The sequence below is a fragment of the Cololabis saira genome, chromosome 1 (genome assembly GCF_033807715.1).
Source record: "Cololabis saira isolate AMF1-May2022 chromosome 1, fColSai1.1, whole genome shotgun sequence".
Lineage (NCBI taxonomy): Eukaryota > Metazoa > Chordata > Actinopteri > Beloniformes > Belonidae > Cololabis > Cololabis saira.
The window spans coordinates 20,886,651-21,440,786 of NC_084587.1; the positions used below are offsets into that span (position 1 = coordinate 20,886,651).

Here is a 554,136-nt window from a genome sequence, read left to right on the forward strand (position 1 = left end):
AATATCTTGGACACGCACACACCAAACTGCAAAGAAGCATGCATGGATGCCTGCAAACACATGGTCATAAGCTGTCATATATGTGTATACATAAATATATATACACACACACACACACACATATACACATATACATATATGAAAATTGATAACTGTACATAGGTTTCCATGCAAGACTGTTTGTACCCCAATGCATCCCACTTTTCCTAGATCCATGCTCTGCTGCTGTCACAGCACAGTGAACAGGCAGAGGCAGCCAGGAGCAGCTTGCTGGACCTACAAAGGCACAAAAGCATTAGGAGTCGGTGGTGGCGGTAGTGGGGCGGGTGGAATATATGGGGCACTGCCTGATTGTGTGTGTATGCGCGCTGTTAGTCGTCAGAGAAGGGCGAAAGCAGACACACTCCACCTTGACCACCTATTATGAAGCTCTTTGCCGCGATGTCAAGTGAAAGCAAGTTAATTGGGTGAAGCTGTAGAGCATGTTAGGGCAGTGGTTGAGGGCTCGCCAGCTTGACAGTTGAGTGTCAGCGGGGCCCAGTCAAGTGTGGCTGAGAGACAGAGCCCTGTCACCGGGCCTAAAGCAGGGCCGCTGGGGCTGTTAGGGAAAGAGACCAGCTCCTCCCTCCGCACACACATACCCACGTGCACACAAACACACATGTATATTGATTCGTACACCCAATTACAATCATTCATCCCCTTCTGTTGCACGCCCACACTGTGTCACAAATTATGTTTGAGAAAAATAAAAGATCATCTCTTCTTGAGACAAACAGTATTTTTAGAAATACTTTTTAAACCTATTTTAAGTAAAGTGATTCATAAAGCAATGACTTGTTTTTAGATATGTGACAAAAATCAGTAGCTGATTTTTCCTACTGAAAAGTTATGAGAATAAATTGAACACCTTCTTCCCTTGTGCATATTCCAGGGCATTTAATTTAATTTAAATGTGTATTCATTTTTTTTTTAAATGTTACATACAACACTTTACATTTATTTATATTATTTGCAGAAAAGGTAATATTTGAAAACCTGGAAACACTTACTCAAAAGAATCACATCAGAAATATGTATTTTAGTATGCGGATCATTTGTATCACTCTGGTTGCTATTTAAAACTGTATGATCACAACCAAGAGTAAACTTTTTCACTACAGTTGCGAAACCTTAACTGAATAATAACACTCTTGCCTCCCACAAACATTGTCCCTATTTCCCTTGCTTTGATTGCCTTTTTTCCCCCTCACAATGTATTCACTAATTTAATGGCAATGAGAGGGGGCCCTGACAACTTATTGACAAATCTAAGCAGTACTCAACGAAAAACGCCCCAAATACTCAGCTTTAAGTAATTCCCCGGGGAGAGCTGCAGAGCAGCTTTGCAGATAGTGTCGAGGGTTGCGGGATGCCCATTTATCTTCCTAAAGCTCACATTCAATCTCCATCACATTGTCAGATGGAAATGAGACCCTGTCTTTTGTACCATTCACACCCAGAAGTGCTACTCAGTGCCCTGCTTTCAGTATGACAAAAAGACCCTAATTAGAGAGGATTGAAGGATATAAGAGAGGAGGATGGTCATGGCCCCGAGATCGTTTTGTTATACACCGTGTTATGTCTTTGGCTGTAATATCTGTGCTGAGCAGTGTGGGAGCTGAGCACGGCAGCAGATGATCCCCTGCTATGGGTGTCTCAACATACTCAACGATCCATAATGTAGGCCTTATGAAACTGATGGGCTGGAACACAGTCTCTATTCTGAAAGGCACAAAGCATTTGACAAGGCTGTTAGGACTTTGTCCGGCCACAGCCACCGATTAGGCTAACGCTGTGGATTCCTGTTTGTATCAAGCACGAATGCAAACATCAATTTTGTCGAAAAATGTACTTGTTTTAATAGGTAAGCAGCTGAGTTAATGTAAGGATGTTTGGGATATAAGCGATCGGACCCTGAAGCTAGACACAAGCCCTTTGACACAAAATTAACCTTACGCCTCAGGCAGCTTGGAAATAATTATGTAAATGTAATTATCCTATGCTTACAGCATAATATTTATGAACTAACATACCGCGCTGAACCACACAAGCCAGTTTAAAAGATAAGAGGGATCCTAACAATGTTTTTTGTGACAAAATATTGGGAAAAGCTTCATTTTTGGGATTCTCCAACAGCACTTACTGAGCGCTACGTATAAATATAAGTCAAATGGCTATCCTCACATTCTTAGCCTCATGAGTATTACCTAAAACCTCAGCGTCAGCTTAATGCAATCAGATTCACTTTTATAAATCTAATTCTTTAAACGTTTCTACCATTGTCCAAAGGTTCACCCCCTGTGTGATTTTTTTTTTCGTCATGACCCTGCTCTTCAACTAACAGCTTTGTAAACTGCTTATAGTACCATTACGTCTCCATACTTCCTCCGTCATAATGGGTTAAGCAGTCAACCCAAGGAGTTAAGAGGTTGTATAAGCAGAGAAGCTTTGAACAATGCCACTGTGATAAAATACGGTTTCATTCCTATCTCTGGGTTCTCTTACGGTTTTATAATTCAAATAGGTTAACATCGTAATTAAATATAATAATTCCATTGAATATTTTGATCAACACAAATGAAAACTGTGATAAAAGTTATTGTCAGTTGGGCCATTTATGTTACTTGATAAAGATAATTCTCTCTCTGTATACGATTTCATCTAATTCCCTCGTGGAGGGGTCGCCTCAGTGGATCAGCGTAGTGCACACATTGATTTGTCAAAGGTTTTATGCCACATACCCTTCCTGAAGAAACCCCAAAAGCACAGGGAGACAAATATAACCAATTGGAGAATTTAGCGGGAGTACCCGGGGACAATGCTCGAGCATGATGAGAGGACTCAACACAGAAAAACTCCTGCTGGGAGTCAAACCAGGAACCTTTTTGCCGTGACGCAACAGTGCTGACCAGCAACCCACCACGCTGCGCCTTTCTGAATAAAGATAATTATTGAAACTAAAAAACTAAAATTGTTCTTATCTTGAGATTTTAACCCATCTTTCAGCTTGAATGTAAGCTAAAAAAGTGACATAACTATTATTTCTACTTTACGGATGTTCAAACTGAACCCAGAACTAGACAGTACAACATAGGATGATTAAGTCATAGGCATGTACCTTTTATATGCCTTCACCGTTAATAAACAAGTTTTACAATCTGCTTTTATTCAGTAGTCATCTTTTTTTTTTTCATCCTGTAAGTACACAACAATGTTTTTGCAGAGTTTGGTCTTGATTATGGAACAATTTAAACTTTTCAATTGGGTGTGATTATACAGAGGATGTCTGATCACAAGAGACCACCTTTCTGATTTTTTTTTCCAATCTCATTGTAATTAGAAAAATATCCCAAGTTTGGGGTCTAATTTTCAAAAGTTCCTAACAATGGAAAAAAAAAAAAACGAGTGAGAAAATCAATAAGCCATTTTAGTCTCTATCTATCAAAGCGGATTCCTTCTTGTCTGTTTTAAAGTGGGGATGTGGCACTTTAATAGGATAGCGCAAGGCTGTTTGAAATGTATGCCAATGATTCCTGTCATTTCATGGCAGCCCGGCCATGGTTCACTGAGCGCCCACTTCTCCCCTGTCAGCTCGACTGAAGACAAGCATTTAGTTGCAAACTTTGAGCAGGTTGCGCAAACCAGAAATGATGTGACTGCTACTTCCAATCCCCATCCTTTTCTTTCATGCTGCAATGCCACTGGCGGTCAAAGAAAGGAGACAGAAGTGTGCTTTCCCTCATTTAACTGTAGAACATGCTGATTTGGTAAAAACCTTAAAGGGGAACGGACAAGAGAGGCAGCGAGATGACAAGAAAGGAAAGTTAAGGCATGAGAGGTAAAAGGCAAAAATGAGTTTAGTGTTAGGGTGAGTCAAAGGTTTTCAGGTGACCTTTACTGTTGTAGCTTTTGGTACCTTAACTTTGTTGTTATTTTATTAATTCAGTCATTGTTGCTTGAACCATAGACGATTCAGAGAACACAATAGGCTACTGTAGCTGTCATCATTTACAAGCTATTGATGTATTGTCGGCGCTTCACAAATTTATTTAACAATTTCTGGTTATTAACAAGGGGCCAGTGAGACAGTATCAAGTAGCCCTGCTGGCTAGCTGACAGTTTGGTTGCGTCGAGGCCATGGCCCTATATTTTCTGCCTTGTAGCACACCAAAGTAAAATCGCTTGTCAGACTGAGGTGTCTGTGAGCTGACAAGATGCCCCAGTGACATTTCAGCTCGAAAGAGCAAGTGTCTTGCAACCGAGTGGTCAAATATCAGAGAATAGGTCAAGCAGGGCGGAGCTGAGTGCTATCCGGAAGGCCAGTCTCTACCAAACGCCAAACGCCCCTTTGACTTTGACAAGTGGGACTGCCGGGGGGTCAGTGAGGGCAGCGAAGGGGTGGCTGTGCGACGGAACAAAGTGATGTTCTGTTGGGCATGGCCAGACAGTGTGCACCTTATTGGCTTCAAAGGGGAAAAGACATTGACATTGATTAATCTTCTTAACCCTCTTGAACACGAAGGGGTGGGGAGCTTAGAGTGGAGGGGATTTGGCAGCCCTGTACGAGGGGCCACTCCAGTGGTTTGTACGGAGCATGGCCCCCTGAAATGTACGCTGACATTCATTAGAATATCTTTGACACCTATCACGGGGGAGCCGGAAAGGCTAGGGGAAGAGAGCACTTTCTCCTGTGGTAAAATATTTTTAGATTGGAACTTGTCACTCATTTCAAAGTTTGTCAGGAAAGCCACAAACACAGATAAAGCCACATGTTGGCTTTATATTATTTTTTAATGTCCAAATTAACATACAAGCTTTATTATGCAAACAAAAAAGAAATCTTACGTTGGCTCTTTCAAACAGGTTATTTTTATCCACAGTCATTGGTTTTGCACCAATGTGCACCGCACAACAAAACAAAGAAAGTATTTAAAACATGCATGTATACAGTAACGTGTTACTTCTAACACCTTCAGGTAAAAATCTCTACCTTTTAACTCCCTTTTTTTTAACTGCAGTTTTGTTGAATTTAAATGGAAACAGAGAGAGAGAGAGGGTGAAAGATAAAAAAGAGAATAAGCATGTGTCAAAATTCTGACAGCCATCAAGGCAATCCAGTTGGTGCTGACATAAATATTTAACACTGAGGGGCAACCTACAGCATGTCATGTCACGGCCCTGATTAGGGTGAACGGTGACCCCCCTCTCATACAACATGGTTTTGTGTTAGAGAATGGCGGCAGGGGCATGTGTCAGAGCTTCACAGGCTCCATATCAGAGGATGGACAATGCTCCCCTTAACCCTTATTTACATAAAGCCATTCCTTTGGAACAGCGTTCCCCACAGGCCCTGTGTTATGGCAAAACTATCAATACCTCTGTATTATATGTGTTAACCACCTGGGTGACTATCTGGGCTAAACTGAGTACATTAAGTTAACAAGAATAAAGACATGACAGATGGTCCAAGTTCAGCAAATTTAATACAGAATTTGCATGCAAACAGGTCAAGATGTACATCAGGGGCTTCGACGCGGAAGTGACAGAAAAATTGAATGCATGGCAACTTCAAAAGAACAAGAATGATTGAGACTAAACGCTAAATGATCATCAGAATAGGTCATTGCAACTGTGTGTGACGGTAGAGCCAAAACGTTCAAAGACAAAGTATGAGTCTGCACTAACTGTACTCATGAGGAATGTCATAGAGGGACTGTTTCCACCAAACCCTGTCTCCCTACCTGCTTTTTCTCTTTCACCAGGTGATACAAAAAACCTTTTTAGAGTGTGTCGTCTTTGAGACTACAAGATACGGCGTGTTGGAAATCTCCGCGTGTGTGTGTGAGCATCCATGTCACCCCACTTGGCATTAGACCTCTTAAGAGCCTTGCGGTGTATTTCCAGCAGAGGAGCTGTTTATGATTCAGCCAACATCATTTGGTTGTTTCACATCGATTCGTTTAAAAATGTTTTTCCAATGTTATGTCATTGTTTGCAGACAGTCAAGGGTGAGCCCCCTGTGAATAATTTCAACCTTAATTGGAAAGAAATCCATACATGGAACTTAACGTGTGCACAGGATCACAGCACCTTGAAGAAACAATTACAAAGCAAAGAGAGGTAATCAATTGCTCAGCCTCACCATGAAATGTCACCAGATGAAACTGATATTGCCCTGTAGTATATATTAATGGATTTTTGTCTGAGGAACTACAAAAAAAACAAAACAAATAAAGACAGCACCAAAAGTAGTAAAGAGTTACACAAAGGCATGTATGCAGATAAATGTTCTTATACATTATACCACAGCGTCATTAATCCTCTTGAGCGTCTATTTGCTTTAATTGTTTTCTTTTATCCCCTTGTCTTAAATGTTTCTAAATATCGAAATAATCCATGCAAAACATTATAAAACATTGTAAGAATACATTGTAATCTGAATCCTTCAAATGCAACTGGCTGTTTTATGTTGGAATTTACTCAAGGTTCATTGGGGTCAGGTCTCCCATCCATAAGTTATCGCATTCATTGTACTAACATGTTAACCGCAACCATTGATTTATTGCCATGGTTTCCCCATGAAGCAAATGGATGATGCTAAAAAAAAAGGGGGAAAAAAGTATTTTCATTACCCAATTTTCAACTGATATATAAAAAAAAGGTAAGTAATTGATATACCTAAAGGTGAAACTGCTTTTCAAAATGGAAAGGAAGAAAGAAGATCCAAAAACAGTGGCTTAGATAAAAGTGTTGCAATTTTAGGCTACAACGAAAATGGGGCAGAACCTCTTGACACAGTATAATTTACCTTCAGCACTTTGGAGTTTACTCCTTTTCCAGTAGGCTGAGCTGATAGCTCTTCCGGTAGATGACATATTACACCAGTCCTGTGGTCATGCCCAGGCTCCATCTCTCCAGTTCTTTGTCCAGTCACAAATCATTCTGAGGGCTCCCTTAAGTGCATCTGTGTTTGTTAAGTGCCCCCACCATAGACTGTGGTGTTAATCCAATTTGCCCCTAACATTTCTTTGAAAATTTTTTGGTTGGATTGGTGAAGGAGGACAGCCACACACCTGGGGGAAAGTGAAATAATTTTCTCTAGGTACAAGAAAGAGATGAACTTGGAACAAACAACACAGAAGGAGATAGATATGTGCTGTGAGAGCTGTTACCTGTCCCTGTGGTCGTTTACACTCTCGCACAAACACTTAGACAGACACACTCAAACGCACTTCGTCACACATAGAGAGAGACAAAAGTCTCTGATTAAATTTTAATGTGGAGCCTTTTTAGGCCAGCCCTATTGTCTTTCCCATTAAAGTCTCGGGGATACTGGTTATCTCTCCAGTGAATGGTGACAATAGAAGGCCCTTGTATACTTTCCTCCTCATCTCTCTAGCAGGGAGACGGAAGTGGGATGCTATTATTATTTCATGCCTCAGAAGAGTCCGCTGTCCACTTTAGGGCTTGGTCACAGCAGCGGAGTATCCAGCTTGGGGAATGGTCTGAGAGATGCTCTGAGTGGATATACATTGTTCACTTCAGGTTGTGTGCCATTTTCTCACATGCCCCTTAAGCGTAAGAGAAGCGTCGTTATTTCAGCCTAGTTTGGCGTGGTAAGACAATAAAAGCGTTTAGTGCTCCAGAAGAAGTCAAAGGTGACCAGCAGAGTAATGGACAACAACCCTCCAAAGTCCTGTTCGTGAGGTCTACCTGCAAAATACAAAACACGGCCATCAACTATCAACAGCTATCAACTTCAACCAGGTTTTTGTGAAAGTGTGGCAAATACAAGTTGTGTTCACAAGCTTTTAACAGATTTCAACTCCTTATTTGGAAAAAAAAATACTGCAAGAGACATTTGTAAAAGAATGGCTGGTATTGATAGAATAAACAGAGAGAATGCAATAAATGTCAGGAGTAAATTCAATTGAAAGTCTTAAGTCATTTCTTCCTCCCTTTAAAGATGAGTTGCCTTTATTTTACAGCAAGAGAGAGAGGTGAAATGGGTAGAAATGAAGGGCAAGACATACAGCAAAGGGCCCTGGACATGCTGGACATCTTTCACCCTTTATGAACATATTTGGTGACTTAAACCAGTACTATGTAACTTTTCCACCTTAATCTAATATTTCCAGAGTCATTGTGATGGTACATCAACTTCCAACAGGTTTAATGACACCTCTGTCATGGTCTGGGGGGGTCTGTATCGCCTCCACTGGCACTATGTAACGTTGAAGAGCATGGTAGGAACCCTGCCACACTAAAAAACTACAAATTTTACGGCTTTGACTTCCCCCTCCTTCCCGATTCGTAGTCGAGACGAAAATGGGCGGGGCTTGTAGCGCAGAGCTCAGGAGAACTGGTGGTGAGCTAAACGCGGAGCTGGTATCATGGCCGAAGCAGCGAAAAAAACGAAGAAAATAAAAGTTTTAACGGAGCGGAGGAGGCGAAAAAAAAAAGAAAGCGGGAGAGTAACAAGCTAAATGCCCGGTGGAGAATAAACATTGGCCCGGCGTTCTCTCGCTACAAGCCCTTGTAGCCGTCGTCTTGGACAAGAGATGGTTGAAGGATGTAAAGACGTTCATCACCTCCAGGTATGCACTTTTGTCAACACCTATGTCAGTGTGTTTTACAAAAACAATTATCCTGAAACTACTACAGCGAGTGTAAGTGTTGCTACTGTATCAAATGTCAATATCTATGTAAACCTTTTGACTCTTCAGGTCTGTACAGATATTTATACACTGATGGTAAAAGCAACAAATTTGTAGATACATTAAAATATAGCCAGAAAAATGAAATATATAGGCAAAGTATACACTCACTCCCAGATAAAAAGAATACAATATAAACACCATATAAGCATATAAAATAAATCTACTTTGTTGGAATTATATTAAAATAATAACAAGGGTAGTAAAATAAACCTTATATGGTGTTTATAATGTGTAGTTTCATCTTGTGAGTGTATAAATATATACATTTCTCTAATTTTTCTATACATTACTTGCTTTTACTGTCTGCGTAATTACAGTGACTTCAACAACGAAAAAAATTCAAACTTGTGATCAACAAAATATGTTGATTGATTTATAGGTTATCAGAAAGACATAATGTTTTTGTATCTTTATTCTCACTCTGCAGGACTACATCAGATCTGGAAAACTTCCAGAATCTCATCCTCATGCAGGGAAGGTTCTCCTACACTCCAGCAGTGAATCGCACGCGGACTCTCCCAGCACCAAACAAGGATGGACTTATCAGTTCATTATTTTTAGTTTATTTTTCTACTACTCTATTTACACTTGTTTACTTTATTCACAGTAATTTATCCTGTCATACAGTTGTTCATTACTGCTACTGTGATACAGATTACTTATTGTTTATAATAATGTATGGGATAACTGCTGTCACTATGCAAATGACAAAGTTCAAGAATTTTTCTATTTTCTGAAAGGTGTGTAAATAAAAGTCTGTCTTGTTTTGCACAAATGTCTTTATTTTAAACACACAAAAACAACTGTACAGGAAAAAATGGAACAAAAAAAAAAACAATATCAAATTATTTGCAGTAATCCTCATAAAGGTTCCATTCTACTGAAGACGGCGAGCCCTGAAACCATTGTACTGTCCCATTGGGTCTGGAATGGTGTCTCTTATTTTCCAAACACCATGCTGCCAGAGCAAAAACTGGCGATATGCTGCGTGTCGATTCTGTCTTTGTGGGGGTTCAAACTCTGATGATGCAGGATGAGGTAGAGGTGTTCTCAGGAACAGCAGATTCCTGATAAAACAAGAGACAGAAAAAATGTGCAGTAAAACAAAACCAAAGCGTTTGTAATTTGGGGCGCATTATCTGGCTGAAACAGGACAGGGGGGCTGGGGTGAGGTGCAGAGCGCTGAAACAATTTAATAAAACCAAGTTGAACTTAGTGATTTTCAACATCGTCATATTATATTATTTAGCCAAAAATAGATGCATTACCTCTTCGCTATCCATACTGCCAACGACCGCTGAAAACAGAAACATGGTTTTGAAAGTCTGTCCCGTCTTCTCTCATCAAAACAAATGCACGCGACAGGGACGGGAGTTTGCCGGCAGTACGCGCTGGTGCTCATGGGAAATGGAGTGTTCTTTCTGGTAAAGCACTACCGCTTTGGTCCAAAGGAGTCGCCAAACTCAACAAAGCTGAAAGTTACGTTGTGCTGCTTTAAGTAGACCTTCATACTAAGATATAATTTTTTTTAAGTTACAAAGTAACAATTTAGCAATAGTAACAATATTAAAAGGCAAAGATAACTTATTTATTTTTATTTAAAGGAGACCTATTATGAAAAACACGTTTTTTCTTGCTTTAACATATATAAAGTGGTCTCACCTCACCCTGACAACTCAGAGAAGGAGGAATGCAACTAAATTCTGCAGGGTCTGTGCACCCCGCCCGGAGGATCCTTCCAGTGTCATGTGACTTCTACGAGCCGTTCAGATTTGTGCATTTTCGTTACGTAAGTAAAATGCAAACCACGCCTCGGTATCCTCCGCTGCTGAAACCACGCCCACAACTAACTACGCGGTGACTGTTTCAACAAAAAGGGACAGTAGAAATTATTTTTTGTATCGACATTTACCCGGCAACTGCACACGAGTCAGCGGTAAGTGACTTTAATTTTTTACGTTATTTATATTTGTTTACAAGTATGATCTTTGCATGGGCTAAGTATTTAGCTTAGCTCCAGTGTTACTTCGTGTTACGGAGCTCTATTAGTACCGTAATACATTTTTTTCTGTTTATGATTTCAGATCTTCCAAGCAATGCACCTGAAGTTGTTCAACGACACATTCAGAAGAAATGCACGGCCCTTCCTTGAGCCAGCAATAATGCATACATGTTATTTATATACAACTTATGTTCTTTGATTTTTTTTAACAATAAAGTTGCCATTTGTGAACCTTCAGTGTTGTGATTTCTTAAACATGATTACAGTTACAGTTAACATGATTCATTCGTCTCGTAACATAAGAAATGAAATGATGAGGAATCGGAGTAAATAACTGTGGTGTGCCTGTTTAGAATTCAATTAAATCTTCCTGTGTGAAGACGAGGTGACTAAAGGCTGATTTATGGTTCCGCGTTACACCAACGCAGAGCCTACGGCGTAGGGTACGCGTCGATATAACGCAGAACCGTAAATCAGGCTTTAAGATCCGTTTACACCGTGTAACTGCATGCGAGCGTCCGACTATCGCTTCGAGCTGCGTGACATCAAACGCTCTCTGTCCACACTGAAACTGTTGAACTCGCGGCCAGTTAGGACAGTCCAGTAGAAAAAAAAATAAAGCAATGGAATTGATTTTGTCACTGAAGTTTGATCGCATCGCATGGGGCACGGTTTAATAGTTTATGCAGCCGGCTCTTCTGCCCGGAGCGAGGCTTTGTACCTCCCCTGCTACACGTCATTCAGGCAGCCAATCAGCACAGAGCCTCATTATCATAGCCTCCCCTCCCCTCAGAATCCCTCACAGATAATGAGGTTAGAAGCAGTAAAAATAGAGACATGGCCCACAGGCTGAATTTCTGATTTATGTAGAAAAAACAAGCTTTTGATTGTTTTTAAGACATTCAAGGCCTGTTTAAAATATACATTAAATGCCATAATAGGTCTCCTTTAAAGTAGCTGATTGATTTGATGAAAAAAAACTTTAAGACTAAACATCCATCCATCCTCTATAGCCGTTTAATTCTTTGCAGGGTCACGGGCGTCTGCCAGAGCCTCTGCTCATTACGGGGGAGCGGAAGGGGTTCACCTTTGACACGTCGCAAGTCTATCACAAGGCTAGATATATAGACTGAAGACTAAACATTTAACGTTGTATCCTACTGTCATGCAAAAAAGTTGTAAGAAAAGTGGAACACGCCGTCCTTTACATGAAAAGGATATGTCTTTCAGAAATATTTAAAGGGGACCTATTATGAAAAACACGTTTTTTCTTGCTTTAACATATATAAAGTGGTCTCCCCTCAGCCTGCCAACTCAGAGAAGGAGGAAAGCAACCAAATTCTGCAGTGTCTGTACAGCCGCCCGGATGAGCCATCCAGTGTGATGTGGCTTCTACGAGCTGTTCAGATTCTGCTCCCGTTTTTACGTAACGATGGGAGCGATTTACATAGGTTGGCCTCCGATGAAACCACGCCCACAAATAACGCCGGAACAATAACAACCGCCGGCCGGAGCTTCCGCCATTTTTTACGCGTCATTCAGGCAGCCAATCAGCACAGTGCCTCATTATCATAGCCCACTCAGAATCCCTCATAGAGAATGAGGTTAAAGAATGGGAAGATAAAGACATGGCTCAGAGGCTGAATTTCTAATTTATTTAGCAAAAAAAATCAAAAGCTTGTTTTTAAGAAATTCGAGGCCTGTTTAAAATAGTTATTAGATACCATAATAGGTCCCCTTTAAAGTGTTCTCTCTTCAAGTTAAGTTCAGTTTTTAAATGGTGACTTTATTTATTGAGGGATCTGAAACATGCACGTGTGACAAAAAAAGCAAAAACAGAAGAAATCTATAAGGGGACAAATAGTACTATATCTGTGAGCTATGACTGCTCCAACTAACCTGAGCAACGACAAAAAAGCAATGAAATTGTCATATTTTACATTTTTCTGTGTGTTTTATATATTCTTTTATGCATTTTGGAATTGGACCAGGTCTAAGCCCACATTCCTTTAAAATGCAGGGGAATGGTCCTTTAATCTTTTGGTGAATCAGAAACTAACTTTGTCGTGTTACCCTGCAGAGATCTCTCATTTTGTATTTCAAAGTGGGGAAGTTTAACTCACCAAAGAAAAAGAAATTCAATATACTGTAGATCAGATGCTATCTTTTGGCTCAGGACCTCTTTTCAACATCACATACAATGCCAGTATCTTTTTACAGCTCTATAAACTGACTGAGACTCGACCTGACCTAACTGAGAAGACAAATAAGTGATAACATGTCTGACGTCGTAATTGTATATGTACAATATATATTTGATTATTCAGACCTTAAAATCATGAGGAAAGTTTAGTGTTCAAGATGTGTCCCATGATGCAGTACTGGCCCTTGTGCTGGGGCTCAGCCCTGCCAATAACCATTTAGAGTTGAAATTTTAAGATTTCAAGTTGATCCACTCTCCGCAGGGCACCCACTCACAGTGGAGATACCTGGCACATCATGAAAGGTTTTCTTTTTACATGTTTTACACAGTTACAGCCCTTCTTTGTTGTCCGTGAGCAAATAGATTATCAGTTTTATTACTATCATTTTTTATTTTTTGTAGTCTGGTTGTTATAGTTGTGGAGAAGTTTTTGGCATTTGGATTTTACATTTTTATCTACCCGGTCCCAAAGATGCCAGAAGGAAAACATATTATTGGTCCCAAATACTTTCCAAAGTCAATACATGCAGAACTCTAGCTTCTTTTGGGAAACAGAATAACAAGAAGCACTGCAAAAGTGAAAAGGCCCCTCAAAGCTAACATCTCAATGTCAATGGCAGATGGAAGTTCTTGTCGGTGCAGGGAAATCCATACCTTTATAAAACTTTGAACAAGTGCAGAGAATTTTTCTTTTCTTTGAGTTATCTTGATAAAACATGTTTATTTTCTCTTTACTTTGAATGGATGTAACTGTGGTTCAAAAACTGAAGTGAAAAATCAGCTACAGCTACTACGGGGTATGGCTGCTTTGACATGCATTTATGCCAGCTCTACACCAAGAACAGCACAGTAACGTGACATTGCTTCCTGCTGGTCCGTGCCTTTACTGAAGATTCATCGACCTACAGGTCACGAGGTGCTAAAATTATTTAATTTAATAAATGCATAACCATTAAAGTCACCGGTATATTTCATTGCAGTTTTTCTCCTCCACATGTAATACATGAACTTATTCCTTTTTTCTCACAGGGCATTGGGAATTACTGTTACATAACGAAACATGGAAATATTGTAAAGACTACTATTACCCGTAGCACCCTAAACTATGATTATATGATTATTAAATCCTGAGACAGAAATAAAAGACTGTTATTTGCCTTATTAAAATTCATTTTATACAAAAGCCATGCTGGAGAGCATCTGATAAAAGTTTAATAATGTTTAGATCTGATTACTCTGGATGCTGTTGAAGGGATTCGGTTCAATAAGCCACCTCTATAATTGATTTTTTTTTTAAACTCCTTAAGTCATGCGATATTGATGCTATGAAAAAAGTCTTAAGAATCTTAAAAATTCTGGTTATATAACATTACAAACCAGTATTACATTGTGTGGTATTGGGGGGGGGGATTTTTTTGCTGCTGTTCTCTTTATTCTATCCTCTGGTTTGCTTTACTTCTGGTTTTACTTTGAAAGTTGAATATATTCTGTGTTAAGTTTGAACTTTGTTTTCTTAGCTCTCATCTCTCCTGATTGTTCAGTAAACATTGTCTCGTCTTACCTCCTTTTTCTGCCAGTCTATCTGTTTTATACCGTGCTGTTGTGCCCGTTCCCCAGTTTGGCTGGTTTCGCTTTCTTCGTCCTTGATGTTTTGGTTTAGTTTCGCATCTCATTTCCTTCTCAATGTGGGTCCATAACTCTTTCACTCGTGGCATTAGTTGTGATGAAGATGGCTGGTGGTGTGAAGAACCAGACTCGCTTTCGATCACATTCAATCCATCTTTAATATAATCTTTATCCTGTTCAGGGTCATGTTGGGAAACAAATGAGTCAAACAACCATGCACGTTCACACTCCTTCCACAATCATTTTAGATTCCCAATCAACCTATAAGCTGCATATTTTTGGTCTGGGGGTGGAAGCTGGAATACCTGTAGAAAGCCTACGGAGAAAAGATGCAAACACCTCACCAGCTAGATTCTAACCTGAGACCTCCTTCCCATACCACCAAGTTGCCTGCCCCAATGCATGAACTCTTTTCTTGTTTGTTTGTTCATCTAGTAGCATTATCACATCAAGAAAACAATGTTAATCAACGTTAAGAGCTTGTAATTATTTTATGAGATGAGTTAAAAATGATTGACATTTTTTTTCTTACACTCCCAATGTTGCTTCATAAAGAGCTTTAATTAGTCAATTTCGTATTAATTAAAAATAATTATCATAAAGATTGATTTTCATTCTGAATTTTCAATCCGTGAATTTAGATTAAGTTGAAATGTGAATTTCTACTTTGCTACTTTAATTCAAACCATTCTCATTCCTGTGCATTTGTAGTCTATCTCTTTAAATAAATACTTAAAAAAAAAAAAAAAATAATAATTGTTGAGAAATGTTTGACTTTTTATAAGAAAAATAATTTTCGTTTTTCCAGATAATAAACCTGTCACTTGTTAAATGTGTATTACTTTATAAGCCCCCTCGGCCTGGCCTTGCTTTGACTGTCAGCTTTGCAGCGTTAGTGTTTCCGCTTTGAAGACGAGCCGTGGACGCTCGTATTTGCAGCAATGCCTCTCATTCTGTTACATTGAAAGCTGCAGCACGCACGTTTGAGTGTTTGACACGCCCACTGTGCCAACGGGAAGTGAAAGCAGAGTGCTGTGTAGACATCCAGGCTCAGTGCTGCCCATTCGGGGGCATTTATACCGTATCAGTCAGTACTGACAAAATTGGGTTTTGCAGGATACAATTCAGGTGGGAGCGCCTTCTAATATTGTCCTATAAATGCAAAAATAATGTCTATATACACTATAATGACACTTCTTATGGTGTTTTTTTTTTCTTAATTTCAAGTGCACATCTATAAAGTTAAGGGATTTGACTTTGAAAACTGTACAGCTGTATGTAATGGTTTGTGTTTTGCTGTAAATGTGAAAGCACCCCACAAATCATTGCCAGAAAGCAGAGAAGACCAAACCCGTGGAGTAAAAACGAAATAAATATATGCATGTATTCTTCTGTTACAACCTTTCAGCAGCCATTGTTTGGGGAGTTGGGATTGTTAGCTCCCTGTGTACTCAGAAGACATCTGAGGGTATAATTAATGAAAAATAGACAAGCTGTGACCTTTGAGAAAAATGATTGACACAGATAGACAGTTACAATCTTTTAACCTTCACAAATGTCAGGAAACACCTAAACTAGCCCCACTGACACCTGTCCTCTCTGCTTCCCCAGCCTGCATGGCACAGTATGAGTCGCCATATGTTTACCATCACCGTATTTATTGACATGTTTGTGAAGAGGTTCTGGTTCCTATTAGATATTCCCAGCTTGGTGTTTTCTTTTAAATTTTATTATTCTTGTTTTGCTTGTACATTTTAGAAACATCAAGGCAAATACTTTCCAACATAAATCTTTGTACAACTATTCTTTCCAGTTTCTGCATCCCCTTCTTTTTCTCCAGAGCAGAGCTTCAAATATGAAGACGCTGCCTTACTGTGCCGTCCAGGGATGTTTATAGGAGGGACATTCTGATTGCACCATTGCAAAGGGATCATTTTATAATTTCTATACAGTGAAAATACCACAGCGAAGAATCTCAGTGAGAGTCGGCTACATTCACATTTCCGTCAACCTCAGAGTTTCTCATAAGGCGGGCAAACTTTTTTCTTGTTTTCTGCTCTTTGTTTGTTGTTTTGTTTCAACACAACATTGTTAAAACAGTGGAAAAGTAGCTGAGGCAGATTAAAGCACTCTTTTTTTGTAACTGTTTTTTTCCCCCCCTTTCTTAATTCTGGTATTCCCGGTAGAGCTGAGACTGACATCTTTGCTGCCTTCTGAGTGATTAGCTGTGGCTGCGGAGGCCAGCTCCCTACCCCCGTCTTCAGCAGGTCCTAATTTCAAGTGAGTAGCTGAAAGGATGTGTTTGCGTTTATTTGCGCCTTTTATGTCGAAAAACTTCAAAGGCGCCCCTCTCCTCTTCACCTATCATCAGTGACAGATTGCGCACCCGGGGAGAGGGAGTGAATCGGTGAATCTTTCTTTATTTATTTGCTCTCCATCTTAAGATGAAATGCATCACACGCCGCACCCGCTCTCAAAAAACATAAAGGAGCATGGAAGTGATATTAAGAGGGTGCCAGGTGAGGGGAGTCCGTTAATATGTTAATGTAATCCTCCTGTTAGGTGTCTCCAATCCCCTGAAGATGGGCAGTAATCAGTTTGTTCCTGTCTGCTGGCTTTCTGGGAGGGAAAGGCGGCACTAATCAGAAATGGCGTAGCGCTCTCAGATGCAAGGCAAAGGGGAGGGGAGAGAGATGACACCTCATGGATTTATTACCTCCAAATCTCCAACTCGAGCTGGGTAAATCCTGCAAAATAAATAAAGCTAACTACCATGTTAACCAAACATGGCAAATGTGAGCTTTGGAAATCTGCATAAAGAGATGATCAACCTGCTTTGCTTCTCTGCAGAAAGAGTTTGCACATTGATCCTTTACATTTGTGCATTATCATCATATTTTTTATTGAAACGTTTCAATGTTTCTTTTTTTTTTATTCTTTATTTTATGATATTAAAACATCGAAACCTAGTTGACCAAGTTTTTTTTGGGCATTCTGTATGTACCTACAGTACAGTATGTTCCTTTTTAACAAATCATGAATTTACTCTTTTCATTCAGTGAAATATAGTTTTATTTAAAAAATTCAGACAATTCATCAAACTGAGAAGGTCAATTCATAATTTTCTTGTGTCCACAAGCGTCTGTAAGGATCGCTCTGTGAGCGTCTTTGTACAGCCCAGAAGTTGTGTCTGCATTGACTCTTCTGTACACTCTGCAAACACAGTGAGTGCACATTAGCCAGGAGAGAAAAGGCATGAATAAATAAATCAGTCACTGTATGAGACCAGTACTTTGAGTATGTAACTGTTTTTAGAAGACTATACAGATGATGCCCCTTCCTTTATTAATTATATTCACCCCCCTCCCCCCCATGTAATTAATCAATAGCAACTTCTCAACAACAACTACCTGCACGGACTGTATGAGCCATTAAAGTAGACTAACTTATGATTCCCTTTCAGCTTTTATGAATTGTGGTTGACAGCAAACACAGATGTGGTCTGCTACTCAACTCCATGCTTCATGCATGTACATCTGGGAAAGGGTGACTTTACAACAACAAGAGGAGCACTTCCTTTTGCTTGTTGCTTCCAGACATAAAATAAACTAAAATAAAGGTAAAATGTTGGCTTGGTGGTTTTCACTCGTGCCTCACCACTTGTGGGTTCTGGTTTGAATAGTCCAAGTATTCCAGCTCTCTCCCAAATTCTAAAGACATGCATGTTAGGCCTATTGGAGGCTTTATCGAGTGAACAAAGAAGCAATTTTGAGCATGTGGTTGTTTATCTCTGAACAGCCCAGCAATGTGCTACATGTTCAGTTTTTTGCTGCCTTTTTGCTGCCTTGACCCCCTTCTCACTGAATCGCATGAAGCGTAGCTAAAAACTGTAGAAAAAGACATACTCACATCCAATAAATGCTACTACTGTCATTGCTGTCACTGCACTTGAATTAAATCCACACTGAGGTACATTTTGAGTTACATGTGAATGTCTCGAGACAAAACTAGTTGGATTTGGCTGGATGATGAAATTGACATCTTCACATCTCACCTGGTTTATGCTTTAGACATTTTCAAGTCCAAAACTCTTAGATGTCTTAGACATTTACTTACAATTTAATGAAAAATATGCTATTTGAGAATTTGAAATTGGAGCATCTGTGTTTATAATAAAGGTACATTTATGAAGCGCATAAAAGCATACTGTCTTCTGGATCTGGTTTGTTGTGCTTTTTATTATTTTACTTCTTTTCTTAACATCTTATTCAATCATATTTGTTATTTACTGTCTAATTATGTCGAATTATTTACTGTCTAATTATGTCTTGCCGCTTTTAATGTCAATGTAAAGCACTTTGAATTACCTTGTGTTGAATTGTGCTATACAAATAAATTTGCCTTGCCTTGCCTTGCCTTGCCTTGCCTACTGATATGCAGAAAAGTAATATTTTTGCATGCTGTCAGTTTGTTTACAATGTTAACTTTACCAGGGAACAACCAGAGCCCATCACTCCTGGTCCTTGAGTCATATACCAGAAGAAAAAGACAAAGAAACTCCTTCTTTTGTTTTGATGCTTATCTATAGTTGACATTTTCTGGATTCATATAGCTCTATGTTAAGTAGTATGCTTGTCAGGGCATGCCCCTAATAAGTTTCGCAATTGAGCTTTGAATTAAGGCTATGACCTTTCAATGTAACTAAACTGGCCTTTTCACCTAAAGACACTCACCTTTGACCCGTGTTTTTTTTCAATGCTCAGAACACAAGTTATGAATTTAGTATTGATTGCATCTCGTTTTAAAGATGCTACAATATCGAGCAGTTTTCCCTTTATGGTTGATGCAGTGAAAGATTATACATTCAGCAGAGTGTCTGTTGAATATATTTCTGACCCTGCTTGTTTATTATTACAGATGAATCCGGTCATATGTGACTTGTGACCCATCTATTTGTCAATCACCAGCCTCATCAGTTCTCCTTATACATTGATAAACTGTCTACCAATTGGTAAAATGATCTAAGAACAACAACATTACCTTTTAATGGACTGGTTTATGTTTCTCTTTGTGATAAGTATTGTTTTAAAAAAATGATGTGACGTTAAACTGAGTACAACACGTATCTATATTTTTCCTTCAAGGGTGGTAGCTCCTTGTGAATGTGTCAATCTCACTTTTTTTTCACTTTCTTTGGTCAGTCAGTGAGCAGATGAGTCACTGGAAAAATGTTTGTAGACGTGTGTGTGTGTGTGCGCACATCTATATGTGCACATGCGGTGCAAGACAGGACAGTGCGGTAAAGGTCAGTGTGATGAGTTCAGGAATGACAGGAAACAATGAACCTTCCTAGGTCCAGTAAATTAACCCATGTCAGGGTCTGCTCATTCCTGCTGATCAATACTGAACACTTTGCTTTCAGAAAATGAGGGTCATCCTCCTCGGGCCCCAGCCTCCCGGGGGACGGACAGGAACGCTGATAAAACAATCACCATAAAGAGGTTCCAGACTCGCAGCTAAAGAGCAAGTGCTGAAGTCTGCCTCAGTGTCAATGTGCGTGCTAAGAGACGCTTGCTCTCCTCCAGCCCCCTCAGCCCGCTCCGCTCTGACAGGGCCACGGTCGATAAAGTGAATTTGAGATATAAATGTTTCCCAAAGCCCTCTCCATCACTTTAAGACACCTGCTGGCCAGTACACAGTCACACAAAGGCAGGCTTTATTCAGCTGCCTCCGTCACCCTCATCAGAGGAGACTTTAGAAACTTTGTCCTAAAATGGTGTAAACTACAAGTACAGCGCGCAATCTTTTCCTACTTTGGTGCTTATCTTTGTCCGTCACTGCATTTCTTGAGGTAATTGAAGAACGACAATAATCCTCTGAGAGAAGTGTGCTCGGGAGGTAAGGCAGCAGGTCTATCCAGCAATAACTTCATTTTCCCATTTTAGTGTCATCGCTCTTGAGATGGAAGAGTAGAGCAGAAAATCTGGTCTAATGGCTGGTCTGGTGGCCCAATGGTCCTCTATAAATGGTCTTAATGAGATACCGACATTTATGTTTCACAGAAGATGTATCTCAATAACTTTAATGATCCCTGTCTTGTCATCTTGTGTCGCAAGCAGGACCAAGACCTTTTCCAGTTCACCCCTTTTTTTATTTTCTTTCCTTTATGTTTTAGGAGCATGTTCACTTTTTTTATTTTCTTATGTGCATGTAGTTTAGTTGCTCCCAGTGTAAGTGATCAGGATCATACATTACGTTGACACTTTTCTAGGCAAAATTCAAGCCAATTACCACAATGATTCGTGCATCAAATTCTTTGATTAAACACAAATAAAGCTTTGATTGGGCCACTTTTCAGTAGCTCAAGATACAACTGGAGGAAGTTCCACTGCAGGACTGTCAGCCATTTGTGGTTCATAGAAGTATTTTTCAGGGTCTGTTTTTGTTTCTATCTAAATAAAAGGACATCTCCTATCATGAGGATATTAGCATTAAAACAATAAAGAAAACACAGAGCAATGGGTCCACACTGAAGGCCCGTTTTCCAAAGAAAGCCCTTCTGTAATGCGTGAATAACAACATTTTTTTACTTTATCCCCAATGTGTTACGTCAGCTTTCCCATCTACAGTGTGATTTTGAATTTTAAAAAAAGAACAAATGTATGCTTTTCATCTGGCAGCTCTGCAGTTATCGTAACCCTCAGCAAGCTCCTGTAACTGTTTGTTCAGATCGGCTGCAGATCATTTGTGATATATGGTGATCGACAGAGGCTTTGTCTGGGCCTGCCCATTTCCAAAGAGTTTCAGAGCACTTCCAGGTGGTTTTGTGCAACACACCATATGGGGAAACTTCACATTTGGTTGCAAGGGTAGTATTGCATAGTTTCCCTTTCTCTTTTACTTTATATTGCAGCCTCAGAGGGAATGTGGCACGGTGAGTCTTTGAGAATTTTATTGTTTGACCTTGGTTATTCGTTGCATAAAAACACCTAGTACATATTTTTTCCAGTGAGGTAGTACGTTAGCCATAGCATTTTTCTGCTAGCTCCCAGCCACACAGCGCACGCAGAAATAGATGCACACACATGCATTCAGCCACTGATGCTTCCTGACCTCAGCTTGCGGTCGCTGCCGGCTGCCCAGAGCATATTAAGGGCTTAGATAAAGGGAGCTGGAAGCTGGTTGGGGCTGGCCCATCGGCCCGGAGAAAGTGCTTGGAGCAGCAGATGCAGCGGCGGCTCAGGGAGCCCTTTTTCCATTAAGAGTCATTTCCAGGTCCACCCTCAGCCGGTGACAAAGTAGTCTCTGCGTCTTCATTTTCTGCTGATCCCGTGTGAGCCAGAGGGAGGGAGGGACTGTCATCAGTTACTTCTGCTGCTGCCCCCTAATTGCAGCCAACTGTCGATGTGTGCAATGGACCTTTTTCAGGCCTACATTATTTATTGGGAGAAAAATATCGTATTGATTTTGGACAGCATAGTGAGGTATAAGTGATGTTGCTAAAGAGCTGACAAGACACTCTATAACTTTTATAAGTGTGTCACAACTATACCTTACACACGCAAAATTAACACATTTGGATTTTTTGCAGAATAGAGAAAAAAATACATCGTAGGGAACCACAAATGCGATTCCTCTATACCTCTGCCAGATTTCATTTTTGCCAGTCTATACTATTACTACTTTCACACTAACCAATCCAAATATGATTTATTTTTTTTTTCTGTAGGTTACATAGATTGTATCTAGATAGATTTTTTTTAGACAATCTGAGCTGATCTAAAGCCACATGAAATGCAGTTTATCCCAACTCTGTTCAAACCACATACTGAGGTGGTTTGAAATGCAATTCCAGTTGGGTTTTCACAGATGTGTCTCTATCTGAGCCGCCTGGTCGCTCAAATTGGATTTCAGATGGCCATTTGTGTCATTACCAACATGACCGGACAACAACCACTTCTACCAAAGTGATGCAAGTGGCAGGGGATTCCTCCGTGAGTTAGCCCTAACGGTCTGCTAACGGTTCGCCCCGGCGTCCTGACATAACAGCGGAGGCAGCTGCCAGATATAAAGCAGTAAACTGAATCACAGTCTGTCTCCGGTTTCTTGTTAGTTGTAGAATATTTGCACCACATCCTCAGATGAACGTTTTACAAGCGTAGGCTACGATAGCAACCAGGTGGATTAAGAAACTTCAGCAAGGGCACATATTGGATTTGATCGCTATAGAGAATAAATGGTCAGATCCAACCAAATACGCTACAAATTAGATTTAAGCTGGCAATGTGAACATAGCCAAAGCCCTCAGTCTTTACTATTTTGATGAGCAGATCGCAGGGTTCCTCAAGCATTGATTCTCAACTGGTGGGTCATGACCCAAATATGGGTCGCGGACAGACTTTCAGTGGGTTGGCCTCAAGTAAAAGGCAAAACTCAGATAAAGCGAACTATTTCTGAGTCTTTCTGGAACTTCTTCTCAGTTGCTTTACTTTTATATTTCATGTCTTTGTAACGGCTCAGAACCTAGGAACCCAAAAGCAAGAGATCAGAGACAGCAGTATAGTCCAATGTTCTTTAATTGAGTCTGAGAAAACAAGCAGGGGTCAAAAACCAGGCGAGCAGGAAGAGGGGGCAGACAAATCCAAAGGGGTGAGCCAGCGCTTTAGACCGGGAAAACAGGGAAGGATCAGGATACAGGCAGGCCGACAGGAAGATACGCTTGAAAGCTTAGGCGAAACACAGTAGGACAATCTGGTGAGAGTCAGAGGGTCTGGACCAGTTTATGAAGGGTGACTGATAATGCAGATGGAAACCAGGTGAGGACATGGGCAGGGCACATGCAGGTGAGGTGAATGAAGACAGCAGGAGAAGGGCAAGTGGGTGTGGCAGGATCTGCAAAGACAGGGGAGTTAGTGATCATGTAGGTGAACTCATGAACGTTTTGGCATGAAAGTACTGTTAATTCTGCACAATATGATGTTTAAACTGCACAATTTTTCCCTTAAATAAATTTGACAAGTTAAAAATATTCTTCAAGTTAGGTTTGCGGCTAGTTATTAAGGAGTGATGGTGAATCCCGAAGCTACACAACTTTTCATCCATGTTTTCATCCACGTTACATATGTGAAGGTGCATGTTTGGTTGCATGTTCAGGCATGTTTTGGGTCGTAAACCACATGAACGAGGTGCAAATGGATTTCATGCTGAAATTGAATCCGACCAGGCTTCAGGAAAGCAATACTACAGTGAAGACAAATTCACCTGGATTTGAAGATTTTAGAAGATTTGTTTTGGCTCAATCACTGAGGGGAAAGTAGACTAATGCTCGAGCAGTATAGTGCTTGACTTTTGGTTGGTCTGAAATAGATTTTGTATTAACAGAGAATACATCACTTTTTGTTGCATGTTTTGTTTGGTCTCTCACCGTAGGTTAGAAACTGCTACCACCACATTTCTGTTTCAGAACTACTGGCTCCTGAGAGGAGATTAGCTAAACAAACACTTAATGTCCTGGCGTCATGTCCTCTGCTAGCCCCAGCACCTTATCACAAACTTTGGGTGCCATTTTTATATGTTCTGAGTACCTCATTTCACACCTTTTGTTGTATGTGAGTTTGAGGTTTTCTTGTTTTCACTGTACTGACTGAGCGGCGCATCTAATTCCCTCCAGTTGTGTCACATTACAGAAATGTGTTCATGATCCTTTTCATATGCAGTGACCTCATTACCTGTAAAGACTCCTGGTTGATGTGTGAGCACATTAGAGCTGTTTAGTGCTATAAGGGCATTGCGGTACAAGGCTATATTTTGGCACTCCGTACTTGTAGGCACCCCAGGGGTCCTGGGAATGACGCGAAAAGCCAGAAGGCTGCCCTGCATACTGAAGATCAGTCCAAGGTTCATAATGAAACACATATTTTTGGGGAGTGACACTTATAACCCAACTCTAATCTTTTCAGATGTTTTAACAAGGCTAACAAGTCACATAAAATCAAAGCAACCTCACTATAAAATGCAACAGATGATAGTTAGCAGTAATATTAAAGACGAAAGAGAAAACTCACTTTGTTACCAAAAACACAACTGTTTTTCCAAACTACCATTTACTTTTGTATTACAATAGCTTTCAAATAAAACACGCCTGGCTTTCTGAGGCGAGGGAGGGCAAGGACTTTGTAAACCACTTTCTCCCTCTCTTTCCCTCTTTCAATAAAGACCCTGCGCCTCGCATACCTGCAATGTTTGATTCCATGTAATTGAAACAAGGCAAGAGTGGTTCCTTGCCAGCGCATGGCCTCGCCATTTAAGGTAATGTTTGCGCTGCTAAAGCGGATAATGAATTCAAGTCTTGGGAGCTGGCACAGCGACTCCCATCAGCGGTGCCTGAAAGCGCCCCAGGATGCTGTCCCCTTCCCTTCCACACAGCTGTGAAAAGTTTAAAAAGCCCGACCTCATAACATGAAACAGTGAGGGCGAATACAAGTGCAATTAAAAGGGAGGAAAATATTGCTTTGGCATCCCGAGGTCATTATCCACAGTTTATTGCCATTTGTACAGTGCTTTTATTTTGCTTTATATGAGAAGGATTGGCCTTTAATTGCAGCATTTGCTTGTTTTTCCTTGCTGCGTTTTTAATTCCTGAAAGCCTGTGTATGTCGAGGTAGGAAAAAGCCGATGCACCTCCCATGACCTTTTGATAATGGCACTGCAATGATGTCATTGTCATGAAGCTCAGGAAAGGATTGGTTCCAGAATTTTTTTTCTTCTTCAAAATGTTATAATCATTTTAATAAAGCGACAGGCGGTGAAAACTTGCAGAACCTTTACGTCGAGCCAAGACCCTGCATTGTGTCAGTGTCTTTGCCATTAATTTGCTTAGCGAGCAGGGCTAATTGTTTTTTGATATGAATAAGGTCTGAATCAGAAATGATAACATTCCAGGTTCAAGGGGTCAGACCAAAACTATTTCAGCATTCTGATGCGCACTTGTTTGATTTATAGAGAATAATTGGAATGCCATAAACTGCTTTAATGTGATTATATCCAAAGGCAGGAGGGATCTATTTAAAATACAGCTCATGTCTTCCAGCTTTTCTTTGATGAAATGTAACATTACACAGGTTCTCTCTACTCAGGACGAGACCACATTCAACCAACAGTACAACAATTACATCTGTCTGAGGAATTAAGAACACGTTTGAGACCACAAGCCACAAATGCGTTTCAGAAGAAAAGCAGCTTTTCAGCACTACCTTACACCACCTTCCTCAGCTCAGCCTTTTGAGTGTCTTGATGCACGAGCCAGACGGATATCGTAACTGACCCAATCCAGAGGCTTTCAATGATTGCAGGGGATGGATATTATCTGGCGTAACTGCAGATCCACCGAGGACCACATTGTGAGCAGTACATTGTGCCATGACTAAAATGTAATTCTAAACACTCTCCACGTTCTTCCTTCCGCAGAGACTACAATAATTGTCACGGAAGAGATGGACAAATGCATGACTGATAAGTCAAGTCCTAACTAACTTACATTTTTGGAAATTTGAAAGATTTTTTTTTCAATGTAAAGCAGGATTTTGTTTTTTAATTAGGTAAAGTTTTCAGATCAAGATCAATGGTTGAGTTGAGCACAAGAGTTTCACTGTGTTTACTATGTCTTTTAAGACTATTCTGGTGATGAGAGTGCTCAAGTTATAAGGATGTTAACAAAGGTGATGATCATTTTTGGTTGATTCCAATGGAGATAATAGGATATACTGATGCATTATCTTATTATATATATATATATATATATATATATATATATATATATATATATATATATATATATATATATATATATGGCAGCTGTTCAGATATATAATGAAAAACTCCTGAGTCAATAGGCATATGAATACCACCTGCTACAGGCCAAAAAGAAAAAGGAAAAAAATGAAGTAAGATCTGAGAACATGTTACATGAGAGCTAAACAATTTGTAAATCTGTACCCAAAAAAAATACCAAACTTCGATAACCAGAGTTTTATGGATTGAGGCAACAAATATTCATTACTTTGAGAGTTGGTCCTATTTGCAGGAGGCATTCATGATAGTAAGCACAAAAAGAGACCAAAGCTGGCAGTCTGTGCTCACGCGTACAATCTCTTTGTCCCCTGCTTCACGTAAGTGATTTTTTTAATTTATTTTTTAAATTTAGCTGACACTATAATAATGGCAGGTGCTGGCTTTTTTGTCCTTTGTTCATCACTTCATCAGATTGCCTTTTAATTATGTATTTTTGGATCATTTGAGATGCAGTGTTTGTCTCCAAGTCCCCAAAATCATATTCTTGATATAACTAATTTACCAAAAATGAGACAAAGCCCAAAATAAACAGAGCAAAAGACCTATTTGTCAGTGAGGTATTTCCTTTTTTGTTTCAAATTTTTTTATTCGCATATTTTATATATTATTTATAGATTTTGTAATAATATTTACACTGTTATTATTTATGAACATCGCAGTACATTTTCTGAACGTACACAATTGAACAACAGAATTTTCTCAGTGGCTACCTTTAACCGTATATACAGTTCTCTGTCATGTAATGATCTATAAATGTTTGCAAATCTGTCAATCACAAATCAAACCTGTAAATTCAACCTGATTATCACAAATAGATGTATTTACTTTTGAAATCAGAATTTCACTTAAAAATCAAACCCTTACTATCTTCTTGTATTTATTTATCCTGCAAATATTGCACCGAACTCCCTCTAAATGAGCTATTTAGATTTTTCCAGGTTGTATGTCAAATATAAGATTTTTGCTATTATATCCCAATAAAAAAAATCTTCCCTCTGAGGATGCAGTTCCCTTTAAAAATATGTCTATATTCCTTGCTTGGAACTCATTAGGAGCGTGTGTACCCACTGGAGATTGCGTGCCCTCACGAAGCTCAAGTCTTCAGCACCCCTGATGTAATTAGAAATTATTTCACGTGGAGCATTATGGTGGTCTTTCTTCTGTGAACAAAGCATTCAATACAACTTCACATGACATTACAATCTTTATTATAAGCAAATGTTGCTGCTTTTTATTAAACAACACAGCCTTTGACTGGTCGGAAATAACCATTTATATAATAAAAAGCGCCATAAATTGCCAGGGCATAAGTGAGCAAAGCAATATAGGACGCAAATTAAATTATACACCTCCCCTTTCATAGCTAAATGATAATCATCACAAAGATATGATTCACATGCTAATTTGCTAATAGATATGTTGAAGTTATTAAAGTAATCAGCAGCAAAAGAAATCCATCCAGAATTGATTGTGGAATATGCTGATTGAGGCATGGTATTATTTGGAGGTTGAGTCCAGGGTGGGAGTGATCATTAAGAGAGCTTCCAAATGAATGGGAATTTTCCTTATTCTGAAGAGGAGGCTTACAGGAGTGAGAGCTTCTTACTAAAACAGACCTTAATTAAGAGCTCCAGTGTTATCATACACCAAATCGTCTGTGCTATTGAACTATTTATTTCAAGAGAAGCTACCTGCATAAGAGCTGAGTGTTTAAGCAGGTAAGAAGGAAGTCGTATGATGTTATTATCAATATCAAAGAGAAAGTAAATTAATGCCAAACTTCAAACCTCAAGAGCAGTTTACCCTTCAGATTTTCTGCACACCCTTTCTTTCCATGGTTAAAAGGCCTTTTATTTTATTTGCATGCAACTTTTTCTGTTGCCTTGATCTGTGTAAAAATCAATACTGATTAGCCCGGTAATATGATTATATGCATCTGGAATTGACATTTAACTCTTAAGCCAGTCAATGCCATTTAGGATGGGTCCATACATTCTTTCACACTAAATCACATTAACACCTAATCACCCCGAATGATGGAGAAAACTAAGTAGCATGATGATATGACCCTGCCTGTGACTCTTTCTTTTGTTTAAAAAAAAAAACATATCTATATTTGTTTGCTAAATTTTTCCACACTGGTTCCATTTATACATTACATTTATACTTCAGTTAAATTTTCACCTCCTCTTTCATGCTATAAACTTGCTTATCTTGGTTAGTTGAATCTGAGTTTTCTTAATAATTTAGGGACTTCAGCAGTCTTATTCTACAGCAGTAGTGGACTAGATATTAAATACATTTATGCTTTAATGCAAGGCAATGCATCATTTGAAAATTTGGAAATAACTTGATAGAAGAGAATTATAAAGACTGACAGCTTAAAATGGTTTTGAAACAAAAGTTATGTCCATCCATAATATTGTTTTTCTTAAAAAACAAAAAAAAACTATGTTCATCACATCTCTTAAACCAGTAGAGCAACACTATTACTGTTCTCAGTACAGCAACATCACATTTTGACTGTCTGCGCCTTGTTTTTATTTCATAACAGACCAGCCATGTGGACAAAGTAGAACAAAAGAGAACAATAGCATTTACAGAGCTATCTGTTTTGCATCGCTGTAGCAGCAAGCGCAGATCCCTTTTAAATATTTTTAACCACAGGAAGTCCAGATGAAGAAAATGCTCAAGAAGAAGTAGAAAATAAAAATCTTGAGGGTAAGCATAGAGTCCAGTCTAATCAGATCTGTTATTCTGACCCATTTTATACCCACCTAATCACATGCTCAAATGCATTCAGTGAAACCCCATCTTCCTTTTGAAGACACTCCTACCACTCATGTGATCTGATTAGTATTTTACATGAGATACCGGCCCGGTCCAATTATAAGCTTTGACCAGAATGTTCCTGTCATTTGACGGGTTGGAAATTCACTGAGGTGGAATGATAATACGGGGCATTTAAAGACAGGCTCCTGGATCAGTGGCTCCGGTTGGCAAAAAAAAAAAAAAAGAAAGAAAAAGTGGCCCAATTAGTGCCGACACAGAAGCAATTGCAGTTTAATCTGGCTTTCAGTGCTCTAACAAAATTATTAGTCACCAACTCATATACAGTATGAGTTTTTTTTTTGTTTTTTTCCCTACACTAATCTTTTATGTCGATTTAAAATTATTTCTCATACACTCCGAGTCTAGAAATCCCACACACATTAGATTCAATTTTTTATCAACATATTGAATATCTAATCGTACACATCTCTTGTATGTAGTTAAAATTAACAATCACACTAGAATTATGCATATGTATTGCAGAATAATTTTAGACTGCCTATTATAAAGAAATGTGTTTCCATTTTTTTTCATAAATGTATGTACATATAAGCATCATCACTGGTAAAAGTGTAAGGCGGTATAGGGGGAGTTTTGTTTTGCCAGTAATTGTGGGTCCAGAAGAGGGTGCCATAGATCAGAATCCAAACATGCTCTTCCCTTTCTTTTGCCTTCTTATCAGCTATGGCGCTTTCAGACAACACACATACACTGACATGCAGATCTGATCAACCAGGGGGAGCGCACTTCTTGATAGCTGCCTGTTCTCCAGCAGAGTTCATAACTGTCAGCTCCTAATTCAGTAGAGTTGAACAGTGTTAATTATCACCGAGAAAGGCTGAAGAAATTGAAGCAAGGCAGCTGCAAAAGGAAGAGCCATTGAGAATACAGGAAAGATGTATTTTAGCTGTGAGGGAAGTAATTATGCTTTTATCCACAACAATATATATTTTTTTTCCTTTTTTGCCCTGTTCCATCCTCTCTGTCTCAGTTTCTCTTCCGAACCAGTTCGTTGCACTCTCCCGCAGGACCTAGGTGAGGAGTTATTTCTGCATCTGGCTTGAGGTTCCTCTGAGCTTTTACATAATCAAATCAATATTGCTATGATTCACCCTCTGGCAACAACTGCCTCGTGCAAGTTTTACTGGTGATGTTTGGCAGCTTATGAGATAAAAAAAGACAGAGAGTGAAAGGAATAAAAAAAAAAAACCTTAGTTAAAAATCTCTCGGCTATTGATTTCTTGCCTTGTTGGTCCTCTACCTACCAACCGACTTCTCATCGCCCTGCTTTTCCTCCCTCCTTTGTTGTGTCCTCAGTGCTCCGGGTGCAATTTTTCAGTCAGGTAAATAAAGAAGTGCTCTGACAGTGAGGTGGGGTTCCGGACCAAGGAGGGGCCTGAGGTGTGGCGAGGTGTTTCTGCGAGGAAGCGAGGCAACCCACTGTGTGATCTGTCTTGATAAGATGACGGGCTATAGACAGGAGCGGCTCACCAAACGAAAATCTTCAACACAAGCAAATATGACAGCCAAATACTGAAAATAGAGAGAGAGAGGGAGAGAGGTTAAAAAAATGACACCCACCGATATCGAGAACGCAAAGACAAAGCCCTTGGAAATACTACAATCTAAGGGAGAGCTCAGCTAGTTGCCTTTAGACTCTTTGTTGAACCGGATAGTTGAAAAGAGCTAGATATCGTTGCACAGCCTGAATGATCTGATGAAGACGACCCGCTGTGTTCTTAAGTCAGTGGCATATATATAAGATATCCATGAAACAATATACAACAAGAGCATAATTAAGTATGCCTTACATCTCCCTCAGCAAAAAACATGGGTTACTAAAGCCACATCTGACTGGTGAATTGGAAATATATAATAAAGTGTGTTTTGGTTTAATAGAGTGGAATGAGCACAGTCAGATGTCCTCTAAGATGATGTTCACTTATGTCATAAATCATGCTCAGATATGACTTATTTAAAGGTTTGTTGAAGCTCCTCCAGCCTTTTCATCTTAATACATTTGTGCTGTCTGGACAAGTTCAGCTCAGTCCTATTATTTCCTGCAGCAGAACATAAATCCTTTCCCTTTGATCAGCCCACTCTCCTTTCCTCAAGTGTCCAGGAGGAATGTGAGCGGGTGGGGACAGTCGGTGGAGCATGAGGTGACAGGAGCAGGAGGCAAAAGAGGAGGGTGAGCGTGTGTGTAAGAGAGTGTATATAGCACATATCGCATCGCATTGATTTGGTCCATTTGGTGGACTGAACATGAACCCAATAATCAGATCTTGCTTAAGCACGCGCTTCCTCAGTAATTGACTCTCGCGTATTGATTAAGATGTTGATGTGTCCCAGTCCTGTTCCTGTGCTAATGCAACCGAGAATGAGCCTGACCCCTTTACCCCCCCCCCCCCCCCCCCCCCCACACACACAACTCCCCCCCGGTTGCACACTGATACCAACACTAACACAGAAACAAACACATACACACACACACACACACACACCGCCGGAACAAGACTGTCACTAGGCTCAATCTAATGGATAAAGCTGTCATGCCGATGCTGCAGCATCTCTCCGGGCCTGCAAACCAAGTCATCCAGTCAATAACGTATGTAGAATAAGTAAAGGGAGAAAAACACTGACAGAGAAGAGAACAAAAGGGACAAATGTCAGTGATAATACTGCATATTTGCATTAGTTTTCATTTCTGTTGCTTATTCTTTTTGCACAATTCATTTGGTGTTTTGTTTTGACTTTTAAGCAGATAGGATACACATACTTTTCTATGAATGTTATATATAAGATGCAAACTTGACGCACTGATTTATCTAGTGTGTTGTGACAGTGTCAAGGCTGTACAAGTCCCATGGGATTTGAATAATTCAAATTCAAATGGTTGAGGTTCATTGAGAAAGCGTTGAAAAAATGTTACATTTGTTGCCGTTGCCTGTGCCAAGTCACATTGTTTTATTACTTTTTACAGACTAATAAAATTGCAACATAAAAGGTCTTGTTTTTATGTTTGTTTTAGATTAACAAAAGAGTGAAAAGGGATTCGCTGCTATCATTGGGTCATATTTTATTACATTCAGTTGTCAAAGTTCAAATCAGTGGCAGAGAGAAAATACACTACAGCTAAAAATTGCCTTCCAGATATGAAACACAGACAAAACAAGCTTTTATAAATTCTTACTACATAAACAGTTTAAAACAATTCCTTTTGGTTCAATTGTTTTCCCATAAACATTTTTTTTCTGCACAGAATTATACCCAGCAATTTAGGAACGTGGCAATTTGATTGACGGCCGACTGGATAAAGGATAGCTGTTGCCACATATGCAGAGATTAGCACTCTTTATACTGTAGCTTCAGTATTGGATTTAAATGACATTTCCGTAGAAACATCAGAGATGAGGATGGGTAAGCAAAAGTAATCAGAATGGCTTTAAAGTAATGTTAGTTAGCATCCCAAGGATGTGCTCCATCAGTTAGACAAGCATTTGCCCCTTGTGGGTCTCGGAGGTGCTCAAGCAGAGCACCAAATGTTATTTTGGTAGCACCATCTGAAATAAGGATTGATGGACAGATTTGATCAGAATGTATCTAAGATAACATTACCTAACAACATCATAGGTTAGCATGAGCTAGCCAGCCAAGCTAAAAGAGATGCCTCGTGGAAACTGTGTTAACAGAGCGGAGGTGGGATTATTTAAGGTGTTTTCATGTGCCCATTTGTCCATTCTTGGATTAACAATATGGCACCATACAGTGAAACCAAAAAAATACCTAAAAAGAACCTACAGGTGATGGGGTCTGTCACTTTTTTATATTTGTATATACAGTTGATGAGTGGCATGTGAGCTGTGCCTCCATATATTCAGAGGAAAATGTCAGGAAAACATAATCATTGTACAATTTCTTAGTTTTTACGCCAGGGTTTTGAGCAGTGGACCAGCATCGTAATTATATGTCTATTTCTTGCAATCATATTCTTCTATGATTTGTCAGACAGGTTATATGAACTCAAAGACACTGCATTGATGTTTTTTGTCTCTGAAAAACTGATGATTTTTTTTGATATGGCTGAATTTATAGATTAATTGAATATGGTATCACATTTATATTATTCACCAAATTTGTGTTTTTTAGGTTCCAGTTACTAGTTTAAGTACAGTTATTGAGAGGCAAGTGGCAACCAAATCTGCAGTACTTTGTTGGTGCGCATGCATTTTCAGTTCTTTGTTGTTTTTTCACTAAAGCACCGAAGAATATAATTGTTATCTCTCTCTTGGCTGTTTGGCTGAAGCAGTAGACTGCAGGTTATGCTTATGCAATGTTTAAGGGTACTAAAGTAATACAAATTCAAATGAATTCATGCTGGCATAAACTCCTACAGTATTAGATAATCATATACTTTCTGTTTACTTGTTTTCAGCCATCATATGAAATAATGTTGCACGGACATACAAATGTTAACGCTTCACATCACAGAATGAGCCAAAATTAGTAAAACTTTGACTGAAATGGAAACACAAGCTATTGTCTGTAAGTCGTATTTTCTCCTCGCAATGAAGGTTTTTTTCCAGCAGATAACTGAATATATTACCCTCAACACTAATTTTTGATGCCTTTACATATCTCCCATATGGCCCTTTATATGAGCTGTTGAATGACAGTAGTATTTGTTTTTGCCCTGGTGTTTTCTTGGACAGCGTAAGTGATTCCTGATCTCCAGCACCTTTGAAAAGACCACACACCCACAGCTACCGACTCCTCACACTTAACTATTCAACAATTCAGGGTTATGGTGGCAAAGCACAGAAGCACTCTTGTTAAATATTAACCCTTATCTTGTTGGGACTGCCAGTCCCACGATGGAAAAAGATGTTGCCAAGGATCTGGTGGATGGATCTGTATATTTGTGTCTTTTGAAAAGCAAAAACGCAAGTGTGTGTGTGTGTGTGTGTGTGTGTGTGTGTGTGTGTGTGTGTGTGTGTGTGTGTGTGTGTGTGTGTGTGTGTGTGTGTGTGTGTGTGTGTGTGTGTGTGTGGCCTTCAGGCCTCTCGTAGCCCCCTTCTGCCCCAATGGGATTGCTGCCTGTAGCGAGGTGAACCATCACTCTGAACCACCCACCCCCTCCCATACTCTTCCATCTCTCCCAGGAGTGGACCAGCACCTCTCCGTTGGCCAGAGGGAAGACCAGCGCCTCTCCTGGGCCTCCTTCTGTGTCTCCAATCAGCTTGCGCTACCATGGCCCTAGGGCTGCTGCAATGTGATAATCTCTGCCTTTTGCGTTATGCATTGCCCTGATGAATTCATCTTGTGACCACCTGGCATTCGCTGTTAGGAATTCAAGTGTTGTTTTTGCAGCAGAGGCTGGGGCGAATGCTGTGAGGGACTGTTTTCTGACTGTCAGAGAGACCCTCCCCTCCTTCCTCCCCCCTTCTCCTCGTCTCTCCTCCTCCAACATCAGCAGAATGTTTTAACCTCTCAGAAGACCTTGGCATATCTGCTGTTGTGGTGGCAGGAGTGGGATTCTTCACCTCAGCAGGACCTGTGTGGGAAAAAGCCCTGCTTGGTATTTAAAAACGGAAGGGCTTTTTGCTGTAAGACAAATTGAAACGCAGGAAGCTAGAGAGGAATGTGGCTGTCAGAGTCAACAGCTGCTAGTTTTTTGCTATGAATAATCACTGAGGTTGACCCATGGAAGCTGAGGATTGTGTAACGCACATTTCACGAAATTAAAGGTCAATGCAAACATATGGCAGAGCTTGTGCCCCATAACTTCTGACTTTCTTCAAAGCTGCTTTTGTGACCTCAATTAAATTATGGAAATAGAAACTTGAGGCAGACAGAATCACTGTTGTGTTTCAGTGTTGGGTTTTTATAATACAGGTTCAATCGATATAATGAATTAATAGATGCATTTTTCATAAACCTTCTGCGAACATGTGCTCCCTGATGCTAAAGAGCCCAAATTTGAATATGGTCTCACACATACACAATGTAGTCACACTGCACTTGAAATAGCTTGTGGCTCTAAACATTAGAATTTCACATTTTCTTCTTGGTTGCCTCTGTGTGTGCATGGGAAAACGAGAGAGAAACAAAGAGCGAATATAAGCAAGAGAGCAATGGAGTGTCCTTGGCATCACACCAAATCTATAATTTACACTTTTACATAATTGGACTTTGCCTTTGCTGCTTATTGATTGTGCATTCTCGTCCTCTTCTTTTCTCCAAGTGACAGAGCAGTGTGGGTAACTATTTCAATAAATTTAGGCAAAAAAATGCAAAAGACTTCTCTCATGCTCTTCTCACATCTCAGAATGCAATGTGAAATTACTGTACTGTGATAGTATAAGGCCTTCTAAAGCCAGGGATTTGTTCATATTTTTGATTTCTTATTTAATTGCAGTGCGTTTTAGTCAGATTAGAGGAGTAAAGAAAGATTCGGTCCTTAACTCTGAATTTTTGAATCAGATATACTTTTTCAAACCATCAAAAAATATATTTTTTCACCAGATGAAAAGAAAAAAAATATCAGATCATGGTTTGCCATCTTTTTAATGCATCATTATGTTGTGCTGTAAGTGGATATGATAAATTGAGCTCTATGCCAGGAGTGCTTGCCAGGAAAATCTGATAAGAGATATATTTACTTCCAGAGTTCTGCCAATAAAGCACCGGTGATGGATGAGCACAGGACACACTGCAACATTTGCTTAATTTGCCAGACGCTGCCATTTTGGGCCGAGTAAAAAGACAAAAGAGAATCCCTTTTGGTCTAAATTGCCAGAAAATGTTTGAAAAGGTATATACTATATCATGTTGTTTAGATCTTGTTGTTTTTCTTTTAAATATTTATAACAGAATACAATATTATTGGCAGTAACACATTAAGTTTTGGGTGGAAACAATTGACATGCAGGCAAAAAATGTGAGACAAGACAGATTTAAGACGGTCGCTTATTTTGTACACTCAGCAGTAAGTCATCTAAGACTCAAACAAGTACAGCACATCTTAGGGCCAAAGTTCCCAGATAAAATATTAATCACAGAGGAGTAGCTTGCCAGGCCGCTGTCACTCTCCTATCATCCACAGGACTTTGGACTTGTTAGCCAGGTAGCTACAGGCGAGGCCCCATGGCTGAAACTGTAGCGGTGCTGAATAGGCAGGTGTCTTTGTGTCAAAGCCCTGACTTGTTTTCCTGGACTAAGTGTTTATATTGCTCTGCCTCTGATCGTGAGGGGTAACCTTAATCGTGGAGGTGTGAAGCCAATCTTTGTGAGCTGTCATTAAAACAGCCCCCACAGGCATGGTAGTGCTGGAGTAATTTTTACACTCAGGGCTATTGAAGTCGCCGTCTAAAGAATCACTTCAGCTGCGGCTTCAAACCTCTCCCATTTTAATCCTTGGAACAGTGTTGGATTGAACATGACAGCACTGTAACTAAACTTAAAAAGGGCCTCAGAATACATGCTGCTGTGGCTTTCTTTGGAAGTATTATCAGCTACTTTTCAGGAAGTTCGGAAAAAAAATATTGCTGCTATCTGTTCTTTTATCATGCGCCATCAGATTAAGGAAAACACTACAGGCCACTGTTTTCCTCTATATGTCAGGCCCTGTGCTGTCAACACTTACCAGAAGAAACGAGTCTTTTCAATTCATTTTCACATCGATTCATTTTCAGAAAATTATTAAAGTTTAGTTGCCAAAGCTCATAGAGAATTCATGAACTAATTATGACAGCTTCTCACAAATGGTTGATAGTATAAAATTAAGAAGTCGATGGTCTATATCTAAACGGTGGTCAGAGGAGCAAAGCAAAATAAATAAATAAAGTGATCAAGTTGGTCAATGTCGCCAGTTCCTATAGTGACAATGATTTCTAATGTCCATCTTTATCTGAATAGTGTAAATAACCTGAGGTTGCTTCTTTACTGATGTTGCTTTTTACAGAGACTTCTCAATTTAAAGTGCTGTTTACACTTACTGTATGGCTACCACTCCAAGAACAGTTTTATTGCTTGAACATGAATACGCCAAAAACTATTTTTATATTGGTAACTAGGCTTTATTCCTCTTTGCCTTTTGATTTATTTTTTTTATCTCTCTCTGAATAACAATAGGTAGCACACAGTCAGCAAACAAGGTGGAGAAAACAAAAGTAAAGACTTCGCACTAAACTGTGATGGACTTGGGGCAATTATCCATAATTGGGTGTGACTGGTTCCCTTTGCTTCTCAGTTGAGGGTGACTTGGCTGGGAGTCAGGATTAGAGTGATACCATTGCTCCTGGCATCTGGTGAACTTTCACTGAGCACTTTCGCTCGCATGGTTTCCTCTTAACCCACCCTCAGTCTCACTGTGACAACTGGCTTAATGCGCCTGGGTTCACAGTTGCAGCTACACACCTTAGGAAATGACAGCCTGGCCTTAGAAGGTGAAGGGAACGGGTGATATAAAAACCGGCACAGTGAGATCACACCATCATGTTATCCTAAAAATTGCTTATCTTTAAATGTATCAAGAGGATTAACTTTTTGCATTATAATCAAGTATGTTGAGTTTGCATGTGTACATACAAGATGAAAAATGACCAGTCCCGTAGTGCAGCACATTTGCAGTAATCTCAACTGCACATGACTCGCAGAAATCACTCTCTGTGTTGTACGTCCTCATTTAGGGTCTTTTCCTCCTGTTCCTCATTGCTGCTGCAGACTAATAAGCTTTTCCTGTAATCACGTTAGCCGCCCTGTCGGCCCCAGCCAGGGGACCTAATTGGGACAGAGCCTTGGACAAAGTGAAAATTATTAACTTTTGTCAAGCTCCTGGTGCATTGCCTTATGAAGCAGCACAGGTCAATTAGAAAGCGTGATACGATAAGGTCCAAGCAGCAGAGGAGAGCTGACTCAATTAAGACAGGGACTGGACGGGTGAGCCCAGAGTCAGGGAGGAAGGCTGAGCAAGATTTCATCCCTAAAGTGCAGGTTAATGTGCTACAGAAATGCACTGTTAGCTGCATTTAAATGTCTTCTGTAGGTTAGGCCGGCATGACATCATACAAATCCACTGGAGACATTTGTTATGTGGTTGTTTTTTTTTTTTTTGTATCTTCAAACTAAACAAAATGCAAAAACTTTGATCAACTACCTTACTCTGTGTGCAAGTTTATACAGAAGAGCAGTCACTTCAGACTCTTCCCTTGCAAGCAAAATGTACAAGTCCCTGAAGCATGTATCACATCCTAGGAACTGTGTGAAAGCCTTTATTGTTGAAATTGATGGGCATATGCCAAACTGAAAGATTTTTGATGCTCTTCATTCTCTCTTTTGTATTTCCACAAAATATGTTATTGAACTGGAGCCCAGATTCATAGGAATTAGTCTCTTTTTCTTTCATACATCACACATCTTTACAGAGACCGTACAGATTTATCACACATTGACTCAGTAAAAGCTGGAACGCTTCAGCTGGATCTGTGCATGCACACTGTCTCTCTTGACTCCCTCATTCCTCTCCTCTCCATGTGCTAATGATTCGGGCTATCTCAGGACTGACACAACACATGTAATTTAATTATCAGCTTTAGTTTGTGTCAATAGTGGCAGCAAAACACAACCGGTTCAGCAGCAGCCAAGAGGCCGAGGCTGCAGATAGTTTTCTCATGGGAGCAGGAACACGCTTATCTATGATTCAAGTTATTGTCCCCGTGTTTCCTCTCCTGCCATTACCTGCCTCTCTTTCTGCTTTCCCTCGTGTTCTTACAGATTGTAGCAGGTCCCTTTTTTGTTCCTTATTCTTCAGTCATTTTACCATAAAACTTCAAATAATGGCAGAGTCCCAATCTGCTGCCAGGTGTAGCAAAATATTTTTTATATTAAATGCCCAATATTCTACCGTATGCAAATATAGCCTACCTAAAAACAGACAAATAAGCTAAAAAGAATTGAAAAGTGTGTGACAATTTATTTAATTTTAGAGTGACCTCACTCTAAAACTCACAAACTACACAAACGTGTAAAGTTGACCGGCTTCTCTATCAAAAAGAAAGGGGGGGTTGAGCGAAGAGCTAGAGGCTACAAGCGTTTTTCTCTCCTTTTTTTGCCTTTCTCTTTTCTCTTAGCATGGATACTTCAAAAGCATAAAAGACACCAGTGTGAGTCGCGGACGATGATACGAGTAATGGGAAAAGAATTGTATCAGACCATAACTGACAATGAGAAGCCGTTTGCGGCTAGTGCTAGCCGGCTAAACCGATTCCTGAAGAACGGCTTCAATGTCCAAAGACGCACAATAAGATTTGGGTTGAATGGAGACACACAATTAAAGGAGCTTGAGGCTCCTTTTAAGAAATTAGACTCTCTAGCGCCACCCTTCACCACGACGGCCGTCGGGGGTACTGCAGCCAACAGTGAAGCCGGCACGGGAGAACGGGGAGAACGCACATGCAGTGTCATGTGACGTCACATCCGCAGCCCAGCGCGGGAAATTCGGGACCGAATTGCAGCACATTTTGCAGCACACAGCCTTTTCAAGGCAAAGGAGAGATACACTAGAGGGCTCATTCTTTTGGGTTTGGAACGCTTCATCTGACATTATTACTAGAAAACTTAAAATGTATACGGATTTTTTTCATAAATCCTGCCTCAATCCTGCCTCAAGCTCCTTTAATAAAGGCAGGTCCCAAATAAACCCAGGTCCCTAATAAACGCCTGTTGATTTGAGTAATTTAAGCAAATAAATGCCTGGGCCTTTATTTGGTGTTTTATGGTATTTGCATACCGATATGACACAAATGTCATATCTTGGTACTTTACACAAAAAAATAAGTCGGTCCAACTTGGTCCACTTATATTCCAATGCAAACCACACGATTGTTATTCAATTAGTCACTTTCATTCAAGTCGAGTCCAGGTTCTATATATAAAAAAACGGCTAAGAAGCCAAACAGTTTTCATCAAATTTTCACTTTGGTGAAATCCTCGATTTTGAGCAAACATGAAAACACGATAGCAGAGAAGAAGATGGAATATTCTGGTGTTACAACAACGATTTCTAGTAGATGGTATGGAGTGAAAACCTTAAATAGGGGCAAAAACTAGATGAAATGAAGCAGTGTTTGGTAAAAAATGGAATATGTGTCTGCAGCCAAATGGCAATTAATGTTAATGTGATAATGTCCTTGTGGTTGCTGCAACCTTGTCATAAGGCTGTACAAGTTGAATGTCCAGCATACTACTGTCAATAGACACAAGAGGACGATTCATATTGGTTTCGCCCTAACGAAAGTTTATATCATTCACCTTTAAATAATATACTTTTAACTCTTGATTTTTATTCCGCTGATTAACATGGAGGGAGAAAAGACTTCTACAAGAACCAGGCCCTAGCAGACTTTTTTCTATGAATATGTGTGTTTCAACTGCATGTATTGACATTTTGCATTCATGTTGAGGTGCTCTTTATCTGAAAGGAAAAGTCCAACCACGATGGCAATGATTAGGCTATATAGCAAGGACAGTTGGTCAGTATGGGACCAGATCTGAAACTCAAAGAAAATGTTGGATATGTATTATTAGAAATGTTTGGAAAAACTATTTCGATGTTATTCAATAGCCTTACTGCCTGAGGCAATGTTACAGCACCTTCTTTAATGCCATAAAACTGATCAAATAGCCAGTACATGGTCACATAATGTGATAGTATATGCATCTCACTGTAACATGAGGCAGATGTCTCAATCTGTACTTTCCAAGTATCACAATTGCTGTCAATTCAATCTTGGCCTGCATCTGCAAGTAACCTAGTAAGCAGTCCCTCCTGCCACCACATTATTGTGTTCTCCCATCACTGTTCCTTCTCGGGGAAGTTTCAGCTCCCTTCCACAAAGGTAATGCAGACAAATGGGCCTTTAATGCTATTCACAGTCCCATCCTACATTCCCTCGCTTTGTCATCAGTTTGCCTCCTCCTTAAACGCATTTCTCGACCTTAAGCAGCACTTTATTGTGGCGTGTTATTTTGTCGAATTGGATTAAATGGACAGTAACTAGGAATCCATTTGAACCTGATCCTTGCTCAGGCTTCCTCAGCCAACTCCATTAACTGTCATACTTGTCCAGAAGGCCTCCAGCGCAATAGCCAAATGGGTAAGTTGATGCATCATCAATAACCATACAGACAGTATTGCAAAGTCTTTAAAAAGTAAAACCTTATATTTTGCGTCTTTCCACTGAGGCAGCAGATCAAATCAGCAACAGCACAGGCCCAGCCCTAATATGTTTAAACACAGATGAGACGCAACTCTAGACTCCCCTGAATGGGACGACGGCACTCTCATTCTCGGTGTCTTAGAGTAAAGTGGTCTCATCTATGAAGTTATGAGTGTAGACACAGACACCGGTGATAGTTTACCCACATTAAATACTTTTTACTGGAGCCTTTGAGACCCATCCCCCTTCTCACATCTCAATCGCACAATAATTTTCAATGAAATGGGCTCTCTCGTGGAGCTTTTAAAGTAGAAAGGCAGGAGCCCAAGAGTGTGAATCCCGGTGGTGAGAGCGCCTCTCTGGGCTTATGCTGCCGTTGTCTGCTGGGAGTCTGTATTGATGCTGTGGAGTAAGAGGACACCAATGCCCTGAGCAGTCTCTCAGATTTATTGAAACTTCATGTCCTGTCCCGATAGCTCATTTGTCAGGAGACTTAATTTACACTGGCCCTTAAGACTAATTGCAAATTTGCGAAAAAATGCTGATGTCGTTGGAACTGAAGAGCTTCTTTACCCCTCCCTCCGTGTCCCTTGCCATGCATCCGCTAATGTGTTTCATCTGTAGAGCATAAAAAAGACACTGTGTGTTTTCTGTGAGTGTGTGTGTGTGTGTGTGTGTGTGTGTGTGTGTGTGTGTGTGTGTGTGTGTGTGTGTGTGTGTGTGTGTGTGTGTGTGTGTGTGTGTGTGTGTGTAGGGTATATGAGAAATGGAGAGAGACTCAGTGCAAAGTGATACAGAGGTGTTTGGTGTGTGTGTGTGTGTGTGTGTGTGTGTGTGTGTGTGTGTGTGTGTGTGTGTGTGTGTGTGTGTGTGTGTGGCGAGAGAAAGTTCACCCCAAATGGGACTTCTAACACAGAGGAAATTGTGACAAAAACACAAACAGTATTTACTGTTTAATTAAATTCTGGTAGACCAATGCCCTCCCATCTTTCCTATCAAGTTATCAAGGCCAGAAACAAACCCCAAGACGACAGACCACATGGCACCATCTATTCTTGGCAAGTGGCAGACACCACATGACAATTAGCTGTACAATTACCTCAGACACTGGGTAGCTTTATGCACAGATGGCAATTGTTCCAAATAAAAAGAGCACTATCGTGCAGAATTTATTGTTGTTGCACGCAGTTTTACATGAAATCTTTGAATTTCTACATAAAACATTCCAGCTTTATACACACAGATATGGCATGATTCTACATACTGTAGTTTAGGAGGAATATTTTAATCAGAGGGCCCAATTTTTCAGGAAAAATTATCAGTAAAATATCTGGGAAGAAGGGAGGTTCCCTGTTTGGTTTCTTCCTAATGAATAGATTGCATTTCATTCATATGTATTCCAACAATAATATTTATACCCTTAATAGAGTGTGAGCATTTTGGGGTTAAATGGCAAGGATGTGGTGGGGTGTAGATTTAAGTGCTGTGGCTAGATGAGAATGCGCAGCATGTTCTGGTTTATTTGAGGGATAATATGCAACCACATGACTCAATCAGAAGGTTTCCACCCTTCATCAAGGTTTTGACACAATCAGCATACTTTGCGGCTGTTTACACATGCGAGTATTTAGAAACTGACAGATTCTTGTCATGGGGAAAGTGCTTCAGAAATCTTGTCTGCATGTGTGCACACTTTTGAAAGTCAAGCTGTGTAAAGTTGTGATATTTGAGTTTCCAGTATTTTTTTTCAATCTTTCATATATTTACTTCTAACTCTTGCAGAGAGCTAGAAGACAATTTGCTTAGATACCGCATGTATAGGAAAACAGTAAAAGAAAAGAAAACCTTCATGGTGCATCTTGATGAAGCAATTTTGGCATAATTCAGCAACAACACGCAAGCACAGGAAAAGGGGAAAAAAGTAAAACACTTTTGAGGGACTTTTAGGGGTTGAGCAATTATCTGATTACGAAAAACATTATATGTCAAAAAGCCTTGGTGTGTTAGTGCTGCAGAGGCCCAGATGTAGAAAGTGTGCACGCCTGTCAATGTAATGGCTAACAGCTTGACCGCACAGTCCGTATAAGACTCGCACCACAAGGGTTCAAGCAGCTATAAAATCTTAGGCTAGCATTTGTTAGTGCTAGACACTCCAATTTGATTGGTAAAATTCACACTGTAATGGGCTTATAAAGGATTTCTTGGGCCTAGAACAATGAGCTGGAGGGCTAAAGCAGCACCAGGTCATGGACACCCAGCGATTCACAACATCCCCCCCTTCTGGGCATGCTTAGTTTCCTCCATATCCACCAGTTACCCTTTGCAGCTCTGTTTAAAAGCCATTCGGGATGTTCCAAAGGTATTTAATAGTAGAGGTGGTGGGGGGGTTTCTGGACCTCCCACACTCAGGTTCAACCACAGAGCCATTGCTTCTCTGTTTTGCCCCACCCCATCTCTGTCTTTTTTTCTCTCCTGCCATATGTGTAAGTGTAGAAAAATAAAAAAATAAAAAAGCTCTGTAACCAGAGGCACCTTTCTCTTACACCTTGCTTTCTGGTGAAGACAACGCAAAGGGCAAGAAAGCCCACACATAGGGAACACATTTACCCAGGCAAAGGGCCAGTGGATTGCATTCCCATGGACCTGCTAGGGGGAAAGAACTGCAGAGCACATTTTGCATGTAAATAGTGGGAATTGGATGTGGCACATCCCCTCTCTCTTTCTTTGTGTTATTTTTTCCCATCTCTGTTTCTCACATGTCTCATCCCCTTCACTCAAATCAGTCTTCCATGTTTTGACCGTGTTGGCCAGTGTGGCCAAGACAGGAGTAAAACCAAACCAGAGAGGAGGTATTGAATTCATTTGATTTCGATTTGTATTGTTCCAGAAATGCAGACTTATATTTTATGCCTGTTGTTCACAAAGGACAGCCAGCTTTACCTCATGCCTCAGATATTTTTGGGTAGGTAGGAGGAGAAACACGTTCAACACTTCTTCTCCGTGGAGATTTTATTTTTCTTACATATTTCTGCATGTGTCTAATGGCCTATGCAAAAATATACACTCACAGTTGTGACTTTCCATTAAGTCCATGCACTGGTGGCTATCATTCAATCATAGTGGTCGTAAGTGTCATGTGCTTGATTTAATGCCGTATTTTACTCTTAGTTAATATGAACTGGCCATGAAGCCCAGTAAAGTTTAGGCTTGAACTTCAACTGCTCACATATATATGTCCAAATGTGTATGTCTGCTTTTAATAGCAGTTTAATGTGGCGTTTGTGTGATCTAAGTCTCACTGTGCATTTCTTTCCCTGCACCAGTGGTGATGATGGTGGCATTGGTGAGATTACAGAGTAGGTGTTTGCTCCCTTTAAACAGTCTCTCCACATGGCCTCCTGCCTCTTTTGTCTTTTTATAGCCTCCCTTCTGGGAGACGCTGCACTCTCCCTGAATGTAACACAAGCCAAAACACCTCTCAGTTCCTCCGCCAGAGCTCGTTACCCAGGGAATACTGTTATTCCTCCCCTACTTTTCTACACACACCTTCTCCTCCCCACCTTCTTACAATCTTTCTTTCTTCAGCTGGGGCTGGACACCATTTTTTTGTTTTGTGGAGCACAGAGGTGATATGTGAGTCATAGCGTTACGTTTGAAGCTCAAGTGCTAGGTTTAAAGTATGACAAGTTTGACCTTAAATGTTTCTGAATTATCATAGCTGCGTATCAGTCATACTCATGTCATCACATTTGTTTAACTGTGGAAAGAATATGGATTGTTCTTCTCACAAGTAATAATCTGGGCAAATTTAATGATTTACTGAAAAAGATTGTTGGTTAGTGTGCACTGGATGACATTAGAAATCTAAAAAAAACAATTCATTTTTATCGTCAGCTCCTACTCACTGCTTCAGAGCCAGCTTATCTCCAAGTCACCACAAGGACGCACTGTAACATACTTACATAGATTTCATATTTTACATGCAGATTGTTCCATTTTAATTGACCTACTGGAAAGTCTCACTCCTTACTTGCTGTTGCTAACTCGGACATGCTATCCACATTGTTTACAGTTATACAATGCTGACTGCCTGTATATAAAAACCTGTCCCAAACTGTTTTGGATATCCAAGGACCACCTTTTCTTCAGCTTTCAGTTGGGAATTAAACGTGCCATGGAGGGATATGTACATAATCAATGGAGACGGTTAGTAATAAGGTTAAAAGGGAAGCTAAAGTTTACAGATCACACTGCAAAGTGGGAGACGCCTCATTTAACAATCATCACCACTAAAGATGACAACATCCAGGTCAACACTGCTCATTCACTGCAGAGTAAGGTTAAGTTAATTAACATTTAATTAGTTAATTTGGAAAGGCATCATTTTAGATTTACAGTGCTACATATCTGAGATCTAGTGCTACATAGCTTGTAGCAGAACTGATGGTTACAGCACAACACATTAGCATGTGCATGCTAGTAAGCTAATGGCAATATTGCAGAGGGAATGGCTACATAACCTTAGCGATTGCAATTAAGTAACTGTAGATATAATTAATGAATAGAGTTAAAAGCATTGTTGCTTTGATTAACTTTAGAATAAATGTAGTCATCCTTGTTGATCTGCTGGATGACAACTTTGCAGCTTAATCCAAAGCAGACAAAAGGACCACCTCCCAGGATGCCTGGAATCAATATTACAAGTACCCCCGGCACATTGTTTTACCTTTTTTTTTTTTTTTTTAAATTAGCACCATAAAACAACTGAGAGTATAGGAACCTCCAGTGTTTTTCTCTGGATCAGCAAGGTACAGATGTCTGAGCTTCCTCTCTGTACAACTGAAACTCAAGCTATTGGCTGCTTTGTATTGGAGAAGCGGGACTTACCCATAGTTCAATTAATTTGCTGAGACTCAGGTCGGACGACATGAGACTGCAGACAATCTGTGATTTTGTCTATTAATTTAACAAAGCACAAATGTCTTGTATTTATTTGTAGGCGATTGCTTTTAATGTGTACTTTTGCGGATGAAAACAAATTTTCTTTTTGTTAATTCTGGCATATCTGGCTTGTCCCTTTCCAATAAATAAACAACCAACCAAAACAAAACAACAATGTCATTATGTAGCTATTGATGAGCAAGAGCAGCATATTTTAAAATGTGTTCACTGATGAAATATCATCCAGGTAAGTGTTGAAGAGCATTGCACATTGTCAATACAGTGTTCCCTCCAGCAGTGTGCAATGCTGCTGACAGTGGTTTAAATCTGTTTTGAAGGAGGACAAAGCTTATTTGTTGATTTACGGTAACAGGAGGTTCAACTGGAGATGATCTTTCCCACCATCATATGCTTGGTTACATGTCTTATGCCTGGGCCAGCCTCCAGCAGACCCCCCATTCTGGTTGCTCTGTGGATCGGTCAGCCTTGGCATTCTGCAGACGGGCAAGAGATTTCTTTGGTTCTTTAATCACCGAGCAGTAAACACAACGCAACTTGGGACAAAATTATGGTGATGAGTGTAGTGGTGCGGGAGAAATTACATTCAATTTTTAAGGCCTTCCCTCAGTGGAGATGCACATTGGTAACAAAATGAGAATTGCTATTTTGTAGATTTAAAAAAATGAGATTGGCTAGATTTTCATTTCCATTACAATGGGGCAATTAATCACAGAATTGTTAAAAAATCAGGTCAATACGTGTGAAGTATGAACAAAAAAAAAAAAAAAATGTGCTGCTATTTTTCACAGCTTTCTTTTCTAGCCGCTGGTAGGACTTTTCGTTATCAGCCTCTCCTTTGGTCTGCTGGTGGTTGTTGTCATGCAGGACTTTGCTTTCCTCTTTCTCCTCTTCATCAGTTGGTTTCTACCACTTGAGACATTCAGTCAGGACTTCACTGTGGGGCACCTTTTGGATGTTTCTAGAGTGGTTGGTGGATGATAGATGTAGTGGTAGATTTGTAACCTTTGGAACAGAAGATCAGGGTGAAAATCTCATTTTCCTTACATTTTTCCCCTTCGTCTTCCACAAGAGACTTTCAGCCACACTTAGTTTTGATAACACATGCTTCCTCAGTTTAACAAACTTGCTTCCCCTTGCTGGCAGCTTTGCACATCCAGCCGATTCCTAACCGGTACGGGCCTTCTCCTTGTCTCCATCCATTAACACACCCACACTACCCCCTCGGTGTGGCATCAGACATACAACCGAGCCACTGCACTGACATGATCGTTTGTCTTCACACTGCCATGGCATATGGAGAGCGCTGGCACTGCACAGATGTCCACTAACTGCTGATGAAGGGAGTGAGCAATGGATGGGCTGGGGTTGAGAGGGTCTTTGCCGGTGCTGCTGAAGCCTGGTACCGCTCTGCCCTGCTGGTGTTATTAACTTTACTTTGCTGAGGAGGGAGGATAATAAACAAACTGTGTTTCCTGATATATAGGTGAACATGTGTTTGGATTGAGTTTCTCTATACTACTGTGAGTTTATACAACACTAATGTATGTGACAATGTGTTTCTGCATGTGTGTTTAAGTGTGTGTGCAGTCCAGTGGGTGTGATGCGACTAGGTGAAGTCTAGCAGAGCTCTAGTGTACTGAAGAAAAGGAGAGTGCGGATTAAACCTGTAGGTAGACCAGAGAGAGCCTGAAAAGAATAATTTGCAGCTTAAGGCCAATAGCTTCAAAGTCATGAATCCTCATGGGTGAGCCGGCCAAGCTCTGAACCTGTCAATGGTAACTTACTCCTCGGATAGAACGCCAAAGACTTCAATAATGACATCACCCAGGCAAGGAGGTAGGGGGTAGGATAAGGGAGAGCTCAGAGCCTGGCCAGTTTTCAGGGGTGCGAGCGTGGCCCTTCGGAGTACTTTGAAGTCCCGCTTGGCGAGGGCTTTGCAGCAGCCTGATACCGGCCATGTTGTTCTCCGTGCCGATTGGGCGCAGGAGCCACCAGGGTGGCTTATCAGATTTATCGAGGCTTAGCGGCTGACGTTCAGAGTGTGTAGGTGTGATAAAGTGTGTGTGTGTGTATGTGGAGGATCAACTGGGTGAATAGGGAAAGGGTCATTCCTGTAACAATCCACTCGTCCCAGTTAATTTAGACAGCACCCTGGGGTCTGACGGGGAAGAAGCAGGACTTTTCACCACCCCTCGCAGGAGTCAATCGAACTTGAGCTCAGCAAATCACTTATGAAGCATTTCATGTACATTTTTTTCCCCCTTTTAATAATACTGTCGTGTTTGTAGCTGTGAGGTGAAATTACATTTGACAGAGCAGTATTTAACTCCTCGTGTAATCCTACTGTATTTTATGATAGCATGATCAAATTCTCCACAGCCAACGCCACAATCCGTCTGCATCCAATTGTTAAGTTTACCACATGCTAATAGGATGTGGATATGTTACCTTGAATAGCGGTATTCTTGGAGAAGAAAGTGCACCACAATTTTGTCTCTGTCAGATTTCCCAAGCTAAGGTTTCAGACACACACATCAAAGTCCCTCTAATGAGTGGAAAAACATTTTGCCTGCATGACATTAAAGAGTGCCATTTGTGTGTGCGTGTGCATGCGTTGTATTTCACAACCCTTGCCTTTCAAATGTTAGCAACTCATTTTCACCTCCAGCACAAACAAACAGCAAAGTATCGCCCCTTTCAGCCAGAATCAAAGGCAGCATTTGTTAACAATAAAATGCTGGTTTGAAAATGCTCCAACACACATTTTTGTGCTCAAACACCGGCCAACATATTTTATGCCACAGAAATCAAAAAGCAGAGAAATGGCTGGGAGAAAGAAGGCAATACATAATGAGTGTAAGGGAACTGCCTGACAAACTACACCTAACTAACGTTTTATTTAATTGCTCAGCTGCAAAAGCTTTTTTGTAGTTGCTGTCATCTTCTCAGTTACCCCCCCCCCCCCCCCCCCATCCGTTTTTATCTTCGCTGCATTGTTTTGAGAACCTGGCCTCTATTAAAAAGCATATCAAATTTGTGACGTGCTTCCAAACCTCCGTAACAGATATGGAGAATCGATCATTACAAGGCTGTGACAGAATGACCCCCTCTCCACCCCCTGCTTTCATGTCTGAAAGGGTGGCTCTGCGACTACGGCTCTCGTTCTCATGATGATGCTATCCAGGACGGATCACATTATCTGTTGCGTGGCTTAAGCAATCATTAACCCTTCGGTGACACTGTGGGCAGAGCATGGTGACTGTCAGACATCTGATTAAAACCTAAATTAATTCAGCCAGTGAGAGTTATGACAGCATAGGAGTCCTCTGGTTCTATCACAAGCTATTTTCACCACGTGTTTCTTGCCTCATCAAGTAACATGCCCTCTCCGTGGCCTTTGTCGCCTGAGGTGTATTTAGCTCCCTTAGAATCAGTCTGAATTCCATCTAGGGGTAAAAAAAATCTAATTCTGCTCGACTCATTCCCAGGTGGTGTTTGTGAGAAAGAGAGGAATAGTTTGGAGAGACATACGGAGAGAAGGCGAGGATAAAAAATGAGCAGTGAGGTTTGTTCAGGTTCAAGATGCGTTGTGTCTGTTGGCAGCTTGTTGGGCTAGCATTGTTTGACGTTCTACCCCTAGTGCGTTTGTGAGCCTTTGAGGGCTTTATGGCTTGATGTGACTCTGCTGCCAATAGGTTCCAGATGCCTCCGGTGTGGGAACTGGGAGAGGAGTGAGGGAAGACAGGGAAGAAGCATAACCAGGTGTGACCCATTGCAGTCTGGGATGTTCTCCATGGATATTCAGACCAATATGAGTATGCATGTGTGCTGAAGAAATTGGCAGATGTGTTTTCGATCTGAGAGTTGACAGACAAAAACACAGGTAGACATGATTATGGGTATACACACTGAATTTGCACAACTGTTCTCAAAGAATCTCTCAGCCCTTGCACCAGCTCCCTACCACGGCACAGAGTTCATGGTTTGAGCCGCACAGTTCAGCACATTTGTTGCTGGCACCACCGAAGTCCAACATATGGCAGCACTCTGAGCCTTCAAGCTCGGAGTGTTAGGGCTCTGAACAGAACTTGCAAGCTCCACAGTGGCCTGCTATAAGGGAAAATTGTCAGCAGGAACATTTAAGGTCCCAAACCACAAGCACTGATAAATGTCTGCATTTCTCTGTGTAATTACCTTTTATCCGGTGTTACTTTTCCAAGAATCAGGAAGGAAACAACATAGTCCAGAACGGCAACAAAGCTTTAAAAAAGAAATGGTTTGAAAGCTGGCTAAATGATGTACGGTTCTGCAGAATGTGATTAAAAAGAAATTTAAAAAGGAAAAGAAAAGGAGTGGAAGGAGGTGGGAAAAGAGAGGTGTACCTCTCTTTAGCCAATGTGTTTTCTCATGTAAGAAAAAACATGATTTTCTTTCTTTTTTTTTGCACTTTGTCTGTGGTCATGGTATCTAGAATTAATCTAAGCAAAACAAAAAGACAAAAAAAATACTAAAAATATAAGTAGTGATGCCTTTGGAAAACCCAAACAAAGGAAATTTCGCCATCACATTAATCTGACCTCAGAAAGCATATTTTCAGTTTGTAATAATTTCAGAACATTTTATTTGTTCACTGAAGTGCTTAGCTCTTCATCGTTCTTTTAATTTCAATAACCAACCTTATTAAACAATGCTAAATTGATGTGTGTATATTGTATGTGTGTGTTTTCTCTGTAAAAGATGCTGTTGTGATTGGTTTAATCAACAAAGGATAGTCATTACCCGTTTAGTATACAAGCTTGACTCAAAACTGTAATTGAGAAAAATTAAACTCTGTCTGCCAAATGTGTAATCTATTTGCTTTATGATGTCAAACATGATGAAACAGCTTTGAACAGACACAATTAAACAACAACTTTCTAAACATGTTGCAGGAGCATTTATTTATAGGCTAAATCTGCTACTGTGTTTACAGGACTCCAACTGTTGTTGATAATCCCTTTCTTCCATCCATCATCTGCAATATAAACACATTGCTACGCTACCTGTGTGAGATTTAGCGGGTCGAGGACCAGTTAACCTGCTTGCTCGGGCCACTGGAGCTGGCTGCCGATTCCCCGCCTCTGTTTAGATTATTTCCACGCAGCCAGGTGACTCTCCTGTGACGCTGATAAGAGTGCAATGGGGTAGCAGCAAAAGGGTCAAACTGCAAGTGGGATAAAAACTCTGGAAAATACTGGGATAAAAAAATATCTCTATCCCTTGGAAAAAAGCATCTTTCCCCCAAACTTCTTCACCATTGCACAAGACTATTACACTGATAGAAATTCTTCTCCCTCCTCGACATGCTGGCCCTGGAGCACACAAGGGGCCAGAGTCTTAGCCACATCTCAAGCTAATTTACAAAGATCCAGAATTATTCTCTTATCTTGGGCTTTAAAGGTTGTAAGGTTGATTAACAAGGTCCTGTCCTGTTTATCAGTTTGGGTTTGGGTGTGGAAAATAGCCTGCGATAAGTGCACAGGCCATTAAACATTCTATTTCCCCTAATATTTGTCGGCAACCATCTGCTTAACTGATCTCCCTTCACTTTAATTAAAAGGGATTCCCGTCTTGTTGGGGTCATTATGTGCTGGCGGACGCCAGGAGAGGGGTTTGTGATGAGTTCAGCGTTCCCTCTGTCCCTGGGTTGCCAGAGGGCTTTTTTCATCTTTCCTTCCATCCGTTTCTGAGTTAACCCCTTCCTGTCCCTAATGCATTTTCACTTTTTATTTAGCCGGTCAAGCAAACTGAGGCAATACTAAGTTCACCAATTCTTGAAGAGATCCAGTACATGCTGGTCCAAACTTTTGTCTTCACCAGGGAGGTGTTTAGGTATTCACACTATCTCCCTTGACTGCAGGGCATGAGACTCTGGCTGTAATGGTTTGATTTGCCCAACTCTAGTTGGATCGATGCGGCTGTTTACAGTTTCTCGCTCTCTCATCCCTTTTGTCTTTTTTCTAATTTAGTGTTCCCAAACCATGGACAGGGGTCTGAGTATGTCTGCTGTGCTTGCATCTTCGGCCTCCTCCCTACTCTCCATCACTGTCCATTGATGTTTTTCCCCTCTCTTTCTTTTCTCCTAGTCCTCTCTCCTTCCTTGGTTGGTCTTGGAAAAAGAGCTGCATGCCTCCACACTTCTAGACAAGACTGATGGCTCGTCAATAGCATTAGCCAGCATTGCAGGCCTCACTGGTGTAGAACCAAATCAATAAGGCCCAGTAAAAAAGTCTTATATGTGTATGCAATCCTTTCCAGCCAATTCTCATGTTACCACGGATGAGTTTTTATAAGAATCCAGCATTAACCATCTAATTTATTTATTTAGAATTTATAATTTCTTCAGTAATTCATTAAATTTGATAATTTTCATCAAGTCTATTTCTACATATTTCATTCTATGTATCATACCTTTCTAAAGTTTAAAGAAACGTCTCTGTTCATTGCCTTGAATATGGATATAATAATTTTTCATCTGTGCGTTGACATGTTAAATCTTTTTTTGCTCTTACCTCCTAAATTCTGGTAATTTACTTTCTAATTATAGTGTGGATTTCAATCAATTAGTCCCCAATGAAAATTGATTACTGCTTTCAGAGCAGTGTCTGAACAGTGTGTGTGGGTGGGTGGGAGTGTGTGAGTGTGTTTGTATGTAAAATGTTTGAAGTGTAAGTCGGGGTCCAGGAACAAAGAATGTTGTCAGTTGTACACGTTGGAAAGCTCCTTTTATGTAAATCTGTAAATTTCAGCAGATTAAAATGTTAATTTTGTAAATTAAGACTTTCCCATTTTCTTTTAATCCCTCGCTCCTTTGTGTCTGTTCATCTGCTGCATACATTATATTGTTCTATAATAAATATGTGGAATAGGATTATTTTAATTGAATAATTCACTTTACAAGAAGCTGCAAATTCCCACCTGGGGGAGGGGCTTGCCTGGGCCTTTTACCCATGGGGCCGAGCTCAGCCCAGACAGGCAACGTGGGTTTGGCCCCATGTGAACCCAGTACTTGCAGGGTGGACCTTGTGGGTCAAGTACATAGTACATAGCGCTGTGGGTAACAGTATTAGGCTTGGGCCTTAGGGTGCTGCTCCTCGGATTCCAAAAAACAAGCTCTTGGGACATGGAATGTCACCCCTCCTGGGGGAGAGAAGCCTGAACTTGTATGTGAGGTTGAATGGTACAGCGGTATTGTCAGGCTCATCTCAGCTCACAGTATGGGTTTTGGAACCAATGTCCTTGAGAGAGGCTGGACCAGGGCTTAATTTGTGCCGGATCCTGCCGGAACAAGATCCGGTACCTATTTGATCGGATCCGGCACCTCCTTTTATCCATATTCTCTCTGTGTTTTATTTCTCATTGAAGTAACTCATAGATCGCCTGTTTGTCTATTTCGGATGCATTTAATCAGAAAAAAGAGAAGAGGGCCCTTTTCTTTGCGCTCCCGATCTCCTGCGCGGTGCGTCCCGTGACCGTCTCCATCACCAAGCGGTTTCCCAAATCCAACTCAGCCTGGATCATTTCTTGTGTCCTCTGCTTTTTCCCCACATCCAAGTAATGATCTGACATGCTGACATGTTTGCTGCATTTAACACCACACGCCCCTCACTCGCGCTGTCCGCTGTTTGATTGCGTCACCACACGCCGTTATTAATTGTTGGATTTTTTCCCCACTTATTCCACCGAACACCGAAAGTTTTTTTTTTGCTTTTTTCGGCTGAACAATTTCGGTTACCAAATATTCGGTGCATCACTCCCTCTCGATGTTCCGGGACCTCTTCATGGACAAATTAAGCACTGGGCTGGACCTTATTCCACTCTGGAGTTTCCTATAGTGAGAGACATCGGGCTTATTTATTATTGTATCATCAGATTTGTGGCCATATGTTCCAGACACTTGGGGGAGGAGAGGAGTTAAGATATCAACGGATCATTACCTGGTGGTGAGTTGGATCACAAGATGCCGGATAGACCTAGCAGGCCCAAATGAGAAGCGAGGGTTTACAGGGAATGTCTGGCCGAAGAAGCTGGCAGGAAGATCTTTAACCTCCACATCCGACACACCATCAACCACAGCTTGAGGAAAGTGGAGGAGATTGAGTCTAAGTGGAGCTTATTCCATGCTTTGATTTCTGCTTTTTGCAGATGATGTGGTCCTGTTGGCTTCATCGAGCCGTGATCTTCAGCTTTCTTTGGAGCTGTTCACAGTTGAGTGTGAAGTGGCAGGAATGAAAATTTGAGACCATGGTTCTCAGTCAGAAAAGACTGGTTGGGAGTGAGGTGCTGCCTCAAGTAAAGGAGTTTAAGTATCTTGGGATTTTGTTCATGACTGAGAGAAAAATGGAACAGAAGATTGATAAATGGATCAGAAGGACTCTGCAGCAATGCAGATCCTGTTACAGTCTGTTGTAGTAAGGAAATGGGCTGAGCTAAAAGGCAAGACTCTATATTTACTGGTCGATCTATGGTTCTTTTCTCCACTAAGTTCACCAACTGTGGGTAGCGACCAAAAGAGATTGTAGATACAAGTCCCTGAATGATAGGGGTGTAACAATATATCATGCCACAAAATTTTGCGATACAAAAACGTCACAATACGTGTCAAAGTGTATTGCAATATTGGATTATTAATATGAGTCTATTGTGTTGACTAGTAACGCGCATCCGACCACGCGTGCCGACCGCGCCTCGACCCGCGGACCAAAATCTTACTACGCTCAGAAGAAAGTAGTACCGTTTTGCGGTCACAATCACGGGACTCTTGGGGGGTTTTGAGCTCTGAACTTTTAAGTCTGGTGTAGAGTTAAGCCTTACCTTATTAAATTTAACCTTTTTCGGGTCGTGAGTAAGATGAACACGGGGACAACTTCTGCTGAGTTCCAGTGTACTTTAATGTCCGCTCAACAGTGTAGGATTTTAGAGCATCAACACAGCACCTAGTGCCGTACTGTGGCGTATCACTCCGCCCAAATTAAAACTAACCACTACAGATAAACTGACTAGTGTAATTATAGTCCCTGATTTACATCAGAATATAAAGAATATATTTATAAAATAATGAACCCTGAATTACCAAAATAACCTTCTTAACAAAAATAAATCTCCTCTTACACTTATAAGGTGAGCATGAATCAATATTTTTTATGATGTAAAATTGTATGTATTTATTTACTTCTATTTATTTATTTAATTGTAGTTCTTCAATTTCTGGAAAAGAAAAAAGTAAAATCATACATGAGAGAAACTATTCAGTTTGTGTGTAACTGAAGATGCATAATGCAAACCTGACATTTACTTTTAGTTCAGTTTGTGGAAAATGGTTGGCCTGGCTTTCTCTTTAAAACTTAAACAGTTATAAAGCATTACAAACTGTAACAATAGGGCAAATGCACAGCATTGTTTTGTATTTTGTGTCTTTCAAATAAAATACATTTTTTTCTAGTCATATGTTCCTAATGCAAGGTTGTTAAAAAAATACTGCTATAATATCGTATCGTTATCGTGACATCAATATCGTGTATCGTACCGTATCGTGAGATTAGTGTATCGTTACACCCCTACTGAATGATCAGTTTCCTCTGCTGGGTGGCTAGAATCTGGAACTGGAAGTTCAATAATCTAGTCCCAGGAGGGACTTGTGTTAAAGTTGCTGCAGTTCCACCTCAAGAGGAGCCAGCTGAGGGGGTTAGTGCATCTAGTGAGGACTCAATAAACAGAGAGAGACAATAAACAGCAACATTTCTGAGAGTTATTTGTAATTTCTGGAGGGGTGGCATGGAAAAATTGCTCTCTCCCTCCCTTTCTCCTGCTCCTTTGCAACATCCCTTGCAGGGTTGAGTCCTCAGCATGTTTAATAATGTTATTAAAAGAAACAATCGTTGTTGTAGCAGAGTTCTGTTTTAGTCCATATTCCACCTGTATATACATTTTTCTATATTCAACCAGCAATATAAACAATGGTATCAAGTAGAAGGTGGGACTTTTATGAGCAAATCAAACTACTCCTACAACTACAAAAATATACATTTATTTAACAAACAGTACAGTACACTAATAAATGACAGTTTAAAAAAAAGTGCAGTGTCTGTAAACCACACACAACATTTCCATTTCACAGATAAGCACGACTTCTCAGAACAAAAGAACCAAATGTACTTCTTCTTGTGTTGGTAGATCCAACAAACTCCTGGCAGATCATGTTAAAGTTAAGCTTATCCAGTCTCCCTTTATGGACATTACTGACAACTACATTGTTGATGAATTGGGCCTATATCTGACATTAACTTCCTGACAGACTAATTCTGTCCTCTCTATTTCCACCTCTCTTTCCCCTCCACTCTGTCCACCGTGTCCCCTGCTCCCTCCCTGTCACTACCCTTCTTCTATAAACTTGTTTGTGCTCGTTAACTGTCACAAGCTAAACTATTTGCTTAACCAAGTGCTGATAAAAAAAAAAAAAAGAGGCTGATTTTGGACAAAGCAGGAGAAATGTCACTTTCATGTTACTAGCTTGTGCTTTTTGAGCAAGTGAGTGGTGTGATAAATGACTCACTGACTTTTACACATCGATGCGGTGAGTAATTCCTTGAAAAACACGGAGCTGCTGGTAGCTGGGGACGCAGCATGTGGACCAAACCACTTTGAGGAATAAGGGGGTCATAATCTTTCAACAATTGAAAATGACATTGTTTTACATTTATAATTTACAGTGTTTCTGTTGGGATTATTGTATTACTGTAATAATTGATCTTTTTTGTGTGTGTGTGTGGGATCTCCGCCCAGCTCTCTGTTTAGGTTGCTGCTCCTGCAACCGGACCTCAGATGAGCAGAAGTTAATGGATGTACGGAAGGATATTAACTTTAAAACTGTTGTTTTAATTCAGCTCAGAATTAAAAAAAATGTCAAGTGAAAAAACACCACTATACTGTGATTCATTTTATTTCATTTTTATGTTTTTGAAGGGATGCATCTGTAAATGCACATCAAGCTTTAAAGGTATTGTGACATGAAAAACACATTTTTCTTGATTTTTTGTGTTTTGTTGGGTGTCTTGACATCAATTACACAGAAAAAACAACAAACTTTTAACATTCAGTGTATTGTGTGCTTTCTGGGATTTTCCGCATAACTATGCAAAAACGGCGCATCTGGTTTGGTGGCGGGTCGTTACGTATAGACCCGCTAAATCACCGCCCCCTCCACCCAGCTCCCTGCCTCCTCTCCTCTCCAGCGCACCATAAAGGCTGATTTATGGTTCCGCGTTACACCGACGCAGAGCCTACGGCGTAGGGTTACGCAGCGACGCGCACCGTACGCTGAACCCTACGGCGTAGGCTCTGCGTCGATTTAACGCGGAACCATAAATCAGGCTTAACACGGAGCTGTTTAGAGCCTCTTTTGTTCTAATCACCGGAGGAAAACTGCTAAGAAGACCCGCGGCCACTCACTGGACTTAAGATAAGGGGACACTGCTGCTTGCATGCCTTTATTTTTATGATTGTTTGCTGTGGTTCGCCCTGCTGCTTTTCCGTGCATTCTTCGCCTGTCGCTCCCGGCTTAACTCTCCGACGCCGCTGTGAGCGTATGACTGGGTTGGAGGAGGTTTGGAGGAGGAGCGGCGCAATGATTGACAGGAAAGGGGGAAAAGGGAGCGTTTTTCACGGCGCAAAAAAACACTGTCATAAAAAGCCAGGAATGGAGTACTAGAGTGAAGTTTTTCTTGTTACACTCTTTTAGACACATTTGAGGGATGTTGGCCAAGACTTTTAATAGTGTTAAAAGCATGTTAAAAATGATGTCACAATACCTTTAACCACTAGAGAATGTCATGATAAAAAAATGATCAAACTTCAGGTATTAGGCCTGACATTGTTGGTGGAAAAAAATGATAGGAGCAGCATGAGTGTCAACTTGTTGAAATGTGAAACAATCAGTGACATTATTTTCCAGTGAATGGTGCTGTCGGTGGTGGTGCACCTGTTGTTTCCCATCAGCTCTGTCAAAGCTTCTCAATGAAAAGTTGCGCACTTTGATTACTGGCAGACTCAAGGAGAAGACGGGATGCACTGCGCGCTGACATTTGCCAACTAAACTGATGATATTCACTAGAATCACTTTTTTCTTTTAGTAATAATTCCTCAGATGCTTTGATTTTTTTTCTGGTGCATGTAGCTGAAGCAGAAGCTGTGTGTCCTATTTAAACTTTCCTTTGTTTTAGATCTGAAGACTGGTGTAAGGGATTTTTCTCTCTTCTGCCTACTGAATTATGCAAACATATGAAGCTTATTGTAATCTAACTCTTAGAGATCTCTCATTAATCCAGCCGAAAGATTTCTCTAGTTACTTTTGAAGTCATCGCTGAAATCACTATGGTCAAACAAGCAAACAGAAATCCAAGTAAAAACATTGTCATTTTAACTTTTTCTATAACTTATATATACAAATAATTACAATGTTTCTGTACCAGAATAACCTGGTGACATTCAGTGCGGTTACATGCACATCTAAATCAAGCTATTGGCAACAATCTAGCTAAGGATTATACTGGAGTTTCAGAGAAATCTGAGTATAAAAGTGTGAGAAGATGATCAATTATTGAGTGAGGTGCGTTTGACTCCGCGACGATAGACTTTCACGTTGGAATTCCTCCGGTACAATTAGTAAACAAGCACGAAGGAGGACAACAACATGATGGACGTTCTGTAAATTTCGTAAGCCTGATCATGTTGCAGGTAAGATGCAACAAAGTCTCCCTCTTCTTCTTCTTCTGTTACCGTGTTGTTGTGATGCCGTGACTGTTATTATTCCCGCTCCCGCGGCTCGTCACTTCCGGAAGGGGGAGTCCCGGGGCAGTCAGTAGCTCGATTGAGCGTGGCTTGCGTGTACAGTACATGCCGAAATAACTCAAATTAAGACCGCATTATTTGGCACCAAAACCTCGATCTCAAGAGCTTCAATTGGGTTTGACTATGGTCCGGCTAAGGTGTATTCATGTTTTTTTTAAATTCGATATCGGTCGGATTAAGGCAACAATTCGAATTTCTGTTAGTGCATGTAAACGTACTGCCAACCAGGGTTTCCGTTGTCCGGTAATTGCTGGACTTTGTCCGGTAAAATATGCCGAACTCCGGTATTTTATAATCTCTCCGGTCAAAATGTCATGTGAAAATACTCACTGGTGCTGCGGGACTAGAGTCCCCAGGAGTACCGCGGAGGGACACGCCGAGCCCCGGCGGAGGGACACGCCGAGCCTCGGTGCTGGGAGCCGGGAGGAAGCGGAGCTGCAGCGCCGACATCCACGTGTGCGTTGATTTATGGTTCCGCGTCGCACCGACGCACAGCCTACGGCGTATAGTACGCGTCGCCGCGTACCTTACGCCGTAGGTTACGCGCAAGCTTCTGCAATATTTATTTATTTTTTGGAGTTACGCTCGCGAGTCAATTGACGGGACTTATTTTATTTTAAATACCCTGTTTTTCAATAAAAATACTATTAAATGACTTGCATTGATATCGTACTACTGCATATGATTTATTTTTAACCTCAATAAATTAATATAGCCTATGTGACCGGAATTTCAAACATTTGTCCGGTAAATTGAAACCCTGCCGGTCACATTGTCCGGTGCCAATTTTTTCTAGCGGAAACACTGCTGCCAACATGTCACAAACAGTAATGAAACTTTATGTGGACTGAATGGGGTTTTGAAAGGATGTATCTGACACCACACCTCGATTGTTCCCTTAACACCAACATGAACTTTTGTTGAATGAACCTAAGTTTTTCATTTCATACCTGAAATCTACACAAAGACCAAGTGAAAACAAAAGAGTATAATGGGTACTCAAAGAGACTGGAAACAGTTTTACCAAGGCCAAACGGATGGACTCAAACTTGGGTTTCCAGGGTCGTCGATTTATGTTTTTATATAGCAACTTCGCACATGGCTTACCTTGAGGACTTGCTTCATTGTTGGTGTTTATGCTTGTCTGTAGTCATTTGTGTTGGTCTGTAACCACACCACCAGCACTGTAGGTTTATGTAGCGTACTTACTTCATGTAGATCAGACAGCAACAGAGCAAATAAGCCTATTTTGACGAGTCAGAGTTGATAAATGTTGAGTAAAAGTAAGTTTTACCGACATTACAGTTTGAAACTGACGAAGAAGAAGTAGCGGAAAATTTGTAGAATACCAAGAGAAACCAAACACATTTGCTATGAATCACGTAGGAATATTTCTGGGAAGGTGCCTGTCAGGCCCCCCCGAGTTCCCCCCAATGTAGGACATATGTTCTTGGTTCACCGTAGAGGACTAAAGCCCCAGTTTACCCTTTTACTCCACTGCAAGCCCTCCAATGTCCTTAACAGGTCTGGTTGACACTGAATAACAGGTTATGTATCTGGGGCTTTAAAAAAAAAAAGAAATAGCAGTATATTACTAAGTTGGCAGGGTTTCTGTTGAAGATCGGTTCCCTGTCACCCACTCCATCCGTTCCAGGTTGGACACATCAAGACGTAACTTCACCATATCTAAATATCTGCACAGATATTCACAGAGCAAAGATCACCAGTGGGCTCTTCTGTTTGTCAGGTGTTTCCGATTCCGATTTATTCCGATTAAAGAAGTACGATCAGTGATGTAGCGAGAAAGTCAGCGCTTATAAATAATCTGTTGGGACAACATACAGCATGTGTAGGTATACAAGACGGCTGTTGAATCTGTGAGTACAGTACGCTGCTCTAAACCTGTTGCCAACAAGCTTCAGACGTAGTATAGTAGAAAATGTGTGCATGTGTGTTGTGCAGTTGTTAACAGTAAAATGATTTATAACTAATTTAAGGTCAGTCTCTCTCACAGAGGGGAAGGAAGAGACATTGCATTTCTGCTTGTTATCAAACACAGCCATATTGCTGGAACTCACATTAGTCTTTAATTTGACCTCCTATCACGGAAAAATATATGACAGCACATCTTTCTTTCAACTAGTCTTCATCTCTTTGTGTTTACAGCTTCAGGTCTTTGCTGTATTATTGAACTATTCAATCTTTGACTGGTGTTTGTAGCCGCGGTCTTCATTTTCCTTAAAAAAGGTTTTCCGAGACCGAAAAAGCCTTTAGTGATTTCATAGCAGCTGGGCTCTGTCACTCGTGCCTTTTTAATTTGATTTCAGCATATGATCAAACAAAAGGACTTAATCCTTTATTTCTCCTTTTAGTGAGCATCTTTGTAATCTTCTAGCCGCAGCGGCGCCATCTCCTAATGCTAGAACATCTTTTAATAACTCAATTAATCTAATCGTCCACTAATTGGTCAAGATAGCCTTTTCCCTCATGATTTATTTTATCATAATGTAATTAAAGAGGCCAGGAAAACCTGCTGAAATCACAGTGTCACAGTCTTAAAATGGCTTGATTGACACATCATGCTCGCGCTGCACACTTGCTCTTTCATGCCACTTTCAACACCCTTTATAGGACAAGTCAAAGTCATTCACTTTTGAATAAAATGCACTAACAACATGCCAGTGACTGATAAATCTTTAATATAAAAATTGTACAAGAATTCTGATACAAATTACAAGAGGTATTTGGACAAAATATGAATAAAATTCCATTTACATCCCAAAACCCTTATGCATTTTATGCAAAAACCATAGACAGTTATGATACAGAAACAAATACAAGAAAGGCTAAAAAGAAAAAAAAAGTCTCTTAAAAAGGATATTTTTTTTCCTTTCCGTCTGCAAATGGGGAACACCTCTTTAGGTAACATACAGTATCGATGAGGCTTTCAAATCACCATTTTGACAACAAAGTGAAGCAAGCTCCTTTGCTCTTTTGGTTCTTTGCAGTGCGACTATGTAGCCATGCAATGCTGTTGAGTGCCAGTGCTGTAAGACAGGCTTTTTAAGACACAAGACACAAATGCATAAAACAGAAATAAAAATTTAAAAAAGAAAAAAAAAATCACCAGGTCTTCAAGCTATTTATAGTTTAAGACTGTAAAATATATTTGAAGATATAATGGAAACATTTCAGTATTTACTTTTTTCGGCTAACTGACATTTCACAAGTTCCAATTTATATCATTGAGGGGATTCTTTCAAAAAATATCATGAGACTTAAGTATCTAAAGAAACCCATGTGTGAATTTTTCTTCTTTCTGCTTATTTCTAATTACATCCCATTAAATGTTTAACCTTACTTTTTCACATGAGCCTCTTATGTGTCTTCTCTCACACTGACTGTACTCATTCTTTGACATGAACAAAATGGACAGCAATTGACTGGTCAGGCTTTTCATCTGTTTGCCATCTCTGTTTCCTCTCAGTGTGCTGCGCAGCTTTGCAGAAGAAGTGATGACTGAGGCAGTACTGATCAAATATTTAAGCGTCACTCCAGCGGTTTGGGCAAATGAGGTGCAGTAAGCAAAAGAGGTTCATGCTGCCCAAAAGCACGGCCACTCGATACAAAAATGCACCTTGACCCGTGCGCTTGGAGAATTAAGGGATAGAACAATTGGATAGGGTGTCTTTTCATAAGAGAGGGAAATCGGCGGTCATTTCTCAGAGGAGAGCAGAGTGTGTGGGAGAGGGTGGAAATGTCTGAGGCGGCTCGATCCCTCTCCTACAGGCAATCAAAAACAATCTGCTGATGACTCCTGGGGAGTCCTCGCCCTGCTGCTTTCCCTGCTCCCTCCTCGACCCATGATCCCCTTTTTTCACTCTGCATTAAGTGACTGCTGCAATGCTCCATTGCTAAATCTTTCCCAACCATTCCATTCGTTTCTCTCTGCCTCACAGTTGTCACTTTAATTGTTTGCACTTTTTTTTTCCAGCTATGTTTCTGACCTCTTGAAGCTTCGAACTCTGCTGTTCGGCCAGCACCAATCCAAGACTCTAAAGGAACCCAAAGGAGGTAGTATAAGGGCTTCTCTCCGTGTGTGTGTGTATATTTTTATTAACAATTTTTTTTTCTGCTGTGTTCAGTTTTCTGTCTGGAACATATAAGCACAGGTCATACCTTGCTGCAGCTTCTTGAAAAAAAAAGGTCAGAGAAGAACAGCACATAAGGGAGTGAAATTAAATCAATGTGTAAGCATGTAGACATTTTCCAATAGATTTTCTGTTCTCTGTAGGTAAAACATCTTTTACCACCTTTCAGACATGAGATATCCAACATAAATGGTTTCATAAATCTATTAAAATAACTGCATTCAGTCATTCAAACATACTGTATATGTCTGTCATTCATGCAAGATTAAACATTTAATCTACTATGGAAGATTCAAATGTCCAAATACTTAAATCAAGTCTTTCTATTGTAAGTTTTCCCACAATAGTTTGTATCACTATGGCCGTTTATATTAGCATGCCAAACGCGTAGTGGTCACGTAAATTAAACTGTTGTAGTGGTGGCGAGGACAGGCAGGTAAACATTTTCTACATGGTTAAGCTTATCAAACAGCAGCATGGGATTATTTCCAAAAATCTGGCTGGCGTCTTATTCATGAGGATTTCATGAACAGTGCTCTATCAGAGAAGTTGTTTAATCAATTTGAGAAAAAGAAGATCTTTCACTTCCCCTGAGGACGACGCGTTCCCCAGCACTCCTGCAGGAGAAGCCGCACGACGCGCAAAACCATGTGAGTGCACCGTGAGTTACGGTTGTCATTTGGCCAATAACATTTAAAACAAGCACAACGAGCATGCTGCATTGTGTTAAATAAAACTGAGGTGGACAAGGAGCAATTGACAGGAGACACTTCAGATGCTGCTCAAGCAAATCTGGAATGTATTTAGTTCATTTGGCTCACGTGCAGAGAAAAAACAAACAAACAACTAAGTGCTGCGGCTTTTGCAGGTTAAACCACAGAGGAGCAAAAATTTGGACAATGGTGTTATTCATTTATCTACTAACTGGATTTGTCTGAGTATTCTGAACAGCTAATCAGAAGCCAAACGAACCCGCTGCTGCTGCTTCACATTAACATGACTGGAGCAGTTTAGACTTCTGCCCAATTGAAGATGATACGTATTCATTATTATGTCCAGTCAAGTCAGTTTAACCAACATAAACTCTTATGGAAAAGCACCAGGGGAGAGGGGGAGTGAGGTAATTCAAACATGACACCCTGTACACTCTGTTGCCACCTGATTAATGGAACACATGTCTGAAAGGGGTTTATCTTTCACCACCTAGAATCAGTTTTGAGAAAAAAAAGAGACATCAACTTACGATTTGTCTGAATGTTTCATGTCTGCATCAATTGTAGAGTTTATCATTCTCTATAATGAGCTATTGTTGTTTGTAGTGGCTGCAATTCTGCATTGTGAATGTTCAAACTTAAGAAAGATTGAGTAGATATTGTCCTTGGCCCTGTCTGCTAAATCAGTACAGGTTAGCAAGTCGTTGAGGGCTCGTCATCCTTCTGAGTGTGTACCTCGCTCCTCTATGTTTGTACGCTTGTGTGTTAGAGAGACAGCTGTCAGCAGGGTTTCCGGAGTAGCACTTTTTTTTTTCTTTCTGCCAGAGCAAGGGCCTGAGGGATCGAATGAGTGAATGAGGCAGCGAGCGCCTCAGTGAAACCCACTCCTGGGAGAAGGCAGGGGTTCCTGTACTCAATTTTCCCTTCACTTGGGATAAACAGGCAATTACCCATCCCTTTTTACTATGCTATGGCCGTCCAGTGAACTTAAGCATACACTATTAGTGTGTGTCCCTGTAGGATCTGCACAGTGGCATGTGGAGGTGGTAAGTGAGTGGCGGGTTGAAGAAATGGTCTAAGGTGGTTGTTAAATGACTGTGCTCTGACAGACAAAGAGAAAAACCGAATAAAATAAAGGAAGTGAATTAAATTACAACCGACCCCGAAGAAGAATAAGCACACATTGTAAATGAAGAGATGAATTGAGCTCAACTTAATTGACTGAGTCAAATTAAATTGTTCGGAGCGCGCAGTCTCTTTCCTTCTTTTTCTCCCTCTGTCAGTGTCACAGTCTTGTCAGCAACCTTGACGTCTGGCAGTGTAACGAAGTGACAAGTGAGTTATTAGACAGAAGAAGCTGGAATGGCGGGACGCCTCCAGGTAACAGAGAAGCAGCACATTTTTAATGATCGTTGCTGTCATCCTTTCCTCCCTAGTCAGCCCTCCACCTCCGCAACCTTTCCATCAGCCTCAGCGCTCTCTCTTTCCCTCTTTATCTCTGAGAGGAGCCGACTAGAAACCGCACGTGTCATATAGGAGACATAACAAAAAAATACATGAAATAATTCAACAGAATAGGTCACGTCTGTACAGCAAAATGGCTTAAATGTGAAATGAGTGGACCTCAACACTGTTTTGGATGTAAAGTGTTGCAAATACTATACAACACACTACATAACACTGCATATTTTCCCACTGTATGTAGCACCAGTTAAGTAAGAGAAGATCTCTTTGTATAGTAACACACAGCATTGCTAATACACTGATAAACGAGTCAAACTGATGAACAAGGTCTACTTTTTTGTCTTTTTTACAAAACAAATAATCTTTTACCGGACAAAACATCTCCATGAAGATACATCACCCACTAATAAATACCCCGTCCCTTGGCTACTTTGTCCAATTACTTGAAATATTTGTACCGTGAGACAGTCATGGACGCGTTAAAGAAAATCTCTGCACCCAATAGATAAAAAATCGGCAACAATATATCTGAAGGTGGCGCTCAGCAATGGAAAAACCCACAGTGAAATATCACAGGTAATGTTTTAAGACTCAAGTGCATCGTATTGATCAAATGGGGCATGATTTAATAACAACGCCACACTGAAAGAGCTTTTCTTAAGCAAATAACTATATTTTTGGTCACAGTTGAAGGACTATTTTCATCTTTTTTCCTCTTTTTTTCTATCCGTTTTCAATTCTCAGGGACAGTATTACTTATAAGGACCCCTCTTCTGAGTACAAACTCTTTTGGGATGATGCAGACAGATTAGCCCACAGAGATACCAACCTCCTCCTCCTGTCATCTCCTTTAGTGTTCATGAAACAGCAGTTTATATTTAGTCAGACCTGGATGTGATTTGAGGCCAAGTTATTTTGAAGCAATGTTTTGAATGCATTGTAGAGCAATGGGGTAAGATTTCGGGTTGTGAAGCTGTGATTGGAACTGAGCACGTGCAAAAAGAAACTGGCGCAGGCAGGTTGAAGGTACTGTCACTTCCCTTGTACACTGTAGCCGTCAATGACCCCGAGCAACACCCAAAATTCACCATTGCAAAAGTCCTTATTGTAATAATATTACACGTCCCCTTGTATAGATGCAAAGTGCAAAAACTGAATTGGTATACGAAAGCTCAAAAACATAACAGACAAAAAAAAAAAAATATAGAAGTACAGAGAATGATATCAGTGTAGGAGCCTAAAAAAGCATGCCGGCAAACTCTGAATATCTAACAAGCAGTTAAAACAAGTCATGTGATATTCTTTTTTCCCCCCAGGACTCGGTTTAAACTTGTCTTTGAAGCTAACGTAAAGGAGTCAAGCTATAAAGATGCTACCTCTTTCTTGCCTATAGCTGGAAGAAGTGTTCTGGGCTGTAACATAAAGCCATAAAGAGAGAAAAAAGAAGCAAACAACCATCAACACAACTCTTACACCAAAAGCCTCTTGGGACATTATTTACAAATGGAGCTGTCATGCTTTTGTACGGGGTTCATTTAAAAGCTATCATTACACAAATACAACGAGAAGATTTTCTTTTTTCAATACTATTGTTTCTGCAGGCAAAATCACAAATAAAAGTCTGAATGGATTCTTTGGAGATGAACATAAACACAAAAGTTGGGAGAAAGTAGTAAAAGAAAGGATGGCGGAGGGGAGGGAGGCTCATGAGGAAAAAAAAACATACTCCATGCCTATGAACGTCATCCTATTCTTCCAAAAAAAACAGAGAAGTCAAAGGACATAATTATAAACTATATTTAGAGTCAACTCATTTTATAGATGGACATGTATATTGTCTTGCAATGACTTAAAAAGAACGGGCAGGAGGCATACAGGCAATAGGTTGTATTTGATAGTCCTGCGCCAGGGTTAATTTAAGGAGGAATACGGATAAGGAATGAAAGGCGGAAGGGGCAGTCTGATAGGAGGGTGGAGTACAAGTCAATTTCTAGTCTATTATTGTAGAGAAGGGCATGTTTTTATGGAGGTTTGGGTTCTGGGAGTGTCGGTTACGGCTGCGCACAGAGCTGAACACCATGTTGCAACCAGGGATTTTGCACTTGTGCATCTCACGCAGGTGCACAGTCTTGTAGTGCACACGCAGGGTCCCTTTGTTGCTGTACATTTTGTGGCAGATGTTACAAAGGATCCCAGTGCTGCTGCCAATACTGGCCCCCATGGATGAAAGGAGAAATGGCGAGGAGGAAGGGTCCAACTCCTCACCTTGTCCTTCTTTTACTTCTCCAGTTTCATCCGGATGTTCTTCGTCAGCCCGCCCCCTGGTACGTTGGGAGTAGTCCTCTCCCTCGCTGTTGCCCTCCTCCACATCCTCTTCTCCCTCCTCCTCCAGGTCATCCAATAGGATGCCTTCATCGCTGCCGTCTTCTGACTCGTGTGAGGAGTGGACGCTGCTGCTGGATTGAACACTGGATGTGGTACTCAGGTCCAACACCATGTAGTCGTCTGGCTGACCCTGGAAGAGGCCGTTGGTCTGGTGGTTTTTCAGGTCTTGGTTGAAAAAATGGTGGGGATGCTCATTGCTCATGGGGGAATGGCTATTGTGGTTCAGACCAGGGAGCCCGAAGCCGGCACCTCCAAAGCTCATCCTGGCCAAAGGGTCCAAGCCCATGTGATGCCCAGCGTAGATCTTGGCCAGTAACTCGGCTCGCAGGTCCTTGGGCAGTGGCGTGAGTCGGGGGTCGAGGACAATGTCGTCCAGCTCTTTGGTCAGCAGTTTGCGGTGCAGGTTGATGTTGGAGCTGTGCCTAATGTAGAGACACAGTCAAAGTGGTAAATTAGAACACTGACAATGTATATAAAATATAGATGACATTTCAGATATAAACACCCATGTTAAAATATGCTATTGTCATGTTGTCCTAGTCATGAGTTCCAGAACTACGAGGTATGTAATTATTTTTACGACAAATCCAGGTACAAAAGCACTCGCGCAGAGAGAAATCCACCAAACAGCTCTCCCAGAGAAAGTACACTAACGTAGCAAAGAGACGGAGCATCCTGCCAGTGTTTACCACTGTCAGCATGTCTGCACTGCACAGCCCTCAAATCCAATAGACTCTGACTCAATTAAATACTCCACCATATTGAATAGGAGTTTATCAATTGATTTGAGCTGTGGTAATGTGATAATCGAGGGGAACTGGATAGCATATTAGCACAAGCCCCTGACAGCATTTTCACATTCATTCTCTATTGGAGGTGGCTTAATCGAGCACCTCAATGAACACGTCTTTATGTAGCCTGGTATTTAATCAAGATGGGCATTTTTTTCTCAAACACAAGGCAAACTGTATCACGCAACGTGCGACAACTGATGAAGGAAACTCCATGAAGAATGCCATGCTTAAGCCAGGTTACATTTAGTCAGCATAAAAAGCCATGCTAAAAGGTGTAAGGTGAAATGGGCTTGAAAATCAAATCAATTACGTTGATACTCCAATTTCACAGTTGCTAAGTAGGGCTTTTAAAAAAAGGAGGCAGGTATGGTACACATGTCACGATAATACAGCATACCACGTAAAATAAACTAAAGTAACCAATCACCAGTGTCAAGTATGACAAACACAAGGCCTAATCCTCTCATTTACACACAGCACTTTGGAATAATGTGCAAACACCAAGTGCCTGTGATGTGAAGGGTTTCCATGCAGGGAGGTCACATGTGTGTAAGCAAACCAACGGAAAAAAAAGAAAGAATAAGGTTGCCCTTAGCAGGACAGGGGGAAATGGAGTCACAATGGATAGTAGAGCTTACCAGCAGTGGCAGGGTTGATGTAGTCAAAAAGGGTCCCTTTCCTTTAATTATTTACTTCCCTATCCGACATTGTCCTGCAAGAGGTAAAAATACATTCATTTGAGGGACCCTTTTCTGTGAACCAAGCAACCAGGAACCCGTCCACTCGAGCATCGTCAGCATTGTGGAAAGGGAGCGTGGCAAATTGATTGGTAATGGCTGTCGCTGCATGTGTACGTTTGCACTCGCTTATGTCCGTATGGTCGTGTGGGAAAAAAAGAAGATATATTTCTTCTATATAGTGAGACTACGTTCAAAAAAGACTGTATAGGCCCTTTGTTCTTCTTCAGCCTTTGAAAGTGCAGTTGCAACCATATGGTGTTAACTTATGGATAAAAGATGGGAGTCATGATTCACTGTCTGTGGCGCAGCATCACTGAATGTCAAATACATGTGTGGATAGATGACTGTGAAAATCAAGAGCGTTTCTGAACAGTCTGGAACAAGTTCCAGTCAGTAAATAGAAAAAATGGGCACCGTGTCCGCAAAAAAACATCGGTCAGAGATTTAAAGAGGGGCCACAGATCGGCTTAGTGACGGCTGACGTTTGGGATGCTGTTGATGATGCTCAGGTAGGCAGGTCCATCTCAACATGCCTCCAAATCTAAAACAACACCTTCTCACTGCTAATAAGCTCTAAATTAACCATGGCTATCTAGTAAAGTCAAACATGCTAAATATCATGCAGTAAGTAGTCTGTAAAAGTCAGAAAAGTTACAATAGCCATTTCAGACACACAACAATGCTTGAAAGTTACTGAATTTAAATGAAAAATATTCATAATTATCAGCAGAACCTTTTGTAATCAGTCATACAGAAATATGCAAACGAAAGAAAATTAATAAAAAGTAACTTTACAGAATGTACTTTTTTTTCCAGCCATTTAAAAATCATTTATTAAAAGAGTTGAAGATGAGGAAGAGAGCCCAGTTTATGATCATAATAATCAGCAGTCTCATTCAACTGTGTTGGTGGTATGTCCTTGATCTTTACAGTCAAAGTAAATCCACTGCATCCAAACACAGAGGACATCATGCCCTCATCCCCTCATTTATCTGATTTAGACTTTCTGCCCCGTTTCCCGTTCCTCCACCTCCATCACTCCTCTTCAGTATGCTCCATCTTCTCACCCACCAATACCCCTCCTTCTCTCCTAGTACCTCCCTGCTGGCCAGTAATGTGGCTGGCAAACCAATTTGACAGTCTCATCTTCGTCCAAAAGATGGGGGAGGCCTCCAGAGAGCCCATTTTTGACTGTGCAGAGGAGGCAGATCGAGAGTGTGCCAGTCCCAATCGGCGTTAATCATCTTTAAAGTTCATCTGATGGCCCTTGCCCTTGCTTTTGTGTCAGCGCGAATGTCTGTGTGTATATATATCTACATGTGTGTATGTCATCTAAATGACTCATAATGTGTAAATGAGATGGAGGGCTAAGCAGTACCAAACTGACACCGGTGGTTCTTTGTGTTTCCTGTCATTTGGGGTGTGTTATGAGGTTTTTTGGTGCGAGTGGGAGGACAGGGATTTTAGTAACATTTATCACTCTGTTACTGTTATATCTTCCTGGTATTTCTTTTCAGCCTCTTCGAAGGCATAAGCTACAAATGATTTAACGATCCTTAAGGAAATGAATGAAAAAGAATTGAATATGCATTTAAATATGCATTAAAAACAAAACATAATTTAAAATTACTTGCAGTTTTTATAACTACAATTCTTCAGACGATATTGTGTGAGCATTGGTGTCAATATATTTTTCATCTCAGAGTAAAATTTTTTCTTTTATTCTCCTTAAAATGAATCGCAATTAAGCTGTCAGTGATAAGCCAAGAGGGTGTAATAATTTCAAGTTTTTGTCTTTTATTCTGCAGGGGTTGAGTGTTTTCTCGGTAACATATTCTCTCTATGAGCAGTATGCTCTTTGTTTATAAGAGACAAACACAGAGCTGATTGTGCAGCAGAGGGGCTGTACCCACATGCTGTGAGGGGAACGAGGGAAAAGGAGGAAGTCGGAGAGAGGACAGAGAGGCGAGGAAAGAGACTCTCCAACATAATTAACCTTCTCTCTCTCCATTTGCAGTAGTCCTGTGCAGGGACCACAAACTGTGCACGGCTGCACTGTGGGAATTTGCTTAAAGGGGGAGGACACCTGCTTACAGCAGTAACATAGAAGGAGGAAGTTAAAACGCTGGAGTGAAAGTTAAAGAGCATGGGATAGCTTGATAGGAATAAGAACAGTAAGGAAAGTCTCGTTACTAGTTTAAAAATGGGGATAAATAAGACTAATACGAGTGATGATTACTGATAAGTGTCTCAACAGTCCTCCACGCAGCTTCTTCATCACTTATGTCGACACCACTCACTCTCCAAAATAAATTTGCAATAATTTACCTCCGTGCAGCAGGCAGCCGGGAGGCTGACGGAAGACGCCCCGCTGTACTGCCAAACCACGCACACACTTAAATGTCTCTCTGTTTTACACTCAGAAATATCCAGAATGCTTGCTTGCTCAAGCGCACTTAAAATAATCATTTTCTGTCTGAGCGCGTAAATGCTGTATACATGTACATTGTTTAGTTTTTCTTTTACATGCATGAAATTTACAGTTTATTCAACAGTGCAGAGATTTATATTAAACACTACAGATGTCTCTGGGTAATACGTGTACGATATGGCCTGATCTGACTATGCTGCTGGTGGTTTTCCACTGTAAATGAAGTGACCCCTCCTCTGATTTCTTCTTTACTTTGACGCAAAAGCTTTTGATGGTGCCTGATGGTGCGTTTAAATGCCTGTGGCTTTTCAATCACTCAATGGACTAATCAGATGTGAAGATGATTTTTCTGGTGCAGAGCTGGTTTATTATAAGTCAACTGTGAAAACAAAACACTGATATGCACCTCTTATTTTTATTTTTAAATATGTCTTAAAGATTACTGCTATGAGTTAAATGCTGTATTTGGGCTTTATCTTGTTTACTGTAAATACCTGCTTATTAAGTGTTACTGCCAGCACAGTCTATAAACAAATCTAATCAGAGGAAAATATGTAGTTTAACTTATCAAATTTACAAGCAGTAAAAATTCAAGCGTTATTTTGTGCATATAATTTTGTACATCCAGTTTCTTAATCTTATCAGAGCAAACACTGATGAAAACAACTAAATTATGTTCTCATTTTATTGCTTCCATTACACTCAAATACACATTATGTCATTAAAGAATTATCCAGGGACACATTTGATGAGCGCACAGCTTGTGTACTGACTCATCTTAAAGCCCCAGGAATCTCTGGCTATGCAGAACTCCACTTTGTGTTGTTTTGTTCCCAGTTTGAACCCATGGCAGAGTAATATGTCCCATATGCTGCAAGAAAATGTATAGAGACAACAGTGTGGGCTTGTCTCATCCACCTAAAGCTAGGCTTTACTGGCTCAAAGATGTGTAATACTCATAGACGTTTAGCTCTTCTTGCCAAAAAAAAGTTATCTCTGTCTCTCATATCCCCCACAATGCTGTGTTTGAGTGGCATTTATATGCTGGTGTTTTTCATCAGCGGGCTTCATAAAATGTCACATGTCCAAGCTGAAAAGGCATTATGACCTTTTAATGCGCTTGCCTTTGCTTGTGTGCAGCAACTCATTCATGGTATTTCTGAAAATGCATCTTCCTGACACCAAGTTTTTGTCTTTCTTACGAACTGATCATTATTTGTTTTACTCAGGTAATTTAGCATTTCGACCCAATAAGAGTTGATGTCAGCTTGTTCCACTATGACGAGATTTAACCAAGTAACTGGCAAAAGAAATCACAACTGTTGTAGGAATTTCACCTCTGATCCTAGGAATCTATCTCAAGGCCAACAAAAAGTTTGAAAAATAACTTCACGCTTTACTATGCAAACTCCTTCGAGGATGTTCTTTTTAACTTGTGGAATTGCTGTTCCCTAAATTTCTTGATAAATCATCCAAAGAGTCCACTATGAAGCTCTGTTATACATTTGGTCCTCTATCAAGCACACATACGTTTTCATGAGTGCATATGTGAGTATGAGAAAGTCCGCGTACGTGTATGTGCATGCACATGCTGCACAGCAGACTAGTCTCGCCTGAGGCATTTACTGTTCCGAAAGCCTAGATGGGAGCTAACACGCTCACAGGTGCCAGGAAACCACAGTGAGCCAGAGGATGCTGTCACACTTCTTTCGGAAAAGCTTTGTTAGGCGAGCAGTAGGGTTTCACATTTACGGACGCTAACTTTTCTTCTGTTCTGCACCCCCATTACTCTCTTGCATCCACAGTAATACAGTCTCAGAATTACCGGCTCCATTTACATGCTGCTAATGAAAAGCACTGGCAGGAACAGATGTCTCAAAAAACAGCAAATGTAACAAAAGGGTTGGAGCAGAAGAAGAGGAGCAAGCTTATGTGGAGGGATGTCGAATTGGTAGAGAAGAAGTAGAGATGATGTACGAGACAAAGCAAGAAGAAAAAAAAAGATAAATCTCCCTCCTAACCAGTAGAAATGTGCTTTCTTTTTTAACTTTCCCACCGCTGCCTCACTTAAAGGGTCACTTTGTTGTGGACAGAATTTTTCTTTTTCATTCAAATTTCCATTAAAGAGCAGTACAACTATGACCTAACAGTAGACTGGGTTCGTTCTGCTCATCTCAACAGTATAAACATATACAATCAAGTTAACTGTACACAAACAACACATTTTAACCATTTTGGGAGCCGGTAATCACTCCGGGCATTGGTGATGTTCATGTGTCATCAACCTGCTGCCAGTGTTGCTTCCAGCTTACATATTCTGCAGACTGAGTATGTGGATCTGACATGTGCTAACAAGCCCAGGTGAATATGGCTAGTTTCACCTCTTGATGCGCTAATAAATGCAGCGGCTTGACAAACTGCTGTCGATGTTAATGTATGCGCCTTCATCTCCCTGTGACAAGGTGAGCGCAGGTAAACAACACACTGCAGCTGGAGGGCTGATGTATAGAGTCAGGTGTTTTAGATGTATGTGTATGTGCTTCCCTCCATGGCACCCTGTTCTTCTGAACTTTGACTTGACACAGAGCAGATGTCCCCGATTCACTTATTTTTAGTTTCCTATTAGCTAAAAGATGTTAAGTGATAGCCTATCGAGAACAGATGTTTGTTATAGGATATCAAATATTTGAACTTACGACTTTTAACTTAAATTAAAATTCTCATAAACTGTATTTTTAAAAGACTTTAATAATAACTACAAGGATGTAAAGCCTTTATACACCACTATATAACAAAAACTGAATTAGACCTACCTGCAAATGTCAGAAATACATTATGATAAAACTCTCACATTTCAAAATTGAAGCACTAACCTGTCTCGACTCCGCCGGGAGGGGAAAGCAGCGTTGCAGCCGGCCACAGTGCACACATGCATCTCTTTGAGGTGCACATTCTTGTAGTGCAGTTTCATGCTATAGGAGCTCTTGAAGCTTTTCTTACACACATAGCAGATCTTGGGGTCAGGACTTGAACACGGATCTCCTTCTGGTGAATGAGAGGAAGGGAATTTTGGTGGGCTGGCACCATATCCCATAGACGAGATGAAGCTTTCATGCAGAGCAGCCATGCTTGCAGCGGCAGCAGCCGCTGCCATGCTTCCGTTGTACAGGCCATATTGGCTCATGCAGAACATGTCGTAAGTTGGATCATTGAGTTCTTCTTTAATCTTGATAGGCTGATGGTTAGGCGAGGGTGAGGAATGGCCATTTCCTTCGATTTCTTTTCTCATATGAGTTTCGTCACTACCCTCATGGTCGTGTTCCTTGTCCTGGCCTCTTTCCCCCCTGCTATGCTTATGATGTTCTTCCACATCCATGAGCTCATCTCTGTAGAACATCTTGGAATCAGAGGTTTCGGACTCATTTTCAAAGTCTCTCTCATTGTCCTGGTCCTCAGAAGTAAAGCTGTCCATGCAGCGTAGCTCAGAAGCTCCGCCTCTGCTGTCACTCCCAGTCCCTTCCCTGCATTCATCTTCACTTTGTCTCATTATTCCTCTGAAAGCTAAGCCAGGGCTCATCTCACCCTGGGAGGGGGAATGCTGCCCACTGCCACCACTGTGGTGTCCAGTGCCACTTCCACTGTTGTTTTTGCTATTACAGTTTCCGTTCATTTTGATGTTGTTGTGAAGAAGAGTTGCCTGGTGGTGGTTATGATGGATGTTATCGTCATCATCCTCGTCTTTGTCATCATATTCATCAGCCACATCAATCACTTCCTTCTCAATCTTAACTGGCATGCTAGACTTACGGGGTTTCTTTTTGGGTGTGGGGTCACTGCTGCAAGTGGTAAGGTCCTGACTGGCAATGGAAGCGTGTAAGCGGTGGGACAAAGAGCCTGCCTCTGACATGTGAACATTATTGTGAGAAGCAGCAGCTGCAGCAGCAAGAATCTGCTGTTGCTGGTCCATCAGGGTGGTGCTGTTGGTGGTGGTGGGCATTATAGGGCTGGTTGGCAGTGACACTGGAGGACTAACAAGATCTGCAGGGGACACAAGTGTTCGGTAAAATGGGGGCACTGGCTGGACCGGCTGCACTGACTTAAGTGAGGGGAACACTAGTGGGCTTTGCAGGGGGGACTGGAGCATACTGGAGTCTACTGGTGGAGTAGTGAAGCCCAGTGGTGGCCTCCCAGGGCTGGTGAGTGTATAGCCACCATTCTTACTGTTTGAGATGACAGATGTACCAGAGCTGCTGTTACCACGAATGAGGTCTTTGTCACGGTTATTGCGCAGCATGGGCATGTGCAATCGTGGATTGGGATTGGCACTGTGGCGGTTGCGGCTGCGCAGTGAGCTAAACACCATATTGCATCCCTCAATGGTGCAACGGTGTTTAATCTTCAAGTGGACTGCATTATAATGTATCTTAAGTGTGCCTTTATCGTAAAAGGTTTTCCCACAAGAGTTGCAGCAAACGCGACCCTTGCGTGAAGTGGCTCCCATGCGGCGCATACGATGCATCTTGGAGGCGAAGGAAGGGTGGGAGATGGTTTTAGAAGGTTCCTCCTTTACAAAGTGGTGGACTTGGTCACTCAGGCTGTTCGATTGCTGAGATTGATTTTGGCCCGACTGTTGGCCTGGCTGCTGCTGCTGAAGCTGTGTCTGCTGTTGCTGCTGTTGAGCCTGCTGGGTGGAAGGTGTAGGTGAGATGGGTGATGCACAGTTGTTGGGTTCCGTCTTGGGTTCAGTGCTGTTAATGGCACCCAGTACCCCACGACTGGGGCTCTGACCTGTGCGGAAGGGCGATAGGGACACTTCTGATTCACTGGTCTCTACTTGTTCTCCCTGATTTGGCAAGCTGGGCTCCCGAAGCCGCAGGGAAGATTGCTCCATAGGGAGGCCATTAGGGGGTAAGCCAAGCATGGGGGCAGAGACTGGGTTGATGTACTGGAACGGCAGAAGGAAAGCTAAGCTGTTGGGGATATTTTCGAAATGGTGAATGCTGGATGGGCTACTATTTTCCAGATGTGTCAAGAGCCCCGGGCTGCGGGTCCTGTTATTACTTTCAATGAATGTCCTGATCCCAGAGTCTGTCTTGGAGGAGGGAACCGTAACTGCCTGACCTTCCTTCTCCTGAATGGCCATCAGCTCCACAATGGACTTGGTCTCACCAAAACGCAGAAACTGCTGCAGGGTGATGATCTCCTCTTCACGGGACATGATAGTCCAGCGGTCCAGCACCTTGCCTGCAGCATCCTAAATACCCCAAAAGAGACAAGAGAAAAGATACAAACATTTATTGATTTTGAATAATCAAGGAGAAAAAAACAGCAGGGCTTAGGCAAGTTGTTCTCATGAAATTCAGAGGTCCCTGAAGCAAAAACATTTTTCCAATCCACTGTCCCCCTCATCCAGCCATTCATCAAACTATTTTATTTTTGACTATAGATCAGTTCTACAGATATCAAAACTAATCATATAGTGATGAAAGCGAAGTAAAATAATCCAAAAGGGGGAGGGGTTTAAACAGTATATAGCTGATAATCTGTACACTGCGACAGCTCTTTAAAAAATGTGATCTCTTGCTGAGATATATGTATATATATATATATATACATATATATAAACTGTGTACCAGAGAACAATTGCTAGCTGCTAGAATAATTATTTCAAGCCAATAATTATTATTGGCTGGCTCGCATTTGTCTGTATTCTTTATCTCTAAAGGAGTGAAATGCTTGAGGGAGGACATTCTGTGTAGGGAATGGTTGACTTTGGAAGACAGAATTTCATATTTATATTTCATGTTTAAGAATGTATTTGATGATGCTATGACAGTGGCTTTGAGGTTATGTTTCCTTTTATTTGGCAGTGCAGATGCTCATGATTTTATGTGAGTAATATCTAAAAAAAAAAAAAAAAAAAAGTGATAAAACCATATGTTGGTGAGATTAAAGGATGATGTTGTTTGTCAGCTAATGGTAACTCTTCTGTTGACAGTAGCTAGTATTTCAAGAAATGAAAGGTAACATTTTTTAAACAAAAATAATTCATGTATCCTCCTTCATTCTTGGATTCCTTATTTTGAAGCCTGGGAATGATGAGAAACATGTTTCCATCCCAAGATACCAGAACTATTCTGCTGGGACCTGGGCATTATTCCAAATAGAGCACTTTCTGTCTTTATGTCTTCGAGATGTGTTACGAACAGCTGAAAAATAAGGAACTCTGGATCCATGCAAATGTGCACATTATCAAACATCAAGAGATGCCGATGGATTCTGGGAAATGATTCTCAGCAGATGCTCGAAACAAACTCCATGGTTTAGCGAAAAACATATTTTCTCCTTTGGTACTGACCCATGTCTTTTCCCGTATCACAGTAGTGATGACAGAGAAATCACCATGTTGTAATTGTTAATTTTATACGTAATGGGGAATTTGTGTGAAAAATTGGAAATTTAGGCAGGCCAATGTGGTGTAAATACTGCAGTGTACACACAGGTTCCCGGGGGACCAGGAGCAAGCGACATCAAGGGCGTAATGTAAGCGATGACAATTAGTCATAGTGAAAATGGTAACATTTCTTATGTGCTCCTTGCTGCTGGCATCTATAAAAGATAAATGGCAACAGTGGAGAGTAGAAAGCTGTAAAAACCAACATCACAAAGCACAAAGGGCCTGTAAGGAGAAAACAGAAGATAAATGTTTAAAGAGGGACAGCAGAGAAAGAGATCGTATGGGAGAGACACAGAGGAAGAAATAGAGAAAATAAAAGTGAGAGTGGTTTCATATCATGCCCTCAGATATACTGGAGAAACAGATTCTTCTGAGACGAAACATCAATAGTCACTGGGGTATTTTGTTGTTAAATATACATTAAAAAACATTTTACACTTTCATTCTGTGTGCGCTCTGGAGTTTTAGCCTGGAGGTATGACTTTAAATTCTAGCCTGGACACTATTATTCATACTGCATGGCCATCTGGGCATTAGTACTTCCATTTGATTTAACTGAGACAAAAAATGAAAGCAAATTAGAAAGTGAATCTTTAAATAGTTCCACCAACAGAAAAAAATCTTAAGAAATTGTAGTTCTAAGACATATAGCAGACTTTTTATTTATTTATTTATTTATTTTAGGGATAAAACACGACTAATTTGTGTTACACAAACACACAAAGGTAGCCAGTTGCAGCACTGATGACAGTCGGCTGAGATTGTAAATGCACTTTTAAGTGTTTTATTCCAAAGAATAGTGTCTCTGCTTTATACACAGTAAATTGCAAGAGAATTAGCATTTTTAAACTGAAAGACTGTTTAATTAAATGTAAACTGGTTTAAAATATCTTAATGTCAGTCCAATTTTGATGTTCGAATTCAGATTAAACTGCATTCATGTTAATAGCCCCAAAAATTCAGATAATTTTAAGTAATCAATCTTAGATAATATGAAAATATCAGTGATATAATTGAAAAAAAAGCTAAATCTTTGCAAATTAAAACTGATTTAAAAGGCGCCGTCAAGATATAGTCATCAGACCTTGTTTTCATCAAGAGTAATGCAGAGTTTATACATTTATATAATCTACTGTTAGTCCAAATCTGTATCTTCGCTCATGAAGGAATAGAAGCCATGATCATTCTGACAAAAGCCAAAACGCAACCCATCAGTGTCAGGGAGGGTGAACAACCTGCCAGAAGTGGTCAGCAGTTCTTGCCTTTACTTGAAACTGTCGGAGCAGGCTATCCAAGTACTCCTCTTCAGTGGTCGATTAAGTTTTAAAGGTCAGTCAAAAGGTGTCTGCACTGGGTCAAGCTAAGAGCAACGAGTCAACACAAGTTCAAACATAAAACAAATCTGGGTTTAAAAAAAGAATGCAACAGGACAAAGGTGGACGGTTTTATACTGAAACTACTTGTTTGGTGAAAGAACCTTTCAGAAACCCACTGTTGTCCTGTGTCTGTCACAAAAGCAATGCTAAAGATAAGAAATAAATGCATACATTATATTGAGATAAACATCAAATTGTGTTGACACACATTTGCCAACAAGCACATGCCCCCATAATCTTTACAGCCGTAAGTCTCACAACTCCACTCCCCTGCATTAGCCCTGTGATGCTGCGAGAGAAACAAATATGCCATTAGAAGCACTTTTACAAGTAGGCACTCATCTTCCAATTAGCTTAATGTGGCCCTCTTCCCCCTATATTTTCCAGTCGTGCCCCACCTCTTCTTGTACACTCCCTCCAGTAAAATCTCATTAATCCACCCCTCCCCATCTCCCCTAGTGCTATGACATATTAGTCTGTCATTATGCATCCCAGAGTCCTTTAAACAATGCAGCTAAACCTCTGTTTGCCAGGTTAATGACTATTAGCCAATAATTACAGCAGAGAGACGACGAGCTACCCCACTTTATCTGGTCGACAGCTTCTGCTGTTAGTTTATTTTATCTGCCTGCCTCCGTGTCTCCCAGAATTAATCTAGTTACACCGTATTTATTCATCTTCTCGCGGCTGCAATCTATTCTGGATTCATGTTGTGTCTAATATTGTTGAGCTGGATGTTGTGTAGTTGGTGTGGAGAGGGGTATCCTCTTGGCAGATTGCTGACAATGAGGAAGAGCAAATGATGGCTTCGTCATAATCTGGGTCTCCACTGGAATTTGAAACGAATCAAGCAATTATGCAATAAGTAGGTTGCGTTGTTGGCTGTATTGAGAAGAAAGGTGCACGTTCTTGCATGGCATGTATTAGGGATTAGGTTTCTTTTTTCACTGTCATCAAATCATACTCAGTAACAGATTTTGGTGAAAAATAAACCAAGATAACATGGCATGGAATTAAAAGAAAGAAAATGGGGACATAATAAATACTATTGATGTGTACTTTTATCTGTGACTTCTTTGGAAATTTCTGCCCCTTACAGAGCACGCCTATTTACAGTCCGCTCTGGCGGGTGGCCACGCTGGTTTCATATAAACACAAGGGCATCATTTGCCATCAGAAAAATCAGTTCTCACAATGGCAAAGTGAACCATGGGAACCACATTGATTCACCAATCACCTTGCAGAGAATGTGATCTCCACTAACCCTCGAGGGAATCCCCATTGATCTCCGGTCCTGCTCTCAGATCCAGTTTCTTAAAAAAAAAAAGAAAAGGAAGAAGAAGAAGGAAAAAGGCTCTATTTCTGTGTTTGCAACTTCAAGGGAGGTTAAGAAATAGTTCCATGTGATCTGAGAAGGTCTTGGACCTTGACGCTTCTTTTTCCATATTCCACCTCCCTCCCTACTCCATATTCGTAAATATGAATAATGCAGAGGATCTAGTGGCGATGGGGCACCTTGGGGGATGGGTTCATGCAAAGCCCATTGCCTGGAGCCATCACATCAGAGGGCAAGAGCTCACAGGAAACTAGCTGCTCCCCCAGTGGCTCCTCAGTGGCAGGTCAGGGGTCATGAGTGAACAACAGGTTCGACTTCTTCCCTTGTGATGGATCACAAGAAAATCAGGAGGTACACAATAATCTGAAAAGGGCGTTATTTGTAAGAATCATAGATGTAAACGAACTGTGATCATGGTAAAATGCTTTACTTTACTTTGTGATCTGCACATGTTGTTGTTGAAAACTAAAAATAAGCATCATAAAATTAAAGCGCGAGAAATCAATTATTAAAACTGTGTTGGTTTATGGTTGGTAATTTCACTGAAAAAATATATGAAGTAAGCAATTACTGTGAGTTAGTGTGTTGTGCAGGAAAAATGGGAAATCTATAACAGCTCACATAAGTATATGATATCCAGCTGGTAGAATGCACAAAATAGCAAAAAGCTAATCTCGACCAAATTGAATTTTTTTTTCAACAGACTTTTCGACATGAGAATAATAAAGATAAATGGCAGTTTGTTGAAAAACAAGATACTCCAGAAATAAATGTTATATTTGAGGCCTATTTTCCAAGACATTTTATTATGGTTCTTTTTCTGCCTATGCCAAAACTTACACTGCAAAATCAGATCCTCTAGAAACAAGTATAATATTCCATAAAATCTAGTAAAAATTGTCTTATTCTAAGCAAAGATACCTTTGTTCATGGGTTCACAAAAGGTTTATTGTCTAGAATTCTTAAAATCAGCCAAATAACAGACTTCAAATTTTCTTGAAACTATTTTTTTTTCTTACTTAGAAATGAGTTTTTACAGTGTAAATACATTTTTTGAATGTCAAATATTTACACAGTGACATAAAAAAGATATACCGACTCCTCTTTTACATTTAACACCATCTGCTTTATAAAATAGATAAAGTGGGACACAGGTGATTCAATAAAGTCCACACAGGACCCAATGCACCAACTCATATTCCTGATTAGAAATTGGAACAGATCCATACGGGTTTGATTTATGCTTTATCATTTAATTAAGGACCGTGCAAAGGGCAATGCCTTGGTCAATATTGTGCTCATCACTGCCTTAGAAGACTGTTTGCTGGGCCCAAGTATAAGTAAATGTGAAAAGGCCACAGGGCGTATTCTGCTATACCAGACACACTGATCAACTAACAGGCCACAAGACACCCTGCCTTTATCTCTCAACCTGATTTAACTCATGGATTTTGTAAAAAATTCATGACCGTGTGGTAGTTGTTGCTAAGGGCACAGTCATCGACAGGAGTGAGATTTATGGTGCAGTTGTACACTGCGAGGATGGGGTGGGGGGGGGTTCAGGGGGTTATTATAGAGGACTTTAGTACAGACGGGTGAGTCACAACCTGGCACACATGGGTTTCCAGGTGGTCTTTTGTAAACAGTTTCCATTTCTTTCCCCACTGACTTGTCTTAGCTCATTATCTGTTTTTGAAACAAATCCGCAATTTTTTTAGTCCCCTAACCTCTGAATCATTTGAGTCTGCTGACTTCCACCACCATCACCACCATTTATGTTCAAAAGCTGTCCCTCCACATCTATGAAAAAGTGGAGAGGACAATCCTTTGGCCACAGCCCAGCAGAGGTGCAGAGGGGGCAGCACATGGAAGCCATTTCAGGCCCCAGTGCGCTGCAGAGGAAAGTCGGCTTTTCTCTGGGTTCAGAAACTCTTAAGAACCGCATCGTGGCACTAACATGCGAGCAGCATTTAGGTTTGGGCTGATGTATTGATTCTCTGTCTCTCGGCACAAAGTGCAAAATAACACAGTAACGTTGGCGTGCCTCATCCCAACTGTGCTAAGGAACCGTAACCGTGGTCATTGTGTAAAAGTCAGCAGACCCAGCACTGTGCTAGAGGGGATGGCTCGGTGAAGAGAGGTGGAGTGATAGAAGCAGCGAGGGAACGTCTGATGTTTCACATTAATTGAGGATGATTCGTGTGATCTCCTGGGTCTGTATACAGCAGCCTGGTCTGTCGTGGGCCTGGGAGACAGATGTGGGGGCCTCTGTGCTCCCTCCAGGGCCAAAGGGAAGCAGTGAGGCATCTGAGAATTGGTCTGTCTGTCCAGCGTGTGTGTGTGTGTGTGTGTGTGTGTGTGTGTGTGTGTGTGTGTGTGCTGGTGGAAATGCTTTTCTCTGCGACTTATATCACATCTCCTTTGTCTTGATTACTATTTTGGCAGGAGGCCGTTACAAGAGTAGGTGCATTAACATATGCTCGTAATTTGCTCTCTGGCCACATTATTGCATGGTTGCACTGTGTCTCGATAGATCAGTCATTTCTGTTCCTTTTTTTTTGTGCAATGCATATTATGTCTCTTGGCTAATATTATGTTGTAAAGTAGTCTTTAGTGAGTAACATAGAATAAAGAATGGAGAATTAAGGACTTCAACATAGTATGTTATCAGTTTTTCACTGGGCATATTCTGTATCAAGTGATGAATAACTGGAAATTTATGTTACACTTTTCTGGAAATGCTACTACCTTTAACATACTGATCAAATAGTCAGAATACTCCACAAATCACAGCGTAAAGGGAAATATGTACATGGATAATGGATTGTACCACAGGTAAACCTCCCAAGCCATTTCGTTCTGGTCCAGTAACAGAGAGAGGTGTCTGTAACACGCAGACACACTGCATTAGAAGAGCTTTTCAGCTTTCTCCCGTGCTTTTGCTGTGTAGCACGCAGGAGGAAAGAGAATAAGCTAATGGACTCTTTATTTAATGTGATCAGAGCCATTATTGACATGCTGCCAGGAAGATGCAAGACCATTAACTCGAGTCTCTCTCTTTCCCTCTCTCTCTTTCTGGTACCTTCCCTCCAGCCCACTCCATTCCCTGACAATATTTCACCGCCTGACTGAATCACATGCAGAGGAAAGGCCACTAGGGGGTCCGGTCACCTCGGAGGAATTTGCGTCCGTCATGTTAACTACGAAAATATGACACAGACTGTTTACAAATGACAAGTGTTGCTCGGGACTAAGTAAATAAAAATCGTACACAAATCGATGTCATATGTCAAATTTCATAAAAAAAACAACAGTATATCAACGCTGGAGTTTAACCTTTTTATGCAGTATGCTCAGATGATTTAAGTAGTTCTGCAGCCTCTGCAGCAGCATCTTGACATTTAAATCAACCTTTATTACTCTCTAACTTGATTTCATTTACATTTCTTTCTCCTTAGTGTTAGTTTGAACTGTCTAATAAAACAGAGAGGCCTACAATTCATCTTTGACTCGGTACTTCCCCCAAAGAAGCTGGGAGGCCTTCATAATGTATTTTGCACAGTGTAATGTTTCTTTAAGAGAGGAAAAAAATATGTGTAAAATAAACAGAGGTCCTGGAAAACAGTAATTGTAATTACTGTTGTAATAAAGTTATATGCACAATTTCAATATGAAAAGCATTTACTGCAGAGACCTACTTTTGCACGAGCAATTCTAAGTTCAAAGTTGCAGTTAAAAAGTGAAAATACAACCATTATACAATACAATTTTAGACTGCAGTTTTCTTTTTATGATTATAAGCCAATAGGTCCAAACACTTGTTGCAGTTCCAGAAATAACACATAAGGCTGAGAAAATTATGGAAAACAAATGCATCAGTGTTTTAAGCACATTGTTCTTTTATCTGAGTGAAATATTGCATTCATTTTGCAAAAACGGTCCCATATTGTAAACACTGCAGTCTCTATGTTTTGAAACTCCGTCCCTGGAATTGTAGCTTGGCGTGTAAGTTGGATCATTCATCTTGGATGCGCATGGTGCCAGTGTGGCTGCACTGTAATTTACAGTATGTGCCAGCACACATCTATCCCTGTGGCCCTGCAGTTTACAACCAGGGGATGTTCTTTTGCATGGCCGTGTATGTGTCTATTTGTGCGTGTCTGCGTGTGCACAAAAAGGAAGTTGTGCTCAAGTCTCCCGGGGTATGGTTCCAGGTCCCTGGGTCTGTCTACTGTCATAAGTTCCAGAGTGGTGATCACTTACTGCAAAAATAAACACCATTAACATCTGGTGTTCCCTCTTTGTACTGTAAATTATACAGCAAGGGAAGCTTTGGACCATCAAAACACAGAATGAGAACGATAACAGGGAAAAGAAGAAATATTTCTCTGAATCCCTGCATATATTTGTGAACACATGTATATATTGACATGCGTTTAATTTGATTATTGGATGCTTACGATGAAGAACCACTTTAAGGGGACTATTGGTGAAGACCAAATAATTTTCTGGGACGTATGGTGAGAAAGGGAGGATGATTGGTGTCACTTAAAGTTATAGAAGTCTTGCAGAGTCAGCAGATGTTTGCTACATCTACAGCACATCTGGTCTTCAACACACTCAATCCATTTCACTTGACTTCTCCTTTTGAGATTTTCATTGTTCCTCATGGTCTACTAAACTCTGTCTTTCTCCTTGCAGACCACAAATATTGATTCATCATCATTCATTCCGGCTACTTACAGTTATTCAGGTTTTGCCTGCATTTTCTATCAGTAGGGTTTAAATTTTTACTTTTTGTCATCCATATTTTAAATCCCCACAGGTGAAAGAAAGTATCTCTTTTGACTGTGATAAAAGCTTCACATCCCAGCCAGGACCATCAAACCCAGTGGCACAAGTGAGGGAAATGGGAGCTGTCTTTGTCATTGTAGTAGGCCCTGGGGGGGTCATACATTGCTTAACTGCTTCATTGTTTCTTTTATTGTTGGAAACAGAGACGGGTGTGTGCTGCACAAGTGTCTGAATCCAGGAGTGCAACGTGACGAGAGGACTGTCAACTCCCTCAGACTCTCCATGCAACTTCCTTTAATAAATGTCAACTCCGTGACCCAGGAGCAAATCCCTGGCAGGCGGGTTGGTCGTGTCAGCAGGCCAGCGGGCCGCACAATGTCCGTGTTTGGCCCCAGTGACATGGGGGAAGTGGAGCGAACTGCTGCTCTGTTTGTTCAGAGAGGGGATGCAAGGCCACCTGGAGGCTCAGGTCCAGGTTCACCACACACAAAAAGGAAAAATAACCTGTGTGTGTGGGTGTGTCTACAATAGCATTGCAATGCACCAGAAAATTAAATACTTATTGTTATTTAAGTGAAAACGGAATATGTTTGTGCTATGTTGATAACAATTCAGGCATCTCCTGATTTAAATCTGTGTGTAATGCAATCTTCCTGTGTTTGGGTCTGCCCTGATCTGGTAGTGCTATGCAGTGCAATGCTATTGATCCTTTTAGCCTTGTGGTCTGCAGGGCTCCTGTCAGTAAACGCAATGAGGTGGAGCGCCTTCCATTCCCCTTCTTTGCTCCGTGTAGCGCTGCAAACTAAACAGCCATCACCGAAACTCAATACATGCAGACTGGGCCCTGCTTGTCAGCTATCAACAGTGCCCTACAACATCCCATGAGGCTTCGGCTAAGTCAATTTAGTGTCAGTGTAGCATCTCACCTCGCAGACCTGTGCAGGCCTAAATTGTCGCGCTAATATGTCTCTCCATAAGAATTACAAGCCTGTAAGAGGAACCCAGATGCAATAAGTATGGATTAGCTAATGTCCAAGTTCTGTCTGCGTCTTGTTGGAAAGGAAGGGGGGGAGCTAACAATTGTAATAGCCTTTAACTGGGTGTCTGTCTGTGGCCCGAAGGTGAGATAGGAGCATACAGGCTTCTGGGATTTTTAAGGAGCTCTGGGAAATACACTCTTCTCCACCGCAGAAGGAAAGGGGGGAAAGGTGAGAGAGGTAACATTGAGAAAATGATTAGTGTTGAATGAGAAAGATGGAAAGAGTGTGATGGGTTGTTAATGCTTCTCTTCTGACTATTGATCAACCTGGAGGGCTAGAGATGTTTGGGTTAGAGGTCCTGGAGCTTGTACCTTGTCTGCCATGTGTTCGTGTGTTAATGCGTGAACCCATCGATTTGTATTGTTCTTTTCTCGTTGCCCTGTGTGTAGGCCAAAACACCTAACAGTGAAGAGTGGGACGAGTGCAGAGCTTGGAAGGAAAAGAAAACAAAAAGGTGGGAGAAGAGGTGAGTGTGTGGTCAAATGGGGGCGTAATTAGGAACCGTGTTACAACTAAACTCTATATATTGATCAAGGATAATTCATGCACACAATATCTTCCCTTCAGCCAAAGTCCCTAAGTTCTTTAATAATTAATGTTGTATAACTCTGCCAAACTGATACCATAGACCATTTTATATCGGAGAGAGCTCCAAATCCCTTCTTTTACTGTGTAATGATAATGTTGAAAACACAACTGATGGATAGGGGCTTTTTTGTGGATTTTTTGTTTAGTTTTGCTAAGAAATCTCCTTAGAAGTCAAGTGACATACTGTAAAATTTTAAATTTACGTTCCGACTTCATATATTGCACTTTGGCCGAGTAAAACAAAGAGAGAATCTGAGATGTTTCAGCATAAAATGTAATCAGATGACAAGAAAATGTGTTTCATCAGTAAATTAAAAAAAAACTTTTTTCACAGTCATGAACCAAGCAAAGAGCATTTTCTTTCCTTATAAGTAAACATTTATACATAGAGGGTATACTTGTCACGGGCAGACCCTGCGGGCACACGTAGACTGTGTGCCAGCACCCTGCTGAGTGAGTATGTAAATGTCCTCCCCGAAAACACAGTGCTGGCCACTACGCTGAGTTGCTTTGATGTGCGTGTGTGCGCGTGTGCGGGTCGGTCAGAGTAACAGCAGAGGGACTGTGTAATCCTCTGACATGCCTGTGGAAAAATACAAGGATCCCTCTGACAGTGGCTGAACTAAAGACTCAGAGGACCAGTAAGTCTGAACAGCACTCGCTGCAGACTCTGTTGGGAAATAGACACACAAGTCACACGTTTCATGGGCTGACATGCATATACACACCGTTAAGATGAATTAGTGCTCCGAGTCAGTCTCCCCAGTGAGGTTTTCCGGTTTGGTGGCACTATTTCTTAAAAGGCTAAGTCACTGGTAGGTCTGTGGTTTTGCCATGTAAGCTGCAGACCTCGACTAAAATGGAAAACTGCGTCACATGAGCCACTACTCGTAGAGAGCGACATGAAAGCAAATGCACAGTTCTGTCCGTCTCCTGTCCCCTTTACGCTCTGCATAACTTTATCTTACATTTACAAAAAAAGGATGTGAACTGGGTCTGTTGGTCATTTGGTTTTGGCACTTTAACCTACAACCACATGTGAGAGAGGGAGAGATGGAGCTAATGTGTGTGTCTTTGCATGTTGATCTGTGTAAATGTCCCTGTTTGACCGAATTAATTAATAACAGCAGCTAAGGACATTAAGTTCATGAATAAGCCACAGGTCTAATGTGTGCTCTGCGAAACAATAAGCAACAAAACCATAGTAGACATTTCATCTTCTTATTGTCTAATCACCCATCCGACTGTCTTTGCATTTCCCCTCTTAACCCTTGAGATCATCGCTAATGGCCCTCACAATGGAATTATTTACTACCCATGGCAGAGGGGCAAATGGGTCATATTGTCTGTATGTGTGTGTGTGTGTGTTTGTAAGTGTGTACTCTTGCTCCTTGTAGTCAAGAGTGAATGAGAGGGAATGATGGAGTCATTGAAGCACGCAGTGACTGAGAGAAGAGGAGGAAGAAGGGGACTGAAGGAGTACTGAGTGCTGCTTGCTAAAGTGAAAAATCATGCCATGGTGCCGAGGGGGCTGGTTTTGTCCACTGGGAGAGGCGACTACATCAATGCTGGCACTCAAGTGCTCTTAAATACTCTCTTTTGCGCCCACCCCTCCCTTTTCGTACCTCTTTTTCTTCCTCTCCTTCCCAGTTGTTCCAAGGTCCAGTCCAGGTACAAATGGCTATTTGCTGTACAACCCCCAACGACGTGTTTTTGTCTGCTCGTGCCTGTCCCTTACAACGTGTAAAACAAAAGAAGGAGACGTGCCCTTTCTGCGTTCACAAATTGCTCCCGAGAACACAAAAGCTCTCTAAATTGAGTCATCAAAGTGCCATTACAAATGCCTGCGCTGGAAGAGGCTGCACTGCTTCCCTGTCAGTGGGCTTTAATTCGCCAAAGAGCCAGGAACAGTCATTGTGAGCGTGTGTGTGTGTGAGTGTGTGAGCGTGTGTGTGTGTGTGTGTGAGAGAGAGAGAGTGAGAGAGAGAGAGAGAAAGAGAGAAGTAAATTACCTTGGCAAACTGTTAATCTACATCCTCCTGAGCATCTTACCACAGCAGATCTAACCTCATTTAAAAATGAGAAAATTGCATTCATCATATTTTTTCCATTTCTTATGAATTTTAAAGATCCTTATATTAGTAGTTTGTTGGTGCTATGGTAATAGTTACTATAATAAGGGACTGACAAGGGGGAAAAGATCAATTCACAGTTTCATATCCTGTTCATCCCTAATTGTGTCAAGCTGAGACCAAATGCTCACTTCTTGATTTAGCACGGCTAAATCAAAAAGTGAGCACTGCAGAGATGAAAGCTGTCGGTGTAAAAGTAATCAACAGTGCTGCTAGCCGTCACCTGCTGGGGTTAACTTTGTGGTTGCCAACACATTTTGAACGCAGATGAAACACAATAGCAGACAAGCCTTTCATTCTCACACCTAGAGTTACGGCAGCGTTTCTGTCAGCTGCGCAAAATTGTGTGTGCGCGGCTGTGCGGGAGTGCATGCATCGTAGACATATTTCCCCCTCTAATTAGCACAAGGGAGTCCTGGGGGCAATCAGACTCGAGGTTAATGAGAGGGGGAGCGGAAGAGACGAAAAAGGGGTGGCAAGTAACACATAGAACGCTGCTCCAGTGCTACTGTCTAATTCTTCCTTCTTATCATGCTGTCACCCTGAAGGGGCATCATGCTCCTGGTACACCAGATTGATGTTTGGGCCCGTGACATGTGTATGTGCGTGCAAGCGCCTGTGAAATCGCTCGCGTCTCGGCACCCCGGTGATCCTCCTACCAGCTTTTGTCTCGCATTATCCCTTCCCCTCACGTCTCTTTCTCTTTGAAAGGACCAGATGTGACAGCATGTTTCCCATAGCAAAACAGAGCTGCCACAGCGGTCTTGGCATCTGTCTGATCTCAAATGGCGTGCGGCGGTGCTGGTGGGAGAAAAGCACCATCTACCAGATGTCATTGCCGAAGCAGTGCCCTGGCAGACTGAGCACCGGCTCGCACCGTGAGGGGCTATCACCAGCCCCGGTTTATCCCCTCGGAAAGGATTCGCTTAACAAGGGTAACGATTCTGATCTTTAACACTGAGAAATTAAATTGATTTCCAACGATTAAAAATATCCACTGGTGTGTAATTTCTTTGTCAGATTGTGGAGTAAGTGGCTGCCGACAGTTCTGTGGTCATCCTTAAACGCCAACACATGTTTCTCACATGGATAGTCATAACCTTGGACCATTGCGTATACACTGTAGCCCAATATATATTCATTTGTTTCTACATACTTTTTTCCATTTACTGCTTTCTTTTTGTGTGCGTGTAATATATTTTAAACCAAATCTTCCTTGAATGAACACCTGGCACTGCCGAAGAACTGTTTTATCCGAAACAGCTGTGTCTCGCAACGAAGTTTAAAAGCGTCCTTGGGCAACATTGAGTCAGATGGGGCTAAAATTCAGTTGCCTGGTGTGACGTCCCAAAACTTTTTATAAGATATTATAGATGTCTAACATCACTTTTGCGACAGTTTCCGGCAATGCCAAACATTAGAGTTAAAGTCGAAATAATTTGCAGAGGAAAATGCAGACATGTGACATTTGTCTGTGTCTTAAAAACATGGGAATGTGCATATTTTTGATCATGTCAGCAGGTTTCACATAATCCAAAACATGATTTTAAGTTAGATGTAGATGTAGTAACTTTACAGTTTCTAATCTGAAATTCATTATTATTCTATTTAGTCTAAATTCTCTTATCACAGATTTTAAAACAAATGCTTATTGCTGTTCATGACATTCATTTAATTCTTAAATATGCTTTTATTCCTCTGTAAGGCATGGTCTTTCCTTCTCAGCAATACAAAAAACTAAATCACCACTTGAGGAATCATTACGTCATCGCAGACCTTTATCTTCAGTCTTTTGTTGCACCCCAAATTTCTTCCACCCCCCCTGTCCTTAACTGTAGTAGTAAATTATCTTCTTGTTTTGTTTGCATCTTTTTTTCAGTATAACATCCTCTTGTCTTGGTGGCTCCTCCTTCTCTGGGTGTCAGGAGTAGTGGCTCATATGACCGTCACTCCAAAAATGATTTGATGCGGAAAGAGGGTACAGAAAAGAAGCTCCTGTATTATTAACGAAGAGTGCTGCCATTAGAGACATTTATACAAATGAATGACTCAACCAAGCCATTGCACAGATATATGCACACATGCTGTTTGCATATATCACTCCATCACACTCGACATTTGATCTCATGGGAATTAGTATATTAAACATTTGAGAAAATGACTGAAATTAAAGTTAATGTTCGTGAAAAAGAAACAGGTTTTAATGATGATATGTATGTTGTAAGAGTTGTAGTCCAGTTCCCCTTCATGTGAAACTTTCACCATCGCCAGAAGACTCCAGGGTCAACTTCATCCAAGCAAAACACTCCTTTTATTCCGAGACTGAAGACACTGGCTTCAGATGTACTTCACATTTTTTGTCCGTCACTATTTCATAACACGTAGGGAATACAAGTCCTTTTTTCCCATGTCTGAACTGAGAGCGACCCGTCCCCCCCTCTTTAAGCCTTCTGGCTTGTTTTTGTGTCTCTCAGCCGTTAACAATAACGCCTGGGATGTGCTCAGATGTAAAAAGTAACAGCTCCGAGAAGAAAAAGATGAGTGGAAAAAGACAGAAGATGAGAGAAAGGGAAACAGACGGGCAATGCTGCTCACAAGCATCACTTGTCAATTTACAGCCGTTGCTCCCTGAACCCCACCATATAAATTTCCAACGTGACATCCGTTTCTACTGCTTCCAAGCCGACTCCGTCCCACCAAATCTCCTCCCCAGACACATACTTGGAAAACTTAAGTGCAGACATTGTGCCAGATGTACTTTGCCATTACTTTTATTTTATTTTTATTTTGTTTTTCAGGTTTTGGAGTGTTTTTTTTCTGTATTCATCAGAGGGGGTCGGAGTGGGGATCTAGAATGGATGGGCTAATGTCTCAAAGGAGTGCTTCTTTAGTGTATTTGATGAGACTGCTGACATGCATACAGGTCACATGCTGTACGTCCACGCACATTTACTCTCATCCATTGCATACAAGCACACGGACAACAGTTTATGACTGTAAGTCAGGGTTGTGATGTGTGCGTGCGTGCATGTGTGTGTGTGTCTGTACGAGTGGGTTGTAGGTAAAGAGAGGGGCCAAAGAGCACCGGGGGATGTTGTGTATCCAACAGATTGAGTGTCAGAGAACAGGACAGAGCACAGAGTCTGACACTGTTCATCTTTGAGTGATGGCAGTGCTTCATGCCTTAGACATGAAGAACCTTTAATCTCTATCCCTTAGACATAAGAATGGAAGAAAAAGCAGAAAGGTTGGTGGCTGAAAGGACCAAAGAAAAAACAAAAAGAAAAGAAAAAATATTTTTTGGGGTCATGCGCCAAATTGATTTTTACTTTGAATTGCTTTTATTTCGAGGCAGACGATAAAATTCACCTACCAGTTAACGTGCAGAGTGGACGAAACAGGAATAATGAGTTTACTCACACTGAACATGAACAGCTGAATCCTCCATGGCTTTCTGCACCACTGAAAAATGCTTGTAACAAGAATATCTAACCCCTAGCAAGTCATTCTTGAAATGTAACCCATATAAAAATAGCTTTAATGTTTCCTTTCTTTAAGTCTCTACCTCGGATAAAAGGAGGTGTAGGCCTGTGGCCGAGAAAGGCATCTGCAAAGAAAACATTGCCTTGAAGGAGTATGAGCTGAAAGAGCCTGCACTAATATGAGATTGTGTTCTACGTGCAACACCTGTTTTGACTTAAAACGTACAGGCCAGTAGCAAGATTAGCAAAACATGCCCATAAAGGGAGAAGGTGGTCAGGCTGTGGCTCTGATAACAACTGAACAGAAGAAAAGAAAAAAATGACTGCATTTATTTCAAAGCACTGAAACAACTGATGTGGTCATAATGCTTAGGAATTCAGTCCACTGCTGCACAGGGGGTGGGAGGGGGAGTTGGAGAAAGTGCCTGAAACTGTCTATTTTTAGCACTTAAATCATACTCTTTTTTCTTTTTTTAATGCTGATTTTGAGAAAAATATAGACTTCTGAGATATGTTTGATGCACATATGAACAAAAGGTAAGCTGAGTCACTGACATCGCCAACATCAAACCTTTACAGTGGAATAAAGCTCTGAGATTTCCCCACCGTCTAGAGGCAAAACATATATTTTCTACTTTATAGCTCTCAATATAAAACTATGGGAATTTTAGGGACATGTTCAGTGTTCAAGCCTGGGAATCTGGGAAATCTGTGGAATCTGGAGATATGCCTTTCCTGAGGGACACAGGGTGTACAGCTCACAGCACTAAGGAGACTTGATCTAGGACTGATCCCTGGAATTTCACCACTGTAATTAGGTTTGTCAGCTTGGTAAAGTAAGAAAACGCTTTGTACTGTGTCACCTCAACAGGCTGGATTTTTGTCAGGGATCAAGAAGTAGAAAGCACACCCCATACCTAAGCAGGCCTCACTGCTTGACAAAGGTGTGAGAGAATACTTAACGCGAAGCGATGGCTCTGACAAAGTCTTTGTCAAATTGTCAGGGCCCTTTGGCACATTTTCCAGAGACTTGCTGTGATTTTATTGTCAGATCACAAGGTCTTCACACTGCCATGAGTGGTGGAAAGGGTCTTGACATGAAAGCCAGGGAGGAGGTTAAAATCTAACGCATATTCAAATTTAATTTTGGCATTTGCTGTTGAAAGTTTGCTCTGCTGAGGGCTGCAACTCTGTCAACTTGCAGCCGTACACAAAACTCCAAGCTTGTTGTTTGAGGATCTCTGCCGTGCAACTGGCACTACATAAACACAAACATGACTGAACGAACATACACACAGCCACGCGACTGTGGTCTCCCAGTAATAGCTTTGTACCTCTTGGGGCCTTGCGCTAAGCGTTCCTGCTCTTATCTTTGTTTATGTGGAGGCCAGATCATCATGTACAACTCTGTGTGTGTGTGTGTGTGTGTGTGTGTGTGTGTGTGTGTGTGTGTGTGTGTGTGTGTGTGTGTGTGTGTGTGTGTGTGTGTGTGTGTGTGTGTGTGTGTGTGTGTGTGTGTGTGTGTCCCTGTGCACAAACTCTTGAATCAAGGTTGTTTACAGTGCACGCGTGTGCTTGCTCATATGTGTGTGTGAGAGAGAGAGAAAGAGAGAGGCACTGCCTGGCACCAAAGCAAAACCTGGCACTGAGCCTTTGATCCTGAAAATGAACATAATACTTGGTTGTTTATGGCTGTGCAAATGCCCACACACACACATGTACACATACAGAAATGTGCACAGCTATCCTCATTAGGTCATTGCATTGACTTCCATTCATTGTGTATAGTTTAACTCACACTCTAACCCCAATCTTCACCGTTACAGTTCTTTTTATTCTAAGGCGGGGTTCATACTACCCAACATTCAGTTGGCTGATTGCTGGTCTGTTCTGATAACCTGATTTGCTGTAATCTGAAGTTATTTTGCCATTCACATTACATGATTAAGTGCCAATGCAGAGTCACAGACTACATGACGACCCGACACCTGTTTCAGTCACCTAACAGGCCTCCGAATCCACATTCTGTCAACAAAACAGCAGCCATACTTTCTCATTTGCCGCAGCGCTAATAGAAATCCCCCTTATGAATAAATATATCTGGCTTGTTTAATAATCTTAAGGCTTAATAACCAACAATGGCTTGGCCTTTGGCTTGGCATGGCTTGGCGAGGTGTCAACGGGTCTAAAACGAGTATTTGAAAGTTCACACATAACGATCAAGTGTCGGCCACCAACTGCTCACTTCCTTTGAGCCGTTGAGGAGCTCTGTGACTAGGAAATCAGGACTACAACTGTGTAGTCTTAGGTCATCTTCACACTTCATGGTCTCGGTACAATTGGGGTTGCAATATTCAGTTGGTCCGAGTTTTCTGTCATACAGCACTTTGTCATATGAACCAAACCTTTTGAATAACGTACAGTATTCCCCTCCTTGGCTGCAGAGGTGATGCATCATGAATTAAGGAAGGAAAATAAAAGACAAACAAGAAATCTTTCTTTCGGTTCTCCAAAATTTGCTTCTTTGATCTGCATCAGAGTTCGATTGAGCATCCACACCTCCTCATGTGAACAGGACTTTGCAAGCAAACCCTTAAATCACCCTTCCCTTTTCCCTAAACTATTCTCAATATACACGTTGACTCTAATGCTAACCAAGGACCACACAAATACTATTCTCCCTCGTTTGGACTTGGCTTTGGTCCTCAAAAGCACTACTAGTCCTAACAAGGTAAATAATTATATCAGAAAAGGTCCTCATTAGGTAAGAAACACAAGAACACCACACACACATATACACAGAGTGCATTACAAGTATTTACTGGCGGTATAGACCTACGCTCAAATGTGTCTGTTTCATGCACATGTGTCTGTGCTCACTGAGGTCAGTCACCTGTGGCGGTCTATTGATCCTCCCTCTTCAGAAGACCCTTCTGCTGTCTTTGTTGATTATTGCCTTTACCTTCTAAAACACACACACACACCCAGGTTGGGAAAGTGGGAGCCAATAACATAGATCTACATCTTGTACTACAAAATCCAGGACTAGAAAAGTCCAAGAAATGCCACTGGCAGGCTAAGGCAGTCAGTGCTGGGAACACATGCATCATGGGGTATTAAACCATCATTTCTGGTGACCCTGTATCATATCCTGTCTGCGCCCACAGCACTCGGCCCACGTAGAGCAATGTGCCAGTGACAGCACAGCTCACTTGGTGGTCCCAGCACTCAGCCACTTATCCATTTAATAAGACAGTCTCGAAGAGGACGGAGCCAAGCGTATGCATGGAACCGGTTGAAATGTGTATTTTTTTCCTCACTTTTACAAGAGCTGTTTTGTAGGCAGCCCAGGGGCTGACATTCACCAAGGCTGTGTGTGTGTTTCTCTCTCTCTGTTAGGTATCCATTTATTATCCATTTATTACTGCTATTAGTCCCCTTCTTTCCCCCTCTCTCCCTCTCACTCTCACTCCCCTTCATCTTAGTGAAATTCAAATAAACAATCAGGATAGCACCATGCTGAGGAGCTTTGTAATGGGCTCCTAATTAGCCACTCCAAACATAGAGAGTGGCTGCTTCACGCCTCGTTTTCTGCACTCATCTGCGTAAACTGGATGAATTGATTCTATTTGCTTACCACTTGATGCAGTGATTGTATATTGGCATAGCAGAGGATAAAAACAAACCAAATAATAATAGTAATAAAGCTTTAAAGTTTGCATTGCATGCTAATCACCATTAGATTACAAATCACCATTCAAAACAGGCTGACCTATGTTGGAATTTGAAGTTTCTTGTGTCCTTCACAGTGAAGTGCACAGCTTTTGGACTGAAGCCTTAACTCTGCATCTCCTCCTCCTCCCCTGCTCCTCAAACCCTCCGTCCACCTCTTCCCTCCTGTCTCAGGTGAAGTGAAGCCAGACCAATTGGTAAGAGAGAGGCAGTGTCTTTCTTTAGACCAGAATGAGGATGTGCGGAAGGCGGGGATGGTCATCACCGACTCCTCACTCCTCCGTGACAGGCCATCCCGCTTAATAAAGGCACTCAAGCACAGCACGTCAGAGAGCGGAGATAACGAAAGAGGATAGGGAGAAAAAAGCAGGGGAGGAATAAGGCACTGAGGCTTACAACAAGCTAGTGAGCTGGTAAGGTGCTGACCTATCTAAAAATTGCCCCCCCCCTCAAAAAAAAATCCCAGGTTGTCATGAGTAGTCTAAACTCAGAGTGCTCCATTATTTCTTCAGCTATCTTTCCACTTTATTTTGTATTCTGTGGTGGGCTTCCACAGGTGTTGCAGTACAAGGCGCTGATTCACAATGGGGTCGGCTTAACTTTTTTTTTTTACCACCACCTCGCAACGTGGAGGTACAGTAAAGTGTAAGCTGGCCTGTGACATCACAGCACCATGTAGAAATACAGGTCAAAGATAAACAGCAGCAGGAAGAAGCAGCAGTCGCTATGAAAAACAAGACGGTAATAGACATGGCACAAATTGCAACTGCAATACCCGCCGGTTTGTGTGTGTGTGAGGTCCTTCGGTGCATGTCACCCTCCCCTCCCCTCCCTCCACTAGTCTGCCTAGCTCATTTCCTCCACATGCTGCCTCCCCGCTACTTTATGAGTGAGAGCTTCTACAGCTCTCACCTCAGGACACACTTCGGCATTTAAATGTTTCCATTTGTGCGGGAAGTGACACACTTTTACTCACACCGCAGGGCACCAACCTATAAGTAACTGTTGCATATAAGCATTGGTAAAATGAAAGTGATTGGCTTAAATTCTTCATCTATGTGAGTGGCAACCCATGTAGGGATGTGGATTTTAATTACATTAAAAATCTCTGATGATACGGTGAAACAGTTTCAGTCATTCACGCAGTCTATCTCGCTCTGTGTCAAAGTTGTCAACACGTTTAACGAGTGCTACATCGGAAAGCTTTATTCCTCTTTTCATTCCGCTAGGACTGACCCCAGAGAGAGCCAGGAGTCCCAAATCACTACTTATACCACACTAGTAATTTCCACAGCTTTCCTAAACAATTCAGCGCGACAATCAATGTAGCACTAGGATCTCTCATTTGGATCGATACAGTGGGATGCGGTGAATAAACCGTTGCTGCACGAGATCAGCACCTTCCCACACTGTCATTAGTGTCGCTGACCTTGAAGTAAAATTCAATTTCCCTCTGCAACAGCAACCCACCCTCGGCCGCCTGAAAAGCTACTTCAGAATTCAGAAGCCATTTCCGCCTCCCAGCACAGGCGAGACAGGATATTATAACTTATGAAAAGGATCTATGAAGCAAGGGATGCTGACAAAAAAAAAAACAGGGATTGTGTTTGAGGAGGTAATTATAACATGGGCTTTGTGGAAAAGTATAGAGGACAGAGGCTGGTAAATAAAAATTCCTGATAACAGGCTGGCCCAGCCCCAGTTTCAATTAGTATAGAGGGAAGACTATGGAAGGTCCTCCAGGGGAGTTTTCCAGCTGTACCAGGATAGCGGGAAATATCCTGGGGCATGGATGCTGTGAAAGGCAGATGTCGCAAAAGAAAGAAAGAGAAAGAAAGATAGACGGATCCCTTTATACTCAACAAGTGTTCATACTGATGAGGAGGAAAAAGGCACCCCATTAAAGTCAGAATATTCCTTTTTATTCCAACTGTGACATGCCAGTAGAGATTAGAGGGAAGAAGAAGAGCACTGGTGGCTCTTTTTTCTTCACAGGCAGACATCAGGAAGTGGACAGTCTAGCTGATAGAAACTGAAAAGAGGCTGTGTGTGTGTGTGTGTGTGTGTGTGTGTGTGTGTGTGTGTGTGTGTGTGTGTGTGTGTGTGTGTGTGTGTGTGTGTGTGTGTGTGTGTGTGTGTGTGTGTGTGTGTGTGTGTGGTGGGGGCCATGGGAAGAGATGCAGCCAGGGAATCAAACCAGCATCTCGGATAAATCTGTAGGATTGGCTTGTAGCTTTGAAGTCATCCTTATCATGGGTGGGAAGGTGGTGCTTTTACCCAGTGTGTGTGTGTGTGTGTGTGTGTGTGTGTGTGTGTGTGTGTGTGTGTGTGTTGAGTAGCTGAGTGTAGCTTGATAAAACCTCTTCAGGGAGTCCATGTGAGCTCCTAGACCTGACCATGTATGTTAAACATATTATTTTCACTTCGAATGTTTGCACTGCTCAGCATGTGAAATCCACAATCCGGTTTTGCCAAAGCATCCCCCCGAACACATATGCTCACACACATCTGGCACTCTTATTAGTTTCTGCATGGAATATGATTTTTTTTCTAAAACCATTTTCTTAAAGTACAAATATACCGGTATGTGGCCACCTAGCATGAATTTGATGGATTTTCAAATGCCTCATCAGAAGAAATAAAGATGCAGCATCCGTGAGCCTGGACCAACGGTGATTCTCTTAATAAAATGTTGTTACTGTGTGGTCCAGCTTGTCCTCTAACTCAGTGTCATTTAACCCTAGAATGCCAGTGTATCATATCAACTCTGGACCCCCCCTCCAAATAAAGCTTTGGCCAATAGAAAATGAAAACGTCAAATAAAACAAAAGAAAGTACATCAAATTATGTCTTGTATGTAATTATGTACTCATAATCAGAAAAAAAACTATTATTTAGAAATTGTTATATAAAAAATTTGAGGTGTTTTTGATTTCAATACATAATACAAATTTAAAAAAGACTATTTTTTTGTACTCTTTCACATGAGGGCATTAAAGGGTTAAAAACTGGCAAAGGGATGGTAAGATTTTATAACTTGAATGAAACTGATGTGACTGTATACGGTTTTACTCTTGCTATCTTTTTATCTATTATCTATGCTATTTATTTGTTGATCAGCAAATGGTTATTTCATGATACACTACCCTTTGCTTTCTTTTAGTTATTTTATATTTAAGAATACGATTCTTTTTATAATTCAATTTTTTGGGATTTGATTCTTCTTAACTTTCTGTACGATGCAAGTGATTTTTAAGACACCATCAAGCCACTGTGATCAGTGTAGTCAAGGAGTTTGAGAAGTACCTTGAAAAAGTTGTTGTCCCTCAACAGATCTACATCTAGATGCTAGATGGAACTTTTTATTAACTCTACGCTGCAACAGTTCAGGTTTGTCCAGGCACAAGATCATCTCAGATAGGTAGAAGGACAGTGGAACATTAGATGAGTCTATGTTTCATCTTGATTTTTGAAAACAGATATTGGGTCCTACTGTACAGTAAGTGGCAAAGCTAAAAAGAACCGTTGAGGTTGTTATCACAAACAGGTTCTAAAGCCAGCATATGTGATGAAAAGGGTGTGAATCGGGGCTTATTGCATGTTTGACTTGTATATGTGTGTGAGACAGCAGTGATTCAGTATGTTTATTTCAGCATTAAGACATAATTCTGTATGATTTACAACAGAGGGGCTTCATACGCTCAATGTGTGTGGGCTTGACTTGAACCGTAATACATTTTCCCAACATTTTTGAGCATTTTGCTGGCGTCAAAATAATTTCCCCATACGCCGATACTGGTCAGTGAAAAGGGTGACAGCCTATCCCTTTACACTTGTGTCTGTTATGTAGGATTTTGTTGCATTTTGAAAAAAAAAAAAAAAAAGTTTCCATCTCTCCCTGGATATTGGGATTGTACTGTCAGGCGTATAAACTTGTGTGAAAAAAATAAATTATATTCTCAACTTTCACATGATAAAAGGTAAATGTACCAAAACTGCATAAAACCAAGCAGAAAAACCAGTTTCCTATCATTATTTCATCGCTACAATTTTTGTCTCAATTTTGAGCAGCAGCAGCTTGTGAGGCCTTGTCAAAACTATGGTAAAATTCAGACAACCTTCCAAATGCAATATAAGGGGAATTATTCCCCAAATTCCTGCATACAATGTAACCTGCTCATAACCTTGCCTCTCCAGCTTGAATTCATTTGAGGCTTGGGTTCAGGATTCAAGAGTGATGGACTGAGGATTTGGCATGGGCAGGACTTGTGTAAGGAGTTTGCAGTACTCTGCAAGTTGTGAGAGAAGCGACAGTAAAGAGGGATACGGATTTTTAAAAAATCACTGCACATTTTTAATTGGGTGATTATGATATAATGGATATTGGTGGTGCTTATTGGTAATTAAAATTATTGTAATATAAAATTGTTATCAAATGGTGGGGTTTTTAATGTCTCACATTTAGTGCTCCTCTAACGTTCTCTGACTGATCCCCTTATCTCGGATCAAGTCCTTTTATCTCGAGCTTACTGAGAGGTGGGTGTTTGGGAATAAGAAGGAAGAAGAGACCCCTAGAAACATAACAGAGGGAATCTGTGTGTGTTTTGTGAGTGTGTGTGTGTGTGTGTGCATGCAGTGGGGTTGAGATTCACCTTGATTCAGTACACCGGCTGTCTTTGAAGTGTTTGGAGCTCAGCACGGCCGGTGAAGAGCCAACCGTAAGCCTTCCAGCAAAAATCGAGCCTGACCTCCCCACCAAATCATAACCATATGAACATAAGAATTTCCACCTTAGAAGAATGCTCTCTCCCCCGTCCATCTCCCAGGGTGAGGCATTAAGTAGTGATAACAGAAAACAGGTTCTGAGAGAGGGGAGGTGATGGAGGGTGGAGAGGAGGATGGGAGGACAGGAGGAAAATAGGGGTTACAAGTGTGCCGTATGGAGGAGATTGGAGAGGGGTATTGTGTCCAAAAATGTTGCTGCACGGAATCTGACTACCTAAAATGGAAGTTTCTCAGGCGAGGATCAAGAGATATGGTGACCTTCACAGTTGACAGAGTGAGAGACAGAAAACGGAGAGAGGGAGTGCAGAGAAGGGAAGAAGAAACAAAGATGACAGAAATTTTTGAAATGTGACTCTTAACTCAACAGATGCTTCTCCAAACCACAACGGTGTTACCTTTACTGGGACCCACGTGCAAAATGGAGATGGTTTCCTGCCTTACAAAAATACTGCTGCACCTTAATCCATGTAATTACATCCCATATTCCACATGTGTGAGTACACATGTGCAACATTGCAGTCACAATTTAGTATTTTCTCTAAAAAGAAGAGAGGGGAAAAAGCACGGCTCTCCCGGAGCCCTCAGACACTTCCAAAAAGAAAATTCACCTTCCTCCCACGTTCATATTCACTAGAGAGAAAAAAGAACACATTTATCAAGTGAGTAAATAAATAGAAAGAGCGAGAGAGATAGAAACGGTTTTACCGTATTATTAACTGAAAACGCTTCCCTTTGCACAGCCATCGCCCTGTGAAACACAGCCCCACGTCGGAGGGCCGGTGGGGTAGATGAGGGTGATTTTGCGGCTGTTTGTGCGCCCGATAGTTTGAATAAGCATTCCTGCGAGTGCGTGTGCAATTAGGGTTTAAGGCCGTTTCGGTGTGTACTGTATGTGCGTGTGTGGTTGCATGGCGGCGGTGGGGGTTGTTAGCGGTTCCATCTGGGCCTCCTGGAAGCCGTGTGGAGTCAGAAAAACCACATCTCATAAAAGCGCAGGCAGCCCAATGTTCTACAAGGACAGAACATTACTGAGAATGTCGCTCAGGAAAACCCTGGGCTTCGCGCCACATGTTGGCTTTCCACTCTTTCTCTCTCTTTTTTTTTTTCTCTAACCCGGTAAGGGATAAGAAAGAGGAAGACAAAATAGACAGAGGCTGAGACAGCGAAGCCCGCACTGATAGCTATTCCATCTGTCGGCGTTGGGGAGACGAGTGAGCAGTGACAAGCGGTGGGATCGGGAGCGGCGAGGGGGGCATCTGGTGGGTCTGTCTGGAGACGACCAGGGCAGAGGATGGACGGAGCGGAAGGAAAGACAAAAAGATGAAGGGCTGAGGACTGGAAAAGCTGAAAGGCCCTTCAGAATGAAGAGCGAGGAATTCCTGTAATAAATAAACGTGTCTGAGTTCTTCTAATATTATCTTGGATCGAACTTAAAGTCGGGGAAAAAGAGAGAAATAAACCAGCGAAAAAGGTCAAAATAAAATGCTACAAACACATAATTTTAAGTAATCAGTGTCTGAACCAAACCTCACAGCCCTGAATTTAAAAGGGAAGAATTACAGCCCTTTTCTTCATAAGTTGATACCGTTCCATAAAACGTTCGTGACACCCTTTAATCAAATTATCACCGGATTACAGCAGCCAAGCCTTCATCTCTATCATGTCTTAAAACTCTGTTCATTACAGACGGTTTTAGGGGATGAAGCGAGCCCCTCGACTCGTCCGCCCTCTCTCTCCAGCTGGTGGTGGTGCACAGTTTTGCACTTCCATGCAACGCATATTTTGGACCGAAATTACAATCAGCGACCTTTGAAGCACGTCATTACTAAACGAGAGAGCAAACAGGACCTCATCTGAGAGCTCACACACTCACCAAAACCAACAGAAAACACTCAGTTTTGCTCTCAGATACTTAAACGTCGCTCTTCTGCAATTTTTCCATGTAAAATAGGTTATTAAAACATTGCACCACAGATAGCAAAGCTGAATTAAGTCTATGACCATGCAGCTGCTACAGTCATTTTTCTTTTATATTTAGGGTTGATCAACCCTGGGCTGTCCACCTACTCCGCATCTGTTTTCCTTTCTTTTCCTTTTATTTTTCAGGATAGATAAGAAAGTTAAGATGTTACAAGATGTTATCTTAAAACACTGGACGTCTGTATGAGTAATGACAAGTTCTGGTGCAATGAAACAGTTGCAAACAAATGAGAACGTGGGATTTCTACTCTCTAACAATGTTGAAAAAAGAAAAGAAAAGAAAAATGCTTACTAGAAATCTGATTTCCTTGTGGGGAAATTAAACATTAGAAAAAGTACTAGCCGGGCATTATCAACTCATTACTTTTATAAATGAGATTAACCATGTAATTGCTGATGAGCATTTTTCTATTAACAGAAAATCCTCAAAGCGAGACAAAAATAGTTTTGAATTCCTGTTTATGAGTTACAGCAAATGCAACATGATTTGATGTCTTAGGTGGAGATGAAGATGAGAAGGCTGGATAATTCTACTCTAAGACGGCGCCGTGATGTAACAGAATCGGTGTCTCCAGAATAATCCAAGATCATTCCGAGCACGCAGAATAATTCATTCTCCGTTCAGCGTCCCCTCATGTAGCCATCACCACATACGAGCATGTTGCAAAGGCAGTGTGAAGGTAAGCAGAACGGTGCTGAGGCAGCACGGATGCTCCTGCCATGAATGAGTAACACATGAGTGACTGTTCCAGGCTATTCTTACGCATCAGTGTAAGGTGTATGTAAGGTATGTAGGTGTTTGGCTCACTCACTCACAGCCAGATGAGCTGTGTAATCCTGACCTGCACTACTCTGAGCTCAGTGCAGGTTACTCCACCTGAAAGGATGTAACTCAACATCTACAGAGAGAAGCACACAGACACAATTTGCCTCATGTTCAAGCATGTAAGCAGTGCGATTTGCACCGGAGGGATGTAAATGAACGTATACGCAGTCATATGGCCGACTGCTACCTCAGCTGATTGGCAAGCCTGACTCGGTGGGCCTGCAAGGGAGGAGGCCGAGTTATTTTGGTCGGACGAAGGAAGCTAAATGAAGACGCAAGCCTCTGCATATGCCTTCTGCCTATTTCTGAGAAATAAATATATGGTCAGGTATCAAAGGGGCTTCAGGTGCATCCTGTCAGCTCCCTGTCTTCCTATTAGGATTTAAAAGCATCCACAGAATATACACACCGTAAACAACCAAAACAATGTACAACACACGCCAGCAAGAGGCTATTTATTTCATCTAGTTCTGAAATCGTGAATGATTCATCTGGATAATTGTAGCGATTTATACATCATTAAAATAAAATTAACATCTTTACTTCTGCTGCCCAAATGCTTTTGTTTAAATCCTAAATCGGTATCATACGTTTGAAATCCTGACTGGTAGGATTACCGTAACAGTAATTTATCATCAAATAATGTCCCCTGACACGAGTATTAAAAAGACAACTTATTATCTATCGTCTGCAATGCCGTTCTCCTCATTTTATGTCTCATTTAGCGCAGCGTAGTAGTGAGGAACACACCCCTGACATAAAGCGTTGCCCGGAGGCTCGGGGAAGATGATTGAATTTCATAGCTACTTACAGGCTAATAGGGCCGTACAACGACTGCTTACTGTCCTTAAGTGACTGGCTGCCTCTCTGCGGCCGCGGCCCCTTTGAAGCCCTTCGGAGGAGATCTAGAGGATTAAGCCAGTAGCGTGACATGAGGCTGAGCGGTTGAGCAATGGGGCTCCCACCAGTTGACTATTAGAACCAGCTGATAAAAACACAGAGGCTTTAACTATCGGGATTCACAGCTCTCCCATAGTTGCTCAATACAAATCTTTCTCACACTGAGGATTTCAAACCTTTCATTTAAGTTCACTGGGGAAATTTTCCTATTACTTTTTTTTTGGTCTTGATCAAAAAAAAAGGATGAAACAGTTGGTGATTGAAATAAATATTATCAACAGCAATTTCAAAAATTAAGAAATATCTGATGGTGGTCAAAATTATGAATATTTTCTGATGTTTGGTTTATTTATTATATTATATTATATTATATTTTTTTATACATTTTTTTAATTTGTTTGCGAATACAGTGAGATTCTAAGAGGCAAAGATTTTACAAAAAATTGACATAAATGTAAGTGTGTCTTTGAGTGCAAGTAACTGGACGAGTGAGCGCTTTACTCACAGAAGCTGTTTCCACATACAAACGAGCCACTACTCACCATGCTGTTCCACTTACACTCATGGTAACACTCAACCATATATGCATACAGATAAACACATGTTCACATAGACACACAACACAAGTACACATGCAGGGGTAACCACATGCACATGTTCACTCGCTCTTAACTAATTCGTTCAGGAACACTTTGGTTTGTGTTTCAACACCAAAACCTCTGTAGCTTTGATTGAGAAATGTGTCTGACTGCAATTATTTGGGAGGGACGACAGAAGGGGAGGGGAGGGATGGAAGGACAGAGAAAGGAAACACACTACAGTGGTTTTAGAGTTTGCTGGCATGACATTTTTCTCTCTTTTTCTTCCAGCAGAGGGGCATACGATAGTGTTGACGGAGCAAGAAAAGGAGCCTGTCTGAAGTAGAAGTAACAGCAGGGAAAATTAGACAAAAATGGCTGGGCAATGGGGCTGAAGTGGCTTTGATCGTCACTGTTGTGTTTTCAGTTCCACCCATCAAAATAACCACCATGTCAGAGTGTGCTGTTGTTGCTCTCGGTGGCAGCAGCAATCACTGCTATGGACATAATCTCTATTTTCAAAAATGACCTGGTAAATAAGTGTGCGAGTGTGTGGAAGGCAAAGAGTAAGTAACACCAGTATTTGGCCCGAGCACTTACTCCAGACCCGTGAGATGATTTTCACTTGTGTTTGTCACCGTCACTGACCTGCAGTATGTAGCCCCTGACGTAGTCTCGGAGGGTCCACCCCAGGCCGTGCAGGATGTGCAGCACCTCCTCCTGCTTGAGCACGGAGAAAAGGCGGTCCAGAAGGATCTTGAGCCTGACGGGAACAGCCTGGGTGCCGTACAGCATCAGACTGCTGATGTCAAACACCACGTTGGACTGAACGATCTCCACTTGGGTCGGGTGGTAGAGATGCTGGGTGCTGAGCTTATCCAGAGCTGAGCGAGTGAACCCGGTGCCAAGAGGAGGAAGAAGAAAAGGAAAAAGAGCACACAAACATACAGAGGGGGTAAAGTTAATGACTATCAAGTTTCTCGCTCATCTCAGATCTTCCCTCATTGGCTCATGCACAGTCAGCACTGGCTGGTAGCACATCCATCAGACAGCGCTAGTGGCATTAATGTTATTATCTTCCATTCTTTTCATTTAATCTAATCTCTTGCTCTTTCACATTTGCGCTGCCTTAGCATCTTTAGTTTTATTTACCTCTCTTCAGTTACCACCATGAGACCAATCGACTTGTGACTGGGCTGTGTTATTTATTCATGATCATACGTGCAGAAATGGTCTAAGAAGCCAGATAAAAATACCGAGTAGATCTCAGAAAGGAGAGGGACAGGGTGACATGTGGATGAAAAGCGGAGGAAACACATCACAAGGACTAAAAAGCCCATAGATGTTTGACTAGACCTTTAACTAGACTGCCTCTCCACTAGGGATGGGCGGTATGGACTAAAAAATGTATCACGATAATTTCTGGCATTTATCCCGATAACGATAAAAAAAAATACCAATACAAAAACGTCATCAACGGGAATTTATCTTTCTTTGTTTGTTTGTTTCTCTTTAGGCTCCTTTCTTTCTTTCTTTCTTTCTTTCTTTCTTTCTTTCTTTCTTTCTTTCTTTCTTTCTTTCTTTCTTTCTTTCTTTCTTTCTTTCTTTCTTTCTTTCTTTTCTTTCTTTCTTTCTTTCTGGCTCATATATTTCTTTCTTTCTTTCTTACTAGGCTCATTTCTTTCTTTCTTTCTTTCTTTCTTTCTTTCTTTTTAGGCTCATTTCTTTCTTTCTTTCTTTCTTTCTTTCTTTCTTTCTTTCTTTCTTTCTTTCTTTCTTTCTTTCTTTCTTTCTTTTTAGGCTCATTTCTTTCTTTCTTTCTTTCTTACTAGGCTCATTTCTTTCTTTCTTTCTTTCTTTTTAGGCTCATTTCTTTCTTTCTTTCTTTTTAGGCTCATTTCTTTCTTTCTTTCTTTCTTTCTGGCTCATGTATTTCTTTCTTTCTTTCTTTCTTTCTTTTTAGGCTCATTTCTTTCTTTCTTTCTTTCTTACTAGGCTCATTTCTTTCTTTCTTTCTTTCTTTTTAGGCTCATTTCTTTCTTTCTTTCTTTCTTTCTTTCTTTCTTTCTTTCTTTTTAGGCTCATTTCTTTCTTTCTTTCTTTCTTTCTTTCAGGCTCATATATTTCTTTCTTTCTTTCTTTCTTACTAAGCTCATTTCTTTCTTTCTTTCTTTTTAAGCTCATTTCTTTCTTTCTTTCTTTCTTTTTAGGCTCCTTTCTTTCTTTCTTTCTTTCTTTCTTTCTTTCTTTCTTTCTTTCTTTCTTTCTTTCTAGGCTCATTCCTTCCTTCCTTTCTTCCTTCCTTCCTTCCTTTACACAAAAACGTCATCAATTTATCGTTTTTACCCCGAGATGACAAATTCTTACCGTGGGGAATTGTTTTGACGGTTTATCGTGAACGGTAAAATATCACCCATTCCTACTCTCCACTCATCCCTACATTTCCTGTCTATGTTCACCGCGCCGTGTAGATAACACGGGCGCTGCAAAAAAGTAAAGAAATCATAGGATCAGCATATATGTATACATTTTGGGTGAAAACATGACATGATTTTTTTTTCTTTAACCAGAAAAAAATGGTCTGAGTTATTGTATTACAGCCAGACATAAAATCTGACAAACTCCAGCAGGAGGATAGGCGTCCACATGTAGCCTGAAGGGTAAAACTCAGGACATAAAGCTTAAAGCGATCACAAGGTATGGTCGGCTTGTTATTACCCCTACTGTGCAACCTCAGTCATATTTTTCTCCTCTGTAGCTGTCTGGGCGACACCTGTTCGACTCGTCCTCCCAGCCTCGGTCCCCCCCCCCCCTTTTTTTTCTTCCCTTACCTAATGCATCCCTCTTGTACCCCTCTCCCCACCCCTCCTCTCCCCCCCTCTCCTCGCCTGTCTGGGTGACACCTGGTTGGGTCTCTCTCTGATCCTGGGACGGCTTTTTCCTGCTGACGAGGGCTTTGCCTGACAACGCGGCGCAGCCAGACACGAACATAATAAAATATGAAGAACTACTTGTCAGAGTCCCTGCCAATGCCGACATGAAATGAAAAGTGGGGGAGAGGAGAGATGTGTGCCTGACAGTTCAGAGGGAGAGATTAAAAAATAGTCAATGGGGTCCTGTGCGAAGGGCCCATAGCCCACTCTTGTGCGGACACAAGCCAAACAGGTGTTTTCTTTTATCTTCCCCCCCTCCTCTTTCTCTTTGTACTTTCTTCCCTCCTCTCCATTTTTCTTCTAACCATGTGTAAAACTCATAAGATGTTCTCTCTCTCTTCTCTACCTATCTCGTAGTTTGTTCAAGACTTTGAAAGCAACAGAAAAAACACGGATGCAAGAAAATTGCTTATTAAATTTAAACACAGAGAAAATGGGTTGCCCCTATTAAATAATTTAAAAATCATTAAAGGTCTACAAGATTTGCAATAAATAACACTTCTGGCATCTATGATAATGTTTTACACAGACTATATGTGTTTTCAATATGTGCAGGTCGGGCCCTCTATTTAATCCAAAAACTGGTTATACACATGTTTTAATGAATTGACGTCTTACCATGAGCTACCCATCCATGTTTGCACTGGTCACATGTTCGTAGGTGGATCTTCCCAGGCTGGAAGCACTCACACGTGCAGTTCACCAGTGTGCAGCGAATGGCCTGTAGAAAACAGGAAAAAAGGGACGAGATCAATCACCAGTACAATACAGAGAAGAGATTACAGACGAGGAACACTAAAACAAAACTGTAAACAGCGATGAACGGAAACAAAAAGAACATATAAGGTTGCAGAGCAGCAAATCCCCAAGGCCCGTCAAATGCTGAGTTTTCAAATGCAACAACAGAAGTGGCAGAGAATATTAGGATAAAAGTCTCAATAGTGATTTCGCCATCACTATTTGGTTACACTGTGTGAATCTGTAACGTCCATTTACTGTAACATTGCTGACTTCATGTGAACCAATACTGCACTTCCCTTTTCTGAACACACAGAAATGAAGCTTGTTTTGACTGAGGCTCCATTACTCAACACCGGAGCTGCACTTTGTTTGACCCCGGAAAGCTTTTAGTAGCGAGAGGTTAAGTGTCCAGACATGACGAGGGCAACTCAGTACAGCAAAATTCATCGCCTGCTGAGGCCTATTCCGTCATAAACAAATCCTAAGGTACAGTTTACATGAGCTTGCTTGATTCTGACTCTTTGCTAAGAGGTAAAAAAAAAACGCTGTTCAGTACAAAGAAAGCAAGCAACTGTAGAGAAATGTACACAACTGCCACAGAAAAACAAGAAAACAGTGGAAAAATAAATATTTATAGCTATATTTTCCTCTTAACAATACTAAGATTAATTTGTAACGCTCGTGCTTCCTCATTGGCTTAAAGGATTGTACTGTATGCAGTGACATTGCTTATGAAAAATGCTCATAGATTTTAGTTTTTATTCAAACTTGATGTTTTGTTTTTTTGCATAAGCAGTTGCAGTTATGATGCTGACAGTTCTGTGCAAATCATTCATGATAGAAAATGCTGATTTACCTGATTTACCTGTAAATATAAATATCTGTGTCAGAGACAAAATGAGCAACAGGGTGACAGTGACTCATTGCTCTCACACCAAAGCTTTTACTTATCAGCTCATGAACATTTATGAATTTATAATCTGCACTGAATATGCTGTCTCATCTAACTGTCTTGCTCACTGGATAATGGTGTGACAATGGTGTGACACGGACAGCGGGTCGTAGGTTGGAGTCCATGTCTGCACTAACGACCCGTATTTCACAATTTCAGACACAATCAGCACTTGTAGAGAGGAGGATCAGCATAATAGATCAGCTTTTACGTCACACGATTAAGGTCACCTCGCTGAGAATAGGACCAGAACATTTCTGCTCTTTGCTCGATCAGCACCACCTCGCTTTAGAAACACATTTACAGTGGACTTAGAGCAATATCCCACAATCCAACACATAAAATGTGTGATCTACTAAGGACCACGGGAACTATGAGAATCCCCTCTCGCTCGCCTCACCATGTCGACACCAGATTAGTAACGAGAGGTATCAAAGTGAACACGGGCTAATCTGAGATTAAACACCAAATTACACCACTTCTAACCACGTCACCCCACAGTGTGACACCAAACCAGACAGGAGACAAAGATTATTTGACTTTACACCATTTTTAAGCTCTGCAGGTGCGCCCACGGCAATCCTCGCAGAGTGTGAGGATTACACGGCATGTGTCAGTTGCAGTGCATGTATGGAGTGCCGTGTGCTGAGCTGACGGCGCTCTAAACCAGAGCAACGAACAATAAATTGGTTCAGTGTTGCCTCCCTTAAGGGTGCAGACTATGCCAGCACGGCTGCGGTGGCGCTGGGTATACAGTACATGTGAACTTTTAGTTCCAGGGTAGACCGAGAGAGTCGGCTGTCCTGAGGCAAATTCATCAGAGAGAAGCCAGAATTTTAAATAGTTCATTTTTCCACACATGCACTTAATACTTTCAGCTATAACATGCTTTCTGCCTTTCCTAAAAGGGATGTCTTTCCAGCAACATCTTTGCTCATAAAACCATTTTATGATGCTGTCATTTACTTTTACAGACAACGTCCCACCGGGGCCAAAGATTTGTCAGTATATTTGTGTCCTACTGATTTATTTTATTTTTTTTCAAATTAAACTTCCATTTATTAACAATCAGGTATCTTTAAGCTGCTTTTGGAAAATTTCATATTTTACATATGTTCCAGTTGATGACAGCAAAATTCACGTTGCACACTTCTCGTCACCTCACTTGAAATTTCCATCGCTGTTTTTCAGATAATTCCACAGTTTTTAGTGTATTTTCTATATTATTGTATTTTTTTGCCTTTGAAACTTTCTTCATCCATGATGTAACTTTGCGTGCATGGAGACATACAGAAAAGTCTAATTTGGAGGAGCCGAATTTAGCAAAATGGCATCACGCGGCACAGGCCTTTTCTAATTACCTGTCTGTGCGGCAGCGGTAACGGAGGAAGATGGAAATAAACAAATGGAAATATCAAATGCACCTCTGCTATTTACGAGCCGGGGTCTGACAGCTGACAAGATAGTTAAGGGGCGTCTAATACGGCAATTAGAGCGTGCCACTGTCTGCAGGGCTGCTGCTGTGACAAGGCGCCCTCTAATCACTGACTTATTACGCTGGCTAGCAGCACCTCTCATATTTGGCCCATTAAGCAGACAACAGCATTAAGCAGCATTACTGCAGCAGCAACGGAGCAGCCGCTGACGAGAGGAAAGGAAAGGGAGGGCATGGCCTGTGTTTGTTTGTTTGTTCGTTTTTTTTTTGGTATTCATTTGAGTATTGTTCCACAGCCGGATAGAACATGCAAAAGAAGAGTAACCTGAGAAATGTTTGTGATATGACACCATCAAAATTGATCCTGCACATTCAGGTGAAAGATCTGAAACTGTGAAGTGTTGCAGATGGATAAGTCAGAGATGGCTTCCAAAAAACATGATCAAAGAAGCGAGTTTGTCCGAGTGTGTGTGTGGCTTAGAGGAAACCAAAAAACACGTCTCATGCTGAAAACTCTTTTTCTGTGGCCAGCATGGATCTGGGCTGGCCCTGATTTAACCTATGTCTGGTCTGGGCTGGGTCAGGGACAAGCTTTGGCCCAGATCCCGCCTCTGGATTCGCACATATTTGTCACAGCAGGCCAGGGGGGGAGGATGCTGCGTTATCTGAGACCCGGCCAGATACTCAACATTAGTCACCGTGCTATTGCTCACCAGGGTTTCCTCTTTGGCTTTCAACAAAAGGGGATGATGTTGAGCAAAAGAACGAGGAACCGTATGTATGGCTTTGTAAATCACCAGAAAACTGATGGGCTGGTGAAGAGCTGAAGTGAAGTGTATCCCGCAATGCTGTAGCAATTAGACCCAGACAACAGTCAACACTCTCTCCCAGCTGCCGGGTTACAGCTACGGTCTGAAACGCAACCAAGCTGCGCTCGGAAAGCGTCGTTTTCAGCCCTTATCTGACTCAAGTGCGTGTGTGTCTCACTGCTGGTTTTTGTTTAGCTGCAGGCTTGATGTTTCATGGATGTTTTGCTTGGCTCAGAGCCCCTGTCCCAACCCAATTGTATAAACACCGACAGTCAGCAATGGCCAGCATCAGCCTGGGGAGGACTCTCAATTAAAAGACTGTTAGTGGGACAGATGGACTCAAGAACTGCAGGATAGAAGAGCTGTAGAAAAAAGATGGCTTTGTCAATGGGCTTTTGTTGCAAGGTCCAAGATCATTTTAAACAGACAGGCTGCAAAAATCAAGATCAATGCAGATACTGTATGTGAACGGTAGTTCAACCCTAAATCAAGCACAATATGGAGCGCTCAACCCAGACGTTGGCCTCTGAAAGTCCCGTGAAATAATAGAAGTTAGGGAGATTGTAAACGGATAAATATTAAACTAATACATAATGCCCTGTCAATTTGTAAGGCTGAGAGTATAAATACACGCTACCAAAACTACAATAAAATGCAAGATTCCATGTCGCCCATCGTCTCCAGAAGAGGCACAATGAAGCCAACCCTGGCAGCTGCTGGATGTTGAGTGTGTATTGTTCCTCCTACTTTAATTGAAACCTTTACCATGTTCAACACACAGACACAGACCACATTTCTTGTTTGGTTGAGTTAAGCAAAGCCGAGGTTTAAATGAAAACCCCGTGTGTGTGCGTGTGCATCTGTGAGCTTGTGTGCAAGTCTTTGCAGCATCAGCTTCGGATTTAAATTTGTCTCTGCTTAGGGTCACTGTAAAACACTGGGAGCATCTTGTCCTCTCTTCCACCCACAAGATATTATCTCATCCATGAGTTAGCTGCTGAAATGCTGTCAATTTCCTGCCAGAAATGTGCGGCCAACGTGTGGAGGAAAAGAGGCACAGCAGCTTTGCGTGTCATAAAAAGGGGCCCTTGCTCCGTCAGATAGATCAGGCCTTCACAATGTCCATATTGGAAACAGGTGACAAATAAAACACGGCAAATAAAAAAAAGCCTTTGTAGTCAGACACAGCATGCTACAAAATACAGGGGAGCAAATACCTCATGCCAAGGCTAATCATTGTTTGTTTGATTTCATCCTTTGGATTTGACTTGAAACAGAGCTGTCTCTGCTCTTACAAAGTGGTACAAAATAAACAGCGATTAAGCGTAGGGAACAATGACTTCAAATTTAAACGGCGCTACATTATAAGACAAGGAAACTGCAGCTGACAGAGTAGAGACCATTTATTTTTCGCAATTCAATCCCCACTGGGTGAGGCCCATCCTCCCTGTCAGTTCTCGTTTTGAGCCCAGCGGCTGGCAGTCGCAGAGCCAGAGGTCCCTGTCCTTTGTGCAGCTGTGCGTCTGGGCTTTGACATGGGGCAGAGCGACCAGAGCTATGCTAATGGGAACCAAATGGGGCGTGAGCCCCCGGTGGATTACAGAAGGAGAAGAGAAGCATGTGTTTTCATGTATTCATGTGGAGACCTGGGACCCCACTCTTTTCTTCCTTTCTTTTTTTTTTTTCCAAAGTCAAACAAATGGGAGCAGCAGCGTCTGCTGTTTGCACGCATTCTTAACTAAGGCTCCTTGTGACTTGACATATTCAAATAGTTATTGTCAATCAGAGGATGTATGTCAAATTTGATAGAATATACACGATAAACTATTATATTGTTTAGATTTACCCTCCCTTTTTTCTGACATAGTGTAAACTATTTACCGGGGTGTTCAAAAGAGCCAAATTTGAAAATTGAAAATTGAAAAGTTTGAAAATGAAGTGCGCAAAGTAAACAAACTTTCAACAAAGACTAGTGAGAAAAGACGTGTATCTGAACTTCATTGTTCTGTGACCATATTGTGTCTGTGAAAAAATCTGAAACACGAGTTTCAGATGTTTGGCAGCGTGTCGCAGTCTTGTTGCTTTTCGCTCTCACCTGCTTTTACTAAAAAAAAAACCAACAACAACAAAAGAAACTTTGGCTGTAGAAACAATAGAGACAGCCGTGATTTGATTAAAAGTTTAAGCAGCCAAAGTCAGATCACAGATAAAGGGACGGAACGACTCAACTGATTGTTGTTTTCCACGTTTTAATATGAATACATTTGAAAAAGTTTTTTTTTCTTTTTTTGCCATGAATGAGCATAGTATACAGTTGCTATTGATTAACGTCATTGATTTGGACTTTAAACATTTACAAAAGGAAACTCTAAACAGCTGAACTGTGACTGTTGTGTTGTTTAGAGTGTCCAGTTATGAACTGGAATGAGTGTCATCTGCAGCCGTTCCAGCCGACATCCAGTTTCAACTTTGACCAAAGCTCTGGATTCCTTCAGATCCACAGACACAACACCCATCTGTGATTCCTTCAGAATCAAGCGCATGTCCAAAGAAGCATAAAAGCTCTGCTTCCAACATTCCTACTTTGTGGACCGACACAGCCACAGAAAGTAAATCTCTGCAAGATATGCACCACCTCAACATTTTCAAACCAGATCAGTGATGAAACCCTGTGTCTTGACTCACTTGCTTGATATATAGCTATGCATGCACTTCTGGACAGTCACGCTAGTTTGTGAAGTGGACGGATAAAGGACCCAGCTGGCTTTGATATTTGTGAGAAAGAGGGAGCGGAATATAACAATGCTGGGCCAGAAATGCAGTCCTGTGATCTTGCTCTCGAATGCGGTGCTCTTAGTGCTAGCAAGGCAGGTGGACCGATGTACCACACTGTTAACACCGCACTACACTACGAGTTCAAATAGACACCCATGAAGACGGCAGCAGCTTCTCCTATCTTTTAGCCAGACAGCAGGTGCACGCAGAAGCCTCCCACTCCGAGCTGCTGGCCCCACTCCGCTCCCCTCAAAGCTTTTCCCCAGCCCGAGATCAAACCATCTGCCCAGTGACAGACCTCTGGGTCTGCAGACACAAGGCCAGGTTCAAAGATGGGTGCCAAGGGAGGCCGAGATGGATGGAGGGAGAGTGAATGGAAAGTTGACGAAAAGGTAGAGGTGTGGAGTAAAGCAGCAAAGGGTATGGAGGGGGTGAGTTCAGAGGGAAGGGGCCAAACTGGTGCATCAGAAAGGTGGGGAAGAGCAGTTGCAGCAAAAGAGTTGAGAGACAAGAAAAGCTTGTTAAGAGACGTAAGTTAAGAAAATGGCTTGCGAATAATGTCAAGGACACTGCTGTACATTGCAAAATTGTCATGCACGTATTATCTCACGAATGTCACGGTTCCTTTTTAAAGCTAATTTATCTGCAGTTTACATTCACATTATCCAGATAACAGTTGTTCTTTTAAACATTTTAAAATAAGTATTTACATGCTGATGCTAGTTACAAAATCAGCAGTTTGGATTGTTAATTATTTTCTGGCGGTACAGTGCAATTTCAGAGAGATGAAAAAGCCCTCTGTGGTGCATAGACTTCCTTATCACAAGTCATTGTGTGGGGAGGAAAAGAAGAAAAAATAAAGAGGCCATTGTCATCAATATATACTAGATCTATGACCTTCAGCCTATCAGAGGGAGCAACCAGCTGCAGATAAGGACAACGCCGTGTTAGACTTGACACCTGCACTTGCCGACCCACTGACTGCCCTCGCAGAATGCAAATATTACAGCGACGGAGCGCAACATCACGCTTGGATTCCGCCTGGAGACGTGCGTGAGGGACGTGACCACACACTGAGACCAGACACATGTTTGGCTGAGAGAAAAGAGTAAAACAGAGAAAAGAGACAGGAGAGAGGAAGTGGAGGGGAAGAAATGTTGGAGCGGTGTGGAGGGTCTGGTTGGTAAAAACAAAGAGGGAAGGGCCGGTGGCCGCCGTCGTCCCGTGCCCATCAACACCCGTAAGACAAAGAAAAGTATTAGTCAGAGCGATTGGCGAGTCTTCCCTGGGGTCGCCATGACGATTGCTGATCCACATTTGTGGCGCGGCCTTGACGGCGGTGAAACAACAAGGGGGCCAGCACCACAGAAACTCCACCAATCTGACATTTAGTCATCACAATAATCAACATGGTGGTACACCAGAGCTTCCTCCACCGCTACCTCTTGAACTACATACGCCCACTTACTCTCCCACATACCCTCTCATGCAAGCATGCATATACAGTACCAATGCACGCACACACACACGCAGTGAATTCCCCTACTCAAGCCAGCTCCCAGCCAGAAAAATCTTGGAAGAGCTCCGAGATTTAATCTTGCCAATAGCTCTTTATTTTCTTTGACCATTTTTATTGTAAAAAAGCATGCACTAATTGTGTGTAAGCAATCTCCAAATTATGTATGTGTTTTTTCAACTAAACCGAACACTACTGCAGACAGATTGGCTGGTTTTCAAGACACACGACTGAGTAATAATATTTGTTTCTTTCCTCAGAGTTTTGTTCAAACAGCATGTCAGCAACAGTGGTTTACTTGTAAACACCTGGCCCTGCACACCCAGCAGCTGCAAAACTTTGAGTCTGACTACGAATAACTATACTTTCCTAATTATTTTGAACCACATACTTGCTCTACCAAGTGGAAGAGCAAAATAAAGATTTTAAAAAATTGCAAGTCATTTGGGTCATTTACAGCTTTTCTTTTCTTTTTTTTTACCTCAGCCAGCATAGTGAGGAGACTGCTCCTGATTCAGTTCTGTCGATCCAACATTGGGTAAGAGACTCCAAGAAAACGCAGAAACTTCCATTAGTATTTACAGTCCCAGTTGCCAGAAAGAAATGGGAGACAAGTCCGAGAAACAGACGGAGAGAGGAGGGATAGATTATTCGACCAATAGCTACATTACTGCAGTGACAACTGTGTCACTCCCAAAGCCACACAGAGAGCCTGTGAAGTGAGGAGTGTCTATGACCTAACATGTGTATACGTGTGTGCGCGCGTTTGGTGGGAAGAGACACTGAGACCAAAGGAGAGTCCTTCTGAGCGCTTTAATCTTTATCTGTCTTACAAAGTTCACAGATAGAGAGGGGCTGAAGCGGCGGCGAGACGCTGGTTCGGAGCCACAGGTTTACGAAGAAGATGCAGAGCCGCTCAAACAGGTGAAAAGGGAAGAAAGAGAGAAAGTCAGTGAAAGCAGTTGGTGATTGCCGTTCTACAATCGACCTGGCCAAATTGTGAAATCCCTCCCAGGACCCTCTTAAGTCCGCTTCATTTAGCTGAAGCCAGATTCCTTATTTCTGCAATTATAAAGCTATTGACTAATTCGACATATGCTAGCGTGTATTCCAGCCCTTGAGTGCTGGTGTGCCATTGAGTCATTAACTTTGACAAATTGTGACAGACTTTTTTTTATTGCCACCCAATCATGAGAAACAAGACTGTGGAAGAGGAGTTAATGAGTGGCATGTTTCTGCTCTTCCTCCTCCTCCTCCTCCTCCCCCCGCATTCTCTCACTCACCCACTCCTCTCCATCCGTTCCACTTAGATTCCTGCACCCCCAAATACCCCTTACCCCTCCATATTTATAATTTTACCACATCCTAACAATAACACGGCCGGTACTCAGCACAAAACACGCGGCCTAATGAATCTCATGCCTTTACCGCGGTGAAATGGCCAGTAAGTATTACCAGCTGCGACACCCCCCCCCCCCCTCCCTTCTCCCCTCTTGGCAGTGGCATTGAGCTCGGGAGTGCAGGGGTGATTTGAGGGGGGGGGGGGGGGGTTACGGACACATCTGAGTGCAGCTGGACCAGGGAGTAAGAAACGGGAGGGTGGTGGGGGGGGGGGGGGAGAAAGACCACAAGCCTCCGTGTTTCCAGCTGCCTTTCTCAGGGGCTCGGTTTTCTCTCCCTCCTCTTGGTTTTCTCGCAAGGCCCTTCTGGTCCCAGCTTACTTGAAAAATCCCAAACACACACACAGACACACACATAGACACACACATACACGCTCATAGACACACACACACACACACACAGACACACACACACACACACACATGCACGCACGCCCTGATCCACCTCCCCTCCATCCCTCACATTCGGCCATCTTTGTTTGGACAAGGCTCAGGAGTTCCAGAAAAGCTCTCTCAGATGTGCTGAAGTAAGGGAAAAACAAAACAAACTGGCCCTCACACACACATGCACACACGCATACGCTCGAAATTTATAAGAACACACAAACAACCAACAAGTACTTTACACTCACACATAACACCGTGCAACTGGAGACCTGCACACACGCTCCCAGAGTCACATACGTGAACAACTTCACATGTGAGAACAGCTAAAATACCAGCTTCAACCAGAGGACAAATTTGCAAAGACAAGAAAAGGAAAAAAAAAGAAGGATACATTTTTCTTCTTGGAGGTAGGCAGTCTACCATAGAAGACCATAGAAGGAATGTGAGTGTGTGTGTGCTCGCTCTAGTACAGGATCACAGCACCGAGGCAGGGCTGAAGCATACCTCGACATGTGTTACCTCTTTGTAATATTGACTTTGTTATAGCTATACTAGTGGGAGAGTGGAGCCAAGAGCCCAGGCCCTGCAGTGGTGGGGCCCTCCGAGCTAGCTACAAAACAAATACCCGAACAAACGCGAAAACAGAAAACATGGCACCCACAAAGCCATCAGAAGAAAAAGAGGAAAAGAAAAATCAAACGATCTATGCAATGTCCCTCAAACTGGCTATTGACCTTTACATTTACACTTCATAAATTAAGAATATTATTTGTTTGATTCTGAGTAGGTCGGGAAGGGGGGTGGGGGTGTTACAAGTAAAGCTGAGGGATTTGGCCTGACTTCCTGTTTGAGCGTGCGTACTACAAAAATGTGATGCACGCTTGCCATGGTTACAAATTCTGGAAAGATTTCAAAATATGTGCTCTTCTTTCGTTGAATAATTAAAAAAAATATTATTGTGACACAATATGGAGTGAAAATATGATAAAAGACATGACAAATGAACTTCCTAAAAGACAACAATGTCCGAAGCCATCCAGTTTTAGATGACAGAAACAAGGAAAACCAGACAAAAATCACACACGCTTTTTATTATTTGATTACTTTGCAGAACTAAAAGATTGATTATCATTTCCCCGTTCCTACGAGTGTGAATCCCGGCTTGTCTCTTTCCCCAGTGATGACTTTGCTTATACATTTGAATAATGAAGGCAAGTCATTTGAATATTCCCTCTGTATTAAAAAAAAAAGATGTTTTTACACGATGCAGCAATATTAGCCATGTTAATTGGGCTCTTTGGACTTTCTTAATAGAAAGGCTAAATTAATTACTTATGTCGACAAAATGTCAGACATGCCGATCTAATAACTACAACTGTTTTCCAGCAGTGTTTACATGCGCGCGCCTTTTTTGTCTTCGTATTTGTGTGATTACGGATGAACTGCGAGGGTCCAGCAGCCCGAGTTAGGCTAATGAACGAGATGGGAACAAAATGCTTTGACATCCTCTCCATGTTTCATGGACGCTTCTTGAGAGTCCTCCTCCAATATTCATCCCCTCTTCTCATACTAATCAGCCACAACGGTGCTGACTTTAGCGCTTGCGAAGTGACTCGTGTAAGCGTGCGTGTGTCTGCGCTGTGGAGAGACACCCACACCAACGCTATATTCCTCGAGCATGCCAATCTACAGTCCACTCAGTAACCAACGCTACGTGTGTTTGTGTGTGTGAAATGTGTAATGTGTTCATTAGTGTGTACCCACCACCACTGGAGGCTTTGAAGTTAAACATTTTTCAGTTTTTTTTTCCCTTTTTTTTTCCGCTTGTGGCTGTTTTTGAGTCTAAAAGAAAAACGTTATCAGCGTATTTTCCTCAAGTACGGATAAACAGACTTTAAGGAAAGAAGGCAGTGGAAAGACGTCGAGAGTGTGAGTAAATGAGAGATAATCAGATGGTGTTTGCGCGCGTATGTGTATTCGTGCACGGATGCACGCATGTACAGCTACTGACTGCAGGAGAGGCCTGCTGATGCCATGCTTCAGACGACCTTTTTGAAGTGGAAATGAGCTTTCTAACTAGTCCGTTCTCACAAAGTCAGCAAACTCTGCCACCCCCCTCTGAAGGATTCGCAGACACCTCCCCGCCCAGCCCTGTGGTCAGCATGCAGGATAAGGTCTCTGTCAGAGTCCAGAAACAGTTCCATCGTACTTCATCTGATTTTCATTTCAATGAAGATAAGCGGGATGAAAGAGGAGCAGCTTCCTCAAGTGGCTGTTGTCCTGACTGATGCAGCTTTCGAAGACATGCAGACATTTTTTTAAGCTTGAAGTAAAAGGGTTTTCCCCAAAAAATCCAAAATTTTAAAATCATAACATTATAGGCTTATTTCATGGTTTTTAAAATTGCATTCAATTGGCATATTGTGTGCATTCATCTTAATTTGATTATAGATGATTTCAATCTCCAAACATCTTTATGAGTGTGTCTGTGTGCATGTTTCCCTCTTCCTCTTCGATGTCTATCATTACTGTGGCGCTGTGTGCATCTGGTGTATTACGCATGCATGAATGCCGCTGTATGAACCTGTGTGAGCACCTGAGGGTCCATCCCCGGCCGTCCTCGGAGCAGGGAGCGACAGCTGCACGGTGATGCAGTAGCGATAGGCATCATCGGCTTGCTAGAGACTAATTGGTCCACAGCGATCCTCTGAGTGGCCTCGCTAATTAATTAGAAAGGCAGTGGAGCTGAAATTTTTAATCAGGACACCAGGCTCTCCAGCAAGCGGGGGGGAAAAAGACACATCACCCCATCATGTAATCCACCTGACAGTGATCTCCCAAGCTGACGTGTGAGTGTGTTGTGTGTGTGTTAGGGTATTTACATGATCTGACCGGGGAATACAAAGTACAAAAAAGAAAAGCTTGATAAATAATTTTAATTTAGGGCATTTTCAAGAATTCCATGTGTCCTAATCTAAAATGCATGACGAGTGTTTGGTGTGGACTCAGGAGGGCATGGTTAAGGTAGTCTTGTCCTCTGTGTGTTTGTGTAGTACATGCAGAAATCATTTCCTCATCAAATCATGTAAATCAAGTATTTCATTAATCAGGAAATAAAGATGCAAGACAATTTTGTGTAGCATGTTGTCACAAAGAATCTTGAATGAGAAGCATGAATCTGTCTTTACAAGTGCATTACACTCATTTTTTTCTTTTCTTTTTCCAAATTCTCTCTTTATCATTAAATCAAAATGCTTTTCTTTCTCCCCCTTTCTCTACCGAACTAAATAAAAGCAGTTACTTCAACCAACATCATACTGAAAAAAATGTTTGAAAAGGGTTTATAAAAAAAGAAAAAAAAAAGGCAAAACACAATAAAAGCATCTCATGGTTTTGGATTTCTCCCTAATAAGGGAAAAGATGAATCTGAGGGATTGTGACTTTTGAACCATGCTGGGTGCAGGTTTGTGTCCCAAAATTGCACACGGCACACCACAATGACTTCAGCTAAAGGGCCAGAGTCTGGAAGGAATCAGCTAAAAGATGCATGGTTTAAAAAAAAAAAAGAGTAATGCTGGTCAGCCACCTCACGCAGAGGACAAGGGAAACAAAATGTGGTTATTGCATGTCTGCGATGACAAGTTTGTGCCACTGACTGGAATGAAATAAGAGGTGGGGGGAGGGTTCCCAGTGCGTTCGTGCTGAAAACAAAATAGTCATTTGCTTAGTTCTCAGATAATGGTTGTATAATGAACATGCTTCAACTAAAAGTATCTAAAATACAGACACTTGTACCTTCACCTCGTCTGGTGACACCAGATTAGTGTGTCTCTTAATCTTTGCGACCATCTCGGCTTTTCTCTGCTCTAATCAACCAACCAGCGCTATCAGCCTGTTGCTTGGGCCAAAATAAACACACACCGCCTTTTTATTGCTTTGTTTTCACAGGTCATTAGGGGAAGGAGAGAAGACGCATTGATTAGTTTTCCAGACCACTGGATTATTGTTGTGTTATGACTATCATCATTAAGCTTCATTAAGGCTGTGGTTGTTCTTGCTTCCAGAAAATGAAGACGTTGCAGGAAAGGAGAACTGGTAAAAAAAAAAAAAGAAAAAAGAAGAGCAGACGGCACGCCATACTAGTCTAAAACGCAAGGTAAGCCATGAGTGAAATAACTTTATTTACAGGTATATGGAATGCTTGTTTGAATCAGTAAGTTATTGACCTCACCTCCGACCCTCTTGTCCCGTCAGTCATACTTTTCACGCTGCTCTGCAACAGGGAGCTCCTGTTTTGCATTTCACATTTACTTCAAGTGCAAAAAGAGCTGAATTTAATGGAGCATCAGTCCCTGGCCATGTCTTTCTCTTCCAGTTTCGCTCTGTAGTTGCACATAAGCTCCCTGATCCAGGAAAAAACTGTCTCTGTCGCTAGGCTAATTAGCATGCGTTAGATAGTTAGTAGAGGGCGGCCCTGTGTAATATGTACTGAAGTGGAATAAAATGGCGGGGCAAGGACTGTACTAATGGCCCACTTCCTCTCCACGGGGACCTTCCCCGCAGTTCTGCACGTGCTGGCATCAGTGCAGCCACGGGGCACTCGCAGGGGCAGCGGCAGACACACAGGAAGACGGCTGGCTCGGCCGGCGGCATTTACACATAGCACTGAGCTCTCCGGGTGTGACAGCGTGCGACAAAGGCAGTTTCTAACACTCACACACACGAACGCGGAGGCAAACTACAACTGGCACGCACACGCAGGCTGATAAACAGATTCACCGGCCTATGAAACAGGTCAGATGACTCGGGGTTGCGCTGCCCGCTGGCTGCGTGGTACTGACAGATGCATTATTTACAGGAAGAGCTGGGGCAAGCATTTTGGCACTTGCAAGGCGGAGGTGGCGAGCGCCATCAGCAAGTGAGTGTATCTCCGTCAGAGTGAGTAAACAAACAGTGGGGACGTGGTGTGACAGAGCAAACGGCATGCCACCCAGACACAAACACACAGACACATGCAAGCTCATCAAGGAGTCAACGGGGAGTGTGGCATCCATATTTATAGAGCCTGTCTAACATTTGTCCCCAGGCCAAATGCTGTGACTATACACTCAGCTAATGTCAGAACAGCACTTAACCAGGCATTTCCATGGGCAGTGGGGAATACATGGAGGGAAAACAAGAGCGGGTCAGAAAAAAACTGAGACAAACAAGGATGGAAGCAAAAGACAATGAGAAGAAATGAAATTGTAATGTGTACTGCTATGACTTGAATTTCAAACTGTTTCTGATTCTCCTTGTATTATTTAAAGTGGTTCATATTTCTGACTGGATCTGTCCATTTCAAGAAGACTTTTTGAGGTCTGACTTACATATCTAAACCACGCTTTTGTCAAAATATGTCAAAGTACAAAAGCTTCCTTTATTCAACCATGAATTTAGCTCTCTGTTCACAGCAGCCAGTTTCAGAAGAGAGTCACTGAACCCTGCTGCACCCTTTCCTCTTTAAGATTGGTCACTTCTCTGCAGAGGCACATCTAAACATAAATTACAGCTAAGGAAGCATATGAGAAAGGATATATGGTTTAATATGGGAGCTCATGCTAACAAGAAGAGCAAAATGTGCTCTTATGTCCAACACCAAACTGGTAGAAAATGACATATATTTGAGTTTTATAGTTATTGAGTTGGTAGTCAGTTGACACAGTGAAATATATGATTTAATTTTGCATAATATGTCTTATTTGAATAGACAAATGCCTATAAAACAAATTATTCTACACTGTTTCATGGATTATTTCGTCTTTGGTTATTTGTCAGATCTGATCTTTTGGAAAAAAAACATCCCCACATGGTAGTCTGAGTAAATACACTGGCCTTTTTACCCCAACTCAACTCTTAGCATGTCTTATTTGGTACCGAGATGAGTACGGTGGAGCTTGACTTAGCTTGCCACAGCAAGAAAAGAGTTGCATTACAGTTCATCAAGATGTCTAACCTTAATGCTCCCATGTTTCATCGTACCTGTTGACACCAGAGAGGGTGTTGACCTGCTCTTTTTTTTCCCCCGCTGGATTTATGAGAGGCGAAATTCCCTCTTGGCATGTTGCTACTTGGAAGCTTGCATGGAATTCGAAGAATGGCCCATTTCACTTTGGTCACCTGTCCCCAAGTTTATCGTATGTCAGTCAGGGTATTTGCTTGGCTCGCTGCCTTTTGGCACCCACACAGGGAAGCAGAGGGGCCCACAGGCCTCACTGGCATGTTCTAGTTCACCAAAGGCTCAAACGGTGTGATACCCCCTAAGAGAGCTGACTAAGAGGGTAAAGGGCCTTCTTTTAGCACAATCTTTCATTACCTCGAGTGGCACACATTCATTCTGTTTAAAGGTCCTATCCAAAGCGCTGATCCTGGAGGCCTATTAACATGTTAGCAAGCAGTTAGTCCTATTCTTAGAAACCCTGTTTTATTTGTTTTGAAACGATGATCAGAGCCCTTATACTTGTGTGGTCGAAGGAACAAAGTTGTTTTATGATAATCAGCAATCTTACCAGTCATTTTTAACACTTTACTGATCAGATACCGTTGTATAATGATAAAGAGTTGCATTTCTCAGAGACTGTGTTCACAGGACGTCCAGAGGTGACTATCGACAGCAGACAGAGAAAGTTAAGAAAACAGATTAAACAGACTGTGTATGCGTGTGTGTGTTTTTTTTTATTTTGCACAGACTTGTCAAGAGTGTATGTTGTTATTTTTGATCAAAGTTTCTTTTTTTTTTAAGTTAATACCTCTAAAGCCCTTGGATTTAAGTCTCTGAGATAATGAAAGCGAGCGTAATTAGCAATTAGATTTGACCAAATTAGGGCTGACTAACAGGCAAAAATCAGCATCAAGGCTACTAAACAGTATTATAGCTGAAGGTGTGTTTAAGCTGTGTTTTTTTTCCCTTTTCTTCCCTTCAAGACAAATTCAAATAAGAGGATTGTAAGATGATAAGGAAGGTTACATTTCTCATATTCAAATGGAACAATAACTCAGTTTATCTCCATCGTTTGCCTAATGACACCCTTCTAATGAAAGCTTGATCTTTTTTTAATTATACACATGCATAAATGAGGAATCTCCAGCACTGACGATGCCCGACAAGGCTGCAGCCACTGGGCTTAAGAGTTGCTTCCCAGGTTTGGCAGTTTACGTGAGAAAGTCGTTTTAAAACCCCGTGCACATGTATTATTAGCATTACCATATCTGGGCCTAACTGCATCTACAAAGGGAATAATGTGTGCCAGGAGAGTATAAAATTAGACCCAAAACCAACTCTGCTCTTTAAATCCACTCCCCAAGTCCCCACTTCCTTACTTATAGCCAAGCTCACAATGTCAAACACTAATAAGCCAGCTAATTCAATTAGGAGTTCACTTCTTTCAGAATCACTAAAAAAAAAGAGACTTTATGCATAGATTCCCTCACAACTCCATACAGAACTCTTCATCATGAAAAAGTGTCCTTTATTCTTGCGCCTCTGTGTATAAGAGACGGGAACTTGCTGCTGAGCTTGTTAGCAAAACGCCCTGATCTGAGGCAAGAGATGTGTGACTAAAGCTGGGTCTCTTAAGTGTCTGTCACCCTGATCTAACTGAGGCAGAGCTCTTTGTAGGCTCGTGTTTTCTCCGACCGTCTCTCCGCAGTGACTTGGGATGAGCCCCGCCGTGTAGCTGCAGGTGACAGCAATCCCTTTCTTGTTGTCAAATCCTGGCGGAGCTTCCACATGAAAAACATTTCACTGGAGCTGATGCCTTATTTCCCTTCCCCATCCTCTCTGTCTCTCCATGTGGATCTCAAAGGCTACAAGCACAGCACAGCACAGCGATAGAGAAACAGAAGCAGCCAAATGCGCGCTCCCTCTCTCTCTCTCTCCCTCTCTCTTTCTCCCTCACTTTTTTCTTTTTGTCAGGCTTTCCTTCTGCCAGCATCTCCTTGTTCTGTTTCTTTATCTGACCAGCCTTTTTCTTGTTTCTAGTACTCTGAGCCTCCCCGCTTCCCTCCCCCCCTTTGGTTTATAGATCTGAGTTGAGTCTCAGGAGGAAAATACAAGTCAAGCCATTGTCATTTCAAACAGCGTGATAACCAGACACCAGGCTGCCCACTGACAACTCGGGGGAACTGGCCTTGGCTTTAACTGTTAGCTCCTCTCCCCTTTCTGTCTTGCTTCCTGTTTCAACTTTTATTCCCTCCTTTCCTCGTTTTCTTTTCTTCCTCTCATGCTCAACTCCTCTCTCTTCTTCTCCTTCCTCCTCCACCCCACCCCTACGTGGTAGCTCGTTGTTGTTTGCTGCCCGATGCTGATATGTTTTTTGCTCCTCTCCTCTCTCCTCTCCGTGCGGTGGGGGGCCAGGGGGAATAGTTGTCTTAGTGTGTGTACCAAGGTCAGGGCTCTCCACATGACAGTTCTCTGCCTCTTGACAAGGCGAGAAATCAATACTTTCGGACTTGTGGCTCTGCCCTCGGTGTAACAACAACACTGGCCGGCACAGAGCGCGGCTCAGGCACCTGACATATCCCCAACCGCCCCCCCCAGGCCCCTGCTGGGGAGCCTCCTCTCCTCCTGCTCTTACCCTTTCAAATTTCAAAAAGGTTCTCTGCTTTATGTTACTTCACCTTCCCACTCGATACTTTTTTTTCTTCCTGTTCGGGGGCCTCCAACCTGCTGTATATTAGATTTCCTATTTTTTTTATGTCATGCAATGCTTGTTTGTATTATATCTCAGAGCGTACTCGGCCTCAGGTATTTGTTGCTACAAGTGTCCTGGAGACAATAACATGCAAGAGAGAGCATGATGTACCGTACAGATTCGGAGATGAGGTGGTAAGTAAGAGCCTGGCTAATTACAAACTGGCAGAGGATTCATATACCTACAAAAGCGGAGCCATGGGCGACATTTTCAGCACGCCACTACTAACGCCTTACGTGTCTCTTTATGCTTTTTCATCGTCAGATGGACACTCACAGAGCCAGAGAAAGCACTGGCAGTGCGCCCCCAAACCGATTGTTAAGCTTGCCTCTTGGCTTGCCTCTAATGATGAGGGAGAGTGTGCGCGGGGCCAATTACGGCTCTTGTCGTTCAGCAGTCAAACAGAGTAAAACTCCTGATCTCTGCCCCTGCAGAGAAGAGCCGCAATCAGCAGGAGCCCCGGAGTCTCTCCGAGGGGCCGCGCGCGGCCACACACTTGCGTACGTTACGCGTCCAACTGGACATCCTTCAGCAGGACTCCATCTGCCGTCGTCCCCACGGCTTGCTCCCCGGGTTCAGCTGGAGTAAGGAAAGTGCATCAAATAAAACAGCCACTTTAATGAATTGGATATTGAGCTGTTCATTAAAAAATCAAATTCCCTTAAGTCAGCAGAGGATACAGTGTAACACAGTCTAACCTGGGGATGAACACGGCCGGTTTAGAGGAGCCATAAAACCCGCCGCTGAGTCTGATGACTTTCCTGAATATTTGCCAGAGATGCCCAGTGTTCAGGAATTAGGTGACATGTACACCTATTACACTTCCTTATAAACTGCTGGTTCTTCTTTTCTTTCTTGGTAAAACTAAACGTTGGCCGTAACAAAAACAAAGCAGCTTGTGTTCAGAGCCTCTGAAGATGAAAACAGAAAGGCCAAGAGGACTCCACAGCTTTATGTAAGAACAAAAAAAGACAAGCCTGTGTAGGCACAAGCCTGTTTGAAGCAGTATTCTTTACATTAGTCACTACTACTGTTCCTAAAATAAAACTGCCAATTTAAAAGAAAGAAAGAAAATGGCCTTCTGATTAATGATAATAAAACAAAAACACAAATCTACAAAAGCAGCTACTTGAAGTCGCATATAAAGGTGGAAGCAGAGGATCTATATTTTTTCTTCAGCGGTTTTATCTCTGGCGAGCCACCAACCACCGGACTTGCCTTCACTTGATGGAGAGATTTAAAGGATGCTGTCCTCCTCCTCTTTTGCTTCTCCCTAGATGAATGTGATCTAAACAGCCACATTGCCCTACTGTTTTTTTTCTCTCGGAGTGACAGCCTTTCTCATGAATTAAAAGAGGAACCCATTGATTTTCCCATTGCTTAAATTTGCAACTTAATCTCCAGATATGCCTAGGATGTACTGCTCTGTCAATAAACGGCAACGTCACTGAGGAAATGCCCAGTGAAGAGAGGGGGGAAAGGATGACAGGACCAAGGAGGGGGAGAGGGGGGGGCAGTGGTAGTGATGAGATTGGCGCTTTCTGGGCTCTGCCTCCACTTTCTTTCTCCTGCCACCAGAAAATAGTCCCAAACTCTTAACAGTGAGTCCAGCAAATTACTGCAAACTTAACACATCATCTAAATGCATCACCAGGAGCAGAAAAGAGAGGTATACCCCAGCGTCTTACATCCACTTTTTATTCACGTTGCCAAAACGGCTAACACGGCACGTCGTTATGTTTATAAGGCTAATAAACCAATCACCGTTCTACATCTGTATAGTGTAACCAGTCATCCAGCGTGGCCTTGCAGTGATCAAATATCATTATATAACGAAGCGGCAACATCCTGGAAAGAAGTTGTCTGGGACTGAGATGGAAAAAGCACACTTGTCCCCTCTGAGTGAGGGCTGTGAGGAAGTAAGGGGATATCAGAACCTCGCCCCAGGAGCAAACAAGGCACTGAGCCCATGCCCTAATTCACAATGAGCACCATAATGTTCTCATCTGACTCCTAATGCAGTCTATAAATCTGAGGAACTCTGCACTACATCAGTGTAATACTTGGTATTAATAGCCTTATTTGTACAACGAGTGCAGCGTAGCCTATAGGTCGAGAGCTGCTTTTTATCACATGATGAAAACGTATCGCGGAGAAAGGTGAGAAATCCTAGGAAGGCAGTTGACAGTTTTCTGAAGAATAACTGGACACAATATGCAGTGTAGCACAGGGTGACCCTTACAGATTTCACCCTCCTACAATCCGTCTCTGGTTGTAAACCCTATCCCATAAGCCTCTGGGGTGGTATGGCTGCTTGCCAGTAGCTGTGCTGTTGTTGGCTATGGATTTCCTTTGTGGCCTCAGTACTTGTGTAGCACATAACATGATACACACAAAGACCAACAAGCATACACCAGTGCATGTACTACCACACGCGCGTGATCTGCATCTACGCTGCGTGCGTGCACACGAGCATATGTAATTATGCAAAAAAGAAAAGGGAAAAGAAACACTTTTCTTAACCACCCATCTGCAGAAGACCCGCAGCCTTGTAGGAAACAAGGAGGGGAAAAGAGCACAATGTATCCTTGACAGGGTTCATCTGTTTCCAGTTTGGTGCAGATGCTCAGGTTTTATTGCAGCAGTCTAGTATTTCATGGCAGATTTAGCCAGTGGTTTGGTTCTCCACTCGCTTGCAGCTCTAATGATGGTACATCTCTTGTAAATTGTGGCGCACCAATAATAAACAAGTTTGTTGCTTTATTCTACCAACTTCACATTCCTTTCACTGAGGTGACCAAACACACGGGACGCCTCCACCGCTGTGAATCACGGAACACAGACGAGAGCTTCACAACCAGGTAGCGCCAAGGATGGATAATTGACCTGTTTTTTTTTTGTTTGCTCCAACTGTTCGAGCCAGCCTGCTGTCGGGGCTGTAACATTTACTTTTCTCCTCATTTAATGTTGAGCTCTTAATGCTTTTCAGGCCTGTTGAACCCTTCTCAACATATTTGAACTTCTATTTAACGAAAATACACATTTTATACAAAAAAGCAGTGTAACCTTTAAATGGGGCTTCTGAATTTTAAGTTGGTTGAAATTGTTAAATTATTTAATTGTTGAAGAGTTTATTATTTGAACTATTCAATTACAGCAACTATTTATCTTCCTCTACTTCTGTTCTGCTTTTTGTTTCCTCCCATTTGCAGATGTTGCTAAAAACTGAAAAACTTCTATAATATTATTTTGTAACTGTAATTTGTGCTGTATTTTTCCATCACTGAACCAAAGACAGGTCATTTGAAAAATGTAAAATTTAAGAGTTAAAACTCATTTTGAAGTATTTTTTACCCCACCGAAGCACTGGAAACTACCCCTCAGCTTCAATCTGCAGCAGTTGGGTTCATCATAAACACAGCTGCATAAAAGCAACACACACGTCTGTAATAGTTAATGCACTTTCTGGACCCTGTCAGCTAGCATGCATGCACACATCTATTTGTTCTCTCACTTTGTCAATGCCAGCAGGGCACGCAGGCAATGAGTCTCTGTCTCAAGACAGAAGTGTAGCGCTGAGTGTCTCTTAACTGGCTCGTTTAGTCCTGATGGCTTAAATGATTTCATCACTATTAATGACAGGGACCGTGGCTCCCCGTGATGCGCCGCCAGATGCTCGGGGACCGCTGAGCTTCCCGCTCACTTCATCTAACACCCAGCAGCTTTTCCTCATTCCTCCTTCTGTGCAGTCTAATGATTGTCCTCTACATGCCCCCTACCACTCCATTCTTCCTAGTTGTCCTACGGATGCTGAAATAGGGAGTGGGCTTTTTGCACCCGCGCTCATATCTGCAAGAGTGCAGGGTCAGTGTGCCACGAGGCTGAAAGGCTGTTGAACAATTTATTAAGGGAGCGTGAAATTAAAATGAGTATTTGTACACAAATTTTCTTTCTCTAGACCACTGGGCAAACCAATGAATCAGCTATCGGCCCGGCTCCCGAATTACTACAGAGGTTAGAGGTCAGACGAAGCAGGTCAGTTGGCATCGGACCAGCCTGCCCTCAGATGTCTTTCCTGCAAATGGAATCAAAAGCCTTTTGACGGCTTTGAGGTCTTGCCGCACAAAGCCCCAGTCTTCATTAGCTTCCTCTTGTAATTGTTCACTGATTTTCAAACAGATGTACAGTGTCTTGATTCATTGACGTGATTTTCATTCATTTGGATAATGAAAGCGTTAAGTACCATTTTGGTCTCTCTTTTTCTCCTTTCCTCTGTCTCCTCTGTCTTGTTGAGCTCCTTGGTTCCAGCTAAGTAATGACAATTTAATTCGGAGTGTGTGTGTGTGTGTGTGTGTGTGTGTGTGTGTGTGTGTGTGTGTGTGTGTGTGTGTGTGTGTGTGTGTGTGTGTGTGTGCAGGAAACTGCTGCTGTTTGGTGAACACAAAAGGGCCTTGTCTTTCCTGGTATTGTAATCAATAAGCTTGGTCAGGGTTACGTACACATGCACCAACCTAAATAATAATAAATGAGCCCTTTTCTTTAAAAAAAAAAGAAGAAAAATCTGAGCATCTTCAAAGGATTACAGTTTGTGAACTGCAGCACAGTAGAAATCACAATAGAATTCACCATGTGTTTTCACCATGAAAGATGGATGTAAAATCCCCCCTTCTTATTTATTCTTTGGATTTAATTAAGCAGCCGATTGCTAATTTAAATAACTTCCAAATGTCACCGACTGTGAATTTCGGTTCACAATTAAAGGCTGTCAGTGTTAGTGATCGAGTAAAACAACATAATTCCACGGAAACGGTTCGTTCTAGCAGATGAGAGTTAAAACCCCACCTGCACGTCGTCCAGAATATGTTTTTGTTCGTGTCAATGTGCGGTATGCAAGTGTGTATGCAGTTATAATTTCCCAGCGCCTAAACCTTCATCGATTCTGCTGCTCCTGTCTTCCCAAGAAGCAGGGGGAGGATTATCCCTTTAAGACAAGCTTTCTCATTGCAGATATTAGGTCATTAATTTCACAGGCTTACATATGAAAATATTGACTCTTCCCAGACACCCCAGTATATCCTCCGTCCTAGCCACAGCACCGCATAAATACATTTTTTCCATGTATGCGCTATTAAAGTGCCATTGATTTATTGGTTTGAGAATCTGATTAATAAGCAAATGCTTGGAATGAGATGTTAATTACTGATTTGTATGAGAAGTGTAAGATCAAAACCTTGCTCTGCTTACGGTGGCTTTACCTTTTTATCTTTATGAGCTCCATGAGAACAAATAATACCTCAGTTTTTCCATTTGCATAAATACATCTCCAACTGCATAGCCGGGACACCTGAGAGGAAGTGTCTACGTGTATTTGGGTGCAGTTACGCAGGTCGCCGGCGCAAATGCTATAAAGTGAAAGAATCAGAATCAGACATAGAAATATTCAAAAGGATCGGGTGGGAGATGGGTGCAGCTCCCTGTCCCCACATAGCAGACGAGGGAAGGGCAGGCTTCAGGGAAAATTAAAAAAAAAAAAAAAAAAAAAGAGAGTGGGAAAGATGAGAGAGTGAGAGTGCAAAGGTTGTCACAGACTAGTTGCAGCACAGGACACGGAGAAGGGGAACGCATGTTCCAGCCTTCAAACATCTGTTAGTCGTTTGTACTGAGCTGGGAAGAAAATAGCAGGAAGCATTCTGGTGGTGGCGGAAGATGAAAAGACAAGAAGATTGAATAAAAAAACATGTGTCGCACATGCACTGTGGCTGATTGGATGCGTCCCATGGATTAGCCCCGGCAGGCGCTGCCAGTTTGAAAAACACACAGTGGCTGTGGACACATGCTAACACGGGGAGGAAGGAATTATTCTCACCATTTTTAACATTTTGTTTTGGTTGCCTATGGGCAACCCTGTCTCCCTGTCTTCTCTTTACCTGTGGTTCTGACACACTGGTTTGATACCAAACTTTACACCATATTTTTGGTATATATAGCTCCTGTTTCACAGCCTAAACAAGCCAAGCTCTTGCGCTTCCGGCGCCGTTTACTCAAAAACCTAAAGCTTGTATCGTTTGTTACAATAAATGCCCGTGTTTCGCTTTGTTCACCTCAGACATACCAGGTGTGTACAGCAGGTGCGAAAAATAGGAACAGATGCAACAGTCATCGAAAACGCGACACGACAATGCCAAGTGGCGGCCATTAAAAGCTCGTCACACGCCCACACAGTGGGGCCTCCCATCGCTAACGAGAGAAAATTTGTTGGGCCACAGACAGGTGGAGTAATGCCGCTACAATTATGCAAAGCACGAAAGCGTGCATATGAAAAGACACGCGTGCCTTTGTGCAAACGTGCGCGTGCGACATGCCACTTTGAGCCCATCCCACAGCTCATTAACAGTAATAAGTGACTGCCGCCACCTCTTTTTTGTCAGTGGGGATGCGAGCCAATCAGTGGGGTCATTTCACATCATAACGTCTTACCAGAGCACATTATGGCACTTGTTCATGGCTGGGAATGGCTGCCATTAGTGGCGAAGCCAGATTAGATAAGGGCTAGGTGAGTGAGGGGTGGGAAGAAGAGAGAATTAAAAAGGGGGGAAGAGGGAGGTGGATCAATATATGGATACTTATGGAGATAACATCACAATGGGGTGTCTGGGAAGGATAGCATTTTCCAGACTCCTGATTTTTTCTCCTTGTGGGAGTGAGATAAAAATGTGTGTGATGACGGAGAAGGTGTGTGTTTGCTCAAGCCTCAATGCGTATGACCGCTTGTTTATGAATGAGTCCATTGAGTAATGTGCGCGTGTTTGTGTGTGTGTGTATGCGTGTGTGAGCGCAAATTTGAGCATGTGTTACAGGAGAGTATAAATTACATCAATCTACTCAAGAGTCTGCACCATGCTTGATATGTGTGTGTGTGTGTTGTGTGTATGTTTGGGGGGGGTGGGGGGGTTGTGCGTGCTTTACCTTGGCATGTGCGTGTGCAATCCTGTTTAATTACAGATCAGGCTTTGAGGCGGAGGCAAACAGTGCTATAATTACAGGAAACACCTCTTTTAATATTTTATGGAAATCTACTGTGTGTGTGTGTGTGTGTGTGTGTGTGTGTGTGTGTGTGTGTGTGTGTGTGTGTGTGTGTGTGTGTGTGTGTGTGTGTGCACGTGAGCGAGAGAGAGAGAGTTGAACATGTTTATTCAGCCTGTGAGAGGAACAGAAGATGAAAATTAGGGGGGGTGTACAGGGAGTTTGCTCTGAATGACTTCTGGTTCTTGCCTCATGATCTTGTGCCTTTTCTTTCATCCTTCCTTTACTCTTCACAGTCTCTCATTTCACATTTGTGTTTCCAAATGGGTTACGCTAAACGCCCCCTTTTCCCCACTTTTGAACCGCTTCCCTCTCAAATATTTATACTCCCTTTTACAAGGCCAAGAGACAGAGGGGTGAAGAAAGACGGCAGAGACTTAGATCTATCTATTAAAGATGAGCAACCTCTCAAATGCAGAGAGAGGGGTAATGAACGCGTTTGCTCGGGGATGGCAAGGTGTAAACCGTGATTTAATGCTCGACGACGTATTATAACGGCCGGTTTGCTTTTGTTTTCTCCAAGAGAAAGTTGACAGGAAAAAAAAAGGAAGTGGAGTGAAAGGAAAAAAAAGAGAAGTCAGACGGAAAAAGAAAAAAGAAAACCAATTTTTTGCAGCTGCTTTTAAAGACATATATCACTCGAAATGACAACCACAACAGCTGGAATGAAGTGTCATTTTAATGAATGGCTGCTAATTTATGTATTTGTTGATTTGTTTAGCGTTTGTTTGCTTTGTGGGAGGGTGTGTTTGCGGGAGAGGCACAGGCCGGGATGAACACATGTTCCTTCTTAGCCTGCAGTGACACAAATGTATTCATGCACGCAGAGACACACACAATGGCAATATGCTAACACTCAAGCAAGTACCCAGTGCCCCCAACTGTGCCTGACACGTCGGGGGGACTGGGAGCAGGCTTTGCTGGTAGCATGCTTTACTATTCTTTGATATGCACCAGTCATTAAAAATAGATGGCGAGCAATCATTACAGGCGTCGGAATTAATCTAATTAGCCCGGCGCGCTAGGCCTCTCTGATTTGGAGGGGGGACTGGAGGGTGGGCATTCTGCAAACAGAGCCACCCATCCGCAAACCCAGTGTAAGCAGAGAGGGCTTGGACGCTACAGGGGCCGCGGCGGCGGGGGCATAATCCGCCTTGACTTATTAATACGCGCAAACAAGATTTAGCTCCTCAAAGCAAACAAATGAAGCAAGTGCTAAGAGGAATGAGAGGCGAGGGGAGGGAACGGGAGGGGGGGGAGAAAGTGCAAGATCGAGGGAGAGCAAGAGGAGATAAATTATTTAAATCTGTGTGGACTGCATGAAGAGTCGCTACTACCGCTGCTACTGGAGGTAAAAAAAAAAAGAAAAAGAAAAAAAGACTTAAGAGCCAGAAAAATGTTTGCTCCTCTCTTCATGGTTTTACCTTAAAAAACACAGACTTTTTCCACTGAAGTTTTGAACCACTTCTTTGAAGCTGCAGTAGGTCATACCATAAATTATAATCTGTTGACTAGTCACTTCCTTATAAACACCGCCAAAATACAAATCCATACTGCTTTCTCACCTACACGGATCACTGCGAGGCTCAGCACGCACAGACCCGGCCGCGTTATTGACTCTAGAGTCAAAGAAGGCCTGAGGCCACAACCTTTTGACCTCTGTCACGGGTAAGGACTGCTGCAAGGATGTATGGGTGGTGTGCACTAAGGAGTATAAAGAAGCCTTTTTGTGTCCAAAAGCAAACAAGTGCCAGGATGTAGGTCCAGTTAAATAGGGATAAGTCACTCCACAACTCTTTGAATCTCCTACCAGCCTGTTTGTTTGCTTCACTAACTGTTTAGTTGGCTTTTATGCCAAAATAGCAGCGGAATTAAAAAAAAAAAAAAAAAAAAAAAAAAAAAAAGTGGTTGTGTGCTGTGTTTGTATAAACATGTAATGATGGTAAAAAAGTTAAATAGGCCCAAACCAGAAGGGTAAACTTTGACTTTAGAGAGTTTTCAGATGCCAAAAGTTAATTATGACATTGATAATTGCAGAACTCTGTCTGCCGTCATGAGGGAAAAAGTCAGTATGTCAGTGACAGAAGCAGAAAAAGACACAACGGGTCTGAATAAGTTAATGTAATAAACGTTGTTACATGTTTTTTAATCAGAAAGAAGCCGACGACTACGATGCCACCTGGGTCAAACAATAGAAGGTATCCCAAATATAATTAATGTAATGAGTAACTGGAACGCATGTGAGATTTGCTAATTTTTGAAAATAAAAACTAACCGTGCATCCATCCATCACTCATACTATCAGCACAGTGTGTATGTAGATCTAAACAAAATCCACAGAAAAAAGGAAAAGAAAGGAAAGGGAGCTAAAGCTAAATCTTTAATGACCGAACCAAACAGAAGTCTAGCAGATGCCAGCTCAGCAAACACAATTGCCATACTGATGAGAAGAGAGCAACACAAGAAGGGAAGATGTCAGGAAGTTTGTGCAGCATTGCAGGGGAAAGCTGTGTCTCCTTGGCTCTGGCGTATTCCAGGGAACACTTATCTTCAAGATTTCCTAACAAGTATTATCAGAAATAGCTCACAGATGCAAGTAAAGATCAGACATCTAATTATATGAAATTGAGGAAATTTGAAAATCATGCTAATTCTTATATACGCATGTAATCTTATGTGCCTAAAATATCCCAAAGTTTAAATGGACAACTTTCATTAAAATCACTGTGTTGACACTGATGCAGGAGCAGAATCTTGACTTTACTTGACTATATTTTTACGAATCACGATTGTGTTCGGTAAATTAGGTAAACCTACATTAAAGGGGGTCTATACGTTCGTATTTCAGGATGCTGTTGTTGTATTTTCCTCTAGATGAAGGCTCCTTTTTCCTTTTTCTGCTGGCAGTACTTGCAAGAGAATTAAAACAGTGAGTAACTGCAGTGTAATTGTACGTACCATGCGGAAAGACACTAACCAGGGGAAATTTGAAAGACAATTTCGCCAGCACCTCACTCACACAAAGGACATAATGGCGCTGAAAGCAAAACGACTCAATGAAACAGGAAAAGTGTATTTCTTGGAATCCACTTACACCCAAATTACAGAGACATTCTTGGCAACGCTCGCAGCGCAGGGGTAACACAATGTACTGCAGTGAAAAGAACATTTGGGACACTTATCAAGGCAATGACATTATTAAAATGCACAAAGAAAAGAATATTAAACTAAAGAAAATAATAAATCAGGGTCTGTTTATTTGGCAGTGCTTTACTCCGTCTCTTGTATTTTTTTTTCTCTCTCCCTCCCTCCTGGCCTTCATCACCAGGTTGAGTTACAGACATGAAGCAAAGGAATGAGGGAGGCAGCGTGGTAACACACTGTACCATGAGGAGTAAAACGCCAGCTCTCACTGATACTCTGTCCACCATGCACCTCCTGCCCCCCCGACACACACACACACACACACACACACACTCACACAACACACACACACAGTAACTGGACAGCTCAGTGTATGGGCTGTACATATATCTACAAAATGCAAGCTGATTATGTGATTGTGTTCCCCTGAGTGTAGATGTAAAGGCCCATACAAACACACACACACACACGCACACACATGCTTCACTTCCCTCCTGCCTCCCTCCCTCTGCGGCTCTGCATGTGTCCTGTCATATCTCCTTCAGCCTGTAATTGTCCCAACTTATGGTGTTTCTTCCTGCAAGCCACAGTTTAGGGGAAGTGAAATCCTTCTAAGTGACTGTCACAATGCATCAGCCTCAGGCGAGGGACGCACTCCCGCTCTAACCCCCACCCCCACCCCCCAGTCCCAAGGCTGCTCACTATCCCTCACTTAAAGTGTCTGTCTTGTTGAGATGCTCCACTTGTGCTTTCACTTGGTTGCTCCCTGTCACTGCATTTATCCCCTTTAATACTGTCACCCTCCTGACACACCTCTTTTTTTTCCTCCTTCTCCCCCTTGGTCTGTCCGCGTGTTGCATGTAAGCTGAAAAGAGAGCAGCAGTCACAACAACACGCCGCCTCGAAAAGCCCTGCCCGCGACCTGCTTTCCGCACAATCCCTGTTCCCCCAGACTGCATCTACCGGGAGTCGCAGTTTCCCTTTCCTTTTTAAAAAGAGACGGCGACTCCTTGACATACTTTCACACACAAAAACACAGAGAGGAGCTGAGGGTGACGAAGGTCGTGACCCTGGCATGTCACGGCCCTGTGATGCATGGGCCTCTCCCTCTCTGCCTCTGACCTTGTTTTTTATGCCTCTGTCACTAAGCAGATAAGACACACCCACCCCCTTTGACTGATCTTTCCCATCAGCCATCTAAACTTGCTTTTTCCAAATGTACTTTTTCAAAGAACACAACCAATTCTTAATGTATTTGCCATAGATACTGCAATTAACAGTTTTGGTCTATGCTATGTCCAAGAAAATGAAAAGTCCCACTCTGTGTAGCTTCATCGAATTATCAGATGTTTAGTTTTCTATTGTAAGGCAACAAGCAATAGTCAATATTCAAGCAGCAATCAGACAAGTGATCTTTATAAAAATCATTTAAACAATGAAAAATTGTCATAGTTCATTTTTGGTTAATCTAACCACTCAAAAAGGAGGGATCTTTTCAAAATGTCTGGTGGATAAGTTACCCAGGCAGCGAGAGAATTGATGCTTGTGAATAAGTGAAATCTTGCCCCCAAGCAAAGTCTTTATTTAATCTTTTAAAAAAAGTATTTCAGGTGGCAGGACCTAACCAGGGTAGAGGGAAAATGAAAGTTTGGAACACGGTTAAGTCTAACATGTAACCACCATCGGACTCTACACGTGGACTAGTTGTGACAGTTTTTTGGTCGTCGAAGAACAAGCCTTGTATACCGATATTTATGTTGTGCACAACAGAAAAGAACAGCTTCTGGTTGTTCTAAAGTGACACAGGTAAAGATGTCACATGGGGTGGTGTGTATCCACAGAATCAAGCAAACATTGACAAAGCAAATAGCTGAAAAACAAGAAGTGCAGCTTAAACTATCAAAATGCTTATTTTGGGGCATTTTGAATGTGTTTGTTTGTGTGTGTTGGTGTGTATAGTTGCTGTTTAGACTTGTCAGTACTGAGTTTGACTTGCTATTGAGCTTTTTCTTTTTAAACTGTGGACCCGTCGGTCACCCATCAACCTTTCATCGACCAATCATGGGGCAGCAAGGGGAGGGACCGGGGGGGTCTGGCAGGGACGGACACTCGGCAGGGGAGGGGGGGGTGGTCACTCACTCATCACTTGGACACAGTCCGGCTCTCAGTGTGTGTTTATGTCTATGTGTGAGTGTCTTTGTGTGAGTGTGTGAGGCCAGAAGAAGGTCACTCACTGGTCACCAGATGTTAACTGTTTGGGCTGAACCACAGAATGCAAGAAAGAGGGGGACAGTGTCTTTACTCCCCACTCTATCCCTCTCCTTTGCAGATACACACACACACGCATACACAGAAAAGCATGAGAGTGATGGGCGATAATGGAGCAGACACTAACAAATCTGCACCTCTTGGCTGGAGGCCTTGACTCAGAATCAGAAAGCAGACAGTCTGTCCAGCTCATAAGCCCAAGTAAAACACACCGCTACACACTCAGCAGACAGAGGTACCAGTGACCCTTACTGTAGCACCACTCACTTTCCAGAGGTATTCATTTGTTGTTAAGTGACATTTACACCAGCGGAATTCGCTGTGGTTAGCTTGTAGATGTATTAGCTATCGCCTCTATCCACTGGAGATGTGCGAGTTTCTAATACAGCAAGCAGTTCAGCACTTTGTCACTGTGTGTGGCCTTACAGTGTGCAGGCTGTTGCTGTTCTGGATGTTAGTTCTTCTGTATGTCTGGTTATTAAATATCAATCCCCAGCTGCGCACACACGAACACACACACACATACACATACACACACACACACACACACACCACTTCCTTTTCAGTCTCGAAGTCAGGGACATAACAGTTTTGGCTGGCGAAAATCGTGTGGGCCACAAGAAGAGGGAGAGAAAAACCAACTGTTCCTTTAGGTGAAACCTTCCAGCTGGACACAAAGAAGGGGGAAATCAGAAACAGGCATTAGCCAGGACAACCAGAGAGAGCAGAGTTGGAGGACTTGTGATTGAGCAAACGGAACTCCGGAGACATTTTTTTGCGAATGGAGCTCTTGCAGATTTTCCCACAGGTAGAGGGGACACCGGAAAAAACAGAGCAGATCGACAAGAATGGTATAATGACCGAGAAAAAGAAAGCACTGAGAGGGAGGGCACGGAGGGAAGGGGGGAAGAGAAGCTAAACGCACTAAATTGCAAAATACAAAAAAAAAAGGAAAGAAAGTAAAAAGAGCAGCAGCTGGACTGTTCCTGCTAATTCAGCGCTTTGACGAATCAATGCCACTTGAGGAGTCCAATCCGAATCCTGAGCTCAGCTAGACGCATCAGTGAGACCGTAGCCGTGCTTGTGTGTATATACGTGTGTGCAAGCCCGGAGGGTTGGCGGTGTAGCTTTGAGCTTGTCCGCAGTAGTCTACATTAAGCTGCAGTAATGTGTTAATTTATAACTCTATCACCCCAGACACCTGCATTATCCATCTGTGTCACACACTAGGCCTACAATATCTATCATCCAGAATGGAAAAACGGCCGTTGCGGAGAGATTAAACACCAGTCGCGCAATTTCTCCTCTTTTTCTCTGCCTTTCTTTTCCCTTTAGCCATATCTATTGCAATCTTTCACAAGTCTTTCTTTGGGGTCTCACTTCCCCAGGTCCGATCAATTACGGCCTGACGCTGTTCCCAGTCCTGTTTGACCGGGAGCTCCATAGGCTCTGCCGACATCGATCCCTGCCCCAAAAACACAGGTCTCATTTGACTTTAACAGTCTCTTTCTTCCCGTAGCCACGGAAGATTGTATGTGGTTGTTTAATCAGTGGTAAGAGATTGAGTTACACTGCGCACCTTTGTGAACTCAAAATGTGTTATCACTTAAAAGGGATTGACTAAAGAGATTTTAACAACACATGTTGGGCTTAAAAACTGGCTCTGTATGAAACGATAGTCACTGACACATAACCTTACCTGTTGTATTAGTATGGAAGCAATTATTTTTTGATGTTTCTCCCACCTACGATACTGTAAGTGCATTCATGTTCATATTTCTCTGAAATATCATGTTTGAGAAAAGATCTTTTTCCTCATTTTGGTGTCATGAATTATAGTTTTCAAGCTTTACAAACAACAGACAGCAGTGCATGCATGCAAAATCAGCTTGTGCTTGTGCAAGGGGCTCACACTGTCTTCATCAGCAGCAGCAGCAGGGATTAATAACACGTCGGGGTGAATGACCAACACTCTCCCTCTCTATTCGGTTTCACAACATCACTACGATCAGCAGCCACAGACACATGCACCAGAACACATGTTCACTTAAATGCATCGGCATTAATGCAAAACAGAGATCCCTTCGCTGACCAGAGGGTCGCCTGACACGGGAGATCTGGTGTCGCTGGGAATCAGAGGAAAGCAGCATTATTTATTTTCCTTGAAATGCTCCCTTCCAACCTGCGAGAGCAGTAGTGGACATAAGATACACGGGCTGGAGGAGGCAAAGTGGACTTTGATAGGAAAGACAAGCCTGCAATTCCACCTTTAAAGAGTGCAACAGTCATCATGAGGGGAGAAAGGGAATCTGCCCATTAAGACTAAGTGGATGTCTATTAGATCATGGAGGTAAGGAGGTGGGGATTTACCATCAGTCTGACTCGGATGCAACCTTGTCTGGTGTCCCGAAGGCTGAGTCTACTTCACAGCCGTTGTCTTGAGTTCCTTTAAAGTTTTTTCTTATAATTATAGTCAGCATTTGTGTTTTGTTTATAGATGTGGCTCTGCAAAGTTTAGAACCCGTCCTTTATTTGGAAATTATTTATTCTAAGAATGTCTGCGAGGGACATCACCTCTGTGAAATGAAAGCAATTAAAAGACTATCAAAGTCACCACCCAGTCCTGTGAGATCAAACCGACTCAGCCCCTCTTTCTACTTGTCTCTCTGTCCCCTTCATACCCCCTTTCCCTAGTGTAAAACCCCCCATTCTTATCACTGCGGTACAGTTAATCCTCCTTCTCCCCTCCTCCTTCCATCGTGCAGTCCCTGGGGGGGGGGGGGGGTACGCGGAAGGCTAAAAGGCGGGAGCACATTTGCCACTTGCCTGCGACACATAATATGGAGCAGGCAATCAACTTTGGCTCGACATGTATTTGCTCATCTCTGGGACACACACACACACACATCCACCTACACCCCACCACCATCACCACCGCCACCGCTGCTGCTGGGAAATTGAGGGGTGAGGGTGTGGGGGGGGACGCTGAAGGGAGGGGGAGCCTAAATTAACACTTGACATTCAATACGGTCAGGTCCTTAATTGGCCAGGGCCTTCCTGAGAAGGCAATTTTCTATTCCCCAAACTGCCCCCGCGCTGCACCATGTGCCAGTGTCATCTGTGTATGAGTGTTTGCGTGTGAGGACGAGACAAATCGCATGTGTGTGTAAGTATGTGCCAAAGAAAAGCTAAGTATGCATGCATATATCTGTGTGTGGCTTTGCGTGTCTGCGTGAGCCCGGGCCCCTGTCCTGAGAGAGGCCCTCTGGTCCCTTCCCGCTCTCTAATGAGGCTGGATGAATTAGCGCTACGTGACATGATTTGAGCAGCAGTGCCCCCCCCTCCCTCCCCTTCCTTTCCTCTCTCCCTTCGTCTTTGTCCTTCTCTCTTCCTCATCCCCTGCTCTTTTTTCTTAAAGCAGTGACAGGCATCTGGTGGCCGAAAAAGCGCCGGGAGCAAGCCCACGGCTCTCGCCTTTATGCTGCCGCTGCCTTGTATCAGGCGCCCACGCACAAACACACACACACACACACACACACACACACACACACACACACACACACACACACACACACACACACACACACACACACACACACACACACACACACACACACACACACACACACACACACACACACACACACACACCTATGGAACATGCACAGACTGAAACACTTTCGCCTTGCTCCCATTCCTTTTCCGCTCACTCGCGCGCACACAGACTGACTTGCACTTCCCTGCAGATTCAGTTACAGTTGATGTTATTACAGCTTTCAACCTGAGAGGTATTAGGCTTCCTTTAACAGATCTGACAGCATTTACAACACAGGCAAGTTGACGCCTCTAATCGCCTCTGTGACTTCAGCCTATTACCAATTGATCTCCGAAGAGAGCCTCCTCCTCACCTTCAGACCAATGCACAATCTGTCGGCGCCTTTTCCCCTTTTTTTTTTTGTCATAATGCACATCTTTACTTGCTGCTGCATCCTGCAAACACGACTGCTCTTTAAGTGCTCTCATTTCACCCCTTTTTTTTTTTTCGCCGACAAATCTCAGAGCTAATGATATCTGTATTATTCATGTTATTGAGTTACATCTGGTCACCCATTGATCAGGCAGAAAGGATCACGTTTGCCCTCGCGAGGCCTTGTTTTAGCCACGAACAAGACGCTGAATTTATGTTTTCAATCGCGCTGCAGAAAGTAGCATTAAATCTAGGTGATAAATCCTTCTTTGCCACCTATTGTAGATGTAAACTGATCAGCAAGCTGTGAAGTAATGGCCTGATGTAGTGGCAGATTTTTTTTTTTCTCCTTTGTATTTGGAGAAAACATATCAAATGGATTAAATGCCATGAAATATTAAATGGCAGAGTCACACACATCACAGAGCAGACAAAGCACTTATCGTCGAATGTGTTTCCCGACAAAGGAAGAGGCAGCTCAGGCCATTAACAGAGAAAACATCAGTGCAGAGAAAGCAAGACGGTGGTGCATGTGTGGCTGCAAGTCGGTGAGTCAACAACACAAAAACATCTTCTGCTTTTAACTTGGACTAAATCTGCTTATTTCCAACAAGAATTTTCACTTTGTCCTGTTGTTTAAGACCGAGGCTGCCACTTCAAATACGGCAGTAAAGTCACAAGAGGTCAATAACGTGTCGAGCCAAAAGCAACGCGCGGTGGCCTCACACCCCCCAGCTATTTCCAGCAGATACGGGGGTCACGCCAGCTGATGCATATCACTGCAGGCTAATCAGATCACTTGTGACTTCATTGACATTACAGATTGTTAGAAAGTGAAGTGTGGCGCTTCTTAATATGTGATTAAGACGTGCTACGCTCTGTGACAATGCACAATGCTTCTCCTATCCAGCCCACACACAAACACAAACACAGACACACACACACACACACACACACACACCGAGTGGTTTTTCACTGCACTGCACGCATACATACAACACATAGTCACAAAAAACAAAATGCTACCCAGAGTCAAAGCTTGCCAGAAAAACACGGGCTGTGGGATGCCAAGGCAGCTGCATTTAACAGTGGCCATTAAATGTTATTAATCCAACAGCGCAAACATCTCTACAAAGTCAGCAGAGAGTGCAAACAAATGCTTACACATGTTGCTTTAATACATTGCTCACAACAAAAAGTGGCTAATGGGTGAAGACTTGAGTGTGATGAGTAAAATTAAAGCAAATGTCGAGGAGCAGTTACACAATCTGGATAAAGAACATTGAAAAATTTCATCTGTACCTGAAACACTCAGCGTGATTGAGTGTGTATGCATATGAGTGGATGTGTGTGTGTGTGTGTGTGTGTGTGTGTGTGTGTGTGTGTGTGTGTGTGTGTGTGTGTGCGTGTGTGTGTGTCAGTATGCATGTGTACCTTGGCTATACGCCTACCACAGCCTGTACCACTACCCTCCCTTCTCCAAAACCTCCCTAAAATCCTCCCTGGGCCTCTGGCAATCAAATCCCCATGGCAAGCTGGAGACAGAACAGAGCAGAGCGGAAAGATAGACTGAGAATAAAACATGGGAGCGAAAAAGAAATGAAACATAAAATAGTGAGGAAAGGGCCTCCTCCTCCCCCTCCTCCACTAACACACACACACACACACACACACACACACACACACACACACACACACACACAGGAGCTCAGCGTATGCATTAAAGGATGAAACATTTAATCGTGCTCACCTAGCCACACACGTGAGCCGAGGACATGAAATGTTTATTACATGTCGAAAAGCCATTTTTCTTTGAACAACAACTTTGGTAATTGGCCGGCACATCCAAAGCCTGCAGTGCAAACACTCAACAACAGTATACCTTGGATTACCAGGTGAAAGAGGCCGACTCAACTACAAGCCCTGAACAAAATTACTATCATTATCCATAACCATAAATACGCCTGATGATGGCGGTGATGGTTTTAACAATAATAGTTGCAATTCAGTTCAGAGTGCTTTTTCACATAACAGTGACAGCAATTGTCACATCCCCAACGGAAAAATGAAAGGCTCGGTGCCTTGAGAGCTCTTCTTAGTTGCCACTGCTGATGGGGCAAATTAGCAAGCGGAGCCAGCAGCAAGGGGTCCTTAAAGACGGATGTAAAAATAGTAGGCTGTCGATTTGCCCGCTGCTCTGGCACCGCTCCAAAGAAAACAAAATAACAGGAGTTGAGGAATAACAGGAAAAGGGAGAAGCCATGGTGAAAGTATGCCCAAGTTCCTGTCACTTAGCACAGGTCACACCTAATGTCACCTTCCTCTGGATGCAGAAAGGGAAAGAACGGCTTCTCGGAATAATGTCTTTGCCATATGTTCACATATTTAAATACAACATGCACTGCAAAATATAGATGTTTCCTCCTCTCCGTGTTCTTTTGGTTCAGTTACTTATCTGTGATTATCTACTGCGCTGGTGGCCTGGTTACCAAAAGCAACGCAGATCAGACCTCTCCCAGGTCTTGGTATCCCCATAACTCATGCCACCTCACTCTCTCCCACACATGCGAGACACAGCTCCACTTTAACCCTTTCATAACTGCACAAACCTGGGTGACAGCTGCTGCATTCCTGCCGTATCAGTGTGCATGTACATCTGCATGTGTGTGCGTGTGTGTGCGTGTGCGTGTGCGTGTGTGTGTGTGCCGCTAGCCTGGCCCTGTGCTCATGTCCACCTCATTAGTCAGTGGCGGGGTGGTGACATCCTGAGCGACTGGCTCTTCAAACACACACATTTCCTCCTCACACCGGCGACTTCTCCCCACGTCAGGAAACTGCCCAGAGACAAATAACTACCAGGCTTCTTTCGAAAGAAATGTAGAGATTGAAACCAAGTCAAACCGAGTGAAAATGGAGCTTTTGTGCTGCTCGAACTGACACCCGAAGAAAAGAAGATGTAAGAAAAACAGAGAGGGCGAGAACACAGAAATCCAACTGAAGCCTATTAGTTTATTCTGCAATAAAGCAACTGTTTTTGAGAAGTATTTCTCATTTTTATATTATTGGAAAGAATGTAATCACACTGATTTATTAAAAAAAAACTCAAACCTACATAAATCGTTTGGTCGCAAAATAGAGCACGAATCTCCTCAGTGTTGTGTGATGACATTTTCCACTCAGCTTACAGTTTTTCTATCGATTATTTGCCAAAAACCTCTTCAAATAATTAATTTCTTTCCTTTTCCATACACATGCCCACGCATATGCAGGTCCCTGAGAAACGCTCGGCTCCAGTAGATTTCACTACAGATGGCTCTGCGTTTCTGCCATGCCTAAACACACACACACACACACACACACACACACACACACACAAATGCACTGCATCCTGCCATATGAAAAAAAGAGACCCCTTTTTGACTTCCATGATTGCATCTCTACTATCGCTGCACATTATTCAGGCATTCACCATGGCGGTGAGGCAGTCATCTCCTCAGGACAAACAGGAAACAGCTGACACGGAGCCCGTGAGTGTTGCTCACATGATGCTTATTGATCGCTGTTTGCCCCGAGAGTCTCGCATACAGAGTCAGGGTCAGTGCTTACCCATCCTGCAGGGCATTATTGCACAGCTACAGAGGCTGCTCCATGACCCGAAATGCACATGATCAGGCACCAAATATATATATATATATATATATATATATATATATATATATATATATATATATATATATATAAATAAATAAATCATAAGATATATAATACAATAAAATTGAATTTGTTCAGAAGCTGTCCAATTAAAATACGGTGACAAAAAGAAGTAATGGGTCTGAACACGGGGCCGTTTTGATGCATCTGACCATGTACAGTACAGTGAAAAGAAAATAGAAGCTTCAAACGTGTGTATGCGTTATATTAAAAATCTAAATCTAAAAATAACTAAAATTAACATAAACATGTCTTTGAATATTAATCAGATGACAGTGCATGCATGGTGATGTAATTACTGGAAAAGAAAAAAACAAAAACCTTTGTAAACTAGTTTTAACTATTACAGTTGCAGTGGTCGTATCTCCCTGGTCGATTCTTGGGTAAATACAACGGGGACCACGGCATGAATGGGACTTTGTGCATCCTCCCACTTCGTCAAGCTAGATGGATTCTTAATAGAGCACTCGTACAGTAAATATACAAGTAGCTGCATCCCCCTTCCCACTCGGCCTTCCACTCATACGTTGCTCCTGCAGAAATAATGCTGCCTTGAGGAAACACGCGCAGCATCAGGAAACACACACAAGACCAAGAAAAATGCCTGCTGACTGAACACCGCGGTAACCTTTTTTTTTTAGCGCTGCTTATGTTTTCTTGCCACAATTTTACAGTTAGTGAGTGAGATCTAAGCTCTGCAGAGCCTCAAACCTCTTCCAATCAGCTACCGGATCAAATGCTGACACACAGAATACTCCAAAATGTGAAGAAATGCTGTGTTGCTTCAGACACCTATCTCTGTGTGTAAATATGTGGCAGGATTCCTCTGTTAGACAGGTCCCATGTCAGGGGCCTTTTAGTTAAAAGCTCTATTAAAGTTTGTGATTTAGCAACTGAGGACTAAAGGTGGAGACAGTTTTATAAAATAAGACAGTCGTGAAACAGAGACAGAATGAAAGTGGTGCAGGTGAGGGAATGTGACGAAAATGTGTTTGAGAAAAGGAGAAGAAGCAGTGAGAGATGTAGAAGTAGAAGACGAAGAAGAAGAAAGAGAAAAAGTAGTGATGGGGGAAGTGGTGCGTGTGTTTTCTGCAAATCTCCTCTTTCACCTCTGCTCTGCTCTAGCTCTCCATCCAGGGCCAGCCAAGAGACACTTCACCTCGCACCCGCATACACATGGAGCTAGAGCCAACACACAGGAACACACACACACACACACACACGGGAACAAACACACACACACACGGGAACACACACACACACACACACACACACACACACACACACACACACACACACACACACACACACACACACACACACACACACACAGAGGACATACACTCACACAACTGGCACATGACTGTTTAGCCACCCACTCAGAAAAATAAATGGCTAAAGCACAGACATGAACGCCTCTACACACACACACACAAATGTCAGCGTCAGAAACAGACACACACTTGACACCAGATACACGGACGTATAGACATCCATATGCTCCGTGTGCAACGACCCATCAAAGACAGACATGGAAATAATAACAGCTGAATGTAACCACACGTACACACACACACACGCACACACACACACACACACTGGCTGTGGATAATTCTACACATATGCGTCAAATCACTCCCTGCAGTCCTACTCGATAGTAAAATTAGAAAAAAAAGCAATGCATATGCAGCACATATGCAACATGCAACACATCTGTACCCCACCGTGTAAAACAAGGTCCGCAAACATGCATGCACATGCACACACACACACACACACACACACACACACACACAGACGTACGCCACTATGAGTCTATCAGTGTTAATAGGCAGATTGGCTTGTACTGTGATCTGCGCTGAAGAGGGTAATATCTACCCCATTTCTACACTCAGACAAAACAAAGCAGAGCTGTTCCACAAATATGTCTGTCATCATGCCCCGAGAGCTAACACCATTCACCTTCAGTGGATTAACACAGACAGGCAGGACTGTGCAGGCTGCACGCTGCACTGACAGACTACATGGAATAAGGAAAACGTCAATATGACTGCAATATAACACACAATTAAAAGATGTTAAAACATCACATAACAGATGAATAAAAGAAGAAATTAAGTCAAACTGTTAAAGTTCAAACTGAACATTTAAGGTGGAAAACAATACCGACTAAAGAAGGAACGTATTTATTGTGAAATATTATTTTTGTAATTTGAGGCTGTGTGACAAGCATGCAGTTATAAAGCTACTGCCTCAAGGTTTTACTTTTTATCTGGAAAAAGACATGTTGTATGAATGTGTCTTGATTATTAACATCATCATAGACTTTTACTCCCTTTCAACATATTTTTTTAAACTGCTAAGCTAAAAAAAAGAGGCCAAAAGAAAATGCTTCAAGCCTGAAAGCCTGAGATTTTTTTTTTTTTTTTTTTTTTTTTACACCATTACAGCAGTAAAATTTATTCTAAATGAAAATAATGTCATGCATGATGACTTATGTGGTCCTTGTTAATATTATAACTAGCTACTCTTGCTGTATTTGGGAGTAAATGTCTATGTTCTGATTCATATCTCTGCACCACAAAGTGTGTTCATATGTGATCAGACTCCGTGTGAGAAGAAGCAGCAGCACTGAGAGCAGAGAGAAGTCATAGGCTTTAATGCCACTGTACCTCTTCCAGGTCTCGGCCCATAGTCGACCTGTCGCACTTCAAAGGAAGCCGCGTTACAGCACCCTTGCAAAAAGAAAAGGAAGAGGCTATTTTAGAGGTAGTTTGAGACTGAAAACATACGCTGATGATTTCTTCCTCTTCTTCTTTTTTGTGTCTTCCTCGGAGATCGGCTCTGAGCCTGGGTGGCCTCTCCAGATCCCCAGGTGGAGGTGAAGCCACATTTTACGAGCCCTCCAAATCCTTAAGTTAGTTCCCACGTTCCACCGACTTGAAGCGGAGGAGGAAAAAAATAGGAAAAAAAAGAAAAGGAAAAAAAAAAGGGAAAGACGCGGCCTCCGGCTGCTGTGTTGTGGAGGAAATATCCCTGATGAGCCAATTAGGCCCGTGGTATCACTTAACTCCGGAGTTTTTAACTTGCAAGGGTCGATATTCAGAGCCACGCATGTAGAGCAGCGGGTCAATTAATGCTCCAAATATTATCTCTCCGTAATGCCTGGGAAATAATTAAACTCCTGACTAATGTTTGTATTTTTTTTTCCTCCATAAAAAGCAATTATGAAAGTTCCCTCTCGCAGTGTTGTTTAAAATGCGCACCGATTTCGGAACGTTAAGAAGCTCGGAAAATAGGTAGAGATATTTATCGAATCAATTGAATTGATTTCATTTAAATTGCATGCAGTTTATGTCCTTTTGTGTTGACACTAAAGTGGATTGTGGAGGACGTGAATCTGCCGGAATGTGACTGAGAAAAAAAAAATTCCTTCAAGATGAAAAAAAAAGAGGCCTAAACGAAAAATGTTAATTATTCTCCTTCTTTTGTGCCTTTTCGTTGTTTTGAGGATAAAACGCACAAATAATTATTGCATGCGGATTGATTATCAATGTAGACTCGTAAAAATCCTAATTTAATAAGAGACGTTAAACGTTTTAATTTATCATTTGTTGTTTGTTTGTTTTTTTGCATCAGCACTGACTCCATCAAGAGAATATTATATTGTCTTGTCTATATCAAAATTAATTAATTTGAACCATTAACTGCAGTCGAAATATAAAAAGTGTTATTTTTAAATTAATCTCGACTTTAGATCGTTTTCATTTCGATATTGGAGGCATGTGTTGCTGTTTCTTTTGTGAGGCAAAACACCGTGAGGACAATCAAAATCAAACAAAAAACACACAAGACGAGTTTTACGACCGTTGATTCGTAATAAGCTGTCTTTTACTTGCAGTTTCGTGGAGTTTATATAACCCGGGATGATCAGACACCTGCTGCAAACTGCATCTTACTTCGAGGCTGTGGTTTAAAGCCTGGATTTAAATTAAGAAAATGCCATCCTCCGAAGCAGATATGTTTGGTGTGTAAGTTTTAGATCGTGTGTGTGGATGTCAGCAGTATTGCCAAAGGTGTGTTCCTGGCGATGCGCTCTGCCTTTACGCAGCTGCTGCGTCTCTCTCTTGACCGCAGCTTTCTCACTTTTTTGCGTGCGTATCGATCAGCTATAATTGGGCCTAACAACGATAAAACACCGCATCTCTTGTGTCAAGCAGGTGATCTTTACGGGAGAGAGGGAGCGATCGCAAGTCCATAACGCATTCCTCTCCAACACCCCAGGGTGCGCCGGGCTCGGCAAACACAAAGTCATTATCGGTTAGATTCCAATGAGGAGGTTTCTGTCAAGGAACTGGCTTTCCTTCGGAGAATTTATGCCATGCCCACTAAACATGGGGATATGTCTTTTAAATGATGTGAGATAAAATACATATCAAACGAGTCCCATGGTTGATTACATTGAAACAACGGTGCGCGTTTATTTAAAAAAAAAAAAAAAAAGAAAGAAAGAAAAATAGGGAGACAAAAGTGGGGTGACAGCAGACAGAACGCAGGGGCCCATCCACCTGCTCCTGCCGGTGGAGCTGGAGAAAAGAAACTTCTTGGCCTCGATACAACCCACCCATCTCTATTAATCCACGCAGAGAATCAGTAGTTTGTATGATCGTTACTTGGGAAAAAAAATAAAATAAAAAGGAGGGGTGCAAAATTAAGTCCCCATGTCATCTTCAATTTCATTTTTTGGGGGTGAGATTAGGTTATTTCAAAAAGAAACTAGTCCCATGTTATTATTAAACAATTCTTAAAAGTCACGCAGACGTATGTTGTTCCTTTTGTCATTGTTTGTGATTTCATCACATCCATCTTAAGAGTCAAAGAAAATGATTCAAACTGCATTTTCAAAATAAAGAATGTAATGGGAAACAGAACAAGTTCGTCTCCATGGGACCGCTGTGGAGCTGTTGCGCAAGAGCCGCTGTGGTATGGGTGCGTAACAGCATGTGCATGGTACGGAGAGCTTGCAGGTCCCGCTGTGATTAACTGCAACCAAACAACCATCCACTATCTTTACTTCTCCCCCTCAAAACACACACACACGCGCACACGTAGAGCATTGCTCAAGACGGGACCCTCGTTCCTCCTCCCTTTCCCTGCGCCTGATATTCATCCAACGAAAACCACTTAATCCCTTAAAAATAACCATCTTGTGCAGGAGAAAGGGGGTGGGAGGGGGGGTTATGAGGAGGGGGGGGGGGGGGGTAAATACTTGAAAAGTTACAGATCAAGCATAGATAAACACCCGGCGATAAGAGGCGAGCAGCGTCGGGAGGGGAGCGCGGATCCTCCGCTGCGCAGCGCTCCGTTATCACCAGGACTTTTCCAGGCGCGGCTCGGTCCGTCCGCGGCTCCTCAGCCGCTCTGCAGCCGCGCAAAGGGACTTCCTGCTCCGGCCACATGAAGTTAATTAGGCCGTTCCCAGAGGGGTGCCTCTGCCCGAGTCTTTATCGGCACTCAGGTCACAAAAACACGGCTTTTTGCTTGCTTTTAAACTCCACACCCTCACAGACCAATTACTGAGAATTAGGCATCTGTGCAAGGAGTCCGGGACAAGGGGCACTGTAACCCCCTCAGATGCCCATGGACATGAATTATCTGGTGTTGTGTGAAGCTCCAACTAAAATGTGTGTTTTACAAATGCACAAAATATCATTATTTTTAGTGGTTATATGCAAAAGAAAATTATGAACAGTGGAATCATGAATTGTATTAATAAAAATCAAAGGGATCACACATGGATGGCATTGTGTGTCACAACATAAAGGCATGCAAGCATTTACTCTGATACACTCCTATAGGAGGGGTAAGTTTCCAATAAATTAATTTCTAAATAAGGATTCACATAAGGAATGTCACAAAGAAAACAAGACCACAACAATCATTCACTCTCCCTCGGATTACACACCAACTGATGCACATTCGACACACAAACACTTTCTTGGACCGAGATATTGTAAATATTAACAGAGCAAACATGTCAACACACACCAAGAGAAGAAAAATAAAGTTTGGCTTCACAGAATGAAAATGTGAACAACGCGAGAGGACAGAGGATGTGTCGGCTGAAGAGAGGGGTGAGGAGATGAGGCTGAGCTGACGTACCTGCTGGGACATTCTGTAGAGGAGGTTGCTGTCAGTGCTCTGCTGCTGCCATGTCCCCATGAAGCCCGGCTGCTCAGCACTAGGCGGTCTGGTGCTGAACTGCATGGAGCTTTCGCCTGCACCCTCAGCACTGCTGCTAACAATGCTAACGCCACCCAGACCACTTCTGCCGCCGCCGCTGCTCTGACTACTGGGGGGGATGCTCACGCAAACGCCAGCTGTGCCGGTGGGTCCGTTAGCCGGAGCTGAAGGTGGCCTGGGCGGCTCCGGGTCGCTGCTGGGCTCTGGTGGGACCGTGTCACACTCGCTGCCTTTCACATCCAACTCTGCCTCCTTGGACTTAGACAGAGAGAGGGAGACACGGGGAGGGAGGGCAGGAGGGATGTGGGAGTGTGAAGGAGGAGAGAAGAAAAAGAAGTAAGTGAAGGTGGGTTCTTTTGGGGTCGTGCTGGCTTTTTTTTTATCCTTCTTGCTTTTCAAGGAGGATAACAAGGGAAGGGGAGATGGAGGAGTAGATGAGTGTGAGAGGTTTCTTGGCAGCTGTGGTGGCAGAGCAGTATGTTTGTATTTGTGTGTGTGTGTGTGTGTGTGGAGTTAAATCTCATGTAGAAAGAGAAAAAAGAAGGCTTGCAATGAATTTCCTTGGGGGCCTCATCTTGGACAGGGGAGATGAGCAGACCACTGGAGGTGAAGAAGGATGGGGAGAAGGATGGAAATGGGAAAGAAGGACCCGATGAAAAGGTGAGCAAGAATGGAATAGACAAAATAAAGGGGGGGTTTGTTGGGATTAGTGACATGGAGGTGCATGCCGGTGTCCGTATCCTCTGTTTTTGTTGTAATCCATCTGTCACTCAATTTGATCCTGAACGTGGACTCGAGTCAGACACACTTGCATACAAACACACACAGCGGAGCCAATGTTTACCTGTCTGCACACAGTCAAACACACACGCACGCAAATAATGATGTGAGAGTAAATCACAGACGATAAAAAGTTAACCTGGGAGCAACACATGCACGGTGGTACTGGAAATAAGTTTGTTGTGAGGAATTATTTCTTTGTCACGACTAAACTCTAAAAAAAAAAAAAAAACTAGAAAAAATTAAATAAGGTATGTTAACTGTGGCAAAGAAGAACCCCACCAAAGTAAATCTGAAAAGGTCTAAAATTACAATTTGTATCTCAAAAAAGGGAGAAAAAAAAATCTGTCAAGGAATCAAAAAATAAAATTAAAAAAAAGTCAAAATCCAAAAAGTTCCATCAAAGCAAAAAGTGGTGTCAATAGAAAGCACAAATGCTTCTTACCATCAAATCTGTTCCTGTCCCAGGAAAGTGAAGATGAGGTGTGGGAGGGAGCCACCAGCCTTCCAGCTCTCCCTGCCTCCTGCTTCTCTCCCTGCCTCCTTTTCTTTCTCGCTCTGTGTGACCGGGTCCCTCTCTCGACGTCAGCGCCGCTGCCTGTCCTCCCTCTTTCCTCTCCCTTTGCTCCTATCTCTCTCTGACTCCTCTGTACTCCGCCGCAGCTACGGAACAACTGAGCCAAGCGCTTGAGCGTGTGTGTGGTGTGTGTGTGTGTGTGTGTGTGTGTAAAAGTGTTCAAGAGCGAGTGAGCAGGAGAGAGAAAGAGTGTGTGTGTGTGTATGTATGTGTGTGTGTGTCTCGGGCCAGTTGCGGGCTCAACTGAGTCAACTGTGCCGCTCCACTCTGAGATGCTCAATGACACTGTGCGGCACACTTCCTCACAGGCACACACACACCACACACACACACACTTCCTCACAGGCACACACACCACACACACACACACCCCTCCTCTGCGAGGGGCAGGGAGGTGGGGGCATCGCCGAGCAGGAGAAGGAGGAGGGGGAGCGTGTGTCCCCCTGTCTTATTACCATTTGCGCTGCGAGCGGCCAGCCCGTCTCAGAGCAGCTTAGTTCTCCTGTGGGACCGTCCTGCCTCACACAAATGTGAGCGCACACACTTTAGCAACAACAAAAAAAGCTCCGTTCCTGACTCAAATTCAAACAACACACTACACTTTTTTCTTCCAGTCAAGTCTCTTCTCTTCACAAAAATAAGAATAATAAACTATTTTTGTATTTCTCCTGCCTGAAACCATCTCAGAAACAAACCCCCATCTTCCAGATGTGAGACTCAATGACAGGAAGAAATACACAAAAAAAACAAAAAGACATTAATTGACTTTTTATGTCCCTAAAAAGTCTGCCTCCTTTGTTTGATTTTCAACCTCTCTAATGAAAGACTAATGGAACGCAAGCAATCTGCCGCCACCAGCATGCGTGTGAACACACACACGCTCACAAGCGCCTCCTCTCCCCTCTCCTCCTCCTCCTTCTCATCCGTGGAGATTCTCAGATTTTAATTAAGAAAAAAATGAGGAAGAGGTTCCATTTTAGCCAAATTGGTCCCCACAGCAGCAAAGGTATAAGGGAATAAAATGAGGGATGGAGGAGTAAAGGGAGGCAGACACAGAGAAAAAGACACACTGGAGGATATCATAAAAAAGTAGAAGAAGAGGCAGGAGATCTAAGTTTCCTTTGACATAACATAGGACACATTTCAAACAATGAATACAACCCCCTTTCACCACTTTATTCTCCTTTCCGTTTGCTTTTTACTATAAATCCTCCCATCTTGTCTTCCACAGCCCATCTTTTACCCCCACTATCATTAGAAAAATGACAGACCAGGTGCCTCAGTCCACAGCAAGAGGGAGATGTCACAGTGATCTTTCCCCGGCAGGAGAACAAAAGAGAAAGGGACAGACAGAGAACTTCTCTCCCGAGCTGCATTAAAGAGCCTCTGGTCTATAAAGTCACATCAAATTTTGTGGTAAATTGCTGCAGACAGCTGCTTGGCTGTCTGTTAAAAGCCTTTTGTACCATGCACTAATGGCAGTACACTGTTAACCTTTGCTGAGATTATCACACCAGTCGTTACGGTTATGTACATGGGGGTTCTGGTCGCACAGAGGAAAGTGGAGTGTGTGTCCAACCACTTTAAAATTGCACACTTGTGCCTTTTTTTTTTCTTTATTCACAGATTCAATTTACATCTTAACTCCGTTTCTGTCTCCGAATACGCCTTTGTCTGCTGTATCCTTTATTTTTTTTATCCTCATTTCAAGATGTCTTTGTCGCCCTGCTTTTCTTTCACCTTTTCCTCTACCCATTCCTTCCCTCCTTCACGATTTGCATCGTGCACTGTCCCCTGTCCGTGTCCACAGGCAGCACAGTCGTCAAATGCATAATGTGTCACCTCTCACCCATGTACAGCCAGCTCTGCTCTTCACAAGTTATTGAAAAGGTAATTCATGAGGCTTAGGCTAATTATATTAAGTGACAATTTAGCCGCCAAGGTTCCTTTTTGCTCTCCAGATTTTTTTCCCTCCCTCTCTCTCTCTCTCTCTCTCCCCCTCTCTTTCTCTCTCTCGTCAGTAAATGTGCTAGTCTGTGGGTTTTTCAAGTGGCACTCAGGGTTTCAAGTCAAGCTGGTGGCTCAGCTTCTGACCTGGCTGGTTAATGGCTGTTATTTGTGGGAGGGAGGAGTGGATTCTTCCAATGGTGCTCACTCTTCTTCCTCATTTCTCTCCCACTTTTTTTCCCCTCCTCTCCCTTTGCCTCCCGCTGATAGTAATGCCATGTCGTAGAAAATACACGGATGAAGAAATTTGGAGGGGAAACGTAAAGGAAAAAGGAAATAGAATGACCAAAATAAAAAATAAAAAAAATCACGTTTTTTGCTAGAAAGGATAGGAAAAAAAAGAATCCTGGAGATCCTCCGGCTCCTTTATTAAAACTATTATTGTGCAGGACTTGAGAATTCCCTGCGGGGCAGGGGTTCATGTCGAAGCCCATATAATTAACTAGAGGCTCAGCTACGGATCAATTACCAGACAAGCAAGTGATAGCCGAATCAATGGAAGATCATCAGGCTCGTTATCAGTGTTGCAACTCATTAGAGCAAAAGTGAGGTAGAGAAAGAGGCAGAGCAAAAAGGGGGGGCACGAAGATGGACGCTGCGGGGCAGTTGGGTGAGGCAGGAGACGAGGGGCAGGGTTGGTGGCAGCCCAGATGCTGGTGTGTGTGTGTGTGTGTGTGTGTGTGTGTGTGTGTGGTGAATCAGAGTGTGATGTGCTGCGTTCCTCATTAGCTGCCGCTGACTGGTGACTAGGGGAGCCCTGAACGATAAGGGCGGTCCGCTCGGTGGCAACAGTCACTGAGGCTTGTATGGATCAATACAAATGTGTGCATGAGGTTAAAGCTCTGCCATATCATCCTCACTGCACTCAAATCCTCAGAATGGGGTACAATTTTGCAATCTGAAAACCCAGAGAGGGACTGTCAGGAATAAAAAGTAACAAAAAAAAAGAAACCTTTAATTTTCAAATAGGTAAAATTAACCAAAACGTGACAAGCAATGGCAAAAGTACTAACCTCCCTATAGCAGCAATGGCGCATAACAACAGGTTGAATTAATACATATGTAGAGATTAAAAAATGTTGAAGTCATTTTAGTCACTTGGTCAGGTATTTCATCTTATCCACTGATCAGCATAATCCAATTAACAGACAAATCTATCAGCCTTTCTAAAAGATGAAGTTATTCATTTCCATTGTCTTCTTATGTCTGTGTAATCTCACCTGCTCTGACCGTTTGAGGCATGGGCATCCTGTCTCACAGAAAATAGTTCAAGAGCAAAAGTGATTTTTTATTTTTTATTTTTTTACAATTATTATCACTATTTTTACATGAGAAACCAGCACATTTTTAAATGTAATGTTTTATTCAAGGGGGGGTTGCATTCATCTTTTCTCCACCTTAACAGTTTTTTTTGTTCTCTTTCCCAGATGGTGCAGAACTACGCTGAAAAAGAAAATCTTTGCAGAGTAAGTTATCAGATGATGATGATGTTTTCCTAACCCTAAACAAGAAGTTTTTAGATCCTCAAACAACCACTGAGTAAGAGAAAACCTTGTATATAAAATGCTGAGACACAAAAATCTCAAGATCTTCTCAATTCCTCGAACACAGGTAAAAGTTTGATTTCAGAACTACCACACGTTTTGTTTTGTTTTAAAAGGCACATTAACCGTTAAAAAATGTTTTACTATACATCATGTCAAACATTTCAAATTTAGTTATTTCATTTCCAGTTTCAAGCATTCTTTGTTTTCTTTCTGTTTTGTCTGTATTTATGAGGTAAAACAGTATATAATGAACAATTTGTCTGATACGCATCTTACTGGGGAAATTTTGACAGAAACCCTGCAGTGTGTTGATAGAAGCTGGCTGGCTTTGACTGCCTCTAATTTCAGATCGACTCATAAGCAGTTAATAAGTAGAAAATTGGCTGCTTAAGATGGACTGATGTTAGTGGACTTGTTTTCTTATTGAACGTGTTACTGGCTCTGAAAGTGGGTTTTGGGGCAGCAGCATCACCGTGAAGTTAGTTTTAGGTTGGCCATTCGACATACATAATCTGTGGAGTGAAGACTGTAATGCTTCCAAATGACTCAATGCAGCGACTCCAAACATAATACAAACTGTAGTACAAAAAGGAACAAATGTGACATACCCATTTATATTACATTTGATGACTTCTTAATTCATATAATTCACATCCTAAACTAATGATCAGCAGAGTAACCAGCCTGAAATGAAATTCACTCCAGTAGAAGCAGGTTCTCATGCCTCTTTCTAAGCTCACTTTAAAGAGTTGACATGAAAAGTCAAAATAAAACATAGTGGTTAATTCATAATTTGGAATTGCTTAAATACTGTTAACATATATTGTTAACAGTATTATTCTTTTTTACCGGGACTTAGATCTGGGCCATTCTGGATTACGTCGCCCTGTTATTCTACCACCAAACATCTCCATCCTCCAAATGCTGACCATTCTGTGCAATAAATCTAATAATAGCTCCTTTTATGACTTGTATGTAGTTATTTGTGCCCACATTTGGGAAAAAAAAGAAAAAGGAAGCTTGTGTCCCAGAACACAAATTAATATATTAAGTTTCAAGACAGTTGAGAGTATGCTGGGACATGGGATGCAAGGTTTCAGAGCAGAAAATTGAATTGCAACAAGCCAATCGGCATTATTGCCTCATATAATCAGGGTAATGTCTTCATGAGGTAAAAATTTAAAAATTAAAGCCTGTACAGCAAATAAAAGTGAGCATACGCTAAGTTCCTCTGCAAAAAGAAATAAAAAGAACCTACATGAAGGGAAAAAAAGATTTCTTTCACTTTTTATCATTTAACTGTAAGCATAAGGCAGAGTCCATCTCCACCCATGAAAACTTTCAACATTGCCATTGTGCTTCCCAAACACTGACATCTAATGCGTCAAATAGCCAAGAAATTGAGTTCAACAGCTCTTAAATGTGCAGAAACAAAACAAGTAGTCCAAACAATTGTACGAAACACCCAGGGCTATATACAGTAGTTACTGCAATGATAATTACAATAACCACTTTCAGCTTCTACACACAAGCAAGTGCAGAAGAGTTGAAGATAAGGGCAGACAGAGGAAAGCGGAACAAGAAAATGTGTTTAGTGACGACGATAATGTGCTACAAAATCAAAATGATCAAAAACCGCAAGAGGAAGATTGATGAGTCCTTGCTGCTGAGGGATGCCAGTCAAGACATTAGTTATTCTCAGATCGTCATGTGGAAACAGCATCTCCACTTCGTCTGCTCAGATGTTCGGCTCTTCCAAAAACTGCAAGAGTTTCTTTCTATTCAGGTCAGGTAAATCAAAATAAACAAAGCATTAGAGAAAATAATAATTATAGTTTGACACCAGTAGGAAGTGGCATTTCCAAGGCTGTGTGTGCTGCCTTTGTGCAGACTCACAAGAGACATAAGCAGGAGCACATGGCTGAGAGCTGCTACTGTCGGTGACCTGATTTATGGTCATATTGTGTGTGCATGTGACAAGGAGCAGCGTGTCGATCAGATGGCACAAGGATAGAACTGTCACTGTTCTGCTACCACTACAGGGCCACAAGACATCATATGACACCAACGGGAACAGCCTTCCACTTGTGATAGAGGAAGACTGAGAGAAAGATGTAGAAAAAGCCAGGCGAGGGCACCGAAAGGTCTGAGAGATGAGAGCGAGCCACATGATTGCCTGTGTCACTGATCGCTGCAATGTGGGCTCCACTAATAAGTGCACCTTTGTGAAAAAACAAGAGGATAAAGACGCCGGCTGAGCGTCTTGGCTGGGTCTTATGAGTTCTTCACAGTTTTTATCTTGTAATGTAAGATGGCAAAAGGTTAATTGCTGAGAACATGACATGCTAATGCTTGTTTGGCAATTCATGACCTGATGACACATGTTGTGCATAAAAGCACTCCACATGCCAGTTTTGTTTTTCCAAGCAGGAAATACAAGCAGCTACTCGCGAGGTCAGAGGAAAGAGCTACAATTTTATCAGCACCAGTGCACACGCATGCACAGTGGTCATGCATATGTTCACCTCTGGCCCTGCAGGAAGAAGGTTGACTGGACCTTTGTTCTCCTCCCCGGATTGCAACAAATCCTTCGACAACCTGTTGCTTTTCCTTTCCCTTTTCTGCACCCCCACTGTCACCCAACAACACAGGCTAACTAAAGTTTTCTTAAGACACAGTGCATTGTAAAAATTACTGAAACTTCATCATCACTTTTCATATGAATTTGTCTACCAAATATTTTTGTAATAATAGTTTTTAAAAAAATGTATGGGAAAAAAAGCAAAAAGATATTGATTTGATTATTGTAGCTTAAAAATGTAAAAATGTAAAATGTTTTACCCGTCCATCCATTATTTATACCGGCTTCTTCCCGGGAGCATGGGGGGTCTGCTGGGCCTTATCCCAGCTGTCTTTAGGTGAAATTATCCAGTCAGCTTATAAATTCCTCAAATGTTGCCCATTTATTGATTACAGTGATTTTACCAGCATCAATTACATTATAAAGTAAAGCGGATATCGTCACAGACCTAAGATATCTTGTATTTGGCATTCATGCAGAGCATAATTTTTCTTTATATCACTTTAATGGACTTCAAGCTATTATTAGTAATGATATCATCTATCACAAAAAATTTAAAGGAACTAACAGAGTCACGGAGCATGGCTTTAGCTTACAGCAACTAAAATGTTCCTTGACCCCTTTCAAGTTGACCGCTGTGGTGTCAAATGGGAGCCCCGAGTCTGCGAAGTTACTTACATCAATGTTAACTTTTACTTTACAATTCCATCATGTTATGAGTAAAAACAGATAAATATGGCAGAACATATAACAGAAGATAGGGGTAGTGTAGGAAAAGGTATGTGGGAATCAGATGAAGAAGATGACCAGGGGTACAGTACTTTTAGAGCATTTCACAGAATTGTAAATTGGGGCAGACTGAGCCCATCCTTCAGACACTGCCTCCTCTTCCTTCCTTCTCTTTACTCCACAGCCTTTTCACGCTTACACTTGGATAATTCTTCTCTAATCATCTCTAGCTCCTCTCCTCCTCCACCCTCATTTACTTCCCTCACATCTCCCCTTCCATACCCTCTCCTCACCTCATCACACAGGCCTCCACTTCAGCCCTCCACCGCTCTCCATCCCCTCGGCCCTGTCCTCTCTCACTGACCCGTGCTTCCCCCCAGTCACAGGGTGTTGTGTCTCTACCTGCCAGGCTCCCTGACAGCCCCACGTCCCTCCCCTACCCCTGAGAGGAGACCGCCTGCCCATCCGGAACGCTGCCGTGGCAACCCTGCCAGCACCCCTGTCGTACCCCCTCCTCTTCCAGCAGCCCGCTCTCCACCAAACCCAACACAGAGTTTGAAGTCCGTCTGGGCGGTGTGTCCCTCTCTTATCTCATCCATGCAAACTTTCTGTCTCCCAAACTCTCATTATTCTGTTTTTACCCTTCGCCTCTCTTTCTTGACCCCAGATTTTTTTTCCTTCTGACCTGACTAATACGTCTTTACCTCTTTGAGCTCTCTGCTCCCGTCTGCAGTCATAGAAACGATTTCTTCTTTTGCTGAGGCCCAAACAGAGCAGAGATAGAGGGTTTAGTGTCAGTGGTTGCTACACTGACCTTCATAACCGTTTACTTAAGGAGTGCAGTTGGTTGCAGCGAGGAGATGTACTTTACCAGAAAATGCTGCTTAAGAGGTTTGACTAAATAACCATAAAGGACTGAAAGTAAGACAGCAACTTCTAATGAAAAGTGAGTGTTTTTAATAGAACCAAAGACTTAATGATTATGAATACCCCAAAACATCTGATATTTCAGAATAAGTATTGCATCAATTCTAGGCGCTGCCATCTGTGCATGCACTAAAAGACAAATACATGCTTGTAACTCTTTACATATTTAGCTGCTATATGTCTTCTTTTACTGGCTTATTTCAGGAAAATGCAACAAAAGAGGTTGTCATGTTGCTTCGGTTAGCCCTCCACATCATTTGCAAAAGTGAAAGACCAAATCAGAGACACGTGCCAAAAAAAAGGAAGCGTCTCATAAGTGCTTTTAGTAATCCAAAATGTTAGATGACTATTATTATCTAGCAAATGTCTCAAAGCCACTTTAGATTTTAGATAAGTTGCACTAGCACCTTTAACTGCCATCTGTTACATGTCTACTTTTTTTTCTTTTCTTTTTTTTTGCCTTTATGCCAAAATCTGGACATAATGATGCTGTGGCGATTGGTTTTTCAACTAAACCCACACATCAATAGGTGCTTGTTAGAATTTAGCAGTTTTTTTTTTTTTGCTACATGGAAAATCAGGGAAATGATCTAAAGAAACCACTTTGACATAATGCTGCAGCTGATTCTATGACGAATATTTTTACACATCTATCTGTAATGGAACAGTTTTTACAGCGTCAGCCAAAAGACCAACCAAACTTTTGTCACATGCAGACCTTTCCGTCTGGGTATGACTGCATGAGCAAATATGTTTTAATAGATTTCATCAACCAGCTGGACATCTGCTCAGTGGTGATGCTGTGATGTAATCATAGTCACGGATTATACCAATTAACCTTTGTGAGTAACAGGGAAGTCCACGGCTGTTCTGATGTTTTAAAAAAAAAGAAAAAAGATAAATAATAAAATGAAATCAATGACCTCACAAAAGCTGAGACGCAGCCCAGAGGGTCTGTGTACCATCTGAAACTCCCCAAAAACAAATGCTGAGCTGGGAGGAAGGTGGGAACAAAAAAAAAACATGTGGGTTACATTAGCCAGGACAGTCTTTATTTATGGCGCACACATGACAAGGAACATAACCGCTAACACCACGACAAACACACAAACACTTGTGATACTCCTCGCCAAAAAAATACTCCCAAATAAATGTCACACAAATCATTCTGTGGTAGTAAAAACCATTCGGCAAACAAACAGGAAAGTTTGAGAAAAGTTTGGGTTGAATTCCGACTACCAGCACATTGTCCCCCCCCCCCCCTTATGTCTCATCTCTACTTAATCTTCTTCAGCTGTGCGGATATAGAAGAGAAAAGTAGGAACTCTAAATGTAATGCTTTTTCCCCCCCGTTCTTAATGTTCCGCATGATGACTGCCCCGACCAAATAATCAGCACATAAAAAAGTCATTTCAGCTTCTTTAGCAGGAAAACCATGGAGCGGCTCTAATGCACTGCCCATCTCTGCCCGACACTCCTCCAAACCACTTGTCATTGAGTACTACACACAGCTCTGGCAAAAATCAGTCCAGCGGAGGCTGAAAGGAAATATGAAGAAACGATTATAATTCTGCCATCAGGTTTCAATTACAAGAAACAGGGAGGAGGGGTTAAGTGAACATCAAGTCATATTAAAATATATAGAAGGGCATTGGCATTGGGGGACTTTGCTGAAAGCTCTTGTGTATCAAAGCACATTCTAACATGTGGCCAAGTTACATTATTTGATTATTACAGCCATAGCCACAGGTCTGGCGTGCCAGCGTTGACTTCCCGCTCTCACTGAGAACCACTTCCACTGAGAACAAGAACCTATTAGCTGGATAACCTTGATGAGAGACAAAAAAGATGTCCTGTCTACATCTGGCATTCACAAAGTCTGGAAGCCAAACTCTTTTTGCAAACTCTGTTCTCTGTCGGGGGTTACATATGTGTCTGTGTTGCATTCCTGTGAAACGCGTCGGATAGATTAAAAAACAGAACGGACGTGAGGCTCTCGCTAATGAACATGCACTGTAATAACTACAAATGCATACACTTGAGCTGAGACTTTCAAAAGTGCCTGCTGCTTGTTATATCTCCCAGTCCCACATGAATCGACTTGAGCTCCGTTAATTCTTGCCTCGTAGCGTTTATGTCAGTCTTTCTCTCTTTGTCCTGACACAACGGCACACCAGACTCTGTCACCTGTCTCTGCACGTTCAATCACTTCCAGAGAGGCAGAGGAATGGCCTCCACATTCCCAGAGGCAAAACATAAAGAGCTGCGAATGGACGGATGGATGGCGAGGGGGGGACGACACTAACGGCTAAATTATTAAGTGACGCTTCACTTTGAGGCGCACAAACACACTCATAAGGCGGGAGAGTAAACGCATTAGAACAGTTAGCCCCCTGAATGCTCCCGACAACTTGAGTACAAGCTAACTCGCGTCAAAATCATCAAACCACGGCTGGGGCTCTTAAAATTTTTACGCTGGTGCTTGAGGGGACCTAGTGGAGCCTCGGAGGCTGTCTGAGGGTGAGTGGCCCTGTCATCGCAGCCATTGCTGCCAATAAATAAATAAATATGGGAGGAAAGTGGCTAAGCGGCACCGCCGCAGAGTTGACAGCCAGTATCTACTGTGAGTTTGCTCTCCTGAGTATAAGCCACAGCAAGTAGGTATGCACACCTGTGCATGTGTGTATATGCACCTTTATGTCCTTCCCAAACCTCTGACAGACTCCAGGGGGGCCTTGGTCTTGCCACCATCTTCCTAGCCAGAATGTGCCAAAGTGGGGCTTCATTCACTTAAGTTCCACCTGGCCTTGATTTCCTGTGGACAAGGCTTGAGCACACTGGGAGAGCTCAGGTCTAATTTGGTACATAAGGAGACAGGATGACGGGCCATTTGGCCACTATGAAGCCAGACTCTGTGTTAAAGTCGAACAGAGAGAGAGGAACACAGTCACTCGGTCTCTAGTTTACGTGGTCACAACAAGGGTTGTGCAAGCGGTAGGAAAAACTCACCTTCTGTGCACAACTATAAGGAAAAGACATGAAGACAGAGTTGCTGCTAAGTGTTGTTCTCAAAAGGGACCAAAGACTAAATTAAAGGAAAAAATATTAAAAGAAAAGTTTTGGTTTTATATTAAAATAATTAGGTTAAGAAACTATCAAGTACACAGCTAACTAAACCAAGCAAGGTCATAATTAAAAGAAACAACAGTCATATTGATGAAGTAAAGTCTACACATGTAAACACCTTAATCACAATTTATCACTTGAGGACAACATGTGCAAAACAAACATGACTGCCAGAGGAGAGAGAACAAAATCAGGCACTAAACACTCACAAGAGAAAATGGTATGACAATACTGAGAAATATTGGATTATGGCCAATAATCGGATTATTTTTTATTACAGGTAAACATAATCATCCTCAGTTATCCTGACCCCCCTGATCGTTATACGAGGCCATCTGGAGAGCCATCTATGGGTTCAAGCTTACAAAAAGAACAGTTACTATCAAAAGAGTCTTTGCAGACGATTCGTGAAACATTTTTTCTATTACAGTCTAACACAATCCAGCTTTAACTAATCAGATTAACAAAATGCCTCCAGAAGAGTCGGTACGTTAGCAAACTCTTTGCTGAGGTCAGTCAGGAAAAGAAGCAAACCATATTTTCCACCTGCCAACAGCTGTCAGTGATGGTTGTTAACAGGTCCAAACATGTCTTCAACACAGTTAAGGTGGCTTCTTAGATAATTGTAATGTTACAATTTGGAAGAGTAAGACGGTAATATTGAGATAATAAAAATTTAAATATTTTTTTTGTTACTTTGAGTTTACCTTTTATTACAGTCTTGGTTCACAGTAAAGGGAGTACCCAAATATTGTCTCTCAGGCAGAAGGCAGGCAGATGGAGGACAAAAGATTACTTTAATGAAAAAAAAGAGTCGAGACATAAATAAAAAAAAAGAAGAAAAAAAAAAAACCAAGGGCACTGCTGGGCAGGAATTCCACATTCCCAAACTAAATCCAAAATGAAATGAAGTACAGAGCCGGGCAGAACAGACATAGACAGAGAACAAAGATGAAAAATAAGCAAGGCACAAGGATGAGTATGTCATACAAGGATATAACTGGGAGCCAAGAACCGGGGTTGTGTATACTGATCAAAGCGATGACTACCGTGACTCAGGTGTGGCAACGTGTAGATAAGGACCTGATGTGAGATAAGACCAAAAACTACACCCAAGGTCATTTCTGAAACAGCGTACAACACTACTAGCTTGATTATGAGCAATGTATTAAACAATGTGGTGTGGGAACAATTGGATAATCTGTAGGATGCATCTGCAGATGGCGTGCTACTTCCGGAGAGTCTAGAGTGTCCAGTTGGGCAATCTAGCCCATGTACTGCGTCCCATAATGCAGCGGTTCACCAAAGTGAAAGATGGTACTGTGGCTGTCAGGTGACCAGAACTTGCATCACTTTTATATCTACAAAAGCCAATGTTGAACCAATCAAACGTTTCACCTTCCGTAGTTGTTTCTCCCTCGGATCGGTAGTGAAGTGCATTCAGATTGTTGTGATATGCAACTTCACTGGCAAAAAAAACCTGCTAAAAGCTACACCTACTGTACACCATGCTTTGAACAACGACTCATTTAGTTTGACCTCAAATACTTTTTTAAAGCTGGAACAAATGATCCAGCACTGTGACACAACTTGAGTGGTTAAACGCGATGCATCCATAAAGGTTATCCAATCAAATAAGCCAAATTCCTTGATTCTTTGGATATGACAGATTAACACACTTTCCCTCACAATAGGAGCAATAAACTCAAACCGTGGGCTTGAAAATGCACTCACTATTTGCGTGAATCCGTATCACAGTGTGTGTATGTGTACCCACGTACATGTGTTTATCTGCAAGTGTGCTCATTGTAAAGCCTGCTAATTGCAGTTGAGACTCCTTTAATTAACACAAAGAGTTGTCTCTGGGGTATGTATGGGCACTGTGAGTGTGTCACGAGCTTACGTCTAGCTAACCTGTGGGACGCAACAGCCTAATCAGAGCCTTTTAAGTTCTGCCATGCTTCCACAAGAGGATTCACAGAAGACACACTTTTAGTCGTGGAAAATGAGACAACGGAGAATCAGGTTGGTCTGGCTCACAAAACAAACAAAGAATAAAAAAAAAAGAAAGTCTTGAAAACTAGCACTATGAACTACATAGAAATGATGCCGACAATAAAAGGTGCGGTATATTAATGATGTAATGGCTTTATTTAACTGGGCTGTAAACAAAATGGTTTCCCTGCTGTTGTTGTTTGTAGATTGATGATTTCTGTGCCACAAAGGGCGCCACGAGAGACATGACACAGGATATGCCTCAATCTCTCTCTTCCCTTTGTCCACCCACCCCCATCTTCATTTGCTCACTCGTCTCTCTTTTCTTTTAAAAATAACTTCTTCTCTTTTTATTTTTCCTGCCAATTTGGACAGGAGCCCTGGTCAAAGACAGATTACACCGAGTCGCATATCAAACCTAATCAATCTTCAGCCCCTGGAAGGCATCACTCTCCCAATGAATAATTACAGCAATCCAGTTACGTGCTGCCAGTGCCAAAGTGTTGCCATCACCCACCATCTTTTCGGATGCTGGAACCTCTGGCTGATTAACCAGTGAAGTGCGAGGGCAGAAGTATGTAAGGTCCCTGCAAAGATAAATTCAGATGAAAAGCCAGATGAATGCTTCAGTCATCACAGGCGCTACTGTTTTCCTTTGAGAGTTAATGAAGTCATTTGAACTGCATTAAATCTAAGTGGCACCTGGGGTGTCCAGAGAGGTTGGAGAGCTGATATGTAGAGAGAATGAAACCGATCATTTGCGTGTTTTGATCCAGGATTTAGTCTGGCAGGGCTGTTGTAGTCAAACTAAGGCCAAACTCGATTTGGCTTATACATCTTTAGTACAGCTCAGCCTTGCTGTGCTACACTCTCAGCTGCAAACACTTACATGCCATGAGATAAAGATGATTAAAAGAAGAGGAAGGGATTTAGTGTGAAGAGGGTAAAGGAGATAAAAGAAGGAAGAGAGTGGGAGAGGAATGAATGATGAATGAACAAATCATCATGTTGGTGAGAGTGCTATTAGTGGGAAGAAGATGCTCCAGTCACACACTGTCAGTCAGTCATTCAGCCAGTGATATGTGATGTATGAAAGGGTGCGTGTGCCAGACAAGCTGAGAATTTTTCATGGAGTGTCATGTTGTGTGGAAAATATTGGAAGAAAATTGACAAGAAACTGCTTTTTCTTCCACGCGGGAAAGGAAGTGGTGAAGGGAGAAAAAGAAAAACGGGGTGGAGGAGCATGTGTGCGACTGCGAGGCAGCTGTATTGAGCGGAGGAGGGTGTCATTTAGAAAGTGGCTGGCTCAGCAGTGGCCATTAGGAGCACTGTGACACAGTGGACCGTCAAGCAAACAGACCAGAAAAAAACAGCATGGACGCCTGCAGGATGACGAACAAAATGCATCTTCTTGTCATTTTCTAATTATCAAAAATCTATCTTTAAATAAAAGCTTTAATCTTAGGGTACAAATATTCCGTTTTGCGTTTCTAGAAACTTCTAAAACATGTATCTAAAATAATGTTTTCACAACATGCTTTGAGAGGAACCCTTGAAAGGCCATATTATAATCAATCCAAGACCCTCGAGATCAAAATACAGACCAAGTACTTACTATCCCTAAATCTAAACTAAGATTGAGCACTAACACTCTTTGAAAAGAAACAAGCAGAATATCAGAGTGCTGTCTATTAGTGTTCAATGATTTGTTTGCTGGCTAAAATGAACAGATTATCTTGAAAGACAAGGTGTTTGGTGGTGGATGTTGCTGGAGAGTTTGCTGACGATCATGAGAATAAACCTACTTTGGTATTTCTTGGAAAGTAGAATGAATTAGTTCCCGTCTGCCTACAGACACATCAGGAAACACAGCAAAAAACAGAAAACTAAACTCACTTTTGAGTTGCTTGTTCTTCTCTTTTTTTTAAAAAAAAAAATCAATATTTTTTATTTTGCACAAAGTATACTATAAAAAAAAGAGATAAGACAAAACTGAAGTCTCAAAAGTTTTTGTTTGTTACACTATTTTCTTTTTCTTCCAAAATCAAGTAGATTGACAGACATGGAAAACTACTTGCAGTTCAGGGTGCACTATGATGGTCGCAGCTAATGAAGTAAAGACAATATTTAGACAACAATTACATGTAATGATATACTCATACTGTACATATTTCTTTTCAATATACTGTATGCAGTGCTCCCAAAGAATATTTGTAAAATCACCCAGTTCCCATTTATTACACTCGATCCATTCGGTTTCTCCAGACTGTGCGTCTGTTGAAATGGGGCGACAAAAAATATTGTGGGAAGACACCAGCATGAATGCCATTTTCAGCAATCTCGTATTTTAAGCCAGGGAAGCCTCTTTATAACATTATCGTTAAAGACCAGATACTTAATGCTGGAATAATACGGCCCTTCTAAAAACCACAAACTACCCAGTGACGCACCGCAAATAACTCTGATTTGAAACAAGATGGAATGAAAGAGTGCGAAGAGAGAAAAAGAGAGACGTAACTGACTGAAAATTACTAAGTCTGTGAAATTCCTTAGACAGCAGAACTACCAGTGAAGGCTAAACACTCCAGAGTCTGGGTGTTGGCAGACACAAAACACCACCATGGGATGACATGTGAGAGACCTATTGCAAGTTTTGCAACCAATCACGAACGTCCGTTCGGTTTCAGGAGCGAATCATGACCCGGGTCATATCAGAGCATAACAGAAAGTGTTGGTGATCAGGAGAAGATAAGCTGTGTCTGTTATGCCCATGGTAATTACGCATATCAGTGGGATCTGGGGAAGATTATTAACACTTTTCTGTAACTCTCTGTATCTATCTTTTTTAATGTTTATCCTGCAATGTCATTTAATTACATTTAGGTGTAACACAACAACCAAGACATATTTATTTGCCTGAGAGACAATCTGAGCTTTCACTTCACTTTCCCACCACTCTGTCCAGCTGCCCACTGCCAGAAAGCATTTTGCTGGGGACAGTGTGGTCCTATTGGAGCGACAGGAATTCACAAACAGACGGGGCAAACCAAGGTTACTGAGACGGAGGGCCCAGGCACGCTCCCAAACGACGCAGGCGGCGTCGCAGCCAGCGCAATCTGGGGTCCTTCTGCTGACTTGCCACTATAAGACTCATGGGAAGGGAATGTAAGGCCCCGTCACGGGCCAAGTTTGGAGGAGTGTGGAGTGAGAGGCAAACTGTTTGAAGAGAATGGAGTTAGCACATGAAAATGCGGCATGTGCATGCGTATGTGTGTTTAAAAACCTTGACAAGTAAACTCTGGCTGCCATCATTCGTCACTTCTTTGTGTTGGAAAAGCCCGCCTTGCCACACCCTGCAGTGTTCCCCTACAGCCAAGTCTTCTCCCATTCCATCGAAGAGACATTAAGGAAAGAATAATCACTTTGGACGTCAGCTGCCAATTTGGTCTGAACTTATTTATCTCATTTAGAGTCAGTTCGGAGGGATATTCGCATGGCAAATACCGACTTCTCAGTTCCCACAGGCCGAGGAGAAGAGACTGCTGGCAAGGTATACGATATTCCTCCATTGAGCTTTGCTTGACTGTAATAGGAGAGGCTGTGACAGAGGTTTGCCAAACCCTGACAACTGCAATCCTGTCACCACTTGCTGCCAGTTTATCTGTGGCTCGTTTTTTTTTTTCTTCAATGAATGCTTGAGCCCTAACTCAACTGTTTTCAGTTGCATTTTGAATTAGCGTTTCCTGTGAAAGAGGAGTTTACCTGGATGTACTACCTACCTCCTGGCTTACGTAGGAAAACACAACAGAGACAGTAGCATTTTAGCATCCACCCAAAACCACATGATTCAGGGACCACCCCCGACTATACAAAAACTCACATCCTAAATGGCTCTGACTTTGCGTACTAATGAACGCTGCGATACAACTGGATATGGCCTCTTTCTTTTTCCCCTCTGAGCACCGAAGCACGCACAAACCCATGCGCGCACATTGGGTTTCGTGTAATTAGCGCTGGTATTTTCAGGACTTGTTTGCGCAAATTGGAAATGTGTGATTTGAATTAAAATATGGTGGGGTTTTTCTTCACAATAAAAAAAAACAACAAAACACAGAAAAGGGGTTTCACCTTGCCCCTTTGTGAAAGCTCATATGAAAGTAATTTAGTCCAAAGAGACAAAAAGAAAAAAGAGGTAAAGAAAGAGAGAGGTAGGAAAAAGACAGAGGGAACGAGAGTCAGAAAGAAAAAGGAAAAGGGGGAGGGAGATACATTCCGTTTGGCCCAGAGTGAGAGGCACTGTGGGTGTCTGAGCGCCCTCGCTGCCAGTAATTGCTTCCATATAGGACTTGTTCACGGTCACAGTTACACACGCGTGCACATGCATGCTCATACACGTAGTTTTGCAGTTCAAAAAGCACACGGTTACAAAAACCATAAAAAGTCCACCACTGAAAAACGAGGAACAATACGTTTCATGCATAAATGTGAACATTTGAAGTGTCACTATAATTAACCACTCAAGTGAGTTTTCATGAGGTTGTCATTAAAGATTAGTGCATACCAGCTTCTGCGTGAGGCGCTGAAAGACGTCAACTAGTTACTTATCTGAGGCAATCAGAGAAAAAAAAGAGCAGGACGTCATCGTACGCGAAGCTGGGTCTCTCAACTTCCCTTTTTTAGAGGATTCAAGTTGAGCTCGTTGCAAAAACTTGCACAGGGAAGGACGCCGGGGGGAAATGCAGGTCACACCTGCCCCAGCAGAACCAGCCAGCCGCTGTGAGGAGTAGTGAGATAAGCATGCTCAAAGCTGTCCTCTCCAAAAACAACACAAACACGATAAACGGCAGTGCTACAAAAGGAAATTAGTCCGAAACATTGGATTACGGTTATGTGTGATTTTTTTTAAGTATTGCAAGTACAACATTAAAAAAATATTTAAAAAATATTTGTAAATTAAAAAAAAAACATGCAAGATTTAAATAAATTGTTCATTATCAGTTTAGTGGGAGCTTCTACCGCTTTTGTGTCAAAAACTGCATACGAGGGCAGAATTTGGTGCTTTCCAAATATTTTCAGTGAAAGTCAGGACAAATGCCCAAAGTATAAATCTGGAATTCTGTAGTGGTGAGTGGAAGAGAGAGTATGAAAACAAATGCAAAAGTTTATTCAGAAAGAAAAAAATCATAATATTTGGACACAACTTTTAATTTAAGCAAATCAAACCAATTTAACCCTCACAGCGCACTGGGGGTCACAAAGACACTGCCAGTGCGCTGTGAGGGTTAAAAACCAGTTAAAACCTACAAATGTTCCCCCGTATCTGCCAGAATTGAGCTGTTTGATTAAAACTACAGACATATTTTACAATGGTTTGATGAAGAAACATTCTGATACCTTTTGTGCAGGAGCCGCTGCTAAACGAGGAGACTGAGTGGTGACTGAGAGCTGCTGCCGCATCGGAAGCTGCGCTAGATGACCAGGGGTAACTTGAGTTTTGTCAACTTTAACTGTATCAAATTTTTTCTTAAAAAGTTCAAAAGTGCAACAGGTTTAATTTTCAAGGCAAGAAGTTGGGTAAGGTTTGTCAGCTTTTTCTAAGCACTTCCCAACGATTCATCTTGCCATGTGCTTGAAAATCATTTGTTATTCTTGACCTAATAAAACATTACAATGAGGAGGAAAGAACCAGATTTCCCAAACTTTATAAGAATGGCTTTGACTGTATTTAGTAAAAACACTTTTACTGCACATCATAATATTTAAATGACAGTTGTAAAGTTTACAATTAAATTTTAAGGGGGGGGGGGCAGCTCTGTCCTGATCCAAGTTCGTGGAATTTTGGACAACCCTGTCAAACGTGCTGCTAAAAGACCAAGACCTTTACTTCAAATAAAGATTCATGACATTGGATGACATATGTGCTCTAAAATGTATAACCTTCTGATTACACAACTTATTTCACACATTTCGGTGCCTAGACAGAGGCAGCAGAACCAGCCCAACAGTAGGACAGAACCTCAACCATGTTTTTCTTGTCCAAATGAGCTTCATTGCATCATCCTTAAACATCCTGATCCACTGAATTCACAACGAGTTTTGCTTTGATTCCTTCTGTCTACAGAACTTCATCCAGGAAGACTAGTTTTTCAAGAAAAAACTAAAATGAGCATTTCTTGTTTGAGCGTGGGTCATATTCTATTAAATAAAATCCCCATTTTATGTTGCTCCAGGTCAGCCTGCAGCTTTTTAAATATCTTGTTGGCTATTATTTCAATAGTCAGCACAAACTTAGTGCTGGGTGAATTCTAACAGTTTTTGTTTTTTTTTTAATGCTGAACTTCCGAAACAGCTTTGAGCTTTCCTTGAAGCCTCACAAGTTGTTCTGTTTTGTGTTAATTTCATACCTGATTCTCTCCGGGAGCTCTCTTGTTGTCACCAATGAAAAGAATCAACCCTTTTTTTTTTAATGTGCCAAAACCATTATTCAGTTCATGTCAAGACTGAAAATTAAGCACAGATGAGTCCTATTTGTTCTTTGTTTTGCTTCTGGAAGGAATTTCGATAAATCACACATTGTCTGCACCATTTTTGTTTCACTATATTTCACTTTTTTTGTAGTTCGCTTGCATTTATTTTGGAACATGCTGCAAATTTTTTAGCTTACAATAACTTATTTAACATGTAGTCGTGAAATGAGTTAATCTCCAAGGAATCTGTGCATGTCGAAGGAAAACTGGAGCTCTAAAATTTCTGTGTAATTTATAAATAAGCAAGCTGTATCCTAAGTTTGTATCAAAATGAGGTTTTTTCTACACATCAACAATGTAGGTTTTGAATTAATGTGCTGTAATGTAGTATTCCGACTCCTTCATCATGCAGGCCCCTCATCAGACAGTGAGTATTAGTTTCACTCTTTCCTAGTGACACATACACACCAGCAGACCCACATACACACTCATGATTAATAGGACTGGGAGTTAAAAAGGCAACAACAGTCATACTCTGCTCCCAAAAAGAAAGCATAAAGTATTTGGCATATGAATCCACACAGGCTGCTGTGCACTACCTCTCATGTCACCAATCAAGTCGAAGAACAGAGAAAAGAGTAGGAAGATGGAATAGAAGTGGACTGAGAACGGCACACTGTGGCTCAGGTGAGAGGAGAAGATGATATTTTGAATGTGCTAAACTTTAATGGAACGCCAAAATCCATAGCTGCACAGACCCTTGGACTGGAACAGAAAAAAGTTACATAAAAAAACGAATCTTAACTTTACTGGGTTCTCACTGGAGTTTAAGGAGCAGATGGCCTGTGAATGTTCCAGGTTCAAAGCGTTAATGTGTCTGAGACCACTTGAGAACGTCAAACATGGCAAGCCGAACATGTGTGTCAGCCACTAAAGTGAATGACACTACAGCGTTTCACACTCAGATACGCAACATACGTCTCAGTCCCGCACACACACGCGCTTTGACATACACCCAAGGCTCCCACCTGAGCAGTAATTTTAATGATTTTGAGCCTGTGCGACTGAGTTCACAAATCAAAGGCATGTGGGGCTGAAGATTTGCAGCGAAGTGGCAGAACAAGATCGCACATGTACTGTGAGCTATGCAGGTGTGTGCGCGCGTGTGTGTAAGTTACAAAACAGCTGAGAGAAGAACTTGACTGCCCTCTCCTGACTTGATCTAATCTTTTGGGAGCCCAATATTTCGTTATCAGAGAGTGAACATTAAACACTACAGAACATTTGATATATGATTGAAAACAACTCTCACTGCGAACATCCCTCGGCCATCACTCGCATTCTGGAGCCTCAATGAAGAGGCTCCGTGGGGAAAAGTGCTGCAGATTGGCGAGCGCTGTGTGGGTACACAGTGCAGGAGGGCTGTAGGAGGGAATGTCACTGTATCAGCTGACACTGGAGATAAGGCGGGTTGCAGCGGTGGTGCAGGTAATGATACTGGGACCACTAGAGTGTGTGGGGAGGTGTCTCTGCTGCTTGTTGCTGCTCATCACAAACTTTCCACAGCAAGTTCTCCTTTATACAAGAAGTTTCAGCTTCATCCTTCCTCAAAGGGAACACAAGGGGAAATAAAAAACCCTTTTCTCTGTTTTAAAGAGCATCATTTGGATTATTTTGTTTGCATTGCTATTAACACATTTTAAAAAAAGGTGTAAACGTTGTTGAACGGTTGGCCATATGAGCAATAGTCCTTAATATTATTCCCTAAAAAAAGAAAACAAAAAAAAATCCCCAAAAATTTCACTTCATTCAAAAAATAATTGTATTTAACTTCATTTGTGTAGGGCCAAATCATGCCAAGATTACAACTCAACAGATTTGAATTTCTTTCCGGATCAATAAAGTTTCTTTCTTTCTTTCTTTCTTTCTTTCTTTCTTTCTTTCTTTCTTTCTTTCTTTCTTTCTTTCTTTCTTTCTTTCTTTCTTTCTTTCTTTCTTTCTTTCTTTCTTTCTTTCTTTCTTTCTTTCTTTCTTTCTTTCTTTCTATCTATCTATAGTATCTATCTATCTATAGTATCTACCTACCTACCTACCTACCTACCTACCTACTAAAGGAAACAAAAATGTTCCATAAAAACATTTTTGGGATACAATCCCCCTTCTTGAGCAAGCACCAGGTGACTGTGGAAAGGAAAAACTCCCCTTTAAAAGGAAGAAACCTCTGGCAGAACCAGGCTCAGGGAGGCCGGCCATCTACCTAATCCATGCACACTTTTTCAGACATAAGTTTAATAACCTGATAATATTTTTTCCACCTCCAAGTTTTTATTTTCTTTACAGAAAATAAAAATATTAATAGTCAAGAACAGTAACTAGGCCTCCGTTACAGTAATGTTTAAAAGTTCACATAAAGAAGGTTTACAGTTCCAATCTTGGCTGGGGATTGGCGTACTCTGGTTCTTCCCAGAAATCAACAAACATCCAATGTTAGCTCACACTCACTCTAAAGCTCACTGTAGGGTTGAGTGTGGGCATGCATGGTTGTTTTTCTTGTTTGTTTCAGACAGACGTGCTATATGTCCAAAATGTACCCAACTTCTCACCCAAAAGCAACCGGGATAGGCGTTAGCCCCACTCAAACCACGAGAGAAGGGCAATCCATCCGCTCTACCTATTTAGTGACACAATGGTCCAACCTAGACACCTGGATGGATCACTAATTTTTTACAGCTGGTGTTTTTTATGTCATCTTTTTTAAAAGGAAAAAGAGGCTGATTACATGGAGAGTCACTGGTGAGTTTGATAGCCCCAAGCAAGGTGGAGTTTATCACAAAAAAAAACAAAAAGCATAAGACTCTCACACCAGAATCAACCGTCAAACCACCACATCTCGAAGATTTTTTAAAAATACAATGCATCTGCAATCGTTACAGCTCTAACCAGCGCCCCTTGCCACATTCATTACGTTCACTGAGGCCTGTGAGCCTGCTGATCAAGGTGGCTGATTCGTTGTTTGATTATGTGGAAAAACTCACAGCTCAGGACTGCCTATTAAGAGAAAATAAGGAGACCACACTGATTTTATAGACAAAAATCTTTCCTTTTCTCCGCTATTAAAGTATAAAACCGGTATCACATGTCTGCTTTTCCTTCTGATAGCTGTTATTAAGGTGCCCTAGTTGGCTGGACTTGAGTGTTTGGCAGTCATGAGGAAAGCTAATGAAAAATCAGGTTCAAAACCCACACATTTCAAAAACAAGCTTTTATATGCACTGTTCATGGCTAAGCGTGTAAACGAGGGAAAATTGAATGAGTTATGGCAGAATTAATGTATGAATCTATGACAATAGCTGTGCCATGGAAAGGAAAGCAACATTTTTGTCAGGACAATAGGCATGGAAGATGTGGCAAGAGGTTAGTAAAACCCTTTAACAGCAATCTCCACTGTCCTACGCCTAACCCCTTAACCACTGGTGTTTCCGCATGTAGTGTTAGAGAGGTTTGTGGTGCAAACGGGTTCTGATCCAGCAGGAAAACGGCCTGAAAGGACATCAGAACACACTTAATCTAAACAGCATTTCCTACCTTGGGCCGTTGCTCCACAAAGCAAGCCAAAACCACAGTGTCTATACACACAATCAGGAGCTGTGCTTGTGTGAGTGTGCACAGTGTGAGGCTGTGAAGATGGCTGGGTCAATTTCAATCAGGGGGAGAACGGCAAGAAAACAAGCACAAGCTAAACAAAAGAGGCTGGAGTGGGGCAGAGGGGGTTCATGGAGGAGAGACAGAACCCAAACAAACTTTGAGATTGATACAGAAGAAGATTAGTGCAGGATGGTGAGGTACAAAGGAGGTTCTTAATGTGTGTGACATACTCCAACATGCGTACAAATGAGACAGCGATTCCTCAGGACATACAATCGTCCATGGCCATTACAAAGGGCTGCCAAGAAAGCCTAAACAGTGGGATTAGCTGAACACAACACTGACACTTTGGCCTGTGTCTGCATGAGGGAGAGAGAAGTAACTGTAAACTGTTTACAGGGGAACGCAGGGTAACTGCTCTGCATGCACGTCTGCGTCCGGCTGTGTGTGTGGATGTGTGTTTACAGTGCAATATTGTGGCTTTTGTGATGGCTCGACTCTTCTCTGATTGAGACAAGATCAACAAAAACGCAGTGTTATATATCCATGAAAACACACACACACGCACACGCACACCCACACACACACACACACACACACACTGAGAGAGCCTGACAATGACGTTGACTTTGAAGTGCTCAAACGTGTAAAGCAGCATATGCTTAAATGCATCCTCAAGTAAGAGCATAAGACCGATTTTTTTGTTTCATCGATCTCAACAAATATAACTAAGGTCCAACACCCGGTTCTTGCTGGTGTTATTTGAATGGAGTTAGATTTTCAAGGTTAGCGTTGGCTCAAACAGTGTTTTACTGTTACAAAACCCTGTCAGGATTTACTGAAGAGGTGCAGTGAGAGGTAACTCTGGAAAAAAAAGTGGAAACTGTGATTTTTACTGCTGGCCTTGCTACATATGCATTTTCTTAAGGACTTAGCCGTCTAAGTGCAAAGATTTGGATGGAGTGGAACTCAAGTTGCAGCCAGTAAACTGCCACTTTATCATAAAAACATCTTACTTTTTGATATGACTGGATAGTTGTTGTGAGAAGAAGTCAAAAGTCAGGCCCCTTTTAATATTACAATAATAGTGTCTGTTGTGTGTGTTATCTTATGTAAAAGGATAGTTTATTTAATGAAGCAGCCCATTTAAATGTTCCTTATGCATTTACTTGCCTAATTAAAAACGTAGACAATATCAAAATTATACTTACGTTCTGTTATGTTGTTCAGACAATGTACCTGCAACTGATCACACTGCCACCCCGCATCAATTTGTGCTGCTTTTGACAGATTGGCTTTGTTATTATTGTTATTATTAAATTATCTGGCAGCATCTGAGTTCATAAACAGAACCCATTGTTAGTAGATCACCTCCAGAACTGGCCACTTTCATTGGCGCTTTTATACTACTCTTTTCTTGTACTGATTTACAATTAGATAATGATAAACATCTTCAAACAAAGCAACTGAGAATAAGAGGATAAGAAACTAAAGCACTTTAAGGCCCCCTTGCCTATGGCTCATCACTCAGCTGCAACCTATCAGGACAAATGTAGTGAGCAACACAATATGACATTGAGCAACAGTGGATTCATAGGAAAGTCTGTTGTATGTGTTAATGTGGCTTTGAAGTTGCAGTTTTGGAGCGGGCCCAGGAAGTCTTGGTTTCATTGTTTCATTTTATACTGCAAAACACTCAGTGCCTGCCATGCTGACGTTCCTAAATCTCCAAGAACAGATTCTTTTTTCCTTTTTTTTTTTTCATTGCTGACACATATCCTTTCAGCCCCTTTGTGACGCTTCTCTAAGTTAACCAGCTCGTCACTAGAGGGCTGTTTGACGCAGCCTTAACATTTAAAAGCTTTCTTTGCTTAAAACAGCTGCCTAGTGTAGCTGACGATAAGGCAGGGAGACTCGACCGTAAAAGTACGACGGGCTGAAACTTGCATCGAGCTCCATGAAGTTGGGGGTAACTGGAACTGATCTGTTGTTAGGAGTAACACCAATTCATCACATTTGACAATTTCCACTATGTGGCAATTACCGCCGCTATAAAAAAGTAGGTAGCTGGGAAAACCTGTCACCACCGTTAGCTACGAACATTATCAGTGGGTGTCTGGTATAGACAACAGGCCGGATAGTTTAGCAGCTGGATCCTATTACACCCCGCTCACACAGCAGCATTTAAGCAAAGCTTGCCAGTTGGGTGTTTCTGACTTGCCTTCGTCATACAACAAACAACAAATCAGCTACGTGCTTTGAAGCAATTCCACCCCCATTTACAACTTCATTGGTAAGCACTTGTAGATTAGCCTCAATTAGATTGTTTGACGCTGTGTTGGATGAACTTTGCTCATCTTCTGATGGGGGCGAAGCTTTCACTGAGACGCAGTGGGCCTACAGTGCAGTTCAGTAATGCTTGACATCACCCCACTTAAATTACGTGCGCTTGGGGTTACATACTGTAGGAGCCATGTTGTTGTAATACATGCAAATGTGATCAGACATTGGTTTGCTGAAATAAGCAAGACCATCCGTTAGGGCTGGGTGATTTTGGACAAAAATAAAATCCCGATTTTTTTCTCTGAAAACCCGATTTTCGATTTCGATTTTTTTGGTAAAACTACAAAAGACAATGGAATAAATTGTTTAAAATATTTTATATTTATTTTTAAAGAAAAATATCAAACAAATTTCCCTATTGGGAATGAAGTGCAATTGAAAGATACTGTAAATCCTCCTTGAGTTTAGTAAAGTGACAACATTTACAATTTTCTTGACCAAACAAAGATGACTAGACGGGCTCTGTCTGTAATGCAGCCAGCTGCAAAAAAGGAAAATCGATTTTCCGATTTTCCTTTTTTTACATCGATTTTGATTAATAAATCCGATTTAGATTTAAAATCGATTAATCGCACAGCCCTACCATCCGTGGACAAGACAAAAGCTGGACAGCTGCTTCAAAATGGGTATTTATGGTACCTTTGCATTGCTGCACCTCATCCGCACCATGTGGACTAACGCACCTCCATACTATCCCACACTACCAGCTGTGTACAGATGTCCCTGTCCTCAAAAGTTAATTCATGATTATGTCCTATATGAAGAAACCCCAAATTATTGAACGGTTTACCAACATTGTCTTTCATAGCAATGAGGGTGAATCTCAGGGATATTCTTTTTTTATATACCGGTACCAAATCTTGTTACTAACCTGCCTCAGGCAATTAACTTCAAAAGCGAGCATACTATAAAAAAAAAGAAAATAATAATAATGTGTCAGTTTCATCATTTGATATGTTGTGTTCACACAGTTTCAATAAAATATAAGATTTGTAACTCATTGCACCCTTTTGCACAGGGTGCAAACTATTTTGGAAAGATATGTTGTGTCATTTTGGGAGGATAACGTGAACCTGATACCACAGAATCTTGTCTTGTTGTTGCTATATGTTTAAACTAAGATGTGTTAAAAATTTGAGCTTCTCCTGAAGATAAGCTGTGTATATACATATATGTGTGTGTGGTTGTGTGTGCCTATATGACAAAGTGCCTCCCTGAGAGAGAGTCTCTGATTGTACAGACAGAGTGGCTGTGTTTGGTAATGGTTTCCATTAACCTGGGCTGAGGTGAAGGACCTGTGAGACTCTCCATTCATCCCTCGTCCGCTCTCGCCTCCTGTCTATCACTCTGTCACACTCACAGAGGTATAACAAACCTCACAGTGGCGCAAGCAGCTGAACGGCTGGGGCATTTCATTGCACGACAACATGGAAAAGGGTCAGAACTTTATTAAGAAACCTGAAGAGTCTCCAAAACATTTGGCTTATCCAAACCATTAGATGTACTTTTGTGTTGTCTGTGGAGTGCACACGAGGAACGTGGCCCTTCATACACTGAGAGCCTCTAACTTGCGTACATGAATACACCTTACTTTCTACATCAATAAAGCTTGCTGCCAAGAGAATGGAGGAGAGGGAAAAAGAGATGGTGGAGGGCTGGAAAAAGACCGTGGAAGCAAAAAGCCCTTTCTTTTCAGAATCCCAGCTTTACCCGGAGCCTCTCTAATAGAGAAACACGTGTAAAGCACAATGATTCTCTCAGATGCTTTGACTATAACTAGGATATGGACATGCACAGCAATGGCTTGAGCAAAAGCATGTCATGCAGTAGTGAATAGGAACAGGAGATGTAGTGCAGCAATTATTCCAGACAAGCCATTATGGGCACGGGGTGGCTTCTTTAGACTATTACAGCCGCTGACTAATGGACAATCTTGTTTTCTTTCTCGCTCACATCCTAGATTTGTCTCCTCCAGCTCTCTTAAAAAAAAAGATCCTCAGCACTGAATATACTGAGCAAATTCTCCACAAAGCTTATACACGACGCATGTCTTAAAAACTTAAAAACTCAATCTCAGTAACTTACAGTATGCTGAATTAACTGAATCAATTCACTTGTTACCGCTTGAAGTTTTTCAGTGTACTGTATTCCTGTGGTATTTTTTACAAAAGTATGACAAAGATGAGCTGGGATAGGCTCCAGCAGACCCCCGTGATCCTGCAAGGGATGAAACGGGTATGGAAAATGGATGGATGGCTATGACAAAGAAATACTGAAGTATTTCATTAAGAGCTCAGAAAATGTAGTCAGCTTTTGAAAAAGAAAAAGAAAACCAATAGAACCCAGGGCTCTGAGCACAGGTGATTACATTTGCGTGGGTCCACATCTAATAATAACTCTTTACAGTACCCGATCAGATATTTCAGCCACAAGTCTTTCTCTTGCAATTATAACTGCAGAGGTATAGTTGCCAGACATGTTGAAAAGAAGGCAATGAAGCATGCAGACTTATATCCTCCCTCTGCCAACCCGAGGTTTTGGATGAAGATGTGGACAAAGATTTAGTTGGAAGAGAACTTCATTGATGTGAAAGTGAGACTTTTTCAAACTATTCAACTCGTTTCAGAAATAACATAATCAAGAAGAACAATGCGCAGAAATCTGAGAGGTTGATTTAGATGAGTTGGTTCTGTTAGCTCCAACTATGTATTGTTTTTCTTCCTATAACTACTAAGCAAGTGACTTACCACTTACAAATGTTCGGGGTTAGGACTACGCATCACGCATTCTTCAAAAATTTAAATGTGGCATTAAGACTATGGAAATATAAAAAAAAAAACAGGGTTGTTAGCTACACTTTATCTGCTCAACATGCTTCACTGCATTTGTAAGTTTAGTGAACGGTGCTAATAACATTCACTCCGAGATGTCTGTATCATGTTGGACATCCAGGGTCTCTTTGTTTCATCATCTATAAGTTCCAACTTACAGAGATTAAGCAGCAAAAAATGTGATCATAGTTATGTGGGTGTCTCAAAACCCCTACATTTTTCCAAGGGTTTTGATCCCTGCAGACAAAACAGAAGTTGAGGAAAAAAGGTTCAAAGTCTGTGCTCAAAATTTGTTATTCGTCATTAAACGCCTCTAACAAAGCCAGACATCTTGTTACGGACTGAATTTCAACGCAATTTCAAGAAGCTGATTCATACCCTTTTTCTTTTTTCTGTAATAGACTTGATTACTGTAGCAGTGTATTTACACTTTTCCCTAAGAGATCGATCAGACAGCTTCCAGAGATCCAGATCGCTGCTGCTTGAGTCCTCGTTAAGGCCAAAAAAACCCCCGGATCATTTCACCGGTTCTGAAGTCTCTGCAACGACTTCCTGTTTTGCAAAGAGCTGATTTTAAAATTCTACTGTTAGTTAATAAAGATTTAAATGGTTCAAGTCCAAAATAAACTTCTGATCTTCCGGTGCGTGACAAACCTTCCAGGCATCTTAGGTCATCCGTAACTGTTTGCTTTAAGTTTGCTTTCGGTCCTGAGATTTAAAACTTAACATGGGGAGGGTGCTTTCATTTTTTTATGTGCCATGTATGTGGAAAAAAACTCCCAGAGCACTACAAGACATTTGAAAGTCCTGCTTCTTTTAAATCAAATTATAAGACTTTCCTGTTTGTCACTGCTCTGCAGTGTAACCTTTGTAAACCCTGTAACCTCCTTGCCTTTCATTAACTCAATAGCGAGTCAGCTTCACACTTACCAGTAAGTGATATACGCCTTATACTTAAGATACTTAAGCCAAGCACATATCCACCAACACTTTCATACAAAAAACAAACACTCTTAATAAATAATGTGCGTTGAAATGACACTTATTAGCATTTCATGGCTGTGGGTGCCTCTTCTGTTTGCCCTTGGCATTGCTGCTGGCACCAACATCAGAGACATATATAAAGTAGTGTGGCAAAACTAAGAAGAAGAAAGACAGAGGAGAAGGAGGCACGGTGCCCTGAATGAACCATGCTCTGATTGTTAGTGGAAATGAGTGCATATAGTGCCTTTAAGTCTACATGCAGGTTGGCACCTTTTAACCTTTTTGAGCATGCTTATCCTAACAGTAGTCGGCTCTAAAGCCCAAAAACAGAAAGACAAAAACGTACCTTTGGTATTGGAAGATCGCAGCAGGAGCACATGAAAATCAAAAGAGAAATAAGTTAAGACTTTTATTTTCAAATACATTTAGATGGTAACTAACAACAGATTTGCATTGAAGAATGAATGGGCCTCTGGTGTTCACGACACATTTCTGCCCACTGTGAGTTCACGGCTAGAGAAGGGTTAACCTGAAGCTACATATTTGGGAGACAAACTCAGTTTAGATGAGCTGTGCGGCTGCTCTTGAGAAGGTAATGGGAAAATTGTACTGAGAGGAAGGACACACGCAATTAGAATCTGGCGAGTCGGTCGGTGGTGGGTGGCAGGAGTTAGGAGGGGAGACGCAGGAGGAGTGAGGGAGAGAGACAAGGAGGTGGGGGGGGAAGGGGGGGCAGCCCAGTGGACAGAAAGTGATTTCGTTGAAAGCTGGCTTTTGTGCACTGGGTAAACTTGCTTGCTGCTTGCTGTCTGCTGGCTGGGGTCTGTCCTCGGCCGCCTCTGCGACAGCGGCCCAGATGTCAATCAAATTAGCGCCCATTTACAGCTGATTTGGCTGTGTCATTTGCAATATCTCGTCTCTGGCTCTGATGTGGTGGCACAGAGAAGGGGGGGGGGGTGTGACAGAAGAAAAGAAATGAGGGTAGAAGACAGAAGGAGAGTCACTTTATAGCAGCCTTTCTCCGTGAATGTCATCTGCCCACTTATTGTGTGCTCCGGTGGGACAACGCGAAGGAGGAAGCGAGGAGATCCTTCATTCTGTGGAGTGGCTCACTAGCACATGCAAATAGGGCAGCAGCGTCAGGGGAGAGGCTGGCGCGGGTTTTAATGGAGTTGGGGCAAACTCATTTTCCAGCAGAGAGCCACAGAAGAGGTGGATAATAATACCGCTATGTGTGTGTGTGTGTGTGTGTATGTGTGTGTGTGTATGTGGTGATTGTGGGCATGTGAGCAGGATGTTGTTTATAAGATATTACATCAATCGCACGTTTGGTAATGAGCAGAAAAAAAAAAAACATGTCCACTGCAACATGACTTTGAATGAACGCTTATTAAAAGCATCAGAAGCTCTAAAAATCCTAAAAGTACGCGTTTTTTAAATCGTAATCAACTGAGCCTCTTAGCGGTGCTGTTTATAAGAGCTGACAGGCTGCTTAGGTTCAACAAACATAGAAAAAGGCAGGGGCCGAGAAGGAGTGAAAGAGGGGGGTGGGGATGGTGGGGGGGGGGATTGGCCTGAGTGATGTTTGATTCAATTTCCAGCCTGTGAAGACATTTGAGGACCCTGGGGGCGTCTGTGTCATACGGATAGGGAAGCATGTCGGGCATATGGAGGGGAGAAGTGGCTCTTTACTCATTTGAGATGTACTTTTTAAGAATGAATGTGGTTGAAACATGCTTCTATAACATGTATAACACAACTTTTTATCTAAAAGGCACAGCCAATTGCTTTGAAATTGAAGATGTTGTGAGGTTTTATCCTAAATGTACATGTATAATTACTAGAAGGGAAAGACGTTGACTCTGAAATGCTTAGAAAATGATTTTTATCATATGTTGTCTGCTTTAAATGAACAGATGACTTGTTCTTTAAAAAAAGATAGGATAAGATAAGATTTTAAATGTAAAAGCTAATGGATGGTAAATGTAACCTTACATGGGGTGAAAATGTAAAAACGAGTGATGATTAAGGTGGCTGAGATTCTATGACACATAAGTACTATATATGGAAATTACAGGAAAGAGAATTTTTACTGCATGAGGCTAAAACCGCCATTTATGTCAAACGGCCAACGCTTGATGAACAGTGGGGGAAAGAAGCGCTGTTCAAGTGCCATACGGTTGTCTGGTCCCAGTGAGAGACTTAAAATGCATATGGAGCCTCGAACAGTGGCTTGTACACACTCACATGAACACACACACTCAAAATCCAGAGGGAGGGAGGAAGGCTGGGCCTGTCACTGCTCCATCAGTGACTCCCACCATTTAATGCCGGTCCTGTCACAACAAGACAGGAACAGAATGAAGTGGATCACCTACAGGCACCACACCTCGCCTGGTCTCGCTTTCACTGCTTGCTGATCTGACTGAGCACAGACAAGACAACGGCGCTGTAGAGTTTGCATCAAACTTGCGAAGTTGTCTGGCCGAACATGGCCGAGGACTGCAAATTAAGTCTTGAGCTTCTCCGAGTAAAGATTTCAGAGGGGTTTGTGAGAAAAGAAAGAGCAGGAAAAAGACAGACATGTGGACAGAGGGAGCAGTAATCACCGTCTCTGTTTGGTTAAATTACCTGAGTTGATTTCAGTCCAATCTGTCTCTAAGTCTCTAGAGAGGAGGGTGTGTGCGGGTCCTTGTATGAACACATACACACACACAGACACACACACACTTTCAAAGAAAGCCGTGTGCATCTGTTGAAGACAGGAAAAAAATGACATATTTCTTTTGCAAATGCTTCTCCCCTCCATAATTGACCCCAAATTTCCTTAATGCATTATTAAGAAGACATGAATCATCGCCCATGTGCTTTTAGTTTGTGTATTTGATTGTTGTTCTGCCTCAGCAGTACCTGCATCAGGCATTCACTTATTGGCATGGTTTTTGTAGGAGAGAGAGAAAGAGAGAAAGAGAGAAAGAAAGAGAGAAAGAAAGAAAGAAAGAAAGAAAGAAAGAAAGAAAGAAAGAAAGAAAGAAAGAAAGAAAGAAAGAAAGAAAGAAAGAAAGAAAGAAAGAAAGAAAGAAAGAAAGAAAGAAAGAAAGAAAGAAAGAAAGAAAGAAAGAAAGAAAGAAAGAAAGAAAGAAAGAAAGAAAGAAAGAAAGAAAGAAAGAAAGAAAGAAAGAAGAAAGAAAGAAAGAAAAAGTTAATGTCAGGATGTGCCCCATAATGACTGGTATAAGCTCTAGTGGGAGCTTCCTCTCGCGCCAGTTCCAGTGAGGGTAGCTTGATTGGGGATAATTGGCTGGCCTTCACTAGCGGTTAGCATCCAGGCGTGGAGACAGGGGAGGGCACAGGGGAGGGCACAGGGGCTTGGCACAAACGAATACACACTCTTACACTCACATATGCACACGCACGCATGTACACTTTTGCAAATAGGAATTCATTCGCCGAGACACACGGTAGGCCATGGGACCAGCGTGTCAGGCAGCACCGAGTTACAAAAGACAATGTCCAGACATTAGTCAAAGTGCTACCAGCTCTGCTGTAACTTCAAGTCTCGGTATTCATTTAAAGGCACAAGAGAACACATACCAGCTTTTATGTAGACTTATGGTGTTGCACAGGAAAGCAGTTTGAAATATCATCAATTTGAGCTACAGCGCCTCACATGAATAACATTCTGCACTGTTTTACACAAACTGATCACATTAAGCAGATTTTGTGTGCAATCCTGCAGACCACAGCAAACATTTAATAGGTGTGCAAAGTTGCATTTCTCTGATGCTGTCCTCAAGCTTCTATTAATCAAAGTCTAAAAGCAAAGCTATTGGCGGCCAGGATGAGAAGAGGCACTCGTAAAACAACACACACTCCCCGAGGCTGGAACCATGCACACACTTTCCTTTCAAAGAGATAGCTTTGGAGAGCCACCCACTCCCCCAGTCTTCTGTTGTGCCAACTGCAGTCCCATTAGAGCTTTAGTGCCCTCCGGCTCTGGTGACGTTAGGAAAAACATGTTGACAACAGCCAACCAGTGAAACGCGGCGCTCCATTTCAGGGGTGGGAATGAGAATCTGACAGAAAAGGTGTAAAAACCCTAAACTCAACCATTTGTTTTCAATTCAGATATTTTCTGACGGATACCTTGCATAAATCACTTTCTGATTCCCCTTTTTTTAAACTTTGTGATAACTTGTCCTGCAGGTTATTAAAAACGATGCTTACAGGGTAAATTTGTTGATGCAACGACCTTGGGTTAGGTAAATCTGAAGTGACACTTTTTTGCTTTTGGAAGTGAGAATTTAATTTTGAATTTAAATTAAGAATATCTTATTAATATCACAAGGGGACTTATATGTATGGAGAAAAAATATTTAAAGGGGACCTATTATGAAAAACACGTTTTCTCTTGCTTTAACATATATGAAGTGGTCTCTCCTCAGCCTGCCGACTCAGAGAAGGAGGAAAGCAACCAAATTCTGCAGTGTCTGTACAGCCGCCCGGATGAGCCGTCCAGTGTGATGTGGATGTACGAGCCGTTCAGATTCTGCGCCCGTCGTTACGTAACCAAAATGCAAACCACGCCCACAACTATAAAACCGTGTAACTGCATGCGAGCGTCCGACTATCGCGTAGCACTGCGTGACATCGGACGCTCTCTGTCCATCTCCCTCCAGCCAGCTGCCACTTTATTGAGGTTTTTGTAGTGAAATGAGGAGGTATCATAGAGATAACTTCTTATTTCAACTAACTGGATCAGCCGTTCCTCATCCATGACTGTTTCCTACAGCGCTTTCAACCGGCTTTCAACGCAAGCGGCAAGAAGAAAATAGAAGCTTGCATCCGACAAATGTTTAGCTCAAAACCGTGCGCCACATCACGCCGCGTCGCGCTGCGTCACTGCGGCCAGTTAGGACAGTCCAATAGAAAATAAAGCAATGGAATTTATTTTGTCGCTGACGCTCGCTCGCATCGTATGCTGTTATGACACGCCGCCGGCCGGAGCTTCCGCCATTTTTTCGTAGCAGTGTATCACGTCATTCGCGTCAGGCAGCCAATCAGCACAGTGTCTCATTATCATAGCCTCCCCGCCCACTCAGAATCCCACATAGATAATGGGGTTAGAGAATGAGATGATAAAGACATGGCTCAGAGGCTGAATTTCTCATTTATTTAGCAAAAACAATCAAAAGCTTGTTTTTAAGACATTCAAGGCCTGTTTAAAATAAGGAATAGATGCCATAATAGGTCCTCTTTAAGAAACTAATATCCTATTGTCAAAAAAGAAGAATATTTTCGTAAAAAGGGCTAAAAAGGCTAAAGAAGTTGCATCAGTCTGGCGTGCAGTGTTGGCCATTAAGTTTAGCAGCTTCATACCTTTTAGTGTAATCAGCTCCAGGCTCTCCGACACCAGTCCCCAGCACAGAGCCAGCCCTCTTTATCAGTTTGTTGAGATTCTTTGGGTCACTGGCTCTGTTTCTGCTGCCCCACCAGATGACTGCAGATAAACTGCCCTCTCCACCACAGATATGCAGAAGAAATGCATCAACTTCCTGCGAACAATGAGGGACCTGAGATTCTTCAAGAAGCAGTCTTAAAACTTCTTGAAAATCAATAAATTAAGAGTTTTTAATCGCTTTTGTTTGACCAACTAATAGAATTAACTGTAATTAGTTACTGGTGTTATCTAAAGATTTGTGTCGAAGAACTGAAAATGACTGATTTCAGATAAAATACAAAATAGATAAGTAAGACGAGGAAATCTTTATAAATTACTCTCTTTGTTTTAGTTGTTGGTAATCGGTAATTTTTTACTTTTCTGCTCTACATCTCGTACGCTGGCCTGGAATTGCTTTACAGACGGGAAGTTAGCTGTAGTTTCATCATTGCCATTCAACGACATTGTCCACCAAGCTGCCGCAATAACACACATCCTTGTTTCTGTAATCAGTAGGAGTTCACAAAGAGCTTCCTCTGACCTACCACACTCACACACACCCACACACGCACACACACAAACACACACACACACACCCATACATACACACACACGGACTGGATGCTTTAACGAATTAACAAGCATTTGTTGCCACACCTCTCACTTCAAGAGCGTCTGAGGAGGTGGACAGAATGTGAGGTTGGAGAGGAGAGGGGACTCAGGGGCTGCTTTGAATGGCAGGAAATCCCTGAGATGTTTTCTGTACTCCTTGCTACAACCTCAAGTCCCGCTAAGGTGGTGAAGGGAAACAGTATTTGTGACACACTCAGAGTATAGAACACATTTCTTTCTTTCATTTCTTATTCTCTCTCTCTCTCTCACACACACACACACACACACACACACACACACACACACACACACACAAACATACATAAACATATCTCACACAAACCCTCTTTCTGCAGCCAGATGTCCTGGGAGAAGGAGGCCAACGTGCCCTTTCACATAAAACAGCACACACACACACACACCGATTGCAGTGTCAGTGGGCAGGGGAGTGTCCCTGTGCAGGAATGTGGAGGAATGATAAGTTGTGGAGGTGTCAGGGGAGAAACCCATGCTGTTACAGCCAGACACCTAAAAACACTCCACCCTGCCTCCAACTCCTCTCATCTTTTTTATTTTTCTTCTGTCTTCTTTAACATTTTTCTGCTGTCTTTTTGCATGGTTAACTCCTGTTGACGCACCTTCACCGCTTCTCTCCCTGAAACATACAAGCTACGCTTTGTAAGTGTTTCAATCTTTCCCTGAAGATAATTTCCATTTTATCAGTCCCTCGATGTTTTGTTTTGTTTTTCTTTTTTACTGTTCATTGTCCATAAGCAGCCGTTTATCAGAGGTAGTATGACTGAGAGACTGACACCTACCAAGAATGACTTGCCAGGTGTGTCTGTGACTAGGACTATACACACAGTATTCTTTTAATAACATCATTTTTGTCCACACAAGCGTCTCTGAATAAACTGCTTGATCTCTATCCGTGTTCCCTCCTCTACTGAGTCATGATTCCCCATAGAAACCAGGTCACACTGACATCCTGGCTCTGTGTTCACCACCTCTGCTGTATACATACCATGAAGTACACTATGTCTATGTCGTTAGTGCTTTAAAAACATAAGAGATGGCATGTTCTGTATCATTAAATGCGATCAGACGCCCACGACCAAAGAAAAAAATGCTTTACCGCTTATATCTTTAGCTCCAAGGGGTACAATAATTAGTGATCCCCATTCATCCCATTAACAGTTTATCAGTGCACGCAGTTTGCTGCCATCGTCACAGTTTGAAACTGAGGAGTTTTGGAGAATGGCTTATCACGCCGCTGGATTTTATGAGGTAATTTTGGACACAATGTGAAGGACTTTTTCATGCTGTATGAAAGTTTATTCATTCATTATAAGAACGGTCTTGTTTGTGTCGATGTGTGTGGTGCTTCTTTTGTTTTATTTTCTCATTCATGATGTTGGATGTAGAAACTTGTAGGCAGCAGCACAGAGGGTGACTCACGGCAATAAAGACTATTGACTAAAAGCAGATGTTAAAACTTTACCTGGCATTGGGATTAAGTGAGGAAAAGTCAAACTAGAGTGTTTGTTCCAAGGCTGCTATGATTTCACCTGGTGGTTAAAATCTAATGATGAAGCAAGGAAGTAGAACTTTGTACTTGTCTTTGTTCACTGGGGGGGGGGAAAAAAGAAATTCTTTGACGTAAATGAGTGTGTGCACGTGTATGTGTGTGAATGTAAATGTGCTTTCTGCACCTGAGGAGGATTGATTGTTAGCATTACCGCCAGTCAGTGAGAGGTGACATGTTGAGACCTGCATCCTTGGAAGACCAAACTTCTTTTTGGCTAACTACTGTCACACCCCACCCAGCTCCAGATGGGGAAGAGTGTCTGGGCAGGTTCTTTGAGGCCAGACGAGGCACATAGGTTGGCTGAAAGAGGATTCCCTTTCTCTTTCAGCTTTGTAAATAATTTAAATACGTAGCAGTTATCAGAAAGAACAGATTCATATGGATCTAACACGTGCAGAGACATTAATGGACAGACATCCAGCAGTTTTGGTAAATTGCATCAGGGCAGAGTATGGTTTTTAGCACACTTTAACACCGAAACACACAATGACAGGGTACAGACTTTTAAAGGATTGACAACAAAACTCAAAGCATCTAATAACAGTGCTAAATCCATGCCGTGCCTGAAGCATCCCTTTTAGCCCATCACAATTTAAGTGGCTGGAAGAAGAGTTAAGGCAGCAAAGAGGAGACCGACGTATGTGAGGTAATTGTCCGAACCAGGTGGAGTGGTTTCCAAATGGGAGGAAGAGAGACACGGGTGAACGGGCAGATGGATGGACAGACAGGTTCATCGTCACAATGACGGGCACTCCATCTCGTCACTGCGGTCACCTCTTCGGAGTCGTCAGCGGGGATCAGTGCAGCCCCATTGAACACATCACGGGGGAAATGAGCGGGTGGGCTCTGACAACCGTCAACACCCGGAGCAGGATGGAGCGGCAGGAGGCGAAAAACGCTAGAGTCGGCAGTCAAACGTCGAAGGGACTGTTGTAGGGTTGAGATGGTGGGGGGCACAGATATGGAGGAGGAAACCACTTCAGAAGCAACGCAACAATAACCCATTCTCTCACAGAAGGGAGTGAAATGACCAAAGGCACACTTAGATAAATATTGCTTTAAGTTCATTATCACACAAGCGGAAAATTTCAAAAGATGTTCCAGCTTGAAGCCTCACCCTGTTGTTATTATTGAACGTTGCCCTCGACATAGCCTAAGGCTGCCACTCAAGCTGTGATGAACACAGAACTGTGAGAAGAAATAACTGATCAATATTTTGGCGACAGCCTCAAGACATGATAGACGCTTTTTCTTCTATCCTGGCTGTTCTCATGCCCTTACAAACACATTCATACACACACATCCACATATATTTCACGATTCGTCCACAAATCCTAACACTCCCAAGACAAAAAAAATAAAAAATCTTAAAAAGAAATAAGGCAGGGAGGATTACCAAGAAGTAAAATCTTATGAACCTGAGCTGATAAATGTAAAAGTGTCTATGGAGAGAGTGGGTGAGGTGCTGGTGACAGGAGTAGATTGAGACAGTAGATAACACTGACAAGGATGAAATACCGTCCTGTGCTCTTTTCTGACCAACAAACATAAAGATTGTGCAGCACAAGGCACATCTGAGACTGTGCCCTGTCTTTCTTTCCATTCCCTCCCTTCTCACCTCCCTCTTGAGGAGGCGCTGGGGAACATTCCTGGACTCCAGCTTCTCAACTCTGGGCATTAATCCCCTACAGCTGTGCCCCTTACTCCCTTATCCCCCTCCCTCCTGCCCCCTCTCACCCCTCGCCCCTCCTGATCTCCTCTCTGGTCCTTTCTTACTCCAGCTGGCCCTTCCATGCTCTTGTGAATTGCTTGTGAAAAATGCAGTAAGAGTGTGACACATGTAAAACAGACCCGCTCAGTCCCTCGACATTCACACATCCTGCCACGGAGACACACTCATGTGCATGCACAAATATATACACATTGAACCATATGCTGCACACATCCTTTCATACGCTGCTTAGATTTGCAGGATTCCTCGCTAGACAGAAGCAAAATAACTCACATATACACACACACAGAGAAATCACACAGCTGCCAATGTGTACAGAAAATCCCCTCTGGCTGTGCCCCCAAGCTTCCTTTGTGAGACTAGGGTGAAGGCCCGAGGCCCCGGCATCACACACAAGGACCTTAGGACAGCCCGCAATGACTTCTCTCCTTTCCAGAGAGGCTCTTCTTCATATTTAATACTGTGGCATGGGGGGAACTCTGGGAACAATATATAGGAGGGACTCATAAATAATTAAACAAATGGGAGATAGAGATATACACTTGAGTAGATGTGTGCTGGTTTGTCAATTAGAAAATACAAAACAGAGAAAACCGGACATAGGCTTTTACAATTATTTATGAGTACTCGAGTGAATAGTGGTATCTGACCAGTTGTCACCATGTTCACTGCTACAATAACAAATGTAGCTTTGTTGCTGCAGGCTGCAGTCTGCAGGGTTTGACCCAACAAAGTTTCTACCACGGTCGTTACAACCAGACACATCTGTGTGGGAGTGGAATGCATCTAACAATGAAGAAGTACAACTGTGTTGTCCATCTTTACGATAATGTCTCACTTCAGTGTCTTCACTGTGCACCCGCATGAAAAGGATTTAAAAAAAATTGCTGTCTCTTACAGTCTCTTCTGAAAAGTATGTTTTTTAAGTATTGCACCCCCGCCTCCGCCATCACTCACACACACAAACACCACCACCGAGTCCGTGACAGACAGGAGCAGAGTTAATAAGCCATGTCTCAGGAGGGGCTGCTCCGAGTGTGTGTGTGTGTGTGTGTGTGTGTGTGTGTGTGTGTGTGTGTGTGTGTGTGTGTGTGTGTGTGTGTGTGTGTGTGTGTGTGTGTGTGTGTCAGGATGCTGGGGCTCGCAGGAGCTTAGGAGTAAATTAAAACACACTTTAATAAAGTGACCAGAGGCTAGGCCTGTGGGCCACCTTCTCCAATGCAGACACACACACACTCGCACACACAGAAGGACAGACACACTCCACCGGGACAGAGTGGAGAGGTATCCAGGAGAATGGAATGTGGACAGAAGGGGGGACATGAGCAAAACAGTCCACTGAAGACGGACTACAGAGGGAGAGGGTTAGAAGGAGGGGCTGAGAGGTCAGAAGCAGCAGGGTTATAGTGTTTCAAGCTCCTCCATATCAGCCAGGTGTCTCCCAACTAAATAAACCACTTCACTTTATGGCCACACCTCCCACTGGCTTCTAAAAGTATGCTGTACACAGACTTAAACCTCAAACTTTATATACTTTATCCGCTTATTATTTGACAGGAACATAGCTTTCCGGAATGAGCATATGTGCCTTAAGAGTTTGTTTTAATGTTTAACTTTTTTGTTCTACTGCAAAACCAAACTGCAAACTCTTGCAAACTTGGACGATGTGTATCAAAAACAGCAAACAGTGCAAAGAGATTAAATTTAGCTGTCATTTGATTGATGACTACAATTAAACAACAAATCAGACATCAATAAGAAGACACAAGTTATAAAACACAATAAAAGCACTAAAACAGCAGGACTGCACAGACAAACTGTAAGCCAACAAATGACAAAGTGGTCAGTCATGTCTCCCTGATGACTATTACGATGATAAATTCTCTGGCTGGGTGGAGATGACAATGCAACCAGAAATATAAAAAGATTCTAATTGTGATTTTCCCCTCGCTGCTGCCGAGCAGTGGCAGGATTATAACATTTCTCAAATTAATATTTCTCCAAAGAAGCAAAAATTCAGCATTTCGCCACATGTTTTGTATTGCTTGAGATTCAACAGCCGCCCTTTCGTGTCATCTTCGCACACTGTTCTCTGAAATAGCTCAATGGAGCTGTAATCTCCAGTGACATTTATCTGCATACATATATACAGAATCTGTAAACAACTCCAAGATGTTTTGTACTGGAACTTTTCTGGTTTCTGTTTCCAGTCCACTCATACCCTGAGTAGTATTGACCAATTACGCTTGAGTGGACTTTGATGAATGTAAACATCTGTGTGGAGGGCATTTGCTGATATATGATTTCAAAACGATTAGGTAGTCTGATTACTTGTTATCCTTTCATCATCTATTTTGAAAGTAATTTGGTTGGAAAATGATTATCATTGTTAAATAACAGCAGAAACCCAGGAATATTAGTCACCACCGCCAAAGGCGTAATCACTGGAATACGACTTACCGGGTTCAAATACTGATTCTATCACTTTTCAATGTACCTTGAATCTAACATTAACTGAGTAGCAGTGGTGGGAAACATGCATTATTTTTTGGCCATTTTGTGTGAAATGTTAAATGTGCTACATGTTGTTTCAACTCCTGTATCTTCTCGAGCCTTTCCAAAAGTTTTCCATATTATAATAAGGTGTTTGATACAGTTTTCTCTTTACTATTGTTTGTGTGGTGTTTGGTTGATCTCAGTGGTGCTTGTAATTCGTCAGGTGTCAAAATGTGTCCATATAATGAGATGAACAGTGAGAGATAGCTTGTAAGTTGTGAGTTTTGACTGATATGTTAATCAGTGGGGAAGTAATGAGTGGAACAATGACACAATTTTCATTTTGCAGTGAACGATGCCGTAAAGTATACAAATGATCTGTGACACTGATGACAGATAGAAGCCGACACCGTTCAAGTATTGTCTGCTCTCCGATAATCTCCTTCTTGGTATATGAACAATATACCTCCCACACGCACTGATCCTATCCCTGCTCCAGTTCATTTAAATGGCCTGTTTCCTATGTGTATGGACACGCGAATGCACATGCTCATGTACACACACACATGGCTGTTCTGGGGACTTCCACTGTCATTGCTGCCAAGTTTTTCTTTGCATCTTCCAAGGAAGAAGGAGCGTCTCCCATAGATATTCACACACCCACACATAAATACACACACACTCATACATATAGAGCTCTACGACAAGCCAAGAACCACACTGCGCTGCCACCTAAATAAAGACCCCTCCCGTCAGCAAATCACAATCTGCTGATCTCAAGGAAATAAATGTCGCCAGGCAGGGAGCAAGGCGACTCATCTCCCGTGAATTGTTCATTTATTCAAATGAAAAGTGTTTTAATATAAGCTGCTTTGCATTTGACTGGGGGGCGTCCCAGCATGGAATCGGTATTTCCTTTGATAAAAGCACCTTGAATTGCTATTGCTAAGGGCTATCTATCTATCTATCTATCTATCTATCTATCTATCTATCTATCTATCTATCTATCTATCCATCTATCCATCTATCCCTCCATCCATCTATCTATCATAAAAACATAAAACCATTTATAAGACTTGTTATAAGAGTGTTATTATTGCTAATCCAGCTAACAACGTTATGATTAGCGATGGGAATCGAGAACTGGTTCTTGTTGAGAACCGGTTCCCAGTGTTTCAGTTCCTTGGAATCGTTTGCCTTTTTCACAAACGATTCCCTTTTCAATTCCAGTGGGCGCGAATTACGTGACCAAGCACGTTGCGCAACGTGCGCATTCGCGCCCAGCAGGAAAACATGGGGACAAAGCGGCATAAGCGCTCGAAAGTTTGGTTACATTTTACCAAAAAGGATGACAACAGGGCGACAAAGGGGGGAAACTGTTAGGACTCGGCCGGCTGATGCACTGGGAGCGCGGAGTCAGCCGGCGTGTGGTAAGGCTGATTTATGGTTCCACGTTACACCAACGCAGAGCCTACGGCGTAAGGTACGCGGCGACACGCACCGTACGGCGTGCCTCCCCGTGTACCCTACAGCGTAGGTTCTGCGTCGATTTAACGCAGAATCATAATTCATGCTTTAGAAGAGCTGCGCACTCGGCCTCGCGCTCCGTCGGACAGCTGCAGCTCGTCAGCTCATCTACGGAGAAGTTAAAGAGGATCTACCGCTAGCTTCTCCTTTCATCAAGGCAGAGAAGAGTATCAGGCCAGAAAAGATGAATGTCACCAGCAGTGACTAAGTTTGTGGTGTTGAACATGTTACTGGACATTCTTGTGTAATTGCCACGAAATAATTTGTTGTATTTAGTTAATTTCTACAGAAGAATATTTATTTTATTATTATTATTTTATATTAAATACATATTTTATATTACAAATAATTTTGTGGGGACCCCCTGGCACACCATTGAGGAGCCCAAGGCTGTGGGCGTCTTAAGACCTCACTTATACTTTTTTGTTCAAAGACATAAAACAAAGTTGATACTAAAATTGTTTGTTCTCCTTTTTTTCCAAATGAGAATCAATAAGAGAATCGATAAAGAATCGAATCGTTAAGTAGAATCGAAAATGCAATCGGAATCGAAAAAATCTTATCAATTCCCATCCCTAGTTATGATGCGATTATCTTACGTGTGACTGTCCGGCCTACATGATAGCATGCTAAGAGGATAACACATAACACTATGAATGTGTAGAATCAGAATTGTAGCAGGGTGTACGGCTAACAGCTACGCAGAATGAATACCACATAGTAGCAAGCTTTCGTCACCTAAAACAACTTAAACCTCATAAATTTCAAACGGACATTGTGTTCGATATATTTACACTGTATTACTTCAACAACAGACAGTTATTTATATCCATGCTAGATTTTCTTTATGATGGAATGGCTGTTTTTCATAACCAAATACACTAAGTTAGAACATTGTAGTTTATACTTGGCAAGTTCAGCTAAGAGGATGTAAATTGGTCTTCCTGTGGTTCCTGATGATGTCACAGCTCAGTTAACAAACTTGTTTAAAACTTGTTTAAAAATTTAGGGGGACATTTTCAAATAGGCTGTACTTCATCAATCAACCATAAAATGTAACGGGTTGAAACTAGATTCCATTACTCAACAACAGTAATAATTCAGCACTATAGCTGACAATTGTGACCTTTCTCATCCGCCATCACTGCTGAGAAATACACTCTGGCACTTTTTACAATCTCAAGTCTACACAAGTCTCTCTAGACGTGTCCTTGAGGAAATTGGTGAAGCAGGGACACATCGGAAGATTTCAACCACAGATGACTGATTACCATGATGACCATTAACAAGTTCACAAAAACACAAGTACAGACAAGAAAATTTATCAGGATGTGGCTCAAGTTGGGAAATCGTAAGCGATCCATGTAAAACAGTCCATGTTGTAACAACTCGTCAGCAAAAAGACCTGTGAAAACTGAGTCCAGATTATGACAGGTATGCTGCAACAGTGACAGGTTGTAGAAAACACACAATACAGCATTTGCTCAAACTGCTCGAAATTTCGTAAATTACTGTGAATTAACAACTGCTCAAATAGCTAATGCCAAAATGGTAAGCCAAAACCAAAGGCCCATCTTCCTCAGTTGAGTTTTTATGATTCAAATAACTTCCTGCTATAACTCTTTAATGTTGCAATTTTCCAGTACCCATGTTTTTAAAATATGAATAAGGAATAAAATTATTTTTGGTCCACTAAGTGTATCTCCATTTCTCCTGAGCAGAGATCTGCAATGAGACTTTATCTGTAGGCAGTTTATACCCCAAGACCCAGAGAAGGTGTTCATGCTTCCTCATAATCCAATACAGATGGGAGGCCTTAGATGTTGTAAACTTTTACACTTGCATGACTCAAATCCAGTCATAACACATGCCACTTCACCATGAAGGGAAATCCAGTTAAGCAACAGTTGGGAAAAAACTACTATGGAGTTTGGAAACAGAACTGATAGTCAAAATTTAATATCACCAGAAGTTGTTATAAACAAAACTTCTCATTCAACATTTTTCTGCCCTATGCACAAGCCCAGTGAAAGCTGTCATCTGTCTGATATAAGGAGAGGTGAGGGCCGATCGGCGCTCTTTCTCTCTGCAGGAGGAGAAACCCTGGTGTGGGCCACATGTTGGAGAAACTTGGTCTCTGGGCCTGTGGAGGTTGACACAGAGTCCCCACCCTGAGCCCAGCGGGTGTTTGTGAACAGTGGGCCTGTTTTGGAAGAGTGTGTCCACACCACAGCTGTTGAACAGTTCAAGGCGGAGAGTCCTTCTGGGCAGGGGGACAGGGCGGTAATGAAAATTCCCCAGGAGAAAAGCAAGGGGAATTCTCCGCTGTTATTTGTTATGGGAAAAAGGAGAAGACAGGGACAGGAGGGGAGAGAAACAGCAATGTCAGAGGAGGGGTAGGAGTCAGAGGAGACAACTCAGTGTGTCTTTGTGCATATGTGTGTGTGTGTGTGTGTGTGTGCGTGTGTGTCTGTTTGCATGCGTCCGTGTCTGCTCAGGTGCTCAAGTGGTCCCTATTGATATAAATTAAAGACAGAAAGGGAATGAGGTGGAAAAATTGAGAGAGACAAACACTGAAAGACAAAGGCAACAGTGTGTGTCAACAGCCGATTCATCTCGCAAAAGCCATTTGAAATAGTTTAGGGAGTCACGATAAAACAAGCATCCTCCCGGCGCACATTTCAATTTTAGGCTTGTTTTTCAGGATCTTTGTTTCTCTCGAGATATGAAGTTAGTCAGGTTTCTGGTTCCAGCTGTATTTGCTCTAGTGTTTTGTCCCCATTCTCTGCTACTTCTGCATTTGTGTGAGTATTTTTATGTGGACGCATTCACACTCAGGGGTATGGGCTTCTGTTTACAAGAGAGGGTTCCCTGCTGTACTTATATTCAAATGAGACTTGGCAACACACGTCATGGTCATTCCGTCACAGTCCAAACACCCTCACTCTAAACACACGAACCACAATGAAAACTTCAGACGCACATGCACGCTCACCGTGTCTTACACAGCAGTGTCTTCAGCCTTGGGTGAGTGTGATACTAGAAAACTGAGGTAAAGTGAGAAGCACTCTCTTCTGAATAGTGAGATTCAAAGGCTACTTATCAGTCCAATGTGTTTCTACTTTTCTAATCTGCATCATTTATCACAAATACCCATTATTATGAACAAGAAAAGGGAATCAAGCCATAGTCAATATTATGTCTTGGTGTAGGACTATTACAGAATAGACATGCATGCATACTCACATGCATGCACAATAGCAGACAGGCTCGCACAATAAGTAGAAAAAACTTTTGTCTTATGAAATCTGCTCTTATGGGAAAAGACCTGACATTTGACCATTTTTAAACAACAAACATCACAAAAACTGCAAACCATAACAGAAATCGAGCTGACACAGAAATACCACGGCACAAATCAGACCAAATCATTTTTCCCTTTCATACATTCAAGAAACTTCAGCCAACAGGTAATAATAATAAGGCAGGTTTCCATTTGCAGGATTTTGGGATAAAACCTAGAAGGCTGGAAGTGAAACAGGGACGACCTCCTCCTTGGTCCTTTTGGCGTTTTGTCTCCATTACGATAACGGTGGGATCCACGGATGTAGCAGTCGAATACTCCATACTGTTTTGCCAATGAATAAAAGAAGAAGATGACTGAAAAAGTGTAAAGAAGAAGAACAGGAGTTTTCTCTTTGTTTTCTTCGGATCCATGGTGATGGTGGATGGAAGAAAAGAGGACAGTCCAAGTCAAAGAGAACATCGAGAGGGCTTTATGTCATCTCCTGCCTATGGCGCACTGAATCAGCACTGTCTCAACAACTATATGTAATATATATATATATATATATATATATATATATATATATACATATAAATGTGTGTTTGTGTGTGTGTATGTGTGTGTGTGTGTGTGTGTGTGTGCGTGTGTGTGTATACAAGTATATAGCCCTGTTTGTGTTTCATCATGTGTATACGACATGCTTGTTTGAAGGGTCTGAGGTCTCTGAAGGATTAATGGTGGCAGGCCAGGCAGGGTAATCAGGACAGCGGATAAGTCCTGGTCATCCAGGCGTTGAGCTGAATAAACATGAGAGTCTGGTGATATCTCCTACACATTTCTACGTGCACACATAGACATGCGAGCTCTCTCACACGCAGACAAATAATCGCTCACGCAAATAATTACACACATGGACACACGTCAGCCAGATCTAAGAGACACCAGACATGTTCGCAAAGATGATGCCAATAAGGGGACCATGTCGCATCTGCACAGACACACACACACACATAGAAACACACAGCATTCACCTTCATTGTCTCCCACCGAACGTGCTCCCCTGGGTCATTGACTGTGGCATGTTCCTGTGTGCTATTAAGCCTCTGATAAGTCCGCACCATATGTAGGCAGTAGAATATAAGACAAGCCTCAACTGGGGGAAAGTCATTATGTGTCCATCGCGGGGCTAATGTAACATGTGTTTCATATTATAAAATCTCTTCCATTTGCCGCTACAGAGGACAGATGTAGAATTGGAGCCTTGTTCAATTTTTCAGAAAAAAGAAGTTCCAACACATGTTACACTTAGCCTATAATCCTGTCCACTGTTAATTTTACGTAACGCTACATCATGAGAATGGCTTACGAGCTGTAGCTCGTACTTGTACTTTTACCGTTTGTGCAGTTTATGAAAAAACTACTTAGATCGTATTTGATAGCGTAATTTACACAATTCCTTAGGTTTACCGTGGGGAGTAAATGGGTCTTTTTACAACAGCAGCGCGAGATAAAATAACTTTGTGCACACTTTCTACAGTTGAAAAACAAGCTGGGGACTATCTGAGAATGGCTGTGCTTGTTGTGGCCACACGCCAAGGGTAGGTATGCAGCCCAATGGACACCATCTGCATGAACACATTTCTTTTTTTTTTTTCTTAAAAGCTTGCATTTCAAGTGTGTGCCTGTGTGTGACCGGGTGTATGTGTGTGTGTGTGTGTACATGTGCAGAGTCGGAAACCAGGAGCAAATGCTTCACGCCAAATCGGGGGGACGAGGTGGGAGAGCAGGACATTCCTACGAGATGACAAGCCATCACAGTCACACACCAGCACAGGAATGTTGGGAAAACAGACAGGGTGGGCGGGTGGGTGTGATCCGGGGTGGGAGGATGAGTTTGAAGGGGGGGGGGGACACAGAATGAAGAAAAGGTGACACTTCATTAGACCAGTAGTCATGGTTTTCTAAAAGAGAGCAGAGACTCTGCTGTAATTACTTTGTAGTCACTGAAAAGAGAGAGGAGAACAGGGAAATAGATAGAGACACAGACAGAGGAGGAAGGGAGAGAAAGAGAGAGTGGTGGTGAGGGAGGTCTGACTTTTACCCCATCACCAACCTCCCCTCCGCCACGAACGCCACACCTCCCACCAGCCCACCCCTGCTGTCAGTTAACTCCAATTTCTGTCATGCAACTGAAAAACCACTGGAAGGGTGAATGAAAAAGGGAAAATGGATGAAAACAAAACATGTGCATATTTTTGTGAGTGTTTGCATGTGCTTCAAGTCCATGTATGTAGATTAGGAGTGCATTTTGGTAACAGCAACAACAAAGGGACCTGAAATAGCTTGAACGATTGTGTCTGGTGGCAGCATAAGGATGGCGAGGGCCAGCAAAGAGTGAGATGGAGAAGGAGTGTGAACACTAGTGAATATGTGCTCCAGATGTGTCTGCCTGTCACACTGCAAGTAAACACCCTGTCTGATGGACAGCTCAGGACTGGATGGCCCCACTGTCTCCCCCCAGGGGAGAGTGCTGGTGAAAGAAAGTGTTTTGGTGGGGGAGGTGGGGGGACTCTGGGTGAAGGGGGTGAGGAGAGGGTTCTGTATTAAGGGACCCCAGCCAAACGCAAGTCACCCTGAGGACCTGTGTAGCCTGGCAGGCTGGATAGAGGATACAGAGAGACGGGAGAGAGGAAACAAGAGTAAGAGAGAAAGAGGGGGGAACGGGGAGAGACGTACATGGGAGCGAACACGGGGGAGGGATAGTGAGGGAGGACTGGGCCTGATTGTTCCCCTCCTGTCCCACCTCCATGTGGCCTCCAAGGGGGCTCCTGCAGCCTCAGCGAATTTCCGTCTGGCACAGACCTGTGAGCTCCTGGGAGCAAACTGAAATATGAACTGCAAGAAGGGAGGATGGTAAAAGGGACAGAGGGAGAAGAGAGGAAAGAGAAGGGAACAGGCGGGAGGGATAGACAGGAATCTAAACTAAGATGAGTTGGAATCAGAGAGTTGCTGTGGATCACCATCTGATGTTCTCAGACACTTACACATGATCTCTGCACACCAATCAAAGGGGTAGGTTACACCAAGTTAAGTTTAAAAAAAAAAGGGTTCAAGGACATATTCTCCCAGATTTTGACTTATACATATCAAGCCTGATATGTGCATCCAGTCCAATAAAGCTGCTCAAATTGCACAAAATATACAGGAATATCAAATCAAAAACATTTCCTTCCTCGCTGCGCTAGATCACTAATGTGCACCACTTGTGTTTTCTACGACAGATACGTTGCCTCTGCCTTTATTTTATCAGTGTTTCTTAAATCTGTTCTTCCACTTTCAACTTGTTATGACTCAGTTTGGTTGCCTCAGTCTGGGAAATAAAAACTTAAGGTGTGGGCAAACTCGCCTGTGGGTCTGCCAGCACATCAACATAAGTGAGAAAACTCTGGCTCGGTAATGGGTGCCACATTAGGCCAGGTTTTACATGCGCAAGAAATGACCTGAATTTGATCTAGATAAAGAGCCATTTTGGTTCCAGCACACTGACTTGATTCCGTGCTTTAGGACCATTTGTGGGATGTCATTGAGATTATGCGCGGCCAAATTATTATTTATCTCCTGCAATATTTGGATTTCTTCAGGATTTAACCATCTTTCTATGATTGAATGACTTGTATGTTAAATGCCAGTATACAAACCATGTTTCCATAATAATAATAATAATAATAATAATAATAATAATAATAATAATAATAATAATACAAAGATGAAGTTGAAGATGTATGCCACATTTGGTGTTGACTGATGAGATCAAGATAAGTTTCTGTTTAAACTCGGTCACACATCCACCTGTCATGGCCCGATTCTGTGGGTCTGTGGGCCATGCTTGGCCATCACATCACATCCTGTTTCCCATGTCAACATTAGCTTATGAAATCTGTGCCACATGAGGCTTATACAACACATGCCAAAACACAAGTTTGGCCAAGTTTGTGCACTTTGGGACACGTCTGGCCCACGTTGCACTTGCCAGTGCTGCAACTGAGACAAAGGTAACAAAAGTATCCCAGATTAGCCTGACATGTGTTTACTACTGATTAGATTCCACTCAGTCCCACTTAACCTAGTTATGGTGGGTGGGACCATCAATCAGCTCCAGTTTTTGGAAAATATGTGTACATGTAAACATCATAGATGTATGAGTATTGGTTGGGTTTCACCATTGCTAGGGGGCCTTCAAACATTGCAGTTGTAAGGTATTTCTGAAGGTTGTAAGAACTGCGGAGCTCATCAAAGGGAAACATATCATTTTGGTTTCTTTTCTGGTTGCAGCCACTGAAAGCCTTCATTGTATAGGCTAATCAGTGTGCAGTTATGTCATTTCACCTAGTCAAAGTCCAAATGCATCAGGGATGCCTGTCTTTACGGTGGCAACGAATACACTGTAAAAGCAGGTCTATCAACTGCAACTGGCCACAATCCCTATGGTGCAAATATACAAAGGAGGGGACTACACTCCAATTGTTAGAAAAATTGTGAAAACGTTCCTGTGGTTGCACAAAAAAACCAAATACACTAAAGACAACCTTATTATGGGTACTCTATTTAAGACTACAATTACGTTGTCTGGAACTGCTGTCCTAAATTGCCACAAATCTACAAGCATGCACATGTGAGTAACACATATTTAAAATAGTGGCACTTAAGTTAGTCCTCACTCATGAAAAAGAACAAGTAAATTAAGGATTTAAATAATACTGGTTTTAACTTTACCTGCCTTACGTAACATCTTACAGAAACAAGCAATGATTTCAATGGTAACACGTGAGTGATCAGCAATGGAAATCATTGTGGGCCAAGAGTGCAATAGGGCATTGCAGGATAAGGGGCATGCCTGTCAAGTCTCCCGTTTTGGCCGGGAAACTACCGTATTGTACCCCTCTTTCCTGCCGTCCTTAGTATTTTCCCGCAAATTTCCAGTATTATCACATAATCATTTTTAAAAAGCAATTCTGTGCCTCTCCAAACTGAATTGTCACTAGCCTCGCGAGAACTGCCACTTGCTGTAGCTTGGGTGGCAGTTCTGGCGAGGTAAGTGGGAGCAAACTCGGAGAAATCAAAGAGATGGATCGATGTAACAAGAGAGAAGGCATTTCTGCCAAAAAAGCCTTTGTGTAAATATCTCAAAAAATGGGATACCAAATTTACTTTCCTAAAGAGGAGCAGGATGGGACACAGTTACGCGTTGTGTAAGACTTTAGTGTCTCTCACGTGGGAAAGAACGATTAGTCAGTGAATGCAAGAGAGAGATGAGAGATGAGAGATGAGAGAGAGAGAGAGAGAGAGAGAGAGACTGTAAGGGATACTGGACCTCGGTTGGGCCGCTGGGACAGCAGCGGGCGGCAGATCATTTCTTTGTTTTTATCCAAAACTTCACAGGTAAAAAAAAAAAAAGGTGAAGTGGGTTTTTAACTCTGAACAATATGGACTCACTTGTCATCTTGGTCAACTGTGAGTCTTTACGTATCACACAATTCAATTTAAATTCAGTCCTGCATGCTCAAATGGGAGTTAATGGGAGTTGATGGATGGATGGATGGATGGATGGATGGATGGATGGATGGATGGATGGATGGATGGATGGATGGATGGATGGATGGATGGATGGATGGGACTACGAGAGTTGTCAGATGGAAGTAGGAAATCAATTTTTCTTTAAATTGTTAATCAATTCTTAATCTTAGTAAAAACATATCAGAATTTCTGATTAATTGTGATTTTTGATTAATTTTTGATTAATTTTTGATTAATTGCGAATCAATTATCTTACCACACCCGTAGCGCTTAAATTCAGCTAGTCCAAGTTAGTTTTGCAGTCAGGTGTACGCACCTTTGCATGCCTCACAACAGCTCAGGCTCTCACTGGCTGAAGCTAATGAGGCAAAAAGGTTCAAATCCAGCTACATGTTTGAAACAAGAACAAATACTTGTTTGGGGGGGCAAAGGAACATGAGAGCACGGCTCCTATAAAGGACTAGTTTATTGAAACACTTCTTACATGCATTCAATGTCTTACTCTTGGGCTACAAATTGTTACCAAGGTCTTGCTTGCAGACTGCACTTTATGGACTTATTATTTTAATATATTTGTTATTTAGATGAGAAATAAGGTCAATATCTAAAAATTATCAGACTTTTCTTACAAATATAACGGAATATGGAACATCGAATTTAAACGTGGTTCTTTTATTCCATCATAGTGCTATTTTTATTTAATTAAAGTATCAGAATTTATCTTCCTCTTTCAGAATAATTTACGACAATTCACGTCATTGAAAGCTGCGCTTGAAAATTTGATAGTGTCGTGAGCCGTGAAAAATGATAAGAACCTTGTCTGTAATCATATACTGCAAATGTGATGTGGCACACATCTAATACACCTTTACCGAGGTGTTCCAAAACCACATTAGTCGATCCATGCGGGGGTCTCGAGTGGAGGAGATGCATTTGAGTCGCGTCAAGTGCAATGGAGCTGCTATCAGAAAGCAGCACTGATGACACTACTGCATTAAGGAGCTGTCCACTCCCATGATCATTAGTGCGATATGGATGCAGTGAAGCAGGGAACAGGATGCTGGATTGCTGCAAAGACAGCTCTCTAGGGGAAGTAGGAAAGGAGATGAGTCTAAACAACATCAAGCCACCACAGCCCTCAGAGACACCATCAGAACATTTACTAGCACAAAACAAACACACAGATTGAATTCTCTCAACATCTTTCTATGATAATCAAATACATTTTCACTCAGCTTCTTCATATTTAGGACACCATGGGAACATTACCGGAATTGTCACTCTTGTGTCTTTTGTGCTCTTACCTTGAAAGTTGAGCCGAAATTTGTACTGGTCTCACTGTAGGTGTCCGAAAACAAAAGGGAAAGCTGTTGAGCCCATCACGTTAATTGACCAATGAAGATATAAGACCTTCAAATATAATTTTTTTTAAAACCTCTGAGACTCGTATATAGATGCCGGGAATATTAGCACGCATTGACGTGAACTACACCAATGACGGTGTCCAGTGCTGTGGGTTGGGTCCTAAAACTGCACTGATCCAGAGCAAGCAACAAGACTTTTTTCTTTAACGACCAACTAAATTTACTGAAGGCAGATTTTTGTTGAGTCATAAAACAATAATTACAAGGCTTTTGTTTACCAGTGACAGAGGGGCAGCTGGATTCTTGTTACAACACATAACACATTAATGAATTGAATGAAATTCAAAAGGTTCAAATTTCTGTTGTCATCTTTAACTCAGATTTAAAAAAAAAATGTACATTAAAAACACTGTTCACCTTGATAAACACCGCATGAATGTCACTCTTCAGTCTAACCTAAAATAAGTTGGTTTTTTTTTTATAGATTTTTTATTCTTTATGAAAATGCTGTAAACTGGACTGATAATCTACAAAAGCTTGGCATGTTGTGAAATATCAATAACAAGGAAAAAACCGTACCTACCCTTACCTATCACCGCAACTTATTGTCCACCCTAGGCATATCTCTATCTCAGAAAATGAGAATATGTAAATATAAACCTGACGAGCCACTGCATTCTCACCAACTGCTGTCCCTACTGTATATTTTGCACCTTTAAAAGGGAAAAAAAAAAGTACAATAGAAATAAAACTTGTAAAATTTTTGGTGGAACAAGTCTTGAGGAAAAAAAATCTCAATTCCGGGATCTCTGCAGTCAATAAGAATAATGCGCATTGACCGTCATGTTCTGCCTGCTAGGTATGAATACCATATAAGATATTTGGATATTTCTTATAATAGTGGTATGATATGTCAATATGAATATATGGAACATCAATATGCACTATCTGTTGCTTTAAGGCTCTTTTCAACCTTGTGTTCTCCTATTGTCTCCAAGTCCATGTTAAAGGTGCACCTGAGCTTTGGCATACTACACAGCCTGCCTGCTTAGCCTCACTCTGCATTTGTGCCCAAAACTTCATCACATATCACGGCGTATTAGAGCCACTTCAGGAAAGAAAAGAAAATAGTATGAAATCATCATCATCAAGTCAGAATTTAATTTTACTAAAGTCTGAACTTCTGACTTCCTAAAGACCCAGAATTAAAATATATCAATGTGCTATTCTGTTGGAGCAGATATGTCTGTTTCTTAAAAGTTTTTCAGCTACATGTCGGATGATACATGGACAGAGTTGAAACGAACTGATACATTGCAATTATTGAGTTTGTAAAGCAAGGGAACCTTTTTATGAAACCGCTCTATACATCTGTTCATCTATTTATTGTTTTATATCCTGGTATCCTGCTCAGAGTTACAGTCCATGATGAGGCCACTTAAGATACAACCAACAGCCATGTATTCTCACTCCCACACAGCCAGTTCAAAAACACCAACTAAACATGCTTGTTTGTGATTCTGTGTAAAACTAGTATCATTTACGCATGTCTGTGTAAAACACTGTGGTTTGTGGGTGCAAAGAATGAACTGCCATTGGGCAGAGCAGTTACAGCACTGCCGTCTGCTACTTTCTCCTTTTTAGGTGTCATAAAGCTGTTTTCCTTTAACGGCATTTTGCTCTGATAAAATATGGTAATGTTACCTTGCTGGTTAACAAGGTTAGCCGAAGCACCCTTCAGCACCAGACCTGATGCAAAATTATGACCATGAAACATGAATTTGATGAAGCCCAAAAGAACAACATACCTCTGAATTTAACTGAATGGGAAATTAACAAATAAAGGTTGAATGACTATGCTAGCCTTTAGCAATCATCAGATTGTAACTCAGAGACTTAACCTTGGTCTTTTAATATTCCCTCAAAAAAAACATGTGAAGTTATACCAAGAAAGAGACTCTAATTAGCTTTATCATAAGTTTTAAGTAAAGGATTATAAGATAAAAATCTGAATCCGTTGAATATTACACTAGAGGAAATCTCCTCTTTGTTGTCTTTTTATCTAATTGTTCACCACTAGCAATGAGCTACTTGTCTGGACTTATTAGTGGAAACTTAGCCAACATCCAGCTCGTATTTCATCTCCAAAAAACCATATGTCTTCTATTAGTTCGGAGCTGTGTGCCACTGACAGTGAGGAAGGTCTCATGAGTTTTCCCACTGTGTAAAGCAAAGTCACACAGGGGGTAATTATTTGTGACGTGAGGACAGACATGGCCTCTTACCACACACATATACTCCAATACACTTCCCAACTTTTATGTGCAGCCATATGGTCCCTGGTGCACAAATGTATGACTCCCAGTACATGTGAGTTTTTGCGTGTTTACTGAGCTATGGAAAAGGGTCCGCCTCAAAGCTGTGGGTTGAGTGAATATTCTTAGTACAACGGGACAGTTTGCAACACAGTCCATCCCTGCAGACCCTTGCCCTAACTGCCTGTAGCATCTGATTTGGACAGAGAGCAATCAAGCAGACCCAGTAAACAGTACACAGCCAGGACGCGGAAAACCACAACAGCCCTTCGATGTATTCTTCTTATATCACGAGGGACACCGGTGTTTGTCCACTCAATGAAGAACTGCAGCAAGGCAGTATAAAGGCGATATTTAAGGAGAGTTGTATATTGATTGTGGATTATATAGTATATATTTTAGTGACATCACCAGTGTAGCAGCTTGAACCTGAAGAGTAAAGCGTCTTTATTATTTTCAGTTCTTTTAAAAACATTTTTTTCTAATCAGTCATCTGAGTAAGTTCTTCAACATTTTTTTTAATAGGAAACCCTGCAAAGATTTTTAGATGCAATGACTTAATTTATTATTACAGGTTAGCTGTGCAACAGTCGTCCACAATGGTTTGGTCAAACTCGGTGCACCAGTCACAGACTTTGTTCACAAGCTGTTTTCATGACTTCAATGATCTATAATGCAAAGTGCAATAGAATAACAAGCATCCACATGGTTCCCCAAAAAAATTACGCTTTACGAAGTTGGATTTTTCGGGTAAGGAAAAGTAGCTTATGTCGATAAACAAACCTTCAGATGAAATGCATTTAAGAATAAATTAAATGCTGTTTTATATATTTTTTGGAGAAAAAAGTGTGTGATTGATGGTCAGGAAACGTATTATTTTTCTTAGATGGTTTTTGCTTCTCCACTAATATGTTCTCTTTCAGCAACAATTAAAGCACAATAAAAGATGATATGTTATTTTCTGTTGTTCCGCTCTTAAGGACAGGCTTTAGTGATGACTACACTGAATCTAGAGCGTCATCTCCAGACACCAGTGGAAGAAAAAGTGTTCTTCTCACATTACCTGCTGCTACATTGGCAAATGATTAGGCTGCTGAAAGTTTCCCATTATCAGTATTTATGTAGGACTGCACCATTCAGAGTAATGACAGCTTTACTCAAAAGTGGCACCTTCCTTTTCTCCTCTTTCTCCTGTATTTCTCTTTTCTAAAGAATGTAAACACACAGTGGAGATACATAATATACATTATGTAAATATAGATAAATTCAGACACTTTAAAAATGTTCTCACTATATCCGCGTATGAGTCTTTCTCTCTTTTACTGTAAATGAGCTTTAGTTTTTAGGAGCTTTGGCAGTTTAGCAATATCTCATTCTTCCAGGGACCTTCACATGGTTAAAGCTGGAATTACTCTGAATTAAAAGTTACAATCACAGTGTGTTTTTGGTAGAGATACAGTCAGATGGCTATACTTAATTCAAACGCATTCAGGAAGTGGGCGCTATAACAAATCACATCATGGGTTGGAGGACAGTGTGTATATTGACAAGATATTTTGTACATATATTGAACATACAACCACATGTGCTTAGAAAAGAGAAAGATTATTCACAAGTTGGAAACACTCAAGACTGTTGCCGATCTTCCTTGTTCACTGCAAGGTCAGACCATGCAATGCTCGGAGAAGTTGCAAAAAAACTCAAAAGCTACATGTCAGATTATACGAGTAAAAGTTAAATGTCTAACTTCAGGTATGTACCATCAGAAAAAGACAGGTATGACCTATATGGAAGTGTTTCAGGGAGAACGTCTCTTCTCTTGAAAACCTTTTCTCCATTTCAACTGTGTCGCACAGAGGTGGAGGGGTTATAATTTGGGCTTTTCTTTCTGACAACTTCAACATCAGCACCACGTATACTCAAGTATTGTGTATATTAAATATGTTGCCATCGGTTCAACATCTAAAGCTGGTCAACACTGCTTTGTGCAACACACAAAGGGTTAGGGTTACAATAGAAACCCTGCAAAATCAAGAGCTCAAGGTGCTGCAGTGAGCCCGTCAGGGTCCAGACATCGACACAACTGAAATGCTGAGGTGGGATAAGGAAAAAAATTCATTCAAATATGGAACAATGACAACACTTTTGAGTATTATTCAAAATTAGTACTAACAAAAAAGAGAAAAAGTTACCATCATGAGAACATCAAACATTTTTCATGCAATAAAAGTATAAAGTACTTTATAGAAAAAGCTTAGTGTCTTCTTGTGAAAATCAATAGAACAGGGATAAAACCATGAAAAGAAAAACAAATTTAACTGATTCCACTGAGTATGGACTTGGATTCACATTGTCTTCCAGATCAGTTATCGTGTCAATTTCTCTGTTAGAGACTTTAGTTTCAACTTAGCACACTTGTTGAAGATCTGATTTTGGTCACAAATACAAACTATAACTGCACTAATATGTTTTTCATCTGTAGACCCACCCCAAGAGACTGAGGAGATTTCTTATTAGTTTGGATCCTGTTGCCCCGGGGGTGGGAAAGCGATGAGATATTTGACCAAACGCAGAAAGCCAATAAGGGCCCATCGATTAGGAGGGATGAGCATCATATTGGACACACGGATGGCTAAAAGAAATTAAAAAGCTGCAACAAAGAAATGGAAGGAATCACAACTGGGGCATCTTAAATTTCATGCAGGTAGGGATGGGGAGGCTGAAGAGGAAGTCACAATTGTGAAGTTGAGTGAACAATGAAAGAATAAATGTGTTTTATAAACATACAGTGATGATCTGATTCTTTTGAAGGCAACATATTACATTTCAGGAAAGCTTTATAGAAAATGTATTTTATTATATTGTAACACCCAACTATGATGTTTTCTAACCTTAAGCCCTGTTTTGAGTGCATCGCAGATGTAGAACAATGGTAGGGCAAAGAAAGATAAAATACACGAAAAAGGAAATAACTTAAATGTTGCTTCAGTTCACATCACAGCGTCTTTTTCAGCCCCAGCCATGTTTCACTTTTTTTTTTTTCGAAATTATTCATTTTACTAACTCCTATCTTTTGAGTGGTGAACATTGCATAGTGGGTAGGGTCAGCCAGATGGAGGTGGTTTGATCTTGCATGCAAAAGTGTTCCTGTGGAGGGTTTTAAACCCAATATTGTCCCTGTTACTCACAGTGCTGGTCCCAAGCCCAGATAAATAAGACAGGTTGTGTCAGGAAAGGCATCCAACCCAAAAACTTATGCAGAGCAAAATGGTCTGATAAGGTGTCCTTTAGCCAAAACCTCATTTTGTAAATTGACTAAAAATCGCATTAACTGTTGTCTAATCTCCACATGAAAGTATGTGCATATCAGCAAACAAATACCTATTAATTACACATTTGAGCTGCCCTCGGCTTATGTTTGTAAAGAGAAAAAAAGTAAGAGCACACCACCGATATAATCTATAATCATCTGATGACGATTTGACTTTTTATGAGGGTTTTGATATTCTTCTGCACAACAATAACAAGAGCATGGAAGAAAAAAAAAGACAAGGCTGGTTTCCATTAGTGAAGGTCTGGGGTAGTTTAACAGGTCTTCAACCTTTGGCACATGTCTCCATTACCAGGAACTGCCCCACAACAAGAATTTTTGGAAACTCTGTTGGAGTAAAGTCAAGACCCTGCCTTAGGTTAGGTTCCTCAGCACATTCCCTGAAAAACTGCTGGCTGGCACGTGGTATTGGTTCAGTGATAATTAACATCACTCCATTCAAAATCTATGAAAAAAGACGCAGACAATGCAACGTTGCTGTGTGAATCCAGCCAAAAAGAGACACAAGGACCAGAGGGAACATGGGCCCTGTTACAGTTCCTTCCTCCAAGGTTTTACTTTAAATTCCCATTAAAGGAAATCCTTCTCATAGCGACACATATTGTTAAAGTTTGTTGCTTACTTCCAGTTCTTGCTTGATTAGTAAAAACTACTCTTCTGCATAATCTGCTAGGAGATTGCTAATAGTGTTTCACCTATGTCACTTATGTCAAAAATGGTAACAAGGTTGTCCTTTAACTCCAATAGCTTCAATGTCATAATAATGTATAACATTATATAGTATGTATAATTGTGACAAATTCATATTTTAGTATGAATTACTTTATGACTGTTACTAGTTGGTAGGAGACTGAAATGAACTGTAAATAAATAAATCAGAAGGTGACATGCCGAGACAACATACTGTTGCTTTTCAAAGAGAAAAGGATGCTCTCTGAATATTTCTATGTTTAACTTTGTCAAGTGGGAATGAGTATGTTTGTGTTGTAAATACTAAGTATGCAGGGGCTATAATATGAATTGGTTGCAACTGGATACATGTGACTAGGGGGCAAATGGACCTAATGGTAGTCTTAATGCTGGCCTTGAATAATGAGGCCTTTGTCTAATAAAACTGGAAAGCCTCCAAATACCTATAGGGACCTCAGCTAGTTAGAGCAATAACAGTCTATCAAAAGAGAAAGCAAAGTGATTACTTAGAGGGTAATAAATACAAGGTCCATGCTGGGGAGGGACTGAAGCTGAGAGAGAGAAAAAGACTGGAAGAGAGAGACATAGACAGGGACAGAAAAAGACAGAAAGAGGGAAAGAGACAGACCAGAGTGGGTCAATATAAGTTAACATATCATACAGGCAAAGAAAAAAAATGGTACTACAGGTAGTAATCAACCTTGCCAATATTAAAGATGGCTTCAGTGAAAGAGGATTTCTTTTTTAAGCACAAATTAATTTAGATATAAGGATCTTGATTTAGTTAAAAAAGGGCAGAAAAAAATCACAAATTATTAAGGAGGATATTTTCTGATAGAAGAAAGGTTTCCTTCAGGATTGAAAAAACATATATATATATATATATATATATATATATATATATATATATATATATATATATATATATCACAATTTGCTCTGAAAAATAATTCAAAATTCAACCAAGACATGGAAAGAAGACTACCAAACAAAGAATAAAATCAAAACCACTGCGGTCAGGGGCAACTATTTCACATGAGAAGAAACATGCAGTTCTTAGGAAAGATAGTCCCTTATTCAAAAATAACAAAATAGAAAACCAGCTTGAATAGCCTTCACACATGAAGACTGTTCCAAAATTTGAGCAACAATTTGAAATCCAACCAGGTACACTTTCTCTGCTTAGAAGTTCCATATTATACTTTTCCTGATTTTCAAAGCTTCAAAGATGACTTAATTTGTAATATATGCAGTTTTCAGACTATCTACAATACCATTAATTTTTAATGTTTGTTTAAGCAGTAAATGATATCGCTCTCTCTTTACGTAAGCATTAATTGCATATACAGATTGGCCCTCTAAACTTCAAGCAGCTCAAGCCTGTCTCTACATCTATTCCTTCACATGGGGTCAGCTAAACAACTAAAGCAAATAAGTCACTGCTTGCATTAGTGGCTTCAAAACTCTGCATATTTAGGAAAAAGACCAAAATAAAAAGGTTTTCAGGAGTGTTCACAAAATGTTTTACATGGTCGAGTGGCTGACCTGAAGAAAACACTTCAGAGCCAAAAGACTGGATACAATAACACCACCATCAATTACAGCCTTGAGAGAGAACAGAGTCCAATCACAGAGAGATGTGGGACAGAAAGGTGGATCGACAGCCTCCAGGCAGAGGAAGAGGGTGCAAGAAAGGATGACAGAGAGAGCAGAGGAGAGACGGACTGCTGGTCACTGCGTTAAGGAAGTGGTGAGATGAAGATTAAGAAATAAATAGTTGCGCTCAGCAAGTGGCAACCTCCGAGGGGGGAGAGACAGGAGGCATCGGTGATAAAACTGAGAGATGGGGTTCATCAAGGCTGCTTCCTGATGGTCAGGGTTCAGACTTATGCACATTTCTGGCTGATTTCTTTCGGGCAAAGAAATGTGTTTTTGTGCTTTTGTGTGTGTGTGTGTGTGTGTGTGCGTGCGTGTGCATGCGTGTGTGTGCGTGCGTGCATGTTTGTGTGTCTGTGTGAGTGCCTGCACTAGCTCAATCTCCAGTGACAGGTGAGCTATTCACTGCCCCCACACCAGAGTGACCCGCGCCTTTCCACCCCAGGCACCGATGCATTTTAGCTGATGTATTAGTGGAGGAGCAGCAGTGTCCGCTGCTGACTGGGCTGGACTCAACTTAACTTAAACTTTACTGCACTTTACCGCACTGACATGCACTCCTTGCAAAATGTTACCAGTGAAGGCATCTTAAATGTAATTACAGCAGAATCAAGTGATTCTGTGTTTGGTTGAAGCGGAATGCTTCAGATACTAACCTGAAAAAAACAAATATAAAGCTCTTTACAACATTGTTTTTTTTTATGTGTTTGTTTTATTTGTTCCATCCAAATATTCTTGCCACAAAGAATTGAGAGATTAGTTGGCTTTGAATTGGGAGACATGAAAAGATGCTACATTTCTGTTATTCCAACCCTTTGTTATAAATGAGGTCTATACCTTGTTTGGAATAAAATCTAATGGAAGCACTTAATAAGGAAGTAGGATTCAACCTATTGGCAAACTGCAAAAGCTCCTGATCTTGACCATACATTATCTGTTACCCACCATATATTCTGTTTATTTTTGAAAAATTATTAAAGATTAAGCACATTATTTTTCTTTTTCAAACATCACATTCCTTCTCAAGTGAAGTGCTTGATCTTGGTCACCAGCGAATTTGCACACAGTGGCTGTGATTATACTTAAAACACCTTCAACATGCGGACTGGGAAAGCAAGTAACCCTCCGATTATAAACAACCGATCTATAGCTAAAGGATAAAAGGATGCCTTGTCATTTCAGGTAAGAAACAACAGCAGTCTCCTGTGTTAAGGTTTTCACAGACTGCTCATCAACTCGGACGTCTCACACGTGTCCTATACGTATCTTGTGAGTCAATCAGTTTAATTCCCTTTCCTTCATCATAATAGGTCCGTTTCCATTAGCATGGGTTCTAGGTAGTTTTTTGGGGCCGGATCACTGACGCGTGCTTCCAGCCCTGCAATAGCTATCTTCAGGAACCTTTACAAGGCGAAAAACATTCATAGTAGATATTCTACTCAGCTTGGCCTACAGAAACTACCTGACAGGAAGTCCCTGCCGATTCTAAATTACATTCAGACCTTTCACATGATCATAAATTGTGTGAACACAACTTATTTGAACCTATGGGACCAGAAACATTTTGCGGTGTGTACATTTGACAAAGATGGAGATTACAAGAAACAAATGATGGATGGACCAATGAGTCGGTTCAGGCCTTGTTGGTGTATTAGGCCAATATGGAACTCGGGGGTGGTTTCTTCTTTAAAATTGCTACCTGAATTGTCTACGTTAAAAAAAAATCTAAAAAGGGAAATGCACCTAAGTCCTCACTGAGTCTACTGTGATACAATACGTAATTGTTTAACTAAATCAACCAGATATTAAATGGCACACCTGTCCCATCTGCAACTGTTTCTTCTCAATTTTTTGGCGCTACCAAAGAGTTTCATGAGAATGACATCACCAGGAGAACCATTTGGGTGCATCTCCGTCCATCTATAATTCCATTTTGTATATCTGTCCTGTTCAGGGTCACGAAAGGGCCAGAGCCTATCCCATCTGTCACTGGACGAGAGGCAGGGTACACCCTGAACAGGTCACCAGTCCATCAGAGGACCACACAGAGACAAACTATTCAAACAACCTCGGCTCACTCACATTCACTCCTATGGAAAATTTACGATCATTAATCAACCCAGAACACAACTGAAAATGTTTTTGAAGTGTGGGAGGAAGCCGGAGTACCTGGAGACAGCACTCACCGACACTTGGAGAACATTCAAACTCTAAACAAAGTCTGCAGCGGGGATTCGATTTCTACAGTCTCATAGCTGCACTTCAGTGTGTTGAAGGGTCCATGGAAGTCTGAGTGAGCAAGGGAATACATTTTACAAATGGTTGCTAAAAGTTTCAGATGAATCAAATATTTTTAATGCATTCCCTGTTTTATTTTTTTCCATTTCAAATGCAAAAAGACCACAGTTTCTCTGATCCACAGCTAAATACCTACATTTATGGTGTTCCATGAAACCATGATTTTTTTTTTTTTTTTCAAATGCCTTGTTGTGCAAAGCAGAGAAGAAGGGTCAGAGAGCAGCAGAGGAGAAGAGGAGAAACAGAGGGAGATAAAGAGGAAGAAAGGAGGGGGAAGGAGAGGGCATTGGTCTATCCCTCCTTGGGGACTAAACTGCCCCTCCTGCCTCCCCATTAAAACCAGAATTCCTCCACAAACTGTTTGTGTTTTCAGTCTAACTCCTCCAGGGTGCTGCTTACCACAGCGCAAGATAATGTCCTCGCTTTCTCCATGTCTGTCTGTCTCGTCTCCGTTGTAGCTTGCGTTCCCCTCCCTGATCTGTTGGGGATCTGTCTACTATCAACATGTGGCATATGTCCTTGACAAGTCAAGAGGACCCTTCACCGTAGGAGTTGGGCAGCAGTGTCAACCACGCACCCCTGCCTCTCCCCTTTCTTCCCCACCCTGCCTCTACTCTTTTACTCTCACTCTCTTAATATTGAGTTGCCGGGGTAAAGGGAAGCTGAAGGAATCTAATAACTGTGACAGTGGGGCTTTTTTTGGCATTGTTCCTAAAGCCGCACACACACACACACACACACACACACACACACACACACACACACACACACACACACACACACACACACACAGAGTAGTCTGCTGGTTCTAATGAAAGGTTAAATGAATAGGACAAAGTGACAGGAGGTACAATAAAGGAACAAGAGCAACGAGAAAATGTGCGTGCGAGCATGTGTCCATGTCTGTGTGAGCGAGTGTCTCGAGGCCAACCTTCTTAGCCAGAAACAAGGACGGCCCCTCCACAGCGCCACAATATTCAAAACAGATTGGTTTTGTGACAGTGTGTGTGTGTGTGTGTGTGTGTGTGTGTGTGTGTGTGTGTGTGTGTGTGTGTGTGTGTGTGTGTGTGTGTGTGTGTGTGTGTGTGTGTGTGTGTGTGTGTGTGTGTGTGTGTGTGTGTGTCTGACTCTCCCTCTAGGACACAGATGCTGAGGAGGAATTCCAGCGCAGGGTTCCATGATAAATTTTAAGGTCAGTGGTGGAGGGGAGGCTGGATGGGGAGGAGGCGGTGGGAGAGGAGGCATGAGGGGGGGAAGAGGCAGCGGGAATGACGAGGGGGACGCATGTCTCGTCTTGTGCCTCTCCCTGCCTATGCCTTGGTGGAATGCAGAGTCACATGAAAGAGGCCCTCTTTCTCTCTACTTCACTCTGAGACTCGTCTCTTGTGTCTGTCTCAAAAGCACCACTGTCCCCCTCCTGACACATTACCTGTCAGCAGATTTCTCCTCTGCTCCAAAAACAGCCATATGAAAACACACACAATCATATGCATGCAGGAATGAGCGCACACACACACACATACACACACACACACACACAGTGTACAGATGTGCCCTTCAAACACAGCTTACGAGTGTTAAGTTTCCCTCAAACAGGAAAAGTGAACTAAGACACAAACAAATACACAAAATCCCATCATCATGAGATTGCTTAATTACTATGATTATCACCCTAAATGGCACCTTTGTCACCAACAATCACATGGGAGAGCTTCTTAAGGTATCATCCAAGCTTTTGGTGATGCACTGCATGACACGGCACGGTTCAAAGTACTGGAGCACAGTCAATTAAACTTTATTCCTATTAGACATTGCAACATGTAGTAAAATGCAGATTTAAGTATTTAAATCGTAGGGAATGGCTAATATGTGTTTTTTAATCAATGTTCTCTTAATATAGATATATAGATCTATGTGTTCATACTAAATCAGATACTTAAGAGCATGAGCAGAGTGCGACTCTAAAAGTCTGGCCTACCAGACTTAAAGGATTAAGACATTATGAAGCCCATTGCAAAAGGTTAAAATTAGCCTTCTTTTGTGTGTCTGTTTTTTTTGTGGAATTGTTAAGCTTGTTTGCGGTCACTGCCCAACTCGAAGTCCCAGCTATGCCCAGGTTTCAACCACCTGACTGTTGGTTTCAGGTAACCCAGTCTCATAGCAAAAGGTGAAATAGCCAAAAATATTTATCTATTGAGTCGTAGTCACAGACATGATTTTGATTTTTTCTTGTGTAGATTGATTAAAAAAAAAAGAGAGACATACTGTCAGTGCATTTCACCAAATACCAACGAAAGGACTGTTGCATCGCATTCAAACGGTGGCAAGGTCTGCGTCTATATTTAAGGTAACTTTATTTTGAAATTTGCACATCATACAATACTTCATTAAAGTGTTACAGTTAAGTATGGAACATTTGCAAATTTTAGCTCAGAGGAGGGTCCCCCTGTAGGTTAAGTGCCACAGAAGTTTACTCTTGTTCTGTCTCTTGACACTTAGTCATTCTCTTTTCCGTCATTACTTTCTTGAGTATCTGTTTGCCATGAGGTCCAGAATCAGGGGCTGGTTTCATTGTTGGCAGAAAGGAAAACTTTCTAAGAATGATCAAATATACTTTAAAATTAATTTGAGCTAAAAATGTTGGAGGTCTTCCTGCTCCTTCACTGTATCATATACTATGTGGAGTGCACCAGATACACTGAAAGCAGGACAGCTTTAGAATCAAACTTTTGCATATCCCAACCTGCAATCGTCCAACAGATTTTTTTTTTCTTTGTTCATAAATTAATCTGCTGAGTTTAGTCAACTTGGGAAATGTTCCACTTGAGCTTCTGTCTCTGCCAGCAGCCCCTTCAGTCCTTGGTTACTTAACTCACTTGACTGCTGACAGTGACACTGATGTTCCAGCAGCTTTCAATTCATCATCTGTGATGGTTGTTGGAGGTTCTGACCCAGTCTGAACCCATTTCTGCTGCATCTTAGATTGATAATTTGCATTTTCCTCAAGAAATGTTTGAGCAAATGTTTGAAGTAAAGATCATTGCTCCATTTCTAACTTCTAAATCTATGATCCCCTTTCTCAACTCTGCATATGCAAATACTAACAAGTAGTTAAGAGCTCCTGACTTTTATAGAGGCCGTGGAACTTTCATCATCATTGAATCAATCATTTCAGCCAGTGGAAGAATTCACTCTAAAGAATAAACACGTAATCAAATTTTGCACAAGATCACATTGTATAAGATTTCTCTTGCAGAATAGCACGATAAAACGAAAAATATAATGACATCATTGAATTCCCCATTATCTGTAAACCTATGATTATTACTATTTGAGAACTTTACGATCTTACAACCCTTATCAGAGTGGCATAGTTCGCTAAACAAACTTCATTAAAAGAAATGCACACCATATTGGTACGAACTGATAATGCTGCCATGTTTGTCAAAAATGGGCAAATAGGTGGAACAAATAGGGCTAGAGGCGAGCTGAAGAATAGCCCAATTTACAAGTTAGCCATTTTAGCTTAGCTGGCTTAGCCTATGTTAGCTTAGGAAGCTAACAAATGCTTCTAAGAGCCATTTGTTTATTTATTTGAACATGCGAGTGAATGGCTGGGTAAATCAGATTTAGGTCAGATTTAGATGTTTTCCAGAATAATCTCCCAAAATAATAATAATAATGATAAATAAAATAAAACTAAAAAAAATTAAAAACCAATAGGCCTACTGTGATTAGGTTTGATACAAACATGACTGGCAGGATTAGGGAAAGGCTTTGGTTAAAAAGACAAAAAAATCTGGATTTTAATTAAAATTGCTATTTTAATGAAGCTATTCGAAATAATAAAGTTATTATTTCGAATCATTTCATAAGCATCTTCCTCTCAAAAACCTTAGTTCTAAGGTTTTTGAGAGGAAGATGCTTAAAGCATGCATACACACTAGGGACCTAACGATATGGGATTTTAGGGGGCCATGAAATGACCAAGAAAACAAACAAGTATCAGTATCAAATTATCAAATTAATTTACACGCTTTATGTAAAGTAATACAACGTATATTTGGTTTATGCTTAATAGTAGAGGCTTTATGTGAAGATGTATAGCGTTTTTGTCATACTGCCTCTATTATGCATCTCTCCGTGCATCTATCTATTATAGTCAATCTTTCTCTCTCCTTCTTTCTTTCATCTTTTTTTCTTTGTTTAGTCAAATTCAAGTTGTGCTTTGGCATAACGTCACTGCCATGCGCCAAACAAACAACTAATCTACAAGTGAACAAAGCGTTGCAAAGCGACGTAGTAATGTCTTGTAGATCTGCATCTTCTGTAGATAACAGGACCCTGCCGTTCCACTGAGAATGAAAGCGACATACAACAACAATAACCATGGTCTTTGAATGAAGCATCGTAGACCAGCTACCATGGGATCAGAATGATTCACATACCTGCTTGGACTTAGACTGTGCATATTCTTCTTGATGTGGAGTTGCGCCGGTAGCGCCACATAATATTATATTATTGGTAATAATGAAATCTCTCTGTTAGATATCTAAACCACATAACAATAATATAATCAATACTCTTTCTGGAATATTTAGACATATAAAAACCATGAATAGAAATAAGAAAATCTGGATTTTCTTATGGATTTAATTTGGTCAGTTCTTAGATTATAATTCCCTTACTTGACCTTACTTTACTACATTTTAAAGAGTGATTCACTGAGCTATAAACATATTTGAGCTCCCTAGTTTTACTTAAATCTGTTTCTACAACTTCTTGGTTCATGCTGAACTGAACATGCTACAGCCTGGCAGGGTATGACAGACTTTTAGAGAGAGCCGAAAATGTACTGTGTACATGGGAGGTGCACCCTGGACTTGCGACATAAGGCAAAATGAGAGAAACATTGTGAAACTGCATGCAAACAGTTACTGGAACAAATAAATTATTACATATTGTCAGAATAAGAAAACTAAGGCAGAAAAATTCAACTTGAAATAACCTGTAAAAAAACTCTCTTTAAAAAAACAAAAAAAATATTATTTGTCATGAAACCAAAAGATAGAATTAAATACATAAAGTAGCCTATGCTATATAAAACTTGCATGCAGTGAGTTATTCTCTGGAATACTGTAATACTGGATATAAAATAAAAGGTATAGCACTGTACAACTATATCCCCACACACAGAGTCCACTAATGGATGCTACAAGCTTGCCAAATTACTCCTGTGAAGTAGCATAATGAAATTTTCATGCAATGGTTTTCCCATTCAGGACAGGCGCAGCAATACTTCCTGGAACTGGCAGTATAAATGGCAATGGTATCCAGCAGTCACAAAGTCACAAACTCAATGAGACACGTGTTAACAAGCTTCCCAAGGTCCACCTGTGCACACTTAGCGGAATGTGAACTTTATTTCACCGTTTCACACAGAAATCACCATGACTTTTACATGGATGATGTAAGCACTGCCTTTAAGATAAAATTCCCATTAAGCTGTGTACAAAATGTGTTTCAAGAATATTTATTCCATATTTCCATATTGGGCCTTTTCTGACTTTCAAAAGTTCAAAATTGACTAAAACTGTAACAGTTTTCAGGCCATCCAGCTGTCATTTCAAGAGGTGCACAACTGAATAAGTAGTAAAATAAAAGATTTAAAAAAGCAGGCATGCTAGGAGCTTCTGTGATTTTTTTTTCTTTCAAAATGGCTTTTGCTTAACATAAGCAGAATTTGCATATGCAGATTGATCTTTTAAACTCCGAGCACGGCTCATCTCACCCCATGTATCTATCCCCAGACTGTACAATTACTGGAAATACTCTCCAGGACATCGCCCATACGTTTTCTGAAGAGTGGTTTTGATGCCTCTTTTTCCTCGTACTGCACAGCGCCGTGTTGCAACTGGGCAGAATGAGGACTAGTAAGAACTCGGCTGCTTTTGAAATGTATCGACAGCTTGTGCTAACCAAACGTTGGCTCAGTTAGCACAAGCTTTCGGCTGCTTAGCTAAGCTTCGTCCTTGGACCCTTCCAGGCCAACACACAGCCAGTCACGGTTGTCTGTTAGTAAAATCAACAGCACAACTAAACATATTCTCTTTAAAACATGAATGACTGTGCTCTGTTGGATCTTTATTCACAGCGCAGCTACAGTATGCTCAAACATGAGTAAAGCGCTAAGTAGCATAAAAGATGACAGCAAGCCACTGCTTGTGCCAGCTGATCAAAAATACAAAAAAAGATCCTCCAATTGTATATGTTGCCATGGTACATGACTGGCAGCAATGTATCTGATCTAATTTTGGGAGGTAATCTATAACAGCACAGTGATGAGGGATGGAGGAAGGGGAAGACCAAACAGGGTGCTCAAGGAGCACACAGAGAAAGACAAGATTTAGTCTGTGTGATTAAACAGACCCAGAGAGTTTGAGTCTCAGTCAGAGTTAAAAAAAAAAAAAAAAAAAAACTGCATCATATGGGACCTTTAAAGAGCACAGTTTGACATTCCTAATGTCTCTAAGACTTCTGTCACTCCTCAAGGAAATATGCACAGCTACTGTAAGATAAAAACTAGTGGACATTTTAATGTCTTTTAAACTGCAGTTTGAATGTCCACTCTTTGTGCATTCTTCAGAAGGAAAGAAAAAACTCATCACAATACCCATTCCAGTCTTTCCCACATGATTTAATGGAACAACACCAAACACAAAATGATATTTTTCTTTTATGATACAACAATGCACTGACAGTGTGTCATCCCTAATTTATCACACGCTTCGAGTAAAGTGTCTTATTGCTGTCTATTTTTGTTTTGTCCACAAACAGTCACACTCACATTCACGTCCCACCAGGAGCAGAGCCATTGTGATCTGGTTTTGCAACATCCTCAACACAACTTAGGGTTCCACTAGCAGGCTTTCAAAAGCAGAGCCCTCGCAAGTGCTGCCGGCTCCACAGAAGAGGTGATATTGTGAATTTACCTGAATTTTTTGTGAAAGAATCACACAGAAATCTCCTCGCTGAAAGAGCTGTGTCTCGAAATGTTCTGTCCTCTCTACTAATTTACATATAAAAACAATGAGCGGTATCAAGTAAAATGTGCTTTGTGACTTTGAAAATAAACCTATCCTCTTATGTGGTTGGAGTGTCCTCTGAAACATTCTGAAAGTAATGTTGATGTAGGAATCAGAGCCTGCTCTTGGTGTTTTATTTTGAAAATGCATCAGCTTTACTATGCCATTCTCTTGTCTGACTTCCTGCCAGCTGGGATCGAGCGCCAAAATATACTCGACGCATATCTTTGACGGAACAGAGCGGAACGATTGCTTCTGGGACACTTCTAACCGGCTCCACACTCACAGTAACTGGCACCAAACAGCCGTTTCACACCCCGGTGGGATTAATGCCGGGTTCCGAATGTACGATTTTGGCTGTCCCAGACGAAATATGTGCAATCGTGGGAAAAACTGGTCATCATAGCTCAAAAACAGTGGTCATACATCTTATAGTAAGGCAGGAGCAAAGACGATCGCTAGAACTGCCTTGTGACCAAAGACAGGCTGTGACAGATATCAAGCAGCATCAGAAGCCTTAAGACTAACTAGGATTACTACTAACTAGATAATTAAAACCCAAACTTGAAATTACATAGAGCTATTCTTTGGAAAAACAGAAACATGAAACAAATTAAGAGACTGAGAAAGCATCAGATTTGGGGGAGTTGTGGTAACAGAAGTCAATACTATGAAGACTGCAAGTTATCTCGCATGATATTTGTATCTGCAGCCTGTTGTCGTTGCAAAGATGATTCTCCCAAATTATGATCGGGAAAAAATTATCCTTTGCCAATTTTTTTTTTTTAAGCGTTTTCGGCACACATCAAAGCTTCATCCATCGTACATTATGAACCCGACCTTAAGGGTCACAACTGCCATATGTGGAAGCCACTTTGTGCCGCAAAATGCCATGAAAACTGTGTCAGGACTTTACATTATAATTGAGGTGTTTATAGGTCTCAGTAATGCCATATGATCAGCATACTCCACATGTCCTAATGCAATTTTGGCTTACTTCAGTTATGGCCGTATTTGGATTAACTGATTACAAAGTCATTTTTTTTAATCAGAGTATTGCTATAATCTGATTAATATCGAAGTACTATTGTCCATGCGTCACTCATTGAAAAGGGTCCAAATGAAATGCCTATAAAAGGGCACAAAAATGTGTTTTAAAGAACCAACCGGAATCGTCGTACTGAGATCACACACACTAACAACTAAACCATCATCCAGGATGCTTTACTGAGTTTATGAAGATGGACAAAAAAAAGGATAATTATAGTAATTAGAAGAGGATTGGGAGGGTGAAGAGCGCACAGCAAGCAATGGTGTATGCATTCCCATGGAGGTCCCACTGCTACCTGCTAAGCTGAGGAATAAGGAGCTCTCCAAATGCACAAATTCTCCCAAAGAGGTGTAGTGACAATTGCAGGTGATCAGAAGACAACAACATTTTTAAAAAGTGAAACACATGACCTCAACACACACAACTTCTATCGACAAAGCCACTCCCCGAGCTTCATTCATTCTCTGAGTGAGGTATGGATTTAACCTATCTGAGCCAGCGACTTCATAAAATTGGCAGCTCATAACCATTTATAAGGTTATGTCACCATATACCATAAAATAAACGGAACGAGATGAAATGGCAGGTTTGAACTGCGGAGTTCGTCTCGTCCAGCCTTTTTGTTCAAAACACAAACAGAATCTAATTGAAAGAATTCGAGACTGAGTTGCAGTGGAATCGTTTCAAAGCTTGTTCAGGTAAAAATAACTTTGTCAGGCGCAGTTACTTGCAAAGAACTAGACACTTGGGGCAATAATTCCAAAGTCAACATGCTTCGTCTCAGTCCTCAGGAATTTTTCATGAGCCACCACTTATCTTGTCATATCAGATTTCTTCCACCAGCATTTTTGGAGAGAGGGGAAAAGACACCTTTAGGGCAAATTATTCTCTTTTAATCAAATCACTGTATGGCCTGAGGAAATCTTCCATCCCTTTTTAGTCACTCGGGCATGAGCCAGTAATGCACAGACTACCGCAAAAAAGGGAGAAAAACATGCACACAGTAATACTAACAAACATCCTCTTGGTCTCTTTGTGTACAAAAAACAGCAGTTATAGCTTTTTTTCCCCTTAATCTGAGAGCAAAAAAAATGAGACTCAACATGAGAAGAAAAAAAAAGAAGAAAAAAAATACAAGGAACAAAGTGGTGTCTGGAGTTTCCATCACAAGTAAAATCCCAGATTTTCTCGCTCCCTGTTCGTGGAACAAAATCGAACAACTTTATTCTGGACTGCAGTCAATGCAGGCGGGAGCTATAAAATATAAATTATACCACATAACCCTATACCTCCCAACTGAGCCATTTGGTTACAACTACACTCCTGTTCGTTACAGCTCCAGCTTCTCTAGTATTGCTATAGCGTCGACATGAATTATATTGTAGTCCTACTGAAAAACGTATGGATTACAAGTGAAATGCAGCTTCCCTACCAGTTGGGCCGTTGCCACCCGGAGACAGTGAAGTGTTTATTTTAAACAGTTGCTGGTAATTAGTTCTGGAAAGAATCAATTAAGGCCACCCCAAATTACAGCTGAAAACACTGAGAATTATAACTGCATCTCAGAAGACAAAAAAAAAATAAAATCATTAGGCAATAGGCATGCATTTATAAAGGCTGAGTTGTGCAAAAAGTGGCCTTAAATAAAGACAGAGGGAGTGTGCAGCTGCTGCACAAATTTGGCGCGTTCTTGCTTTAACAGAAACTTCTTCCTGATTCCGAACTAAAGGAAAGTGTTTGGATTAACATGTGAGATGAAGCCTGCAGTGAAAAAAAAAGGGGATAAAAATTGAGCAGATGTAGAAACGAGTTTCAGCTTGCAGTTTAAACACAATTTATAGCACAGGGACTGATTTTAATCTGATGAACCTGCCATTTCCAAGTGCGATATCTGCTCTCATCGCGGACAATACTATCATTTTCCAGATTAAAGTTCTTACGAGATACCAATCTGTGTTATAATGCAAACACACCTTAAATGCTAATGTCATAACAGCTGTTAAACCTATTCATTAGATTATTTTATGCACATCCTCTTTTAAGTTAAGAATCACATGAATGCAGACCAAATTTCATAATATTTTCAAGAGTGCAAGTGTGTGAAGATTTAGTTTCTCACTTTCTGAACAGAGGTACAAAAATGTAATTATGTCTCTCACATGTATATTGTTTTAAATCGAGTATGTCTCACACTGGGCTCTTTATTAAATTAGGAGTCCTGCAATCCAATTTGTTTTAACATTTCACTGTGTCTCTGTTTAGTCACTAAAGCCCACAGCTCGGGTTACGGTGTCTTGTTCAAAGATTTTTATTCCGAGCCACCACTAGCTACACGACCCCACTCCCCCTTTCAAAACATTACCTTTTCTGTCACTGCCAAGACACACTATCAGTCACACAAGAGATTCCTGAGGCTGAAGACCGATGGAGCGGAGCGGGAGTGTATCGGTACGGCAAGGAGCCATCTTTGGATAAATAAAAACACGGCAAAAACGTTGCTTTGATGATACTGGGTATCATTTGGAGATGGGAGGAAAAGTGGTCTCTTTCAGCCTTGCTCAAAATCTTTACATGTTTGCATGAGCGAAACCACTCGTGAGCGTTATGAGGAAATACATTTCGATTGACTTTTTGCTCTAACTCTTCACTCGTGTTTCCTTTCACCTGCACTTTTTTTTGGGTTAAGCAGCAGTACTTTTGTGTGCAGCCTCATTACTACACCTCACAATGGGAAGGAACATGAAGGTCATGGACTGCAGTGATTTGTCTTCCAAAATTGATCACATAAAATACCAAATCATTAAAGCAGAAAGTACATAAAATTTGAAAAAGTATTTATCAATAGAGCCATAACATATTTAACACTCCTTCTTTTGAAATAGCAGGTTGGAGTGAGAAAGCAAGACAAGCAGGGGGAAGAGAGAGGATGGAGCACGAGGGGTGAGGGGAGAGTTCTTGATGTGAGCAGTAATCAGAGGAAGCCGGCAGGGGGGACAGGGAGGGTTGGTGGGGTCAGAGCAGAGCACCACTAAGCAGCCCTTCTCTTCATTAGCAGCCTCTCTAAGGGGGGCGTCACAGACCTACCTGTCCAGCAGATTATTGAACCGACTAACCAGTGGCACCCACCCCCTTACACACACACACTCACACACTCTCCCATCTCTGATTCTCACAGACCCAGAGGAATCACGACCTAGCTGCAGCCTCGCTGACAACTTTAACTTTTTCTTTAACCTCACGTAGCAGCACTGCAGACTGGTGCTGGGCATCTATCTGCTGCACAAAGAGAACATTTACCACAACATTTGTTCAATCATTTTTCACACCCGGTTTATCGCGTTCTGTGTCACACAGGGGACCGTAACCTTAGTGTCATACAGGGCGAGCGCTGGGTGCAGTCTTGACAGGTCGCTAGCCCATCACAGGATGTTCACCTTTTGTAGGAAGTTTGGTTCAATACGAGTTCGTTTTTTCTTTTCTTTACTAAGAACATTTATTTTATTGTTATGTGATGCTTTCATTCACTTCCACTTTAAAAGTAATTGTGTGAAGAAAAAAAAGATGATAATTTCAGTTTGCGTGACTAATGCCGCAAAGGAAATTGCCGTTTTTCTGTCAGAGACACAGAAGCGCAGGGATGAAAGTAATGAAATGACACTGGAGGAATGTAAATTGCCGTTTTTCACTCCAGAACTAGCACCAACCCATCAAACTTCCCTGACACACACTTAGACCAGGCCGAAACCCTGTGTTAGACATTAATCTCACACACAGAGCTCACTGACAAAAGTGTAAAGGCACCTTTTGGTGTTTTAAAGTTACACTGTGCTTCCAAATTTATTTTTCATAATCCTCTGATTTTACTACTCTTTCCTTCTCCTGGTATCAGGTATGTCCATGGATAAGTGTCTTAGACTGATATGAAATACCTTTATGCTCCTCTGCTTCATGTTTCATTGGCACAGGCTTGCCTTTAGCGGCCTGAGCTTCCTTTAGGAGGTGAACCGTGACACAGGTAAGAGGGCTCTGGTATTTAGGACTTGGAAAAGGTATTTCAATCTACACTAGTTTGCATTGACTTCAAGCACAGGCAGACGCATTTGTTTCTTAGACTGTGACAAACAGAGCAAATGTCAACTGAAACAAGACAGAATATTTAAGTAAATTAATATCTTAAATAAAAACAACATGCGGCCAAGAGAGGAACTGTGCGGGAAGATGAAGCGCTGGATTGTCACTCGTGGGGTTTTAGGCCCGACAAATGACTAAAATGATATTTAAGTAAACCCACAGCACATTTTTTGCCAGCCTCCTATATTTGCTGTGGGGTGAAGCATTGACTGCAATTGATTGCAATGCTAAGGCCTAAAAAACAGCATTTAAACAAATAAAAGTTTGACAATTAACTCTATCTGGGGAAAAAAAACATCAGACATCACCTAAAAGTTGTGATATTGTGACTCTCTAGGAGACCGGTGGCCATTTCAAAACAAAAACTAAGGAATTAATGTAAAGTTTTCAATATTTGCTTACAAATCAGATGTCAAAATCCCTCTGTTGAGATGAGGCCCTTTACATGTTCACAAATGGTTTAGTTTATTTAAGAACAAAAAAGAAGTGAAAAGGACAAGAATAAATATCAAAACAAAGGAACAAAAGTTTGGGGTTTTCTTTGAAATACTGTCACACTGACAAACCCCACCAAAACGAAGTGCGGCTTGGTTAGATTTCTATCTTGATTTCACATGACTGACCAGGCAGATGCTGACAAGAACATTTTACAATTCCAATACTCTTTTCTGATGTTACTTTGGAGAATGAAGAGAGTACAAACATGACATATATATGTATATATTTACCATTGCTGCATGTTGTGTCTGACAGACCCCGGAGTTCCTGGCACTTTTCAAACTTTTGCGTCCTCAAAAAAGTCTGATTTCGCCCTCAAGTGGGGAACTTTCGGCTTTTCAGTCCTGCCCGCTGGAGTCTGTGTGGCGCTTCGCACGTCGGAGCTCTTTTCGCAAACTTGTATCGATGTTTATGACAGTTTGAGGTGAATCAAGGGAGGGGGGGGAGAAGTCGTTCTTTTCGTCCACGAGGATATCGAAGTGTCACGGGCTGCTTCGCTGAGGTGAAGGGAGAAAAAAAAAAGAAAAAAAAAACGCGCGTCGGTTGGATACGCGTCGGTCTCCCGGAGAATTACGCGCGACCACGACACTCTGTCGCCTCTCCTCGCTTCAAACTCAAAGAACCAAGGAAACACTGGGGATCACTTGTAAGAACAAGCTGTATGTAACTGCTTGTCCTACCTTGAGGGGGGGTGGCTGGGGTGGCTGTGGGGGGGTGAGAAGAAGAAAAAAGCCTTCCTACACTTCCCCGGTGATTTCCTTGTGCAGAGTCAGCAGCAGCGCGGCGGAGCTGCGGAGTCTGGGCTGAGCAGAAGGTGCTGCTGTGTGTGGAGTTGGGTGAATTCAGACCAGTGTGACTGGAACCCAAACCTCTGCGGGTCCGGAGAGAGTTTGTGTGCCCCCGACGTTGATTTACGACGTCGTGTCAGCATGAGGAGTCGCATCTTCGTGCAACCAAAAAAAAAAAAAAAAAAAACGCGTCAAAAACCCTTAGCCCCGAGATAAGAAAGCTGCGAGGCTTGTGCAAGCCTAAAAGCAGCGAAGATTCAGTGTTGTTTTTGCATCGTGTGCAATTGAATTTGATTCCATTCGTCAAAATTGTAGGCTGAGTTTAAAGAATATTAATCAAAATTGTTTTTTTTTTGTTTTTATTATTTTCAAAGGGTAATATATAAGCTAACTCAGAATAAATGCTTTTTAAAAACATTTTCCCCATCTCTTTAAAGTTGTTTGAGCACTGATATTTATATATATATATATTTATTATTTTCTTTTTTTCCCCCCCCTCAGGCTACTTGGAAAACATTTTTCACTTTCTCAACACTCCAGAGAACATGCCTGTGCGCGCAGAGTTGCACACGAGATTTAGGCATTTGGAAACACTTTATGGCTGTGTACAGCAGGGATGTGTCACTGATTTCCTAAAGTGTCCCTCAGATCCTTCAGAACTGGGTGCGCTTCATTAAAGTTTCAATGTGCGCTTGTTTTTGTGTGCGGATTTGCTCAACATTTGACTGAGACGTCTCAAGAGTGAAGAGTTGAAGGAGTGTGGGGTACACGCGTGTGTGTGTGTGTGTGTGTGTGTGTGTGTGTGTGTGTGTGTGTGTGTGTGTGTGTGTGTGTGTGTGTGTGTGTGTGTGTGTGTGTGTGTGTGTGTGTGTGTGTGTGTGTGTGTGTGTGTGTGTGTTTGTCGATAGATGGGAGCTCTGAGAGAAACATTCTGTGCTCCTCTGAGTGACTGCCTGCCTGCCTGCCTCAGCTTGGCTCCTCCACTGGGGTGAGACAGGCAGCTCAATCCCAGGACAGTCATTTCTATCAAGTCAAGCGTCTGGAAGCCCCACTTGCTTGTTTGGTCAAGGGGTAAATAATAGATCAGGGATTAGGCTTGTGTAGAATTCATTCCAGAGTAACAAGCAACTGAGGTCCCAGGATATGCATATTCATTCCTTGGCCAAGGCCGTGGGAGAGCGAGGACCATATGCCTGTTTGTCAGAGGGCTTAGATTGCTAATTAAATGAGATATTACATACTTACATGAGCAACCAAATCTTTAAGCCTTTAAAGGATTGTCCAAGAAAAAAAAAAGTTCTTTTTTTTTTTTTTTTTTTTAATATGTTGTGTGGACTTCCAAAGCTTTTTATGTTGCTTTAGACTCCAGAAGTGTTTTCTTTTGGGCAGTGTTGAGTCAACATATAGACAGCAGAAGGACTGGATCAGTAATATGATATGCATTCCACATGTAAGCACAGCATGATGTGATAATATAATAGACCTTATGACAAAGACAGGATGGATAAACTATAGTTATAAAGCTTCTTGTAATGTAGGGTGACTGTGGTGTCGTGGATACGGGTTGTGGTTCTGCTCCACATTGCCCCCTTTGCCCCAGCAACTAGTGGGTAGTGGCCCGCATGAAAAAGGAGAGTTATGTCAGGAAGATGAGATATTACTTCATCGTCCCACAATGGGGAAATTCACATTGTCAGAACAGCAGTACAAAAACAAAAAAAAAATATATATATATAAACCAAAATCTGGCAAAAAAAAGTGCAGCATGCAAAATATGAAAAATTAACACTTGACTATTTACAGCTCCAGGTATGCAATATCTATACAACTACAAACTATACAATAGGATGAAGGTCAAGTGTTAGTGTACCGTGGACAATGAGACATTTCACAGACAGGTGCACATAATATTTTCAGTTGTAAAGAGTAAATTGAACACATTGCACACAGAGTTGCACAGTGGAGTAGAATAAAATGCCTGTGGAAGGGCATCTGGTGTAAAACTGGTGCCAAATGCATACGCAGAAAACTAACAGTAAGCTTCAATGATATAAAAAAAAAAGAATTTCGCATGAGTCCAGCTGACATTGTAGTTTGAATGCATGTAAATATTAGTGTCCAGCTGAAATCGAGCTAGACCTAACTTCTCACAGTCCAACTAACACACCCAGATAAACGTGGTTGAAGTCCTGCATGTAAACGTTCCAACCACAGACTGCAAATACAACGGACGACTGCATCGCCATGCTTCCCTGCGGTGGTGGGACAAAAAAAATTCACCCCTTTCAGAGTTGTCATGGATGTGAAATAAACTGGCTTATGTGCTCTGCACACATGAAATTGTTTCTACCAGGTTTGACCCAGGAGTTCTGAAAGAAACCAGATGCAGAGAAGAAAATACATACCAAAACGTACAGGATGCAGGTAGTGATCAATTGCAGGTATGCCAAGCTCACCTTTTGCTATTTTTTCAAATTTGCTACCACTAAATAAAGAATTTATCTCTCACGGGTAATAATATAGAAATAGGAATGTCTTGTTTGTTGTTTTTGTTTAATATACCTATACACCCCCCCCCACCCTAAAAAATACAAATTGAAAAAGGAACAAAAAATTGCTTTATCTCTGGACACACAGCAGTTGTGCGGTTCAATCTCTGGTACCCCCTCCCTCCCATATGCAAAAGTGTCCCTGCTTAGGACATTGGCCCCTAATCTGATTTTATTGTGTTCATTGTTGCCTGTATAACACAGAAAAATGCACTGCATAAACTAAAAAAAAACTAAAAAAAAAACTGTATTGCTGCATGTGAACGAGTAAATGTGGCTCTTAGAGTAAAGCCCACTGAGTGGACTGGGAAAGTGCTTTAAATGCAATCCATTTGTCACTCCATTTACCTTTACCTCAAAGTCTTTTGACTCGTGCTTCTGTATCACTTGGTTGGCTGCTTCGTGTGAGCAGGGTCAGTCACCCCTTTAGTGAATTAAACTTCAAAAATGTCTGGCCGATGTTCTAACAAATCTGCCCATTGCAAGTAATGTATGATTTATTTTTCCACAATTTATGTTTAAGAGCAAGGGTTGGACAGATTAAAGGAAATGTGATATTTCAAACCCCGTTTGTCCATCAATGCTTGAACATAAATAAGAATCACAGAGCTACATAAAACACACACTGAAGACATCATGTATTTGATGTAATGAAGAAGATTTACATTTTTTTTTTATCTACTCAGCATGAATACACATCAAAAAGTTTGAGACTGTTGAACTTGTAAAAATGAGTCAATTGATGCCTAAAATTTTTTTTAAAAGCAAGCTCTGGGAGAAGTAACTCATGTAACACATGTTGAAACTTATTGACAGAGACTGTTTACAAACACATGACGTTTTCAAACCCCAGAACAACAGTAATTAAACTCACTGCGAAAGTAAACCAACCCAACTAAGGATCAACCAAAACAGTAGCTCAGGAGCTCAGGGCAGGTAGATACAATTGAAGACCAAACCTGTTCTTCAATCTGGCTATAGATCTGCGTTGTAAGGTAACTTGTAAGGAAAATGTTGTCCATTATGGGTGATCATTTAGCAGTATTGGTGCCATCTTCCAGGGTGCTCATGTAACACAGAGCAAACAAACTCAGGCATCAAAAACACAGTCGTGATGGGGAGAGTATAGAGTGACCCAAACAAACACAGATCTTAACATAATCAATCAGCTCCTGTGTGTTTACGAGCAGGAGATACTGAAAAGAACATCTTAGCCTGCCTTAGAGCTGGAGCAGATTCTGCTTAAGCAACAAATTCAAATTCCCCCAACCTCTCTTGAAAGAAACAGGAGGTGTGTTGATATAATTTGTGGGTAACAGGTACCTGCAATGACACAATAAACGGTGCAGACTTTAATTTCCACAGTTAAAGCAGCTTCTAGTATGACTGTAGCAGCCCATCTCAAATAGATCTCATCAGTGGGTCTCTCGTGTTTTTGACATTACATTCCCACTTACATAAAATTGTCATATTTGCAAAATGTCTATAACACTGCTTTCAGTATTTAATTTACATAAAGCATGGCTCTTCATCAGTCTCTAACTTGCCTGAGAAGTAAGATGTGATTGGTTAGTATCGGCTAAGTGTGGATGTGTTGGCCAATAAGTGGGAAGAAATCACAGAAAGACAGAGATAGTGTGTTTAAGGTCACCGTCTCTGTTTATACTGCTGTGTTGAGTCTTCTCTCTCACATGCTTTTAGCAGAAGTGTTGATGTTAATCGATATACCAGTCACACCGTGAAATGGTTAACATTTCAATGTCCTTTATGCACAAAACTGTCTGTGTCTTTCCAGGCTTCAAGTTTATAATCTTCTTCTGTTTTGCACGTATTCAATGTTATTGTTTATCAAGTTCTGAGACCTGCTGAAAGATGAATAAATGTACAAAAAGGCACTTGTGGTAGTTTTTTTTTGAACAATTATTTTCTTCACATTACTTTTTAAATGCAGCTTTAAATAAGAAGTGTATTTATTCATTTGCGAGATGTTTCTCAATTAAACCAACAAAGACATAAGTCGGAAAATATGTTGCGGAAGCAGTGGATCACTGAGATTATCTTTAATCCATCAAAATGTTACTATTAATTGCAAAATGGCATTAAAAAAAATCCACTCTGTGCAGATGGAGAAAAACTGCTTTTCTTATGATACCAAAAACCAAATTATTTTTCAATGGCAGGTTTACTTTTTGCTTGTGTCTTTTACACATACAGGGCAAATATGTAACATGTCTTATATGATGTGGGATAGTCTATTTTGAAACAAGTAATCCTTTTTATCTAACTGAATCAATGGCTCAGCCATTTGATACCCAACCAAACAGCAAGTGAATGTGACAGTAAACGGTTTGTAAACATGTTATGAACTTCATCCAGGCTGCAGAAAAAAAGGCAAAAGATTATCTGATGCATCTACCTTCAGTGTGCTGACTCAGAATAATTCATTTCTTTCATTCATATTTGTCCGGAATGATTTGTTCTTCTGTCCAATTAGCTTTCATCTGTCACGTTAGAGATCCAACTTCTTGTTGACCAAATATGGTCATTTCTGGCTAGTGTAAAACGACTCCAAGTCCAATGGTGACAGCATTTGGCTTAAAAATGGTGGACAGCATGGTAACTATGTTGATTTTCTCGAGATTAACTCATCTCTTGAACGAAAGTCATCAGCAAACCCATTTTCACACATGCACAGCAGCTCTGAAACTTTCCAGAGTTGGTCTTCAGGGACTGCATATGAGAATGCAAATGCCTGCACCATTTACTCCTAAATTCTTGGAGAGATGATCTAGCTGCATACCTAATGAGAAGCCCAGAAGATCAGAAAGAACAAAAATGTGTGAAAACAACAGGGAAAATATAGTCCTTATGGACCCTCATCCACCATAATGCATGAACTTTAAATGAAACAACGCAATTTCCAAGGCATACAGTTCTTTATACTTTTTGCATTACATTAGATTTCATGCAACTGGGCACCACCCTGGAGTACTTCCAGCTTTGGGAAGGCATCTTTAGCACAGAATTCCCTCCTGTGTGCATGTGCGGACAGCATCTGTTGGACAAAGTCTGAATAAGGAAACAAACCTCAGGTGCTTTTGCCTTGAGACTCACTGCAAAATGTTCTAGCCTCTAAATTGCTACTGATTTATTCACTATTCAAAACTAGTGAAAGTTTCACAAACTGCTATTGTTTCATAGCCATAACGGACACAGGCAGAAATCATGTTCACACAAAACCTAGACCAAATGTATTTAATTTTCAGTTTGATGACATTACATCACAAACAAATACATTATGTAAATGAATTCTACTATAGAACCCACATGTAAGTTGCACCCTGCCTAGGCCCTAGGGTGAACCCCTGCTGGAAGCCTTTTGAGTATCGTTGTTATATCATAATGCTAACATGGGTGTTTGCTTGGTGACTGGCATGGCCAATTTGTTGTACACAATTGTATGCTAAAAAAAAGTATAATTCCGTTTACTTTTTTTATATGATATCTACTCACAACAAAAGAGAAAGCAAACAAGTTCAAGTATCATAGCTGGCTTTAATTCTGTCATTGGAACATTTTAATGGGACTCAAGATTACTCACAGGAAGCTTCAGTTGTAAATATATGGAATAGTGTAAATACACACGACAATGCAATACCGGACATTTACCTGGTAGCTTTTAGATATTTCTGTGCTGAGATGAAGAACACATTATCCATTTAAAAGCTCATTATCAAAATGTTTGTGTGCTATCTATTTTTTTTTAAATAGCACTTCAGTAATGAAAAGAACAAAAAACAACAACAATGCAGGACCCCATAATGTCTGTCATACGATGGTGGCATTTAAAAAGACAGCTTAGCTGTTTCGGTTGTACAGTTTAGACAGATTGTTAGGGAGGGAGAGTATATGTTTATTTGTCGTGGTGACAAGATCCCACTGTTCACTAATTATCCAGCGGGACCACCGATAATGAGCTATTGAACCTGCTGCTGAAGTGTTCTACCTCCTGGGATGGCCATCAGTTGCCGGCACACTGTAATTGTAGATGTGTCAAATCCACAGAGGTGCTCCTCTCCATTACATTTTAGTCATTCGTCGTGGCATAGATAAGTCCAAAAAGGTCCCCCCCCCCCGAACCTTGAAATGTTTCCTTTGAGCTGGCTTTTTTACTGTCCTCAAGAAGAAGGAAGAGAATGGTTCAAAGTACTGTTACGTTGTTAAAGGCAACTAATGTTAGTTACATTTCTTTATACACTCATAACTAAAACCGCCTCAGACAATATTTCAGTCAATAGAACACATAGGGAGCTTTATATTTCCAAATTTTGCTCTGAATATGAAACAAAACCGAAAAAATTGTTTTCTGGTGGTTGAATTTTAAAAAAATTGATAAAGTACTACAATACCTGTGTTTTAAAGTACCTGAGTTATAGGATCTTATTACTACTGTGAAGTATCTCTTTTGGCCACGTTTTACTATGAGTATAAGAACATTCTAAGCTTTTACATAAAAGCACTTTTTACATCAGTGATAGTCACTCATAACATTTCCAAAGGAAAACATTATCCTCTGCAGCTTCTTTCTATATTAGAGGGGGAGGAGGAGCTGCAATTTCTGCAGATTACTAAATGAGATTTGTCTTCACATGCTGAAATGTGATTTACCAGGATTTGTCCTTACCTGCCGAACGTGACTAATGCTACATTTTCAGGAACATTTGAGGACATGGCTGCACCTTTTAAAGAAGGTGAATCAAGCAGTCAGGGCCAGGCCCTGCAACCATCCACGGCCCTATTTGAAAATAATGCTTTTGTTTGTGAATTTGTCTACAGAATGACTCAAAATGAAGCGTTGACTTTGTTCATCACAAACCACAGTATTAAAAGCCTTTTATAAATCAACATGAAACTTGAGAAAGCACATTGAGGTGTGAACTAGTTTAATGATAACTGAACGTAATGTTTGTGAGTTGCTGATTTAGATCTTATCTGTGTTGCACTCTGTCACACTTTTGTATCTGTATTGATGGAATTGACTTGAAATGAATGGAATTGAATCAAATTAAAGTGAACAGAATATAATAATACTTTAATTATTTAATTAATCATCTATACATGTTTGTTCCTATTAAGGATCATGGGGATCTGGTGGAATTTTTTACAGCTTAAGCAAAAGGCAGGGGTGCACTGGACAGATAGCCAGTCCATAGCAGGGCCACTTTATGAATCCCCAAAAGGAAATTATATTGTTGCAGCAAGATAGAAAAGTAAAACAACTAAATTAACCCTTTATGGAGCGTTCAATAAAATACTTGCAACTTTAATATTTTGAATCTGGACGTTTATTGAAGAGTACTAAAGGAACTGTTTTTATGTTGTCATTTTTTTCTTTTTACAATTCATAGGATGTAGACTGAAGTTACCAAATATTGTAGTGTGTCTGGTAAAGGGTCAAGGAAAATTAAAATAAGCATGAGTTGAGAACTTTTTGGAATAGTAGACCAGGTGGAAACCTTCATAGATCATCTTGAGTCCATTGGAGTGTTGCATTTGTCATGATGACAATATACCGTAATATGGAGGGTGTAAAACCTCAGAAATCAACAGTTTCTTTTATCTCTCTCTGTCATATCTTTGTGTTGATGTCTAGTGCATCTTTGAGCCATGACATTCACTGCGTGTATTGTACATAATTATAGTTAAAATCAGACTGTTTAAGACTTTTATTCAGATGGTATTAGCGTGAAAGACAATAGTCACAAATCTTTTATGTATGTTTTCCAGGTATACCTCTGAGACGGTCGTGTATATAATTGTCTTATTTTGAGCCTTCCTAAGTACTAGAGAGGGGGCATTGGTATTATATGGAAGACAAATACTTTCTCATCTAAAAGCTGTTTTCCGACTGGACAACATTTACTCAGGGCGATCAATGTCCCATGTCCTTCTTCTCTTCTCTCATACTCAAGGGAAATATGAACTTAAATACAACCTCACCACCTTAATTTACCCTTTCACCAAGCAAAGGACAAGCTCTCTCGCAGGAGCCCGAGGGAAATAGCCTGGATCCTTGTTCCCACACATCCTTGGAGGGGCCAACAGGGTTGGGATGGCACATTAGTCGGGTGAGCTGTTAGTGAGTGTGGCTCTGTAGTTCATGGCACCATGGATACACCAAAACATAATCACACACACACCCATGCTGGGGCCTCTCAGAGGTGTGGATCAATTCCTCCTTTATGAGGGCTCTTGTCTGTGGAAGATAGGACTAGAAGGTCATCAGATGGGAGTCGAACAGAGGTCCTCGTCAGCGCATTGGGGCTTGGGTTAAGACATGAACGAAGGAGCTTGTGCACACAGCATGTGGTGAAATGGGAGGGCGGGGGCTGTGGGAGGTCATCGGCATCACATGTAAAAAGGAATGCACATAATGGCAAAAAGACAGTAAGGTTTATGGTGAGGGAAAGTCTGGAGCTGGAATGGTCTGATTTAGGTATACAGATATTGTATGTCCAGAGGCTGAAATGGAGGACGAGAAGAGGTAATCAATGGTCTCTCTGTCCTGGGGTTTTGTAAGGCAGTCCAAGGTCTCACAGGATTCAGCATGAGGATGGCTCATGCTTGAGGTCAAAAGTGGCTGACAATTCTCCCACAGATTCCACTGGGAGAAATAATAACCCTCCTCAGGGCATCACTTGAATAAAATGTGTACAAACAAGGCTTAAAATGTCAGCAACTGAATGTAAATTTGGTGTGCACAAGATCTGAGGGAGGTGATTTCTTTTTTCAAAAGCCATCCAGTGTGATAGCGGCTCATTATTACCTAATCGTACTCTACAGCTCTACAAATAGAGCCATCAGCCACACTACAAAGTCACTGTGTTCAAAGCTTTACCGTAAACTCTCACATGTTGGAGCCTGTCTCATTTCTATGTAAGGGGGAGTGATGTTCTACTAAACACTGTGCAGGTTTGACATCCCAACTGACATTGGTAGAATCAGTGTTTCTTTAAAGCTGGGGACTTGTGACTCTTTAGTATCTATTGTCATCTCCTGCAATTCTCAGATGCTTTCCTCCCACAGTATCAAAGCTAGGCCACATTAATGCAGACAATATCCCCACTTACCTGAGGCAGCAGGCGGAGACTGTGCTTTCACAATTCTCTACGGAGTGTCATGTTTTTCCTCGGGATGTGCCTGTCTTCCTTCCTCTGTCAGCGCTGGCACGCCAGGGCTTGTCATTTGGTTCTTGAATTTTTCATGCAGGTGCATTTGCATGATCACAATCCTGTGTCACTTCTTCCCTTGGTAAATTAAATGCTGTCTGGTACTTGAACTTCCTTTAAACTCTTCTGAGGCGGAACAGAAGTAAGGCAAGCATACTTATTGGGAATGTCAGTGCAAAAGCCGTCCTGTTTAAAGACTCTTCACAGCTGGCCTATTAGATGCAAGAGGCCCGCAAGGGCAGCTTACATTTGCCCCTCAATTGCATTTACATTTGCTGAGTCATCCTCATGGATTTCATAAAAGGTGGTAGATCATGTTGTATGGGGACAGCTAATTTCCCCTGGTTCAGAGAAGCACATAACTTCATGAGCAAAACCATATTATTTTATCTGTACGCACCATTCCACAAGTTAAAAACCTGTTCCTGTCACAGCAATGGGTTCAGACACTTTCTCCAGCCCCACAACAGATCAAGGAATAGATTTTAATTATTATTTGTGTGAACAGAGGTTAAGTTGCAGATATCCCAGTGAAAATTAGAATTTATATCAATTTTTGACAGAGCACAATTTTACTCACAACCTATAATTGTAGTAAAACAACCTAATTTTGCATGAAAGCTTAATTGTTCATTTTAATTCATGCTTCATTTGAATTATGCTGCACACAGGTTACTGTAATTCAATGTATTATTGAAATATGTTTATTAAAGATCATCCTTAATAAAAATGTACATTCATTTCTTGTTTTATTTCTTCATTCATTTCTTGTTGTAATGTTTTATCAGGAAAATTAAACATTAAAGTTACCTGTGATTTGAAAGAAATTGATTGAAAAAGCAGTATACCTTCAACTAATGTGTATTTATTTAAATTCCTGTATAAAAGGAAAACATCAATCAAATGTAATTTTTTCATTCATTCATTTTCTGCAGAAAAATCATGAATATCATCAAAACAAAATAACACTTTAGGTACAAATACACATATGTAAAGACTGAAATAATAATAATGAAAGGAGAGCTAGATGCCCTAATCTAAGCACCTGGGATGTTTTTTATATTCTTCTTTCCACCTGGCCTGATTAGCTTCCCAGCCGCTATTGCAGAAATAAAATACCAAACGGTACAACACATTTTTTGGTTTGTTTGATTATGAAAGGTGGTGTTAATTCACACTAAGCTTGCTCCAACCTTCGTAACTCAAGATTTTATTTCTCATGGTCTGACAGTAATTTCAGTGCTATTTGGAAAATTAACAGGGGACTGTTATGAGCAGTAGTGACACTTCGTAAAAATAACCTAATGGTCCTTAAAATTGAATTAAATCAGATATTCTAACTGGTGAATGCTTACTATGACTTAGCTTAATAAAGACTTAGAAATTGTCTTTGATGTTCACTTAGCGAAGAGGTTTATTTAAAGAAAGACATTTAAAAAAAATGTGTACGCTTCAGAAACAGTCATGTTTTAATTTTATTTCATTTTTTAGCTGAGGGTGAGAACAAATGTAATCAATTAATAATGTTCTTGAAGTAAAAACAATTAACAACGATGCTGAGATGAGTGTGTGAAAACGCATTTTCATATGTGGTAAATGCAGGAAGCACATCAATGGCTGTATGAAAGACTGCTTGGCTGAGACTTAACTTTCATGGCCCTTCAATGTTCTTAGATCTGAATTAATCTGTCATTAGTGGGACTGACAACAAACCCATAAAAGACGGAGATACTGGCTGCTTCAGACACCTGAAAGTGCCGCAGACACCCATCAAAACAAGGTGGAACATGTCTGTGCGGTGTAAGCAACAGTGAACATCTGGTGAAAGGTTACATGCATTTAACGATCAAAGAGTGGATATTTATGGAATGGTGACCAGCTTTGTAAATGGAGGGATTTTGATCATTTATTTTTTATCTGACTAAATGTTTGCTTCATTAGAAGTGGCTTGTTTAATTTAATTCAATAAGACATACCCCACCCGCCCTTTTGAGAACTGTTGGGTTATATTTTGTACATTCGCATCTGTAAAAAACTGGGGACGGACTGGATTTAAAATCCTGTTGCAGGTGCATTATGATCATTTTCTCTCATGGTGGGTTAGCGGGTTAATCATTGATACCATGTGTCAGTTGGTGTGTCTAAACAAGAAACAGGGGGGCAGGCAGATGTTACGCATTATGTATCAGTCTACTGCCTCTAAAATTGCCCTGAAAATGAGGATCCTAATGAGAGCCAGTGTTTGTGGGTCAAGGAACAGTCTAATCATGCTAAGTCAATTGCATCTCTTGTCTTTGTCAGTGTGTGTGAGCGTGTGTATGTGTGTGCACCAGCGAGCAGATAAACCAGTATTTGTCTGACACAGGACGAGTGCCAGTCATCATATTTCTTAATTTTCATCTTTCACCCTGAGCTCCAAATCTGGCTGGACAGTTAAATACATTAGCTGCACAATATGGAGTTGTCTTGTCTTACCAGCAAAACAGATGTCAAACATGTTCATTTCTCTTCCTCTTCCCTTGCTTCCAACCAGTTCTCAAAAGTCCCATGAGTCAAGATTCATTGTGCATAATGCCTTTGATGGTAAAATGGATCATTAAAAACGTGATATATGGGCAAATATCTACAAGAGTGAGGTGTAAGTGAGTCTATTACAAGAAAAACAATATGTAAAACATAAAATGTCATATAAACATCAATATAATCTGTCATTTTGCTTCACCGTCTTGCATGCCGCTGTTGAACATTAATATAACAACAGGGATTTATAGTCTTGTAAAACAGTTACTCGTGGACACAGGGGAATCTTTATATGATGGCGAGCATTTGTTTGAGTCTGGAGAAGAAAATAGTTACAAAACATGCACCACGACCCATGAAATACTGATATTTCCTTTGACTATAAATGCAATTTTGGCAAGATGTAACATTTTTCTTTTGATTCATTATCCCCCCTTTGATTTGAATTAATCTACTGTTACGCTAAGCGTCGTATTGACAAGATATGCACAGTGATGTAGAATTGCTTTCCTTTTATTTCAAAATATAAACCAATATTTGTAATATAAACCAATTTCCTTTGTGTTTCGGAACTATATTCCTGTTAACAGACAATGAATTTCAGTTACGTGGATACAGATTTTCCCTTCTTAAACGTTGTGCTTTTTAGCCAGCACATTCAAAGACTTTATAAGTATGATATGATGTCTAAAGTTCTTAAGTTCTCTCAGTGATTTAAAGGTTATTACCAGTAGTAAAACAGTAGTAGTATTTGTTTTCTAATGTGAAAATATAATTTAGTGATACTTTAATTATACAATTAGATAAAATAACTTGAAAAAAACAGCATTAGGTATTTGCTGTCCAGAGTCAATTTGCCACTGAGATATGCATGACTATGATATACAAGTAAAGTACATGATCCAGATCACAGTGACATCTGCTCAAAGAGATGTGATGTTGTGACTTGATCTTAGGTTTAGATTTGACCTCTGATCATTATAGATGTTCAACTTTATCATCATCTTTTCGTCATCCGAAACCAAAAGGGGCCCATGGGTCCGTAATGTGACCCACAATCATCTGGATTTCTTAGTTTCTGGCCACAGTTGTTGTTGCTAAGTTAATTCTAATGTATCCTTACAGTCCACTAAACATGTGCCTTTCAAGAGAAACGTGGAAGAAACAAACTTAAAAGGAGTCACTTTGGGAGATGGGTAAAATTCTCGCAGGTAGGCGTCAGGCTAAATGAAAGTATGATTTAGTATGCATGCAGCTATGAGGATTTAAAGATTTATTTTATTTATTGTTTATTGTTGGCTTTGTCTCGAACACAACAAAACCCATCAAATAAAAAACATCCAAAAATAAAACACACAGCAAAACAATGTGTTCGAGAGCGAACAGGAGGAAGCAGAACTCTTATTTAGTCCTGTCCCTTCCTCACAATATCATATTATATATGTCATATAAAAATATGACATATTATATATGTCATATAAAAATGACATACATATAATGACATATTAAAAGAATGTTTTAAACAAAAGGTTTAAAAAGTGTTTTATATAAGATAAGATAAGATAAGAAATCCTTTAATAGTCCCCCAGAGAGGAAATTTCCAGGTTACAGCAGCAAAGTGGATAGTCCAAAACACAAGAGGCATCAATGTCACACAATAATAATAATAATAATAATAATAGAAAAACACTATAAACAGTATATACAATAATAATAATAATAGAAAAAAGAAAAACACTATAAACAGTATATACAATAATAATAATAATAAGAAGAAGAAGGAGAATAAAAATAGTAATAAATAAAAAATACTAGTATACAAAAAGAAAAAAACAGATGGATATTTACAGAACATATTATGAATAAACGGTGTGTGTTGTCTTTTATTGTATCAAACACACACACGCTCACACACACACAAATTAATAACTTTTTAAAAAACGTATTCGTTCTAGATTTTAAGTCGTACGCAGACAGCAGCTGTCGTAAAATGTCGAAAAGAGCTCTGTATCGTAGCAATGGAGTGTTTACGTATGACGTAGGGGCGGAAACGGGAAACAGCGGGCTTGTTTGAAACGGAAAGCGTCTCCGTGGTAACTGGAAGCGGTTCACGTCCTGACCGTTTCTTCCATCTTCATAACAAACATTAAATTAACGCATTTATATTAAAATAAACGTGTCTCCATGTTACCAGTGCTGTGACGTCGCTGACAAAGATGGGGCGAAAAAAACCCGACAACGTTCAAACTTGAGCTAACGCTAGCTGAGTTAGCATAGGTTCCTGTAAACAGGACTTGTTTTATGGCCAGCTTGTTTTCAAACCAGGTAAAGTAAACATTTTGCTCAGTGTACATTTTTTAAAGACTATGCCTTGCCTTGCCATCATTTAGCCTTACACGGAACGTTTGAAAGCTGACATTAGGTAGTGGAGAGATGAACAAAAACAAACCAAAGCTAAACCTTCTTACTCCCGATGGGAAGGATTGGGCTCCTCAGAAACTCACTGCACACCCACTGCTGCAAGTCTGTTGTCTTTCGTATACCGACATCTGTATGATCTCAAATAGGGTTGCCACCTTTCAGAAATAGAAATAAGGGACGACCCGATTTCAGCAGCGTAAGCGACAAAAAAAGGGACATCCCCAAAACTTCTAAAATGTATTTATTTTATAAAACAATGCTTTGATTTAAAGTGCCTTAATAGCATTGAACTTGCATGACTATGCAGACAGCCAACCATACTAGCAACTGAAATATCCTCCTATGATATGAATGTCCACATCAGTCAGGATGTATAATATAGCTACAGGTGAAGAATATGGTGTAAAAGTTAATTTATTTCAATAATTCAACTTAAAAGGTGAAACTTATACATTACATAGTGTCATTACATGCAAAGCAAGATGTGTTAAACCTCTATTTGTTATAATTTTGATGATTGAATTGTTTATTGATTTCATAATATAGAGACTTTTTATTTATTTGTGAGTCATAATCACCAAAATTATAACAAATAAAGGCTTGAAATATCTCACTTTGAATGTAGTGGGAAATTATATATTTGTTTCACCTTGAGTTGAATTTACTACTAATGAAGTTTTGCAATATATTCAAATTTTACGACCTTCACCTGTATATTATGACATCATTAAATGAGAGCATAATGTGTCCGTATTGGTTCAATACGGAACGCAACTTTTAATTCCCAATTCCGTATTTCAAGGGACGGGTGGCAACCCTAATCTCAAATCTGGCTTTGCTTTCTCGTCAGTCAGAAAATGGACTCCAACGACGAAAATCGTGTCCAACTTTTGGAGGAGCAGGTGAAGGATTTATCAGATGAGTTAATGCAATGCCAGGTATGTATGTATACAGTATCTTCATTCAGTGGTGTTTTTATAAGGAGATTTGGTAGTGGGTTACTGCTTTTTTTGCCCTGTAACATTTATCTGCTCTGAAAGGGAAGATGTTCTCAGTTTACAGTAGGAAGAACGTTCTGTCATGTTAGCAATTATTAAGCAATGAGCAAAACATATCATTGGTCACTGTGAAAAATCAACAACATATTATGTTTTATGGGCAGTAACTGCTTCAAGATATGGTAGACCCCCCCCCCCCACACCCACCCCTACTTACACATTATTTTAGCTACTGGCCTCTACCAAAGCACATGCCGAACATCCATCATCAATACTTGTTTCCTCCCATTAAGGGGGACTATGATCTGCTGGAGCCTATCCCAGCTTTCTTTGGGTGAAAGGAAGGGGTACACCCTGGACAGGTCGCCGGTCCACATACGGACAAACAACTACACACACTTCTATGAGAAATTTAGAGACAACGAAACTGACTTGGATGAAGCTGGAGTACCTGGTTAAAAATCCATGCAAGCACAGGGATAACATGCAGGAGTCAGGAGTTGAACCAGGAACCTTCTAGCTCTGACGTTTTGTCTCTTTTCACTAACGAATTGAACAGTTTACCTGAACTGCAATAAATTAGCTTTTTCTTTTAGTTTAGTCGAGTTTTTTTTTTTATATAGATTGCTGACAAGTTATTTGCTGTAAATATGCTCACCTCTTAAAATAGGGCTATTTTTCTAATGAAAAACTACCCCACTATCGCATGTAAATATGCCGTAGAATTATTTTTATGAGGACAGTGCATAAATATACACATAACCAAGATTACCTCAGTTATAGAATCTGAATATTGGTTTCAATTTTTGCTTAGGCAGCAAGGTAGGTTTGTTTTTATCTCCCTTTGAACATCTCGCTATTTGTATCTAATGTAATATTATGTAATATCATTTTAAAGGCCTATGAGCCATCTTTTTTTTTAATGTTGATAAAAATAAGGAGGGAAATTCTCAAATTTATTTTATCTCATATATTTAGTTTCTGTAGAATAAAACTTTTGGAAGAAAGTGTTACTTTCTGGAAATATCTGGCTTCATGAAGCTCTTTTCAAACAGCATTTGGGTTTTAGAGAGCTCTTTTTTAAATGAAGCTTTAACCTTGAGTGGCTTAGTAAATTTCCATACCATTTCTAAACATTAACTCATGAAGGCCTGAATTACTCACTTCACAATAAGAAACACAAAATCTAATTTACTCTGAAAGTCATTACCTTGGACTGCAGTGAAATTGTTAAAATGGTGTAAATTTTGAGGTGAGTTGTTTCTTTGGTTGGGATATGCCCTTCATGATCTGAAAAGGTCTATAACTCACCCAATATACTTTTTATAGTGAGTCCTTTTCATAAAAGGCACAGTAATTTCTGCTAAGGCAACAGCACATGGAACAAAGCACACACGTTAGCAGGCACTGCTGCAAAATAAGAATACAATGAACTATATCGTTTAAGGTTTATGACTGCTTATTCTTTATGTTTACACCTAAATAAAATGCATGTATATTCAAGTTTCTTATTCCTGATAGCTTTACTAGTGTTCATAAAGTATTAGTTTGCAAGCTAAAATAAAATGTAACTGTCATGACCATACTTTGTAGAATTATAAGAAAAAACATTAGCAAAGTTTTTTTTCACTCTCAAATTTCAGTACTTTTTCATAAATACATGCACAATGTGCTCTAGAGCAGTTTTGAGAAGCTGTCATCATCACTTTGTAAGTCATTTGTTGGAGTCCTTGCATACTCACCACCAGGTGGTGTCTAATAACATAAGTGAACCGACCCAGTATGCCTTACTTTGAATATCCATACAGTCTTAGTTTACAGGCAGACAGATGCCTGTGGAGTTCTGCAAATGAGGTTTAAAATTTCAGTCTTTATTAAACTTAAGATGCTAACTAACTTGGTTTGCACCTGCCTTTTGTGTGACACTGTTTGGCTTTAAAGACATTTGTTTATGTAACCTGATTTCTCCTGTGAACTTTTAAAGAGTTTTCTCTGAGAAGGGCATTGGACATTTTAATTCCATGTTTTTTTTGGATCAAGTAGTTATAAGTACTATATCACAAGTAGAATTCTACTTCTGCAAAAGTACTTCTATTACTTAAGTAGAAGCCATATATAAAGTTTTTTAGTAGAGTAAGTGATTTAGTTAATGTTTAATACATTATTTTCTATGACACTAGATGATCAGTATTGTTGCATCAGTATAGAAGTAATTGTAGCTGCTGGAGGTGAGGCAAGTACAATCTACATTATGTTGAGTTTTATAAACAATGACACTAGATCGATCTGAGAGCTGACTAATGGGACAAAAAGAAGTTCAGATACAAGTATGGATAATTGATGGATGGAAAACACATGAGAAATTCAGAGAAACAAATATTGGTGTCATTGACTTATGTAATGTGACCTTTATATATATATAAGATATAGCCAAAGCGAAAAGCCAAAAACTGCTGGTTTAATTGAAGCATTGTATCACATTAGAACCCTTTTAAAACCCGAGGCGCCCTGAAACACAGCATTGGATCAGGTCTTAAACCAGCACAAAGGAAGGTTTTCTTTCTTTTTGGAAGTGTCAGTCCCAGCTGTAATTGGGTAATAGATAGGGTACACTCAAGGTTAAATATAAATCTGAATGTAGTGGAATTGAAGTATAAAGTAACAACTTGGACATAAGTAAAGTAAAAGTTGCACTTCAGTACAATTTTTGAGTGAATGTTCTTTGTTACTTTTCACCACTCACACCTGTGTGAATAATTGGTGTCTTATTCAATACAACTGTTTTTGGAGAAATTGTCAGCTAAAATTAGCTTGACATCATTTTGTTTCCTTAAACATTTTTTAACTTTAGTGGCTGTTATTTTACAGTTCAGAGATACAGGAAAACTGCCAGACAGACGGGTGGTCATCAATTTAGTAGCTCATCCAGCTGAGTTACCTAATGTCCTGCTATCAGCATAATTAATATGTAGACGTAGCACATAATGGGTGGTCTTTAGTCTTTTTTGACATGTTAAAGTGTTCAATTATGAAACATTTAGTTAGAAATTAAAAGTTACAAGTACAAACATGGCAGTTTATATAAATGTTGCTTGAATTTGTTTTTCCAACAGTTCAACGGTCGTGTCTTAAAATGTTAAAAAATTGAAATGTTCACATAATTTGTATATCATTCAGCTTTGTCGGAACATATTCCCAGAGCTTAACACCCTCTATATTTTCATTTTTGTGACAATCTTCATCAATGCCACTGTGTAGATCTTTGTTAGGTATAGACTTGACGAGTAAATGAGAATGTGAGGACACCCTTGAACTGTAACACCATTAATCAAATGTTGCTTTTGCTCACCATGCAAAACATAATAATACTCATTTACTGCTGTGCTTTATTTACTTCAAAGTGGTTGTGTTTTAATGAACTGACAGGGAAGCCATCCTTGGTGGTCTTGTCCAGAGAAGAACATCAGTAATTCTGTATATCTAATAAGGACCTTAAGTTGTACAGTGCACATTTTAAATTGTGACATTTGAATACCACTGATGTCTTAAGTCTCGGGCATGTTGTACTTCAGGACAGCCATTAACTACAAAGACTCTCTTCTGTCAACCCGCAAATGTTCCTGCTAGACTGTGCTAATTTTACTAAATATGTGCTGGATTCCAGTGGCTCTCTCTGGTATGTTTAGCCCATGGTGTTTCAGCATCTAGGTTCAAAATGAATAATTCAGCAATCATCAAAGACATATTCAATGCATCTTTAAGTACACATACGGCAGAGGAGAGCTCTTGATGAGGGTCCTGACTGAACACTTGTCAGTGGAACGGCTAATGGCAGCCAAAGGCCAGACAGAGGGAGACCACATTTTTCAACTAAATCATGCTGCTTAATTTAATCATTAGCTACGTTCCAGGGTTGATCTTGTGAGTTCTCCATCCCCCTTTACCCGGTTATTTCATGTATATATATACACGCACACACATACCAACACACGCAAATACATACAGAGATGGAGATCTAGAGTACAGTCATTTCATTTCATATGTTCAGTTCATGGCCTTATCAAGGTCTGATGCTGCCATTTTAGTAAATAATTGATTAGACACTTTTGAAAAGGGGGTTAAAATTCATGTACTAATTGGAGACCAGTGGATTCCAGTGGGAGGGATGACTTTTATCTTATGATGATGCGAACATAATTTATCAGATAATTTTATATTAAGTTGATTTGGTATAATTCTGTCTTTTAATTTCAGAAAATGTAGTTTTTAGATGTCCCTCATTAAATGTAATGTAGCTTAAAAGTGTTTGAAAAACCAGCAAGACAATTTGAATTGGAAATGTGTCAGGGGCTGACTGGGTTTTCCTGCTTGAAGATGACTGTCTCTGTCATCAGTTTTGAGTTTCTTTGGGGCTAGTTACTTTGGAGCAGCAGTGGAAAACATATTCAGAGTGCAACTGATTAATAAAGAAAACGCATGCTCGAGCGCCGTGTTTTGATTTGGATCCTTGCTCTCCCAAGTCATAAATAGTGCATAATGACAAGTGTCAATGCTTGCTCCCCTTGAGTCGAAGGTCACATCTCAGCGATGGAGATTACTGCAAAGAGAGGCTCATGATTAGAGAGGGCAGGCCGGATGAAAAACTGTTTTGTACAAGTTGTTTAAATTATTGATAGACTACCCCTGCTGTCGTATGCTAATGTCACCAAGCATCCTAGTCAGTGTTTTAGTTTTAAGTCGGAAGAGCCATGATGTGTTGCCACCATTCCTTTTAGGGATTCATCAAAATAAAATGCATCTTAAAGAATTGTCTCAATCAGCAATAACATACTGTATCTTGTGTTTTTACAGGCAGACAAGGAGTTTGTGTGGTCTCTATGGAAACGCCTGCAAGTGGCAAATCCAGACTTGACCCAGGCTGTCAGTTTGGTGTTTGAGCGGTGAGTGGATTCTTCTTTCGCATTGCCACCTGAGAAGCTCAACAGCTGAACATTACTTTATCTCACAAGTGAAGAAAAATATGTGTGAAAGTCATTCAAGGGTTTTTTTTTTCCAAGCACCTTGGCCATTCTACTGGGGTTATAACGGAATCTGGTGCAGATGCTGATTTAAGCCCTCTTATCCCCATTCTCGCAGTTCAAACAATGGAAACCCTTTTAATGAAAACGCTCTTCCTCTGCTGCTCATATGCTGGACAGTTGAAACAGTCCTGCCAAATACTTGTCTTTACTGGATAAATTGTAAGATTGAGTAAGACCTCTTTTGCTACACGGTTAAGCCAAATGAAAAAACTGTGGCATGGGAACTTTCAAAGACAGAGCTTTGGGCTTTTTTCCTGATGACGCATGTTTGGATAAATGAGTTATATCACTCCTGTACAGGAACAAAAAAAAAAGGTGTCTTAAAATGGTGTTTAATTTATCACTGACGTTTGAACACAGTGAGATATTTTTTACATTTCATGCTACTACTATAACCTCTACTAAATCTACAACAACTATCACTAATAATAGAAACAATAACTAATAATCATGATAACAATAACAACACTAATGGTTCATTCTAGAATAGTGCTGTACATTGTGGCAGTTTTTTGCAGTCGTTCCTGTAGCATTAGTAGTGTTTCATATTTGCACTTATTCTTCATTGAACACATTGATGTTTGAATGAGTTTTCACTCTGGTTTGGATGCTACGCTGTTTGAGGAGCTTTCTTTATTACTTCGGACGTTTGTTTGCTTTTGTTTCTTTTTTAACTACCTGTTATGATGAGTAACCATAGCAACAGGAGAGTTTTTTATAAGTAGGAGCAGCTGATTGAGATTTCAGATGCCCAAATAATACAGAGTGAGACCCCAAATCCCAAATGACAAAGGAGTTAAGGAAGAGACGTTGTGGTTGTAGAGCAGGAGCAAAACAGAGAGTGAGAAAGTAATGGGCAACGTGAGATCTCCAACAAATAAGAGCTTGGAGAGCTGACAAGGACCCAACGGGAGTATCGGAAATGGAGAATTATGTTTTTCTCTGAGACGTGGCTGCAGGATTTCAAGAAGAGCAGTAAAAGTAAGGGCCCTCGAAGTGCTGTGCATTTCAGGAACAGGTAGCGTAATCCAGGACATGCAACTGTGAAACAGTTTCTTTGCCACCTGGATATTGGACTGTTATCTTTAAATTTTCATCCTCTACTGTACCTGTGCTGTTTTAAGTCTACAGTACACCCCCATCTGCAGCCAATGCTGCATGTGACACCATCGGGACTCAGTATTCGTTAAGATACAAACACAACAACTCAGTTCATTTGTGCTGATCTCATGAGGGTTGAACAACGTCTCTTTCTGCTACACTTCCAACATTTCAACATCTTGTTAAGTGTCAGTTGTTAGGAGACCCGTAATAGAGGTAAAATACAGTGCAACATCATGCAGAGTTCCTCAGTGCCTATTCTTCTCATTCTTACTCCATACGCTCTTCTGTTCTTTAAAGCCCCTTAGGAAACCCATCAAAGTATGTTGGTCTACTGAGACTGTATGGAAACATGCACCTTGAGAGTATATGTGTATTCTATCACCTGATGCACAGGAGGATATTGACATGGTAATTGTGTCGACTCCAGTCAAGCGCCGGTGCCCACTGGGAACTGCCATTCATCCCTCCCTCTCTTTACTGTCTGAATCTTGTACAGTGATTGGTTGGTTGCTCAGGACATGGTGAACACAGCCCAATATATGAGAAGATGTATCTGGGCCTGCCTGTGTTCCAGCACCTCCAGAGACCATAGATGTGTATTTCATTGTCTACAAGGGGAAAGTGCTGATCAGAAGAGGCAATAGAAGTCAATAGAAAAGCCCTCAAATATGGAAGAGGGCAAGGGAATAGGTGAAGTGAATAGGTGGTCCCTTGTGGTCCGATGCAGTTGAAACAAGCATGTCCCCAACTGAAATCTTGCTTTTCATCCCCCTAAATGTTCATTATGATAAAAGTGCTAGCTTTAGAGAAAGCTCAGAGTATGGTGATAGTACTGTAATAAGATTTTAGCAGTGAATGTTTTAGCTTTTTTTTTTTTTTTTTACAATGCTGCCTTTTTATAGTTTACATTTATAGATTTTTGAATTCTAAAATAATTTAACATTACCTGTGTTTTTTTTTCTTCCTTTTTTTCTCTTTCAGTGCGAAACACAAAGCAGAGATTAAAGACAGGAAAGTCTTGGAGATCCTCCAGTTGAAAGACTACAAGATACAGGAGCTGGAGCAGGTACTATACAGTTTAACCAAACGCTCAGTGAAATTGAGTCAAACAAATTATAACAGGCACATAACCAAAATATACACTCCATTGCATTGTGAGTGAGTGTGTGTGTGTGTGTGCGTGTGTGTGTGCATGTGTGTGTGTGTGTGTGCGTGCGTGTGTGTGACTGTAGATCTATGAATCTTTGGGTCATTGACAAACTTCCTCGGATCTAAAGCGAAATTTCACTCTCTTTTAAAAAAAAAAAAGAAGATTTTTTGGCACTCGTGTCCTTTATTCAAAGTAGTTGGACAGGAAATGGGTATAGGGAGAGGAGGGACGACACGCAGCAGAGAGCGACAGGCCGGGATTCAACCAGCGCTGCCTGCACGAGGGCAATAGCTTCTGCAAATGGCGCCAGCTCAACCCACTGAGCTATCCAGGGCCCCAAGTTTCTCTTTTTTTAATCATATTATTTTAATCTTTGATGTTCTTCTTTGATATTTCTGGGGATTATTATTGATAACAAGCATTTGATCTCAGCTCACTGAAATACAGAGTAACAAGAGAAAAAACATATACACCTAAATGTAATTTTGTATTTTAACTGGATCTTGTTAGCTCTGTGTTTTCCTCTTACCTGCATTTCTTCTTCACCTTTTAAACAATATTTCCTGATGGCATGAAGGCTAATGATAATGACATCACTAATGTAATTTACTTTATATCATCATCTCTTCACTGATGCATCTGCATGTCTCCTTCATTAGCGTCCCTCACCTAGAATAGTGTTCATTCTTAATGAGACTGCTTGTAATGGAGCCATCAGCCTGCAAGTGCTTTTTGACATTATCCACCTCAGCAACCTTAATAGTGGCTCATAGGACCACTCGATGCTAAGCTGCGATACATAATCATGGAAAACTTTATTCAAGTTCTAGTTGTGTAATACAGAGGAAAGTAAAACTGTGAAATTGGCAAACACAGTTTTCTCATAAAAGATTTGAGCAAACTTAGTTATGTCATTTGAATAAAAATGTCCTGTTCTTGGTTTTCTTTTGCAGACCATGTTGTAGTAGGTCATTTAGAAAGCTTAATAGACATAGTGTGGTGTCATTCAGCCCTCTGAGAAGTCATCGTCTCATTTACTGTCTTGAGCCATAGCAACACAGTGGTTGATTTATTTTACCTATTTTCCTGCTGAGTTCACAGGGATCTCCCACTTTTCTTTATGTACTGTATCAACTTCCTCACTTTTAGTATGTCTTTCTTTTACCAGCTTTTCTTTATGCCTCATTCAATTACTTTCTCTACTTTTGTATTATAATTAGCCTTCATTTTTGAATCATATAGAGAATTTTGAAATGCTAATCTTTCTGTCGTAGACGTCCAAACCTTTACGTACCTTCTTTTTTTCTTATATATCAAGTAGGCGCTACTGGGGTTTAAACGGTTCTTGCCTATCTCATTTTCAACGTTTGAATTTATTTCCTGCTCGCCGTTGTAAATCTCTATTAAAGCCCCTCTGTTCTTAGCATAGCACGCTAGAAGTAGCAAGGAACGCTAAATCCACTGTCTGTGTGCATTTGAGCAATTTCCCTCAACGTGGCAGTTAATTGCATCCCAGTGCATGGTGTTATTTAAGGGCGTATCCACAGAAGGCTGTGGATTATCGGCCAATGCCAAACCTCAGCTGATGTGGTGTTAAGACGCCAGCCTCCTCCTACTGAGTCCGCAGAGACTTGCAAAAAACATGAAGAGAAAAAAATACCAGGATCAAAAGTGGGTAGTTGGGAAATCATTGAGCATTTCTGTTGCTCTCTGATTTGGAAAATCTTTGAATTCATTAAATTGATTATTATTATTATGTTTTGTGATGTAATGTAATTTGAAAATGCTAAGAATGACAGCAGACAAGATCTTAGATAAGTAGATGAAAGTGTGCATTGAATTTGTCTTTAGAGCTCCAACAGCATTCTAAAATGTACAAACCTTTCACTTATTCCTTTTCTTGTAAACCCAAAGCTTTTTGTTTTTTTGCCTGCTGAATGACTTGGTGAATTTATGAAATCCCCTTGAGCTCTAGACAATTGTAATACATTCCAAAATAATGCATTTTTCAAATGTTTGTAGGTGTTAGTCTATTTCTATGAAAATAGAAATAGGCTGACCATTTACTATTCCTGGCTTTACAACAGTCAGGTATAAATGTGTAGTTTATGAACCTAGCTGAATGTCAAACAGCAGACTCAATCTGGCATCAGGCATCAATTGCTCCGATACGGGGAGTATAGAAAAACCCAGTTCAATTTTGACACCTTGTAGCGACACCATACCTTTACTGTTTAACACTCAGTGAAGCACCGCTGTCACACCCCTTCAGGGTTCCAACCCTGACAAAAGAAAAGTTATAATCATGCCTCTGGAAACACTATTAGTAGATTCCTGTGCAGTCTGTTGAAGAGAGTTGATGTGGAAGATTTGTCATCACTTACTTTGTACTGTAATCTGCAGTGTTGTGTGTTGATCGAATCTCCCTTTTTCATGGGGGTTGATTTAATCACAGTAGAAGTGGATTGTTGCACCATTGAACTGCTATCATCTGCTTTGTGGAAGTTTTAACAAGGCAAGGTTTATTTATATAGCACAATTCAACAAAAAGGTGATTCAAAGTACTTTACAGAGACATTAAAACATCACGTAGGGGAAAATAAAAAGCATTATTTTAAATTTAAACAAAAAGAAAAAAATAACAATTGATATAAACAGCTGATCCAATTTTGAAACTCAAGCTTAAAAGGGCAGATTTCGAGTGTTTTGGAGTGTTTCAGCTGATCTGAGGCTTTCCAGAGTTTGTTCCAGACATGTGGAGCATGGAAGCTGAACGCAGCTTTTCCATGTCTGGTTTTGACTCTGGGAACTGATAAAAACTGGATCCAGATGATTTGAGGCGCCTGGAAGGTTATATACTGGGTCAGTAGGTCACTGATGTATGTTGGTCCTGGATCATTCAGAGTTTTATAGACCAGCATCAGAACTTTAAAGTCTATCCTCTGATGGATAGGCAGTCAGTGTAAAGACCTCAGAGCTGGACTGATGTGGTCCACTTTCTTGGTCTTAGTGAGGACTGAGTTCTGAACGAGCTGCAGTTATCTAACTGTTTTATTTATTTATTTATTTATTTTTTGGGTAGATCCATTAAGATGCTGATATAATAATCAAACCTACTAAACATAAATGGTTGGACTTGTTTTTCATGGTCCTGCTGACACATCAGATCTTTAATCCTTAATATATTCTTAATGTGATAGTAGTCTGACTTTGTTATTGTTATTATCCAAGAGCCTGTACAGGGCCTCAGTCTCCTGGTGACTTTGTAATACATATCTGTGTATCATCTGTATAACATTTTGTCACTTTCTGTATTCAATCATATATCATTGGAAAATTTGGTCAGAGCAGTCTAGGTGCTGTGGTGCTGTCTAAAACCTGATTGGAAGACATCATAGCAGTTATTTTGTGTTAAAAAGTCATTTAGTTGATGAAAAACCACTCATTCAGTGATCTGAATTAAAAATGGAAGATTTGAGATCTGCCTGTTATTCATTTGTGTCTTGTCAAGATTGTCCTTTTTCAGCAGAGGCATAAAACAGTTGTTTTCAGTGGCTGTGGGAGCACACCTGACATTACAGACAAGTTCACATCTGTAACAGGTCTGACTCCAAAACTTTTTTGAAAGCACACCATACATCTTGCTGGTTACCTGTTGACTGATTCTGTCAGATGCTAATGCGTAAATATTACAAATAGTTGCTTGAAAAAGTGGTGCCCAAGTTGCTGAACTAAGTTGTTTTTCTTTCGTTTGCCTCTTTGGTGTGGTTTTTTGGTTGGCTAAAGTCAAACCCGAACTGAAATCTTTGGACTTTAACCTTTCTGACCCGAGCTTGTCAAGTCAAGTAAACTTAATTTATATACAGTAGCACATTTAAATCAAAGTGCTTCTCAGAACTGAAACTAAACCATAGGAAATGCATTATACTTGTTAAAATAATATAAGATGGGGATGAAATCTAATGTAATAAAACCCCATAAATTGCAGATTTAATATGATGAAGCTAATGAAAACTGCTAGAATAAAACATGCAACCTAAGATAAAAGCCCCAAGACTTATAACTAAGTGTAATTTTGAGTTTTTTTTCCCTTTCTCAGACTTTTTGATGCAGGAGTGTTTTGTTGGCAAACACATGCAAACATAAAACATTAATTTTGAAATTTGTGATTCTTTGGGTTATTTCGTGCTTTTAGTGACAGTTTAATAAAAATAAGAGGGGAACAATGGCTGTTTAAAGCTTCTATGTCAGGAGAGACCTGGCTCACACCTGAATTAAATACAAACATCACAAGATGTTTGCCTACGTGACTCTGGACTCAACTCATGTCTTTGTAATGTGAGTTTGTTAGATATTTGATAAACAGGTTAATGCCTGCATTGGATTTCTCTTTAGAGCTGCAACAAAATTCTCAAACGTACACATTTGCCTCTTATTCCATTCTTGCCATCTTTGAAATGTAAATATTTTTTTCCCTGTTGAATGACTTTGAATCTTATAAGATTGAAATGCTTAATGCGACCTGCAGCTCTCGTCTTCTCTTTTTCCTCATTGTGTCGTGCTTTGCTCTGTTTTTCCCCCCTTTATCCACAGAAAGTGACAGGGCAGCAGCATGACATTAACAACTTGCTACAGAAGAGGACGACAGTCGAGGAAAAGAGTGCGATAATGAAGGAGCTGACAACGCTGCGTGAACAACTGGTCAGCAAGAGTGAGGAACTTGAGGTTGGTGGAACAGATTTGCCGTGGCAGTTTGGGCCTTAGATTCTGAAGTTTCTTTTCTGTGTGACAGCGAACACGACATGTCCCCCGTGGCTAAAGCCTCGGGCATTTGAATCATTTAGTGGACAGGGAGGATTGTTCAGCTCTCTTGAACACAATCTCAGTGTCTCTGTGTCGTCTCACCCTTCCCTGCTTTTAGCTTTCCCTCTTCCGACTGACAACAGAGAATACTTAACAACTGGAAAGTCTGTGTGTGTGATAGAAAGGGGGAACCAAAGGAAAGCAGGTTGTTAACTTGCATATAAATACTTAATGCCTCCTTCAGTGAGGAAAAAGTGAAAAGTGTATATGCAGTGGTGTGGCTTCTTCCTAATTATGCTTAGATGGGACACAGTTATGATTAATTAATAAAGGAATAGTCCTTATGCAGTCTTGGTGGGGTCTCGTGGCGAGAAATCGTGGGGGACAGCATCAAAGGATACCTGGGTTGAGTCTAATGGGTCTTGTAGCAAACACCATTCTCATTAGGACCTGTCATTAAAGCTGACAGACTGGCTCCTATACCCTCTTGAGCCCAGATCTTACAGCACGTCTTGGCCCATACCAACCAACACCTGGTCACGAGGGCCCAGTCATACAGCAGAGATGACCTTGGCCAATCAGCAACCCACGCAGGGGGGCTCCTGCAGAAAAGCCGGTCCACTGTTTATGTATTCATTTCAGCTTCAGCTCCATGGGTTGCTTCTTTTTTTTTTGTATCTCTCCAGGATTCTTTTTTTTTTCATTTTCTCAGTTTGAATTGATACTTTTCCAGTTTTTTCTCCTTATGTCATCATTGTTTATTTGGCCCTATTGACCCCCACCCCCCCCACCCCTCTCGTCTGCGCACGCACACACACACCCCTTTTGTCTTATCCAGGAAATGAAGATTGAGTGTAAGAAAAAGGAGGTGGAGAAGCAGCAGGTGGTGCAAGCTCTAGAGGAAGAGAAAGAGGGATTAGTGTCCTGCTGTGCCGCCCTGAGAGCTGACCTGGTGGAGAAGCAGACACAGGCCAATAGTCAACGAGACCACAAGGATGCCGCCCAGACCAGATTAAGGCCCCGTTTACACGTAGCCGGGTATTTACAAAAACGGAGGCGTTTTCATGCGTTTTGGCCGTTCGTTTACACGGAAACGGAGGTCAAAGTCACCAAAAACGATCATTTCTGAAAACTCCGGCCAAAGTGGAGATTTTCAAAAACTCCGTTTTCCCGTTTGCGTCTAAACGGAGGAAAACGGAGATTTAAGCTTCAGAACGTCACATTATGCACCAGAAACTCACCAGCGTCATGTGTGCGACCTGTGTTTACAATTAGTTTGGCCACCGTCAATATTTTCTTGTATTTTACCTGTTTAATATTCTAAAGTCACACTTAAAAGTAACTTCTCCCCCCCCGTCCAGCCTCCTGCTCATTCAAGCCTGTGAGCGCGTCAGCCAGCAGCATGAAGCCTGAATTATGGTTCCGCGTTAAATCGACGGCGTAGGGTACGCGGCGACGCGCAAGGTACGTGCGCGTCGCCGCGTACCCTACGCCGTAGGCTCTGCGTTAATGTAACGCGGAACCATAAATCAGCCTTAACTGGAAGTTACACACGTGTCATTTGTTGATGTTTTTCCAGGATTCTGATTGGCTTGCATGACGTTAAGAGCGTTTTCATGCGGGTCCGTGTAAACGAGGATTTTTTTGAAAACGTAGAGGGGAAAATATCCGTTTTTGTAAATACCCGGCTACGTGTAAACGTGGCCTAAAGGTATGAACAAGGGGACAAGTCTTTTCAGAGAAACGCATACCTTGAACTCTCTGATCCCTCACACCCTTTTCTGGTCAGCTTTTGAATTTAAAAAGATCTCTGTGGCGAAACCCAGAATTAAAAATGCAGGTACTACATTCTATGGAAAGAAAAAGTTGGTTCTTCAGTTTGTAAATGACATGAGTTGAATATTAGTTGAAAAGAGATTTATTTGTCAGTTTTGGTTCCGAAGTGTGCAGTTGTATCAATTTAGTCAGTCATTTTTCCAAATCCAGTTATTTATTAATCTTATAATAATCAATAGAATTAATACTTTTCATCACAGAAGAAATACAAGAATCAGGAATTTGCTATGTTCTTCTTAACCATTCATCTAGTCAATCATAATCACAAATTGCTTAAAGAGGTTTAGATTTCTGTATACATTCTGTTGCCGTTTTCTTATAGAAATCAATTTTCTGTCAATAATCTAGTTTTAGAAAAAAAGAGCTACACAAATACCTCACATTCCTCCTTGTCCATATAGTCTCATGGCCTTAGAAATATTTCTCCCTGAGTCAAATGGAATCAGACAGAAAGTCTTAAATAAGTTAGGTCTGCTGAGTAATTGCTCTTGGATGGAAATGAGCCCAGCTTCTGGTATGTACATCCATCAAAGCCTTAGACACTTCACCTAGTCTTCTTCTTTCTTTTTTTTTATCAGACTTTAATTCAACATATTACTATAGATAATCGGGGATGCAGACCAGTTTGACATGGCCAAGATTTGTCCAGTTGATACAGTTGTGTATGTGTAGTTAAGAAAAACATACTTGTTGGTCGTTGGACTCTTTATCAGGAAATGATACAAAATAACCTGGTCCTGACCTGATGGTCTCAAAATGAGGTAAAAACAATATAATATGAGCGGCAATACATGACCTATTTCACTGACTATGTTTACATGCAGTCAATAACTCTTTTCTAACCGGAATATTAGCAATAACCCGGTTGCGCACGGCCATGTAAACACCAATAACCCCTTTGAATAACCGGAATTTGCTCATATTCCGGTTTTTAAAAATCCGAATATGACCCCTGGGTTACTCCTTTTCTAACCCGAATATTTGGTCATGTATACGCCTAACGGGATATCCCAATCAAAACGAACAGGAATTTGTTTTCTGCGCATGTTTTTTCGCAAGGAATCTTGCTCTTTTGAGTTCAGGAAGTACCTGTTTGCTCACGCATGTAAACAGATTATTCCGAATGTTTCAGTAACCGGAATATTGACCTTAACCCGAATTTTGACTGCATGTAAACGTAGTCGCCCACTACATTTACGTGTCATTATTTATTCTACAAAAACTAAAACTAAAGTGCAAAAGCATTATGTGACTATCTAAGAACAATTACTTCCATAGCCTGCAGTCATGACCATTAACTGGGACAAAGAAGCTTCCACAAACCTTTTAGTGTATAAGTGGACCTCTCAACCCACCCCATTGTTTACCCCGTTGACACTGGTTGTTGGGGACTCCATGAAAAACCCTGGAACATTTTTTAACACTGCCACATGATGCTTTCCCTGAGCCAAAGTTTACATGTGCCTTGGCATTCATGAAAGTGTTGGTATTTACAAACTACTGACAAAATATGTTGCTTCCTCTGACCATGCATAGAGCTTTTGTAAGTGAGGAGTGCACGTAAATATTGCTTGTCATTCTCAGACAGCTCATATTGATGCCTTACACTATCTGCACCAGAGTTTTGCCCATGAAGAGAAAGCTGTTTGTTGTTTTCCTTTTTCTTCTTTCTTGTTTTGTTTTGTATCCAACTTCATACTGAGCCACTTTCACATCTTAAATATTTCGTTGCACATGTGGAACTGAGTTTCTAACTCTCAGTTTCTCTCACTTAATAAGCAAGTCACATGAGCTGCATTAGTCACCTCCTTGCCGTTCACTGTCGCTCCTGATGTCTACTAAGGGAGCAAAATAAAATACTTTTTCCTTGCTCCACTTTAGCTAAAGTTGCCTTTATCGTCGGTATGAATAATGTTACTCTGTCTCTGTCTCTGTTTCTCTTTCTCTCTCTATCTCTCTGTCTTTCTCTCTCTCTCTCCCCACTTTTTAGCATGTACTATGTGTGCAACTTTTTAATCTGTAGTAGGTAGACGTGCATGTTGAGGATACACCTTTACACCTCCTTATACGGTGGTCCCTGCGTGGGGATTCATGCTACTTAATGAGCAGTGGGAGTGTGCACTCAGTTTGCAATTAACAGCCGTTTATAAATGTAAACACGTTTTATGATCAAGTCTGAATTTTGAGTGACACTTGTTAATCAGGAGTAGTTTTTTTTTAGTAAGGAGATGATTTACGATTCTTCCAACAGATTTGCAAAGATTTCATGAATGAGGCTCATTGTTCATAACCTATCCAAGCTGACCTTTTACAGCATTTTACAAGGCTCCTCAGTCTAAACACCTGTCTGTAGTCCAAATGTATAGGTCCAGTATTTGTTTTATTAAAAGTTTTAACCACCTCTGGAATTGTTGGACTTTTTTTTTTTTTTTTTTTTTTTAAATAGAGTTGGTATTTATTTAAACTGACTTGAGAGCAGGACATTATCTTCAAATGTTCAACATGCTATTAGAAAAAAGTCACCCATGGGACTGGCTTAGTACTTTCCAAAGCTGCTCCACTCACAGGCCCCCTCCTCTTCCTTCCACTATGTACTCACCACAATATACTGCACAGATTATTGAAAATTCAATGAATTTACCCTCTGTAAAGCCCTCCTCTCATCCCATAATTATTGTGTCTACTTCTTGACCACACAAATTAAATAAATTAAAAAGCAATTCAAGGGAAGCAAATCATAAGAACCTTGTAGAAATGAAGACAACTAGATTAACTGAATCAAACAAGAACACCATTAAATGTGGCTTATTGAATATTAGATTTCTCCATCTAAATCTCTGTTAGTAAATTACTTGATATGTGATATTGATTTGTTCTGCCTTACAGAAACTTGGCTGCACGAGGAGGATTATGTTAGTATTAATTAATTAACACCTCCTGGTTACTTGATTTTTCCTTGAAGCACGGGCTGAGGGGGAGAAGTGGAAGCAATCTCTGGAACCCTGTAGCATGAGCTCTTTTAATTTTCTAATTCTGTTTCTCTTACTTAATAAAGCAATCACAGGTAGCAGTTCTTTTTGCTGTGGTGTATCACCCACCTGGTTCCTCCTCAGAGTTTCTCTCTTTCCCCTATCTGGACTGTCTCTGTCCTGTTGAGCTCTCAGAGCTGGCAGTAACAGCAGCTTCTTCCAAAACTATAGAAGTCACACCCTTCCCAACCAGTCTTCTCAAATAGGCTTTTGCCTGAATTAATACTTCCACCTTGTCTGTGATTAATTTACCTTTATCAACGTGCCATATGCTTCAGGCTTTTAAAGCTCCTGTAATTAAACCCCTCTTTAAAAGCTGGTCTTGAGCCAGGAGTTCTAGCTGATCATAGACCTTTATGTTACCTCCCTTTTATTTCTAAAGTTCTTGAAAAAATGTTGAAAATCAACTAATTGACCATTTGCATAGAAATTATTTGTTTAAAGTATTTCAGTCAGGATTTCAATGGTATCATGGTATATGAACAGCATTGGTGAAAGTTACTAACAGTGTCCTCATGGCCTGAGACAGTTGATTTGTTAGATCTCTCTGCTTTGTTACAGTTGACCACAAAGTCTTTTACAGAGGCTTGAACATGTTATTGGTATTAAAATAATCGCATTAGCTTTGTTTGAGTCATATTTATTGAGTTGGCCATGGTATTCCACAACATTCTGTAGTGGGTCCTTACTTTTCACTCCAAATGTGCTTCGATTACATGTTATTATTATTATTAGTCGTCATAAACCTTCAGTGTGAGTAAACTTCCACAGTCAGTGAGAGTCTTAGTTTCCCTTCATTGGCTTCCTGATGAATTCAAACTCCATTCTCTGTCTGACAGGAAGCTGAAAGGCTAGTATGTAATGCTTTTGCTTTGGGAAAAATATTTTGGAAAAGCTTTTTAAATGTAATGTAGCTATTTTGTATCACTGTTACTCTCCTACACTAGGATCTGGAGGAAGAACTGAACAATGCTTGGCAGGAGGTTTCCACCTTGCAGAAAGACAACAGCAGTCTAGCAGCACAGCTGTCTTCCAAAGAGAGGGATGTTGCAGCAAAAGAGGGACGACTAGATCAACTTCAGTAAGTCCTATCAACTGAAGCTATGTCTTTGTTCATGTAAACAAGCACTTCCAACATGGTATTTTTATGGGTAATTTCTGGAAAAAGAAAAAATCATTTGTCCTGTGTAGCTGAATGGGATATAAATGCATATCGCCTTATATAGGTTACTGCATTGAGGAGTAAGTTGCTATGAGGTTTGGGGGGTGACACACATTGCTTCCTTTCCAGCTCACTTAAAGCCATTTGATAAGCCCTGCATAGTGGATATGCTTTAAAAGAGGGAGGAAAGGGAAACAGGGCAGGCTTTGGTTAAGCTTTAGTCGATATGATAAAACTGTGAGAACTGTAGCAGCCTTAGTGGTAATCTCACCTTTTTTTTTTTAAACTACTTTTCTGTTTTAATGCCAGAGGCACTTTGACATGTCAGTCACACCAGGGTTATAAACCATTCTTACATTTTTAACTCTGATTATTCTCCTTAAGTGTCCTTATAAGGAACAAAAGTACTTTATGGTTAATTAATTGAAGGGCACAAAATAAATTCAAGTGCTTTAATGTTGATGTATGTTGCTATATTAAGAAACTCAGCAGTTGATTTAAAAAAAAAAAACAAAAACAAAATATTAAAAAACGGGCAATTTATCATATAATGCATCTGTTTTCAGTACAAAGTGTGTATATATACAAGTAAATAAAAAGTGCAGATATGCAAAATAATAATATAAAAATAAAAAGTGTATAGTCTTTAAAAATGTATCGTAACTGTACATCTTGTATAATGTGTTATACATACATAATTCTGAGGATACGTCTCTGCTTTAAATGTAAATGCAGTGAATGCATGAGTCCGAGTCAGAGTCAACAGTGCTCATGTCCGAGTCAAACATACACTGTTGCCCATGAATATGAAATGGGTTTGTTTTCGGAAATGTTCCCAGTTGTATTTCTCTTGCTACAAAGTATACTGGTGGATTACATTCCTATGTGTCCTTGTTTTGACTTTTTAACATGTTTGATGCTCTAAATATTATTTCTAAATCTTAAAATAATACATGGAACAGAAACCTGTACAGAGATTGGTAAATTATTTTAAAATCGTGATGATGTATCTATTTCTTGCCTGCCATTGAATTATCCAAAACCTCCAAATGCAGATCCAGTTTATTGTAAGATACATTGTAAGATATTGTAAGATAAATAGTTTTCTATCAAACGTTTTATTTCCTGGCATTCAAAATATTCTTTTCCATAACGTTCAGTTTGAATTTGTTCTGTGTGTCTTTCTGTTTGTGTTTTTAGTCGCGATTTTGCGGATGTGCAAACTCTGTACAGACAGAGCACAGAACATGCAGCAGACCAGAGCCACCTGATCAAGCAGCTGGAGGAACTCAACCTCGACACCCAGAGAGTCCTCAGGAATCAGGAGGAGGCACACTCTGCCGACGCTACCTCATATCAGCAGGTACAGGGGCAGGCACAAATGTCAATCCAAAGCTCAAACTTAAAACAATAAAAACCAACTTCACTTAGTTCTGTGGTAATTAATTTCCCTGATATCTGTAACCTATAGTCATTGAATAACTGTCAGAAAATAACTATAATCTGCTGCTATGAATGTGCTTTTCTAGTTTTCCCGTTTCCCTCCTATCAGACACAGTGGAGTCACAGTCAGAAAATAGTAACTGATAGAACAGCTGTTAAGCCTGCATGGTAACAAACAGTCGAGCAGCTTTTACAAACATTTCATCTGATAAAATCCCCTTTGACGTCATCTGTGGTTTTGATTTTGACTGTATTTACATGTAAAATTAGTCTAAGAATTTACATTGTCATTTTTAGCTTCAAACCCAGCTGTAGCTGACAGGGCCGAGAGAGGTGAAGGACAGAAAACGAGTGCTTGTAATCATGAGTCTTTTTTCCATCTCATGGACAGCAGAGTTTAACCGTAGATTGTCCAACACGTTACTGCATGTATCTAAATACCTTTATGAAAAAATGTGGACAAAGATGCTAAATAAGAAACTGGGGAGTTTTTAAGCTGCAGTTTACCTCGTTGCTGAATTACACAGAAATCTGGGAACTTTACATGGAAAGCACCACTGTTGAAAAGAAAAAAAAAAGTAAGCTAACTCAAGTATCGGCATAGATGCACGTTACAATTGCAAATTATTAAATATTTACTGATTCTGAAACATGAGCTTACCCACCGAAAGATGATTGTCCTACTTTTTTCCCCTCTTTCCATCCTTTTGTTTTCCAATTATTTCCCAGTTTTGGTTAATTCCAGCAGACTTTTTTTTACCAATTATATTAATAAAAGAACTACTGCCATATGGCAATATTTGTCCACTGAGCCTTTCTGTTGCTTTTTTGGTTTTTGCTCTATTTTTTTTCTTCTTACAACCTATTCTAACCCATTTGTATTTGCTGACAGCTATACAAAGAATTGAGTCAGTGCTACCAGACTCTAATGTCCAGTGAGGCCAAGCTCCGTCAGAGTCATCAGGAACTCAGCAGTCAGTTGGCTCAGAAATACAAAGACATCTCAGAACTCCAGGCTCAGCTACAGAAAAAGAATGAACAAATTCAGCTTCAGCAGCAGCAGCAGCAACAGCAGCATCAGGCTCAGCATACGGCTCTGTATTCCTCACCCAACAAACAAACCAACTTAAAGGTAAGCTCCCCATCCATTCCTTGCAATTTTCCCCATAAAAGGGTTCTCTTTTTTGATTTCATGAAGTGCATTGAAACTAAGTGTTATTTATTAATGCACGCTCTGCTTCAGAATCTTTTGAACTTGGACATGCATTTGTGTGGTTATGGCCAAACAAAATGTTTGCCTAACATTTCCCAAATAGAGTATTTCTCTTTGAACTTAAATAATAAACACATTTTATTAAGTACTTACCTGAGCCATCTATGTGTGGCTCTAACCAAGTTGTCATGACCAGCAAAGACAGGTGGATTAGCAGGAACTGTAATAGCTGTCATATCCCAGCATGGCCCATGGTGGTGGTTTTTAACTCAGTCATTCTTTTGATATCGCTTGAGTTCACCCTTGATCTGTCTGTCTCTTTCTATGCACTGCTTTCTTTTATGTCTGTTGTCTGATCCTTTCGCACACTCACATGTGCTCTCTGATTTATCTACTTTATCAATTTTCATTCTCTCCACCTCACTCAAGTAACCGTAAGTCCTTTTAATACACTCTGGTCAGATAGGAAAGACGTATAAGAGGTGAAGCGAGATGGTTTAATTGGAGCCCAGTAGTGTTCTTGAAGATGATGTTAGAGTTGCAGTTCTACATGTCAGTCAGTGGGAGTTTGACTTTAGCTTGGTACCTTTGAACCATCTCCCCAAGGCAATAAAGAGCCTTAATAGCTCTTAATGATATGGTGATAGGTGTGCTTAGACCACACACTTGCTTCAGAGAAGTAACACTAGTTCACCTTTCATATTGACAATGTTTAAGGGTCCGTCGGTGTCTGAGCAAAGTCAAATTCACCATGAGTGGTTGTACACCATACCCTGATTATACTCTGAATATACAAATATATATGTATATGTATGTATATATAGATGAGTACAGACCAAAAGTTTGGACACACCTTCTCATTCAAACAAATGGGGAAGTGTGTCCAAACTTTTGGTCAGCACTATATATATATGTATATTATTATATTATGTATATTATATACATTTTTCAAACTTTGATGTTTATTTAGGAACCAGCCAAATATAGATGATTGCCAAGTAAATAAAGTTGTGTTTTGGAATCATAGAAGAATTAGCATTGTTTAAAGATGCTGGAGGTGTGTCTCTTGAAGAGGTTTGATTGACAGCTCTCAACACAGCTCAAATAAAAGTTTTTTTTTTTTTTTTCAACAAGGCCACTGTGAAATCACAACATTTACTGCAAATGCTGTACTGGTCATTTTATATGTGTGGACTGAGTTCTTTACATTGTTAAACTTACCCGTACCCAATTTGCACCCTTTAATGAGCATGTATTACCACTGATAAAATACCAGATGTCAGTGCAATGATGAAGTCTGTCAAAGAGCAGTTACAGTGTTGGCCAATGTTAAGGCAACATTAAGAGTCTTTCAGTCTTTTTTGCAGTATGGCTACGCTTTAACTGTTTCCTAGGTCAAGTTGCATTTTTGCAGTAGTTGAGGTATGTTTGTGCCTCTGCAGAATGTTATATTTAATTTGATTTGCCAATATTTTCTGAAATTGCTGCTTCCAGACTGGAAGTCAAACGATATCAAGTCAAATGCTAAGTGAGTTACAGTCATCTTGTCTCACTTAACCTGGTTAATTAAACCAGCAGTAAAGTATAAATGGTTAATTTAGTGAGTAATTAAGTACAGTACTGCAGTGTTTCTCCAGTAATTAATACTACATTTAGTGGAAATGCAGTTTGTGTTTTCTCTCTGTGCGTGTGTGTGTGTGTGTATGTGTGTGTGGAACATTTAGTGGAAATGCAGTTTGTGTTCTGTGTGTGTGTGTGTGTGTTTGTGTGTGCTATTTACATTTATGCTTGTGAGTGAAAATATACATACATGTGTATGTGTTTTAACATACCAAAGATGCCTTGTACCTCTTGTAGTCTCCAAAGTAAATGGTATGGTTCAGAAGCTAATGTTAGATGAACTGAGAAATTGAAAATATTAATATTATGCACACTCATTAATAGAAATGCTTGAATAAAACAGTTATGAATAGATTACATCAGAATTACAATGTTTTTATTTTATTAATGCTATCTGCCTGCATAGGTATGACGTGTTAAATAATGTCAACCATTTGTTTTGTTTACTGAAGACATGTAGCTGCTTTTACTTTGTTTTTAACTTTCTCACTTACCAACATCAAAGCGAGTAGATTAGTATCCCTAGATGTAGCACTCAGTCAGAGCCACTTTCTGTTTTCATTTCTGTATTTTCACTGACAGGTTGTGGGTGCGTGTGTACGTTTGTGACTAGGCTTGTTTGACTAAAGGTGCGTGTATCTGAGCACATAATCGTAAATTCTGTAACAACTTTCTCACGGACACCTGTTAAATTTCCAATGCTCAGGTTGTTAGGGCAGATTTGATTTTAATTTTAAATGTTGGAGGTTACCATTGGATGTGATCAAAGTGTTGATCACAAGAGAAGCACAGAGGGGAGACGCAGTGCTTATTTGAGTATGTACCAGAGCAAAGACTCTGAATGCCCCTCCTGCACTAGGCTTCCCGGAGACGGGGATAAATGAGGAGAGTGGAAGAGTGGAATAACATCCTGTACTTACATGCTGTGCAAGATTGGCTATATGTCCTTTCTCATGTGAGTTAGCACTTTGTTAATACAATAACAAAACTTTACGGGGAAAAACAATGGCTTGTCCAACCCAGCTCATCTTATTGCCAGTTGATGTGCGAACACAAATCAGAAAAACGGGATGATGATGAAAATACAAATAGAAAAAACTTTTTTATTTCACTGCACACAGTATTGACCAATGTAAGGCATTTTTATGTTTTGTGTCATAAAAAGATTTGTCTGTTAATATATCCATTTTATGTATTGAAGTTTTATAAAACATTCCCCAAAAAAGTGATGATAGAGAGTGTTTATGAAAAGTACTGAGGTCCCCTAGCATATTTAAGCTTCTTTTACACTTTTAACTCAGTCCCACACATTTGATGTCCGTCCGTCCGTCCGTCCGTCCATACCCACCTATTCCTATAACTTCCAGGGTTTTTTTCCTGATCAAAAAAGAAAATAACAAAGGTGAAGGAACTAAATGAAACAACAGCAGAAACAAGTATGCTTGCCTAAAAATGTGTTGCATATATTAACATGCAACCGAAAAGATCCTTTTGAATATGAAAAAAATAGAAATTAATTAACTTCTTTAAAAAAAAAAAAAAACTAGGAAAATCTCTGCTGCTCTTTGAAATACTTCTAAAAGAAAAATCGGAACACCTCTTTTTTCTGCCTTCTGAAGTAGACAAAAAGGCGTAACAAAGAAGAGACCATTTGTGTCTGTCGGGCTAGTTTCCCCGGTGTGTCCCGCACGTCGCCACAGGTCGAATCGGCATCGGCCGTCGGTCAAACAGCTCACTCTGTGATTGGCTGTTCCCAGAATTTCCCAGAATGCTTTTCGTCGTCATTTGCGGACTGAATCAAAAAAAAAAAACATGGCGGACATTTCTTATGAATAAAATCAATATTTTAAGTTAGTTTCTGCATAAAAATGCGTTTTGATTACATTTCTAGCGAGAAATATATATTTTACTTTCATAATATTCACTCACTGAATGTATATAGTCACTCGCTTGTCTTTTTCAAACCGCGCCAGAACAAAGGCTGATTTATGGTTCTGCGTTACACCAACGCAGAGCCTACGGCGTAGGTTACGCGGCGGCGCGCGCCGTACGCCGTACGCCGTACCCTACGCCGTAGGCTCTGCGTCGATTTAACGCAGAACCATAAATCGGCTCCCGAGCTGGCAGGCAGGCAGAAAATCCCGAAATTTTCGGAGCAAATTTCCTAACAGGCATAGCTACAACTGTTAGATTTCATCTATTAAACCAACATTTATCTTCCTAAATGATTTATTTCAGCCAGCGGTAATTCTCCAGAGTTTTGTTTGTCTGTTTTGTCTGCTGGTATGGAGGGGAATTACCTCTCACGCATGCGCAGAACGTACGTGCTAGTTCGCCGTCGGGTGTCGTATTTGCGGTGTGTCTAGTGAGCCCGACACAGCCCGACACAGCCCGACACAGGCGACGCAAGCCGACACAGCAGTCGGCAGAGAGCGGGCGACGTCGGGTTGGTGTGTCAGGGCCTTAAGGGCCTGCACCCCCGTTCCATAACCGAGTTAGAAGTGTGAGAATTAAACAACTTTCTGATCCCGTTGTACGTTGTAAGCACAGGCGAGCCGTACTTTGCTCCGGGGATGAGCAGTGCTCATAGTTAAAACCACTCACAAATGAAACCGCGACTGGTGAGGAAGACCCGCACACTTCCAGTCGGAGGAGCCGCAGTGTTTTTATTTACTGTACTTGACTGTACTGTCAACTTCTCCACGCATCAGTGCACCGCACACACACTCTCTCATCCATCACCTCTCATATGTGTATGTAAAGACACACGTTTGCAGGATCTTTTTCTCTTGCTGTGGACAGTAAGTAAAGGCCAATGGAGTAAAATTGGTGGCCCACTTTTACATAAATGTGACAGAGTGCCAGTATGTAGGCGCCTATTAACAACTTTAACATGTAGGATAAAGAAGGGACAGAGGTTAATAACTTACCTCCTCTTCCTGGTTCTACATTACCATGACAAATAAGTTTTGGCGGTCTGACGTCAACACAAGGCACTGAATCTTTCAATAGCCTGTGAGCTACTACGTATCGGTTATGTCCCTCCTCCCCGCTGTAGATTGAGTTAGCTTTGATTTTACACATGATTTCAGAACTGCAACCGCAAAAAGAAAAGTGCAACCAAAAAAGACTGTTTGAAAACAGAGATGGGTTTTAAAACTGATAGCTAGTGCTGTCAAACGATAAAAAAAAATAAAAATTGAGAGATTAATTAATTAAGATCTGTAATTAATTTATCTAATTAATCTCTTTTTTAATCTCACCTAAAAGTTGCTGAGAAGAGCCCTCAATTTGAGGTGTTTTCCTTTAAATTCATTACATTATTGTGGCAGATCCAAACATTGATATCTAACCAAGAAAATGTGGCTTTATAAAGTAATTTATTTACTTTTCTAACAGACTTCAACAGATGCAGTCCTAGCCATTCACATCCACTTGGCAAGAACATTCGCCATCCTCTGTCGCAGACGTGTGCATGCGCGCGGTGCTCTCCTCGAGTTGGGGAAGAGCATTGCTGTGGTAACACTGTTGCTGCTAACGTTAGCTGCGGCTGTGCTCTGCGTTTATGTGGGAGGCTCAACTTGAGTTGCTTCGGTGGTTAACAAATTCCTTGCCACAAAGAACACAGGTAGAGTGATCTACCTTTATCAATGGTGCCGTTGGGCCGTTTTAGAAATGTAAATTCCCAATTCACTGGACCGACAACTTTCACATGCTCCTCCATTTTCTCTTCTCCGCTACTATAATGGGAGCCTAACAGCATATGCTAAACAAGCCCAAACACATATTTCATAATAAAGGCCACTCACAAACAGAAAAAGTAAAGTTAGAGATTAAAAAATAGATTAAGCGAAAAACAAACACGCTAAAAAATAACACGCTAAATATGCCTGAAATTAATGAATCGCAATTAATGCGCTAATTTGACACCCCTACTGAGCAAAAAAAGAAAAGTGTAACTGAGAAAGATGATTGCACTCCGAATGAAAGATTTTCGTAAGATGTTGGATTTTGATTCTCAGAGTTTGGATTTTTTATTTGTTGTAGAATTGATGCCATAAATGTCTTCAACCACTGAGGGTGAAAGACGCTTGTTCCTTGTTTTTTTTGTAACATCTGGATAAATTAACAAAATGTTAAAATCATGACCTAAACTTTGGTTTTAATGCACTAATCTTCCTTATAATACTCTCTCGCTTTGATGCCTCTCTCACTCAGATCCTCATTTGCGCTCCAAGTCTCTCCTTCACAGGCGTCTTGTGACTGCATTGTATTTTCATTCCTGATAAATTAACCATGTTTTTTAAGTAATGCAATTTAACATTTAACCATATTACATCAATTATGTCTGCGCTCTGGACAATTTGACCTGATGTCAAAATTTGCCTCCTTGCAAACTTGTTTTTTAAAAGAGTCTGTAATTTTAGATATGTCTGTAAAAAGAACACCAGCAGGATGTAAATTCAGGTAAGCGTCACAAAGCAGTGTCTGCATGTTTGGTTTCAAAGTCAAGAGCCACAATCTCTACGCTCTGTCCCACACATTCATCAGATATTTGAAACCCACATTCTTTGTCAGCTTCGGGTGCTTTAGCTGTTATGCGGTATAGCGCCACTTCCTCTTCTTGGTGGCAGAGAGCCGCGATTGCAGTTTCAATTGTCAAATACACCAAATCCATAATATTTTGGAAATACTTCCGATGCATGTAACAAAGCACTGTTTCATTCTTGGAACAAAATAGTATTTTTTCACTCTGCAGGAAAAACCCTCTTAACATCATTGTCCAGTTTTACTGTTCATTTTCTTCAGTCATCTTTTGATCATTCAGGCTTTGATGGACAAATCTAGTAACTTCACATACAGTATGCCTTTACTTTGAATACATTAAACAGCATGTCGTTGAATGTATTCAAAGTAAAGGCATAAACTACAAGTTTTTTTTTTCTTAAAGAAGTTTTTTTCACCGTCATTACTTTACTGGGGGTGGGTAACATCTCAAAATATTATTTTGTATCGGAGCGGACCAAAATCAATGGATAAATAAATGCATACATACGTGCGTACCAGAGAATGGAACAAAGCTCTCAGACTGAACAAAGAGAACTCCGACACCATGATCTTTAAACGTGATCTTCTTCTGAACAGTCCTCGTTTTTAAAGTGCTTTCAAAGTTATCTACCAAATCTACCAATATGCTGTCTGACCAGAACTGCCAGGTTGTGTGGTGACAGTAGAAATCAAGACGCAGTGAAGATTGCCTATAGGTGGACACGAAACAAACAAGTAAATTAACGTGCTAAAGTGAATAATTAATCATTGACAACTATCTCCCAAACTTCATTAAAGCATCTACAGTGGTCTAGTCTTTGGCTCCTATCAAAGCTGAACAGTGATTAAAGACTAACATTAGAATCAATTACAGACCTTAGGCTTTCTGGAACCGTCTTCAGCCTGAATGAGAGGCAAGTTGTTAACTTTGTGGGCAGTCATCTTTCAGATGTGCTCATCTGTATTTCGAAAATTCTATGGAGATGACTTTTTTGTAAATGAAGTTGTTCCCCCATAGATCGAGTTTTGGCTCCATATAGGTTGTCAGACTTCAGCTCTTTCCATGCTGTTTTTCTTTCTTCTCTCTCTGCTTCTTCTCACCAGAGGCAGACTTTCCTTTTTCTTTTCTTTTAATTGAAACAGCCGCACTTGTTGCATCTCTCTATCTCACTGAGGTGTCATGCATGTCTAGCTTGTTATTTATGTTACGAAAACACAGCCAGTTCTATCATTAAAGAGTCAGGTACAAGCACATGCTTGTATGAAAGCATGCACCATTTTACGTGGTCACCTTTTGACTTTGGTGATTCTTTTGATCATCATTAATAGCAAACTTCAAAATGATAAAACTTTGATGCTACAAACGATCATGGAGTCACTGTCTTTAGCTAAAGCCTGCAAAGCAACAGACTGGTTCTTGATATTGTATTAATCAGTTTTATTTTTCCTGTACAATTCGTTTTTTTTTTTTTTTTTTTTTTTCAATGTCTGAACCTTTTTTGCTAGTGTTAGTGTAAATTATATTAGGAGTATGGCATACATTTGCATTATTTTTTTATTTTGATGAAACATCAAGCAACTCAGATCAGATTAAAATATTTATTTCAAAGCTCTAATGAATATTTTTGCTTACTATCTGTAAATTGATCTTTGTATGAATGATGCATGTGTTTAGGTTACAATTCAAGAATGCATAAAAATCATATGTCAATTTTTTTAAGGGAATATAATGGGGGATTTTTCACCTTACGTGTACTGTGCGTTATCTGTAAATAATATTGTCAACATGAGTTTTGGTTTATCTGAAGTTGGGCCATGTCCAGGGCCAGAGAAATAATAATGACATTGACGCCAGCGGTGTGTTTTACCAGCTCAACTGCTCTCATTAGACGGGAGCCTCTGTGTAGCACAGCCCGTCTCATTAATGAAGCAAAGCCATGTGCTGCTGCAGAGACGTATACTCACTCGTTCAAACACGTACACTCGGGTCAAGCAAACTGTGTGGGAGGACTCAGGGCTGCCCACACACACAGAAAACATACACAGACTCACAACCTACCCTGTCCTTTTCCTGTACCACCAGTTAACCCAAACACTCATACATATATGCACATTCTTCGTGGAAACACCATCATGAATATAAAATGCTGCTGACTTGATTGGGGGCAAGCACCCCATAGCTCTCTCTTCTCAAGTCTACCCACTGCAATCTTTTACATATGTTGACATAACGCAGTGAAAAGGGATTGTGTGAGCATTCCTTTCTGTATGCATCTCGTCGTGTGATTTTGGCTTGCTGTGTGTGGCGAGGGCCCCTCCTGATTATAGCTATTCCATAATTAACAGTGATCAGATTTGTTTTGTGGCATAAATGGTGCATGTGTAGAACATTAGGCCTGGCAAGTCTCATTTCAGATTCAGCTCAAGGGCTCGGCAGCAGACGGGTCACGAGCTTCAGGGAGCACAATCACAAGCCTCGCTCCATATGGTCTTTCCTGACGCATCCTCAGCAGCAAGGGCCGCGAGTGCCAGACAGGTTCCCTCAAGAACCTAATCGTGTTCAGTAATTACCAAGACCGGCTTTTTCTTTTTTGCTCCCTCCCTAAGCCTCCTCCCAATCTCTGCCTCTTTTTTCTTCATTGCACCTGCATGTTATCTTCCTTCCTTCCAATCTCATGCTCTTGTCTATGTTAGTTTTATTAAACTGCTTGTATTATCTTTATTTTACACTATATAGATTTTTTCCCTTCGTACCCATTTTTTCTTATTTCTGCTAAAAGTAAATAAGGATTAGGATAAGAGAGATTGCAAGAGAAAAAAGTCGGACACTTCTACATCAGTTCATTTCTAAATTTGCTTTATGTGGTTGATGCAGAATAAAACCACTACTCCTTCCTGCCTGGAAATTATAAATAATTGTAACAGATGCGCCAATATGGCCAGCCTCCAATAAACGAGGCCCCAGATAATTTGACCAGCCCCCTTTGACAGGCCAATTTAATAAAACATGAACAAAATCTTCCTCACTAATAATTTATCATCCCCTCTCCTCCCCTTTGGTTAAAGTTGATTACCCTGGCAGTTAACAAGGTCACGCCCAGATGCCAGGTTTCTGATAATGCAATCAGGAATTTTTGAAAAACAAGGTGATGACATTCAGTCTGATTTGCTTCGCAACCTGGCCTCCCAGAATAATAGTTGACAAACAGGCCTTTGTTGGTCAACTATTAGTTGACGAACTATACACTCAAAATTTCCAATAGGTGCATTTCCACTAGGGGGGTTCTGGGTAGTTTTCTACGGGCTGGATCGTTGACCAGGAAGGGACATTACCAGGATGCATGGGCAAAAAAACCCATTGCTGTAGTAGGAGACGTACTCCGGTCGGCCTAGAGGAACTACCTGGCTGGGGGTCTCTGCTGATCAGATATTCTGAAAGACGTTCAGCACTCTCACATGAACATATTTCATAAGAACACGGAAGTGGTTCAGGTGGTAGAACGGGTCGTCCAATGATCCAAGGAATGGCGGTTCAAACCCCGCTCCCCCCTGTCATCTGTTATTGTGTCCTTGGGCAACACACTTCACCCTCCTTGCCTCCAGTGAGAGCCTCGCTGGTCTGAATGTGTATGAATGTTCTGGTGGTGGTCAGAGAGGCTGTTGGCTGGGATTGGCTGCCCCAGGGCAGCTGTGGCTACTGATGTACTTTGCCATCACCAAGTATGAATGAGGAGTGAATGAATAATATACGACCATTGTAAAGTGACCTTGGGTTCCTTGAAAGGCGCTATATAAGTGCAAGTTATTATTATTATTATTTGGACCAGAAACATTTTGCTATGAATACATTTGCTGAAGATGACAAGAAAAAAATGATAGAAGTACCGACGAGGAGGTCCAGGTCTTGTTGGCATTTTAGAAGTATTTTTATTTCAATTGCTACTACGGCAATGTACGTTAAAAAAGCGAACAAAAATGCAGATAGCATTCCTTTTAAGTTTACCTGGTTCTTCTTTTTTTCATCGCTTATCCTGCATTCCGCTTTTTGGTCTCCTTTTATGCGTTTGGCCGTTTGCGAGCAGCAAAAAATTCCCATTTTACAACAAAAGTTACTTTCTTAAGGTTCCTATTACTGTTCAGTTAGGCACTCACACAGATTCATAAGAGTACCTGTTATCTATAAGTTCTTTTACTTTTTGTAAGCCTGATTCATAATCTTTGCCCCAATAACACAGATGCATCTGCTGTCTCTCTTTTATGACAGGTACAGGTGTCAGAGCAGGTTGATGCTGCTCACTCTGACCAAGCCTCCACCCGAGATTCAGATCCCAGGCCGGAAATAAAGAATCTCCATCACAAATCCACCGGCATTGTCAGACGACAGCAGGTATGTCAACGCTACTTGCAATTATGCCAAAGACAGCACGTTGGTCGAGCAGCCCACATTCTCACACTTATCCGTTGCCACTTTGCTCACATTAGATCAAAGCCATAAAGAAGACATATAAAGGAAACTGTCTGTTGGCCATCATGTGATTCATCACACCCAGCCACAGCCAACCTTTGTCCTGAACATCCCAATACACACACTAGACGCCCCTCCGACTGCGACCAGACTGGCGTGTGCTGCCTGTTTCACGCATGCCTTGGGCTCAGGCACTGGCTAATTTACCGCTTCAGCAGTACATTATGAACAAGAAAGAAGCTTTTGATCTTCTCAGTATCTCACTCGTAAGTTTGGCAGGACAAGTTTCTAGATGGCCTCACTCAGTCTAAGGACACCCAGAGGACATGTAGTCTGCTTTATACTCGTGTCCTCGTTACATCTTTTAACATTCAGTTCATACAGCAGATGCACAGATTAGGACAAATTTGTGATATAACATTAAAACACTGCTTCATTCCTCCTCCCAAGTGATTAGTCTTCCTGCCAACCTTTAGTATGCAATATAGTAAACCAATAAAAATATGAAAGGTAAGGATTTATTATTAATATTAGAAGAATATTGTAAAATAACAGACATATTTGTGGTACCCCTTAAAAAAAATTATCAACCATTATCCACTCAGGTCCTGTGGTCTGGTGTCGTTGTGTGTGCCACACTGAACATAATACATGATATGAGTAAGCAATGGAGTTGTCTCAGGAGGTCAGAAAGAAAACTACATAAAAGTAAAGTTAAAGGTTAAAGGTCGTGCCTACAGTTTAAAGCCATTGCCAAGCCGCTTTATATTTATATGGCTGCAGTTATGAATATTATTAAGAAGTGTTAGGGTCCACAGGATTGCAGATAACCTAACCAGGTCGTGGTTGCAAGAGGAAATGCAACGTTATGTGGGTCAGAAGGATAGTGTTGTTGGTAGGGCTGTTCGATTAATCGATTTTAAATCGTAATCGCGATTATGTAATTAGAACGATGTTAAAACGTGAAAATCGTAAAATCGATTTTTCACTTTTTTTTTTTTTACCTTGTCTGCACACATATTAATGATTGATGGAAATACCTCTTGATACCTGCGACAAGTGCCCCATGGGAGAGGCTCTTTAGTGTAGGAGGGGGCGTTGGAACATGCCACCGGGTAGACCGGCTCGTGTTCCTTGATTTTTTTTTTCAGAGATAAAACTTTATATTTTATTATATTTTTTAAAACTTTTTTTCAACTTATTTTACAGAGTTTTGCACTTTATTCATTCCTTTTTGGTTTAATAAGAGCAAAGTTTGCACTTAAAGTCCAATGGGGCAAATGTTCAATAAAAAAACAGCATATTTGAAATCATTTCTTTGCCTTTTGTCAATTCACAAAATAATCGTAATCGTAATCGAAAATCGGATTTTGAGAGAAAAAAATCGAGATTTTATTTTTGGGCAAAATCGAACAGCCCTAGTTGTTGGAAGACAAAGAGCCAAGAAACATCCAAACATTCAAGTTAAGATCATGACACATCACTTTCTGTGTACCATTTGTAGCCTTTCAACCAATAGTGAGCTACTAAGACTTTGTTGTTAACGAAAACGGGATAAAATAATTAATCACAATTAAATTCACTAATGTGTCTTTTTTAAGGCTTGAGTGTGAATGTTTGGTATCTGGGGTGCCTACCAGACCATAAAAACACCCTATTAAACCACTCTGTCTCTGTTGAGTATGTTACCCCACTCCAGATGAATTTGAGAAATCGAGGCCTTGAAATGTTGGTCCTATTTCTCTGTCACACCAGGACTTTGTTATAATAACCAATAACGTTCCATGGCAGAATTTCCTCATTTGGACAGCCATGGCTTGGCTGCACAGAGCTGAACAGATCTGAAGATCATCCCCATGTTGTTGTCTTCATGAGAAGCAGTTTAGGGACTTAGCATAACCAAAACTAGAAGGTATTGGAAGTGCTCAGTTGTTGTCTGTAGGGGCCAACACAAAACGATTATTTACCTGACATCGACCGGAAATCAAAGGCATGGCTAAACCGCAGTTTTCAAAGCTGGTAGCCTTGTTTCTCCCCTCTCTAAAATGTTTGATGGAAGTGGGGAGGGGTGTGTTGTTCGAACTTCGGCTCTCTTCGTGGAGGTGGAGAAAGCCGTGAAGTGGCTCATTTGCATTTAAAGCAACAGGCACAGAAATACCTCAAAGTCTGAAAAGGTCAGTGTATACAGGATGAAACAGAAGCTGTAAAGAGCGATTCTTAGGGTGTTTTTTGCCAATTAATGTCATAGAAACCTTATTTAGAATACCCAGACTTGTTATTTTTTTGGAAAAAGGTATAATATTTTACCTTAAAACTCTGCATTTATTTCCATTGGTGCACGATTAAAATTAGGGCTGGGCCATATGGCCTTTTATTAATATCGCGATATTTTTAGGCCATGTCACGATACACTATACTGTATATATCTCGATATTTTGCCTTAGCCTTGAATTAACACTTTGATTAGTACAATCACACCAGTTTGATGATTCTATATGTCTACATTAAAACATTATTGCTCATACTGCATTAATATATGCTAATTTTAAACTTTCACCGGGAGCAATGGCTCACCGATGGTTGCTGTTGATCCGGGGACCAACCTTGTTAAGGAGAGCATCAAACTCATTCTTGTCTACGCGGAACTAACGCAGAAATATAAAGAAGGCTTCCTAAAGTGTGATCCATGGTGAAAGATGAAACCGAAGATGTGCACGCTATATATATAGATATATGTGGGCAATATACACTTTTTTCCCTCCAGTGCTGCAGCGCAGCTTGAAAGCCCCACCTACTGCAGGTGTTGTAGGTGTCCTGAGCGACCACTGGCGATTTTTGACGCTTTTGGTGTGAATACACAGTAATACCATTCTCTGGACATTTGCTCTTCCCTAAGTCACTTGTTTAACAAATCTTGTTGAGCTTTTCAATATTTTTCTTTTGGTGCTTTTTTGTGAATCCCTGCATTTGCTTTTTGTATAAAGGCTGAATTATGGTTCTGCGTCAAAACGACGCCGTGCCTACGGTGTGGTTTTTGTACACGCAGAGGACACGCCGTCACATGCGCCGTCACTGACGTGCACCTCCCGAAAATTGTAACTACGCGTCGAGGAGACGCCGACCACACGCAGACCGAGAGGGCTGTGATTGGTTCGTTTGAAAGCGAAGCATTTCCGGTTTCCGGTTTGAATCAGTAGTGAACTTCCAGGGCTTTTTTCTTCGTTTATATGTGATTTTTTTTGTTTTTGTTTTTTGCACAATAGTTGTCCTTATTTCTTTGATTTACTGTGACCGGAAAAAGTCGGATAAACCATTCAGAAAAAGATCGCTAACTAGTGGCCGCGGGGGGTACTGCACCGCGACCAAATGGAGAGACGGAGAACTCTGAACGATTCGTGACGGCGTCACGGGTGCGCCGTGTGCTCTGTGTGTGTGTGACGCAGAACCATACCCGCTGTCACAGTTTCACAGTGTAGGATAGGTTTTTTTTACTGTTTAACTCACTCTCCTGTCATCTGGATCCTGCCACCCTCATCAGCCTCATTCCCTTCACCTGTGCTTCCCTGGCCCAGCTCCACACCTGGTTTCCCTCATCAGTTTCCCCTTCTTAAACCTGCCCATTCCCTCATACCTGTTGCCAGATTGTCGTGTGCTTTTGCCTCGCTTTCCAGCCTTCCTGATTCTGTCCTGTTCCTGCCTGCCTGCCTGTAACCCTGCATGACTCCCGGTATGACTCTCGGTTTTTGATTTTTGCCTGTCCCCTTGGACTTGTTTGCCTGATCTGCCTGTCTGCCCGGTTTTGACCCCTGCCTGCCTTGGACCCGAATAAAGCCTCTTGGACTCTGATTCTGCCTGGTGTTGTGCATGTGGGTTCTCTGTCCTGTCTGAGCCGTGACAGTACAATCTGGCCAAGACTGAACCCAGCCAACATGGACCTACCACGTAAGGAAGAGGATTTGTGGGATTTTTTTTATGGGGACCGAGTGGAGTTCTACCACCGTACGGTGAAGGGGACGGGGACATGGCCCCAGTTCCAGCCTGTTGCTGTTCCCGAGGTGGTCCCAGACCCACCCCAGTCCCTTCCCCCTTTCTGGGGAACACGCCTGGCTCTGGGTGGGCCCAGAGGCCTGCAGGCTCAGGGGAGACAACGACGGCGTCGGCCCCAGCCCCAGCTTGTTCCTGCTCCCCGAGAATCGGCTGATAACATGCGCTGGGCCAAGGAGGAGGAGTATTGGGACCCCTTTTGGGGAACACGCCTGGCTCTGGGTGGGCCCAGGAGCCTTCAGGGCAGGCAACGACGACGGCGTCAGCGCCAGCCCCAGCTTGTTCCGGCTCCGGCTCCTGCTCCGGCTCCTGCTCCGGCTCCTGTTCCAGCTGCTGCTCCGGCTCCTGTTCCAGCTGCTGCTCCGGCTCCGGTTCCAGCTCCAGCTCCTGCTCCGGCTCCTGTTCCGGCCCCCCGCATCCTGTCTGCTCCTGTTCCGGCCCCCCGCATCCTGTCTGCTCCTGTTCCGGCCCCCCGCATCCTGTCTGCTCCTGTTCCGGCCCCCCGCATCCTGTCTGCTCCTGTTCCGGCCCCCCGCATCCTGTCTGCCCCTGTTCCGGCCCCCCGCATCCTGTCTGCCCCTGTTCCGGCCCCCCGCATCCTGTCTGCCCCGGTTCCGGCCCCCCGCGTCCTGTCTGCCCCGGTTCCGGCCCCCCGCGTCCTGTCTGCCCCGGTTCCGGCCCCCCGCATCCTGTCTGCCCCGACTCCGGCTCCCCGCCTCCTGTCTGCCCCGACTCCGGCTCCCCGCCTCCTGTCTGCCCCGACTCCGGCTCCCCGCCTCCTGTCTGCCCCGACTCCGGCTCCCCGCCTCCTGTCTGCCCCGACTCCGGCTCCCCGCCTCCTGTCTGCCCCGACTCTTGTTCCTGAGGCGATCCTGGGTGGATCTGCCGCAGTCCCAGACCGACCCCCTGACCAGTCTGCCGCAGTCCCAGACCGACCCCCTGACCAGTCTGCCGCAGTCCCAGACCGACCCCCTGACCAGTCTGCCGCAGTCCCAGACCGACCCCCTGACCAGTCTGCCGCAGTCCCAGACCGACCCCCTGACCAGTCTGCCGCACTCCCAGACCGACCCCCTGACCAGCCTGCCGCAGTCCCAGACCGACCCCCTGACCAGCCTGCCGCAGTCCCAGACCGACCCCCTGACCAGTCTGCCGCAGTCCCAGACCGACCCCCTGACCAGTCTGCCGCAGTCCCAGACCGACCCCCTGACCAGTCTGCCGCAGTCCCAGACCGACCCCCTGACCAGCCTGCCGCAGTCCCAGACCGACCCCCTGACCAGCCTGCCGCAGTCCCAGACCGACCCCCTGACCAGCCTGCCGCAGTCCCAGACCGACCCCCTGACCAGCCTGCCGCAGTCCCAGACCGACCCCCTGACCAGCCTGCCGCAGTCCCAGACCGACCCCCTGACCAGCCTGCCGCAGTCCCAGACCGACCCCCTGACCAGCCTGCCGCAGTCCCAGACCGACCCCCTGACCAGCCTGCCGCAGTCCCAGACCGACCCCCTGACCAGCCTGCCGCAGTCCCAGACCGACCCCCTGACCAGCCTGCCGCAGTCCCAGACCGACCCCCTGACCAGCCTGCCGCAGTCCCAGACCGACCCCCTGACCAGCCTGCCGCAGTCCCAGACCGACCCCCTGACCAGCCTGCCGCAGTCCCAGACCGACCCCCTGACCAGCCTGCCGCAGTCCCAGACCGACCCCCTGACCAGCCTGCCAAGCCCCCAGACCGACCCCCTGACCAGCCTGCCAAGCCCCCAGACCGACCCCCTGACCAGCCTGCCAAGCCCCCAGACCGACCCCCTGACCCGCCTGCCAAGCCCCGAGACCGACCCCCTGACCCGCCTGCCAAGCCCCGAGACCGACCCCCTGACCCGCCTGCCAAGCCCCGAGACCGACCCCCTGACCCGCCTGCCAAGCCCCGAGACCGACCCCCGGATCCGCCTGCCAAGCCCCGAGACCGACCCCCGGATCCGCCTGCCAAGCCCCCGAGACCGACCCCCGGATCCGCCTGCCAAGCCCCGAGACCGACCCCCGGATCCGCCTGCCAAGCCCCGAGACCGACCCCCGGATCCGCCTGCCAAGCCCCGAGACCGACCCCCGGATCCGCCTGCCAAGCCCCGAGACCGACCCCCTGACCCGCCTGCCAAGCCCCGAGACCGACCCCCTGACCCGCCTGCCAAGCCCCCAGACCGACCCCCTGACCAGCCTGCCAAGCCCCGAGACCGACCCCCTGACCAGCCTGCCAAGCCCCGAGACCGACCCCCGGATCCGCCTGTTACGCCCCATGGGCGACCCCCCGAACTGCCTCACCGGTCTGCCCGGCACCGAGGACGGCCCCCGGAGCTTTGGCCGTTTGTTGGCCGGGGCCCTCCTCCGGACCCCCTCCTCCCGCCCGGGGTGGGGGGTTTTGGGACATCTGGAATCTGTCCCTTGAGGGGGGGGTTCTGTCACAGTTTCACAGTGTAGGATAGGTTTTTTTTACTGTTTAACTCACTCTCCTGTCATCTGGATCCTGCCACCCTCATCAGCCTCATTCCCTTCACCTGTGCTTCCCTGGCCCAGCTCCACACCTGGTTTCCCTCATCAGTTTCCCCTTCTTAAACCTGCCCATTCCCTCATACCTGTTGCCAGATTGTCGTGTGCTTTTGCCTCGCTTTCCAGCCTTCCTGATTCTGTCCTGTTCCTGCCTGCCTGCCTGTAACCCTGCATGACTCCCGGTATGACTCTCGGTTTTTGATTTTTGCCTGTCCCCTTGGACTTGTTTGCCTGATCTGCCTGTCTGCCCGGTTTTGACCCCTGCCTGCCTTGGACCCGAATAAAGCCTCTTGGACTCTGATTCTGCCTGGTGTTGTGCATGTGGGTTCTCTGTCCTGTCTGAGCCGTGACACCCGCACCTTAAGTGTGTATCCATGTGTTTCTTTTGTGCACATATACAACATTTATGGTCACTGGTTAAACAAGTTTAGAGCCGAGCACTCCAGATGTACAGATGACACACAGCTGTGACAGGAGAGAGATGGCTTGAAGGAGAAGTGAAGTGAAGAGGGGCAGTCAATGAAACGTAACTTCTTTGCTCAACTAACAGTGGCATTGACCCCTCAGTAAATACAAGTTTTACTTTTGTGCTCTGTTTAGATAACAGACATTGTTAGACATTGTCCTCATACCACATGCCATATGCCCTTCCATCTACATTGCACTCTCATGTTTACAGAGTTATGCACAGGTTAGGTCATGACCACCAACCAGCTGCTGAACTTAGGTACAGAAAATAGACATCTTTTTTGCCTTGTGTTCTCTGCTTTGTGTCTAGTAGTGCGATAATAATGTCAGCATTCATGTGTCTTGTGGTTTTGTAGCAGGCGGGCATCCAACCGGGCCGAAAACAACATTTGTACCAAATCTCAGTCATGTGTCAGCATTGCCATCTCATGTTCCAATGAACTTTCAGGGAAGGCACCCAACCCATTATGTCCAGGTCGGCACGTGCATAAGATTATTCTTCAGCTTATCAGTAATTAAATCTTGCACACTCCATTAAAATAATTTTAGAGTTGATTCTGAGTTAGTTAGACTTTATAATTGGTCATCTCTACTTTTAAGTTTAGATTAAGTTTGGATTCCAATTTTGGCGTCTGCGTTTCCCTCTTGTACATACAGAGTAAGCCAGTTGGCCTGCCACTCGTCAGGAATATGCAGATCATTCTGCTAATTAGTTGCATAGAGTCATTAAGGCTGAGTTAGAACACATGGTTGGCACTCATGCAGGCATGTTAGCAGAACCTGGCGCACCAGGTCACTGGAGTCAACTATAGCCCCGGGGCACATTCTCAAACACACTAACATACATATAAATTATTGTCAAAAGCTTATCATTCTTTGAATATATGCTGTATTTGATGACATCGGAATCTCACAATTTAAAAATAGATATGTATGTATATTTATGTATAGATATTTATTTATGATATTTATGTTTATGATTACATTTTGATGTGTATGTGGGGTGTAAGGGAGGAGTGTGTGCTGTGTGGGTATCAATGTGAGGATGTGTGTGAAAATGTTTTTAACCATGAGTGTGTGGGGGTTTTATATGTAGATTTTATTCTGTAAAGCACTTTGCGCCACCATTGTAAGGAAAGTCCTATATAAATAGTTTGATTTGATATATCAAATCTGCTTTATTGAAACTTCCATGTTCTTTCAAAACATGCTTTCTTTTTTTATGAATGTTGTTATTCTTTTTAATACCATGATGCCATGAGACCTTGCAGCGTGTTTGACGACTCTGTAAACAGATTTTCAACCTGCTCCTTTTCAGTTGTGGTTCTGGTAGTTTAAACTCCCCCCGTTCCCCTCTGCTGCTCCAACGGTTCACTTAAATCATTTTGACCGTAACACCAAGGCCTCAATTCTTTTTAAGCGTTGAAATCACTAGCAGTAATAATAGGCGGCGCCTCTTTAAAAAGAGCTCAATCTGTAATTTTGTATTTTAATAGACGACAATGCTTGCCATCATTAATCGGAGCACAGCTTTGAGTGATGGGTGTTACAGACTCTGTATCTTATCATTAACCTCCTCACTCTACCCTTACCTCCTCCTCCTCCTCCTCCTTTGCTCTTCATCCATTTCTGCCCAAAGACTGTTGGGCATTTAGTCACATTGCACATCCTTAGTCTGCCATCTGGTCAGCCCTGCCTGGCGCCGTATGGGGCCTCCTATCTTCTCATATTCATATTCCAGTAACATATTGTTCCCACTGCTTTTGTACAGCGCAGCCCCAGCACTTTTCCATTTCTTTATTTATTTTTACTGAAGAGGCTCGCTAGGAAACTGCAAACCCCCCACCCCCCCAATCGGCAGCTCTTCCAGTTGTCCTATCAAGTGTAACCTGGAAGCCCCTAGTAGAGCAATTAGAGCGGCCTCCCTGCCCACCTCTTGTAATGAAGCCCAGCACATTCTGGAATCTATAGCCCCTTTAGTCTCCCCTAATGGGACATCATTATTGTCAAAGAAACAATGTAAATGGAAATGAACATACTCATTAGCCAGTCGCAGGGAGAAACCTTTGCTGCTCTCAGCTTGCAACTCCTGCTCTCAAACACACAGGCACACATAAGTGCACCTTCTCCCTTCAGCTTCTGCGGACTGCTGCTCCAGCTTGCTTTATTCCTTTGGCAGCATGGTTGTTTGTGCTTGTATATGTGTGTACCGAGAAAGACGATGTTCATGTTTGACTCAAGGTGAGGGGGGAATGAAACAAACATGGATAATTCCATGATTGGCATTCACTCAGTGTTTTTACAGATGTTAATTACTGCATGAGTTTGTGCCTATCTGTGGAAGTTAAATGTTCTCAAATTCTCACCTTCCTGCTTCTTCGCTTACTTCTCCCAGGAAACACCTGTGCAGAGATCCAGGTCTCTGTCCCCAGCTAGCAGTGTCGACTTAGGAAGTGGGAGGAGAAAAAATGCAGAACAAAGAATCAAAGACCTTGAGGAGCTGCTACAATTGAAGGTAAAAGAAAATAAAAAAACATTAAAAATCCCTTTTAATATCTCGGTTGTCTGGCATTTACTATTTTCAGACCTCACTTTCTGCTTGTTCTATTTCAGTCTTTTGTTGCTGATTTCCCCGCACGCTACTTTTCAGTGACGAGCAGTGACAATGAACGAATAAGGCATATTTATTGACATCTATGTGTTGACATGCCAGATCAGACTCTAGTGGAGCTGCCTGTTGCAATGGCCGCTATCTTACACATCATAGCTGCTATAGTTTTTCCAGCGGCTTCAGTTGAACTACTGCTGCCACTGTCTCTTCCCTGACCTTCTCATACCGCGACTTTCATACACACATACATATATGTGCACAAGCAAACAGAGTGTGCGTAGGCAGTGAAGCAGCAGGAGAGGAGCTACTCTCCTGAAGCAGATGATGTGATGTCTTTTTTCCCCCCTTAGACAAATCAGGTTTATTGGTATTTTAACCTTCGTGTGCTCTATTATGTTCCATTGACGCTTTTTTTTTTGTCTCTAATAGGTTAACTGTGAGCAAAAAAAAAAAAGCAGATCCTTTCAACTTATGCTTCTTTTACCGGCTTGAAATCTGACTTCCTCCTTTATTCCAGTAGACTACATTTTCTCATTTTTTGTTTGGATTTTCCCCTAAAGCTTTTCTTTTGTGCTTTCTTTCATCCTTTTCATCTTTGCAGTTGACCAGTGAGTGATTACACAAAGGTCATCTCCCTTTGAACACAATCCCTGGAACATATTAGGCATCATTTCCTTGTCAGATCTGAAGTGTCTGAATTACATCACTGGAAGACATCTAGACAGTAATGCTCCACATAGATTCAGACAACATGCATGACTGTCTTAGTTAATGATGCCATTTACTTGTCTATCAGTTGAGGGGCATTTATTGAAGGTATGCACAGAAAAATGCAACCACACTAATGAGAGTTTTAGTTTGGAGTATGATTCAGTTGTTTTGTCCTTTGCTCACGTCTGGGAGGAAGCAATATACCATCCATAAGCAGCACTTGAAATCGTAACTTGAGCCCTTAACTTGTTTTACTATTTATCCTATCCAACTCTCTCCAGCAGAGCACATTTAAAATTGGGTATAGCAGCCAAACCATAGACATGCGGACCCTAACAGCTGAAATGAGACAAACAATTTTCTTAAAAGTGGCTCTCTTTTTTGTTTGGTACTCTTTCAAGGAAGACGTAGCTCTTGCTGTGTAATTATTTTTCAGCTTGAATGTCCACAGATGTGCATGCTGGTTGAGTGAGGGGTTTTATTGATTGGTGGGCAAGGGTGTGTGGCCTGATGACCAGAACTGGACTGCCCAGGGGAAGCTCTATAAGGAGCCGAGGAAGCCATGATATGGTTAATGCCCTGCCATTTACTTCCTCCTTTCTGCCACAAGTCTTCTGTTCTACCATTTAACACGGCCCTGTTTTGGCTTGTTTCATTACTGTTTTGGAGAGGTCACGGAAGGGGAGGGGTGGGGGTGCTCGAAGGGCTTGACGATGTCTTGCAGATGTCCTCTGTGAATAATCCGCACTTGGGAAAATCCATACTTGTCACATTGGCAGAGTGAATGTGCATGGCGTGTGTGTGCGCACACTCGTTGTGTTTCCAGAGCATGTTTGTGTACTCTCTCTGTTCTCTTTGTCCTTGTTAATAATAACAGGTCTGAGGGCTCGCATTTCCCTCTCTGCAGGGTAGCCGTGTCATATCAGCAGTAAACAAGCTCCTTCCCTTCAGAAAGCGCTCAACAACTCTCGCCAGCCCTGGCCACTCATGCAGAAACCTGTCCTGCACTCTTTCATTCACTTTTCCTTTTACTTTGCTCTCTCTTTCTTCCCTTTCTAATTTCTCTGTTCTCTGTCTCTCTTTCCTCTACTTTTATGAGTCGGCTTTCTCTGTTTCTTTACTCTCTTTTCACCTCTGTCTCTTCTGCCTGTTGAAAGAATTTTCTCCATTGCCCTCGCTGTTAAGGTCAATGTGATGGGGAGTAGGGGTGCCCCTGACAAGAAAAATCTATACGTTCTCTTTGTCCAACTCCTTCTTTAAAGCAGGAGCCCAATCTCTCTGTGTTTTAATAGCTGTCAACAACGTCAGGAACAAACCGACCAGGAGAATCTTTATATCAAAACACATGCAATCAACCAGTAACTTTAGTGAAGGAGTTTCTTTGTTGGTTAAAGAGTGTGTGTGTGTGTGTGTGTGTGTGTGTGTGTGTGTGTGTGAGTGTGTGTTTGTTTGCATGCCTGCTCAGTCTTGTGTGACACAACTGACTTGTCAGTTAAATGCCATCCCTTAATAATGTCTGTCACCCGGAGAACTTCTCTGTGAGGAAGGAGCAGAAAGAAATTAATGTGAATTTGTTGGTTTCTGTCAGAGACGGGTGTTTCAGCTGTTGACCAATTTAAATACAAAGAGTTCACAATTTAAGAGAAAAACGAGATTCAAATAAATGAATCTATTTTAACTGAATGTACACAAAATAAATAAATCTACCAAAATAAATCTGTACCCAGTGTGCACACGCCCTATTTATATATACATACCAATATACATGCACACGCATAACAAAACATTTTAAAGTCTTAAAAAAACAAGAGTTTCATCGCAGAATTAAAGACGGACAGACAAAATTACACCAAAAAGAATAAAACAAAAGAGATGCAAGAAATAAAGGTCATAGTGCATTCAATTAAATTTTATTTATATAGTGTCTATTATGATACAAGTTGTCTCTAAGCACTTTCCAGACACTCAGAACGTGGTAATTTACTCAAATGCAGCCACAGTTAAAAAGGTTTTTAACCATGACCGAAAGCTATTGAGAGTGTATGCAGCCCTGATGCATTCTGGGAGTTTGTTCCATAGGGGACAACCATAAAAGATGACACTGCCTCACCGTGTTTGGTTCCAACTCTGGGTACAGAAAGTAGGTGTGACCCTGACGGCCTGAAAGCTCTGGCTGGTTTATAACGGACGACAGGATCTGAGGTGTATTTTGGTCTGAGACCATTTAGAGATTTTTAAACCAACAGCAAGATTTTAAAATCTCTTGTGACAGACAGGAAACCACTGTAAAGATCCAAGGACTGGTGTTATATGGTCTTGGTCTATGGTCTAATTTTCTGTAACAGGATTCGGATTCTTGAACTAAATTGAATTTGACCAATAATATGATTCATTGTGTGTATTCTTTCACAGACTGAGGAGAATGGGGAGCTGACAAAAGCTCATAATAAACACCGTGAACGCGTGCGCTTGATTCAAACCAACTACAAGATGGTCAAAAATCAGCTAAAAGAAATGGAGAAATCAATGGGCGCGTGAGTATGCAGTTTACATTCTTGGATTTTTATTCATAAACTCTTGTCACTTCAAAATTATGAAACATTTGAGTATTCATTAATAATGGATTGTATTGATTCACATATATACAAAAGCTGTTGATGCGCACATCACATGAAATGCAAAACCTCATCATATACAGTGTAATGAGGATGACCTGTAGTTACAATGTAAAAGACATTTCAGAGCACTAGACTCACCTTTCCTTATGTTAAAGGTCCATGTGAACCCACTCACAAATAGTTTTGCTCTCCACATGTTGTCTGAGAAAACCCTTGTTCTTGATTTATAAAAGTAGGAGATTTTTTTCCCCTATTCCTTTGAAAAGCTCAGAGGCTTTAAGCCCAGTCAATTTTGGTCGTTTTGTGCCAAGTGAATGTGTGCTTCTGCGTCTCTTCTCCCTCAGCGTTCATTAAGATGTGAGAGCCAGGGGCTGGAGGTGTCTGGTCCTGCGGGGTGGGGGGGTATTTTTTTGAAGGCCTGTGGAAGGAGGAGTGAGTAGGAAAGGGGGCCATTTCCTCCTTCAACCTGTTATCTTCAGCAGAAACCACATGGTTTTTACACAAAGTGGAAAATGTGCTGGAAAATGTCATTAACTAGCATGTCTTGTTTTCTCTATTGTCTTTACCACTTTTGTCTCTCTTATCTTTCTTTCTTTTTTCTTTTTTTTTTTTTAATTTGGCAACCCGTCGTCCTTGAGGCCATTTGAAGTGTAACTAAAGGTGTCTGTTTGGTGGCCGTGCTGGAGCCAAGTGTTAACTTTGTCAGCTGTTTCCTCCCTGGGTTAATTAAAGAAAACAGCAGTGAAATGTAAGCCTGTGTGAAAGTGGAGGGAGCGAGAAAGTATGTTCAGCCCTAGGCTTGACTCGGCTCATGTTAGCTCAGCGCGACTCAGCAGCATGTATCTGAGACAGAGCGAGCAACGACAGAGCTGCAGAATTTTTCCCTTTACTCATTTTAGCAGGTTATCAAGGAAATTTTCTGTTTGGTAAAATCGTGTACTAATAATCTTGATTATGTTAAGGAAAAAAACACTTATTTCAGCGGGCAAGAGCTTGTTAAGCCAGTGTATTTGTATTTCAATTTTCATCCTGATTTGACATAAAGTTGATACGATAGGCAGCTTTGCCCTTTTCAGACAGAGCCCTCCATGGCAGCAGCCAGTCACTCAATGTTATGATCTTGGTGTTCATTTGGCATTAAGCCATATACTTAAATAGCTGTTAAAACCACTGGGGTAATCCCAGTCTGAAAGAGGCACAATAGAAAATGGCTTAAATACTCCCATTAGTGCACAGAAATCAGGGTCCTAACAAGTCAGTGGGGATGGGCATAGAGTCTCACTGCATTTTGAGCTTGTTAGGGATCTCCCAGTAGCGTCCATGCTGTGTTGTTGCCTTTTTGGAAAGATGCAGGGGTATCATTTTCATTTTATTCCCATTTTTTGAGGACAAAAAGATGTATTACCTAATAATGTCTACTGTGACAACAATCTTTCTGTCCTCTTTGAAAATCTTAGGTGCCTTTCAGCATTTTTCTGACTCACCTGGACTTTGGAGACTTGATTGAGAAACTATATAAGAACTAGTCACCGACAGCATTGGAGGTCAGAAATGCCACTTACAGAGAAGAGGGATATGTTTAAACATGAAATCATAAAGCACATTGATATGTCATATATAATGCAATTAACAAAAATGACTATAACATTTGGTAACAATATTTGCAGATTAAAAGCCTGTTTATGACTATTTGGAAGCATGGAATACCATATATTCAGAAGATAATTCCCCATTTGGTGTTCAGATGCAATTGACAGACTAATATCTGTCATTTTATTCCTGACTCTCCCATCAGGGTTGAATAAGGTTGAGATCTAGTTACTGACTGACAAAGTTTTTGATTCACATAACTTTCATTCTCATCAAAACATCTAGTGATCCCTTGCACTCTGTTGAGGGGGTGTCACTATTTTGGAATACACCCATCCTACCGTGGTAGCACTAAGTCATCATGCAGTATGATAACCTGAGACTGATGTGCAGTGACCTGCTCTTTAAGGGTACAAATGGACCCAATCCCTGCCAGTAAAATGGCTGCCAAAGTATAAAATAATCACTGGATACACTCACAGTAAGCCTCAAGAATTGAGGCCTGTGCCATTGTGTATATAAGCTAATTTATTGAGAAGATGGAACATGTTTTCCTATCACTTTTTCCACATCTCTGTAGACCAGCACATGGTTTTTGCACCAGTGGTTTCTGAAATGTGCTTTGTAGAGGACCTTATGTACTCTAGTTTCTCTATAATGCTGCTCTTTTTGTATTTGTTCATGGATTATTGTTCCATACGTAGGCAAGGCAAGGCAAGTTTATGTATACAGCACAATTCAACACAAGGTATTTCAAAGTGCTTTACATTGACATTAAAAGCGGCAAGACACGTAGTGTGTTCATGTCACATGTTGATATTCTGAGTCAGTTAATAAATAGTGCATTTCCTCTTTCTTGTCCACGTTGCATTAATGTTTGAGGGTAACTGTCATGGAATACATGCTTGTATTTCTGATTTTATTTACCAACATATTTCCCATAAATCTGACCAAATATCAATGTGGTCACTATTTCCATTGAAAATATACCAATATATAGTAAAAAGTTTCTGCCAAACACTAACCTTCTTGCAATTCATGAGATCAGTGGGAAATTTGTCTTGGTTTCTTCAACCATGCTGCAGCAAAAAAGACAAGCAAAAACATAAAAAATAGTAGATAAAATTTAAGTAATGAAACAGTTGACTCTGAGGGTAAGATGCAAGAAGAACAATGCTGTGAGACATGGGAGAACTGGACCCTGTTTACATGTCAACAAGGAGAGAAGGACTGAAAAATTGTGCTGACACAGAAGCGAGGCGTAGAGAGAAAGCAATCCAGATTTTTCATGAGATGAGAATGGTTCTTTTTATTTTTTTGCATATGAATAACAATAGAAATAGTGTTATTTTAAAGAAAGGCATTTAAAGACATCGGGTAACATTACAATACAGGAATTACCTTAATATTGTTGATCATGACATGATTCCATGCAACACATGCCGTAACACAATAAGAATGAATTCATAAAAAAAAAAAAGATGAAATAATAAATGCATCCAGTGCTAAAAACCATAAATATCACACCAGTGACCTTAAGATTCTTATCATCTTGATATATGCATTTTAATACTTGCTGCAGAAAGTGAGGTATCGCTGTCCATCACTGGACATTAACTGCTTAAGTGTACCATCTGTGCAGGAGCACTTTCTTTACGTAGCTGATTACACATTCACTTTGAACCAAATACAATATTTGTGGTGTATTTGGTGTTTCCCTACTTTTCATTTCTGTTTCCTAAATATCAATCTTCATGTTTCTTCGTCAAATTATAGCAGTGGTTGATTACTGACTGATGTCAACAGTTGGTGTAACAACCGCCCCGTCCACGATAGAAATACCATCCAATCGCAAAGCAGACAAAGGTTCCTTTGGCTCATTAGTATGCAGGGAGTGTGCAGTTGACCAGTTCCACTGAAACTACCCTGTCATTCACCATTACTGTATCACCATATTTTCCCAAAATGGTGTGAAGTAGAGAGGAAAAAGACCGACTTAATATTTATATTAGTGAAGGGAAAAAGTTTTTTAATCAGACTGGGGATGATGGGGGGTGAGCAAATAAAATTAAAGGTTATTAAAGCATCCGTACACTGATCAAAGTTGCGCCCATAAACAGATTCCCCCTGATTCAGAGCAATTAGCTGCAGCAGCGTGGAAATGTTCTCTCTATCTCCTCCTGCTTAATAATGGAAACTAGTATACCATAGGGGAACATGCACCGAGGCCTGAAGAAGATAGCTCTCTTCTGGTTCCATGTTCAACAGCTTTTACCTCACTGTAAACAAATGAGAATGTATATAGTTTTTCAATGACTTGGTAGTTAAGATATTTTTCTTGCCGCTTTTAATGTCAATGTAAAGCACTTTGAATTACCTTGTATCGAATTGTGCTATATAAATAAATTTGCCTTGCCTTGCGTTAATAACTTAACTGCTTAATACAAGTATTTCATTTGGCCTCCTATAAAAATCAAGTTTTTATCCTTGTCCACATGTCCACGGCATGTCTTTGTATGTGTTATAAGACACACAATGAACAAACTGGCCATCAAAATTGTGATTTCTGCTTTGAACCTGCAAAGCATCACATACTGTCACAAAAAAATTGAGTCAGTCAGAATTTTTACCAACTATTGGAGGTACAGGTTTGTTCATAATAACTAATTTGCATCCGGTGTGAGAAACCAGTGAAATATCAATCAATCAAATTTTAGCTGCATAGCACTTATGTGCTTTACATAATTAAAATTAACACAGAACCAATTAAGAAGAAAAAGATATAACCTCTTTGACTTCGACCACCACGACACGTTTAAACGATCAAACACATAAAAACAGCAACACACACATAGATGCACACCAAAGATATCGATAATAAAGCCGAAATAGAGGTAACACAATCTTTAGTCATCTTTAGTTTCAAAAAACACTGAAAGATGACTAAAATACATAAAACCCATAAGTGCATAACTGAATAAATAAACGGGTACCTTTAATTCACCAATGCCAGCAAAAGCCAAGAGAAGAAGTAACCAGAAGTGAGCCATCTCAGACAGCAAGGGCTTTCGCCACCCAGGAGCGAGCAGTGTTTGGAATTTATATACATTCCCTGGACCAAAAAAAACGAGAAAAAAAATCTCCAGTGCATTATTAAAACTCAAGATAAAAGTGGTGAACTGTCATCTTTAAGAAATAGATGTGATCAGGTGGAAAAACAATCTTTGTGTGATCTAATCGAGGATCACTTAGAAAATGTTCACACATAGTGCGAAAAGAATTAATGGCACTAAGTCCTAAGTAAAAAAAGATAATGGTGCACCTGTTGTGCCTAATGCTTTCTGTGGATCCCCGTGGGAGCCATTTTATGATCTGTGCTTACAACAGGTCTGGTCTTGGTCCAGCAATGTTATGTTGACCAGGTTTTTCCACCCACAGAAGCTTTTCTTTGCTGATGCTATGGGCATATCTTAAGATGACAATGTTCTCAATTCACTGGGCTCAGATTGTGGAAGAGTGACTCAGGGATCATGACACATAATTTCTCCACGTGGACTGGCCAGCGCTTTAACCCCATTGAGAATCTGTGGGATGTGCCGGAGAAGACTTTATGCTGCTGTCTGACTCTTCCTCATAAATAAAAAATGTTGCTGAAAAATTAATGTATCTTTAGATGGATATGCAACCTCTCATCCCTATAAGTCGGAATGATGTGGAAAAAAAAATAAAATAAATGAGGTTCTTACATTTACTTTTATCTCTTTGCTAACAGTATAAACCCAAAGTATTCCTTTTTCTTGTCAGTTTAATTTTATGTATTAATATACATTCATTTTTCATTTCAAACCCGCAAAACAATACAAAACTAAAATATTGGAACAGTGAGATTTTTGCCTTTTTTTTATCATGCCAATTCAATTCCTGCAAACACATCTTAAGGTGTGCAGCTCTACAGGAGTTGTTGTCATTGAATTTCCTCCACACCTTCTCTAGTGGGGACACAATAGCACTACGGGCGGGGCAGACCTGTATCCATAATCTCTTCTTCTTCAGTTATGTCTTTTTAATGTGCACAGATTTTTTCTTTTGAATTGTCTTTAAAAAAAAAAAAAAGCTTTACCTTGAAAAATGTGTTGTCATGCAGGCAGCACATGCTGCTCTAAAATTTCAGTGTATTTTCTTGCATTAATGATGTCATTAAAGAAATGTTAATGGGCTTTACGAAGGGCAATAACGTCAAAAATCCTGGCTTTTGGACTTGTGTGGATGGTCCTTTCCGGATTTGGTCCAGTGGACATGCCACCCTTTTAAAACATGAAAGAAAAAAATATTTGATCCGTCTAACCACAGTAAATGTTTCTGTGTTCTGTGTGCTGTGCAACAGGTAAGGGAAGGCAAGTTTATTTCTATATAACAATTCAATAACAAGGTGAATCAAAATGCTTACAAAGACATTAAAACATAAATAAAAAGGATTATTTAAATTTAAACAACAAAGAACAATAATCCATCCATCCATCCATTATCTATACCCGCTTTATCCTTTATCAGGGTCACGGGGGTCTGCTGGAGCCTATCCCAGCTCATTTCAGGTGAGAGGCAGGGGTTCACCCTGGACAGGTCACCAGTCCATCGCAGGGCCACATATAAACACACAAACCATGCACACTCACGCTCACACCTACGGGCAATTTAGAATCACCAATTAACCTAATATGCATGTTTTTGGACTGTGGGAGGAAGCCGGAGTACCCGGAGAAAACCCACGCAAGCACGGGGACAACATGCAAACTCCACACAGAAAGGCCCCTGCCACACAGAAAGGCCCCTGAGAAGAACAATAATTCCAATATAATCTATATATATGTATATAAAATATGATCAAGTTTCTAAACAAGTTTAAAAGTAACAGCACAGGTTTAGAGCTTTACTCAAATGCAGCTGAAAAAAGGTGATTCTTCAACTTGGATTCAAATAAACTGAATGTTTGAGCTGATCCGAGGCTTTCTGGGAGTTTATTCCAGACATGTGGAGCATAAAAGCTGAATGCAGCTTCTCCATGTCTGGTTCTGACTGGGAACTGATAAAAAAACAAATCTGCACTGTTACTTTAAGCTTGAGTTTCCAAACTTAATTATATTTCAACTACTGATTTTATCTATTGTTCTTATTTCTTTCTTTCGTGTTGAAATTTTTAAATATGCTTTTTTACTGTGATGTTCTAATGTGTCTGTAAAGCACTTTGAATCACCTTGCTTTTGAATTGTGCTATCCAAATAAACATTTCAGTAGCATTTGTGAATACTGTATACCTCTGTATTCTAGTGCTTGACAAAGGTTTCGTGAAGTCCGTGCCTGCCCATATTGTCATTTTAGTTATTGATGAATGTGGACGCTTGATCCCTTCACATCTTTACTTAAGAAATCTTTTTTAAAACTTTTATTAATTTTTCAAATGAGTTTACGGACAAACTCATGTCATCAAACTCATAGATGACGCGATCATACCAACTGCTTTGCCCATCTTTGCTCCTCGGACAGACAGCCTTTCATGAATTCTGCCATTGTAGCAAATCATCATTACATTTACCTGATCTGAATAACATTTTTGCTTCCTTTCCCTCTTTACAAACAATAATTTGCCCCTTTACTAATGTTTTATGAGTTTGGCCTCAAAATCAAACATGGAAGTCTGTTAACTTAAGTGAACCTGGCGAGATGAAATATCTTGTCTCACACTGCAGACTAACCAACACTGCTTCAATATCCTATTTTCATTTTCCATACTGTCAAAACTTTTTCTAATGTAGGGTTGTGAATCAAAATGATGCCACAGTGTATGTAATCAAAGCTTCTCCTTGCCAGGCAGTGTTCAGCTGAAGCACAGTTTAAGAGCTTCAGCTAAACACCTAAGACTTTTAATCATAGTTGTGTTCTTGTTCATTTGGCCCAGATGCTGTTAAATAGATTTTTTTTTTTATCTAGATAGTGCAGCCAATTATGTAAGGTAAAACCATTGAGGAGGAAAATGTACACAGTGCTGTTATATATTAATACATCTTGAGTGGTGTGTTTCTAATATCTTTAAAAACAACACATTCAGTGAATACATGACCAAGCTGGTACCTCCACTTGCTTGTTACCTTGTGTAATTTAGAATTTTCTTTCATTTCTTGAGAATCAGTCTCAAACATGTATGGATTGATGATGCCAACATTAAACCAGAACATTGCATTACTTAGAAAGGTTTGTGTTGGCAATGTTCAGTGTGTATACAGTAGTTAACTTATCCATTATCCACCAGGGCTTTCAATTGCTTGGTGGCACAATCTCTTTTATGGCATACATATGGTTTAGGTACATTCACACACTTAGAAGTACTCCACTTGTTTCAAAATTGCTCACAGGGGAAGTTCCAGTAATAAATGGGAACATTTGCAATTCCTGAGTTGCTTCTAAGTCCACACAAGGGTTAAACAAGTATTAGCTTAGCAATGGAGCTTCTACATAACCTAGACCATAATGACCACAAGAAAAGGTACTTCCCGCAATATCACCCTCACAACCCATCCCTATCACGCTGTTAAGTATACATGATAGGTTAGTGTGTGTGTGTGTGTGTGTGTGTGTGTGTGGGAGAGGCAGAAAGAGAGAGAGCACGATAGATGGACAGAGTTCTCATCTCATCAGCTGGTTTTGCAATTTGCGGATTTCTCACTATATCCTGTTTAAGTTTGCAAATGAAAGGCTAATTGGAAATGGATGTCTTGGGCTCAGGTTGATTGATGAGTCGGATAGTTGTGTGTAGGGATGGAGTTGGGGCAGTGGGGATATGTGAGTGTCTACTGGGGGGTGGGGGGGGTTAGTTGTGGCAGCAGCTACCGAACACAAAGTGTCATTAAGTATTCATAAGTGAGGTGTAGACATCTGAATGACCTCGTTTGCGAGTGTGTTTTGGCGACTGTTTACATTTGCATGGCACACGGGTTGCTCCACTGCCCCGCCACACAGGCAGTGCCTTGGGCTTTAAACAAACAGGCATACGTTTGTACATGATTTGCCACTGAAGTGTCAAAGTCAAGGCTGCTCATTTAAATAGTGCTAAATATGGTTGAATAACAAAAACAGTGGGAGAATAAGGAGCCCCCATGTGACTTGGCTAAAGGTAGCAAGGTGATGCACAGTTCCAACAATGTTCCCTTGTTGTACATTTGCTTTCCATGTGTATTTGCCAACGGTCAAAATTTGCACACAGCTGCATTTTATATGTCTGCATTTACTTGCCATTACATTTTTTCCATTTGTCCTTGTATATTAAATTTGTGAGTTTGCGATTCGTGTTTCCAGGCCAGGTGGAAAGATGCGCCGTGCAGAGCCTTGGCAGCTACGACAAGAGAACAATGATGCTGTGTGGAACGAGCTGGCGTACTTGAAGAACCTCACAACAAAACTCTCCACTGAAAAGTAAGAGTGACCCGTGATCAACATTTCCTGCCTGAAAAATACATACCTGCACTGGATAATTCAGTGCATATACCAGTATTTGTGTTAAAACTATTATTCTCTTACACGCAGGATCACACACACACACAAGCTCCCTTTATGTTGGGAGGTGTTAAAATTTGAGTTTGCCCTTCCTAGCTTCACAGCTTCTGTCTAGTCTGCTACATCATTACCAGCCAGCAGGGGCAAAGGCAAGATCATTAGACTCTGCTCATTTGTAAATCTGGCTGCCCAAAATGTGCACATGGAGATGCAGGAAGTAAAATCACATGTCAGAGTCCCTGGCAATGAAATAAATGCGTTTATAGAAATACCGATATGCTGCATTGTAGACAAATAAGATACTTGTCTGCAAGATGTGGTAACATTATACATGTGGACTTACTAAACTTAGTGTAGTTGCATTGTTGGCAGTCGAGGTCTCATCAAACTGCACATGGACAGCTGCAGCTATCACAGACAGGCTGGTCTTACTGTTGTACAAACTTGGACTCCACTTGGGAAGCATTCTCTATATTTGCTGTAGGTCACTGCCTGCACTCTGGAGTGAAAGATATTTTGTTGCAGACATCTTCACATGACAGTATTTATGTGAAACACTCTTAACTGAGTCTCACACACGAGAAAGCTTCTAACACTCACACCCCAGTCTTCACTGCCAATTCTTTGTTTCTTTGTTTTTCTTCAGTTTTACCCCTGCTTTTGTCTACTCGGTCTCTAGTTGCAGTGTAGCCCCTGCCTTGCTTTGTCTAGAAAAAAAATGCCTTAACTGTACCACAAACACTGACCCCCTATGATAAAGCTTGGCCTAAAGCTACAGTCTACCTCTCTACCTCGCTGTTTTCCCCCACCTTCACCTTTCCATGCTTCTTCCTCTCCCTGTCCTGTGCCTGTGTACCCTCTGCTTCCCATCTTCCTCCTTGTCTTTCCATTTGCCTCCCTCTGGCCCTCTGTGATGCTGTAGCAGGTTAAGGCCAGAATTCTGGTACTTGCCCCCCTCCGCTGCTTTCCCCTCTGCTCACCCCCCCTGCCCTGTCCTCCTAATCCCAGCTGAGCTCATTATGATATAGCCCGGCTGCCTCTCTCCAAGCCTGAGCTGTCCGAGCTAATTAAAGGCTAGCAGGCTAGTGCCGCTGATACTGCCTGTTAAGGGATGTCCATCCGCCTGCCTGCATGGCCATGACTAGACCTGAGAAGAACCGAGAACTGGATGATCTGAGGGCGGGGCATCTGGAAGTAAACAGTCCACAATGAACATGTAGGGTCCTTGAAACTGACCTGCAAGGAAAACCACGAGGGATGGTGTTCGGCTAGGTCGTTTTTTCTTTTTTCTTTTTTAAGCTGTGTAACTGGCCTGTCCATGAGGGTTAGTGTTGATCCCCTTTATGTGCCCCTGACCGGCTCCACCTCATTTCCAACATTGCTAGCCCTGGGACCTCTCCTAACCTGGATGACTGGTGCAAAATAAAGTTGGCAGATATCTTTAAAGTTGTGTTTTTTAAGAATTCCCTATTCCAAGGCATGTATCTTTACACACACACACATCTCGGTATGTTCTTAAAGTATTCCCATCTCTATTCTGCCCTGCACAGTTGTGAGATTTAGCTGGAGTGAACTGTTAGAGTTGCTGGGACCATGAACATAACCTTCTTAGTTTTTGTGCAGTGGCATCTAAGAATGTGGAAAAGTGGGTCTATTCTTGTTCAAGTGGGCTGGAGCTTCTGCATGAAGTGCCTAATGGGAAACTCCTGGGGCAAGCAGTTAAAGCTTGTTTTTCCACTGACCGTACAGGAATATTGTGCTTGTGAAGGTTATGTTAGATAAGTGTTTGCAGTGATCCACTAATGACTAATTAAGACATGGCAGTTGAAAAATTTGGAGCTTTAATTTCTTAGTGGCAGCCTTTAGAGGAGAGGTTCTCTTTAAACTCCCATTTGCTTTCCTCATTGTAATAATATCATTCACAGATGCTTCCTCTCACCTTCTCCAAAAACAGCACTTGTAAAAGACTGTCTCGAGGCTTAGATGACCATTTCCCACAATGATTATTGCTGTGATAACTCCTACACAGTGGATCCCCACAGTGTTAAGAGAAAGTTATCAACCCCAGCCCCTCCCTGATCTCTACACATGGATGAAGAAGGTGAAACAGCTCAGTGTTTTTTAGGAGGATTTGTTTTCCCTCTCTTGGCTGATATACTGGAATCCTGTGGCTCAGTTTAAGCATATATTAAGGAACAAAAAAAAGGAAGAAAAAAAATGATTGGATAGCTTTTTATATTAAATTGTGCAATTCATACTTTGTTTAAACAACTAGCAGGAGGATATTTAAAGTAATATTACTAAAGTAAATGTGATCGCAAAACAATGTATTATTAGCTGGCAACATTTAAGCACTGAGATAATTCCTTAGTGAGGATTCACTTATGAAATCCTGTCATCACTTGTGCAGAGTTTGCTCTGTGAATACTTATACTGAGTATCTTTGGCATTAATAAAGGTATTAGAATATTGCCCAGGAGCAACTTTTCCTAATAAAGCAGGACCAATATGATGATGACCTGTACATTTTCCAGCATGATGGCCCACCATGTGACGAAAGTGAGTCAGAGATCATGCTATGAAAATTTTTGATCCGTGGCCAAGAATCTCCCCAGATCTTAATCCCATTAACAACCTGTTGTCAGTCCTCAAAAAGCAGGTGGATGAACAGAAAATTACAAAATGTGATGAACTCAGACCATTAACATGGTAAAAATGGATCTCCATCAGGCAGGATTTGCCCCAGAAATTGATCAACCACACCACACATCCAATCTGAGGGAACTGGGGATGTGATAAAGAAGGATCCTCACTGTAAATATTCATTCTGAGTTAAAGCTACGGTAATTATAATAACTGGAAAAGCTTATCAATCCTCTTCATTATGCTATGGAAACAAGTGAAAAATATGATTTAGGAATATTGTTGCAGCAAAAGTTAGCAAAAAACAAAATTTGCATCATTGGGAAATATAAAGAGTAAAGAGAAAATTCTTTTCAGGACCTTGATGGGCAGTATTTATATACACACACGTGCGCGTGTGCATGTGCATGCATTTATGCAGACCAGTTTTAGACATTCAATCTGTTCGTTGATTTCTCTGTACTTTTAAGGCAAAAGACACAAACAAACTAATTGACACCAAGGATGATTTCCCTTTAGTTGTGGTACGTTGCCGGCAAGCAACTGTGGGCAGGGTGGGCTGGAAAAGTCGCTGTGGGATCATTTTATCTGCCTCATTATGCATCTGTCTGCGGCACTCCATGTCCACACTTGTTAATTGTTGTTAAAGGTCTGTTGGTAAAAAGAGGCAGGGATTATTTAGGCTCCATAAACAGAATAAACACATGCAGTGCACTCTCAGACTTAAGATGGTACACTCAGACGACATCAAAGCATAAATTAGTTAGCGATTACTGGGGAAAAAGCCTTTGAGATCATTTGCGCTGCTCCTATGTAGAGAGTGACCATTACAGTCATGAACCCCCCTCCAATAAGCGACGTTGACTGTAATTAAGTTTAATAAAGTTTGCCCTAATGTTCCTTATATTCTTCTATTTCTTTTCGTTTCATCTTGATTTGCTAAAGGGTATTAGAAGTAATGAGAGTCTTTTGCTCCCCAGACCAGGGCTCAGTTAGGGGAGGGACACATTTTCACACTCACACACAGAATGTTTTATGCATGTCAGATAACTAAGGTCTTTCCCTCATTAATTATTTGGGAAATCAGTTGTGTCAAAAAAGAAAACATTTTGACGCTTAGCAAGTAATGATGAATTAAACCTCAGTATGCTATTAAGTCTTATGTGGTCTCAAAGAGACAAAATTATAGCAAAAAGAATGAATAAGTTCTGATATACCGATGATGTTTATATTGTTTACTAATCCAATAATGTTTTATTTCATGGTGGGACAAAAAACCAACAACATATCACTTAAACATTCAATATGAATGAAATGTGAGTTTCCTTCCACTGGTAATTATAATTTACCTCTCATATCACAGGACTAAAGCTGGAAAACCTAATTCCTAAAGACCCTTTTTTACTTTCCTGCCACTGTGCTGCCACCAACTAAAATACGCCACAGAATGTATGAACTTCAGCATTCGTGGTGCCTTCACTTTTTCATCCTATTCTCTGATCTCTGATCTCAGCCTCTAGTCGAGGCTGGGATGTGAAAACACTGTGATTGCACCTGTGTTGTACACTCTTGTGGCTGAAAGTCATCAGTTTGCTCTGAGCTGTTCATAGGAGCACAGGTAAAGATGAGATCAAATGATATCAGATGGATGGCTAAGGGCTGTACGATCCAGTAACGCATTAGAGCAAAAATGTTTATTAAATAGGAGAAAAGACAGGTATGAGACACAGTCTTCACATCATTATCAAACATGTCATTTTCTTTACTTTTATGCCTGCAGTTATTCTTCACCTAAGGTGAGGAGGGAATTACGAATTGTCCAGTGAGACTTATTTGCACTATCATCCAGATTTTAACAAAAATACCTGAACTGTTTACGAAGATCTGAAGGTTTGCTGTAGATTACCTTGAGACATCCACTTTCACTTAACACAATCCATAGCTGCACCCCGAAATGTAACAAATAGCTTTTTTTTTCAAGGGACAAACAAGAAACTAAAGAAAAATAGCTGATGTCCCTTGTCACGTTCTCATCTCAGAAAGGTGTACAGACATTGGACAGGCGTTGATCCTTGTTTTAGTGTGCTTTAATGGAAAGAACTATGCTTTGTTTTACACATCAAGCATGAGAAGGTCTGTCCAAAAGCCAACATTTTGTTTATTTTTTATTTCTTTAAATTTGAGTTTTATAGTAATATATGCTACCATCACAGTGATGGCTTTTACTCCAGCAGGACAATACCAGACCTACTTCTGTTTGGGGTTATTATTTTCAAATTCACAGCTCAGGTGTCTTCTCACAGTTCTGACCACAACAAGCTGAAAACACTAGGCCATGTACTTGACTGGTTTGGGTATTACTTAAACGACAGGGACTACTTTGTGTCAATAAGTAACTTTACATCGGAGTCAACAAAAATTATATGTGGGGTTCCCCAAGGTTCTATCTTAACATCTACATGCTTCCACTCGCTTAGATAATAAACAACAAGATAAGTTACCATAACTTTGCAGAGGAACCACAACTTTACTTTACAATTTCACCAGGTGAGCCCATAGAAGCATTAAGTAGGTGCATACCGTATTTTCACGACTATACAGCGCGCCGTGTGGAAAGGCGCAGTCTCAGTTATGTGTGCCATTTCTGTATTTAACACACACACACGGCACACCGAACAAAAAGGCGCCATTTACACAAATATATGGTGCACCGCCTTACAACAACACATACACAAGCATAGTGTGCGTATTTAAAAATAGAGCGGGAGCAAAACTGACTTTGATTGTGCTTTATTTAAGTCTTTATTACAAAGTTTTTTTTTAATCACCAATGAATAATCAAAAATTAAAACAAGCGTCATTAATCAAACCCATCGAATTCCTCATCCTCCGTTTCTGAATTAAAGAGCTGCACTAAATCAAATATGCAACAGTTGTCAGGACTCAGCCTGTCGGGCTTCATCCGCAGCCCGATGGGCTGAGACCAGGAGAACTGCTCAGCGCGTCGGTACGAGCCGGGCGCTCGATCAGCACGATCGGGCTGCGGATGAAGCCCGACGGGCTGAGTCCTGACAACTGTTCCACTTTCTCCGCTGTCAGAGTCACTTTCCGTGCCGTGCGGCCCCTCCGAAGTGATGCCAGCTTTTGCGAAAGCTCGAACAACAGTCCAGCCCAACAGTCCAGCCCAGCAGACACGTTAGCCTACGCACCTACAATCCATCAACAGTAAACGACGGAGCCTGCCGCCGTTTTTCTCAAAGCGCTTCCGCGAGGGAGCCACGGTGAGAGCCCCCGACAACACACATTCGGCGCACTGCGTCATTGGGCGCGCGGCACATTTTGGAAAAAAAAAAATAAGACGTTTATATGTGCCTAATGGTTGTGAAAATACGTAAGAACAAATCAAAGAGTGGGTGTGCCATAATTTTCTTCAGTTGAAGCAGTTTTTGTACCAAAAAAATAAGAATGTTTAAGAGTTAGCACACAGATTCAGTTATTACCCATATACAAACTACTGAGGCCCAAAATCTTGTTGTAGTCATGGATTCAGAGCTGAACCTTCCGAACCACGCATTGAGACAATTACAAAGTTGGCCTTCTATCACCCGAAGAACATCTTCAGGATCAAAGGACTAATTTCTCAGCAGGATCTTGAAAAACTCATCCAATGCGTTTATCTTCAGTCGACTTGATTACTGCAACAATGTCTTCACAGACTGTTTAAAAGGTCAATCAGACAGCTACAGCTAATCCAGAATGCTGCTGCCCGGGTTCTCACTAGAACTAAGAAAGTGGACCACATCACTCCAGTTCTGAGATCCTTACCCTGGTTCCCTGTATCTCAGAGAATATACTTTAAAATACGTCTGTTAGTTTATAACACACTGAATGGTTAAGGACTAAAATACATCAGAGACTTATCAACTGTATTAGCATCCAGATCCCCTAGGTCTTCCGGTTCAGGTCTGTTATATGTCCCCAGAATCAGAACAAATCATGGAATAGCAGCATTCAGTTTTTATGCTAGGCAGAAAACTGCAGGAAGGCTGACAACCTAAGTTCCTTTAAGTCGAGGTTTAAAACTAATTTGTTTACAGCTGCCTTTGACTGAATTATTTAAACCATTCTGAATTGAAATGAAAACAATGTTAATTTCAGTACCAAAACTCTAGCTTAAGTCAAACTTTTCTTTAACATGCCTTGCACGGTAACTCATAATTATTTTTTTTTCTCTTTATTTTTCACATTTAATTATGTAAAGCACCTTGAATTGTCTTGCTGAAATGCATTATACAAATTAATTTGCCTTGTCACCAATTTTTTGTGTCCTTTGTTGATTTGACCCAGAATAGAAGCCCTGTATAACATCAGTATGACTCACTTACAGTACCGGTAGTTTAAATACAAATCAACTGTAAATTGTTATTTCCGTATTTGTTAAATTAACTAATGAGTCATTGTTCTGATAACAGCTTTGGCTTTTTTTCTGAATGCAGCGGGTTAAAGAATTTTCTGTCCCCTCCGTGCTCATCCATGAAACGGGGGTCTCAGCCCAATGGACTCCATTTGAAATCTTTGAAATCTTTTTTCCATGTGGGAACATATGCTTATGCTCCAAAAAACCTGAAATGTTTTCCACAAGAACTTTGGTTTAGCATCAATACTATCAGCATAAAAGGCATGAAGGAGAAACATGAGATGGAAAAGGCTCCCTCTGCATACAGCATATTTCAGCTTATTGGTCTCATTAACAACCTTGACACATAAAGCAGTGCTGGTGCCTCATCGACTTGAGTTCATTTATGGAGGAAAATCTATAGAGAAGCGACACATATCCATCTGCTTCCTCAACCCCCAGGGGAGGGGCATTTTTGTGCTTATTTAAGCTGCAGTCGGCCATTAGACCACGTCTTTGGACTATGGATAAATTGCAAATTACCTCCTGACACAGTGCTATAGCAATAACTCTTATGTTTTTTGGGGTGCATGTACAGAAAGAATGTCTTGGTTGATTTAACAATGTCGACTGTTCGAATCAGACTCTAGTATAAGCTTATTTCCAATGTCCTCATCATATTTAACTATGGAAACAACTGACTTTTTGCTGCTCAAGTGCTACCATGGCTTAAAGAATTCAGTCAAAAGGAAGACTTACCTTTTGTAATGAAGTTAGCTGAGGGGTAGTTGAAGCTGGATTCTCATGTTTTTCCCTGACTCTGTGGAGCAGAGGGGAGGGAAATTAGGTGTGTGTTTCAGGTGTGGATGTCTCAGTGGGTTTGTGTGTATCCTCAGTAGACTACAGTTGGGGTCCTAATAATAACTTGAAAGTGCAAAGTCTAGAGCATGGATCCACATAATTAGCCTTTAGCAGGAATCAAGCTAATTGCAGAGGGGTAATTGGGCACACTTTATGGCCTGTTTGTCTAAGATACACACAAACACAGACCTTACTTTTCTACGTTGCCGTTTCATCCGACTTGTCACTTTGATTTCAAGATGAATAATTTTCAAGAATCATTTTAATTAGTTGATTTCTTTACCACCTTGACTTTTAGATAGGAAAGCCAGGGCATAAAAATGAAATGTGTACTACAGTTTTAACAAAAATAGATTCTACAGTGGAAACCTGATTAAAATTCTTGAAGTTTAAAAAATATAGAAACATAGATGAACCCATTCAGTGTTGTGCTATCTATCTAGATGACCTTAACATTTTTGCTTTTAACTAACATAGAACACTTTAATTAAAATTATTTTGTCAACAGGTTTCATGAAAGTCAATGTTTTAATTTCTTTATATCTGTTCTGAACTGTTTAATAGTTAAGCAAGGTACTTTTTTGGGACAGTTGGAAAAATCTTTCATGGCTTTAGCCCCTGATTGTCTACAAGACTGTTAATGAAACCATGAATGCAGATATGTGTGCAGAGTGTAGCAGCTATGGATAGATGTTTTTGATAACTGTTGATCATTTGTTTTAATAGTGAAGGGTGTTATTGTTGAGCAAATGCCAACACATTGGAATGAAGTAGATTTTATCTCTAAATGGGATTGTATTGTACCAATGAAAATCAATGAATCAAAACACACTCTTTCTGCATTATCTGTTAGCCATCATACTTTCTAAGCAGTCAACATCTGTAAGATACTAGTTATGATTTCACCAGTAAAGAAGAATAGAGTTGATGCAACAGGGGTGTGAAGCAAAGTTCTCATGTTTGTGCCTGCAGAGCTGGCCTGGAAGAGGAGCTGGACGTTCTGCGAGTCCAGAGCGCGATGGACCGGGCCACAGTGAAGGAGCTCCACATGTGTCTTGAAAATGAACACCAAGGTGAATCCCTTTTTACTTTATGTGGAGCTTTGTGGGACACGTGGCTTAAAAATAACCAAAGTATAGTACTTGAAAATTAATATTGATATTTTTTCCTCATTTTCTTTTAGTTTTGAAATTGGCTTTATACTTTTAGCCTTTTTTTTTTTTTTTTAACCTTTTCTTACAATAATAGAGAAACCAGATATTAAAGTGAGTGTCTTCTGAGTCCCCGTATTTTCTTTGGGATCAATAAAGTATTTGTCTGTCTGTCTGTCTGTCTACTAAATCTGTACGATTATTTTCTGATTCTCTACATTGTTAACCAGTGATCTTGTAACACAGCAGAGTAAAACGTGTGAAAGGTTCCCCTCTAATAGTGGAAGAGAATGCATAATGCTCTATTCTTCGTGGCAGCACCTTACCCCTCTGGGATGTGTGTATTAATGAGCAGAATTAATGACACTCCCCCCAGTGGAATTAACAGAACAACTCAATTAGGACATGATCAACTCCTGGCAGATTGATTGGGCCATCGAATAGAGTTCATCTTGTCTGCATACATCATTCACAGTATTAAAAAGCACATCCCTTTTAACCCAACTGCACCATTTTCAGATGCTGACCATATTAACCAGTGCTTTTAATTAAAATACTTCAATAGGAAGTCAGTTACACAATATGTTCATTTTCTTCACGTTTATTGATGGTGGCTGTTGGAGAGCTGAGCGGGTGCTTTGAAGAATTGCAGTAATTGAAATATTGAATTCCCTTTTATTGATGCCTTGCCAGGAATTCTTGGAAATAAACTCCCAGAAATGTGCATACTAACTCTTGCATCTATTGTGTGACAAGTAATAATTCAGTGTAAGTGTTATGTAAGAGTGTTTTAATTTTTTTTGTATTGTGTTATCATATGTAAATCAATGTCTGGATTCCATTGGGTAAAAAGGAAAAAAAAGAATAAATCTGCCTCCTTTGAAGGTAAACAGTACTGTTACATTCTCAGCCTCACGGAAGCAGTGTATGCTTTATATGATCACAGGATTGGGAAATAATTGGGCAGCAGCAGCATAACATATCTATGACAAGCACAAAATAAAATATAAAAATATAAAAAAGGTATAAAAGTACTATTTAAAAATGTCTATACATATTTACATCATATATATTAAGTGTAAGTGTGCAGCAGAGATTAAGAGCAATGTAAAAATGAATAAATTAAAGTGAGTTATTGTACAAGGTTATGGCATGAAGTAGGAAAGTAGGAAAAGATTTCTTGTATCCGTCCGGTCGACAGCGGGAATGTCACAGTCTTCTGGAGAAAGTGCTCCGCTGTCTGTTCAGTACGAGGGGGATGGGGTGGTCCATGATGGACGACTTCTTCTCCACCACGTCTCAAAGTTCTCCAGCCAGAGACCGATCACAAAGCCAGCTTTCCTGATGAACTTGTTTAGTCTTTGGGTGTCTGGCTCTGATGCTGCTCCCCCGACAGACAGGTGCGAAAAAGATGATGTATGAGACAACAGACTGATAGAAGATCTCAAACATCTTGTTGCATACATTGAAGGATCTGAGCTTCCTCAGAAGGTGGGGTCTGTTCATTCCTTTCCTGAACACAGATTCTGTATTGGATCTCCAGTCCAGTTCGTTGTCAATCACGACACCCAGGTACCTGTAGTCCTCAGCCACCTCCACCTCCTCTCCCCTGATCTGTAAAGGCGTCTTCTTCCTCCTGAAGTCGACCACCATGTCTCTGGTCTTGCTGACATTTAGCCTTAGGTGGTTCAGTTCAGTCCAGTCCATATCATTTTGGTAAAAGGTTAAAAATATGGTTTAGAATACGATTGTAGAGCACAAATACTAAGTCTGCAATGAAAAGATGACAACTGTTACAACATGTTGGAAAAAAATCTTAAGGGTTTGGCTAGAAAAAGTCAGTTTAGCCATTTTCACACCTTTTGACTTTGACCAAAACCTACGAGGAGCCAGGAGGTAGTAAAGTCAACATTATTAAGAGAAGACTGTGAACGGCCACAGCGTTTACTCCTTGGGTACCCTTGTGACCTGATCAAAAGGATGTACGGTTGAACAGCTCACATCAAGATCACACTAACGAAAGACAGCAGATGAAAGGAACAGGGCCTTTGAGCTGCATCCTATGAGGAGACAGGGGAGGGACGTTAATGTATGCGCCAGTGCCAGAGCCTCCTTCAGTGACTAGGGAGCCACCACGTCTTCTTATCAAGGTAGTGCTGAGGTGCCAACTCCCATGCCACCAGCAGTGGAGCTGGATAATTGTCTCTCAACCTGGTTATGTACCCAGTGAACACAGCAGCCCTCCTGTCCTATTTGGTGCTGTGTGTGATTGAATGTGACAAGTAAGGAAGACAAAAGGGCAGGCTAATTCATTGTAACAAACTTCCTTGGGCAAGGTGTCAATGCAAAGCAAAGGAGCAGCAGCCCTTTACAGCACCACCCTCGGTCGTTCTACTTTCTCCTTCTATGGCCTCTTCCCCCCCAGCTCAATCTCCATAAGATTAACTGACCTGAGGAGTCAAGGTCCTGAATATTTGATTTTTCCAGCCTCATTGTACAAATGATTTTGTATCTTCTTGTCATGAATGTTTAACAAAAAAGATTGAGAGGCAGAAAGTTATACGTTGTTTTTTTTTCTTTTTGCCCTTTGCGAATATGTGAAAAAAGAAAGAACCTTCCTCTTTGGCAGATAGATATAATTCGTCAGCGACACAAAATCTTGTAAGATTGTATCTTTTTTCATAAACGTATGCAATAAATCCCTGAGCACTTGCATACATTTTGTTGTTATTATAAAGCATAAATCATATGTTTGACAATGCCATTATTGAACTTCCTAGAATAAAGCAGCATGTTTGTCTGTGGAGATTAGATGTCCCTTGGGGAAACGCAGTGGACTACAAAGCAGTGCAGCCTGGGGCTATGTGTGCACCAGGGAGACGAGCACTTCTCTCAGATTGTTTAAGATCCCCAGGGAGGGGTTGCACATAGGATGTACTAGTGTGCGCTTTTTAACACTATTTTCCTATGCACTTCCAAAGAAAAATACTTTTATTTTAATTAAAATAAAATTGGTCTGTATTTGATGAGAGTTTATAAACTGGGGTGAGTTTTAACTCTGAGAAATTTCCGGTCTCATGAAAACAGCATTACCAGTTTGATTGACAAAAAAAGAACAAAGAAACTAGAATTCACAAGAGAAATTAGACCTTACTAATGTTAATTGATTTAATGTACCTTTTTTTATCATTATTGTATTGATTGAACAGCCTGAATTTGACACAGTGTGTCACAATAATGAGCTTTGTTCCTCTTTGCAGAATTGCTTCACAAAGTGGCAGCGGAGCACCAGGTCAAAAGCAGCACGCCGAAAAAGCCTTCTCTTTCTTTAGGCCGACTGGTGCAGTCATTTAAAAAGGTACAGTACTATACCATTACTAAGTATTCTTTGTCATTACCAATAAAAGATACCAGACAGAGCCATCTCAACCAATATGTCTTTTTTGTGCTCCTTGTAAGAAAAAATGTAAGTGTTCTTGTTTTTATTCAAATCAACTGTGACTCATAGCTTTATAAAAAGATTTAAAAAAAAAAGAAGGAAATCTGTAAATAGATTCATGCTGTTACTTGGTTGCACTTTCTTTTAAATGCCTGCTTGGATGAGTTCATGTGTTTAACTCAGACCCCACCCCCTACTCCAAAATAAAGAATAAAAATACAATTATTTCATGACTGTGAATCTTCAGGACTAGGAATACCCATCTAATTTTGTTTGAAAGGTACCAGGCTTCACCAGCAGGCAGTGTGAGAACCAAATAGAAGGGAAAAATTGCCTGGAGGCACAAACCCAGCAGGCAGCCCCTGTTCTCTTAAACAGTTTCCACCAAAGATCTAACAAAAAGACTAAGTGCTCCTGGTTGCTGTCTAGTTAAAGGTGATCAGGGTAAGAGGGTGCCAGTCAAATGTCCGTAGCCTTATCCCCACCCTTCTCCAGCATATAAAGTGTAATTACACACTTGGGGAAATATCCGTAAAGAGGAAAACCAGTGTGTTCACGCTATTTCACAGGTTAAACTGGGAACTGGCCTTTCTTGTGGAATTGTTCGGGAATACTGAAGCGGAACAAAAACGGAGGCGGACCCAGAATTAACATGTTTTTGCTGTTTTCACTAAAGCAGCATTTTTGGAAGTTTGAAAATTGATGTTGGAAAAATAAATAGATATTGAGGGAGGGGAGATGCTATTTTGTACCACTGAGGCCTCATATTTGATACTTTCAGATTGAGCAGCTGGAGCAGAGGATGATGTCCCTGGAGGAACAGAAAGAGAGGCTGAGAGAAGAAAAAGAGCAGTTACTTGAGGCCAACGAAGACTTGGCCCACAACTGCCGCAGACTCCAAGCCTCCATGGATCATCAGCAAAGGCAGGAAGCTGTTCGAGAAGAGGCAGCTCGTGCCGAGGCCCTGGCCAAGGAGGAGCAACATTGCAGTGAGATCATGGCCCTAAAAGCCCAACTGGCCTCATCTCAAAAAGAGATTACCAAGCTTCATCATCAGTTCCTCAAGCTGAGACAGGAACTGGGAATTCTCAGAGCAGCCAGGGACTTCTACAGAAATCATGCAACACGACCAACATTGGCAGCTGGGATTACGAACAACATCAGCAGCAAGGTCAAATTCAAGACAATTAGGCACAGAGGTCTTCTTCGTCACTGCAGCCACCAAACAGCCAACCCCAATGAAGCTATCAGCTGGCAAGGTCGGTGCCCCAGCCCCACTAAGGACGAGTGGGAGGACATGAGTGTAGAAAGGTAATGATGCACAAGCATACACACAGATGCACTTTTTCTCTCTTCGTCCTCCTCGTTATTTATATTTTGGGGAGGGGGGTAGAGTGGAGCGAATGGACTGGCAAAAATGAGGGGGCATGCAGTATCGAGGGGACAATGTGCATATGTAAAACGTAAGCAAATGGCTGATTGAATTCCATTGTCTGTCTAGTTGGTATTCAGGAGCCAAAGGAAGAATGCGAACAAGAATGATAGAGAGAATGAGAGAGGAGGGGGAAATCTTCTGTCAGATCTTTTGAAATATCCTGGGACGCCTTGCTTGGAGCTTATTGACTGAAATTTGCATGCAAAATTAGCCACCTCTCTACACAAAGTTGAACCAATGCCAGAAAAGCCCAGGGATAAGGGGTCCACCAAAGCCTTGATACCTTCCAGTGATGCCATTTTCATGCACTAGTCACGCTGCCCCGAAATTGACAGTTTGGCAGTTTGATTTAATTTACTGGTTCTTTGCATATTTACTAACCCCCCCTGACAGCGCTAAGGATTCCCTTGCAAGGCCTAACCACCCCCAACTCTCTCCCACACACACACACACAACCATATATGGTTTGAATCTTACCCCACACCTTGTGTGTAGTTATGTTGGGTATCTTGTGGCATGTCAATTCACAAATGCATGTGTGTGTGTGCGCCATTCGCATTTCCTCCAGCCACCCCTTAACCACCTCCCCATACACACATACACATCCTCTCCATCCCTCTCTGCTCTCTCCTCTCCTTGCCTTAATTTGGTTGGATAAATTTTGAATGACCCAACTCGGATTGGTACCAGATGTCTACAAGCTGTTTAAGACACTCTAAATTAAGAAACATTGACAGTAATTATTTCATGTATGTTTTATGCAAAAAAGCCACTAAGCCAATGGCTATTGAGTGATGGTTGGTTGATTTCAAAAACACGTTGATATTTACTCCCCTTTTTCCTTTCTCTCCCTGTATGCCTTCCTCTATCTTTTCTCTTTACCTCAGTCTTGCTTACTCACCATCTTTCACCAACTAATTCATCACACTGTAATCCACCCCAACTCTATCCGCATGAGGCCATTTAGCAGGGACCGGGTGCAGCGATGCCCTGCTTTCCTAATGTCTCTCTATGTGGCTAATAAGCAGCAGTCTAATAAACGCTTTACCTGAGAGGAGGATCTAAGCGGATTTGTGAAGAAGGGGTGTAAACTGAGATGTTGTCTTATTTAAGACACCTGTCTGCTGATTTGCTACTGTAAAGCCCTCTGTGTTTCTTATCTTTCAGGGCTTCTCTTCACAAATGTGTTGTTGTATGCTCCCAGTAATACAGTATTTTTGCCTAAGAAACTTGGGCCTAAAGAGTGCCAAATAAAGATGTCAGGCCACTGGCAAGACTTACATTTCCCCCCTTAATTATCCTCACTGCTTCCTGCTACCCCTCTTTTTCTTTTTCTTTTTAAGCTGCTAGAGGCATCTTACCATTTCGAGTACATCAGCAGTGTTGCTTCTGAGTATGACAGAATGAGAACAGGTGACTATCTTCTTCAGATATGAGATATATATATATATATATATATATATATATATATATACATATATATATACATATATATATATATACATATATATATATATACATATATATATATATATATATATATATATATATATATATATATATATATATATATATATATATATATATATATATATATATATATATATACACACATATATATATACACACATATATATATATATACACACATATATATATATATATATATATATATATATATATATATATATATATATATATATATATATATATATATATATACATACATACATACATACATACATACATACATACATACATACATACATACATACATACATACATACATACATACATACATATGGGCTGGGAATTGATTCAAATGTGAAGAATCAATTTGATTCCGATTCTTAAGATTCAGAATCGATTATCACGATTCGATCCGATACAATATCGATTTGGGTTAGTGTTATTAAAAATATTTTAATTAATACTAGTATTAAACTTGATGCAATGTTCATTGTTTGATAGTTTCACACCACGAGTGAATGAAATAACGCAACTACTGGGATTAAAGTTCACCGGGCGAAAATGTAATAATGAAAAAATTATCTTTAGATATACGAATCGATTTTTAGGAATTAATATGAGAAACGATTTACAATCAGAGAGTATTGATTTTTTTTCAACACAGGCCTAATATGCATATATATGTGTATATATATATATATATATATATATATATATATATATATATATATATACCGTATATATATATATATATATATATATATTTATACCATGGTCTCTGTGGATACTCGATTCTGATTGGCTGGCAGGTGTAGGTTATCACTTATGAATGCAGCGGATGATCATTCAAATGATTATTTAGAGGTAAAGCCCTTATGTAATGCAGAGTAGTATTTATAGCACAACTACATCATATTCATTAGGAAGAAAACAGCTGGAAACTAGATTTTGTTGACTTTAGATTGACTAGCTATGTCACATCCAGCGCTGCCAAAGACGTGGAAATGCACAAAAAGCATTTCCATTTCACTTTTGCGATAAAGTGGATTATCGAATCACCCGAAAAACCACCTGGAAAAGGTTTTTGGGATATTTGGGAGTTTTTTCAAATTAGAGCTGTTTCCATTACAGGATTTCTTTTTCAATAATTTGGTTTTGTGCGTATCTAGGGGGAATGGACACGTGACTAGTATTGACTATGTTAAAGCACCTCTAGAGGAGTTTTACAAGTCTATTGTACGGTTCGTGTTGCTCTTTTTATTGATCTTCCTCATGTTCACTGCAAACAAAAAAAGAAACTCAGACTGAGAAGAGTTTTTGTATGTATGTGATGCAAACTACAAGCATGTAAATATTAATCGTGAGATTAAATCAGAGTTGCATTCATAACAGTGTGCATATACAGTATGTTCTCACTAGCTCAGAGAGGGTAGTTTTAATCCAATGAATGTACCCTTGGACTCAGTGATGGTGATTAGTAATCCTCAGCAAGCTCCTGTGCTCCCAGCCAGACTGGCTTTAACCCTAACTAGCCCCAAGTCATGTAATGTTCCAGTTAGATCCTCTCTCTGTGGTCTTTACCTCTGCCGCTTCTTCCAGGCCCCACCTTAATAAACCCACCAGCGTAAATGTCACTGGCTTCCACCTTCACGTCAAAGGTCACTGTCAATAAACCTGTGTGTGTGTGTGTGTGTGTGTGTGTGTGTGTGTGTGTGTGTGTGTGTGTGTGTGTGTGTGTGTGTGTGTGTGTGTGTGTGTGTGTGTGTGTGTGTGTGTGTGTGTGTGTGTGTGTGTGTGTGTGTGTGTGTGTGTGTGTGTGTGTGTGTGTGTGTGTGTGTGTGTGTGTGTGTGTGTGTGTCTCAAGAAGCCCTTACCGTGTGTCCATCAGATGCAACTTTGCGTGGCTCTGCTCAGCCGTGCCTCTCACACATGTCTGTCACACACAGAAGGCTAATGAAGGCCACAGCCACTCTCATACATGTTGATGCATTCACTACCAGCATCAGACACTGCAGCTTTTGACTTAATTTACACCCACATTTACACTTCCAGCTCAGAAATTGGATGGGACATTGATTTTCTGTTGGAAGGAGGAGGGCGAAATGCACATATTTTTGCTTGATGTCAACTAAATCAACCATAAAAGGTAAATTGGATTTTTGTCCAAGGGTGGTACTTTCACAACCAGGGTTGTAGGTTCAACTTCTGGTGTGTAATAAACTTCACCTTTCTGTGCAGTGACAGCGGTGAGGAGTACCAGGATGAACTCCACAGGGTGCCGTCTGGGACAGAACGTTACAAGCAACACACGAACAGGAAGGTGGGTTTGCCCTCATTAGATTTTTGCTTGATTTTGTTGAAAAAACTTCTCCAGTTAGATGTGAGTGTTGGAGGTAGTATGTATTCACTACTTACTATCGACGCAAACGTGATGGATTATTTAAGTTTATGTGAATAATAATAAATTAAATAATTTAAAAATGCATACAGGTTTCATACCATGCTGTTACAAGGCTATTCACATCCACATGGTTGCCATCTAAACTGAATCCTGTTTGATATTTGTTCTAAACTATATTTTACACACTAATATTGTGTCCCTCCTTAGTCTTTATAATATTATGAATATAATGTCATATTATTATATATAAAATTATACATAATGTTTTGTTTTAGTGTAATTTGCAGAATATATTACTGTGTTAGAATGGGCATTTTCAGGTGTTGTACACCAGTTTTGATCATCAAGAGGATTAATAAATATTGACAGTAATTGCTGCTGCGATGTGAATGGTTTGCATATAACATTCTAAGGGTATCTGTAAGTATGAAATCAATACCCCCGGACCCCTGCCCTTGTCCACATCCAACCAATTCACAGCAGGACGCGGCAGGAGTAAAGCTGAGGGAGAAAGGTCCTTAAAGATGAGAGATGATGAGGGGAAAGACAGAAACCTTTTAAAGATGCTTGGTCTTTTTCTCCTCTCCTCTCTTTATTTGGAATGAGTTGAGCAAGGTAGAAAGAGAAGAAGGAGAAGAAGAAGAAGAAGAAGAAGAGAGGGTTGTTGTTGTGCATACCTGGGAGCTGTCAGGACTCTTTTCTCAGATCCTGCTTTAGTTTCCTCTTTCCAGATCCGCTAAATATGCCCATCATCTCCTCTTGGGCTCCTCACTGTGACAGCCCAAGCCCCTCACAACGTGTTATGTCACAAACCAAAGGGTTCATCTCCCCTCTCTTCTCTGCATGTGTGATCAAACCTGGCACTGATCAAATCCTACCTGACTGCCATACAAAGGATTTAGGCAGAGAGGAAAGGGGGGGGGGTGGCGTATGATTGGAAGGGGTGTCTTTGATGTCACTACAAACGATAATGCAGTAGGGAGGTGTCACACACACACACTTGCATGAACTTATAGACTCACGCTCGTCATACTGTGGGAGTGAATCAGGCCTCTCAGACAGTGATTGAACAAAGGCGGCATTTGCAACCATCTGTCAGAAGGAATATTCACCCCGAAAGTTATTCAAGTTGGAGTCGACTGAACATGCTCAGGTGAATTATTTAAGCACAGGGTTATTTGTCATGTCAGGTTAAGCTGAGCACACTCTGTGATCACTGTGCCATTGTGAGCCACATCTCAGGAAGCACAACATGCAAACTGTTGTGTTATATTAAACAGCTGCTTCTCATCATATTGCCTGACTTTTCTGTTCTCTCAGTCCTACAGGTGTTCACCGATCTCAAAGTTACAAGCACCGTCGGCAGACTGTAACAGAAAACAACCTGATGTTCTGGCCCAAGGTAGCATACGTTTTCCTTTTTCTTATCCTTGCTAAACTACAAAAATCTAATCAACTATTAATTGAAGCAGATAGAACACTCAATGTATTTGCATGCTGTCGATCAGAAACAAGTTTTTGAGAAGTTAACAAGCTTTTTTTTTTTTTCCCCTTTTCAAAGCTTGACACTCCTGAATTGGTTATAAATGGAAAATGTTAATCATTCTAGTTGTTAAATATATCACAGGTTACACTTGTGAATACAGACATTTTTACATATGCCGGTTAACTCCCAGCTGGAAAATTCTAAACAGGGATTTTTGAGGTTGTTTTATTATTTTTTTAACTTTTTTTTTATAACATGTCAACTCTGAGGGTGCTGCATGTACTTCCTCCCGTTAGATGATAAACAGCGTGAGCCCTGGGAGCTTGGGACAAGAGGAGAAAGAAAGAGGTGGAGGAGGAAGAGGAGGCTGATGAAGACCCAGCGCTGCTCCTCCTCCACATCTCTGCAGCAGCGCAACGAGTCTCTACAGCGTCACATCGACATCCTGCAAAGTGCTAAGAAAGATGCTATGCTCTCAGCCGAAGAGCTGCGAAGGGCCAATGAGACGATCGCAGCACAGCTGAACACTCTCACTGAGAAACTCGGCAGCAGCAAGCAGCTTACACAGGTAACGGGGGAATAACAGGTCGACAAGTGAAAGGAAGGAATTTCTTTCTTTTTTTTTTTTCTTTTTTGTGAGTTTATTTTGTATTTTCCTGGGGCTGAAAATGCAGCAGTAGCATGCCCTTATCATGCTTAATAAGTAAGCTGACAGGTCTTCTGTCATCTTTGGGGGTTTGAAACACAGAGCAGAAGAAAAGAGCGGGATCTCTCACTTCCCTTCTCCACCTGACTCGGCCATTGTTTGCTTCAGCAAGCCAGTTGTCCATAACAATCTGTGTCGCCAGCAGTTACATTCCTCCTAATGTGCTACTGTCTTCACACACACACACACACACACACACACACACACACACACACACACACACAAGGTAATTTTGCCACACAACTATTTAGTTATTTAGTGTCTACATCCAGGTAGGAAACTGCAGGACATGGTATGGATTATGAATAAAAGAGCAGTGACTCCAGTCCCTAAACTGTATCTTTCCTGTCAAGGCCTCCCCAAAAACATCAACATTTGTGCACATATTCGCATACGCTTACATCAACATTTTGACAGATACAGTCATTAACCTGATGGGCAGGAGACATCTTTTGGTGAATCCAGACACGGCTGTAGCCAGCAAAAACCCCACCGGACGCATGATTAGCTGCATGCTTTTGTTTGTATATTTACTCTGCGAAAAAGTACAGATGCAGTATTGTGGTCTTGTACACACGGGTCACAGTGCATCTTTCATAGTGTTGCTACCGAGAAAGTTGTCCTCGTGTACCCACCAGGCATCTGATTGCTGAAACCCAACGAGACCTTAGACTTGAACACAGCAGGCACATGTGTACACACACAGACACGCTCACTGTTGATGGAGTCAGTGGACAGAGAGGGAATTGTTGTCTTCCTCTTTGTTTCCTCTTTCCTCCTGCAGTATTAATGCCACTCCGCTAGAGAAAGTTGGAGCTGGCTGGTCAGAGCTTGCCCTCTCTGGAAAGGGCAAGAGGTGATGGACTTTGGACTTGTTCCAGCCGGTCCTGGCCAACTCTCTAACTAAAACTCTCTGCTTGTAATTGGCTTAGGACAGCCTCCACAGGGGCCATCATGTGAGAGGTAGCATGGCAATTTCGCAGAGACTTGTTTGTGTTGCCCTGTCTCCTGATCTTTCAGCCATTCTGTCCTTTTTTTGCCTCCTTCCTTGCCTCCCTCCTTCAATAAGTCATGCATTGTTGTTTATTTTTACAATTCTTTTTCTCCCCTTTCCTCTTCTATATGTATGAGTTAGAATGTATTATGTAATTATCAGCACAAGTGCTTTTATCAGTAATTACTTAAATACTATGTTTGCCTCCTTACATTTCTAACAAGTGAGAAGAAGATATCTGCAGTGGTATGGTGTCATGTTTTTGCCCTGCTGGACTCTGGCCTTCCCTTAGCAGCCAAAGTATGTTTGCAGCTTACTGACGCTTCAATTGTACCTTTGACATCACTTTTCAATTTCTATATATTTCTTTGTTTGCAGCAAAAGGCATAAAGACTAATTCTTTTGTTTTCACTTTCTTATTATTTTCCTAACTGTAATGAAAGCAATAATGGCTTTCGACCAGAAAAAGAAAAAAATAACGTTTTTTGAAGTGGCTTGAAAACATTTTATATGAACTTCTTTTATTGCTATAATATGTTAACACTTCTGCTACGGTTTTGATTAAATTTGCATACCTAAGTTACTTTCAAAATTACACTTTCTGTCAGGTTCTGTCACAATGTTAAAATATCTGGGAAAGTCTTTTCTGATGTAAACTTTTCTGAAAGAAGAAATCAAGCTTCCCCCATGTGACTCTTAGAACAAGAAAATACATCTTTACCCATTTTCACATGTGAAAACTGGAATGACTAGTACTACATTTCTCACATGGTTTAGATCTATGGGTTTTTCTCTTCAGTAAGGGAATAGTTTTATTTACTGTAAAGCCTGTTTCCTTGATTTAGCTGGTTTTCTTGTTTTTAATCAGTGGATCTGTGAATTCGGTGTTATGATGGACAGTGACGAAAACCAGAAAAATGAGACCCAGGTTGTTACGAGCTATTTATCCCTTAAAGTGACATAAGAAGCTTAAAAAAATAGGTGGCAGATGAAGCATGCTCTCCTGTTCCAGTCAAGTGTAACTGTTGGCAAAATGTGTTAGTCATGCATATCATCCAAACACAGGATCATTTGGCAGCATGGATTATCTTCTTCACTCTGTCATAATTCCACATCCACTCCGACATCACCTCCCAAATTTACCAGCCTTCTCTCTGTAAGCGCAGACTGTCCTGCCCTCCCCTAACATTTAAGTGGCTGGGATTATCACAGGATTATAGAGGTGGAATTTACATAATCCTAAAGAAAAAGGTCCAGATATTGTTATTTGTAAGATATAAAATTCTGCTCAACAGATATACTTCATTGTTGTTGAGGAATTTGTGCAATAAGACATTTCACTAGGTTTTCCCAATACATTTTCTATTTGGTTAATATATACATTTAGTAATGGTTTGTGTGTGCCTGTGTTTGCTTATTTATCCTAATAATGATAGCTCGTAATGGCATCTGTGAAGCCAGAAAGAGAGAGTGCTGATCTCTCTTCCCTCCTAATGACCAGTATTTCAGTCCACGGCAGTGTCTCACCAGGTCTGAAAATGGCCTGTGAAATCAAAGCATGTCTTCCAGGAAGTGTCATCAATGCCTCTCTTAATTCCTGCAGTGCTGCCACTAATGCTATAGCCCCAGTCTTCATTGTCTACTCCTTCCTAGCTCTCTCCTGCCATCCCTGGGGATGTGGCATGTGTGTCTTCAGCAGAGCAGAGGAAACCTAAAACAAGAGGGATTCTATTAAAAGGTGTCAGCCAGCAACCAGATATCAATAACCTCCATGTATGCAGAGCATAGAGCAAACCCCTGGGAGTCTGTGGTTTCACTTGGGTGTGTGTGCACAGGCCCTGTGTGTTTTCTTGCATTTACTCGGTGTGCAGCATTTATTTCCATGTATCATGTCTCCTATTTGCACCATTAAGCATTCTCGGTGTTTAATGTGATACCAGATCGGCTAATTCTTGCAGTGTTTAGCCAAAGTCACTAAAAAACAAAAAAAGAAGGAAAAAAGATAAGGTCTCCTCACCCACCCCACTGCCAACAAAAGAAAAAGGGAGAGAGAGAGGGAGAAAGACGCTTTTTTATAACCAAGTGTGTTTATCCTGGATGTTATCTTTTGAAACACTGATACACTGCACATTTCACAGTGGCATGAAAAAGTATGTGTTTTCTGCATTAACATGCCATCAGATGCATACCGGTCTTCATCCAGGTCACAACAATATGCTTCAGCCTATGAAATTACAACATCTCATGTTTCTTGAGTACATACTAAATATTCACACTGATGGATGGGAAAGGCATGTGAACTCTTACACTAATTACTAAAACAAAAGCTAATTAGGGTCAGTCGTTTGCAGACCTGGATTCTAATTAATAAAAGGAGATTGGAGTTGTGGTTCAGAGCTATTATGAATGATAAAAGACATTCAAAAATGTTAAGTTAATAGTTCATAAGAAGCATCTGCTTATTCATCTGTATTAGGCAAGGCAAGTTTATTTGTATAGCACAATTTAACTCAAGGTAATTCAGAGTGCTTTACATCAACATTAAAAGCAGCAAGACAGTTAAACAGTAAATAACAAATAAAACAAAATAAAATGATAAGAAAAGAGGTCAAATAATAAAAAGCACAAGTTGTTAAAAAGTAAGGGCAGTCGAGTACAGCAGGTAAGTATTTCATTTAAGAGTGCGCTTTAGTAAACAGTAATGTTTTTAGCCCTTATTTAAAGGAGTTGACAGATTGAGCAGACCTCAGACCACCGTATTAACCCAACCACTCTCTAAAATCTGAATTACCTCTGTTACAAATTTATATCAGTATACATGATTTTTTTGTACTGATTTAGTTTTACACACTCCAATTCTCCAAAATTCTAACTATATACAACGTAATATGATATGCATCTCTCATTTATCTCATCTGGCAAATTAGTTCATGAGTTGTGTATGCCAGCTTTTGCAGCAACACATGATGTGCCCTCTACCTTTCCAGCCTGTAACACAAACACTGTATATGTTTCCGTGGTTTGTCGAGGGTAGACAAAACTTTTTGTTTTAGTTGTGTTATCAGCAGCAGTGGTCCAGCTCACCTATCACCTATCCTATCTGTCGGTCAATCTGCAGAAGCTGACCTCTGACCTTGCTGGTGTGGAGCAGCAGAAAAAAGTTTTGGAGATGGAGCTAGAGCAGTGGAAGCGGATTACCTTCCCCCCGCAAACGGCACCAGTGAACACAGAGTGTTCCTGCCAGGGCCGAGCCACACCTGCACCAGCTAACCTAGAGGGTGAGGTCAAACAACTTCAAGCCAAACTTAAGGTTAGTATTCACAGGCTTACAGAAATGTACTCATAACTAGGTTTTTTTTGTGCATATCATATAAGATAAACCTCTTCAAAGGATTGTAGATTTAAAAACTGGTCATTATCTAATTTGTGTCTTATGCAGCTTGAGTGGATAATGCAATGAGAAAACCATTTGCTCCTGAAGAAATGGTGCAAAATATATCACCGTGTGTAAACAATAACAACCCAAATTAGAGAAGAAACTTAGAATGGTATGGAAAATACAAATAAAACATTAAACACGTGATTCTTACATTCACTTTTAATTTTATTTATTTGCAGACAATATGAACCCGATATACGTTGTGTTTTTAACTGTAGCACTTCTTGGAGAGTTAAACGAGTTCTTTCTGCATTAATGCTGCCATCATGTGCGTATAAATGACCTTTTCCAGGGACACTTACACATCTGCACACCATGAGGGGGGGGGGCAATGACATATATTGGGCTCAAAGAGTTTGCTGATAAAAAAAAAAAAAGTTAAATTTGTGAATGCCACATCAATGTTTATTTTTTAATTTTACTCATTACCCCAACTTTGACTTGGGTTTGTAGAAAGCTTTTTTAAGCACTTTCATTTTCCCTTACTTGTTATGTTGTACCCCTTTTATCAAATACAAAATCAGTGGTTTTAGCATCTCGCAGTCCTTTGGGAGTAAATAGCCTAAAAGAAACTTTGTTTTTACTTTCAAATAAGTCATGTTTAAAAAGGGAGGAAAAGAAAAACCTTCAGCTTATAAATGTACTCATAGCATAACCTGAAATTGCATGTGATTTCAACATGAATTAGCCTTTCTATTCATTTGATCTTCTTTCGGAGTACATGTCAAAAAGATGAGAAATGGAGAATAACAGCACTGACATGCCCTACATCATAAAGAATGAGGTGTGAGTGGCACCACAGCATTATCGCCCTCTCAGCACCCAGCTCATCAGTGTCACAGAGCAGATTGCTGCTGTCATTACACACATCTGAAGAAGTCATGGCAGGTGACAGCTTAAGAAGGAGGTGAGGGTTGAACTGCGTGGGTTCCCACAGAGAGAGAGGGCATTGTCAAATGTTTGTGCTGGTACAATACCCAAAAGACATGGACTCTTTAAACCAAAGTAAACATTTATGTTTAAATTTCAGTCATACTTATGATCAGAAGACTTGTTTAATGTTATTAACATGTTACTGATCCTCTTTGTAGTCATTCTCCATTGAAGATCTTCAGTGCTATAGGGCTATAAATTATACATTTGTGACGTCTCCCCACCATTATTTAAACTGAAAAGTATAGCATTTCCCTGCACCTCTTTTAGCACCTTCGACACTCCCACTGTAACTGTAATGAAAAGACGCGCTGTGCTTAACCTGCCATCAATCGCGGCCCGCATCACACAAGCTCAAACATATTAATGATCACTCACATCGCATGCCCTCTCCCTAGAGTGCAAGTGCCGAGGTCACAAGGCAGATGACTGCTAACAAAGCCCTGCGGGGCCAGCTCCAAGAGAAGGACGACAAGCTCAGCCAGCTGCAGGACAAGTTAGTTACACTCCTTTTGTCTAAATTAGTACTACTTTTTCCAATTATGTTCTTTTCTTACTGTTGCTCTGAAAAACCTTTTAGTATTTAGCGTATTCTTTTTGCATCCCTTTCTCTGTCTTTGTCTCTCCATCTCTCTGCGTCTTTGTCTCTGTTTGCATCTGCATCTCTCATCTGTAGTGTTTGATTCCACCATGTGGCAGCACCCTGTGTCCTGCACTCTGCTTACGCATGCATCCCCTCACTGTGAAGCACTTGTGAAATTATGCATTTCCTCATGAGCAAGTGAATAACAACAAGTAAATGAATTAGTGTGTGTGTGCACACACGTGTGTATGTGGGTGTCTTTTGTGTCATGTAGCTTGGCAATATGTGTATGTGTGTGGGCAGCTGATGAGGAACGGTGATCAAAGTAGTGTATTGATTGTTTCTGTACTGCAGAAAGGACCGTTTTGGCTCATGACACTAAAACCCACACAGCAGCTCTCTGGCCCGTGGGCCACCAGTCCCAGTGAGTTATACGGTTCACTCAATGCAATCCGTGCAACGTTTCTGATACATAGCAATGCTAAGGGAATTGACTGAGGGAAACTGCAGAGATTTGAACTGAGAGGAAGGTACAAAGTACAACTTGGCTTCCCTCTCTCTTGTTGTCTTTGTGTTGGATGCTCAGCCCTCTGCCTGCCTGTCCTCAATAATGCATCCAGGGCATATGTACAATCATAGTGAATATGTGTTTGTGTGTGACGGAAGTATCAAGGATCACAGCGTGACAGAGGGAGCATCCCTCAGCCCAGTTTGCGAGACAGCCTTGTCCTCTCCTTTAGCACTTGTCACACACTCACTCATGCACAGACATGCACGTAACTCGCCGTTTCTTCTGGACTACCACTCCATTTGCCTCCATGGAGGGACCCCCTTCTCGGAATGAAAGACATGTCTAGACGTCTCTGAAATATAAATCTCAGCACACACACAGGGAGCAAGGCTGCTTCGCCTTAAAGAAGAGAAGGGTGAAAAAAAGAAATGAATTTCAAAGTACACCGGCATGTCCTCAGTCAATATCCGGCACTATGGCCCTGCCTTATTTATGAAGCTGCTTCTTTCATCTTTAGCCCTGTTGTCTATCAGCCACTTGAAACATCCACCCGCACTTCATTCTTAACAACATACAAAGAAAAGTGTGCTTTCACTCTCTCTTTTGCACACATAGTTCAGACCACTGACTGTTATCATTACAATACACGCATGTTTGATGAACAATATTGCCAACAAGCACAGAACAAAGGGAGCAAACGGGTGAGTGATCGGGATATAGTTTGAGGCTCTCTGTCTTTCTTTCCACTAACATTCATAAATAGAGATCACATATATCCTTCATTCTTTTTTATCCTCTATTCTTTTTGGGCTGTGCGAGAAGAGAACATCTAAAATGAATGTTGTCGATCTAATTGCCATTAGCATTGGGGCAGAGGGAGCGGCTGGGACTCTTATAGCTGCTCTCCATCTTTAAGTCAACACCAGGCAGTCGTCTGAAAGGTTCAATATGGGTTTTCTCATTAATGGCCAAATCCATGGGGTAACCAGCAAGCGCTACTTGCCCCCCCAAAGTCCCCAGGCTAGACTCCTCTCTCATTTAATTTAATGTCACTCCAATAGGGCAAGCTCACACTTATTTAACAAGTCCATCCTTGGGCATCCATCCACCTGGAGAGCCAGGGACATTTACTTAGAAGGTTTTTGCTGTATTATTGCATCATCTGCTTATATAAAAGTACACAAGATGATGTGCCTGTGAGCAAAGAGAGTCACTATATCTTTAAGATTTAAACAACAGAAAAAATACTTAATTAACTGGATTCGTATGATCTTTATTCTATTTGTTCCAATTCCCCAAGGTACAGACAAGCTTGAAATATGCTTTCTATATCCCCTAAAAAAATAGAATAAAACATGCTAACATACTCAGACTGCTGAGAGCAACGCTTCACTGCAGAATTCAATAATATTAAACATGTTAGTACAGGAGGTTACTGAAATAGGAAATGACACATGGTGCATGTATCAACAGTTAAGACACAAGAGTTTACAAGACAGATGTTGTCTCTCAGCTGCATTTTTTTAGAGCACCTCTCCTTTATAAATAGTACCTTCCAAGCCAAATTCCCCTGCTGACGTGTTTTTATATGACTGCCATAATGCTGAGCTAAAAATAATAAACATTTAAATGCTTAATTACAGTCTCCCAAGTAGTGTCACTGCTGATTCGAAACACCGTTTGTCAAAAAGGACTCCCCAGCCACACTTAAAGCGGCATTCCCTGCCAGAGCACTTGTTCTAATATATGCCAGTTAGAATTATATATGCATCCCTATTTCACGCCCCTCCACTTACCCAAGCAGCATGCCAGTGTATTTAGTTGTCATAATGAGCTGTCACGCCTGATGTACCGCGTAGGGACACTGTGCCTGCCAGCTTTGTGTATTTGTATGTGTTCGTTCGTGACGATGTCTCCATGTATGTCTATGCTAAGACTCCTGTATTGATAGATGCTATAACTGATGCTGTGCTTGTGCAAGAATCTGATTAATAACATGGAGCCACGTTTTTGTGTGTGCATTCCTTTTTACGTGTGCTTGTAGGGTGGGCCACACTGAACGGGATGTTAACATGAAAAGACAGCTGGTGGGAGACTTGAAGACAAGACTCAAGTTCCTGCAGGAAATGGAGAAAAGTTACCGGGGGCAGGTAGAGGACCTAGAGAAGAAGGTACACCACACTAAAGCATGGTATACTAGATAGTCCAATTATGCCGCGTTCCATTTGTCCTCGGAAGTGGGGATTTCCTAGTTCCCAGTCGGAATTTTCAACTGGAACGCCCCTCGAAGTGGGATTTCCCACTGGGAAAGTGGGAGAGTCTTCACCACCCCCGAGTTCACATTCCAAAATGGCTGCCCCTGTTGTAAACAGTAGAAGAGAGCTCCGTAAAAATTCGTAGCACTTCATTCTAGTTTTGGTCACACTAAATCAGTCGTATACAAGTATTGTTCGGCATATATATGCTGCTATAGTGTAAAATTTTCATGTGGTATATGCGAACTACAAACTTGTTTACCTACTTTGTAACTGGAACGCTGATAACTCGGCTATGACGTCATTCCCAGTTCCGACTTCCGACTTCCGAGGTAAATGGAACGCAGCATTAGTCTGAGCCTCTATTCCTTTGCTGTTTTTTTGTTCTTCAATAACATAGTTGAACCTTAAGCAAATAATATTAAATGTATATAAATACCATACATTTTTTATCTAAGTATTTATATATAACAAATAAACGTAACAATATATATTAACTCGTAACTGCTCTTTAGTTGGAGGGACATTGGAAAGTGAAAGGACTGTATATCATACAGTAGTGTTAGATGGGTCTCAAATGTGTGCTGTCTTATATTGAAATCCATAGCGTAACCCCTTCCACCATCCCCTCCTTCCCCAGATAATCATTTGTGGCCTAAATAGCATATGTGTACAATATGGGAAATGGTAACTTGTTCATAGCTAGATGTTGAACATGAATCTCACAGTGAAGTGAGCCTTCATTGTAAAACAGCCGTGCTTTGAGCTGTAAGAACTGTTACATGTTCTGTTGTAAGATTTGGTTACCTTTTGTGTTATATTTCTCATAACTTTGGAATTATAGATTCTGGATGACTGAAAGGAAAAAGAATCCATTCCAGCTACTGTTGTGTTTATTTGGCATTGACTAAAAATAAGATTGAACGAAACTTTAATTTATTACACTTCATTTTAGTATCTAACAAAAAATGCTTCCATTCTCTCTAACATTTGTTCAACCTCTTACTGTCCTTTACTCTCTCCTTTACAGGTGAAGTCTTTATCAGAGGAGGCTACCAACAGGAAGGCCCTCATTGAATCTCTGAAGAGAAGGTTAAATGTTGCAACATCGGAAAAAAACCAGCACGAGAGCTCGTGCACAAAACTGAAAGAAGACCTTGAGAAAAAGGTTAAAAACAACTGCAAAGCTAATGTCACTTGAATTCTTTGATATAAATGATTTGCAGTGTTGCATCATAGCATGCAGGTAGATTTTCTTTTCTTTTTGTTTTTATACGCCAGCATTTTAGAAAATAGCAGGAGAGTCGTAAAATGTCTTTGATTGTGATATTACTTTAAATAGAAAATATGTTTTTTGTTTCTTTTTTCTTTTCTTTTATTTGGTATTCAGTTGTAATTCAGAGTAGAGTATTTTAAGTATTCACCATGTTCACCCACATCTCCCCCTGCAGGGAAGTTTCAGCCCTCTTTTTTTTTTTTTTTTTTTTTTAAACAATAAAATTTTTATTGGAATAATTATAACTTTTCATCATTCTTAACTGCTTAACTTTTTTTTGTTCTTAATCATTCACTTCGTAAGCAGTTTCAAATACAGGTGCTACCCAAACTATATATACATATATACATATATGTGTATTTATTATTTTATTTTGTTGTCAAAGAATCCCCAATGTTTTCTGTAATAGTGAAACTTTGAGCCTATTATATCTGATTGTCACCATAAAAATGGGGAATGTGTGCATTTTCAGGAGCAGCGCATACATGCCCTACAGGCTCGAGTGGGATCCAGTGAGCAGGCTTTGGCTGCCCTGGAAGAGACTGCCACTGAACAAATGGAGGGGTTAACCCAGCAGAGCTCCCATGCCTTGGAAAATCTTAAGAGGCAACTTGGACTGGCCTACTCCCAGTTGGAACAGCTTAATACTTTTATCAAGGTACTGTAGTGATGGGGTGAGTCCAGAAGTCCAGAGTTTGTTTTGTGTAATAATCAAGGTTATCTTACACCACTAGGATGTGATTTCTCAGAACTTGTTCTGCTATGGTTTGTAATAATATTTTGTAGAAAGGTGAGGAATCAGGGTTTGGAATATTGACCAAAAGTTGAAATTGTGTGTACTGTATATGTATATGGACTCATAATGGAACCCATGTCGCCAACCCTGCATTGCTTTGACAGTATATTGTGTGCTGCTGTATCCCTTTTGACACCTGCCAGATGGTTTGCAAGGTAGGTGTGGGATACTGATCGGCCCCAATATAGTGATACTGTCCAGCTATTGTCCCCACATATTTGGGTTACTCTATGTTGGGATCCAAACTAACTTTTCCATTACTTAGAAATTGTGCTAAGATAATTCTCAAGTGGTCATATCAGTAGAAGTATCAACATGTTTTTAGCTACAATATTAAAACACACACTTGCTAGCAGCATACATTATTTAGATAACGAAAGAACTTGAAGAGTATTTGCATTATTATTATAATAATATAATAATATGCAAGTTCAGTATTTTTAGTTATGACATTAGCAGATTTGATAAATCGCCATTACATGTTGTCAGCAGCATATTTCGTGTCATTCATGTGACTTAAACTTGTAAATTTATTTTGAAAATGAATAAAATTCTCTCTTTGTAATGAGAGAATTTTGCATTCGGTTTTATATAATAAAACGATCATTATCATAGAGAAATTGTCATTATCAGTATTTATCTTCAGTACACACAAAATTCAGTAAAAATTTGAACAGCTTCCTTCCAGACTTAATTCAAGAAATGATCCCATTGAACTGCTGTATAACGGCAAAAACATGTTGTAATGATTTTCTTCGTGATGTTATCTGTGTCTGACATTGTGGAAGAATTTTGATTCAATTTGTTGAAAACCATTAGTTTATGTGCAGCACTTGTAAGGTCCTGACACAGCATTTCAATTATGTTGAGGTGTGAACCTCAGCTGGGCCAGAGGCTTTCTCCTGGCAGCCCTTCCAAGTAAGCCGTACTTGTTCAGTGTTTTTGTAATTGTACTGTCATGAACTTTAAAATTTAACATACTAACAACGAGCTGTAGAATCTGACATTAACCTCTTTTTTTTATTTGATTTGATTTTTCTTTTTATTCTCAGCATTGGATGGTCTGACCTTGGGATGAACTTGCAGGGATGTCTACCCCTGACAAGAATCCTTTTGTCATTCTAACTTTAGAACAGTTAACTTCAAAATGTTTGCTAAAAGCCTCATAATACTTCCCAGATTGAATGGCAGCAACAGTTTTCCTTTTCTGAGATCATTGCTGATGTCTCTCTACTGTGGCATTGGATTAAAACACACATGAATAATCTTGACCCGCTAAGGGGAAAAACTTGTGCTTAGAGTGATGATGGTCCCCAGTGATAAAGGTAAATTAAATTTTCGCCAGAACTACCACAATCTGTTTCTTTTGTCTTACCTTCAAGCCCAGGGAAGAAGGAAAAAAAACAACCTTAATATCATGGCATGTTGGGGTGTAGTATCCCAAAATGCTACATATACACAAAAAAACGCAGGCAAGTCAAAGTCATTCAGAAGTGGAAACGAGAGAAGCTACAGTGGGGCAAAACAAGTATTTAGTCAGCCACCAATTATTCAAGTTCTCCCACTTAAAAAGATCAGAGAGGCCTGTGATTTTCATCATAGGTACAGTACACTTCAACTATGAGAGACCGAATGGAGGGAAAGAATCCAGGAAATCACATTGTAGGATTTTTACTGAATCAATTGGTAAATTCCTCGGTAAAATAAGTATTTGGTCACCTGCAAACAAGCAAGATTTCTGGCTTTCACAGACCTGTTACTTCTTCTTTAAGAGGCTCCTCTGTCCTCCACTCGTTACCTGTATTAATGGCACCTGTTTTAACTGGTTATCAGTATAAAAGACACCTGTCCACAACCTCAAACAGTCACACTCCAAACCTCACTATGGCCAAGACCAAAGAGCTGTCAAAGGACGTGAGAAACTAAATTGTAGACCTGCACCAGGCTGGGTAGACTGAATCTGCAATAGGTAAGCAGCTTGGTTTGAAGAAATCAACTGTGGGAGCCATTATTAGAAAATGGAAGACATACAAGACCACTGATAAGCTCCACGCAAGATCTCAGCCCGTTGAGTAAAAATGATCACAGGAACGGTGAGTAAAAATCCCAGAACCACACGGGGGACCTAGTGAATGACCTGCAGAGAGCTGGGACCAAAGTAACAAAGGAACCATCAGTAACACACTACGCCGCCAGGGACTCAAATCCTGCAGTGCCAGATGTGTCCCCCTGCTTAAACCAATACAAGTCCAGGCCCGTCTGAGGCCACGTTTACACGTAGCCGGGTATTTACAAAAATGGATATTTCCCCCTCTACGTTTTGAAAAATATCCTCGTTTACACGAACCCGCATGAATACGCTGTTAAGGGTGCTATGAGCATCCAAACCTACAGGGGGCAGTGTAACAAGAAGCGTAAAGTCATGGTAGCCAAACGGAATCCTGGAAAAAAACGTCAACAAATGACACGTGTGAAGCCTGAATAATATGGTTCCGCGTTAAATCGACGGCGTAGCCTACGTACGGTGCGTGTCGCTGCGTACCCTACGCCATATGCTCTGCGTTGGTGTAACGCGGAACCATTAATCAGCCTTGACTGCCAGTTACTTCCAAGACGGAACGAGAGTCTTTCGTTTGGAGTGACAGAGAAGTGGAGTTACTTTTAAGTGTGACGTTAGAATATAAAACAGGTAAAATACAAGAAAATATTGACGGTGGCCAAACAAATTGTAAACACAGGTCGCACAAATGATGCTGGTGATGCTGGTTTCTGTTGCATAATGTGACGTTCTGAAGCCTAAATCTCCGTTTCCCTCCGTTTACAAGCAAACGTGAAAACTGAGTTTTTGAAAGTTTTCAGAAATGATCGTTTTTGGTGACTTTGAGCTTCGTTTTCGTGTAAACGAACGGCCAAAACGCATGAAAACGCCACCGCTTTTGCTCCGTGTAAACGGGGCCTGAAGTTTGCTAGAGAGCATTTGGATGATGCAGAAGAGGATTGGGGGAATGTTATATGGTCAGATGAAACCAAAATAGAACCTTTTGGTAGAAACACAACTTGTGTTTGGAGGAGAAAGAAAGCTGAGTTGCATCCAAAAAAACACCATACCTACTGTGAAGCATGGAGGTGGAAACATCATGCTTTGGGGATGTTTTCCTGCAATGAGACCAGGACGACTGATCCGTGTAAGGCAGACATGGGCAAACTACGGCCCCCGGGCCACATATGGCCCGTTAGGCTTTTTAATCCGGGCCTGCCGGACTCGTCCAAATTATAGTAAAAACCTTGTTCACGTTTCCCCTTTCCCTGCAATGCCCACGTTACCCCAATCGATGGCGCATGCGCACTCAAACACATTGACCGTTATTGGAGTGGCTCGTATTTCAGTTCGTTTCATGTCGCCATTCGAGCCCTGTAAAAATGGTGTTGTTTGACTCAACCTACGTGTGTGAGCAGACTTTCAGCGTCATGAACCTAAACAAAGCCCGTCACAGATTCCGGTAAACTGACAAACATCTCACATCTATCCTGAGCTTTGCCACAACAAAACTCCAGACATTGATGCACTGGAAAAAAAAACGGAGACCAACAACACATTTCCCACTGAAATTTACGGAAGCATATTGCGTTCACTTGAGAAAAAAGATAGATGAGATAATTAACTCGTTAATTCAGAAAAACAGAGCAAGTTAATGCAATACTCTTCCGTAGAAATTGGTCAGTTTTTCTGCTGTTATGAAAAAATGCATATGGAAAGGTCGAAAGTGCGTCTTTTAATTAAAAGTAATGTGTTCATTTACGCACAGCAGCAGTACAGTGGCTTCATTAACGCGCTGCATATCGCTCTTAATTTCAAATTCTAGTTTCTGCTGCAGGTAGGATATTTACTCCAGCCTATGTCTGTGTGCTTGGCGACGGACGTGTACTGTTTGTGCGTGAAGATGAGGGCATCCGTGGGGTGTTTGTAGGCCGGGCGGTCAGGACGATCCATCCATGATTTTGCAGGGTTTAACACAATTAAAGAATCGAGTTTGAGTATTTCGTTGAGTAATGTTTTGAATGTTGAAAGTGATTCCAATCCTTTTTTTATAAATGTTGATTTCTTTAACTTTGTACCTTCGATTGAAACGTACTAAAAACAGAAGTAATCTCCAGGTTTGATAAATCACAGTGCGTATGCAATCTATTAATTAATCTATTTACATTTTCTTCCTTCCAGTATTGTGCAAAATAGTGTGTAAACGCCATATCTTGCATATTCCTTGAGACACACTTATTAACTAATAAGGGCTATTTTGCATATTTGAAAGGCAGTCCTCAGTGCAAATCTGTTAATAAATCGGGTTGTACATTTATTTGCGTGTCATTACTGTGCTATGAGGTTTGCACACACTACATTCAATGCTTTAGTATATCCAGCCCAAACACTCAAATTTTAGAACCCATTGTGACCCGTGAGTCAAAAGTTTGCCCACCCTTGGTGTAAGGGAAAGAATGAACGGGGCCGTGTATCGTGAGATTTGAGTGAAAACCTCCTTCCATCAGCAAGGGCATTGAAGATGAAACGTGGCTGGGTCTTTCAGCATGACAATGATCAAACACATCGCCCGGACAACGAAGGAGTGGCTTCGTAAGAAACATATCAAGGTCCTGAAGTGGCTTAGCCAGTCTCCAGATCTCAACCCCATAGAAAATCTTTGGAGGGAGTTGAGAGTCCGTGTTGCCCAGCGACAGACCCAAAACATCACTGCTCTAGAGGAGATCTGCAAGGAGGAATGGGCAACAGTGTGTGAAAACCTTGTGAAGACTTACAGAAAACGTTTGACCTATGTCATTATCAACAAAGGGTATATAACAAAGTATTGAAATGAACTTTTGTTATTGACAAATACTTATTTTCCACTATAATTTGCAAATAAATTCTGGATTTTTTTTTCATTTAGTCTCATAGTTGAGATATACCTGTGATGAAAATTGTAGGCCTCTCTCATCTTTTTAAGTGGGAGAACTTGAACTACGGGTGGCTGACTAAATACTTTTTTGCCCCACTTTAAATGATGACACTGTGAAATGTGACTTATTGTTCACTTGAGCTGATATTTACCTGATCTTGAGACCTGTTGATTCTTTTTCGTATGTTTTTGCACATGAAACCTTTAAAATTTAAACTGTCAACATATTTTTTTTTTTCCATAAAACTGTAGCTACTCTTTTAATAATAAATGCAAAGTTCCATCCAATCAGAATGGCAAAATATACATGGCAAAGTTAATCTTTCAAGAAATACAGTTACTCTCTTTTCTATAAACAGAATAATGTTTTAAGTAACAAATATCAAGTAAGTGGCTGCTCAACTAACTTTGGTCAAAATGTATTTTACCTGAGCTTTAATCTGCCTGTAGTTGCTGCATGTGTGGATCTTAGCTGCTTCAAGGTCTTCAGCAGATGGCAGCATTTAGGAACCCAATGGAATAAGTTCTTAGATACACATCCATCAACGTTTCCACATATTTTGTGAATCACTTCCATATCTTAGAGTCAAAGTCAAAGTTAGCAGCATTACATCATGCTTTTACTACAAGTAATGCTATGGGTCATCCTTTTGATTTTGAAATCAGGATCCTCTGACTTTCTCTGAGTTGACAAGTTGGAATTCCAACATCAGGGAGCATTTTATTTTTCACTTCCAGCTTTTGAATTCAGAAAAAGTTTGTGAGTGCAATGTGGGATGTTGCAACTGAAGAAGCCTCTCTGGTCAGAGGTGAAGCGTAGTGAAGAACCATAAAAATAAGTCCTGTTGTCTTTTATATTAACATTTAGGTCTTTAAAAACCTGGTGATTCTCAAAGAAATTTGGGAGTCATTTTAGTTCTTCTCAGGTACACATTGTGTTACTTGCTTTGTAACCTATAATTGTCTACATGTAAAAAATTTAATTATCTGAATGTGCTTTTAATGGTGGTATTTAGAGGATTCTGAATACACTATTGAAGAATCTAATGAACTTCAACAAGTTCTTGTTGTTTGTTTCCTGACTCTTTGAGATCAAAATCATTTTTGCAAAGATGTCTCAGGCAAAACAACAACAGCAGAACTCTGCATTCACCAAAAACAGGGACAACTAATTGTCAGAATGTGGATTGATAGAATTATAACGTTTTGGTCACCACTGTGAGAATACTGTTTAGCTATTGTGAAGCAACTTTTGTAATTTCCTAATTCATCACCTAGTGTTGTGTTTCTGTTTCTTTGGCAATCTGCGTGAGTCTGTCAGAGACTGATAAAGAATGTCCATCAACTCTCTTCAACTGACATCTGTCTATTAAAGAAGAAAAGCACTTGGCAGATAGATAAGGATGGAAGAATTTTTGCGTGCCCACAATAAACAAGGTGGCAGATTATGGATCGGAGACGGTGCTGAGATAACTTTCCATCGCTCTTGTCTTTCTATGGCTAATTTAGGTCTGGGAATTTTTTTAAGATGCGTAGTATTCTGTCTGATATTGTGTCTGTAACTAAATCTGTGGACTGCTTTTTATGAAAATATGCAGCAAATGTATACATCCGCATTTAAATAGTGAAGAAAAAAAAACTTCAAATGAAAGCTGCATTAAATGCAAAAGCTTGTTTGTAAAGATGTGTATGGAAATACACTTTGTGCTTGTATTACTCTTCTGCTCCATTCCCATAACCCTAAGCTGTTGAGGCCTTTGTGTTGTTGAGGATTCACATCATTGTTTGTCTCCCCCTGGCTCTTGTGATCCCCTATAAGAACACCGAGCCCTTTGATTGGACTGCCTGACGTCCGGAGGAGATTTACTCTTGTCATGTATTGATCAGGACCGGAGGGCTGTGTGTGTGTGTGTGTGTGTGTGTGTGTGTGTGTGTGTGTGTGTGTGTGTGTGTGTGTGTGTGTGTGTGTGTGTGTGTGTGTGTGTGTGTGTGTGTGTGTGTGTGTGTGTGTGTGTGTGTGTGTGTGTGTGTGTGTGTGTGTGTGTGTGTGTGTGTGTGTGTGTGTGTGTGTCTCTGCGCGCTTATTTTTTGTTCTCTGTGCCTGTGTGCCGAGTGTATGCATTGTGTTGACAATTTTTTTTATTTTATTTTTTTATTGTGTGCCAGCAAACCCTTTTGGCCCCGGCACATGCCCCAGGCTGTAAGCACCGTTCTTGAACTGCTAAACAGTGGCCCTGTGTTGTGGCTATTCCACAATACACACATACACACACTGAGATTATTGTTTTGCAAGTAATACTTTGGCATGTCATTCCCTACTGATAAACACAATATTGCGCATAGTTTAGGGAGTACTTTTTTGTATTTTTATTCTTTTTCTTTTCAATTCCTTGACATCGTTATTCTCCTTGGATATTCAGGACCATAAACTGATGTTTTAATGACATATTTACCCTTGAGAGACACATTTTAGCTGCATTTTACATGTACCTCTGAAAGATGTCTGGATAATCCAGATAATCCTGCTCTGCTATTTATGTTTTGATTGGTTCTTTGTGTACTCGTGTGTATGAAGAGTATTCCAGTAGTCACAAGTTATTAAGGAGGATATCCTTTAGCTGCTCATTTGATCCTCATCTCCATGTCCTAATCCACATACTGACTAAATTGGCCCACTGGCTACAGTGTTTGTTGTATTTATGTGGTACTCACAAGGCTAAGAGCACCCAGAGATGCATGTGAACACAACATTTTCTGTGTAAACCTGTATTCGCCCATCTCACCACTACAGGGCTAAGAATGAGGGGGGAATCACCACTTAATCTTTTTTCAGATTATTCTTCATGCAAAGTTAACAGCAATTGAATGCAACTTGTGGCTGGTGACAGTGAATATCTATTAGGCTGCAAATAAAATAATAGGATCTCCAACTCCAAGCTAATAAGCTGTGTATTCCTTAAGGGAAAACGCAGCTCTCAGATCACCATTATGAGCTAAAGCTGCCTTTCTGTGTAAGGAAATGAACTTGGTTTGAGATTTACCTTCTCAAATATTTACTTTCAGCTGAAAGCCATAGAACTCCAAAGAAAAAGTCCTTATATTTTACATGAAAATGTATTTGAGACTATTCAATGTCTGTCCAGTCCGAAACTAATCAGTTTAAACAAACTTAAAGACGTCTCCTTTTATATTTTTTCTGCATTTGTATTTAATCTTCCTAATAGAGAAACCCAGCCAACCCTTAGCCAAATCACTGACCAATGAAACATTTTCATCAGCTTTTTAAAAAGGTCAGGTGACACGTTTGCTCTCTTAACTGTGTACAAATTGAGAATTATAGCCTGGTCCCTTTGCTTCCACCACTGGCAAAAAACTATTGAAAGTGCTATATTTGAAAAAGGTCATAAGCTTTTTGTCACAAAATGACCTTCTTGATCCAAATCAGTCCAAATGGTCATTACACTGAAATGGTCCTGTTGTCTTTAACAAACCTTGAGACAGTCCTTTAACAGTCCTTATAAATGCTGTCTCTCAGTCCTTGGTTCTAACTCTTCTGAACTGTCCAGCTGCATTTGACACTGTTAACCACAATATCCACTCATACTACTAAAAAATGGGCATTTCGAGCAAAGGATACTTGTGGTTTGAATCTCATCTCCCATGGCGCTCCCTCAGTGTGTCATATCAAAGGCGAATATCTATCCCTCATCACCTCTCCCCAGGAGTGCTCCAAGGCTCAGTACTGGGGCCTCTTCTCCTTCCCATACACTTAATCCCTGGGCCGGTTATAATATCACATACCGGTAGATTTTTCTTATCCTTGCTACACAAATGGTAGCCAGCTATATCTGTCACTTCTGCCAACTGTGATCCCCCGGCCTCAGCACAAACCTCATCTTGTCTCCAATATCCAAATGGATAAGGGGAACACTATCTTCAACTAAACCTCTCAGAGATTGAACCCCCTTTTGAGCAAACCACCCTACCCAGAACATCCGTGTGTGAACCATCTCTTCACCTCTCTGTCTTGCCAAGGTTATGAGAAACCTGGGCGTCATCATTAATAACCAGTGGTCCTTCTCTGACCATGTGGGATCTGTATCTCAAACATACAGCTTTTTTTTTCATAACATCAAAAGAGTCAGGCCATACCTACTGTATTTCAAGAGGCCACACAACTCTTGGTTCAGGTCATGGTTATCTCTCACCTCGATTAATGCTGTGCTCTTCCAGTGGGTCTTCTGGCGGGCTCAGTTAAACCTCTACAGATGGTTTACAATGCAGCAGCATGTCTGGTGTTCAACCAACCAGATAGGGCTCACGTCACACCGTTACTCACTGAGCTCCACTGGCTACCCTTGGCTGCTTGAATAAAGTTCAAGTGAGTAATGGTTGCTTACAGAGTGACTTCTGGGTCGGCACCCAGTTATTTAAACTCTATCCTTCAGGCTTATACTCCTGCCTGATCATCACGTTACTCTTTTTAATGCTGTCTAGCACTGTCATCCCTGCACACAAGGCAATCCAAAAAGTTCTCATTTGTGTTCCCCTGCTTTTGGAACAAGCTACCAGTTTTCAGAGCAAGGGCTTACCCTTCTACTTTTATGAAGCTCTTGAAAACGCATATCTTCCAAACCCCTCTAAAATCCTAACCTATCTAACTTAGATTTAACCACACTTTTCAACATTCACTTTTAGTAAAGGACTGCCTTGCCCTTTGTTATTTTTGGCACTAAACATTCTTCGCTTCTCTTTTCGTATATTTATTTTTATGGTTTAGCACTTATTACTAGATTATTTAACTGTACTGTAGCTAGATTGTTCTTCTTCACTTGTATTCCCTTTGGATAACTAACTGTATTTATTCAGCAGTGTCTAGTAAGCTCTATACTGGTACAGCTCTGTGAAGCTGAGAGAGACAGAGATTTTTGTCACTGTTCATTGTTATGTGAAATATCTTTGTTTACCTTGTAGGTTTATATGTATAACTGTGTGTATGTATACCAACCCATAAAACAGTTTAAAAAAAACTTTGTTTTACTGTCTTAAGGCTGAATTATGGTTCTGCGTCAAAACGACGCCGTGTCTACGGCGTGTGGTTTTTGTACACGCAGAGGACACGCCGTCACATGCGCCGTCAGTGACGTGCACCTCCCGAAAATTGTAACTACGCGTCGAGGAGACGCCGACCACACGCAGACCGAGAGGGCTGTGATTGGTTCGTTTGAAAGCGAAGCATTTCCGGTTTCCGGTTTGAATCAGTAGTGAACTTCCAGGGCTTTTTTCTTCGTTTATATGTGATTTTTTTTGTTTTTGTTTTTTGCACAATAGTTGTCCTTATTTCTTTGATTTACTGTGACCGGAAAAAGTCGGATAAACCATTCAGAAAAAGATCGCTAACTAGTGGCCGCGGGGGGTACTGCACCGCGACCAAATGGAGAGACGGAGAACTCTGAACGATTCATGACGGTGTCACGGGTGCGCCGTGTGCTCTGCGTGTGTGTGACGCAGAACCATACCCGCACCTTTACAACAAATTTTAGCTTTTTTGTCTGTTTGTTTGTTTGTTTGCTTTTGTTTGTTCACTGGAAGTTTTCCTGTCTCCAACTTTCCTTCATCTTATCATCTTTCCTAGGTCAGCTTTTCAGTAGGTTTGCAAGGGAATGATACAGGAGAATATTGCGTCGATCAATAAGCTCAAAATGAAGCAAAGGGGAGTTGCTTTATTGACTTACCCATGTACAATGGCAGTTTTAACATTTAATTGTCTCTCTGTATTTAGAGCAAACTCCCATTTAGTGCCTGACAATTGTGCTGTCTGGGGCTTTCCTGTTCTTCCCTCACCATCCACTCGGGCACCATTTGAAACGGCCCCTTACAGCTTAATTATTAACAGTGTTATGCTGCCCTGTTGTACTGTGAAGACATTCAGAAAGCAAATAAATAAATGAATGTCGGTATTTTATGTATCATTGGTTCTCTGTATCTCTCTTATGCATGATTCTCTGTCCGTGGAGAATTTAGCAAAACTTGGGGTGTGTTTAATATCAAAGCTGCATTCCCTCAGCTTTCAATCGACGGGGCAACAAACCCTCGGGTTCACATTCCTACAGGGGAGCGCAAGGCAAAACCGAAGAGAATCTGAGTGTGTCAAACTCAATATTCCTCCATAATGTACTAGGCCTCTCAGGCGCATGCTTGATCAATTTCATTTATTCATCTGCCAGGCATAGCTATCCCTCTTGTTTTTCTATATCCATTTCATCATCCCCTTCTTTATTTTATTTCTTTTCTCCTCCCCCTTTAGACCCTGGCCAGTGAAATCCTTTTAGACGTTCAAGAGGTCAAGCAGCAGTTGATGAACAGGAGGAGGTTGAGGCAGGCCAGCGCTGTGGCAGCAAAAAGCAGCCTCTCAGCCAAGTCTATGATCAAAGCCAAGTCGATTGCTGCCTCCATTCTCAATATGTCAGAAAATGATCTTGAAGACATAATGACGGATCAGGTAAGGCCAAAGCACAGCGGTTTAGCACTTGGTAGAAATGCAAACTTTAGGACTTATGTCTTGTTTACAGTACTCCCAGAGCGCTTAACATACCTGGAGAAGATTTTGTGTGTTATAACATTTATAAGCAACCTAAAAGTTTTTGATGGGTAATTGCATTTAGGACTGGAAGTGAAGTTTGAACATCAATATTATCTTATAGCTTTGGGTACCTTCTGTGTCAATTAAAACTAAATCATTGGCTTAGCCCAGACCTCAGGGAGCAAATACTGTATATTAGTGTTGTTACTCAAGAGAAGAAATAAGAGCTTTTTATCCTTAGGTCATTTTACCTGTACTTCACAATATTTATCCTTCCTTGAATTTGCTGATTTTCACTGAACCTTTATTGACAGCTAGAAAGATTTGGACAAATAAGCAAAGTTTGATACCATGTTTGTCAAAGGTGAAATAACCACAAAGGCATGTCACTAATAAGTTGAAAAGTTACAGTCCTGTAGAAAAGCATTGAAACTTATTTAAAGCCAAGGTTTTCAGTCTGTAGTTGATCAAGCCCTCTTCAACACCTGCAGTGCACATCAGTGTAATACAGTATTTAATATGGCACGGGTTATGGCAATGGTTGAGTAAAATATTTTCCTTTCAGACAAAGGAATTCATTAAATTGAAAAAATCTTTTGGTATTGAACTCTCGCAAAAGTGGTTCAAACTCTTTTTCCAATTTGGTGGGCTCTCTGTAAACCATATATCATTCCCAGCCATGTCATCAATTAGCAACCATGTTACAATCAGCCTCTCATCCCCGGGGACTTCCTACCATCTATCACAAGATGAGAGAGAGCACACCAAGCACTTACTCACACTTGAAACCAATTCTAGCCCTCTGCTGCTCAGCTCCACCCAGTAGATGACGGGGGAACAGTTTCTCATTTGACAAAAAGTCTCTCTTATCAGAGATAAAACTTCTTTTGGTAAGATCACACTCATCTTCTCACCAATTGCATGCCTTGTCAAAATAATGATGGTTAATGAGGAGCTTCTTGGTGTCCTAACATGAGTATGTTTATCTGTTCTGGCCATTTTGACTGAACTTACATAATGTTTTATTTGTTTAATTTTAATCGTCATCATTATTATTATTATTATTATTATTGTTATTATTATTATTATTATTATTATTATTATTATTATTATTATTATTATTAATTTAGGGATAAATGTGAGTGATGGAACTTTACTGTATGTAAAGGAAATATAAATCCATTAAGTTAAAGAGCTCCTCAAAAGTCAACAAACTTGTGTGTATGTGGTAATGTCCCAGGTTAGGAGAAATTACATTTAATACTTACCAATACTCACTTTTGACATTTTTAATAAAAATAATATTAAAACTATTTCTATAGCACTTTCCTCAACAATGCCAGAAAGTGCTTGATCATAGGAGTGGAGAATTAAAATGTGCTACACTTAAATCATGACTACTGCAACAATTAATTTTCCCATTGGCAGTTAATGAAGAATTGAAATAAAAGTCCAAGGCCAAATTCCTTTCACAGAAGGTCTATAAAAAGTTTTGTTTAAAAAAAAAAAAAAAAAAAAAAGACTTGCTTTGGAACACTTTCGAATATCTTATGAGTCAAAACAAATTAAACCAGCAATGAAAGCAAGACAAGTTTATATTGCACAATTCAACAACAACGTGATTCAAAATGCTTCACAAATGCTTAACTTTGACAGATTATGCCTTAAAGTGCCCGTATGCTTACCTGCAGTCTAAAAATTACTTTTGTAATACAAAGAGCTTGTAGCTTAACTTTAATAACTGTTCTTTCATATAACAGAACACCACATTTAAATTGACAGAATTTGCAGATGTTCTCAGCTGTTCTCAGCATGTTCACGCACTTCCAAATGGTTCTGAAATCAATGAATTTTTGAATTTCAGGTTTATTCAAATTAGAATTATTCCCATAATGGTTTCACGTGGGGAATGGGTGACCTTCATGTAATGAGCACCACCATATTTTCCAAAGGCTATGCGTCTTCTTTCCTCAAAAACATAGGTTTTAGTTCTTTGGTTTTTGTGCACCCTAAAAAAAAATAAAACTTTTCTTAAAAGGAATTTTATTACATATAATGTACCCATGGCATGGCCATTTGTGCTACTTTTAAGATATAAGAGACAAGTTCTGTGGAAGAACACGACAATCAGCAGCTATGCAAGTAAGAATAAGAATACAAAAATAAAAACAATCTTAAGAGAAAAAAAAGAATTCAAACAAAGTACTATATACAATGTTTGTTCATATATTGACAGTTTTTAGTCAAAAAAGTGAGTGAAAACACTGGAGACTAATTTATATTTAAAGCATTTTAAAATAAGACACTTAGAGCTGCACCACCACACACAATACACAAAGTTAATAACATGTAACTACACAAATCCAAATCAAGTTTGTAAATGTGCTGAAAATACCTATTCCACCCTTCTTCAGTGTAATGCTCACGTGGATCATGCTGCATTCTTGTTATTTGCCTCTATATTTCTAAAGTGTGGAACAGAGTACCCAGAAGGTTTGAGCAGCTCCAGATTCCCTGGGTGACTTGTTGTGGAGTTAATGATCTAGATGTAATAAGGCTATAATTGCCAGACCAGTTTGTTTTGCATCCTAATGTTAAATGGAGGGTCATTTGTTTGTTATATATCTGCCCTGGGTGGACAGGCATGCTACCTCATATGCACATACAGTCTTTGACGAACCATTGTTTCTCACTTTACAAGGGATTTCAATGCAGCAACCACAAAAGTGAAACGGTCTCGGTTTACTTTTTCACCACACACGTTCCTCTAACTTTACTCTTAGGTTTTACATATCAGGGTGTGGGAAAAATATGAATAATCTGATCCTTATTAAAGATTAAACCAGGCTAAATACATGTTTAACAAAAAAAACTAACTCAGGATATAAACATGAATACCTCTTACTTGGTGTCAAGCACAGTGGTGGAGAACTAATGATTTGGGCTTGTTTTGCAACCATGCGGTCTGGAGACCTTGCAGTCACAATAATGATATGAGCACACATTTAAATAAAAACAGAATGGACGAAAAAATAAAATAAGTCCAGACTTCATCCTGGCTTTACTGGGACCTTAAGAGAACTCCATCCATCCATCCATCCACTTTCTATACCTGTTTGATCCTTTGCAGGGTCAGGGGGTCTGCTGGAGCCAATCGCAGCTCATTACAGGCGAGGGCCACATATACTGTACAGACAAACAACCATGCATACACACTCATGGCCAATTTAGAATCGTCAATTAACCTACGACGCATGATTTTGGACTGTGGGAGAAAGCCTGAGTACCCGGAGGGAACCCACACAAGCACAGGGAGAACATGCAAACTCCACACAGAAAGACTCCCACTGGGCCCGGGAGTCGAACCGGGAACCTTCTTGTTGTGAGGCACCGTGGCACCCTTAGGAGAACTCTGTATACAGAAATGCCTGCAAATCCCAATGAGTTGATGAAACAATGTAAAAAAAAAAAAATAAATAAATAAAAAATCTTCTTAAATCTTTTGACAACATTTGAAAAATCAATAGAGAAAATAATCAAGGCTCAAATTATATGGTGACAATTAGGCCTTAACTTAACTGGTAGACAAAAGCCGCTTTTGCACTAGGACTTACTTGGCCCGACTCGGCTCGGCGCGGCTTTACACGGTTCCACTCTGTGTTTTCGCACTGCCAGGGGAGAAGCGGGCAGGTTTGGGTGAAGCTGCTGTGACGTACTCGATTGCGCAACACCTTTGTTCATGTCAGCGCTGATCAGAAATCAGCTGGAGCCGGAGCGGCTGAGAGTAAAACAGCCCGTCTACATCGCTTTTTTAATTTTTTCTCGACAGCCACCAGGTTTATGAACATCTGCACCTCAGAGTTGGATCACCAAACAGACGTTTTGTGCTTTATAATAAAATCGCCGCGAGCCGCGGGTCGCCTCGCTCTGACTCCCGCTTCCTGATTCAAACGTCTGACGGCCCCGCCCCCCGACCAATCAGAGGCGCGGAGGGTGGTGACGTCCCCGCCCCCCGACCAATCAGTGGCGAGGAGGGTGGTGACGTCCCCGCCCCCCGACCAATCAGTGGCGAGGAGGGTGGTGACCTCAGAAATAGTCCCTTCTCAGCCCGCTAAGAACCTGGCTGAAATGGTTACAGAAAAAAGTACCGACTTGGAGCGGCTTTACTCGTCTCAGCCCTAGTGCGAAAGCGCAAAACGGGGCCATAGCGGGTAGAACCGGGGAGAAGTGAGACTAATGCAAAAGCGCCAAAAGGGAATTAGATAGATAGCCTGAAGCCTAAAGTCCATTACAGTGACCTTTAGAGCATTTATTGTCCCACACTGCTTATATGGTCAGTATTCTAGAGTAAAACTGCTATCATCAAAGATTTAGAAATGACAAAAGCAGACCATTTCCCCTCAAACAGAAGCCCACATAATGCTGTCACTTGAATCAACTACACGAACAATAATACCTCAAGCATTTCTATCAACTGACAAACCATGGTTTGTCAATTGTTTGTTAAATGTAATACTGTTCCCAGCTACTGACACCTTGAAAACCACACCAAAGTTAAAACATATGAAAGTTGAACAACTGAATAAAAGTTGGATCATGCATATATTAAAGTGAGAGCTAATCACCTCTTCCACACTTCTCCCCTCCTGGCCATCTTGTGTCAGTTTGAGGCAGTAAGAGGTGCGTCACATAATTTCCTGTGGCAGAACATGGGGTTTGAAGTGAAGAGGTAATATATAAGTGCTGAGGTGTGCATGGTCATGCGTCAACCTGTTCATTAGCAGCAACAAGGCTGCCTCTCTTTAAGGTCTTAGTAGAAGAGTAGTATGCAAAACCATACTGACATACCTAGCCACTGACGCTCTACAGAGCTTCTTCAAGGTCCTGCCAAGTGTGATGCTACATTTCTGGCCTCAAGCAGCAAAAAACCCAAATAGTTTAGTGTAATAGTTTAGTCAAGTAATGTTTTCTCTGGAAACATGCAAGATGCTAATATTCCTCTGAGAAGACATTCTCTCTAAATGTCATTATATTTTTTCTTGTCATTGTACGTATTTTTTTGGTCTCCCTTTTTCTTAAACTACATCGATGTATATTTTTGTTGTTCTTGCAGACAACATGTGCCTCCGTTGGAAGTACAAGAGACCAGGAGTGGCTCGAACACCTGAACCTCATCCTCAAGCAGAAGGTCAGGCTGGCCACCCTGTAGCAATGTTAGACTGATATTCTCATCTTTATGTGTGTCAGTACTTTGCAACTTTTAGCTAATACTGTAAACATTCTTTGTTGCCTTAATTCCTGAGGACATATCTCAGGAATTAAGGTATACTAATGTGTATTAATGCAATTTTAACCTGATGAGAGATGAACTTATCAGAAAGAAAATTGAGACATTTTCCAGCAAAAGTATTTACTTTTTAACTTGAATTATGTTTTTATTAATTTGTTACAAACTGATCATTGTTGGGGTTTATTAATGAAAGAGACAGATTTATGAGTTTATTTAAAATGTCCCCTCAGTTTTAGGTATCCTTATGCCACCTATCTACAATGTAAGGATTATTATTACGTACTTTAGTCTGTTTTATTATTTATTTAAATGAAGGGTGCTGTTGAGCAGATCAACTGCTTTATCCATCTTGTGTGTCGAAAAAAACTCCGACAACAGTCACACGCAAATACAGTAAATCAAGAGGAATTTCTAGTTCCCACCCCATTGATTCTGCTTCGTGTTCAGAAATGATGCAAAAGATATAACAAAGAAAAGCAAGTGCATTTGCTCTGTTGGAGCCTTTGTGTGCACTCAGCCACTCATCTGTGAGGGCTCTGCTGGAGCTTTACTCCAGCACTGTCAACGTCTGCTTGCTGTGATACATGTATGATTGAGAGTGTTGAGTGTGTATGTGTGTCTTGTCTGCGCTCATGTCAGCAGCTGCTGCAGGCACTCATGCGTCGCCTCCGCACCACGACACACACCAGACGCTGTTCTCTTGTTCCCCAGATCTTCTTCTGACCTTTCCACCTTCCTCTCCCCCTCCCACACTAGCGTGCACACACACACACATGCACACAGCACTCCACTGAATCCATGTTTTTCCCTTCTAGCTGGACAGCTCTCAGTCCCTGCTCTGTCTCTCTTTCTCTCTCTCTTTCTCTGCCATCCTCCACTGTCCCGCATTCCTGTCTTTCTCTCCCTCCTTCTCTGGCTCAGACCCCGAGGCAGCTTGTTAGTGGGGAACTAAATATTGATTTGGCGGGCCTGTCGATGCCGGGAGAATGAGCTAGTGTCCACCAGAGACCTCGGCACCGGCAGCCTGCTATCGACGTTTTCCGTGGGCAGAACAGGGGTGGTGGAGAGGGGGGCTGGAGCTGGTGCACAGAGTGGAGGAGGAGAAGAGCCAAGTATGACAAGGCTGAGACTTGCCCCCAGGTCCCTGTGGGGACCGCTGGGACCACCGCAGTCACCCCCCCTTCACTGTATCAGACTTTTTCTATCCCCTTTCAAGTCCATCTTGTTCTGTTTTTTGTTTATTTATTTATATACATTTTCTCCTCGCTGTTTTGCAGTTTCCTTCCTCTCTTTACACACTCTAGTTTTTAAAATGGTACTGTCATATCAAGTGGATGCCAAGCTCTCTCTGTGCTTGTGTTTTTATAGAATATTTGAGTGTTTTGTGGGACATATTACAGACCAGAACAAATCCCATTGAAAATCATTTTTACGGTTTCCTAGTAAATCAAGTGCAGCTCATAAGACTGCCCAGGAATTGTGCCAGTCGCTCGTGCAGGATGATCCTGAGAAGCCACAATTAACTTAAAACATAACATTCCCGGACCCTCACATGATACCCCGTAGTTTGTCAGGTCTCTGTCACAGCTTATGAATGGTTCGCCAAGCAGAACATCTGTGAAGTTTAATGGTCCAGCCTGTCACCTTGCCCATGACACTAATGACACACTTTCTTGATAGTGATATGATCACACCGAGGGCTGCACTCACACACACTTCTCAGATAAAAAGACACAGAGACAGAAATAGATACTGTGAAAGGGGAAGATGAGAGAGATCCATGTCCTTAACTGACTGGCCTGTCACTGAAAGGGGATGAGGATATGTCCATCTGTGCGCGCATGTGTGTGTGTGTATGTCTGGGTATGTGTAGATATTTTTGTGTGCACGTACGTACTCGCGACAGCCTCATCCTGTCACTGTCAGTGTCTAATGGAGCTGCCAGTGGGACAGCACTTTATTATCTCAGTGGCCCCGTCAATGGCAAAGCCCATCAGTTCCTGCGCGCGCGTGCGTGTGTGTGAAGTTGCTGATGTGAAAGGGCTCCAAAGAGGTATCTATGCGCATGCTCGCCTCATTGTCCAAACTCTTGTATTCAATCACTGTCACGTTCTGCTCCGTGTCAACATAACAAGAAACAGAGACGTCAACATTTCTAGCCATTACAGATGTAGAAGTAGTGTATGTAAGTGCTTATTTGCTGCTTTACTGCTCCTTTAATGTCTAAGAAGGGCCGTAGATTTGCAAAGCCCCCCACCACTTCCCCACATGTCCACTCAAAATGAAATGAAACATTGCATTCATTTCCTCTACCCACAACTCCACCGGTGAGTTAATGAAATCAAAGCCTATGCCTCTCAGGAGAGAGCCGCGATAAGGAGCAGTCCATAGCCGCGATCAAGGGACAGTGCTACCTAATAATCATGAGCTGGCAAGGGGGTGCACTGTTTGGCTCCACCGCAACCTACCATGAATAAGGCCAGCAGTGAAGATGGAGTGTCCATGTGGGCAATGGGATCCAAGTACCAGCCCGGGGAAGCATTGATTTAATTGCCTTTGGTTTATTTGTGGAGTCCTAATTATTGACTGGAGGTAGAATTTAATGGGCCAAGTCTTTATGAAGACAGGGAAATGACTGGCTTCTGCTGCTGGCCAATAATGAGCAGGACGAGTATGTGTACATGCACACAAACACGCGTTCCCTCAAGATAATTTTTCACACTCATTTTGTACACACATACCTACCTGCAGCCTCATGACAGCATAATAACATTTAAAAAGTCATTGACTGTGTCGATTTCTTTATGAGAGGACAGCGGTTTGGTTTACTGGTGTTGGGTGGCGCTGAGGGCCTGCTAATATTTACCTCACAATCACACCCCGGGGAGACGTACAAGCATCACTTCTTATCAGCCTCGGAGCTGTAACAAGCAGGTAAACCTTACATTAAGAGTGGTAGAGACAGGCTTGGACCAATCTGGACCGCGTGTGTTATAAAACTTCAAAGGCATTTATGGATGCTCTCCGAGGCTGAATTATTCTGGTAATTTCAGACTTCAGGGAGGGGTTGAGGTGTTTCATTTCTACAATGGTAAACAGTTACATAGTATATTGTATTCATGCCACCTCTTGGTTTTCAACACATCAGCAGCTATGTTTCCTCACAGTTCAAACGTGCCGAGAAACTTCTCTGTTGTTGGTGCTCTGGGGGTGAGGAGTACTGTATTGTGCTGTGTGGCTCATTATGCCCCTGTAATGACAAGGAACAGCTCTGAGTCGCACACTTCTCTCTGAAGTAAAGTGACTAATTAAGCCTCACTTAATGATTGAGCTAATTAAATCAGCCACTCTTTTTTTATCTCTGTAAGTATGTTTGTATGTATGTTGAGGGGACTTGAGCTGAGCCTTTGTTTTATAAATATGTCATTGGATCAGTGATGGGGACCAGAGGGAGTTCCCTGGAGAATTGGGCGTTACGTTTTTAATGATACCAGAGTGCATAGAGATTTTTTTGGCTTGTGCAGCTTCCATTTCAAATAAATTCAAACAGCAGCTATTTTGACGACTACAGTTCAGCACATAACCTAATTTTATAACATGAGGTTGCTTGTGGTTAAAAGACCAAATGAAAATCTTTTTTTTTTCTTGTTTTTTTTTTCATCATTCTTTAGGAAGCTTCAACAGTCTGATTTTACTGAACTCAAATGTAGCGACAGGAACACAGCGACCCCTTCATAAACGTAGAAAGAGAAAGAATGATGGATGTCCCCTTTAAATACACAGGTCAATTTGCTAATTTCACTTAACAAGTGTTTAAAGACGCTTAGACTTATTGTGTTGTGACAGTTTTCGGCCTGCACAGCCACTTTTGTTGAGTACATCCCAGTACTTTACCTTGACCAGTGGACTAGGCTGCTAAGTTTTGATATTCTTCATCACTGAATTCCACCCAGAGGTTGCATCTCTTTTATATGGATAGCACTTTTCTATATTTACACCCTTATCATGCCTGAATCACCTCATTTTCTCACCTAATGACTAGGAACCTGAAACAAAGACCCGGTGCTTTTCTGTTTAATCTTGAGTGTATTTAGGTCAGATCCCTAACAAATGCAGGTTGCACATTGAAATGATGTTTCCAAACAACGTATCAAGAAAACGAGAGGTTTTTAATTACGGTATTTGTGGCCCCAGGTGTCCAATTCCCTTTCATATCAGTCCCCAGTGGCTTAAAGGGGAGAGAAAGAGAGGGATCGTCTTTGCTGCAGGGGGAGGTAATTACAAAGAAGAGCAAGAGAATAGGCTTCTCGGTGCTTTTGTGAATTTCTTACCTGAGCCCCTCTTTGCTAATGTGACATATTAATTATTGGAGATAATCAAATGCAAGATTTTTTACTGTGGTGCCTTTGTGCTTTTTTTAAATCTACTTATCATGTTGTTGTTGTTATTCCCCTGTTTAATAAATTTGATTTTCAAACAAAAGTGAGAGGATCAGAGATCAAAGAACTGGTTTTCCTCCTCTGTGATAAACTACCATAACTTCTCCTTCCTCACCTTGACTAGTGGCCTAGATTGAGGAGCCCTCACTATCAAGGGACACAGATTTATTGCACGTATCCACTGGCACTAAACACTAAACCACTCTCATCATACAACTTAGTTCTTTTTTAGGGTCATTGTGGCGCAACAGCGCATCTCCTGCTTTGTAACTGCAAAAATACAAACTGTTTCAAAGTTCTGTTGTAAAAGTTACATACCCCCCGGTCCTGTTGGATTTCCACTGGTCCTAAATGTTCACGCATTTGTTTCTAACGAGAGAATAACCGCAGAGAGACACCATTTGATGATAAGAAACAGATGTGCCCTCTTATATCTCTTTTATGCTCTGTGATTTCCCCTCCCTCCTCGTTTAGATATCCAGCTGCCTGACAGAAGGTCAACAGTGATTTACAAATTGGGCCCTTGGAAATAATTGTGCCAACCTATTCGGAGGGTTAGGACAATAGAGCTGGAATGATCGATCTTTTATGTTTAAAGAAGGGAAAAAAAAAGAAAATGTCTTGTGTGTAATGCCACTGCCACACAATGGTCACTGAAGTGCTACAACTTTGAGCTGCTCCTTGCCTTCAGGTGTGCCCCAGGCTAAAGAATGGCGGTGTCATTTAATTGGCTCCTAAAAACACCTTTTGCTTGCAAGCCGTCTTCTTGTGTGCACACACATACTCACTTACACATATACACTTGTCAGTGTCTGTGACTTTACACATCAGTTCACTTCTGAAAGATGCTTATGAAATCATACCTAGAGAAAAAGGTCTGCTCTGCAGGGCCTGTTGAATAGTAATGGATGTGAGTTAGCATGGCCTAATGCTACAGTAGCTATTTTTGTGTTGCCAAGGGGGACAGGGTCTCCTGCAAAACAGTGGTTCTGTTGCTTAGCACTGGTTCTGGTGATAGTTCAGCCAAAGGGGACAGGAGCCCAGCTAAATCAACTGTAGCATAACATTAGTGCCAGTTCTTAACACTGCCTTAAGCAGCCCAAGGGATCCCGAAGAGCAGCTGCATCAGAGCTTACCTCCAGCCCTCCTACAGGGTATCAGACCTCAGCCAATGTAGCAGCCAGATGAAAGGGATGATAGTCATGCTTGTCCTGTTTGTGAGCATGTGGTTGATCACACATGAAGGATCTGCAGATCGAAATAGCAAATCACATGAGGAGAATCAAATATAGCAGAATACCTAATAAGACCAAAAATGGTATTGCATATGAAATATTTTGATGATACTGTATATGTGCTTTTTTTTTTTTTTACACTTTTGTTTGTTTGTTGTCTTTCGCATAGGGATTGAAGGGGCCCTCTCCAGTTTTAGGGGTTAAACTGTCTTAATTGATGCTTTTTCTTGCATTTTTCCACTTATGCCCTGATATAATCTCCAGAAGTATTCAAAAAAAAAAAAATGTACATGTGTACATTGCATTTTTTTCATCACGTTAACATCAGTTTTTGCTGAAAATCTAAACGTGTTAGGTTTATCTAGACCATGTTTACCTGTTGGTGTTGTTTACTGGTATTCCCTTATCAGGACTTTTAATGATCCAGTCTCCCACTTTGCTGTCCCACAGAGCCCTGTGTTGTGGCTGTGTCTCTCTTTTAGTGGGTTTGTTTGCATAGTTAGTGGCTCTAAGTGCAATTAGCTGATTAATAAATGTGTGTATGTGTGTGTGTGCCTACAGTATATGAGTGTGTGTGTGTGTGTGTGTGTGTGTGTGTGTGAGAGACACGAGAGTGAATCCTCCCTGGAGGGGAGAGGCAGAGGGAGATGTCTCAGCAGTTACTTCACTGTATTGGTTCTCTGAGGAATAGCTCTGTGCTTTTGATGCATCCGGTGCTGCTGGAGCCGACTCCCAACTGCAAACATGTGCCAGCACACATTCACACACACTTTCACACTTACTTCCCAGGACACACAGCCTTGTTGCTAGCTCCTGTTACCTTTAATGAAGAAGAGAAGGTGTCAGGGGGCAGGGGAACTCCATGTGCTCGTGTGTGGGAGTAAAGTGTTGGTTTCTCAGGTTCTCTCTCTAAAGACAACACAAATTCATCAATTATGCTTTATAATAATGTGTTGCTTTAAAACGTGTCTCCTGCATTACTTGATGCAATATGACTCAGGAATCATTCGGTAAACGTGTTTCCCTTGCTCCAGAAAAGCATTTTCAAAAGGTAGCGTGTAATTTAAAGGGAATATTTATAGGTGATGCAGTATGAGCGGTGGCCTTTGATAAAGTGAATTAATGACCACAAAGTCCTTGTATGAATTTGAAGAAAAACCAAATTAGCCAGAGCTCTGAATAAAGACCTGCATCCTTTTATTTACAACTCTCCACTGTTTCCATAACAACCGAGTACACACAGGAAATTCTTAGATGCGTGACCCTTGTGATCATGTATGATTGTGTGTACATGAGTTGTAGCCCGTCTTTCTTCCCAGTTTTGAAACCATCCAGTAATTCACACAACAGACGACCATGTTAAATGTTCCCAGTGATGCAAATGATGCCTTTAGGCACTTCTGCTAAAAAGTGATCGGCTCAAACTTCCAGGGAAAGCGTGGTGTGTCCTCGGCTCCCAAAAAAAAAAATCAAGTTAATGGCTGCGATTTTTCTGTAGTTAAACAATAGATAAAAAAAAAAATTTCGAGCTCTGTCTCGAGGCAGTTTAGTTGTTTGTTCTTTAGTATATTAAAACAGTTTTTAGGTTCTGCCATTTTTCCTCCAGTTTTCTCCCTTTCTTACACAATTCCAGTGTAAAATTGGAGACAAATGGGAACGTTCCACTTTTAGGTTGGACAGATGAGTTCAATTATAGAAATGGACGTGTGGTGCAAGAATAAAATGTGCATTTTTGATTAATAGTCAGGAAATGTGCATCATCACTAATCAAACATTTAGGCTTAGAAATATTAAACTGTAAAATGTGGCTCTGAAACAGCTTCCATTGTGAATGACTTTTTCAAAACATTCAACTGATAGTCCCTCAGAAACTTCACAAGTCCTCAGGCCCTATCTGGGTTCCTCTCGTTTCACAAAACAGCAAACAGGCTTTCTGAAAAGGTGCCAGGTGTCAAAACTTTGACTTTTTTTTTTTTTTAACGGCAGTGCATTTGTTTTCCTCATTTTCTCCAACCCCTTTATAAAACTACCCCCACCCTTTTTCCATCGTTCCCCTCCCCTGCAGATTCCCTCTGCTGGCCAACTAATGGAGGCTGTGCGCGTGAAGATGAAGGAGAGGAAAGTGCTGACAGAAGAGCTGGCCGCGCTCACAACACCAGTCAGCGAAAAAACCTGACTCCCTGGGCTGAGGCTGGGAAAACTGTCATCCTCTCTCTCTCTCCCCCCCCTTTCCCCTCTTCTTTCCCCACCTAGTTCCTACTCAGTGGGAGCTGGGCTGAGCCAAGCTGAGCCGGGGCAGCAGAACCAATATTTGTGAGAAAAGCGCTGTCGACTCACTCTGGGCCACTGGCCTCAACACAGCACCCCAGCTTTTGTAAATGAGCCCTCGACATCTGTGTTAGTGCTCACTCCACTATGTCTATCAGACGGGGCCCTTTAGTGCCAAACTAATTTACAGTGCAGCCTTCTCCGCCGTTCTCAATGCAGAGCCAGGATGTTGAGGCGAAAGCTTACACTAAAGCTTAAGTTACATTTTTTTCTACTTTTTTTACTTTCTTTTACTACCTGTAATTTTTTTTTTTTTTTAAACCTTTAAGAGTCAGTGGGTCCGGGGACTTGAATTATCAGGTCAAGTCGATACTCGGAGTGTGTAAAATAGATCACAGGAAAATATTTAAAGACATTAGATCCACTTAGCAAACCGCAGAGTTCTTGTATATCTTTTAAAGCCTGCTTTGATTCATTCATCAAATGCTCTGTGAGGATGTATTTTTAACAGATTTGTTTATGGATGCATCTATTTTTCATGGTTTCTCCAGATAATTTATCGGTTAATTATGTTAAATATCAGTGAATACTTTGCTTCCATAAACCTTGTCTTAATTTGTAAATAAAACTCTTCCTGCTCGCACTCCGCTCCTCCAAGACTGATTTATTATTATCACTTGTCTCAATGTTCTCCTTTTCTTTTTTTTCTTCTTTTTTTTCCTGCTGTAAGAGATTAAAGGAATGTCGGTGTGTGATGGGGACTGAGAGGGCTCTGCTGGACCGCAGGGTTCTTCCACCTATCTCCTGATTGACAGCTGCCTGTTGGCATGGTTCCTGTCTGTAACAAGTGACCCCTGCTGTTGACATCATTAATAAGAGTCTGGATGGGCACACATACAGAGCAGTGGTGTGTTAGAGGACAGCTACTTCCCTTTTATCCCTTTCCTTTCTCCAACCTCTCTTATTATTCATTTTGAATAATAAAAGATCGCAGTCTCCTCTATCCTTGAGTTTGCATCCTACACAAGAGACCCCACGCTAATTTTTTTTTTTTTTACTTCTTTACCTTTCTTGGCTTTTTTTTCTCCTTTTCATTACTTCCCCATTTCTTTTTATTATGTATAATTAACAGTGGTGTGAGGAATCCTTCATTCAGGAATTAAAAAGAAATAATTCCACTTTTTAATCCCCCCCCTCCCTTCTCAAATATATGCTAATGATGTCGTTTTCCTTTATCTTTTTATAATAAAGGATTAGACCAGGACTGTCTCTAGCTGCAACTCGGGGACCAATTTAGCTGGGATTCAGGAGAGACGAACCCTAGTGGTTAATTACCATTCATTAACATAGTTTGCATCTTTTCTTCTTCTCCAATACCCAGGGGCCAGCTATTGTCAATATTTGTCCCATATAAATTTCTCCGGTCTTTTTTTTTCCCAGTCACTGTCCTCCAGCGAAATGCGGCTAATGACAAACGTTAACAACTCTGAAATCTGGTGGCACACTGGGTAAGGGGAAAAAAAAAAAAGAGCAAAACATTACTGCCACGCAAATTATCCCAGAGCCCCCGCCCCACGCTGTCTGACAGTTTTTATTTCTGTCTTTTCCTCTTAGCGTGTAATGCATAGTCAACATATTTGCTCGCCAAGCTCCGCCATCCGGCCTTGGCTGACACACTTGTGCTATTTCTGTGACATATTCAAATGCGGGCCCCCTCAGCTGGTTCTCCCTTGGGTTTAATTAACCTGGCCTTGCCTCTGATGCTCCCACAGTGAAGATGTTAAAACGATCTTGAAAACACCCTTCAACCAGACCCCCACCCCACCCAATATACACACGCATTTCTTCCACTAGGCGCCGTACATGATTCATCTCATTCTTTTCTACGTAGGGATGGCGTGCCATACCCTCCTTTTCCTCTCTTTCATTCTCCTTGTCTTTCCTCCCTTCTTTTCTTGTATAGCTCTCATTAAGACAGATTTCCTGTGGGAGCCACTTTGATCAAATGCAAAGTTTTTCTCCCTTCCACTTTAATTCACTCCAACAAAATCAACTCTGTGTCATTTCTCTCCTCCATCTGTATCGCTCTACCTTGTCCCAACTTTTTTTTCTTTTTCGATCCTACTTTCTGATCATTCTTCATTCCGCAGGTTCTTGCAGGAGTTAGAGGAGGTCGGGTTCGAACTTCAGGGTCCATCGATGGTTTGTGTTCTTCTGTTTGTGTTGCGTGTGTCCCAAGGCTTCTCTGTTTCGCTTTTGAATTCCCTTTGTTTGGTTCGAGTGGATGCCACTTGGGTGGGAAGGCGGGTGGAGAGTACAAAGAACAGTCGGAGCGCAATCTGAGAATTTCTTAAGCTTCCAACTGCTGCACAATTAGTCCTTGCAGATTTCATCAGCCAGCTGTGGTGTGAATAGCAAACAGCCACTGGTGGGTTTCCTTACTTCACTGACACAGTTTCACACCCCAACTATTCCTGCCAATACATCAATCTGCTTTGATTTCTGCAGGCAAAGAGGCACTTGGCACTGACTTAAATAACAAGGTACTTGTGACGCACAGCCAAATGTGTTTTTGACAAATGTATAATGCAACATGTTTACTGTTTTCATTGTGCCTATGTTTGATCCACAGAGAGGTGGTTCGGCAACAAAAAGTAGATGTTGTTTATGCCGTGGATGACAGGAATCGCACCACACACACCATATTTCAGTGTAATGTCAATTATTAAAACTCTTGGGCACCCTGCTTGGCTCCCCGGTACGCCTTTGTATGATATTCTTTAATATTAGAACAGATGGCACCTTGAAAAGAGAAAAAGGAATCTGACTGTCCTGATGTACATATGCTATGTACACATCCTCATTGATCTTCACTCGAACGAGTCCTTTATCCTTCTCTACAGTGCTCCAGACATGAAACGGCAGCAGATTATGGGTGGATGCGGCCTGCCGTGGGAAGCTAGGGAGCAGATAAAAAGGAAAGCCACTCAAGGGAAAAAAGCTATGTTTTGATGCGGTGTGATAAAGTACAGGCATGGGGCAAGAGGTAGGGCAACGTTACAGTATATATCTATATATGCACTGTATATATCCTTTTTGGATTTTACTCGTTCCCCCGCACTCATCTCATCCAACGTAACCAATTACTTCCTGCACTTTTATTGTTCTCTGACACGATCACTCTCTCCATCCCCACGGACTGTCCTAAGCTTGCTGTCTCTCTAAAGCCATGGCCTGAGCTCTTCGGAAGAGGAAAAAAGGAAGAATGAGGAAGGTCTTGATTTGATCTCTAATCCACATTTTCTTAAAACATAGGAGAGAATGTGCAATCCTCAACATTATCTGAGATGGAAGCAACTCTGATCACTGTGACTCCTTGAACCCTGTCGTGCCTGCATGATCATTCAGGGATGTTTAGAGAACATGGCACCTGGATAATCCAAATCAGTGTCTCACTCGGCTGCACTGTACTGTATTGTTAAGGGTTTCATTTGTGAAATATGCAGGTCTCAAAAGCATAGAATTTCTTTTTCTTTTTATCTATATCTCCAACTTCATCAAACCATAATACCATTTCGTTTTGTGCATTCAGCATCGAAACAGCCAAATGATATTGTTTTTCTTTTGTCCCTCAGTATGTTACAAAATAAGCAGCCATGCTTTTTTTCCTGCTTCAGTATGCAAAATAACACAATGGTCTTGGGTATGTAGCCCCTCTAAGCACCTCTCCACCTTGACTAACTTTTCCATGCGCTCATTAGCGGACAGGCTGAAGTTTTGAGGGTATGAAGCCGGTTGGCAGATTACCCCCTGTAAAGAAGCGCACCTCAGGTAATCACACGAATAAATTCAAGCGCTCCCAACCCGTCCGCTCCTTGTTCCTCTCTCCAGTTCCCTTAACTTCCCATCTCTCTTTCTTCCACAGTGGCAAGACGGTGCAAGAAGTGCCAGACAACAAAGTGTTTGTTTGCATAATATTAGCGCTGCATGCTCGCGCGCAGTGGCAGGGGCCTAACTGCAGGACTGACTGGAGGCTTCCTGTGAACACAGGTGGAACAGGGCGAGCATCACTGGGACCAATTAGAGCAGAGCACAGGTACATTAGCATGTTTGAGTGGAGTGGGTTGGCGTGGGGATTGGTGGACCTTCTGAAACGCGTGATCACAGCTTGGCATGTGTTCGCTGAGTCTCCGGTGACGCCATGGGCATATGTGTGACAAATGACCCCTGGTCTGCTGTCAGAGACCATCTCTTTTTTCTTTTTTTTTTACCCCCTCTCTGTATGTACCTTCATACACATTCATAAAAGACACAGAGGATATAGATATATTTTTTAGATGCAGAGTGCTAAAGGCTTTATAAATAGGAAAACATAAACACAAGCATAGCTGGAGTTTTAAGGATTAATGTGAAAAAAGTGAGGTTAATTTCCCATTGATAGTCAGCTCAAAGGTGAAGGGAAATAAACCAGGTACTCTGATTAACAATATAAGGTTACAGTGGGGATCAGGTGTCTTTCAACCTCAACTTGTGATGTCATAAGGCAGTGGTAGGAATACTTTGGGGTTCTTCTCAAGCCCGCCAACACAACTTCCACAGAGGAGCTTGAGTCTACGGACTCTGGGACGAGCTTATGGAGCTGAGGTCATCAAGGTGAAAGTCGAGCGTGAGTTTCTCAAGGCTTTAGATGTTTCGATACTGTACTAGTTCACAGCGTTTGCGAGATCCGGTGCAGTCCCTCTGGATTGGCAGACTAGGATGGTGAGTTGCAGCTACAGGGGAATCACGCTCCTCAGCCTTCCAGGTGAGATCTGTGTGGGGTTGTTGCAGAAGAGACTCCAGTTGATAGTCGGACTTCAGATTCAGGAGGAACCGTTCGTAATTCGCCTGTCCTTGAAACTCTAGACTACCTCTGTGTCCTTGTTAGAGTACTGGAGGGGGCATGGGAGTCTACCCAGCACATGTTCTGTGGACTTGGGGAGGGTATCTGACCCCCGTATGGGTCCATTGTTACAAGGTTATTCAGTCCCTGCACAAACAGAGAGAGAGTTTGGCCCTTGTGAAATGTAGTAAGTCAGATTCATTCCAGGTGGGAGGTGAAGTCCACCAAAGCTTCTCTTGGTCACTGACTGATCATAACTTTTATGGACAGAATTGTTAGGCACCCCCAGGGAGTGGAGGCGTTCAGTTCAGTGGTTTTAGGATTTCATCTCTGCTTTTGGCAAAATCCTGTTGTCTTCATTTTGGTGGTCGCCCTCAGCTCTCACTGAAGCAGCTCTCAGCTGAGTGTGAAGTGGTGAAGATGAGAATCAGCCCCTTCAAACCGAATGTCATGGTTCTCGGTTGGGAAAGGGTGGACCGTTTTTCTCCAGGCGGGAGTGAAGCGCTGCCATAAGTGGACGAGTTTAAGTAGCTCAAGATATTATTCAAGATTGGGGAGGAACTGGAGGTGGAGATTGATGGGTGGATCAGTGTGGCATCTGTAGCTGTGCAGACTCTGTACAGGTCTGTTGTGGTGAAGGGAAGGCTGAGCTAAAAAGCAAGACTCTGCTTAGAGTTCAATCCATGTTCCTCCCTATTTGAGATTGTTTACATATCTGGTTAGTGATGCTTCCCTGATGCCTCCAGCGGATGGAAGGTTATATAAGTAAATAAATTAAGATAGTTATTCAGGATCCTAATAATCATCATTTTAAATATGTTTATGACGGTACAAAAAATGCCACAGAAGGGATTCTCTATCAGGAGTCCAGAGCTCCCTTTATTGTTTCCTTCAGGGTGAAGAATGGAGTTTCATTTTGAGATCTTAAAGTATCCTGGATGGAGAACACAGGCATCCTGAAAAGGCATCATATCATTTTCAAGACATGATGCAGAGGTACTCTTTAGTGTACTAGGAAAAGGATGCTGGGCCTTGCTCAGGTCCCTTATATAAAGTAGAAGAGAACTGCGGATGTAAGTTTGGTGTCTGTGTGATGGAGCAGTTTGAGAGATCAGCACGAAGCTCCCCTCTTGTGAAGAAAGAGGCAACATTTGACTCCAGTAGAGTCAACTGAGGTAGTGAAAAGATTAGCAGCTTTCTGGAAAACCAGTTGAGCAAGCTGAGAAGTCCGGTCTCGCTCTGCTCGGAGGTCCAGAAGCATTGATGCAGCCAAATGCTAGGAAATGACTTCATGAAGTATGGAAACGTGTTTCTGTTCATTCTTGCAAAAGGTTAATGGAAGTTCAAACATTGTGTGTATACACTGCATGCCTTAGTTTTAATTTTTTGTAAGTTAATAACCCTTATCCTAGTGTGGTTGGAGTAGTTTGGATTAAAAACTCGGCGTGTCTTTGCTGGAATTACGTTTGTGCTGGTGTGGCACGACCATTGCAATTTTTTGAATATGGTTCAGAAAAGTCAGACACGCTGTAGTTTCAAACAACAGCATAAAGAGTTATGTATCGATCTATATAATAAATGTGTTTCCACTAGGATGAAGAATATCCCAGATGATGCATACTCTTTTTTTTTCTTCTTCTTCTTCTTCTTTAGGCTGATTTTCAAAGTGCACCTGCTTGATCTGATGAACTCCTTGTTACAAACTGAGATAAAATTCAAATCCGTCTTCGCCTTAAGCTAAAGAGTGAGTAGTATCCAATTAGATAAACTTGGATTGTTCTTTTGTACTTTTGATAAATAATATAGTTCTGTTTACCTCATTAGATTGTGATCCATGCATTTGATTGACAGGCAGCACTGAGGTCATCAGCCGTGGACACGGTGAAGCAGCAACTGTCAGCTACAGAAAAGGCTAATGAACTTCACACAAAATACAAATATGAAACAAGTACAATAAGTCTCGTGAGCAAATACCAACCTCTGTCAGAATGATGGGAAAAAGTGAAGGGATGGGAGAAAAAAAATCCCTCAACCTGGAGCAGCACCTCATCTGCTGAACGTGGTGTTTCTAATATTTCTGCGAGTGGAACAGGCATGTGGTACTTAGTGAATATTTTATCACTGGCAGGATGCGACAGGATGAATGCAAAGATATGTAGGACCATTCTCTGTGCTCAGGATCAGCCACATTTATCACTTCATTCATTAACAGTTCATTCGTTAACAGTGTTATTTATTCATCAGGATAACAATCATAAACAGTTAAAGCAGCGTCAAAGTGCTTATTAGGACAAGCAGGAGGAATCGCCTCATTTGGTTTAGTGATACATGGGATTTTAGTCCCACTGAGTTGCTGAGACCAGATGAATCTCAGGCTCAATGGGAGGTAAGAACTGAAGGCAGCCTCGGTGAGCGACTGAGAGCGTGCAGTACCGGCATAAAAGAGTACACCAAACTGAAAATCTCATTCTGAATTTGGTTTGCAATTTGGAGTGCTAGATCCGGGCCAAGATATTTAATATTTTAGCTCATTAACTTCATTTTATTTCATTTTGATCAATCTTACATTTCACACACCCCACCACCACTCACCCACAACCAATACCCAAAAGAAATTATGTTGAACAGTACAACATAATGCTCTTATTCACTTCACTTGAAAAACAATCTGGTATTGAGATTACTTCCTTACTGATCAGTTATGATAGTTTAGAATTTTTTAATAGATTTTATATGTATTTTGTTTTTCAGTTTGTTTGATTATTTCAGTTTAGTTTGCTAATTTAACATGTCTTAGTTTTAATTTTTGAGATATTGACTTATAGATAAACAAAAATCCCCTGTTATTTAATGAGAATTAGAAAAAAGAATGAAACCGTAAACATAAAAAACGAATAAATAAAGCATGAAATGAAAATTAAAATGAAGGGAATTTGGCCTGCAAGTCTATTTCATTTCAATTAGTTTTGCAGTTAGTTTCAGTTTTAGTCTTAGTTTTCGTTAACTATTATAGCTCTGTTAGAGATGCATTTCAGGAGTTATTTTGCACCATTCTTCCTCAAAAACACATCTTAAAGTGTTCAAAACTATGGAACAGCATTTAAACAAAATTATTATTCAAAATTCTTCACTCATTTTCTGATTGGAACAGGTTCTACTGTTCCAGCTTTCACAAAAAAGGTGTGACATCAGTTTGATTAAGCCAATGACAATATGTATTTCTTAACTTAACTACCTCAATTATCAACTATACAGTCAAGCAGTATTTTCTAGAATTATTTTTTATCTGTCAGGTGTTTCCTCACATTGTTGAGCTTTTATTCAACGGCTGTTTTGCCTTTTTATCAGCATCATTTTTGTTGCATCATTTCCACCACTAGATGGAGCCAAAGCGTTATAGTTTATAAGTAGGCCGTTTGCAGGTTATGAGTATGGACTGTAACAAAAAAAAAGTTAATGAGTACGGAATTATAATATTAAAATTGTAATTGTATAGGTATTCTATAATTAAAAAGAGAATTTACGATTTTGACATCCTTGAAATTCTTGAAAGTCATAGCACTCTCAAAAACATTGTGATTCAGTTAGTTTCTACTTAAATCATTCCTGTAAAGACCTATTTCCACTCCGAACAAAAGCAGACTTTGTTTATTTTATTTTTTTTTTAATTTAAGTGCCATAAATAAATAAATTTAAAGATTTTTCTCCTTGCTGTGTTCAGAAAGTCTCCACACGATGGCGCCAGTTGCATAACAAATGCCTTGTTTTTGCCATGCAGACGATCTATGGAGTGAAACGTGGTCTCTATTAAAGTCTCTATTAAAGTACACAACCTGACATTAACTGAAGGAAGAGAGCAACAATGACAGAGATCAAACAGCAGTGACGAGAATGAGTATGAACTAATGAAACATGATAAATTCATTAGGATGCTCTTTGTCTAATTCAAGGATATAATAATGCTGATAATAGTTTTGCTTAGCCTTTCATATTTTATGCATGTATATTATGCATGAACATCAATACAAATTTTAAATGGATATTTGTAATATCAGCGTTGATGTTGTCACAGAGCACATGTACAAACATGTACTGTGGTGTTATCTGGTGCACATAATTGAGACCTTTCTGTTGTTATTTTGGTGGCACCTGCACTTCTGTATTTCTTTCACCAAGACATATTCTGCTGGTGGAAACACACCTCCCACCACAGATTTATTGATAAAGCTTTTCTGGAAAACATGCATATATTGTTATTGTTTTTTCCTTGGCATTGCAGCGACTTCTCAGAGCAAATAAACATTATTTTTTCCAATTTTATCTTTGAAAACAAACACTGAGATTTTAATAAATTAAAACCCACATTTTTTTATTTATTTATTTATTTAAAATGGGACAGTGCATATTAATGAACATTTACATGTATTACATGGTTTGCTCTTTGTTGCACTTGGTTCTATAAAAATAATAAAACTTATAGACCTTGATTAAAGAAACTGAAATATGGAGTTGTCTACTTAGTCATCATCACTATGATACTTTTTCTAATCTTTCTCTAATGTTTCTAATGTTCTAATGTAAATGATTCAATGAATTAATGGTGCAATGCCTGGATTGAGGTCTGGATCCAAGAAGATGAGAGGCAGCAGGACAGACAGCTGCGCTCTCACATTTCTCACCATTACATTTAGTGTGTTTTGACTTGTTATTGCGTGGATTGTAATGTAATGTCATTTTGTACAATTGTGAACCAGTATTAATTCTTCATCCTATAGTTTTATTGTGAAGCAGATTCGTCGGTGCCTCCATGCACCAGCACACAATTAGGCTCAAATATTAACAAACTGTTCTGCATTTGTTGGTGGAGGTCATGGTTTTACATGTGCTATTCTTATTACTAACTGCTAAGATGTGCGTCAAAGGTGACCTCATCAACTATCCAGTTTTTGTCTTCTTCCTGCAGGTTATCCGTCACTGGAGAGATGGAGTAGACGCTGGACGGATCGCCAGTTCTTCACAGGACCAACACAGAAACAAACAAGCTAGACCTCAACAAGCAAACTACAACTGCACCCAGTTTAGAATTACCAATAAACCTAAACTTTAGACCAGTGTTTCCCAATCCTTTACCAGGCCATTGCCTTAAATAAGAATGTATTCTTAGCAATTCTTGCCTGGTAAAATAAAGGTTTACTTACTACTACATCCTGGGATTCTTGGTCCTCAGGGCTTCCTGTCCTGCCTGTTTTAGATGTTTCCCGGCTTTAAGGGAACATCAGAACTTGTGGCTTTGTCTGACAACCTTTAAAAAAGTATCCAAAAGTCCCTCTGGTGTCCGTTCTGTAAGTCCTTAAAAGGTTATGGTCCTCTATTTCTTGATATTAGAGATATTTGGAAAATATTTAAGTGCCTAGAATAATAAACAGTGAGGGGAGACTTTTTTGATTAAAAAAACAAAACAAAAAAGAAACATCTTCCCCAGAGTTAAGATACAGACTACCTTCTTATCACCCATTACCTCGCATACGATGCTTTGTCTCTGTCTGCAATTTTTATCAGTGCACACAATAATTAACCAAACTAGAAAAATATTTCCCATGACACCTGCTGATTGTTACAATTTGTATTTGTATATAACAAATAAATAACATCAACTGAATGTTAACTCTTATTATAAATATAAAATATCCACCACTATAAAATAAATAAATATAAAATAAAATGTAAATAACATGTCTTAAATTAAATCTCATGAACTTTGCATTGAAGGGCATTGTCACGTTTGTGATCAGCTTTTGCTCCCGTTGAATGCAGCCAACTTCTTCATGTTACCATGGGAACGTCTTGGCTTCACAGTGACCATCTCTGAGCCCTTCTGGACATCTGAACACTCCATTTAGATTGCAGCACTGGCACTGCAAGATAATAGATTCCTGGTAGCTTCTGTTTAATGTTTTTCAAGTCTTTTGTGGTTAACGTGAACCTTTTTTTGAATCTTTTTTTTTTTTTATACTCCATGCAAAATTTTTTTATATTTTCCAGGATACGCTGTAGAGACTATGTCTCTCGGCTGGCCTGGGACAGCTTCGGACTCCCCCCGGAAGAGCTGGAGGAAGTGTCTGGGGTGAGGGAAGTCTGGGCATCCCTGCTGAGGCTGCTGCCCCCGCGACCCAGGAACGGATAAAGCGGGAGAAGATGAGAATGAGCATTATTTTTTTTCATGTTAATTTGCAGCCATGGCTCAGGTGGCAGAGTGTTTTGGCTTCAGACTGAAATATTGGTGGTTGGGCCCCCTTTAAATGTCAAAATCGTGTATTGTAAATATTCGGGAAAAAGAGAGAACCTTTATATTGCCCCCAATATGATCAGCTGTGTGTGTGTGTGTGTGTGTGTGTGTGTGTGTGTGTGTGTGTGTGTGTGTGTGTGTGTGTGTGTGTGTGTGTGTGTGTGTGTGTGTGTGTGTGTGTGTGTGTGTGTGTGTGTGTGTGTGTGTGTGTGTGTGTGTGTGTGTGTGTGTGTGTGTGTGTGTAGTTTTTTTTATAAATACCTGACATGTTTCGGCGATTCCTTTCACCTTCAGCAGACTCACAAGATGGTGTGTGTCACCCGTCATTCATCAGCTAATGTTAAAAGGAGGTGTCTGATCTGACAGGTGAGTCTCTGCTGCTCCAGGTGGGAGATAGTAAGAGAGCATGTAGGCTCCCTCGTCCCTGCTGATGGCCCTCTGGCTCACCTTCCTGATATCTATGGCCTCCCTGATCCAGTGCTGGTGTGTGTTGTCTTCAGTGTGGATGACTCTGGCCTTTTCCTAGTCCAGTTTAAGAAAATTCTTGTACAACAAAAAGAATTAGCAAATAAATTGTAAAGCCATGGACAAAATTAACTGTATTAAAACATGAGAAAAACATGTTCAATGCCATTAGAATAAATACAGGATGTTTTGTTGTCATCCATTTATAATCATTTTAATTCAAGTCAAAAATCCATAAGGCCAATTTGTTTAACTCAAAGAGAAAGAAATCCAGTCAATCCAGTCAACCGCCTGTTGATGAGCATCAGATTTAGTCTTCATATTGTCTATTGTATCTCCATCGTTGGGCTTTAATGCACCATCACATAGTTTATTTCCTCCCTGTACTTTTCATCTCTGATCTGTTTCCCTGTTGCTCTCTACAAACGTTTTACAAAATGTATATCCTCTGACACATCTTTATTTGAAAGGAAAGTGACATCTCTGTCAGAAATCCAGACTCAACCAGATACAGTACAGCGTATGGAAAATAGTTACCTGAATGTAGCATAAGAAGGCCTAAAAGTTTGCTTTGGTTTGGGTTGCACTTTGAAAATGTCGACATATCACACTACTATTACTCTTAGGTTTGTGAGGCTTTGCAGGTGCACCTAAGAAACGTAACCTGTTCTTTTTAGTTAAAAACAATGCATTTTTTTATTTGGGATTATAATGTGCACATGCATTACTCAAAATGATGTCTAAGTTAGATGGAAGTGGGACCACAGTCTTATACAGATGTGTAGAATCTCTCAGGCTAGCATGAGCGCTGTCCAGGGTGCTGAAGTGGTGCTGAGTTTAGCTACAACATGGGTTTTCATCCCAGTGCTGCCTGTGACTCATAAGTAGATCTAGGCCCCCTCGGACCACATCAAATAAAATAAATGGACCACATCAAATAAAGATTAATATAACAGAGTAGAAAGATCCAATAAAAATAGTGGTGAGCATAGTTTAGTTTAGTTTTTAGTTTAGTTTATTTTCGGTCATGACATCACAAAAAAATAATAGAAATAAGACAAACATCAAAATGGCTTTTACAAAATTAAAATAAAATAAAAATGACAACAAGGAAACGAATACACTGTTCAAAGAAAACATTACTAAAACGTTTCTAATATACAAATAACATCTAGACCGAAAAAGGTGTAGGCTGAAGCAAAGCTTATTCATTGCCTACCCTCAAAAGGATTATTTAAAGTAATGAAATAAAAGCAAGAAGTAAGAGATAAGACTGCCAGTAAAACAAATTGGATGATAACAAAGATTCCTTGAAAAATAAGAAAGAAAGAAAAAAAAAAGTGCAGTCTATATGTTTCCTTCATCCTTGAATAATCAAATCAAATCACCAATTAAATGAATACCCAAATCAACATAGTAAGCATCACCACTCATTACTTTGATATAGAGAAATCATCCTTCTTTTCAATAAGGTTAAGGTTCTACTTGATTTCAAATCTCACTCCAACTTATTCCATACATCCACCGCTGCCACTGTAGTGCATCTCAGAGCATACACTGTAGAAAATTATAAAGAGTTAAATGAGTCAGTTAAAAGCCTGATTAAAGAGATGGATCTTGAGCTTCTTTTTAAAAACATCAACAGTCTCTGCGGCCCTGAGGTTCTCCGGGAGGCTGTTCCACAATCGGGGCCATAATAACTGAATACCGCCTCCCCGTGTGTTCTGGTTCTAACTTTTGGTATGGTTAAAAGGCACCGGAGCACGTCAGGGTCCACGAGGGTCGATAGGGTAAAAGTAGTGCAGACAAATAAGAAGGCCCAAGACCATTAAAACACTTAAAAACTAGTAGAAGAACCTTAAAATCAACCCTGAAGTGCACGGGGAGCCAATGCAGCGATATTAAAACAGGTGTAATGTGCTCCCGACGTCTGGTCCTCGTCAGCCTGCGTGCGCCTGAATTCTGTAATAATTATAGGTTGTACATGCTATTTTTGGGAAGACCAGAGAGCAGGGCGTTACAATAATCTAAACGACAAGAGATAAAAGCATGCATTAGCACCTCCGTACTAGCCTGAGAGCCACATGTCAAAGATACCTTGGTGTCATTTTGGAAAATGGAGAAGCAAATAAATGCAGTTGTTTTTTCCAGTTGAGGCTTTTATCCAAGGTTAAACCCTTTTTTATCTTTCAAAAAACCTTATGAAAAGGTATACACGCCTTTGTTTCATCCCGCCTAGACTACGGCAATGCATTAGCTGCAGGCATTAGCTGTTCCTCCCTGTCCTGGTTCAAAACGCTGCAGCAGCACCTTAGCAGAACGTGAAGGCAGGACCATATTACACCTGTGCTTGCAGCTGTTCATTGATTTGTTGTAGGATCTGTTAGGATTTTATGAAATTGTTAAACGTATGAGGGGTTTTTCTATAGGATTCTACCCTGGTGGTTGCTCTCAACGCAGGACAACATCCTGGTTTGTAGGACTAGACTGTTTAGCTGAGTTCTTCTTTAGGTGAAGACAATGAAGAGAAACAGATGTTTTAAAACTGATAGATTCCATCCTGTTTTTCTCAAAGTTTTAGTGATCTTAGGTATTTGCTGAGTTAACATCTCAAGTTACAAACAATCAGCAAGATATATATGGCTGTAAGTGTGACAAGTTTAGGTTTCTTTCCTCAATGATGTCTCCACAGATAAGGTTCAACATCCGCACCTATAGTAGTAGAAAACACCTCCGTTTTCAGTATGAATAGGGCTGGATCGATGACCACAGGCTGCTTTTAATCTCCTTCTCCTGGTTTGAGAAAAGTTTACCACCGGCTGGAAAATATTGTGCATGATATGATAAAGGCTTGTCTTAACGTTTTCATTCTGTTCACTGGTTTTCTTATGGTGCACCAGACAAACGAACATGCAGATCTTTCAGATCAATTTTAAAATTCTTCTTTTTGTTTTTAAATCTTTACATGGTCTTCCACCTTCTTTCATCTCAGGTATTTTAAATGTCCTTCCAGGGCTCTTAGGTCTGCTGGACAACTCTGTCTAACATCCTCCCTCCAGCCTAAAGAGCAGGGATGACCCGGCCTTTGCAGTAACTGCACATACAGTACAGTATGCCTGACTCATTTTTATTCACTAGCATTTTTTTTTTTTAACAATATGTTTATTGATTTTTGTTTTTTGAGAGAACATACAGTCACAAGTACAGTGACATCCCGAACATCCCTCCTCCCCCCACCCTCAACAACACAAACACTCAAGGGTGAATTAAATCAAATACAAAGATACAATGACATAAGATCAAATCATATAATAATCCCCCTCCCACCCCCCACCACCCCCAAAAAAACAAAAACAATAAGCGGTCCTGCTTGCTTATAAAAGGCATGCCAGCTTCCACCAGCGGGTTTTAATCATTAATTACAGTCACTTTCCAGAACTGCATAAAAGTGTCCCATATCTCTTTGAACTTGTTTAGTTTCCCTTTGGCAACATAAGTTAATTTCTCCCGTAACCACATTCCCTGTGCGGGGCCATCCATGCTTTTCCACCTTAATGCAATCGCTCTCCTAGCCTGAAGTAAGGACAGATCAATCAAGGGAGCTATTTTGCGGCCTGGTACATAGCGATAAGGATAAATACCTAAAATGCAGAGCCTTGCCTCAAGTGGAACCATCGTGTTAGTCCTACGTGAAATCATGTCAGTTACATCCATCAGAAATGACTGAATTTTGTGGCATTCCCACATGCAGAGCAGCAGATATTAGGAATGTTGGGGTTGTAGTGATGTAGTTTTACAGGTGTCACATAAGTTCTGAATAGCCACTTGTATTGTATTAGTTTTAGTGCCGAATTTATAGTCTTTGTTTGTGCCTTTAGACAAGCTATTTCCCATCCATTTTCTGTTATATTTATTCCTAAGTCGTCACTCCATGCATTGAGTTTACAGTGGGAGTTATCCTTCAATTTGGATTGTAGCATACTGTACAATACTGATAGCTGACCCTTACCATCCTTATTTCTTACAATGCATTCCTCTATATCTGACATGGGGGGTCTATCCAGGGTATGGGCCTGTGATTTTATAAAGCTTTTTACCTGTAAGTACTTAAAGAAGTGGTTTCTAGGTATGCCATGTTTACAGATCCACTGATCAAACGTCATCAGATTCCCATCTATGGACAGGTCAATTATTTTATCCAGGCCTATTTTTTAAATCCTCCATCAGCTCTGCCAGGTATGAAGTTATCGTTACCCCATATTGGGGCAAACTGAGAGAGTTTGGGTGCATCCCCTGTGTAGACATGCACCTCATGCCAAACAGAGAGGGTGTTTTTTACAAAAGGATTTTTTGTCTGCTTCTTGAGTTTTTTCCCTAGCATTTAATTTACCATGTCTGATTTATTTTATTTACATTGTTCTATTTTGTTTTTGTTTTTCCTTGAGCCTGTGGCCAGCACTTTGGTCAGCTGTTGTTGTTTTTAAAGTGCTTTATAAATAAACAGAGGTGGGTAGTAACGAGTTACATTTACTCCGTTACATTTACTTGAGTAAGTTTTGGGAAATGTTGTACTTTTAGGAGTAGTTTTGAATCTCACTCACTCACTCACTCACTCACTCACTCACTCACTCATCTTCTCCCGCTTTATCCGTTCCCGGGTCGCGGGGGCAGCAGCCTCAGCAGGGATGCCCAGACTTCCTTCACCCCAGACACTTCCTCCAGCTCTTCCGGGGGGAGCCCGAGGCGTTCCCAGGCCAGCCGAGAGACATAGTCTCTCCAGCGTGTCCTGGGTCTTCCCCGGGGTCTCCTCCCGGTGGGACATGCCTGGAACACCTCCCTAGGGAGGCGACCAGGAGGCATCAGATACAGATGCCCAAGCCACCTCAGCTGACTCCTCTCAATGTGGAGGAGTAGCGGCTCGACTCCGAGCTCCTCCCGGGTGACCGAACTCCTCACCCTATCTCTAAGGGAGCGTACAGCCACCCTGCGGAGGAAACTCATCTCGGCCGCTTGTATCCGCGATCTTGTCCTTTCGGTCACTACCCAAAGTTCATGACCATAGGTGAGGGTAGGGGCGTAGATTGACCGGTAAATCGAGAGCTTCGCCTTTCGACTCAGCTCCCTCTTTACCACGACGGTCCAGTACATCGACCGCATTACTGCGGACGCTGCACCGATCCGCCTGTCAATCTCACGCTCCATTGTTCCCTCACTCGTGAACAAGATCCCGAGATACTTGAACTCCTCCACCTGAGGCAGGACTTCTCCACCCACCTGGAGAAGGCACGCCACCCTTTCCCGGTGGAGAACCATGGCCTCGGTCTTGGAGGTGCTGATTCTCATCCCTGCCGCGTCGCACTCGGCCGCAAACCGCCCCAGCACATGCTGGAGGTCCCGGTCTGATGAAGCCAACAGGACAACATCATCTGCAAAAAGCAGAGATGAAATCCTGAGGTTCCCAAACCGGATCCCCTCCGGCCCCTGGCTGCGCCTAGAAATCCTGTCCATAAAAATTATGAACAGGACCGGTGACAAAGGGCAGCCCTGCCGGAGTCCAACATGCACCGGGAACAAGTCTGACTTACTGCCGGCAATGCGAACCAAGTTCCTGCTCCGATCATACAGAGACCGGACAGCCCTTAGTAGAGGGCCCCGGACTCCATACTCACTCAGCACCCCCCACAGAATGGCACGAGGGACACGGTCAAATGCCTTCTCCAGATCCACAAAACACATGTAGACTGGTTGGGCAAATTCCCATGAACCCTCGAGCACCCTGCGGAGGGTATAATGCTGGTCCAGTGTTCCACGACCGGGACGAAAACCACATTGTTCCTCCTGAATCCGAGGTTCGACTATCGGCTGTAATCTCCTCTCCAGTACCCTGGCGTAGACTTTCCCCGGGAGGCTGAGAAGTGTGATCCCCCTGTAGTTGGAACACACTCTCCGGTCCCCCTTTTTAAACAGAGGGACCACCACCCCGGTTTGCCACCCCAGCGGTACTGTCCCCTTCCTCCATGCAATGTCGCAGAGGCGTGTCAACCAAGACAGCCCTACGACATCCAGAGACTTGAGGTACTCAGGGCGAATCTCATCCACCCCCGGTGCCCGGCCACCGAGGAGCTTACGAACCACCTCGGTGACCTCGGCTTGGGTGATGGATGAGCACGCCTCCGAGCCCCAACCCTCTGCTTCCTCAGTGGAAGGCATGTCAGTCGGGTTAAGGAGATCCTCAAAGTATTCCTTCCACCGTCCGACAATGTCCCCAGTTGAGGTCAACAGCTCCCCACCAGCACCATAAATGGTGCCGGCAGAGTACTGCTTCCCCCTTCTGAGGCGCCGAACAGTCCTCCAGAATTTCCTCGAGGCCGACCGAAAGTCCTCCTCCATGGCCTCCCCGAACTCCTCCCAGACCCGAGTTTTTGCCTCCAAGACTGCCCGAGCCGCGGCCCGCTTGGCCTGCCGGTACCTATCTACTGCGTCAGGAGTCCCACCGGCCAACATAGCCCGGTAGGACTCCTTCTTCAGTCTGACGGCATCCTGTACTTCCGTTGTCCACCACCGGGTTCTAGGATTGCCGCCACGACAGGCACCGGAGACCTTGCGTCCACAGCTTCGAGCCGCCGCGTTGACAAAGGAGGCAGAGAACATGGTCCACTCGGACTCGATGTCCCCCGCCTCCCCCGGGATCCGAGAGAAGCTCTCCCGGAGGTGGGAGTTGAAGATGTCCCTGACAGAGGGCTCAGCCAGACGTTCCCAACAGACCCTCACAATCCGTTTGGGTCTGCCCGGTCTGTCCAACCTCCTCCTCCGCCAGCGCATCCAACTCACCACCAGGTGGTGATCAGTTGACAGCTCAGCCCCTCTCTTCACCCGAGTGTCCAAGACATGCGGCCGAAGGTCAGATGAAACGACAACAAAGTCGATCATTGACCTCCGGCCTAGGGTGTCCTGGTGCCACGTGCACTGATGGACACCCTTATGCTTGAACATGGTGTTCGTGATGGACAAACTGTGACTCGCACAGAAGTCCAACAACAAAACACCGCTCGGGTTCAGATCGGGGAGGCCGTTCCTCCCAATCACGCCTCTCCAGATATCACTGTCATTACCCACATGAGCGTTGAAGTCCCCCAGTAGAACAATGGAGTCCCCAGTTGGAGCACCATCTAGTACTCCTCCCAGGGACTCCAAGAAGGCCGGGTACTCCCCACTGCTGTTCGGCCCGTAGGCACAAACAACAGTGAGAGACCTATCCCCGACCCGAAGGCGCAGGGAAGCGACCCTCTCGTTCACCTGGGTGAACTCCAACACATGGCGGCTGAGCTGGGGGGCTATAACCAAGCCCACACCAGCTCGCCGCCTCTCACCCTGGGCAACTCCAGAGTAGTGGAGGGTCCAGCCCCCTTCAAGGAGCTGGGTTCCAGAGCCCAAGCTATGTGTGGAGGTGAGCCCGACTATCTCTAGCCGGTATCTCTCCACCTTACGCACAAGCTCCGGCTCCTTCCCCCCCAGCGAGGTGACATTCCATGTCCCCACTGTGAGGGTTTTGGTCCAGGGATTGGGTCGTCGAGGCACCCCGCCACGACTGCTACCCAGTCCACAATGCACCGGCCTGCCATGGTCCTTCCTGCGGGTGGTGGGCCTACGGGAAGGCGGACCCGCGTCGCCGTTTCGGGCTGAGCCCGGCCGGGTCCCACGGGCAAAGACCCGGCCACCAGGCGCTCGCCTACAAGCCCCAACCCCAGGCCTGGCTCCAGGGCGGGGCCCCGGTGACGCCGATCCGGGCGACGTAACGGTCCTTGATTTATTTTTCTTCATGGAAGGCTTGTGAACCGCTCTTAGTCTGGCCCGTCACCCAGGACCTGTTTGCCATGGGAGTCCCTACCAGGGGCGAAAGTGCCCCCGACAACATAGCTCCTAGGATCACTCGGGCACACAAACCCCTCCACCACAGTAAGGTGGCGGTTCAAGGAGGGGTAGTTTTGAATCACTATACTTTTTACTTTTACTTGAGTAGATTTGTGAAGAAGAAACTGTTACTCTTACTCAGCTACCTTAGGCTACGTTGAGCTGTTACTTTTCTTTTATCCCTTTTATCCGCGTATGCGTCAATCTCATGACATCACTGGGGGATTCTTTGGGAAAAATGTTTGTTTTTGCATGTTTTGTCACATATACATAGACTCACACATAGAGTTTATATGAGTTCATGGGCTTGTTCTAGTTCTGCCTGGTTAAAAAAGAAAAGTACAAAGGCTTGAAATTTTGTGCTACTTGTGCTTAATTTATTTTTTGATTCTGTTATTTTATTATTTATTAAAGTACTTGAATTTACTTTAAGCTTATTTTAATTTAAGCAATTTTTTTATTTTTTATTAATTTTAATTTATTTTACTATTTTATTGATTTAATTTGCCTGAAGATGATTATTTTGTACTTTTGTCTGTTTGAATGGTTGTGTTAAAAAAAAAATCAGACGTTACTCAACAGTTACTCAGTACTTGAGTACTTTTTTACTTTTACTCAAGTAATTATTTGGATGACTACTTTGTACTTCTACTTGAGTCATATTATTCTGAAGTAACAGTACTTTTACTTGAGTACAATTTTTGGCTACTCTACCAGCTCTGTAAATAAACGTGGCTTGACTTATGACAAAATGATCATGTTAATGTCTGAATAATTGAACCTGAATTCGGTGAAAAATAAATGTTACGGTGCCCAGTCCTCCTCCCAAACCAGCTTCTATCCGAACCACTCCAGTACTTCTCCTGCTTCTCCCGGGAGCAGAGAGTTTATCCTCAATGACGACGCGAGCGCTTTAAAGCGGGCGCGCGCCTACGTCATCGCCGTTAATAAGACATGTGTCTCCGCCGTCCAACAGCCTGATCAGGGCTTTACTCTGCCTCTCTCTCCCAGGACATCCCTCTATCTGGAGAAGACCAGCGCACACTGGAGGTGAGCCGAGGCCGCAAGGTAGTAGTCACCACCAAGATCCGGGTCGGACCGAGACTCGCTCCTCGTCTCCTCTGCAGCAGCATCTCTTCTCTGTGCCAGGTAGAACCAGCATCATGTCTGTGGCCGGACTCAAGAAGCAATTCCACAAAGCCACTCAGGTAAGAGGACACCGCGTCCTGGGCATCAGCTGATGTTTGTGTTTATAGCCCCCCGTGGTTCCTGCACGACACTGGAGCAATATGTGCTCCATCATTAGAGACGGATAATGCTGCAGCGTTGCACCAACAGATGCATTCATTAAGTCTGAATTATGGTTCTGCGTTAAATCGACGCAGGGGCTACGGCGTAGGGTACGCGGCGACACGCAACGTACGGTGTGTGTCGCCGCGTACCCCTACGCCGTAGGCTACGCGGAACCATAAATCAGCCTTTACTCATGTTTACGTCCGTCGCCTCGGGTTCGGTTCTCTCACGTCGAGGAAACACGATCGTTTTTGCATTTTGCACATTTTTGTGTGGGAGGCGGATGGGAGATGAGGGGGGTTTTCAGGGACGCGGGGTTTTCCTCTCTTTACCCTTCAGATGACATTCCGCGCATAAAGCCACTAAGAGCTGCAGCGGCTCGCATTTGTATTGCACACGTTGCCTCCCTGGCTGGACAAAGCAGGTTTAAAGCAGCCTTTCCTGCAAGCAACCCAACTTGTATCCGACATGTATCATGTTATGCAATCATTAAATGCGTCTGGACAAAATCCTCCACGGCCAATCCATGACCTCTGTGTCCTCTAAATGCAGCATTTTTGCTTATACTGGGTGGTACGTTTAATCACATCTTGCTGCTCTTGTCTGAAGCCTGATATCATTAGATTTCACAGTACTTGTTGTCGTGCTTTTAAGTCCAGGTTGCTCAGACGCTCCCTCAGCCAGTCTCATCCCCTTTTTATCATGTTAGTAGGGCCAGTACTCGAGTTGTAAAAAAAAAATCAGGGGTGATGGTGGGTTTTATCATATAGGGACAGATAATTTGTGCTGATTACAAATAATATAATATATTACAAATAATAGCACTGACCAAAACACCTGCAGAAATACTGCAGGAATGACATAGCAGCAGTTAAATGCAGCCTTCTGTAAGCTTTAAATATCCGCTGGGCTTACATCAAATACATCAAAACACAACAATAAAAAACACTTTTCTGAACTTATCAATATGACTCTGTCCTTCACAGGATAAGTAAAATGGATCACTGCAAAAACTCAAAATAAGAATAGTTGTCCTATTTCTAGTTAAAATGTCTCATTTTAGTAAAACAATCTCATTACACTTAAAACAAGACTCATCACTGGAAAAAAACAACAATTTTCACCTGTTTCAAGTAGATTTTCACTTGAAATAAGTAGAAAAATCTGCCAGTGCAACAAGATTTTTTTGCTTGTAATAAGAAGATAAATCTCCCACTGGCAGATTTTCCTACTTATTTCAAGTGAAAATTTACCTGAAACAGGTGAAAATTGTCAAATAAGTAATTTTTCTGGTGTTATTTTTCTGGTGATGACTCTACATGTTGAAATAGCAGTAAAACCCACATTCATTGATGAAATGACATAAGGGAGGGAAAGGGGGGATGGCAGTTTTACAGGGGGGATGATTTTGACCGTTTTTATTTCAGGGGGGGATGCCATCCCCCCCTCATCCCCCCTCAACTCGAGTACTGAGTAGGGCCTATTAATACTATTAGCTCTTCCTGCAAGTTTAACTTGCGTTGCCCTTTAAGCCCATCAACGTGGTGGTCCTTAGTCAAAGGTCTTCTCTTCAGTGGTAGGACTTCTGTGATCAGAGGCAGTGACAGATCGGTGCCCGCAGGTCCTCACCAGTGTTATTTCCGGTGTTGGCTGGGAGCGCTGGGGTCTCAGGCGAGGTCCTGAGTTTGACAGGGTGGGTCACGGTGACACTGTCATTGGGCTGCAGGCCCGACTCCAGCCAAGCCTCTGCAGGCCCAGTCGCACACACAAGCTTCTGGAACACTCTGGGGTCAACAAAACGTCCAAACGGCTGAAATTAACTGAATTATTTATCGTCTATATGAGCCATTGTCACTGAGATGGAGGGAAATCATGACTTAATTGGTGACTTGTCTGTGTTGACTCTTTTTTTTCATAAGCTCATGTTAATCTTCACTGCGTAAGTAGATAGCAAATTGTCTTTATTTTTGGTTCTCGATTATAGTTTTTCATTGATCAGAAGCGTTTTATCCCCGCGGGTCAGTTAGACCTCTTGGATGACAGGTTAACATCCGCACTAATCAGTTTAAAGAGTCCAGTTGCCTTCTATTGAATGATATAAGTCTTTATTTTGAGACTAATGGCATTGTCTGTTGAAAGGTTCTGCCTTTTAAATCCTAAAGGGATTATTTTATAAAAAGAAACACTGTTGTGTGTTTGAGTTTATATATTTGAATGCCTGAATTAACTACCAATTCAAAACATACACACAACTGTCACTTTATTTGACGTCATCTCAGTTTGAAAATATGTAACCTGGTAAGCCATTCAGAGTTGCAGCATCCTGTTTCGTCACAGATTCATTTTTTTGGTAGTTTTATCCAGTCTCCCCATCTTCATCCTCATCTCTAAATCATGCTGTATTCATTGTTTCTAAGATGTGAACGTCAAAATTTCTTTCCTTTGTTTCAGCATTTGTGTACTGTGAAATGCTGCTAAATATAGAACTGTGTTTTTAGTTGCCGCCATTAGTAACATATTATGATGCCATGCCATTTGACAATCTGATACTACAGTCCAGTAGCTCTGATGGACCAAATTTTAAAGCAAAAAAAGGAATAAGTAATAACAGATAACAATTGTGATCTGCTGTCAATCCATTTATCACATTTAATCACATGCTCATTTATCAGTTTAGAAAGTAACAACACTCCACATGAAGCATTAGATAGCTGCACAGATTGCTACTTTTATGTCCCCAATTAGCAGCACCTCTCTGTCCCTGCACACAATCCTCTTCAGCTTCAAGTGCATCTGTGTGCTTTTGTGAGACGTAGACATAGAGGTGCTGGTGCTCTTTTATATCTTTACTTCAGATGAAATGCTTCCAATAAGATTACTCCCAGAATCATTGTTGAGTGTGTAAATATGTACCGAGTATAAAATGCCTGCAAAGCCTGGATTTTTCACAGCTCAGTCTGCAGCACAGCTCATCTCCCCTGTGTGGTTCTTTCAGCTGCAGGCTCACAGCGAGTCGTCTCCGTGGTCTTCTGGAGTCTGCTCCTCACCATTACATACCCCCATCACATATGCACACACACTGCTTCATTCCCCACACCCCCTGTAGCAGAAGGCTCCCTTCAACGCCTCAACCTTGTAATCCAGATTTATCTGCAATCTGGCCACTTGCTCCCTGATAGATCCACTCACGTCGTCCAAACCTTCTTTAGGAGGACACCCACTCCAGGTCAAGGAGGGGGGAATCAAGAGATTAAGGGGTTGTGGACCAGGGATTGAAAATAATTAGTATGGGTTTCAGGAAGTTTATATCGGTATTTATGGTTTTTACTATGAAATCTGCATGTCTCTCTAAAGACTCACCCAGGAGGAGGCAATGCAGATAAAATGATGGAAAAATGCAACTCTCTTCCAATTAATCACTTAAGATGTGATTTTGTGTCTCTCAAAATCAAAATGATTGCAGAAGCAGCAGGTGCATAGTCTGGCTTGTTGCAGCTTCTCTTTTTGTTAGGATGATTTTCTCATTTGATCAAAATATATATATATATTTGTATTTTATCACATTAAACTAATGTCTGAGGATTGTTTTTTTTGCAATTTCTGATGTTTAATAATCCAAATATAATATAATTTGTGAAAGCCCGATTAATGGATGATGGAAGGTGTCACATTTCATATCTTCGTCCACCCTAAGTAAGGCCACGTTTACACAATTTACAAACATCCGTTTACAAAAACGGATATTTCCCCCTCTACGTTTTTGAAAAATACCATTGTTTACATCAGATCTTTTTCAAAATCTCTTAATTTACTGTACACAAACCAACATAAAGATGCTGTTAAGGGGTGCTATGAGCATGCCAAACCTACGGCGACAGTGTAACGAGAAGCATAAAGTCATGCTAGCCAATCGGAATCCTGGAAAAAAAAAAAAAACAACAAATGACACTGATGACTACAGTGGCTAAACAAATTGTAAACACAGTTAGCACACATGACGCTAGTGACATCAGAAGCCTAAATGTCAGTTTCTCTCTGTTTACAAGCAAACATGAAGACGGACTTTTTGCAAATCTCCATTTTGGCCAGAGTTTTTAGAAATGATCGTTTTTGGTGACTTTGAGCTTCGTTTTTGTGTAAACGCATGAAAACACCACCATTTTTGCTACGTGTAAACGGGGCCTAAGATTTTAAGATGCACCACAGAATATGAATGTTAGTGCGCTTGATGCCGAGAAAACAAGCCACGAGCAAAGATACGGAGTGTGAGAAGCATCAGTAGGAGAGGAAATAAACTGGAATAAAAGGGTGGTGGGGCCTAGGGCTGGGTGATATGACCTCAAATCAATATCACAATAAACTGGGCAGTTTTACCTCGATAACAATAAATGCACGATAAACGCGATCATATGGTGCACCTTTTGTCCCTACTTTCACAAGGAGTTTAAACCCTGTGCGTGGAATGGCTCCCTCCCAGTTCGAGGTATTCGTTGTTGTTGTTGTTATTGACAGCAGTGGTCTCATTCTGCTCTAAACAAACAAACCCCAAAAAGAAGAAAAACACATTTAGCCCCAAATTGCCCCGCTGAACGGTGGTGGTTATTTTGTCCCCGTTTGTGTGTGTTTAAGAGTAACGTGTGTTGTAACTTAGGTTACCTCCGCTAAGCATTCATGGGCCGCTTGCAGCTGAAACTCAGACCTTACCTGGCAACAAAAAAAATCTATTTTCTGATTGGCTGGTAGGTCGGTAACTGTAACAGCTGCTCTGAGTTGAGAGCTCAGCGCACAGTAGCGTACCTTGACTTGTTTGTAGAATGGGCTGTTGGAATTACTGTGTGGTAAAGTTAATTTCTCAACGTGAAAAATGCCACGTGTAGCGTGTGAACTTGTTGAAATACGTGAGACTTGAGGCCCGTTGTTTTGTCAGCCGCTTCTTCGTCTGAACCGTCAGCCATTTTCTTGGGTTTCCCTTCTCTTCAGACTGGATGGGTGGTCACGTGATTACACACAAATGCTGTACACCGTGTTAAAGGGGAATAAGCACACAGACAAAAAGACGTTAATTTTTATGTATTTTTTTTATCAAAAAAACAAATTTACCGACAAGGGAAAACTGACGTCGGCCATCGCAGTGACTGTCGGTAACGGTAAATTTTCGGTTTAATGGCCAGACCTAGTGGGGGCGCACTGCTTCAGGTACTGCCAAGAAGCATAGAGTAACTTATCGGCATGGACCACAAATTAACAACAGTGTTCAACATCTGCTTTGTGACCTACAGGAAACCTTTATTCTGGGGAAAGAGACACACGGCACGCATTATTGATGTACTTTGATGATGAAATTGGCTAATAAAAGGAAGAATGCTGCAAAGTCCACGTTCTCACACACATACACAGCCTCGGTTTGACCATTTCAGACAGTCATTAGTTTTACAGATCCACGTTCTCACTTCTCTGACATAAGACACCTCTCTCATATTCACTCAAGGACATTTAGGCTCAGTGGAGTTTTAATAGCAAGGACCGTTTTTAAAAGATAAGAAGCACTGTGCTTGAATTCTAACATGCCGCAGCTGCATCAGGAAGTATTATTAGGGCCCGAGCACTGACAGTGTGAAGGCCTTATTGTATCTGTAGGAATTTTTTTTCCTCGTTTTTATTTATATTATTCTGACGAAATTAGGGCCTTTTTGCCCCCCTAAACGTGCCCCAAAAGTCAGCAAATTTTGCACGCAAGCCAGGCCTGGCGAAAAATGTGATATTTAATGGTTTTCATTGATGGGCGTGGCCTAATGGCTCAACAGCGCCCCCTAGAAAACCTGGTGCCTCAAGACCCACAATACGGTACATGCGAGAAAATCGGTACACACCTGTATCATGTCGCAACTTCCTGCAATGATGCACATTACTTTTCTCAGTCAAAAGCGTTAACGTGGCGACAATAGTCGCCAAAAAGCACCCCCCCCCTTCATCTGATTGGTCCATATTTGATAGTTCCTACTTTCTGACATAACTTTTGAATGGTTTGACATAAAGACTCATGGGTGGTGTCATCGGACTCGGTTTTGAGTACTTGAACATAATTGGTGCAAATTATCCCCGCCCCTTCATCTGATTGGTCCATATTTGATAGTTCCTACTTTCTACCATAACTTTTGAATGGTTTGAAATAGAGAGTCGTGGGTGGTGTCATCCGCTAAATGTCCAGGCCTGAAGAATCTACATGCAAGTCATACAAGCGCTTCCACTGCAGCACGCCTGAACGTGCACAAGGGTGCGAGGGGCCCGTTCATCGCTGCTTGCAGCTTTAATTATTATTATTGTTGTTGCTGTTGTTATCATAAATTTTTTTTAGTGTTGACCAAGACGTTTCTCACATTGGGCCATGCAACAAGTAAATGTAACTAAGCCTTCACTGTAGTAGATGACCATTTCTGGAAGCAATTTGTATTTAATTTATAGCACATTCATACATAAATTTATGCTGAGGATGCATGTGTGTCCAAATTAAGAAACTGCAGTTGTGTGTTGTATTTTTTTATCTTAAAACTGCTGCTTACTATGTCTCTCCAGTCAACTTTCCTCAGAGTCAAATGAGTAATGCTTAGAGCAGATGCTAACCTCACAACAGCACACTTGGGTCCTGCAGCAGACCCCGGGCACATGCAATCATGTGATGAAGATGCTCGCATTACGAGGCTCTATAGAAAGAAAATGAAGGTACGGCATGCAGGATTGCTCGCTAGGACAAGAGCAACATTTTGATCGGAAATGCTATTTATCTGCATTGCCACCTGCAAAGCCTGGTTATCTTTTGTCTATTTTTGACTAACAAGTTTATCAAAATGGTCCAGCCTAGAAATGAATAGATAGATGAAAGAGGGAGCAAGTGATAAATGTCAAAGAGGCATGTACTTACACATGATATTAGAGATTAGTATTACAGAATGTGCATAAAAACATGATCTTGAAAGATAATATGTCGGGTTCTTGCAAATACAGACAACACCAGTGTCAGGACTATTTAACCAAAGATCAACACAGCATGACATCGACATGTTTTCTTTTTAGAACTGTCCCCTGGTACATTTTAACCACAGCTTCTTTAAAGAACCTGTTTTTGCACTGTTGGGTCTACATAGAGCATATTTTATCTGAAAGCAGTATGCGTTTGCTGCAAGTAGGAAGATAAAAACGTGTGTGTGTGTGTGTGTGTGTGTGTGTGTGTGTGTGTGTGTGTGTGTGTGTGTGTGTGTGTGTGTGTGTGTGTGTGTGTGCGCTAGAGCGAATGAGTGAGGAAAAACAAAAAGAAAGGTCTCTGAGGGTTTGGCTCCTGCAGACTTTCCAGATTTAATGATGCCTCTTCTTCTCGTCAGTGTCAGAAGGAAAATGAAAAGTTCCCTCAGTTCCTCCACATCTATACAGCATGCTCAATAAAACACACTATGATGGTATAGAATTTTACATTTAAAGAGATTTTTATTATGAAAAAATAATTCTTTTTCTGTACTTGAGAGTGTTTATTCCACTGTTTGACATGACTGATATAACATAATTCTGTCATTTAATTTTGAACAGCCTGAGTCTGGAAATATATAAATGAATTGGGGCCTTGCGTTCGCTGATGTCACACACAGATCTGAGAAGGCTGATCCTCCCTCCTCATTGTTCACCCTCACGACTTCTATTCATGCAGAATTCAGTTTCTCTGAAGATAGTAGTGCAAAGCTTTAAGACAAATTTCAAAGGGTGCACACACTATAGAGGAAAGCGGTGAAGTCAAGTCAAGCCACATAAAACCCGCTGCTATGAACAGAGCTGTAAAAACATGAAAAGGGTGCTAAAGATGTTTTTTTTAAAGATCTCAGGACATTGTGTCTGCGTGTTTTTAAAAAAAGAGCTACGCTCAGTGCAGTTACATGCACATCTAAATCTAGCTAAGGATTAAACTGGAGTTTCCCAGAAATCCAAGTATACATGCAGGAGAAGACACCCGATTATTGAGTGAGGTGCATTCAACTCTGTGATTCTAGGTGGCACCACACGCACCTTTGCGTTGGCGTTTTTCCGGTTCCTTCTTTGTTGTTCGTCGTCTTCTCCTACTGATTTTATATTCTGGCTTTTGTAGTGTCGTTGTCTCTGGAAAGTGAGTGGGCAGTCACTAGTTTGGGTAACCGTCGGTTGCGTATACATGCCGGAATAACTTGAATTAGGACCGCATTATATGGCACTAATAGTTCGATCTACAGCCCGGCTATGGTGTATACATGGCTCTTAAAAATTCAATATTGATCGGATTAAGGTAACAATTCGACTTTCTGTGCATCTAAACGTGCTGAGTGGCAATTACCGGTAGCTGATTTGCCATCAAACTCAAAGTTTGATAAAGTAAGTGTCACTGATCTGTTTATCCAATATCACTGAAAGTGGAATCCTATGTATATCTTAAATAACAAAGTTTGTTTCTTAAAACTTCAAAATGCTCTCACACAATACTTTTACATTTGCTTTGTGTAGAAAAATAACACAACACAACAAAGAAACATGCATGAACTATGTTTAGTTTGGCAAAATACCACAACCAGAGTGCAGTGATGAACGCAGCGTCCACCAACAGTGTGACTAGCCAGCAGCTAACATGGTCGCTATCTGTGGCTCATTCTGTTAGCGTACAGAAGGGTTGCCAACTGTCCCATAAAAAACTGAATCGTCTCGTATTTATAAAGTGTGCGTCCCGTATTGAGCTAAAAAGGGACGCCCTTTGTCCCGTATTACTGTGAGAGTCAAAAAATAGTCATAAAATGCCAATGGAAAATGGCATTGAGCTGTTGAGTTCATAAGTTATTTTTTCCTGTTTTACTACAACTGTAGCCTACAGTCATGGCCTTTGAGGCACAAATATGTTTACAAGTTTTCTACAGACTTTCTGTTTGCACTTTTGTTATTGCACTAAAAATGTGCACTATTACAGAATGGATGTTCTACTTTCTTTCTATTGTTTTATATACCGTATTTTCTGGACTATAAGCCGCACCTGCATATAAGCCGCATCCGCTCTATTTAAAAAAAAAAAAAAAAGATATGCAAGCCGCAGATATTTCTGTTGTTAGATTAGATATTTACTACATGTACAGAAGGATTTTGAACTGTAAATGATGTACATGTTTGTACCTAAATAGATCCTTTCCTAACAGTGTCTTTTAACACGGCAGCAACTTTGCTGATTAAAACGGGACAGAACCAAGAGAAAATAACCAGTATTTATTCATCTATTTATCTGTTTGAAATCTACTTCTACCTACTTCTATCTGCTAAAGAAGAAGTAGCGTATTCTTCTTTGCATTTATTTTGTCTTAGTTTTGATTCTAATTCCGGTTAGAGCGCCCCGAGCGGTGGAAGAAAAATCCACAGAATAGAAACCTTTGTATAAACTGCATGGTTGAAAACCTATGAAAAAAGTAGCGGCATATAGTCCAGAATATACGGTACATACAATTTTAAGTTAAGCAGGACAGGTTTCTGTTTAAGAAAGATACTTATTTTATTCAGTTCATTTTGTTATTTTGTATTAAAGTGAATTGCTGGATAATAATTTGTTTTCCATTTGTTCATGGTATTCAAAAATATGCATATAATTCAGGTTCAAGTCAAATAGTTAAAAAAATCGTTTCACTCACAAAAAAGGGGCTAAAAAAATTCACCACGCCAGGAAGGGTGAAGGCAATCGGGTTGGCCGGCCCAGCCGATGAGGTGTCCCTTATTTATTTTTCAGGGAGTTGGCAACCCTAGCGTACAGCTACCAGATGAAGCTGATTACTTTGGGCCACATGATCCAGAGCCTTGTCCCTCCGAGACAATAATGAAAGAACAACAGATTTGGGAAGATGATGGTTAACTACGCACTGGCTAGCTGATGAACTTAAGTGTACCGAATGTAGTTCCTTATATTTATGTTTATAAAATTGTTGTGTTTGATTTTACAAAATTAACTTCTACACAAGACCACAACACGTGAATAGGAACATTTTGGAGTTGCTAAGATGTTATTTTGTCATCTAGGTTGCATAGCAGTCTGTTTCGGGCAACTATGCTCAGGCAAGATAGCGGGTGCTTTGTCAGACTGCATTTCTGGATGCACAGAGAAGAGAGTGGTGTTTACCCTCACATCAATCTCTGGGATTGATGGGAAATAAGCCAGTTCCTACATTCTTGGCATGTCCACTTTATGTTAGGTTAGTCAGGGCAGTTTTCAGTACATTTAACGCCATCTTTAAAATGCTATCTTTATGTAAATGTAATGCTACTTTAATCTAGTCACACTTCATCCCTATGACACGAAGTGAAAATCACCCTTCTCACACATCTGAGTTTCATAAAATAAGGGACTATTTGATCGGTAAACACATGCATACTTATGTTTACACATACAGTCTTGGCTGCAGATATGGCTTATGCTTCACCCCTCGTTAGTAGGTCTGAAATGGTTTATTTGAGAGTGACGGCTCCACTGATGTGCTATACTTTATATCAGTACATGGTATATTTCAGACGCAATCTTAGACAGCACTGTTTGAAATGAATCCTTGTTATTTTCTTACTGGAGTATCCAGTGAATAGGCCTCGTGTTATGCTTCAGAAACGATCTCTTCAGCTGTTTTAATTTCTCAGAGAGAACTGCAAGAGGAGGTCGGACAACAAAGCCAACGCGCAGTGGAGTATGAGGGGTATGAGGGGTCAGCTCTGTTCTCTGTGGAAACCAAATTATCTGTCAAGACCCTGTAGCTACCCATTAGTATGAGTGATTGCTGTAATCTATATCTCTGTGTACTTTTAGGCATTAAGGAATCAAGAAACGGTGAGCAGATTTGAATGAGGGATGCTCTTTCACTGGATGTTGCACCAGTATTATTTTCTAGTCCACCCTGGTTTGACAGAAGCTTTCCCAGTTTGTGCGCCGAATACTGATATATATATATATATATATATATATATATATATATAAAAAAGCTTTTTCATTCCTTAGATCACTTGACATTTTAGTTTGTCGCTCACCAGCAAAAATAGAACTCAGTTATGTTTAGTTCTCTGTTTAATGTGTATATTCTTCCACAGTGATTCGTGTGAATGATCAGGTGCATATAAGCGCGCACGGATGTATGTCCAATGGGACCATGGGGACAGCAGTGGGGTCTTCTGAATGTGGTTGGCGCCTGCGGGGCTCCGGGGCAGCAGATTGTGAGGGGGGTGACTCATCCAGCCTGGATCGGTGGTAGGGCTACTGCAGTGCAGCGTAAAACAGATTCAGCTAGGAGATAGCAGATGGAATAGGAAGGACAAAAAAGAGTGAAGCAAGGGACGGAAGATTAGAGAAAGGGATATGGAAAATGAGCAGGTAACCCGCGGGAGACGCACAGGGGGAGGATTCAAAGCCAGACTGGAGAGCATGTCGGTACATGTGCAGGGGATTTAGTTCTTTGCAGAATGTGAGAGAATTTTGTGTCACACTGGATTTTGTCAGTGGAAGTGCAAAGGCAAGTCTCGCTTCTCGTTTCTTGTTGCAGATTTGTAACAAAACAAAGTGTCAGATTCAGCACGGTCACCACTCCCAATTTACTTTCTATATCACTATGTAAAAGTATGTAACACACTTATTCCAGCATAGAAACTGTGAATCACGCATGAAGAATCTTCCACTTCTCAGCTGCAACCATAATCTATTTTTGTTAAACATCAAAAACTTGTGATTCAACTTCTTCAGATTTGGACAAGTGCAGCAGTGCAGTGAAACTGCTGCTGCTGGGCTGGATGGGATCCAGCTGAGCAGCACCTGAAGCAGTGCACCCCCACCATCCTTTCATCCCACTTTACTTCCTCTCCTACTGATGCTTCTAACGCTTTTCATCTTTGCTCGTCATTTGGCTTCCAGCTTAATGAGAAAGTTGTTGGTTACAGCGCTAGAGCTCTGGTTCGGAAATGTGTCCGTCATGAGACCTTTTCCTTGGTGCTCTGCCATCGTTTGCATCTTTGTTAGCTTTCTGACAAGTGCAAATGTTTGTTTCAACATTTTTGAGCTGAACCACTGCAAATACTCCATTCCTGAGCTTTTCCAACAGGAAAATATATTTCACTTTATCTCAAACACTCTAAACTCCCTTAATGTCCTCATCTAGAGGGCAGTATTTACCTGTCGTGATTTGAGGAACTGTATATTTTAATTCAATTCTTTATTTATTCTTACACTACACTGAAAGTGAGCTGCCTTCTTGTGTATGCTTCCTCCCTCCTCTTCCTCTTGTTTCCTCCTCATCCTTCCTCTCTGTTAGCATCAGTATTCAGGCCATGGTTGATGTTTTATTCAGGACTTGAATATTTCACATTCCGTGCATCAACTGCTGCAGTAGAGATGAACGATGACTTGTTCCTGCAAGAATCAAATTCTCAGGACCTGTTTTTAAGAATGAGATCTTCCTTACTGGATCTAGTCAGTGGAAAAATAATCCCTGCGCTATTGAATATTAAAAAACGTGAGTCCAGTGATATTACCCTCCATTATGGTTTGTTTGTGTTTTTTGTTGCATGATAATTAATGTGTTGCTCGTCTTGCCAATGACAAAGCAGTTTCCTTTATTAGATGAAAATAGCACCAACCATGACAAGAGAAAATTGGATTTAAACACTTTCCCTCACAAACACATTTTACCTCAGGGACATTCAGGTTACATCATTAGGCAGGTCTGTAATCTAGAAAGCTGCTTTATATTCTCCCCGATTCCCTTTCACATGTGCATTTGGATTAGTCTTTTGTTTAAGTGCCAAATAGATGAGGGTGTGATGAAGAGCTATGCAGTGAGCACACATTGCAGATATGAATGAATTTACCGCTCCAGAGACCTTGGAGGATATCGGTAACGTGCTTGAAGTAAAAGCTCATTGTCCAAACTGACATCATGAAATAAATCATACGAGATGATTATGTCTCCTTGCAACAAAATTAAAGAGATTAAAAGAAGAAGAAAAAAAATTGTCCTTCTGCAAAAACCACCCAATAATAACAAATAAAGTCACTATGGCTACCAGTGGAACAAGGTAGTCGTGTGCTGCTTTTAACTTTGGCTTTCAGGCACTTGAGGTTCACTTGAATATTTCCCATTTAGAATTCCTTTCCTGAGTATTTGAGATGCTATCTAAATTATAAATAAAAACAGAATAATAGAGACATAAAGTTTAGCAACTAGCAGAGTTGAAAGAAAGAAAGAAGAAAGCATTAAAACGGAGAACGAAAGCAGAGAAGAGGAGGGAAGCGTCATCTCCTCAGTCTGATTATGAAAGAGCAGGACATGCTGTCCATGATGGCAGTTTTCCAGCATTGTTATGAAGGGAGGACATTTGTATTTTAGCCTTATGAAGTTTCCCAAGTAGAGAGCCCATCTTGCTCGATTTCAACCTCGGACTCGCCTGCACTTGTGCACAGACGTCGTTCTCCCACCAGCCACAGAACTGAAGCTGAATGGCTTGACAGGGATTATATGCTGTTTAATCAGACGGCGGTGACTTTGCATCATATTGGAGCTGTGTGAGTCAGAAAACGTGCTGCATGTGCAGGACGAGACCACCAGATGTGCCATGTGACGGGTCAGAGATTTATTTTATTTATTTATTTTATTTTTAAATCAGGGGCTGTATTTTTCAGTTGATTTCATCTGGAGATTTTCGTGCTATATATTTGTAAGCCGTGCAGCAAAGTTATTTTTATGCTTTGCAGATGAGCACTACCCACCAAAATAAACACTGAAGAATAAATATAAATAAATATATAAATGGGAAACTGGTGATTCCTTTTGGTTTTATTATTATCATTAACAAATGAGCAATGGTCTTCTCAAATAAAAGGAAGTTACATGTATCAAAGCAAAGCTTAATCACATTTAAATTTTAGATATAATGCTAAAATTATTCATGAATCTGTTGTAAGTGGTCTTCATTTTGACAAGTCTATTTTATGACATATTGTATTAAAGAGATAAGTAAAATCCTTTCTAATAGGGTTTCAATCTTTCCTGGTAATAAAATTTAAGGAGTCAGTGATTGATTTTGTTTTTGCTTTTACCTCAGCAGAGAGATGTTAAATGTATGACTCGTGTAAAGACACTCACAGGGCGCACATCTGGGTTCCAGTCCGTAAATTATTGATTTGACCTACTTAGTCTGCATGAGCACAAACACAACTGCTGACAATCCCTCTAAAACAATCCCAACAAAAGCTGAACCTCTCAACCTTAATGAAGCAAGGATTTATTGCACGCTGGTGTTTTTAGGCCGTTGAGCCATGTCCGGGTTTACTCCACAAAATAGGTGAGCACAAACGATGGCCAGCCGCGCATACGGTTGCAGGCCTTGTAAAATGGCTTTATGTTCAAGTTTCCAAAGATATTCAGCGCATGTGCTTTCCTTTTCATATTCCATCGGGTGTTCATTTTACATCCCATGAAACTGTGAAAAGTGTAATCAAAGAAGCAAAATGCTCATGTTTCTCCTGCCAACTGGTGGACTCCTGCCAGCATCACCACTCCACAGCATCCACCTATAGGCTCGCAATCAACGTATGAGGTGTAGTTGTTGCTCATCATTACCACTGTCTCAATACAGGTGTGGGGAGTCATGAGTATTTATCATATAACAGAAATGACATACTTGTATTCATCATTAAATAAATAGAATAGAACATGCTTTGTAGAGGGTATGCATTGACGTCACTTCCCCACTGGACCATGCCCCTTACTCGCACTGAGTGGCAAAACATCAACAAAAACGGCTTCAACTAGTAGTGGAAACTGTGGAAAAGACGGGATAACAGCCGATTATCGGCTTAAATTAAAGGCAGTTGGACTTGACAGTGACCTGTACAGTTACCTGAAGAACCAGTGGTCCATGGACATTAATATTTGGCCACGAATCGAGTTTCCTGATATTTATATGTACTTAATTTCTACGCCGGGGAAATACACGAAGCAAAGCTTGAAGGCAGACAAAAGTCGTGACGCTTGGTCCTACTTCAATGCAGGATTTGTTGGCGAAATTAAAGTGATGAGGACACCGAACTTTACGATTTGACCGTTTAACGTTAGCTACCCAAAAATCCAACATTACCTGATACAAAATGGGAACCGCAAATCCACGTTTCAGTGCCTGGAATCCAGTTGTTTCTGCGAATTGCAGCCATCCATCTTAAGCTTAATTTTCGGCGGTTTGTAAAACGATAACTCCGATTTCTTGCTAAATTTATGAGTACAGTTGATCGCACAACAGCTCTTTCACATTTTAGATGTTTTCAAGTGCTCAAACTGAAAGTCTACGCTGCCGCTCAGTCTTTCTGCCACTCGGTGTGTGTCACCTGCTGTGAAGTCGCATCCTTGACGTCATGCGCATTCCCTCTATTGTAATTGTACATATGAAGGGGGGCTGCTCCCATGTCTGCTTACAGTCCAAATGGCCAAGGTGAAAAGGTTGTCTGTAAAACTGGAGGTGTGAGATTTGATTGGCCAGAGGGCAGCAGGTCCAACAGGTGAGGGGTCTCCTGGAAAAAAAATTAGGTATGCTGTGTTAGACTGTACCCTGTACCCAGTTTTTCATTTTTCAATGTTACTGTCAGCCACGGTTAGGGATGTGGTTAGATTTAGACTTCAGTGAGTACGACATTACAGGTTTGGCGCTGCCCTTACAAAACAAGAGTCAAAGTAGAAATTTACTGTCACAATAATAATAGAATATACGGCCCCAGCAGATGCCGTCGGTATCTTGGTTCATTTATATTCCTCTCTGTGCTCTGTTGTCGTGATATTGTTTATGGGCAGGAAATCTCATCAAACCAGGCCGGTACAGAACGGCAGATAGTCAATATCAAGTACACAGGATGGCTGCGTGCTGCGGCTTTTCAATTCCTTTTTGAGGAAGGATTTGTGCAGAGTGACTCAAGGTTGGCAATAGTGGTAAGAAAGTGAAATATGTGTTTTCAGCAGTTTTATTGATTTTTGTCTTAAGTGCAGCCCTGCCGGTTTCTTCCAGGATTCATTACAGTGGTTTTCCTGTTGATCACAGTTAAGCTTGGAGCTTGACTTTAAAGCCGTTTATCTTCATCAACGGTGATAATGGATCTGCTTTCATGGGAGGCAGACTGATATACGACTCGCTGAGTTAAGGCACCAAACTTAAGACTGTTTGCTCCTGGTAGATAATGGCGGCGCTTTTGTTGTCCCTGCAGGCGTGTTGTCGCGGCATGTACACTCTGACACGTTGCCCTTTCACTTTTATTTCTGCTCTTTTGTCACCAGCGTCTTTTGTCATCTTCTCTCCTTTATAACATGTCTTCAGCTGTCAAGTACCATAAATCCTGTCTGTGCTCACGGTTTTCTTTTGTTTTGCACGACAGTACAGTGTATCGCGCTGATGTGTTACTTTCTAAAAGAAATGTTTGCATGCACCGTGTGTAATTTTACACCGTTAGTCGGGAAACATAAGCACACAGAAACTTCACACTGGTGCAGACTTCAGTTATTTTTTCTTTAAAACTACAATGTCTTTAGAATTTGAATTCTAAAGGAATAGAGATGTATTTTACAACAGCTTATAAATTATCAACACTGTTATAAATCAATTTAAATCCGACTATTGATGTTTTAATGTTAATTTCTGCTGACTTTCACTCCAATAATCTCTCCCATGATCAATGTTGTTGAGTATTTTAAATGCATCTGCCAGAGTTTCATATTTTTACACTGGCCATTGATTATGTTATGTTTATGTAATAATTGCTCAGGGGTCATGTTCTGGGTCTCTGGAAAGCACATAGTTGTAATAGACGCTACATAACTAAAATTGAATTGAACTCCATTGAACTCCACAGTCCTGGGCATTGCTCCCTCTACCAACCCCGGGAGGCCCCACACTGAGCTCAGGTCTCCTCCTTAACGTGAGGAGTGAGCAGGCCGCTTCTTTTCACCAGACAGGGTGAGGCTTCTCTGGCCGGACGTAGCGCATGGAAGGATCACGTTATTCCGGCCAGATCTTCCCCACCCCATCTGGCCAGAGGGGGCATGTATAGCCCAGGACTGCTGCATGTTTTTGTGAGGGTAGCTCACATTAGCTACCCAAGGGAACACGGGGAGAACATGCAAACTCCACACAGAAAGGCCCTTTCGCCAACCCCACCCAGGGTGTGGTGCTGAAGTCATGGGGAAACTTAACACACACTCAGCGTCCCCAGCGGGAAATGAACCCAGGACCTTCTTGCTGTGAGACGGCTGCACTACCTGCTGCGCCACCGTGCCCCCTGAACTCCACTTCTGATTAAAGGTCATTTACTGGTTGTGAGAACGGGCTGATACGTTTTTCTCCCTTTTTTTTTTTTTTGTTTTTCTGTCAGTTGCGGATCCTGAAAGTTTCTGTTTTTCCTTGATAACATTAGACAGTCGTCAACGTCAAAGAGGCATTGGTGTTTTTACTTACTTTTAGCTCAGTCCAAATAGACTACACTTCTTTGCCACAGTTTTGGATGTATGTTTGTTTGTTGTATTGTTCTTTCTCCATCTTGCTTCCCATTGCTTCATCTCTTGCACTCTCATTGGTCTTAGCTCCTCATTGATCCTCAAAGATGTCTACCACGCTAGAGACCGCAACATGTTTGCAAGTTTAGAAAATCAATGACTTGTGCATCTTTTGATCAGTCATTTTAGGTCATAACTCCTGTTGATCTTCTGCATCACATCTAAGGGAACGAGCTCAGAAAAAACAATATGACTTTGCGTCAGGTGACCTGTGGGTGCATAAAAAAAGATCATTTTTCTCACATCTCAACATCTCTTGTGAGTGTAAAACCTTTTTTTGTGATGTATGGGACTTTTTGTGAAAATAGCATGTTTCTATTAGATGATTTCTATTCTAATTTGCATGATTTCAAGGGAAAATCCACTTACTGAGAGCCATTTGAGTAACGAACCAGACGACAGCACAGAAGGAGAAACCAGTGAGGATCCCTCCCACCACGAAACAAGTGCTGGCATCTTTTTGAACCTCCTCGCTGTTTCCTCCAAGATTCAGATGATAGACAGCTTCCCACAGCACATCAAGGAGGCAACAGAGGCAGAGTAAAAATGAATGCTTTCTCACTTCCCCTACAGTTAACACAGTTAATGCCATAATCTGGCTCACATCTCCGGAGTGACAGACCCAGCTTTAATTAAAGTTAATCGTGGTTCTGTGTGCCTAACAAACCGGCAGTAATGCAGCACTGTAACCTGACAAGCAACGGTGATCTTAAGGAGAAATTATGTGTTTATTAAACTATGGATTATAGATAAACCCACACAAATACACACAGGGTGCAGCAGTCTGAAACTGAGCTTTAATAATCATCACCGATACTGATTTTCAGAGCTTGGCAACACCATCATTACCCCCACGCAGTTCAATCTCGCATCACTACTGGGTAACCATTAAAATGACGCACACAGTGTAACATGCTCCCCTTATGTTTCTGAGGAAAAAAAGAATCAAGCTGTCTGCAGGTTGTAAAGCCTGTAATTGTCTCCTGTGAGAGATGCATTTGAAAATGGAAATTGTTGTGTCTGTGTAAGTGTTCCTGGTGTTTGAGAATGAGTGGTGAGTCAGTGCGCCTCAGGGTGAAGTATCTGTTTTTAAAATAGCCGTTTCTGACCCGAGCTCTGTTCCCTGTGTGGAAACAAGACATTTGCGCATTTATATATTCACATTTTTAAACTGAACATGCTCATAAGTGATATTTTGTTGAATCATTTATTCTCGGTGAATTGTTGCGTTATGATGCCAGAACCTGGCAAGTATAAACTTTTAACTTCAGGGTTTTTATAGTTAGGATAAACAAGCCTCTGAGGCAGCTTTTTAAAGCGTCCATTATCTTTTCTGTAACTAAAGTGAGTAACCACCAGTGATGAGATTCACCAGTACTGTGGTCAGACTTGGTCTTATCTGTTCATCAGTTTCCTTTTTTTCTCATGTCAATGCTTCAACACAGATTATTATGTATAAGGTTTTTTTTTTTTTTTTTTTTCCTGCCCAGGCTCAATCAGCTCATCTCGACATTTATTCAGACCAGATCATGGCGTATATAAAAGGAACTACTAGACAAACCCTCTGTGATGTCGCCCAGAGTTTTACAAAGAGTTGAGACAGTTTTTTAGAGCTCTAGACCAGTGATTCTCAACCGGTGGTCCGCGGACCCCTAGTAGTCCGTGGTGTAATTTCAAGGGGTCAGTGGGTCCCTGATAATATTTTTTTTTTTTTTTAAAAGACCCTCTAACATTTATAAAATAGATTATTATTTCATTCAAATGTGACCGAGAACTTTTATCTACCTAAACTACAGAGGGTAACGTGTCTTTCTTTTTCTCTTTCACAACCATTATTCATTGTATTTTAATAAGAAATGTTGCACCCATATGCATTGTTAAAGTTACAGCATGACACTGTTACTACAAACGTAACACGATCTACATCCTTTTCAAATTATGAGCCCCCTCCCTAGCGTTTCAGTGGGCATACACTGTTCAGTTCTCAAAACATGCTTTTATTGTGAAATTTATGCAGGAAGCTGTTGGGGATACCCTTATTACCTTGCAAAATTCAAGTTAGTGCTTGAAATTGCAATCAAAAAAGAACAAGATAAGCACAGTAACACGAAGGAGAAGAAAAAAGATGTAGACGATGATGGCTTGTATTAAAAAAAGACGTAGACGATAATGGCTTGTATTAAAAAAAGACTCTGACTCAGCCACCAGAAAAGAGAGAAGAGAAAACAGACGTGAAAAAGGGTGAGATCCACTGCTCTAGACAACATCATGTGAGCAGTAGCAGAGGAGCTGCTACCTAAGTAAAACCTAAAACAAGGACTAGAGCTGAAACTAAGCCTGCCCAAGGTCCAGCTGAGCTCTAGCAGGGAGCTAGCGTTATTAACAGGACAAGAAGCGATGCTATTTTCAACATGAGAATGATTACTGTTGTGGGAAAAAACTATTAACACCTCTGTTTTACATGTTTAAACCAATTAGGTGATTATCTGGGCTTAAAGTGAGTGCGTTAAGTTAACAAGAATAAAGACGTGATGGCTGGTCCAAGTTCAGTAGATTTATACATCATTTCCATGCAAGCAAGTTAAAACGTACATCAGGAGCCTTGATGCGGTGACAGAGAAAAGTAATGCATAGTAATTTGAACAACACAAGAATGACTGAGACTCAACACTAACTGATCATTATAACAGGTCATTGCAGTGAGTGTAACAGCAGAGCCAAAACTCTCAAAGACAAAATATGAGTCTGCACCAACTGTGCTCATAAGGAAGGTCATAGAATGGGGAAGACTAATACATCCATCACAATTAAGCTCTGCTGGGTCTTTATTCACTGCTCAGAAGTCACGTTCACCACAAACACAGTGTTTACTAGTGAAAGTGATGATGGAATGAGGGTTTTACCTAATGAGAAGCATAAAGGTTCACCACCCGTACAGGAAAACTAGAAATTGTCCCGTTTGATAGACCCAGGGTAATTTTTCTTCAACTGCTGCGTGAGTCTTCTGTAGCAACAACCTGCCAGGGATGAAAGTGATAATATTCACTTTTGCTATGGTGTATGCTTTGATCCTGCAGAAAGAAATAAAGTTATCTCATCTGTTAATACAAATGTCACTATCACCTAACTGCAGTTAAATATTCTGAATCCCTGTAACATTCGTCCAAAGCCAAGAATAAGGAGAATTGAAATCCATGTCCACATTTCAGAAGAACACTCACTCTCTGCTAATAATGCATGCAAAATTTCTTGTCAATGGCACATTAAAAAAGTAATTAATCCTACATTATTTAAAAAAAACACCACAACCTTATGAAGGTGTCAACTTGCAATTTAGATATCTATCCCACCTAACAGATATGAAAGCTTGTTGTTAGGAGCCATACTTCATTAAACACCTTTAAACGACGGATTGTTGTCAGAAGTAATCTGATAAAGAACTGTCCATGGTCTTTAAAGATCAAACCATGTGCTTCAACTCAAGACTAATGGGAAAGTGCTAAATACATTTTGTGACAACCTTTTACATCGATATTAGAAAGATTATAGCAATTAAGGTGTAGTGTTCCAAAGTCTGTACAGAGTTACAGATTTCTAACATTACGGTGATTCCAATAAAACATTTAGTTAAATATTTCAGTTAAATATTTCACATATCACTACATGTGTTCCCTTCTTGAACAGGTCATGTGATTGAGGACTCTTATCACAGCCCAGGGTTTTTATCACAAATGAAATAATGTTTGCAGTGGTTGTCTACTATGTGCGTGTCAGAGCAAAAGCTGAAAATAATATGACTCAATTATGGTGATAAACTCGCTCAGGTGTCCCACTTTATAATTGGATGTACAGCCAGGACGAAGGAATGTTTAGGTGACACATTTATGAATTGATCGAGGCGACTGATTCTGCAGGAGTGCTCTAGAAAGCATATCATGTGCCAGATATCCCACTTAAAATAAGAAAAATATTATCTGTAAATATTTTCGCGCTGGTATGGTGCACCTTTTGTCGGCTACTTTCATGAGGTGATTAAACCCGTGCGCACAAAGAACAGATTTGACTATATCAAATACTGTTTTATTTATTCGATAACAAAGGAAAACAATGTAGTGGCATTTGTCTCTTCACAATATTCATACTATATTAAATTTGTCTTGGTGATGTATAATAATAATTGAACAGCAGTGGTCTCATTCTGCTCTAAACAAACAAAAAAATGTAATAAACAAAAATACTTTTAGCCCAAAATGGAGAGTGATGTGTGTTGTAATTTAGGTCACCTCCGCTACGTATTCATGGGCTTGCAGCTGAAACTCAGGCCTTACCTGGCAACAAAAAAAAATCTATTTTCTGATTGGCTGATAGGTCGGTAACTGTAACAGCTGCTCTGAGTTGAGAGCTCAGCGCACAGTAGCGTACCTTGACTCGTCTGTAAAATGGGCTGTTGGACTTACTGTGCGGTGAAGTTAATTTCTCAGCATGAGAAATGCCGTGTGTGGCGTGAGAACTTGTGAACTTGTTGAAATGCGTCAGTCTCACGGTCAATATTGGAGACTTGAGCCCTGTTGTTTCGTCTGCGGCTATGTCAGCCCCTTCTTCGTTTGAACAGTCAGCCAGTCAGCTGAATTTCTAATTTATTTAGCAAAAACAATCAAAAGCTTGTTTTTAAGACATTCAAGGCCTGTTTAAAATAGGTATTAGATGCCATAAAAGGTCCCCTTTAAATTACATTTAAAGGGGACCTTTAGTCTGAAAGGAGCTTGGGAAATGAAAAAGAAAATTAAATAAAATATCAGAGTGTGGCAATCCTGTGTACTATGCATTGAGTCACTTGTTGGAATTTTATACACCCCACTGCTTCCGTCTTAAAACAATATTTATTATCAATTACAGAATAGTCCATTTTGCCTTATAATCTTTAACATAATGTCAGGAAGCATTGTTTGCCCTTCCTGCATTTAAAATAAAAAAGTAATATGGCTCATCTTTAACGAAAGGAAAAAAAAAAGCTGAAACCCCTGCAACTCTTCTGTATTTTGACTCACTCAAAAATATTACAAGCTCATAAAACACCAAACATTTAAACACATTTTTAAGATTATTCTGCCTACACGCAGTGTATAAAAGGTTAAAGGCTCCACAAACACAGAAGAGCTCAGAGGGAAAGATGCTGGATGAGGGGAAAAAAGGACAAGGAACTAAAATAATAATGATCAGTTTCAGTATGGATGTGAGATTAAAAAAAAAGAAAAACAAATGAGAGGAGTTTTTGAAAATGATTGCATAAGAGTTTTTTTGTTTTTTTAAACGGCACAGTGCGAGCCTTTCACACCCGCTTGTTTTTGCTGGATAGATCTATAGGTGGTCTTGAAAGTGGAGCACAGACTGTCAATGCTACCCTCAGAAAATACACACTCTTTGAAGTCACAGCATCACACGCACAAACGCATATACACACGCGCACACAAAAGGAAAAAAAACTGATTTCCAACATGGATTTTAATACACTGATTCCAGTCATGCAGTTCTTGCCATAATTTCCATCATGTGAGCCGCTAATCATGCTCCATCTCTGTTTCATCATCGCTATCGCAATGCTCACCAACTCTGGCACGCTTTCCTCACACACACACGCACAGCGCCAGCTGGTTCTCAACCCTCGCCCCTCCATCCTCCCCCTCCATCGTTCATCGACTGAGCACGACATGGAAGGATGGGAGTGAGTGCACACCTCTCCCCAGCTACAGACTCATCCACGTTACATAAGAGCCGAGCACAAGCTTACAAATCAGATTATAATTGCCACAGGCCGCACACTCAGAGAGGACAGAGGTTAGTGAAGCAACTTGGCCTAGCGTTCGACTGATGCTGGCTTGAGTTTGGACAGACAGGGATCTAACACTCAAGGTATTTGTTGCATCACTCCGCCCTGGTGCCTGCCTCTCTTACAGACACTGGACGAGCTGAAATGAGCAGCTAATCTAAGGCACGTCACAATAGCTCGTGTGAGATCTTTTTTTTTTTTTTATACCCCTTGTGGTTCTGTTAACCTTTCCACCAGCTGCTCTGTTGTATTTTCTTATCACTAACGTCGCCCCTGGCCTCGGTGATCTGCAGGATTACCATCATCCTAAAGCAGCTGCAGATTTAGGGAGCAACCACCCCCACCGTGACTCTGAATACTGTGATTTAGGAGTAACGTAGGGATTTTCCTTGATTGCACCAGGGCACAGGTCTATTCTTGGAACAGCCGGTACGATTACGGGGTTGGTTGCTAATTAAGGCATTAATATCTAGCCACGGCGTGGACTTGGAGGTGTTATGTTGTTGTAACTGAGGTCAGGATTTAACCATGGCAGGTGGGATGTCTGTTAAGATGAATCCAGGTGTGCATATTGTTGAGTCACAGCCCAGCTGTAGAATAAATTTGTAATTTGTCATAACATTAGGAGAATGAAGAATAAGAAAACGACATGAGTGCATGACTAATCATTATATTAAGTGGGTAAATCACAATTTGACATTAATAGGGTTGTTTTTGTCAAGGTTATGTCCCTGTACGATGTAGAAACGGGTCATTCCCAGAGAGGGCTGGTCGAGCCGGGAGAGGGTGTCTGTAATGCTCTCAGGAGGAGTCACAGAGCCCTGTTATTGTAGACTATCGGGGCTGTCCTCCCGACAGCCTTGCTAATCACTCTTGTCGTTTTTAATCTCTCTCTTCCACCCTGGGCGTATTTAAAGCAGGGACCTCCGTGTGCCCGGCAGGGATTAGACTGGTGAGCAGGAAACAAGGAGGGGAGGCGTGGGAGGCGCCAATGGAGGCAGCACGCTCCTTGTGCACCTCACATTGTGCACCATGTGACATGGGCTAATGCTGAAAGTTCGGTTTTTAAAGGGAGCATACAGCGGGAAAATCACTTATTTTTTGTGCCCTTACTTGTGCTCAATTTTTAGGGTTGTATGACATCAAAGATCCAGTAATTTTGAGTATTACACGGCTTCCCCATGTTTACCTCTACCTAGATGCTACGGTGTGGTATGTCTTTTGGCATTTTGACCAAAGCATGTCACAGACATTTCATTTAGACCGTAGGAAAACAATGCAGCTTTCTGCCATGTGAGCGTCTCTTCAGAAAGAAATATAGACTGCTGTGTACAGACATTCATGTCCGTATTATTTCTAGTCTTTTAGTAATCTTTTCTTCCAAATTTGATCCAAAGTTGATGGTAACAGTGTTGATGTTTGTAAGTTCACCAGACCAGGGAGGAAATGAGAACAGTTTTTTACGTATCTAAGTCGCAAGGCTGCACTTGTCCGTAACAAGAGTTTGTCAAATGGACTTTGCATTGATAAAAGCCAATCAGCAGATGTTCCTTAGGTAGGGTTGCCACCTTTCAGAAATAGAAATAAGGGACGCCCCGATTTCAGCAGTGCAGGAGCCAAAAAAAGCCCCAAAACTTCTAAACTGCATAAAAATGTGTTTATTTTATATGAAAAAAAAAACAAATGCTTTGATTTAAAGTTTAAAGTGCTTTAATAGCATTGAACGTGTATGACTGTATAGACAGCCAACCATACTAGCAACTGGAATATCCTCCTATGCTACGTAAGTCCACATCAGCCCAGATGTAGAATATAACTACAGGTGAAGAATATGGTGTAAAAGTTAATTTATTTCAATAATTCAACTAGAATATGGTTTAAAAGTTAATTTATTTCAATAAGTCAACAAGAATATGGTGTAAAAGTTAATTTAGTTCAATAATTCAACTAGAATATGGTTTAAAAGTTAATTTATTTCAATAATTCAACTAGAATATGGTTTAAAAGTTAATTTATTTCAATAATTCAACAAGAATATGGTGTAAAAGTTAATTTATTTCAATAATTCAACTAGAATATGGTTTAAAAGTTAACTTATTTCAATAATTCAACTATGGTGTAAAAGTTAATTTACACAAACAAAGATTTTGCTGGCCTTAATGTTTCCTGTGTTTTATTTTTTCATTATTGTTAAATTTAGTGTTGATGTGTGTGTGACAGACGTGTGTATGGGGCGTTAATAAAAATACGGGACAAATTGCGTCCCGTATTAGTTCAATACGGGACGCAACATTTTTTTCTCAAATAAAGGACAATTCCGTATTTTACGGGACGGGTGGCAACCCTATTCTTAGGTGACATTGTAACCTCAGATTTGACCTTACATGTACGGTGTAAATATGATGTTGTCGTACACAGTGGGTTATGGCGTAATCTAATCCTGGGCTTGTGCCTAAAAGCAACAACATGCTATCTGTGTCAGAGTGTGTGTCAGTCTTGTCATAGTATTAGCTGAGCATGTCCTGCACAGGTGAGAGGTCCCTGCTGTTTAAACACTTCCACAGTGTTTGCTAACAGTGTTTCCATTAATCTGTGTGGGGACTGAACAGTAAATTCCGACAGTGTACAGGTGAACCATGAATAAATATGGCAGCCCTTGATCTAATAAATGGTTGGTATTGTTTCAGGGACATCTGTATGTGGAGTGTGTGGACTTCTGATTTGAAGAAGGGCAATATTGTTGCCAGAGCTAAAAGGAGAACTGGCGTAGTTGCGCTGGGACCTGCGATCACTAAGCTCGCAGGCGTAGGCCAGAGGACTTGGTTAACCCATTGAGACTGGCCTACGCCTGCAAGCAAAAGGCCTATGTAAATGTGTGCTGTAAATGTGGATATTTTAAACTTTGGAGATCAATGGATATTGATACATTTTTGGAGCCATCCCCTAGTGGTCAGGTGAGAAACTCTTTACTGTTGATGTGATAAATGGTGTGAGTTTGAACCAAACTTGGTTCCCTTTCTTTAGTATTGTCTTGTAGAACCATAGGCTACAACAGAGAAGTTTAAACAATCTCAACTCTACATGGGTTTACTGCCACTCAGCCAATTTTGAAAGCTCAGACGACTAACTTGGTTACAGTCCTAGCAAAGCGACACACTCATATTTATATTAGTATTATGGTGCGTTCCAATTACCTCGGGGGTTCAATTCAATTTTATTTGTATAGCGTCTAATACAACAGATGTTGTCTGTAGATGCTTTCCAGAGACCCTGAACATGACCCCCGAGCAATTATTACATACAGGACTGTCTCAGAAAATTAGAATACTGTGATTTTCTGTAATGCAATTACAAAAACTAAAATGTCATACATTCTGGATTCATTACAAATCAACTGAAATATTGCAAGCCTTTTATTATTTAAATATTGCTGATCATGGCTTAAAGTTTAAGAAAACTCAAATATCCTATCTCAACAAATTAGAATATTCTGGGAATCTTAATCTTAAAGGTATTGTGACATGAAAAACACAGTTGTGGGATTTTCCGCATAACTATACAAAAACGGCGCATCTGGTTTGGTGGCGGGCCGTGACGTCAAGGCCCGCTAAATCACCGCCCCCTCCACCCAGCTCCCTGTCTCCTCTCCTCTCCAGCGCACCATAAAGGCTGATTTATGGTTCCGCGTTACACCGACGTAGAGCCTACGGCGTAGGGTTATGCGGCGACGCGCACCGTACGCTGAACCCTACGGCGTAGGCTCTGCGTCGATTTAATGCAGAACCATAAATCAGGCTTAACACAGAGCTGTTTAGAGCCTCTTTTGTTCTGATCACCGGAGGACAACTGCTAAGAAGACCCGCGGCCACTGACTGGACTTAAGATAAGGGGACACTGCTGCTTGCATGCCTTTATTTTTATGATTGTTTGCTGTGGTTCGCCGTGCTGCTTTTCTGTGCATGCTTCTCCTGTCGCACCCGGCTTAACTCTCAGACGCCGCTGTGAGCGTATGGCTGGCTTGGAGGAGGTTGGGAGGAGGAGCGGCGCAATGATTGACAGGAAAGGGGGAAAAGGAAGCATTTTTCACGGCGCAAAAAAACACTGTCATAAAAAGCCAGGAATGGAGTACTAGAGTGAAGTTTTTCTTGTTACACTCTTTTAGACACATTTGAGGGATGTTGGCCAAGACTTTTAATAGTGTTAAAAGCATGTTAAAAATTATGTCACAATACCTTTAAACTGTAAACCATAATCATCAATGTTAAAATAATAAAAGGCTTGCAATATTTCAGTTGATTTGTATTGAATCCAGAATGTATGACATTTTTGTTTTTTTAATTGCATTACAGAAAATAAAGAACTTTATCACAATATTCTAATTTTCAGAGACACCCCTGTGGCAGGTAAAAACTCCCCTAGTGGAAGAAAAGCCTTAATATAAATGCAAATCTGATAGATAGGGGTTGGAACTCCAAACAGACCAAGTTCCAGTTATAAAGTTGGAAAATGAACATTTCCAAACATCTTACTAGCTGTTGCCACTGCTGCCCATTGTTGGCAAAACTAAATCAAAACAACACTGTAAGCAGGATTTACGAAGAGCACAGTAACACATCCAATGATGAATAGCAAACATTAACCTGGGAATGTCTCGGACTCCCCTCGGAAGAGCTGGAGGAAGTGTCTGGAGTGAAGGAAGTCTGCTGCCCCCGCGACCCGGTTCCGGATAAGCGGTGGAAAATGGATGGATGGATGGATGGATGTTTGACTTAATGTAAATAAAATAAGAAATAGTTGTTTGAAACAGTGAAATGAGTTTACTTTATGGATGCAAGTATCAGCAATGTTGGATACTGAAGTCAGGGAATGCTGTTTTTTTAATTTCCAAGTTTGAATTCAAACAAAAGAAAACCATCCACTTAAAACTTTTGACTTAACCTGGAAATACTGACTTCTCAGTACAAATTTAATGCAGTATTACCTTTTATAGCATGACTATTAGTGGTGATAACACTGCTAATTGCTTTACCACATTTCTTTTTTTTTTACATCCATGTATCATCTTATGTGGTGTTTTTACTACTACTCACTTTATGGGATGGAGATATATAAATATATTTATTCCAATCTTTTAAATGCATTTACTGTATCTAACTTCTTTATTTTGTATCATAAATGTGGTGAAGTTTTTCTCCAGTTGCGCTTGGTGGACCATGTGTTCGGAACAAAGGGCATATGAGAAACCAAGACAAAAGGCTGGGGGTTGAAATGATGCGGTCGGGGTCTTTTCCTTTCGAATTTCATCTGAGGATCAGTCAGTGTGTTCTATACAGTAAACGTTTATGGTGAATTTTTATCAAATCAGTTCCCCAGTCCAATTTTTAAACACGCGATCAGGTTTTTTTTAAATAGAATTCAGATAGAAAGATAGGTAGATACTATATATATAATATGAGTGCGTGTTTGTATAGATGTATTCATGAAATTTGTGTTATTTCTTTCTTGTAACGATGCTTCTTGGCAATAAATCTTATACAGTAGGAAATCCTGTTTAGTTCCCTTTTTAAATGCTGCCACATTTGTAAGGAACGTGCATTTGTGGGATGAGCAGCAGAGCTAAGTATGTGGCTTGTGCCCATGAAAAATTTGCCAAATCTTCTCTGCATTTGTTTCTTCTCTTTTTCCCGAGGGGAATCCTGGACTGCAGTAAAAAATCCTGGCCATAAATGAAGCTGTATCTTGTTTGTAGAGATCATGAAGCAGCATTTTGTGCATGCACTCTGTGAACAGACACTGTTCGTGACAGTCTTCACTGCTGCAAGCCATGATGTCACAGCTTGCATGTCATCTACGTCACTGCTGTTACTTCCCAGCAGAGCATTTTACAGATCTCTTCAAGGTTCGCTTCACACAGTCACCACTGCTGTGCAGTTCACCTTGCTATGTCCTTCCCCTGCGGGGAGATTGAGGGAAAGGAGTTAGAGGGGCCAAGGGAGGGCGGTGGGTGGAGAATGAGATGGGTGAGGTTGTTTGTTGAATGAGGAAGATTAGAGGGATAAAAATAGATCATTATGGCGAAAAGCACAGTAAAACTGTGTGTGGTTCTGGGGGAGGTTTTACATCACTGGTTTACTGGGCATTAGCTGAGGTTATTGGCTGGTGACACATTTACATAAGTGTGTCCAGTGAGTCTCTGGGTGTAGCAGAGAGCATCACCACTCCCTTGCTTATTGGCTGTGACATGTTAGATGAGGTGAGGGCATCTTGCTATGCATCTTCCCTCATCAATGTGCTAAACTGCAGTATACTCGGCTTTCAGTCATCAAAGTATTACGGCCGCTGATTTTGCGCTCTCCTTTGGAAGAGTCTGGCATTTGAACGTTCACTGACAGCAGCCGTGGGCAGCAGCATGCGCAAAGACGCTCTTCCACAAATAGTTCATTTTCTTCCACTCAATTGCTCTTCCTCTGAGTATATGCAGAAACCCGGAGATGCTGTCTGTCTCGGTTGGTATTCATCTGTTTATTTGAGGAAATAAACCCAAAGTTTCTCCCTAGCCTTCGTTTATACATAAATCCATTTTCTGTTCCCGCCTCATCCTGTTCAAGGTTGTCAGGGGGCGGGGGAGGGGGCATCCTTTGTCTGTTCATCAGCGTTGACAGCTCAGATGACTCAGAATCCTGTATTTTCTCTGAAACATGGCCCTTGTTATCTGCCCATGCACATCACTGCTATATCTGTAACCAGATAACTCTTACATGCATCTTGCCTCATATATTGTGCCTTTATATAATAGTTCAGTCTAATATTTAGATATTCCAGCTGTGGCGCTTCAGCACCTACAGGCCTGTCTCAGAAAATTTGATGTAATGCAATTACAAAAACACAAATTTCATACATTCTGGATTCATTACAAATCAACTGAAATATTGCAAGCCTTTTATTATTTTAATATTGCTGATCATGCCTTACAGCTTAAGAAAACTCAAATATCCTATCTCAAAAAATTTGAATATTCTGGGAATCTTAATCTGAAGCTGTAAGCCATAATCAGCTATATTAAAATAATAAAAGGCTTGCAATATTTCTGTTGATTTGTAATGAATCAAGAATGTATGACATTTTTGTTTTTTTTTAATTGCATTACAGAAAATAAAGAACTTTATCACAATATTCTAATTTTCTGAGACAGTCCTGTATGTGACATGTGTACACTGCACTTTTCTCCCTTTTACATCCACACATTACAGCTCGTGTCATTTTTGGTTGTCGATGAGCATGTGTGACAGAAAGAAATGATTCAGTGTGGGAGCGACTTGCACGCTACACCTCGACCTGTTTCCATGGGAACTACCTGAGGGCTTTGTAGTGATGTCTAGGTGAAATTATTAACAAGAAGCGTGGATTTGTGCGGTATGTGTGTACATGTGTTTTCTTTGCATTGCTCACAAGAAACTGGGCTGTTTCACGAGTGTGTTTGGAAGAGACTTTGCCACGATGACTCATAGAGCAGCAATCCTCAGAAAGTCTGACACTGCACAAACCTCTGCCACAGGCTTAGCTTTATATACCCTGCTGCTCTGTCTGTCACAGATCATCCCTCCCACCTTAAAAATGCGCCTCACTTTACTCACTCGATTCAAGATAGTCGCTGTTACTTGACATAAAACTCCGGATGACATAAGTCAGCCTCCAACTTGACTATTGTATCTGTAGGGCTACTGTGGCTCAGGAGGTGTAGTAGTCATCTCTCAAAATGAAAGTTCCTGGCAGTATCGAAGTGTCTTTAGACAGAGCATTTTGAAATATTTCATTTCTGTCATCTTTTCAATTGCTGAACTTGGCATTCCTGATTGCTCCTTGAATGGCTGTTTGGCCTCAATATGTCTGATTGCTGCCCCCTGGAGGAGACAAACATACATCACATGGTGATACGGCGTGCATGGTTGGAAATCTGGAAATATTATTAGGAGACACAGTGATTCCATCACTGCAGCTGCATGCATCACTTGCAGTTTTTAAATGAGCATTTATTTTATCTCATGTGTTGATCTTGGGATTGCTCAACTGTCAACCTTACACTGAATTTTTAAAAGGAGGAGCTAGGAAATGGTCTTTCTTTATGAGCATTAAGCCTTTTATTTTGTAGTACTGTATAATAAATTATTAATAATAATAATAATAATAATAATGTATCTTCAGTTTTCATGTGCAACAATTTGAAATTAGAAGATCTGTCTTCTGGCAAATCAAGAAAGAATTTGTACTTTTACTGCTTTTTTTTAACAAATATTTCATTCCAGGACTGAGAATTGTTTAGATAATTTTGTCACCTTGTGTTTTTTTTTTTTAGAATCCATGAAGCTGATGTTTTATTTTGTTTGTTTTGCAGAGGGTGAGTGAGAAGGTTGGAGGAGCAGAAGGAACGAAGCTCGATGATGACTTCACTGAAATGGAAAAGGCGAGTTATGACTATCTATTTTTTTTTTAATCTTCTAGAGCAGTGGTCCTTGAAAGGTCTGGCTTGGATATACATTCTCAATGTAACATTGTATTTTTATATTCTTTGTGAAAAATAATAAAAAAGATTTGAAACAGAAAGGTCTGGCTTTAGGACCCACCATCACTTCTTAATGACACATGGAAACCCAAGTTGAGGAAAATCTTAAACTTCTCAAATGTATCTTATGAAAAGGTGGTGCAGTTTGAACCTGAGACTGACTTAATAATGTTTTCATATATAAACATAAAATATAACATGTATGACAACTGACAAGTTCTTCCAAAAATACAGGAAAAAAAAGTCCCACGTCCACTGAAAATGTGTCCACGACTCACTTTTGGGTCCCGAGCCACCACTGTTCTAGACGTTATTGGTGTGTTGCTAGATTATGAAATCTTTGAAGATCAACTTTCCGGTATATGTTACAACATAGGGCCCTTTTGATACGCAGGATTTCCAGAAACATCTAACATCTTTGAGGATTTCACTCTAAGCATTCACTATTTTCTTTCCGTCACAGTTATCTTGTCACCGTGTAATGACAGGATCTGTGACCAAAGTCATATTTTATTGTTCTTCGGTACATGTTAAGCATGTGTTTTGTATTTTATCTTCTCTTACCTGTTATTTCTGTACGATATGAATTTTTCCCCTTCTGCATGTCGTTCGGCGTTGTGGCTTGCAGAAGGTGGACGCCACCAGTCGAGCGGTGCTGGACATCATGACCAAGACCACCGAGTACCTGCAGCCAAACCCAGGTATCTAAACCAGCTCTGTTCAGTAGCCGAGATTCAGTGATTGTTGTTTCTTATTCAGATTGATTTTGTCCTGTCTTCTTAGAGGTAAAAAGTATTTTCAGTGTAATTACAGCCATTTACCAAGGATATTAAATGAATTAAAAATCTGAAACGTTACATGCAGAAAGCAACCCAAACTCTCACTCTTGCCATGATGAATGCCGACTGTTTCTAATTAATGAAATCTCATGTGAGGTGCATTGATTCTTTTTTTTGTTTGTTTTTTTTTTTTTGTTTTTTTTTATGTGACTTAATGACTTAATCATTTAGGGGATTTGAGATCAGACTTGATTGCATCATTCATTTTGTGCACATAAATTAGTTTCCATGATCTGTTTTGAGTTAGGAAAAAAATATGACAAATGTTAATTTAAACAGCCACAAATAGATTTATAAGAATTACAACTGTTTGATTATTACGTTTAACTTTGGAACAGGCTGGATATCCAACACAAGCAATGCCAAAACATCCACAGATTTAAATTGCTATATAAAACACATGGTCTGGTCAAATTATAAAGAGAGCGGGTGGTAACACTTTGTTTAATCAACTTCGGTCTTGAAATGTTTGTGTAATTGTTGTTCCTCATTTAGTAAGTTTGTATTGTCCATTACCTACTGGTACTGTTGTTCTTACCATCACTGACGTGTTTGTATGTACTATATGTCCATGTCCATTATGTCCATTACCTTCTGGTATTGTTACTCTTACCATTGCTGGTATTTTTTATAAATATAAGTTAACGGTTTATTATAAATATAAGTTAACGGTTAACTTTAAATATTACTATATACATTGTTCCTGGATTTGCAGGCATTGTGGCCATGAAATGCATCTGCATTTCGTAGCCACAATGTGTGTGAATTTAAGTGAGGTGAACTGTAGAAATTTTTTTATTATAATTTGATATAGATCTTTTTTTCATTTGTTTGGTTGAGACAGGAGGAAGCCTTAAAAAGAAAATCTGTCAAGTTGTTAATGAGAAACAGGGGTGGGATTAAATAAGTTTTCTTCTTCCCACTCCCTTTCGAGTGTTGACGAATTAATTTGTATTTTGAACCTGCACCTGATAAACCTGATAAAAGGTATTTGTTTAATTTTATGTTGCACGCAGGTAACTTATGTTATGTTTATTGCTCGAAATAAATAAATATGATGAAATGATGAACTCACTTTCTGAAAAGTTTACTTTTGATTATTTTGGCTAAGATGCTGACATAGCAGCTAAATCTTATCTGAAAAATTCTACAATTATTTTTCTTTATAAAATAATGAAATTCATGAACATTCCTATTTTAAAGAGTATCCAATTTAAATTCAAACATCAAATTAGATTTAAGCAGACACAACCCCTTTATAGATCTCTTTGGACAGCAAATGTAAATCCTGGTCGCGTATTTGATCCCGAGGTGTTTTATCCAATTAGAGTTTTGTCTTTACAGCCACCAGAGCCAAGATGAGCATGATGAGCTCCATGTCACGCATGCGAGGCCAGGAGAAGGGGCCGGGCTACACGCAGACCGAGACCGTCCTGGGGGAGTCCATGCAGAAGTTTGGCAGGGAGCTTGGAGAGGAGTCTAACTTTGGTAAACTTAAACACATACTTTTCTACAATCTCCTCACAGACACAGCACCATATTTATCTTCGTTCACGGAGGCAGTAACAGTAACATTATACGAGCCTCTGCGAGTTTAAATATCTGCTGTTTTTCTTTCCATTAACAAATGATCGATTTGAGCTGTTATTTGAAGAGACTCCCTGCCTTCTACATGCACCTTTAAATAAGCAGCTGACATAAATTCACCGTTCTGTTCTCCATGTGTCTTTATTTTCTCCCAGGTCTCGCTCTGATGGATGTTGGAGAATCCATGCATGAGCTTGGTGAGGTCAAGGATGCTCTGGACATGGAGGTGAAGCAAAATTTCATTGATCCAATGCAGAACCTCCATGAAAAAGATCTCAAGGAGATTCAGGTACATGTACTGAACTTTTATCCGCACAGAAGTTGGGCAAAAAAACAAAAAACAAACCAAAGCTGCTCAAATCATCATCATTTCAGCATCTAGTTGTCTTTTACAGCATCACCTGAAGAAACTGGAGGGTCGTCGTCTGGACTTTGATTATAAGAAGAAACGTCAGGGCAAAGTGACAGAAGATGAGATCAAACAAGCACTTGAGAAATTTGATGACTCCAAGGACATTGCTGAGCAGAGCATGTTCAACCTGTTGGAGAGTGATGTAAGATTGACACATTTATACATGCCACACGTCTCCCCACTTCAAGAATTATTTTCACTTTATTAAATAACTTAAATGTTCAAAAACCGCAAACTGTAAATTAACTATATTTTGTATTACGCTTTTGTTTACTTCAAACAATGGGAAGAAACTTGAATCATATATAATACTATTGTTTTACAATCATAACCATTGTTTTAGTAGTAAAATATTTCAAGTACCTTATGAAAAATGCACATTTAATGATATGTAACTTTAGGTTATATTGTATAAGGACACATGATTAATAACATTAACCATAAAATTTGAAGCTGTAGAAGCTTTGAAGCAGTAGAATAATCACCACGTTAAATAAACAACTTTCTGCACATCTTGATTCTAAGCAAAAAAGCCGTAGGGGACATAAGTCATCAGTAAATGACAGTGCAAAAACTTAAAGGGGACCTATTATGGCATCTAATACCTATTTTAAACAGGCCTTGAATGTCTTTAAAAACAAGCTTTTGATTGTTTTTGCTAAATACATTATAAATTCAGCCTCTAAACCATGTCTTTATCATCCCATTCTCTAACCTCATTATCTATGCGGGATTCTGAGTGGGCGGGGCTATGATAATGAGGCTCTGTGCTGATTGGCTGCCTGAATGACGCGATACCCCGCTATGAAAAAATGGCAGAAGCTCCGGCCGGCAGAGTTAGTTGTGGGCGTGGTTTCAGGCATCGGAGGCCAACCGATGTAAATTGCGCCCGTCGTTACGTAACAACAGGCACAGAATCTGAACGGCTCGTAGAAGCCACATCACACTGGATGGCTCATCCGGGCGGCTGTACAGACACTGCAGAATTTGGTTGCTTTCCTCCTTCTCTGAGTTGGCAGGCTGAGGGGAGACCACTTTATATATGTTAAAGCAAGAAAAAACATGTTTTTCATAATAGGTCCCATTTAAATTTGAATGGCCGTATCATCTCAGAGCAATGTTGATGTTTAATGGAGCCTTTCCTCATGTGCTGCTAGATCGAGCAGGTGAGCCAGCTGGCTGCGTTGGTCCATGCTCAGGTGGAGTATCACGCCCGGTCTGCCGAGATCCTCACACAGCTCTCCAGCAAAATCGATGAACGGTCAGTACTAATGCAACTCCATTTTTTTCATGAAGAAAGTGTTGTTTGTTGGTTGTTTTTATGTTTTTGGAACAGTGAGCAGTTATCTACGTTGCCAGAGAAACAGAAGAAGAGAAAGACTTATCTGTGCCCTGAAGGATTGCTTTTCTCCATCTTTGTAGCATAAGGGATACCTCTGTCAAACCGAGGAAAGAGTTTGTCCCGAAACCGCGTACGTCTTTGGACTTCTCTTCCATCAGTGAGAACCACAATGGAGGCATCCACGGTGCTCGTTCTCCAGGTGAGACCCAGAATACAAAGCAAACTGTTCAGAAACACCTCCAGAAACTAGTCCTGATACCTGGTACTGTTCACACACCGCTGGCTCTCAGAATGGTCAGCACATCTGGAGGAGTTTCTATTATTTATTCATTTATTTATTTATTTATTTATTTTCCTTTTTTGTCAGCTTTTTATTAAATGTTAGCTGTAAATTTTCAAGTAGAAACCAACACTGACACAAGTAGGAAAAGAAAATCATAAATTATAACCAAAATGAATGCTAATGCTAATGCTCGAGTCTTCTTTGCGCTGAAACGGCAAATTGTCTTTAGAGCTTTATGTTCTGTTATGTCATGTTCTGGGTCTCTTGAAAGCGCCTAGGGACAACGTCTGTTGTAATAGACGCTACATAAATAAAATTGAATTGAATTAAATTCAAGCTTTACTCTCTTTTACTATAAATAACAGAAAAAGGAAAATGCTTTTATTTCTGTTTGTTTCTTGAGATGGAAAATGAGCACAAATGGAGGTAAAGCTTGAAATAATTAACAGAGATTAAAATCTTGCACAGTGAAAAAAAGAAATTCCAGAAAGTAGAAGTAAAAAGGGATTTGGAACATTTTGGAAAAGTGGAAATTATTCTACATATACCAGTATGCTTGAAAATTTACAATGCAAACATTGGCTAATGTTGTCCTTTTTTGCAGCGTTTGTCCACCATTTATTAACACTTATCCAACAACCCAGAACCAATAAATACAACTTTGAACTCTTCTTTTTCCCCATTATGATTTTTGTTGGATCTGTAGGTGCGAGGTCTCCAGGTGAGCTCGGTCAAACTTTGCCCATCTGTGTATTCATCAGTCCATCTTTTCTGTACGATCCTTTTCATTCACACTGAAAACTCAACTTCTTCCTTTCATCTCCATTCCGCGCCATTCCTCCTGCCCTCCATCCTGCCCTCCATCCTGCCCTCCATCCTGCCCTCCCTCCTGTTGTGTCCCTACCCCCTCTTTGCAGCAAGGTCTCCAGGTGAGACAAAAGTGATTTTTATTTTCAGAATCAAAATCACTTTGTCCTTGTAACATTTACAACAATTATTTTCCTGAGAAAATGTTTACTCTTAAGCGTTCCAGACAAACAGCAGAAAATCAAGTGCCGTCCGCTCGCCTTGCAATGAGTACCTGATCGACAATGATGCCAAAAACTCACCAGCAGATGGGCATTTGCTCTTTCTGTTTTTGTTCTGTTGTCACTTCTTTAATCCGCTCATGTCCTTGTCTGTCTCACATGAGTTTCTTCCCATATTTTATCTTTTTATTGACCTTCTCATCGCTGCGACTTTCTCCATCACTTCATCGTTGCTACCCCTTAAAAGTTAATTTGCTTAAACTCTTGTTTCACAAATCTTTTCTCCTTTCCCCTTTGCAGCAAGATCTCCAGGTGAGCAAGAGTGACTTGGGAAGACATCACTCTTATTTTTTCCCTCTTTAAATGAACTTTATAAGTGTTTTTTGTCTGCATTTTTTGTTTACAGTACAGTGCTGTTTCTAACCCTTTTTTCTCCTCCCCCATCTTTATTTTATCGTCAAAGGATTATTAACCTGGTGTTATTAACCTGGTGTTTTGTGTAATGTCTTTTTTGTGTCAGTTAAATGAGAGGATTCAACATTTGATATATTGCATGTGAAAGTTCAGCCGGATAAAAATATTAGTCTTTCTCTGTTCGAGTTAACAGACTTCACCTACAAGCATTTGAAAACATATTTTGTATTGCGCCAATTCAGAACAAACATCAACTCATGGCAATTTTACACAGAAAGCAAACAAGTTCAGTGCAGTCCAATTATATCAAAATGTTGCCTAACTTGTTAACAATCCGTATATCATAAATGTTATTCCAACTGAGTCCAAATTACAAATTCATGTCATGTTAATTCATCCCATTGAGAAAAAAAAAAATAGAGCAAACCCAACAGATTGTATCGAATCTTCACTTCATAGTAGTACTAAATGCTAGAGTAATGTTAATAAACATATATTAGACGTGTTTATAGTCCAACTACAGTACAGACCTCGTCTGGCTTGATGTATAGTGTTGTTGGGAGACATCTAATACTCGCAACTGCTTTCTGATTGGACTGTGTGTGAATGGTGTATAGAGGAGCAGAGCACCACCAGGTCAAAGTAACTTCTTTAATGGAGTTATCAACATAGTATAACATAGTTGTGTAGTTTCTGTAATAAAAATACAGACTATAAAGGTCTATATTATCCATTCTAAACATTATCAATAACCCACATCAACTCATCAATATTTAGTTTACTAAAGAGTTGGAGCCACGTGATTGAGAATATTCAATCTATTTTGCTCATGTTAGGCCTTCATGAGCCTCATGCGTTAGCGTTTAGCAACAGTTGCAATGCTTATCGCAGCCATATAGATATTATTTACCAAACGGACACCAAACTGGCAGTGTTTCCTGATCCTGGTCCTCAGGGCCCCCTGTCCTGCATGGTTCCCAGCTGTTCCGCTGCTAGGTACTATTAACAAACCTACCGGTAATTCATCTTAAACAACATAGCAACACTGTCACTGATACAACAAGTGCATGTCTGATTCATAGAGAGAAACATTATACAATTAATTGAGTGTTCAAATGTCGATGCAGGGTAAGTGAAAGTTCTCCAAAGTTCTGAGCTCAGGGGTCATTCCAGTTGAAACAAAACTGGTTTGTTGTACATTAATGACTCATTTTGCGAACTCGCTCAAAGTAGAAGTAGTCATTTCATTTTTCAGCAACAGTATTATTACTGAAATTCTGATATTGGTTTTGCTACTCCTTATTGCATAAGTTTGTTATATTTCTATTACTGCTGAACACTAAAAAAAAACAAAACAGAAAACACCCCAAGAAAGTGACCAAAGAGTTGCTTAAAGCCCAGACATGATTAATTCCTACGATGTTAACCCAGCAGAGCTTATTGAACATAAAAGCTGGAGGCAGCATGAGACACTAAGAGCAGTCGGTGTTCATTGGCTCACGACTTCAGGGAGCCATTGTCTAAAAAGGCTTTGTGATCAAGTTTTTAAAATGTTTACTAAAATGTTTAATCCTTTGAATTCATGATGAAAGAATATTTTCACATTTTCACAAGCTGATTTCACTTGGAGTATCAACCAGAGAGCACCGTCCTCTGCTAAAGTCAGAGGTATAACTATATTTAACTTTATTCAGATCTCCACCATAATCGAACATGATCTAGAAATTAATTCGCAAAATCTTCTCCGCTTCTTGAGTGGCACAAAAAAAAAAGGCTAATGTTGATCCTCTCATTTAACGTTCCATCAGAATGACAAAACAAAAGTGCATTACCCAAAATATTGAGCTTCTACTTCAAACACTGCATACCTTCATGATTTCTGGTCACTGATGGTCACCTTTTGTATCTATTTTGTCCTTTTTCTTCTCCTCCTCCCTCCTTACAGCCCGGTCTCCAGGTGAGCCTCTTATGTCACTATTATGATCTATATGCAGCATCTGAACTCCTCCTCGGCGCTCCTCTAACTGTCATTTTGTGTCCTCATCTCCCCAACGCTGCAGCTCCCTTGGACCAGCCCTGCTGTCGCGCACTGTACGACTTCGACCCCGAGAATCAGGGTGAGCTAGGCTTCAAGGAAGGTGATATCATCACCCTCACCAATAAGATCGATGACAACTGGTACGAGGGGATGCTGCACGGGAACTCAGGCTTTTTTCCCATCAACTATGTGGACATCCTGGTGCCGTTGCCTAACTAAGAAGTCCAGATGACCATCTGCCTCCGCAACATGTCCTGGCCTCCAGTTCCATTATTCCCACTAACCTTCTCAGAAATTTCTTTCCTTCTAACCAGCTTCGCTCCTCCTTCAACAAGTCTAAACCACAACTAAACAGTAACAAAATCAAAATGTGAGTAAGAGCGATGATGTTTAAGTGTAAGCATGCACCAAACGAGTGCAAAAAATATATGTAATGAAGATGGGGGGAGAAAAAAAAGTAGGAGTGATATGATGGTTTTCTTAATCCCAGAAGGTACCTTCAGGGTTCTGTAAGCATTTCAGCCATTCCTGTCCTGGTTTTCGTCTTACTTTAAGTTGGCTGTCAGTCCATCTTGAGTTTTTTTGGTTTTGTTTTGTTTTTTGTGTAGCAGCTTTTCAAATTCATACTGTCTCTCAATCTTTATACTCTCTGCAACCCTCTACAGTAGATAGCTTTTCTCCAACATGCCACAGAACACAGTACAACTTGTCCACGTGCTTTACGTTTGTTAGAATATAGGCCGAGCATGTTTTTCAAGGTTTTTTTTCATATAAAAATATTAATTGAACTGAATGGTTTTATTTTAAATATTCCTCACCTTATTAACGGTTGTCTCTTGATGCGTTGGGGCATCCTCTGAAGAAAGGATGCACTGTCCAGACGGGCTTTCACTAAAGTCGTGGACAGAATCAAGCTGACAGCTGAGCATGTTTACTTTTTACCCATTCAACAAGTGCAAATGATTGGCCATAATATGAAAGATTTAGACCAAAGTCGGGTCAGTGTTAGCAGATCTGTTCGATGCATCAGGGTGAAGCTTGCTGTCTTTTCGTTCCCTGGGACTTTTACCAGACAAGGAACAACGCTTCCTCCAAGTCAATGATTTGCAAAACTGCAATATGTGAAGTTTAAACTGTTTGAAGTGACGTGAGAAAACTATGGTGAATAAGTTTTAGTCCTCTGAAATATACTTTATAAGCAACACGAAGCATGGTTGGTGTATTGTGACGACGTTTCTTAAAGGGCTTGACCGCTCATCTTCTGCAGCTGCAGGTGTAGCTCTGCTCGCTGCAGCCCTGTTGGTCTTGTTAGTACTCTGTAAACTGTAAGTAGCTGTAAACTAAGAGGAGGTTAGAGGTGAATACTACCAGGAGGACAAATGAGTGCACAAAGTAGACTGAGAAAATTTTTTGACTTGATGGAAAAACCTTTTAACATCTGAAATTATGCAATAGACACTAAAAGCCCCTTTTGTTTGTATTAATGCAGACAAATAGTTCTGTTCACTTCTTCACATATTGGACCTCAAATAAAAAAAAATAAAATCTACCGTGCATGAATTAATTTACCCTGACCTGCCATGCGCGGCATTGTGTGGGAATGTTTTCCAGTCCGACTGAGAATCCCCCACGTCAGTGGGGACTACATGTGCACAGCACACTCGGTGCACACATCAATCCTGAGGCTTTATTTTCTGCAGCTTTGATGATGTATTAACCTGTCTGCTGCTCGACAGCAACACTGTTTGTTTAAGCACATGTTGTAGTAATGTCGTGTGTGTATTTAAGGGGAGTGGGTGTGTATTTGGGTTTGCATACTGATCATGTTATGCAAGGGGGACGGGGTTACAGAGGACCTCTGCAGCTGAGGTAGTTAAGATATACTGTCTCTGACAGTGTTCCTCATTAAATCAAGCATCAATTCATTATGTCGAGCGGAGCTGCAATAACTGATGCAAAACTAACAGATAACAAATTAAGTGTTACTTTTCCTTTCAAAGGGAAGCACAACTAACAGACGGTATGCTTTGTTGGCTGAAGAAGAATAATGATACAGTTTGAAAAGGTCATGTGTCAGTTTATTTTTTAAGGCAAAACAAATCCTTCCTTCTTTCACTTTTTTTTTAAGAATGTTGTGTATTTTTGCCCTCAATGAGGACTGTACAGCTTTTTGTGTTTTGTTTTCACCTTGTGTGTATAGTCATGCATCTATAGTAACGTATCATATTTTTGTAACTGTGACAAAAGTATACACATACAGAATAGATGTATATATATCCATATATATATATATGTACGATATGTTACCCAGAAGTGATATTACAGGATGGATTCTCTGTGCTGCACATGATTGTCTTTGGGATGTTTTTTGTGTTTTGTTTTGTTTCTGTTTTATTCTGTTCTTGCACTGGATTCTAAAAAGTGTATGCTTGATGTAAAGAAAATAACGCGATAAGTCAGTGTAATTTATTCAAATAAATACCAGTAAGTGATTACTGTTTAATGGTTTTTCACACACAAACACACATCTGGAGTCCCGCGAGTGGAAATTTGTTTTAAGAAACAACAACTCGCCACACTCACTTTAAACTTTTTTTTTTAGTGTGAGGAATTTTATCTTTTTTTCTTTTCTTTTTTTTTTTTGGTGGTTGTTGCCGGCAGATCAGGTTCGATCCTGCACTATGGAAAATACTGTACAAGCCGTGAATTGACCCCTACCTGCATACGGTGCGGTACATGTGGATTTACTGCAAAGCCTACAGAACCAACAAAGAGGGGTATTTTCCATTTCTGATAACTTTATAATGTTTTCCAGTGTAATTTGGAGGAGTTTGTCCTTTTCTAGAGCACTACATTTATTGTGCTGTGATAAAGTGTGCTGTTCCACTTGCACAAAATCTGTACATTTAAACATTTAAGTAAAAAAACAATTATTATGGAAATGCTTTCTGATAAATGATTACACTAATATTGACATGAATGTAAATATGAACATGGTTGTCCTCTGCACTGAGCTTGTTAAGCATTTTAAGCTCATCATCACTATCATACTTATGTCTGTTTACATTCATTGTTGAATTGCGACTTTGGCTTAAGATTTTGAGCACTTTGTCCACCGCAGAAATACAAAAAAAATCACAAAAATGCAGTGATAATGTGACTTGTGTACAACACAGAACAGACCACAGAAACTAAACACAAACTGGATTGATAGGTGATTATAATTTAAAAGATGGTTCCAGGACATTTATACAGACAAAAAAAAACAACAAAACATGTTTTGCTGTGGACATTTGGAACTTGGAGAATAAGAATTCAATGAATTGGTTCTATAATTTAAAAAAAGAACTGAATGTAGGACTAAGAGCTTGTTGAAGTTAATTGTAGATACTCAGCCTAAGCAACATGTCCTTTAATGCACACTGTGGATAGATTGACTGATCATAACTGTATGACAGTTATGATCAGTGAAGCTTTTAGGTCTCCACCCTCAATCTTTCACCACTGGCTACACCCTCTCTCTCGATGTGCTCGGTTAACACCTACACACACACACACACACCACTGTGCAGCATTGACATTTATCCTGTGCAGGGTAACCTGAAATAACGTCCTACTGCAGACTTACTCGGCCAAGTCTTTGGAACAGCATCAGAGCATGTCACCCTCACTGTCACACGCCCTGATCACGGCAAATATGGACACAGCCTTCAGTTTGTTTGACGTGGTGTATGTGAGGTGAGTCCACAAACCCCTATGCAAACCAAACAATACAGTAACTGGCTCTGTGACATGTGTACAGGTGGAAAGTGTGGATACAAGGCGTTTCCAAATCGCTGGTGTTTATGAAGCCGTGACAGTCTGTTTGAGTCTTACTCACTCACAAGAAATTAAGCTTCAACTATAAAAAGCAACATCTAGTGGTGGGCAACTTCAGCTGCAGGAAGCTTTCTTAGAAAGAAATGTTGTTTTTGACTGCTGAAACTTCTTGCCGCACATTTCAATCGATTAATGAGCAAGATAACTACCTCCCGTGAGTCTTATGTTACATGAACTTGATAATGGCCGGGTTTCCCAGATCCAACCTCTCTTAAGGATTTAAGAGAGGTTCAAAGAAGGTTTGAACTAAGAGAGAACCCTAAGATACGGGTGTTTCCCAGATGACTTCTTAACACCGTCCTTTAGTTTCGCTCTTTCAGAAGCTCTTTGGAGCAGCTGTCCGGTTCTGAAACCAAATGAATCGATGCCAGGCAAATCGATCACCGATCACTATCAGCGCATTTTCACACGCAGCACTGCTGCCTAACGCACTAATTCACTGCTGCCTGTGCGTTATAATAAAAAATTAAGATGATAAATATAATTCAATGACCCTTTTTCATCCAAACGGTGCGTTACTCCGTTATTTCTGGCTACAGTGAGGCTTTTTTTCCCCACACGCAGAAACCGGGAGGAAACGGGGTGGGCGTTTGTGTGTGTTCAAAAACATGAGCCAAGAGAAGGCGAGTTTCGCAAATCGCAACGTGGAATTACAGCAATCCCTGGTTTTTCGCAGGGGTTATGTTCCAAAAAGAACCCGTGATAAGTGAAATTCTTTTTACAATTATAGAGCGCTTCAGATTGCAGAGATCAGCCCCGCCTCGCACGTATTCCTCCTCTTCTGAGACCCTGCATCCCGACTCGCGCTGCAGCGTCTTTTTATCCTAAACCCCGCGGTGCAGGTTTTTTCAAGAGAAGAAAATAGTTATGGGTCGTTGTCTTCGCTCTTTTTTCTTCTGGGCAAAAAGATTCTTTAATATAAACCGACACCATTGATTATATTTGAGACTGTAATGAATGATTCATCAAAGGCTCCTGTTCTTCAGCTGCTGCTTCCCTGTCATCACACGTAGAGGTGCTCGGGCTCGGGCACGGCGCAGGTGTCACGGCTGTCTGACAGCCCGGTCCGACACGTCCAGGGGACTGAAGTGCTGACGCACGAATGCGTTCATAAAAACAGTTCTGCTTCGCGCGGCGACGCGGTTGATTTGCAGCGAGAACATGCTGTATAGCAGCCAAATTATCAAATAAATGATATTCATGATGATCGTTTTATTTGTGCGTAAAGCATAAAGCATATACAGGAACACACTTGTTATTCCTTATTTTTCTTTTTTTTTCCTTTGCTGTCACCAATAAATGCTAAACAATATAAATCTAAAGTATAAAATAGATCAAAATTTGTGCGGGGTGCATTGTTTTAATATCTCATTGCTTGGTGTGATATTGATTTGCCTGATGCGGCTGGATCTGTGAGTCTTTGTTCACTAAGATGGTTGTAAAGACTGGGTCAGCAGCATCTTTCATTTCCTTCTTAATGAAAGAGATACTTAAGCTAAGAGCAACTCTGGGAAACGCGATTTTCTTTCACAGGCTCCTTAAGAAGGTTTGAAAGAAGTCTTTCGCTGTTAAGAACTACTTAACTGATCTGGGAAACCCGGCCAATGTCTTTTGCAGGTGAATATTTTACATGAAGAATGCAATAAAACAGATCAAGGGTGCTAAGTTTAATCAATTGCTTTAGAATATTTGTGATGATTGTAAATTTGTTATATACAAATATAACGAATACAAATTGGTTCAGTCCAATGTTCAACAAGTTAATGGGTGCATGATAAATGACCAGGAAGATCCAGTTAGGCTGAAAGATAATTGTAACCTTTCAAAACAAATGAAAACACCAGACTAAATGAATGCAAAGAAAAATAAAGGATCTAAAACTTAAGATAAAGTTAAAAAAAAAAAACATTAGCAATAATACTAACAGTTGGGGAAAGTGTATAAGATAAAAGTGGGCATTAATAAGGGATTTAAAACCTGCAACTGCATTCATGTGACGCCAGAACATCACAAAACCTGTGTAATTTTTCGTTGTTCGTGCAGCTGAAGCCTTCAAGGCGGAAGGTGAAACGTGTTCAATAACAAAAGAAAAAGGAGTCCCGTTGCCTTGTTTCAAGTCTTTGAGACTCACAATTGGCAGATGAGAGTGGATCTGGGGAAACGACTTAGAAACCACACTGAGACCTGAAATTACGCTGAGCTCAGAAACAACAAAGCAAGTGCTCTTGCTTGACCTCATGATCCCAGAGGGAGAGAACGGATCAGGCCAGCGACTAAAGACGGAAATAGAGGAACACCACAATCAGATGTAAGTATATATGGTGATTATATCAGCATGAATAGTGTGTTGGAAAGGGAAATTAGGAGAAAAAAAACGCAGGCACTTAATCTGAGTTAAAACACTCTTATGTCCACACACGTAACAACACGTAACGATTTGTAACAACGCTTCTGACACACACACACAAAATACTGTAGCTCAGAGTAGGATGACACCAATGAAAGGGATGAGGGTTTGGGGTGGGGTGGGAAAGCAATCCAGTAAAAAGCATTCCTCGGGACCCTCTGTCCTGGTGGGTGGCCTGCTTGGATGCTGCAGCTCTTCTTTCAAAAATCCTCTACAGCCATCATGTCTCCACCCTCCCTCCTAAGCTACAGACCCTGACACACTGATGGATGATCCCACCATGCTTAAACACCACATGATCCTTGACCACTTGACATAGATGTTTTTAAACACTTATCAGCTGCTGCAACAGCACATGTTTAAAAATAAAGTTATTTGACTTTATTGAGTCTGTGTTATTTTTTTTGTTTCTTAAAAATCTGGCTGAACTGGCCCATCTGCATGGGTTGGATTTGATCAAACGTTTTGGTTTGCGTGTAAAGGGAAGCAACGCTGCTCAGCTGCTCAGCCATGGCAAGCATAAACTGGTATTGTAGGCAGCCGCTTCATTGTATCTAACATTTGAATCAGCAACAGCCCTTAATGCATGACTGGCAGTCTGGATCTACGTTCCAGTAAACCCCAAACCAAACCACGGCAGACCACAAAACACCCACAGGAGTCACAGGGATCTTCCACAGACTTACCATGGCCAAGCAGAAATATAAAACCACAACGCATTCAAACTGGATCTATTGTCACAATAGGAACTTTATATTAACTTACTGTTTTTATTATTACAAGTGATTTAGTCCAGGATGAGCACCGGATGAGAGCTTACTTTTTACAGCTCTGTGACAATCTAACCCACAGCTCCTGACGTCAACACATAATAAATGTTACCTGCTCATTTGATGAACAAAGCTGCAGCAAAACAATGCAATGATAAATAAATGTTCATAAAAAAAATCCTGCCTTGTGACGGTTTTTAGGTTTGCCCATAGTTGATTGTACAACTATACTGTAAGAGTCTTTAGATAAATGTCTTCAGTTTTCTTTTTTTTTTTTTCTGGGGTCATTACTCCCATTGAGATTTTGTGTCTCATTTTCAAGTGAGACATTTTTTACATAACCAAAATATCATAAAAGATTTTTTAAAAATAGTATAGAAATATGCAATTAAGTTCCTCAATATCAATAATGAAATAAAAATCCTCAATATGATCACATTTTTACACTTTGTAAAAGCAAGTGCATAATAAAATCATAGACTTTAGCTCAATAATGACAACTATAAGATTACAATAGCACAATAAAAGACACAAAAGCCATTTCACGAGTGACTGGTGACAAGTGAATTACTGCCTAAATGTTGTTTACCTTAAGTTTAACGTAAGTTAGCCTTTTGATTGAGTGTGTGTGTTATTGCCTACTAACACAGCAGAGCTGAAAGTGAAACTGCGCTGAGACGATCCCTTGAGTCCGATGGTGATCAAAGCAACACCACACTGTCTTCATCGTGAAACAATAAAGCGATGTAGGACATCAAATTAACCAGCAGCGCCCGGGCTAAAACGCTATATAAGTCATATTTACATGCTCCAAACACAACTCAAAAGCCTCAATTTTTAAAGAGTTAATGAATGATCCACCTAGCAATATTTCTGCTGCATATATCAACATGTAAATAGCCTTTCTATAAACCCTTTTTGTGTAAACAATGATGACGTAGACCGTATGCGCGCGCAATTTGGCAACGGAAGTATGGCGGATATAAACAGCTTATCAACCTATGCAAGGCAATTATCAACTAAAGATCGCAAACATTACCTTAACAAGTTGATTTTTGACAAATGGTGTCCGACTCCTAGATCCGTGTTCTATTGATGAGTGGGTTGAAGACGTTAGCAAGTGGCCAAATATACAGTGGCCAGATATAGATACCTATTTAACTGAGAAATTGAGCGTGTACTCCAGAGAGAAATTACAAGCCTGGATGTCACTGGATGCCTATAAACACGTTCTCTGCGGTGATGCACAGAACGTCAAATAACATGACATGGACTCAGAGTTTTGTGTTTTGAGATCAGAAATTCTGTAATGCTGTATATGTATCCATACAGATAGATATGTATCCTATATGTATCCATACAGATAGATTGCAACCTAAAATTATTATTTACCGTTTACATCATTCAGAACCAGTGTGATTCCAATATATCACTGTATCACATAGGCTCAAGTGCACCCTAGTAATTTATTAATTCAGCAATAAAGCTATTTATTACTTTTACCTGGTAAAAAGCTTTAGCAGCGAAGTGCTGTGCTTAAAAGCTAATGTCAATGCTCAATAAATTCATGATGTTACCAAAGCCAATGAATAATCATGTTAAATCAATATCCATCCAAAATAATTGTGATTGTGATTTTTGCCAGAGAGAGAGAGAAAGAGAGAGAGAGAGATCAATTCAGGTGGTGAAAGAAGGAATCAATATTATCTGATCTGATTGTAGCTTAAAACCATATTTATGCTTTTTGTAAAAAAAGATAAATACCCCCTTTTTTTCTTTTCTATCTTTTTTTTTTCGCTGACGCGCCTCATGCACTGGCATGGATAGGGGCCCACTCACATTGAGAGTGTCCAGGGCCCAGAATTTGGTGCTACGCCCCTGCCAACAGGTGAAAACTTTTCTTATCATTATTTTTTATATTTTGGTGTCCCTTATTTAATGTTTCCACACCTCTGTCCTCCTACACAGACTATAAAAAACTCACAAGTTTGGAAAAAAAAAAAAAAAAAAAACATCATGCACACACTGTCTAAGGGAGACAAAAAACATAACAAGAGTCAAGAGTAACTCGTAGACGCTTCACAACAACACACCCCTACCAGATACTCACACACTGCGAGGAGCAGCTGTTGGTGGGAGTGCACCATTGTGTGTTACTACATGTTTTCCTGTGGTGTTCATACATAGTTTCTCTATTCACCGGGAAAGCCCAGCTCTCAACACTGGGCTGAAGCAACTAATACCCCTGTCTGTCAGAGACGCTCAAAGACCAAGTGATTGGAGATGACAAACGAGGCGGTAAGACAGGTCAGGCAGCTACATGGTTTCAGCTGGAGCAGAAACAGACAGGAGAGGAGAGGTGGGTACTGAAAGAAGCATTTAAGATCTCATCGAAAGGAGGTGAAATATACGTGTGCTGGATGCATTCTTGCATATCTGTGAATCATCCCGTCGAGGTCTCTGGGGGCTTGACGCCACACTTTTCTGTCAAGTCTGAGTTTGTTTCTGGCCCGAGCTTTACCTCCAGTTCACTCCAATAAAATGGCTGTTTTTGAACTTCGTGCTCTGTACTGTCCCTACTGCAGAAAACACAGCATGTACTGTATTTTCCACTCATCGTTAGTACATAGTATACCACCATGAAAGCAGAAATATTACAGCAGCTTCCAGTTTTGGATGCCACAACTGTTGATGCCTTAGTTGGCACTTTATTATATGGTATGCAAGATTGGTTGCACACTGGAATTTGTTTTATGAAATAAAACACCATCTTGGTGTGTTTTGTTTACTGCAGATTTTACTATTATTCACACATTGCATACCACATTTTGGCAAAATCAGTATATACAATGTGGTTTTAAAAATGGACAATGTGTGTGAAAAGTGGGCAACAAATCCCTAAAGAGGAAACTGCCACTAAAAATTTGAAACTCGGCTCAGAGGGATCATGGATGACGGACCTCGTGAGGAGGTCGAAGGGAAGGAGGCGAGAGATGATCACCCACCTCCCAAGCGTGGGACTTGTGATCAAACTACATTTTCACTACTTTCTTGAAAGTAATTTGGCTTTTATTTTTGACTAAGTAGCTGTGTACTACTATTTGTAAAAAAAAGTATATGAATAAAATAGTTATGGAAGGATCTAAAGTTGCCACAGTTTTGTATGGAAATAAAACAAAAAGAAGAATCATTGACCAAAAGGTTTTGTCTTTCCAGGCAAGGATGAGTCGTGCCTTACTATTTTTAGTCTATTTCTGTCAGAGAATCATTGATCAGTTAAAGAAAAACATCTTTCAGTGTAAAACTGCAAAGAACTTTGACCTTTGAGCATCAGTTCTGTAGGATATTATGAAAAGATTCAGGGAGTCTGAAAAAATTTCACCTCTTAAAGGCCAGAAAGCACTCTTGGATACAATTATATCTCAGTTTTTTGCGAATATGTCACCATCAGTACAACATCTCATCCCCAAAGGTCCTACGTTATTTCAGCAAGAAAGACACAAGACTTATTTTCAAAAGAAATGAAAGGAAATTTAAAGGTTGCATTACTATATTATTCTTATTGAGATATAAACTCTTGGCTGTGACGGAGGAACACTTTTTAGAATTCATACATGACTTTGTGAGGCTTCGTGACTTCAATCCCAATTTTATCAGCATCTTAGAGTGTACTTAACCTAACATGAGCCAAGGAAGTCAGCAGTTGCTTTTTTAAACATTCAAAAATGCCCCTCTAGTTTCAGCCCATCATTGGTGCTCCACTTCATTATTGGCCACACTGATCATCTCCGATCAGTGTTGCACATTTGAAAAGTTTTATCTCGCTGTTCAAGAGACCTCCATAAACACCAATGGCAGAAGAAGAAAAACATGTAGAAACATTGTTGGTGTTGATATACTGTAGTTTTGCTGAATATTGTAGCTACCGCTGCTATTAAACTGTGTCTCCTCGAAAGCACCAGCTGAGGGAATCTTCATGTTTTTCAAGAGGAACTTCATTGTTAGAAGTTTAAATAGGTTTATTATCGATTCCACTCGACTATTTATGAAGAAGTGGGGTCTGAGCCAGCAAGCGTAGTCATTTAAATATATAATACTTGACTATAGATTCTCTTTTGTGGCTTTACTTGTAAAAAGATTTTTTTTTTTTTTTTTTTTTTACATGTGAGCCAGCCCAGAAGTAGAGAGAAGAGCTTTCCTGACGAATGGTGGCAGGTTAAGGGCCAGCCGCATAGCATGCAAAACATTACAATGGGACAACATTTGGTGTGCAAATCCATCAGTCCATTCAAATGGAGTCCCAAACAAAAAGCTGATATACAAACAAATCAATACACCTGAGGGGAGGAGGGAGGAGGTAGAGAGAGCAGAATAGATTAAAAATGAAATAAAAGCTTTCTCCACCTGCTTACATTGACAAGAAGGAACATGTTTAAACCTGACTCACTGAAAAAGTGATAGATCTTGCGCTTCGATATCAGACGAAGGACAAAACATGTTATGCTACTCGTAATAATTCAGAAACTGTGATATTAAAGTGTGTCAGGATTTCCCAGTTTGTTGTGAAGGAGTCTGAGCGAGCGAGGCAGTGGAACCTGTCTGTTTCTGGATCTATTCTCCTTCTTTAATTCCAAACACAGGCACACCCATTACAGTGCTATTGTGCAGCCGAAACCTCTCTATGCATGACAGAGCGTGGCAGCAGGTTCATTACCTGCGAGGACTGCCCCAAACCCACACACAGACACACACACACACACACACATGCAAGTAAGCATGCAAACTCAATAACTCACACGCACTTGTCCCATGTGTAATTTCTGTACTTATGGCCTTATTTTAGTGCTATTCCTGGGTCTTTCTAATTATCTATGTATATGCAATTTTATGTATCTATATATACATGCATACATGTACATACATGCATTAAAATGGAGGACATGCATTTTAAGAGAGCCTCACATGCTCCGTTATGGACTCCCACCGCATTTTAAACCAGATTTTATTCACAATAGTCATTTTAGTCTGATTTTAACTTGGTTTGTGCCTAAACCTGAGTATATTACAGTTTAGTTTGAAAGTCAGGTGAAGATGAATATGGGAAATTTTCAAATTTGCTAATGTGACAAAATATGGCCAAAGTGGGATGTGCATTTAGAAAAATAGCCCATGCATGTTACTTCAAGAATGAATCACTTCTGTTCAGTACTCATAAGCTGTCCAAAGGTTATATGGAAATCCTCCAAGTGATCCAAAATGTAACAGCAAAAAGCTCAGATGAGAAATAGCAGAATATATCATACTTCTCCTTTATCAACTCCTTTTCTTTGGTGTCCTGTTAAATCTTTAATGAAATTTAAATTCTTCTCTTTACATATAATGACTAAGTTTTTCTAAAATCGTAAAAACCTCAAATGAGCCGAATGGAGCAATCAGACTACAAAATGTTTTGTTTTTTGTTGTGGTTCCTGGACTAGAATAGCAGTCATGAGCTTTCACTTACCAGACTCCTGTTGTGTGTTTCAGTTTAAGTATGGATGTTACACACTCTCTCTGTCTTTAATTATAGGTTTAAACCTCACAGTTGGTGAGTGGATTAGGTCATAACTTTAGCTATGCTGCTGTAAACCTCAACTCTTGGTGGACCTCAACAGATGCATGCCTGTTGATTCAAGTGGAAGAAAAACAGTTCTATCAACAATGCCTGGGAGCACAGCTTTGACACATATTATACAGTCATTTCACTACTATATTTAGCTCTCACTTGTGACTGGTGGGGGGTAAACGGGAAAAACGTGAAAGTATTATTGCTGGAATTAATATCCATGATTAAGTGTAGCCGTAACAAAACAGAAGGTTATAAGAGTTGCCTGGGAATATCGCTCTGTCTCACTCTCACTTGCACTGTTTCCTCGGCCGCTGACCCACTTTTAAGCCATATTTGGCTTTCTTTACCGAGGACAAGAACACTTCATAAAAAAGTAATCACAAAGGTCATTTATCATCCAACCTGCCGAGTGGCTGGAAGATAAATTCACCATTACGTCAGGGATGCTTAAACACACATGTATATATCAGGATGACTATTAGATAACTTTAATAAACTTGACAAATGACTCTGAAAAACATGGGTTACACTAAAAAAACATTCTTTACCAGATAATTGTAGCAATTACACTGGTAGCAGATCTTCAGAAGATTCTGTCCACAAAGAGAGCGATATGTTGTGTTTGAGCACCTGATTGCTCGCACACAAGATGTGGCTTGCATTGACTTTTTGCCTTAAGTACAGATAATCCACGTGTGTCAGTGATTGAGGAGGTACAAATCCCACGGTAACAGACATACAGGTGGCACTGGAAACAAACGGCATACCAGTCAGGATTTCTTTTTCTGTCTTCCTTGGCCACTTACCATGCAAGGCTGACTCACAAGGGCAGTGTCCCTCCCCAAAGCCTTGCCTCAGGTATGCATGAGAGTTGCAACAGTTTCTCTCTATTTCCTGTATACACACACACACAAAAACACACATACACGCACAACCAAAAGTGGACTGTTCTGCATCATATCCTGTTCCAGTGGTCGTGTTCAAGTCCCTCTGTCAAGTAATGCTTGAAGATGAGCCGGTATGGTAGTTGTATGTGTCCTCTTTCTCAGGTAGAAAGGAGCTTAATCATTTAAAACATACATTTTACAAAGCTAAAATAGACGTAAAGATTAATATACATAGTGTATGTGTGTATCCCAACAAGGACTTAAAACAATATGCTTTTCCACCAGACATGTGAAACTTGTTGCCTCAGAATATTATATTTTTAGCCGGGGGACTGCCAATGGAAACTAGCTCTGTAGCTAAAATTGGGTGCATTTGCATTTTTAATTTTAAATGTATATGAATGTACACTGTCCCTTCCCAAATAAACTGAATTGAATTGAATTGAATTGAATGTCAAAAAATATGAGCCATCCTCTTTTAAAAGCAGTGTTTATATTTTATCTCCACTTGAGATTGGTAAAACTGCATATCAAAACTTGATGGTTGTTATCTCTGGCATGACCATCTACACTAGTAGATAACTTTGAGAGCAACAAGGTCCAACAAAGGCTCTAAAAACACACAGGACAAATAGAAGAAGAAGATCACCATCAAGCGCACTGCTGTCTCCAATGTATGAACTAACACTGTGCACAGTGCACTTTGAACTTTAATGGTTGGATTATTGCCTGCTGTTCTTAAAAAACACACACTCTTTGGGATTTGTTAAGACAAATCAACCATCTTTTAAAAAAAAAGGGGTTCACCATCATACAAACGTGGATTTTCAGAGCCAAAGTCTTTTCCACAAGTACTTCATCTGTCAAGTTTAAAAAGACATGTCAGGTGTTTGACAGCTGAGAAAACACAAAAATGTGTCAGTGGATATCAGGGGAAGCTTGATGAATACCTGTATCTTCCTGCTTAGGCATCAGAGGATTTGGATGGCGGTGAAAGCTTGTCAGCAGCGACACACAAAAGCCTTGTTGTGCTTCACTGAACGCGCTAGTTAAGTTAAGATACGAGACTTAAAGAAGGATCTGGCCTTTATTGCAGCAATAATGAAGATCCAGTTGTAGCAGGGCTGCTCGCTCACATGTTGCCAATATTTCATTTGATGTGTTTATTCTAGTGCTGGCCAACGATTCAAATTTTTAATCTTAATTAATCCATGATTTCTGTAATTAACTGCGATTAATCGAATATTAATTGCATATTTATTCACACATTTTGTGCTGTTCTAAATTACCTCAAGGTATTTTTCTTTATGTTTTTAATACTGTTAACAACCTGAGAAAGGGCAAATATGCTGCTTTATGCCAATGTTTATTCAACTTTCCACAAAAAAAGCTTTTGACCTGAATGTAACATTCCTTCATAAAAACAAACACAATGTAGTCCCCAACTTTACACTTGTAAAGACTAACTTAAGATTCCTGTTTTAAGCAGCTCAGTGTAAAACAATGAACCATATGCATCACAAACATTGTACAAGAAGTGCATTGGTCAGTTAAATTTTCCCTGTAATTATGTCTAACCTCATATGGAGGAAAATAAAAGGCTCAAAAAATATCCCCTTCTCCTAAGTGGGATCAAAACAGGGGGATACAAATACTAAATTACAAACAAATAAAGCGCACATGTAAGCGGAGTAACTCAGCCGTTTCCTCACCTGAATCCTCAGTGCGAATCGCAGTGTGCGATTCGACGTACTCCGGCGAACCATCTGGATCTTTTTGAAAGTGAATTTGCTGTTCAAAAGTCGCTTTTCATTCTCCATCTTTCAGTTCAACAGTCTTTTCCTCGAACTACGGGTGCCGTCAAGCGCCTGAAATGATATGCGCCTTTTTTTTTTTACTTTTTTTTTTTAATCGTGCGTTAAAAAAATTTTCGGCGTTAAGAGAACGTTAAGTTAACGTGTCGTTAACGCGTCAACTTGGACAGCACAGCTAGGGTTTTGAGGTTGTTCAGTACTGCCACCCACTCGAATGGAAAAGGTTGCAATTGTCAAAGCTTAGAGAGATTTTTTTTGTAAATATGTTTTATTGTTTTTTTTTACAGTTATTATCCCACAGAGATGAAAAATACAGAAAATATGCATATCACTTCTGTTTACACATTTATTTCCAAAATGTAGAAGTGCATTGTTTAGCAGATACATTGACACAGTGAGTTCACCTTTCACATCCCCTCCCTCCCACCCACCCATCCAACCATCCACCCACCCACCCATAGCCTCATAGGATATGAAACACACTTGGGGAGTGAGAAAACAAAAATAGAGATAAAGAGAGTACAAACAGATGTAAAAAAAAAAATGTAATCAATCAACACTTGTGTATGAGTTTCACTCTATTCATTGTCAAGGGGCTCCTGCAAGGAGTCATACAAGTCGGGAAAAGGCCTCCATACTTTGGAAAACGGTTTGAGAGGATCCTTTGAGTGTATATTTGATTGTTTCTAGCTTTAAAAAATACATAACATCATTGACCCAATGAAAAAAGGATGGAGGAGCTTGTTTCCATCTGAAGAGAAATAAACATCTTGCAAGGAGTGTATTATAACTACATGGGTTTAGAAAGAGTTATAACGGTTAATAAATTTACCTCAGATTATCAAGATTAAATGTGTTGCAGCTTTAGATAAAATTGCAGGTAGAGCATAACAAAAAATGAAGATGTTCCTTTGAGAAAAGCTCAAAGCATCCCCCCCGCCCCCACTATAGACACACTTCAGGTGGAGCTTTGTTTGGTTTATTACACACACACACACACACACACACACACACACACACACACACACACACACACACACACACACACACACACTCGCATGATCATATACATACACGCATACACACACATAGACATACACACTGGCTTGTTCACCTGCATGCTGGCTCTGTAGTTTTTGGGGTTAGTTAGCGGTAGCTTAGCTCAGACTGTGATCAGATCTCAAGATTTGGGTCGATTGCTGTTCGTGTTTTGGTCGGCTCCGTGCCGGTTTCGTGTTTTGTTTGTGGTTTTTTGTTGAAGATTTCCAGTGCTTGACGTGTGTCTCCGTGTGTTCCTGCTTCCTGGATTGGCAGTGGATGTCGTCACCCCCCCCCCAAAAAAGAGAAAAAGCTCAATGAACAGACATAGCCATACAATACGAAATTAGCCAGAAGAAGCAACACTTCCTAACCACTACAGGAACCTTTTACTTTGTCCACATGTACTTTTACCGACATGAACATATACTTTTGGTTTCATGCAGCAAGATAGATGAGTTTTAGCACTGATGGTCGTGTATTTGCAATGGACATGAGGCCACGTAGCCTGACTGACTTTGCAAAAATACTTGGGAGAAAAGGGCCCAGAAAGAAAATATTTGGTCCATCCAAAGTTGACAAAAATCTGAACCAAAATAATTTCTAATTGGTATGCCTGGATGAAAAAATTAACATTGATTATTGGGCTTTAGATGTCCAAAAAGGGAGGGGTTTCCTCCCAAAGACAGAGCAGTGTAGCGGTTTGTTCAAGTCCTTGAGCTATACTATTCCACGTGCAGAAGGGTTTTAACGGGATCCAGCAGGGTTTTGACTGGGATTAATTTGATTCACTACACTAATGCTTCCTTTGGGCAATGCCATCAGGGAGCATGACATATATTGATGGTGAAGGTTAGTTTTATTTACCACAGGGAGCTGAGGAAGCTACGGTGCTTAAACTGAAACCTTCAAAGACTAAATATATAGGCAAGTAGGCATTCTGGTTGGCATCGACTTGATTTCCAGCGTCACTTCTTTTACAACCTCCTTTTCCTCACTTGTATAATCAAGAACACCATTATTCTATGCTCTGCAAGGAAATGTGTTAATGCATTTGTCACACCTGGTTCAGAACATTGCAATTCCCTGAAAATCTTTCAGTTCATCCTAAATGGAGGCACCAGTTGAGTGGTACCATCAAGGGAGATCACATTTCATTTCTCTCCATTCACCTCCTGTAACATATAGAATGTAATTTAAAATCCCATTACACAGAAAGGCATCAGCAGCTGAAAGCAAAGTCTTTGCTCTTAGAATGGAAGCTGGCGTGCTGTTCCCAGAATTTCCAGGCCCAGAATGGGAGACAGACTCCTCAGCTATCAGACTCCTCCCCCGCTGAAGCAGCCTGGATATATGATGCAGATATAAGACCCATCTTAAAACGTTTTGCTCTAAGGGAGCTTATATCTAATTTACTGATGTTTTGTGAAACTACTTCAGATGTGCATGTATTGACATCTGGGAAAAGTGATTTTTATATTTAGTTTGTTCAAGATTACACATCTGCTTTATGACTGTGGTTTGCATATCCTTCAGTTATTTCACTTTTGCCAGAAACAAACCAAAGAACATGGGAATGTTACCGCTCTTCTCATGCAGCTCTTAGTGAAAGCAAAAGTGAGCTGATGATTAAGAATCTTGCTAAATAAGAAGCTTAAACGAATACCTTTCTTTTAACTGACATCACTTTATAGGCCAAGTTGCGTGTCATTGTGTGCCCACACACAGAATGAGCCGTATCATGCTACTCAACAGACTGACAGCCAAAGCTTGACTTCATGGGAACTCTTTTGCCAAAGCCGCAAGGGGTGTATGTAGAAACAGCTCCTCTGCCTCCCTCCATCGCTCCTCTCCACCCCAGTGTCAGACAGCAGACACATGCAGACAGAACTGAATCCGTGTTAATGAAGTAGAACAAAATAAGGACAGCGCTCGACTTTTACAACCATCCTAACATGCAATTCTATTGTGCAACTCCAGTTTCTTTCAGGTGCAGGCATGGGTAAAAATTTTCGTGTGTGGCTGCCTGGGCTCTGTGCAGGCCGAGACATCTATGGGGTGTTGACACACCGACCCTAAAAGAGCGCCAACTGACACAGATACACTGACAGTTGCAACGGGCCGTGACTTTAATTGTGCGAGCTTTGCTAAAATGCAGGAGTGAGTTACTGCTGCAATCAGGCGAGGGGTGAGTCAGGCTGGGTGAGTCATACAAAAAAATAAATTAAAATCTAAAACTGCCTGCAAAGTGAAAATACAGATTAAAAATAAGGACTAAATAAATCAATATAGAAGATATAGAAGTAATGACTATAGATAAAGTGGTGGTCTTCTAGCTTGTGTGTGTGTGTGTGTGTGTGTGTATGTGCGTGCGTGCGTGCATGCGTGTGTGTGTGTGTGTGCGTGTGCGTGCGTGCGTGCGTGTTTGTGTGCGTGTGTGTGTGAGAGAGAGAGAGAGATCCTCAGCATTTGACTTTTTGCTTTAAAGTGGCAGCATTTCAATTTAGCTGACAAGAGCTGAATGGACTTCAATCAAGTGACTCATGGAACTGGTTCTGTTCCAATATTATAGTCTTAAAAAAATCCAGCCACATCCAGCTCACCCTGATGGGTGTGTTCTTTCGGTGAATGCAGGCATAGTCTTTGTTGCACCGTTTTAAACCAAACACATACTGACAAATTTGTTGAAACCCTTCAACTAAAGAAAGAAAACCCACGACGATTACTGAAATAACTTCAAACTGAGAAAATAAATCAATAATTTAGTAAAAAATTGACTATAGAAGATCAGACATTACTTCCAATCATGGTTCAACAGAATCATAAAAAACTAATGATATGGACCTAAACACAAATGATCGGACTCTCGAGCTTTTGAGGCAGTTGCTGCAGTGAAGGGATTTCTGTAACTCTTCAGCCCTGAACAGATTCAAGACACTTTGTACCTGTCACAGAAAAGCAGCTCCAGAACACAACCGAGCCTCCGCCATGTTTCACATTTGGTACAGTATTTGTTTTGTTTTGCACCTGTAAACATAGCGCTGATGTGACTTGTCAAAAACCTTCAGTTTTGTTCCAAACATTCTCCCAGAAGCTTTTTAGCTCTTCAATATGCTTTATGTCAAATTCCAGTCTGGTATTTTTATGATGTGCTTTCAACAGTGGACTCCTCCTCGGTCGACCGCTATGGCCACACAGTGACGGATGGTGTGATCTGACACTGATAAAGAAGTACTGTGTAAAAGGAAAACAAATGTTGCATGTAAACCATTGTGTGTTGTTTGCTTTTCCCTGTTGTGCAGTGTCAAGGGATTCTTATTGATGTGGTTGGAATTTTGCTCATAACTAATAACTAATTAGTATCCGGCCAGCCATATCATTAACTTCACATAAACTCTCTCTGTGAACTGAGCCTAGTATTCTTCCCATTCATAGCCACTCCCACTGGTACAGAACATACCGAATCAATCGTAACAGGGATGGGGCCGAATGTATGCAAAGACTCCAATAAGAGCCACTGTTTGAAACAATTAAGATGGCTGCAGAATTGCTTCCAACATCCTGGCTCAACATGGTTTTATGGCAACAATAGTCATTCACCAGTATTCCTACTCAACCACATGCCATTTTAGATGCCGTTTGTTGATACTAATCTGGTTGTTGCTGTGCAACAAGATGGGTTTATTTGTTTTTGTTTTTTTTCAATTAGTGTACGCCTGGACGGTGTCGAGATATGTTTTTTTTTCTGCTTCTATTAGTATTGTTCCTTGGAAATCAATGTCAAATACAAAGGAAATACACTCCTGCTTTGTAATCTAAGAGTATGTTTAAAGGTCAAATCAGGTCTTAATGACGTCAATGTACATAAACACTGCACCACCTGATTCAGTTGGTAAAGGAAACTATAGTACACATTACAAAATGTCTTATTCTGACAGGCTTTTGAGACAAATGCACAAGCACACAGTGATTTAACGGCAGGCACCCTGGCAAGTCCACTGCTTCAGTTATGTAAACTGCTCCTGGTTTGGAACAACTCAACCGTCAGAACTTTGCATCCTACCAAGCCCCTGCAGCTGCCAATGCAAACAAGATGCCTTCACCTTCTCAACTGTGGCCTGACTCTCACAAACATGTAACACACACACACACACACACACACACACACACACACACACACACACACACACACACACACACACACACACACACACACACACACACACACATATACTCACACAGCAGCTGGCTCTAAGTTTTAGTGATATGGTTATATTTTTTTATAATAAGTGATAAAAAAAAATAATTTTCCTTGAAATATGTTGAAAATTAAGTAAATCAGTCAGCAACAATCAGGACATAAAGACTTCTGATTTGATGTCAATGTGAAATCTGATTCCAAATTGAACATCTGAATCCATACGCTGCCACTGATTTTGCAGAAATTAAAGATTCCTCTTTTTTGAATATATTATTCATCATAAGAAGTTGCTGAACAATGATGATACAAGAAAGAAAGTAGTAAAAATACATAATATACTTTACTGTTTTTGCAAACAAACACAGTTTAAAGGTCTAAAATTTCAAAATATAATTCCTTTATTGGCCTACACAGTAAAAAAGAACCTTTACAACACTATTCAAACATATATAACCAGTTCAGGCTTCCATTGTCAGCATTGCTGAGTGTGTGCCTGTTTCTACCTTGTATCAAAAAGCCCCATCACCTGCAGGGCTGCAGCCACCGAATGGTTCAAGTTAAGTGTTCAAATTCAAATGTCTAATTTGGTTGTCCTTGTTTGGAGAAAGCCGTTTAGTCACTGGCACAGCCAGAAGCATAGGTGAGACACAAAGTGAGGAGCACTTCATTTGCCTCAGCTGCAGCCTTGCTCTCCTGTGAAGCTGTCTCAGCCTCCAGCCGTGATTTGCGTCTTTACACCGTCCTGTGATGGACAGGTGGAGGCCTCTCACGGCTGCACCGATGCATAGCTCCAGGGTCCTCAGCCCTGGAGGCTCTCAGGTATACTCAACGATGCCCAACTCAAGTACTCTTCAGACAGTATTAGGAATTCTGCTTGCAGAAAAAAAAAAAAAACTACATTAGACTGATGTAAAAACATGGGCAAACATAAGAAGAGACTGCAGAATCAAGTGATAATTCGGCAGGACTACAGCTTTAAAAGAGTATAATTCGTGCAGTTTGGACTCATCAGAGAGCTTGTGAAGCAGTACAACATGATCCATTAGCCCTCAGCTGTAAATCATTTAAGCAACTTAAGCACATTAACACGTTAAATATGTTCACAATAACAAATGTTGACAGTGGAGTCAGTTTCCAGCAGTACAAGTCAATATTTTTAATCCAGCAGGATAAACGCCGAGATAAAAAAGCTCACGAGCAAACATTAGACAGTAAATGCTGAGCAAGATCTAAATCAAAATGGAAAAGCAAACGGTGGCAACTAATCCTGAGCTCCTGTAACAACAGGCACCTGAGAAATTAGTCACCACTGATTGTTCACGACCATCGAGCATAAAAAGCTTTCTTTGGGAATGGATGAGGTCTGCTGCAAACGGCATTACTTGTCCATCACATCTGTCAGAGGCTGAGGTGAATCAATAATTAAACACACCATCGAGCTCTTGTGCATATGTGTGACTTCAGCTCACGCAATGTTCCCTGCATTTACACTGAGTCATAAAAGCAGGTTTTTAATCGTTCTGCAACTATCAAAAAATGATGAAGCTTTGCTCTCATCAGCTTAATAGTTTAAAGTCTTGTTTTTGAATTTTCTATTGTGTGCTTAGGCTAATTTACTTCACTACTGATTATCGAAAACAATTGTAATATTATCTTTTGTCTGGAAGCTGTATGAGAACAGAAAAATACTCTCCATGGTTCAGTAGAACCTCGCAGAACCGCCTTTGTCAACAAAAACCTGAAGTGATTGTTTTCTGTCTGTTTTCAGTTGTGGAGGAATTTTTTTCCAACTCTTTCTTTAGATCGGAGTTTCAATTCATTTATGCTATTTGCAGAAAATTGTTTATGCTTTCTTTATTTCTTTCTTTGGTGAACCCTGGAGTCTGAGAAGAGGCTTTTGGATATTTTGGAATTTTTCTGAGCATGATTGGTGATTAGTAGCACCTAGTTGCTACCTGCCTTCTTAAATCCTGTTGAAGCAGTCGGATGAATTTAGTTTTCCGGCAACATGAGCATTTTTGACTTTTGGCTGTTGTTCATCCAAGGTTATATTTATTAAACTGAAACACTCAGTAAGAATCAAATGAATGTTTTAAGCAGATTATGTTGGGAAATTGATGGAGGAAGACCTTGATGATGTTCATTTGGCTCATGTCATTTGTGATGTTCAGTTGGGCAAAAAGAGGTACAGAGGTCATCAAATGACAATAGGGCTAAGCCTTTTTACTCACATCGCTAGTCCACATATTGTCAAAACTGGAAATACCACCTCGCAGTTTTGACCCAGTCAGACCAGTCAAGGAGCTTTTTGTTTCTCTCTGTCAAAGTACACATAATATATGTCCTGAAGGAAAGGTAGCCGGTGGGCGCAAGTGTTTTCCGATTTATCTGACCACAGTCATTACCTGAACGTTAGCATTATGGATTTAAATGTAATAATTTCATCCTGTTGGACCTTAGTGTGTAATTCTGTCACGACTGGCATAAAACCTATGGAAGAAAAACTGACTTCAAACCTTGACCCGTTCATTCTTTGGATCAAATTAATGCTTGTCCAAAATATGAAGATACCTCTAGAAGCGTTTAATAGAATTAATGAGAATGATAAATAAAAATAGATAACAAAACTGAAAAAAGAGGGGGGGCTTCATGCATGTCACCATGCAAATGTCATTAAAGCATGCCGTAACATCGTCCTCTTTTGTTTGGGCTAACCAAGACTATTACTGCCAAGAATCAAAAACTAATTATCTAAAAGCTTATTTTTATTTTATAAATGACATATCAAAACTTGCAAACAATGTTTTGTCTTTTCATTTTCCTTTGATTTCTATGTGCAATGGCAATTATTGAAAAAAATGACAACTCGATTAATGAGCAAAATGATTAATTGTTCCATTTCTAAATTATCACTGTATTTTCTAAACGTTTCTGCAAAAAAATTGGAAAAATACATGGACTTTTATTAAAACTTCAATAAACTAAGAAGACAAACCTCTGTTGCACTTCACAGATTTTAACTAGATTATACCTTGATTCATTTAAACCAAATATAGAGTTAGTGTAAATATAGAGTTAGTGTAAGACTAAAAACCCTCATGGGGTTTTTTTTTTTATGTTGGCCGAGGACATCTCATCAGTTATCTGTTCTGCAGTTTTTGTGATATCTTTGCAGCTCTTGACATGTTCTTTGAAAAATGCCCAACAGGTTTTGTAGATCATCATGTTAACTGACAGAAAGCTCCTCATCTCATCACATACCACACCCTCCCTATCGCAGAACGGGCCGCTGCAGATCCAGAGCCGGGAGAGCCACATCCGCGGCCCTCGCTACAGGACGACACTTTTCATCGGGCCGCGTGCCTAAACAAACCCAACTCTCTGCAGCTCTCCACGCTGCAGCTCTGACACATGCCTGCAGCATGAACCCATGCGGGCGTTGAGTAGTGGGAGCGTGCTTCTGTGTTTTGTTTTGTTTGGTTAAGAGATTAAGGTGGCGAACCCCAACTCGCTGAGGTCCCTGGGCTTCATCCCACCAGAGCTGCTCAGAGCAGCAGCACGGGTCTCCATCACTGCTGACAGTGAAGTTGTCAGAATGACCCTGGTACAACAGACAAAGAATAGTATTTTATGACACCACAATTCTCAATGAGCAATTTCTATTTCACGAGTCGGTGAGTCTCCTCTCTCAGGTTGCCTCTAGGCTTTATGATGATGATGGCCCATATTTTGCATGCTGAAATCACAGGACTGCCTTTGTCTGGAAAACATTTACATCTCTTAACACAGCTGGCTTGCCCAACCACTGGCACAAAACAAACAAGGAAGCAAGGTAAAAAAAACAACACATAGGTTAAGTTACCACTAAAGAGGTGTTTTAGTACTAAACGTCAAAACAACATGGACCATTTTAGACAATTTAAAATAAACTGAGGTTGGCTTTAAAAGGAACATTTGAATATAAAGAGGAAAAAAAAACGTTTTGACAGTTCTGGCTATTTAAACAACAAAAAAAATCACCTGCTTCGAATAACCCTGGTAGTTGCAACTAAAAGCGTGTCTTTAAAGAAGATGGCATTAAAAAACTGCACACAAAAAAACTGTTCAAATGTTCAGATTCTTGTCAGAAGTCACTTGGAGAGCAGGTATTCTTGACCCGTGTTGTAGCAAGCATTACAACCGCAAAAAGAATACAAATAAATGCTTTTTAGAAGACATTTTCACAAGAAAGCCTTCAGAGTTGGACGGATGTGAACAATACACCTTTATAAACCTGAGGTATGCTGAAAGCATGTGATGCGCTGGGGGGTGTGGCCCTCGTGGTTTTCCGTGGAGGTAATACACTCTTGAGGTGATACTAAGTGACTCATTCTCTCTCACACCTTAAACGCTGCAATGGCGCTCCAACGGCTGAACTTTTCAAACTGAGCTGCTGAGAAACTAGAAGACAAAGCTGAATAAACACCACTTTTAAAGAATGAAGATTTCTCTGAAGAGGAATTACTTCTGCTGCATTTGAAGACAATTTGCTGGATTTGGACTCAAGAGAGTGAGTTTAAAAAAAAAAAAAAAAACAGCAGTGAACTTTGTTGCAAGACTGTTTGTGTGGCAGATGTGTTCTTTTGATTTCCACACTTCAGGATCTTATTTGGCGCCTCACACATAAGGAACTTTCTCAAACCAGTGGAAGAACTATTACTGTGCAGCTTCTGCAGCTTCTGCAGCGAATCGATTCAATAATCTGTGTTTGGAGGGATTTCTTTTTCCTTAAACTGTCCATGACAATGCCAGTGGTCAAAGTGGAGAAGGACTCTCAAGCAGATGTCACCTTGCCTTCCTCCAATCCTCCACCACAGACAGAGGAGCCGCCCCGAGGTCGCAGAAGGAAGAGACCCCTCCAGCGGGGCAAACCGCCATACAGCTACATCGCACTCATTTCCATGGCTATAGCAAACTCCCCTGATCGCAAGCTGACATTGGGGGGCATCTACAAATTCATCACAGAGCGTTTTCCCTTCTACAGAGACAATTCAAAGAAGTGGCAAAACTCCATTCGTCACAACCTGACTCTAAACGACTGCTTTATCAAGATCCCTCGAGAGCCGGGGCGACCGGGGAAGGGGAACTACTGGGCACTGGACCCAAACGCAGAGGACATGTTTGAAAGCGGCAGCTTCTTGAGGCGCAGGAAGAGGTTCAAACGCTGTGATATGAGCACCTATGCCCCATATGTTCACGAGACACCAGTTTTCTCTCCCGTCCAGATTACAAGATCAGCTGCATACGCCAATTCCATCTATTCCAACATGACTGTGAGCCCTACGTATGGGCAGCAGCTGCCCTCTGCATACTACCCCTCTTCATCACCTCCTGGGTTCACACACGGTCAGACGCGCATGTTCAGCATCAATAACATCATAGGACACCCGACCACAGCCAGCATGCTGGCAAGTCAAGGGCCGGAGGTGATGCAGCAGCCCGGCCGCAGCTTCAGTCCAGAGGGACTTCCAAACGGGTCGTCTCCCTGCGGCCTGGGACCTGCCAGTTTCCAGACTCAGTCGTGTGGAGGAGCTGTGCCACCCCGCGCATCTACGCATCCAGGGTTCACCTACTCTGGCCCCAACAGCCATCCACACCACCATGCCCACCAGGGCTCGTATGGACAGGGTCCAACCCACGGGTACGCAGCGGCCAGCCGGATCCACACCTCGGCTCACGGCTCTGTAGAAACAGTGGAGCATTACGGCAGGGCATCTCCGGTGCAGCTGGGCTCTTTTTCGCAGTACAACAGTGGAGGTGGTCCCGTTGCCAACTCCGGGGGATACCTGAGACACCCCACGTATTCCGGTAATATGGACAGGTTTGTCCCAGCAATATAAGAAGGTTTGAATTCAAAATTGAACAGAAAGACCTCTCCAGAAACGCAACTGTGATTTCTCTGCATCGATGCAAGAGCCCATCATCAGCGTCGATGGTGACTTACCGCTGAATACTTTTAAATGTCAAGGTCTCTTAAGGGCAAGACGAGGAGGATGTAAATGACATATACTTTTTGAGTGTGATTGCAACTTTAAATAGTTACAGTAACCATGATTTTAAATGTCGTATAAATTATTGTGCTGTCTGTGGTCTTAGGCTTTAGAGTAAGTGGCTTGTATGAAGAAAATCTGTCAAAAGTACTTCTGCATGTATTTTTATTCTAAATGAAAAATGCATATCTTGTTTACTTTTTATGTTGTAAATAAACAGAATGATGCAGAGCTTTTGTTCTTTCAAGAATAAAATATTGTAAAATACTGATGATTTCTTGCCATAACCGAGACATTTCACCTGACGTGTCGCCGATTAGGAGGGATGACTTTGCTTTGCAGACAGACTGCAACATGTCATTTAAGACGGATATTTTAGCCCCTATATAATCCTATCACTTAGAAGAACCAAAAGAAAACGAGAAATCAGTTCTTTTACTTTTGTGCTTTACTTGCAGTGCAGCGTTTCAGCTCAGCGGCTGTAAAGTGCTGTCTGGAGCCGCGGTATTAGCAGTGACTGTGACCGGCCTCAATTATCACGTCAAGACATCACCACAGCACTTGAATCCACTAATCAAGAAAATGAATCGACTTGTAATTCGATATTTCATCCCGCAAAGTTAAAACAACAAAAGCTCAGAAGTGCCTTCTTCAGTCTGCTGACAAGACAAGACTTGCGAGGAAACACTTTGTCACTTGATTTTTCTTTTATTATTATTATTTAAAAAGCTTTGAGGAAAAATTACCTCCTTTATCCCTCGTCTGCTGAAAAAGCTTTTCATTTTCTTGGGTCAACAAACTAGCAAATGTTTTGTTCAAGAATATTTGCTTGCGTAATTTTAGATATAGGCCTACTTATACTTTCACATATACGAGACCAGTAACAACTAAAAACATTTAAGTAGAGGAAACACATCCTTTGCCTTTATATAAATGGATAAAATACTGTGCACACAGTAATTGTGCTAAAGCTCAAGGAGGATCTAAATGTGTTTGTATTAAGCTATCCATCCTGAGTAAATATTTTCATAAGTAGGCTAGACTTCCCAAACTTCCTCTGAAATCTGCAGTCCAAGATAAACAGATGACGTCTTGTGATAGAAAGTATACATAAAGTTTATTTCAGGGAAATTATTTGATAGTAAAATGACGGAAATAAAACATGCTTCACTTTAATAATAATCTTGAAGTTTAGAATACTGAAGCGTAAAGCTGCAACCTCAGTGAAAGAAAAATACAGACATCACGATATGACGTGAACATTTATTGTATGAACAATATCTTTTCCAAGTTTGTACAATATGAAATCAGGTTATTACAATACTGTATACATGTTTATGATGTCATAATGAAAAACTTCACATTTGTACAATATATCATCACATTATTACACAATAAAACATTTTGTAAGAACATAATTTTTGTGTCATAACGTGATAAAAATGTATATTGTACCGGTAATAACGTATTGATATATCATTCATTATTCAAACATGAAAGGTTTATTGTAATAATGTGATAAGATATTGTACAAATGTAAAAAATATATATCGTTTGAACATAAACATTTCACATTATGAAATGATTTGGCTTTAACCGTCTTTTAAAGATGGTGGCAGTTCTATGCTTCCGTACAAAATTATGAAAACTTCCTAGAAAAGGCGACAAACTAAAAGAGGAGCGTTTTTTCATCCAGAACGTCTTCTGCCCCTGGACCAACAGGCTGCAGCACCTCATTCCTCCAAAACAGTGATTCTCAACTGGTGGTTCGGGACCCAAAAGTGGTTCACGGGGCTGCGCCTCAGGTGACGCTAAAGCTACATATTCTTAAGTCTTGTTGGAGCTACTTCTCAGTTGTTGCACTTTAATACATTTTTCAGGAAAACACCAACTGTTTAGATTATGTCAGCTTTATGAACTTGATTGAGTTACTGGATAGTTTTACTGCTTATTTATTCGCTGAATTTTGCAGGAAAACATGTTGCTGCCTGTGAATCCTTACACATTAGTGCGCACACAATTATCCTAACAGACAAAGCAAATAACATGTTTAAGTTTGTTTGTTTGTTGTTCTTTTGTTAATTTGCTGTAAAATTATTTACAAATACACTCAACTTTGGCCACAACTTTCTTCCTTTATTATTTCCAAGTTTATATTCACATATTTTAAAAACACACAACCACAAAACTGCCTAAATGCTGTTAATGCTGGGCAGGTTTCAGGTCCCAAAGTCAGATCAGTTGAACTCCACTGCTCTAAAATACAGTACTTCTACCATTTGGTGTTTTGAGGACATGTGAGGACACTGAAGGTATTATTTCATTCATATTATCCATTCTGTGACGCTTTTAGTCCTGCAGATGAGGGTCATTGTCTTGCTAGTAGATAACACTCCACATCAGGTTAGAAATGTTTCATTTTGGGAGTAAGTAGTCACTTAGAGCAGCTTAGTACAGATTTGCATGTGTATTACTATCTGGTAAGAGGATTAATGATGAACAAAAGCCAGATAAGACATAAAAATATTTTAATAAACTATTGAAACACAAAAATAATAGTCAGAACAACTTCAAACGTAACTGACATAAATAAACCAAACAGGTGACAATAAACATGTCAGCCAATGAATTCAGCCAGATGTTTGAGCTGGTCACAGTTCCTCACAATATCTGGCAAAGACAGCAGAGTCTGGAGAGACACAAATGAAAACATCTGTTACTTCAGTTATCCAAAGACAAAAGAAAAAAAGCAATTTGAAAAGCTTTTCTCACCTCCCGGACTCTATTGATCATGCTGTTTAATATCTGGAGCTCATTCTCACTTTTCTGGTGGTTGGTCTCATAGATCATTTGCTGTGAGAAAACATACAACTATGTGAACATCTACTTGATGCAGTCATGACACACTTGCACATAAACAGTCAAGACGTTTAATGATTTAAAAAAAAAAAAAAAACAATAAAGACAGCCACTAGCGTGTGGTCCGGCCCTAATGCATCAATACTCACATGTCTCTTTGCTCGTTCAAGGAGTTTCCCTCTTGCTTGTTCCACTTCATGCAGACTTGTCCTCAGCCTCTCCACCTGTAGATTAAATCAGAGATGTCACCGAAAATAATCATTAAAAAGAGTGCCATATTTTTTCCAATAATAACTAATAATTTAACATTACATGCCGATAACGGCCACAGACCTCTTTCAGTAGCTGGATCTTCTCTTCCATGTGATGTGCCGGGTTAGCTGACTGGCCACCAGCTTTCCTCAACTCCTCCTGCAGTAGCCGAGACTCATTTTGTGCCCGCTGCAGAGCTCGACGAAGCTCAGTCACTTCCTTTCGCATTTCCTGGGGTTTTTAAAATATATATATACTGTATATATTTGGACAATGGGTTCTGTGCATTTTTGAAAGAGTTGTTGGTATTTTGCTGCCTTACATTGCCGTCGGTCTTGTACATTTTTACAATGTCATGAAACTCTTGGACTTCTGACATCAACTTTGACAAAGTTTTCTCATCCTGTGAAAAGAAGAAACATTTATAAAACTTGTTAGTCTTCTGTACCAAATCATACAGATAAAGTCTGCAGGTCCAGTAACATCCCCTCACCTCTGCTTTCTGCTGCAGAGCCTGATTTCCTCGCTCAAGAAGGTTGTTATGACGACTGAGTTGGCGCTGGAGTTCAGACACTTCACTTTGATGCCTGTTACTTGCATCCTGTTGCTCCATCTGGAGGCTACAGCTTGAATAACACAGTTACAGGGAAAATATTTATGTCTTTCACAGTTTAAAAAAAAAAAGGAAAGTTTTAATCATTCTGCAAAAAATTTAATCCACCTATACAAGTAAACTTAAAAAGTGAATGTAGATCAGTCAGAGTCTGGGTTCCTAATTTATTTTATATTTGATTTTCTAGTATTATTTACTTTTTTTTTTTTTTTTTTCAAAAACCTCATAAGTAACTCGATTCAAAGAGTTGATCTGCCTCCCAGCACCAGGCATCCGGCTCTTACATGGTGTTTTGTAGTTCTTGCAGCTGAGCGTCTTTGCGCCGCTGCACCAGCTTCAGCATGCGGGCGAGCTCCTTGACGGTGCAGCCCAGACCAGAGAGCAGCTCGGCCACGCCGCTTTGCTCCTCTACCTCTTCGGAATCGGCTGCGTCCAGATTCTGTTTGGGGACGATGGCCGCGATGCGAGTGAAGGCACTCGTCTTACTGGAAAAAGGTTTGCTCTGTGGCTCAGGAATGTCTGCGGGAACTGAAGACGCAGTAAACAGCAACTTAAACTTGCAGCTGTACAAACCCCATTTGATAAATGTCACAGACAATGAGGTGAGCACAACAAACTGATCAACATGAAGCGATTCTGACCTGCTAAACAACATAATTACGCAGCGCCACAGTGGAAACTGATTTTTCGTGTCAAGACTGCAGCTCAAATCTATTTGAAAAGGGCATCATGACGCAATGGTTCGGTAAAAAACCCACAACTGTTCAGACTTTAAGGGTTTAACAAGCATCACTTTTTCAGTGAAAGTTAACTATTGTGCTTTTTAAAAACTTTATTACAAGGTTGATCCTCATGTGTTGAGAGCAGAATTGTAGAGTTCAAGTACCTGAACCAGCAGGTGTATGGGGTTTGAAATCTTCCTCCTTGTCAGCAGTCAAAGTCATGCTGTCGGCAAAAGAGGGGGGGTGACAGTCCACGCTGTTGATCTGTTCAGGCTCTTGATCCTTCTGTGCATCTTGTGTCTGAAAAATATGACATGCAAGCCCAGGTAGATCTACAAATTAAATTACAGTAAAATACCAGTATCAATACCAGTGTCTTTCCGATGCCTGGGCTTTGGGTATCATCCAATACAGGGAATAGTTCCAATACTAGAGTTCCATTTTACATTTCTTTTGTTTTAATTAATAAAACACTGTAGTGAAATGTAACATTTTCAACGACCAACCGGCGCAGATCATCTAGGACAACAGTGTCGGACATCAGTAACATGGGCACATGTCAAAGGACCGATTGCTCTGCAAATGCCAGACTATTTAAATGTTTATACTTTTTTTTTAATATATATAATTTTACAGAATTGCCTCTGCATTTAACAATTAACACTAGATTAACACTTAACATACAAATCTGCCTTTAGGCCACGGAAAACATTTTTTTAAAACGATAAAAAAAATTACTGGTGTTTTTCTTACTTTCTTCTCTTAAATTTCCTTCCCTCTTTACAAGTTTTACTTTTCTTGGGCATTTAAATTTCAAATCCACGACTTAATCTGAGATACACCCGTCAGGTGAGTAGGTCAATACGACATCAGTAACAAAAATCAAGATGTACACTGGGACATGCGAGCTGGATTTGGCCTGCTTGATACGTCTAGAACAATGAATCACACAGTTGTGTCCAACATGGCTCTAGATTTAGTCTCTTAACTGCAACCTTGCATAATGAGTATGTCGCAGTTTTCCAGCCCAAAATAGGATTGAACAACTTCCTGGATTTTTACTGCAACAAAGAAGTGTTAGAATGCTGTTTAAAAAAACAACATGGTATCAGATGGTACATAGATGAAAATCCTCACCAGTACCGATACCCTTATCAGCATCTGAGTATTTTCAATAATAGCATCTAGGAATAAAAGATGTGCTTTTAAAGCAAATGGACACAGACATCAGAAAACGTGGCTGCATGTTCACACACAACCCAGACAGAAGAAGACTCTGTATACAAGCAAAGTCCTCATTCTCCAATTATCATAAATGACAAATAGAGGACACAAGAGTTAGAAAATGATATAAAAAGTATACTGTGCAAATCAGTGTTGATTGCTCATCCGCATTTCCACATGCAGCTGCTCCATCAAATGTCTTGAAGCTTTGTAATTCACATTTAAGTCATCTGATTTACAGTCAAAATAGTATTACAGGGTGCCAATAGAATACAGCCTGCTTGGACTCAATGAGTAAAATTTAAACTTTTGAAGAAAAAAAAAAACAGCCAAGAGACGAGGTTTGTAACAACCAGCTGAACAGACGGCTTGATGTTCCAGGTGCTACTGGGATCAAGGTAACAACAAAAAGACATGTCAGCACAGTGCTTGCATGAAAGCTCTAATGGTTTGATAAAGATCAGACAGACAAGTCAGAGATTAAATCTGGTCAGAAGTCCTGCAGCATGTTGTGTAGCTTGTTTTGTGCACAACAAAGACTGTGTCGAGTTGTACTACTATATTTTTTACGTTACCTGGTCATTGAGAGCTGCTTGCAGCTCGTCGGTCAGTCCCCGCAGCGTGTAATGCAACAAAGTGATTTCAGTGACTGACAGAGACATTTTCTCTTCGAGCCCTAGCAGAGTAGCCTCAGATGTAGATCTTCTGCTTTCAAGCTCTTCACGCAAATTATTGTTCTCCATCCTGTAGTACACACACAGACAGACAGATGTCAGACATGAAGAAAAAGGTAAGAAACAGTTACACTTTACCAGAGGACCCAATCTTCCCAAACATCGTCTCCATAAAAAGCAGCGATGCAACAAACTAATGTCAAACCAAACTTTGCACATTCTGATAAAACAGTGGATAGAAGAGTGTTTTCATATTTAAAATATTGTTTGTAGTTAGTTTTGATTTGGCTAGGACACTGACTGCGTTTACATGTAGTCAATAACCCTTTTAAAACCGGAATATTAGCAATAACCCAGTTTTTCACAGCCATGTAACACCAATAACCCCTTTGAATAAGCAGAATTTGCTCATATTCCGGTTCTTAAAAACCCGAATATGACCCCTGGGTTACTCCTTTTCTAACCCGAATATTTGGTCATGTAAACGCCTAACGGGATATCCCAATCAAAAGGAACGTGAATTTGTTTTCTGTGCATGTTCTTTTTGCAAGGAATCTTGGTCTTTTGAGCCCAGGACGTACTTCTAAACATGGCGAAACGCAAGACCACACTTTTGGAGTGAGGAGGAGACTAATCACTTCATAAATGTAATGAAAGATATTGTAACGATTCACAGACCAGGTGGAGACGGCTCGTCGCTTCCACTTGCCAGTTTATTGCCAGGAAGGTATTGAACAGGGTTACAGCCAAAAACAAAGAGCACAAGCAGACCAGAACTCGCACTTCCCGGGCTAATACCACAACAACTTCAATTAGGACCCCTGAAGAAGAAACTAGGGGCTCAGCCCCCCCTCCCCCTCCGCCCACCACCGGCTCCCTTCATGACATCACGTGCATTACGGTGACAGGCAGAGAGACGACAGAATTCAGGCTGATCTCCCCCACTCTATAACTCTCCCATATCAGAGTCGCTACAATATGAACATTTCGGCATTTGTAGACGGTAGAAAGTACCGGGATAGTGAGATTTACAAAAAGGTGAGCGAAAAGTTGCGCGAAGCACGATTTGTACAAACGCCAGACCAGATCAAGCCTCGCTGGAAGACGCTGAAAAAGGCGAACTACAGGGCCGAGAAACAAAACGACTTCTACTGGGCTGTTGATTATCCGCCGTGCTGCTGCTGTTGTTGTTGTGAATTTGGATACAGGAAGAAGAAGCGGAAAACACAGGAGTTGCGTCATGATGTTCTCTGCGTGTCGCTGGTTTGATCCAGATATCCCAAATGATGAATTACCATGTAAACAGGGATAACCCTGTTTGCTCATGCATGTAAACGGAATATTCTAATGTTTCAGTAACCGGAATATTAGCAATAACCCAAATCTTGACTGCATGTAAACGTAGACAATAAGAAAAAGAGACTGTAAGAGAAAAAAAAAATTGAAGTATCCTGCTAAATAAGCTGTGTGTGAATAAGACTTCAGACATAAAGATGAGATAAAAAGATGATGAGTTGTTGACTCACTCAAGTTTACAAACTTCTCCTTTAAGATCCTCACACTCGATGTTCCTCTCCCGAAGCGCCTGCAGGTTTGTCCTCAGCATGCGCTCACTCTCGCTCAGCTGCTCCCTCACCAAGTCGTTCTCCATCTGCAGGAACTGAAAAACACAAGCAGCAGGTCAGAAACACCACTCAAGTCAGAGCTAACCCACACCTTTCTACACTACTTTGTCTGCATTTTGGAATAAACAGAAAACTCACAGAAAATACTTGATTTTGTTTTCATTAACCGGAGGGGAAAAAAAAAAAAAAAAGATAGACTGTGAAGTAAGAGTTCAAGAAAAAAATATTCACTAAATTAAACTGTTTATTTAGAGGCCAAATGAACTCACTAGCAACTAATATCAATTATTTTCTTTAAAATAAAGTAGTATTTTGCCCTTTCTAAATGCAAGATTGTCTGTTCAAGATCATAACATTACAAACAAATAAAAATTATCCCATTCATTTGTTTGGGAAAATGCATCCAAACATTTGACTGGTAGTGTATATATATTCACATCTTTAGCCAGTCGCTTGACATTTCTAGCCTGATCAATTTGCCGATTCCTGCCGTCAACTTGCTGTTAAACTAGTTTTCTGAAAAACGCTGGGCCACACTTTACACAGTCCATGAAATACATACAAACTACAGCTACATCTAAATGTTTCATAAGATATATGAAAATGTTATATAGGGGATGGGAAGCTGGCAAGTTGTACTGGTGCTTCTGGTTCTAAAACTTAAATCACTCTGCTGCAATAAATGCCATTAAAACATGACATAATGCAGCATTATCGTTGCAAGTCAATATATCCAAGACACCTATGATCAGGGGTGCACACAAGCCGGTACTCGAGGGCCAGTCTACTGCACGTTTTAGACGTTTCCCTGCCTCAACACAACCCTGATAGACAAGGCTGTGTCACCAACAGAGTTGTGTAAACCTTGATGACATGTTGATGACGACCAGTGATTAGAATCAGGTGTGTTGAAGACGGGGAAACATCTAAAACATGCAGTAGACTAGCCCTCGAGTACCAGCTTGTGTGCACCCCTGCCTATGATTGATTTTTCAGTTATGCATGCCACTCATACAGCAGATCCTGTTATAAACACAAAAACAAAACAAAATCTGTTTTGTCAAAATACCTGTTCTGCATTAAGACAAAGTTAGGAATATTAAGCCAGCTGAAAATGTATGAGCACATGAAGTCATGTAAAGAAATGCAGAGTTGCAGAAACATTCCAAGCAAAGAATCTAAAAGCTACTGTGAGATTGACCGATTTTCTCAAAGAAAGAAAGAAAAATAAAGTACCTCGTTCATTTCCTTCACGCTGCTGAGCTGTGCACAAACATCCTGGAGCTGCTGGATCTGCAGACTCTGGGACTGCGAGAGCGTCTGCAACTGACTGCGCTGCTCGTTGCTGTGAGCCAGAGCCCGACTGAGCGCACGACCCTGATGCTCCGACTGACCCAGAGATGCTTCCAACCTGGAGACGGTCCAAACCAGAAAATCACATACAGGTGCAGTCGGCGGCCTGTTCACTGCAGCACTTGTAGGAATGCTGCCAGAAACTTGATGCAACAAGACAAAGCTGCCTGCTGTGTCATTTATTACAAGGACACTTTTAAATGAATAAATGTTTAAAAATTTAAAAAAGCCTTTTATTTGGAAATAAATATGACTGTAAAATTGTTTGCACTTACAGATTGGCTTTCTCATTGGCTTGCTTTGCATCTTTCCACGACTGCTGCGACCTGGGGAAAAACAAAAAAAGCAATCAAAACAAAAGCAAATTGCAGTGTTTTTTTGTTTTTTGTTTCCATGCGCAAATTGTTTCCTTATTTAATCAAGAGGTAAATTTGTTCCACCAACAAAACTTGGTGCTGTGGTAAACTTACTTTGTGGTCTCAGCGGAAAGCGCCTGCTCCAAGAACGTGTAGGATGCCAAAGAGGAGGAAACGGTGGCCGACAACTCCGTCACCTTCCTCTCCAGCTGACCCGTCTCCTCTTCTTTTTCTGTTAGCTTCTGTCGCAAAACACCCATCTCTGAAATAAAAGGAAATAAGTGATAATATGTAAGCAGATGAGCAGGAAAATTAAAAAACAACTGGAAAGAGCGGGAGTTTTTACCTGATGTCAGAATGGTCACCTGCAGATTTAAATCACTAATCTGTTGTCTGGCATCTTGGAGATTAAAATTTGCTTCATTCAGTTCCTCTTCAATCTATTGAAATCATATCAATTCATTAGGCAAGCAAAGAAGAGGCCCCGGCATCACATGTCCAAAGGAGAGAATCGTCTGACCTGTTCTCGCTCTTCAATAGCTTGATCTCTTGCAGAAATGTGCTCATCCCTGTCTCTCAGAGCAGCAGCCGCCTTCTCATTCAGCTTCAGGAGTATGGGAGCAGCTTTCTGCACCAAGATCCTGATTGTGCAGAGCTACCGAAAACAAAATGAGCACGCAAAAAGAGCAGATTGAGCATTATTACATTTACAAAAGAGGTCTGAAGGCTGTCTCTACTCAGTATAACAGCATGAAGGATTTGCTGCACTACTGTGAAAATAAAAACACCATAAACATCGACAAACAGTGGTATAATACATGCCTACAATGAGTATTTAGTTATTAGTTAAACTGAACATACTTCATTTGCCAAACTGGAGTGCTCATCCATAGTTTGAGATAAAACATCTGAGGCTAAGTTCAGTGTTTCAGTGCATTCCTTGTTTAATGCAACCTGTAGTAGCAGAAAAAGAAAAAAACAGATATTAAGATTAATAAACAACCACGTAAGCAGAGCATGTACAGTACCACAGATATTTTCTATTTGACCTGCTTTTTGTACCTGCTCTGGATGAGTTTGCGTAAGAGCAGCCAAGAGTTCCTGCTGAGATCCCACACTTTCCTCAAGTGCTGAAATGTTTGTGGCACAGTGGCTCCTCAACTGTTCAGCCGCACTGAAAGCCTGAAAGCATACAAACCAGAACCACGGATAACATGTGCCTGGACTGAAAAAGCTACCGAAATATAACATGCATCAGGCAAATAACTTGGAAGACGTTCGTTTCCATGATAACCGCAGCTTGAACAGAGAAAAAACAACAAAAAAAAACACCCAGTTCCCTGGAGATAAACTGAATCAAACCCACACGAGAATTAAATAAGTCCTCACCGCCTCCTTAGCTGTGAAGGCCTCCTCCATCTGAGTCTTCATGACATTTCTTTGGTGAAGAGCATCCTTTACCTTCTGCATCATTCTCATCTGAGTCTCCTTCGACTTCTCAAACAGGGACTTTGTGTGCTCATACTAAACCACACAAAAGAAAACACATCAACTAAAAACACACGTGCGTGCATAAAATGCCTGCTGTCGTCATGCAAGAAAGATGCTCACATACGTGTGAAACGAGCTCTTCGTGGTCCTCTTTGACAATTTCACCCAATTCTTTCATGTTACAGAGCGCAGCATCTGTGTCACTAGTCAAAGAACCCTGTTGGGGATAAATACACGTTTAAAATGAAATTGCTGAACAAAACCATGCATCTTAATATTTTTCTCTCATGTACAACGTAACTCAGAGTTTAAACAACATGAGTTGGGCAGCTATTTGCATCTCACCATAAGAATCCTCATGTCTTCCATACGCTGCTTCAGATCCTGCAGAGAACTTTCATCAAGCTCCAACACGTCGATCCTACTAAGAGCTTCCATATACAGGTGTCTGTACATTGAGCTCTATGTAAGATACAAAAAAAAGGAACTACTTAAAAGAAAGTTAAAAACATATAACTTAATCTTTCACTTTAGGGGATGTGTGCTTTTCTTACCTGACTGAGTTCAGTGTGGTCCGTCTGCACGAGTTTCTCTCTGAGGTCTGAAGGAGCCGGGCCTGCAGACAGACAGGCCTGCGTCCTGGCTGCAGCCAACTGCTGCACCAGCGCTTCCACCATGATCATGCTCGACAGAAATCTCTGTTCCAGCTCTTCCCTGGGTAGGCCTTCCAAGCTGCCAGCCGGTAAACTGCAACCACATTTAAAGAAAGAAGAGTGAGAGGCAGCAAAACCCTGATCCTCACATTAGTTTTTGAATAAAACACTAATTCAGAGAGAGAGTGAGAGAGAGAACTCACTTCCAAAGTAGGGGGTCAGTCACAGTGCAGGAGTCTACTGTAGAGAACTCCCTCTTTCTCTCAAAGACACCAGAAGTGTTGAGGCTGTGGTTCACCAGTTTTACAGGACTGGTGCCCACACAGACACTGCAGGATTCTGCGGGAATAGGTCTCTGTGGCAAACCTACGGTGGCAGCAGAAGCAGGGAGAAAACCAGGTCCCATCTTTCCTGATGCCAAGATGAGGAACTCTGCCATCTGCCGGAGTTGTTGTTGAAGCTGACCTTCGGGGATTAACGGCATATCCCGTAGCGGCTTTTCAACTTCAGACTGCGATACCGCACAGTTTTTCTTTCCTGAAACTTCTTCCTGCTCTGCGACTGTATCCGGCTGGGGTTTGCAGCCTAAAGCTGTGGAGTTGAAAAGAGGACGAGGCATGGGGCTTTCCAAGTTTGCGGCCCACAACCCAGCAGGAGCAACCAGGCTTTTCTCACCCTCAAGAGCAGAATCATCTGCTAAATAATTGTCTTGAGCCAAATCCCTATAAGCCTTGGAGAAAGCCTGAGATGCTCTCCTGACAATAGGACTGAAGATCTTCAAATCCAAAGCTGACAGGACTTTCAAAACATCTGGGGGGTTCTCCACAGGAGGTTTTTCTGCAGAATTGCAGACAGCTGGAATATTAGAAGAGGAGCCAAGGGCACTGTCGTTTACCTCACTGGATTCAGGGCGTTCCCCGGGGGAATATACCTGCGATACCATATCCTGCTGAACTTCACGAGATGATGAATCTGCAAGGCAGCTGCCAGTATGGGCCACTGAAGGCAATACACAGTCCTCAGGAAACATTGTATTCAGTAACGTTTTTTGCACTTGGCCATCAACAGTTTCACATTCCAAAGCTTTAGAATAGGTTTTAGTCAATGAAGATTCACTAATAAGTTGGTGATTGTCAACAAGCTCAGCATTGTTCGAGTTGTTCTGGTGTTGGTCATTGTCATCTTGATTCAGATCTAATGTCGGTACACTTTTGTCTAGAGGTTGACAGGTCACATCCTGGTCCTTAAGTTGAAAGGAGGCCTTCTCTGACACCCGTGTATCATCCAACTTCTCAAGCTCACCTCCAGCTGTCATGAAAGAGCAGATTTTAACATGCTCCTCTGTACTTTCCTGACAATCAGGTACCATCAAGTCTCCCTGTTTTACTCCAACGGCTTCAGTACTGCAAGTTACCGCTTCTGGAGCACTGGATACGCTCCAGCATGGAAGAGAGGGGTTGTCTTCATTGTTATAGTATGGATGGTCAAAATGATCATTGCCACTTTGCAAATCTTCAGCTAAAATGCTTGGATCAATACTGTGATTGCACTCGCTGCTGAAAACAGTGTGATTAACAGGTAGAGACACAGTCTCATCTGCACATTTGGTATCCTCAGAAATCTCAATTTCACCCCCAGTGCAGTTAAATGACTTAAAGGTTAAGTCAGTCAGCCCTTTGGCAGGCTTTTCAGAAACATCTCTGGTTTCAGAAAAGCTGGTGGTGACAGGATTGATGCCATTTTCATTTATACAGTATGGATGATCAGCAGATTCCACTTGACTGAGGTCATCAATGGAGAAACTAATTAAATTTGTACATATGTCCTGTAACGGATTAGTAAGCTCAGCCATTGGAAGGGGAATCGTCTCATCTTTTAGTCTGGTGGCATCTGAAACTTCAATGTCTCCTCCATCACAAAGGAACGACTTCCCAGTGACAGGTTCCTCTCCACAGTAGTCATTGTCAAAAGTGCTTAAGTTCTGCTTGGGTTGTTTATCATCCACGTTACAAAAGGAGAGTGTAGTGTTGGCAATTTCACATAAACTAGGCTGTTTCACGTTAGGATCGTAATAAGGGTGTTCTAAGTGATCACTGCCCGCCTGCTCTGTCACATAGTCAGAGATGAGTGTTTCCTCCGTTGCACTGTTACATGTTGCTGTGTCTTTGTGCAAAATGATGCTCCCCTCCGCACACGCTAAAGATCCGGGAATCTCAACCTCACCGCCAGCACAAATAAAGGATTTAAACGTTATATCTCCAATTCCACAGGCCTCCTGGTTGGTATAAAGAGGGGAAGGACTGGTTTGTGTTAGTTTGTTTGGAGCAGAATAGATGTGGGGGCCCTGGTCACAGGAAGGACTGCCAGTCTGCAAATAAAAATGAATATAGAATGAGAACATGCCACAAATACACTGAAAATAAACACCCAATGTTTCCATGGGTTTAAAACCCACCATTTTCATTTTGACAGCATCAGAGCTGAACTGTGATTTTGACTTGAGTATCAATGATGGAGTTGACAACTGCCCAATATCATTTTCCAGGCTTCTCAGGGGTGTACGGACTCCACATCTGCTGGAGGGCTAAGGACGACAGAAACGGCATTGTTGTTTACATTTCTCATGGAAAACTTCACATCATGCATGAACGTGTACCGACGTCTTACCAGGCTGTCTTCACCGTAACCTGAATTCCTGGAAGACATTTCTCTGAAATTCTCAGACGCTTCCTAAACACCTGCAAAAGAAGATGACATCCATTTCTTTTCTTTTTTTAACCACCATTAATATTACAGTGCTCTGAAACCACAGCTGGATGATAGGTTTTTTTTTTTTTGTCTGTCTGGAAACAATGGTTAGATGCACAAATAAATGTTTAATCAGGTCGAACTTGATTTACCATTACTCCCGTTTTAAACTACAAGTTATTTTTAAATGTAGTTTCACTTGAAAATATGGAGGAATACAATCTCAGCTCTCTTGATACAAAAAAAGATGACCGACAGATAGACAAATAGACTGGATATCCTTCATATTAGTAAAAACACTTAGTACACATTTCTCTTTATGCCCTGTCTAGTCTTCCTTGGCTGAGCAGTAGATGGAGGAATAGACAGATGAAGTTTGCACTTAAAAAGACAAATTGAAAGCATCTTTATAAATCAACTAGAGCCAACTGCCCAGCAAATTTATTTTTTAAATATTGACGATGTGGATTTTATTTTCCTGTACCGATTCAAGGATGTTGCAAGAATAAGGACAACATTGGTTTGTTCAAGTGTACCTAAAAAAACGGACCTGATTTTCAGTCCAATATTTAGAGACAATCTTGACAACGTCAACAAGTTCCTGAGCAAGTTTCCTTCTTGAGATTAGAGATACAGTAAGGCATGAATTGTATTATATACATTTACACTTGAAATGACTTTAGTAACTCTAACTGTCTACATCACTTGTCTCTTAGAATAGCAACAGAGAGTTAATAAACTAGGAAAACACGTCCTGCCACAGTCGTTGTCTGCGGACGGTTACGTTAGCTCAGATTGATTTATGCACACCTCACAAAGACAATAAAATACATTTATTTTCAGAGGTACGGAGGTTAAATTGTGTCAGAAAAATTACCTTATAAACTTTCCTCCCCAATTTCGCCGTTAGGATGAAAATGTTGGGAGTAAACCAGCGTTTGTTTCCATCAACCGCGTTTGATTCAAAAAGCAAAACATGCAGCGTTTCTATTGGTTCGTCCCTCTTCTTCTGTGGTAAAGTGACGCCTTATAAGTTGGGCAAACCCAACTATTTATGCACTCGCGCCCCCCACTGGGGTCAAGTGTCACTACAACTGGGCGGTGATGTTTTTAACTGTCAAAACATTTTTTTTCAAGTTGCTAAAATTGATCAACTTTCCAAACTCGTCTACTCTGTAAAAAAAGGCTGGCCTTATCAAGCTTTTTTCAACGTGTATGATTACTGTTAACTCTTTGAGTACAAAGTAGCAAGACTTCTCTTAACTTCACCGGGTACCGTACTTTTGAAAAAATGTGGGGGGTCAAAAAAGAAAAAATAAATAAACAAAAATGTCTTACTCCACTAAATTGATGAGAGAATGTCAAAATGCTAAACAATCTTCATTCCACAGGAGCAAGAATGGTCCATTTAGACCTTCCTGATACACAATGAAAATGTATAACAATGGTAAAAATGTTCTTTTTATCATATGTATCACACAAAAAATATTATCCATTATGTTTCATTATCCATTAAAAGTTTTAGTCAACACGTACACAAGGTCAAAAAGAGAATAAAAACACAATTTGTTCTAAAACATTTATTTGATTAACATTACAAAGATACATGGGTTTCATCTTGTCAGATTCTAAAACAAGATTTCACAGAAATTAGACAAAAATATTAAGAGTGATCTATATCTGACAGGGTGTTTTTGTACCTCTGTTCAACTACAACGTCTCCACTAAAACTGTCACACTGAGGGAAAATGGCGTTCAACAGGTCGGACCTGAAGTACCTCAGCAAAACCTTGTCCAAACCAGCACGTGACGTCAGCTGTGTCAAGAGCAAAGAAGAAGAGTCTGTCCTTGCAGCGGGTCCTCCTGTACACTGATCTGGGGTCGGCTGACAGGACCCCCCTGATGGCAGCAGTCGCCTCGTCTGCACTCCGCAGAAACCTAAACCTGGGTCTGTCGCTGTCAGAGGGTCCTGGGTCAGAAACAGAGTTTTAGTTTGTCACTCACACTGTTATGTAACTATTTTCCAGTCTAACATAAAAACACACCCCTGCGGGGGAGGAACAGATCATCCTTTTTACAAACCGTCTTACCTGACTGGTCTGCAGGGAGGAATTCTGCCAATTGCCTCTCAGCGTGAGGGGTGAAGCGTACATCCAGATTGGCAACAGGAGGCTCTCTGATCCATCCAGCGATAGCTGTGTAAGCTTCCTCGCCATAGCGTGGGACATCCATGGTTGACGCTGATGGTTTTGTTCTTCCAGAGGCAGAAATTTGACTCTCTTTCTCACAACATGGCTGTAAAATGTTTTCTCGGTTGACAAAAGTCTCAATATCCTCAAGCACATCGCTGAGAACTTTGGGCAAAAACAACTGATCTCTGACTTTAGATGACTCTGTTAAAGAAACATCATGATCAGGACTGTCTTTCGTCCCTCCATCCTCCTCTTCATCTATTGTTTTATTATTAAACTCTAAATCTGTATCCAAGTCTTCTTCATGGTTTAAGATCCTCGTCTCCTTGTTCAGTGGTGCAGCTGCATCAGCCTGATCTGCGTTTGAGTCGTCCCGTTGTGTTTCCAGACTCTTCCTGGAGTCGGGGGAATCGTACTCTGGAATATATGGTTTGATGTCCAGGACCGGCGTCCCAGCAATCATGTCGATGTCTGACAGATGAAGTGTGTCACCTAGAAAATAAAGAAATCCACTCGAGGCTTTGAATCTCAGCATCTTACAGCAGATCAATAACACTGACAAGATAGTTAAAAGTGGACAACTGGAATACAGCAGGAAAAGTACAAAAAAAAAAAAAGAAACTCCTCATCTTACAATTCAATTTACACTGAATCCCTTTCAGATATTATACACATCACAGGAGGCGTGTGAGTAATAAAAAACTGTAACAACTGTAATCGCAAACTGGTCATCATGACCAGTCAAGGGCCAGTCGGTGGGTTTAGATATGCAGGTTTCTCACAGATCTAGACTGGAGTAGAATTATTGAACCTCCTCATCTTTATCTCCAGTCAGATTTCCATCATGCTGCATTTGCTGCATCTCAGAAGTGGGTTGTACACAGCTTTGGCATCCATTTCAAGAGGTGCATGCTGTGCAGAGGAATGTGACCCACCCCTTCACTTCAAAATGAACCTCATCCAGGATGTATTTATATCCTTAATCTTACAAGTTGTAATGGGGGGGGTTAATGGCTTTGATTTAATGTCTTGTACGTTTTGTCTTTAAATGCAGTTGCGTTCAAGTGTTTGTAAGAACCGTCCACATGAAGAGCCCCCTCTAGTGTTGAATCAGGGAAATCACAGTTTACGTTCATTGCTAAATAAAAAAAGCATCCAGTTAATCCAGTTTAGCAAAATATAATTACACAGACTAAATTGTTGTTTTTTTTCCAGGACTTGAAAACTGTTGGAAAAGTTTAAGATAACTTAAGAACCTAAGTCAAAATGCAAAACGTTACATGATGAACCTTTATTGGCACTCACCTTTAATTTTGTCCAGCTTGGCCAGCGTTAGGCCCAGGGCATTTGGCCTGTGTGGACTGCGCGTCGAGTACACGCCGACTCTCTGACCATTCAGTCTGGGAGGCTTCACTTTGGCTTTGTAGCTCAGGTGCCCATTTTTGTGAAAGAGAAAAATTATCCTGCAGAAAAAACAAAGGAAGATGATAAAGAAGTGGACAACTGGAATACAGCAGGAAAAGTATGAAAATTAAAAAAAGAAACTCCTCATCTTACAAGTGTCAAATGGCTTCAGATACTAATGTTACACATGTAAAAGTACATAAATACAAAAATAAAAAATCTGCATGAAAACTAAAAATGTTACTCTTGAAAGTTTAGGTTGAGTGTATCAGGAGTCGCTATTGTTTAATAAAAATCCAATCACTATTATTTGACCTGATTACAAACTTTCAGCATAATCATCTTTACTTACATGTGTAAAAAAAAAATTAAGAAACTTTACATTTCAAGTTCAAGTTGACTTTATTAATACCCGTAGGTAGTTTTGTTTTGCAGTAGTACAGGGCATCTCTCACACAATCTTTACAGTCATTAAAGGACACAGGACACAATGCTCACTGAGCAGGATAAAAGTAGATGTTGCCCACAAGGCAAAGAACAATAACTAGAGGTAAAAACCAAGGTACCAAAGTCAGATTCTTTAACACCAATGTCAAGGCAGTACTCCTATACAGAGTCTTTATTAACTTTATTAACAGCTTTATTAACAGCTGCCTAAGGAAGATCCTCCACATCCGATGGCCAGAAACCATCAGCAACACTGAACTCTGGGGGAGAACAAACCAGCTGCCTGCGGAAGAAGAAATTAAGAAACGCTGATGGCGCTGGATAGGCCATGCCCTGCGAAAGCCCACAAATTCCATCATAAGACAAGCCCTTAAATAGAACCCACAGGGAAAGCGGAAAAGGGGTCGCCCAAGAAACACCTGGCGCAGAGAACTGGAGGCGGACACCAACACCATGAAGATGAACTGGACCCAACTGGAAAAAACGGTTGTTGACGGCCTATGCCCCAGAAGGGGTAGTAGGCGTAAGTAAGTAAGTAAGTAAGTAAGTAAAAAACCAAGGTCAGGGTTTCTAATAAATAGAAATAAATAAGTTAAAAGCAGGATAAAGCTCAGCAATAAATGAAATGCGTTAAGATTTGTTTAAAAGAGAGACAGCAGCAGGGATGAAGCTGTTCCTGTAGCGTGTGGTCCTTTTTCTGGAGACTATGAATCTGCGTCCTGGGGGCAGTAGCTGGAACTCACATGGGAGGCCTCATTGGGGATGGAGCTGGCGAGCCGCTGCAACTGTTTAGCGTACAGCGACTCCAGGCCCAGCTGTGTTTCCCCAATCAGCCGACCTGACCATTTAATGATCTGGTTGAGTGAGCTCCTTTCTTTTAGGTGCCGGTTTCCGAACCATGATGCTAATGAAAAAGTTAAAACAGATTCAATAAAAGCATGATAAAAAAGTGTCATCATGGTCCTATCTATGTGGAAATGGGACAACTTCCTCAGACAGAACGGCCGCTGGTGTCCCTTCCTGCTCACAGCTTTGCAGTTCTCTTTAAATTTTAAGGTAGAGTCAATGATTGTCCCCAGATATTTATAGGACTGTACTTGTTTAATGACTTGTCCCTTAATCATAACAGGTTCAGGTGTTTTGGCATTCTTCCTGAAATCAATTGCCATGTCTTTGGTCTTTGTCAGATTGAGCTGTAAGTATGAGTCTTCACACCACTTGACAAAGTTGTCAACAACAGGGCCGTGGTCATTTTCATTTCCCTGCAGGGACTCACAGAGTCATCTGTCTACTTTAGAATGAGGCGGTTGTTAAAAGTGCTCTGACATATTAGTGTTTAAGATGAATAACAAGTGTGAGAGCATGCATCCTTGTGCTGAGCCTGTGGAGGAACACATTCTGTCAGATAAAAACCCATTAACTCTGACTCTCTGTGTCCTGTTTCCTAAGAAGTTTAAAATCAAGCCCACAAGATTTGTACTCAAGTTAAAATGTTCTAAAAGCCTCTGCGTTAAAATGTGCGGCCATGTTAGTATCACTATTATTATTAATTATTAGTAAGAGGACACTATAATAGATGCATAAGAGCACAATCATGACAGGGCTACATGTCAAACCAACAACCGTTTGAGATGATAAGATGATGATCAGCACAGGGACATATGACCTTACCAGACGTGGGAGTACTGCTCAAGGCCCACCAGGGCGTGATCGGGGTTGTTGAAGACGCTCTGCTGAACTCGAAGTTCTGCCCGTGAGGGGCCACAGATGGTGGGCTGTCTGGGAGTCCCGTTCTTCACGGCAAAACAGGAACTAATGAAACCAATCGGCACCGTCTGGACGTTTCCTTTAACGCAACACAATCAAAAGTATTATTTTGGGTTGTAACTTATTGCTCGGATGCAGCTTTCTGTTTGTGACATTAAAGACTTGTTTAATTTAACGATACAGACGCATTTAACCCGTCCTCAGTGCTTGATAGGTATCTTTAGGTGAACACACTTAGAAGTAGTAATGAAAGACTCCAAGCTTCACTCTTGCTTGCTGGGTGTGTGATGGTGATACCATACCTGTCAAGTCTTCCGTTTTGGCCGTCAAACTACCGTATTTTACCCCTCCTTCCCACCGTCCTCCCGTATCAGTATTTTCCCTGAAATTTCCCGTTTTATAATATAATAATTCAAACTACAAACTGAATTGCCACTAGCCTCGCGAGAACTGCCACCTGCTGTAGCCTGGGTGGCAGTTCTCGCGAGGTTAGTGGCGACAACAGGAGCAAACTCAGCACCAAATCCTAGAGATGGGTGGATGAAACCAGTGAAGACATTTCTGCCCAAAAAGCGAAGACTTTGTGTAAATATGTCTAAAAATGGGAATGCGAATTTACTTTCCTAAAGAGGAGCATGCCGGGGCTCAGTTAACCGTACTGAAAGATTTGTAACTGTGTTTTTAGTGTCTCTCACTCGTGAGCGAAGGACCATCAGCAGCAACAGCTGGAGGCACAGAAAATGTGAGTGTAAAAAAAAAAAGTAAATGTTTCATTTGAAGACAATCAATGTGTATATAAAGTCAAAATATTTAACATAAAAAATGTGCTTTATTTCACTTTTGTGTTTTCATTTAGGCTATATTATAGTAATTACACACATAGGAATGTCCAAAGCCTATCAGATTCTGAGCACATAATTGTAGTTTGTAAGTGGTTTACAGGTAGTTATTTTAGATTTCTCGTAAACTTGTCTTAAAATGTAAGATACTGGACCTCGGTTGGGCTGGTGGAAAATGTCCCTTATTTTTCATTTCATTTAATTTTTTATTTATTCCAATCATGGAAATATGCAAACAGAAAAAAACAAAAAACAAACAAGTAAAATAACAACAACACAATCATCAACTAAAGCATATTCCATAACCAGAAAGGAGCAGGAAGAAGAAAATCTTATTACCTGCCCCTCTCTCAAAACAAAATTGAACTATAATAACAGATGGTCTGCACAATTACAATTACTCAGTTAACATCACAAAGAAACAAAAACAAAAAAATCAAAGATAGATTGTCTGTCTCCATACGCATATATTATAAATCTTAACTATTTCATCGATACATTGCTATGTTTTTTTTTCAACTGAAATATGTTTATACAGCCCTTTAAATCATCATGTAATGAAACTTAATTCCAACAACAGAAACACTCATCTCTGCTTTAAAGTTGCTCGGGCAAGTAGATTGAACTGAAAGTAAACATGTATTGTAAATTTCCTGGTAATGCTTTACATTTAGCTGTGCACATGATTGTGAGTGTCTGTAACTTAACCAAATCATCGAGTTTCAGTAATCTTCATTCAATAAATAATCTGTTGGTGTGTTCTCTGTAATGCGTATTATAAATAACTCTAAGTGCTCTTTTCTGTAGTAAAAATAAAGGATTCATATTTGTTGGATATGTGTTGCCCCAGACTGCAACACAATAAAATACAGAGGTGTCAAGTAACGAAGTAAAAATACTTCGTTACCTTACTTAAGTAGAAATTTTGGTTATCTATACTTCACTGGAGTAATTATTTTTCAGACGACTTTTTACTTTTACTCCTTAAATTTTCACGCAATTATCTGTACTTTTTACTCCTTACATTTTAAAAAAACAGCCTTGTTACTTTATTTCATTTCGGCCTTTAAAAAAAAATTTGGTTGTGGCACAGATGTTCTTGTCCAGTTTTGTTCTTACATCCGTTGCCCTCAGATTCCTGCAACTAAACTTGGATGTACATTCCAATAAACATTAGGATAAATGATAACATGCCTCTGAAGTTTGACTTTTTGCACCATTACAATACTTATAGGCAACTAGTCATCATATCTCCTGCTCTTTGAAACACATGTTAATGCTCAATAGTACACATATATGGTAATTTAATATATTTGCATTATACTAAGATGCATTCATTTTCAATGGCTTTTGTCCTTAATGGCTTTTTCCCCCCTTACATTACTTTTACTTTTATACTTTAAGTAGTTTTTAAACCAGTACTTTTATACTTTTACTTGAGTAAAAAACTTGAGTTGATACTTCAACTTCTACAGGAGTGTTTTTAAACTCTAGTATCTATACTTCTACCTGAGTAATGAATGTGAATACACCTCTGGTTAAGGCAAAATGAATGAACTTTTAAATCCCAAACTTGACAGATACTGTATGGGTGATCCTCACCTTGCTCTAGTGCAGCCTGCAGTGATGGTGGAGGTGTTGCAGCTTTACCGGCTTCACACAAGCTGATCTTTGACACAGCAGCCTGGACGGAGGCCAGATGTTTGCGATGAGCTCTGGCACCGCTGTCCAGCATCTGTCTGTGTAAACATTCACATGTCACGGGTTATTTACAGCTCTCTATGTGAATTTCGTCACTGGCGATAAGCGTATACCTCAGATTCTTGATTTCTTTTCGCATCACAGAAACCTGCTGGTTGAGTTTGTCGATCTGCGCGTTGCAGCAGTTACACAGCGGGCTCATCTTTCAGTTTTAAGGAACGGGATTTAACTGGGAGCTGATTTCGGGTTTGACAGAGAGAAACACAACAGACGGAGGAGGAAATGTGGGAGTCTCCCAACGCGGAAGCACGTGTTGGGTTTTATTGTTGGCCAACCAGGAGTGTTTCATGTGACTACCAAACGCTCTAAAGATAATCCGGGCAGTGAAAGTCTTCTCTCAGTTGGACTTTTATAGTATATAGCAGTTTTTAATAGCTGTTCTACTACTTGTACGCAATTTTATGTGTAAAATGTGTAAAATGCACAAATTAAATGATGAATTGTCACAAGAATCGCATTCATCTGCATGCTTTAAACAGCAGGGGGCAGCAGAGAGAAAACTCCCTGAAAGGAAAAGGAAAGTGCTATATTATCTATCTATCTATCTATCTATCTATCTATCTATCTATCTATCTATCTATCTATCTATCTATCTATCTATCTATCTATCTATCTATCTATCTATCTATCTATCTATGGCGGACAAAAGTAAAGAAAATATAAATGCTATCAAAGCCTCTTACAGGAAAATATTTTGGGAAAGGATCATTCCTTTTCAGGGCTTGGTAACTATAGTCCAAAAACATGCATTCAAATAAATATAAAATATTACATTACTGATGAAATAGGAATAAGTGAATAAATACGATTGTGCTATTTCCTTTAAACTTGGAGAATTACAATTGTAAACAATATAAATACAATACAAAGTACTCATGATTCAATTATATTATTGCACTGCCAGTTGCGACAATTCAATTCAATTTTATTTGTATAGCGTCTAATACAACAGATGTCTCTAGACGCTTTCCAGAGACCCAGAACATCCAGAACATGACAAGGGGCAAGATGTGTGCCAAAGTTCATGAACTGGCCCACATGTGAGTTTTGGCTTGTATTGTGTGATTCAAAGGTGGTCCAGATTTCAAAAGTTAGTTTTGACATGTGATATGGCGTGTCTGCTGGCTATGTGGTTGACTTCAGGCGGTCACACTCAGAAGGCATCAGTGCTGTCAGTCAAAGTCACATGTGGTCCAAAGAAAACTGCAGATATGGGCCAAGTTTGGCCCAAACGTCCTCCGTTATCTGGAACAGTGTTGTTGGACGTGTCAACTCCTCGTTCAACTCAACAAGTTTGAAACTGGTTATAGAACAATAGCAGGGACTTGCACTGAAAAAACAGGTGATCCAAATTCTCTATTACTGTCCCACTAAACCTGCAACTATTACGTTTTTTCATTTAATTTGTTTCTTAATTCTTTTCTTTGTAGTTCGATAGGTTTGGTTTGGGATTTGATAAATTAAATAAATAATAATTTTTAAAAAATCATTAAAGTTTGATATACATTGTTCAAAATTTTACAACCTCATCCTTTTTAAATTCCTTTAACAAATATATTCTTATTTTGGGAGTTTGAAAGAAAAATGTCTGAAAAAATATTTCTTAAATTTGTTCATACATTTAGTATCACAGAGATGCAGATCTGTCTCAGAAATGGGGAGATGTTGTTTTTAGGCATCAATTTCACAGAGGTGTGCATAGATTTGTTCATTTTATTATACTCTTAATTGTGAAATATACTTGAAATGTTGTGGGAAAACTCCCCAAATTGTAAAAAACAGAAACAGTTTCCATTTTTATCTGAAAAGTGGGCAATAGTCCTTATTCCTTTGGTTTTTCCATTCCTCTTTCCTCTTTTCCATTCCCCCTTCTGTTGTGAGAAACAAAACGGATGGCACAGCAGTTTTCCATAGAGGAGGATTCGTTGATAGAAATGACAAACGGAAATGATTTAACCGACAAATTCCACCAGATATTTAAACGCTGTAATATGGCGTCAAACATAAATCCACATAGATTCAACAAAACATAAACTAGCTACAGAAAAACTCTGACACACCAGCAGCTGTAATTATTCCACCGACATGCACTATTTTTTTGATATCACAACAAAATTTTTAAGCCCTGCACTTTATCTTAATTAGTTTTTTTTAACTTTATTGTTTTGTAAGATGTAGGAATTTTATGACATTTTATAATTCTTCACTTGTACTGTCAGCAAAATATGCAAAACTAAAATAAACATGTTTTACTTCAGATTAAATCATAAAAATATATTGTTCACACTCTATAAATGTACTCTGTAATTCATTAACCAGTAAGAACACTATGGACACTGAGGGTAGTCAAAATAATAAAATTCATCCGCTTTATGATAGTTAATTCCTTTTCTTTAAAAAAAGAAAAGGAAATACCGATTCTGGATATTTAAACAGCTAACAAGGTTTTGCACAAAGAAAAACACTTTGCTGCAAAATAAATTCATGTTCTTCTCAAACAGCGACATAAATAGTATTGTTCTATTTACTATTGCAGGATTTAAACAACACAAATCAATAAAAGATGTGTAGATCACCAAAAGCTGAAATATAATTAATAAAACACAAAACTTACTTGATAAAGATGCTTAAACCTTTGAAGATATAAGACAGCATATTCTACAGATGCTGCAACTACAGTAATTTACTTTCAAAGCCTTCATTGAAGAATATTTGGAAGCAAATTAGTCAATTGGTCAGATGTTCATCCCCCAGCAAGACAGTGGCCGAAAACATTTGAACAAAATAAAGAGACACCAGTTGAAGATGTGTACTGTAGCTGTAACCACCACCTCAAACAAAAGCCCTGTTTTCAATAAAATATATATTATTTTCTCATTGTTGCTTATCTTTCTAGTGCAGCTTTATTGCCAAATTTCTGGATCATTTAACACCTGAACTCCTTTAACATAAACAAAAACGGCAAATTTGAGTAGCCATCTTTCATTGTTATCACAATTGAAGCTGTTGGATAATGGAAAATAACGACCAACGTCTCACATTGTGTGCTATGAACTTTATTTGATTTAAAAATATATTTTTACAAAGTCATATCAAAGAAAATCCACAATTACAAATATATAATTAATAGGAGTTCATTCATATCCATCAGTCTTAAATAAAGCAAGCATATTTTGCTGTTACTAAATGCAAAGTATATATATATATATGTCTTTTTTTTTTTAATCATAAAACTTTTCTGTGAAGCACAACCCAAAATAAATAACCATACAGGTTTGGTTTGCATTCATACATTTTCAAAATAAGCAATGCATAAGCTCAACACATTCGCTCTCTTCCGTCAAAGGATTGCGCACTAACCAAAATAACACTCAGACACGAAGTGTGACCTAAAGGGGACTCTCTGGCGTTGCATGTTCCTAACACAAGCAATATCTGAACAGTCAGTGTTGGAAAAATTAAAATCAATTTCCTGGAAAATATTCCTGAGGCAGAGAAGCAGAGGAAAAGGTAGGAACTGAATACATTCTGGTTTGTTCAGGTACGTTGGTCAACAGCATTTCATTCACACCTAAAAGAAGATAAATACAGAAATAGTTAATGGTTGAAAAGGAGATACATTTGGAGAAGATCACCACATCTGCTTTCACTCATACCTTCATCAGCTCTTTTATCTTGTGATGGAGCAATGTCTTCTTCCTCATCTGGGCCCAAGTCTTCAATCAGGACCTGGTCAAGGGCCTCTCTGGCTTGGGACTCTGTGTAGAGGTTCTCCACCTGGTTACGAGCTATGGGAGGAGCGAGAAATGCAGCTGGAGCAGAGTCTTGGATCAGACTTGGGGCTGTAAAAGCAACAGGAGCTGGTTCTGGTGTTGAAGCTGCTGCTGCTGCTGCTCGAGCTGGAGCTGAATCTTGGACAGGAGCTTCAGAGATCTCTACAGCTGTATTAAATGGAGGTCGAGGAATCAGAAGGGGACCAAAGATTGAGCTCTGGAAAGATCCGAGCACTGGTGCAGGAGCAGGTGCAGCAGGGACAGAAGGTGGCTGCGGTTCCTTGGCCAGCATCGAGGTGAGAGAACCTGATATTTGATCTGAAATGAATGCAGCAGGTTCAGGTGCCACTATGACTGCGGGAGCTGCAGCTGCCTCTTCCCCCACGACCGACAGCTGTGGCGTGGGCTCAGTCTTCCTGGGCCTCCCTCTCCTCTTTGAGCCAGCCTTGTTTTCAGACCTTGATCTTTTCCTTTGGCTCTCTATCCTGAACAAGCACAACAATCCCAATTAAGTTCAACAGCAACTGACACAGTTCTTTGTGATACTTTTGCAAAGCTAATAGTACAAAGTCCTTGAGTGAGATCTGGGATGTCAATAGACCAAGCAGAGCAACCTTTGGTTTCCTCTTGCTCCATATTCAATAGAAACCGTAGGGGTGATAAGCAGCAAGGGAACTGATAGAGGTTTTTTTTTAACCATGTCCTGTAAAGTGCATGATTCCAATGCTTTGCAAGTGGGTGAGTCTCAAATGTAATGAGCACATACTGTATTTAGAATATTATTCCACATCTATACAGTACTTAAATTTGTGTTATATCCTCTCAGCTGTGCTGCAAATGAAGGTTACTGCATAAACACTGTTTTCAAACAAATTTACCCAAAAACCCACTGGTTAGTTTCCTTCTCTTCTGCTTCGGCTTTTCTCTTCCTGAGAAGGTCCCTGTCTCGCAGTCGGCGCCGTATTCCACCTTTAAGACAGAAACCCATTCATAGAAACCAGATGTTTATGTGCGAAACATAAAACCATCGACACAGAAGCTGCATGCATTTGTTACACATGACTGGCTAATATGAGAGACTATAAACAGACAAGCTTTTAAGAGATGTTTTTTTCTCTCTCACTCTCTCACTCTCTCTCTGCACACTGGCAGTTTCATAACAGACATATTTACATGCCTGACTTTGCTTACAATTATACAGAGAAACTAAATGTATCTGCAGTGTCTTGCATTATTGCTTAAATGTTCAGCATAAGTTTTCAAGTGTCGAAGAAGGTCTCATTCAATATACAGCATGGAAATAATGTCACATAATTTCAAAAGAAGACAGAAATTTAGAAAAAAAGTCACCTTCCTCCTCATTCTGGTTTTCAATTTCCAATTCTTGCCTCTTTTCTTGCGACGAGTCCTCCATTCTGACTCTTGCTATGAATGAATTCAACTGAAGGCGCGCAACTACAGGGAAGGAGATAGTAAAACGTCTGACTGTTGTCTATTCCCACCCCATAGATGTATTATCTGGTTAACCATTACCATAGAGCAGGGAGAGTTCTTGCAGCTTGTGCCTTATCATATTTGTAAAGCCGGAGGAATTGGCACAGTACTGTCAGAGAATGAAAAAGAGAGAGAGAGCGACAGGGCAGCCTGTGTTGGGAGGGGGGGCAGGCAGTGTAAGAAAAAAAAACATGGTAAACTAATAAATGAATGAAATACAGCAGTTGATCCTGAAAACCATGAAGGTTTGAGTTGATCAATGGTTACATTTGGACTATTGCTCATTTTTAAACTACATAATTATGCTGTAAGCTGCAAAAAAGGTAGACCTGCATGCAGTTTTGTAAAGAAATACTCCAAAATCCTGCATGTGGCTAAAAGACTAATTTATTTGGGGCGAGGTAAACTGTTGCAGAGCCTGAAACAAAGGCAGACACCCTGTCTTTAAAGTGGAACAGGGGCATACCCGTCTTATCTCTCAGATGGAGTGCTCCTCAGTTGGGGAGTGTTCTCAATCTTCTCACAGCACATTGAGCCCTGATGTGTGTGTTTGAGCCACTCGGAAGAAAAAAAAGCTACCCAGCAGAGTAAATAACACTCAACTGCCAATTGCCCCCAGGGCTGTAGTGGAAATGCTGAGGGGGTTCCTTTAAATTCACTGACTTCTGGAGTGGCTGGCTGGGTGGGGGGTGCTTAGTCTGAACATTTACCATCTAAACTATAGTAAAGCTGATGTGCATTGTTCACATGGGAACTTTCAAGTGCAAAAAGCTTGACTGGAAAGTAGTTTTTTAGTCCCCCCCCCACCACTTCACATACACTAGATGAAAACTGCTAACCGGGCAACAGGGCTGACTTGCAGCTGATCAAATGATCAGTTTAACTCTGAAACTGATAACAGCCCAGAAGCGAAGTCACGGACTCCTTCCTGGTGTGCATGGCTCTCCAACCTGACAAATAGTATTAACATTTCGATTACAGCTAAAAGCAGAAAGCTGTCAGTCTCACACACCTCCAGCAAATGAGAAATGTTTAAGCAGAGTTTCACCAAATGAGGTCTTTGATGAAACGACGCCATCTTCAGGCTGCAGAGTGTCTGTAACATACATAAGGGTCTGTCGCCAACCCTGGGACAACTCCACAGTTTATTTAAAAAAAAAGAAATAAAATAAAAACACCCAGAATATTAAAGTTGATTCTTCGGTTCATTTTAAGAAAAGTGAAAACAAGCAGGCTCAGAGTTACTCAGCAGTCCTCTTCTTCAGGACTCCAATGTCTCAGGAAGTAAAGGGGTGGGGTTGAAGGGGGTGTCCTAGCCTCCACATGCATGCACAATGCTCTCTTTACTGCAAACCAAATCCCCCCTCCTTTCTAGTTATGTATCCAAACACAGGGGAAAATAAGAAAAAATAATAATCAGGCATTGAAAAATCTGAGAACAGAGTTTATTTGTCAAATTGAACATGAGTATCACAAATTCACCAGAGAACAGATACATTTCTTCATTAACACATGGAAAAACAGTTTTTTTTCCCAATTAAACACTGAGAATAAACATAAATATTGCAAACTTGGATTTGTATTCTAAAGTTAATGCTAAGTTCCCAGCATAACTCTCTCTTTTTAATTAGATGAACATCATTTAGGGCCAAAAAAAATGCATATGCTTTCTAAATATCTTCGTCGAGTAAAAAAAACAAAAAAACACTTCACTATTATTTCTTTGGAGAAATATAAATGCACCAAAGCAGCGTTTCAGGGGCAGCGTCATGTTTTCTGACTGCAATGCCCTTTTCAGAGGCGATGGGCGTTTCTGGACGTAGATGGCGCTGTTGAGCGTATATTTTGTTTCAGTCCCGTTTCCCTCCATGGTTTCCCCTCTCTCCGACCAACTTAGCGTTTGGCTCAGTTCATTATACAGTCCTATATTCTCCCTCCATAAGGGCATCTCTGCCTTTGGACTAGAAGATCCCATCAAAACCCAAGAGAGAAAAGTTTAACCTTCGCAGGGGAAGAAGATGGACATGAAAAAGAGGATCCACTTGGAGCTAAGAAACAGGACACCGTCTGATGTGAGTCGTGCGTTTTTTTTTTTTTTTTGTTGTTTTTTTTTTAATTAAAAAAAAAAGCAACCCGTAGTTTTGTGGCTTAGCCCCTTGCATGCTAGCTGGCTACTTTTTTCCTTTTTTTTTGCTTTGCAAGTGACCTGTGAAGCTAATGGTGCCCACATGGGCTTTTTTAGATGGTGCTTCTCCTTTACAAACGGGGTGGAAAACACTCGCACGAAAACGCTCCAGCACTCAGCACTGCTCGGGATTGGGCGTAGAGGAGCAAACGAGACGAGAAATGCTGTGTTTAATGGTTACTTTCAAAGCAGGCGATCCCCCCCTCCAGCCCGCTGACATTATTGCGGTGCTTTAACCGTTTCGCAGCCTCTTTTGCGAGCTCTTTTGGCGGCGCAAACACACGCACGACCCGGTCGTCGTGGGTCCATTAGTAAACTTCTGTTTAAACGCGGATATATCGGGGGGAAAAGCTGCGTCCTGCGCCGCGTTTGGCACACAGGGCTATGTTTTATACAGTCCTCGGAAGCCATGTTTGTTGCTAACACAGTTGCTAAATCCAAAAAAAAAAAAAAAAAAAAGAAGAAATCAGGCGCTTTTATTGCAAATGCAGCTCACAACTCCCCACAGATGTACGATTGGTTTTATGAATGACACACGACCACCTTAGTTATGGGCCCAGCACTTGGTTAACGCCATCAATTGCTCAATTTCAGCAACGATTACAAAAAAATAGTCATCCATACCATGTCCAATCCACTGTTACTACAACATGAGATAGTAATAACAAAAAAAAACAACAAAACACACAAGACTGTACCCAAAGGACAACCACTCCTGTATGAGTGGTTTGTTTAAAAGGCTCGTCCAAGCCAATGTGATTGCTATGGTTTTAAAAAAGCAATGCACAACATATTTCCGTAAATAGCTTGCATTTTTAGACTGCAGCTGTCCTTTCCCCCCACCATTTGTGCCAATCTAAAGACTGCATGGTTTATAATTGAAGTCTAGTGCTCCCACATTTCAGACACAAGCCAGCTAACTTAGTAAAGCCTGAATGGTTATGGTTCTGCGTTAAATCGACGGAGAACCTACGGCGTAGGGTACGGCGTAGACGCGTACCCTACGCCGTAGGTACTGCGTCGGTGTAACGCGGAACCATAAATCAGCCTTAATGCGTTCCCGCCATATTACCCCCTTTAGAACACCAGTCAAAAGACGACCCCGACCATTCAGCTGTAAAGCCCCCAAAAACGCTACATTTTGTGCCAAAACGTGTTGTCTCTTAACGGCAAACGTAACATTTGGAGACTGAGGTGTCGATTGTTTTGGTTTCGCGGCTTCTCGGACCGACACGGCGTGACACGGAGAGCCGGCGCAGCGCGCTTCATTCCGGGGCGGCCGGCGCCTCCTCCGTGCATATGAGTGGAGGCTGATTTATGGTTCCGCGTTACACCGACGCAGAGCTTACGGCGTAAGGTTACGCGGCGAGGCACGCCGTACGTTGCGCGTCGCCGCGTAACCCTACGGCGTAGGCTCTGCGTCGATTTAACGCGGAACCATAATTTAGGATTAAAAACGACGAAAATACCAAAGATTAGTCTCAGTAAATGTGTATAAAACGTGTAATTAGCTCATTCGATATAAACATTTGCGCCACACGGGAGTGTTCACGGGACGGCATTACTGTAGAGAGCAGGAGTCGCCATGTTGTCATCCTGTCGTCTTTTGAAGCCTCGGAAGAAAGGAACCGTCGCCATCTTTGTTTTTTGTTGCCGTTTTTTTTTCTTTTTTTTCTTTTTTTTTTAGGTAACTAAAATTCCCCCCTTCGCAAATTCGACCTAAAAAGCGATTTTTTTTAAACAATCTGTTTTAAAATATTCCACCCACCCCCCCACACCAAATGAGAGTCGGTCTACCGAAGAAGAGCCGCTTTACTCGGGAGTTCACGTGGCCATCCGTCCCGCTGCTGTCGGGCTGTGTAATGGCGGCGGACGGAGCTGCCGCTCCAGCGCTATAAAGGGGCAAAGCCCGAAACCAGCGCGTCTGTCATTAGTGACTGCACCGGCAGGCCACGGGGAAGCAACAGATCAATATATCATCTTTGATGGCTGGGCTTGGGGGAGAGAAAAAAAAAGCACGGAGAGCCTGTTTTTTTGCACGGAGATGCACAATTCATTTCGTTGTTTTTACTTGAGTAAATCGTGGTCTTTTGACGGTTGACAACAACTTTTTTTGTGCAGCGTTTTTTTTTACCCGACAATTAATTGCGCAACCAGTGTGCGCTTTAACTTTGAGTCGAAGTAACTCCGCCTTCAAGGCTTGTTTTTGTAATATTTAAAGAAACAAAATGTCTGTAAAAGGAGACGACACCGGTGGATGTGTGTGTATTTAAATAAATACAATTATCACGACAAATTGATATTGGATTTTAGGGTTTTGCAATAGTTTTGTTAGTTACTTGAATACATGAGATTATATCTAGTTGAAATGTTAGAAGAAACTTCCACACACTTCCAGACCGCAGTTGAATTGGTTTGATATTGGATATTATGAATTCAACACCCATAAAACTTGTGATACATACCACTGATTTTGGTCAAACCACTTGTGATGTGTTCATGGTCATCTAGACTATAGGAAACAGTAATTATTATAAAATCATATATATGGGCTGATTTAATGTGGTTTAATGAATTCAACACCCATAAAACTTGTGATACATAACACCGATTGTTTTCATTAAACCTCATTAAATCAGCCCATAATATCATTTTATAATAATTACTCTCTTGTGATATAAAGTCTAGAGGAACATGAACACATCACAAGCAATATGACCAAAATCAGTTATGTATCACAAGTTTTATGGGTGTTGAATTCATTAAACCACATTAAATCAGCCCATATATATGATTTTTTAATAATTACTGTTTTGTGATATATAGTCTAGATGACCATGAACACATCACAAGTGGTTTGACCAAAATCAGTGGTATGTATCACAAGTTTTATGGGTGTTGAATTCATAATATCCAATATCAAACCAATTCAACCGCGGTCACTTCCAGAAGGAAAATCTGAATACTGGATGAAATGACCTTAAAAATTCCTTTGTCATTTTTCTAATATGATGGCTGCGTCCGAAATTGCATACTTCCACCTTAGTTTAGTGCGTCCGAAACATTAGTACGTACACAATAGTATGCGCTATCCATACTCATTCCGGAGAAATTTATTAGTATCGATTGATGGACACTAGCTGAGCAGAAACTTCCCACAATGCAATGCAGCAGTGTTTGGTTGCTAAGTGATACGTATATTTCATAAGTATAATATTAAGTAGAATAATATTATTATATAATATTAATATAATAATATTCATATATAATGATATTATATAATGTAATTTTATTTCGGCCAGGATAAACAGGAAATAGCGGAGGGCTGCTACTGCTGCTGTGACACGTCACTTCCTCCCAACGGCAGGAAGTGACGTGTGCGCTCTGAGTAGTACATCCAAATTAATACACACTACTGATATTTACTCAAAAGTGTGCCGAACTTAAGTATACTTTTTAGTATATACTGTTTAGTATGGCATTTCGGACGCACTGGATGTTTTTACAGAGATGACGTTGGAATGCTGGATATCTCTTTAAATCAGAAACCATCTTCAGTCAGCAAAGAAAATACACAAGCAAATAATTTTTTCATAAGCTCTTAATAAATATTAGTCTTTGAATTGTAAGATAATTAAACCTCAGTGAAAACCCTTAATAGTCTTGGAATGATTTCCGAATTCAGAAATCTCAAGAATTCCACAATCTTTTCTTTTTTTTTTTAATTGTCATCATAACTTTTCACTTATTTATTTATTTATTTATTGGAAAATTGTCATGAAGTCAAGAAGCTTCCCCACTTGGCCACTAACATTACGGACTTTTGTTTGTTAGGGTTACTGAAAGTAATTTTCAATATCATAAAATGAGACACATTGAATGTGCAACAATTTGCACTGACATACACAAGTTGAACAAAATACACATGTATGTACACATGGATGATGCTTTATTTAACATTTAAGAACTGACTAGTGCTTGAAAAGCAGTAGCCTGGCCAACTATAACTAATTACTACATTACTACAATTACTACATTTATTAATACTTTTTTTTCAAATGATCCCGGGAACCCTCATATTGACAGCCCTTTCCTTCGGTACAGAATGTACCAAGCCGATTGGAAGGGTACTGGGATCCGCCGTATGCAATGGCTCGTCTAGAAGTGTCCAGGAATCACAATTCAAAACAACTTAGAAGGCTGCAGAATTGCTAATAACTTATTCGATCAGGATTCTTTTCTTGTAAAATCAACGAAAGTCATTTACCAATGCTTCTTTTGCACTTCACAACCATTTTTTTGATCTCTTATGTTGATACTAGTCTGGCTGTAGCTCTGCCTAGGTCACGTGCTTCTCCTCTCTGATTGGTTGTATGCCCATTCAATAGCATCCAGAGGCAGTTTCTTCTGCAGCTGTGGGTACTGCCCCAGTTAAATGCAGGTGATCCTGCCAGCTGTCCACTTTCACTATTTTTTTTGCTACTTTTCGCATTTTACTGAATTAACTTCCCTTTGGGGATTAATGAAAGTATTTTTTAAATTGAATATAGACTAACTCTTTGTATCTAAGAGGGAAAATGATTAGGCCAGGCCAGGCTAGAAATCCAATTATTACGCCTTAGATGTTTCACCTTAACATTCACTTTGCACCATTTAAATTACCATTTTACTGTAAAAAGTAACACGTGTTAAATGCATTTAGATTAATGCTGGTTTTCTTAATGATTTTGTCAAGAAAAATGTAAGCGGTTGAGAAGTTATACGTTTGAAATGATAAATAAATATAGATTTGTATTAATAATATTAAATGCATAAAGTAAGCAACATCATTTTTACTTTTTTTGTTGTTGATTTTTCAGGTACGAGAACTTGTCCTCGACAACTGTCGATCAGTTGAAGGGAAAATTGAAGGCCTCACAGCTGAGTTCGTCAACCTGGAGTTCCTCAGTTTGATAAATGTTGGGTTAATCTCAGTGTCCAACTTACCTAAACTAGGAAAACTGAAAAAGGTAAGGCTGATCTTTAGCCCTATTTACTCTACATAAAAATGAAACAAGTGACAAGTATCGGCCGTATTAATATTTCTTACTTGTATTTCAGCTGGAGTTGAGTGACAACAGAATCAGTGGTGGCCTTGATGTTTTAGCAGAGAAACTCCCCAACCTCACACATCTAAACCTGAGTGGCAACAAATTGAAAGACATCAGCACATTGGAACCTTTGGTATGTATCTAGATGTGTCTTGTAGATGCAACACACTCCACACTCAGTTAAACCACATATTTGAAGGGAAAGTAAATAAATAAATCAATCAGAGTTGGGTTTGCTGGGTTTTTCTGTCAATGTAGATGTTGTGTCATACTGTTTCATGTTTTTTTTTTTTTACAATATAAAGACATATTACCTGAATTATTTAAATAAAGTACAACGGTCACATCTGCGTTCTAACCTTTTTTTTGCACTGTGTCATATGATAAAAGTTAATTTGGAAAAAGGTAGCTTCTTGTAAAGACTATTTTAACTGTTATCATCCTATTGGCTTGAAGGGAAAGAAGTTAGATCTGTTTTGTGATAAAGAGTAATGTGGGAAAATACCATGTGATACTCAGAGAAACTGCAAAATAACCAAGAGCTACATATCAGATTCTACAGGTTAAAGCATGTTAAAGTCTATGTGAGTACACTTAATATTGCGCAAGTTAATCTTGCTGGAAAGGCTTACCAACAGGAACCCTCTTCCCTTGAAAAAGACCGTGTTAGCCTGGCCTAAGTTTGCAGAGCTGTACTTGAAGGAACCCCAAAACTGCTGGAATGATGTCCTTTTGAGTAATGGAGCGTAAATGTTTGGTCATAATGCATATGACCATGTTTGATTAAAACAAACAAACAGCTTATTAGTAGAAACACCTCCATACTAGTTGTCAGGCACGATGGTAGAGTGCTGATGATTTGGGCTTGTTCTCGTCACATGACATGTGGAAGTTAGACTCATTGATTCAAAATCCAATGGAGAATCTGACAGAATGGTGTCTTTTCTGCCAAAGGTGTTTTACCCTGGGGAGTTATTTGTTTAGATTTTTTTACTCTGCATTGGTGTACTTTTTGTTAAATAATGACACTTAAATTTATCATGTTGTTCATCTGTGGGTGCATTTGTGTCATTTTAAGACCTGATGAGGGTCAGATTTTTTTTTTGTGTGTTCTTAGAATTTAAATAGTGTCCTGTTATTTTCTTATTACCGTACTTTGGCACTTCAGAGCCACTGAATTCAATAAAAGACCATAAAGGATCGTCATATCAGACTTACTTACTGATTAGCACCCATGTACGTGTGTCACAGGCTTGAAAATAGAAAAAGAGACCCCATTGAAAATGATCCACCAAAATTCATGCCGTCGGAAACATAGCAATGTTTGTTGCCGATTCTCATCACAGCATATTGCTGCGTTTTGGTTTGCAGAAAAAACTGGACAACCTGAAGAGTTTGGACCTGTTCAACTGTGAAGTAACAAACCTAAACGACTATAGAGACAGTGTGTTCAAGTTGCTGCCTCAGCTCACCTACCTGGATGGTTATGACATGGAGGACAGGGAAGCTTCCGATTCTGACGGCGAGGTGGACGGAGATGGTGTAGATGACGATGAAGATGAAGGTAGGAATCATCGCAGCATGGTTGCATTAGTCCTGTCTCACTTTAAAAAGATTTATTACATGATATTCTTACCTGTCATACAATCAAACCTGAAAAAAAAAAACGGCAATAGATTTATTGACAATCAGAATCAGAAAAAGCTTTATTGCCAGGTCAGACATAAATCAGACGAGAGAACTTGACTCCGGTTTACACCGATGGCACCATTAATACGGACGCCATTTTTAGAAGAAGTGACCGTCCTGAGGATTAAAAAGGCACATTTAAACAAAACAGATGTTCAAGGTTATGAGGAGCTGCATAGCTTCATGGACATTGTCTTTGGGTGCATTTGCATCACAGATGGAAACCCTGAAGTGACATAACAGCCAGCTGTCACATCATCTGAATGAATCCTGATCTCATCTGGATCAATTAACATACAGTTGCCTCACAACTTCTTCCACTCATGTTAGGAATGTTCCTTCTCCAAAGTAGGAGCCCCCCAAAAAACATAAAAGCAGTCTCTTGAACTACAATAGGTTGTAATTCCTGTAGTGGGTTGTTGGGGCATAAAATAAGAAGAAGAAAAAGGAACTCCCTCCTAAAAATGATAAGAGCTACAAAAGGGTTCCTGCAGTGAAGGGGACCTCAAGACGGATCTTAGCCTATTATGATAAACTGCAGGGCTCTGTTGTCTGGAAGTATTAAAAATATATCCGTTAACCACACTGTTGCATGAGGCGACAAGCTTCTTAATTAGCAATAAAATGTCCGCGGTAATTTATCAGGAGCAACTCGAGGGACAAATAACACATCACTCTTGTTGGCTGACTGTTTTTTTAAATAATTTTTGCATTTCAGAGGGAGAGGAAGACGAAGATGGAGAGGAAGAGGACTTTGATGATGAAGAAGAGGATGAGGAAGACGAAGATGGAGAGGAGGTAGAAGGAGAAGAGGATGATGAGGAAGTCAGTGGTGAAGATGAGGTAAAATTAAAAAAAAAGAAGTCTTTTTGAAAATGGTTTAAAATACCGTGTGAAATACGTTTTTTTAACCGGTGCACTGTTTATGAAGGAGGAGGACTTTGGTCAGGATGGAGAAGTGGATGAAGAGGATGATGATGATGATGATGACGATGAAGAAGGTATGCATCTCCTTACAATATTTATATTTCCACTTTAAGCTTTATATAGTAACAACAGCATGAAAACTTAAAACAATTGAAATGAATGCTGAGACTTGGTCACATGCTCAACGGCTTATCTAACTAACCAAGGTCAGGCTCACCTCGCGGTCATGCTGAACTTTTATTATTTTATTTTTTCCAGAACATCTTTTCAAGTGACTAGTAGAAATAGTAAGCCAGTCTGTTAGCTCCTTTTTTAAGAATTTAATGTTTGAATTTTTCCAACATGGGAAAATGGAGCTGCAGGGTGAAGGAAAAGTATGATTTCTCCACGCTTGAGAGTTGGGAGTCCTCCAGCTGGAGGTGCAGTCTGAAAATGAGGCATTTGCACAATTTCCAGTATAAAAAGTGAATGTGGTATTCAGCAACCTTTAATCACAATACACATATTAATTTCATAATGATACCGTTTGCTGTAAGGATTCTGCTCTGTATTGACAGTTTTAGTCCTCTTGTGAATTTGTTGGGAACCGTGTTGTTGGAAGTTTTCATGCCTAAAAGACTTAAAGGGGACCTATTATGGCATCTAATGGCACTTTTGCACTAGTCCCGCCTCCGCCCGGCTCGGCTCGGTGCAGCCCCGTCTTGCACGTTTGCACTAGGGGCTGACACGGGTAGAGCCGCTCCAAGCCGATACTTTTTCTGTAACCATTCTGGCGAGGTTCTTTGCGGGCTGAGCCGGAACTATTTCTGACGTCACCACCCTCCACGCCTCTGATTGGTCGGGGGGCGGGGCCGTCAGACGTTTGAATCAGGAAGCGGGAGTCAGCGCGAGAGCGACCCGCGGCGATTTTATTATAAAGCGCAAAACGTCTGTTTGGTGATCCAACTCTGAGGTGCAGATGTTCATAAACCTGGTGGCTGACGAGAGAATTAAAAAAGGGATGTAGACGGGCTGTTTTACTCTCAGCCGCTCGCGGCTCCAGCTGATTTCTGATCAGCGCTGACATGAACAAAGCGGTTGCGCAATCGAGTACGTCACAGCAGCTTCACCCCAACCTGCCCACTTCTCCCCTGGCTGTGGAAAAACAAACGGGTAGAGGCGTGACGAGCCGAGTCGGGCTCAGTAAGTCCTAGTGCAAAAGTGCCATAATACCTATTTTAAACAGGCCTTGAATGTCTTAAAAACAAGCTTTTGGTTAAATAAATTAGAAATTCAGCCTCTAAACCATGTCTTTATCATCCCATTCTCTAACCTCATTATCTATGCGGGATTCTGAGTGGGCGGGGAGGCTATGATAATGAGGCACTGTGCTGATTGGCTGCCTGAATGATGCGATACACTGCTACGAAAAAATGGCGGAAGCTCCGGCCGGTGGAGTTAGTTCTGGTTCGTGGTTTCACGAATCGGAGGCCAACCTACTGTATGTAAATCGCGCCCGTCGTTACGTAACGACGGGCGCAGAATCTGAACGGCTCGTAGAAGTCACATCACACTGGACGGCTCATCCGGGCGGCTGTACAGACACTGCCGAATTTGGTCGCTTTCCTCCTTCTCTGAGTTGGCAGGCTGAGGGGAGACCACTTTATATATGTTAAAGCAAAGAAAAAACTTGTTTTTCATAATAGGTCCCCTTTAAAGTGGCCCTAGTTCTGTTACGAGATGGTAATGAGGGATTAAAGGGACCAAAAACGCCATGGATTGACCCACAACTTCGTAGCATGTTCTTATTAAAGCAAGAAAAAAAGAGAAAAAGACTCGAACTCTGATGCATGTTTGTCCCCCCCCACAGAAGCAGATACTGGCAAAGGTGAGAAGAGAAAGCGGGACCCAGAGGATGAGGACGACGACGACGACGATGAAGACGACGATTGAAAGCAAAACTGAGAACGAGAGCTTACCGAGTTTTTGCCCCCACACAAACCCAAACGTCCACCCTCCAACAACTCGCACCGCCTTTGTAATTCACGTTTACCCCCGCCCCCCCCCCTTACCACCACCACCTCCCAGCTCTGTGCTCTTTTTATGTGGCAAAGACTGTACCGGAAGGGTGAGCCAAGTGGAGCTGCCCCCCCACCTCTTCTCTTCTCTCCCTCCCTCCCTCCTCTTTTTTCCCCCCTCCCTTCATGAAACTGAGAGCCACCCAACACCCTCCACCTCACCCCACCCAAGGCCCCCGAGGTTCTCAGGCAGCCCGCCACTCAGCATTCCACAATTTCACTGTCAATCCCTCTTTATGTATTCCCGTGTGAGGATTTTGGGACTGGTATCTAGTTTTGGGTCTGTGCTTTTAATATTTTGTTGGATGAATTTTTTTTTTTTTTTTGGGTTTATTATTTTCCCTTTTTTTTTGTCTTAAGTTTTTTTTTCTTTTCTGTTCCTTATTTTCCCAATAAAATTATTGCTATAGCAGCTGTGCAACCAGCAGGCCATGGTTTTTAGTGTGGCTGCCTGTTGCACAAATCAAGGTTGTAGCTACATTTTTACTTTCTGTATGACAAAAAAAAAAAAGGAAAAAAAACAACTTTGTAAATAAAATGTTAACATTTTGGCTTTTCTCTCTTCCTGCTTTACTTATTTGATTTTCCAGAATGAATGTGCAAGGTTAAAATGGCCGTAAGGAAATATGAAGCCTTAAGACGGTTTTAATATTTTTTCTAAAATCATTTTTGTACAGAAGTTTCAAGCCTACACATGCTTTTAAAGATTCGTTGAGCAGTACTTTTACAATGATGTAAGAAAAGTCTGTGCTAGAAGGTTCTCTCAATGTTGGAGTGATGGAATTGTGTCCCAAAGTGAGAAGTTTTGGAAGTCCATAGTATTATCTTTAAATCCACATTTTAAGTGATAATTTTTTGTTAACAGAGAGTTAGAGCCATATCTTGGCTTTGACATAACTGATAAATACACTACTAGAAGAAGATGCTGTATGTGTCAGAAAATTGAGGTACCTTGAAACTGAGCAGACAGGAAGCATGATTATAAGAGTCTTGGGCCAATTTCATACTGTTGCCCCTCAGTTTTGTGTGTTTGCAGAGGCCCGCGTCCAATTTCATTTTAGGGATTGAGTGGTGATGGTCATCTTTCCATAAATAGTACTCCACCCCCCCTCAGGAGGTGGCCAGCCTTGTGGTCTCCAAGTCCCAGAAGAAAAAATAAGGAAACAACTGAAGCTGGAGCACTGGATGGTTCACCTGGTTGCAAAAGGTGCCACATGTACAGATGCTTTAATCTTGTGCAGCTGGGTCAGGTTGAAATGTTGGCCTGCGGACCTTTGTATCCCTGCCCCCCGCTTTTCCTGTCCAGCTGTTGTCAAAGGTGCCTGTTTCAATCCAGGGTCCCTAGAGCAGACAAGCAGATGCATTGAAAATAGGCTGGAGTTTAAAGGGTTAAAGTCACAAAATAAAAAAGCCAATTTTCAGCTTTGCTAGTCTGAGAAAGACAAATTAATCAACCATCTTCCAAAATTAACTTGCCTCTCTGAGTAAAACAGCTGAAATAAATAATGTATTCCATAAATATATACATTTATTTTTCTGCACCTAGTGAGTCTCTCATTTTTCAAAAATGTAGAAAATATTTAGCTTTAAAATATAGGGGAGCATAATTTCCGATTGATGCGAACACCCAAAACTCTGACATAATTCCGTCTCATTGTTTGGGGCTGCAGCTGTTCAAGTTTGCAGGATGCTGTGACATCACAGACCCAGACTACGCTGAATTTGCTGCACCCAAGAAGCAAGTTGTTTAAAGCTGTAACACTGATTTCAAGAGTGGAGGAGCTGACTCCGCCCCCTAAACCGAGCATTATGAACAAACCTCTAAAAATAGAGTTAAAAAGGGAGATTTTTTTGGTCTGTCTCGTTATTTTGACCATAACATGTCAAGACTTCATAATTATTTTGTTTTGCCATCTTTTGAACTGCTAATTTATAATGTCTACTTTTTGTACTAAAAGCCTTAGGAGGTGACCAGGAGTGCTCTGCGGAAGGGTACACAGGACGACTTTGGCCACCAGCAGAAATATCTATTCCTGTGGTAGTTTTCACAGGGGGGACCGCATTCCCAAATAAAGTATGCACAAGCTTGTTACTGTGTTCTCAACAAATTGCCAGGTTTGCATCCTCTCTGATGACTTTATGTTAAGTATGTTCTGTTGGAGCATCAGGGACGAGCAAAGTGGAACATCTCTAATCAAAACAGCAATAGAACAACTCATCTCCAAGCAAAGAGCAAAAACAGACTTTTTTTTACCTCTTATTTAACTTGTTCTATGTTCCACTGTTCCCATGCATGGGACACCGACTACACAAGAGTGAAAGCAGCAAGGTTTTGAATAGCTCATGTAAAATAGTTTCAATGGACCGAATTTCAGTTTATTCCTCAGACTCAGTGACAAAACTCTGAGGTTGAAGCAAACAGCCTGCGATCATCTCTGATGTTAACACATAGGGCCTGATTTACTAAGATCCTAAATAAAGAGTACTAAATTGCGTGTGCACTGAAAAAGTTTTCACATGCTGTTGTGTGTTTTGCGGGTGATCAACTAAGAATGCTTGCGCAATTGATAACAGACGCAAACCGTAGTATTTAAATGAGGTGTTGCGTGTCTTACGGTTTGCGCCATGGAGAGTCTGGATGGAAAGCAGGATAGTCGCAAGCGCAAAATGAAATTTGACGAGTTGGAGTTAGAGATATTAGTGGAAGAGGCAAATAAACACATTCATGAACTACAGCAAAGAAATTTAAACATTACCAAAAGAAACGCAATATGGGAGAAAATCTGCAATAGAATAAATGCAGTTGGTAAGACAAAAAGAACGGCAGATGAGGTTAAAAGAAGGTGGCAAGATATAAGGCGAAGAACTAAAGAAAAAGTGGCCTTTAATAAAACTTGTGCAACCATCTTTAAAATAGCATGCAGCAGAATAAAGACTCTCTCTCTGTGTATTCTTTGATTTTGGCGATGTCGCCTCCTTGCCACAATAACAGCAGCCATCCCTGCGTAATGCTGGGCAGATTAGCACCTTCCTTTCGAACGTATTAAATACAGACGCAATCACAATCCCCGCAATAACTTTCAGGCTTGGTAAATCTCATTGCGTGTGGTAAATGAACCTATTTGCATTTTCCCCTCCCAGTATTTAGCGCTTTCTGGCAGGTACGCCCCATATTGATTATTCATCAGGGAAAAAGTACTAAATGAACAGCGTGTGCTATTTTGCTCATTTGAGAGGCGCAGTCCTCTTTGCACGCTGTTAGTAGATCAGCTTGCACATTGGTTTGCGGGTGATGTCAAGTTTGCACAGGTTTTTACGCACGCAAACCTTTAGTAAATCAGGCCCATAGTGTTCTCCTGCTTCCTACCGGTTTGAAAATATGTCAGTCATGTGGCTTTCCACACAGTTCAACAGCGTTCACGACAGGTGAAGGGTTTTCCTACCAGAGTTGAACTCAGACCATATTTGGTAGTTTCTTTTAGCTGCTGGACAAATACATCACGACATACCGGTACTCATGTTTCTACCACTTCAGAAGACATTACGTTGACAAAGGACAACAGTGTTAGCTATTTTTGTAAATTTTTTTGCATTATATTTGGCAGATACCAATTGAATTTTGGTTAAATATGATGCAGCTGTGTGTATCTGGAAACATGTAACATGGACATGGAAATTGCACTGGTAAAATTTTTTAATACAGATGTTCTTGAATGTATCGATCATTTGATTTACCTGTGGAGCATTCAGGAAACCTCAGCATCGAGACCGCTGCTGTCTCACACCGTGTATCTTAATATTGAGCTCAGGAACAATATGTTGCAAAACTGTGTTTGGTTTCAAATTTTTGTGGCCTTTTAGAACAGTTTGGAAGTTTAAACATGTGGAAATATTTCAGACTTCAGGTAATTCAGAATAACTGCTCAGACAGAGACGAACATAGATAAATTCCCACAGAAGTTGTATTTCTTTTGTGACAAATGTTATTCCATGTTTTTTTTAACAGATGTATTGAAAGAAATTAAATCAGCGTTTCCTATGGTAAATTTGCTTGTCTTTTTGTTTGTGTGCCTCTTGAAAGCTTCTGTCGCTCTAGTTTGAGGCCGTTCTCATTCGTGTCTGAAACATGGCAATCACTTAGATAATGTTGCCCAGAAAATCGAAAGTAATTTTTGGGAGGGACTAACCTCTGTTTTGTTGCATAAGTTAAGCTTTTCGTTCAGTTTTGAATTATTTTGTCAACTTCGGACGATCTCAAAAGTCATGGAGGGGGGTGTCCCTCGCAGCCTCTGCCTTACAAACCTTAATGAATGCTTTTGTCTACTCCCACGCTTGTCTTTTTGTCACTTTTTTCCACTGGCTAGCTGTTAGATTTTGGGGTTCAAAAATCTTGCTGCTGCACCTTTAATTCCTTGAGTAATCCTGGCTCCACACATACCCTCCTCACCACTGTGAACCACAAACCAACTTCTCTTGAGAGCTCCCGGTTTTTGTTTTACACAGAAGGGATTGGGGTTTCTCCATAACAGTTGTCATTTCATAAAACTAAGGTAGACTAAGTTTATAGCTACTTTGAAATTCCCCCTCAAAAGAACATTTCAGAGTTAAATACAAAAAAAATAACTCAAAATTGGTCATACATTTCAAAATAGGTGATGTTTCTTCTGACATCCCAAACTGATTTTAACTTTGTAGTAGTTCATGGCTAAATACTGATCTCGCTCTATAGAAGCAGAGGCCATGAACTTTCCTTATTTTGCATCTATTGACAGTAGTTTGCACATTGGTGGTCGATTGGTAAACCTTATGAGATAAAACAGTCCTTTTTATACACTATATGTACAGATACAAAGGTAACATTACCTTGGTTTGTCCTTGAGGACCCCGACCACAGTATCACTTAAGTGGCACGACATTTTTGAGTCTTATCAGAGGCTTAATATACCCACTTATTTTGAGGTAGCTCTGTTGCTGTGCAAACATTAGCTGCAATTTTGCTGCAGATGCATACTTTTTTCCAACTCAAAACTGCTTCAGTTCATATTGTTATCATTTTAAATGAGAGTTTACACTTCTTACCGTCTAATCATGGACCTAGGATTGTTTTTCACTCTGGAATGCTCCTTTAAAACATCTCCGTGTAAAAGAAACACGCAATGTGCAATATGTTTTACCACGTCTTGTTAAAGGTTCTTTTTCAGACGGATAAAAAAAAAACCTGGACATGGTTCGACTACACCTCAGAAGGTGTGTAATCATCCTCTGCTGTCTGACTATTTTCAAGAGAACAGAGAGCAAGACCCTGTCACGTCACGTGAAATCCTCTGAGAAAGACTACAGGTGTAGTCGAAACATGTAAAGGTGAAGGACCTTTTTTTTTAACCTGTCTGAAAAAAGAACCTTTAACAAGACCAACTTGCAAGACAACATGAAGGTAATCACAAGTCTATGATTTAATCATGCCTGGTACACACATTTATTATTGTCATTATTCATGTATCTGTAAATATTAACAGTCATATAAAACATATTTTGAATTTTGAAAAGATAAAATGATAAAGTGATACAGCATCCTGCATATACAGTACATAGATCTGTCTGCCAAAGCAAAAACTGATGATGAAACATGGACACCTTTTAAGCGGTTTGAATTGAATATGTAACAGCAAAGAACCTCAAACTTCAATCTGTTTAATATGAACAGTTAAATCCGACCCTCAAGAGCACTGGCTGACCATAAAAAAAGAAAATACAGCACCGGTGAGACTTGTGCAGTGAAAGCTGTGAATGGGAGTTAACGCCAGACAGGCCACGGTGCTTGTGGACAAAAGTCAAAAAGAGACGTAGCTGTGCTGGAATTGTCCCGCCGCAGGTCAAAGGGGTTGCACACATCGCACAATTGTATTGCCTGTACGTGTGCAGTGGTGGTGTGGCAGTTTCCATGTAATACCTGAAACATGTGCCAAATCTAGAAAAATCCCTGTAGTGCTTGTGTTTCTGATAAGATAAATGCAGGGATGCGTGGTCAGATGTGCTGTAAGACTAGATATCCGTGGATCATACTACTGCCTCCGTGCTCAATCGCATGCTTGTTAAGTGAGGGTTTGTCTTGACAAGTTGACAAAAAATTAAGAACATGTTCGCGGGAAAAAAAAAAAAAAACCCAGCTCCCTTTCCATGTTGAAAGCAGTAAATGTTTAAAACTGGTCGGACTGCACCAAGGTGGCAGAAACTACAATCACCATTAAGAAGATTCCTGAGGGCAAACACATTTCTAAAACCAGGTCAATTCAGACTCAAGCACATTCAGTTCCCAAAACCTGAGGGTTTGTTTCGTCTCTCCTGTGACTCAACCGAAACACGACGTCAGGATTTCCATACTTATTTTCACAAGTTTAACTGTAAACCAGAGTTTTAGTCCAGTAGATGACATTCATGAGCAGATGAAGTTGTTGTACATATTCAAAATGGGCCAAAAAACTCCTCTTCTTTGGCAGTTCTTACTTAAAGTCCACTTACACACCAAATTCAGCCTCTCATGAATACCGTGAAGGACAGGAATATGGTTTAATACTCACTTGAAACCGCAGTACCCATGTACAGTCATGTGAAAAAGAACGTACACCCTCTTTTGGTTTAAAGGTTTTACATATCACAATATAATAAACAGACTTGGGCTCTCCCAGGTCTTGAAATTTCAAACTAAATTGTGTTATAGATACGTAGAACAAGGCGGGGATATCTTTAAACAGATTTCGGAATGATCTTGACGCTTGTTGTAGGGACATTTTCTGTTAAGGTCCCACAACAGCATTTTAGTTAAGGGTTGGGGTCTGGGCTCCGACTTGATCAGCCATTTGACTCGAGAATACTTTGGTACACAGAGGGGCAGTATATGACCAAAGCGTGCCCAGGTTCCCGTGGCTGCAGACAAGGCCCGGTCATCAGCCCTCCACCACCGTGCTTGACAGTAGAGGGTGTTTGTACTGATACAACATTTGGTTTGTGTACTTTGCAAACCTACGTTATACTTTCATGGCCTTTTTTTTTTTTTTTTTTTTTTTTATACAGATGCTGCTTTCTCCTGGCAATTCTTCCCAATAAGGCAACTTTGCATGTTAAATATTAAAAAGGTCACATGTTGGTATGATGAGTATGAAAGAGGCCTGGAGAGTTACAGAGTTAACGGGCGTTTAAATTTGTACGTGCATTTTACAGTTTGACCTGCTCCAACGTCCACTCCTGGGAAGTCAAACTGTGAAAATGTCTGCTTTTATAGAGGTCACAGAGGCTGAAGATCAGTTAATCAATACATTTGATTAGCAGAACCTGGCTGGTACTTACCGTCTTAATTGTCGTAGTGGTGTAGTTTTCATTCGATAATAATAATATGGTGTAATATGTTATCTGTTGTGGTTCATCTGAGGTTATATTTTATTTTCAGAACTGGCAAGGACCAGAACCCCCTCCCTTACAAAAAGAAATCTAAAATCTTAAAATTGAAGGGTGCACTTTAGTTTTTCTTCATAAGTGTACATGAAGTACATTTACTGGGGGAAATAATATTAAAAAAAGAGCCCATGGATTACGAAAAACAAAAAAAAAGCAGATGAGAACATTTGTTTTCAATTTTTTGTAATTTTGACTTTAAATACCTGAAATGTCATGATATCGTAGTAAAACTGAAAACTGCAGAGGAACAGCTAAACAAGGACTAGGATGCTATTTGAATTGTTAAAACACCTTTTGGTCGACAGATTCAGGTGGTTTTACAGCGTGAGCTGGCACACACCAGCCAGCTCTATTAATCACACCTTCTGAGGTGTGAAGAATTAAAATTCTGCTTATTTAGGTAAAAAAAAAAAAAAAAAAGCAGAATGCCATTTTGGCCAAAAGTGAGAGGGAAAAAAAAAATCAAAAAAAATCAATAAAATAAAACTAGGTATCAAAACAATTACAGGAGAGTACATTGAGAAGTGAGAGGAACACAAGCCAACGTATAAGTTGTGAGGTACTCTGGCTCTTCACAGTGACTCCTAATTAAGTTAAAAACTTTTAAAACGGCATCAGTCACAGAAGTGGCTTATACATCGTCTGGTGTCAAATGAGTTGATTTCCAGTCATTGTAAAGGATAAGAACAAACAAACACATTTCAGTAGAGTGGCAGAGCGCAGCTGGGATCAGGATTTGTCATCCACTGAACTCACTCACATTCAAGCACGCATACGAGACAGAAACACCACCGACAGTTAAATTTAAAAAAACAATCACCAAGCATAAAAAATATATTCAGCATTATCTTTACAATCAAACGGGATATCTGCTCCTACGATGCAGCGACTCAACACGCAAAACGGCCACATCATTCAGTCAAGACAGTCTCAATCATCCTTTCTGTCAGCTACAAAGAGCATTTACACAAACAAAAAAAAAAATCCTAAAAAATACTATTAACTTGCATAGCTGTGAAGCACACAGAGAAGCGGCGAAAAGGTAAAAAGGTGCAGTCTTAACAGGTGTATTTACATCGACGAAGAATATGTGCACCACGTGCAGACTCGACATAAAAGACAGACCGAATACACAAAATCGAAGTTTTATCCCCCGCCCTCGCCCCCCACACAGCGAGCATTGGGGGGGCATTTAGAGGAAAACAGGGGATTGGGGTTTGAGCAGTAACGCAAGTGTCCAGTGAAGAGGTGAGGGGGACTCGGGAAAGGTCTTAAAGGGCTCTGAGACTAGGAGTTCTTGATGTTCTTTATCTCCAGCTCCAGCTGTTTGATGTGCACGTCCCTCTGGTTGAGGAGCTCCCTCAGTCGCCGGATCTCTTCCTGCTGCTTGTGGAACTTCTGCCGCAGCTGTGGACACACACAAACACAACACCGTGAAATAAATCAAGTAACGCGTTGAATCAACACATTTTTTTTTTTTTTTTTTTGGGCTCTAGTGGCCCTTTATTCAAGCTGCAGATATGAAAGGAGTAGAGAGAGAGATCAGGGATGACATGCAGCAAAGGTGCACAGACCGGGATTCGAACCTGCGACCGCTGCAGGAGGAGGACTGTAGCCTCAGTATATGAGCCGCTGCTTAACCAACTGCGCCACCGAGCGGCCCAAATCAACACATTTTTACTGCGAAAACCAGCATTCTCACTCCAAGTCATTTTGAAGGTATTTTGTCAAAACTGATGACCAGGGACTGACATGGATGTGAACTTTCTTGATACGCCACGACCATGTGGTCAGGTCTGGTATTACTACATAGGGTGGCTTTAAAAATGTCCCTTTTTCATGTTTCTAAATGTTTGAAGTTTATGGCATGTGATGTAGAGAGAAAGCTATTTTTCTTAGTTTTTCCATAACTGTAATTGGGCTTCAGAGTTTTTATCATCAATCATACAGAAGCATGTCCATAAATATTTGATTTGATTGATACAAGGCATAAAGAATAATCATTAGCTTTAACAAATCTCAAAGTTGTGTAAGTGCAGAAACAGGACACCAAAGGCTGAAGGACAACAAAACCATCCAGCACCTCATTCTCTGTTTTGGGAGGTGAGCAGAGAGTGAGGTCCTCCCCATTGCTCACTGGTGTCAGATTCCCATCATCCTCTGCATGTGCGCTGGCCTCTTTGGCATCTTTGGCTTCCAGTTGGTCCTGAATATATGTGAGTGGTAGCATCCCTGGTCTGCTCTGAGACCTGTTACTCCGCCCCTTCATGTCTGAAGGAAGCTCTTCCACTTGACTTCCAGGCTTCAGAGACATCAGCACTGGACCTACAAGACAAAGTCAAACTCAAAATAATACATAAACATGAAGAAATACACCAGACTGTGATGAGGTGAGGAGTAAGAAAACATACTCCGTATGACTGGGGCAGCAACTATGATTTATATTGTCCAGATAGATCAGTGATAGTTACACTTAAGAAACATCAGCAAAGAAAGTGTCAATCAAAACATCTGATATATCACTGGAACAAGTGAGAGAAACACAATTTGCCAACTGTGGAACAAATGCAGGCCAAAAACAAAAACAAGTCCATTAATACACACAAATACATTATTTCTGACCTTTGTCGACGCCGCTGAGCCACTCCTCTGCGGTCAACGCCGGCTTGTTGCCTGCCGTCATCGGGTATATGTCTTCTTGGTATGATTCAGACTAGAAACACACAAAAAAATTACACACCAAAAAATGTAACCCAAAAACAATATGTGGGTTTTTTTCCTCCCTTGTCTGTGTTTTGCCTGCTTGCGCTCACCCTGCGGGGTACGATCATCGACAGAGGCTCAATGAGACCCTTGATTGTCACCAGTTTGTAGAATTTGAAGACCTCACAGGAGCTCGTATCAAGACCTCTCTTTGGCATCACACCTGTAGGACGACACACACACACACCAAAGGTTTAACTCTGCCCAGTTCTTCAATGGTCTACTATCTCCTGTCACAGCTGTGGTGTTGCTTTTTAGGGTTAAGCAAAGTTACTATAGATAAGAAAATGAGGAGGATTGCTTGTTGTCTGTTGCTGTGTGTGCTCAGCCGACTTAGGTAAGGCACCATTTTTTAAAGCTTTATTCATGTATTCTGTCATATTTACATACCTAGATGTAGGGCTGTGCGATTAATTGATTTTAAATCTAAATCGGATTTATTAATCAAGACGATGTTAAAAAAAGGAAAATCGGAAAATCGATTTTCCTTTTTTGCAGCTGGCTGCATTACAGACAGAGCTCGTCTAGTCATCTTTGTTTGGTCAAAAAAATTGTAAATGTTGTCACTTTACTAAACTCGAGGAGAAAAAAAATCGGGATTTTATTTTTGTCCAAAATTGCCCAGCCCTACCTAGAAGATTTGTTTTTTTTTATTCCGATGAAATGAAAGAAGAGTGAACCTGATGATGAATCTAATTATTAATAGTCACAAAAGCTGTCAAAAAACTGATAGCAATACAGTTAATGATGGAAATGGCTTACATCTATCTGCTTGTAAATATACACGAGACTTCAGTCTTAATTAGCTGCAACTCTGTAAGTGTAGATAAAACCTGCGATGCTAACAGATGTGCTGGAGCCAGTCAGGTTTTATTTGCAATATAAAAAGTCAGTGTCTATTTTATGTAAAAGTCATAACAACGTAGAGTATAAGACTCATCCTGTTTGCATCTTACAGCCTGGGGATATTTCTGAGTGAATTGAGTCAGTAAAAACAAATAAACTGGTGCGAACGGTCATCATGAGGTGACATGGCAAGACAAGAAGAATCATACATACATACAAACAGTATCTCTACGTTTTTTTCTTTTTTTAACTGGTCCTCTTGACTAAACTTTGAATCAATAAAAATCGAAGTACATTTAACATTTTTCTCCTGAAATCAGAAAAAGGGCTGTGACCTTCTCAAACAATGGCATCTCTAAAGCATAAGCTGCCTGGTTACAGTCACGCCCTCTTCCCGTGATCTACAACGCCGCTGGTGAACTGGTTTGGCTATTCAAATACAGCCGGCTGATTTGCAAGGCAGTTTTGCTTACACATGCAAGTGTACAGTTGGTACAGTCAGTTTTATACAATTTCTGTAACATCAAGCTCCTAGATCCATATCTGCAGGTCATGTTTTTAAAACTAAATGTATTTGTGTATTTCTTACCCATTCCTTTCTGCGGTAAGAGTGAGCGGTACTCTGTTAAGTATTGGATGTAGGGTTTCTCTGAGCTGATCTCATAGTACCTGATGTTTCCATCACCCTAAAAAAAAAAAAGCACCAAACAAAGGTTAACGATAACGCTGGCTGTGTTTTGTTCTGTTTGAATGATGCACTATAGATGCATTTCTGATGTATTCTGCAACACACCTTTCCGGCAAGGTAGAGCATGTGTGTGTCAGGGTCGTAGAAAGGGAAGAGAACCCCTGAGGAACCGTCCAGGTTCTCCTCCAATAAAGGCACGGACAGATCATCCTACAAAACAATCATCATAGTTTGTCTTTTTAAAAACAACAACAACATAATTAACATTCACAACAGACAAGAAAATCCCCCCGATATCAAAACACTGAACCATTTTAATCCAGTGCCATGTAAAAAGTTGACCTGAATGATAAACCCTGGGAGCGCCCGATCCCTAATCCGCAGTTTGCCTTAATCCCCCCCCACCACCCCCACCAAGGATGAACTCACTCATCACATCACTCCAGTGTGCCAAGGACAACCAGGTGTGCTCAGAGCGTCAGGTGACGACTCCATCAAGAGCAGAATCATTTACTTTATCGCAGCGTCAGATAATTTTCAGGCAAACCACTTAGAGCTTTGCATTTTGTCCACTAGATGGCAGAGTTGTGCTGGAGACAGCTTCATCAGAAGCACTAAGCTGCACAAAAAAACTGAGATCTGTTTTCATACATTTATATAGTGAAAGCTAAATTTAATGTGAGCGCCTGCTCTGATTAATCTGCTGAATGATGCTCGTTCTTTGGTTGATAGAACCTGCTAAGAAGCATTTTATTCATGCATGATTGTTTAGTTTTTCCCTCAGATGCTGTGAAAATTACCTACGTAACCTCCTGGAGTCGTTACTGCAGAAGCTTAATAGAGATGAATCACAGCTGCCCGACTAATTTCAGTACAGACGCATCCCAGAAAGGCTCTGGTTATAATGGACGACGATGATGAGAGCCTTGGCTTAAGTGAACCGGACATGACTCCAGGACATCCATCGGTTCACAATTTCTACATGTCAGTTCATGTTTGCTTTCAAATCCACTCATTTGCCCCTTCTGGTCTTTGTAGTCAACAAAAGAAAATTGACATATTCTGTTTTCAATGATGACTTCAGATTCATGGCCAGTAAAAACACCTGTGAAAAGATCTTGCAGTGCTGACGGCGAAGTCTCACCTGATCCCACAGAGCTATCTGTCGATCATTCCAGCGGGAAGTACCGGATGTGAGAAGCATCTTCATATTTCCAAGGATCAATACCTTACTGGCTTTGTGTGTCTTGCAATTGGCTTCCTACCATTTAAAAAAAAAGAAAAAACAAATCATGTATGATGAAGCATTCACGTATATTATTATTCCTCAAGTAACCAGTTCTTATTTATTTTTCGGTTACAATCCAAGCTGGTTTCATTTCTTTTCTTTTTTTCATGTTATTTCATGAGTATCTAACATCTTTAAGAGGCCATGAAGGAGTGTGACATCATCTCTGAGGTTGTGAGTGACAGTGACATTGTAAAATTAGCTTTAAACTAGAATTAGATACTCAAGGAAGGGAAACTTGAACAAGTTCTATAATAAATGGCAACCGTTTATGGACTTTTTTGCGACAATGCAACCCCCCCCCCTCTACCCCCCCCCCCCCCCACACCCTTTTTTATTTATTTATTTATTAGTTTTTTACTTGGGTTTTTTTTTATTTATTTTTTAATATCTTTACTTTTTGTCTATCCTTATGTTTATGTGCCCAGTTGATTATTTCATACAGACTATGTCTATTTTATTATATTGTTTATCTAGTCTTGTTTTGTATTATCTTTATTTGTTCTTAAAAAATATGTAAATTTAAATTATCTGATGCATACAGCCACGTTCATTGCTGTCACCAATGTGCCCTGGTGTATGTAAGTGCCTTTGTTACGTTTGCATCAATAAAAAATATGAAACAGAGAAATAGCTTTAAACTTGACATTACTTGTTTTCATTTATTAGTGAGGAAATAAAAGAAGACATCTGCTTGACAAAAGTGTCAAAGGCTTCAGCATTTCAGCACTTGGCTGTAATATTTGTTTCCATCTGCATGAGGTTGCTCGGTGGGCACAGAAAGAGACAGCCGACTGATGTGAAGGGTGTGTGTCATTGGCTGGTGACCCAGAGGTCTGTGGAGCTACGCTGTGGATCCAGACCACACCTAGTGGTCAGCTCTGACTGCTGGGTGACCGCTGGATGAGTCCCAGCTTTTCACAGCACTCACTCACGTTTGGCCTTGGGGCGGCTTCACTCCACAACAAAGGCTCACGGTTCAGGAAGTTTCATGTTCAAAAGAAGTATCGATGACTTTCATATCGACTTTACACCGCCGTGTTTGTTTCAGCAAAAGGTCACACACCTCAGCAGAGCTACTGCCATGACTAAGGACTCCACCCTCCCAGGTCATCATCTCTTTCAACTACTTCCCCTCTGGGAAGAGGCGCTGATCCCACAAATCCCGGACTACCAGATTCCATTACAGATTTTACCCTGATAGCAGTGCATATTTTAAATGAACTTAAATAATCAGGTAATGTGCAATAACTGCAAATAGTATGTTTATATTCTGTTTCTATTTACTGCTATGAAATGATTGGCTCAGTATGTCTTTTTATCTACTGTTTAAGGTATTTATTGGTGGGATTGGGAGTGTATGGATGTATTTGCAGCATAGTTTTAATTCTGCTTTTAGGGAGCAGCAATTCTTGTATTGTTTTTTTTAACAAGGTTACTGGTTACTGCTGATTTGAGCAAACAAGGATCCTTTGAAACCGGTCAGAAAAAGACTTGATTTAGTTAGACATAGTTCGAATAGGAGAAGAAGGTGGGTTACAGAGGAGGCAGCAAAGGTGGGTATACATGATATAAACAGGACCCTCTGTACAGGAATTACCAGTTAAATGTCATACCATCCATTTGCTATACCTGCTTCACAGCACAACTTGCACAAGTCACCAGGTTCATCACAGACAAACAAGCATGCATGCTCACATTTACTCCTACAGTTAATTTAGAGTTACCAATCAACCTTACGCACATGTTTTTGAACCATGGGAGGAAGCTGGAGTACCTGGAGAAAACTCGTGAACCCACAAGGCTAACATCCAAACTACACACAGAATTACAAACATAAGTACCATCTTATTGTGAAGCAAAAGCGCTCAACTCCAATCAAATAGGCAGAATAGAAACATTTGATTAATGAGCAGATGTTGGCTGGTTCAGATCAGCTCATGTACTGAGATGTGGGTGGAGGTCAACTGTGTGGCCTAGTAGGACTAGCACTATGCTGTATATTGCTGGTACTAATTAGTTGAATTTCTTAAGATGCGAGTATTAGGGAAGAGGCCAAGCTAATTACCAGACACATGCTGAAGTAACGGCTGACTGGTTTCCTCTCAGTGATATTTTGGTTGAATGTTAAACCTATTGCAAACCAAGCCCTTAACATAAAATCAAATGACTTAAGATTAATGTTCCCCCAATGACAATACACACATGTACACACAGAGGTGTCAAGTAACAAAGTACAAATACTTCGTTACCTTACTTAAGTAGAAATGTTGTTATCTATACTTCACTGGAGTAATTATTTTTCAGACCACTTTTTACTTTTACTCCTTACATTTTCACGTAATTATCTGTACTTTTTACTCCTTAAATTTTAAAATCAGCCTCGTTACTCTATTTCATTTCGGCCTTTAAAAAAAAACTATCCAGTTAAATTGCTCCATCCGGATAGAGTGAATTTGGTTGTGGTTGTTTCAGATGTTCCTGTCCAGTTTTGTTCTTACATCCTCAGATTCCTGCAACTAAACTTGGATGTACATTCCAATAAACATTAGGATAAATGATGACATGCCTCTGAAGTTTGACTTTTTGCACCATTACAATACTTATAGGCAACTAGTCATCATATCTCCTGCTCTCTGAAACACATGTTAATACTCAATAGTACACATATATGGTTCTTTAATATATTTGCATTATACTAAGATGCATTCATTTCAATGGCTTTTGTCCTTAATGGCTTTTTCCCCCCTTACATTACTTTTACTTTTATACTTTAAGTAGTTTTGAAACCAGTACTTTTATTCTCTTACTTGAGTTGATACTTCAACTTCTACAGGAGTATTTTTAAACTCTAGTATCTATACTTCTACCTGAGTAATGAATGTGAATACTTTTGACACCTCTGTGTACACACCTACAAAGACACACGAACAGCACAGTACCTGCAGCAGGTTTCCTGAGCGTGGCTCCATCAGCCGGACCTTCCTGTCCTTGCAGGTGGTGGCGAGGAGGCTGCCGTCCGTGTTGAATGACATGGACAGGACCACATCCGTGTGGTGGCTGATGGTCCGCATGGGGTTTTTGATCACCTGCTCTGGACAGTCCAGGTTCCAGATCATCACCTAGAACCAGGCACACAGCAGGCCATCGTTTTAGAAAGACTTCAGAGGGTGTATTATGAAAGCAACGCTCAAGATCAGGGTAATATTTTATGCAGACTTCGTTTTGTTCCAGATATTTAAACAAAAAAGAACCGTCCAATATATTTTGTACAAAAACAAAAAGAAATCCACATTCTACTTCCAGACAAAAGTGTTTCAAGCTGGTCCAAGCAGCTCTACTCAAAGGTGGGCTGGGAGGCATGCGATCGTAGAGAGTGGTACTCACTAGTTAGACAAATAGGCACAACACTGCATACTTTTCTTATCGCAAAGGAATTTATGCAGTTGCTCTCAGTTATGTGCTAGAAAACAGAACCTGCTTAAGTTTGAATGAGAATTTTATTCCTCGTTTACTTTCTCAGCTCAAAGAAACTTGAAGACAAAACTGATAAAACAAGAACAAGTAAGCGTATCATTACTACTTCAAAGCAAATCAAAAAGGGGGTAAATTACAGCCAAGCGCTGCTGGTCGGATGCATTTGAATCATTGATCATAGGGGTCTGAAGCAGTCAGTCTCAACACGATGCCAACTAGGAACGACTTCAGTAATGATCGTAATGAAGCAGTTATTGATGCCCATCGATCTGGGAAGGGTTATAAAGTCATTTTCAAACCATCTGGAGTCCATCATTGTGCAGCGAGAAGGATTATTCACAAGTGGAAACTATTCAGGGCAGCTGCCAATCTCCTCAAGAGTGGATGTCTCAGCAAGTTCGCCCAAACGGCAGGCCATGCATCGCTCAGGGGAGCTGCAAAACACCCAGCCTTCAATTTGCAGGTCAAATGTTAAAGATCATGTTGATTCAATAACAAAAAGACAATGTAAGTATGACTTGTTTGAGGAGAAAACCTCCTCTTTTGAAAAAGGCTTAGGTTTGCAAAGCCGCATATGAGCTTTCTTGGAACAATATCATTTGCACAGAGGAGAAAAAAAACGAGAGATGTTTGTCTTTACATCAGCGTGACATTTAGCTGTAACCAAACACAATATATCAGCCGGTATCCAACTGTCAAGCACGGGGGTGGAGTTGGTGATTTAGTCTAGTCCTGCAGCCACATGACCTGCCTGTAGTCAATGGGTTGACCATGACCTCCTCTGACAAAGTTGTCTAGACTCAAATGTTATTTTTCAGGCTGCTTTAGTTCTTCTGACATTGGCTCACGCAACAGGCCCAAGCCATTAGCAAATGTACCGCAAAACGTATGAAAAAGGAAACAATCAAGGTGCTGCAATGGTTTAGTCAAAGTCCAGACTCCAAACTAATTGAAAAACTGTGAGCTGAGCTTTGCAAAAAAAACTAAATGCCAACAAACATCAATGGGATGAAGCAAGGTATACAAACGAGAGGGTTAAAATTCTGATAGTGTCAGAAAAAAAACATTCTTCCATGTGTGTGTTACCTGGTAGTCGTAGGCCGTACTGAAGAGGATGTTGTTAGCAGTCGGGTGCCATTCAATGAGGCCCACTCTGCGGCTGTGACCCTGCAGCTCCTTCCACGGCACTGTCAGGTTTTTGAACACACCATGAGGAGGGATTTCCCACACTTTCACCTGCAGGCACCAACACAAAATGAATCGCTGAAAAATTTGAGTAAAATCAAGTCACATTTCACCAAAATGGTCTAAAGACACGGCAGGACTTGTTGTCTCTTTCGTTTTTCCTTTTTGTCCGCAGGGATTTGTTCTGAGCGGCTCTGCCAGGTCAGAGCTCAGGAATCTGAGGAATGACTTTTAGTTCTTTTTGAAGGCTTAACATTCAGGCATTAAAATGATCTCCTCTGCCGCGACATGCTCATCATCCGCGGAATATCACATCACTCTCACCATTACGAAGTTGTGTTTCATGTACACACCGTGGTGTCCTCAGAGCACGATGCGATGCAGTAATCGCTGAACGGACTCCATTTGATGTCTAACACGTTGCCTCTGTGACCCGATACTCGAGGGTGGTGTGGGTCCACTTTACCAGTCTGAAAAGAAAAAAAAAAAAGAGAAAAAGAAAATTGGCTTCAGCATAAAATAAGTGAACTAGTCTAGCAGTATGAAAATAAACTTAATTTTTTCTCTCAAGAGGAAAATTAATGCCACTCATGTCTGTGGGCTAAATGTGGGCTAAGTGGAAAAGGTTTGCTAAAGCAATACAATGGGCAGAAAATGTTCACAGACCACTCCAGCATCCACAGATCAGCAGTGGAAGTTGACTAAAAATTGACGAGCTTGAGCAAATCAAGCAGGCTGCATTCGTCTGATGGTGAACTTTTGAAAAAAAAAAAAAAAAGTATGACAGAATCTGCTGCACAGCACCGAAAGGAAATGGAGCCAATGTCTTTATAATTCAACCTGCGGGGTCGGACTAGAACATTAAAGGAGCATGAGGCTCCTTTTAAGAAAGCGCGCCACCCTTCGCCACGACGGCCGTTGGGGGTACTGCAGCCAACAGCGAAGCCGGCACGGGAGAACGGGGAGAACGTGCATGCAGCGTCATGTGACGTCACATCCACAGGACAGCGCGGGAAATTCTGACCGGGAATTGCAGCACATTTTGCAGCACACAGCCTGTTCAAGGCAACGGGGAGATACGGTAGAGGGCTCATTCTTTTTGGTTTGGAACGCTTCACCTGACATTATTACTAGAAAACTTAAATCGTATACGAATTTTTTTCATAAATCCTGCCTCATGCTCCTTTAAAACAGACTAACATAAGATGCTCACAGTGCCAATACAAAGAATAAAACATGATTAAAAATTGGCCAGATAGGCATATAACGTACTGTATGTTGATTTTTATTAATAACAGAGATCAAATTACGATCACTTAATGTCTGGTTTTACAGTATTATTGAAACTTGTATCACTAACAAGTTTGTGCTTTGCACTGCTTCCATTAAATTTGTGTAATTTTGCTGAAAAACCAACACATCTTTAAATTTGTAGTATATTAGTAGCATCAAAACTGAAGCTAAGAGATTTAGTTTGGAAACTGCTTCATGTTCTTCTTACTCACTAAAATTTTTATCTTGATTTCACTTGGGTGTGTCTTCAAATCAAGTTTGAGAGCCCTGGCAAAGCGTGATTTTGTCAAACAAAGCAGAGCTCAAACTATGCAAAGACAAGTTAAACATGGGTAAAAATGGGTCGTAAGACGAAACAGTGGCGGAGGCAGCAGAAGGTCAGAAGCTCCGATTTTCGGCAAAGTGATAAAAAAGTTAAAAAGCAAGATTCTGATTGGTGGATGACCACTCCTTCTCCCTGAGCTGCAGCCACCCGTTAAGACATCCTCAAGTGTTGTTTGCTCCTCCATCAAAACAAAAATAGAAAAAGAAAAAGCAAATATGCTGGCATAGTACTATGGCTTTGGTGTGAGGTAAGTGCAGCTGAAAGAATATGCTTCTTTGTAACGCCACACGGCCAGATGTTTTTCACTTTCCGAACTATAAACTCAGGCCAACATTACTCACTCAAGTAACATCCCTGGAGGACATTAATCGGACTTCATACGCGGACGTCATATGCAGCCACAACACACTTTGTGCAGCCCTTCTTCTTATTAAAACACGCAATAGTAACACGCTTTGTTTAAAAAAAAAAAAAATTAGTAATTCCTCAAATGAAAAACACTAATGAGAGCATCTAAAAAAATTGGGAAGCGAAGGGTCTACGAAACAGAACATGTTGCTCTTTGCAGGTTTGGGCTCATATTCCAGTTTGCATGCCTTCCAACTGTGCATGACATTAACATCAAACCACTTCAGCTGAAGGGAGAATTACACAAAACATTCATGACACGTCCGTCGTATGTGATGATCCTATTAAGAGGGAAAAGTCACTTGAGATTTTCTGCCTCAACAAGACTGATAATTACATACGAACGGAGCTTTCTTTCAGCCGACGTGCATTTTATCCCAGGCAAACCCAATACATTCACCTGGAAATGTAAATTCTATTCTTGTGTGCAGGTGTGTTAACTGCTCTCTGCAAAGATTAACAGCATATCGCCTGTCTGCATACGCAGAGGTAAGATGTGCTGGCAGCGGAGAGGGAAGGCTGAAGTCCTGCCTCCTCAAGACAGAAAGGCGGTTTATAAAGATGAGTTATGTCATTCCTAAGCTCATATGCACTTCCTAGCCATGCCAGGAGGGTGGTGAAAACTTAAGACACATAAAAGAGAGAAGGGCAAAGCAGGGAGAGGCGATCAGCTTCATGAATCACTCAGTTCTGGAGATATGGGCTGAAACAATAAGTTAAACCAACACGTGGGTGATGATGTTTTAACTTCCTCACGCAAGATCACTGTTGTTGTTGTTGATAAAACCAGTAGATACGGTGGTTTGTATAAAAGGCGTCTGGAAAAGCGCTTGAAGAGTCTCGTTGGTGACCGAGATAAGAAAGGCCGGGCGGAAATGAGAGCACATGAACAGTGAAAAAGTAGACTGATGTTTCATCACAGTCGCAGATTCTTCAGGTTGCTCCTCCAGGTGTGCTGCGGTGTGCATGCAGGAACAAACCTGAGCCGTGAAATATGTTGAACAATCTGCCCGGAAAGTGTTGATGAGTCCCGCCCTGCCCTTCAGATTTCAAGCTTACAGCAAAGAAGAAGAGGAAGAGAAATGCTACAGCTTCCCACAAATTATTATTATTATTAACTTATAATATTTGCAAGGATTATCACCCAGACATCTCTTGAAAAGTCAATAAAATGCCAACCAACTAAAAATAGTTGAGATACAGATAAGTAAGTACAGACTGACGCAAGAATGAGGGCGGATGATGTTGCATACCAATTGGACATAATGTACATTTCTGCTGCGTCATACGAGCAAGCAAACAGGAAAACAATATAATCATTCTGTTTTAAGCAAATGTACCCCTCCATGTTTTATGTGGACAACCTCACTTTGTCCTCTAGCTTTTACTTACTATAAAAGCCCTGTAAAGACAATAAGGATTTCTATTCATTGAAAAGCAGGTTTTTATCTGGCTAACAGAAAGAGTTAGTTTGTAATGTTTTTTTCACCAAAATTATAACATTTAGAAAGCTTATTTTAAGATGCAACTGTGCCTACTTAAACAAGTCAAATAAATGCTTTATTGCCAGCAGGAGCATGCATCTCTCCCCCGGATGCTGTGAAGAATAAAATATAAATCACAGAAATAAAAAACAGCCAGTTGTTGAAGCCCAGTTTCTCCCACTACCACCAATAAGGGGACAAACGTGCTGGCTTTTCTAGACAATCTCAACCTTCCTGAATAATAATGTTTTATGACGAGGTCTTGGGAGTCAGCCTTCACAGCAGGACTGCGACTTGCAGACAAATAAAAACAATCAGTTTTGTCTGTTTTCGTCTGCAAGTTGACGTCTGCAGTTTCAGAACCTCAGAGTGAAACAATACAGTCAGTAATGTCTGTAACAAAACAAGTTGCCACAATTCATCGAAACAAAAAAGCCTCACGCAAACTCATAAAAAAAATGAAAAGGAGCTGTCTGTAAGAAATGGCCAAAACTGGTACTGCAGTCACTTTCAAAATATTGTTGAGCGGCGTGTACCCTCCCCCTCCTCCCCCCGACCAGAGGTTGCCAGGTAGGCTGCAGAATGCAGCAGGAACGTAGGCTGCCATGGCTGCGATAATTAGAGCCGAGCTGGCAACCCGGATGCCGAAGCAATACTGACTTGGTGATTGGGAGATAGGTGGAGGGTGGAGCTTCAGGCCAAAACAAAAAATGACAACATAAACATCAGTTGAGGGCTGCAACTCCTCTTTTTAAACTGGAATATCCTGGCTTGAGTGCTGTTGTCAGTGACATAAGTATTTGAAATTAACATGATTTTTAAATGTCTTTTGACATATCGGGGTCATTTTATGATTCGTTTTATTATTGCTCTTACATACAGCTCCTTTAAATATGCCATTAAAATCAATACATTCTTGTTCCAATATTGATTTGACTTGTGGCAAGACTGCATGTATGTAAAGCAGAAGTTCCTGAGCGTACAACGCCACTGAGTGCTGCTTGCAGCCACTTCCCATTCAAGTTGCACCAACTTCTCCCATGAAATTCTAAGTCAATATATTTTGTCAAGTCATTAAAGTGTCATTATTCACAGTCTTTTGATCAGTGTCGTGGTGGTCCTTCTACAAAAAGAAGTAAATAGGACCAACCGAGCTGAAGAATTACTGTACTGTTGTTGAAGACATGGTTTCTCGACCTTGGTGCTCGGAGCCCGCCGTCCTGCATGTTTTAGATGTTTCCCTGCCTCAACACACCCGACTCAAATGAATGGTCATCATCAGCACGTAATCTGGTCTGCACATGTCTGTTAATGACAGTCATGACCAGGGTTGAGAAAACCCTGTTCAGAGGCTTCACCTGCAGTGACAGTTTATTTTCATTTTGTTGTTCATTCTGACACCCCATGCCCCATGATTTCAAGCTAACTTCTCTAGCGGGTGAGATCTGTTTAAAACGAAACAGAAGATGCAGCATGCTTAAGGTTTCCACAAGTACTTGATTGCTTGAAGTGAAATCAACAGCTAAAATGCAGCAAGACACCAAATATCTGAAAAAGAATGGGAAGCAAACCACAGATCTTTCTTGCCACTCTCAACGATGCATGTTCATAATCAGTCTGACAAAACTCAGCAGCTGGTCCACTCGGGGGGGGAAAAAAAGGTCATTTTGTGCAGCAGGGCTATTTAAATTATTCATAAATACGAACAGTCAGAGGAGTGCAACCTGAGGTTCGTCCTTCTCAGCAAGAGAATTAGTAAAACAATAGCACCAGATCTATGTATGTCTTGCTTGGATTTTGAATGCAGCAGCGCATGCACCACTTTAAAAGTCTGACATCAGCCTGTCTCCAAACCTGCATGAGGTGCAGATACTCACATGATGGAGGGACAGGACCAGGAAGGCCCCTCCCCCGGCACATTCGGTGATGACGGCGAGGAAACGGGGGTTGACAGCACAGAAGTTGTTGTCCTGGACGCTGCGGGTGATTGGCACGCCATCATAGCAGCACTCCTTGGTGGCGGATTTACCAAACACATGGCGAAACTTAGAGCTGCGGTACTGAGGACGCCATGTCATCTGAGGGAGGAGGAAGGAGAAGAGAGGTCCATCAGGGAAATCCATCCGTCTCACACAATTACAGCGTCAGAGATATTCATATGCGCTAACAGCTCTGCTCTATTTAGACAAGCAAAGGGTGGATAATAATAGTCTTCTAGGCAATGCCAGAGCAGGCCCCTAAACACATTAAACTGTTGAACAACTAAAATTAAAGGATTTATTAACAGCAACTCGTATTTGTCATAGGCCTACAACCGAAATATCAATGAGTTCTTGTTGCAAAATGAGGGAAACACCAACACACATGTTGTCAGTTGCTCCAAAGATTTGTCATAACTCAACTGTACTACACAAAACCCGGAAAATTGAAACCAATACATTTGATTCAAATGAATAGATCAACTCTTTAGTTATTATCAAGGATTACTTAAGTCTGATTAAACTACATCAATTTAAACCAGGTGTTGGAGAAAGAAAAACACCTAAAGCATGAAGATTATTGGGTGTTGAGGACCTGAACTGGTAGTAGGGCTGGAAATAATGATTATTCCGATAGTGGATTAGTTAGACTATTGAAACAATTAGTTGACTTCATAATTATAATATGATTTTTATTTTCTCTCAGCTTTTACATTTTGCATGAAGTTGTTTAAAGATGTGCTAATTCAAAATAAAAGTTGGACCCCTAATTGGTTGACAGTGTTCTGTAGTGTTGATAAACCATGGTGTCAGGTCAGCTACAGATTCATTTTCTTTCTTTTTTTAAACCTCAAAAGCTATTTTTAGCAAAAATAAAAAAATAAAAAATGAACCAAAAAAAAGAGAAACAAGTGACACTGAAATAATTCTATTTAAAAACTGATATATTACCTTTATGGACACAGTTGTTCCACAGGGAAGAATTTTAATCCCGCTTTAATTCTTTATTAATTCGTTCTTGTTATTTGTTTGTATAATATATACTGCCTTTCATATACTTGTTTATATTACATATTATATTATGAAGGCTTTTCTTGTGTCTATGGTGGAATGAGGTGAAAAAAAACCATCATCTGGCAATAGCTGGTGGATAACTTATCACGTAACTGGAAATACAGCATCTTGATGCGGTCTGGTGAAAATATGCAATGGGACACGTCTACATGTTTGAAGTAATATCTGTGGAATTCAAACAAAGACACTTGCACTTTCACATGTGTGTTCAAAACATCCAAGAAATGAGATGTGAAAACACATGGATTACAAACCCGACTCACGCTACATCTTCTAAACATGAGTAAACATGCTGGGCCACCGAAAAGACCAGAGTTCTTTGAGATGAGTTCGAATTTTGACCCCAGTCATTGTAGGGACAGTTTCTTCCCCCAAGCGGTTGCTCTGATGAACTCCCACAAATAATAGAGTCTCAGAGTAACCAATCACGTGCAAAAATCATCTAGCACCTTCCTTGACAACCATGTCTGCCTCACTCAGCTGCACCCCTCACTGTGTATTTCTTTGTATAATCTTTTGTAATTTTTTTTGTATAATTGCCCTGTAAAATTGTAAATAGGTTATGTTTATTTTTATTCAGAACTGTCCCTTTTTCTTTTCTTTTCTGTCTCTACCTCAAACCGCTGCACCTTAAATGTTTATACTGTTTATTCCGTATCATAGAAATATCACATTTGTTTTATTGTTTATTTTATTTTATCACCAAAGAGCGAAATTACCGGAGTCAAATTCCTTGTTGGACAATGTTCGAACCTGGCCAATAAAGATGATTCTGATTCTGGTAAACATCTCATTTTACTTGTAGATCTAAAATAATGAAGTTCATTTAAGGAACAGTGATCAGCATGTTTATTGGGTTGATATATATTTTAAAAAGTGGTGCTGCTTTAAAGCCAAAAGTGACAAGAAGCTACTGTTGATCCTTGTTCCAGATTAGATCATTCATTTATGGATGTGTAATTTTGATTCGCCATTTTAATTTAATTATTACCTTTAAACTATAAAAAAAACCAAGCAGTTATGCAACTATCCTTTTTCTTTTTTTGCCCCCCTATTTTTTAACCCCATTCCCTTAAACCAGTCGATGCATATGTAATTATTGAGGGATAAGTGGCTCTAGTCCACTGGGACAGGCCTGGCCAGCCTACATGTCTGCTCTGCTACTCTGCCCGCCTGCTGTAAGGTCATTACTTATGAATCAAGGGTGGAGCAGGCTGATGGACAAGACGTTACTGCTAAAATGGACCCAAACAAGAAGTAAACACAGCGTGTGTAGAGAGCTACAGGCAGGAGCAACACGCAAAAACAACGGGAGGTATAAACCCATCAAAAGCTTTGATTCCTATGGAAAGGAAACTGAACGCAACTATGTAATTTTCCCGATTTATGTTTGCATGATATAGGCGTGGATGAAAAAGCTTTCCAAGGAATGACAAAGGTCAAGTCTAAGGAATAATTGAAAATTTTAAAAAGAAAAATAGGAAAGACGAACAGAAATGAACGAGTGGGTATCATGACTTAATTTCTATGTACTGATCTACCTCTCACCTTCTACCCTGATGCCATTACCAAGATCGTACTGCTGTCACACTGGAATGTTTCCATACCCGACAAGCTTCACTAAACATGTGTTTAAGAGACCTGTCATTTGGTCATCCCTTCTTCTTAACCTGCAGAGTTAATTTTGTCTCCCTTTTGCCTTTGCATTTCTACACAAAGAAACACAGCTGCAATCCAATGACTTTAGTCAACACCATTAACATACCTAGGTTCACCTAAACACCATCCTGCCATCAAAGGTGCCAATGATGCAATAGAAGTACCGTCATCTAAATGCATATGTGTGATTTTATAGTGCCTTGTAGAGCTTGGACAAGGATAAAAAGGTAACACAAGTCCAAGATCATTTATCAAGAACATAACCTGGATGACTGAGAATCTACACCAGCATGACGACTACATGCTAATGCTTACACAGGTCGTACAGTGTAACCATGACTGGAAAGTCAATAGTCCAAACGTAAGAAACTGCAAACCTTTAAGCAGGTTGGGAGTCTAAAGACTGGCCCCTTGTATCAGAAAGTCTGGCTACTGTTGCCAAGCCAGTAAATGTGACTGTTGCCACCTTAAGATTTTCTTGGCTTCAGTGAGACTACAACACAGAAATTTTTTTTGCTTGCAAAGACAAATCTGAAGGAGATAAAGAGGAAGTCATGCCCTGTTTAGTCTGGCTCTATTCCAAAAAATGACTTCAAGAGGGAAATGATTGCTTCAAGTTCCAGTATTTATGCAATAAACACATCTTGCTGAGATACAAACAACAGATCTCATACAAAGTTCCTGGTGGTTCGAAAGGAAAAATGATAGGCTTCCCACAAAATATTAATCAAGTCCATTCAGTTTATAATGAGGTTTTTCAATAGATGAATAAGGACTGAAATGACTCTGGAGAGACAGGTTTAGGAATTTAACTAGATTTAAATAGATGGAAGCCAGCTAAAATGTGCAAGTCAGTTATTTGAATATTTGCTTCAGGTAAAATTTTGTGAATTGTACAATTTGTTACAAATTAATTTACAAGTTTCTTAAACAAAAGGTGGAGTATCTTCCTCTGGCATGAAGTTTTTACAAAATTAACCTTAACCTTTCTTCACACACCTTGTCTCTGTTACCTCCCAAGGGGGGGCAGGGATGCAACAAAAATGCCCCCACTCTTCCTCTTTGGGGTTGTACACATATAGAATGGGGTTGGAATAACATCAAATAGTCCCACCTTGAAAGTGCTCTAAGAAACTAATAACAACTAAACATTTGCAGTAATTGTTGATTAGCGTTTTTTTTTTTAGGGATGTCTGGATTGCCTCACATGAACTGTTTGCTTCAGGTCTTTCGCAACATTTTAGTTGCGTAAAAGGTGAGGAATTCGATTTGACCAGTCCACAAATTAGCTGTACTCTTCTTTAACCATTCATTGGCAGAAAACATGTGTGCTTGCAGTCATTGCGCAACACACTTTACACCAAGATTCACTTCACAAGGAAAAATCTTGCCACCGCCCTGCAGAATATAGTGGTATAATTTAGTATTCATGTTTCCATCAATAATGGAAAGCCATACTGGTCTCACGTTCAGCAAAATGGGGCCAAACCATAATACCGCCTTTTTTTCCCTTTTATATATGGAATAAGACTTGTATGCTGGAGTGCTGTGTTTTCTTTTCACCAAATATCCAACTTGCCATATAATTCGAAAGTACTGGTCTCATTTGAATTAAAAAAAAAAAAAAAGAAAAAAAAAAGAAGAGATTTCCATTTAGTCTTTTGGGTTGTAGATTTGAACCACCAGGTGGCCAGAATGTTATTTTTGAAAATAAATGGCTGTTTCCTTTTAGACCTGCTATGCACAATCATGCTGTTAAGTGACTTCTTGATTACAGACATCAGTCAACATCAGAGTTGCCATCAGTTACTAAAAAGTTTGGGTTTCTTTGTGGCTTCAACAAATGTAGTCCTTGCATTTAGAAATATATTTGCATAATATCAACTATTGGGAAGGATAATAATGATCTTGTACATCTTCAATTAAAATGCATATTTATGACTGTGGATTGTGGTTCACATTACTTAGAAATCATTTTGCAATCTTGACCAGCCTGTTGAGCATTTACAATTATTTCTATTAATTCCACAGAAAGCTTATTTGTTTGTTACATACGCTGGCTAGCATAAACATATTTTATGACTTTGGTAAATCTGATTAGTCCCTTTTATTCAAAACTGCATAAATAGAGTTTTTCAGGTTAAATACCATATCAAGATTCAAGAGGGGTTAATGTCGTTCCAGCCATATACACAGTACACAGTGCAATGAGATAACGTTTCCTGAGAAGTGTCAGTGCAAACAAACAGTGTCATCTAGCTCCCGCAGTCTCCGACTCTACTATCAACAAAAAACACCCAAAGTAACTTTGGACACGTCAACGACGATTAAACTAGCTCAGAGCTACAGCTGAGTTCAAAGCAGAGGTGACTAAGGTCATTTTCACAGATATTGGTGTACACCTGTGGTGCGGCCTCAGTGCGACACCTGATCACATTGTATCATTTTGCAGTTAGTTTGGTTCGTGTTCATGAAAGTCATTTTCACTCCAGCCCAAACGGCACACAACAAACCAGCTGACAACGGTCAGTGATACCATCAATCAAAATCAGTGTTGGCAGGACGTCATATTTCCATGCCAACTGAGGTAAAGAGCTGAAAAGCATATGAAGTACGCTTTTTAACCCAGAGTTTTGCTTTTTTTTCCCCCATATTTTTTTTGTTTACATCACTGCAGAAAAACTATACAGCTTGCAAATGAAGCGAAACTGCAGTTGGAAGCTGTTTTTAACCGTTACTGTGTTGTTCCATGTTTGTTCATGTGGTTCACTTAGGTCAGTGTGAACACAGCAACCCAGAGTGCCATTGGGGTCACCTAAATAGTCCCGCTGGGAAAACACTACAAGATGCTCAATAACGTAATGATGGAGGAGAAAGCAAGAGTGTGACCAAACAAGAGCAATTCTTGGACAGTGCTGTTAAAGCAAATGAATCAAATCAAATCAAAGCAAATTAGACCCCATAACTATAAGGGGATAGCCTGACAGATCAAACCCACATCTGGAAAGAAATAGAGTCTGAAAATTCAACGAAAAAGGTGACTTATTCAGAGCAACTTGAGAGTGTAAATAAAATTGTTGTCATAGCCTGTCTGCAAAACAGCAGACAGCAAAAGCTCATATATGCTGCTTTAAATAAAATGCACCAAGACAACTTATTGTCACTGAACTGGTTGAAAACACCTGATAATAATTTCAGCTCCAAATGAACCCTTTATCCCAGAGGCTTACAGCTCCCCCTATGGAAATCTGCAATATTAAACCATTTTCTTTAATTAGTGATCATGTAAAAATGTACTCTCTCTCTCTCTTTTTTTTTTAAATAGGCTCTGCAGGAAGGGTCACCCAATTCCAGTCCTCGAGGGGCCGCTGTTCTGCACATTGTAGATGTTTCCCTGCTTCAACACCCCCCGTTCAAATAAATGGATCATCATCGGTCCATCATCAAGGTCTGCCAATCTAAATCAGGTGTGTTGGAGCAAGGAAACATCTAAAACATGCAGTACAGTAGCCCTCAAGGATCCAGAATTAGGAAACGCTGCTCTACAGGTTTTAAAACCGTGTATGAATTACTACGCCATTACAGGAAACTACTGGCCTCAGTTGGAGAACATAACCGTTTTATGCGTTACAGCTCTACTTAAAACCAAAGTTTCATAAGAAACACCCATCAGATGCACATTTTTGTCAAAACTAATCTTCGCTTACTGAGCTACAAGCGACTACTAACCGCAGCACATCTGGGCTGCTATAATCAGCACTCGTGTATTGCTGAGATTTACAAGAGCAGAGAGAGGAGCTTCCAGGGCAGAAAGCTGAGACATCTTGTCACATGTAAAGCAGGTTGTAATCAGGCCAGCGCCAGCTTCTGCTCAGCTGCGTCTTGCAGCAGGTACACGGAGGGCTGCACGCTTGGCGGCATGTCTCTGTTCCTCACGGAGATGATGATGAGGATGATGAAAACACTGTTGTAGCTATTTTTACCTCTGGCTTCTTAATGATCAAAGAACAGAAAGGCACATTCACTGACAGCAGAAAATTGCTTTATTCAGGAGAGCCTTACGTTTGACAGAACTAGAAAAAAAAAAAAAACCAGAGATGCTGTTCTTTATGTATGAAGGGAAAATTATTTTAGTCCGTGACCAGTGAGTCATGGTGTCAACAACATTGTGAAGGTTGTAAAAACAGCCGTAAAACTAAACTGAAAACACAGATACGACTGAAAAAAACATCTGGTTTGCCCTACAAAATTTATTGTGTGGCTCTGTTCTTTTATATAGATGTGAAGAGCATACATATTCACCTTATGCTCACCTCGAGGCAATCTTAACTAGCTCATAACTCACATACACTGGCAGCCACTCCTCTCTTTGGATCGCCATGGCTCAGAGCCGGGGGGGTGGCACAGTTCAAAGTTTTCTTATTGGTGTCAAGATATGGATTACCTAAGCAGCGTGGGCCTGTAGCCATGAGGAAAGCTCACTTGTTCACAATCTGCAAATTCAAAGTTCACATCGATGCACTATCAATTCCTCTATACGGTTGTCTGCCAAAACTCAAATTAATGAATAAATAAAACTAGGTGACCTCATGACACACAAAGGTTTTATCTGAAAACCCTCCATCGACGACTAAAGCCCTGCCCTCCCGAACAGCAGATGTAATGTTTTGTAAACGCTTTGGCCGAAATTCAAGATGAGGAATGTTACAGGTGCGAATGCACGTCGTGGCATTTGTGTGCACACACACACACACACGCCCACTGCGCGTATGTCCGCGGGAGCGAGACCGCCTCTTAGACTGATATCATACACACATGACAGCTTACAACCTCTGTCACGTAATAGGATAATGGTCACACCGGTAATCCTAGAGCTGCTGCACTACTACAGAGCATATTTGAATAAGTGTGAAAGGAAAACACAGGATATGTGAGCTGCTTTCACAGACACACATACATGAAAAGGTAACACTTCCTTCAAAACAACCTGCCTTTATTGGAAATTTGTACCATAATATTTTTGTTTGTATCTTTAGATATTCAGGCCGACACAGGAGAAGGCTTTGTACCAGTGAGTCGATTTACAGGTGAAGAAATGCACAAACGCGACAAAACAGAGGTAATGATTAACGAAAGCAGCAGTCTGGTGGGCAGGGTGTGGACCTGACGAGTGGACTCATAGAAGGGAAAACAAACAGATAAATGATCGTTTCCCTGCTGGATTTGTGTGTCAATACAAACAGCAAACCCATATTTACTAGAAGGTGCCAGTATCTGTTGAGGCAACCCAATGTTGAGGCATTATGTGTAAAAAATTGGACGGTGCATGTTTCTTATCAAACATAGGAAGGTGCCTCCTGTGAACGCTCCTGAAAGGCCGGCTGTGACTTTGCTCTTTTTAGTTATGGCAAATAGTTTCAGTCAAGATTCTTCTGGAGTTTTTTTAACCTTTGCATCCTGACCACAGTTGTCAAACGAGGACTACTTCTGACAATGTTGCAACAGCTTTCCAGCGCAAACTTAATACCACTTGAAGCTTCCCTTTTTTTGTTCCCAGAACAAAATCAAGTGATCTGTGGTCAACTTTGAGATCATGATTTTCTTTCAAAAATTCATTCTCCGGTATAGGGTTGGGGTTTTTGTAAAAAAATGTGGAGAAGAGTTTGGATGCTCACTATTATAATTAACACAGATCATGGTGAAGAACAGGAAACAGAATCAAAGCTGTAATAAAACCAGAAGTGGCCATTAAACTGTCCAACACATCCAGTTTAGGAAACAAAAGATGCAAGATATGAGGATTCACAGAGAGTTTACATGCTGCTATCATCTGTTGACTCTTCAAAATTTCCCATTAGGTCTCCAATGGACAGAGTGCAGAGCTACTGTGCTGTAAATCCATTAGCTGCTGAAGGACGTCCATGTTATTTGTAAAACCATAAGATCAAGGATGCACTTACACTTATGGAGCCTTCCTGTAAGATGACGCTCGACATTAAATAACACATTTGCACAAACACTAAGAGGAATGTACACACACACACACACACACATACATACACACACATATATATGAAAATTACATGAATGGCCACCAGTAATGTTTAAAAAAAACAAATGTATTCATAAATATTGCTATCACTTTGCTCAAACTTTTAAGAAAGTCAGCAAGTGTCAAATCAATCCCGTTTCTCGTCAGGTTTAAATTCCCAGTCAGGATCAAAAACAGTGGATGCTCATAAACCTTGATATAAGAAATGGATATCTAGTTTAATGAAAAGACGTCAGACAGACTCCAGTTTAAACCACTGGGTGCATATTTCTTTGAATGGCAGTGTTTTGAAGGGTGGACGCCACCATAAATAGCCATATGTGGGTAGAGATGACTTGCCTGGGATGTTAGATGATGTCATTTTCACTGCTGTGGAACAAACTGAGTTACTTTTTTTAAAGTTTTTTTTTTTTGTGTAATCAGCTAAAAAAAAAAATAGAATGTACTTCCACGCTTATGGCAGCGAATTAGAGGTTACTCGGCCACATTTTGGGCAACGGGATAATCAAATAAAAGGGTTCAAGTCCATAGTTAACTCATCTTTGAAATGTGCACAGATTTAGGCAGAGAGCTGGGATGAAGAAAGACTTTGGTTTTGTCTTGTTCAAGCCTGTCTCCTGCACGCACACGCACACACACACACACACACCACACACACTTAACTCTGAATCCTCAGGGGAAAAAATGAGCTCAGACACACAGAGGGAGAGAGAGAAAGAAAGAGAGAGAGAGAGAGAAAGAGAGACAGTCGATAACACAATGTCAAACTACAAAGAGGTATCAGAGGGATACTTTCATGTCAGAAACAACACAGAAGAGTTTCCCATTGAGCAAGAGAGAGCGCAAGTGAGGCAACGTGGGAGTTCAGCAGCACTCACCCTGTCCAGTGAGTCGTCGACGGCAGAACTACAACAGCAGCAGGTCCTTGAGTGGGGAAAAAGTTAGTCTGTCTTAAGCAACGAGCCAAAAAGAAGAATAATGAAACGAAAAAAAAAAAAACAAAACCAATCCCCTCTCGTCTTGCTTTATCACAGTCGCATGGATCAATGCTGCCGCTGAGCCTCTTCTCGCCGGCACACGGACATGCACAGAGACCCAGTCCAAAACCTTGCAGAGTTAAATCTCCTCTTCTTTGACATGCACGCTCCACCGAGTCAGAGGAGACGATGGGTGTGTGTGCAGCATGTAGGCGAGTGCGTGTATATACAGGCAGGAGGAGAGCACAGGAGTGTCTACACTTCCAGAGAGGGAGGTGACTACGTGGAGAGAGGGAGAGCGAGAGAGAGAAAGAGAGAGATAGCGAGAGGGAGAGAGAGAGAGGCAGGTAATCCCACTCGTCACTCCCACACAGTGTTTGCTCAATCAAAATGTCTCACCTAATCTTTACAGAGGAGAAAAAGATAAGGGGTTAAAAAAAAAAAAAAACACTGACACTCCACTCCCATGTTGCTCAATTAAAAACATACATTTTTAAAAAACTCACTTACTCAGTTGCCAGATGTGTAATATTTACTTGCAAATAATGTCTTCCCTTCTTCTCTATTCTTCTGTGTATTCCCATTAAAGGTATAGTCTGTGATCGTATTCAAAAACATTTATTGTAATACTGGGTGAAATGGTCCTTCCATCCTGAGAGTAGCCAGTGAATAATGTGTTCAGAAAAAGGAAAGAAAAGCATCCGACCTCTCTGACAGCTTTAATCCTGTAAAAACTCTGACCAATCTGTTATTTGCGGTCCGAATGGCATGGATTGGTCAGAGGACCAGAGGATTGGCAGGGGGGAAAGAACCAATCAGATGCCTTCATTTTAAGTCCCGCCCACGCCCACCTCTGTCCCAAGCGTACACTCCGCCTCCAGCCCCCGCAGCTCCCGGCTTCACTGCCGGCTCGTGGTCGGGCGGTCACGTCGAATGTAACGGCTCGCCCTGCTAAAAAGGCTAAAAAAAGAAAGCCAAAGTGCGATTCTGCGGCGCAGGTTGTCCGCTACTGGGGGTCTGCCCCACGGACCCCCATACTGGACCCCATACGCCTCCATCCCGGACGATGGAGGCGTCTCCATCCCGGCGAGGGCGTAGAACGCCGGTGCGGGTGGGGGTGCGGGTGGCGGTGCGCTGGCGTGCAGGCTCTGTTGCCACGGCTACGCCGACGCGCACCATTCTGCGTTGGTGTAACGCGGAACCATAAATCAGCCTTCAGTGTGTGCTCTGTCTGCTGTTCTGAACACTTCTCTGTTGTGCTCATTTTGCTGGGACGTCGGGTCCCTCCGCCGAGACACAACTTTTGCGGTATGCGTTCATTGTTGTGTCTAAAAATGATGCGCAGTGCCCACCCAATCAGAAACGGTACAGATATTCTGTGATATTTTTTTATATTTATAAAAAAAATAAATTATAAAAAAATAAAGGATCCCCATAACTTTGATTGGGTGGGCAGGACGCACGTTTGGGTGGGCACAGCCCACCCCACCCCTGCCCCCCCCCTAAAACCGGCCTCGCTTACAGGTGAATGAGACATTTAGTTTTGTTGAAAATGTGCTGTCCAAAATGTCCTGTAAAACTCGACTCCTGCAAATGCGCGTTCCCCAAAGTTTGTGGGGGCGTGGCTTTGGACGGAGCGCTGACGGGAGGGGGAGGAGGGGGCGGGGCTTAGAGGAGGTGCCACTTTCAAATCTTGCTAGCTCTCCAAAATCAAAGACTATACATTTAAGCCAGCATCCGTACTTCCGAGACCAAAAACAAAAAAATAAACTTGAAATTTAATTCATTAAAATGACAAAAAAAACAAAAAAAAACACACACACACACACACACACACACACACCACATGCCACAAGTAGATGAATAGATTAATAACGTATTTTACTTTACTGTCTTTGAGCTTAAAAAAAATGTTAATGCCACAACTAAAAATAAACTTAAAAGAAAAGAAATGTAAAGATAGATAAAGGCGGTTCACAGGCTCAGCAACAAAACCATTCATTTTTTACAGCGCACGTTACCCAATTTCTAGATTTCAAAGATCTTCTTCTTCTCAACACCCTGCCTCAAATGATACATTTCCATTTACCAAAGAAAGTAGCACACACACATCATTTTATGGTTTCTTTAGACCCAATTTTGTACAGAAGTTGAAAATATGTTAAATAAACTGGCATATTTACAGAAATGTTTATCCCAACACTTTAAATATATTAAATTAATGTTGATAATCCTGATAGTCTGTCTCAAAAACCATCTGTCCTCTGCAAAATAGATCAGACCCCTAAAACTGATCACTTTCAAGTAAGAGGCAGAAACCAGAAGAAAATCACATTGGCTACATCGTATGGATGCTGCTATAAAACCCTTCAGCTGTTCACATGAAAAGCACTGGCAGGGACTACAAGGCAAACCGGAGCATTACATAATGATACATTAACTATCGCGGCTGCGGCTAACGGGTCGATATGAGGTGAAAAAAAAAAAAGAAAGAAAAAAAGCTGGATGCTGACAGCTGGCCTTCACACGGTCAAGCACGGGAGTAAAGAGGATCAATCAATGTTACACTACAAACGTGACCTCCTACACGCCTGCTATAAAAGAGTAGTGGCACTTTGTTTACCAAAACCATTTCCTGCAGGATAAGTATTTCGACTTTATTATTGCCAGGTTGGGATACATTTACGCAGATTTTGTATAGCCCCAAATTTTACTGTAAGAACTTTTTCCCCGTTTCATTCCAGCTGCTGAATTTATGATGTTAATGTTAGTGTCCTTACTTCAAATAGTTCAAAAAGGCAACTATGCTATAAAGAAACACTAAAGCTGCATTCAAAGTGCCCAAGAGTACCTCAAAAAGGTCTCAGGACGGCCATTTTGGTGCAGTTGCTGTGTTCACACTGACCCAAATGAACCATTATCACGCCCGGAGTTCCTTTGGGGCAACCTAAACAGTGCCAGTGTGAAAACACCCTGAGGTTCCCTCTTGCAGTCAAAAGAACATTTGGCATGTTCACAGAAAAATCATTTTGGATCCGGAAGAAGCTGCTTTATCAAGAAAATAATGGCTGAAGCCGCTGTCAGGTTGAATTAGATCTGTTTGACGTGTGCCAAACCAGCTGCTGGGAAGGAAGTGTGCACATTTAGAAAAGCCTGCACAATAAGATGCTTTAGACATGGTTTTGAGCTTTGTAAGACTTTATAGACATTTTTTTGTCCACAGAGACACTAGAGAAAATGATTTGATTTGTTTATTTGCACAACATAAAAACGGTACAAAAGTTGAAATGAACATAAAAGCATGAAAATATGTGCAGGTGAGAAAGGAAGCCCTAAATGGGCTTATTCAAAAGTTCTCACCAAGAAAATATATTATACTGTAATAATAGCAAAAACAAAAAAAAACAGCGTTCCAAAAAGATGGATATTTACAAACAATTTCTCGGTTGAATGAGTGTGTGTGCTTGCATGTGAGCAAGCACACACACTCAAATGAAAAACGGCAAAAAGGGTTAAATGGCCTCTTAACAAATCATTTGTGAATAAAATATCAAATGTGGATGCTGAAGTAGCAAGAATAACACATTGATCACAAGTGTTAAAAAAAAGTTCCCATATTAATGTCTTTATGACTTTATTGAACTCAATTTTGAACCTTTTAGTCAACAGTTGTCAGGTCATTATTTTAAGAGGTGCATGATTGATGAAGCAGTACATGACAGTTTTGAAAGAGCAAGCACTATCTTTTATTGTTCACGACGACTTTCTGCGCACACAAGCTGAATTTTGCCATGCAGCTGAAAGGGGGAGACCAAACATGGTGCTTACTGCAACACACAGAACATAGATTTTAGACTACATGACGCAGAGGGCTGTGATCAGTGTAAAACAGCCCCGTTGCAATGCTTGATCAATATGAGTACAGTCAGAACTGTATAATATGGGACTTTTAAGAGAAATCATGCCATAAGACTGAATCAGTCGCATCTCCAATCCTGCAAAGGAAACTTGCCTTCCAGCTCTCCTTTGCTCGCTTTGACACATAACAGAAGAAGCTAATACAGACAATATTAATAAATAAAAATGAACAGGACGTAGGAAATGTACAGAGCTCCAAGTCTGTCCAGTTCCACGCTCGTCACTCAGTACGTTAACATGTACTAAGGGAAAGTCAAATTATTGCCTTAGTCCGACTGATATTGAATTTTTAAAGCCATGTATACACCTTAGCTGGGTTGTAGTCGAGCCAAACTGAAGCTCTTGAGATCAAGCTATTACTGCCAGATAATGTGGTCCTAATTCGAGTTATTCCGGCATGTATAAGCAACCCAGGCTTTGCCGAGCTACTGACTGCCCCGGGACTCCCCCTTCTGGAAGTGACGACAACATGAAAGCCAGAATATCAACACGGTAGGAGAAGAGAAGAAGACAAACATCAGAACTAACCAGAAGAATCCCAGCGCAAAAGTGCGTGTGCTGCCACCTAGCGTCGCGGAGTCGAACGCACCTCACTCAATAATCGATTGTCTTCTCCTGCATGTATACTTGGATTTCTCGGAAACTCCAGTTAAATCCTTAGCTAGGTTGTTGCAAATAGATTGATTTAGATGTGCATGTAACCGCACTGACTCCGTAGTTTACATGCACTAAGAGAAAGTGGAATTATTGCCTTAGTCTGACTGATATTGAATTTTTAAAAGCCATGTATACACCTTAGCCGGGCTGTAGTCAAACTGAACTGGAGTTTTTGAAATCGAGATATTAGTGCCAGATAATGCGGTTCTAATTCGAGCTATTCCGGCATGTATATGCAAACCACAGTTAGCTGAGCTATTGACTGGCCTTGGACTCCCCCTTCTGGAAGTGACGAGCCCGGGAAACAAGAACAACAGTCACGGCAATGACAACAACACAGTAACAGAATAAGAGAGCTGCTGCATCAGTGGCATCCATATTTCACGTGTTATTGTCCTCCTTCTACGCCTGCTTCAAATCTGTTTGTTTACTTATGGTTTTAACTAACCGGAAGAATGCCCACGCAAAAGGGCGTGCAGCGCCATCTAGCGTCCCCGAGTCAAAAACACCTCACTCAATAATTCGATGCTCTTCCAGCGCATGTATACTGGGATTTCTCAGAAACTCCAGTTAAATCCTTAGCTAGATTTTTCCAATAGCTCAATCTAAATTGTTTCAATTTGCTGCTGTTGTTTCGCTGATAAATCAACATTCAATCAACAGGAAAACCCAGATGCCAACAAGTGGAAAGTTGGTGCTATTGCCACATATCGTGTCGTATTCGACAGAACTATAAACGTACATCAACTTCACTGTGCACGTAAACGGACTGACCGATTCCTCTGAAACACAGATCAGACAGAAGGGGGGGGGAATCAGGACCTTTAAGTACAAAATCAGCAAAGTCATTACTTAGAAGTGTGTATTTTTGGAGTGTTTTTATAACTGGATTACTACCGCGGTTGTATTCATGTGTAAACAGACGTCAAAAGTTGCAGCTGCTCGAAGAGGAAAAAAGAAAATATCACATTTAAGAGTGCTGCAATAACTGAATGTGCTTTCTGCACGTCTTTCATCTAAAATGTAACAATAGATGAATTAAAAAGAAACAAAGTGGAATAAAATGTACATTGGCTTCAAGTATCAGGGGAAAAAAGGTTAATTTGTATTAATGGGAAGGAAAAAATAAGTAGAAAAATACAAATCCTACTGATTACATTACAACAAGGCACAAACTCAGCTCCCCAAAATACACATCAAAGTCCAACGGTCACCAGTGTCTCCGAGATAAGAGACAGAGCACACAAACGGGTCAAGACTGTTGGCTCATCAGAGGCCGGAGTTTGACTCAGCAATCTGGAGGGGTTGTTTTTTGTTTGTTTTTTTAACTAGAAAAGAACATCCAATAAGCACACCTGATCCTAACATAAAAATCTTTCAGTCTCATCTTAAAACCAGGGTCTTACTTCTTTGTAAAGAGACCACACAGTCACACGCTGGAGTCGGTGGCACTTAGTCAAACATATTTTACAAACAGACAGTGGCGTAGTTAGCCAGTGTCGCCATGTAAATACTCCCCTATCACACCAGACAGACAACTTTATGGTTTTATGATATGCATTTGTATGAATATGTTGCTTTTTAATCAGGCTTTTCTCCCTGGATTAAAATGTGGCACTGTGTGCTGGTCAATTATCAATAAGGACAGGGCACGAGTCCTAAAAGCGTGTGACCCTTTCTCACTAATCACTGATCAGTTGCACTCTAATAGCGAGCCACGGTGAGAAATTAGGCCAAAAAGCTGTGACGTTTTGGATACACTATGGCCTCCTATCCTTCACGGTGACATTGATGATTAGCTAGCTGGCTGTGTTTTGACTGTAGAAAAACCAGGTTTCTGTGTTGAGTACAATTCCAGCTTGGAGAAGTTCAAGGCGAGTTGAGTTTCACCTTGGTGGAAAAAAAATAAAAAAAATTTTAAATAACTATAAATGCCCAAATGGCCTCTTGAGCAAATAATGCTCTCCCATTAAAACCTATGCTAAATTGAACAGGTGCAGTCTTGAAAATGTCCCCCGGAGCTGATGAAGTCAAGTGTACACAGAAGCCTCCATTAAAAGCAGTTTCATTTACTCGCGTCACTCCTGCAAACAACACGAACAAAGCAAACACCAGCGCCTTCCTACCATACCTCCGTACGATAGTCGGAGTATTAAGCAGCACTGACCAAGTGCGAAGCAAAGTTGGGATAAAACAACTCTGTTTCATTAATTTGCATGTTTCCATAGGTTCTGGTCACATTGGTTTACTGTGCAAATAAGGAGCCACACCTGCCCAAAAACAAACAAAACACTGTCTCTACGCGCTGTCACGCAGACCAGACGCTCCAATGTTGCAACAAAAAATAAACATCAACATTTATTATTAGTGAAAACAGTATTTTTGACAAATAATTATATTAGGTCACAGATTATATCCAAGTTTATCGTTCCCAAACTGAGCTGCGACCTCTGTGTGATGGTATTAAATGCATTCCTTAATTAACATTTGAGATGTGACTAAAGTTGAAATGAATGCGATTCACAACACGCAAGATTTCAACTTCTCAGCCATATAACTTCAAAACGGATCAAGATTCAGCTCATTTCTTGAGGGGTCCATGGATAGATTAAAGATAAAGATGTACTTTATTGATCCCAGGACTGGGAAATTACTGTGCAGCAGCATAACATACAGAAACAAAAAGAAAGCAACAGCTCAACATAAAACCTAGATATACAAGTAGAAAAGTAATATCTAAAAATGTCTATACATATTTACATCCTATACATACATAATGGTAAGTGTGCAGCAGAAATGACAAATAATAAGAAATGTGCAAATGTTGCCTTGTGCAAGGCAGTCAGTTGTGTGCTATAAACAATAATTATTATTATTGAGAGTTATTGTACAGAGTGATGGCATGTGGCAGGAAACATTTCCTGTATCTGTGTTAGATAGATGGAAGTAATTGTGTGTACAGTAGCAGTCTTCTTCAATCAATGTCACTTTGTGAATGAAACTGCTTTACTCTGATTTTGTTCAACTTCAGTGTTCCTGCTCTTTTTGCATGTTTGCTGTAGTGGTGCATAAGCAAAAAGAGAACACAAAAGATGAACAGCACACTCTGTAAATCTGATTTTAACCCAACTGTTTATAAAATCAATGTTGCCACTAAGAAGCTATAAAGGCTACAACAATGGACGCTTCACACATGTTTAATCCAGCAGCACAGATCTGTAAAAGTGAACAAATGTGAAACATGTCAAGATTACTTTTTCCTTTTCTGATTTACGGTATTTTAAATTACTGTACAGGATAAAAAGGGAGAGGACTTTCAGGTTGGTTGTGCACTGGAATAAAAAGGACAAATGAAAGGTTTAATTTCGATTAAAAATGTTTTCAGAGATGCCTGTGAGCAAATAACACCAAGACCCCAGGAAGAGACTCATGAATCTTGGTAAAATGACGCACCCACGAATGACAGCACGAGCCGATGGGATGAGAACCCACTCGTGACTCAGACTGAGGTGTGAGTAGATTGATCAAGATCAGTCGGTTGTGAAACTCGCTGAGATTACTGTGTACGAATGGGACTCATTGCAAACACAAACAACTGCGTGTTGGGAGGCGGCACAGATCAGGCCAGAGGAAATCTTCTGCTCACTTGGGATCCGTTCATTATAGCACATCACGGACACGATAGCAGTCTGCAGTCAAGAGACGATGACCCCGACGTATCTGATAACATGTTAGACGGTCATCTGAAAACCTGGCTGCTAATGGAAGAGGCTCAAATGTCAACCCGCGGATGCCTGTGCTACATTGCGTGATGGTGATCTCACCTGCAGACAGCCTAAACAGTGGATGACTCACACGTTTGCATGCCCGTACAGAAATATGTTCTTTCACGTCTGATTCAGCCGCTTTGAAACAATTCCCACTAATTGACATCATAACTTTACCTACTCGCTTACATCAACTTTGGCATCAATAATGGCAATAAATCCTCAGCACGCATCAGAGAGGCAGTAAAAAGGTCATTAAAACTCCGCCTCACGTCTCTTTCGTTTCCCACATGTAAAGCGTTACTGTGATGATCACAAGCGCAAAGAATGTAATCTTTTATGAACGCATACAGTAGATGAAAAGTTTGACATTTAGCAGTACTCCAACAAATATCTTCAGGGTCTGACAAGCTAGAGACCAGTCAAATTCCCTTATTCACTATCAGTAAAAAAAAAAAAGAAAAAAAAAAGTGTAAAACCAAGACTGTGAAGACAGTTAAGCAACACAACAATGAACTCACGGTTGCCTCAGAAACGACGGGGTAAAGCTCTCATTGGTACTAATTCTTTTAGTCATTTTGTTGAACTGCCTGCTAACTTAATAGATTGAGCTGAAGTTTCCACTATTCATTACCATTTAATTTACTAACTTCTTTTACATAAATTACCAGTCAAAATGAATGATCTATCCTAATTATTATCCATGCGGCGGTACCAACGCATTGGGAAGAACCTGCCTCTGGACACCACTCGATGGGCATGCAACTAGTCAGAGAAATTAAGTATGTGATGTAAGCAGAGATACAGACAGACTAGTACCAACTAAATACAAAATGCCGAGCAGTGGAGCAGAAACACTGGTGAATGACTTCTACAGTAAAAACCTAGTGATCTAACGTTTCTGGAGGACTTAAAGTGCTTACACAGTCTCCTACATTTATAATAATGCTCTTACTATGCAACCACTTATTAATCAGCTTTTAATGGGAAACAGAGTAAATGAGAAGCATCATTTAAAGTTTTGGCAACATTTTCCAGGAAAGAAGCATGATTTTCATATTTGGATGTTAATGGTAACACATTTGTATGTGCTTGTATGACAAGCTTTGACATATGTATGTGCGATACGCGTGTGTGTTTTTATCTTTCGAGTGTGGAATGATGCAGAACTTGCATAAAAATATAAGGGTTTTAGTGGGCAGTTTTATGTTTTCCAGATAATTCTCAGTTTCTAGAAGGCTTTAAAAACGAAGCCTTAGGTCTCAAAGGGTTAATTACAGCTGCTCTGCAGACAGCAAGTGGTCTCTGCAGAATAAGCTCATGATAAAAATATTCAGCAACAAAACAGGGGGAGGATGAGAGAAGAATGTGCAACAGCAGAAAATGAGGTTTGATGTTCTAAATATAGCTCGAGAGGCACCAACCTTTTATTAAGAGAATTACTCCACGTTAAATATACATATCAAATTACAAGATGACTTTTAGAGGGTTGTTTATTTAGTGGAGTCAATTGTCCCTCAAAGCAGACCAAACGAGCCACAAATCCTCAGCCCTTCAATTAATTACAAGGTTAATGGGCCCTAGCAGCCAGAGGCCAACTCATCCACACTATTCATGGTAACCGTAGTCAAGGTGAGTTTCGCTTCCGTTCACTCAAGGGGATTAACTTGCCTTTATTCTCTCTATAAACAATACACAGGCAGCATACTGCTGCACAGCACACCCTGTTATCAGATCACACCCATAAGCCAAGAACATCAATGTGTTGTGATGATCCACAGTCAGAAAAATGAAGCGGTCACCAACATGCCGAGGGTTCCCCTCACTGTCCCCCTCGTTGTGTGAAGAGCACACGTATTAGCTAAAAATACAATCTGTGTTCACTCTTTGAACTCTATTCAACATTTTGAGCGGGTGTCAGTCACGCCACCAGCTCTGGGAAGCTACAGACAGTTCAGTCCAGCAGTGATTTGAGCTGAAGACTAACATGTTAGTTTAAACATAATATCCTCGTCTTTATAGTAACAGCTTTATAGCCATTTATTTGGTCATAAACAGATGACTCATATATATGAGAATAAACTGAGGATGTGATGTTAATGTGATGCTGCCTTGAATTGTGAGTCATTTTTTCTTTGTTTTTTTGTTTTTAATAAAACACTGTAAAGATCCCGCTAGTCTGCAGGCTGTCTGTTGTACTCAAACTCTACTAACTGACCTTCAGGACCTTGTTATTGTTTCAGTCCGGAAGTAACAAAAACTGCAGGTCATTTACTGACCACTGGGGACTGGCTCCAAAAGTGAGTCCACACTGACTCCCATTAAAAATGTCCAACTTTGCAGCAGAAATAAAATAATTTACAGCTTGATTAAACAAACAAAAACTATTTGGTTTCAATAACTAAATTTCACATCCATGACAACTGGGGGGGTGTGGGGGGTGCATCAGGTGAAAAACATGTATTTATAATATGATGTATTGATTTTTGATTGACAATCTTCCCAGCCAATGGCTAACCATTATCACTTCCTCATCAGTCATGGTCATGCTAAGAAGCTTAGTACAGCAACCAGCAGTTTGTAGCAACCCAGCATCGGTTGAGCAGTCATTTCTTATTTGGTTGCTGGGCTGCCGCTGCCCTTTTTACTTCCCATTTCCAGAGTTGCATATGATGACTTTTTTATTTCTATACTGTAATCTTGAGGTGGGCAGTTAGTGTTAGAAATTGTGCGAAATCGCTTACTCTACCTTAAACAAAACTTTTTGTTACCCTCCTTTGATTGGATACGAGCAAAGGTAGGTCCTACTGATCTATGTTTACCTTGACAACCCTATTTAATTTCTCTCCTTAATGTCCATTTCTTCTTTCTTTTGTCTCCATTGCTACACCTTTACCCCAAATTTAACAAAAGCTTAGAAGGCAATAATAGAAACAAGCATGTATAATACAAGTGCAATTTCAAAAGATATCACTCATGTCCCACGCTCCATCCTCAAAGCAAATCCCTCAATTTCAAACTATATGGCTTGATGGGAATAAGAGGGAATGTAAAAACAATCATGTTTTGTCATCATATATATATATACACATACACATATATATATATATATATATATATATATATATATATATACACACACATACATATACATATATATATAGTTTCCACTTATAAAGGCACTTTTTAGGGTGTTTCTCATTCTTAAGCACTCACAACGATGACATCGATGGAAATTCGGGGTTTTACCCAAGGATACTTCAACACGTTAATTACTTATGGATCGAACTGCCAACCTTGTGGTTGCAAGACAACAACTCCAACAGCTTTTGTACAAATCCATTAATCATCTGCTGAGACATTCACTAAAATCTAAATGACTAATCCTCTGTGCATCATACATGACTGCATAAAAATTTTCCACCAAACATTGAATGAAATAGCAACAGTTGTGAACAAAACAAAAAAGTATGAACTGCCTGGGTGCTAAACATGCCATAAAAGGACCATAAAAAACAAACTTCTACCGTTACCACCTACGTTGTCAGACCTCCACATTTGGTCTGACAACCTTTTTCAGGGAAGAAGGACCATTAGAGCTTCAGCGCTATAGTTTGGTAATTAATATGGTAAAAATCACAAGCATGCATCAATGGAGGAGGCCATTTACTACGATTCGTGAACAAAGAATCAAACAAGATTCAAACATGCTGACTCCCAGTAAAAAAACAAAAGAAAAAAAATAGTAACACAATGGCTGTGTTTCTATGTAGTACTCAAGCTAATTTAAAGTGACAGTTATAAATAAATCACAAAACAGAAAATGGAAAGCTAGCATGCTCCTATTAATGGGCGTGGCACCAATAAACTAGGATGGGTTCTCATGAGGTGCTACTGGATCATTTGTGTTGCACATGACTGTAAGAAACAGAGAATGTAGCAAAGAGGTTGAAACAAAACACAAAAGAGGATGAAAGGAACCAAACCAGTCACCTTGGTATTTTATAAAAAAATGTAAAAAGGAGTGAAGGGCCTATTTATATTTTGGTCTCCTAACTGAGTATGTGGTTATTTTTTTCCATATCAGCAAGAAAGAAACATATTTTGTATCAACAAGAGAAAACAGCTTTAAAAAAAATGTAAATGTATAAAAAGGTACAAAAGTTTAAAAGCAGAAATTAAAGATAGACTAAGTTAAAAAAGAATAAAACAAATGAGATGCAAGAAATAAAGGTTGCAGTGCATGTGGGAGATTACTGAAATGCAGCAGTAAATAAAAAGGTTTTCAACCTTGACTTCAAGCAATGGAGTTTCCGCAGCCCTGATGCATTCTGGGAGTTTGTTCCACAGGTCAGAAGCATTAAAGTTAAACACTGCCTCACCCTGTTTGGTTACAATTCTGGGTACAGAAAGTAGGTGTGACGCTGTCGACCTGATGGTTCTGGTCGGTTCATAACGGACCAATAGATCAGAGATGTATTTTGGACCTAGACCATTCAGAGATTTATAAACCAGCAGCAGGATTTTAAAATCCATCTGTGGAACTGGAGTTATGTGGTCCACTCTCTTGATCTTAGTGATGACTTGGGCAGCAGCGTTTTGAACTAACTGCAGCTGTTTGATGGATTTTTGGGGAGAACAGTGTTACAGTAGTGCAGCCAACTGAAGATAAAAGCATCGACAACTTCTTCTTAGTTCTCCTCAGACATCAGTCCGTTAATCCTTGATATGTTCTTTAGGTGATAATAGGCTGACTTGACTACTGTCTAAACATGGCTGTAATTCAGGACTGAGTCCAGAAACACTCAGAGATTTCTGGTTTGGCTATTGGTTTTTAGCTTTACTGCTTGAAGCTATTTATCCATTTATATCCATTTGATCAGTGTTTGAACTGGATTATAGTCTCCTGGCGGGATGGTTATATAAATGTGTCTGTCATCTGCGTATGTATGGTAACAAGTTTTATAATTTGAGCGAGTGGGACCCTATAGATATTATAAACAACAGAAGCCCCAGAACTGAACCTTGAGGAACTACACGTTATTTTTGTTAGCTCAAATTTGTAGTTACCTAAAGCAGTGTTTCCCAACCCTGGTCCTCGAGGCACACTGTCCTGCACGTTTTAGATGTTTCCCTGCTTCAGCACACTGTGATACAAGTGGCTGTGTATACAACAGACTTGTGCAGACGTTGATGACAAGCTAATTAGGACCATTAATTAGAATCGGGTGTCATGATGAAGGGAAACATCTAAAACATGCAGGACAGTGTGCCTCGAGGACCAGGGTTGGGAAACACTGACCTAAAGACACAAAATAGTCAGTGTCTTTTAGATAGGACTCCAGTCAGCCCCACTCAGTTGTTCAACTGCGGTCTATCAAGATGTTATGGTCAACCGTGTCGAATGAAGCACTGAAACCCAGTAAGACAAAAACTGTAATGTTGCCACTATGCGTATTGGAGAGGATGTTATTAAGGACCTTTTGTAGAGCTGTCTCAGTGCCTTGATGTGGCCGAAAACTGACTGGAAGACATCAAAACAGTCATTTATTGTCAGGAGGTTATACAGCTGTTAAAAAACAGATTCTTCTAGGATTTTACTAAGAAAGGGTAAGTTTGATACACGCCTATAGCTGTTTATGAGTAAACTGTAAGTAAGTAAGTAAATACATTTTATTTGTACAGCGCCCTTCACAGACCATGGTCACAGAGCGATTCACAGTTACAATAAAAACAAAACACAGTTAAAAGATACATACAAATTTAAGTTTAAAAGGCCAAGACTGTCTAGACAAGACTCTTCTATTTTTAGACCATTCTCTTTTTAGATGTAGATAAGTAATCAGAACCACAAACGAGGCAATTCAGGCAAAAGTTGCAACTTCATCTGAAATTCTAATATAGCAAATTATGTTTCAAATCTGTGAGCACAAGAGTAGAGATGGTCGTCTTATTGACCGTAACACAAATTATTTTAATCAGATCTCATCAATCTGAAATAAAGAAAAAAAAAAGGATTGTGAAATGCTTTCTCATTTGAGGGCTCCAGATCCAAGATGTGCCTTGTGATCTGTGTAGTATATATTAATGCTATGAATACAGAAACATGGATGAACTCAATCCCCTTGTCTGCATATGATTTTCTCCACTGTTTTTTTCCTAACTTTTTGCCCCTTCTACTATCTTCAAGTAAACATTTAAGCATGACTCCAGTAATATTCTGCGATATTCTTACTGTTACATTTATGAGTGTACCGTCTGTTCCTTCACAGTCTGATTAAACTAACTTTGTAAATATCCTAAAATGACTAATCAATGTGCTACAATAATGCAAGTGGAATTTGTCTCCATTACAGAAAAAGCAAACAAACTGAGATCAACTTGGCTTTCAATCAACCATAACTATAGCACATCATATCAGTGCTACAGGCATGTAAACACAAGTTCATGACACTAAGTTGGTTAGCTGGTTTTTTCCAGAGCTCATTCAAACCAACCTCATCTTAGTGAAAAGAAAAATATCAAATCAATCAAAATGTTACTTAAATAACAAAGAAAATGACAAAGTTGTATTTTGTTCCAAATGTGACCCCACATAGATTATGTCACTTTTGATTTTAGGCCTTCTAGTTCACTTTGTGACCCAACGGAGTGATGAAATGCTGCCTTTGTTGTGATTTTCAGTGTGTCACCTCCCTCCAGGCTGGAGAGGACAGCAGCACAGTATGCAAAGCTGTAGCCTCTCGATCCATTTTTCAACTAATCCTCCTCCCTGTTCAACCCACGTGGGAGCAGCCGTAGATAATCCTCAAACCATCTGACAGCTGTCATGTCAGAAACGTGCGCGGCAACCTGCCACGCCTGATCTGAGAGGCAGTGATGTAACAGCAAAGAGAAGAAGTCCAGGCTGGAATTCAAACAAGTCATTCCAAGCTTTTGTTTAAAAAAGGTCATTTGTTGCTGCACTGCGCAGCTGTGTGAATACACCTCCAGGGAAGAGAAAATGCAGGCCGTGGTATGTTTGGGGAAAGGTTCCTGTCTTCTCAACAGCAACAACAACTACAGAGGATACATTAAACTCCACGTTTACGTAAGGGCATTTTAGGATTTTCAAGCCATTGTCAGGACATGATCAGTAATCATCTTTCACGTCTTTCATCTTCCTAAAGCTCAAGCCTGGACATTTTTATTCACTTTGGCTGCTGAGCCCAAACATGGCAAGCACCTGCTGACGAACCACAAAAATGCAAACACTGGTGAACACAACTACATGCCATAATCCACTCAAGAATCCCAGGAATATTAACTAGTTGTTTCATTGGCAGGTAAAGAACTGTGAGATTAACTGAAAAAGCACATCATCACAGTGAAATCCCAGTGAGATAGTCCTTTATTACGTCTAATGAGGACTGCTCTCAGTGGTGGTGGTACAGTCAAAAACCTGAGCCAGATTCCCCAGGGGGGTTAGTTGTGGAGGTACAGTTTTGTATGTTATATCATTTATTGTCACCATCAGGTTGTCCAGCATCACCTTAAGGCAGTGATCTTCAACCCTGGTCCTCAGGCCCCACCGACCTGCATGTTTTACACGTTTCCTTGCATCAACACACCTGATTCTAATTAATGGTCATCATCAGGTTGTCATCAAAGGTGTACAAGTCTGTTAACAACACAGTCATTTCTAAAAGGGTTTGCTGGAGCAGGGAAACATGTCAAACATGCAGGACAGTGGGCCCTGATGACCAGGGTTGAAGACCACTCCCTTAAGGCACAAAGTCTGATCTGCAATCCTGATTTCCAATCCATCGGTGATGTTATCCACAACAAATAAATGCACGCTGCAATAGCTGCAGTTTCTGCTGCAGCTAATGGGGATCTCAATAAATAAACGCATGGTACAAAGACTCGTGTGAGGACCCGTTAGTGTTCAACCATCACCAACACAGCAGTTGATGGAGAAAACTATTTAACTGAGAATACTGGGGGTAAAAAAGCCTCACTGGCAATTTTACTGACAAATAAATAATTACATTTCCTTCCTCTTCAGTTTGGCCCAGGACAGTTGGTATTAATCCATCTTTTTACGAGACAACAACTGATCCGTGAGGCTGGGTTTTTATTTGAAATAAACACTAAAACTACCAATGTTTAGTCTTGCATTCACATTCTAAATATATTTGTTTAAATCAGATTAAAACTTATTGTTAAGATGCCAATTTATATGTAAATCTATATGATGAGTGGTGTTGCAGGGTGCAGCTTATTTATTTATTTTAATAAAACTTGTGTTTTTATTATAATATCTGCACAGACAATTTACTGTCAGGTGTTAAAATTTGGATGAAAGCAAAAATTAACTATGATTTCTCGCATGTTTCCCAGCAATGTCTCACCCAAAGACACTTGGACATGTGAACTGGTCAGGGTTCAGTCTTCTGACTGCCGGACAACTGCTCTACAATCGGTTTTACAACCAACTCATTAATAAGTCTTCTACTGTAAAAACATTTCACTCAAAAATCACAAGTAAAAAAAGTTTTAAAAAAAATCTCCAACTGAAGTCTCCAAATACCTGTATTTACTTAAAATACCATTTAGTCAGGAGTTTGAGAAATTGTGGATATAGATATGTACGTACTAGCCTGTAATGGTTTCTTCACCTCAGTATGGATTTACACCATGTGAGCCATCACAGTCGTAACAAAGCAAAGTGCAGTCGTTTATTTGTTCTTCTGAGCTTCAAGATCAGTTCACGCCTCTCAGTCTTTTATATCCAAGGAGACGTGTTCTTGCTTTTCCCCCCAAAAGGCTGACATGAATTCCTTTAGGTCTTAATCAAATGTCTGTGACATGCTTTGGTCAAAATACCACATGGATTAAAGACAAAAGAATCCTTTTCAACCACGTCTTTAAAGCTCTGTCCACATGGCAGCTCATTTTGGGGGTTGGAGTCAGCCAATCAGTGCCACTCCACGTCCCTCTCCCACAGGAAGTAGAGATACACATTTCTGATGCAACACAAATGCAAGACAAAGACAAATACAAATGCAGTTTGGTGTGAAATTGGAAGGAGATACAGATGGGGAGGCTGGATCATTCTACTCCAGTCTGGGTTTATGGCATCACAGTTGCCCAAAAATCTAAACCACTGAGTCCATGAGCTGTTGTTCAGACCTAAAAAAAAAAAAAGGTACCACGCAAAAAATAACAGGTTTACCCCAAGGTGTGTTGTTTTGTAGTTGGCAGTGGCTTAAGAACAAGGTAAATGTGTCCAAGAGCAGAAAAGGTCATTTTTCCATAGTATGTCCCCTTTAAACTGTATAAATTATCGTCATTTTATTTATTATTGTCATTTTATCCATAAAATGTCTGAAAAAAGAAAAAATGACTAATTCCCGATTAACAATTAAAACGTTCAGTCTTGACTTTGGGGAAAAAAATTTAAATAACGCTGTCTCAAGGCCTGTCCAGCAGGTGTAACAAACCTTCACAAGCAGACTAAATATGGTTAGTAGTCAAGATCATTTCTTTTTGACTGAAACTTATTTAGAGCCTCATGTCCTTGCTAGTCTTCCTTTACCTTTCACCGAAAATAATATGATGTTATCAAGTGTTCCCAACCAGCCGCCGAGCAGACTCAAACGTTAGCATACATGAGGTTGATTTTGTTATTCCATACCATGAAAGATATTACTGTACACTCAAAAGAGCACAGGAGAGGGAAATACCCACAGGTTTCTGAATAATATGGCAAAAGTCTTATCTTAAACAGAGCCTCTATTATTGATTAGTCTGCAATTATCTTATTTCTCCAACAGCAGCTTGACAGTCACATCTCAAGTAAAGAGTTTCTGCCTCTCCGGGCCTCAGCTTCAAGGAAATATTTGCTCAAAAACACACCTTCAGTTCACAGGAGTTAATCGTGCAAGCAGGACTTTGATACATGTGTGCAGCAGCAGGCCAATGCTGTGAGAAGATAACCAGCAAGAACTTCCTCTTTTAACTGAAAAGATAATAGTCGAAAAAAAAAACAAGTAAAAGAAAACAACAAAATAAAACAATACTTAGCAAGTCACAGGTTGGACAACGAGTGGAAATCTCAGGAATGTGTTAACAGTGTGTGTGATAACGCGCCAGGGATACAGCTCCGTGTTTTATGACCTCACATGAAAGTCCACCACAGATTTCACTACAGACGGAGCAGAGTTCAACAGAGGCGAGTCTTTAAATTCCACAAACTCATTAAAAAACTTTGACTTTTTTCCCCCTCGTCGTCAGTTCAAAGTCAGCGACAACAGGCCATGTTTATTCTTAGTTGTTTCATTAGTCTAATGCTTTTTTTGGCAGGAGTCTCCCCATTAGGCCTGCTCCGTCAGATCTAGTGTTGGGACGACAACTGGCAGCATCCACTCATGACCACCCTGTCACACTTAGTGTCGTCTTTTACAACTTGGAGATAATCAGACATGTGAGAATGAAAAGCTGGGAATACAGGAGCACATTAATAAATCCAAATGATGAGTGATGGACGTTTCCTTGTTGGGAGACTCGGAGAACATTTGCGTTAAACCTCATGGGAGCTGAAGGGTGGCTCCAGAATCAGTACTTTTTATGAGGAAATTCATTGCGATTATTAATACACAGCTTCACCAAAAGGTTTACAAGTGAATGTCACAATGACGATAAATTGTTTTACTAGAGAAAAAAAAAATGCACTTGTATCCTACAAATTAAAGCAGGAAAAACAAATACAATCCTCTGTCTTATGTAGCTCGTACTGGTTTGGAATTTAATTATTTATTTTTCAAAAGGAATCTGGGCCACAAATAACTAAATTAATGAGCCACATAATTCACTTGACTCAAATCATGTGAATCCTGATTATTGGGAAGCCCCTTGCTCAGGTCAGACAGTGCCCTGCTCCGCTGTGCTGTGAGAGTGAAGACATGAATACCAGGGCATCCAGAAACGATTTAAATGCTTAGTGAAACACGTGGCCACTACATGGGTTTACCACATTAGCCCTTCAAAAGAGTTTTGTCTGGAAAATCAAAACAACGTAATGTATTTTGTTGTCAATTACAACTCATGCATTCTTTTTTAATATATATTTATTAACAAATCATCTAAAGCAATGTTGTTGGTCAGGATATCACAAGTCGATTAGGTTCTATATGGTTGTGGTTTTTTTAGTGGCAGATATCCCAGACAGATCATAGATTTTGGCCTGATCTGGACTACTGTACCTTTGGCACTTACAGTTACAGCACTAGGGATGCTTTGATGGGCCAGAAGGGTCCGAAGGTTTGTGAAGAGGGTCTAGCTTTTGACGTTTATTTCATGGGTTAGGGTCAGTTTTGAAGTGGGTTACCAGTAGTGTTGGGGTAGTTACTCAAAAAAGGTAATCCATTACATATTACTAGTTACTTTAAAAAAAGTAATCCTTACACTACTTAGTTACTGGTTGCTGAAAGTAACTAGTTACATTACTTTTGGATTACTCCGCAATATCACCTGAGCTGCACCATAACTCGATTGCCAATGAACAACATATACAGGACTGTCTCAGAAAATTAGAATATTGTGATTTTCTGTAATGCAATTAAAAAAACAAAAATGTCATACATTCTGGATTCATTACAAATCCACTGAAATATTGCAAGCCTTTTATTATTTTAATATTGCTGATCATGGTTTACAGCTTAAGAAAACTCAAATATCCTATCTCAAAAAATTTGAATATTCTGGGAATCTTAATCTTAAAATGTAAGCCATAATCAGCAATATTAAAATAATAAAAGGCTTGCAATATTTCAGTGGATTTGTAATGAATCCAGAATGTATGACTTTTTTTTTTTTTTTAAATTGTATAACAGAAAATAAAGAACTTTATCACAATATTCAAATTTTCTGAGACAGTCCTGTAGTTGGAACCTTATTACTGCAGTGCCCAGATCAGCACCAGAAGTCCCGTAAAATCACGTAAAATCCTGTACGGTGTGCGTCGCCGCATACCCTACGCCGTAGGCTCTGCGTCGCTTTAACGCGGAACGATAAATCAGCCTTAAGTCAGACAAGTGTTGCGCAACGCGTGAAGACGCATGAAAGGCAAGTTTGATTTTCTTTTCTGTTCTCCCATTCTACATGTAGCTGAAAAGCTTAAAGTAACTAAAGTAACTTAAACTATAACGGGATTACCCGAATTACAACTGTAACGCGGTACATTACTGCGTTACTGGCGAATGTAATCTCGTTACAGTAACGCGTTACCAGTGTTGTGCATGAACGCGTTCAAATGAACGCGTTCATTGAACACGTTCATTTCTGTGAGAACGTTGAACTGAACGCAATGAACGAATTTGATCTGTTCAGATTATGTGAGCTTCACTGTTTAGGTCCAATTATTACGGAATAATCCTTCTTATTTCACCAGCGGGCGGCGTGCACATTTAAAATGCTCGACGAGCCCGGTGCAGTCTTTACGAATGTAGGCTGATTTATGGTTCCGCGTTACACCTACATACGCGGCGTGTGGACCGTATAGTTTGCGTCGCCGCGTGCCCTACGCCGTAGTCTTCCCCGTCGATTTAACGCGGAACCATAAATCAGCCTTGACAGGTGAAGAGAGACGTTGCAGACGCAGCGTCAGTGAGCTGCCAGATGATGATCCGCTTATCATTATTTGCGGGAATTTTACACATCGTCTCCCAAAGAGTCTGACGGTAGGAAACTAACCTTTCTGTGCAAATTATGTCCACCTGCGCTGAGAAAACAAGTCTGAACGTCTGCCTCGTCAACTTCAAATTTAAAACGTCATGTGGAGTTAAAGCATCCGCCCAGTGGGAGAAAATATCTGCGAGTCCTTAACAATCAAAAAAGTTCCCAGAAAGACCAAGAGGTCTGATTTCCCAGTAACAGGTAGACAAATTGATAATGCACTACAATGTTGGAGATTTACAGCCTCTGAATAAAGTTGAAACGCCACTAGGCGTTTCATTCGTACTTCTCACCTAAAAATATTGAAATGAACTGAATTTGAACTAGTTCAAAATGAAAATGGTGAACTATGAACGTGAACTGTTCATTTTTAAACTATGTGAACTGAACTTTGAACTAATTCATGAGAAGTATGAACTTGCACAACACTGCGCGTTACTTTGTAACGCGTTACACCCAACACTGGTTACCAGCTATCACTCAAAGCCCCAAAGAAGATGCAGATTTGCTCCGTGCCTGGAATGTGGCTAGGTTTAGGCAGCCACAATTACACCGATTCAATTCCATAAGTCAAGCCCAAATGACAGCCAACATAAAACTTGCAGATATGAGCCAGATTTGGGCCAAACATTATTTGCTTTCTGGGATGTCATGGAGTGTATTAATCATTCTTCCTTTTTGAATGTGTGAACTTAGTTTGTTTGCAAGATACAATGCTTCAAAAGTCAAACAAACAAAAGGCCCAACCCCAGATAGGGGTGGAGTCTGGTGTCTAACTCCTCCCCCTAAAAACACTAACTGCGTTTACATGCAGTCAATAACCCTTTTAAAACCTGAATATTAGCAATAACCCGGTTTTGCACGGCCATGTAAACACCAATAACCCTTTTGAATAACCCGAATTTGCTCATATTCGGGTTTTTAAAAACCTGAATATGACCCCTGGGTTACTCCTTTTAAAACCCGAATATTTGGTCATGTACTGTATACGCCTAACGGGATATCCCCATCAAACGGAACATGAATTTGTTTTCTGCGCATGCTCTTTTCACAAGGAATCTTGGTCTTTTGAGTCCAGGACGTAACGCAAGACCACGCCACACTTTTGGAGTGAGGAGGAGACTAATCACTTCATAAATGTAATGAAGGATATGAATATTTTGGCAATTGTAGACGGTAGAAAGTAGCGGGATAGCGAGATTTACAAGAAGGTGAGCGAAAAGTTGCGCGAAGCAGCATTTGTTTTGAATTTGGATACAGGAAGAAGAAGCAGAAATTACGGTAATTGCGTCATGACGTTCTCCGCGCGTCGCTGTTTTGATGCAGATATCCCAAATGATTAATTACCATGTATACAGGGATAACCCTGTTTGCTCACGCATGTAAACGGATTATTCCGAATGTTTCAGTAACCGGAATATTGGCAATAACCCGAATTTTGACTGCATGTAAACGTAGTCACTGCTGCTATAAAACAAAGCTTTGAAGACATGGCTGAAATGGCAGGTGTTGCACTTTAATCACTGCGGCAATTTTGGCAACCTATGTCAATGAAGTTTTGTTAAGACCTCAGAAAACTGTCAAATGTACAACAAAGGGAAATTGACGAGTATGACATCGCATGAGCACGTGACTGCTGGCTACTGTGTAAGGTGGAGAACTAAAGGCTGGTTTAAACTTATGGTATATCCACATTGCAGTGGGGGACCCATTACCGTAAGCTTGGGTTACAGCATGTTCAAGCGGAGGCGGCACAGATCAACTGCGATTGGTTTGAATAGTCGGTTGTTCTTTCTCTTTGTATTTCCTACTACTACAAGTTTGTCATTGTTTTCAAGCTGGACAGAAAGACTGAATGTTGCAATGTCAGTAAAAAATAATGTTGCTCCTCCACATTTATCAGCTCTGATTCGTATAAGATATGAGCATAAAATACATTTCTTTGAAACTGGCAGCAGCTCGTGCTTCTAACACAGCAACCTGCTGCAACAGTTTTATTAGTGCACCAAAGCTGGGTGGTGGCCGCTGACAAATGAGCTATCCTGCAGTCGTCAACTGCCCAGATCTCACCATCTTTGCAGAGCAACACAAACAGCTTCTTCACCCATGTTAAAGCCAGCAGCACAACCACGTGTAACTGCTATACTATCACCTCAGGTAGGGCTGGGCGATATGGCCCAAAAGTCATATCTCGATATTTTCTAGCTGAATGGCGATACTCGATATATATCGATATTTTTTCTGTGCCATAATTGGGGTTTCCCCCAAAGCATTATAGCATAGCATCTCTGTTAGCTTCATTTTTTTCTGAGGCAAACCCTTAAAAAAACAGTTTTAATACAAAGCCTCGTGCCAAATGTCACACAGATACCTTTATTAACAGAGGTCTGCACAATATCAAAATGTATGAAAAAATGAAATAAAAATAAACTGCCTGCATATATAGAATATAAATGCTTCTTGAATAAAATAAAACATATATTCCTTTCCTGAATAACAATTAAATCAAAATACACTGTGCAATTAATACAATGTAGACAGTAACAGGCAGACTTTTCCACTGAGGTTGACAGTTGTGCAAATAACAAAACATTTGTGCAAATCTCAAATAAAACATTTAAGTCAATTTGTCACAAAATAAGTTATATCAAAATCATATATTTTTTTTTTTTTTTTAATAATCGATATAAACGATATTGTCTTGTACCATATCGCGTTTGAAATTATATCGATAAATATTAAAATCTCGATATATCGCCCAGCCCTAACCTCAGGGTGCTCAAAGACTGCTCTAATCAGCTATGAAGGTTGTTTTTTTTCACTCAAGTGTTTCAGAAACATCTCGACTCTGAGCATGGCACCAAACATGGAACGAGAAACCCAGCTGCACCATTTCTTTCGGATCCATCACACTGATTTTGTGGTTTAAAAGCTTTTTACAGTATGTGACGAATGACAACTAGTGTTTTTGAATGGCTTTAAGTCAAGCAAATCGGCTATGAATTACTGCCCATTCTCCTCTCGGCGTACACTGACAGCATATTTTGTAACAGTGAAGGAATTACTCTTTTTAAGTATGCAGATGATGTGGTCCAGGTGCCTCAGCAGCTCTGACCCGTCACAAGCAGGAAACTGATTTACAAAGATTTCATAACAGTTTAACATCTCAGAGACCGAGGAGTTGCCGTGTGAACAACGGGATAACTCTACAACAGCTCTGTACAGTATTCAAGGCCAGTCTGAGACTTTTAAATATTTGAGAAAATGTGAGACAAGAGTTGAACACCTGTCTCACCTTTTGCTGACTAGAAAAAAAAAGAAGCACAACAGCGCCTCCACCTGCTAAGGAAATTGAGTTATTTTAATACCAGTAAACACATTTAACATTATCTTTAACCTCGCCCACAATATTCATGTGTGCTATAAGCCTCGCTATAATATCAGCTGGTTTTAGTGGGTAGAGTCCGCCACTTGACTCAACCTACTCTTTCTGCAGGATGAATCTCTTTGGAAAGCTGCCTTAAAGCTCTGTGCTACAGGTGCAGGTGGAGTAAATATATCATCAAGTGATGTTTGGTGGAGTTAGAAAAGCTAAATTCTTCTTCTCTAAACTTGGTCTTTTATGTCACAGTACCCTGAAAATCTGGATTGCTTACTGAAAGATAATTCTTTGTCCCAAACAAAGCAACAGCTTGCATTATGTCAGAGATTTTCAATCAATCAATCTTTATTTCTATAGCACTTTTTAAAACAACCACTGTTGACCAAAGTGCTTTACAATTAAAATCAAATTAAAACATGGACTACAAAAATAATCATAAGACACAGAAACTTAGATCGATGAAAACACTCAGGTAAAAAATACAATGCAAAAAGAAGTCAAAGTATAAAATAAAAATGCTATTATGAGTAAAATGACAATCTGAATAGGTGGGTCTTTAGTTTGGATTTGAATTGAGGCCGGTCAGTGAGGGAGCGTAATTCAAGGGAGTTCAGGACAAGCTGCTTCAAAGGAGTGATAACACCAATTTTTCACCTGCTGGGTTCTGCTGGGTCGATAGACATTTAAAACACTGCAGAGATATGAGGGGGCAAGGCTTAAAATGAATTCTAAATTCAAAGGGGAGCCAGTGTAAGGAATAGAGGACCGGTGCGATGTGGTTGTGCTTCCAGCTATTTGTCAGCAGGTGAGCAGCAGCATTTTCAACAAGCTGCAAAGGACGCAGTAAAGTTCAGGTTGTTATCAAAATAAAAGTCATTAAAATAATCATGGCGGGAACTAACAAAAGCATGTTAAGCTTTCTCAAGGTCGCTACGGCTCAAGAACGGCTTCTGCTAGGAGTTGAAGTTTCCAGAAGCCCTGTGACAGTAGATCTGTTTGTCAAATTTTAAAGTGTTGTCAACAGCCACACCCAGATTTCTGACTACCTGGTTGAAGTGAGGGGAAAGGGCATCGGGACCTGGGATAAATGAGGAAACTGTGCTACTGAGGGCTTGGAAGGACTAAATACAATCCATTCAGTTTTACTCTCATTTAAGGAGAGGGGGTTTTGAGCCATCCAGGGTTTAATGTCATCTAGGCATTTGTGGATGGATTCCAGGGCATTTTATGAACTTGGCTTGATTGGCAGATATATTTGCAAATCATCTGCATATAGGGGAAAGGAGACATTGGCCACAGTTACATGATGTTTTTTAATTCGGAATTAATTATTCCGAATTAAATAATTCAGAATTAAACTATTTTCCTTCGAGTTTACATGGAAATAGTAATTCCGAATTAAGGTTTACATGAAAAACACGTTTGATCGGCTTTATCCAATTCCGCTTAAGGTCTGGGGGTTGGGAAGGGTTCTGATTGGACAGGGGGGCGGACCGGAAGTTACGTCTACCGGGAAAAAAAACAAACTTAGCCGCTACAACTTTGAAAAGCTCACAGTTTCTATGTTTCCTGCCATCTGTTCTTTTAATTATTTCCAGGTCCTCCAAGCTATTTATTAAATAAATCGTCTCTGCTCTTGACCACCGTTTACTGCGTACTGCCATCTTGAAACTTTGTTTTGAAAACAAGCCCAACGCGGAATATAAGCGTCATCGCGACAGACGGGCGAGGGAAGGAGCAGCGCAGAAAGACCGGAATTAATTTAAAGCGGAATGAGTGTATACATGATCGCGGAATTATTCTATTCGGATTTAAAATCGGAATAAACCAGCCACTTACTTCGGAATTAAGTCTAATTTGGAATGGCCATTTTCATTCGGAATTAGGTGTTTGCATGGTAATTTTTACTCATTTTAAATCTGATTTAATTTTAATTCTGAATTAAACTTCCCATGTAAACGCACTCAATATGGTGGGAAATTATTGCCCCCTAATAGCAGCATGTATAATGAAAATAGGACAGGGCCCAAAATGGATGCCTGTGGCACACCAGAAGTTGGTAGTGACTTCCAAAACACCCAAATAAATGTTCTCAAGCACAATGAGTGATAATCTTAATATGTCTCCACTGAGTTTAAAATCCACTCCTAAAATCCTGTTGAAATAAAATTATTAAAAGGTAAAAGTATATTCATTTTTTCATTTTTAGTGGATTCACCATAAAAAGGTAAAAGGCTTCACTCTAAATTTAAGGTTGTCTTGATAATTTAATGACAGAAATGGGAACCTAATGGAATCCATAAATGCTCAGCAAAGCCACCATCTGGGTAGTGTCTGATGGATGGGACATCTGAGGTCCGATGAGTATCATCAGCGGCCTGTCATCTACCAGCACTGGCTTATCATTAGCTTGCTCTAACAAGGGTGTCGCTTCAACCAAATTCTCATCATTTAAATTTTCTCCCTCGACTATGTCAACATGATTTGTAGTCACTAACATGCACAACACATATTTCTGTAAACACCAGCATGAACAAGATCCATCCTCCAAGCAGAGTCCAAACTGATCAAATAACGAGAACATTTGCAGGTGGCGGGACTAGTAGTGCATCTGTGATCAAGTCTTGATCAAGAGTTTAGTCTGAACAGCATTTGTTTTTACTTTTTCAAGGAGCAGTCATTTCTTTTCTAAAGATACAGAACGTTTGGTTCCAACTTTGGAATTTCAGGATTTTATCGCCTTTCTCAATCATGTGTCGCAAAACGTCAGCATCTGTATGTTTTGGACAAACTGCTAATTTAATATATAAACTTGGGGAAAAAATGTGTTTGGCATTTTAAATTCATTCCGAGGATGAATCTCCAAAGAAAACACTATGTTTATTAAATGTAGATAAAATCTGCTTCGTTTTTTATTTTATCCACTTCTACAGTATGTGGGTTAATCACAAATGTAAGCAATAAGCTAATTTCTTTACTTCTAGCAACTAAAAGAGTCAATCTTTAAAAACTCTACTATGAGAGACAATTGCTCTACAATACCTATAAATATTTGAGGAAACTAAATCTGAAAAGCACATCACTCTGAGATTTGTGCAGGGACAGCTTAGTCATCTGTCTTCAAACAGCACAAGAACTAATTTGATTAAGAGCTTATTTAAGTCCGTCTACAAAACAAATCTAATAATTTCAGGCATTTTTTTTCCAAACCAAGTTTTTGGTTCCAGCTTCTGAGATATGAGGATTCTACTATTTTATATTGCTTCAATAATTTTTTTATTGAAGTGGTGTGACTGAGGAAAAGAAATACCCAGAACTACTGATTTCTATCAGCTTTTACTGAAACAGCTCTCCATGACTTCATCGCATCAGAAAAGCTTTTCTGCCTCTACACAGACTCGCATTCAGATGTGCATCATACATGTTGTGATCGAAAAGAATCTCGCAAAAATTAGTTTTTTCCAAACAAATTTGTGATTATTTTAATTATTTTTAAAATTTGCAAGATTACAAGTAGGAATTTCCAAGTTATCTCTTCCAAATGTGTGCATTTATAAAAATACATAGTTTACAAGTTCCGCTTGCAAATTTATAAAGTCAGAAGAAATTACGTTTTCTTTTTTCAAATCTGTGAATTTATAGCGCTTTTTTTTCTCTTGTACAGATTTGCAAGATTATGAAGATGCGATGTATGAACTTTAAATGGTATATATACAAAATAGAAATGCTGAGGTTTCCCTTGCAAAATTGTGAATTTATAAAGAAAGGATTTCTGAGTTTTCTTCTCTAAAATATACAGTTTATCCTTTTTCTGTAATTTGCAAACTTTAAAAGTCAGAATTTCTGAGCTTTCTCTCAGAAATGTGCATGTTTAAAGTCTGGGACTGATTTTCTTTTTCAAATTTGCCATTTTAAAAAAAATTGAAAAAGAGAGAGATATTTTGCTGCAAATTTGAATGGTTACAAAGTGTGAAAGTCAGTTTTTTTATATTGTTTTTTCAAATTAGAAAGTTAATAAAGTCGAACATTCTGCAGTTTTTATTTCACCAAAATTTCCCAGTAAAAAATGAAAAATTGCAGATTTTCTCAAATTTGAAAGTTCAGGAAGTTAGTCTGAGTTTTATCTCATAAATTTGCGTAAAATCTGAAACTCTGCATTTTTCGATGGAAAGTTTCCCCCCATGCCCCCATTAAAAAGCCTTAATATGTCACCACACTGGTACAGCTATAATCTCAAAGAAATTAAGTTGACTAACCAGGTTTATTGTGCACTAACTTGAACTTTACATTCACACATCTTGCCTCGTTTCGTCAACAGTGTAACAGATTGAATGATACATGAACAAGGATTATATGAAATAGTTTGAATTTCCCACCACATTTGAGTTTTTAAAAGTAGAGCCCCCCCCGCCCCGATTTTTAGTTTTTTATCTAAAAACCGGGAAGAACCCCAGAGAGTGTGTCTGATTGTCCGCTGGATGTGCCAGAATTTTCTCCAGCTAAATGCATAAAAGACAGAGGTGATCAATTTTGGCCCTAAAAATGAAAGGGAAAAGATCAGCGCTCACCTTGGCTACATGTCATTGACAGCTACAAACCAAGCCAGAAATCTTGGTGTAATTATTGACTCAGACCTGAACTTCAACAGCCATCTAAAGTTTATCACTAAATCTGCCAATTACCAGCTAAAAAACATTGCTAGAATTAAGGGGATTCTGTCTAAACAAGACATGGAAAAATGTATTCATGCATTAATTTTCAGTAGGTTGGATTATTGCAATGGCATCTTTACAGGCCTTAACAAGAAATCTATCAGGCAGCTGCAGCTGATCCAGAACGCTGCCGCCAGAGTCCTTACAAACACCAGGAAACTGGACCACATTACACCGGTCATGAAATCACTACACTGGCTTCCAGTTAGTCAAATAATAGAGTTTAAAATCTTACTGCTGGTCTACAAAGCACTGAATGGTCTTGGACCAAAATACATGCTTGATCTGTTAGTTCCTATGAAGCTCCCAGACCCCTGAGATTCATCTGGATCTGGTTTGTTGTGTGTCCCAAGAACCAGAACCAAGCAAGGTGAGGCAGCGTTCAGTTATTCTGCTCCTCACCGGTGGAATAAACTTCCTGTAGACCTGAGGTCTGCTCCAACTGTCAGTTCCTTTAAATCAGGCCTAAAAACATTACTGTTTACTGAAGCGTACTCTTAAATTAAAGGGGACCTATTAAATTAAATACTTACCTGCTGTACTCTGCTGCAGGGGTGCAGATCCGATGTCAGGATTGGGGGGGGGACCAACGTGATTTTAATTTGGAATTTTTTGCCAATATGCAACTCATACCATAAATTGGTAAAGGCTCGCCAAAAAATACTGCACAGGGAATCATTTATTGTGCTTACCTTTCTTGTTTATTTGTCCTAAACAGCTCGACTCGAGCCCGTCAAAAATTTTGAAAATATTAATTCAGACTAAAAAAAATATTTATGACGTAGCAATACTTTCAATCTGTACACCTCAAAACGCACTGTGGATGTATTATTTTTTTAGAAATATATTTTTAATAAATACATATTCAACCTTTAAGTCTTAAAATACATTTGTTCAATTTTGAATAATTTAGGGTATTTTTATTGGGGGACAATTCATGTTTTTCAGAAATTGGGGGGGGACATGTCTCCCCCGGGATCTGCACCCATGCTCTGCTGCCCTTATTTTTAATAACTTGTGCTTTTTATTATTTTACCTCTTTTCTTATCATTTTATTTCATTTATTTGGTATTTAAGCGTACTCTTAAATTAAATACTCTCTGAAAACCACGAATGAGATGTGTACCTGCAGTACTCTGCTGCCTTTAGTGTTCAGCAACTTGTGCTTTTTATTATTTTACCTTCTTTTCTCATCATTTCATTTCATTTTATTTGTTTTTTAATGTCTAATTATGTTTTGCTGCCTTTAATGTTGATGTAAAGCACTTTGAATTACCTTGTGTTGAATTGTGCTATACAAATAAACTTGCCATCCGCGGCTCCAGCCTCGTGGCCGGAGCTGCAACTCAGAGCCACGCTGCCAAACGTCATAAATACTGTCCGATTCACCAAAGAGGTCGTTTGCAACGACTAAAAAAATGGAAACACAGAAGGAAGTGGCGGCTGGAGGACGCTCACCTTGGAGACGGCCATGAGGCTTCAGGGCGCGGCGGCGGCAGGTGGCGGATCTCCCGGGAGGAGGACGGAGCTGCGGCGGAGAGAGCGGTTATATCACCGGCGGTGCAGACGCGGTGATCCCTGCATGCTGATCCCTGCAGATGACATGATGCCCGGCTTAACCTTGACGTCCACAGAGGTGGTTCAGGGGGCAACCAAAAAAAAAAAAAATAGAAACACTTTAGGAAGGACTGATTCCCACCTCAGAAAAACTGCAGCCACTGCAGAGAAGAAAGAAAAAAAGAGGGGAAAGAGAAAGAAAACAGGAATCGGACGAGGAAGAGGGCGTTGGATGAGGAGAGATGCGACGGGAAGAGGAGGGAGGGGCGAGGCAAGCGGGTGGCATCAGTAAAAGTGGATTAAAAACTAATAGCATTACGTGCTGTAAACTCCATCTGCAGAGAAAACATGTCACATAAACACTACAAAAGAATGAACCAGAGCTGGATCAAATCCGCTCTGATGGGAGCTACTTTACCAACACTGCAGTCTGCTCTGAGCATCACCATCATCTGGCACCTTTACACTCATATAAACTTTTACACTTACTTACTAGATCCACCCCATTGGTCCAATCCCTAAATATTCTCCCTATTTTTGCTGTAAATGTTTTTCAGATTTGTCTTTTTGTCTATCAATCCATTCACAAGCTACTTCCAACCTGTTCTCATTCTTTATTTCAATTCAATTCCCAAATTCATCACTTCAATACTAGGTCTGCAAACAATCTCCATCCCACCCTTTTCAGGTCTACTTTTTCCCAATTTTCAATTAGGTTCAGAGGACCTCTTTACTGGAACACTTTACCACACCATATTAGAGAATGCTCGAGTACAAATAATTTCAAAAAACAAATCACAACATTTTTGCTAGCCCAACTTAGCAAAGCTTAACCATTCATTTCCAATACTTCTCTGAACACCCTCATTAGATTCCTGTTCTTGTTTTCTAGTAATTTATCTTATTTTCCTTAGCTGTCCTATGTTTTACATATCTCTGTAGATATTGTTTGTTTCATTATAGGAGGACCACTCGACAAGCCCTTATGGGTTTTTTTGGTTCCTCACGCACATTTTCTGTTATATTGTATTTCTTTTTTTTATTTCTTTTTTTTTTCTACATACTGTTCGTCTGTACTTTTAAAACGGTTATATATTTTTATGTGCAAATAAACTAAACTAAACTAAACTAAAACTCCTGTACATTTTGACTCCGTAGTTACAGTAAAAGGGCACATACCGCTTTGTGTTAGAGCGTATATTTAATTTTTTCATGAGACTACTTGAAAAAAACAACCTGACATATAACCCAACCTTGAGTCTGAAATGTATGTATTTTGTGTCTTTTATGAGGTTATATCTAGTTCTCCTCTGACGCAAGCAAACACACAAGTTCAGGGCCTTGAATGACCACTAGAGGCTGACGCAACAGAAGGTCATTGTTCATTGACCTCTATGTAATAAAAATGTTAAACTTTCCTACAGAAATAAAAATACATTTTCAGCCTGGCACAAAATTCAGTTTTGGTCTACATTGCCATATTCACTTATTTTAAGGATAATTTGGCTTGTTTTGTTATTCATTGTACAAACAAATCTTACAGGGTTGCAGAAAGTCACGTACCGACCTGGTCACCCCTTCACCTGCCCGGTCCAGGTGGCCCCTTCACCTGCCCGGTCCAGGTGGCCCACACCATTATAGACCATCCTGGAAGCGTTCAGGTCCCAGTTGTGGTCCAACCTCTGCTGCTGTTAGTTTTTCTGCAGGAGCCACATAGCTGGGCCGAGGCTGGTTACGTTGGGCTGTGTTAGGTCTGTGTTAGGTCTGTGTTAGGTCTGTGTTAGGTCTGCCACAGCTTGGCGAAGCTTCAATTGTCCTCTGGCAGTTCTTACTTTAGTTGTCGCTACCAAAACGACATGAAAAACAAGAACAGATTCAGTCAGAGTAAAAGTAAGGGAACATAGGTTAACATGATCTAAAGCTAAAGACAAAAGTTGGCTTGTTGGGACCGAGGTTACGTGGGCATATTAGCACTTGTTTGTTCTGCCACTTTGCCCATTTAAAAAAAAAAAGAGTTCTTCAAACTGACTTTAAAAAAACGAATGTCCTGTTCTTTTTATACAGTCAATGGTGATGTCATAAAACCAAATCAGAGAAAAAATATCCTGCCTCTCTATGATTATCTCACCCCAAATCCAAAACATGCTTTTCTGTAGCTCCAAAGTGGGTAGTGTGTATTTGTAACACAGTTCAAAAAGAAATACACCCTGACGAAGAGTGGCTGGAATATCTGACTCCCTTAAACCATCTCTTTGGACCAGAGCTGTTAAAATATGGCAGGAATTGATGTTTTTGGACTAAATGCCTGGTGTTTTGACCATAGTCACAGACATTTCATTTAGTCCTCAGGAAACTGTGTCAATGTCTGGGAAAAAATCCTTTAAGGATGATATTATCATCCCCGAAACAGTTCCCCAAAATACATACCAATGATTCCATTATTTATAAAATTGTACATTTTAAAACATTTGGACAATGTCAAACCCCCTATCCAGACACATAACAAGACACAGAACAAAGACCTTCCTGAAGGATTACAGAGTTCCTGGTTTATTTTCCAGCGCTCAGGCGCAGGAAGAAGTGAGAAAAGATCCGGAATCGATGCCAACAAATCTCACTGCTGAGCTGTGGCTCACCTTGACGGCTGAACCCACAACCTTGGAGTGATATCAGACAAAAATGTGAGAGTGGAGATTGCTGCACTGGAAAATGTCTCAAAAACCAAAAGGGATGTTTGCAAAGACAGAGTTCTGTGCACAAACAAATGTCTATGGAAATGGGATTTGTCTGTTGGGGGAAAAGGTCTGACAACTACTTTTCTAGGTAATGCACACCACAGTCAAGGTTCAATGGGAGCTGAAATTACACTAAATAACTATATAAAGACACTGTGGACTGCTGTTTAAAGAACTTGTCAAGGAATTTGCACCAGGACATGAAAAAGTCAATTTAAAAAAAAAAATCACAGGCCCTTAATGAACTGTGTAGACCATTAACTCAAAATGTTGACTAATGATTGCATTATTCATACATTTTAAATAATATCAATATATTCTATATTATTTATTATTTTGGTTAACTGCTTGATATGATATGAAAATTGGAAAACTGAGGTGGTGAGAGTTGTTAGTCCCTGGCTAATTTTTGCATTCATTTGAACATTTGACCCTTATTTAAATGACTTATGTCAAAAGACTTCGTATTTACTTCAACACTTAGATGAGATTAGTGTTAAATTCTTGCTAAGAACTAATATATCCATGTCAAAAAGTGAAGAAACCAGCCTGGAACTCTGACAGAAGATAGTGTTTAAATGTTTATCTACACTGCCATTCAATGTGTTCTTTGCATCGTTGGAATAAATTAATTTATTTTAAAGAAATAAACATAAAAGCCCTGGATGTGATCAAACATGCAAGATTTTAAAAACTTTAGAGAAGACACAGGGAGAGACATCAGTAAGAGCCTGTGGAGGTGAGTGTTGCTGAAATGGCTTCTTCATAATTTGATGTTTCTTTGAAGGCTCTTGGGAGTACTCTTCATCATGGTGGCCTTCAAGAACCGAGAACTCAAAACCAAAGTCAAAACCAGTCTCAAGTGTCTCTGTGAAACAGGGATGACTTTTGGAGGCCTGTCGTTTGGTCTGATGAGACTCGACTAAAACTGTCTGGGCCTGTCTCAGTGAAGTAGTGGAATTTGGTGGTGGGAGCATAATGATGTGGGGTTGTTCTGCTGCCTCAGGCAGGTAACTTTATTTGGGTGCACCGGATCATGAAAATAAATGAGGATTATGCTGAAATCCTGAGGAATAAGGTCAAGAAACCTGCTGTCAGCCCAGCTTTAGGTCACTAGTGGGTCTTCCAACAAGACCATGACCAAAAACACAAATCTAAATGTCTTCCAACAAGGTCCTGGATTTAATCTCTCAGAGCCCAGGGCTCATTCCTGCCGAGAATCCAAGGTTACTGCCTAACCTCTGAAAGCCACACAATTTGTGTTAGCAGAGACAACTTTTTCATCCTTGGCATTATTTTCCTCCCTGTTTCAACTGAATACAACCATAAAATATCCAAATTTATCTAAAGTCAAATTTATAATTGTCATTTTAGAACCAAATAAACTTTAAATACTTAAATGTAAACACAAGTAGCTACTTATTGTGACCTTAAATATAGGCCTACAGGTTGAAAAAGGAAGCATTATCTTTCTGTAAAATATGATTCATTCATACAAATTAAACCATGCTCTTCATATAACAAAGGGAAAAGTTATATCTCACACTAGAATCATAATAATACTCCATTCTTCACTAAATTGGTCACATTATGCTGTTTTAACTTTATCATCTACTCTGTGCTTGTTATTATGTGTAATAATTTTTATTGTGACATATTTGCCTGTGGTACATGTTCAAAGGTTAGGATCGAGGACAGCCGTTAAGGAATTTACATTTCCAAAGCACCACATCAAATTAGATCTCAGTAAAAGCCTTCTATATATGTTTTGATAATTGGCTAATTTATTTGTATCGGCCTGAAATGTAATAGCTCCCTGCTATTGTTTTAAATGCTTGAATTATTATGAAGATGATCCAGGACGTCACGTTGCACGAGGGCTATTGTACATGTTCATCTCAGGGTGTTTGTCGCCCTCAAGTGGTGACATTTAGCAATTACAAGACAGTGTATGAAAGCGTGGCTTCATGGAACAGACAATTTCATGTATTTTATTGTGAAGAAAAATACCTGTATATGGGACAGTATTCTTGATCTGTACAGAATAAGTTTATGTAATAACCACAGGGTTTCAGTCCTCATGAAATTCATGTTTGAGATGACTACAGCAAGAACTAATATTAAAAAGAGATGTACATCAATTAAGGCTAGAGAAATTTGGAATAGTTGTGATAACGACCTAAAAATGTGCAGTTCTATCTTCAAGTTTAAGGAAATGTTTAAAGAAAATACTGTAAATAAATATAAAACACTATAATTATAAAGTATATTATCAAAAACATTCTAGAATGTGAAACGTCAATTTTATATTTTGTCTTACTTATTTTTGTCTTCTTTATGACTTCTGAATGCTAATGTCTCCTATTTAAGCTAATCATAAGATAAAAAGGGTAGGCACTATAAGCTACGGCTTCAGCCTACACCTTTTCAGCAAAAGAAATGTTTATTTTACCTTTTCATCTTGTTTTGTAAAAAAGTGTGTACAAGCTGAAAATAAAAGATTCATTCATTCATTCATTCATTCATGATGAACACCTAAAATGTGGGACTTGGAGAAAAAAAAGAAGAAGAAAATCCTCTCATTTTGAATTTCTTTCCAATCCAGTGGCTGTTCGTAAAAGAGTTAAGAGTTGCCACTGGTACTATCAATCAGTTCCAGTACTGGGCAGTACTAGTACTGTCAATCAGCCCGTCCAATATCAACATAAAAATCACCTCTTATACCACCTCATCTAAAAAAAAAATCTAGATGGCATTAAATGATCAGTAACCTTGCTTTACCTTTCAAAACAGTCCAGATTTGCAGAAGTGCGGTGTCCAATTCCGAGTAAACCGCAGTTACATATGCAATGCATTCCCAGCAGCTGTCCCAGCATGCATGCTGGAAGCCCTGAAGATGGTGCAGAACGTTGTGTCTTCTGCGCTGTTTGACGAACCAAACCAGAACTTCACTGCACGCTGGTGATTCCTCTGATGACCAAGATTCAAATAACTAAGGGGGTGCTCACAACCATCTACACTCGGACCTACATACTTATACCTTATCAAAGTCACTCCTCATATAAGACTGACATTACTCAAGAGTCTGAGAACAGTCAGTTCTAATTTCTGGATCTACTAAAGGGCAATTGAATGTAACTTACCTTCAAGATTTGCTTGAAATCATGTCTCTACCTGACACCCTAACCTGCAC

The 554,136-nt window shown here is 40.8% G+C and overlaps 9 protein-coding genes across 21 annotated transcripts; 4 read left to right on the top strand and 5 right to left on the bottom strand.

The window, feature by feature from the left end:
• Window positions 1–63,450: 63,450 nt before the first annotated feature.
• bnc2 (basonuclin zinc finger protein 2) lies at window positions 63,451–231,918 on the bottom strand. Of its 5 annotated transcripts, XM_061717733.1 has the most exons (8): window positions 155,346–155,663; window positions 154,040–154,378; window positions 150,550–150,612; window positions 109,576–109,678; window positions 106,673–106,908; window positions 74,892–77,272; window positions 69,486–69,559; window positions 68,347–68,475 (listed from the first exon to the last, which is right to left on the bottom strand). In XM_061717733.1, the coding sequence occupies exons 1-7, from the start codon at window positions 155,346–155,348 to the stop codon at window positions 69,529–69,531; spliced, it is 3,156 nt and encodes a 1,051-aa protein (XP_061573717.1). In that variant the 5' UTR covers window positions 155,349–155,663; the 3' UTR covers window positions 68,347–68,475; window positions 69,486–69,528. The 5 variants fall into 5 exon arrangements, with proteins under 5 accessions (XP_061573702.1, XP_061573695.1, XP_061573706.1 ...); XM_061717718.1 differs by lacking the exons at window positions 69,486–69,559; window positions 155,346–155,663 and adding an exon at window positions 231,564–231,918 and having other exon boundaries at window positions 63,451–68,475; XM_061717711.1 differs by lacking the exon at window positions 69,486–69,559 and having other exon boundaries at window positions 63,451–68,475.
• Window positions 171,872–357,549, top strand: cntln (centlein, centrosomal protein). Of its 5 annotated transcripts, XM_061717759.1 has the most exons (27): window positions 171,872–171,939; window positions 173,795–173,871; window positions 247,691–247,778; window positions 252,690–252,778; window positions 255,005–255,089; window positions 259,767–259,898; window positions 265,789–265,922; window positions 267,204–267,366; window positions 268,339–268,578; window positions 279,092–279,214; window positions 288,732–288,851; window positions 292,071–292,192; window positions 301,214–301,330; window positions 310,284–310,384; window positions 313,723–313,820; window positions 314,683–315,212; window positions 319,045–319,126; window positions 320,528–320,609; window positions 320,990–321,261; window positions 325,512–325,703; window positions 327,164–327,261; window positions 329,904–330,030; window positions 331,145–331,282; window positions 331,863–332,048; window positions 343,446–343,640; window positions 348,835–348,909; window positions 356,751–357,549. In XM_061717759.1, the coding sequence occupies exons 3-27, from the start codon at window positions 247,698–247,700 to the stop codon at window positions 356,859–356,861; spliced, it is 3,693 nt and encodes a 1,230-aa protein (XP_061573743.1). In that variant the 5' UTR covers window positions 171,872–171,939; window positions 173,795–173,871; window positions 247,691–247,697; the 3' UTR covers window positions 356,862–357,549. The 5 variants fall into 5 exon arrangements, with proteins under 5 accessions (XP_061573743.1, XP_061573736.1, XP_061573728.1 ...); XM_061717752.1 differs by lacking the exons at window positions 171,872–171,939; window positions 173,795–173,871 and adding an exon at window positions 246,490–246,744; XM_061717744.1 differs by lacking the exons at window positions 171,872–171,939; window positions 173,795–173,871 and adding an exon at window positions 246,490–246,744 and having other exon boundaries at window positions 247,695–247,778.
• Window positions 357,550–377,457: 19,908 nt separating this feature from the next.
• On the top strand, window positions 377,458–420,213 carry sh3gl2a (SH3 domain containing GRB2 like 2a, endophilin A1). 3 transcript variants are annotated; one of them, XM_061717799.1, is made up of 11 exons: window positions 377,459–377,705; window positions 409,610–409,678; window positions 410,406–410,478; window positions 411,961–412,104; window positions 412,359–412,492; window positions 412,599–412,757; window positions 413,773–413,876; window positions 414,038–414,156; window positions 414,947–414,961; window positions 415,569–417,639; window positions 417,743–417,879. In XM_061717799.1, the coding sequence occupies exons 1-10, from the start codon at window positions 377,661–377,663 to the stop codon at window positions 415,592–415,594; spliced, it is 888 nt and encodes a 295-aa protein (XP_061573783.1). In that variant the 5' UTR covers window positions 377,459–377,660; the 3' UTR covers window positions 415,595–417,639; window positions 417,743–417,879. The 3 variants fall into 3 exon arrangements, with proteins under 3 accessions (XP_061573776.1, XP_061573783.1, XP_061573770.1); XM_061717792.1 differs by lacking the exons at window positions 415,569–417,639; window positions 417,743–417,879 and having other exon boundaries at window positions 377,458–377,705; window positions 414,947–415,119; XM_061717786.1 differs by lacking the exons at window positions 414,947–414,961; window positions 415,569–417,639 and having other exon boundaries at window positions 417,743–420,213.
• A 22,471-nt stretch (window positions 420,214–442,684) lies between these two features.
• foxe1 (forkhead box E1) lies at window positions 442,685–445,618 on the top strand. Its single transcript, XM_061717813.1, has one exon. It carries the CDS (start codon window positions 443,103–443,105, stop codon window positions 444,201–444,203), a length of 1,101 nt encoding a protein of 366 aa, XP_061573797.1. The 5' UTR covers window positions 442,685–443,102; the 3' UTR covers window positions 444,204–445,618.
• A 232-nt stretch (window positions 445,619–445,850) lies between these two features.
• On the bottom strand, window positions 445,851–459,916 carry spag5 (sperm associated antigen 5). The gene is made up of 25 exons (XM_061717826.1): window positions 459,801–459,916; window positions 458,843–458,913; window positions 458,631–458,759; window positions 456,379–458,543; window positions 456,077–456,269; window positions 455,868–455,984; window positions 455,647–455,739; window positions 455,421–455,555; window positions 455,094–455,213; window positions 454,893–454,985; window positions 454,552–454,686; window positions 454,378–454,471; window positions 454,146–454,293; window positions 453,951–454,001; window positions 453,559–453,733; window positions 452,224–452,357; window positions 450,599–450,767; window positions 448,964–449,099; window positions 448,362–448,605; window positions 447,958–448,090; window positions 447,787–447,867; window positions 447,546–447,695; window positions 447,362–447,436; window positions 447,126–447,206; window positions 445,851–447,042 (listed from the first exon to the last, which is right to left on the bottom strand). Exons 2-25 carry the CDS (start codon window positions 458,879–458,881, stop codon window positions 446,971–446,973), a joined length of 4,962 nt encoding a protein of 1,653 aa, XP_061573810.1. The 5' UTR covers window positions 458,882–458,913; window positions 459,801–459,916; the 3' UTR covers window positions 445,851–446,970.
• A 585-nt stretch (window positions 459,917–460,501) lies between these two features.
• Window positions 460,502–467,534, bottom strand: trmo (tRNA methyltransferase O). The gene is made up of 6 exons (XM_061730613.1): window positions 467,387–467,534; window positions 467,175–467,311; window positions 464,638–464,812; window positions 462,421–462,578; window positions 461,014–461,607; window positions 460,502–460,892 (listed from the first exon to the last, which is right to left on the bottom strand). Exons 1-6 carry the CDS (start codon window positions 467,473–467,475, stop codon window positions 460,657–460,659), a joined length of 1,389 nt encoding a protein of 462 aa, XP_061586597.1. The 5' UTR covers window positions 467,476–467,534; the 3' UTR covers window positions 460,502–460,656.
• A 2,874-nt stretch (window positions 467,535–470,408) lies between these two features.
• Window positions 470,409–472,864, bottom strand: hemgn (hemogen). 3 transcript variants are annotated; one of them, XM_061717858.1, is made up of 4 exons: window positions 472,457–472,864; window positions 471,985–472,075; window positions 470,990–471,586; window positions 470,409–470,904 (listed from the first exon to the last, which is right to left on the bottom strand). In XM_061717858.1, the coding sequence occupies exons 1-4, from the start codon at window positions 472,466–472,468 to the stop codon at window positions 470,798–470,800; spliced, it is 807 nt and encodes a 268-aa protein (XP_061573842.1). In that variant the 5' UTR covers window positions 472,469–472,864; the 3' UTR covers window positions 470,409–470,797. The 3 variants fall into 3 exon arrangements, with proteins under 3 accessions (XP_061573842.1, XP_061573832.1, XP_061573823.1); XM_061717848.1 differs by having other exon boundaries at window positions 470,990–471,591; window positions 471,997–472,075; window positions 472,457–472,863; XM_061717839.1 differs by having other exon boundaries at window positions 470,410–470,904; window positions 470,990–471,591; window positions 472,457–472,861.
• A 1,585-nt stretch (window positions 472,865–474,449) lies between these two features.
• Window positions 474,450–485,099, top strand: anp32b (acidic (leucine-rich) nuclear phosphoprotein 32 family, member B). The gene is made up of 7 exons (XM_061717871.1): window positions 474,450–474,672; window positions 479,645–479,794; window positions 479,886–480,008; window positions 481,247–481,439; window positions 482,283–482,407; window positions 482,496–482,565; window positions 484,341–485,099. Exons 1-7 carry the CDS (start codon window positions 474,619–474,621, stop codon window positions 484,421–484,423), a joined length of 798 nt encoding a protein of 265 aa, XP_061573855.1. The 5' UTR covers window positions 474,450–474,618; the 3' UTR covers window positions 484,424–485,099.
• A 7,067-nt stretch (window positions 485,100–492,166) lies between these two features.
• Window positions 492,167–548,347, bottom strand: coro2aa (coronin 2Aa). The gene is made up of 12 exons (XM_061717881.1): window positions 548,110–548,347; window positions 507,635–507,835; window positions 502,601–502,717; window positions 502,149–502,298; window positions 500,528–500,707; window positions 497,442–497,558; window positions 496,403–496,507; window positions 496,199–496,295; window positions 494,814–494,926; window positions 494,623–494,713; window positions 494,084–494,325; window positions 492,167–493,407 (listed from the first exon to the last, which is right to left on the bottom strand). The coding sequence occupies exons 1-12, from the start codon at window positions 548,122–548,124 to the stop codon at window positions 493,288–493,290; spliced, it is 1,548 nt and encodes a 515-aa protein (XP_061573865.1). The 5' UTR covers window positions 548,125–548,347; the 3' UTR covers window positions 492,167–493,287.
• Window positions 548,348–554,136: the final 5,789 nt, after the last annotated feature.

Excerpts from the sequence above, each read along its gene's own strand:
- bnc2 (XM_061717718.1), bottom strand. Across the intron at positions 150,613-154,039 it reads TCTACAGAATGTCCCAGCAG|GGTGCTGTAACGCGGCTTCC; the intron begins GTACGTCAGCTC and ends TCTTTTTGCAAG. Across the intron at positions 109,679-150,549 it reads TGGGCCGAGACCTGGAAGAG|GCCATTCGCTGCACACTGGT; the intron begins GTACAGTGGCAT and ends TGTTTTCTACAG.
- cntln (XM_061717744.1), top strand. The coding sequence starts at position 246,721 with ATGGCCAGCTTGTTTTCAAACCAG. Across the intron at positions 247,779-252,689 it reads ATGAGTTAATGCAATGCCAG|GCAGACAAGGAGTTTGTGTG; the intron begins GTATGTATGTAT and ends GTGTTTTTACAG. Across the intron at positions 292,193-301,213 it reads ATGGAGAAATCAATGGGCGC|GCCAGGTGGAAAGATGCGCC; the intron begins GTGAGTATGCAG and ends TCGTGTTTCCAG.
- sh3gl2a (XM_061717786.1), top strand. The coding sequence starts at position 377,661 with ATGTCTGTGGCCGGACTCAAGAAGCAATTCCACAAAGCCACTCAG. Across the intron at positions 409,679-410,405 it reads ACTTCACTGAAATGGAAAAG|AAGGTGGACGCCACCAGTCG; the intron begins GCGAGTTATGAC and ends TGTGGCTTGCAG. Across the intron at positions 413,877-414,037 it reads TCCAGCAAAATCGATGAACG|CATAAGGGATACCTCTGTCA; the intron begins GTCAGTACTAAT and ends CCATCTTTGTAG.
- foxe1 (XM_061717813.1), top strand. The coding sequence starts at position 443,103 with ATGACAATGCCAGTGGTCAAAGTGGAGAAGGACTCTCAAGCAGATGTC.
- spag5 (XM_061717826.1), bottom strand. The coding sequence starts at position 458,881 with ATGTCTTCCAGGAATTCAGGTTACGGTGAAGACAGCCTG. Across the intron at positions 455,214-455,420 it reads CCTTCACAGCTAAGGAGGCG|GCTTTCAGTGCGGCTGAACA; the intron begins GTGAGGACTTAT and ends GTATGCTTTCAG. Across the intron at positions 448,091-448,361 it reads CAAGAACTACAAAACACCAT|CTGTAGCCTCCAGATGGAGC; the intron begins GTAAGAGCCGGA and ends GTGTTATTCAAG.
- trmo (XM_061730613.1), bottom strand. The coding sequence starts at position 467,475 with ATGAGCCCGCTGTGTAACTGCTGCAACGCGCAGATCGACAAACTCAAC. Across the intron at positions 464,813-467,174 it reads GCAGGCTGCACTAGAGCAAG|GAAACGTCCAGACGGTGCCG; the intron begins GTGAGGATCACC and ends GTTGCGTTAAAG. Across the intron at positions 461,608-462,420 it reads CAAGCTGGACAAAATTAAAG|GTGACACACTTCATCTGTCA; the intron begins GTGAGTGCCAAT and ends TTTATTTTCTAG.
- hemgn (XM_061717839.1), bottom strand. The coding sequence starts at position 472,520 with ATGGAGGACTCGTCGCAAGAAAAGAGGCAAGAATTGGAAATTGAAAAC. Across the intron at positions 472,076-472,456 it reads AAACCAGAATGAGGAGGAAG|GTGGAATACGGCGCCGACTG; the intron begins GTGACTTTTTTT and ends TCTGTCTTAAAG. Across the intron at positions 470,905-470,989 it reads AGATAAAAGAGCTGATGAAG|GTGTGAATGAAATGCTGTTG; the intron begins GTATGAGTGAAA and ends ATCTTCTTTTAG.
- anp32b (XM_061717871.1), top strand. The coding sequence starts at position 474,619 with ATGGACATGAAAAAGAGGATCCACTTGGAGCTAAGAAACAGGACACCG. Across the intron at positions 482,408-482,495 it reads AAGTCAGTGGTGAAGATGAG|GAGGAGGACTTTGGTCAGGA; the intron begins GTAAAATTAAAA and ends CTGTTTATGAAG. Across the intron at positions 482,566-484,340 it reads TGATGATGACGATGAAGAAG|AAGCAGATACTGGCAAAGGT; the intron begins GTATGCATCTCC and ends CCCCCCCCACAG.
- coro2aa (XM_061717881.1), bottom strand. Across the intron at positions 502,299-502,600 it reads CGTGCTCTGAGGACACCACG|GTGAAAGTGTGGGAAATCCC; the intron begins GTGTGTACATGA and ends TGGTGCCTGCAG. Across the intron at positions 494,326-494,622 it reads GCTCAGCGGCGTCGACAAAG|GTCCAGTGCTGATGTCTCTG; the intron begins GTCAGAAATAAT and ends TTTGTCTTGTAG.